General features: G+C 45.2%; 17 protein-coding genes and 2 long non-coding RNA genes across 44 annotated transcripts; 8 read left to right on the plus strand and 11 right to left on the minus strand.

The window, feature by feature from the left end:
• Positions 1-5,537: 5,537 nt before the first annotated feature.
• Positions 5,538-7,167, minus strand: LOC133514255 (hemoglobin subunit alpha-1-like). The gene is made up of 3 exons (XM_061845787.1): positions 6,911-7,167; positions 6,616-6,823; positions 5,538-5,766 (listed from the first exon to the last, which is right to left on the minus strand). Exons 1-3 carry the CDS (start codon positions 7,006-7,008, stop codon positions 5,638-5,640), a joined length of 435 nt encoding a protein of 144 aa, XP_061701771.1. The 5' UTR covers positions 7,009-7,167; the 3' UTR covers positions 5,538-5,637.
• A 3,223-nt stretch (positions 7,168-10,390) lies between these two features.
• snrnp25 (small nuclear ribonucleoprotein 25) lies at positions 10,391-13,573 on the minus strand. The gene is made up of 5 exons (XM_061846357.1): positions 12,950-13,573; positions 12,346-12,436; positions 10,801-10,906; positions 10,623-10,697; positions 10,391-10,550 (listed from the first exon to the last, which is right to left on the minus strand). Exons 1-5 carry the CDS (start codon positions 13,154-13,156, stop codon positions 10,493-10,495), a joined length of 537 nt encoding a protein of 178 aa, XP_061702341.1. The 5' UTR covers positions 13,157-13,573; the 3' UTR covers positions 10,391-10,492.
• A 730-nt stretch (positions 13,574-14,303) lies between these two features.
• hcrt (hypocretin (orexin) neuropeptide precursor) lies at positions 14,304-15,774 on the minus strand. The gene is made up of 2 exons (XM_061846476.1): positions 15,718-15,774; positions 14,304-14,648 (listed from the first exon to the last, which is right to left on the minus strand). Exons 1-2 carry the CDS (start codon positions 15,772-15,774, stop codon positions 14,304-14,306), a joined length of 402 nt encoding a protein of 133 aa, XP_061702460.1.
• Positions 15,775-16,905: 1,131 nt separating this feature from the next.
• On the minus strand, positions 16,906-144,839 carry LOC133514646 (inactive phospholipase C-like protein 2). The gene is made up of 25 exons (XM_061846477.1): positions 144,696-144,839; positions 113,266-113,403; positions 109,588-109,744; positions 106,280-106,369; positions 105,365-105,539; positions 104,296-104,426; positions 104,046-104,197; positions 102,344-102,499; positions 101,521-101,700; positions 99,978-100,065; positions 99,546-99,668; positions 97,779-97,871; positions 94,228-94,434; positions 93,644-93,738; positions 93,396-93,538; positions 91,840-91,995; positions 91,697-91,748; positions 91,251-91,361; positions 91,000-91,120; positions 82,029-82,307; positions 40,256-42,742; positions 35,555-35,758; positions 34,250-34,325; positions 24,450-24,559; positions 16,906-18,416 (listed from the first exon to the last, which is right to left on the minus strand). The coding sequence occupies exons 2-25, from the start codon at positions 113,391-113,393 to the stop codon at positions 18,057-18,059; spliced, it is 5,874 nt and encodes a 1,957-aa protein (XP_061702461.1). The 5' UTR covers positions 113,394-113,403; positions 144,696-144,839; the 3' UTR covers positions 16,906-18,056.
• A 1,553-nt stretch (positions 144,840-146,392) lies between these two features.
• stat3 (signal transducer and activator of transcription 3 (acute-phase response factor)) lies at positions 146,393-158,829 on the minus strand. Of its 5 annotated transcripts, none has more exons than XM_061846359.1 (25): positions 158,778-158,829; positions 158,635-158,695; positions 157,653-157,797; positions 156,014-156,257; positions 155,840-155,932; positions 155,216-155,297; positions 155,041-155,141; positions 154,815-154,966; positions 154,563-154,721; positions 154,364-154,456; positions 153,982-154,041; positions 153,510-153,539; positions 153,325-153,418; positions 153,191-153,238; positions 153,019-153,102; positions 152,749-152,847; positions 152,534-152,669; positions 152,367-152,419; positions 152,184-152,278; positions 151,123-151,262; positions 150,789-151,007; positions 150,663-150,705; positions 149,916-149,975; positions 148,849-148,952; positions 146,970-148,708 (listed from the first exon to the last, which is right to left on the minus strand). In XM_061846359.1, the coding sequence occupies exons 3-25, from the start codon at positions 157,778-157,780 to the stop codon at positions 148,572-148,574; spliced, it is 2,454 nt and encodes an 817-aa protein (XP_061702343.1). In that variant the 5' UTR covers positions 157,781-157,797; positions 158,635-158,695; positions 158,778-158,829; the 3' UTR covers positions 146,970-148,571. The 5 variants fall into 5 exon arrangements, with proteins under 5 accessions (XP_061702345.1, XP_061702346.1, XP_061702343.1 ...); XM_061846358.1 differs by having other exon boundaries at positions 146,970-148,484; positions 148,560-148,708; positions 158,635-158,819; XM_061846361.1 differs by lacking the exon at positions 146,970-148,708 and adding an exon at positions 146,393-146,962 and having other exon boundaries at positions 158,635-158,818.
• Positions 158,830-161,138: 2,309 nt separating this feature from the next.
• cavin1a (caveolae associated protein 1a) lies at positions 161,139-177,845 on the minus strand. 4 transcript variants are annotated; one of them, XM_061845936.1, is made up of 4 exons: positions 177,723-177,845; positions 176,212-176,379; positions 175,629-176,136; positions 161,139-163,386 (listed from the first exon to the last, which is right to left on the minus strand). In XM_061845936.1, the coding sequence occupies exons 2-4, from the start codon at positions 176,301-176,303 to the stop codon at positions 162,622-162,624; spliced, it is 1,365 nt and encodes a 454-aa protein (XP_061701920.1). In that variant the 5' UTR covers positions 176,304-176,379; positions 177,723-177,845; the 3' UTR covers positions 161,139-162,621. The 4 variants fall into 4 exon arrangements, with proteins under 4 accessions (XP_061701920.1, XP_061701922.1, XP_061701923.1 ...); XM_061845938.1 differs by lacking the exon at positions 177,723-177,845 and adding an exon at positions 177,349-177,687; XM_061845939.1 differs by lacking the exon at positions 176,212-176,379.
• atp6v0a1a (ATPase H+ transporting V0 subunit a1a) lies at positions 177,733-191,577 on the plus strand. 3 transcript variants are annotated; one of them, XM_061845933.1, is made up of 22 exons: positions 177,733-177,870; positions 178,991-179,162; positions 179,644-179,722; positions 179,951-180,048; positions 180,144-180,272; positions 180,571-180,653; positions 180,740-180,866; positions 182,185-182,267; positions 182,336-182,429; positions 182,504-182,716; positions 183,323-183,473; positions 183,570-183,709; positions 183,832-183,998; positions 184,073-184,163; positions 184,913-185,031; positions 185,111-185,327; positions 185,411-185,518; positions 186,847-186,954; positions 187,436-187,480; positions 187,777-187,894; positions 189,104-189,275; positions 190,519-191,577. In XM_061845933.1, exons 2-22 carry the CDS (start codon positions 179,046-179,048, stop codon positions 190,610-190,612), a joined length of 2,553 nt encoding a protein of 850 aa, XP_061701917.1. In that variant the 5' UTR covers positions 177,733-177,870; positions 178,991-179,045; the 3' UTR covers positions 190,613-191,577. The 3 variants fall into 3 exon arrangements, with proteins under 3 accessions (XP_061701917.1, XP_061701918.1, XP_061701919.1); XM_061845934.1 differs by having other exon boundaries at positions 187,463-187,480; XM_061845935.1 differs by lacking the exon at positions 187,436-187,480.
• Positions 191,578-197,509: 5,932 nt separating this feature from the next.
• On the plus strand, positions 197,510-222,769 carry LOC133514782 (uncharacterized). The gene is made up of 5 exons (XR_009798841.1): positions 197,510-197,596; positions 206,571-206,663; positions 211,240-211,359; positions 217,664-217,745; positions 222,626-222,769. It is a non-coding gene; the product is annotated as an uncharacterized LOC133514782 (long non-coding RNA).
• stk17al (serine/threonine kinase 17a like) lies at positions 201,700-214,672 on the minus strand. The gene is made up of 7 exons (XM_061846737.1): positions 214,337-214,672; positions 209,857-210,069; positions 204,969-205,113; positions 204,318-204,444; positions 204,060-204,108; positions 203,799-203,978; positions 201,700-202,338 (listed from the first exon to the last, which is right to left on the minus strand). The coding sequence occupies exons 1-7, from the start codon at positions 214,450-214,452 to the stop codon at positions 202,050-202,052; spliced, it is 1,119 nt and encodes a 372-aa protein (XP_061702721.1). The 5' UTR covers positions 214,453-214,672; the 3' UTR covers positions 201,700-202,049.
• A 10,720-nt stretch (positions 222,770-233,489) lies between the features above and the next one.
• hsd17b1 (hydroxysteroid (17-beta) dehydrogenase 1) lies at positions 233,490-237,325 on the plus strand. The gene is made up of 6 exons (XM_061846079.1): positions 233,490-235,027; positions 235,269-235,430; positions 235,644-235,823; positions 236,068-236,161; positions 236,234-236,417; positions 236,586-237,325. The coding sequence occupies exons 1-6, from the start codon at positions 234,931-234,933 to the stop codon at positions 236,739-236,741; spliced, it is 873 nt and encodes a 290-aa protein (XP_061702063.1). The 5' UTR covers positions 233,490-234,930; the 3' UTR covers positions 236,742-237,325.
• A 588-nt stretch (positions 237,326-237,913) lies between these two features.
• On the plus strand, positions 237,914-240,756 carry si:ch73-141c7.1 (coenzyme Q-binding protein COQ10 homolog, mitochondrial). The gene is made up of 5 exons (XM_061845654.1): positions 237,914-238,174; positions 239,004-239,159; positions 239,624-239,819; positions 240,172-240,273; positions 240,439-240,756. The coding sequence occupies exons 1-5, from the start codon at positions 238,071-238,073 to the stop codon at positions 240,589-240,591; spliced, it is 711 nt and encodes a 236-aa protein (XP_061701638.1). The 5' UTR covers positions 237,914-238,070; the 3' UTR covers positions 240,592-240,756.
• A 153-nt stretch (positions 240,757-240,909) lies between these two features.
• Positions 240,910-253,561, minus strand: mylk5 (myosin, light chain kinase 5). Its single transcript, XM_061845655.1, has 17 exons — positions 253,249-253,561; positions 251,627-251,770; positions 251,047-251,199; positions 250,793-250,942; positions 250,022-250,057; positions 249,558-249,685; positions 248,574-248,727; positions 248,222-248,508; positions 247,383-247,486; positions 245,589-245,792; positions 245,210-245,427; positions 244,940-245,063; positions 244,096-244,248; positions 243,907-244,036; positions 242,668-242,755; positions 242,457-242,597; positions 240,910-241,507 (listed from the first exon to the last, which is right to left on the minus strand). Exons 1-17 carry the CDS (start codon positions 253,352-253,354, stop codon positions 241,296-241,298), a joined length of 2,532 nt encoding a protein of 843 aa, XP_061701639.1. The 5' UTR covers positions 253,355-253,561; the 3' UTR covers positions 240,910-241,295.
• On the plus strand, positions 245,801-258,634 carry LOC133514192 (uncharacterized). 2 transcript variants are annotated; one of them, XR_009798739.1, is made up of 3 exons: positions 245,801-246,986; positions 251,603-251,781; positions 258,516-258,634. It is a non-coding gene; the product is annotated as an uncharacterized LOC133514192 (long non-coding RNA). The 2 variants fall into 2 exon arrangements; XR_009798738.1 differs by lacking the exon at positions 258,516-258,634 and adding an exon at positions 254,368-254,994.
• Positions 258,635-266,464: 7,830 nt separating this feature from the next.
• fzd2 (frizzled class receptor 2) lies at positions 266,465-270,992 on the minus strand. Its single transcript, XM_061845653.1, has one exon. It carries the CDS (start codon positions 270,368-270,370, stop codon positions 268,736-268,738), a length of 1,635 nt encoding a protein of 544 aa, XP_061701637.1. The 5' UTR covers positions 270,371-270,992; the 3' UTR covers positions 266,465-268,735.
• A 424-nt stretch (positions 270,993-271,416) lies between these two features.
• Positions 271,417-277,830, plus strand: moto (minamoto). Of its 3 annotated transcripts, none has more exons than XM_061845619.1 (8): positions 271,417-271,575; positions 272,102-272,185; positions 272,727-272,872; positions 272,944-273,048; positions 273,595-274,912; positions 276,273-276,401; positions 276,485-276,662; positions 277,603-277,830. In XM_061845619.1, exons 2-8 carry the CDS (start codon positions 272,144-272,146, stop codon positions 277,791-277,793), a joined length of 2,109 nt encoding a protein of 702 aa, XP_061701603.1. In that variant the 5' UTR covers positions 271,417-271,575; positions 272,102-272,143; the 3' UTR covers positions 277,794-277,830. The 3 variants fall into 3 exon arrangements, with proteins under 3 accessions (XP_061701603.1, XP_061701604.1, XP_061701605.1); XM_061845620.1 differs by having other exon boundaries at positions 272,787-272,872; XM_061845621.1 differs by lacking the exons at positions 272,727-272,872; positions 272,944-273,048; positions 273,595-274,912.
• A 722-nt stretch (positions 277,831-278,552) lies between these two features.
• Positions 278,553-282,468, minus strand: ccdc43 (coiled-coil domain containing 43). Of its 2 annotated transcripts, none has more exons than XM_061845640.1 (6): positions 282,411-282,468; positions 281,363-281,586; positions 281,015-281,111; positions 280,623-280,758; positions 280,285-280,340; positions 278,553-278,989 (listed from the first exon to the last, which is right to left on the minus strand). In XM_061845640.1, the coding sequence occupies exons 1-6, from the start codon at positions 282,451-282,453 to the stop codon at positions 278,802-278,804; spliced, it is 744 nt and encodes a 247-aa protein (XP_061701624.1). In that variant the 5' UTR covers positions 282,454-282,468; the 3' UTR covers positions 278,553-278,801. The 2 variants fall into 2 exon arrangements, with proteins under 2 accessions (XP_061701624.1, XP_061701625.1); XM_061845641.1 differs by lacking the exon at positions 282,411-282,468 and adding an exon at positions 282,058-282,074.
• LOC133514180 (uncharacterized) lies at positions 281,540-422,141 on the plus strand. Of its 12 annotated transcripts, none has more exons than XM_061845631.1 (16): positions 281,647-281,675; positions 292,645-292,937; positions 313,987-314,138; positions 325,318-325,379; positions 356,676-356,743; positions 361,350-361,439; positions 382,497-382,566; positions 384,103-384,275; positions 387,130-387,204; positions 392,512-392,791; positions 416,167-416,297; positions 417,850-417,927; positions 418,060-418,259; positions 419,622-419,692; positions 419,821-419,926; positions 421,353-422,141. In XM_061845631.1, the coding sequence occupies exons 11-16, from the start codon at positions 416,274-416,276 to the stop codon at positions 421,780-421,782; spliced, it is 909 nt and encodes a 302-aa protein (XP_061701615.1). In that variant the 5' UTR covers positions 281,647-281,675; positions 292,645-292,937; positions 313,987-314,138; positions 325,318-325,379; positions 356,676-356,743; positions 361,350-361,439; positions 382,497-382,566; positions 384,103-384,275; positions 387,130-387,204; positions 392,512-392,791; positions 416,167-416,273; the 3' UTR covers positions 421,783-422,141. The 12 variants fall into 12 exon arrangements, with proteins under 12 accessions (XP_061701610.1, XP_061701615.1, XP_061701614.1 ...); XM_061845630.1 differs by lacking the exon at positions 356,676-356,743 and having other exon boundaries at positions 392,512-392,634; positions 392,756-392,791; XM_061845633.1 differs by lacking the exon at positions 356,676-356,743 and having other exon boundaries at positions 416,167-416,294.
• Positions 364,268-381,190, minus strand: LOC133514187 (C1q-related factor). Its single transcript, XM_061845652.1, has 2 exons — positions 380,564-381,190; positions 364,268-365,209 (listed from the first exon to the last, which is right to left on the minus strand). The coding sequence occupies exons 1-2, from the start codon at positions 381,170-381,172 to the stop codon at positions 365,030-365,032; spliced, it is 789 nt and encodes a 262-aa protein (XP_061701636.1). The 5' UTR covers positions 381,173-381,190; the 3' UTR covers positions 364,268-365,029.
• Positions 422,142-423,607: 1,466 nt separating the features above from the next.
• On the plus strand, positions 423,608-426,152 carry apnl (actinoporin-like protein). 2 transcript variants are annotated; one of them, XM_061846500.1, is made up of 3 exons: positions 423,608-424,068; positions 424,505-424,613; positions 425,619-426,152. In XM_061846500.1, the coding sequence occupies exons 2-3, from the start codon at positions 424,510-424,512 to the stop codon at positions 426,061-426,063; spliced, it is 549 nt and encodes a 182-aa protein (XP_061702484.1). In that variant the 5' UTR covers positions 423,608-424,068; positions 424,505-424,509; the 3' UTR covers positions 426,064-426,152. The 2 variants fall into 2 exon arrangements, with proteins under 2 accessions (XP_061702484.1, XP_061702485.1); XM_061846501.1 differs by lacking the exon at positions 423,608-424,068 and adding an exon at positions 424,190-424,204.
• Positions 426,153-430,444: the final 4,292 nt, after the last annotated feature.

Below are 430,444 nucleotides of genomic sequence, written 5' to 3' on the forward strand. Positions count from 1 at the left end.
CTCCTCACTCCGTTCAAGTCCTGAGGGTAATTTTCCAAAATACACGAGGAGCACATGTCTCTCGAGTGACGAACAGCTGGTGACCACCAAGCACAATTTTAGCCCAACAAATTTAGGTTACGAGGTCTCATCGCCACCTTCTTCAGGCATGAGCTTAGCATGTTGGCATCCCCCATCCTAACCTTCCAAGGAACAAGCGTCATGGGTATTCACAGCTGTCAAGCACTAAAAGTAGCCTCTCGTCTAACACGTAATATACTTTTTTTGCCTCTTTGTTTTTAAGTAGAAACATACTCAAACCTATATGCTAAAGGTCTATCTATCTCACGACCCATGTTAGCTAGCTAGCTAGCTAACTCAACAACAACAACAACAATATATATATATATATATATATATATATAATATATTATATAATATATATATATATATAATTATATATATATATATATAATATATATATATATATATATATTGTGGTGTTTACATAATTCACCCGCGGGACCTCGAGTTGGGGTGCGGGGTTCCGCACGGACTGTTTTTGTTGTTGCGCTTCCGGAGCAAAAAGGTTAACAGGGTTCCCGCCGTTATGCGTGTAGTTTGGTGATGTCGAACAATAAAACAAGTTCTGTTTCTGTGTCCGACACTCCGCCTCCGACTCCTTTTCTCCGGCGCTACACTGGTGACCCCGACGTCAGTCCCGGCGTTTTCGAGACTGAAACGAACATGGCAACCGCCATCCTCAAATTGCCGGAGTTTTGGGAGACGTCCGCGGCAGCGTGGTTCGCACAGACGGAGGCTCAGTTCGCCCTCCGCGGGATCTCAGATGATTCCACGCGTTACTACCACGTTGTCTCAGCACTCGGGAGCTCAACGGCGGCCAGAGCAGTGAACTTCATCACCTCTCCCCCGGCCCGAGATAAGTATGCTGGGATCAAGGCTCACCTCTCAAGGTTTTTGGTTTTTGAACTTCACGGCCGGAACGTGCCCGACGTCTGTTGGCTATTAATGGACTGGGGGACAGCAAACCTTCCGAACTCATGGAATGATGCTAAACCTGCTGGGCACGGAAGAGCCAATTTCATTTTCATGGAACTGTTTCTCAGGCAAATGCCACCGCATGTTCAGACGGCGCTCGCGAACAGTACTATCACTGAGCCCCGGGCCCTGGCCGAGGAGGCCGACCGTTTCTTCCTGGCAACCCAGCGCTTCTCCCCTGAGACGCTGGCCGCGACGCGCCCCTTGCAACTACGACGCGTCGGGAAACGCCAAAGCCCACGCTTCGCAGCGGCCGTGAGCGTGGGCGCGAAGAGCCGGCTGCTGTTCGTCAAGGACAACCTTTCCGGGCGCAAATTCCTTTGTGACACCGGCGCCCAGAGGAGCGTCCTGACGGCCACTGCGGAGGACGCCGCTGGCGGGACTCATGGGCCACCCCTACTGTCCGCTAATGGCTCCCCTATCCGCTCTTATGGCATGAGGACTGTGACTTGTGTTTCGGGAGTCAGCGCTTCACATGGGACTTTGTCACTGCGGATGTCTCATTCCCTCTCCTCGGCGCTGATTTTTTTTGTGCCCACGGGCTGCTGGTGGATGTTAAGAGGGGCCGTCTGGTGGATGCACTGACTTTTTCCACGGTCGCCTGCGTCCGCAATGAGGCGACTTATGGTGGTCTCTCCAGTTCACTATCGGACGGCACCAAGTACCAACTCCTCCTTGGTGAGTTCCCTGCCTTGACACGGCCCACTTTCTCCTCTGCCACGACTAAACATGGGGTCGAGCACCACATTGAGACCAAGGGCCCCCCGATCCACGCGAGGGCCCGACGGCTTGATCCCGAGAAGCTAGCAGTCGCCAAGTCCGAGTTTGCCAACATGGAGCGTCTGGGCATCGTCCGCCGCTCGGATAGCCCGTGGGCCTCGCCACTACACATCGTCCCTAAACCGAGTGGTGGGTGGCGACCGTGTGGTGACTACCGCCGCCTTAACGACGCCACTACGCCCGACCGCTACCCTGTTCCACACATTCAGGACTTCTCAGCCCACCTGGCAGGCAAAATCTTGTTCTCCAAGGTCGACCTGGTGCGCGGGTATCACCAGGTTCCCGTGCACCCCTCAGACGTTCCCAAGACAGCTGTAATCACTCCGTTTGGACTGTTCGAGTTTCTGAGGATGCCGTTTGGTCTTAAAAACGCGGCACAATCTTTCCAGCGTTTAATGGATTCTGTGCTCAGGGACTTGCCATTTGTGTTCGTCTATTTGGATGACATCCTCGTCGCCAGCTCCTCGGAGGATGAACATCTGATGCACCTCCGCGACCTCTTCGCAAGACTTGAGCAGCATGGCCTGATCATCAACCCGGCAAAGTGTGTTTTCGGGGTGCCATCTATCCAGTTCCTCGGGCACCTCATAGACAAGAACGGCGCCGCCCCCCTTCCGGCAAAGGTGGAGGCCCGTCTCCGCTTTTCCCCGACCTCGCTCGGCTCGGGGCCTCCGGGAGTTCCTGGGGATGGTGACTTTCTACCACCGGTTCATCCGCCGGGCGGCCCACATCATGCGCCCGCTCTATGAGGCTCTTAAAGACAAGGCCCCCAACCGGGACGTTGAATGGACGGCCGAGAGGATGGAAGCCTTCGAGGCTACGAAGGCCGCACTGAGTCGTGCCGCTATGCTGGCTCACCCGACCCACGGGGCCCCTGTCGCTCTCACTACCGATGCATCGGACTACGCTGTTGGAGCCGTATTCGAACAGTGGGTCGGCGGCGCCTGGCAACCGCTTGCCTTTTTCAGCCGTCAGCTGGTCCCCAGGGAGCGCAAATACAGCACGTTCGATAGAGAGCTCCTCGGCCTCTGGCTGGCGATCCGCCACTTCCGCTCCCTATTGGAAGGCCGTGAGTTCACGGCATATGTGGACCATAAACCCCTCACTTTCGCCATGTCCAAGGTGGCCGAGCCGTGGTCCGCCCGCCAGCAACGCCAACTGTCGTTCATCTCTGAGTACACTACGGACATCCAACACATCGCCGGCAAATCCAATGTGGTCGCGGACTGCCTCTCCAGGGCGATCGTCGGCACTGTGCATCTGGGTCTCGACTACTCCCGCATGAGCGCAGACCAGGCCTCGGACCACGGGGTGCAGGCCCTCAAGACTTCTGACACGGGTTTGCGCCTGGAGGAAGTCGCGGTTGGTGACTCGGGCGTCAGGTTGCTGTGCGACCTCTCGGCTGACCAGCCTCGGCCGCTGGTCCCTGCAAACTGGCGAAGAGCTGTTTTCGAGGCGGTCCACAACCTCTCCCACCCCGGAAGGAAACCGTCCGTGAGGCTGGTGGCCCAGAAGTTCGTGTGGCGCGGTCTCAAGAAAGATGTGCAGGCCTGGGTCGACTCGTGCGTGGCCTGTCAGCGGGCTAAGGTGCATCGCCACACAAAAGCCCCCTTGGAGCCCTTTGCTGTCCCCGAGAGGAGGTTTGACCACGTCAACGTTGACTTGGTAGGTCCACTTCCTCCCTCGCACGGATTCACCTACTTGCTCACCATGGTGGACAGGACGACCCGCTGGCCCGAAGCCGTTCCCCTCTCCTCGACAACGTCGTCAGACGTGGCCCGGGCGTTCATCGGCACGTGGGTTGCACGCTTCGGGACACCGTGCGACCTTTCTTCAGATCGTGGCCCTCAGTTTACCTCTGAACTCTGGAACGCAGTCGCTGAGAGTTTGGGGGTCAAGCTGCACCGCACTACCGCCTATCACCCCCAGGCGAACGGTCTTTGCGAGCGGTTCCACCGCTCCATGAAAGCAGCCCTGCGTGCCGGCTTGACGGACGGCAACTGGTTGGATAAGCTCCCGTGGGTCATGCTCGGCCTCAGGTGCGCCCCCAAGGAGGACCTGTTGTCCTCATCCGCCGAACTCGTCTACGGCCAGCCACTGCGGGTCCCCGGCGAATTCATCCCGGATGCCACAGCGCCCTGGTCCGCAGCCAGGCAACGGTCCTCCCTGCTGGAGGCCGCAAAAGGGTTTGCGCCGGTTCCCACGTCGCAACATGGCACCCCAGCTGCCCGGCTGCCCCGTCACCTGCGCTCTGCGGATTTTGTGTTTGTTCGTCATGACGCCCACCGTGGACCTCTCCGCCCCCCATACGACGGGCCGTTCAGGTCCTGGAGCATGGGGATAAGAGCCTGCTCGTGGACATTGGCGGCAGACCCGAGACTGTTTCCGTGGACAGGATCAAACCCGCGCACCTGGACATTGCCCAGCCTTTGGGGTTGGCCCTCCCCCCGCGCCGGGGTCGTCCCCCTTTGCCCTGTGCCCCTGCGCCCGCCGGGTACCCTTGACCCCGCCTGAGCCCTTGTCCCGTGACTCAATGGACAGTGCGGCCCCGCCCCCATCGGCCCCTACAGTGCACACTCGCCGGGGTCGGGTCATCATCCCTCCACGGCACAAGGATTTTGACTATGGGTGAATTCTGGGGGGGCTTGTGTGGTGTTTACATAATTCACCCGCGGGACCTCGAGTTGGGGTGCGGGGTTCCGCACGGACTGTTTTTGTTGTTGCGCTTCCGGAGCAAAAAGGTTAACAGGGTTCCCGCCGTTATGCGTGTAGTTTGGTGATGTCGAACAATAAAACAAGTTCTGTTTCTGTGTCCGACACTCCGCCTCCGACTCCTTTTCTCCGGCGCTACAATATATATATATATATCCTAAAAGTGGTCTTCGTGGTACGAGGTTTCTACCCAACCCCAGCGGTGTTTTGACACGAGGCCTTATTAATTTTGGCAATATCTACAAAAGACCACTAGGGGACAGGCTCCCCATACAAACACATTATTCCAGTTCCATTTCAGTATTGTAGTTGGAGTTTTGGTTTTGCGATACAGCAACTAACTTATTGATGCACTTTTATAAATCAGTATTGCAAAGGTATTTTATAATAATAATAATAATAATATAATAAAAAAAATGTCAACCAAAAACACAGCAAATACATTAAATAAAGGTTTTATGACGGTAATAATGTAATTCACTTGACATTTCCTTTGGTAAATTTTATTTTGAGTGTTAACTCATTGACTATGTGTCTGAATTAAAAGATTTTATTATTGGTTTTTTTTTCTATATAGCAACACCACAAATAAATTCAAAGGTGAGGTAAATTCAGTCGACGATTTAACAATTTGTATGAGCATGAAGTGTTTGCTGTAACACTGCCTATTTTATGGTATTTTTGTCATAAAAATAAAAAAATCAACTAATTTTACATCTTTTTATCTGCGGGCGTGCTCCAGTTTTATCAAGGTTATGAGCCTGAAATTAAGAATTTCAGCCATTAAGGCACCATTGAAGTCCGTCGATAATTACGTTTTACGGTGGTTTGCCGCGCCGTGCAATTTGGGCGCCTGCCTTGACTCGAAACAGTTTGGGAAAAACTTTCGGAACATATTATGCAGTCTTTTAGACACGACCAGCCACTTTGTTTAAATGTTCGATTTTTGCCACTTTCAACCTCTGCGTTTAAAAAAAAAAAGAAGAGTCAAACGAATTTGGGGCTTTTGTTTTTTTTTTTCAATTTTGCATTTATTGATGACAAGCACACAGTAAAGACACACTGCTGCTGTTGTCTGTTTTCCCAGGGGGACCGTTTTCTGCCCGCTTATCTGTATTTCTCGGCCAGGGCCAGAGAGACAGCGGCCAGGAACTTGTCCATGGACACGTGCACCTCGGGGGTGAAGTCGTTGGGGAACATGATGGCCAAAACCACGAGAATGCAGTGGGTGAAAATCTGTGGGAAAAGAGCACAGCGCCATGTTTTACGTTGCCAACCTCGCTTCATTGTCAGAATGCGCAAATACAAATGCAAATACATATTATCGTCAGTTAATTTTTGTGGCGTGAAGGTTCTTGATGACTTTTTATGCGAGTGTTATGGGAAAAACGTCACTTTTTTTTTCCCCTACAGTGGCATTAAGGGATTTTAATGCTTATAAGAGATGATTCTGATTTTTATGCGCGTTTATCATCTGTTGAAACCTTCATAAGGTGAACTGCAGTCCGTAGCTTTGGTGTTCAACTTAAAAACTTATGTTTCTTTTGAGGATTGTATTTTGCTCACGTTGCTTCCTTTTAAAGAACCGCATTTGGGCTGAAAAGGTCAGGGAAAATCTCGTAGTTGTACTTCATGAGGTAAACCAGCACCAATTAACCACAACAAACGCGCTCACTTTATGAACCAGTAATGTTTAGTATATTGTACTGTGAGAGATGAGGCTAATTCGTTCTGTGTAAAATTTACTTCATAAAATATATTGTAATAAAGTTAATTGAATGTACATTTTGTGCATCGTGATTCTTTTTGGTGTGCGTGTCAGTAACTGCAGTAATGTTTGTTAAAAATGTCATCGTCTGTCTGCATGTGTTGACGCACCGTTTGTGTTTAAAAGGCTGCAACACCGCGACGATCGATGCTATTTGTTGGACGTCGGTTTTTATTCATTGTGTGTTAGTGTTAAGCTAAGCAAAATTGCGTTTGTTTAAAATTCTCTTTGATCTTTAGTTTGGCAGTAAAGGTCCACTTTAGCAATTGTGTTGGATGTGGTTGGACGCGGTCAGCGTCGTACGGGTTTTTCTTTACCTTGAAATTGGCGGGGTCCACTCTCAGGGTGAAGGCGTGCAGCTCACTGAGGGGCAGGAGGCCTCCCTTCAGGTCGGCGAGCTTAGACACAGCGTCGCCCACGCCGGACATGATGGCCTTGCCGTGGCGCTTGACGGGCTCGGAGCCGGGGCTGAGGCTCTTCCAGTGAGCAAAGTAGGTCTTGGTCTGGGGGTAGACGACCAACAGCCTGCACAGGAAGAAAAAGAAGGAGACGGTGACGACAGACGACCGCTGAAAATCGAGCGAGAGACCCGAAAGCGGAGCCGAGGCCTACCGGGACAGAGCCGCCGAGCCGATCTCCTCGGTCTTCGGGGACACTTTGTCCCAGAAGGCCTTGACGGTGGCCTTATCTTTCTCGCTGAGGCTGGTCATCTTTGCAGGTTGCTGTGAGGAGTGGGATGGATGCCGCTGAAGCGCGACGGGGTCTTTTTAAAGGAGAAAAAGCGCAGCCGCGCCCAGACGAGATAGGCCGCACGCCGCACGCCCACCGGGGAGATAACCCGACATCTGCCCAATGGGCCTCGTAGCGACACCCCTCGTCCTCCGCGTTGACACTTTTCAGGATGGAAAACTGAAGTATAAGCAGCAACTTGAAACCACCTGAAATTCACGCATTGTTTCTAGCATATGATCCATATTGTAATGAGAACAATGAGGAGAAATTGGCTTTTGAAATGTGTACAGCGTATATCATATTTTTAATAATTTGACAACTAGTCACATTGATCTTGTGCTTTCAGGGAATTGCGACTTCAATAGTTTGTTCTTTTTGTGACATGAAGATTGTACACTAAAACAACCTTTACAGTTTTAATAAGTCTGAATTGTGAAGCTGAAATAAAGACTAATTGCAATTTATTTATTTATTTTTTTAAATGTAAGCACCCGTTTCAATGCTCCTGAAACTTGCGTTTCCGCAACAACTAATGGCGTTTTGGGTGTATGCCTTTTCAAAATTATGGCTTCATTTTTGTTTGTTTTATCAAAGTAAAGGCAATTCTGACCTGGGATGTACGTAAAATATTCCAATATTTCTATAGTGACGACATAATACAAATGCAAGTTGAAATGCGCCATAATCTGTTAACAGCCTACACTTAGAAGTATTAAAGGTCATATTTACTGTCAGTAAATGTTTGAAAAAAAGATTTCTATAAACCAATTACAGTACTCACGCAGCCAACCAGGCAGTGACATTTTTTCCTAATGTGTCTAATTTCCAGGAGACTGCAGATAACGCACACAAATATGAATTCAAATGAAACGCACTTAAATTCAACGCAGAGTATTTTATTTTTCAGCTGAGCGGCGGACTGGCTGTTATCAATATCTTAGATATTACTCATTTTGTGGTTTTGAATATAGAGCAGTGGTAAGAAGTTCAGACACAATGTTTTTTTTTTTGCATGCTGTATTTTCCATTTCTCATAATTTTCTAGACCTGCAAATCAAATTACATTAATTTTTTTGCATTGGAATCTCGTTTTTAGTGTGTGTGTGTGTGTGTGTACATGCGAGATTTTCCATCATTTCTTGAACAATAATTGTGGGAAACTTGGGCAATAATTGTGGGAAATGTGCAGATTTATTGCAGAATCAGCATCATTGTGGTTAAATATATGATCAACTCATTAAGCTGATGTAACTGCTTCCCATTTTTCAAAGTGGTTGCTTTGAGAGCACATATTTAAAAAATTATTTAACGATGAAATCCACTTTTTGCGACAGAATCATGCGATAAAGTTCCGCTTGCCAACTCTATCACTGTGTTTCAAAAGAGACATGCACAAAATCTTGGCCACATTTACTTTTGCTTCAGATTGTGGCTTTTTTTATTTTTAAGGGCAAACGTTCCTTATCTGCGCTCCAGCTGCTTGGGGAGGAACCGCGCAAGTGACACTGCAGATAATTCCACGCTTTCTCTGCCAGTGTGGGTCAAAAAATATGTATTTAAAAAAAAAAAAAAGAGTTGAAAAAGTAAATGCTGTATAAGAAATATTTCCAAGTACTTTGCTGTGGTTTGGCAACAAGAAGAGTGGACACACTTTTGTGCTCAAGGGCCAAATGTAAAATATATGAAATGGAAGGTAAAGAAAATGGGTGAATGGATACGTTTTGCGTAATAATAAAACATTTTAAGATCATTTCAAATGTATTAGATGGAAATGAATTAAACATTTAAACAGTTATTAATGAATATATATCAGTATTTTTGTTACTAACGTCTTATTGTCTATAATAACTCTTTTAAGACACTAAAAGAAGAATAAGACAATAATATATATATATATATTATATATACCCATATACACACATATACATACACACACACACGAATGAAAATAATATGAAATATATAAGCATATTTATTTACGAGCATTAAATAGCTCAACTGAAGGAGCAAAATAATATACGAGCATACACAATAATACGATACATATACAATAAAATGGTACATCCACATTTTTTAAATTTTGGTTTTGGATTTATGTAATTATCAACATTTTAAAAAAATAACAATTGTCAATTAGATAAGCAATTGTTAAATTATTGCAATTAAACATTTTTAGGGGAGGTCACTGATGGTGTCGTGGTACACGCGACCGACTGCGGTGACCGATTCCCGCTCAGTGATCCGGTCGGCACGTGCCCTGTGACGCACTGGCGACCAGTTCAGGGTGCCCAACGTTAGCTGGGATAGGCTGCGGCACTCACGCGACCCTCGTGAGGATAAGTGGCTTGGAAAACTGACACGGGTATTTTTAGCGAATTAAAAAAAAAATAAAAAAGAAAATAATACTACAACTATAAAACTGATCGTGTTTTTGATGACGTAAATGTTCAGCGGGGCGGATTCAAGAATGGAGCCGTCATCGAGGTGCAGCAGAAAGAGATCCAATTTTACAGGTTTTTTTTCCCCCAAATTTGAATTATTAATTACAAATATTTGTCTATCTATGACAGCTATGTACAGTGACCGACAAAACAAATTTAAGCTCATCCTCTAAGTAGCCTTTGCCAATCGTGTTTCTCTACCTGTTATCACAATTAAGCACATCCTGTTCATTTGGACATAATCATCATCATTTCCCGATTCATACCAATTTGCTCAGTGGATAGGTGGGCATTTTTCAAGACGTGCAAATGTGAGTCAGCTAAGTTCGAGAGCGTTATCTCGATGACTCCTCCCAAAGACGAGCCGATTATTGAGAATTTTCAATGTTAGTGCAACAAAAGGGTGGAGTTCCTGACTACACTGCAGTGGGCCCCAATGGTGGGTGGGTGTGTGCGGTGGGGCGGGACGTCGACGTGACTGCCGGACCAACCCAGAGACCCCAAGAGGATCTCGGTGCGCGACGGCCACTCCGCAAAGGGAGGCGCAAATTCCCCGTCCGAACGCCAACAACCGGTATGTCATTGCTTGATTGAGCCGCGTGGGGCCTCACATCACGCACGTGCCAGAAAGTGCCACTGCTGCCGAAGCTGACGCCGCTTTTGAGGATTTTCAAGACGCGTGGAATCACCGCAGGGTGGGAGTTACATTTCACGTCGAATCGCGCCATTGCTGCAGAAGCGGGAGCCAAAGTGGCAGGGAGTTGAAACCACTACAACCAAAATCCCTGAGAGTAAACCGTCATTTATTCAGTCCCAAAGTAACATTGTTCAGAGCTACAAAGCAGTACTTTTACTTTGACTTTGTACTTCCTTTCTACACGCACGACACCCGATAAAGACAAAGTCACAGGGCCGTAAATAATAGTATAACCTTTTATTCAATAGCAAAAATATGAACTATAATAAAAACAACAAGGTTCGTCTGTCGAAGACAAATGTGACACTGGAGGAGTAGAAGCGTTCACTTCTTCCTGAGCCGCTTCATGAACGTCACTTCGTCCCTGTTCCTGATGCCGTAGCTGCGCAAACAAAACACAATCCCTCCATTGCAACGATAAAAACAAGAAATCGACCCGTTTTTGTTCACTTACTCTTTCAGCCTCACGCGGTCGTCTTCCAATTTTTCCCCCTGGAACACCAGATTATAACTCCTCCAAACATACCTCCTGGGAAAGTTTTTTTTTTTTTTTTAAAAAAAAACGATTTCTGTAATCAACCAGTTTTTATGAGGTGGTTTTTTTTAATTTTTATTTTAAAATGTTGCGTTACCAGCTAATGTGCCTCATGCCGCCTTCTCGCTGTTGTTTCAGCGTCACAAACCTGCGAATGGCTTTCTTCAGGTCCAGCACGCTGGCGTCTTGCACCACCACGATTGCTAAAACACAGAAATATATTTTTTTCCCCCCTCTAATACTTTATTGTACACAAATAATTCTGATGATGTGACAGTGCCGTTATTCCCGGCCTACAGAGTGCATCTGGTTATAAGCCTCACCCAGTACATTGGTAAAGGAAATACCATTTGGTACATACTGTACATACGCCGCAGCTGTGTAAAAACCGCAAGTGCCCAGATTGAAACACGAGAAATTTACAAAGCAAGACGGTACACAGAGTTTAACACTAGCACCGCCGCGCTAACGCTTACGCTCCACTAACACTGACGCTAGCGCCGCGCTAACAGGGCCGGTTAATACTGGTAAAAATCACTGAGACACGGCAGTAACACGCTAGCGTAGCGCTAACAGGGCTGCACTGGTAAAAGTCACTTCCTTGGCACATATATTCCACCGGCCTCACTCGTACCTTTTCCGCTCGACGGCCGCGAGAAAATAATGCACAAAATAGCCGCATCACCGCATAAACCGCAGGGTTGAAAGCGTGTGGAAAAAAGTGACAGTATATTCTATTGTATGTAAATGTAAAAAAAAGTCCCATATTTCAAGAAGGAAGGTGCAACATTGAGGATATATATATATATATATTTTTTTTTTTTTCAAGAAATAAATTGTAATACAGGAAGTCCTCGAAATACGAAGAGCATCTGTTTTTATGCTGGCGACATAACCCGAATTTCCGCATAAGTTGGATTTAACTGTTAAAGAAAAATTTACGTCAAAACACTCTGATATAAAAACTTAAATACATTAAAATAAAAATGAGCGTCTGCACTTACCATCGCTGCGAAAGGTTGATAAAGAATGAAGGGAGGCCGCGCTTAGCTATTGCTAATGAAGCATGAGCACGTAGCCATTGCTAGCGCTAAGTTCCTCCTCAGCGTCTTTGCCTTCCTGCTCTTTCAAAGTTGGGAAAATACGCCGTATGAAAATTCGGCTGATATGAAGCCAGCGTTGATTCTGATCCTCGATCCATTTCGGCAATGATTGAAGAATGAAGCCCAAGTCTTTAGCGATGTTCGGCGATATTACTCCTTTCTCCAATCTTTTTATGATGTTAAGTTTCGTTGTGCTAGGGCCAAAACGGCGGACGAAATGCGGGCGTCGTAAAGTCGAAACGTTTTAGGTCGAGACCATTTTAACCCGAGGACTTTCTGTATCATGAGGCATTAATAAGTCATATTTTTAAAATAGCTTGAATAAAGTTGGAATTTTCAAAGAAAAAAAAAAAAAGTTGAAGCAAAAATGTCCATGAAAATAGTCTGAATGTTATTAATACAGTTCACACAAAATAACACATGGGCTGCATGAGAAATCAAATTAAAATATATGTCAAAAGAATTTGATAACAGAAAATGTTTTAGCGTTCTTTACAGCCACGACTGATGATAATAATAATGTATATTTTCAAACATACGCATGATTTCACCGTCAGCCTTCAGAACCTTGACAGTCATGGCCTGACCGTACTCCAGTGCAATCTGTGAATTGATTTCTTCCAATGTCACCTGAAAAACAAACAAAAATAAATTAAAAGTGGAATAAAAGAAAAAAATTTTGACAGCTGACTGATTTGAGCTGCAAAAATAATCCTGGCGCGGCTGTGTGGATTTTTTCCCCTAGTGCTTCATGACTATAAATGTTTTTTTAAACCAAGCTATTTTGACTTATTTTTGAGTTTTTGTCGGATTAATGACAAAATACACTGTGGGAGTTTTTTTTTTTTAATTACAAAATAAAATGCTGATGATGATACGGCAAGTCGAGGCTAAATTAACTATTTTAAAAAAAGGTCATAATAGCAACAATAAATACTACCACTATTAATAATAATAAGTTATATGTGTATATCTGTGTATTTTTACTGTGAGACTATATTTGCAGTATTTCTGAAGGTCGTCTTGTCGCTCACCAGAAATGTGACACTTGAACGCACCACACGACTTGCAGGTTTCGCAATCAAAATATTAGCAAGGCACACAAACGAAAAACGACGACCATAACAGAACCAACAAACACACCTGAATGGGAAGATCGCAGAGTAAAGGATCCTGCACGAGGCGAGCGAGTCCCTCCTCGAAAATATCCAAAATGTCGGCATGAGTTAAAGTCTCCACGTCTTCCTCGTCGCCATAAGCAACAGCTGGTGTCATGTCTGACATCCTTGACATTTCTTCTCCTTCCTTCGCATTGTGCTCTCCCGGGACCTCCTCGCTCGGCTCTTCCATGACTAATTAACTTATTTGTTTTCGTGTTTTGTTTACAATGCAGAAACTAAATGAGATTGTTTCATTTAAAACACCGCCGAAGATAAACCAAAAAACACGAACTGTGTACGGCATAAACTAAACTCCGGAAAGAAACAGATCTTTGTGAAAGGCCATCGGCATAAAATGTTTTTCCCAGATGAATTACTATTTTGCACACCGATTAGTTGTATAAATGAGTGAATTTCTTTTCTTTATCACGAATAAACTTGTCAGGTAAAGGGAGACGGAAGATGCACGAATAAAACGGGATTTAAAAACAAAAGATGTACGACACAAATTAAGCACCGGAAAGAAACTATGAGTCAATGGGGAAGTTCCGCATGCTTTTTTTTTTTCATTATTATTTTCTGTAGCCGCGACTTGTTAAAATGAATTTTAAAAGCATTTTGAAGAATTTCAAGCACCCTTCATAGTGTATGTTTGTATAGTCTTTAATATGAGTGCTCTATTTTCAAAAATACCTTCTTCTTTTTCTTATTTTTCCTTTCGGCACGCATATTTGTTTGGCACAGATATCTATTGATATTCAATTATATTTCGTTAAGCCTTATTATCAAAAGAATGAATATTTATGGATGGGGGGCATGAAATCAAGAATTTTTGGTAATCTGGTGAAGATGTAAGGATTTTAGGGGTACCGAATAATGACACGCCAAAACTCACCCAGTCACCACCGTGGAAAGTTTGAAAAATATATAAAATAAAATTGACCAAAACGGCAGTTTGATCTACCGACCTGAAATTGAGTGGACACGTGTCGCAAAAAAAAAAAAAAAAAAAAAAAAAGTCTCACCAACCCCTGTCCAAAATTGGACCGGAAGTTAGCCATTTTGGGCCAGGAAACATGAGGGGCAAACTCTGACAAGGGAATTTACCCCTAATGGAATAATCCATTGCATAATAAGGGAGCGGATAACACTTGAAAGGATCACGATAAGTAGATCAAGTATTTTGCCCTGTGTGTGTGTGTGAATTAAAACTAAAACAGTCATAAATTGCTCTAAATCAATGAAAACTTTATTAAATTATTATTTTTTTCAAAGATATTTGGGGCTCCCTGGAAATTGTTTTCCAAACGGTTAAGTCCACCCTTGCTTGGAGCCCATCAAACAGGTGAGGGCGTGGCGTCGGATGGAGACCCCCACAGGCTCTGGGTCCTCCTGCCCACGGTGAGGATGCCGGCCGCGCGGTTCCGGGACTCGTGCAGGAGCTGCTGCAGGCGGCTGTTGAAGACGCGGTCGTCTTCCGTCCGTTTGCCCAAGGTCAGGATGCCGGCGGCGGCGTCGGCCGGACCGGCGCTGACCGAGCTGGGGCGACACAGCAGCAGGTGCAGGCGACAGGCCCGCGTCGGTTGGATGCAGCACTCGCTGGGCACGCTGGGAGGGTCGCAGCGGACCTCGTGGGGCAGCAGAACCGGCAGCAGCACCAGCGCCACAACCAACACCTTCTGCTGATGTGCACACGTTAGGCGTGGACACTTAGATTTGCTTTTCTTTTCAAAGAATTACTGCTCCCCCCCCCCTCCCCCCCCAAAAAAACAAAACTCAAAACAAGCCCCAAAAATTCCAAGAATACATGCACAATTGAATATAAAATGAAAAAAAATTGGTGTTGAATCAACTATAAATCGTTTAATTAAAAAAAAAAACACATACAAGCCTTTAAAATTTAATTAAATATTTAATTTTAAAAGCTCAAACAAAGCTGTTAAAATAAAAAGAAAACTTAGAAATTAAAAATGATGAATCTAAAAATACATTTGAATTAAGATGTACAAACAATGAAAATCTGTAAAAAAAATCTAAATTTAATATTACGTAGCATTTTATAAATATAAATAGAAAGATAAAATATTACATTGGAAAATTATAGTGGAATAAAATATGAAAATACATTCCTCCCCAAATTTTTTAAATATTAAAACTTTAAAATTTAATTTAATGAAAAAAATACTACAGTATTATTACAACTCAAATGTCAATATAATGCAATAAATTAAAAAAGTAAATAAATAAAACAAGTAAAATCCAAACAATAAGTGCAAATAAAGTATCTAAAAAAATGTTATAAATAAAGTTCAATCGTATGGTGCCATACAAAAATTGAATTTCTAAAAATAAACTTCAAAGTTACATTGCCATTTTTAATGACACACTAAGCAATATGCATGTCTATAATGAAGAATAATGAAATAAAAAAGCATTTATAAGTTATATTTCAATGACACTGTTTATACCGGCTTTTTTTTTTTTACTGAATTATTAGTTATTACCTGAAAATTTGTGTGCAAAATGTGCATATTTGCAAACACACAAAGGAAAAAGTGGAATTGTGACATTTATTGTCATAAAAAGAAAAATATAACAGAAATAAATAAAAAGAAATAAAAAATAAAATAAAAAACCAAAGAAACACAATATTTGAAATGAAATTGTGTACAATAACAAACAAAAAGTAAGTAAGTAAGTGAAGTAAAAGGAAGTAATGATCAAGTAAAACACAAGCTCGATTGTTCCTACCTTGTTGGATGCGTTTGACCCGGGCAGCATCTTCAGTTCGGGGGTGAACCACCTCATTTTCCTTCTCCGGCTGCTGTTGCAGGGACTCGTCGGCTCTCTCTTATATACGGTTTACTGCGTCCCAGTGGAACGTCATCCGGGCCCCCGACGAACGTGCCATCCAGTAAAGAGCCCCTTTTTGCTCGTCTCGCTGTCGTTAATTAAAGCCCCGCTGAGTAGATCATCTCCAGGCCTCTCGGCTCCAATGCAGGTATGTCTTTGTGGCGGCGGGCCCGTCGCTTATTACCGCATGCCACGATGGCGAGTTGTGAGGGCAGTCGTGCTAATTAGCTTCACCGATACCGAATCATAAATATCAAGTTGCCCTTTCTTGAATTTTTTTTTTTTCTGCCCCAAAATCTCATTTTAATTAGCTAATTTTGTGAACATGCTTATTGAGACAGTGTACACAACGCTTGCCTTGGAATGAAGCTTCATTACGCAGAGTTGGTATTTGATGCCATCTAATGGACAAACAAAGCATTGCTTTATTTCCATACGTCCGGTACCTATAGAGCTCGTGCGCGTGACGTCGTCACTTTCACGGCGCCATATTGCAGGTCAAACAGAGCTGCCCGACATTGAACCGGAGGAGAATATTTACAATACCCGAGACCCGTTGTGCTGTTGGTTGTCACAACAGACGAGACAGATATTGAAATATGTCATTCTATGGAATACCTGCTGAAAAGACCAGAAAATATCAATGGTTTTCAGCAATTAGCCGCACTCACAATCACACCAAGGGGCAATTTAGAGTGTCCAATTAATGTTGCATGTTTTTTGGAATGTGGGAGGGAACCGGAGTGCCCGGACAAAACCCACGCAGGCACGGGGAGAACATGCAAACTCCACACAGGCGGGTCCGGGATTGAACCCGCGACCTCAGAACTGTGTGGCTTTACCAGCCGAGCCACCGTGCCGCGAAATGACAAAGATGCTGAAATTGAACTTTTTTGGATTGGAAAGAAAAAAAAAAAACTGGAATGGAGGAGACATTATAAACAAGGACACCACTTTTAATGGGTGACTTCAAGGAGCTTATACAGAATCCACAATCACTTAATAATATTTTGGACCCTGGTGTAACCCGTAATCCCTCGTTGCAGTCTCTTCGTGTGGCGACTGTCCAGGCAATCACACACTAACAACAATTAGTATTACAGCCACCATTCATATCTACAAGAGTTCTTGTATCATCCCGTCTTACATTTTAAATAGTTTACATCTAGTTTCACGATATTTTGTGTTGAGTCACATCTTCTGGTCGTGGTCGTCGGGTGAAGCGGGTCCAAGATGTTAAAACCAAAATCCTGAGGAATGACTCCAGCTTGTTCTATGTGTCCCTCAGACCAAACAAATGAACGTAAACTTCGCCAGAGGAGGTCTAAAAAGCGGAAAGAAATAAAAATGCAGGGGAAAAGTGTCACCCACCCCCAAAGGGAAGTGGGCTCGAGACGCAGCCTGTACCCACAGAGTAGAATAGAACACCTGTGGAGGTCTGTGGAAAACGAACGTCACCCCGAGAGAGAACTTTGGAGCTAGCAGAAGAAGACAGAGCTAAACATGAAGCTGTGAAAGGCGATGTCCACACAAGCACAGGATTTTAAAAAATGTGTATTTTAGCCAATTGGAAGAAAAGCAGAGTATTGCAAGTGGATTGAGAAAATAACACTTGAATTCAAAGATCAGAAAATCGCTCACAATTTAAAAGTCGGTTAAGAAACAAAAATAGGGGTACGTGTTTAGTTATTGTCGGAAATGAGTGTAATGGAGTGCCTCACGATTCCAGTTTAGGACCACTTGCTTTTGCATAATTTCCAGTGGAGAAATGCATTGACCTAGGATCAGCTTGTGTTCCATTTACAAAGGTCTATAGTAGAATCTTGTATAAATGAGACAGCTAAAAAAAAAAAAAAAAAAAGCAGATAAAAACATCCATCCAACCATTTTTCTCTGCCGCTTATCTGGGAAACTCTTTCGAATAATGGGAGGCTTTTATATGCGTCTGTCAAGCTGTGAAGTGTGAATAAATTGAGTGGACGATGACAGGGAAAAGCACATTTACAGTACGTCTTCTTCTTCTGCTCTCTCACCAAATCTGACCTTCACACTTGTGTCTCGCTTCGAACGCGACGACTCTTCGTCCTCATCATCGTCGTCGTCGTCATCATCCGATTCACGCTATCCTCCATCTCGCCTTCTCTCGCGCTCGCCACTTTCTGCGTCGCTCGCGGACCTTCCCGTTCGTCTTTTTCGCTCTCTCTCGGGTGCTCGTCTCCGTGGGCACAGGCCGCGGGTCAGCAGGGTCCCGCCGGATCTTGGCCGAACGCCTCCTTCTCCGTTATGGAGTCCAGGGGTCCGGCTGCCCTGCGATGCCGGAACTGGAAGTGTGCTGGCGGGGGCGTGTAAGCGGGTGGTTTGGGAACAGTTTGGAGCAGCGGGAGCGGGGAATGGGGTCCGGTCCAGGGTCGGGCTTGTGACGGGGATGGCGGCGGGGGCTGCAGAGGGGACTTGGCCTGATTTTGGAGCGGGTGATGCTGCGGCTGCGGGGAGGAGGCTCCGTTCTTACTGAGGCCGCAGGACTGAGCCGCGCAGTGGATCTGACGCAGGGTGTCCAGTGCCTCGCTCTTGGCGTGCTTCAGCAGGTCCGCCTGGCCCTGCCGCCGCACAACATAAAATACGTTCAAATGCGATACATCGATCAACAACGCTTTGGGCAAAACTGCTCGCAGGTATTTTGTTTGCATTGATTTATTGACCGTGATCTGTAACGACACAAAGAATAATCAAGCGAGGCATCAACGGCATCATCTAGCTAGCACGTAGACAAAGCCATGTAACGTAGTAGTTAGCATTTTGTAATTTATTTACTCAATACGCACAAGCGAACTATAAATGCGGCTAATTCGTAGCTGCTAGCATGCGTCTTCAGTATCATGCATGGGCAAAAAAATATGCGCACTCGCACTTTACAAAAATACAACAAGTCATCAATGTCACATTTTGGCATCACTATAACAGTAATAAATGATAAGAAAGACAGGCAAAAAGATTAAAACAATGACAAACTTTCAGTTTCATTTTGACAGTGTATATGTTGCATTCAAGGACCACCCAAAAAGTTCAAATAGATCCAGTCTTTAATCACCCAAAAATGACCGTTGTTTTAACCCTCTCTGGACCAAATAAAATTTTTGCAAAGAGAAAAATCGGATACTTTCAGAAAATGATACTCTGGACTTAAAAATTTCGATTATATTAATATTTTATTGCAAATTTGCAACCCCTGCCTGCCTATGTTAATAACAGCGAAGAAAAAAAAATGCTGAATCTGTGCTACAGTGTGGCACTTTTTCTTAACCTATGCACAAAATCGCATTTCAAATCTTTTTGCCTAATTTTGTAACTTGTAATCCTGCAAACAGGCCATGTTGGCGCATTACCGATGAAAGCCAGAAGGGGGCAATGCGTCACCACTTTCACAAAGGCCCCTGGTCGTTTGCCAGCTTTTCTCCGGCGCACTCAGGAGGCCATAATGTCTTCCGACATTTCTGCTGTTCGCTGCCACACGCGGAGGGAAAGCGTTGGAACTCGTGTGCACACGAACCCACCGAACTCGAAGGAGACGTCATGAAAATGGACCCTTTAATGGCTTGTTGACAAATCTCTGAGCTTCCTGCGCAACCCATCAAGTTTGAAATTCAACACCTGAATAAATCTTTTACGATCTATGCCTGAAAATGGATCCGTGAGCGAGCCGTTCTGCACTTCTGGCATATTATTATGTAACAGTGGCGCTAATTTAAATATTGACACCCCCCCCCCCCCCGCGGGGCTTTTCTCGGATCCAGAGCCCCTTTCAAGTCACTTATCATTCAGAAACAACCAACAACCCCTCAATTGCATCACTCCTAAAAAGTTTCATTCTCACGTCATATGTTTTGTTAATAACTGCTTTGTTTTATTGACAGAACAACCGTAGGTACCTGAAATGCCGACAATGTCTTTTAAACAAAAAAAACAAACAAAAAAAAAAAACGCAAGATGTCCCCACAGAGCCACCAAAGACGAAAAGAAAACAAAATTTGATTAAGTTCGGCTTCAAACAATCATGTAGTAGTCACATTCGTTCACGTGGCACACGCAGGAAATCATTTTGCTGATTTGTCCATGCGCCACATACACACAGCGTAGCCAATGATCCGCCACGCTCGCCTGCAGGGGCCCCGAAGGCCCCCTCTGGTCGCCACGGTGAGAAAAATGGACCGTTCCGACCTGTCAATCACCAGCCGCATTGTCTTAACCCCTAGCTTGACACGCCCCTCTCACCACAGTGTCTCACAAGCAATGCAATGTTGACAGTAGCGTGCGCCTGGAAAAGTTCATGTTACGAAGGGGAACGTGCAACTCTGATGAAAGATATCCTACTAGGTTACAAGGGGCCCGCTTGATTCATTTTCCAAAGCCTAAAACACAATTGACGGAAGTGTCTACGGGGGATTAATACACCCACTCACTTCTGAAGAAAGCAACAATATTACTCGGGATCCTTCCAAGTAAAATGTACTCGCCCTGCTTTACATGCGCAGTACGTTTCCACTATTTGATCCAATTAGATTTCAATATGAAGTTTGTGAGGCGTCAAACCTTTTCTGCATCGATCGCCAACGTTTCGCCGTAACTCTGACATTGCGTCCTGCTCCCGTCCAAAATCTTAATTTCGTGTACATATCCTCGCGTGAAATAGTTGAGACCTCTCTGTAGAACTTTCTCGGCCAAGTCAGACTCATTTGTCAAACAAAATATATCCCGATATTATCTGGAATACGCGATAGATAATCGACTTCAAACATGTTGTGTTCAGTCGCCATTTTGTACGCCTGTAGGACATGGCTAAGGGGGCGGAGCTTAAGGTCGCCAGTGGGAAAGGTCCATTGTACTTAGAGGGTTCCATTTTCGGTCCTTGAGGTATTTTGATGACTCCTCGGCACCGCTTGAACTCGCGTGGGAAAGTGCGAGGCAGAACGTCTCCTTTAAAAGACAGCCACATGTTGCGTCACCCCGAAAGGGACCCACCCACCCCCCCCACCCCACCCCCTCACCATCTGTTTCCTGCAAGCTCCAAATTGTCACTCTGCACTTTTTCCACCTCCCACTGAACTCCACTCGGGACCGGCCCGCCAGGGGCTCAACGGCGATGCGTCCCGGCCGGGCCTGACCAGATCGCCGCGCGTCCAAACGGCGCGTAAAAGATAAAAGGTGGCTTTTTTTGGAAAGGAGACTCGCCGACACACGCGAGTTTGAATAAGTCATGCGTTTGGAAGAAGCACAAATTATGTAAATCGTGACTCACCGCGCGTGAAATGAGACAGCGACAAGCTTATTTGGGTGCGTTCAGCATGCGGCGATCCCCTTGGGGGGAGTTCCGTGGGGGGTTAAACCCGAGTAGCAGGCAAAATCCCACCACTTTATACTCATTAAATCTTTAATCCCCCCGCCCCCCCCCCCCTTGTTTGTCCAAATCAGCCCCTCTCCTTAACAGAGGAGGGTTGTTAAATTATTGTCACAATAACGGTGAATGTTTTTCAAAGTAGAGAAAAATTACATCCCAAAAAAAATGATCTCGCTATGCGTTTAAAGACCCTGTAAAGCGATTTCAGAGATTCCCTCCTAAATTCAGAATTCGTGTTTGAAGACAATTGCTGAAAACCTGCAAAGACTGAGAACCGCATAGAACGGAATTATGGACATTTGGCATTAAACTGGTTAAATCTTTAGAAATTTTCCATTTTTTTCCCGTAACTGCTGTAGACCGCCTCAGCGTCATCCAAAAAGTCCATCCATTTTCTTTGCCGCTTATCCTCACAAGGGTCGCGGGGTGTGCCGGAGCCTATCCCAGCTGTCGACGGGGCACACAATAAAGTGGTCGCCAGCCAATCACAGGGTACATAGAGACAAACAGCTGGACTCACAATCACACCTATGGGCAATTTAGAGTGTCCAATCATTGTTGGATGTTTTGGGGACACAGGTGGGATTGAACCCGGGACCTCAGAACCGTGAGGCCAACGCTTTTACCAGCTGACCCACCGTGCCGCCGTGACATCACACAGCAAAGTTGGAGATGCAGGGTATAAAAAAAAAAAAAAAAAAAAAAGTCATAAAATATTTGTTGGGTGCTTCCAGTATGACTTCCCAAAAAGTCATGCCGTGAAACAAGCGGGAAGTCTGCTATTTTTTTGCGAGCTGTCCCTCAAAAATACAAAAAATGTCTTCGGTGATTTGAACGTCCCGCCACACGAGATTTTTTTGCACGCGGCATTGGTAGAAATGTTTCGCCGCAATGTCGGCATGCTGAAAGCTGCATTAATGAGACAGCTGTCATCACATAAAAAAGAAAAAGGAAGGGTGGAGTCCTCCATGAATTTTGTGTAAATTGTACAAGGTCACATAAGACAGTTTTGGTTAAAAAAATGAAAAGCGAAAGGAGAATGATGCGGGGGATGGGGGGCATGTTTTGGAACACCACGTCTTTTGATTAATGCTCTCCGGCGTCCTTGAACCACCGAAAAACATTCTTGTTTAATAACAAAGTGGGCTGTTTGCATTCCTTGCTTGAACTCATCATCAATTCAATTGATTGAAATGCTCAACAAAAGCCAAATATCTGACATGATTTAATTTGTTCAAGGAGACGTAGTATGCACCCCCCACCCCCCCACCACCGAGTTTAAAACAGTTCCAAGGTGTCCGTGTTGTACTTTCGCCAAAATAATCCCAAGGAAGAAGAATTATAGAATCCTTTGCACACCATATTTTGTGTCTGGTTGAAATTAGCCTGTTTGAGGGGACTGTGCTGTGCTTTCATTACCGCAGTGAGTGCGGGGTGGAGCTATGGAATGACCAAAACCAAACGCAGCTCAGCTTACCTTTTTGGCGTTGACGTGATAGCAAATGCCTCACGACAAGCCGTTTGTGCACGAAAGTGACCGTAATCTGGAAGTGGCTTTGGATCTTCACCCAGCCCAGCAGATGAAAGCATGGGCGGAGAAATATAACAGTGGGGTGGAAGTGGAGAACAGCTCGTTCTCTTTTGTGGGCTTTTGGACCAAAATGTTCATCTGCACCAGTCGCCTTGGCTTTGTGAGATCCGTAAAAAAAAAAAAAAAAAAAAAAAACGACCATCGGCCATCATTAAATGCCTTTTGACGAAGGGTTAAACGTTTGAAGTTCAGTGGCAGAAAGCGTCCACCTCCGTGTCGCGCCCGGCCGAAAAGCGCGGCGGAGCGAGCGCCCTCGCTCGAGACGAAATGATTTGCGGCGTGAGGACGTCGGGATAAAAATATCCATTCAGCCGAGCGGCGCTCCCCTGTGCGGTGTGTAACGCTACATCTCTGCATAAATTAAAGCCAAATCGGGAAGGCAGACTGAGGGGGAGCAGATTCCTCTCTCATTTTCTCAAGAGGAATAAAAAAATAACAACAAAAAACAAAAAATGGAAAGCCTCGGTTCTCAAACGGATCCGTTATCGAACAAATCTGTTTTTGAACGAAAATTTCAAGATTTTTTTTGCTTCCGTTTTCAAACGAAAATCGATACTCGAACGCCCCCGACAAAACCCGGAAATAAGATATTGCGCACGGCCATGCCAGCTGACCCATGACGCGGTTTGTTATTGTCAATTCAAACACGCACGCAACCAGCGCACTTTTGTTATTCTGTATAACGCAGCCTCTGTACACAGACGTGTCCCGGTAGCGGCTGTTGTTTTTATTCTCATCGAGGACGACCGTATTAACCCCCAATCATGTCTCCAAAGAAGCCAAGTTGCTTGTTTAAAGTTATTCTGCACTTTTGTGAATAAAAAATGTCTACAAGGCCGGGTACTGAGTCGCTCCAGGTAGAACAATTCATTTCAAGCAAAAAATAAATATATTTCTTGAATTATTTTATTATATAAGGTATTTACACTATACATGTATTTCTACTATGCAGTTTATTATCAGGAAAAGCTAAAAAAAATGCTTTAAAAAGCCTATTTTTTTTTAGGCTTGGAACGCATTATTTCTTTTTCCATTCATTGTAATGGGAAACATCGATTCGGTTTTCGAACAAATCACTTCTCGAACTGTTTTCCGCAAACGGATTGTGGTCGAGAACCGAGGCATCACTGTAATCCCAAAAGTTAACAAGAAGAAATCTCAGCGACACTAATGTCAAATAGTATTTTTTTGTAATCCAACCATAATCATTACATTTATATTTTATAGTTTGCTTTTAATAGTAATAAATCCGTCTATGTTCTCTGCCGTTTCTTGTGACTAGACTGAAAAAAAATCCAACAAATTTGTTGTTTACTTTTGTATTTTTTAGTTCCAAACATTGGAAAAATATGAGTTTGCTCATTTTAAGTGAACGTTATCATTCAGAATGTTTTCTTTTCCCTAATTGAAATTTACAGTGGGGCACCAAATCGAAACATTTTGCTTTGACCACAGGACTTTTGTATTATCAGGAAAAGATTTTAAAAAATGCTTCAAAAAGCCCAATTTTTTTTAGGCTTGGAACGCATTATTTCTTTTTCCATTCATTGTAATGCCAAACATCGATTCGGTTTTCGAACCGTTTTCCGGTCGAGAACCCCAGGCATCACTTTACGCCGATGTAAATGCGGGTGTTAAAAGGAGCACCTTGAGGACGGTGATGTTCCAGGCGTAGCTCTCCATGGCCTTCTGAAGTTTGCGACCCTTCAGGCCCTCCTTTGCGCCGATGCGATGCAGGTCCTCGTGGAAGTCCAGACCTGCGCGGGGAAGGAGAAGGAATATTTCTAGTATTGATAATCAGTATAGTACGGCACCCCCAGCAGCTATCGCTTAAAATATCCACTTGGAAGGCCCCGAAGACGCGTCAAAAGGGGTTTGAGGCAGATCTGATCCGCTGCGGTTCGTGAACGTGTCGACCATTTATCCCGCTCAATAAATGTCACCGCAGCGGCGCTCCGACATCAGGCCGAGAGCCTCGTTTGTCGGTGAAGAAACGCGGCGGGGTACGTGGAGACGGATTATGTCCCGCGATATGATCACGGGCTCGATGAGCTGACCAACAATGACCTTAATGAAAGGCCAGCGGAGAGCGGGACGTTTTTATCCCTCGGATTTCCGCGTTAATGGAAACGCCGTTAAGTGGCCTCAAAGGAGGGGAAGTGGGGGTGGTCTTGCGAGGAGGGGAGTGGGGGTGGGGGGGGTTACTAAATCAGTGAAGACGAAACCCACACGGTGAACTGTAATCCCCCTCTAAAGAACAACCTGACTGACACCCGAACGCCTCACGGGTTACTCAACGGCTATTTTGTTAGGTACACCTGCATCCTCAGATCTGCTGTTGTACGTCAAGAGACCAGATTGTTGGAGTCGGGAGGTGGAAAAAAAGAAAAAACAGAAGCTGTCCAGACCACTAAACATATTAAAACCACTCAATCAATCAATCAATCAAGTGATTACCGGTATATTTTGCAAAAACTGGTACATCACAGCTCACGTCAAGATGATAAAGCAAAGCAAAGCAAATTTATTTGTATAGCACATTTCATACCTGAGGTAACTCAATGTGATTTACACGATTAAAGGTATTTGTAAACATTGAAAACGGGATGGAAAAAATTAAAATGAGAAACAAAATATTAAAAAAACAACAATTAAAACCGCATACAGCCCAAGTAATATGATCAAAAAGTGAATATATTCTAAAAAGCACAAGAAAAAAAAAAAAGAAGAGTTTTCAACCCAAATTTAAAAACACTTGACCTCACCTCTGTTGATAGATAGATAGATAGATAGATAGATAGATAGATAGATAGATAGATAGATAGATAGATAGATAGATATAGATAGATAGATAGATAGATAGATAGATAGATGATAGATAGATAGATAGATAGATAGATAGATAGATAGATAGAGCAAAGCAAATTTATTTGCATAGCACATTTCATATGTGAGGTAACTCAATGTGCTTTACATAATTCAAGGCATTTTAAAAACAAATAGATAAACCTTTGAAAACAAAAATGACAAACAAAATATTTAAAAAAAATAACAATTAAAATCACATACAGCGCAAATAATATGATCAAAAAGTGGATATATTCTAAAAAGCATGAGAAAAAAAAAAGAAGAGTTTTCAACCTGAATTTTAAAAACATTCACACTCGGGGCTGACCTCACCTCTGTTGGGAACTTATTCCATAAGACAAGATAAAACAAATAGTTTTATGATTTGGAGATTACGTAAGGGTCATTTGATTATAACGTGATCACGAACGAAAGAGATAGTTCTGAAAAAAAGAAAACAAAAAACATAAATTAGGGCGCCAGGCAGAGATTACATAACCATTGTTTCCTTCCTTGTTTCTTCGGCGCCTGACAAAAATGAGTCATTTTGAACACATTTTTTTTTCCCCACTGTATGCCGCGGGCTGCTAAAAAAAAAAATTAAAAAAAATGACATCGGGTCACAAGTTGCCCACAGGCCTCGGTTTGAACAGCGACGATTTCCAGGATGCCACCGAGGAGGATTTACAGCCCAGCCCGAATCAAAAAAAAAAAAAAAAAAAAAAAAAACCCAACACATCGCCAACTTTGACCTCGAGTGACACTCCGCAGGCGCGCTTAAGCGTTCGATTCGATTCGATTAATTGGCCTTCGAAGCCATAAAAATCATCATCCGAGGTTTTTGCCACAAAGATGCTTTTTTCGCCTTGATCAAATTTGGGCCTTTGAGATGAAAGCCAAGCGGCGGCGACGGCGTGAGGCAGACGGGCTTGAGCGCGCCGGAGGTTGGCAGCCTCGGTAGGGAGCGGAGCTTACCAAGAATTCCTTGGCATTTGTAGCGAAATGGAACTACCGTCACAAAAGACCGTATCAAACATTTGAAAGTGGCAACAATTGGTGAAAAAGTAAAATCAGGAAAACCATTTTTTTATGTAAAGCGTTGGCCTCACGGTTCTGAGGTCCCGGGTTCAATCCCAGACACGCCTGTGTGGAGTTTGCATGTTCTCCCCGTGCCTGCGTAGGTTTCCTCCCACATCCCAAAAACATGCAAAATTAATTGGACACTCTAAATTGCCCATAGGTGTGATTGTGTGTGCGCCTGTTTGTCTCTTATGTGCCCTGCGATTGTCTGGCGACCAGTTCAGGGTGTACTCCCCCTCCTGCCCATTGACAGCTGGGATAGGCGACGCGCATGAGGATAGGCGGCTAAGAAAATGGATGGATGGATGGATAGATAGATGTAATGACAAAAAAATACACTGATAGGGACGTAAAAAGGATATATTTTGTAAATTCTTTTTGACAGAGTAACAAACAAGGATGTTCTCTACTTAATTTTATTTTTTTTAAGTAGTTTGAAAAAATAAAAGTAAAATAATGACATATTTTGTCAAAGCCTTGTAAAAACATGACAAAAATCAATTGAAAATTCTCCTACAGAAATGGATGAAAATGGTCTTTTTAAAACTTTGAAATATCCATCCATCCATTCATTTTCTTTTGCCACTTATCCTCACGAGGGTCGCGGGGAGTGCCAGAGCCCATCCCAGCTGTCAACGGGCAGGAGGCGGGGTACACCCTGAACTGGTTGGCAGCCAAACGACCGCACCCACAATCACACCAATGGGCAATTTAGAGTTTCCAATTAATGTTGCATGTTTTGGGGAAGTGGGAAGAAACCGGAGCGCCCACCCGGACAAAACCCACGGAGGCACGGGGAGAACACGTGAACTGCACACAGGCGGGGCCGGGATTGAACCCTGGGCCTCAGAACTGTGAGGCCAACACTTTACAGTCGAGTTACTGTGCCGCCACCTTTGAAATACTTCCAGGAAATATCTCGATTTAACAAAGGCAAAACGTGAGTACAGGTCGCGTCTGGTGGAGCCGCCCACCCCCTCCCACCAACACCCGTGTGCACCGCAGCTGTCCGGCCTATCGTTCAATGCCTCATTACTCGTGCCTTGGGGGGTGGGGGGGTGGGGGGTTTAAATCATCCAACACCTCAACATTCTCGTCATCACGTCAATGGCTAAATTAAACAGAAACGTCAACACTCGCAGACGACAACAAGCACAGGCAAAATCACGATCGCTGAAGGGATCCCTCGGCACTTGATGTAAACGTGTATTTTTTAATAATGCACGTCGACTGTTCCGGCCCAACAATAGCGTCATTGTTTACCCCGTGATCGTTATCGGGCGCCGTGAAAGAAGGCTGTGTTGCCGAACGTCATACTTTGAAATAGAGTCCGGCTCAGAATGCCACCGGGGGATGAATGACTTTGCATCCCCGAAGAAGATTTCTTTGTTTCCTCTCGATAGCTCGTACAATGCACGCCGTATGGCGGACAACCGTAAACGTCATGAATGCTCCTCAGTCAGATGCTTGCATAGAAATGAAAATGCATCAATACACGCGTCAAGGATGAATGATGCCACAGTTGCAAAAGTTATTGTACGTACGTGCAAACACTTTCAGGGACGAATTTGAATTAATGCATTATGTACAATAATTTTTTGTTTCCGCTATTTTTTCAAATTTTATTTGGTGTTAGGATTACATATGGATTTTGACATATATGGTTTTTTGTCACTCCCGCCATGAAAATCCTAGCGAGGGATTTGTTTTCGAGAAGAAACAGGAAGTGATGTTAGTAGGAGACGCCCACTCAAGCGGTCTCGTACGTTTCTAATAGTTTTACCTGCTGGAAAGTAGCTCGCTGTTCCTTCGCGTTAGCAAAAATGCCGGCTCGTTGCATTGCCTGATGTTGTTCGAACGCTCGGGAGGATGGATTCGCTCTTCATACTTTTCAAAAAGACCCGGGGCGTCATGAAAAATGGATTGCATGGGTGCAAAGGACGAGAGTTTTGTGGGTTCCAAATGACAGGTACGTATCTATACAGCTAATAAAAAAAAAAAAAAATAGTTTGGAGGGGGGACCACGTAATCCGTCTCTCATAACGTAACAAAAGATCCGCACACGGTGCTAAATGTGTCGATGTACCTGTCGTCGCCAAGCGCAGGTTCAGACGAGGGGCACGGCTTCGGCCAGGCTGGCTCATACATACTGTCTAGGAGTCTGTTGTAAATTAGAAGTGGTCCACATATCATCTAAATATGGCTCGAAACGATAGGGTCATATTGCCCCGGTCACTTCACTCAATTGTGAGATGTTCCCTTCTTTGAAAAGAGCATGCATGTCCCATTATGGGTGGGCGGACGAGCCGCCACCGAGCTTCGGCCGGGCTGGCTTATACATACTGCTGGGAGTCTGTTGTTAGTGAGAAGTGATCCGCATATCATCTAAATATGGCTCGAAACGATAGGGTAATATTGCCCCGGTTACTTCACTCAATTGTGATGTGTTCCCTTCTTTGAAAAGAGCATGCATGTCCCATTATGGGTGGGCGGACGAGCCGCGAGGCCGGGCTGCCTAGTATACATACTGTCTAGGAGTCTGTGGTTAGTTAGAAGTTATCCGCATATCATCTAAATATGGCTTGAAACGATAGGGTAATATTGCCCCGGTCACTTCACTCGATTGTGAGAAATTCTCTTCTTTGAAAAGAGCTTCTGTTTCCCATTATGGGTGGGCGGACGAGCTGCGAGGCACGGCTTCGGCCAGGGTGGCTCATGCATACTGTCTGGGCGTCTTTTGTTAGTTAGAAGTGATCCGCATATCATCTAAATATGGCTCGAAACGATGGGGTAATATTGCCCCGGTCACTTCACTCGATTGTGAGATGTTCTATTCTTTGAAAAGAGATTCCGTGTCCCACAGTAGGTGGCACAGCGTGTTGTCAATGGCGAATGTCGCGGCGTGATGTAATAAACAGACCATCTAAGCAATATGGCGACCACTTGGATGTCGAACGAGATTTCCGCAACTTTGCGCATGGATGACGCGCTCTCCGCTCACATTTATTTTTTCGTATGGACGTTGAAGTGAATAATGTCATATGTATTTTTCATTACAATATCTATTTTCGAATGTTTATAGGCATGACACTTGACCTTTAATGATGAAAAAAATGAAGTATTTGTTCAACCACTATTATTATTTGGACCTTAACATGACACGTTCTTGGAAAGGATATTTTACATTGATATACATTCTTATAAAGCCAGGAAAACATTTTGCTATGGTTATTGTTTTCATTAGTCAAGAAAAGGGTTGTACGCAAAACTTTTAATGTTATTTGAACGGCTCGAGCGCATGTACGATTGTTTTCCCGGCATGCTCCTCTCCCCGGGTCTGCGGCGACGCTTTCAAGCTCCGCTTAGCTCCACGCTCGTCCCCTTTGAAGACGTCAGCCGCGCCGCGGGGACCTTTAGCCCCCTTGGGGGGAGGAGACCGAGCCCACATGGCAGCATAATTACGCCACGCCAATGTCTGGGGCTCATCCGGGGGCCAGCGAGGCAGCGCCGCAGGACGTTTAATTTTTTTTTTTTTTTTTTTGGACGTGCGACTTTTGTTTCAGAAGGAGTTCTGGTCCAGTTCCTTTCGAGATGTACTGTACGAAATGCAAAAGTAATCGATTAATTGATTTGCTCGTGGAAGAGGGGAAGCGAGTGCACTCGTATGTCGTTATCGAACTAAGTACAAGTAGCTACGGAAATGTGCTACGTCCCGGCGGACCTCCAAGACGATGCTGGCATGAAAACAGGAGTTCAGAACATTCAGAAATCTTCATTCTCATTAGTTTGTTTGTTGTTCTTTTCAGTATTCTACATGAATGTCGTACCAGGGCGGCAGCGACTGCTGGAGACAAATTCCTCGTACGTTGTTACGTGCTCAGCCATCAAATCTGATTCTGGTTCTTGTCGGTTTTTCCACCCGATTCAGCAGGGAAACGAAATCCAACCATCGCATCCCGTGTCAACGTCGCTCCTTCCATCCGAGGTCGGAATGCGTGCGCAAACGGTTGGAGAAGTTATTTGTTCGAAAACCAAGTCGCTGTTTCCCATTGGAATGGATGGAAAAAGAAATCATGCGTTCCAAGCCTAAAAAATTTGGCTTTTTAAAGCATTTTTTTTCTTTAGCTTTTCCTGTCCTGTGGTCAAAATGAGAAGTTTTAATATGGTGCCCCGCTCTAAATTTCAATTAGGGAAAAGGAAACAATATGAATGATAAAGTTCACTTAAAACGAGAAACTAATATTTTTCCATTGTTTGGAACTAAAAAAAACAGTGTAGTAACAACAAGAGGGATAGAAAATAGACAGATTTATTATTGTTAAAACCAAAGTATAAAATATAAATGGAATGATTATGGTTGAAAATAAAATACTATTTGACATAAGGGTCGCTGACATTTTTTCTTAACTTTTGGGATTGCAATGATGCCTCAGTTCTCGACCACAATCCATTCCAGGAAACGGTTCAAGAAGTGATTTTTTTGAAAACCGAATCAGTGTTTCCCATTATAATGAATGGAAAAAGACATAATGCGTTCCAAGCCTAAAAAATTAGACTTTTTAAAGCATTTTTTTAGCTTTTCCAGATAATAAACTGCATAGTAAAAATACATGTATAGTTTAAATACTTGATTTCATAAAATAATTTAAGAAATATATTTATTTTTTGCTTAAAATTTATGCTTTAGTAGTAGAGCACGCTAGGCTGGGAGTGCATTGCCGTATCTGTAGCGACTCGGCCCCCAGCCTTGTAAACTTTTTTTTATGAACAAAAGTGCAGAATAACTTTAAGCAAGCAACTTGCCTTCTTTGGAGCCATGATTGGGGATTAATACGGTCGTCCTCGACAAGAAGAAAAACAACAGTCACTACCGGGGCACGTCTGTATACAGAGGCGGCGTTATACATAATAACAAAAGCAGGCCGGTTGCGCCGGGTGCGTTATGTCATGTCTGGGTTTTTTTTTTTTCGGGAGGCGTCCAAATTGACAATAACAAAACGCGTCGTGGGTGGGTCAACTGCTTGCACCGCGCGCGATGTTATTTCCGGGTTGTTTCGGCGGCGTAGGAATTCACAACAAAGCGTGCCGTGAGTCAGCTGGTCTGGCCGCGCGCAATATGTTATTTTTGGGTTTCGTGAGGGGCGTTCGAGTACCGATTTTCGTTCGAAAACAGAAGCAAAAAAAAAATCTTGGAATATTTGTTCGAAAACCGATTTGTTCGAAAACGGGGGTCGTTCGAGAACCGAGGCTTTACTGTGATCCAAAAATATTTGCTGTAAGGTTGGCGCATGGGGGCAAGAAAGAAGTCAATGTGTTGACGATCTATGAATGAATTATAATCCTAAAATGTCTCCATTTGATTTCCGAGCGGAGACGTCATCACTCAGGTTGACGATGACTCTCGATCGCCATTGTACGTGTTTGCTATCATAACCACGTTTCTATAAATAGTCGCTAGCTCGCATCGTCCATGGAGCGCGGATGCGGCTTTAATAAGGTTGGCTCAGCTGTCTCTCGCATTTAAGTGTGGCTCAAGACTTCCGAAGCGCTTTCACTCCAGATGTCGCATTAATGTCGAAGCCTTTGCATCAAAAGAAAAAAAAATATGTATATAAATAAATAAATAAATAAAAACAACAAAACACGACCAAAGAGCTTCTCCTCCTCCTTCTCCTCCTCCTCCCCACTTCCCATCACCGCTATTCATTTCTGGGCTCTCCAAATAAATGGGCCCGCGCTCGCTTCCTCTCTCTTCCGTCAACAGTCGCATTGTGCTCACCTGCGCGCTGACGTGATCGACCCCCCTCCCCCCCCCGCCCCCTCCGCCGACTCGCGCGCACGGATCGCCGTTGACGACGGCCGCCGTCGCTCGCGGCTGCGGGGGAGTGGATGCGAGGACAAAAGGCGCCGGGGCGGGGGACGCGAAAATGAACAAGTAAATCCGGTGTTGTTCATGTCGATTTGCAGCGCGGCGGTGATGCCAGCCGGGTTTCGTTCTCGTTTTGATTGTATCAGAAGACTATGAGGGAAAAATAAAGCGGGACATACCAATATTAGATGTAATATGAGCAAATTATCCTGAGTGGTTATACTGTTTTGTGGGGGTGTCTAAAGACTGATTTTTACAGCCCCCCCCAAAAAAAAAAAAAATCAGCAAAGGCTTGAATATCGGGTGTCTCTAAAACACGGATGGATAACTGATTTTCCAAAGGGGCCATGTGAGAAACGACTAGCCTCAATTAGCTTCCAAAATTAATTGAATGCAGTATAAGACAAACATACTTCATCGGATGCTCAGATCTTCTCTCGGGTTCTTAGTACGGCAATATTAGGTGTTCTTTGCAAAAACAAAAGAATATACACCAGTGATTATTGTTATAAGTTCCATCTACATGTGTTGCAGCACCATGTGTGTTCAGATATCCACCGCCTCAAGATGCTAATTTTTAGCCCTGTGCGCCAATGAAGTTTTCCATTGTATGTTCACATTCAGGTAGCAGAGGCTATATGGTTGCTTTAAACATACAATGTGTCATTCTACTTGTTTTTTTCTGTTCAGCATGACAACAACCTTCAGCTGAGAGTTGCAATAAAAAGCTGCAAGTCTCTTTTTGTTTTTTAAGAATATTTAAGAATGTTTCCTGCCAAACTGCCCGCTAGCTGTAACGTGAGTTGTGTCACCTGCCATCACACGGAGCTCGTATAGCTAGCTTGCGCTTGCTCGAAAAGCTCGTGAGTTGGATCACTGGTTTCTCAGGGCGCCGCTGTCAACAAAATTATAAGCCGCCGTATAAATTTCATTAATATCATATGACTACTTCAACTCATATTGACAAAAGAACACGTCTGCAGCCGTGCATCCATATTTGCAGTGTCCTGACATTACAAGCTAACAACACATTTTAGCAATTGTAATTCGGGTCTCCTGGATGATCGTCAGGATAAACCCGACCGGGGTCCCGCTTCCCTCCACCGAGCAGGAAAGTTGCCAACTTCGAGCATTGTCGCAAGTCGTCGTTTATTTTCAAAATAGTCACCACAAGGGTCGAAAAAAGTCGCTAAATATAAGAACAACGTTGTTACGTGGGCAACAGTGAAAACGAGTGGATGTTCTTGCTCACTGGTGGCGGAACGGCCTGTGGTCCCGTGCTCCCTCTCACGGGTCAGTTTTGGTGCCGTGGCATCTCGTTTTTGGGAGGGGACTCGCGATTGTCAGCGGAGATATGTTTATCTGTGTGCTGCACTGTGTTGCCCACTTCCATCAGCGGCGCAAATACAAGCATGAAGATTGTTTTTGTTTTTTCTGCTTCGTCCAACGCGGGGGTTCAGATATTTTCAGAACCAATTAAGATGGTGTAAAGGTGCATGCATCATACTTCAAATGAAGACTACCATCTGAATTTAGCATTTACACGGCAAATCAATGAGCGGGAAGCTATTTTTGGTCAACCTTTCTTAATATTGTGTCCTACCGTTTCGCTTTCAGTTTCCTATTTTTCACCAATTAATTGCATGGGTACCTGCACGCTGCGCTTGCACAAGCTTGGAGTAGACCACGTCAGCCGACTCGATCAGGGTTCTGCTGGTTTGGATCATCTAGTGGACAAAGAAAATATACAATGTCATTTTTTTTCTCCCCCCTTTGGTACAACAAAAATGTTCACAGTTCAATGTGCTCAACTGCATGTTGCAATTACATAGTTTGTGCATCCAGTTAATTTCTGAGGCGCTTATCCCCACAAGGGTCGCGAGAGTGCCGGAGCCCGTCCCAGATATCGCCTGGCAGGAGGTGGAGGAGTTTGGGAATTTACATTTTTCTACATTGTATTTTTATATAATTTGTGTATTTGTATTTCATTACAATATAGCAGAACTACAAACCAGGTCATCTTTTTTTTTTTTTTTTGGGGCGGGGGGGATTTTTAAACTTTAATACTGATCAGTTTGACTCACAACACAACAGGTGAGTTAGTCAGCATTCAGGTGCAGCTGCTCTAACTCCGGTTCATATTTTCTGTGTATTTTGTTTTTTTGGTCAAAGATGTATTGCTATAGATCAGTGATTCCCAAACAGTGTGCCGTGAGCGCCCTTCAAGCGTGCCGTGCGAAGTTATCCAATTTTATGTAATTGGTAAAAAAAAAACATTTATTCCAAGAAATAATGTATCTTTATTCATCTATTTCTGCCAGTGAGGCACAATGACAGACAGAACAAAAAAAATCCTGTTTTATTAGATGACAGGAAGTACAAACAGTAATTAATCGATCCATTTTTGGTGACATTTACTTTTGCTGGTGTGCCGTGGGATTTTTTTCAATTGTAAAATATGTGCCTTGCCTCTATAAAGGTTTGCTATCACTGTTATGGAATATCGGCGCAGTCACCAACCCCCCCACCCGACTCCCCCTTATTTCCGATGTTTCAGCTCCAACATCCTGCCGGCATCCCAGACAGAACCCGCGCAAGTCCCGGGAGAATAAGCGACTCCACGCGCACGAAAGCCCAAGCCCACAATTGGATCCAGAATCTTCTGGTCGGTGTCTATACAAGCTTCCAGTGTGCCAACCCCTCCCGAGCAACTGGAGCGTGAAAAGTGCCTGCCGTGACTGCGCCAAGCCTCAAAATTCAAAGCGGGCACGGCACGGCACTGCATGGGAAGTGCCATCGACCTCGCAGCGATCGCAAAACCTCATCACCGGAAGTTGGGGGAGGGTTTTTTTGGAGGAGAATACGCCCAAAGTCACCAAAGGTTGAACACATTCCATTTCCTGATCCCGGTTGATAGCACAAAGCCGGCGGCTTTTGGTAGCAATCGGTTGCTTACCATGTCGTAGGCGTTGAGCACCTTGCGCAGCAGCTCGGGCACCAGACCCTCAGCCTCCATGGCGGGGTAGGTCTCGCTCAGGTCCACCGTCACCCGCAGAGAGCGCTCGCTGTTCATCAGCCAGGTGGACACGGTCAAGATGCACTGCTTCATGTTGGCGGCCGGCGTCAGCCCGCAGAGCTCCTTGAAGGACACCGTGGCATTCTGGGAAGACGAGAACGAACGCAGCATTCCAATTGATAGCTTTGTCCTTGTGATTGACAGCCCGCCAAAAAATTACAGAATTCCTCCAAAGCTGATGCACTTAGCAGAAGTGATAGTATTCCGAATGTCTTTGAAGGAGACAACATAACGACAGGACGAGAGAGCGCCGCTTGTTTGTCCGACGGCGGCAGTAAAATGACGGCGCTCGTCTTCGAGTCACGTCGCCGCCGCCGCTGCTTGGGGCCTTTTCGGAACGAGCGTGTTTGTCATTGCCGTTTTGGCTCCGTTCTTCGCTATTATCCCGTGATTATCGCAAAACAAATCCCCTTCATTTTCTCTTATTTCGTTAATATCGCATTACAAATCGGCTTCAGTAAAGCCGACCGACGCTCCTTGACTGTTTGCTAAATGTCATTTTTTTCTTAATGAGATAATCATAATTGTGGTTACGCAAGCAACATTTGTGTCACGTTTTTGTTCGGCTTTTTACTTTAGCTTTTTGTTACTCAAAACCGTGTCTCAAGAGATCGAGAATCATCCATCCATCCATCCATTTTCTTTGCCGCTTATCCTCATGAGGGTTGCGGGGAGTGCTGGACCCTATCCCAGGTATCGACGGGCAGGAGGCGGGGCACACCCTGAACTGGTCGCCAGTCAATAGCAGGGCACAACGATACAAACAGTCACACTCACAATCCCACCTATGGGCAATTTTAGAGTGTCTAATTAATGTTGCATGTTTTTGGGATGTGGGAGGAAACCAGAGTGCCCGGAGAAAACCCACATAGGCACGGTGAGAACATGCAAACTCCACACAGGGAGAGCTAGGATTGAACCCAGGTCCTCAGAACTGTGAGGCCAACACGACCAGCTGATCCACCGAGCGGGAGAACCATGAAAATAGACGAAAACATAGAATTCTCTGTGAAATTGGGTTTTTTTTTTTCTATTCATCAGAAGATGGAGCAAACGTCAAGGCTATGAGGTAAGCAGAACTGCATTGTGTTTTGTTGCACGCATAGATTAACATTATCCAGGTTTTGGTTGTTTTGCTAGTATTTTGTTTTTAAAGTCAAAACGGCAACAAATGGTTTAAATTTACATTCAAATGAGTCGTTCTGCAATCGGTGCTTTTTCTGGCTGCCTCATCCACGCCTTAAGAATATTCCGTCCTGATTTTGGCACACAATTCAGTACTCAACATATCACGGTGCCTTTGTACGCATGCCATCAGTCACCGAGATTTAAATCCCATCCAAAGACAAGGTGAGCCGATGAACGGAGGCCTGCAAGAAAACAAACGCACCGTGGGAACCGTCCGTCTCTCCGGGCTGGCCCCCGCAGAAAAATGCGGTCCGCACCCCAAGAGGACGTGCCGCGTCGCCGGGTCGCCTTTCGCCGTGGCCCGGGGCACGGCGACGGCGTCGTCAGTATGCTGAACCTGGATCACGAAGAACGACCTGGAGCTGCACGGGGAGCAACTAAAGCGGCCCGGCGCATAAATACATGTGCCGCCGTGTTTACGCACGTCCCGGCGCGCTTGTAGCGCTTCAGTCGTTTGCAGTCATTGTGCCGTGTGGATTTGTTTTGGGTTCAGAGCTGTTGCGCAATAAAAGGCCACAGTGGTGCTGCGAGACCCAACAAGAGGCTTGTGTTTTTAATTAAGAACCCCCCCCCCCCCCCACCACTGGCTCTCCACTTAACTCCTCTTCCCACATTCCCGCAATGGAAGCTTTGTGTCCCGCTCACAACTCTTCTTTTGTTTCTATTCCTATGCATCCCCCCCCCACCCCAACCCCGCTCTTTAATGGAGAAATTGCATGGCGTGGAGGTGGATTTTACATCCGCCTGAAAGAGAACACTGTTGAGATTTAGTGCGAGGCTGCGAAATCGCCATAATCATCCTTCAGCTGTGAAACGTGATGAGCTACAGTATCTATATATTGGACATTGGTCTAACGCGGGGGTGCTCAAAGCGTCGATCGCGGGACGGCGTGCCAAAAAAAAAAAAGACATCAGCCCTTTAAGACGTACACTCATAATTACAAATGTTACAGTACTTACGCAGCCTATCAATGTGCTTTATAATGACAGCGTCCACCACCGTTGTTTTAGTTAGCAACACAGTCTGGGCAACGTAGAGCAAAGACGCGCTAGACATGCTGCTTCTGGTTACTTTCGATGCAATGACTGTCGGAGTATCTGAATAATCGAATAAAAAGTGGTTAAACTGGACGACATTTTCTCTTTTCAGACTGGGAAAAGTCTGGTCCGAAGTGCAGGATGAGATGGTGTGTCATTTTAAAATTCCACCTCGGCACAGCCTGATCCAGGATGAAAACAAAGACAATACAGTGCACAAAAAGCTCATCGTGTATTTTAAAAATAGGAGGCAACATAACATTAACCTGAAAATGGTCGGTAGCTCACGAGAGGTGCTTGAAAAGTAGATCTTGGGGTAAAAAAGCCTGGGCACCCCTGGTCTAATGAATTTCCCCTATCATTCTCAAACTTCAATAAAAGTTTTTTTTTTTTTTTAGTCCTACCTACAGAATTGGAGAAGTCATGAGGTTTATAATATAAATAAGTCCCTTTTGCCACTCATTCAGTTACAGTCAGTGGCGGTTTGAAAATTAGCGCAGATGGAGCGGTCCCCCACTGGTGCCCCACCAATTACCGCAGATGGAGTTCCTCATTAAGGTCCCCAGTGAGTCGGAGCCTCCACCAGCTGAAGACTGAACTAGCCAATGAACAGTCAAACAACCATTCGCGCTCAGACTCCCCCCCCAATGGAAAATTTGGAGTCTTCAATCAGTTGACACACCGCTGCCTTCTCGTGAATAAAATCTCATTGAATACTTTTGTAATGAAACTAGGGCAGCATGGTAGACTAGTGGTTGGCATGTCTAGCTCGGGGTTCGAATCTCCAGCCTTGCTGTATGGAGTTTGCATGTCCTCCCTGTGTTTGTGTGGGTTGTTTTTTTCGGGGGGAGGGGCGCTGATAGGTTTAGGTTAATGCACTTCAATTGGCTGGGATAGGTTCCAGCACTCCCGCGACCCTTGTGAGGATGAGCGGCTCAGAAATTGGATGGATATTAGGGTTAACCGAAGACTCAAAATTGTCCAGATCGTATAAATTTGAGTTTTAATTACAGTTGGCTTGTATGTGACCTAAAACCGGCTGGCAACCAGTCCAGGTTGCATCGGACAAGCGCGAAAGAAAATAAATGAACGGACAGCCGAACTGTCATAAACGAATGGAATTTTTTTTTTTTTTTAATTGAACTTTTTTTTGCCAGGTCCTTTCTCGGTGTGTGTGGCAGTCGCAAGTTTCCATGACAAAAGTATAGTTCTGGTGTATAATTTTTTTATTTTACTTTCTTTAATGGGGTATGGTGCCTGCTTTTTTGTTGTGAATTGGGGACATTTGGGTTGTTTAGTGCTTCCACTTGAAGAAATGTTTAAATAAGTCATTACAAAACACACCGGAAAGCACATCAGAGAAAGAAGGCGCTACAATTAATTTTTTTTTAGATGTTACTGGTTATTATTCAAAGCAGGTGCCTGGAACTTTTGCTGCTAGAACAAAAACAAGCTTCGGTGCCGTAATAAAATGACAGTCAGCTGCTACTTTGACGCCAAAATGCATGTGGCACCAGAGGGTTCTCATTTTGGGAAACAAAAAGAAAAGATATCCTTTTTCTGTTTAAGATCTAATCTTTGCTTTACGATTTCACAGAAGAAACCCCTCCAGACACGCGGCGGTTGATGCCATCTGGGTTGCTGGCCGACGGCCCGGCGGCCCAACCCGGATCCAAGTAGCAGGCTCCGCACAACTGGCCTCCACAAAGCTTTCGGCAGCTTTTTTTTTGTAATTTTTTATATAATTGTCGTTTTTACATTTAAAAAGCATTTTCTTTGATTTGTGGCGAGCGAGGCTCTTTTCAACTTCTCCTCGACTTTTATCTTCATTTCAAAACGGCATTTCCATTTCAAATGAGAATGCGGGATTTGGTTTGGTGTGTATTGAAAGCAGGCAAGTGTTGTTTGATTGGGTTAAACTGCGGAGCGACCAACTATTGCTCATTTCCAGGAAAAAAAAAAAAAAAAAATTGTGATAAATGTAATGCAATGTAGACGTTTGTGTTTGTTTCGTCAAATTTAGACAACGGAGGAGTTTTAAAGTAGTTCTCCGAATGCCTAGCAACACAAACGTCCGTTCGTCCCCGTCCCCCCCCCCCCCCGACCCCCGGGCAGTAATTGTCCCTCATTAATGATTACACTATTCATACAGCGACTAATTGCATACCATTGTCACAGTATTGCTGCTCTCTTACGTAACATTAATGGTGGACAATTACACGCGAGGCTTCGTCCACAATGTAGAAGCGCAATTTGGTCAGAACACTTCAAATCAAATTGGAAGCAGATGGTGCGCTTAGTAAGGACGGAGGTTTGGCATTGTCCGGGGGATTAGCAGTGAAATTAGACCCTTACCTGCACATTTTCTCTGAGGTCTGTGGCTTCTCTGAGGGGTTGGGTCGATGCTCTGAAGAGTTCGTCCACGACTTTGATCCCCGTGGTCTTAGTGTTGGTGTATTCCCGGGCCTTCCGGCCTTTCCTGACAGAAATGCCTCTCTTATGGGCTTTTCCTCCTCCTCGTCTGTTTGTGATGGCCACGTGGACGAAGAGTGTGGTGTTGGGTAGGAACTCCCCTGTCAGAGACTGCAGGGGGACATGCCTGTAGCCGGGCTGCAGGCACTCGAACGGGATGGTGTACTGGCCAATGAACTCGTCTCCGATGTAGTCATCATCCAGCACCACAAAGCGCAGGACCGCCAGTTCGGGCAAGTTGATCTGGAATTCAAAACTCTCATCAAAAATGGGGTTGTCCCCATTTTGCGACACGGTTTTGGTTCTTTGCTCAGCGCAGTCGGCAGGGATGCCGTGAATTTCCACGTATATGTAAGGCTCCACCACGTCACCCTTGGCCGCGGAGCCACGGGGCTTAGGCAGGTTCTGCCCGCTGATGACCTTTATGTGAAGTAGCTGCGCGGAAACCCCTGGCAGGGAATCCCGAGCATTGGCACTGAAATAGGAGACCTCCTCCCTCATGATGGCCGGCCGCAACACGTATCCACAGTTGCCATTTTGTCTGAACCAGCCAAGGTTGAGGTCCATCATCAGTCCTGGTGTTTGGTAGTTCATGGCCACAATCTGGCAGCCACACTTCCAGAAATCTTGGGGGTTCATGTTGCTGGCATCAATCCTCATTGGGGTGGGGTACACTCTAGACAGAAAGCGCTTGTTGTAGCAGACAAATTCCTCTGGAAACTCGTTGGCGAACCTGTTAGCATCAACCTCATTGAAGGAGCAAATCTCCCAATATTTTTGGTCCCGTTTTGACGTATCAAAGTCCCTGAACTGGACTGATTTGCAGAGTGACACAAGATCGGAGAGCTCCTTGCACAGACGGAGTTTTTTGCAACCTAAGCCGTTTAGCTGGTCCCTGTCATCTACTCCAACTCTTCTGGACATTTCTAGACCCTCTTCCTCCTCTGTCACGTCACCCTCGAGGTCTGTGCAGCCCAGCTCAAGGCTCTTACCCTTGAGGAGTATTTTACCTTTGAGTTTCTCTGGAGAGGGTAAGTAGTTTTCGTCTTTGTCGGGGGACTCCACATATAGTTTGTCCCCAAGAATCTTTTTCATGTGTTGGGCCATAACCCTCTGCTGAGGGATCGAGCAATGAGCCACTAAACAGAGAATCAAGGGATACTCGGAGCTTTCAAAGGCGTATTGGTTTATGATATCCACGACCTTGGAGAAGGCGAGCTGTGAGGCCACGGAGCTCCCCACGTAAACCACCGGCTCGTTATCAGGACCATCCCAGACGATGACCTCTATGCTGCGACAGCCCATCCTCAGAACACGGATGTAGCTGCTGATGTCGGACGAACCCCAGAAGTGATCTTCCAGAAGGGAGGCATTATGTGAAGAGTTGATGTAGTAGTGGGACATGGGCTGCGTCATGTCCTGGCACACACGTTTGTGCTGCGGGTCAAAGATGTGGCACTCAGAGGAGAGGAGGTAGTGTGTAAAGCCATCAATGGAGAGGTAAATCCCTACCCTGCCTTTGGCTGATGGCTCATATTTTAGAACCATATCCCTGCACATGTCCTCTGTAACACCTTCTACACCTTGCTCCACCTCTACAAATAGCATGAGGTCTTTACAGTCCAAGTACTCCTTGTTGCTGGAGAACTGCATCAGCAAGAAGAAAATTTCCGGACGTGTACAGAGCTCACAGTAAGCCTCCACAAACGTGTCCATGTTAATTGCCTCGCCGTATTGGTCTTTAGCTTTCTGGAGTTCTTTGAACTTGAGTTCTATCATCGCCTCTTTCATTCCGGGATTGAGCCCCTTGATAATTTGAGTGGCCCTGAAAAGGTCAATGTGTCCGTCTTTCTCCATGTCTGCGAGCTCAAAGACTGAGCTGATCCAAGACGTCCTTACGCTCGGCTGGCTGGGTTCTAACATGCCAACGGAGTGACGGCCGTAAGATACCAGATATCTCAGGCCCATCACCCAGGTGCTGACCACGTCGGCTGTACTGGCAACCAAATCCAGTGACTCATAGTTGTCCCCGTAGATAATCGAGAAGGCGCATTCATCTGGGAACTGATCAGAGAGACCATTGCTGCGAAGGACCGGGGTCTTCTTGCCTAACCGCACCTCTTTAATGCTCTTGATCTCGAGCTTCGCCTTCTCCGAGTCTTTCTTGGAAGGCTCCCAGCGGAGCCAGTGCATGTCCGGATCCAGCAGAAAGTATCGGTTGTACATGCGCGAGTTGGAGCGCACTTTCTTCATCTCGCAGCCCTCCATCATAAAAGCCATGCACGCCGCCGTGCTGTTGATCTTGCGGTCACTGGGCATGGAGCTGAAGGAGACGGTCTTTTTCCTCACCTGCCTCTGCTTGGACCCATCCTGTAAAAAAAAAAAAAAAAAAATATATATATATATATATATATATATATACATTTTTATCTTATTAATAATTATATGACATAGAAGACACTTTTTAAAGCCTCTTAACCCTATAAAAGTCTAACGTATAATCCAAAGCATAAAATAAAAACCCTATACATGATATAATGAGTACTCTGCAGTACATCATTTACAATGTGCTGTTCAAGCTCTACGGAGAAGGTTCATAATATTTACTGAAAACCCGGCTCATAAGCCCAACAGAAAACCACATATCTCGAGTCAAAAATCAAGAAAACAGAAAATGCGGCAAATACCACGAAATAGCAAATAACTAAGATTGAAGGCAATAAAACACGTGAGATCAAGGTAAAACCTTTTACATTGACAATTTAAAAACAATAAGCTATAAAGGGCAGGGCAGGGGTCGCGAGGATAAGCAGGACTATGTACAATTACGATACATCTTAACCCGGCCTACTCCAGACAGCCGATGGCTGTACCGAATGGACGGATCGGCCCGTAGAGCAAAGTTCAAATCAAGGCATAATGGAGCGCCGCCGAACCATTCATCTTCCTCCTGAGAGTCCGGGGATGATGAGCCCTGATACGTCATCCTGATTAATGAGCAAACCTCGTCGTGAGGGAAGAGAAAAATACAAATGACATCATCGCTGCTTTCGAATGGTGTTGGACGTCCCCTTGCTCCTCTTCCTCATTCTGCAGAGGTAGGAAAGACGAATGGTAGGCCACATCCTGGTGACATTGAGACAACTCTTGATTCCTCTAAACAACAATAATAATAATAAAACAAAGATGGGTTTTTTCGTTGACCTACTATAGAATTCATCGAGATCTTGCATTAAAGTGTTTAGGTCAGTCAGGAAATTCAACTCCTGTTTCACATTCATAGCTTGTCTACATTTGGTATCTCTTCCACAGCCTGATGACCTAGGATGTCACGGATCAGAGGAAAAACCGGATCACGCTCGCTGTGATTTACACTGATGCACACACTGTGTGCTTTCCAAGCCTCTTAAATGTCAGCGCTTGTGGGTGCAAGGCGCAGCTCAACCTTTGTTTGAACACACGGAAGGTGAAGCTTCTCCGAAGGAAGTTCCCATGGGATTCAGCTTCTTCCCTTCCCAAAGCCCACTTCTTTCCCAACTCACCCGACCACGTCCTCCTTCACATAAGTCCTGGCTGCTTGCCATCCGCTGCAGTATAACTTGCTCTTTGCTGATCTATAGCAAATTATCGGTCATCTGAGCTACTATCCGCTGTATTGCGAGGAAGGCATCATCAAGGGCACGTGGGTAACGACGAGTGAAGCGAGGAACTTATTGAGGATGCGCTCGCTACAATCTCTTATATCACAAGGTTCGTGTCCGCACGCACCCTGATCGACGAAAGCACGGTAGCCGAGGCTCGATGCGCATCTAGCGTCAACAGCGACATGACAAATCAAACAAATACAGATGCCACAAACACGCGTTTGCTGTGTTTTGACTGCCAAAAGATTTCTGCCAAAGGCGCCGATGATCCTTCCTTGAATCAAAACCAGAACTCTGGATCTGCATTGTAATGAGATGTTTAACGTCTGCGGATCAGAACAAAGTTTCAGAAAATAAATCCATCTGTTTTTGAGCTTGTCGGGTCTTCTTCTTCTCACTCCTTCTCATCGTTACACACGGGTCGAGGTTGGCAAGTTTGGACAAAGCTGTGTAATCTGGTGGATTGTATCAGTCAAACATTCTTTTCTGCGTATTTGTAGTACGAACCCCTGGCAAAACGTAACCTTTGCATTGTGCTCGATCTGGTTATGTAATACTGGTCAAGATCATTTAAACATGCAATTTACAATGTAAATGTACAAAATTGGAATCTAGAAAGTTTTTTTTTTTTTCCCCCCAAAGTCGCATGGCCCCTTGATTAACGCATGGAGACGAGGACCATCTAAGTACTCGCTGGTCAAGCCTCATAAATAAGTGTTGCTTTGTTTCAATTGTTAAATGTCAATATTTTTTGGGTGGCTCAACAATAAATACAAATGGACGCTTGCGCACTCAGAAGCACTCGCAAATTTGATCGCTAGCAACTATGAGATTCTGTGCACTAATCGAGATGATGGCACGAGTTGGAATAGAATTCCGTACTGGGTGAACTTTGTGATCCAGGAGGAGAATGGTTATTTCCAATCGAGCTACCACTGACCAAGTCATACGCGTTGAACATTTTCACTTCATTCAACGTGATGGCTGCGCAACGTGTTTTGATGGGATCATCGCTAAAAAGGTGTGGAGAAAGAGCAGATTTCGCGGTGGTTGTTTACGCTGTGCGCCTCGCGCGGTTGTCACTTGATTCATTTTGGGAAAACTCTTTGGCAACAGAAGCAGCGGAGTGTGAGAAAACAGGTACAGAAGGCGAGTGGCCTCCCTAGAGTCAGCCGGTCCTGCTGGCGCGATCAAACCACATCGAGAAATCGGAGCGTAAAGAGATACTCGCAAGGAGCTTTTCTGTCATGAAACGTGTAAAATTGGAACATAGGGGAGGAATATATTTGTTAGCACCTTAGGAAAGGGTTAGGTGGTAGGTTGGACTCCAAATCCCCCACTGACCCACCACGGACGCAGAGCCACAACCACGTATCCCCTGAACGCCACCCACCGCCATTTATAGACATTGACATGTGGATCCTGCAACATACATCCCGAGGCGGCCATCGTTCAAATCCTAATCGACTGAACTCCCAAAAAACTGCGCGGTCAGAAGCATCTGTTGGTAGACAGGAAGAAAGAGGTGACGCGGATCCATACTAACAATGTTTACTCGCAACAGGGTGGAAGGAGAAGTGACTGATGGAGACTGAGAAAGAGAGCCGGTATAATGAGTTTAATAACTTGATTTGTTTTGATGTTTTAGACATGCTGTGCAACCTCAATGCCAATAAACCAAATCTAATCACACTGTGGAGCCAAATCTACATTGCGGGGACTGACAGACACAATAAACACTTGTGGCAGACGGTATGGCAACCAAGCACGTATAGAGTACCGGATTTTACGTGAAGTGCTTTGATTCACGGGAGTGGATCTCAAGGCAACTTGAAATCAATAAAAAAAAAAAAAAAATGACACAAATGTTAAGAAGATAAGATGGTCCTGTTCAGCCGTGCACAACTTTGAGGCTACACTGTATCTGTATATACCAAAAGGTTCATCATTTGCTTGCATGCTCTGAAAATATTAAAAATAAAACACTCTTTTGAGTTTGTTCCAGAGTTTGACCTGAGAGTGCTAAACTGTCTTCATTCAATTAATTCACGATTAAAAATTTGGTCATTTGTGTGGAATTATCTCGTGTAGACTGTCCGTTAAGTGTGATTTTTGCACCTTGGAAAACGGCCGCGGGCGACAATCGCAAGAGTGAAACCAATTCAAAATTCACAAATGCACATCTCAATGCGTGTGGTCATCACCAAGTTGGGTCAATTTACAGGATGCGTAAAGTGTTGGCCTCACAGTTCTGAGGTCGCTGGGTTCAATACCGGACCTGCCTGTGTGGAGTTTGCATGTTCTCCCCGTGCCTGCGTGGGTTTTCTCCGGGCACCCCGGTTTCCTCCCACATCCCAAAAAACATGCAACATTAATTGGACACTCTAAATTGCCCCTAGGTGTGATTATGTGTGCAGCTGTTTGTCTCTGCGTGCCCTGCGATTGGCTGGCAACCAGTTCAGGGTGTAACCCCGCTTCCTGCCCGTTGACAGCTGGGATAGGCTCCGGCACTCCCCGTGACCCTAGTTAGGATAAGCAGGTAAGAAAATGGATGGATGACTGCGACTAGAAAAACTGAACAATAACCAATCAGGAAGTGTTGGCACACACGTCATTCACCGCAATCAAAACGACGAGAAGAGTTTGATATGTGATCGTAAATATTGAACAGGTTCAACATTTACGATTGTCATCCCATTTTCGGAGTGGATAGTGAAGGGAAAAATCACTCTTAACACTCCGCACGACATGATAATATTTTAGACACCCAACAATCGGGCCTTTGCTTTGCAGTTTTGAGTGCTTTGAAGAGGTTTGGAAGGGAGTAAGAGAAGACAGCAAAGCAGCAAGTCGCTGGCCTTGTCACCATCTGTCATCCTTATCTGTCGTCAGATGTCTAATTTCTGTCGTTTTCGCAACGCATTGTGCAGGGCCTCCCAACATCTTAGGCTGGTAGATAATGTGTGAATAGCTGTTAGAAGTCCGGGAGGAAATGTAAAATAAAAAAGGTGTGACTAGAACGTGTGGACATGCCTCAACACCCGGCCAGTTCTTGCAGGGAATGGATTTACACTTCCATCCAGGCCATTTGATGCGAGGTCCCTTTGCCTGGAATGCAAAATGTCCCGTTTGCCTGTCACACTTAGCGTGGCGCACGGCTCATAAGTGGAAAGCCTCCAGAGCGCGATGTAAAAGCAAAAGACGACGAGCAAATCTCACTAATTACCGGCCTGTCGAGAAAGTCGAGGTCAATGCGACTGAGCTGTCAAACCGCACCAGGCAAACAGTCCAACCTAGCGACTTAGCACAGTCGCCGCCGTCGGTTGTCGAAGCTTCTGTTTGCTCCCGCTGCCAATCTTGAGGGCGCCCGATACATTTATGAGCTTGGGCCATAAATAGCACGCCGCCCTTTTTTTTTTCTTCCAGTTTTGCATTCGAACGGAAGCAAAAGCACTCACTCAGTAACTGGGACGAGTACAGATTCAACTAATATATCTCCTAAACAAAAAAAAACTAAGCGAACGACACTGTGTATTCAGGGCAACTAAATAGCTCTGCCTCAAGGGGTCCATTTTGCTCAATGCAAAATGCCAGAGACGGGCTACCAAACATGATCGGTGTTAACAGATATTCGAACATAAACAACAGACCAACAACAAACAATACAATGAGATGTTCTCGATCTTTTTGTGAGAAAGCTGAAAAATCTACTGAAGTACAGTAACCGAGTACTTGTTCTTTCCTCGGCTGGATTCGAATGCAGCACAATCGCAGCCAACCCGTCACGCTTCCCTCGCCGTCCCCAGCTGCCACTCTTGGGCTTTTTCCCTCGACTTTGCGTTAGCATTGGGGCCAATTATTTTCTAACCCCCACAAACGCTGTGAGGTGAGCGCGTTGCCGACCCCGGGGTTGAGTTGAGTACGGTCCGTTTCAAGACCTAAACAAGGTCGAATCTTAGCCTGCCGTCCTGGACTTTGTCACGTCGCCGGCTCGGAGAAAGCGGTGTTAAATCATAACACGGGGAAGCCACAAGGAATAGCTTGTTTGTCTCCGAGTTGCCTCGCAATCCCCCTCGATGATGGTTCGCTCGCTAATTCAGCGGGGGATGTTTGAAGGTCGCTCATTTGCCTCCTCACTTTGTCTGCGCGCCCACTTAATTAACGCGTCTCGTTGTCCCGAAAACACCACGAGCCGCTCCAGACCGCGGGTTCCCAGAAGCAACGTGAGAAAAGATTCACAGCTGACTCTACGGTTTGCAATTGAGAGAAAGGAAGTAACTCGCCTTGCAGGAGATTTCAACTGCGCTTTAAATGGCACTATGAATAAAAACGTGTATTTATAAAGGGCCTTTCAAGGGACCCAAGGATGCTTATGTCAATGTTTAAGTAGCTAATGCAGAGTATCTGCAGGTTTAAGAACGCTAAACAAATGAAGAGAAGGTTAAGCAGAGTAATCGGCCTAATTTGCACACTTTTCATTTAAATGAGAGTCAGCAGAAGCCCGATTATCGGAATTCTAAAAGAAGAAAAATGATCATCGGAGACCTCTCCCTCTGGCCCCGGAGATTAGTTGGCGACCCGACGGGCGACTGGAGTCCCCGCCAGGTTGCTGAGACCATCTGCTGGAGTCTCGCTGGGGAAATTGAATTGAACATGTCTGAGATTCCTTCCATGCTCACTCGAGAGGAAATACCTTGACGTTTCTTAATGTTACAAGAATGGATGTGAACATGTTGGATTTGTTTACATTCAGCATTTTCTTCTACATACTTACATAAAAAGAAAAAGGAACCAAATACATAGTATTTGCAGTTTGTCAGTATTTTGGGGGATTGAAGAAGCGCTACTTTGTTTTACTTTGATGCATAAGCCAGAACATCATCAGTAATACATAATTGCTTTATTTTGCTTTTCATCTGCAATTTTTCCTTTAAAGATTTCCATCATTTTTCGTAAACAAGTACTGTACCAGTAAATAAAACTGCATTCAAGATGAAGCTCGTGGCTGAGGACCAATCCCGCCCCTCGGTACCAGAGCCCTTCAACCGCTCATTTTTGAATATCCTCTCGTGGTCCAACCAGCGTTTTCTCCTGCATTTCTTATCGGCGTGTTTTCCTAATTTGCCGAACGGTTTACCGGGCACAGGGCGCTGAATGTTTGCCGGAGATGTTGGAGAGCGAGATGTTTTCCCGACGGTGGCCGATCAAAGCGTTGACACGTGGTTTTTGTCATCTTCTATTTTACCCCGCCGTTCTCATTTGCATATCTTTTCTCGTCATTGTCTGTTCTGCCACTTCATCTTTTGGCTGTCACTCAAATATTTTGAATTTGTGACTCCCCCGCCCCTCTTTCACTGTGTCACATTTCATAAAACGACCAAATTGATGCTGGCGAACGTTCAGTCAGGCATGACTTTGAAGGATGCTTCACTTGCTCAAGAGGAAGCTGTAAAAAGCTGCTTGATAAAACGCAATCTCTGCTTGGACACATCGTGACGAGAAGCCAGTCAATTGTTTATGTACAAACTATTTCCACATTGTTAATCTTTTATCAGTCAATATAGTAGAGCTTAAGTCACATCTTGATAAAATAGAAGCATCATAGCACCTGAAAAGAGGTGGAAGTGAACTCCAGTTGATATACGCTCAGTTTACCGTAATTTCCGGCCTACAGAGCGCACCTGATTATAAGCCTCGCCCAGTACATTTGTAAAGGAAATACCGTTTGGTACGTACATAAGCCGCACCAGTGTAAAAGCCGCCAGTGCCCACATTGAAACACGAGATATTTAGAAAGAAGAGATGGTACACAGAAAGAGTTTTCAAAGTTTCAATACCTTAGCTTAGCTTAACATAGCAACAGCACCGTAGCACGAACAGGGCTGATTTAAAAAAAAAAAAAAAAAAAAAAATATATATATATATATATATATATATGTATATATATATATATATATATGTATATACCGGTAAAAACACAGCAGCCACTCGCTAACACTAGCGCAGCGCTAACAGGGCCGGTAAAAAACAAAAACAAACCGGTAAAAGTGACTTCCTCGGCACATATATTCCACCGGTCTCACTCTTACCTTTTCCGCTCGAGTGGGAATTTTTCTATAGAAATGTTATAGAAATCTAAAGAATTCTATGGAATTTGTACAGAACAACTTATTCTATCGAACTTTGGCTGTGATTTTCTATGGAATTTCTGCAGAATAATAGAATTTCTACAGAAATTCTATCGGACTTGGGTCCTAAAGTTCTATAGTTCCTTAGAAGTTCTTTGGAAAGCTTCTACAGAAAATTTTTAGCAGGAAAAAAAAACATACCGGTAAAAATCACCGAGACACGGTAGTAACACAGCAGCAACACGCTAGCAGAGCGCTAACGCTAGCACAGCACAAACAGGGCCGTTTAAAAAACAAAAAATATACTGGTAGAAGTGACTTCCTCGGCACATATATTCCAGCGGTCTCACTCTTACCTTTTACCTTACCTCGAGTGCCCCCTTGGGGCCGTGAGAAAAAAAAAATGCAAAAATTAGTCGCATCACCGCATAAGCCGCAGGGTTGAAAGCGTGTGAAAAAAGTCGCGGCTTATAGGCCGGAAATTACGGGATACACATTTGGTCCGTTCCACGCTCAACCGAAAAAGGCGAAAAGCTGTGATATACAGAGCGCTAATAAAATAAGCTTTTCAGCTCCCACACATTTCAGATTATCAACACGCCCGTTTATAACAACTAATATCGCACCGGCAGACATGCAACAGTGAATGTTTGCAATACGTCTTCTGGGGAAAGTTTTAAATCTGCCAAAGGCCAAGAAAGACTCCAGCGGATCCTTCATGTAAAACCGCACTCCGCGTGGTCATTTCCAGTCATTCCTACTTCCGCTATGAGTTCCAACACCGAAGCGCAGACCGCACACGAATATCGCAACCAGACAGAGGAAGCCGAGGCCGGCACAGGAAGCTGACTAAAAAAAAATGTCATCCTGTCAGTCGCGTTGCCACAAACGCTCCAAATAAAAAGACCAGCTGCCATAAGATGACAAGCAACTGCGGCCCACAGAGGCAACTAATAAATGTTATCTTTTTTTTTTTTTTTTTTTAAGATTACGCGGGTCTGAACACGCGATAAATATCCTCTCTGGGAGACGTTTTCCATTAAAAATCATCTACGGTATCTGACGACGGCCTGACAGCGCAAGCTCGGGACTCTCACGTTAGTCAATGTGGCCTCGCGAGCATAACCTTGACTACACTCTGCATTGCGGTGAAGAAAAGAAACATCCACCCCCCCTTGCCAGAACTGCAGTTCTCCTCACAGTGGATTTTTATGTTTCCTTCGCTTTTTACAGCGCCGTGTTTTTAACAAGTATCTCCAGGAGTGTCCAAAACGCATCCCCTTACGACCGCACCTGCGCGGTCGCACGTTTCGCATTGAAGACGAAACGAGCCTCGAGATGGTAAACAAACCTCGCAATAGCGGCCTTGGAAAACGATGTTTTTGGCAAGTATTTGATACAAAAATGAAATATGGTTAAACCATTAGGCGTTGAATTATCCAACCAACCATCCATTTTATTAGCCGCTTATCCTCACAAGGGTCGGAGGGAATGCTGGAGCCTATCCCAGCTGTCAAAGGGCAGGAGGCGGGGTATAACCTGAACTGGTTGCCAGCCAATCACAGGGCACGGACTCACAATCACACCTAGGGCCAATTTAGAGTGTCCAATCAATGTTGCGTGTTTTTGGAATGTGGGAGGAAATCGGAGTGCCCGGAGAGAACATGCAAATTCCACACAGTTGGGTCCGGGATTGAACCCGGGTCCTCAGAACTGTTAGGCCAACGCTTTCCAGCTCAGTCACTGTAACGCCCTATGAATTATTACGGTGTAAAATATTGATGTTATTGTTCAAAGATAACATCTTTTTTAGGGTACAAACATTTGTATTTAGATTTTTCGGTAGATTACATGTTGGACAGAAAGCAATCGAACCACTGTAAACAATTACAGTGGGGCTCAACCTCCGGCTAGCAGGCAGCCAGCGGATGCCTTTCGAAAGTACGACAAATGTATTAACTTGTTTGAGTCGAGATCAGGAGAGCGTAAATATTAGTGAGGGAATACGCTCTATAACCCCCCCCCACCACCAAAGTATACATATATAATATACATACCTTTGTGTATTTTCTGAATCATTCATCAATCAGAGACTCTTCTGTCACATAGAACACCAGACACCTTCCACCAACTGTTCCACCCCGATTGGACCCGTTTCTTCACTTCCTTACCGCACTCTCCATTGCTCTGGATTGTTGACCCCAAGTATTTGAAGTCATCCACCCTCGCCATCTCTTCTCCCTGGAGCTTCGTTCTTCCTCCTCCGCCCCTCTCATTCACGCACATTTGTTTGTACATATACATATATATTTTTTTATATCTCATTGAAATGGTTCCCATTTCCCCAAAAGATAACGCTTGCTTGCATGCTTTGAATTTCATTTCCCACTCGTACCAAATTTGAAACCAACCGTGACCTGAAAACAAAGGTGCGGCGCCGTGATTTGCGGCACCGCTACTTGCTACCAATCATCGCGAGCCGAGAGGAACACTGACGTCGGCGTTGGCCCGAGGAAGCCACCATTTACATTTGAATAAACCCGACGTCCCTGTTGAGACACAGACCGTGCAAATAACAAGTCCATTTACGCGAGCGATGGCGCTAAAGAGATTTATATTGAAGGTGCTGTCACTGTGGGATAACGCGAAATCGTTGCTGATACACACCGTCACTGACACGCACCAATGAAATTATGATTCACGGAAATGTCCAAAGTGCTAAAGTGACGGCAATAAGACAATATGTATTCGGGAAAGGTGTGTAAATAGCAACTCAACCTCCGACTGGGAGCTTTGCTAGTCACACTCGAAGCTCCCCCCCCCCCCTCCCTGCACAGCTGAACTGAATTGTTTTGTTTTTTTAATCAACACGAGCGTTCATTTTTACTTCCCGTCGTAACCATGGCGATCAAGCTACAGTAAGCGGCTTTTCGTTCAGCGGGGGAACGAGTCGACGTTCTGCTACATATTGGGCCTAGCGCGCGTTTTTGCGCTACGTTTTGTGCCTCTTTTGTGTCGACGCGCAACACCTACTTGCCCACACGTTATACACTGGCGCAGCTCCACGCGGGAGCGCGTTCCCCTCTCCAGCCGCCTACCGTGCGTGTATTTTTAAACACCCGAAGAGGAGCGGCCGTGAGTGGAAGGAGGCAAGAACTGGCAGGTGTTCAGTGGAGCCCGGGTCACCCGTGTAGGTGCCCGCGACTCGGTGTGGGCAAGAGTCCGCCATTTTGCCCGGGGCAAAAATCGAGACTCGGTGTCTGAGCTTTGATCAATCGCGCGTTTCTCCTCTCTGACACATTCCGCGAAGCCCACTCAAGTCTATAAATAATAACCGTGAGGCCGATCCTTGGCCGGGCGCTTTCTGTCTCGTCAAGAGGCTGGCAGAGCGGCCGGCGGAATCGACGAGTGCCAGGGGAGGCGAAACCGTCAGCGCAAGGACTAATTATTCTTTATTTAGATTTTTATTAAAGGCTCGTGTCCTTACGGGACTGATGGTTTTGAAAAAAAAAAAAATTGTGTGTATACGCACACTGACCACAACTGTGCATTCTAATAAGATAATAAACAATATTTCTGGCACGGTGGTTCAGCTGGTAAAGCGTTGGCCTCACAGTTCTGAGGTCCCGGGTTCAATCCCGGACCCGCCTGTGTGGAGTTTGCATGTTCTCCCCGTGCCTACGTGGGTTTTCTCCAGGCCCTACGGTTTCTTCCCACATCCCAAAAACATGCAACATTCATTGAACACTCAAAATTGCCCCTAGGTGTGATTGGGAGTCCTGCGATTGGCTGTCAACCAGTTCAGGGCGTTACCCCGCCTCCTGCCCGTTGACAGCTTGTATAGGCTCCAGCACTCCCCGCAACCCTTGTGAGGATAAACGGCTAAGAAAATGGATGGATGGATAATATTTTTGAAAACTGCAAAGATAAAAATGCCTTGTTGTGAGACACCATAAAAATGTATCAACTTTTTTTTTTTTTTGCTTTTAAATCATGGGTGTAATTTGAAATGGTGAACAATCACAGTAAATCATTCTGAGCGTGACTAATTTCTAATATTTTGTCCAAAGAACGGCGAACCACCTCTCAATGTGATGTGGTCCAGTTCCACAGCACTGGAAACAACGACAAATCCAATAAGAAACATGACAACAATCTACATAATTCCGATTTCCCAACCTTTCCCAGCCTGGCCACCAGTGGGCAGTATAATACAGTCATACAGACAAACGAAGAAGAGACACCAGCGATTCAATGAGCTGCAATAATATTACATTTTTTGCAGTCGATAAAGATTATATGCCTGTGAGTGTTGTCTATCTACATGTGCTTTGTCTTCAAATATGCGTATTCAAAATTTGCGCATGCGAGTTAATATAAAATAATAATAATAATTCTGATTTCAAGGCACAACTGTACCAAGATCCCACTCTGAATAAAATTTGTCCAGAACAGAAGAAGTGTACAGTAAGTAGCTGCCTCGTGCTCTCACCACGCGTCTACTCCGTAAACAAACACAGTGCAGCTCTGCTTCTGGCTAGCGGACGCCATGACCACAATCTGGATTAAACAGTGGGAATTTCCTTATTTTCCTAAAAATAAGACAAACTACTGATGAGGAACTTTTCTAAAAGATCAAATTTAAACTGTTAAACGTTCTTATCATCAAGGTAGAAACCACTTTATTTCGGACAAGCCCCCTCAACTCCAAATAAGCACGTTATTCATATTGGAACTTTGTATTTGTATACCACTATGACATATTGATGCTAAAAATGTGTAATAACAACCTTTATTGTCATGTAGAACTAAATAAAATTGTATGAATCTGGACAAAATTTCCTATGTCTAATCCCAAGAGAAAACAATTGCAGTGTTCATACTTTAAAGGTTAATGATTTATCAGTAAAGGGGCTTAAATGGTCGGAGATAATTAATGTCTTGCCCTTTCTTTTGAAAGTAGCGCGCTACACCGCCGATGCGTTATTTCATTCAATTAATCATTACCTTCGGGTAGCGACTGAAAGGAGCCACGAATACAATATACATGCAAATCCATCTTTACAAACGACACCTTTAGGCCGCAGGGCCGCTCCGAGAGCGGAAGCCGGCGGGATTTCGCGCCGAGGCGGGTTCTTTTCTTTCCTCCCAGGGGCGGACGCAAAATGTAGGACACGAGAGGAAGCGCTCGTGCGTATTTGTCGAGATGTACGTCGGAGGCGAGCGTGGAGGACAAGAGTGCAAAGTGCTTCGACGTGAAAGGTTCTCTCCGCCCGACCTCACCGTGGAGGGCAAATCCGAGGTCCCGGAGGCCTCGGGTTGACGTGCGACGGATCTGACGAGGGGAGGTGAAATCCGTGCGGCTGCGGGATGGAATTGTTGGGTTTTGGTGGGAAGGGGAAGAAAAGACAGGAAGAAGGACGCTTCCTATTTCCCCACACCTATTTTTAGGTCCTCTGTTTGAAAGAGGGGGAGTCCTTTAGAGAGAGAGGCGAGCGGCAGGAAGTGGAGACCAAAGACGTGGACCTCTTCGCCATCCCAGAAGCTGACCCAGATACGAGAAAATGCCAAGGCCAAGCATGTCAAAGTGAGTTTTTGTAAATGTAGGGCGGAGATTTCACAACTGGAGGATTTGGGGAGAACCTGACCTGCACGTTCGGAATGACTTTTGCGTTTAAAGTCCATTCTGAACCGAGACGACTCCTTTGACATTAGGCGGTTTTATGCGACTTTGCTGCTGTATATTTCTGTCACGAACCTCCGGTGCGGGGAGGGACCCAAAATGCAGGACTTCGAAGCGGAGGCATAATGTTCAATGTGGTTTATTTATACGGGTTGTACACGGTTTAGCAGTCTGACAGGGCAGAGGCACAGAAACGCTAGGCTAGGCGGGATCCAAAAGACATAAAGCAAGGGTTCGATGACTCTGGGGCAAACTAACAAAGTCAACAGGACAGGATCAGACTAGATTGCTTTGACTTGGGTCACTCTAACTTACGTGTAGAAGCATAGAGTCCCACAGGCAGCGAATGCAACTCACTCACAAAAGCGACGAGCTGGCAAAAGCCAGTGACAAGAACTCCAACTTAAATGCCTGTCCAATTACAGTCCGAATCCGGTGACAGGTGTTAACGCCCCGAGCACCGGCCTGGGGCACCTCTTTTTAACATATTGAAATTGTCTCCATTAATAGTTTAAATTGTTATACCTACCGCAAGACCCCAAAACACTTTTAAACCTCATCCTACAAGAAGCGCATTTGAGCATTCAAAATGCTCGTGTATCCTCTCTAATTTCCTCTAACGACCCAGGCTAATCTTCTCTTTATCCCAAGATTACAAAGGTCAGTCTCTCAGTCCAGATGCATCATTTTATGGTCCCTCGGGGATTACAGATAGTTCTTGAGTGACCAGCCATTCACGTCTTTTTAAAAAAAAAATGGTGATTGGAAGAATTTGTGATCATTGAACAGAAAATTGGTGGGGGGAGTAAATATGATATGACGGCATCGCCTCATCCTCATCATTACAGGTACAGGACGAATCACATCGGCTTAACTTCCGCCGTTCCAGCTCAGTCTCCAATTTGTTTCTTCGGAAAAAAGAGTTGAAGTCCACGCGGCAACTTTGGAATTCACAAAACAAGCGAAAGTGTTCCGAGCATCGCATTAGCGTAAGAGTGCACACTGTAACGTGGACGGAGAGCCTGCGGGGCCCAATTAGGGAGTCTTTCCTGTAACTATTCGTGTCGCCTAGCGAGTGCACCGAGTTCCCGTGGTCAAGGCTGAACTGACCATCTGGCAGATTTTGGCTGACCTGCCTTTTGGGCCGATGCGGTTATATATATATATTTTTTTTTCCACCTCGCTTGGCCAAATATTATCTCCACACAGATACAGGAAGGTTTGCGACCATCGGGAAATAGGGCCTCACCCCCAACAACATTTTGCTTATTTTTCAGAAAGCACTGGGATAAGCTGAAGATTATAAGGAGCTGACTTGTCTGTCTCAACAGAATGTAATGAAAGATTAGCATGATTAGCATTAAGCTGTGCTCCTGTTGAGGCCAGGAACCCATTAAGATCTTCTCGATAAAACTAGAAAAACAGATGTGTTCCCTCTAGTTTTTTTTACACACACTAAGGCCGTGAGCGCCCCCTTCGACCACTGTGAGGAACATCAGACGTACGCACTGCGATCAGATCAGTGTCATCCACTGAAGTTACACGGCTCATTAAAAGGATCAGATTACATGCCCACATTACAATACAAATACATACCAAGCTAAGTATTAACTATAAATTTGAAATGTTGCTTCGGACATGGTTTCATTTATTTTTTAACCCACAATGATATCTGTTTTTCTGGGTGTAAAACTGAAATATTGCTTGCAGAATATTTTTTTAAATGCATGTTGAAAGCAAACAGTTTTAGGGTTAATGTTATATTGCCTTCTATATTTAAAATACAGAATTAGCTTTTTGGGCAACGTATCATCTGTGCTTTCATTCTCAATCAGGTTTTGCCAAGGTGGAATTTTAACATTATACACCATCTCATCCTGCACTTTCTACTTTGGCTTCAGACCAGACCTTTTTTTTTTAATCCTCAAAAAAGAGAAAATATCTTCCAGTTTCACCACTTTTTCTTGTATTATTCACATACCCCGGTGTTTGTAATTATGAGTGTACCCCTTTCAAATGGAGGGGGGGCGGTGTCAGGTAAATGAGGAAGTAGAGCGCGTGGCCCGGTGTGGCCGAGCAGCAGCTCTTTGTGAGAGGCAGTGATTAAAAAAAGACATCCGGCTGTAGTTAGTTCACTGAGCTGGATCTGTTTTCCTCTGAGCTGAGAGTGCACAAATGCGCAGTTGCGCAGCTTGGAGGGAACATTGGTGGTGTGGAACCTCTCAAATTTTGCATGCACTTTCCTTGCTTCTACCCTTTCAATCGTCAACCTTTTAGTCCAAGACCTGAGACTTGAAGGTTATTTGAAGGAAATCATTTCAGACATATCGACCACTGGCTTGGTCTGCACCGTAGATTCTACACAAAATAGGGGGCGGGAACTTCAAAGTCAAGACTCAATTGACATCCCTTCAAGGACAGAAATTTGTTTGGAATTCAACTGAACAGTTTAAAAAAAAAAAATAGAAATAAATCAGTGCAGAATGCCGCGTCCTTCACAAATGAAAAAAAAAAGTGACAGAGCGCGCCGGAGTTACAAGGGCGTCGAGGGTTCGTTGACCGCATTGTTTATTGGAAACAATGCGGTCAACGTTTCAAAGAACAAACTTCTGACTTCCCCCCTCTGTGATCAATTCTGGTCCAGCGGCGGCGCAGAACAGAAGGTCTGCGTGCAGCACAGAACACCATCGCTTCGGTATGTCACACGTGTATCGTTAAAATAAAAAAATCAATACGGGCGCAGTGGTGGACAGTCTGTTGTGGAGAAGATAAACCTTTTCCCTTGAATTGATCCCGGCCAGCGTGAGATCTGGTCTGCCGCTTGGTGACATGTGCTGCTCTCTCCATCCATCTGCTGTTCCACACTCAACCCCCCCCCCCCCCCCCCCGTCTTCCTTGCTTCCTACCAACATTTCTTTTCTATACCACAAGCAGACGCGTGTGGAGGATACTCAGCTGTGGCCTTCTGAGCGCTAATGCGCATTAAAAATGTATTCTCCCTCCTCCGTATTCGTAGCAGCCTTTGCAAGGGCACAGTGGTTCAATACGGCCGCACTTGCGATTGATGCTTTCCTGCTGGGGAAAAAAGCAAGTCTTGCCAGGAAGTGTTCCAAGTGCGCCGTTCCGCAGTCTCTACTTGGCTGCAGAGTGCCCTGAGTCTCCTCCCTGATATATTTTTAGTTCCGTACAAAGACACTTTTCAGTTTCCTGTGGTACTCCTGTGAAGTATAAACCCCGAGAGTCTACTTCCTGACCATTTTTTTTTTTTTGCCTCTGCTAAAAATAGCGCTGATTAAAAACTCAGTTTTGCCTCCATTGCGCCAAGACGCAATTACGCAGCAGTCCAACACAATCGACAACTATTTTACGTTTCGGCTCATCCTTAGATGTCGGTACATGTAACTTTTATTCAAATCTGCACCACGTAGCTAAAACAGGAGAATGTAGAACACACAGACTTTCATCAAAGTACCAAAGATACACAAAGGCTTATACCTGTAGGACGAGATAAGTTTGAAGCCGTCTTTTGAAAAGGTCTACAGTGAGCTGTCTTGTCTGATACCCGCCGGTACTTTCTTGCATATTTCTGAGGGCCATAATTGACTAAAGCTGCATAACCGATCTTGTTTTTGCGCCGGCTGCTTCGGCGGTGGCGGGCTAAGCCTCGCGTAGCCGAGAACGGGTTCGGTGTCAGTAAAAGACGTGAAAATGGGAACGCGATTGTGTTTTTCGTCACGATTTTTGAGTTGAAGTTTGGGTGAAAACGTGTTCAGCGCCTTTTTTCCTCGAGTGTATAGTCGGACGCTCACCCGTGACATAACGTTAACTCGCACAAATGCTTGTCTGTTGATCTGATTCAAGTCGAACGAGGATGAAGGAAAAAAAAGCATCAACCACGAGTATCATAATCCTTTAAGACATCACAATAGGAGCAGATTGTGATCAGAGTGTGCAAATATTCCATCAAGATACTAGTACAACTGAAATGAAAATAATCAAGCTGCGTGTAATACACTATATTATATCGATCAATTGATAGACGGCTCGATATACAAGCCGCGACTTTTTTCACACGTTTTCAACCCTGCAGTTTATGCAGGTGTTGCGGCTGTGTGCATTTTTTTTTCTCGAGCGGAAAAGGTAAGCGTGAGACCGGTGGAATATATGTGCCGAGGAAGTGAGTTTTACCAGTCCAGCCCTGATAGCACTGCAGTAGTGTGTTACTGTCGTGTCTCAGTGATTTTTACCGTTTTTTTTTTTTAACCGCCGCTGTTAGCGCAGCGGTGCTAGCGTTAGCATTAGCGCAGCAGCGCTAGCGTTAAACACTCTGTGTACCGTCTTTTTTTGTAAATATATATATATATATATATATATATATATATATATATATGTTTAAATGTGGGTTTCAACGTGGGCACTTGCGGCTTTTACACGGCTGCGGCCTATGTACGTACCAAATGGTATTTCCTTTACAAATGTACTGGGTGGGTCTTATAATCCGGTGCGCTCTGTAGGCCAGAAATTACGGTAACTTTTTCTTACAAATGTCACCTAGCTGAATGCTAAGATACATTGCAAAATGCCATAGACGAGCTCACGAAACTAGCCTTGATGTCGTGGTAATAACAAAACTCGAACTTCAACGCAAATGGTTGTCCGGCAAGTGCAAATTTTATGCAAACACAGACGTAAATTTAATTTCCGGTGGGGTGTTCACTGCTCCGCAGTCCCCCCACAAAAATGTTTTTTTGCGCTTTGAGGAACATTTCATGACTCTGCAGGCCGGGAATTGAGGTATATTTTTAATATTTTGTTTTTGGTTTTGCTTCCCAAGCAGATTCCACGTTGGCTGAGCTACGGGCAGAGCTGTCAATCAAAAGCGGATATGCTTGGACCCAGATTACAAGCAGCTGTTATTTACCTGCCGGCCGCTGCGCTAATTAAAATTCATCTGCGGCAACCTTTTCTTCAGGGGAGTCGCATTTACCTTGATTCACATGCCACCGATAATGGGGGAAGTGTGAGAGGGTGGGTGCGAGTTTAAGATGGACACAAATACACGGGAAAGTGTGCGTGCGTGTGTGTGTGTGTGTGTGTGTGTGTGCAAGTGCGATGCCAATAGACTCATTAAATGATAAGGGTGCCAACTGACTGGGGGAGTTCAAAGGAGGTACAGCAGAACTTGTCAGACATTTTGCACCAAAGGGACGTGGAAAAAGGCATCAGACGGCGGATCAAGCTCACCTCCTCGGTCAGGATGCAGCAGTGGGAATTGGCGGTAGAAAAAAAAAAATAATCGATCAAAACATCAACGGATTAACTCTTCGGGCTCTATTTTCGGAGACAAACGGTAGCGTCGCCAATCTGGCAGCGCGGTCTACATTGAGAAAATACATAAAGAAAATGTGGCGGAACTGGAATCACCTCTATAGTACAATCTTGTTCAATAAAGTCAAGAACGCATGACTTTGTACTTTCACGTCTTCGTTTTATGAAAGTTAAGAACGTTAAGTGTATGGTAAAACATTGCCCGCACAGGTTTTATGACTCTATACTGCATATTTTTCCCTATTTACCGTGACTTCCTATGGGATTGTTATGCAACGTTGACGTGCCGCTGCAAACAACAGGAAGCCTCGACTTTGCGGGAATCCCGGGATATTCTTCCCCGCCTTTGTAAAAGCGTAAAGGAATATTTACTATTTAATCCATCTCTCCAACTGGATCTCATCATATAAAAGAAGAGTCTACCGCATTCCTTTGTAATATCCAAATCTGCAAGCTTTACTTTATTCTTCGGATTCAAGTGTGGTTGAATAATCGCCTCCCCCCTCCGGCAACGTGGGAACGTGCGGGAATTGTAAACATCACCCTGCTAGTGAGCAAATATAAATGAAATGCTAAATTATGTTGCACATACGCGGAGTGCAAAGATGGTAAAAGCGTTGGCCTCACAGTTCTGAGGTCCCGGGTTCCGTCCCGGCCCCGCCTGTGTGGAGTTTGCGTGTTCTCCCCGTGCCCGCGTCCCAAAAACATGCAACATTAATTGGACACTCTAAATTGACCCTAGGTGTGATCGTGAGTGCGGCTGTTTGTCTCGACGTGCCCTGCGATTGGCTGGCGACCAGTTCAGGGTGTGCCCCGCCTCCTGCCCGCTGACAGCTGGGATAGGCTCCGGCACTCCCCGCGACCCTCGTGAGGATAAGCGGCAAAGAAGATGGATGGATGGATGGAATGCAAAGGGGACAGAGTAGCTTCATCCTGCACTGAAAGTGTTGCTACACGAGCATCGCAACCATTCACCTGACGGTCAAGGGAAATCGATCCAAAAAAAAAATAAAAGAAATCTCCCAGAAAACAACACAGTTATGGATGATAATGTTGAGGACCATGCATGGACAAATAAATCGTGAAGTGAGCCTCATGCAAGCAGTTAGTCCTGTGTGTGTGTGTGTGCGTGTGCGTGTGCAGAGGTGGTCTGAAGGACAGCTGCGTGAGTGCCGCTGCCGCTGCAAAGTGACTCATCCCCGCTTTAGTTCTGCACGAATGGCGTGAAAATGCAGAGAGGACTGATGGGAGCATGGCGAGGAGGAGGAGGAATGGGAAGAACGTGGGAACGTAGCAACGACGGAGATTTACCAAGACGTAGCAGGAACTTTAACGCCAGCAATGTTTTGATGTACCAACCCATCTCTTATTATCATATTATCACTGTAATAAATATTTTTTGCCTCAGTTCAATGGCGATTGAGCTGCTCCTTTTGGTGTGCACCCTGTGGTCAATACAGAAATATGGATGTACAGTACCAGACTGGATATAATTGCCCAGTAAGCCGAAGTAATATTCTTCTTAGAGGATAAATAGCCATTGCTTCAAAGCTTATAAAATTGCAACATTTATGATATTTATTGGCTTCTCGGTGGTATTCATCGTTAAGTGTTAGCGCTAAGCTAGCAGGCTTAAAGGCAACATCATTTTAAATAAAGAACGTGTGATTATCTTTGTTTTGTTTGCTTTTTCGCAAGTCGACATTTACTTGAAGTATTTGCAGAAATAGAGCACGTCTGTAAACAATGAAGACAATGCCTGCTTATTTGTTTTTTTTTTTAAATTTTGTCATATTTTCTACCATGGAGCTTTTCAAATCAACTCTTTTAATGGAGCTATTAAAAAAATGTTTTTTTACTTTTTATTTATGGTTCTCAACCAATTTCCTTCTAACTGCAGTAACTATCTTGCTCCTTTTTCTATTTTTTTTTTTTTTTTCAGAGACTGTTCCGCTTTTGAAAACGCCGAGTCAGCGCAACGCGTACGCAGGCCGAAAAGGTCCGCCCGTGAAACGCCCCCACATTGGAGCCGAGCGAACATTTTTCAGCTCGTTTGTCTATGCGCGGCTGCTTATCCTCAAGGGCCAACGTCCAGCTGTCACTTTTGTCTCTTCCCCGCGCGGCCAACCGCACAACGTCCTGCTCATCCTCAAATTATGAAGCCAGACGACAGCCTCGCCTCGGCTTGCTTCGTCGACAAATCCCTGGCAACAGTGCGCACACATCCAACCGTTTCCCATCTTTTTGTTAGTTTTTCTGCTTTTTTTTTTTTAACACGCGAAAAGATCCCAGTTGCGGATCTGATTTGGCTCTTCATCGTGACACATCTGTGATTGCGAGAATAGACCAAAATATCCCAGCGCGGAGAACAAAAGCGGCAAAGTCAGGACGGTTCATTGAGGTTTTTGTTTAAATACGTCGGCCTGCTTATTTATAGAACACGCGATGAGCTGTTGTCATTGGGAAAACCGCATCACTAAATTAGGACTGACAATAGTGGGCGACAAAGGCTGAGGTTGTTTTTCAATTTTAGTTTTCAGAAATGTGTTTAAAAAAAAAAAAAAAGACATATAATACTGTACGAGGTTTATTGTGTGTGTGTTTGTCTTCATTGAGTCGTGGTGTTCCGGATCTTGTCCCAGCTGACTTCGGGTGAGGATGTACACCCTGGATAGGTTGTCGGCAAATTGCGCACAAGCTACCATCGGAAACGTCTTATTTATATTTGATTTCTAATTAAACTATTTTCACTAAAGTGTGTGAATTTCATGCAGCACTGGTCAAGATTTTAAAAAAAGAAATGAAGTGCTGGTTTAGATTTTTTTTATTCATTAAAGAATTGGGTTTTTTTAAATTCTTTCTAGTAATTTGTTATGCACTTAGGCATTACCTACTAAAAGAAATTGGAATTCAGTTAACCAAAAATTACGATATTACTACGGTATAATAATTTTCCGTATGTTTCCTCTTGCTTATTTATCTGGTATTAGTATTATTTTTTAAGCTTGGAGGATGTCTAGGGAATGATCCTTTTCAAACTTAAATGTAAGTAATGAACATTTGACTAAATGTCCTCAATCAAATATGGGAAAAATCAACGATAAGTTCTTGTTTTGGAGCTCAATTTGCCTTAACTGTCAATTTGCTCACCTTTCGACAGCAAACTTCAGTAATGCCTCAGTTCTTGAACGTGCCCGTTTTCAAACAAATCGGTTTTCAAACGAAAATTTTGAGATTTTTTTTTGCTTCTTATCGAACGAAAATCGGTACTCGAACGCCCCCAACAAAACCTGTAAATAACATATTGAGCGCGGCGCGACCAGCTGACCCACGACGCGCTTTGTGTGCACTTTTGTTATTTTGTATAACGCAGCCTCTGTACAGACGTGTCCCGGTAGTGACTGTTGTTTTTCTTCTTATCGAGGACTACCGTATTAACCCCCAGTCATGGGTCCAAAGAAGGCAAGTTGGTCGTTTAAAGATAGTCTGCATTTTTGTTAAAAAAAGTTTACAAGGCTGGGGGGCAACGTCGCGACAGATACGGCAATGCACTCCCATCCTAGCGTACTCTTCGACTAAAGCATACATTTTAAGCAAAATATATATATATATATATATATATATATATATATATATATATTTCTTAAATTATTTTATTATATAAAGTATTTAAACTATACATGTATTTCTACTATGTGGTTTATTATCAGGAAAAGGTAAAAAAAAAAAAAAAAAAAAACTTTAAAAAGCCCAATTTTTTAGGGTTGGAACGCATTATTCCTTTTTCTATTTATTGTAATGGGAAACATCGATTCAGTTGCCTCTGCTGGTTGCCGACAAGCACTGCGGTCCTTTTTTCCCCCTACATTGCCTCGAAACACGATCGATCATCACTTCTCGTTGATGAAACGTGTGACGTAAAGACATTTTATATCCAATTGGGATTCTTTTCCCATTGTTATCATCCTGATCGATGAGCGCCGACCTTGTGTATTAATAGCGAAAGCCATCTGGTGCCAAAAACTGGCGCTGGCTTGCAGATGAGAAGCCTCCTCAAGGCTTGTTTGAACACGTGTCACTCATGGCCTGATGATTAGTATTCACAGTGTATTCGTTCTTACCTCATGCGGCGCTTGCCAAAGCCCCCCCCCCCCCCCCAGGCGTTGCAGATGTGGCTGAGTGTGTATACGTGTTTAATTGTGTGGGAAACAGGTGAGCGGCTCCCCACTCGTCTGCCTTTGTTTACTTTGTTCGCGGCCACGAGCAGAACGCTTCAGTGTGTTGTCGTGTTTATTGTTGGTTACGCTACGGAACGGAGCGCGGAGCCCGCCCCCCCTCCAGAGGTGCGGCCTCAATCACACCCACCACTTGCGCGAAGCCCACCGGGGACCCTCGCAGCCTTCATTTGCGTCAAGCCGACCTGCGCGACGCCGACACTTTGGAATGAAGCGAGTGCCGGCTGTTATTGCTGATGTGGAGATGAAGGAAAGTCTGCTTATGTCGACATTGAAATGCAGGAGGTGTAACGACAAAGTTATTTCATCCATCCGTTATCTACGGCTTTTTTGGGTCAGGTCGTGGGGGAAGCAGCTTCAGCAGGGATACCCAGACTTCCCTTTCCCCAGCCACTTCTTATAGCTCTTCCAGAGGGATCCCGAGGCCTTCCCAAGCCAGCCGAGAGACGTAGTCTCCCCAGCGTGTGACGGGTCGTCCTCTGGGTCTCTTTCCGGTGGGAGATGCCCAGCACACCTCACCAGGGAGGCGTTCGAATCAGATGCCCCAGCCACCTCATCTGGCTCCTCTCAATGCGGAGGAGCAGCGGTTCGACACTGAGCCCTCCCCTGAATGACCGAACTTCTAACCCTCTCTCCAAGGGAGAGCCTGCGGAGGAAACTAATTTCGCCGCTTGTATTCGGGATCTTGTTGTTGCGGTCATGACCCACAGCTCATGCCCGTAGGTGAGGGTAGGAACGTAGATCGACTGGTAAATTGAGAGCTTGGCCTTTCGACTTAGCTCAGTCTTCACCACAACGGACCGATACAAAGTCTGCATCACTGCAGACGCCGCGCCGATCCGTCTGTCGATCTCCCGCTCCATTCTTCCCTCACTGGTGAACAAGACCCCGAGACACTTGAACTCCTCCACTCGGGGCAGGATCTCATCCCCGAGTTATTTCAGCCAATTGGAATCCACCAGAAAGCCACCCGACGAAAAGCCACAGCAGTTTAGTCGGCTAAATTGGGGGTGGAAGGCACAACTACACATCAATAATAAAGTTAATGCACAACTATTTTGATAATTAATCCTCTGGAGATATTGCTTAACTTAAAATTGTCTAAATCCTCAAAATTAGCCCTTAAAAAGTAAATATTTGAAAGTTTATATAGTCCTCCATAAAAACACACTTGGTGTTCAAGATCAGTTTGCAGACATTGGAATGACTAAAAACTAATCTGCAAGCAGTAGTAATCTACTAAATAATAGAATTTCAAACAAAGAAAATGAAAAGTAACAATAATTTGCTTAAAATTTTCCTGATGCCAATTTGTTTCGCTAGCCCGAGACTGTGCTCCACTGTGCTTGCGAAGTTGACCTACAGTACATCCACAAAGATAATCCGCATTGCCCTCACTGCAAGTCTGGGATAAAAATAGGAGTTCAGAACATTCAGCAAGAGACTCTCCTATCATCCACATCCCCCAAAAAACAAGCGGTATTTTCCCACTAAAAGTGACCATTAGCGAGAAGGACGCATTAGCTGCAGGGTTAAAGTGATTTTGCACCGAGGATCTTTATTTGATGTGCAAGATAGCTGAAGAACAATCCAATTAGAGGCCAGTTTGCTTTTTTTAAAAAAGTGATGTCAGTGGACAGGAGCGGAGCAATGAAAACCACTCCCGCTGAAGAGTGACTGGACGCCGGATGGGAAAAATCTCATCAGGGCGGATTGCGACCGTGAGCATTAATCGCCAAAGTGTTGGCATATGCTGCGGGTTTGCCCTCAGCCTCGCTCGTCTTTGCACGGCCCGTCATTTACCCAAAACCACTTCCAGCCGGCGAGGAGAGCAAAGAGGATCCAATTTCCCGGCGTCAACGCTGCGTAAAGTGATGGAGGAAGCGGCATGCGGCTATCGTTCAAAAGTATCTTCCAATCCGCTTGCGATGTCCGCCCGCCCCTCCCCCGCTGCTCCACAGTGTTGATATTAGACCGACAAGAGTTCTGATCGGTGGCGTCGATGCGCCCGAGTCTCTGCCTCGGTATGACCGGCACGACGTCGTGCCTGTCGTGTAGGCGCCGACATTAGGACGCTGGCGGGTGCGTGTCAACTGCTACATCCCTTGGGCTGTTTGGCAATGTGATGACACAAAAACTATATTCATTTCTGATGTAGCTCTCATCCCCCGGACCCTGAAAAGGTTCCAGACGAGGGTGAACCAAAACCCTTCGGCATTCAGTTGCGTCACAGTGACGCAAGTGCATGTAAAATGTATGCCAAGCTCCTCTGCTCCCCTTCCTTCGTCACTCTCGCTTCCTTATTTCCGTCGACTTTTGTTTTTGTCATCCTTCCTCGTGACTCTGCTCGTCTCCGTCAGCGACTCCCCCCGCCCGCTACCATCTTTATTTCCGGCTCTTTAGTCTCATGCCATCTTCTTAAAACTTTGAACAAAAGGTCTTCAAAGTCAACGGTTGATTTACCAAAAGAAAACAAAAGTATTACAGCACTCTTAAAATCCATTGATATGAACATGAAAAAAAATTCCCAATGGACTGAATCCACAGTCCAATCTAGCGAGGGAATTTGAATTCATTTCAAACTTCGACATTTACTATTTGATGCATCGGTCAAGTGAGTTAGGAGCTTGATCACCAACCAAATTAAACCAGTCCAAGCTGAGCTCAGACCTCAATTCCGCATCCTAACCAAACAGACGTCCTCGACCTTTTCCACACAAAGAATGTGACTCGTCCACGCTGGGCGGACACTCGTTTCGGTGCACACGGTACAAACGAAGGACAAAGAAAAACCTTACCGTAAGTCTCCTATACATGGTTCGTATTTAGTCAAAAGTGGACAAAGTCACGGCAAAGTACAAAGTTGTCTAGGTTTCTTCTGGGAAGACCATCGGAAATGAACCCAAACGTTCGTGGTTCAATACAAAACTCCAAAGGGGTTCAGGCATGGGTTCTTTTTATGCTTTTTTTTTTTTTGTCTCAGCGAGACTGCCTCTGACCTTGTGGAAGAAATTAAGAGTTCGGTTTTATCACGTCGTTTGACACGATGACGATAATCCAAACTTTCCGTGATTCACCCATTCGCCCGTCGCATAATACAGCTGCAGACATTCCAAACCGAATTCCTTTTCGTGAGATGAAACTGCCTTGCGGAGGTTGAATCTCCCATGGATGACATTTAGATCAGTTTGCGGATACGGGAAAGCCCTGAAAAGGCGGCCAAAGCGTAATCCACTCTCTGCAATGTCAAAGGTTAAAGGAGTATCTGATCCCAGATGTCCCGGCTGAGGTGAAAGATCAGATGGCTTTCGGCTAATCGGCGGGGGTTTTGAGAGGCCTCCACACTTTCAAAAAATTGTCAAAGTAGTCTGTTTGAGAACAGGACGACCCCCAAACTATTGTACTTTCTATTTGGGTGCGGCATTTAGGTGATGATCTGGATTTTTCAAAAATAATTGCATTTTCTTTCTTGACAATGGTGTTATTTTCCAAAACATCCACTCTGAGAACCCGTTTTCATATGTTGAGGTTTCAACCCATAGCAAAATAGATCAGCAATTTAGCATAACCCATTGATCTAAGGCACTCGGTTCTGACTGAGGCTAATTTAGTCTGGGAGGAGTTTGTACAAGACCTACGAGATACCAATACGAAACCCGGAATTCGCCCAAAATGGCGGCTTCAAAATCAAAACATCAGACTTCTGATAGTCAAGGGTCCCCCGTTTCATGTCATTTAGGGAAACTGCTCTTGGTGGGGGTGGCACTGAGTGATTGTTCAGAGGGTTGTGGGGGATGGGGCACTTTGTTCCATAAACGTTTTGGTGTATGATATGCGTACACAGTACATTTTGCCATTTTATTTAACACAAACCTCAACATTTTGGGAGAAAACAAAAGTGAACTGTCATAAACTGATTTCGGGCACCGTAACTGTGTAATTATGAGCTTTTTTTTTTTTTTTAATATTCAACAACGGCTATTAATGCAATCTTTTCATTCATTTCACGCACTCCCCCCCCCCCCCCTGCAATTGTCTCCCCCCTCTTTGGGAACCAGTGCCCTAATGCTAGTTTGCCTTAGTACGAGCCCTGGAAATCATCCAAAATAGGTTCTTTTTTTTTTTTTTTTAGCGCATGGCTCCTTGCATTCCTCGCATTTTTCTGCATCCTGTTGTCAGACACGTCCGCCCGATAAATTTGTGATTTTTTTTTTCATTCGAAGCTGACAAGTGAATATGTTTTGTTTGACTATTTTGTCCAGGTTCCTGCAGCTTGTCTAAAAACAAAACGGCTGGATCCCTGAGTTCGGAACAGCTGACACAACAAACACACACACAGATTGTTCACTTTATGATAAGCAAAAAAAAAAAAAAACGATTCACAGCCATTTCTTCTTCTTCGAAATGAAGAAGATTTTACATCTTGCACGACTCATAAGGAATAGCTCCTATAAATAGAAATGTCTCTTGTTCTTTGTTCTTGTTGCTATCTTGCTCCTTGTTCTTTGCTCTGATTGTGTTTTTACACACTTGTCCAATGAAGCTGATTCTGATTCTGATGAGCAGAAACCCGGTGGTGCACAAACGTGGAACACATCGCTCCCTTCCGACCCCTCGTACCCCTCCTCGCCCTCCTCCCTCTATCCGCCGAAGCCCAAACACACTGATCAGAACGAAGATCACTGGAATGTTTCAGCGACATGCCAGCGCATGTTTACCTGCTGCGGAGAGGCACCCTGGTATGATGGGCCGTCTTGGACATAACTCATGATTAGCGCTCACATAAACACTACTGGAATGCTCTCACACACACTACTGAAACGGTTTTAACACATTCACACTTGCACCACTGAAACACCCTTTTTTTCTGTATATTAAATAAAAAGCATTTTAGTATAAAATGTAAGAGCACACCACTATATTATATGAGAGCATTTCAATTCGAGTGTGAGAGGATTTGAGTCCCCTGTGAGAGTCTTTGAGTAGCACATGTGAGAGCATTTCAGTAGTGTGTGGGTAAAACCAATTTCAGTAGTTCGTGAGAGTGTTCCGGTAATGTGGGAGGTTATCATTTGCATGAGAGAGCGCCAGGTGGTGAGTGTGAGAGTTTCAGAAGTGTGAGTATGGGGGCTCTACAGTTGTGTGTGTATGAAAGCATTTCAGTCTCGAAAGTGAGAGTACTTGGTGTGTGAGGGTTTTTCGGAAGGGTGCCGTGTGCGTATGAGAGAACATTTCAATTCTTTCCATGAGAGGGCACTTAAGTTTGTGTGAGAGCATTCCGGTAGTGTCCGAGAAGACTTCGACTCTGAGAGCATTTGAAAAGTATGAATGAGTTAGAGGGTCAATTGCGAGTAAGGGAGTGTTTTAGTTGAGCATAACAGAACATTTTACTCGTCTGTGTGTCTCTAAGAGAGAGAGTGTGTGTTTCATTTGTGTGGAACAAGAAGTCCCGAATTAAGTCCACGATACGCTGGAGCGACATGCACATGCACACACACATGCACACATGCACACAAAAGAAAAGAGTGTGTTTTTTCAAAAACTAACCAGGCGCACAGAGGTCCTAACATCTGTGCAAGATTTGGGAAGGGCTGCGTGTACTCAAACCGGACTCAAAGGAGTTCTGCTGAACCTGTATCCGAGGTTCATATTGGTCCCAGGTCGCTGATCTTCTAGTGGTGCACACGCCTGACTCTGGTGCGGGCAGCGTGGGATCGATTCCCGCCCAGTGATGCGGTCCATATGTGCCCTGTGGCGAAGTGGCGACCAGCTCGGGGTGCAGTCTGACGAGGCTCCGGATACTCCCGCGACTCTTGTGAGGATAAGCGGCTTGGAAAATGGACATGGACACTTTGGATCCGCCCCGCTGACGCCGGCTTGAGAACGGATCATCATTTCGGCTTCGCCCACAAATCGAAGACGACCATATTTCGTCAGGAGGAGGTCCATTTGAAGGGAGAATGGTTTGTTCCAGGATGGAATGAACTGTCCTGCACGGTGAACAACCAGTTCCAGATACCAAGCAGGCAATTAAATGCATCCCAGTGCTCTGACACCATATAACTATCATACAATTATGCCTCCGGATGGGTAGGAGCAATCCGAGTGGACATTAAACGCACGTGCTATTATCTTGTTGCGACACAGGAGGAGGAGGTTCTGATCCTCTTGCCAAAATGTCAAATGCAGTGAAGCCATCATAGTTAAAGTTTGGCCTTCATGGATTCCTAACCTACTGATTTTAGGTTAGGGTAGGGGGAATCTATTCTCCATTATTGACTAAAAATCTCACCCTTTTTGTTCACAGGACAAAGCAATAAAAGTATTTTTTTGTTGTATTCTGGTAAATTCTCCGTGTGGTTCGGTTGATTTTAAGAAGACTGGACTGGTTTTTTTTTGTGTGTGTGTTTTTTTGCATCTGATTTGAGATGTCCTGTTTCGTTGGCCGTCCTTGAATGCACCTCCCGTGAGGCAACAGTCAAAGTAATCCATCCATTTTCTTTGCCGCTTATCCTCACGAGGGTCGCGGGGGAGTGCTGGAGCCTATGCCAGGTGTCAACGGGCAGGCGGCGGGGTACACCCTGAACCGGTTGCCAGCCAATCGCAGGGCACATGGAGACGAGCAGCCGCACTCACAATCACGCCTAGGGGCAATTTAGAGTGTCCAATTCATGTTGCATGTTTTTGGGATGTGGGAGGAAACTGGAGTGCCCGGAGGAAAGAGGAAACCCACGCAGGCACAGGGAGAACATGCAAACTCCACACAGGTGGGGCCGGGATTGAGCGCAACATTCAAAGTAAAAGACAAAATTATGTTTGCTTCTCTCCAGATGCAGCTACCCCCAGCCCCTTGCAGTCTTCTCTGCCGCTACAATTTCCCTGTACCGTATCCCTTAAACATCAATTTGCAAGCGCAAGTGTGCGAATTTCTTTGCCCGTGGGTGATGTCACTTCAGTCTGCTGGCTTATACGATCAATGAGCCTCACGTTATGTTGTTTTGTTGGCGTTGAATAATTCACCGACTGAATAAAGTTGTTTCTGTAACATGGGTTCATGATTGGGAACATGCTAGATGCACGGTGTCGGTGTACTTGATACAGTATTAGTGGCATGACGATGTCCTCATTTCAACTGATTTGACAAACTCCTACCGTGCCACCGTACTGCATTTTGGTACAAGTCCACATTGAGATTGAGTGAAGGTTTCTCCTTGGTTGGTACTTAATTCATTCAGAAATGCCGATGCTGTCAGGTGCCGAATAATGCCATTTGAAGCAAATGTTGGGACATAATCCTATTAGCCCCAAGGAACCAAGACAAATGGCGCCATCTGTGAATTCCGGGCGAGGTTTATACACAGCGAATCGCTAGCTGCGATTCTCTTACAACGGCCGCGTTCGAACTATCGCTGATGCCAGCTCTGGGCTGGCTTTGTTTGACTGAGGAACTGATTTGCATGCGTTCTTCTCCAAGACTTAAAAGCGGAGCAGCCGCGACCAAAAAGAACTTTGGGGCCTAAAAGCGGAAATGATGCCACTCAGGGTGTTACGGGGCGACAATGAAAAATTCAGTGTCGGGGGGAGAGGAGGAGAGCAGCTGCCTGCAAACCTCATCGGCTTCACACAAGCTGTCAGTGTCAGTATTTCCGACAAAGAAGATCACTTCTTCCATAAAGGCGACTCCTGGATTGCTTTTAAATCATTCCCGGGGGTTTTCAACGCCAACGTGGAAAGCAGGCAGTTCCAGGCGCGACGCACCCGTCGGTTGTCGAGCTTCTGGAGTTCAGCGCCAGCCCTTGGCACACTCAAAGAAATCCATTAAGCAAGAACAATCCAGTTTGGAGCTTATAGTGCGTAGCAGTACTCAACAGATGGCACAAATACTTATTGGAGTTTGTTGCCAGCTCATGGCACAAACAACTCCACTAATACGATGGAATTGCCTCAAAGTATGTATTTAAACGTAGCTCGTGAGAGGCTCGGCTGCTTGAAAAGTAGAACTTTAGGGTAATAAAGTCTGGGTCACCCCTCACCTAAATGAATCCTAAATTTGCATGAGAAAGAGCAGGTGAACGTATACTTTTCAACGCACCTTTAATCGTCTTATCCAGAAATACGTGCTCAATTATGGAAATCTTTCATGGTACCTGGGGGTCACATAAAGCGAGCGACCTTTGACCGCGAACCGACCCGGCGAATTACACTGTGGCAGATCTACGAATCTCAAAAACATATTGGAATCAGGCCCAGCTTTGAAAATGTCGTCTGTAGCCAAAGTCCAGTCGTGTTCTTTACCGCATAAGGTGAGGTGGAGCTGACTTTGGGCAAAAGGTGATGTACACCCTGGACTCCTCGGGTCTTCTACGAACTCAACACGAGTGACTTACGGATGTGAGAGGAAGCCGGAATACTTGAAGGAACCCCCCCCCCCCCCAGGCATGGGGGAGAACCTGTAAACGTCACACTGGAAGGGTGTGGCCAAAATTCAAACCGCAAACCTTTCAATTGCGAGGCTGATCCTCCGACCATTTGCACACCGCGCCGTCTCGTTTGCCAAAAGATTTACTTGGTGGTTTAATTTGACACTTGACGGGTGATCCAACTGTATACAAGCAATTAAAAAGGAGAAGAAAACAAAAATTAATCTTGCAATGGGTCTGCTTTAGGACTTCAAGGCCGCATTATGCAATTCTGACCTAGTGAGGCGTAAATCCAAACAAACACGACGCGTCACCCGCATGGCTTCCTGCCTTCATGTGTAATTCTCGGACCACGACCAGATCGTTATTTTATTCCGAAGGTCTCGCACATCCCGACGTCCCCCCAGTCTCCGATTTCCTCCTCGCCCGCCGCTCTCGGCACTGACATCCAGCGCCGTCGCTCCCAGCAGCCGTCGTGCCTCCAGCTCCGAAACGAGCGCACCCATATGTGACCTGTCCACGCTCATCTGTCACACTCTTAAGCCTGTTTCTCGTCGCTCCCCCATTTTGAACGGCGTCGGTCAGGAGGGTCCTCTACGCTGGACTGGAACGAAGGAGGACGCGGCGACATCACGGGAGACGCTCTGTTTATATCGTGAAGGCTGAATTATTCAATGATACCTACTGAAACTCAAGTGTTACACATTGTGACGAGAGTGTGAAAAAATGCCGGTATTTTTTTTTTTTTTTTTTGATCCAGTCCGCTGAGTGAATAAAACTAAAGTGCAGCCAGCTCACTACGACCGCAATCGTTCAAGGTTCATCGTGGAAGTCAAGTAATTGATCAACTGGCAATTGACCCATTAATAATTAAGAAGTGATTCGTTGGCTGAATGAAACAGGCTACAACACAATGTTCTGTCCAAAGAAGGAATCTTTGTTAAATTTGTAAAAGAGCCAAACTAAATGCGGATCTCTACACGTGCCTTGCGATCGATCGGTGACCTGTCCAGGTTCTAGCCCGGCTTTTGCAAAAACTCAGCTAAAACAGGTTTCAGCTTCCCGTGACCCAACAGTATAAGAGTTATGGAAAATAGATTAATGTTGGATAGAGCTTATTAAATAAGACACTTTTTTTTTTTTTTTAAATAACCATCCTTCAAGATTTAAATACTTCAAATACTTGGGGTCAACAATCCAGAGCAATGGTGAGTGTGGTAAAGAAGTGAAGAAACGGGTCCAAGCGGGTGGAACATTTGGCGGAAGGTGTCTGGTGTTCTATGTGACAGAAGAGTCTCTGCTAGGATGAAGGGCAAAGTTTATAAAACAGCGGTGAGGCCGGCCATGATGTACGGGTTAGAGACGGTGCCACTGAAGAAACAACAGGAAGCGGAACTGGAGGTGGCAGAAATGAAGATGGTGAGGTTCTCGCTAGAGAGGAAGATGCACGAGACCGGCTTAGATGGAAAAAGCTGACACGCTGTGGCGACCCCTCACGGGACAAACCGAAAGGAAAAAAGAAGAAGCCTTCGTCAAGATTTCACTTTTTTTTTTTTTTTTTTTTTGCATTAGCTCAACTAACTTAATTCCACTGCAGCGGGTTTGATCCACACGAGTTGTTTCGTCGCTGGTCACAGGTCGTTGATTTTAATGTACAGTTACTTTTCCCCGCAGTCGCTCACTGCTCGATAAAAGAAAAGAAAAAAAAAAGAGATGAAAAGCCACTGAAAGTAAGTGCCGTATGTTTGGAGAGCAGTAAAAACAAGCCGCAGAGAAGCCAGGTGGAACGGCAGACTGTAGTCGTCATCCATCAGGACCTCGTTCGTCCCGTCCGCGGCGCGCGCAAACATCTTGAGTGGATAAATCTGTACAGAAATCATTTCTTACAAGGTCCTGTCAACGGCGGAAATACTGCGACAGTGAAGGCTATTCCAAAGTCATCTTCTAATCAAAACAAAGTGCTCATCGCTTCCTGCCATCATCACAGCGGACTGGCGGAGGCCGATCGAAGCTCTCGGACCGAGCCGCAATTTGACACCTGAGCAATTAGTTCTATGTCAAGTCATGATCCTACGAGGGAACAACAAAAAGAAGAGGGAGGATTAAGGTTTGGCAATCCAGTGACGCTAAGTATAGCCACGTCTGAGGGCGCGACAGACGTTTTAACCCGGTTCTGGCCAAGCATTTTGTAAAGAATGTGCAGGGAAGCCGAGTTGCTAAATAGCTACAATATTACGTTACGTTTTAGAGCCATACGCGTGTCTTTCTTCAATTTGACCATTTTTGCAGGAACTCTCAGGAGCAATATCGACATCTCACGCCAACCTTTGAATGAAGTCCACGAACGAATTTGGGACACTAACCTCAGCGTGTTTAACCTTCACCAGACTTGGTGCGTCAAACGTTACTTTTTGAGAATACGACCGCGATCCGGCAAGCTGAAACGTTTGAAAATCTACATTCCACTTCCTCCGCAGCCTCCTCTGCGAAATGGCATTTCCCGTCCCCCCCCCCCAAAAAAAAAAAAAATTACAGCGCTCACCACGGGATGCCGCGGCGGCTGGAGACGGGAAACCCATTCCTCGCGCGTTTCCGCGCAGGTTCCATTAGTTTAAATTAAAATTCAGGTGACGAGTTCATTTTCCCCTGGCGCGGCCTGCGACGGAGGCAGCGATGCGTAGATCGACGCGCTTTCCAATTCTCATCGCCGTCATCGTCTGGTATGATTATCCGATATTTAATCAGAGTGACTGCTTTAGGATTTGACTGAAGTCATCCTGTAGGGACATAGTCTTGACCTCGCCTTCAGTTCCGACTAGACAGGTTTTAATCGACGCACAATGTTCCAAAGCCAGTCATACTGAAACCACTGTTAACCACTCACCAGGTGACGGGCACTTTGTCACATTTTGTGACTGATACTGCAAAAGGATCCGTGTTTCTCTGACAAATCCTGACCCTGGGATGTCCTTTCAGGGATCGCATTCCCTCTGGCTTTTAAGATGAATGTCACCTCCAATCTGGTGAGTATGAGGGCTCTACGGTTTTATCCGTGAAGGCTGAAAACAAGTACATGGTGGTACTTTCATGGGTCTAATCGTTAGACAAACGGTAGCTGCAAAGGTTCTGAGTTTGTGATCTCTTTAAGTGCCAAAATCAGTTTTAGCACAAGGTGTGTAGGTGGGATGGACGGCTTCACATTAGCGAGACGGCATTCTGCCTTGCCAATGAATTTGACAAAGATCAACGTGAGGAAGGTGACACGGTACAGAAAATGGAAAAGAGAGTTCGGTTCAGCAGGCAGCAGACAGCAGAGTCAAGCCAAGCAACCGAAAACGACTGCGAATTACGCCAATCCCATTTAAAGTGTGCCTAAATGTGGCACCTAAATTTATCCCCGACCGTAACAGTTGCTAACTTTATCCCTAATCTGAAACGTAAACCAATATGGCAAACACTCACGCCAACCACCAACCCTTAACCAAAATACGTAGAATAGACCTTGAAGGGACGTAGACCAAATCCTACTCTTCGCCATTTCTGAAACCGACCAACGAGGGCAAGCCAAGTGTCCTTTTGACCCGATTCACTCCGCCAGTCCCCTTACTAAGCATCCAAGTATGCTCTTGAAATGATGAGTGTGCACATTTTCGCTGCAGACCCATTAGTGCTCCTGAGTTGCACCCGATTCCCCGCAAGGAAAGCTGGCGGGCAAATAGGACCCGAGATGGAGAACCATGATAACCGTGAGATCTTTATCGATCGTTCATCCCTAATGGAGAGAGGCTGCATTGCATCACTTCTTCCACCTCTTTGGGAGCAGGGGGAACTCTGGGAATTCTGGCTTTTACCGTCAGGAAGAAGAAGGGAAGAAAAATAGGGCACAGGCAGCTGATGCTTTTTTTGGTCATTCTGAGGGCAAGGCTGTCATCGCTAAATTAGTAGTTTGTCGGCGCGCTGGGACGTGCTAGTAATCAGGCGCCCGAAGCCAGACTGGAGTCGCCCTTGCAGCCGTCCGCTGTCGGGATTACATAACGGGTCCGCATCGCGTTCTCCGCGGTGACGGCAAAGTCCGACGACCGCTCGAGCGGCTGCACGTTAGCTCTTCGCCGCGGTTTGCGCGTGACGGAGCAGGTAACGAGGTCATCGCTCATTTGCGTCACTCCTGCCGGAAAACGTCGAGGCCTTCACCTCAACCGAACCCGCACTCCGTCACGCCAGCAAGTTGGCACGAAAACGACAATTTAACGGTAGACGCAACTTTACGTCATATTTCATGGTCTCTGGTGTAATTTAGTTTTATAGCTGGCTGGTGTTTTGAAATGGTTTTTTTTCCCCGATTTCCCAATTGTGCCGCTTGAGAGCAAAAATAAAACGGAATTGTGTCACTTGTGCCGCGCAGTCTGAAACCAGGTTTATACGTCAAGTCTTAAAGGTTACTGCTACATATTTTATTAGAAGTATCCGTGGTGCGTAAATGTGTTCCGCAGATGGATTTCTCCTTAATCGTAGTCACGTTCAGAATGCAGAGCGCGATCTGAGGACTTCAGCGTAAAGATGAAACGTTTTCACGGCGTTTGGAGAGAAGATCGGGATGGAGCCAGTGAGCGGAACTCGCCATTGAGATTCCGGTAAGTCGGCGACGTTCGAGTGGCAGCGGCGCGTTGTGCAAGCTCAGGTTTTTGCCCAAACTTGTTTGTTTGAGGGCTATCAAAGACATGAGTGTCAGGTGCTGGTGAACGAGGTCTGATCACGCACGTTGTACTTTTAGAGGTACAATACCTCGCCAATGAGGTCCGTCTACTAGAGTACTATTGATACCTTTTGGTTTGGGGAACATACTTGTACCCAGACCCTGTGGAAAAGGTACAAACGGTTACTTCAGAGTACCCCAAGACACACGAGCAAAAGTGAATCAAATGCTATTAGTTTAATTCAAAGGAAGAGAAAATAAAGTACAAGAGTTTCTTTCGGCTTGCCCCGTTAGGGGTCGCCACAGCGTGACATCTCAGACGAACGCTCATATTTGTTTGCCGCAGTTTTTACGCCGGACACCCTTCCTGACGCAACCCCTCTTGGGGAGTAGAGGTCGCAGTGATATACGAATCCACGACCTCTGGCTTACCAAACCAACGCTCTAACCACTGAGCTATGGGGCCAAAGTACAGATAAATATTAGCTATAAAAAAGCGACTGATTATTGGTAAAATGCCAAACTAAAAAGGTGGTTCTTGAACGTCCTTTTGACAATATCAATCGTCTCTGCGGCACTGTCGTCCTCTGCTAGGCCGTTCTCCCCGCGAGCCGCAATTATAACGAGAACATTTGTTACAGACGGGAAAAATATACGGTAAATTCCCGCGTTTTATTTCCTCCTATTTACTGTGACCAATGTGGAAAAAGCGCAAGAGCAACAACAAAGTACTGCATGTGCTCAAAGAGCAATCAGTTCAGCAGCTGCCCATTAAGAGGAAAATCGCAGTACTAATGAAGAAGCTCTCAGCACATAAAGCTTTATTGGACTAAACTTTTTTTAATGAGTCTGAATCGTAACGGCCAATAATACTTGGCTTTTACTCATTACAAATAATCAAACTGTGATGGCTTGGAAAACAGTGTCCTTCAAGAACTTTGCATACTATACTGCGGTGTTTACTAAACTTTATTGGACCAAGGCACTCTTTTACTGAAGGTAGAAAAATCTTACGGCGCAACGGCAAACAAAACGTCACAAACAATTTACAGGTACTGCATGCAATGAAATAATGTCCGTCTTGGTGCAATTTTCTCACCGATGTTCTTATTGGGTGTGAAATCTTGGCCTCTATTGTTACACGAAGAGCTAAAATCAAACTCTTGCAGCTTCACTTATGAGTTTCATTTGTTCAGTGCTGGGTCATCCTCGGGGGTCTCTTTCCGGTGGGACATGCCCGAAACACCTCACCAGCGAGGCGTCCAAGAGGGATCTGGCTCAGATCCCCCAGCCACCTCATCTGGCTCCTCTCAATGCGGAGGAGTTGCGGCTAGACACTGAGCCCCTCCCTGATGACCGCGCTTCTCACCCTATCTCAAAGGGAGAGCCCGGACGCCCTGCGGAGGAAACTCATTTCGGCCGCTTGCATCCGGGATCTTGTTCTCTCGGTCACGACCCACAGCTCATGCTCATAGGTGAGGGTAGAAACGTAGATCGACTGCTAAATTGAGAGGTTCCCCTTTCGTAAATAAACGTAAATGTTTTGCGAAATTTGGGATAGGCTTTGGTTCTTGAGTGTGAGGGAACCCCCTCCTCCTGGGCCTTCTGATGTGTACACTATTTCTGTAAAAACAGAAGCCTTAAGCCACAGGTGTCAAACACAAGGCCCCGGGGGCCACATGATTTTTTGTGGCCGGTGAAGCCAAATCCATGATTTTTTGTGAAAACTGGCACCAAAACTTCAAATGGTCATGTATCATAAAGGATGATATTGACATAAGCATTTTTGTGATCAACAAATATGAATAATAGTTGATAAATCCATTGCCCTTTGAAAAATAGTTAATATCCCAGCCCCGCCTGTGTGGGTTCCCTCCGGGCACTCCGGTTTCCTCCCACATCCCAAAAACATGCAGCATTAATTGGGCAATCTAAATTGCCCCAAGGTGTGATTGTGATTGCAGCTATTTGTCTCCATGTGCCCTGCGATTGGCTGGCAACCAGTTCAGGGCGTACCCCGTCTCCTGCCCGTTGACAGCTGGGATGGGCCCCAACACTCCCCGCAACTGTCATGAGGATAAGCGGCAACGAAGATGGATGGATGGTCATAATGGCCCTTTGAGGGAACCCATAACCACAATGTGGCCCGCAACAGAAAGGAGTTTGACACCACTGCCTTAAGGGTTTGATTAGCGGCTTGTTTTTCTGGTTGTGGAGCTCCTGCCATTAATGACGCAATTGTCTTTATTTGTGCAGAACGTTTCATGCATGCACATCGTCAGTGGCCAACTTCTCTGCAAATTTACTCGAAGTAGGGTATTTATTATCAGGGGTGCGTCGTGACAAGTGACACTTTTGCTCCGTGACACTGGCCGAGGTTCTGTTGATTACTTGTGCGATCTACTTCCACGGGGTAAACCGCTCGAGAAACCGTCTCGGTCTGCGTTTGCAAAATTTAAGCCTCTGCGATCAACCGCAGGGCACGGATGCAAACTGCATTTGGGCCGATCCACTCAGACCGTTTTGAGCGCGCTCTGTTCCTCGGAGTAGAAAGACTTTACGCTTCCGAAAGGGGCGCAAAGGAAGAAGAAAAAGGAAACAAAAACAAACGATCCGCAATGTGTGCACAGCGCTGAAGATAAAGATGGAACTTGGCAGAAATCACAACTTTTTTTTGACCCACAAAGGGTGAATTTACTGTCGAAGTTCAACAGAATCGAATTTGCGGTGCCAGAATCAAACGATTGATCGCCCTCAGCTCAGCTCAATGCCGAAATTAATCGAGAATTGCGCCGAGAATCGATTCCTTTCAAGAACCTTCTGAACTTGAATTCGTCCAAACTCTCGCGTTATTCTCCGATTTCTGTCGTCCTCCGCGGAACAAAAAAAAAACGGTCACGTTTGCCAACTTTCTGACATGTTATGTAACAAACCAGTTAATGGAATCATAAATCACTTTCACTTCGAAATCATTTCCCGTTTCGAGATAAATGACTGGATCGGACATGTAGATATGTTGCATCTGATTCGTTAATTAATCGACAGATTATTTGATTATCAAAATAACTGCTAGTTGTGGCCCCAAATTGAATTATGTACTTTATTATGTCATTTAAACTATTTAACTATAGGGAGACTGCTGTGCTGCTTCACAAAGTTAATTTACGTGCATTTTCTTGTTGATGAATTTGTTTGTTAATTAACCCAACAAAGTGGCATTGTTGGGACCTGTTTGAATTTGAAAGTCCGATTTTTTTAATTTTTTTTTCTTTAATATTTGTCATTACTATTTACAAAATAAAATCAGAAGTGACCCGGTTACTCATGAGGACTTGTGATTTTTCTTTCTTACAGTAAATATAAGCGATTATTCGGTGGAGTGATGAATACTTTTGAACTTTTGATGGAATGTGAGTGTAAAGTGTGCAGTCGTCTTCCTCGAGCACAATTTCGGGGCTACAGCGCGGCCCCCCAAAAGACGCGACGTCGGTGTCACCTTGAGACAACATTTTTGCGCCCACCAACCTTCATGATGCCGCAAGGTGTGTTGGCTCCCCCCTGGCTCCTCTCCGCGGACGGCTCCCGGCTGCGGGCGCCCACCGTCGGGCTGCCGTGCTCCAGGTACCGGCCGTTGCTGTACACTGCCGGGGCTGCGAAGCCCCGGGCGGCGCCGGCCGACCCTTCCGAGTCAGGCCGGGTGCCACCGCCGGCACCGCCGCCGCCGCCGAGGGAGGCTTGCGTCGGTCGGCTCAAGTCCCCAAAACGTCCCGACGGCTCGGAAGAAGCGTGGAGCCCCGCCATGGTTCACACGAGCACAAGCAGCAGCACCTCCGCGGTGTCACGGCAGCGGCCCATTTGGGCTTTTAATCCACACGAAAAAGGGCGATTCGGACTTGGCGGAGGTGCCCGCAACAGGGAGCCGGCCGGCCAGCCGGCCGGTACCCCCTCCCCCCGCCCCGAACCCCGCTAATCTGCTTCACTCGGCGACGAAGCCGTCCCGAGGATTCCGAGCCTTCTCGTCCCGGAGAGCTGAGCCACGTCCGCTTGCGCTCCTTCCGAACCGGGACCGCACACGCGTACACGCCGACTCGTCCATCCGCGGGACAAATTCAAGACTGCGCGGGCGCGAGCGCCACGCGTGCACGGCGCCGCTCGTGCCCGACGTGCGCGCGCCGAGAAGTAACGTGTACTTGTCATTTTTGGGATTCGGACTGCATTTTTTTTTCCCTTCAGGGGTGGACAAAAAGTAGTCGCACGCTGCAAAAATACTCTAGTATTGGTAACGTATTTGTAACTTTTTGTAAGTATTTTTAGTATTTGTAACTATGCAGCTTTTTTTCCAGATATTGGTACTGTGAGAATGAATGTATTTTTATATATAAAGAGAACAAATGTACTCGCACTTTGTACTCGAGTAGACGTATTGAGATGTGTGTAGCAAAAGAAGTAAAGTAGGGAGTATAAGTCAATGTCACCAGAAAAGTAAATACCCAAAAACTGTACTTAAGGAGAGTAACAAAGTATTTGTACTCATGTAGACGGATATCGGTACACTTAATAAGGACATTGTTGTATTTCAGTCGTGAAAAAAAGTACTCACGCTGTGTATTTATGCAGAAAAACAGAATTGTACAGCAGTAGCGTCCAGAAACAGAATTTACAAATACGCTACGGAGGTCAGCGCTATCTGCCTGGAGCGGGGGCGGCTATTTTAGGGGTCAAAGGTCGCTTTGCCAGGTTTTCCCGGGAGGCCTCGGAGGCGACCGAGTGGCTCCATGTGCGGCCACGGCGTTCCAAAGGTCCTGAACGACGGCACGGCGGATAGAAAAGTGACCAAACGTGACCGTGATTATGACGTCTGAATACTAGCGTGGAGCCGGGGAGACCGGACCGAGCCCAGCGACTTCGGCGTACGCGCGTCCTACCTTGTGTTCCTGGTTCATGCATTATGGATCGTCAGAAATTATTTAGAAAAGCTGCACTTTTAAAATGCCCTGGCACTGACTGCCGCGCTTTAATGTCACGACATGTACCCCAAAGCTAAAAAAAAAAAAATCATTTCGCTTTTTCTTTGGTGTTTTTTTTTATTGGGGGGGGGGCAGCGCAGCTGTCACCACCTCACTGGATATGAAATTTAGTTCTCTGTGCTTGCATAAAATTTGCGTGTCATACTACCATTTGCCTTGAAGTCTTAAGTTTTGTTATTACCGCGACATCGAATCTAGTTTCGTGAGCTCGTCTATGGCATTTTGCAATGTATCTTAGCATTCAGCTAGCTGACTTTTGTAAGAAAAAATCACCGTAATTTCCGGCCTACAGAGCGCACCGGATTATAAACCTCACCCAGTATATTTGTAAAGGAACTACCATTTGTTACATACATAAAGCACACCTGTTTAAAAGCCGCAAGTGCCATCATTAAAACACGAGATATTTACGAAGAAAGACGGTACACAGAAAGAGTTTTCAAAGTGTTAATACCTTATCTTAGCTTAGCTTAGCACAGCAACAACATGGTAGCACTAACGGAGCTGGTTAAAAAAAACAAATCACTGAGACGCGGCAGTAACACAGCAGAAACACGCTAGCACGGTGCTAACACTAAGGTGGCGCTAACGCTAGTGCGATGCTAACAGGCCTGGTTAAAAAAAAAAAAACATACCGGTAAAAATCACTGAGACGCGCCAGTAACACAGCAGAAACACGCTAGCACGGTGCTAACACTAAGGTGGCGCTAACGCTAGTGCGATGCTAACAGGCCTGGTTAAAAAAAAAACATACCGGTAAAAATCACTGAGACACGGCAGCAACAGAGCAGCAACACGCTAGCGCAGCACTAACCGGGCCGGTTTAAATAAAAACATACCGGTAAAAATCACTTACTCGGCACATACATTCCACTGGTCTCACTCTTACCTTTTCCGCTTGAGTGCCCCCTTTCGCCCGTTAGAAAAAATACAGCGTGTGAAAAAGTTGCGTCTTATTAGCCGGAAATGATGGTACTGTGTTTCTCCATGCACTCCGCTTTCCTCCTACATCCCCAAAACGTGCATTCACTGGACAATAAATTGCCCGTAGGTGGGATTGTGAGTGTGACTGTTGTCTGTCTCCACGTGCGTCGTGATTGGCTGGCAACCAGCTCAGGGTGTACCCCGATTCCTGACCGATAGGCTGTGACCCTTGTGAGGATAAGCGGCTCAGACAATGGTTGGATGGATGCATCCTGCATCTGGGATGTACTGATGACAGGCATCTATTGATCACGTCTCCTGATCCCAGCTGGCTCCCAAGAAGAGACGCGGAGGGCAGGCGGGGCGGCCGACGGGGTCACCCGGTCAAACGGGGATTTTACCACCGCAAGGGGGGACCCCGGAGGGGCACCATGATCTCGTTTCGAATGTTCACAGCCTCTGAAACTTCAAACGCGGCATCAATCGGAAAACTGCCATCCATCCGCTTTCTACCGCTCATCCTCATTCGGGTCACAGGTGAGCTGGACCCGCTGCCTGCTGATTTTTGGAGAGACGAGTCCGACAGCGCGGACCACTGTACGCCAACAACCACTCGCACTTTGAGCCAATCGACTCAAAGAGTATTTCCAGACGTGAGCCGTCACACGGAATTATTGTTTTTTGCGCATACATATACAAATAGCAAAAAAATCTTCGAAAAAGAGGCCTTAAGCTGTTTATTGCATGTCCCAGTTGAAGTTTACCGTCAAACTAAACATCAAACTAAGGGAATGACGCATTGTCACCACATCAAGTCAGAAGATTCAGCGTCAAAGTCAACCGAACCCACCGCCAGATACTAAAACATAAACGGTGAAGAAACAGATGTAGTCGGATGATAAAGCAATACTCAGAAGCATATACTGTAAATTCTTTATCATCCGCAAAAAAAAAAAAAACGAACAATATTCCAGCATCTTACCGAGTCTGAGGTCCCGTGTTCGATCCCGGAGTGGAGTTTGCATGTTCTCCCCCGTGGCTGCGTGGGTTTTCTCCGGGTGGGCACTCCGGTTTCCCCCCACATCCCAAAAACGTGCAACATTAATTGGACACTCTAAATGGCCCCTAGGTGTGATTGTGAGTGTGGCTGTTTGTCTCAATGTGCCCTGCGATTGGCTGGCGACCAGTTCAGGGTGTACCCCGCCTCCTGCCCGATGACAGCTGGCATAGGCTCCAGCACCCCACGCGACCCTTGTCAGGATAAGCGGCTAAGAAAATGGATGGATTGTGACTGCATGTCTCCATTGTACCGCCCCTGGTGGCCAATGTGGGCACACCAGAAGGAGGAGCACAATGAATTGGATCGCACCATTAAATCGTTTAATTCCGGACATTATATTTTAATACGTGATTACTGTCTGTTTTTAGAAAGTTCAATATTTTAGCATACTATTTTTCTTCACAGTGCATTACAACGTTTATTTTTTGGGGAGGGGGGCAGTCATCTGGAACAGATTATTGGCATTTCCCTTCGTTGTAATGGGGAAAGATGATTTCAGATCAAAGTATTTTGAGTTACAAGCATGGTCATTGCACACATCCGACTTTTGTTGAGGGAAGTGTGGTTCCTGAAAGCATCGCTTTGGTGCCAATTTCTGTCAAAGAACTACGTTGAAGTAAGGGTGAGGAGCTTCATTTAGGCCAAAGGCTTACGTAATAGAAAAGTCATTCATTGCCTGGTCGACAGCCAATCACAGGCCAGATCACACAATCATCATCATCACTCCGTCGCTTTAAATGAAACAAATTAAACATAAATTTGTCAATATTGAGCAGCAAAACTACAGTCTGCAAAAGTCTAACGATAAACATACTCATAACATGTTTTTTTTACGTTGCTCCATGTTGCTCCCATTTATTATTTATCGCACCAGAGCGACAATATAAATGGATTGTAAAAATGAAGGAACATTAAACACTGCACGTTGCTTTGGCATTGCATGTAATATTCCTGATACATATAAAAAATGGCTTCTTATATTAATGTTCGTACTGCGTGCTGCTTTGAAGAATAAAGGTGCATCTAGTGGATAAATCACGTGGCGTTATCAACTCTTCAAGCAATAAACTTCGAGTATGATTTGCTATATTTTACTGACATCTAGTGGTAAGCAATCTGTTCAGTGATTGCGCAGTTCCTTTAAAAAAAATTATATATAGAAATATATAAAAATCTAAAATATAAATATGAAAAATATATAAATATAAAAATATAATATTATCTATCTATTTTTTTTACCACTAGATGTCAGTAAAATATAGTAAATCATACTCTGAGTTTATTGCTCTTATGATTATAAAGACAACTATGATGATTAAGGCATCACGACATATCTTCAAAATTCACAAATAGCGTCCAGGTAGTAAATCTGATTGGTGGTGGTATGACAAATATGAGAACTAAAATAACATTTAAATGACGTTTTCAATCATAATTTTAAAATGACATATTACTTGATAATTAACACCGGCCCCTCAAATTGTAATCCCCACTTTTTTAAACGAAAAATCACCACAGTCACACTCCAATTAAGCTATTTTTTTAAATAAATAAACTAAAGCTGCATTATTTCAATCTGTGTGACATGCCCGCGGGAAATGTCAAAATAATAAAAAAAATGTACTGACGCAACACATCAATTATAGACTCCCAATTATCATTCATTATTAAAATTGCAATTGAATGCTCCTTATCTAACTCCCCTCAGGCATTTCGGAGTCACGCGGTTGACATTTTAGAGAGAAAAAATACATATTTTTGTCCAGTAGAATGCAGCATAGGACTTCTTAGTGGTTCTGGTCGCGGGATTTGGGACTATAAATTTTGACAAAATGGCAGTAAATTATTTTTTTTTTTCTATAGGGAAATGTGTATGTTATATATTAATTCTATATCCCACTAGTCAAAAGTTTTCGATTACCTCCATTTTCCATTTTTATTCCTCTAAACTTGGATTTCTCATTTTATTCTGAATTGAAAGCACACAAGTAAACTGTTCAAATTACAAATATAGATATATATATACACAGAATTATTGTTTTTTGCGTATACATATACAAATAGCAAAAAAAAATATTTGAAAAAGAGGCCTTAAGCTGTTTATTGCATGTCCCAGTTTATATATATATATATATATATATATATATATATATATAACTCCAGCTAAAAAAGTATTTTATACCATTTAATTTTTCAAGTAGCCACCCTGGGCCCACCCACTGTGCTCCATAAAAACCAATTATGAATGAATGCATACATTGATTAAAGATGGGTATTTTTTTTTTTTTTAGTAAACATTTTTGACAATTTGCAGAATTTATTTCCACTGCAGATACATGAAATAAATATTTAGAGACTACAGATTACATTTGGAAAAAATATTGATTTTAAAACAGGTAGAAGTTAATCTAGAAATCATTTTTCATGTCCTCTGGTATTTTATTTCTGGAAATGTACTTTTCAATTGTATTTCATTCGTTGACTGATTTTCTAAATATTTGAAAAATGTTTTGAAATGTACTGCATGAACAAGATATGCAATCTGTGTGAATATTTGTTTACAATCCGGTTCTTTCACGCTGTTGTATTAAAGTATTTGACACGTTTACCGAACACCGTGATGTATCTTTTTAAATAAAAATCAATACAATTTTGCACTCAAGCCAACCACACGACACGTTAAACTTTAAAAAATAGAGCGTTTATTCGAGTAGCGACACATCTTCATGGGGGGTCCAGTTGAATTCCTTTATAAAAACGTTTTTTCTTTTTTTTTTTATTATTATTATTTTTTTCCTTCATTTCATGTTCCTCTTGTTATTGTGTTTTTCTCTCTCCGGAAAAAAAAAAGCCTCCAAAGCACAAACACGGAACAAAGGCAGAAGACGTCGACGACACAAAGGTTACAAAAAAAAAAAGCTCAGTGTGAGAAAAGAGAGAAGTGAAGAATTACACGGCGAGCCGACGATGTGAAACAGATCAACGCGCAAAAAAAATTGAAGTCATTTTTCCCCCCTGTCCGTTGACCAATGCAATCTAAATTCATATATTCACGTGCATCCTCTGTCAGGAGCAGAGCAACGCATTCCTGAGGCTGAGGCCATTTGTGTCTCTTTCATTACAGATGTACTATATATATATATATATATATATATATATATATATATATATATATATATATATTGGTCGGTTTGTGAGCAAAAATCTGTGATGGGGCCTCGTGGGGCGGCAGTGAACTCCATGCATCCGCTGTGACGAGTACTGAAGAATTTTCGATGCCACTCCCGTTTGAAGGTGACTGAGAAATTCAACACGCAACTGAAAATGACACCTTTCTCTATTCGAAACAACAACAGGCTAATTTGCATCCGTGTTGATGTGCCACACTAACGGTGGAGCAAACCTTGTAGACCGACATAAAAGAACTATGTCTTTATCCTCTGTGAAGAAAGCTGAAGCTTAGTGCTGTACTGATGAGCTGAAGAGGAGTGAAACATCTCACTTAACAGCATATCCGTGTGACTCATACTCCCCCAAGTGGCCAAGTTAAGCAACAAAAAGTCTCCCAATTGATAGAATAGAATTCTTTTTCGTCATGTCAATATCAAATGTATATTCTTTTATACTATATTATGGAGTGTCATTTTTACTTGAAAATGTGTATTACAGTATTGATTTGGATGGAACCCTTGAGAACTTTTTGTTGTTTAACGTTCTAGTCCATTTTGGACTCACTTACACCGAATTATTGTTTGAATCCAACCATTTTGATTCTCCGAGCACAGTTCTACCGTTGACACTGTGCGCGATGGTGGCGGTACTCGGTGTGAAAAGTTTGCGGAACACTGGGGTTGCGTCTTCGCAGCGTCTTTTAACAGAGATCCAACGAAAAGGCTGCAGGGGGGAAATTTAGGAACCTTCTCCTTTCATGCGGAACCGAGCCGAGGAAGGATATCGCCGGGAGCGCGAATCAGGTTGGACTTACACTGCGGTTCCGAGTGCCTGCATAATTTAAATGTGAATTTTCAAGCGTGTAATTGATGCAAACGATAAGAAAATAACTGAAATATGATGTTACACAACATTGAATGAAATCCTTAAATGAAGCACTCCTTATCGTAATACTTGAAGTCTTCGGAGGGGGCATTAAAATCGATGACGTCGCGATCGAACGTTCATCACATCGCAGCTCCTCAGGCGGAAAACCCAGCAAAAATAAATCGGATTCTTGGCTGATTTGATACAAATTCAGTTTTCTATGGCAACAAAATAATTGCGCGCTGGTGGATCAGCTGGTAAAGGTTTGGCCTCACAGTTCTGAGGACTCGGGTTTGATCCCGGCCCCGCCTTTGTGGGGTTTGCGTGTCCTCCCCGTCTGTGCCTTCGTGGTTTTCCTCTGGGCACTCCGGTTTCCTCCCACATCCCAAAAAGATGCAACATTAATTGGACACTCTAAATTGCCCATAGGTGTGATTGTGAGTGTGGCTATTTGTCTCATTGTGCCCTGTGATTGGCTGGCAACCGGTTCAGGGTGTAACCCCGACTCCTGCCCGTTGACAGCTGGAATAGGCTCCTGCACTCCCTGAGACCCTCATGTCAGAGGCAGCGAATTCGCACCAACAACCAGTTGCGTCCACGTTCCAGTCGTACTGTAACTGGGGATTCTGCCGCAAATACGCCGCCGATTACGGCAATTTGTATTGGAATCGCCGTCGTTCTTAATCCCGACACCAGCAGCGAACTGGTCCGTTCCGGATTCCGTACCTTTATGCCAAACGAATCGGAATGGCGCATCCTCAACTGTCAAGTAAAGTTCTTACAGAAGGTTAAAAAAATGGCGGCATGTGCGACGTGGTCTGACGAGGAGGGGAAGGGGCCCCGGACCTGAGAGGACTGGCAAGCGGCGTTGTTGAAAAGCGTGAACCACTTGGGAGAACAAACCCCCCTGAACAAGAAACCTAGGTGCCAAAGGTTCTACTGGTACAGTATTGGAAAGTGCGGACGAGTGTATGAACTGCGGAGCCAGTTTTTGCTTATGTGCGGGTTTTCGGCGGAACGAGAAAAAGCTCTAGAATAAAGCTCCAGTTCCCCCCCCCCCCCGCCCAAATAGCAACATTCATTCAAAGCCGAGATATAAAACAGAAAGTAGAGTTTGTTAAAAATCAAGAGAATGCATGCACACTGACGACTGAACACAATTTTTTTTTTTTTTTTTTTTTTTTAAACTAATACTGTAACAGTTTTCCAATGAAACCTTGCACAAATACTTACGGACACAAATTATAAAACCTAAAAAGAGAAGAGTCACATGCTGTCACGCGGGGGGGGAAAAAAAAAAATAAAAATAAAACCACAACCGTTATTAACATTTCACATTGTAGCTACGGAGGGAAAAGGGCAAAATAGACGAGATGATTGGAATTAAAACCATGAGAAATGTCGAGGGGGGAGAGGCAGGGTTGGTCGCTCGCTCGCTTGGCGGTCACGACTGCTGGCTGCCCCAGTGGCTCTCCACGGGCCGCCGCAGCAGCTCCTCCACGTGCCGCGCCACGTCCATGGTGTCGTCCAGGTCGAAGTCCCCGTCCGCGTCCAGCATGGACTCGCTCCTGCACGTCGCACGCACACGCGGGACGCCGTGAGTTGTTGGCGTTCGGTTTTTAGGTCGGGAAAAACTTTGAAAATGTGCGTTTTTCCTCCTTTTTAAAAATCACGCCCGTCGTCGTCGAGCTGACTCACATCGGTTGGTACAAGCCGTAGGTGTGAGGGTGACTGACGGGTGCCGGAGAGGCGCCGTGATCCATGTAGGTCGGGTTCCCGCTTGCTGGATCCGGATTGGCTGTTGTAAACCTGTGAAGGCCGCGCACAGGCACACATGAAAAACACACACATATACAACACTGGCAAACGAGTCCTTGTTCCTGCCGGTCGTCTAAGCAACTATCCACAGCGTGAGTTCCGTGCCCCGCTGCATCATTAACGGCGAAGCGGCGGCCGGCGCGGCGCTCGGCGGCTAACGAGGCTAATTCTAATGATGAGCGGAGGACACGCTCACTCAGGAGCCCCTCGCCATCCTTAATTGGCCTCCTCCAACTGTAACAGCTTAGTAATTGCTAATCTGCAATGCAGGAGGACCGATATCCGACGAGTAACTCGACGGAATGGAAGCGGAGGCGGCGACTCACTCAGGCACCACTTGTTTGATTTGCGGCTTCACGTATCCGTCCACCGCCTTGGCTGCGCGGGGGGAGAAAACGGACAATTGTGAGCTGTCGGGGCGCGGAAAGGCCAGAAAAAAAAAAAAACAAGCAACGACGGCGCCGCTTACAGAGCGGAGGGGTGTAATACTTGGAGAAGACGTCGTCCTTGGCCCTGTCGGGGTAGAGGAAGAGGAGGTGGTTGAGATCGCTGATGCGGTCGGCCAAGGAGCGAATCGTGAAGTCTTTGGTTGTGTAGGGCATGAGGTTCCACACCATTCGCTCGCCTGGAAATACGACCACCCCCGTTGAGATTTGGCACGGAACAATTCGAGACGTCGAACGCGGCGGCACTTTGAGACGCGAGTTCACGTTCCTAACTCAAATCACAAATCGTCGTTCCCCGTTGAAATGAACCGGAACGCTGTTAATCTGAGAGAAATGGCGTCCTATATTGTGGTATTTATTTTCAAGGTATAATGCAGCGGTGCTCAATGCGTCGATCGCGATCGAGGCGGTCTTGGTCGATCGAGGTATTGTCCACCACCGCTGCTTTACTTAGCAAAACAGTCCGGGCAACGTAGAGCTAGACGTGCTGCTTATGTTTACTTTTGATATTAACGGAGAAAGCTAAAAAATTAATGCTGTTGTTTTAAGATGCGATGACAGTCGGGAGTATATGAGTAATCGAAGAAAAAGTGGTTAAACCGGACGAGATTTTCTCTTTTCTGAGTGAGAAAGATCTACTCTGAAGCCTAAGTAGAAAGTGCAGGATGAGATGGTGTGTCATTTTTAAAATTCCACCTCGGCGCAGCCTGATCCAGGATGAAAGCACAGACAATACAGTGCACAAAAAGCTAATTTTGTATTTTAAAAATCGGCGGTAACAAAAGATTAACCTTAAAGCGATTTGAGAGCATCATCATCATCACCCCAACATACAACCCCCACCCACACCCCCCGTCGTCGTTAGCTGGCGAGAGCCTGGCTGCTTGAAAAGCTGATCTTGGGGTAAAAAAAAAGTCTGGGCACCAATGCTACAAACACATAAATGGAAATAAAAATGTAAGAGAGCCAATCGAAAGGCCATTTTATTGCGACCCACATTGGCCACCCGAGGCGAGTCTACAATAGATTGGCAGATAGCGATTACATGGACATCGATACAGTATAAAGAGGATAAAGACTATATGACTGTGAAGCACTGTTATAGTGAATGTCTAAATGTCACGCTTCACTCTTTGTGTTCAAATATCAATTGCCTAAAAGGTTACAATATGGGTTCTGTTAGCATTAGCATTAAGATAGCGGACTGAAAGCTAAGCTATGCGGTTGTTTCAAACACATGTGTAGTGTAAAATGAAGCCATTTTTTGAAGAATTGTTCACCATTTGCCAACGCTGACTTAGCACTTAGTTGTCGTAGTTGGTCTAAAAATGGTTCCTTAAACTGATTGCATTCTCTCAGTAATTGAGTATGAATTGTGCCTTGGGTGTTTTGCTACCATGTTCAATTTTTAACGGCGGCCTTTTCGGCAGTAAAATAATTAGAACACAATTAAGCGGTCGCTGCCACTTTTGAGTTTCGGGGGTTCAGCGGCAGCTGCTTGTATTCCCCTCCAAAAACACTAAAACTACCGTTTGTCTATTTTTGTAATCCCCGTTCAACGTGACCCTGCAGCTCGTACCTGCTTTGTTGGGGTTTTCGGCCACCCAGGCGATGGTAACCCCTCCGATTTCCGAGTCGCTGAAGCGCAGGAGAAATGTGCCGTTCGGCTTGGACATCAGCATGTCTTGAGCCTGTTGCTTGTTCACAAAGCCCAGGATGGCCCTTGGGTGGGGATGGGGGGAGAAAAATGTTTTTAGGTCGGGTATTGTCAATAAGGTGTAAACAAAATTATCTTGTACGCGCCACACCGAGGGGAAACGAGCTCACCCGTCGTTCCAGTGCGGCTTGAGATGCTTCTTCGTCAGCTCCATCACGCCGTCGAACCATTGCCAAAATGTGAAGTTCCTGCCGGGCAAGCTTTCCTGAGGAGGAGCGGCAGCAGACGAGCGTGAAACGCACGCCGCGCGATACGCGCTCTTCTCGATTGCCGCAAAAACGCCGCCGCGCGCAAAGAAATCATAATCCGGGGCACGTGTTGTTTGTCTGCAGCGGGGGCTCGCTGTCGTAATCGAATGACGCGTAATTGTTGTAATGCGCTGCCGGCTCGGCGAGATGGAGGAAGAGGCTCTCGTCTCTTCACGGTGTGGACAAACAGAGCCATTAAGACGAGGACTAAGCGCATTTCACACGCCACGGGAGGGGGGGGGGGGGGCTGCAAAAACAGCATGACAAATACTTCTGTGCGTGTGAGTACAGGCTACAGTCGTCACTCGGTCGAAAACAAGCGCTCTTTAATAATTGGGGCCTGTGGGAAAAGGCGACCGGGAAGGGGAGGGGAAAAAAAAAAAAAAAGCCTCGAGGAGTCTCCGAGTACAAGTCGGTACATTGTAGAAAATCACAAGGAAACTGACTCTGTTAAACTGTGACCAGGTCATCGTCATGTTGCGGTCGTCCTCGACGCTAGTGCTGGAGTTGCCGAAGGCCTTCTGGGCGAGGAAGACCAGGTTCTCCTCGGAGAGGCCGCGGTTGCTCTGCACCTCCGCCTTGTACTTCATGTTGATGGCCTCGCACAGCTGAGGCCACATCACTTTGTCCGGCACCAGGAAAGGCACGCGGCCCTGAGGGCGACACGCAGACAAAAACATCGACACCTCGCGTCCATCAACGGACTCGAGTTGGGCGCGCACCTCTGGTCCAATCAAAACCAGCAGAGGTGCGATGATCGCATCTCTGGCGTGACGTGCCGAAGACGAGAGATTTACCCAAAAATAACATTCCAGCAACTGTTGAATTTGGTTGCAATGGTCACTTCGACCATCCGTCCGTCCATTTTCTTTGCCGCTTATCCTCACAAGGGGCAATTTAGATGGTCCAATTAATGTTGCATGTTTTTGGGACGTGGGAGGAAACTGTAGTGCCCGGGAGGAAACCCACGCAGGCACGGGGGAGGACATGCAAACTCCACACAGGCGGGTCCGGGATCGAACACGGGACCTCAGAACTGTGAGGCCAACGCTTTACCATCTTAGACACCGTGCCGCCCTAAATTATAAATTTTTTTCAATAATAATTTCATGGAAATGTTACTGCAAACAATTTCCGTTTTTCTTTTCACTGGAAACTCACAATCCATCCATTTTCTTAGCCGCTTATCCTCACGAGGGTCGCAGGGAGTGCCGGAGCCTATCCCAGCTGTCGACGGGCAGGAGGCGGGGTTTCACCCTGAACTGGTTGCCAGCCAATCGGAGGGCATATACAGACAAACAGCCGGACTCACAATCACACCACAATTTCGAGTGCCCAATTAATGTTGCATATTTTTTGGGATGTGGGAGGAAACCGGTGTGCCCGGAGAAAACCCACACAGGCACGGAAAGAACATGCAAACTCCAACCTCCATGATGTAGGAGAAAATGCCGATTTTTTTACGATTGGCTGACAAGTCTCAGGTAAAATATAAATATAGATAAGATCAGATAATATATAAATATATAATAATATATCTCCAAATGAGCAAAATTTCTGAAGGGTTCGCCAAGTCCACGCCTCAAAACGACATATTTCAAACGGTGTCACATGGCCCTAAAAAATACACTTAAAATGTTTGTGAGCAAGAGCAATATGGGCCTTCAATGTATTAGTGACGGGAGATACGAGAGGGACTTGAAGTGCTCATTCATTTTTTTTTTTATTTTAAAAATAGCTCGACAAAGACGGCAGCTCCTTGTGATATTGCTCTCAAAAGGCTACCTTGAGCAATTATTGAACGCAGCATCGCCAAAGATGGATGACAGGCCTTGAAACTGATTCAAAAGAGCAGAGTGGAACATTTGCAAAAAAATAAGCAAAAAAAAAAAATAATAATAATAATTCAACAAGAAGGGAAATCCCAGTCATCTTGATCAACTTTTTGCGGACTAACCATGATCTGATGACTGAGAATCTACACAGACACGGATATATATTTTTATTTTTTATTTTATTTATGTACACTCTCTCATACAATACACGAGGCAGTGCGTGCTGTGCTCAAAGGCACGCCACAGAGGTCACAGCGCCCAAGGTCAAACCCTTGGAAGCCCGCGACGAACTTTCTGACCCCCCAAAGGAAGTATAAAGGCTCGGCATTAGAGGCGATGAGTCACCGCACTCCACATCGCTGCGCACAGCGAGTTTCAGTTATCGACGGCGTGCATGAAATGCTGCCGCCCGCTGCGCCGAGGCAGACCTGGAAAAACCTGAAGATATTTCTGGGTATCTCTCACCTCCCGCTACGCCAGGCGACTGACTGCTGAGCGTTACGCAGGGTCAAGAGCCGCATTTTGAAGAAGGATTTTATCGCGAAAACTTTTCACATCAACTTTTGAGAGCGTTTTACCGCTGCGCAGTTCTGCGTCTGTTTGGGGGTGCTGAGTTTTGTTTTCGCCATTCAACAAACTACAAAAATCCCGAGGCATCGAACGCGTCACTCAGACGGAGACATGCTAACGTACAACAATTGAGGAGAATTCTAACTTTTTAAACCCAACCACCAAGTTCAAATTCCAAACACAGCCAGTCCTCGGTCTACGACTGAGATGCGTTTCTAGAGTAGCGGCGTAACTCGAATTTCGACTCAAGTCGCACTCCACCATTAAAGTCAGAATTGACATCAAAATACATTAAAATAAACAAGATGGCGTACTTAGCATGACTGCTGAGAGGTGGATGGAGGAGAAGAAGAAGAAGAAGAAGAAGGGGAGGCTGTGCTTAGCTATTGCAAAGGAACCTGGTCCTCAATTTCGACGAGTATCAAAGAACCTTGTTTTGTGATCATTGCATCCGACATAGGAACGGAACCACGTGCGCTAAAATACGGGTTTTGTCTTTAATAATTGTCACCGCGGTCGACCGACTGAAGCCTCGGTGGTGTTGCCTGTCTCTCCTTTCCCCAATCTTTTTATGATCTTGAGCTTCGTTTCCATGGTAACGGATTTTCTTTTGGCTGAAGAAGCATTGCTTAAAAGACAAAAGTGTCTTCTTTGGGGCGATAATGTCAACTCTCGGCCCACACACACGGACGACCGTAAGCCAGAGAAAATGGCGGACGGGTGACGGGCGTTGTAAAGTCGAAACGTCTCAGGTCGAGACCGTCCAAACCCGACGACTCCCTATAAAACCCTCAACCTTAAATCTTCATTTCAAACCCTCACCCTAAAATTGAAATCCTGAATTTAAAAACCCCGACTCACATCTTGGACCTAAAACTCTAACCCTAAATTGAAATATTCAGCCTCAATTCAAACCATAATTTGAAACAATAAACCTAAATTTACACACCGATTTGAATAACTAACCCCCCATATCTTGATGTCCTTAATGAACCCATTCGTGGGCAGCGTCCCATTTTTGGGAAATCGTGATTTTCACGCATTATACCCTTCAGTATGTCAAAATATTTCAGTGTTTTAATCTGATTCTGATAAGAAAACCAAAGTACCCTCTCGCAGGCAGCGTCCCATTTTTGGGGCGAGATCATAAATTAGTAAAGTTATCATATAACTTGGCCATAAATGAAAAAGAAGTGTTATTTCCTCGATTGTGGCTTGTTAAGAGACTTTTGTCTCAAGAAGGCAAAAAATTTCTACCCTACCCGTGAATGGGTTAAAACCTGAATTTAAAATCTTTCCCCAAATTTAAGCCCACATTTAAATTGAACTCGAAACCCTAACGCTCAATGAATAGCCTCGATTGAAACCTTGATTCTTAAATTGGAACCCTGACCCCAAACCCCAAAAATTCAAAAATTTTCTTAAATTGAAACGTGAACCCTTAATCAAAACCCTCAACCAAAACTTGGGATTTAAAACCCACCATAACCCTGACTTGAAGGTGATTCTTGTGTCGTGTGAATGTGCGCAGCTACAGGATGAATCGAATTGAATGAGAAATAAACAAAAAAGGTATCAAAATGTGAACTCACGGGCTCGGCGAAAGCGTTGTCCCACAGCACCGTCGCCGTGGCGTTATTGTCTTGGCTCCCGTGGACTATCACCACTACAGGCAGCGACAACGTCTGTGGAGCAACAACCAGCGACACAATCAATGTCGATTCTATACTCTACGAGTAATCATGAGGATCTACTGCAGCGCTACAAGGTTGTCCAATGCACAAAATTTCACACCGTGATTTGCGAGGTAACGAGGAGCCGTCGCTTGACCAATTTTGTCGTGTTACATGCAAAAAGTTTTGTTACGAGCATGGAACATGTTGACACTTTGCCCCTACTAGCTTAAAATCGTGGTAAGTACGCAGCTGAATGGGAAGTGTTGTTAGATATCCCGCACAGTTTCCAGGAAGGACACGCCCTGCTGCAATATGATTGGCTCCTGTGTCACGGGAAAATGGGAACCACTGCAAAATTCAAGCCACGTACAGTGATGCCTCGGTTCTCGACTACAATACGTAGCAGAAAACGGTTCAAGAAGTGATTTGTTCGAAAACCGAATCGATGTTTCCCATTACAATGAATGCAAAAAGAAATAATGCGTTCCAAGACGCGCGCAATATGTTATTTCCGGGTTTTGTTGGGGGCGTTTGAGTACCAATTTTCGTTCGAAAATAGAAGCAAAAAAAAAAAATCTCAAAATTTTTGTTCGAAAACCGATTTGTTCCAAAACGGGGATGGTCGAGAACTGAGGCTTTACTGTACTTCTTTTCTGGTCTGGAAACATTAGTACTTGTTTTACCAGGACAAAACAGCCAATCATAGTGCATCGCGACACATGTCCTGGAGCCAATCATAATGGAGCAGGCCGTGTCCTGCCTGGAAACTGTGTGAGGAAATACCAAATGGGCATATCGTATCTACCTATACTTTTCATATCTATGTCAATAATAGAGCAAAAAGTGGGAAAGCATCCATGCTAGTTCAACCGCTTCCTTGGGTAAGCTCGCACCGAGCGTATCTCTCTGAGGATTGTAGCAATAAAAACAAAACAAAAAATTTGGACCAAAAAATTCACATTCTTTTCCAGTTTACAGTGAATTTAGCTTTTTGTTTTTTTGTGTGAATTTCACGTTTTGTCGGTTTCATTCTTTGAACAAATGTATTTTGTGTGCGACTGATGCACAGTCCATTTTGTGTACACATAAAATATACAGTTATACATATACAGCTGTTTTTGAACTAATCCACATTTTGTTGGTCCAATTACAAAGTGTCCCGTGAATGCGTGCGTATAAAACCTGCGGAGTTCGGTACCTCCAACAAGGTTCAGAACCGCTGGTCTAAACATAAAACAAAGAATTACACGCGTATTGAACCAAACCACTTTACAGACGTCTTAAAACTAACACACAATGCAAAACACTACAGATGGGCTAATGAAAGTACCGCTGACATTTGGCTAGTTTTCACCATTTCGCCAACGGATATATATATATTTATATTCGGCTATATATTACTGCAGCTTACTGAGTTAGTCGTGAAAAAGTTAGTTTTGTGTTATATATGTATATGCCAACTTTTGTTTAGTCAAACAAGGTATCAGAGTGCTAATTTTCATATTAAAAACACAATACGGCGTTTGTTTTGCGTCGGGCTGGAACGAATTAAAGGCATTTCCACTCATTTCAATGCGGTGGAAGTGAAATGTTTTAAAGCGAGGAGCACGGGCACAGAAAAATAAAAAATAAATAAAAATCAGCTGCTTCCATTTTTTTCTTTTTTTCTGCCCATTGACTCACCTTCACTTGGAAGACGAGCTCATTGCCGCCGACGCTGAACTGGGACTCAAAGAGAATGGTGAATTTCTCCTCCGTCACCGACTCGGCGCCTCTCCTGTCTGACCGCTTGATCCTCTTCAAGGACTGCGCACATTAGCCATGCAGAGTTTGAAACCATTTGGCAAGGCTGAAACTGCCGCTGGTTGCATTACGCTTACGAGTCTATCTCTGCGATTACGCTCAAGATAGGGTTGACGTCCATATTTTCTTGGGCATTTCATTCGCTCGAACAAATACACCGTAAGCTTTCCTCGAACAGAATAAACAAACATTCGGCACTTTATTTATATTGACACACTTATTTTGTACTTTTTGTACTTGCACTCGTACGTTTATTTGACACGTTGCAGTTTTTATTCAACCGAGTATGACGACTTGCACAGGGGTCCTCACCATGTTCCTGAAGTGGGCGCTGAGCGTGCCCGTCGTTTGGTGGTACTCCATCACGCAGTTGTTGTTGAGAATATCTCCACTACTGTCACTAAAAATAACGGAAAGACAATAGCAACGATGAACGAGCCGTTAAATGCACGTATCAAAAAACAAAGGACGGTCGGGTACTGATGATTGCGCTCTAACTAGTATTTTTTTCCCCCCCACAATTCTTATCTGTGTGCAGATAAAACAAGCCGCCCGCCTGTGCGGAAAACAGACAAGACGACGGCGTCATTGTTCAGCCATTTAACTACTGGCGCTGTCCTGCTGCGCTTGGAATGTGGAACAAGCCGGTACTAAAAGTTGATTCTGCACGGACTCTTCGGAGACATTGTTGGAGTGCCGCCCGTGCCTGCGTCGTGAGGTGTGAATCATGTGCAATGCAGTGCGGACCAGTTGTAACCAGCGCTAGGAAAATCATTTTAAAGTTTTTTTTGTTTGTTTTTTTTTTAAAGCTGTCCTTGAATTGTGAGATTTTTGGTATTTTCACTAAAGAAATGTTTCAAGTAGCAGGCTATCAGGATGCTTTTCTGAAGCCAGTCCTGTCAAATTGGGGCGGGGGGGGGGGGGGGAAACCACTCTAGGTTCTTTAGACTTCCATCATTTTTGTGAAAATTGGTACCAAAATTCCAAATGGTCATATATCATAAAGGATAATATTGACATAAGTATTTTTTTGATTAACAAACATGAACAACAGTTGAAAAATCGATTGCCCTTAGAGAAATAGTTCATAAATTTCTTTTATTTCAAATATGATGAGGTGATTAAATATTTTTAGAGTTTATGGTCATAATGGGCGGCATGGTGGATAAGCCAGTAATGTGTTGTCCTCACAGTTCTGAGGACCGGGGTTCAATCCCAGCCCCGCCTGTGTGGAGTTTCCATGTTCTCCCCGTGCCTGGGTGGCTTTTTTCCAGGGCACTCCGGTTTCCTCCCACATCCCAAAAACGTGCAAAATTAATTGGACACTCTAAATTGCCCGTAGGTATGATTGTGAGTGTGACTGTTTGTCTCTATGTGCCCTGCGATTGGCTGGCGACCAGTTCAGGGTGTACTCCGCCCCCCTGCCCGTTGGCAGCTGGGATAGGCTCCGGCCCTCCCCGAGACCCCCGTGAGGATAAGCGGCAAAAGGAAATGAATGGATGGATATTAAAATCTATCTGCTGTAGTAATCATGTGACGATGAATTACAGTAAAAACATGGATGATGTCTACTTCTAGGACAGCGGGCGTAGAAGGCCAAGCCACTTGTGCATCAAATCAATGTTCCATATTGAAATGAATTCAAATGCTATTAATCTGTTTCAGCCCATAAAAAAAAATGCAATCTTTTTGTTACATTTTCCATCCATCGTTTCCACTTTACTAGAGATACAGTTGTGTATCTGATTTCTCTTCCTCGGAACAACGAAGCAAAAAAAAAAAAAAAAAAAAAAAAAAAAAAATCAACCATTTCCCGGCCAAAAGTAAACATTTCTGAATATCTTTTTAAACTTACTTCCTGGTGTTCTCGTTCTTCAGCAGCGCCTTGGCCTGCTGCTCGCTGATGATGGTGGCCTTGACTTGCGGCGGGTTCATGTGCACGTTCAGCTTGCCGCCGACCAGCAGGCGCACCGTGGCGGCGAACTTGGTCTGCGTTTTGAGCACCTGCGGGGGCTGTTTCTCGATGATGAAGGTGCTGATGGTGGGTTCAGAGAAGTGGGCTTGAACATTTATTCAAATGGAAGTAATCGCCAAGGTAACTGAACGGATACTTTAACTAATGTAATATGCTGCACTCAATTGACCACTTAAGCCGTTAAGCTTGATACGCATTAATAAATGCGTCATATTGGGTCATTATTTGCCTGTTTGGTTTGATGTTGACATATTTAGCAGCCCTGTAAATAATCTATTTACTACTGAGAAAGAGAGACACATAGACACACCTACGGTCAACTCCTGCCTATCTGTAGTTTGCTTTTCACAAATTCACCCATTTTGTGGACGCTATCACCGGCTATTCGCTGAAAAACCCACCATTTTGTGCCTCTGGGCGTATTATTCTGCCCTTTCGTCAATGCCCTAAAATGCCAACAGGTGGTGGCAAAGCCCCGGCTAATATGAAATTAGTTACTGGTGTCAAGGACGTCACGTGGAAGCGACGCATCTTGCCCGAGAGGAGATCTTTCTATCTTGCAAAGGAGCTACGTTTACCCCGGAGCGTTAGCGGACTACTTGTATTTTTGATTTTTTTTTTTTTTCCCACTATTCATCATAAGGCTCAGTCATAATCCCCCGCGAAATGTAGTGTTTATTGTATTCATAAATAGTGCAGCTACCTTGTGACCAAGGCTGAGATGATGTCTGTGATAGTGCTGTTGAGTTCATTGAGGAGGTCTTCAATTGGACCCGGGATGGGCAGCTGCTGTCTGAGGTGCTCCGCTCTCCGGATCTGCTGCCGGTTCTGCCAGATGGTTTCCGCCAGCTTCTCGCACCTAATAGACACGCGCACACATGAAAACATGTAAGAATGTTTTTGAGCATTGGTAGCCATAACGATGACCCTGCTGTTAGGTTTTAATATATATTTTTTTTAAATTCCCGTTGGCCTTTAGACAATGTCATGACAGTCACCTAATTCAGGCTAAGCTGTACTATAAAACAGATGAATGGATGATTTCTTCTTTCATGACTGAAAGGACATTTTAGCAGTCTTGACAAAGTGTACAAACAGAACCGCAACAGTATTCCGAATCACAAACGAGACATTGTCACTTGTGTAGAGTTCCTCGGACTAAATCATAACTGCTCAACAGTCCAATGAAAAAAAAAAATGAATAAAAAAACAACGAATGACTAAAGTGTTCCAACGATAAACGAGATGCTTGTTTTGAGCGTTGGTTCCTCTCCTCTTTTGCAAGTAGAAACGCGTGCGCTGCAAACGTGACGCACGTCAGCCATATCTGGCCATCCATCTGTCACTCGACAGCGTGCCAGTTTTTATTCAAGCCGTGAAAATGACAATAAGCAAAAGCAGGGGCAATTATGTCATATGACAGGGTCTTTATGAAGGAATTTAAGGTAAGAGACAAGCGAAATATGGATTGCAGCACGTCTTCTGCGGCCAATGTGCATCAGCTTAACTTCAAACTTTTATGTATTGACAACAAGCCAGAATAATTTACAGTGTTACTGGTTCCTTAAAAAAAAAAAAGATATGAATGATTGGTTATAAATATCATTAAATCTCTCTCTCTGTCCAAAAAGGGACCAAATATGACATCGCTGTTCTACGGTCTAAAATCTTCAACTTCCACCCTCATAACAGTTTTTCCCTCTTTTACAGGTGTCCGGTTTTCATGTTGGTTAGACATACCTAAACCCTGTATAGTTCATAGGTTTAATAATAAGTAATTTTTTGCTGGAATTAATTACACCGAAGGCGGCACGGTGGTTCAACTGGTAAAGCGTTGGCCTCACAGGTCTGAGGACCCAAGTTCGATCCCGGCCCCGCTTGTGTGGAGTTTGCACGTCCTCCCCGTGCCTGCGTGGGTTTTCCTCCAGGCACTTCGGTTTCCTCCCACATCCCAAAACATGCAACATTAATTGGACACTCTAAATTGCCCCAAGGTGTGATTGTGAGTGCGGCTGTTTGTCTCTCTGTGCCCAGCGATTGGCTGGCGACCAGTTCAGGGTGTACCCCGCCTCTCCTGCCCGTTGACAGCTGGGATAGGCTCCGGCACTCCCCGCGACCCTTGTGAGGATAAGCGGCTGAGAAAATGGATGAAATTACAGCGATAGAATTCAGCCTTTTGGGAAATTCCATTTTGAATCGACCCGTGCCACGGATATTCGTTTGCGTTCTCTTGAGTAACGGCCACATCAATATCACGGGCATCGCTCTCGAACTCCTCAGAAGCCGACGGACACGAACGCAGCAGCAGTCCATTATGAGTATGTAAAGCGCCGAACTTGCTGATCGCGCGTGGCCCTGGTACGAGGGGGGCACCGACGCTAACGGGAGGCGGAACAGAAACTCACCAGGACTGGAGGATGTCCATGCCCCCCTCCGGCGGGCCCCCGTTCCCCGCCAGCTGTTGCCGTCGCTTCCACTGGATCAGCTCGTCGTCCAGGATGACGGTCTGCTGCTTCCTCAGCAGCTGCAGTGTTTTCTGGTGCTTCTCCGCCAGGTCCTGGACGACGACGATGACAACGACAAGGTCAACGATTGCGTTTGTGAGCCAGATGTGCGGCAGAAGTATGAATGAAAGATGAGAAGTAAAGCGGATACCAGTCTGTACTTCTGTAGTGTGTTGGCCTCCCTCGTCAGCCACGCGTCCACGGTGGCTCTTTTGCTCACCAGAGTGGGTTCCCGTAACTGCCGGTCAGCAGGGGGCAGTGTGGCCAGGCTGGAGAGCTGAGCTAGAGGGTGGGGGGGGGGTATCCATTTAGATGAAAGATGAATTCACGGTTTTCTAAGAACCTCTTCAGACGCTTTTTGCGCTTAATAGCTGTCCGTCGTCTGTGCTTGTTGATGTTTACGATCAAGGCCGAAGGCTGAAGTCCAACTCTTAAGATGGTTTTCCAAACTTGTAGGCTTGTTGTTGGAAAATGAATTCAAGCGGTTTTATTCACATTATTTCCCCGTATGAAACATCTTTGGGGCGTTTATCACGACAAATTGAATTTTTTTGATATCTTGCGGACGAATAGTTAGCACCCGGTAGCGCCTGCAATCCCAACTCTCAAGTGTACGATAATGCAGCAAGTGCGGGTTACGGTATTTGTCTCGCTGATGGATTTCGCCACACCACGTGCGGTCCACTTCCGCGACTGAAGCCACGTTTCGGTCAACTCCCACACTCCGCCCGCCATTGCCATATTAACGTCATCGCTTCCGCAGTAGAACCGGCGGGGTTAGATTTTCATGAGACACGACCCCCCCTCAAAACAGGCTAAGTTTCAGGAGGCTTAAAAAAAAAAAAAAAAAAAAGTGTAGATGAGTGCGGTAATTCTTGAGCCTTGCGTGGTGCCTAACGAAGAAGAATCGTTAGGGGAAGAATCAAAACACGCCATTCCTTTCCATCGGCACTTGAAAAACAGGAACAAACAAATTATTGTAATCTATTGAAAAATATATTAATTCTCTCAGACAAGAAAAAAAAGCTGCTGTATTTCTGAATTTTTCTTGAGGGCAAAATATCTGGCGTTTGAACATGAAGGTTTGAACATTATATTTGGAAGTATACTAAAATTTGGAGGGATCACCATAATGTACAACTTTTTTTTTTTTTGGAGTGAGTGGGTGACTTTGGATTTTCCTTGCACTACGCGACAGGATGGGGGCACTCTCGTCTCACCCTGGATGCGCAGGCTCTCCTGGTACTGGATGATGAAGTACTCCTGATTGTGCTGGAGCTTGCGCAGGTCGTTCTCCGTGTCCTGGGTGAGCAGGCGGAGCTCCTCGAAGGCTTGGTTGATCTGCTGGTACTTCTGAGACATGCTGTCCAACATTCCACCCACCGGAGAGGTGGACTGTCCAGTCGCGTGGACGTGTTGGGATAGAAAGACAGTTTAGAAGTTGCATTTGGAAGGATCGCGGGCTACGTTAGGGGAGAAAGTGGGAAAGAACCCAAAACGGACATGATGCACTGATCTTCTGACAGCAAAATCCATAATTGCAAGTTTAAGGGAGAGTCGTGATGCATGACTGCGCTCGGTCAGATAATGACTAAACGGGGCCGACTCCTCATCAGTCCACAAATACTCGTAAAAGAGGCGCATTGTGAGCGAAAATCGATTCACGCCAGGAGTTACCGAGATTCAGATGTTCACGCACTGCTGGCCCTGTGCCTTTCATAACTCGTGCCGTGCAGTAAAACGGAAAAAACATTTTCATTTCCACGCTTTGCAGGAGCCTTGTGCAGAAACGTGTGTGAAATAAATATTTACGACGTTTTTCTGGATGAGTTCTCGCTTTGTCACGTTGGGTTGATTGAAAATGAAACTGTGGCAATTTGTTTGACTAGTAGACAAAATGCAGCATACAACTTTCTCTTTCATTAAGCAGGTAAAATGCATGCTCAATGGGGTTTAAGTCTGGTGACTGACTTCTGGAACCTTACCCTCGTTTCCCATGATACACAGTTTTTGAGGTCCATGTTTTAGTAGCCTTCCAAATTCATTTTAACGCCAAATGTGTGTATGCAGTTGTACCGCGTTCCGCGACGGACAAGGTGCGAGTGCAGTTTGACAGCACACACAAACACACTCACGTTGGTGGCCTCCCGCACCAGCCGCTGCTCCGTGTAGAGGATGTGTTTGATGCAGCGCACCAGCTCCAGAGGACATCGGTCATACGTGCTCTGAAAGACAAGGAGAACATGTGCCGTGGTTAAGGTCTCGTTAGCCCCCGACTAGTCGAGCGGCCGCCGCGCTCCGCGCGTCGCCAATTTAGACGCATCAAGGAGCTTCTCGGGGGTCCGGCGCACCAAACACACTGGAGCTCATTAGGGGAGCATTAATGATGGCCGTCTCCGCAGAGCGACGCGCTTCGTTTGCACGATCATTAGCATACGAGCGCACGGCAGTGTTTTAGCTCTTCATGTGATGACATATAAACGCGAAGATTTATTTCCTTTAAACTGCCAGTGGGACTGCTGGACCCGACGTCAAAAATAATCCGCATCACATCGACGACGGCGAGGCCAAACCGCCTCCACTTCACTAAAATGTCTGCAGGTGACATTGAACACGAGCCCTCACGCTGGTTGTCTTTATGTGCCCTGCGATTGGCCGGCGACTTGTCTAGGGCGTACCTGCCTCCCGCCCAAAGTCAGCCGATATACGCTCCGGGTCCCCCTCCAAACCCAGTGTGGATAAGCCGTGCCAAAAATGGATTGATGGATGAATTAATGTGTCAAAGCAATATCTTAACCTTCCTGAGTGTCATTGGTGGATGAATGTGAGGCCTTATAAAGCACTTTGTGCACCGTACGGTGCAGACAAAGCGCGTTTTACTGGAAGTCCACTCCAATCACCTTCTACAAGCATGAAGTGAGGTTAATCACAGAGCAAGAACTCAAATTATGAATAATCATGACAAATGACTGTTTAATTTGAGGCATTATTTTTCCAGGAAATTTCAGCTCGAGAGCACGGTAGCCATGTCTGTAAATGCATACCCCAAATGAAAAAAAAAAAAAAAAAATGTCCCAAAAGCGAAATTAAGTGGCGCCAGATATCCAAGATTCCGCCTTCGCAAAGCCAATCCCCCTTCGCCCAGTTCCACAGCCTGGTTTCCGGGAGGCGAGAGAAGAATGGATTTTGAGAGCAGGGATCATAAATAGCAGCGCTGGCTAACTACCAAGGACGCACTTGGACTGTCCTCTTGTTTTTCCTTGCAGTGGATACAAACTGTTCTGAAACATTTGGTGCTCTTATGTGTGCTCCGTCGAAAAAAAAATGACATCAACAAGGGAGATGTCGAAAGGGGAAGCTGCTTTCTGCGCGAGAAACACTTTCAACGGAAGAATTATGTGGCTTGAGATATTGTTTAATTTAAAAACACTGTGATCGGGCTCATTACTCAAAATGCTCATCTCTAAAATCATCTGTTTGCATTGAAATTAATGAAAAAAATACCACAAATCCATTCTCGCTTTCCTCGCCCAAAACACAATTGAATGGCCATCGTGCTGCTCCTTCTAGTGCCCCTGCCTTGGCCAGATGGGGGCAGTATAAGCCAGACACGGACGCATTGTTGCAATGTCGAAATTCCTCTCCTCAATATGGTGCTAATGTTAGTCGTTCTATGCAGAGGATTTAAAAAAATACAGTTAATCCCTTCGTAGTCGCGGTTCGGAATTTGCGGATTCCCTTATTAGCGGATCTTTGGGAAAACCTATCCCAGTTATTGGGAGAAAAATGCAAACAATTTTTTTTTCCTGGTAAAACGATGGTTCGTATCGTAAAAAACTCGTAAGTTGAGTCTCTATAATGTTAAGGCGCCGGGTTGTACCTCCACCCGAGTGTTGTTGTGTCCCAGTACTTCACCCACATTGCTTATGAATGAACGCGGTTGGATGTCTAGCGGTGGTCGAAGGCGCAGAATAGCAGCTACGCATCCGTCACGTTTCCCCAGGGCACCTGCGGCTACACAAGTACGCATAACGGCGTGACTGCGGAGTGAATGAATACCGTCTTAATATTAAAGCTTCTTTTGCCCGCTTTTCCATCACAAGCTCCAGGACGGTGCGGCCCCGCTCGGCCTGGCCTGGCCTCGATTGCTTTTTCCCCATTACAAAAGGCATCAATCAAACGTGGGAGAGATTGGAGCGGGATCAAGAAGGTGACTTTCTTGTTGCGCCTTCCATCTCGCTGTATTTCATCTTCTGACAAGATGGACGCAAACGCTCGCGCTACTTCGGAAGATCACACAACAAAAGCTGCTTTAAAGGTCAAGTGTCATGCCTATAAACATTGTAAAATAGATACTGTCATGAAAAATACATATAACATTATTCACTTCAATGTCGATACGGAAAAATAAATATGCGCGTAAGTTGCGGAAGTCTCATTCGACATTCAAGTGGTCGCCATATTGGCTGCATCTTCTGTCCGTGATGTCACACTGTGACATTCGCCATTGAAAACACGCTGTGGCCCCCACTGTGGAAGACGAACAACAGAGATATTCGGATTTTTCCGACGCCCCTTCTGACACGGAAGCTCTTTTCCAAGAAGAGAAGATCTCAGAACCGAGTGAAGTGACCAGGGCAATTATACGCTATCGTTTCGAGTCATATTTAGATGATATGCGGATCACGGCCAAACCACTTGCGGCCAAACCGCCTCCCCGTCAGATCCACTTCCGCGGCCACGAGCGACGACGATGCCGCGGCCAAATCGCCTCCATGGCGGAGATGAGCCACCTGACACATTTAGCACCCTTGATTTACGGATTACGCCCCCCAGCCCAACTATTCCTTTTTTTTTTTAGTAGCTGTATACACACCTACCTGTCATTTGGAACCCACGAATCTCTCGTCCTTTGCACCCGTACAATCCACTTTTCACGACAAACCGGGTCTTTTGGAAAAGCATGAAGAGCGAATCCATCCTCCCGAGCGATATCGAGCAATACAACGAGCCGGCATTTTGGCTAACACGAAGGAACGAAGAGCTACCTTCCCGCAAGTAAAACTAATAGAAACATACGAGTCCGCTTGAATGCGCTACTGCCCTGTACGTCACTTCCTGCTTCTTCTCAAAAACAAATCCCTCGAGAAGATTTTCATGGCGGGAGTTACAAAAAGCCATATAGATAAAAATCATGTTTTGTGGTGAAAAAACAGATGGGTCCATAACCGGCTGCCGTTTTTTCATTAATAACATATTTAGACAGTGGACCTTTAAGCCTGCCGGACACCGTGTCACCTGGTCGAACCCGGCTGGACCGGCTCATCGAGTACACCTGATCGATTCCCACCGAGCCAGATGCTGCGTATTCGGTACCTTTCATTCTATATATCCTATAATCTCAATACTCTTCGACTAAAATGGGTATATTTTCACGACTTACCTTGAGTTGGCTCGCATAGTGTCCCAGTTTGATTTTGAGCAGGAAGCCGTCCTCGCCGACCTGGTGCTCCGCCTTGCTCTGCAGCTCTTGGATCAGGCCGTCCAGCAAGCGCTTGGCCTTGAACTCCTCCTGCGGGTTCTCCAAGTCGATGTTATCCCTGACCGGCGCAAATGGGGATGTTCGAATAGGTTAAATGATAAATACAAGGTGGGCCAACGGACGGTGGCGTGGACTCGCAAAAGTTGGGAGGTACGCCACAAAGAGGACTGAAAGGACAGATTATATCGTATCACCAAATTTATCGACATTGGTCAATATATAACCCACGTGTCAACTTTTTTGCTGCGTTGAGATTCTGCTCACAGATGGAACTTTTCAAAAACTAGTAAAGAGGACTACTTGATATTCCAAAAATATTGATGTGAATTGGTCGTGTTTTAGAATGCGGTCATGTACATTAACATATCCGATATCAATATCAGCTTACACGTATAAGGGATATTGGTCAATATATCGTAATGACCAAAATTTCAGGCTTCATGTGTCTTATCAAATATGACTTCTTGAAACCATTTTGTGGGTCTGCTTGTGATCAACATGGCAACCCAACGTCATTTTGTGATGTGAATCTAGCTTCAGGGTTTTTTTTTTTTTTCCAATGAAAATCGGAAGTTACATTCTTGAAACAATTTTTACTCTTGAAAATGGCGACAACAACGCAACACGGTAGACTTCTTGTATGCTTCTCTGCAGTTTCGTTCAATTCACTTTTGTGCATTTGCTCATGATACCCATTGAGCATTTATGTTGTGAAGTGCAACAGGCTAACCAGCAACCATCCGTTCAAATGTGCTCTCAATCGATGGGGTGGAAATCGCTAAGACAAGTTATTCTTTGACGGCTGCCAGAAAATGACCCAAATGGCCATAAGACGGCCAGTACTAACCAAAAATGGCAGACTTCCTGTGTCTCCAGACATGATTTCCAAAGACTTTTGTTTGTGTGGGTTTACACATGATTGACCACCAAATTTGTCGTCAACGGAAACTGGCTTAGGGGGCTGAACGGAGTTGTCAAGACTTTTGTTTTATGGAGGGTCATCAAACATTGCTGCTTTGCTTTGTCTGCACGCAATGACAAAAACCTCAAACTTGGAAAATGCCTTTTGGAAAGAGTTTGGCGAAGGTTCGTTGAGGATGCCAGAAAGATTGAAAAACAGCTCCCAAAACAACGGCTCTGACCACATGGCTAGATAAGACACGCTCCAAAACTGTTTTTTTTTTTTTTTTGCATAGCAGTGAACGCCAGATTATTTAGACTTTGCACTTTTTTTTTTTAATATTAGACTGCCAATAATTGGAGTTAGCAATCATCTTTTCCCCTACAACAAGAGAAACTCTGCATTTTGTTTCATTTCACCTTTCTCACAGGCGAAAAACAGCCCGATGTTGCACTACTTTTATTCCCATAGGGCCGTGTTCGCTCGCACATTTTCAAGCTACGCCGATTCTGCCCGGTCAGTTTGCACAAAACAGCTCGAGAGCCATAACTCACTGAAGTCTGCCAGCGGACAGAATTCCCGGAATGTGCGTTTTTCCTGAGCTGCGAAAGCCTCTGAGATCCACTCGAAGACGATGTCACACCTTAACAGGAACAGGGGCATGCGTTTTTGTCTTCTCTAATCGTCATACAACGTACTGTATCATATATGTAATTGAATCACAGTACAGTGCTTATGAGTGATGGCCATCAATAAGAAAGCGCGTGAGCCAGCTGTTGATCAGCGTTGCCCGGCAACCATACTAGCGCCACACACGGGGGCGCGTCACTTCAATGACCGTGATCAAATACAAACAAAATGATTCCATGTCTAAAACGCCATCGCGCCATCACGATAACTGCGGTTGTTTCGAGCGGCGCTTCCAGACCAATTCCCGAGCCGCCGTGCAGCATGTTTGACCTGGAAGTGTGGCTCGCCGAAACCTCCATGAATAATAATTGTCCGGCATGATGTGTTTGCGTTCCGCCGTCGATCATCGTAACATGGTCGGGACACATTATGGCCGTTGAACAGTCGGCTGTGGCTGCACTGCAGTGTTCCAATGACAGTTGGGGGGGAGAAGATGATGATGATGATGTTCCCAATGTTATGTTATTAATGTTATGTGATATATATATATATATACACTCATCTCAGGTGGGCCATTCAATTGGTGCAGCGTAACAAAACTCTCTTACATTTTTATTTCCATTTATGTCCTTATAGCAGGGGTGTCCAGACTTATTTACCCCAAGATCTACTTTTTAAGCAGCCATCCTCTCGCAAGCTACCGACGACAGGGGTGTGGGGGGATGATGATGATGATGCTCCCAAATTGCTTTAAGGTTCATGTTATGTTGCCTCCTATATTTAAAATACAGAATTAGCTTTTTGTGCACTGTATTGTCTGTGCTTTCATCCTGGATCAGGCTGTGCCGAGGTGGAATTTTAAAATGACACAAAATCTCATCATGCACTTTTTACGTTGGCTTCAGACCAGACCTTTCCCACTTGGAAAAGAGAAAATCCCGTCCAGTTTAACCACTTATTCACATACTCCGACGGTCATTGCATCTTAAAACAAACAGCATTTCTTTTTTTAACGTTCTGCATTAATATGGAAAGTAAACATAAGCAGCATGTCTAGTTCGTCTTTGCTCTACGTTGCCCAGACTGTGCTGCTAAATAAAGCAGCGGTGGTGGACGCTGTTATTATAAAACACATTGATGGGCTGCGTACGTACTGTAACATTAGCATTTGTATTTATGAGTGTATAGAAACCAGTGGCTTCTTCTTTTCATATTTTACAGTACGCATGGGAATTGTGCCATTGGATGTGACAACCAGTCACCCGTCACTCATTGAAATGCCATAAATTGAATAGCTGTAAGTTATAGTTTGAATTTGCAATGTATTTTTATGTTTTTTCGCACGCAAGAGCCTGCATCAGCGGTGAACAATTGCGCACGCACGCAGTTTAGAGGGAACATCAGCTGACGTTTTTTTTTTTTTTTTTTTTGCGCACGCCGTCTCGCGATCGACTCGACGCTTTGAGCACCCCTGCCCGAAAACATAGACAATTAATTATGTCCTAAATATGGTCTAAATAACATTGGAGGTGTTAAATTAAAAGAATAATTCCAGCCAGTGGAGTAATCTGGCCCTTTAAAATTATGGTTGAAGAGTCAGCACAAACCAACAAAATCCAGTGGCGCCTCGATTTATAAATTTAACTCCTTCCGTGACCAAGCTTGTAATCGTTTTATTCATCAAACCGCTTTTAAGCCTTTGAAATAAATAGATACGCCATTCATTTGCCTCGGCCAGCTAGTTTCTGTTTTAGAATTAAAAAAAAAAAAACACTGCACACAACACAATAAAACATCGTAAAAGAGAATGTAAAGAAATGGAACGCTTTCGTGAAGCCTTTAAGAGGCGGGGTTTAATGCATGGCGTCAAGACTTGGAGCCACTCGGGTTAGCCAGTGATAGTTCAATTTGCAAACTTGGTTATACAGTAGCCATGAAATGGGAATTACACAAAATTATCTCAAGCGGAGTACAGTTCATGCTGATTAATTCAAAGAGGGCCACATGGCCAGCGCGCCGTTTGCCCTCAAATGACTTTTGAGACTCACCAGAGCTGGCCCTCGATCCACTGTGACAGGTAATGCCGCACTTCGATGGGGAAGTGCTGACCGTACAGCGATTGCATCTGGTGGAGAGCGTCGCCCTGGAGCTGCTGGGCCTGGATCCACACCGCCATCTTCAACGCCCTGCCGCAGACGGACAAAGCGGAAAGACGGGAAGGTCAGTCCGGGAGAACGAGTTGAGATGCTTGAAATCTGACCGAGTAAAAAAAGAAAAAAAAAAGAAGAAAATCTGAAGCCGGAGATAATCGAATCAAGGGGATGCGTTCCAAAAGTTAGTCTTTCAAAGAGGTGAATTCCCTCTTTGTCCTTTCCCCGGAGCTGGCGCGGAAGAGCGGGTTTAGGACTAAAAGACTGGAACGATGGGAGATAGTCACTTAATTGGTTTGACGCAAACTGCGAGCGGAGATAATTAATCATCACATGAATGCTCAAAGGCCATTTGGACCAACTGCTAACGTGCTCGCTGCGTGAACCTTACGTGGCGCAATGTACAGAACGCATCCGCTCGCGCTTGAATACTTGCTAGCGTTGAAGATGGTTTTTCTACTTCCAGTTTTATGAAAACACTGATTCAATTTGTTCTCTGACAATGAAAACGCTCGTATCTGAAAACGCTTCAGTAGAAGCTGCTGTTTTGTTTGGCGACAGTGAAAAATCCGTGTGTGAACACAACAGCGGCTACGAACTGACATATTGACTCCTGGGTTTTAGGTTTTTGGGAAAAGGGAGGCGGCAGTGGAGTTGTTCCGTGATCCAGGGACACTTGCAGACTGTCTTACCAACTGAAATATGATAAACATAGTGTAGTGTGAAGTCAAAAAGATGGGACTTGGTGCCGGGGTCACTCCTGCGGTTGTCTTACCGTCAATCCACCCACATCTTCTTCTCAAAAAGTGTCACAGCAGCCGAGTAATGAGTGTGACGGGATGTTTGTGGCTTATGCGGTGCTGGCGGTTAGCGTCCTCTCAGTTTGTAGCTCATAGCGAAAGCACACAAAAATAAAGACTTGGACTGAAGGGAACCGCCGTCCCATGACCGGAGAAGTGACTTCGGACAGAAGGATCTTGATGATTAGGGCAAGTGAGCACGTGGGGGAGGTGCTTTCATTCAGACAAAACTCATACGCTGCGGCAACGTTTCGAGTTATTCCCGCCTGGGAATGCACCCGAAGATGATCCAGCACACAGTCCAAACTAACCAGAACTGCTGAAGGCTTGTTGAACTGTCACCTTAGACTGATGTTGTCTTTCCCACAAAAAATACAAAATCATCTCAAATCCTAACATGCAGTGTGCAATTGTAAAATGTCTGTGTAGATACTCAATCATCCAGTAGACTGGACTGTGCTAGTTTGTTGAAAACTGTTCACGTTTAACCCAAAGGGCTTCTTCAGTTCTACGTTGTTGTTTTTTTTTTTTTTGGTTGGTGTGGCGTCTCCTTTTGTATGCCAAATAAACTAAAGCACTGAATGTACGTTGAACGGGTTTACGGCCACGCTACCCTGAGAACGCCCGATCTCGGAAGCTAAGCGGGTTTGGCCCCGGTTAGTACTTGGATGGGGACCGCCTGGGAATACCAGGTGCTGTAAGCTTCTCTCCCTGGCTAAAATGCAGAGGGGTTGCATCAGGAAGGGCATCCGGCGTAAAACTGTGCCAAACAAATATGCGTTCATCTGAGATGACACGCTGTGGCGACCCATGACGGGACAAGCCGAAAAGAAACAAGGAAGACTAAATGTACGTTGAATATTTCATATATCCAAAACCAAGAACGTCAACCAATGTTTTGCGATCCTCTTGAGAACCGACAAGCGTGTTTAGTTTACTTTCACATTCAATTTTCATTTTTCTCCTGAATGGCCGTGTGAGCTGTCATCGAGAGGAATTCACTAAATTTTCTCGATTGACGTTTTATATGTATTAATGATCAGCTAATCTGTATGAATCACATTAAACGTTTCTACATCATCCAAAGTGTATGATTTTCACCACAATGAGTCGGTTGTGAACATATACCCTGCCTCCGGGGGACGTTTGTGCATATTGACACAAGCGGTTGTGTGTTTTCAGATTTTTACTGGAAGAGCTTTTTGTAATTTGAGTCATAACGTCCTGTAGTGGAAAGCACGAGTGCGAATAATTGGGACGGAGCTCAAAAAGGACAGATAAACGAATAGCGCACATGACATTTCTTTTTCTCTCATATTACAAACTAATGCTAACTGCGCCCGCAACAAATGTTCCCGTTCAGTGCCAGCTTGGCACTGGTGTGCCAGTTAGCCACGGAAACACAATAAAATACAAAAAGATAAAACAGACAGACGGATGAACCGAGTGTGGAGAGGACGAGCAGGTTCGAAAACGCCAAGCATGACAAAAACGTTTGTCATAAAAGGTGGAGGACAGGCAACCGTGGATAGACAGAAGAATTTTTCCCCCCTTTGTCAAAGAGCATAAAAGGACACAGAGAGAGTTCAGAGTTTCAAAAATACATTTTCCTTGACATAAACTGTGTGTATGGTCTGGCTGCTGATGGCGTGAAAATAATTCCTCTCTGGCCCTATTTTATGCCTATAATTCAATCTTAATTATTGAATATTATCGCGCTGCCACACCAACAACCCATCAGAAAGGACCAAAAAACAAAAAATGTGCCAATCATTCACTCGTGATGGCAAATGCACACTTGCGCCGATAGGTTTATTGGGCAAATTTTCAATAGAAATTCTATAGAATTTGTAAAGAACAACTTGTTCGATAGAAATTTGACTGTGATTTTCTGTAGAAATTCCACAGAATAATGGAATTTCTATAGAAATTCTATTGGACTTGGGTGCTAAAGTTCTATAATTCTTAAGTAATTCGTTAGAAATGTTCTATAGAAAAAAAATTTAGAAACTCCGATTAGCAAAAACATTAAAAAGAAGAAATTGGATGCCTTTTGAGACAATTCAAGGGTAAACATGCGAGGTGGTGATGTTCTAACCTGCTAAAAATTTTCTATACAACATTTCTAAAGAATTTCTGAAGAACTGTAGAACTTTAGGACCCAAGTCCTATAGAATTTCTATTGTTCTGTAGAAATTCTATAGAAAATCACAGCCAAAGTTCTATAGAATAAGTTCTGTACAAATTCTATAGAATTTCTATAGAATTTTTTTAGCACGGTACATTGAAGAAAACCACCACCAACGTCGTCATTGTCACAAGGTATAGTCAGGCAAGTTGCTCACTTTTCATATTTTACTCGATTGCAGTTATTTCTCACTTGGTGTCGAATTTTGGTAATAATTTTAAGGAAAATTGTGCCAAACATATAAACATATACGTGTGATCATCTGAGATGACACGCTGTGGCGACCCCGAAAGGGACAAGCCGAAAGAAAGAAGAAGTCAGTACAAAGTTTAACATTTAAGTGTCCCTCTCAATAAACAAAATCAAGCTTGTTTAAATTTAAAAACCAAAATGTTGTAGAGCTACAGGAAAATGGCTGACTCATCATCATTACCTTCGTCGGCTCCCATTAGCTTGCTACATTCGCGGCGGGGCTGTGGCATGTCACACGCGTTTAAAGCCCAGCAGAGAGGCGTTTTACTTCTGCCACAATATACGGCAGTGCATAAAGAAAGAAAGAAAAAGAAAAAAACCGAACCCGAACAGGCCTTCACCCACTCCTTCCTTTCAGGGAAACCTGCCATTCATTTAACGTAGGTGCTTCCTGTGAAGAAACTTGACGTGCCACCCACCATTCTGAGCACCCCCGACCGTGCCAGCATTGAGACGCCACATGCAACACGACGACAACAACAACATTGATATGTTTTGGGAGTGTTCATCAGTTTTACGCTCGTCCGATTTCATTTTAGGAGTACTGTAGTTAAAGAGGTCACGTTCAGGAATTCTTTACTCAAGCCGAGGTCCGGTACATGATAAGTTATTTTATTTATTCTCATTATTTGATACAACTGGCACATATCATCATATAAATATGCCAAAACTGTAAGACGTTGTTGGGTTCCCCCCCCCCCATGTACAGTATTATTAAAGTAATAAAGTAGAAATCTTTTCCAGAACAAAAGTCATGTTTGTTTAATGAATACAATCAATATTTTCCAGAAAATGATGGAGTCTTTTCCAGAATAAAAGGAGCAACATTATAAGAATAAAGCTGTACTTTTGAAATGATTTTCCCTCAGTAAACTTTGACTTTAAAATCATATTTAAGGCCACGTTAATCGTCCAGCTAACATTATCGGCCGATGTTAGTCCTTATAAAATTTGGGGGGAAAAAAAATCATGGGTGATTCTGTCAGTTTGTTTCGTGTCTTTCCCCCTTTCCATACTTTATTCCATTAAGAGTAATTTATAAACATGGCACAGTTGTTTGAGCGTAAATGTTATTTTCAAGATTTATGTCAAGAGCTTGTGTTGATACTCATCTAAGATAATGTTCTGTTTTCTAAAGAAATATCTACATTTTTCATCTGTATTACTGTATTTCAAACTTCATCTCGAAATTAGCTATTAAACCGTTGCAAATATTTGAAGCTGTATTTAATACACTCGGCTATTTGTTTTAATCATTCAAATTTGTCAGGGCTTCTCTGCGGCGCTTCAAATCCACCAGACAAGTCTGATTTAAGTGAATGGGAAAAAGAAGACGACGAGCATCGCCTAAAAATAGCCCCGTGTCTCCTTTGAAGCCAGCACTTTTGGTCAACCTTCATATAGCGCTCCCTTATTTTCAAGTGGAAAAGTCGACGTGTTTACTGGAAATCAAGGAAACAAGGTCATCCTTAGCCTATCGATTCGAACCATCACTGAAGGAGGACAGAAAACTCTTGTTGACGAGCGTGGACATATGACCTGTGAATGGAGCCGATGAGGAAGAAATGCTGAAATTAAAAAAAAAAAAAAAGCTTTTCAAACAAGACCGTTGTGCCACCCGGGGGGGCACTTTGCCACGCAGCGGCCAACATCCCATCACGTTGCCGACAGGAAGAAATCATTCATTCGCTCGTTAGCGTATCAGCACACGTGGACCCGGAAGCCATTGCTGACACGTGTACATCCGCCCACCCCTTTCCAATGTGGAAAAATGAGACCAAAAAAAGACTCTTAGAAGACATGGGAATAAGTGTGATGGTCATCTTTTGATACGGAGCTGACCATCATCTACGACGGATAAAAATGTGTTAATTCGCGTGGGCTAATATTTGACCCAATTGGGATGGCACTTTCCAAGCAGTGTCTTTGCTTTGTATTGCCACCAAAATTATTGATACAAACATGGATCAAATAAATAGTTACTCAAGCTAAGTGGGAGTTGGGGGGGGGGTGACTGTGTACTGCTCTTTGTGGGGTACGCGCCTTGGACGGATACACAGTACCGCACTGGAGCGCTCGGATTCTCAGTATGGCAGAATCATTAGGCATTCTTCACAGAGGATAAAGAATATATGCCAGTGAGTATTGTTATATATTATCTGCGTAGATTCATGAGGTCCAACATACAGTATAAGCTACCCACGGGTATCATTACCGCTGTACGAGTTGCAACTTGTTATCCGGCGTGTGAGCGTTTTATTTTTCCAATCAGCATTCTTACATCCGAGCTACTGATTTATTGTTGATCCACATTATTATTACAGTTCTTAAGTAATTTGAAGACCTTTATGGTTCCAGTGGAAACGTTCCACTGCAAATGCTTTACTTTTCGGGAATGATCAATACAGTACGTACTGAATAATGCATTCTTCATCATCTACCATTTCTCCGGTCGGGTCGCGGGCCAGGTAGCTTCAGCAAGGATACCCAGACTTCCCTTTCCCCAGCCACTTCTTCCAGCTCTTCCGGAGGGATCCCGAGGCGTTCCCAAGCCAGCCGAGAGACATAGTCTCTCCAGTGTGTCCTGGGTCGCCCTCAGGGTCTCTTTTCGGTGGGACATGCCCGGAACACCTCACCAGGGAGGCGTGCGTGAGGCATCCTCATCAGATGCCTCAGCCACCTCATCGGGCTCCTCTCAATGCGGAGGAGGCTCGACACCGAGCCCCTCCCGGATGACCGAGCTTCTCACCCTCTCTCTAAGGGAAGGAAACTCATTTCGGCCCCTTGTATCCGGGATCTTGTTCTTTCGGTCACGACCCACAGCTCATGCCCATAGGTGAGGGTAGAAACGTAGATCGATTGGTAAATTGAGAGCTTCTCCTTTCGACTTAGCTCCCTCTTCACCACAACGGACCGATACAAAGTCCGCATCCCTGCAGACGCTGCACCGATCCGTCTGTCGATCTCCCGCTCCATTCTACACTCACTCGTGAACAAGACCCCGAGATACTTGAACTCTTCCACTTGGGGAAGGATCTCATCCCCGATCTGGAGGGGGCACACCACCCTTTTCCGACCGAGGACCATAGTCTCGGATTTGGAGCTTGATGAAGCCAACAGAACCACATCATCTGGAAAGAGCAGAGATGCGACGCGGAAGCCACCAAACTGGACAAATTGCCTTGGCTGCACCTAGAAATTCTGTCCATAAAAGTTATAAACAAAATCGGTGACAAAGGGAATTCAACTCTCATCGGAACCGAGTCCGACTGATTGCCGGCAATGTGGACCAAACTCTGACAGCGGTCGTACAAGGACCGAACACCTTGTGTATAATGCATTCTAATATATATATTTTTAAAACCAGTGGACTAATATTCCTTCAAAACATCACATGGATAAAATTGTAAAGATTTGATAAACGCGAGCAAAGTAGTCATTCCAGTTGTTTCTTGCTCAAAGCACAGCAGCAAGACTGGACAAGCAAGACTTACCGGGGCGTGCAAAGGTGAGAAACAATGTAATTGTGTGAAGAGCGAGGAAAAGCTCAAAGAGAGCCCGAGGACACCCGTTAGCGACGGCGTTAACAGCGGCGGTGTGACCGCAGTCGGCAGCGCCGCAAATAAAAGCACAAGGTCCTCTAACAAAGATAGCTGCTTTCCCAAATGTGATAAGAGCGGAGGTGCGGGGGGTTGTTTTGTGGGTTATGTCAACAGAGTGAGCAAATGTCAACAAAATCTTGATAAACTTGTGGTTTGGGATTCTTGTCGCTTACAGTATATAAATCAGGAGAAGAAGGCATTGGGGTTTGGGGGTGGGGGGGTAACCCACAATTGTGATGTACAGTGATGCCTCGGTTCTTGACCACAATCCGTTCCAGAAAACGGTTCGAGAAGTGATTTGTTCAAAAACCGAATCAATGTTTCCCATTACAATTAATGCAAAAAGAAACTATGCGTTCCAAGCCCCAAAAATTAGGCTTGATAAAGCTTTTTTTTTAGCTTTTCCTGAAAAATAAACTGTATAGTAGAAATAGATGTATAGTTTAAATACTTTATATAATAAAATAATTTGAGAAACATTTATTTTTTGCGGCCAGCACAGTGAATCAGGTGGAAAAGTGTTGGCCTCACAGTTCTGAGGACCCGGGTTCAATCCCAGCCCCGCCTGTGTGGAGTTTGCACACTCTCCTCGTGCCTGCGTGGGTTTTCTCCGGGTGGGCACTCCGTTTTCCTCCCACATCCCAAAAACATGGAATATTAATTGGACACTCTAAATTGGCCCTAGGTATGATTGTGAGTGCAACTGTTTGTCTCTACGTGGCCTGCGATTGGCTGGCGATACGTGTGAATTACATCGTAATTATTAATCCTTGCAATATCTGGACAAAAATGCGGCACACGCGTTATAAAGACACTTGAGAAGTTATTTTCATTGTGAGAAAAATGCATCATGCCTTCAAGTAGTGCAACCACCGGAGCTTCGTTGCCCCCTCAGCGGTCGGCCAGCGTGTCGACTGATGAAACAGCAGTTCGTCTGATGTGGAATCAATCAGGGGAGTCATAATTCACCGCAGGTGACGGCTCCCCTGCAGGACTCATCTAGATGACATGGAAAATAACGAGGCGTGTCATTGACCCGCTTTACGCCGGCAAATTGAACCAGTTGGGGAAAGCAAACACGAGAGCGGTTAGTCAACTCTTGTCAACCTGCTGTATGATGTGTGTGTTCAAGGGGGGTCGTGGGGGGGAACTTCCCCCCCATGTCACCAAATGCTTTCTTTACGTCAAAAAAAAAAAAAAAAATCTCGTGTCGCTCGTTCTTGAATGCGGACTTCCTGCTTTCAGTTTTGTTTTCAGTAATAGAACTGGAGTCATTTTGAAAATTGACGGCGAGCATGAAAACAGCATTTATTTCATAATGGCTGGCTAAACTATGACGCAACTGAAAACAATTTTGGTTCTGCTTCCGATCACTCCACAGTGGCAGAGTCACAAACGCAGTCAAGCCGTCATACGACAGACTTTTTGCTTTGACTTTCGAGGACAAACTAGCGAGCTAGCGCTGTATGCTCAGTTCAAATAACTTCAAAGTAAGCACCAGTTTGGTAAACAGTAAACAATTCAGTAAAAAAAAGAAGCTTTAAGCTTTTTATGGTCAATCCCATTTGAAATTTACCACCAAGTAAATAAGAGACAATTTCACGTGTGTTTAAAACAACCGAATGTGGCCTTAAGAAACGCACGCTAGCTTAACGATAATATAAAATGGAAAATGCCATTGACATGCTAACAGATAGCATCAACAGTCGTGGTTTTAGAACCATTTACGAGACAAGTATTTGAAGACATGCTTAGACAGCAACACATTGATAATTTAATAATAATCACAGGTATCCATCCATCTATTTTCTTTTGCCGCTGATCCTCACAAGGGTCGCGGGGAGTGCTGGAGCCTAACCCAGCTTTCAACGGGCAGGAGGCGGGTTACACCCTGAACTGGTCGCCAGCCAATCGTAACACACGTAGAGACAAAGAGTCCCACTCACAATCACACCTAGGGGCAATTTAGGGTGTCCAATTAATGTTGCATCTTTTCGGGATGTGGGAGGAAACTGGAGTACCCGGAGAAAACCCACACAGGCACGGGGAGAACGCGCAAACTCCACACAGGCGGGAGCCGGGATCGAACCCCGGTCCTCAGAACTGTGAGGCCAACGCTTTACAAACTGAGCCATCGTGTATATATATTCTTTATCCTCTCAGAAAAATACTACTACAGTAGAAGGCGTACTATTGAGTCTCTCCACCCATGACATGATCAGCTACGCGACACACTTTACTCCAAACATACTGTCTGAAACACGACCATGCAGATTCAGATTCACGTCCGCCATGGGTGCAATGTCCCTGCTATCATCTGAAGGTTTTCTAGGTAAGCAGAGCTGCATTGAGCTTTGGGTGAATGTACAGTTTAGCGCTAGCTAACAGCATTAGCTTATGATCATTTGGACATAGTTTTTTCTCGGGTGACATTTTTGATGCATTGGTAGAGGGTACTGAATGTGTGTTTGGTGATGTGGGCGTGTACCACATATACTCTGAGTACTGTATGAAGTTCTGTATCCACGAGTAAAAATGTTTTGCCTTTACAGGTTTGCATTTCACCCCCCACAAACTGCGGACTTCTTTTATTTGCCCCACCCCAGTCGTCATGGTGCCAAAATCTATACCCGCCATTGGCCCAGCAAGTATTTGGGGCAACCGTACAGAGTCTCGCTCACATGTGACAGGGCCAATCCCTTCAAACTGGCTGATTCCAGCAATACGAGACATAGAGTGCACTGTCTGTCATTTTTCGGTCCTCGGGGTAGTTTTATGAAACATTCCACAGGCATTATGACAACAGAACTTTTTTTTCTTCTTTTTTGAAATTGTGAAAAAAAAAAAAAAAAAGCCGAATATGTCTCCGTACAAGCAAAAGGAGTCACATTGCTACTGATTTTCTTTAAATTCCTTTGTAGCCTCAAAACCGGCCACCGCCCCACCGTACGTATATCCTGCACGTTCGAATTTTTAAACAGCAATAGATCAAACGCCGCATGCAGATGTCAGCGCTATGATGGCGTAACCTCATTGCACTCAGCTGGCCACCTACCATCTGAACCGCCTCCCCGCCCTCAAGGCCTCCGAGCCGGAAGTTGGCCAGCCAATGGCCTGCTTTGTCTCCTCCACCCCCCCAGCCCCCCCACCCCCTGGTTCAGACTTTCCACCCATCTGGACAGATGCCTCGGAGCAAGTCGGGCTATTTGAGGTGAAGTGGCAGCCATAAAATTACAATGGTTTGAAGTGGAAGATATGCGAAAAAAAGGCACATGTAAACTCAATATTGACTTTTAGTAATAATAATTAAAAAAAAAAAAAAAACATCTGTCAGCGGGTTGGTTTGTTGGGAAAATTCGGTCACAGTTGAAGGTCATATTACAGATATATCTCCCGGCTAAACAAATTGCAAAAAACCTTTAGGCAAATTAAAAAAAAAAAAAAAAAATTAAGTTTGCCTTGATATGCTGGACAGGTATTTTGACAACTCAACTGCATGACATATAATAACATAATACGCACCCACTTATATAGTCACCCATCTACAGGGAGTCCTCGGTCTACGACTGAGATCCGTTCCTAGCGTAGCGACTTAACTCGAACTTCGACTTAAGTCGGATTCCACCATTAAAGTCAGAATTTACATCGAAATACTTTGTCTCAAAAACAAATACATTGAAATAAACGAGAGCATTACTGCTGAAAGGTGGATGGAGAAGAAGAAGGGGAGGCTGTGCTTAGCTATTGCGAAGGAACCTGGTCCTCAATCCACTCCATCTAGAACCTTGTTTTGTGATCATTGACATAGGAACGGAACCCTTCACATGCGCTAAAATAGGGGCTTTGTCTTTAATAATTGTTACCACGGTCGACCGACTGAAGCCTCGGTGTTGGTGTCTCTCCTCTCTCCGATCTTTTTATGATCTTGAGCTTCGTTTCCATGGTAATGAATTTTTGGGGTGGCGGCAGAAGCATTGCTAAAAGACACAGCTTTCTTTTTTGGAGCCATAATGTCAAAAAAGGAGGGCAAAAAATGCGAAGGTAGTCCCGGCGTACAAACACGGACAAGCATTAGCCAGTCGAAATGGCGGACAGGGGACGTATTATCTAAACCGCTTAATCTCACAAGGTGTCGCGGGAGTGCTGGAACCAATTTCCGCTAAATGGCCAATGAAATTTCTTTGTTCACAAAAAGGCGGGTGAGGAGTCACCGTTGAGTTAGCAAGTCAGTGTGGGTAGCTAAATTCACAATCTGCATCTTCACTCTCTTATCAGAACAGCACCGAAAGATGGATTAAAGTACATGAGAAAAGTCAGAGAAGATTTAAATGAAGTAGCTTTATATGGCACTTAGCCAGTCCACAGCGAGCTAGCCGGCTAGAGAAGCCAACTTGCCAATCAACATCCTTGTTTGGTACTCCTTCTTTCAATCAAAAATGATTAATCTCAACGGGAAATTTTGTTTTGAAAGTCAAACAACTGGTGAATGACCAACGTGGGTTCCTGAGTTACTCGCCAGTACATACAGTACGTGTGCACTTGTCGGCCGCGGGCAGCCGGCGGGTGACGTTGTGTAACGCGAAGCCCGGAGTGAGTGTTAAATGTGGCTCCGGGCTCAATTGCGCGGCGACGCGAATGCCAGCGTGTTGCACGAGGGAGGCCACTTTTGCGAGGCGCGCCGTGGTGATTGGCACGAGCCCTCTCAACGGGAGTAAGTCCTTGCTAAGGCTGTTGGTCAAATGCCCAGTCACACAAGTGCTGCATGGGGGGTGGCGGTGGTCCGCCGCCCCTGCCCCTCCCAACTTCCATGGGTCCTGGGGAGTGGGTGGCGTCTCCCTGGTGGTTGGGTCCCTCGCCAGACGGGTTTACTCGGTCGGCCCCCGCACTTGCGTGTGGACGGGTTCCGGGCCAACCCTTCCTCAATCCGCCGGCTCAGCAACTCCGTACACCAGTGGACTAACGTGCATGTTCTATGGTGTTCCTTCACTCGTAATAATAGGTTAATAACAACATAGGCAATCCTCGCATACCAACTCACAGTTGGGTGTTTCGACACTAAAAAGAATCCCACTGCGCCACTCGTTAGTAGCACTGTCTTGCTCATTTCCCACACCCTGTCGTGTCCTGCCCTTTTCTGTACTCTCTCATCGTGTTCTCTAGGTTACTAATTGCATGTCCTCACTGAGTGTTCCGCCAAATTCACAAATAAGAAGACGATTTGACTGTTGCAACGTTAATTGTGCGTCAATATTTGAGCTAACTATCGTCCTGCTGTGGTTCATTTTGCACAACTGATGCTACAACAGTCAAATCGTGTTATTTGTGGATTTAGCGGAACACTCGGCGAGGACACGCAATTAGTAACTTAGATAACAAGATGAGGGAGTAGAGAAAAGGGCAGGACATGATAGGGTGTGGGAAATGAGCAAGGCAGTGCTAGGAACGGGTTCAAGTGGGGTGGAACAGTTGGCGGAAGGTGTCTGGTGTTCTATGTGACAGAAGAGTCTCTGCTTGGATGAAGGGCAAAGTTTATAAAACAGTGGTGAGGCCGGCCATGACGGTGGCACTTTAAGAGACACCAGGAAGCAGAACTGGAGGTGGCAGAAATGAAGATGTTGAGGCTCTCGCTCGGATAGAATTAGAAATGAGCTAATTAGAGGGACAGGCAAAGTGTTTTGGAGACAAGGATAGAGAAAGCAGACTTTGAGGGTTCGGACGTGTCCAGAGGCGAGAGAGGGAGTATGTCGGTAGAAGGGTGCTGAGGATGGAGCTGCAAAAGGAAGACCAAAGAAAAGGTTGATGGATGTTGTGAGGGAGGACATGAGGACTGTGAGTGTTAGCGAGGAAGATGCACGAGATAGGCTTAGATGGAAAAAGATGACACGCTGTGGCGACCCCTCACGGGACAAGCCGAAAGGAAAAGAAAAAGATTGACTCTATCCCTTTGTCTGTCCCCTAAAGCCATTTTCTGTCCGGCTCGGCTGCATTTTCAACAGATATCGGAATCATTTAAAAAAAAAAAAAAAATTGTAAAATTAGCAGAGGTAGTATTTCTAACTACCCCAATTACGCAGAAAAACTGCTCCACCACGAAGGCATACAGACTGACCATTCTGCAAGGCCGTGCAGCTGAACAGGAGAGGTCAAAACAAAAACAACAACAAAAACTGTGACCTCATGCAGCCTTTCTAGACGCCACAGCTTTATGCCATTTATTTATTTACTCATTTGTTTATCTGCCTCCAATAAACAAACTGCTTCATTCCGCCTTGATGCTCAGCGGTCAGGTCACTTGTCAAGAGAAAAAGCTGGCTTAACCTAAATACGTCTTAATTGCGAAACAAAGGAGACAAATACTGCGAGTTGGCCCGTCTACAATTCGAGCCGCCAAAGGCTCCTCTTGTTCCTAACAAAACAAGACTGTGCTACCAGCAATCCTTTCGCGATGAACAGACATCAGGGATGACTGCCATTTGACCCGGATTATTTGGAACTCGACACAAAAGTACATAAAAAGTAAGGATCGTTACCTAAAACCGACCTTAACTTCTGACTCATTACACCAACCTCAACTCAAGCGGCTGTTGATCAATAGAGGGCGCCCGGGCGCGGCTCCACCGTGCTCGGTGGTCACCGCGTAACTTTTAACTTGCTTGAAAATTAAATGAAAATATTTAAAAGAAAATGTATAAATATACATCTATTTTAGATGAGCAGTATCTATAGTATCTAGCAATGATGAGTAACGTTGTTTCAGTTGTGTGTGTTGACTGATGAGTAACAGTCTCGAACGCATAGAACTAGTTAAACGTTTGATATGTGCAGTAGCCCAATGAAATATAGAGTCGAGGTAGGGCGCCACATTCTAGAACCTGATCTTGCTGGCGTCACGTCCTTGCACGAAATCTATCCATAATTTTTTTTTTTTGCACAAAAAACAATCCAACTTTTGTTCAAGTCAAGCAATGTGCACTCTCTCTCTCTCTCTCTCTCTCACTCTCTCTCTCTCTCTCTCTCTCTGATGGAATTATTATATTCAGTAAATAAGGAAAAGCAAGAATAGGCATTGTGCTACAGCCTACTCATATCTTGGGTACATAATTTTAGTGGAGTTGTGTGAGCTGGTTCGATTATGTTGTATGATCTATTTTTTTCCATTTTTTCACATGTTCACGCAACTTTTGTTTCATTTATTGCTCGCAAGAATGATGGAAAATAAACGATCCGTCACGTCATTGCTCCACTGCGACTTCGAAGGCAAGTTTGCTAACATTGGCTTCATGTGAAGTGAATGTTTTATTGAGTTGAACTGATGTCACCTCGCAGTCGACGGCAGCCTTGAGAATTGCGCTGGCCAGCTGATGTTCAGCCTACTAGCGGTTTGTGCTACGTAACCCTGAAGGAAACCTGCGAGGACGCTGCAAAGGGTTTGAAACTCGTTCAGGACCGCCGCGTTCGATAGGTGTTGTGTTTACAGTGTAATTATATTTATATTTAGAGTTTTTTTTCTTTGTAAACGTCCAATTTAAGTACTTATTTTCTTTTTTTTCCTTTCAGCTTGTCAACCGTTAGGGGTCGCTACAGCGTGTCATCTTTTTCCATCCAAGCCTATCTCGTGCATCCTCCTCTCGTAACACCCACTGCCCTCATGTCTTCCCTCACCACAACCATAAACTTTCTCTTTGGTCTTCCTTTTGCAGCTCCATCCTCAGCACCCTTCTACCAACATACTCGCTCTCTCGCCTCTGAACATGTCCAAACCATTGAGGTCTGCTCTCTCTATCCTCGTCTCCAAAACATGCAACTTTTGCCGTCCCTCTAATGAGCTCATTTCTAATCCTATCCAAACTGCTCACTCCGGGCGAGAACCTCAGCATCTTCATTTCTGCCGCCTCCAGTTCTGCTTCCTGTTGTCTCTTAAAGTGCCACCGTCTCTAATCCGTACATCATGGCCGGGCTCACCACTGTTTTATAAACTTTGCCCTTCATCCTAGCGGAGACTCTTCTGTCACATAGAACACCAGACACCTTCCGTCAACTGTTCCACCCCGCCTGGACCCGTTTCTTCACTTCCTTACCACACTCTCCATTGCGCTGTATTGTTGACCCTAAATATTTGAAGTCATCCACCCTCGCCATCGCTTCTCCCTGTAGCCTCACTCTTCTCCCTCCACTTTTCTCATTCACGCACATATATTCTGTTTTACTTCGGCTAATCTTCATACCTGTCCTTTCCAATGCGTGCCTACATCTTTCTAATTGTTCCTCCATCTGCTTTCACTGCAGATCATAATATCATCTGCGTACATCATGGTCCAAGGGGAATCCAGTCTAACCTCGTCTGTTAGCCTACCCATTACTACCGCAAACAGGAAGGGCCTCAGAAAGGATCCCTGATGCAGTCCCACCTCCACCTTAAATTCTTCTGACACACCTACGACACATCTCACTGCTTGTTCTGCTATCCTTGTACATTTCCTGTACTATTCTAACATATTTCTCCCCACATGCAGTACCACAGTTCTTCTCTTGGTACTCTGTCATAGGCTCTCTCTAGGTCTACGACGACACAATATAGCTCCTTCTGACCAAACATCACAATGTAATGGAATGCAATATAATTAATAAGATAACTAACTAATATACGCTGGACTTTGGGTTCTTCTTCATACCCAAATGCTACTACATGACATACCGAGTTCGATTCCAAGTGACAAGCATATGGCGGGAGTGCACGCGGTTACTGAGTGCTCCTTGGCAAATAGCAAAGACTAAGCATTATTTTTTTCTTGTGATTATTTCAATGAACGCCAAGCAATATTGCGGTCTGGCTCTGAAAGTCAAGGCACCGAAATTTTATAATCACATAATTATCTAATGGCCAACAGTATGTATTTTGGGCAGAGCGATTGATGTGTCCAGACGTGGTTAAAATGGGCGGACAAAGCAGAAATTGTGGGCTTGTAATTAGACAGAGAAATGACTGCTTTTGAGCAAGAACAAAAGCGCCCGGCGATCGTTTGGAAAATGGTGCCCTTAAAAAATTAGTTTCTCAATAAGGGTAACATTATTTTCAAGGAACATTTGGAACATTGGACATTCTCTAGAATAAATCTGCTTTCAATCCGGTTTGCCTGACTGACAAAATGCTAATTTTCTGAACAAAATAAAAGGTGAACTGAAAGGCATTAACAAATTCCCATGAACAAAAAAGTATTTGAAGTAACATTTCATGTACAAAAATAACCGCTACTTCACGCAAATGATCAAAACCCAAAAAACATAAAACAGATTCAAACTTGGGTGGCAGAATGATTTTATCCTGAAAACAAGTCCCCCAAAAACTCAATCCCACCCAGCGGACCACCCCGCCAGCTTGCTCCCTTCCTGGCCTTGTTGTCTTCCCAAACAGTGTTGAATGTCATCTGACAAGTGAACAAACAGCCCAGAGAGCCCCTCCCCATCGTGCACCACCCCCCACCCGCCCCCCACCTCCATCTGTGTCAAACTGCAAGCAAAAGGGCTTCAAACATGTCAGACAGGGATGGGAGCACGGACGGTAACCTGTAAGCAAGGGGGGGGGGGGTTAACTTTAGACAGGAAATGAACCATGAATGAAAAATGGCATTTTACTGGTTTCATGGTCAGGTAGCTGAAGACGTTTGAAAGCAAGACACAGAAGAGCAGTTTGTCTAAAACGACAATTTCAGCTACAGCATTTTGCCAACTCATTTTTTCCCGTCTCAGATGATCACATTACACAGAGCTCCAGTTGAAGAGGCACACAGACAGTAGTTGTGATTTTAAAACACAATTTGCAGTGACTTATGAGCACGTTAATATTAACAATAACTTTTTATAGCGAGACTAATGGGGAACAGTGAAGCAGGTCTAGACACTCGACAGGGTCCTCGAGGGAGGATGGGATTTGGCCCAACCAGTCAACGTGCGTTTTGTGGACTGGGAGAGGGGGTTCGACCGTGTCCCATGGAGAGTCCTATGGGTCGGTGCTTCAGGAGTATGGGGTAGAGAAAACTTGTACGACCGGTGTCAGGGTTTGGTCTGCATTGCTGGGAGTAAGTTGGACTCGTTTCCGGTGAGGGTTGGACTCTGCCAAAGCTGCCTTTGTCACCGATGGGTGTCCGATTTAGTGGCCTCAGTATTGCATATCCGTCTTTGGGAGTTAGTGTGGTTCTGTTGGCTTCAACAAGCCGTGATCTCCAACTCTCACTGGAGTGGTTCACAGAAGAGTGTGAAGGGGCTGGAATGAGAATCAGCACTTCCAAATCTAAGACCATGGTCCACAGTTGGAAAAAGGTTGCATACCCTCTCCAGGTCGGGGATGAGATCTGGCCCCAAGTTGAGGAGTTTAGGTATTTTAGAGTCTAAACACAAGTGAGGGAAGAATGGAACACGAGATTGACAGGTGGCTCGGTGCAGCCCAGTGATGCGGACTTTGTGTCGGACTGTTGTGCTAAAGAAGGAGCTAAGTCGAAAGTTGAAGCTCTCAGTTCACCAGTGGATCTGCGTTCTGCCCTCACCTATGGTTACGAGCTGTACGTCAAGACCGAAAGAACAACAGGTTCCAAGCGGCTGAAAACGAGTTTCCTCCGCGGGGTGTCTGGATTCTCCCTTAGAGATAAGACGAGAAGCTCGGTCATCCGGGAGGGGTTCAGAGTAGAGGATCCTCTGGATTGAGAGGATCCAGATGAGTTGGCTGGGGCATCTGATTTGGATGCCTTCTGAATCCTCCCTGGTGAGGTGTTCCGGGCACTTCCCACCGGGAGGAGAACCACGGAAAGGCTCCAGGATGCGCTAGAGAGACTATGTCTCTCAGATGGCCTGCTAATGGCTCGGGATCCCTCCCTAAAAGAGCTGGATGAAGTGGTTGGGGAGAGGGAACTCTAGGCGTCCCGGCTAAGTGACTGCTCCCGTGACCTGATCTCGGATAAGCGGTAGAAAATGGACAAATGTGATTCATTAGTGATGTCACAGTTCATGAATTCGTATTTTTCGGTAGAGAGCCAATCAACTTCCCACATGGAACATATAAAGTAAGGAATAAAAAGTGCAACTGCTTCGCACTTTAGCCAGTTGATAAACTCAACTTTTGGATAGAGGACGTCACAGCTAGCGATATGCTTTTGGCAGTACGTCAAACCAACTTTGAGTGAAGCGAAAGCAATAACAAACGACATTGGTGGTGTTTGTTTGGACCCAGCCGAAACGGATGTTTCTTTAGGCCAGTTCCGATTCCGATGTTTGCCAGGAAAATAAAAATACCCTTGGGGTATTTTTACAAAATCCCAACCGAGACAGACTACCGAGACTAGAAACTCTTAACGTTTTAAAAATGCATATCTCTTTATTAAAGCTTCATAAACTTGTTTTCATACTTTCGAAACATCATATTGCAGATGTATCATGTGAAATAAAGCAATTAGCCACCGATAAAACAATATTTGGATAGTTACAGTCTGCCGACACAGAAGACAAACCGGTCCCCGTTGGTTCACTTCGTCACGGGCCGACGCTCGACTGAATATCTAAGTGGGCCAGACCACACCGAGTAACTTTGCGCAAGTGGTGCACACACTTGATAAGAGACTGTTGGGACGAGCGGACCACACCGTGAATAAGCTCACCGAAGTAAGAGAGGAGCGAGATGGACAAAAATCAATGTTTTCCATAAATTGGAAAAAGAATGCGCTGCTAAATTAGTCTAGAGCGGAGCCAATCACTCGGCATTTACACGTAATCCAGTTAGCCGGCCTCCTTTAACTATGTTAAACAATTCAAAGTGGCGCCTAATTCTTTTTTTTTTGGACTCAAAGCCCTCGTAACGAGGTTAACCCTCCTCTCCAGTTGGCTCACGTCATCGCCCGGCCGTGGCGGCTCAGTTTTTGTGACCTTTCCGCGGCGGGTGGCGTCACGCCGTATCAGGTAGTGAGCGCGTGGTTGAGCGCGTGTGGTGGAAATAGGGGTTGTGTGTTGTTTCAACATGGCGAGCGGCATCCGAAAGAAAGAGCGTCCGAGATCAAATCAAATTCACTTTGTATGCTAATTACGAGAACAATGTCGCTCAAATCACAAAAGCTATTCCTTTGGGTTTGCGATTTGATTGATTTTGGACAGACGTTATCAAGCCGATCATGCTCCCGAGTACTACATTTTGTAATGTGCTTTCGACGTTGCGTGCCCGCTTTCCTCGGCTCAGTATGTGCTGCTGTTTTGAGAAGCGACATAGTTCCCACGGGCATTATATATTCGCGGCACTTTGGATTGTTTTTGTACGTTCGGGTCTCTGAAGTGCCTGAACACCCATCCAGCATTAAAATAAACAAGCGAGGCATTTCTTACAATGTGCCAGTGAGATAATTTCCACTTAAATTACATAATAACCACCGTGAAATGAATTTCTCCATACGTGATTTGGCAGCTCGGCTAACAGAAGAAGACATTTTCGGACTCAATGGAAGAACTATCAAACGCCAAATTTAGCTTCAGGTTGGCGGTGCGTACTTTGAACATCTAGCGAAGTTGTCGACGTGTGAGAAGAGATTTTTTTTTTTTTTTTAACGTCGGAAGATATTTCCATTGCATATAACACTGACACGACTCCGTTACATTAAGTGTAATTTGGGGGCTAAGATCGCTAGCTTTATGGGGTGTTGTGGTTAAATGAGTGAGTGGTGGCTTTGCAAAGCCGCCATTTATTTACAGTCTGGCGGGTGTATAGCTCCTGGTCTGCAGAGTCTCAAGGAGGTTCCAATAACATCACAAGTAGTAGCTTGATTTGTTGCTAGTTGTTTTTGGTTTTACCGCAAATGCTGTCATGTTGAGGGGCCACGTATACTTTACGGCATGGAAACCGCCTGTTGTACACATGCACAATACGACGTCTGGTTTTATGCGCATGCTTGTGACATCACGGACATGTTCCGTCCACAGCAGAAGCCGGATTTCTCTTTGTAATGTGAACGACTGCATAAAAAGATGAGACTTAACCAAATATGTCCGAATTGGGCTTCATGCCGTGCAGTGTCAGCGTTGCCACGTTGTCAAGTGAAGAATAAGTGTACTGAATTTTTCATTTTCTGTATTTTGACTAAAGAACTGGATTTTTATCGTTGCTTGTGGCCTGATCGCAAATGATTGGCCAACCTTTCGCCAGCCTCTTTTCCACAACTGTCCTTGTTCCTTTGTCTAACCTTGTAAACACCAGAAACGCTAGACTTTGATCTTGCGAGCTCGTCAGAGGCCAAAGGTCAGTTTAGCTGCGATTTCTCACATGCATTATCTCAGGATAGCCGCAGCGGCCACCCCACCCCCAAATCCCCCTTCCACGCTGTCGCTGTACTTGCCGCCTTCTCTCCCCCAACCCCCTGTGTGCCAAGCGCTGTGCTTTCATTGAAAGGTCAGCTCCAACTTTGCCCGACAGAGAACTTTGCCACACAAAACCAGCAGGTTGCGTCAATCTTAATCACCGAAAGAGAGTTTAGTTTGTAGTACTGCGGTTGTGGTCCCTGGTAATTATGGTATGGCTCAGCATAGTATAGCTCTCAGGTGACTGCTATGGGCTCTTTGGTTCCCCGGCGCTTTTTGCGACGGTACAGTGCGAATCTAAAAACAGGCGGCGCGGCGAGGAAGGGGGAGGGGTCCGGTCTGAAGGCCATGAGAGGCTCTGCCGCGGTCCATGATGTCATGACAATGTCTTCTTGGAAGAAAGTTGACTGCTGTGTGTGAGGACGACATGATGTCCAGCTGCTGCATGAACAAGAACATGAAGAACTAGCTGGCCCACCACCCCCCCTCAACCAAAAACACTAATCTGGGAAAACTATACAAAAAAACTGCAAAACATACTTAAAGTACGATCAAAAGAATAACAGCCCTCCCTTCACCAAGTGCCTCAAGAATATTTGTAAAAAAAAAAAAAAAAAAAAAAATCAATAAATTAATAAATACTCCCTATGTAGTGGCTTTGAGATAGCAGTGGCGTGATTTACGAGTTTCTCAGACTACTCACGAAAAATTCAAGTTACAAAACAACTTCTGGAACGGATTAATTTTGTAAGTAGAGGCACCACTGTACCTTTAACTATCCCGCTGTCGTCCGGCGTCGTGTTCAGCTGTGACATTATGTATGTCTCCAACAATGAGGGGAAGTCAACGTTTGTGCTTAATTTTATAACCATATTCAGTCCACAATAGCCATTCAATATTGACGTTGAGCCTCCTAACGTGATTTTACATCATATATGTTATCCCCCCCCTCCGTCTGTTTGATTTACTTTCGACGCATCCATTCACTCTGTCTGAGAGCTGAGAGGTAGGCCATATTATTCAAGTTTTCAAACGTGATTTCATAAACTTTGTGACTTTTTTTATTCATTCCGATCTGGCGGGGTTATTAACATTTCTCCGTGCTGCGTTTGATTTACGTGCTATTTCTGCTTAGTGCCACTTTAAGACATGAGCAGTTTCAGTTCCGAGCGTGGTCAAATTAAACTCCCATAGTGCCGCTTAAGTTTTACAATCATGCCTGTTTTTTTTTTTTTTTTTTTTTTTTTCAAGGAACGGTTCTTCTCTGGATCATGCTTTGACGCTAAAAAGTTTGGAAGTGGCATCCCCTGAGAAAACAGCCTGCACAGTAGCGACTTGCGAATGAGTGATTACGGTCTTGGCAGAGGTATAATCTAGACAAACCCGGAGGGGCTGCAGAGTACCACTGTTCGCCAACCCCCCCTCTGTTCTTCAAACCCTCTTTACGGGTCCGTGTTGTTCCATTTTAGGTTTCATGGCATGTTTTCCTGAGCTGTCATGCGGGAGTCGTGAGTAACCATCAGCGCATTTCCAACAACACTGACAGTGTTCGGCCACACAGATGTTTTTGTTCACCGATGTTTGTCTCCACAAAACAGATGCCTGGGAAGTCTCTCTGGAACCGGGTTGTGCCCGTGATTAGTTTTCTCGCACTGTTGACAACACAGTCAATTCAGTAATAAATGTAAATCACATTTACTTATTTCTGTGTCATGTGAATGACCGGGTAGGAGCCAAAGTTTAGTCAAGCAATGTTCATTTTTTTTGGGGGAGGTTTCCACTTCCCAATTTTACTTCCCATGACAGCAGGCTTGAACGGACCGTCAGTCGGAGCCCAGTTTTCAACTGGCACCCCCCATTTGAGTCAGAGTGAAGATGCTCGTTGCTATAGCTGGTTACATAGCATTTTTAAGCATCTTAACCAATTTTTGAAATGTGGTGAGTGGTGTTTTCCAGATGACCAAAACAGCACACCACACACAAGATGATCTCACAATGATCAAAACCTTAGAGCCAGTCCAAGTCTCCTTCCCCAACCCAGATGTGTATGACACAGTAGCGCAAAGACTGACCTTTGACAGGATGCATGGTTATACAAATTAATGTGTATTTGTGTCTGAGAACAGTGTGAATTTCAGCGAGTTTCATTAGGTATTGTAAAATTTTACATCCCAATCACAGTGTCACTCAACCCAAGAATTTGCCATCGTAGATATTGAACAGGTTTAACTGTTACAATTGTTGGGCTGCACATTTTCTGAGCAGATCAGGTCGGAAATAGCTCTCAAATCACAACACAACACAACAGAACAAAATTTAGGGCCTCATTTACCAATAGTGACGATCCACAGATCTGTGTCTAAATTGTGCACACCTCACAGAAGAGGATAATCGCTCGAAATGGAAGACATCGGACAAACCGGCTTTTGGTTATTTAATTTTTTGAGGCAAGATAATATCACTCGCCCACAACACAGGAAATATTTTAGTCATCTGATCTGGCCTTTACTGATCAGAAGCGGGGAAACGTCACCCTTAACACAGCCGACACCATAAAACAATCTCTCAGGATAATCTTTGAGAGACGTCGGGTCTTTGTCGATTTAGTAACAAACAACAAGAAGTAAGAAGTACATAACAACCGGTGAAATTTCTCTCTCCCCTTGGGAGCTTGCCACTTCAAGGACTCCGCAGAACAGATCGATAACGACTATAATATAAAATACAATGCTCACTCGGCTGTACCCTATATCTATTTTTTTTTCTTGTTTGTAACAACACAATGACAGCCGCAGTGTATTTTGAAATCCGCCATTCTTTCGGAATGATGCATCAGGGATGGAAGCTCATAGGATGACGGGAAATCAACAGCGGGCGGCATTGTTCCGTGCGCATAGTTTTATTTACGACGGCAAGCGGCGGATTCATCTGTCCCGCGTGCCTGTGAGGGGCAGTGTCGGGGGAAACAGATCGGCTTTCGCGGCGCAAGGTGTTAACACTCAAATGTGCAATCAGACTCCGAGTGTGAAGGTTGAGATTACGGCCATCTCGGAAAGTGAGCCGGAGAACATCCAGCGGGCTCGTTAGTTGGAAGCGGCAGATCAACTCTGATCATCCACACATTGACTTTGCATGATATTGCTCAGTCTACACGGCTTGAGGGTCAGAAGGCGGCAGGGAAAAGACCCGTTGCAGCGCTGCAGAGGGATATGTTGACGTGCCGACACTTCCAACCCGGGGAACCGCATTCCTCAAATCATTACTGCACCATGGAGGGAAATTTTAACTCAAAGAGAAAAATCCATCGCGGGTTTCAATGGACCTTTCCGACCTGTCAATCACTCGTACGATAATAGCCAATCAGACATTGTCTTGTCTGATTGTCTTGACACGCCCCTTTCGCCATGTTATCCCACAAGCAATGCTGGTTGTCAGTAGCATGCGCTTGGAAAAGTTCATGTTATGAAGAAAATGGTCCTCAGACGCGCCTGGGGAACGTGCAATTCTGATGAAAGATATCCTGCCCGCTTGATTCATTTTACAAAGCCTAAAAGACAGTTGACGAAGTGTCTACGATGGATTAAGGCTCGCGGAAGAGTGCATGTACAACTAAATGTGGACAATATCAACAAACACAAAGCTGTATGTTCGAAGGTGAGTGAGGGAGAAGTATCTTCTGAGTTTGATTGAATTATTATCAGTGCTTTATACATTGCAGGAGATTAACTTTCAATTTGTTAGTATATCACTGGCAAGTGTCTCATGTTTTATGCTGAGGAGTTAGTGATACGTAAATGCGCCATGTCATGCAAGAGAAATGTCTATTTGCCTATTTGTATCACATCAGAATTTTAAGACAGAGCACTGGGTTCCATTACGAGCCAAGTCAAATGAATACACCCACTCATTTCTAAAGACTACAATGATATTACTCGTGATCTTTCCAAGTAAAAAGTACTCCCCCTGCTTTACATGCGCAGTACGATTCCACAATTTTATCCCGTCACCAAACGTTTTTGCATCGATAGCCGACGTTTCGCTGTAACGCTGACATTGCGTCGTGCTCCCGTCCAAAATCTTAATTCCGCGTACATATCCTCGCGTGAAACAGTTGAGACCTCTCTGTAGAACTCCCTTGGACAAGTCTGACGCATTTGGTAAAAAACATACCGCAATATTATCTGGAATACGCGGTAGAGAATCGACTTCAAACATGTTCTGTTCAGTCACCATTTCGGAAGCTTGTGGGACATGGCTAAGGGGGCGGAGCTCAAGATCGCCATCGGAAAGGTCGATTGGGTTGGAGCCGAATGGTGTGGGTACACTTGGGGCCAGTCGCCAACCAATTTTAGGACACATACAGTATCCAGACAAATAAGTTTTAACGCTCACATTCACACTCACGAGCAATTCGGAGTCTTCAATTGATGTAAAACGGTTTTGAAACTGGGGAAAACCAACGACAGCACAGGCAGAACATGCACACTTCACACAGGAAGGACTGTGACCACTAACCACTAGTCTAGCGTGGTGCCCTACGGGGGATCATATTATGGAGGGTTGACTCGTGAATGGTTTGAATACAAACAGTTTTGTCTCCGGAATGCCTGCCCACCCATCAAGTGTAAAATCACGGTAATGCCACAGCGGGCCCAATTTACACAATCCCGCTCCCGCACTTTCTCCACCCGTGGAGCTAATCACGCCGGGGGCAGTGGCTCATTTGCGTGAAGCTGGATTACCTCTCGAAAGTGAGCCATTTCAACCGGGGTTTTGCAAATGGATCGATCGGCTGTCGACGGATCCCCTAAATCCGCTATGCGTCCATATTACTGGAAATGATCAGAACTCCCGGCGTCATATTTTGTTAATCAGACGCTCCTTCCCGTAATCTCGCACAGATGCTATTTTCTATGCCAGACATTACCTAAATCCACTGAACAAACAGCCTTATTCAGGAGCAAAAACAAGTCAACTAATGTGTTTATGCTGCTCTCGCCAGGAGGAGCGCGCCGGCGACTCTTTGAACCCGTGACGCGTACGTCAACATGACCCCCCCGGCCTGCTTCTGGCAATATTGGCGGGAGAGGAGTCCACTTTTTTTTTTTTTTTTTTTGCAGTAAGCCCGTAATAAGCTTTAACGTCGCAGTGACAACAGCCTCGGCTCGCTGCCTCGCACATCCTGCTCAACTCGCTGCTCCACATAAACCTGAGCTGGGTTTCCAGCGCAGTCCGGTGACCAGTACAGCTTTGGTTTCCGCCATGTTTCACACCGAGAGCCAACTGACAGGACAGACGAGGAGGATTACTTTCTAACACCACGGGGCACGGGAAATCATGAGTGCCTGTCCCAGCATTTGTCGAGCACCCTTCCATAGCGGGCATCTTTTCTGATACTATGATTCATGCCCAATAGAACTCGTGCACCTGACGTCACCATTTTTACGCCGCCATATTGCCGGTCAAACAGAGCTGGAGGAGAATATTTACAATAACCGAGACCTGTTGTGCTGTTGGTTGTCACAACAGACGAGACAGATATTCGGAGAGATCATTCTATGGAATACCGTCAGAAATGGCCAGAAAATATCGATAGATTTCGGAAATTAAACATCATAGATGGCGCCCGACCAAAATCCACACACGGCTGTGTAGCGATCGCTTCATTTCAGGCCTGTCGAAGAGATTTACGGAGGTTAAGTGTGGCCGCAATCGCTTGCGTGTATTTTTTTTTCAATCATAGTTAATGAATGCGAGTTTGTTTAAAGCTAGGGGTCATTTATTTGAATATTGGCATTTGTATTGAACATTAGCTGAAAAGATCGATGGATTCCGGCAAAGGCTAACGTGTCGCCGAACACACTTTTCCGTTCACGAGCCCTCATCTGTCGTCTCTTTTCAATCATAGTTAATAAATGCGAGTTTGTGTAAAACCAGGGATCATTTATTTAAATATTGGTATTTGCATTGAATACTAGCTGGGAAAAAATAAAAAATAAAAAAAATAAAATAAAAATCGACGGATTTCGGCAAAGGTTAACATGTGGCCGAACACGCTTCCGCGTTCACGAGCCGTCAAAACCGTCACTATGTGGGATTTATTCCTGATGAAAACAGGTCCAGCATCTAAATATTTGTATGCGTCCAGACTTTTATACGTTTTCAAACTTTTCCCTGTAAATCCCGACAAATTACTCACCAGATCCATGTGTATATCCAATTGTCCAAGACAAGCGGAAGCGAATTAACAGTCCAATTTCTTGTCAGCGAAAACATCTATTTCGGGATCAAATACGGGTTCTCTATGCAGAGTTTATCTCATTTTTCCACGTACCTTCGTTTCGAATGTCTGACGGTATCAGACAAGACTCTGGGCGTCGTGCTACAAGACATATTTCCGTGTCGTCTCCAACCGACTTAGCATTGGGCAATGTTTCGCTTGACCGGCAATATGGCGACGTAAACAAAAGTCACCTGATTTTATGACGTAGGTGCACGAGCTCTATACACCATGTTAAAAAACAATGAAAACAAGGTCTAATTTTTTTTTATTTTTTTCCACAGAAAAAGCTGGAAAAGTACATAATTTTGCAAGCTGTATGAAAGGGGCTGCAGTTGTGCAAGTGTGAGACAAAATGGCGGCGGGATGCCCCCCATGCTGAGATTTTTATTTAAAAAAGAAAGAACCAACGGCTATCTATGATCTTTTCAGTTGCTGATCACAGCGATAAGCCTCATTCAAATGTTCGTGTAAGCTCGTCCGCAAACACTGCCATGATATTCTGTTTTGTTCACCCCCAATAATTCGAATCCACCACGGTGGTATTTTTGCAACGACAAGAAACATTCTATTATCATTTCATTTCAGGTTACGTCACTGAAACATGGGGTCGTTCCAAATGCTGTTTTCAATGTAGTCAAAGAGAAAGAAATCAAGAAAGTCGATGTAGTGAAAAAGCCCACAAGTGAATGACGGCGCGCCGGCGCCCCGAGCCGAGACTTTATTTATTACCTTTGAATGTGGCACTTCACTCTAACTTAAATCCGAGCGGAGAGATCGAGCGCGGTGCGATATGCAAAAAGTAACGGTTAAAAATGCAAAAATATAAAGAATAGAACTAAGGGTGGGCTGCCAATGGGATGTGGCATGCGCTGCGTTCGTAAACACGCGGAAGGAGGCAACATGTGACCAAATTCCCACCGAGCAAAAAGGCTGCTGCTGCTGCTGCTGCTGTGGGCCCAGAAGGGTTTGTTTGGCCAAGTTGTGCAAACGCTACCTGCCTCCCTCAGTAGCGAGCACGCTGCAGGAGAGAATTTTCGTCTGGCTGGAAATACATCAAGCAATAAGAAGCTTGAAGCCTCTTTTTTTTTAGAAGAATATTGACTGATATCTGCCAAAGTGCCGCTTGCAGTGAGTTGAGTCACCGAGACGAAGCCAAAAAAAAAACACAAAAAAAAAACTTCAAAGTGGCACTACTTGTATCTTAAACCACCACCGTTCTGGACTAAATGAATATTAATGATTTCATCAGAAACTGGTTGACGATGACTCAGTTTCCATCGTTAGTGGTGGGTAAAAGATGTGAAATTGTGAAATCGCTTCCAAGACCGTTTTCGACTGACGTCGCACACCTTCCGATCTAGAACGCGGTCGCTATTTTGGTGCGGTGAATTCGAGTAAACAAACCGTAACCAAGCAGGAATCATTTCGGATGAACTGCGACGTTATCGGTGGCTCGAACGAAAGCGGGCGTCGTAAAGCGTCTTTCTTTCGACTGCCGGCTGTGGTCAAGGACCAGTACGAGAAAACGGAGCAGTTGGCAACCAAAACGGCGACAACTGTGGCTGTCTTGTATCAGGAGAGCCGATCTGGCAGTCAAGTCATTCCCTTACGTCCGACTTTGCTCGGAGCATTTTGTTCTTGGTAAGTATTGGATACCTTTTACAATTTCACACCTACTTAGCAACAACTAAGTTCTGTGAAGGAGAAGTATTCTTTAAGGCCAAGGGGCTACATAATACTCGTGTGTGTGGATGCAATGCATGTTCTGTTTTATGATCATAAGTTTGCAAAAATGAGTTACCGCACCGCTGGCTGTTTTTCGTGAGTCGAGTTAAAAATGTAGCCGTGGAAGTGGAGAAAGAGGTGCGGGCTCCACTTGGGACTCAAACTCAGCTATTGATGAATTGGTTGTAGACCTCCAGACCTTTGTAATTCTTTAGTTGGTCCACCGTATAGGCGCTTGTCGAGAAAGAGAGAGTTGATGATGTCTGTATAGGTTACCAACGCCCACATTTGTGCGCTCCATTTGTGTTTCTCCAAGGCATACGGGTCGATATTGTCGATCAAAGCGCACTTCTCGTCGTAACGTTTTCTTGAAACAACATCTAATGCGCACCGATAACGCTCCAAAGTCTTTTTAGCCATCATGCGTCACTTCTTAACAGTCGTACGAACATTTGTGTAACTCGGGTCTGTATGCAAAAGCGTTAGCGTGAACAGCGAGTCAGTACAGTGGACCCATCCAACATGGCCGCATGCACGAGATGTAGTCGAGAACAGTCTATAGACGGTATGTCGAGTATTTGGCCATTCACCTAGAGCCAAATTGAAACCGTGGCAGGGCCAGTCATGTTTGGCTTTTGTTCTCGTAAGAACCGGCCAGACAGCTTCGCGTGTCTGCCTCGCAGTTCTGAGGCCCTCGGTTCGAACCTCAGCTGGGGGCCCTCCCGTGTGACGTTCGCAACGCTTTCCCCGCGCTCGTACGTGCAGCGCGTTGGACAGAACGCCGCAACGGTCCCTCTGTTTGGGCTCACTGACGACTACTGAGCAAACATGAGAAAATGATTAATCCAGACCACATCCCATCCTGGGTCCGATTTAGGCTGTGACCTCTGGCCAGCATCTCGTTACACAACTTTGAACAAAAAAAAGAGCCAAAAAGGAAGCGCCCACTGAAGCTCGGCCACTTCCTTCACGCGGCTGAGTTAAATTTGGTGTCATGTGTCGACCGCAGTCAGGAGCAACTTAGCAGCAGTTAGCGAACCGTCCGAGGAAAACCAAGCGATTAAGCGTGACGGTGACCGTGAGACAGCGAAAAGGGGAGGCCTGCTCGCCATGTCAAGAATCAGCGGCGTTATTCGACAGATGGATCAGGCTGCTCCAGACTGAAAGCTGGTGGTCACATGACCGCTGGATTAGCGCAACTGTACGAGGGTGGAGGCGGGGTGGTTTAAGGGGTTGGTGGGGGGGTCACCACATGCTTCCTGATCACTTCCCTCACAAGCTTCGCCGTTTCCCTTTCACCCTTGACAGCCCCCCGACGTTTGTTTTGGATCGTCACGTGTCAAGATGCGAAGGCTTCGACCGACTTCCTGTTGTCGTGCGTGTCATTGACGAGAAGTCTGACACCTTTGACGCATTGCTCGGTCTCACAAAAACGAAAAAATTAAAAAAAAAAAAAAAAAAAAGATTTGATAGGCTTCACTTCGGAACAGGTCCTCCCCGACTGAACCACATGCACGGTCATTCTAGACGGACGCGTCGCAAATACACAGAGATGTCAAAAGTGCGGGTACTGGTAATCTGATAAAGATATTTGAGCAAAAGAAAAGTAGTAATTAATGTGACCATGTGGCACCGAAAAATTTTCAAAAATAATAAAATAAATAGTTTTGGCAAAGATTTCAAAATCTGCCTCAAAGTGGATATTTTATATATATATATATATATATATATATATATATATATATATATATAATTTTTTAAAAATTATTATTTTTAAATGGTTCAATTTAAACTCAGGAAGGGCAAAATATGGCCGACCTGCCACATGGGGCGCGCTCTGTATCATAAAGAGTCCTGCATACGTTGACGTAATGATTTTGCAGTTTTTTTTTTTTCAACAGACAAAAATTGCTTGATTAAAGTGCGTTTTTTTCTTTTTGTTTTTAAAAGACGGAAAACTACATATTTCCCTGGTGTTTGTATCGAAGTGAGTTTTGTTATGGCAACCATTTATGACTTTGTCTCCTCCTTACTTGTCCAAAATAAGCTTGTTAAATTTTTTTTTTTCAACCTCCAAGTTTGATGCCGTGGAGGTTTTTGGGTGGAGTATCGACATTTTTTTCTTTTTTATTGATGTTTTAAATGACTTATTAAATGCACGATTAACATATCGGGAACTGATCAGGCAGAACGTGAATCCAGCAATGGTCACAACGATGATGCGACTGATTTAGAGAAGCAAGATATTCCCCGTCTGTGGTTATATTTCGATATCAGCTCCAATAATGATTTGTACCAGCCTAAAATTAATAAACTCGTAGGGTTAAAAAATGATTCGTCTTATCTGTAAAACATACAGGTAAGGGACCTTTTATTTTAAGTTTTTTTTTTGCATTTTATTTTTGACAGTCCGTACCTTTTTTTTTTTGCGGGGGGGGGGGTACTTTGAATCAGAACGTCTACTTTGACCAGTCTCTTTTTAAAAACAAGTAATTGCAATTTTTACTTGAATACAGAGTATGAGTACTTTTGCCATATTTCCAGAAGTGGAGAGAATTGACATTTTACACACAGTAGTATTGAAATATAAAACGTTAGTTAATTGTATTAATTAATACATTTTATTTTTGACAGTCCGTACCTTTTTTTGTGGGGTACTTTGAATCAGAAGGTTTACTTTTACCAGACTTTTTTTTTTTTTTAAACAAGTAACTGCCAATTCTTACTTGAATACAGAGTATGAGTACTTTTGCCACATTTCCAGAAGTGGAGAGAATTTAAATTTTACACACAGTAGTATTGAAATACGAGTCATTAGTTTGAAAGGACAGTAGCCCAAGACGGTTAGCTGCCAACACCAAACTAAATAAAAATAAAAAAATACACGCCCACAAGTGACAGCGTAGTAAGTGCGGAGGTGGGGTCACGAGCACTGATGCTTTCAGCCGCTTGTTGAGCTTTGCACGTCGGACACGCCAACGCCGAACTCCCCCCACCAGCGTCGGTGGAGTTTGTTTACAAACGTCGCACGTTCGGTGTCGTAATAGCTTCGCGTCAAGTGTCACGCGAGACGTTTCGCTCTTTTCGTCCCCCTCCCAAAAAAAAAAAAAAAAAAAACCCAAAAACAAGCAGAAACAAAAAGTCGCACTTGCCTCCGTGGAGCGACGACTGCCGCGGCTCTCCTGCGCTCGAGTGCGGCCACAAACTGCGGTGACTCGGGGACGGGGAGGGGGGGGGGGACTCTCTCGCCGTGGTGGCGGGTCGGTCGGTCCGTGGAGTTAGTTACTGTTTGTCGACCCCACAGCTACTACTCACCACCCACCCCTCCCTCCCTCTCTCTCTCTCTCTCTCTCTCTCTTTCTCTCTATCCGCTGTCTCTGTCGCTCGCCCTGGCCCCGCCCACTTCCGGTTCTGTCTCCACCGCTCCCGGGAACGACGACGACGTCCTGATGTATAAATCGCATTTGAAGCTTTCAAAAGACAAATAATAACTATTTCCCCAACTTTTTGGTCATCAAGTCATCCCATTTTACACTTGACATATCTCCCGACACAACATCATGATTAAATGTCACCCAAAAAAAATAGCATTAAATTATGATCATGTCATCGCAATTTACTTACAAATATACTGTCATTTTTTAAAATTTGTTTAATTGATCTTTTCACTATCCGTCGCTGTCATAGATAAACAAAAATATTTATAAATAATTTTTTAAAAGTTTTGGGGGTGAAGTCACCAGTTATTGAAATTTCTCACTTGGACTGATTAGTACACGATGACAAAAATAAGCAGCCACAAAATAAACAGTTTAACACTATTTCAGGTGAATGTAACTCAAACATAAACTCATTTTTATATGATGAATAACAAAGAGAGAGGACACAGCGGATGAGACATAATTTGTTCAAAATAGAGTATTACAGGTACGCGATAATCGATCGTCAACTCGGACAACAGCGACGCCTTTTGGTTCAAAGGTGAACTTCACTCAATTGGAAAGAGGGAAAGGGTTAATTTATGTTTGTTTATCGATCCATCCATTATCTGAGCTGCTTATCCCCACAAGGCTCGTTTTAATTCAGTTCATGTAATTGTTGTTTTTTTCCCCACTTCAATAGAATTAGTCAATTAAGTCCCTCATTGACTTTAAACTCATTAAGTTAACAAATGCAACAATATGTGACAAATGTTGATTTATATTCTGCAATACAATTAATTAATCAAATAACATAGAAACAGTTTGTCCCCTCTGTTCTGCTCATTATAAAGCGCAAATTACATTCTCTCTCCCTTTTAATGTGGCGGGATCGCCATGATCAAAAAGGTCAAAATGTCGTCAAGGGTTTTTTTTTTGCACTGATGAGAAATGACAAGACGTTAAGGGAAATACGTTTCAGGTGTTGCTCTGACAGAATAAAACGAAAATAGGAAGTTCCAATTTTATATGCAAGTAATATCCAACCTTGAGAGCCGAATAATTCATTGATACAAGACTGAATCCACAGAGACTGAAACCCTGCATGTCGGAATTCCCTGAAGTAACAATTGATTTTTCAGTTATTAGTGCATTCGTTTAAAAACAAATGAAATAATGTTCCCGTCTTTATTTGAATTTATGAATTTTGATAACAGGAACTGGACTTTTTTGAAATTACCCCGTCTCCTGCCCGACGACAGCTGGGATAGGGGTCGGCACTCCTGCGACCCTTGTGAGGATAAGCGGCTAGGAAAATGAATACATGTACAAATATGTTTTCCACACATTATTATCTTGTGAGCTACCAAAAAGCAACAGAACATGACTCATTTCCGTGATAAATTTAAAATATTAAACGGAGGCATTTCTGTGTGTTCGTTTTTATTGCCTAAATATAAAGAATAATCCCATTAACATTTGTTTTTGTACAATAACTCGTCCAACGTGGCAGTTGAGCTCAAAACTGTCATTTGAAAAAAGCTGGTGTTAAAAGTTAAATTGTTTTCAACACCAAATATGTCAGGAGAAAAACTAAAAAAATGCCAAATCCAAAGCAAAAGTGTGATAATCTAACGAACGTATGTACATGTTATATTTCATAGTGCTAAAAAATGAATGTGGTAAAAACGGTCACCGCTACATTTTCATAATTACATTTGATACGAATCAAAAGTGAGACATAAAGTATTTTTTTGTTGTTTTTTTCAGTAAAACAGCGACAGAGCTTATTATATGACAATGAATCTCTTATGACAAACGCATACATTTTTGTACATATGCTTAAAAACTGAAACGGGATATCGTATTTGCCACCATGTCAGGAGAAAATCAAAAATAAGTGGGAACAGGAATCACACAAACGCGCCATGAAACTCAAACCAAGTTGGAGGTGTTGACGTGCATGGGCGAAGCAACATCCATGTCCAGGGTCAGAGATTCTGCAGAGGAACGAGGTCGCTCGGTTACTTCACGTTCATTTGTGGCTTCATTTCATTTTTTCAACTCATGTCAATGTGTGATCTTATCGGGAGCAATATTAGCTTCATCTGACTATAACATAAGAGCTGTATCACGAGTTTTTGGAAATACAAGATGCCGCCCGTCAGTGTTGAGAAAAAAATGGATTTACAAGCACTAAATGGTGGCGGCAAACTTTATGGTCAGCAGATAGCGATCAAGTCTCCACAAAAGAGGCTAAGTTCTTCCATTTTTTTTCTTTTGTGCTTCCTGTTGAAGTTTACTGTAACACTAAAAAAAAAAAAAAAAAAACCCAACCAAAAAAAAAAATCAAAGGGAATTGTACCTTTGCTAGCTTAATGCTAACACATATTGTGAGGCGTCATAGAGGGGCTCTTGCAACTTATACTTGAATAAAAAACGTAGAAACAAATGTTGACATCGTGTACAAAGAACACAGTATGTATTCTTTATCCACAGCAAAAAATAAAAATTAAAAAACAACGTAAAATACTGAAGAAGTCTTGACAGTTATTTGGGTTTTGTCAAGAAATGTGCATGCAGTATGTCTGTATGCATTGTACTGTTCCCTGGTGCAGGATACTGCAAAAAACACACACCAGAAGAAGCAGCACAATAATTATTGTGAAGCATCAAACGCCATTTACATTCCAATTAATCGTCTTATTACTGCATGATTCTTTTGGTGCCAATAGAGTTCGTAAATGTCATGGCGCCATATTGCCGGTCAGAAAGACCTGCTTGACAGAGTGGGAGACATTGAACCGGACCAAGAAGTATTTATAATGCCAAGTTGGCTCATTTGACAACAATGCATATTAAAAAAAATACGACAGGATCATCTCCAACGTACACGGAAGCGTGTTGCGGCCAGACATTAATCTTTGGTAAACCTCTCCCCAACAGACATTCTTTTTGTTTTTGTTTTTTTTAATATGCATTGTTCTCAAATGAGTCCAATGCGCATTTACAAAAAGAAAATAAACCATTGGTCACACAGAGGTTTATGTAGGTTAACGTGTGGCCGCAACACGCTTCTGTGTACGGGCACTGAAGCCTATCCCAGCGGTTTCTTTTCTTTTCTTTTCTTTAAATACACATTGGACTCATTTGAGAAAAATGCATATTTAAAAAAAAAAAGAAAAGTCTGTCACAGAGAGGTTTACCCAAGTTTAACATGTGGCCGCAACACGCTTCCGTGTACGAGGAGCCGACTTGGTGTCTTTTTTTTTCAAATCATAATTAATGTCATTTATTGAAATAGTGGTATTTGTATTGAAAAAATGGCTCCATGGAGTGGCTCCATTGCTATGTGGGATTTATTCTTGATTGCGAACCGATCCAGCAACGAAGTATTTGTACGCGTCCAGACTTTTCTACGCTTCCAAACTCTTCCGTGTAAATCTCGACGACTTCCTCACCAGATCCACGTGTAGATCCAGTTGTCCCAAGACAAGCGGAAGCAGGTTAACAGTCCAATTTCTAATCGGGGAAAACGTCAACTTCAACATAAAATATGGGTCCTCTATGCCAAGTGTCTCTCATTTTTCCACGTACCTTCATTTATTATCACAACGGTATGGGACAAAACTCTGGGCGTATAAGATGTATTTTTGTGTCGTCTCCAACTAACTTCGCATTCAAGAATGCTTTGTTTGACCGGCAAAATGGCCAATCACGTGATTTCATTGACGTAGATGCACGAGCTGTCTCGGGACAGAAAAGACCTTATCTCTAAAAACGGCCGGTATTCCGCTGAGTAAATGACAAAGTACAAATCTTTCTTTTTTTTTTTGTCGCGGCCACTGATTGTTTACATGCAAGTGTGTGTTTGTGCACAACTGACCCATATGTCCTGGATTACCCTCCGCATCGTTGGGCATCAGCGAGTCGAGGGTCCGAGGGGATAGCGATAGTGAGAAAAGATCGCTGGTGTTGCCCGAGTTTGTGCTGGCGAGAGAGAAAAAAAAAAACAAAAAAAAAACAAAACAAGCAATGACATCACTGCCTTCGATACAAAACCGTGGACACAAACATTCTGACACGATGGTCATCGGGTTAGCTGATGCTGGGATGCTGTGTGGCCGTGTGAAAGCGCACAAAGTTTCGGCCAAGGTTCGCTGGGTTCTGTTCGAAAAGGGCACCGAATAGGCCGACAAAGGAGGAGATCGTGACGTGTCGCGCTCGCGTCTGCCGCCTCGTTGTGGTGAAATCCGTCGTTACTGTCCGGCAGCGATTTTAAACGACGACCCACTAATGTAGTCCGCCTTCCCAGGTGGTGTCAGAGCCGTTACCAGAGATACAATGTTGCCAGCGTGTACCGGAATGTGGGAACAAGTTACGGGGCTGCAACAATGGAAAACTTTCAGAATTGAGTAATACGCAGATTATGCCATTATTGGATTAATAAAATTAAACATTTTTTGCATTGTGACAAAAGAAAAAAAAAAACAGTATGTGAGGTGGCGGTATTCTCGTGATCCATTTGGGGAAGGCGAGGCTGAGATATTGCATCCACCTTTTTTTTTTGGAATCGAACGATTGAAAATGATTTCATTCATCGTTGCAGCCCTCAATTGCATCCGCGCTTTTCCCACCGCGTTGCGGCGAAATCAACTTTTCCTCTCTGACCCAGTGAGAATTATGTGCTGCTGTTTGGGAGCAAACGGTTACAGCAACGCGTGATCCGTAAAAAAGGGGAATATGTGCTTCTCCAGCTACGGCTTTGAAGCGGCAATTTTGTAGAAGATGCGCGAGATTTCGATGTTCAGTTACCGGGTGCACAAGGAGCTTATCGAACACAGCATCGCTTTAAGATAAGAGTTGATGGGTGAGCTGATTACTGACACACAATAAGTGAGATACACACACACAAACAGTCCCTACGTGCCCCCGGCCCTCCAAAGCGCCTACCCCGGGAATCCGTTCCCAAGCAGCTCACTGTCCGGAAAGTCCATGAACACGGAGGGACACCTACGGAGAAAGGTCAGGCGTGTGTGTTCTTTTTTTTTTTATTTTATTTATTTATTTATTTTTTTAATTAAGTGAGACTTTCAAACAGCAAATCTGCTTTTTAAGGACTCAACAGTGGAAACGACCTGGTAATTCATTCGTCCATGCACTTTTCGGGAAACACTTTTAAACCTCCGTGCCGCGTTGTTACACACAATTACCCGTTTGCCACGTGAACGTCACCGCCGAATTTTTTTTTTTAGCCTTTAAGGCCAACGTACTTCAAGCCAAATCAGTATGTATGTGTGACTTTTTGACTCTGGAATGATCACACAAAAACAGGAGGTCCATTTTTTTTTTTTTTTAAGCAGATATAATCCACACTTGTCGGTCTACTTGTGTCCACGCAATTTTAGCGTTCATGCCGAATTTCCGCATCATTCCGTCCACTGATGTACGCACGGAACCCAAACTCTCTGTCCGTTCACATACGCAATGTCAACATCTGCCTACGCATTTATGCACACCTAATAATGTCCGTCCATCCATACACACGCAATCCATCTGTTTACACATCGATACATAACGTAGCTTTTCTTTCAAAATTATTAATTCAAATACAAAAAAATGAAAGCGGAGAGAGAAAATGTTTTGTGTCCGTGTAGAAATCTTCTATAGACGCAAAAGGAGGATCAAATTCATACTCACGGGGTCACGCAAATGAACTTGGTCTTCAAGTACGGCTGCGTAACTGTCGACGTGAAAGACGGCGTTAAAATACAAATTCACAGCGGGCTAATTATTATACGGATATATGGCCAAGTGGCGACTCACTGCTGGTGGAGTCTCCCAACTCGGGTTCGGGGGCCGCCTCCGGCCTGCAGTACTTCCCGAAGGCTTCCTCCTTGGGAATTTCAGGGTAGAGGTACACGAGGGGAGAAACCAGGATGTTGGTGGCGTCCATGATTTTGTAGCCCATGATGATGTCGGCGAAGGACATGTTGTTGAGCTGCTGCTTGGTGTATGGCTCCACTGACTGGATCTGAGTCTTGCCTGCGAGTACAGAGGTCACAATACTTAGACCGCGTATCCCACTGGAAATCCTCAAACTGGACAACTTTGTATATTTTGTAGGTGCGCGGTTAAAAATATGGATGGCGCGCCTCACCGTTGATGTCTTTCTCGACCCACGTGAAGGTGATGCCGCCTTCCTTGCTGCTCTCGCTGAAGCGCAGCAGGAACGTGCCTGGCGGTTTGGGGCTGAGAATGCCCCTCTCTCTTTCTTTGCTGATGAAGCCCATGATGTACCTGAAGGTCAAACAAATACCGTAATTCCCGGACTCCAGAGTGCACCTGGTTAGAACCCTCACCCGGTACATTTGTAAAGGAAATACCATTTGGTACATACAGTAGACCGCGGCCGTGTAAAAGCCGCAAGTGCCCGACATTGAAACACGAGATATTTACAAAGAAAGACGGTATACAGAGAGTTTAGCGCTAACGCTAGCGCCGCTGTGCGCGCTAACGCTAATGGTAGCGCCGCCGCGCTAACAGGGCCAGTTAAAAGAAAACATACTGGTAAAAATCACTGAGACACAGCAGTAACACGCTAGCGCAGCGCTAACAGGGCCGGTGTGACTGTCTGAGCGCTCCCCCGTGCTGAAAAGTCCCCCTAGGATTAATGCGCATGCGTGTAGAATTTTTCTACTTTTTCTACATCCGTGTCAGTCTGAAACGTCCCCGTCCATGCTTCTTCGGCATGTTCATATTCGCTCCGCGTGCATTTCGATACGGACGTCAACACAAAGCCGAACACACCGAAAGAATACGGCAACAAATGCGAACGTATTGTTTGTTATTTCTCAACTGGAAAACACGTTCCAGCATTGAACAAGACTCAAAAGAGGATTGTTCAGGCTCAGTGTGAAAGTAAGTGTCATATCGCTCGAACCCATACCCGAACAATCTTCCGTTAAACTGTGTTAAATTCTAACCCTGAAGAAGACCTTTCAGCACTGGGAGCACTCAGACCGTCAGACCGGACTGGTAAAAGCCATGTCCTCGGCACATATATTCCGTCTCACTCTGACCTTTTCCGCTCGAGTGCCCCCTCGCGGCCGTGAGAAAAAATGCGCAAATTACCCGCCGTGGGTTTGAAAGCGTGTGGGAAAAAAAAGTCTAAAATGAGCACAGGGTATGAAAATACTCGGCAAAATGCTAACTCCTCACCCCTCGTTCCACAGCGCCAGGATGTATTTCTTCACCAAGTCGATGATGTTGTCCAGCCACACCCAGAACGAAAAGCCTTTCCCGGCCATGTTCTCCTGCGAGAAAATGAATCCAAAAATCAGACAAGTTAGCGACAGCGCTCCAAAATGGGCGTTCAACACGGTACAGAACGAGCTAAGGTACCTTACAGAACTTGGCCCACGTAAACTGACAGCCGGAGTAGTTGACAGATGGCCCTAAAGGAACAACGCAACAATTACATCATCATCATCATCAGTAATTGTCCAGACCCAGCTGCGATAATCTGCAACCCAACTGGACCACGAAATATGAATAAATGACGGGCTCACCTAGCAGTTTCTCGGCCAGCGTGGTCAGCTGCTCGATGGTCAGGCCTCTCTTGGTGGTGGATGAGAATTGCCAGCTGAGCACTTCGGCCACCTGGTCCCACGTCCCCACCGGCGGCTTGGTGAAGAAGTTCACATTCTGTACGAAGACCCGCATATTTAAACTGCCTTTCCTTTCCCCCTTCCTGCTTTGTAAGTCGACAGGGTTTCATCCCAACCTTCGGCTGGTCGGTCAGCATGTTGTACCATAAGATGGACGCCCAGGCGTTCGGCATCTGGCAGATGTTAGATATGACCACCACGGGCAGCGAATGCGTCTGCGCAAAGTGAGAAAAAGAATTATCACATTGGTCAGATTATATTTCTTATAAATAGGCATTAAAATAAGTTTCTGTTCCTCTTTAGCAGGCTCACTCCTCACACGTGAATTTTGGGCTTCGCTAGGATTGACTTTGAAGTTCACCACGAGTGACTCCCATTTCACTGACCTCCAGATCAATTTTCAGGCCTTGGTGGTAGACTTCCGTCTCGAAGGTGATCAGATGGAGTTCCTCTGTGACGATAAGCGACGCCTAACAGAGAACACGTCCTTTTTTTTTTAAATTACAAAAGTTTGGCGAAGGCGCAACTGTCGCGGGAAGGTGCCGCTGGGGCCCTTACGTCACTATTGGTGCGTCCACCGTTGCCGCAGCGCTGCTCTCTCAGGGTCTGCGGCAAACAGGAAGTCGGGGGTTCCGCCGTGAGGAAGTGCGTTTCGGAAGCTGATGCGAGCGGACTGCGCCCCCGCGACTTACCAAGTGTTTGAACTCGGCTGACAGGCTGCCGTTGTTGGACTCCTCCATGTTCATGACTTTGGTGTTGGTGCCGAGGATGTTGAACTTTCTGGACCTAAAATGAAAGCAAAAAAAAAAAAAAAGGAAGTGAGACTTTTAATAGAAATCAATTTAAACGTTTCATTTTAACACCTTGAAAATCTTACCCTCTGATTGCGGCCACGTCCCCGGACTCCCTGAAAATGTCAAAAAAATTCACAATGAAATCTAGTATTTTCTCACATATCATAAATATTAATCATCCATCCATCCATCCATCCATTTTCTTTGCCGCTTATCCTCACGAGGGTCGCGGGGAGCGCTGGAGCCTATCCCAGCTGTCAACGGGCAGGAGGCGGGGTACGCCCTGAACTGGTCGCCAGCCAATCGCAGGGCACATCGAGACAAACAGCTGCACTCACAATCACACCTACGGGCAATTTAGAGTGTCCGATTAATGTTGCATGTTTTTGGGATGTGGGAGGAAACCCACGCAGGCACGGGAAGAACATGCAAACTCCACACGGGCGGGGCCAGGATCGAACCCGGGTCCTCAGAACTGTGAGGCCAACGCTTTACCCGCTGAAATCCACCGCGCTGCCTAAATATTAATTAATTAATTTTAAAAAAACAACTCACTTGTCGATGCAAACTTTAATTTTCAGCTGGTAATTGAGCTCAGGGAACTTCACAAGAAGCCTGGAAGAAGAATCAAGTAAAAAAACCATCAAACTTCTCCCACTTGGTAGGATGCGAAACTAGAAGAGAAAAATTATTGGGACGCGCGGCCATGACATTTACAGGAAGTGAAAATGGAAGGAAATATAAATTTGCTCGACCATTTCGAAGCTCTAATCTTTTAGTGTTCTGGTTAAAATTTCTCCATGATGACTTTTGTATTTTTGTCCATTTATCCAGATTGATGAGGCTTGATATCTCATTTTTTAGTTGATTCCGAAGCTGATTGACAGGCTTCTTTGATCCAATTCCATAGGATTTGTGTATTCTTTCATATTCTTACCTGACTTTGTTTGTGAACTGTACACCCGTTTTGATGACCAAGGGTCTGTCTGGGTGCATGGGCATGCAAGGCTGTCTTTCCACCACAAACGCACTGTTCAGTCACAACAACACAATGACGCACTTAGAAGAAATATGCTACAGAGCGGAACTTCATTGGTTTCCGCCAGCAAAAATATGCGTTCATCTTTCAGCAATACCTCTTCATGAGATTTCTGAACAAGTCCACAATCTTCTCCTCGAGGGCGGGCCGGTGCTGGACGATGGGGTCTCCCTTGTAGGACACTTTCTGCTGAAGCTCCTCCAGTTTCTTGATCTGCTGACGAATCTGGAGCTGGGACTCGGCCAAGGACGTGATCCTGGTCAAGAAAATTCGAGCAGCTCGCGTGAGGTCGCTTACTAAAATTTTCAATCCGTTCGGGACGGTTAAATAAATCGACTTCTATGCTTGCCATGTTTCGAGGCGGTCCAGGCAGATATTTGGGGGTCCGCCGATGCAGGCGATTTGCTGTCGTCGTTTCCAGTCGGCCAGTTCTTCGTCTGTCAGGTTCTTCTGTACGTAGTCCATCGCGGTCAGCAAGCCTCCCATCTCTGTCACGATTTGCTGCAAAAAGGTCACGACATTGTCGAGGTCTGACGGGCCGGCCGTAACGCGACGGGAGATGCGGGGCCACCCACTCGTCTGAGCTGGTCCAAGGTACTCAACATCTGCTCCAGCTGAGCCATTTTCTGCCTCGTCGCTGCCGCCTGGCTATTCCCGTTCAGGTCCTGGTTCAACTCTGGAGGCGAAACGGAGAATTTAGATTTGCAGTCAATTTCCATACGAAAACGCTCGGATTTTAGCATGCAGTACCTCCTTGGCTTTTCAGTGTCTTGTAGTTGAAATCAAAGTCATCCTGAAGATTCTCCAGCATCTTCATCTTCTGTTCCATGTCCTGTCAAAAGAAAGGAGAAATCTTAAACACTTGACACCGTGGCGTAAATCATTGCTGAACGCGTCGTCCTGATGAAATACAAGTGCGTGTCGATAACCTATATCGGGGAAAACTTCATTCGTATCAGTATTTCAATTCAAATGTGAGACTTTTTTTTATATATATGAAAGAGACACAAAATGAAATATTTTCAAGATTTCTTGAAATCTAATTTTGACTGTTTCAGCTTACAGCTAATGAAAAAAAAATATAGCCATTAGCTAGGAATTAACTTCCTGAAAAGTGTAGTAGTTAGTAAGCATGTATTAAATACAGACATTCCATCCCTCCATACATTTTCTGAGCCGCTTATCCTCACAAGGGTCGCGGGGAGTGCCGGAGCCTGTCCCAGCTGTCAACGGGCAGGAGGCGGGGTACACCCTGAACTGGTTGACACCCAATCGCAGGGCACATGGAGACAAACAGCCGCACTCACATTTACACCTACGGGCAATTTAGAGTGTCCAATTAATGTTGCACATTGCACATATATCGCAACACACCTGCACTCGTTTCCTGATGTCTTGAAGGTTGTGTTCCAGGATTTGCTGCTTTTCCGTCACCACCGTCCCTGTGGGGTGGGCGGCCTGTCCGTCCTGATCGTAAGACGTGAACGCTACGTCATGAAATCATCCATGGGATTAAAAACCTGCTCCACGTGCGGCGTCGGTCTAGACCTGCGCAGCGGCGGTGGCCGTCTGCAGCAGCCGTTGCTCCTCCCACAAGCAGCGGGCGACGATGCGGGCGATGTCCATGGGCTTCTCCAGGTACTTGCTCTGCAGGTGCTGCTTGATCCGCCGCAGGTTGTGCTGGTAGAGGACGTTGTTCTCCTGCAGGAAGCGGCTGTACTGCTGGTCTATCTCGCCCAGGAGATTGTGGAACACCAGAGTCGCGTGAGATTCCTTGTTGGCGGCGAAAGTCCTTTCGGGATAACAAACAGGAATTGGTGAGAAAAAGCCAAAGTGTAGCATTTACATCAAGCAGGTGGCTTGGGTACACCCAGTACGGGGTGTTTAATAAAATGCAACAAATGACACAAACTCTGTGTCTGGATTGAATGTGATTGGTTCATTCTAAACACCCAGTTGATAAGGGAGTGTTGACACTTATGCAAGTTCATTATTTCAGTAGTTTCTTTTTACTTCCTATTGATGTCACGAGCCATCGGTGCAAGGGAAGATCCAAACGCAGGACTCTGAGAAAAAGGCATAATTCTGTATAATTGTATAATTTATTTCAGAAGCAGTGTCCGCAACCGGTGACCTGGTGCAAAAATCAATGAACTGGAATATGCTCGTAACATCCATCCATTTTCTTTGCTGCTTATGCTCACGAGGGTGGCAGGGAGCGCTGGAGCCTATCCCAGCTGCCAACGGGCAGGAGGCGGGGTACACCCTGAACTGAATGCCGGCCAATCGCAGGGCACATAGAGAATAACAGCCGTACTCACAATCGCACCTAGGAGCAATTTGGAGTGTCCGATTAATGTTGCATGTTTTTGGGAAGTGGGAGGAAACCGGAGTGCCCGGAAGAAAACCCACACAGGGGGGTCTGGGATTGAAGCCGGGACCTCAGAACTGTGAGGCCAACGCTTTACCCGCTGATCCGCCATGCCCGTAACAAAAACTCCAAAATAAATACATGGTCAATTAACATGCCGAATGTGCAACAGCGGTGACGAGTGGCAGAGGTGGCACCGCCCAGAGCGGTGACCAGGCCATGCCCCTCCTGGCAGTGCCCCAACCCTGTTCATGACAATTTAATAAAGATACAGAAAAAAAAATCAGTTGAGTAGTAAAGGTTATAGATCACATTAATGGGAGAAGAGGTTTTGAAATGAAAAAACTAAAAGTGCACCATTAGAACGGGTGTGTCGACTTTTTATAACTGTATGTCGCCAGACATAAAAACCTTGGAAATTTAATTTGACTCTCAGGAGAAAGTGTAATAGTTAATTCCTTAAATTTGGCAGTGGTTCTTGTCAACTTGAAAACACAGCATGATATTGTTACATTTATAGAAGGAATGAAAGTATAAATAAGCAATAATCTTCACATTTATGACATTTGATGTTGTCATTCCTGATGTTCCCGTTAAGTAATTACGAAGGAGGAAGAAGCTGAAACAAAAGAATGACGTGACCTAAAAAAACACTCAAGACTATTATCACTTTCTTATTTATCGGAAGGACGTTTTTACGGCCATGCAGGAAGTAGTTTACATTTAAAAAAAAAAAAAAACGGAGATAATTTTTTATGGGAAAACAGACGATGAGACTTCCCACCCGTTTCGGGTCCGGTTTTACTTGTCGCTCACCAGTCCTGGCTTTCGATCCACGGCGCGAGGAACTGCCGCAGCTCCATGGGGAAGCTGTCGCTGTACAGGTGGTAGAGCTGCTCCAGGTACCTGGTCTCCAGCTGCTGCAACTGGTTCCACTGGGCCATCTTGACCGACGACGCGCCTGCGAACGGCAAAAAGAAAAAAGTCTCGTACGAAAAGCCGCTTTTGGGATGCGGACTGCGGACAGCTGCTGGGTGTTCCTCTGCAAAACGTGGGAGGAAGTTACACTCGTGCTGTTGTAACCTGAGAGTTTAGAGATCCTTTCATTGATTGTCAATTAGTTGCAGGAAGCAGGTCATTTTAAAATAATATGTCATCATTTTACGATGCCATCGTTAATTACGTAAAAACTAAAGTTGTAACTTTCAGGGAATAATAAAGGACAAGCAATATCAGTAATCCACAAGAGTAATAACATTATAATGACATTGTGATTACCAAAATAATGTCATCAAAGCAAAGCCGTGTTTTAAAGAGAATAGTGTGGGTTGACAGTGACATATAAAAAAAATGATATTTAATGTCAAAACTGCGCCTTTGGCTCAAGAACTTTTGTCGCTCGGATTACTGAACAAACGTGTGCTTTATGTAAGTGGGGCCTGCAGTGCAAGACAGGTCTCGGCCATGTTGCCCTGCAGCGAAGATGGAGATGGGCGTGACTAAACCAGCGAGCCAATTCAAATGCAAACAATAATTGACGTTAAAATTTAAAATGGCGTGAACGTGCTTAAAATTAAAGCTTTTTTTTTAACAGGTTTGATGTATGCGATCGATGGCTGCCACGGATGAGTTGGAAATGACGTTTTGCAGGTGAAACTTGGAACATGCGAGGTGAATACAGTTTAAATAAGTTATTTTACAGTCGGGAAAAGAGTCGTTTATGGAAATAATAATATTAATGTATAACAACAACTCAATCCAAATAAAAGCTACGCAAGCACACGTTACGGCTGCTTACCTGACTTGATATAAACCTTGAGAAAGTTCCTAGTGGTGGTTAATAATGGGACCACTTGTTACTTAAAAAATAATAAAAAGAATAATAAATGTGTCAATTGAGGTCACAAAGACGCAAAAAACTGTTAACTGTTATCCACCCACTTCGTCCTGGTCTCGCGTCTGAAGCTCTGTATACATTGCGGCGTTTCCAGCCAAACAAACCCCGTCAACTGCTTGACTGACAGCTCCTTCCGTCAATAGGTGCCAAAGTGAAAGAGCGGCAGCCAATCAGAGTGTAGAATGTCCGTAATAGAGGCGGTGTTTAAACCGCAGTAGGGTTTTCTTGTCGTGTTTCACTGCTGTCGCAACTGCGCTGTTTCGGGAAGGAACTCCTCCCTCCGCGGTGAGGTTGAATACCGTCGAGCGTCGGGGGGAGGGAGGACGCCACGACGGAAAAGCCGGTCTGGAAGTCATCTGAATTACTGGCAGTGGTGACGTCATCAACACGAATGCTGTTCATTTTTGACCTCTCGGCTAAATGCCAAGCCACCGTAAAATGCTGACAAGAGAAGCAATTGCGTATTATGATTTTTTTCTTTATTAACAATATTGTTTCAATTAGATTAGTTACGTGTCAATTTAATTTACAAAAATATAATGTTGCTAGATTAAATAGATTGAAAAAATAACGTATAAATTACGTACGTACGTATATATTATTATCAATCTATCTATCTATCTATCTATCTATCTATCTATCTATCTATCTATCTATCTATCTATCTATCTATCTATCTATCTATCTATCTATCTATCTATCTATCTATCTATCTATCTATCTATCTATCTATCTATCTATCTATCTATCTATCTATCTGTCTATCTGTCTGTCTGTCTGTCTGTCTGTCTGTCTGTCTGTCTGTCTGTCTGTCTGTCTATCTATCTATCTATCTATCTATCTAATCTGTAAAATAAACTGTAATTTTTGGGTGACTATATTTATACATTTTTTGTTTTCTATTGGGGAGATCAGGCAAATAAAACCAAGAAAGAAAAATATGCAAGCTTTATTATTCAAATACTGTATCGAACAAAATGTTGTGTTTTTTGTGTGTGTGTTTCAATCAGGTGTGGGTGACACCTCAGAAAAAATAAAGTACAGTACTCATAGCATTTTGTGTATTTTCTTCATGCTATTCTATATTTTACACGTAAATTCACGTTTGATTCACCGAACAATGGCAAACGAGCACCACACTCTAATTATTTTTATTGTAATGCAAAAAGCTACACAAGCCCTTTTCCGATCCTATGCGGTATTTCTACTTATAGGAGTGTGTATTCCATTCCACTTTATTACAGTCACACAAGCACGCGTGCACACACACGCACACACTTCAATTTCTTCTCGTTCATGTTGTTCCGTTCTGTTCCCAAGCCCGCTCGCTGCTCGGTGGGGGCACTCTCTTTAATTGCATTCTGCAGCTCATTGATGCTTGAATGGCCTCCTGTGCTACAAAGTGCCGTTGTGACCAAACCCGAACACGCCACCCAGTCTCCATGGTCAAAGTCGCATAAAACGGTCTCCGGGGAAAGAAAATGGATGCGTCGTGCATATGTGCGGGCATTGCAAAATGTACGCCGAAACATTGGCCGTTTGCCGCACGTTCACAGTAATTACACCCCAATTATGGCAACCTCGATTGGACTCTCCGTAATATTTTTTTAACGTACAATTCTATGCAATTGTAGGGTTTTTTTCCCCCCAAGTGTAGCCATTTCATCTACAAATTTAGAAAAGTTTGCACATTGTGGAAATGACACCTTCTTGTAAAAGAGATGGGGATAATATATATATATTTTTTAATTGGGCATGAAAAAGGGGGGCGGCACGTTGGATCAGCTGGTAAAGCGTTGGCCTCACATTTGTGAGGATCCAGTTTCAATCCCGGACCTGCCTGTGTGGAGTTTGCATGTTCTCCCCGTGCCTATGTGACTTTTCTCTGGGCATTCCACATCCCAAAAACACGCAACATTAATTCTACACACTAATCGTGAGTGCGGCTGTTTTGTCTCGATGTGCCTTGCGATTGGCTGGCGACCGGTTCAGGGTGTACCCCGCCTCCTGCCCGTTGACAACTGGGATAGGCTCCGGCACTCCCCGCGACCCTTGTGAGGGTAAGCGGCTAAGAAAATGGATGGATGGACGAAAAAGGGGATGTGTGAATCTGACTTTCTTACAGTTTGTATACAAATGGCTGGGTCACCTGCCCACTCATAAAGTTCTTTTTATTATATTTCTAAAAAAGGTTCTGGCAGCAAGCTATTCGGCACACTGTTGCATAACGTCTTGAACACTGTTGTGCAATATCTTCTCCTTCTTATGATGATTGTCTTCATTGCGTTCCCCGGTTTGTTTCATGCATGGAAAACCTTTGGTCAATGAAATCTCCCCAAAACTGTCGAGCGTCCATTGGCTTCTGCTGTGAAATGTGGGAGCGAAAAACGTCAGAAAAAGCCACCTAGAACATCTGAAGTTTATTTGGGCTTTCTTCACATGGTTTGCAGGCGTGTGCTGGCTCTCATTTAAAGGAAAACTCCGGTGGTTTGGAGTAACAATGCATCCAATAGGTCATGTAAAATGTACTCTATCTTGTCTGCAATGTGATGTTAAATCCTCTTTTGAGGAGATTTTTATCGACAATTACGAATTTTCAGGTGCGCCGCCATTTTCGCGAGTTACTTGACCTACATGCGCGGATGTGACGTGTTACGTGCCGTTCCAAACGCTCGATTACACGGGACACCATTATGCCCAGCGTTGATTTCTCGGATTTATCCTCATCTGATGAAGAAACAGCAGTATCGGTTGATCGGGAAGACGGAGGAATACTTCCATACAGATTTGAACCTGTGGCTGTAAATAATGTTGAATATTCGGATGGCTCTTCTGGCGGAACGACGCGGAGTCTGACGGCGAAAATGGCGGCGCACCTGAAAATTCGTAATTTTCGATAAAAATCTTCTCAAAACACTATTAAATGAGAAGGGATTTAACATCACATTATCATAATACATGACCTGTTGGATACATTGTTACTCCAAACCACCGGAATGTTCCTTTAAACATGAGTTGAAAACCGATTGGATGATTGTGACCACAGCCACAGCTCAGTTTTAAGAGGGTGTGGACACTTACGCAACATTACTATTTCAGTTATTTTCTGGACATCATCCCTTCAAAGAATTTCTTCATTTTTTTGATTGAGTTGTACAAATTATTAGCCAAATTATTGGTGGAAAAAGGTTTACAATATCTCGGTCACTAAAACCTGACATTTGAAAAGGGGTGTGTCGACTTTTAATATCCGCCGTGTATTCCGCTCGGTACAAAACTGGCATGGAAACGAGATTGAAAAACATCCGGAGCAGCAGTCTTCTTCAAATTTGATGCCCCAAAGATAAATGCCCATCCCTAACATCATATTACTATTTTTGTATTTCTTTGTTTTCCAATGTTATGCAACTTGTGTTTTTTTAATATTATTTTTTTAATAGTTTTTTTTACATTTTTTTATATATTTTTCCCACTTGTGGCCAGAGGAGCGCCCCGAAACCTACCCCGAAACCTTCCCGGCGACTTCCCGCTACCCTCACAGGTCGTGCGCGCGCGTTGTACGTGGCAAAATACTCCATATTACGATACATTACAAACAACAAAGAAATATGTATACCTTTTTATCTTCCTATTTGGGACTACGCTCGTAAAATCAACAAGCACAAACCGGATTTGTGTAAAAGGTTAGGCCTATTAGCGTGAATATCCTATCGGCGTTTGCTTAGTTTTTACTTTTACTGTGCCAAAGTGACTATGAAAATCTTTTGGATTTAAAAAAGAAGAAGAAAAATGGAACAGATATGAAATATATGCGTGGAGTCCAGATGGTTACTGATGCGTCCTCGTGGAGCTTCCGTGTTTCCTGTGCCTTTAATGGGGACGGACTCTCTATTCGCGCTGGCTCTTCTGGAGGTGGTCCGCCTCCGCCCCGACCAGCTGAGGGTCCTTCAGCACCGCCGCCATCTCCGGGCTGTCTACGCTTACCAGCTCCCCCTCCTCCACTTCCACGTGGACCCCCAGCCCGTTCTCCTCGCCCTTGGGCAGGCCCCCCGCCTCCGTCGCCTCGGCTATCTCCGAGTGGTCCACCGCCGCCACCTCCTCGGCGCCCTCGCGTATCTTCTTGACGTAGAAGGTGAAGGGGGGCACGCGGTAGACGCTGGTCTTGGAGCGGGCGTAGATGGCGTGGTCGGGTGTGAGGGACTTCTTCACCTTCTCTTTGGAGGCCTTCATTTTGACCCGGCGTTCCATCTTGGGGGTCATGCGGGTGCTCAGTTTGCTCATCTTCTTCTCAAGGTTGTGCTTGGTCTTCTCCAGGTTGTCGCGGGTTTTCTGCCTGGTCTTCTCCATGTTCTCTCGGGTCCTCTGCCTGGTCTTCTCCAGGTTCTCCTTGGTCTTCAGCTTGGTCTTCTCCATGTTCTCCTTGGAGAAGGTCTTCTTGATGCTGTCCACTTGCTTCTTGGTGGATCGCTGCAGGCGCTTGGTTCGGGACTCCTCCACGATCTCCTCGATCTCCACCTCGTCGTCCGAGTTGAGGTTGGCCGGCTGGGCCTCGCCCTCGCCGCCCTCCTCGGGTATCTGCTGGAGACCCTCCATCGTCCTGTCCACGGCGAGCGCCTCTGCCGGCTTGACTGTTTTCGCGGCCTTCATTTGGTCCTGAAAACAGTAGAATAGCGCCAAAAAAATTAAAAATCATTAGCATGCGAGCAGAACCTCTGCTGATTGGAAATATTTGCAAAACGCCGAAATGCAAAACCATTTTCCCCAATATTGAAGCATATGAAGAATGTGACGTTAATTTCAAGCCCAAATGTCATCCCTACAAACGTTCTAAAATAGATATTGTAATGAAAAATACATATAACATTATTCACTTCAATGTCTATTTGAAAAAATAAATACGAGCGGAGAGCGCGTCATCCATGCGCAAAGTTGCGGAAGTCTCATTCGACATTCAAGTGGTCGCCATATTGGCTGCATCTTCTGTCCGTGACATCACACTGGGACATTCGCCATTGAAAACACGCTGTGGCCCCCGTTATGGGACACCCCCCTTCTGACACGGAAGCTCTTTTCGAAGAAGCGAACATCTCACCGCCGAGTGAGGTGACTGGGGAAAAATTACCCTATCGCCACGTTTAGATGATATGCGGATCACGGCCAAACCGCGTGCGGCCGAACCACCTCCCGGCCCGATCCACCTCCGCGATGGCGGTGATAAAAACAACACCGGCTGTGAGCGACGACAACGCCGCGGCCAAACGTGGAAGCCTTCGCCGGCGAGCCCGACACGGAAGCCGTCCGGCGCGCACATCGACACATTTAGCCCCCCTGTCGTACGTACGTGGATCTTTTGTTACGTTATAAGAGACGGATTACGTGGTCCCCCCCAAACTATTATTTTTTTTTTAGTACCTGTATGCAAACTTAGCTGTCATTTGGAACCCACAAAGCTCTCATCCTTCGTACCCTGCAATCCATTTTTCACGACGAACCGGGTCTTTTGGAAAAGCACGAAGAGCGAATCCATCCTCTCACGTGTTCGAGCAATATATACGATACAAAGAGTCGGCATTTTGGCTAGCACCAAGGAACAACGATCTACCTTCCCAGCATGTAAAACTATTAGAAACGTACGAGACCGCTTGAGTGGGCGTCTGCTACTAGCGTCATTTCCTGTTTCTTCTCCAAAAACAAATCCCTCGAGAGGATTTTTATGGCGGGAGTGACAAAAAGCCATGTACGTCAAAATCGTGTTGTGTGGTGAAAAAACGGATAGATTCATTCCGGCTGCCTGTTTATTTTTTTCATTAATAACATACTAAAAATCATGACAGCGGCACTTCTGTTATCACGCAGAAAGAGTAATTAACCTCTGGGTAGAAAAGTGGAAATGAAAGCTTCTGACTCATCCTTATGAAAGGTTCAGGCAGCGGGCAAAAAGCAATTTCGCAGCGCCACCCGGCGGTGGCGCGCCACATCGGGTCGCCGTGAAAGCGTCACGATGACACCAAATTGAGGTTGATGCGGTCGACTGCTATCGGAAGCCACATCGAGAAAATATCTCTCGAGCTACGCGGGCGGGAGCAAGAGAAGAATTTCATTTTGCATCGACTTAGTCAGACGGAGAGAAGCGCGTGTTCACTTCCTGCCGTTTTGTCAGCCATCTCCCGACGACGGTCGCACGCCAGAAGGTCTCCACTTTCATTTCCGAGGGAGAATCGACACGACCACAGACGAACATTCGTACAACAGTCCGGAGATGATTCATGCCAAAATTTTAAATGAGTATGTTCATCATCCTCAACATTTTCAGAATCTCTCTTTGAGTGTATGTATATATATATTAATGTGTGTGTGCGTATACACACATACACTGTGTATATGACACACTATGCGTACTATATGAAGGTTATTTTCAAATGAAAAAAAAAATCACCTGTTATGAAACATTAAGCTGTCAAAGTCAAGACAGAAGACAGATGAAAGAAATGGCCCGCTTCCAACATGGACACATGACCCAGTCATAAAAATGGACATTCCCTTCCCCCGTGGAACGGACTGGACTGGGTCGGGGGGGCCGGTTCGGTTCTCTGTCTGCGTGGGTTTATTCTGGGCTGGCCTTTTCCTCTCCTCCGGATTCCAACCTACATTTTCTGGCCAGCCGCCGAGCCGGCGCTCAGCCCTATACATGGACAACGCCACCGCTCTGCCCCCCCCCCCCCCACCACCACCACCACCATCCCCTGCATGGCAACAGGTAAACACGAGGCCTCGTCGCCATGGCGACCGGCTCCAAACCTCGCCTGGCGCAGCTGGTGCGGTTTATGAGGGCAAACAGCCGACGACGAACGGCGAAGCATCTTAATTAAACGTGCGCCCGAGGAAGTGATGTCACGAGGTGGAAGGCTACTTATCAACAAAGTTGTCGAGTTTAATCGTCAGGATGTTTTTTTCAAAACCTTCACTTCATATTCCATACCAAAAAGTGTGAAAAGAGACGAGCTTGGTTGAGCCGCCGTATTCATAACTTTGAACCGCAGATGAGCAGTTTCACAACGTCGCAGATGTCACAGCAAGTCAAAAGCGCCCTTTCGCGTGATCATGGGTGAGATCGAAAATTAGTTTTGATTATGATGCTTTTTCTATTGCAGAAGAGGGGAAATTCCTATTCAGAAAATATGATTTTTGTAAAAAAAAAAATATATGTTATTTTTAGTGGCTATCGCCCAACCCTGATGGAAGGTGATCTGAATGTGTTTCCAGGACAGGACCAAAAAAACTCAAATTAATATCAATTTTTGTCTGATTTGTCTGCATTTTCAAACAATAGAAATATAAATAATATACATTATTTATATTATATTTATATCTGAAGTATTATCTTTAGAAGTGTGGAGGCAATGTTTGAAGTAAGGGTCATTTTTGCCATTTTAACAGTCATAAAAGATTTTTTAAAGTTGAAAAGTGGGGTTAATGACACATATAATCCATCATAATCCATCCATTTTTCTTAGCTGCTTATCCTCACAAGTGTCGAGGGAGTGCTGGAGCCTATCCCAGCTGTCAACGGGCAAGAGGAGGCGGGGTACACCCTGAAATGGTCGCCAGCCAATCGCAGGGCACATGGAGACAAACGGTCACAATCACACCTACGGGCAATTCAGAGTGTCCAATTCACGTTGCATGTTTTTGGGATGCGGGAGAAAACCCACGCAGACACGGGGAGAACATGCAAACTCCACACAGGTAGGGCCGGGATTGAACCCGAGTCCCCAGAACTGTGAGGTCAACGCTTTACCAGCTGAGCCACCGTGCCGCCTCGAAATAGAAATCGTCTACATTATTTATATTATATTTATATCTTAAGTATTACTTTTGGAACTATGCAGGCAATGTTTTAAGTAACATTTTTTGCTATTTTAACAATCATAAAAGATTTTTTTAAAGTTGAAAACTGTGGTAAATGATGATATCGCAGATGTTCCTCATGCATATAGTTTTTGGAGAAAAATCATGCTTAATTATGCTAAATGTAATAACTGCAGTTTTTTCTTTCCTTTTTTTCTTGAAGAGCTATCGTTGAGGCCGCACAATTTTTTTTTAAATAACTACTCCGTAAAAGCCAAAAGGAAAAGCAAAATGGCGTTCAGATGATCTTAGATATCAATTGAGACAGTGACTCAGCGATCGAAGTGGCAAATAAAAACAAGGAAAGCCAAAGAAAAAGCAAAACGCGAACACACCGAGTTCATCTTTTGATCGAGACGCGCAACCCTCCACAGAAATGGAATCGCAATCCAACCACTGTCACGTCGTGCAAGGGTGATGTATATATATATAAAATCCTGTACCGCTATATATATATATATATATATATATATATATATATATATATATATATATATATATAGCGGTACAGGATTTTGCAATTGTTTCAATATGATCTCATGTTAACAGGAATCATCGTCTGTTGCCGCTGGAAACGTTATCGGAAATAGTGAGTCACGCAACACAACAACGGAAAATTGTGCGTTTTACACATCGGCAGCGGTACTGACAAAACTACATACAAAAGATGTGAAATGGGGGGGGGGGGGAAATCCTAGAATTGTTCATGAAGTTTTGGTTTGCGTTTGAACCTGAAGCTATTCTGTCATCACAGTACCACCTAGTGGCAAATGTAGGTACAACATGGCTTGGCAGCTTCTCTGCAAAGTGCCGTACTTCATCCCCAAAGATATTTAATATTTCCCCCTTTGCCCGAGGTTTGATTGTGTTTGGATTGTACTTGATCATTATCAATTAAAAAAAAAGGATATTTTTTTTAGGGGTTAGATCGGGGTTACTCTCAATTTACAACGTTGCGAGTTTTGAAAGTGAAATCTTTGGTTTGTGTGAAATTTGAAGGTTGAAACTGAGCGCGTTTGAGAAAGGGAGGCTCTGTTGCTGAAGTTTCCCGTCAAGTGAATCATACCTAAAGCAGAATTTGGTCACGTGCGCGCGCGCGTTTGCTGCGCTTGCCACGACAACAGTGAAGTGAGTGGCACCGTAATGCCGTATGCTGTTGTGACATGAATAGAAATCATATGTCATAAAATAACATCATCGGTTCATCAAATGTTTGTCTAAAATCAAACTGGAATAACGGATTTATTATGCCGCAACTAAATAAATTAGCAAATATCAGTCCTACCCAGTGCCTACCTACCTTTTCATCATGAATATTATGATCATCAATCTGCATCACCGTGGCAACAACTACATGGTTCTTGGTTTGTGTCATTATCTAACTTGGACACTCTAAATTGCCCGTAGGTGTGATTGTGAGTGCAACTGTTTGTCTCCACGTGCCCTGCGATTGGCTGGCGACCAGTTCAGGGTGTACCCCGCCTCCTGCCCGTTGACCGCTGGGGTAGGCTCCGGCGCTCCCGTGACCCTCGTGAGGATAAGTGGCAAAGAAAATGGATGCATTTATCGTATATTTTCACTGGCTATCACATTGTGTGATGCAATATAAAACAAAGATGTTTTCAAAGATAATGCTAAGGTAACGTATTGAAGTATTCATCCATCCGTCCATTTTCTTAGCCGCTTATCCTCACAAGTGTCGTGGGAGTGCAGGAGCCTATCCCAGCTGTCAACGGGCAGGAGGCGAGGTACACCCTGAAGTGGTCGCCAGCCAATCGCGGGGCACATCAAGACAAACAGCCGCACTGACAATCACACCTAGGGGCAATTTAGAGTGTCCAATTAATGTTGCATGTTTTGGGGATGTGGGAGGAAACCGGAGTGCCCACGCGGAGAAAACCAACGCAGGCACGGGGAGAATATGCAAACTCCGCACAGGCGGGTCCGGAATTGAACCCGGGACCTCAGAACTGTGAGGCTTTATCAGCTTAGCCACTGTGCCGCCATATTGAGGTATTGATTTATCATTACGGTTGGAGTTCGCTTCATGCTGAGAGCTGCCTGTTTGTAATATTTACGTCGCGAAATATAGTGAGCAAACTATCATTCAATCATTTTATGCGTCCATCTTGTGAACGTAAAGCGTTATTGACAGCTTCCCTCAATATACAGACAGTAGGATACGTTAATTTTGCCACTTTAGCATAGAATATGATTTTGCGTCATTCTGCCTATATTTGACATGTACACAATCAAAAATGGCGTGAACATACAGCACTTGAACATTTCTGATCGAGCCCCACCATCTTGGCACACACGCCATTCCTTTTCGGGCAGCGCGACGCGGGGCCCTCCGCGCTGGGCTCAGCTGTCGGATCCCGTCTGCCCCTCGCAGCTGTGGGTTCTGCCCCCACAATGAGCGACGCAGGCCCGCGGGAGGCCACGTGAGAGCGGCGGAGCGGCCAGTGGACCCCGCGAGTCTCGAAAGCGTGCCGAAGGGCTAAAATAAGCCCCGCTTAGTCTGCTCGGGCGATTGAATGTGCCTGAAGTCCACCTACATCTCCTTATGTTTTTGACGCATGTGACATTTTTTTAGTTTTGAAAGATTAGATTTCACTTTTGTCACAACTTATACTCTTTTATGACTGTGAGGAATGGAAATTGCACAAGCACCAAACAGAGGCCTCACTATTCCCCCTCATTGTGGTTCTTCCACAATTACAGGGGAAGTTCAGTGTTCCCATCTATTTCATTCGCCGCTTATCCTCACGAGGGTCGCAGGGAGTGCTGGAGCCTCTCCCGGCTGTCAACGGCCAGGAGGCAGGCTACACCCTGAACTGGTCGCCAGCCAATCGCAGTGCACATCGAGAACAAACAGCCGCACTCACAACTCACACCTATGGGCAATTTAGAGCGTCCAATTCATGTTGCTTTTTTTCGGGATGTTGGCGGAAACCCGAGCGGCCGGAGAAAACCCACCCAGGCACGGGGGAGAAGATGCAAACTCCACACAGGCAGGTCAGGGATTGAACCGGGGACCTCAGAACAGTGAGGCCAACGGTTTACCAGCTGATCCACCGTGCTGCCAAGTTCAGTGTTTACATATTTACACATTCTGCAAGGTGGAAAATTTAACCTTTGTATGGTATGAGTAATATATATATAAGTATATATATATATATTTTTTTATATTAATTCATTTTGCAGACCCCACGATTCATCACTTAAACTGCTCCCTTTGCACAATTGACATCGTTAACACACTTATGTATATAGATTTCACATCTTGCACGTCTTATAAGGAATAATTCATATAAACAGAAATATTTTGTTCTTGTTGCTACGTCGTTCCTAAGTCAATAGTTGGAACTTATGACGAGGCGGCGGCTTCGTTCGTTCATTCATATTGAAATGGACACACAAGTGACGTAGTGTGCAGCATTTTTTTTCCCACTTCAGGGTTTTCCACAGGTGGATGACGGGGAACAAGCACCCGTTTTGTCTAACATTATGTAAAATTTAACGTGGGAAAAAAAAGTACTTTACGGCATAAAGTGATACCCTGGCCATATTGGTTTTATGGCCGATAATTTAACACATTTAGCAAGATCCTAAAAACAACACAAAAATGTCACGACGGAGATCCAAGACTTTTGCACAGTCCTCTACACTTTCACATACTCCAACACTTTGTCTGTATTCAATCAGTGAGATTTACACAAATATTTATGAGAAAGTAAGTTCCATGAGAAAATTTCATTAATATTAAAATATATCAACAACAGATGACAAAAAAAATCCTACATACAATAACATTATTATATGTTTCATCTATGTACAAGTTTTTGTGGAAACGCTGATAAACTCAAATATCGTTTACAAATAAATAAAGCTAATAAATTACTAATAGGTATTGTAAAATAATATTGCTGGGGTGTCAAAGTCATTTTTGTCACGGGTGACATTGTAGTTATGATTTCCCTCAGTTATGCAGTTATGACCGCGAATCGATGAAAATCTTTGGCCCCATCATATTTACACAGGGAATTTATGAACTCGGTTTGGAATCAGAAATGGAGTTTGTGCGTTTTTCAACTGGTAACACAAAAAAGTTTGCAATCTCGCAACTTGATCATTTATGATATGATGATTTGAAATTTTGTTCAAGATTATCACAAAAATCATGGAAGTTAAGATACATGATTTCCCTTCATGGGCCAGATAAAATCATGCGGCGGGCCCGATCTGGACCCCGGGCCTTGAGTTTGACACCAGTGTAATGGTGGATGAGTGGCTAGCGCATCTCCCTCAGTTCTGAGGGCTAGGGTTCGAATCTGAGCCCCCAAAATTCCTGTGTGGTGCTTACGCGTTCTCTCCGTGGTTCTGTGGGGTTTTAGGTGTGAATGTGAACTACTGTTTGTCTATGTGTTCTGCGATTGGCCAGTGACCGGTCCAGACGTTGCCTAATGTCAGACAGCACTCCTAGGACAAGATGTACAGTTTGTCCCCGGGAGTTGGAGCCGTTCTAGTACGACATACATGATTAGAGCAATTAGAGTCCCTAAGAGAGCAAAAGTCCAGTCCAATGACCATTGTGCAAAGGGCGTCAAGAGTCCAAATACGCAACAACTGGCTAATCAAGTTGTGCAAGTGAGAACTGACCTTCCATGCGAGCTGACATGCAAAAGTGAAATGTGGAGCCGGCCAGACGGCTTTCCACTCGCACGAAAGAAAGACACGGTGAATTTCGACGTGAAGGGGCCGAAGACAGGCACGAAGTGTGCGCGTAACGTGGCAAAAAAGACGGCGCAAAGGCTGTGGGTTAAAGGTCCGAGCCGGGTGGGGGTAAAATCTGAGATGAAGGAAGGGGAGTTGAGTCCTGGCAGGGAGATGCCAGGGAGATGAATCACGACGCTAAATCGGTGTTGGGTTTGTGTAAGAACTCCGCAGTTGTCTGGCCTGAAGGGAGGTCCGCTAAGTGCGGCATGAGAAAAAAACAATTGCAACAAGTGGAACTGATTGGTACACTCAAGTGTAGTGCTGAGCGAAAGCCGAGAGGTTGATGAGTTTGGCTAAAAGACAAGCAGACTGTAAGTGACACACGCTCCGTGTAGTGGGGGTAACAGCCGCAACACACCCAGATTCCAGTCGCGCGCTCTCAACGGACACAAGACATCATCGACTGGATTTAGCCACGCAATTTAATCGTCGCTGCAACAAAGTCACAAAGCTGCAAATGAAGCGCAGGCTTCTTCGTAAAACAAACTTCATCTTTTGGTCTTATGACCAAAGTCATTGTTCACAGCAAAGATCTTATCAATGAATATGCCTCTGGGTGATTTGGATAAAGGGCAGCTCCTCAGTCCAGCCCGTTCATCCCGGTCTGCCCACCCACCTCACGTGGTCCACAAGCGCTCCAAAATGTGCCTCCAGTTTCTAGGAGCTACTGAAACGAAGTATGACTTCAAATACTTGGGGTCAACAATACAGAACGATGGAGAGTGTGGTAAGGAATTGAAGAAACGGGTCCAAGCGGGATGGAACAGTTGGCGGAAGGTGTCTGGTGTTCTATGTGACAGAAGACTCTCCGAAAGCATGAAGGGCAAAGTTTATAAAACAGTGGTGAGGCCGGCCGTGATGGACAGATTAGAGACGGTGGCTCTGAAGAAACAACAGGAAGCAGAACTGGAATTAGCCGAAATGAAGATGATGAGGTTCTCGCTTGGTGAGAACAGGTAAAGAAGAAGAAATTGGGCGTGAATCAAGCAGATCCAGTCGAGGCCTTGGTGGATTGTTTGCTTTTGGCTAACAGCTATTTGTATTTTTATTCATGTTTTACCCATTTCTATTTCTTTCAATACACTATTTTTGTATGTGCCACAGTCTCAACAATATGCTGCCCGTCTATTAACTTGGAAAAGGAAAACCAAGGTAGGCCTGCAGACTGTTGGACTTAGCTGTTTTTCATTTATGGCCTAGAAGTCTTCCTACAAATATTTATCGCAGTCATGACTTTACCACTGCATAAGTACAAACTCGCCAGTATAGGAATGCAAGTTCAAAACCGACGGCCTCTTGTGTGCTTTACCTCACGTCACCCCGCTGTTGCTAGCTAACGCAGCTATTCTCGGTGCATGCATCCAGATTAAAATCCGACACCTGTAGTTAACGCTGCATTATCAAGCCGGGCTACGAAGTCCTTTAGGGAAAGCAAAGCTCGAGTCGGTAAATGACGACCACGCGCCGAGACGAGAGGCTTTCAAAGGAGAATGCATTTCTGTTCCACTGACATTCACGCCACTGTAACCTCCGCGTGGCTTACCCTTATCTCATCCTTAACCTGATTTGGAGTCTAAATTTGTCCCGACGCAACACATTAGCACGCGCAAAGAGGAAAGTGGTAAAACTCCACGCCAATATCTCGCCAGGCCATCAAATTAAAAACAATGCAGCCCATCCCTGGTGGCCAAAAAAAAAAGGGGGAGGATGAAAGAATAGCGACGGGCAGTGTGATAACAGCTAGCTTAAAACAGCTGCTCAGAAAATGGGATCGGGTTGAAACAATCATAACAGCGTTAGTGCCGATTAATACAAATGTTTGGTTGCCGTTCTAAATAGATACAAGATAAACACGGATAAAAAAAAAGTCTCACATAGCAATTCATCATCGGTGTGATTTATAGCAAATAAACTTAAACATTCTTTTCATGAGGAATTTCATCAAAGTCGAAAAAACTGTCGGCTTTACATAAATGAATCAAAGACAAAGAGAAGGGAATCTAAATCCGTTAAGATGTTGAATGTCACGTGACCAGTGCAGAACACAGACTAGCTGACTTCCTGTGTCTTCTTTGCTAACGATCAAAACTAGCACCACACGCTTGATTGAAGACAATCTTGCTAAAATTTTCTCTGTTTTATTATGGCCGGTGTCTTTGGATAAAAGTTAAATACATGGATATCAATTCTGTATACAAATATCATACATTTTTCATTTTTATACATTTTTTTTGGCATTTTATCATTATTTTTCAATTGTTTTTCCCCCGGTTTTAAATGTTTTATTTATTTCTATTCAAATGCTTTTAATCTTGTAAAGCACAATGAGTAAACTTGTGTATGAAATGCGCTATATTAATACATCAGCTTTGCTTTAAATGGAAACATGAAAGAAGCCCAAACACCGTCGACTGTTTTGTGATCTTTGGTGACATCTTGTGTTTAAAAAAAAATGGAGTATTTGAGATAGTAATACTGTCTGTCGCCATGGTACCTCAGTAAATGTGAAATCTGAATTAAAATCATTCACACGTCCTTGAATTTCAAACATTTTTCTTCCGTGAGAGCTGGAATCAGGTCATCCGGATTTCTTGAGCTTATCGCGTCGCTACCTCAGAACCTCCGCCTAGCTGTCTGCCCCGAGCTAGCGCTGCGAACATAACAAATACTTGTGCTCTCACGAGTAGTGAGGTTGGGTTCTTCTACACGGAGACAACCAATCAGAGGAAAGTGGGCGGTCTTAGCCAAATATGGACAAAGTGGATACAAAACTGGGTCAAACAGCAGTAGTTGTGAGAGGGGGCTTTTCTGTCCACATTAGAGAGTCAGTCTATGGACATCTAAATAGCCAAAATATACGTTCTTTAAGACTATTGGCAATTGGAATAGCCGACGCTGGCGAGTCTTAGGACTATTCTATGCGATCACATTCAATCTCATTTTCATACTCTCTGAGCCGTGCGAACCTACCTAAAGATGTTCGCTCGTTATAATCTACATCTGACAACCAGGCCCTTTCTGAATATCATTTGAAGGGAGATAAAATGCTCAAATTTCTCCCGTTTCTTGATTTGTGTAAACCTGTTCCAGACGCAGTGAGTATAAAGTTCCTTGTAAGTATTCCATTTAAGAACGTACTGCTTACTATTTGCTGCTAAATTCTTGCGAGGAGGCACGAACCGTGTAGAGGATCGCCAAGCAACGGGGCCACCTGCTTGGTGTAATTTATTCAGCCCTAATACCCACGGATGAATTTCCGACAGATACCAATCGTGAAATCAATCTGCTCTTGCTGCAAAATTCACAGGGAGGTGGGTGGGGTGGACGTTTCAGCATCCTGGAGCAGATCACGACAGACTCGCACATGTGTGGGAAATCTCACGAAAAGCGCCGCTGAAAACTAAACCTCAGCCGGGCCGGACGTGAGAGCGTGTCCTGCTAAAAACGGAGCACCGCGGAATGAGTGTCAAGTTCACAACGGTAGCGGTATCGCTTCACCCCATCACCCTTTCGCACGTTAACTCATATAGTGGCCTTTATTTTATGACTTTTGTTTCCAAAATAATGCGGCTGCCGACAGGTACGAATCACCCGGATCGCTCTCGGCGACCTTTACGATGCGGCTAACGACGTCTTCATCTTGTGCCACAGCAACCTGCCAACTATGCTTCGATAGAGGTGGGGCTCTGGCTCCATCTCGAGTCCCCCCGCCCTCTCTCTGTGGTCGGCGTTCGGGAAGCTAATAATTTTATTTACACCTACGTATTTATAGCATCTGGCTGGCTAATCACGACGGAATTCCTGCAATGGGAGTGGTTGAATTCAGCCTCTCCGTGACAAAACAACACCGAATACAGCCAATGTTGGATAAGGGGTGAATTGTCTGGGGCATACCCAGGACATGAAGCTGTGGTTAAAATAAATAAAGTTAAATTTGACATATTTTATATTTTAATGAGAGTATTGGTTCGACTACAAATCGCGCATGTCTAAATATGTTCCTCATAAGACCACCGTTCCGACGTCCTGTTTCTGCTGGCTAGCTAACCCTCCCTCCGCCGTGTAGGGCAGCGAACCCCTGCGCCCCCAGGTTGCCAGGGAAACAAGGAAGTAAAATAAATAACAGAGAGTTAAAGTGACACTGTCATGAGATTGGGATTGTTTTTTCCTGCTGATTTTGCGGAATGTAGCGTATGGAGATGGCCCACCTGGTAGATGAGGACTTTGAAGTTGCGCCTTTTGAGCAGCTCGCTCTCGTTGCTCTCCAGCTTCTTGATCTGGCCCGCCTGCTTCTCCAGGTTGCCGCGCACCGTCTTGACGTTGACGCTGACTTTGCGGACCTTGTCCAGCATCTTGTTGACGGTGGCGGACGTGCCCAGGTGGCTCTTGGACAGCTTGGACAGTTCCCCCTGGATGGTGGAGACGGACTTCTCCATGGCCTCCTGGCGAGACTCCAGCCCAGTCTGGGTCTGCTGGATCTGGTCCACCACGCCGATGATTTTATCTAGCAGGGCCAAGACCAGGACGCCGTTCATCTGGGCTTCGCTCTTGACCTCCTCGGAGGGGTTGCCCCCGTCCACCGCCGGCTCGGCGGCGGCACCCACCAGGGCGACGTTGTCGTCATCGCAGGGCACCTCTGCCAGAGCGCCGCGCTCCTTCTGGACCCCTGTATCCGCCATGGCTGTCAGCTTCGAAAACAAACGGCTCGTACTCCCTCTGCGGATAAAAATAACCCCTTTAAAAGAGAAAAATACCCACACCAGGATCCCCTTTACTCGCTCTAGACTTTACGTGTCTGCCTGCTCACTAAACCCCTCTGTGCCTGCGCCTCTGGGATACCAGCCAGCCGAGAGAAGTCGGGCCTCTCGCATGTGCCGCTCCATGTGAAACCACCCAGTCAGAATTTTCCTGACCCACCTCCCCCTGGCCCCCTCCTGGGAGGACTCCGCCTTCTCCGTCCTGTGGATTAATGGATGAATGAATCTTTGAGTGTTTATATATATTTATTTAAATACGTTTGTATGTGACCTTTAATTATGGTAAATTTTACTCGTGTCATTACTTATGTAATTAATCGGGGAGTTTAAATTGCCCCTAGGTGTGATTTTGATTATTAGTGTTGCCTGTCTCTATGTGCCCTGCGATTGGCTGGCAACCAGTTCAGGGTGTACCCTGCCTCCCGCCCAATGACAGCTGGAATCGGCTCCAGCACTCCTGTGACCCTTGTGAGGATAAGTGGCTCAGAAAACAGATGGATGGATATTTTTGTATATTGAAACGCAGTTTTGATTTTGAGACTGTGCACATTGTTACAAATGTGAAGACTATACAGTAGCAGGGCTCAGCAACGTTTTTGAGGGCTACTTTGTTAGCACCGATCGTATGAAGGGTTACGTGACCTGTTTGCGACAAATTTCCGACTCACTTCATTACACGTACATAAAATACTTTTGTTTTCATTTATTGTAGTAAATGACATTACAGATGTGTAAAAATTTTAATTCACGTCAGTAAGTCAGATTCAGAATTTAAAGCACAAATAATAGTAACAATTTGTGGCCTATGGTAATTTTAGAACATACCTCGCGGGCGCCTTATATGGTCGTCGCGGGCTACCATTCGCCCGCGGGCACCACGTTGGTGACCACTTTTACAATAATATACTTTAGGAATAAAACTTCTGTATCATTTTTTAAATAGTATTTTGGCCTCCTGCAATTCATTCTTTGCGGTGGAGCATTAACAGCTATTTTTTATTTTTATGTATTTTTTCCCGGCGGTACTTGAAGAAAAGATTGTTCTTCAGGGGATAAGAAGAGTGGAGAACAAACGCATAACGTGTACACCTTAATTTTATACCCTGATGGGAAAAACAATTACAACAACTACAAAAAGCAGACAGGAATTCTGTTTTTTCTCATCACTCACCTTCGTCAGTCATCGTTTGCAGAGTTACTCCGACGTCGTTGTAAACAGCACCGTATTTCAAAATATGTATGCATTGACAGCAATTGGCAGTGTAACGAGTCTATTTTGAATTAAAAAAAACACAATTGTATAAAAACTCTGAAACCGAAATAATGTATACTATCGTGTTCATCATTACTGCCCTCGTGTGGTCACGACGACTTCACGAATTTACTGTACACTGCTACACATTCTTCATTTCCGGTAGGAGCAACAAAAATTAGACAGGATAATAAAATGAGCAACGAAAATAAAAAGGAATATTTTAAAACATGTATTAATCTGTAACGTTCAGGGTTTTAATGAATACAGTATCTTATTTTATTAATACTCACGTATGGTGAAACGTCTAGTCACGTGACCGGCGATCCTGCTGCTTCCGCTTTGAGAACGAGTTGTCAAATTTCTTTCCACTGCTCCACTTTTCGTTCCCGACAGACCGGAAAAAAAGATCCCAGGGAGGTTGTTATCGCCATCTTTATTGTAAGTACGTTTCTTTAAAATATGAAAAAAAAAAGCAGCAGAAGATTATCGAGCTGCGAAATTAACAAAATGAGGTTTTTGACTATCGACGTTCTTATATATTGATCAACAGGTGCGCAAATTAGCCACAGTGTAAAGTCATTATTCAAACGAGGCGGTCTAAACCAAGCTAATTAGCCCACTAGTGCCGCAGAACGGTTATTTTCAATTCTACGAGTTGGTTATCTCGGTGCAAATCATATTTGCGATGCTAAAACGTTTTGCTAACTTCACTGAAATAACTCCTTGAGTGTTTAACGTTAATAAAGTTAGCAGAGACGCTCACTGTCAAATTAGCTGGTTAACAGTACGGTATATGTTCCTGCCTTTGACAGGTCACGCTGTCATGTAGAAAGTATATTTATCAGTTTATATCTGTCTAATATCCGTTTGGTTAGTCACAAAGCAATAGCGTATGTTTATTTTTGTCCTTAAATTGAGGGAATAGTAAGGCTTCATGGTGCGACAAGTCACATGCTCCCCTTATAATCCACAGTTAATCCATGTGTGGTCCTGAGCCCTGTTACATAGTTGTTAAAGTGCATCTATGACATAAGATATCCCTTCCTTTCCTTATGTCATTGCAAAAAAATTGCTCCCGATTGTGCCTGATTGAGTCTGTGCTGCCAATCTACACCAGCGCTCAATTTGTGTGTTTAGTGTTTGCCAGCGTAACTGCACTGCTGCCCTGATCATGGGTTTCAGCATAAAGGAAAATCCGTTTGATTTTCTTTTCTCTCGTTGTCACATGGCGACCTCTCGCACGCTGCTGTTAAAGTGCACACATATCTGATATTATTCGTTTAAATCGTTGGTAAACATCACACTGAAGTTCTATGCAGGGACCTTGTGCAAATGTAAATGTAAGTGGACCAAGCCTTGATGCAGATGTCCGAGATTATTTGACACCACCTTTATTTATTTATTTTTTTATATAATTGCCTAAATTAATAGTCTAACCTTAAACATAGAACAGATGATGATGATCTCAAAACGCATTTATACTGTTAGGGATGGAAAATACACTACCACAAAGTTCACTGTAAATGTTCCTGCGATCTATTTATTGATTTTTCCCAAGGTGATCTTTGCTTCCTGAAGGGGTTTCCTGGGGCACCTGTAAACCCGCCACCAACATGGGGGAGCTCTTCAGGAGCGAGGAGATGACGCTGGCGCAGCTCTTCCTCCAGTCGGAGGCTGCTTACTGCTGCGTCAGTGAGCTGGGCGAGATCGGGATGGTGCAGTTCCGAGACGTGAGTCGCCGATTCCAATGTGGATTATCCGGTCGTGTTCTCAAAATGGCTACGGTGCGCCGAGGGGAGGGGTTACGATTCAGGAATGTTGGGGACAATGTGTTCATACCTCGCGGCAGCATCTCGATCATGTGCTCACAGCTGATGCTTCATTCTTTACGAGTACGACCGTTCCCAACCAGCCCTGAGGGAAGCGATGTGATGGAGGTGGATCATGTTGTACACTCGCTGAAAGCAATGCCAGAATTGTCTTAATAGTGGTTGCTTATTTACTAAACTGCATGTCATTTATTTTAATAAGGCATATATTTGTACAAATGATCAGAATTAGAATTGCTTTCCATGCTTAAAGGCACATCCAAGGGCTTCATTTTAGATCCATCCTTTAATTTTCAAAGTGGAGCCGAAGTTGCTGTCCTAAGGATGGATGAATCATCAGCAATATTAGCAGTTGCGCTCATTGTCTTTATTGTTCTTGCAGTTAAATCCTGACGTGAACGTGTTCCAGCGCAAGTTTGTCAACGAGGTTCGGCGATGTGAAGAAATGGACCGCAAACTGAGTGAGTCATTGTCCAGGGTTAAAGCAAGGAACTATTCCTGGGAGTAGCTGAAATGCAAGAAAATACAAAACTGAGAAATGACAAAAACATCCATCCACCGTTCCATTTTCTTTGCCGCTTATCCTCACGAGGGTCGCGGGCAGTGCTGGATCCTATCCCAGCTGTCAACGGGCAGGAGGCTGGTGGAGTTTCCTTCATGAAAGCAAAACAGTGCCGTCTCATTTGCAGGGTTTGTTGAGAAAGAGATCAAGAAGGCCGATATCCCGGTCATCGACACCGGGGAGAACCCCGAAGTCCCTGTCCCGAGAGACATGATTGACTTGGAGGTGAGGGAGAGTGAGTGTTGCTGCCATCATTTGCTGTCGGTCGTCTCACCCTGGAGGGCAGATATTAACTTCCCTCTCGTCTTCCTTCCCCTCAGGCCACGTTTGAGAAGCTCGAAAATGAGTTGAAAGAAATCAACACCAACCAGGAAGCCCTGAAGAAGAACTTCCTGGAGCTGACCGAGCTAAAGCACATTCTGCGTCGCACGCAGCAGTTTTTTGACGAGGTCAGCCAAACAGTACAGATACGAAGGCAGAAAGAGGATGTTACATGTTTAGAACGCTTAGCATTTCGATTGCAATTTTTTTTCCGCACTGTTGCCCCAGTGGCAGTGCCGCTCGACCGCCTCCCCCAAACGCCACCGTCTCGTCCGCGTCTGTCGAGTCATCTTTAATGAGTTGTAATGAGCCGTGGGAGAGGTTAATCATTTAGCTCGACAGGCTGCCGTTTAGCTATTAACCCTCTACGCTGGTCTCCGTCCCTGTCGTGTTGTTTTTACCGTGTTATGCAAAACGCTCCTGCAGATGGAAGACCCCACTCTGCTGGAGGAGTCGTCCACCCTGCTGGACCCTAACGAGGTCAATCGGGGGACTCCTCTCAGACTCGGGTAAGTCCTACTGTGCGGGGTTTAGTGTCGTACCCGAGGCTTCATAAATTGTACACGTACTAACAATGAATTTGTCTGCGTTACAGATTTGTGGCTGGAGTCATCGGAAGGGAGCGCATCCCCACGTTCGAGAGGATGCTGTGGAGAGTTTGCAGAGGGAATGTCTTCTTAAGGCAGGCGAACATTGAGGACTCACTGGAGGACCCTACTTCAGTAAGCATGAGACTTAAAGGAGACATACACTTTTTTTTCTGCTGTTTCTATGCACCCTATTTGTTCATTCACTTGCTTTTGTCAAAGCATCCAAGGGGGGTTTACAATTTTTTTTTTTCCTTCGAGCGCCGTACACAGAAAAATCAATATAATCAGAGAATAAAGGATGTAAGGTTCATTTTAACATTCTTTGACTTTCTGTCAGAGGTGACAAGCAAATAGCTTCAGCTTTCTTTCAGGATTTCGGGGTGACTCGCTGCTTTGCATCTGCAAGAATAGAGCCGAATCCACATTCAGAACTGATACAAGGGTAAATTTTATAATCAGCTGCAAATTTTCCAAGGCATTCTTTAGGATGATGAACTTGATATGTAAACAAATTAAAAACAGAAAAAGGAGGAAATCATTTTTGGTTCTGACATTTCTTTTTTTCACCGGGTGGTTATGAAGAAAACAACTTTTTTTATTTGTAAATGGCTTATTCTGTTCATTGCACATAGAAATGCTTAACCTAAAAGCAATATTACTACTGGTATTCTTCACGGGAGTCGCAGCTGTGGTGGATGTGGGTGTCACATCCCACCCACTTTTGGCAACCATACATTTCATGCTGCCCCCTCTACCTATTTTTGTATGTTTGAAATCACACAGCAGACTGTCCTGTTATTTTTAGTATATGATACAGGCTCCCTGAAAAAAATAAAATAAAATACAGTGGGCAAGGAATGGCCCTGGGACGTAGTTTGAACCCCTCTCAAATACACCAACAAGATACACAAGATGTGTTTGTGGCGCCTGCAGCGAAAAGATTGTCAGCTGCATATACACCACAATTCATCAGAATTCAGAATAAGCTTGCTCACAGGCAGATTTTTGGATGGGCAGGCACTCCGGAGGTGAAAATATTTGATTCCAAACATCCATCCATCCATTTTCTGAGCAGCTTATCCTCACAAGGGTCACGGGAGTGCTGGACCTTATCCCAGCTATCATCGGATAGGAGATGGGGCACACCTTGAAGTGGTTGCCAGCCAATTGCAGGGCACATGGAGACAGACAGCAGTCAAACTCACGATCACACCTTTAGAGTCTCCAATGAATACATGTGGGAGGAAACCGCAGTGCCCACCCGGAGAAAACCCACGCAGGCACGGGGGGAGAGCATGCCTACTCCACACAGGTGCGGCCGAGATTTGAACCCGGGTCCTCAGAACTGTGAGGCCAACGTTCTAGCCAGTTGCTCTACTGTTCCACCCTGCGTCCAAGCAATAAAAAAACAAAAATTGATAATGCACACTGGAGTTTTGTGTCTCGACAGGGCGATCAGGTCCACAAGTCGGTCTTCATCATCTTCTTCCAGGGAGACCAGCTGAAGAACAGAGTCAAGAAGATTTGTGAGGGGTAAGGAAACAAAAACCGCATTATTTAATTCATCATTGATTTTGCTCACCTGTGCCTTTCCTCAATAGCTTTCGAGCAACTTTGTACCCATGTCCAGAAACTCCTCAGGAGAGGAAGGAGATGCTCGCGGGGGTGAACGCCCGTATCGATGACTTGCAAATGGTAATTACATTCATGCTCACATGCCTGCGTTGTCATACAGCAAGTACACATTTCCCCTCGCACAATTCCACAAGGTGCTGAACCAGACGGAGGACCACAGGCAGCGGGTCCTGCAGGCGGCGGCCAAGGCGGTGCGCGTGTGGGTTATCAAGGTTAGGAAGATGAAGGCCATCTACCACACCCTCAACCTGTGCAACATCGACGTCACCCAGAAGTGTCTCATTGCTGAGGTTTGGTGTCCCGTCTCTGACCTGGACTCCATACAGTTCGCTCTACGCAGGGGCACGGTGAGTAGTCGGCATTTAACATTAGATACACTTGCATGTATTAGAACAGACCATGCTGTATAAGATTATCTATTCATCCATCCATGTTCCCTTGAGCTTGTTTCAGAAGGGTGGCAGGTGAGCTAGAACGTATTTCAGTTTGAATTTCAACAAGAGGCAGGATACACCCTGGACCAGTTGCTAGCCAATCGCAGGGCAGAAAAAGACAACTATTCACACCTATTGATAATTTATTCTTCACTGAACCTAACCTACAAGGTTGTGGAAAGCGGGGAAAACCCACGCGTGCACGTGGAGAATACAAACTTTGATACAGGATAGCTGGAACCGAGCTCTGAAAACACAACCGCAGAACTCTTGAGCCAGACGTGCTCATTGCTACTGTGTTAAACTGAATGTATAGCAGCAACCAACTATCTTTTTGTCGCTACGTACTTCCTCTGTGTTTGAAATATTATGCTATTATTCACAGCAAAATAAGCACTTTTTTTAAAAGCAGCTAAATTAATTTACCCTATAAGCCTTTTTGTGTAAGGGTATAAGTCTTAATAAAAAAGACAGATTACGCAGTGGTAAAGTGGCGCTGATAAAACACCTGTCGTTCAGGAGAAGAGCGGCTCTACCGTACCTTCCATCCTGAACAGGATGCAGACCACACAGACCCCGCCCACATACAACAAGACAAACAAGCTGACCTCCGGTTTTCAAAACATTGTGGATGCCTACGGAATTGGCAGCTACCGTGAGATCAACCCAGGTACGCATGCGCGCCGCACGTTTGTCATCATTCTATAGACCGCCTGTCCCCTCATCACTCATCTCTTCCCCTGCATCTGACGTGCAACCACTCCAGCCCCATACACCATCATCACCTTCCCGTTCCTGTTCGCCGTCATGTTCGGTGACTTAGGCCACGGCGTGCTCATGACTTGCGCCGCCCTTTACCTTGTCTTGCGAGAGAACCGGCTGATTGCCCAGAAGAACGACAACGAGGTATCGACCCCCACATTCCATCATCCACCCCATCATATTCCCATGTGCATGTGATGCCACTTCCCGCTGAGCCTTCGGGAGACGTTTTTTTTTTTTTTTTTAACTTGGCTATTTTATATCAGATGTTCAGTATGGTGTTTGCGGGGCGCTACATCATCCTGCTGATGGGCATCTTCTCCGTCTACACGGGCATCATTTACAACGACTGCTTCTCCAAGTCGCTCAACGTCTTCGGGTCGGGCTGGAGCGTGCGACCCATGTTTGACTCCCGCGTTGGAGGCAACTGGACGTAAGTGCCGTGGTGGGATCAAAAAATCTAGGATTAATTAAAAAAACGACAAGTTCTTCTTACTTTGTTTTCAGGCTAGATATGCTTGAAGGCAATCGAATTTTGCAGTTGGATCCCGCGGTCGACGGTGTGTTCAAAGGACCGTACCCGATTGGGATTGATCCGGTAATTTGTCTGCTCCTATGCAAATGGGAAATAGTGGGGACATCTTGCGTTGCACCTACGGGGAAAGGACAATGAGAGAGAAAGTTGTAGATTGCATATATAAAAGACATTTTACTTTTATGGGAAGACTTTGTTCAAGACCTTGGTGTGGTTTTGTGATTCTTCCACACTAAACGTATCCTCTAGGATCTTGCTGACAAACAAAAGACATTACTTTGACTTGAAAGCAAAATTATGCAATGATCACCAGCTTGCTCTATTCTTTATTCCGTCCCACCGAGCATTAAGAGTCCTGAAATATTTTTTAATTTAGCTGTTTTTTTTTTTCCTAAAATTGCTCGATTTGATTTACTGTACAGTTGAGCCCTTCTATTCACGGGCGTACGGGCAAAGGCCAACTGAAAATCTGTGAATAATTGATGGTCCCTTATAATGGCCATGAAATAAACGCATATAAGCAGTTAAAAAAATGCAAATAATTTGGAGATGGGTTCAAAACAATGCAAATTAGTGGGCATGCCCATGGTTAACAGGGTGTAGGTTTCACATTTTGAAAAATCAAAAGTGGCCCTTCAGCACAGATTTTTTTTTTTTTTCCCAAGCCGGCCGATAGCCCAACTCTCAATTGATTAGGAGGAGTGACTGTTTTGTTATTATTTTTTTTTTATTCCAATTTTTTTAAATCTCAAATGGACTCACTTCATGGTTCAAAGATGGTTGTACACACTAAACAACATCTTCACCGTCAGATTTGGAACATCGCAACGAACAAGCTGACCTTCTTGAACTCCTTCAAGATGAAGATGTCGGTCATCCTGGGTGTCATCCACATGCTTTTTGGAGTCACTCTGAGTCTCTTCAACCACCTGTGAGCACTTCTCACCTCAGTATTTCGTTCTCATTCCCACCCTTCATGTCATCACCTCTCTTCTTCGTCTTTGTGTAAGTTATTTCAAGAAACCGCTGAACATCTATTTGGGATTCATCCCCGAGATCGTCTTCATGTCCAGCCTCTTTGGCTACCTGGTGCTGCTCATCTTCTATAAGTGGCTCTCATACGACGTGCGGCTGTCGCGCGACGCTCCAAGTCTGCTGATTGCCTTCATCAACATGTTCCTCTTTAACTACAACGACCCTACCGTCAAACCGCTCTACACGGGACAGGTTAGGAGAACCACTTGTGGGTAAAATGGCAATCTTTTTAGTACAAAAAAAATAACTTGTGTTCCTTCATGAATTTCTTACAGCAAGCCCTGCAGACCCTCCTAGTGCTCATTGCCTTGGCGTGTGTTCCTTGCATGTTGATCGTGAAAACTCTGGTCCTGCGAAGGCAATATTTATGGCGCAAAAACCTGGTAAGGATGCATTTTGACGCACGTTCTTCACCCACGCTTCCCACGTACAGGATTCCTACAATACTGGCTTAATCCAAATATGGACATCAGATTGTGCCAAAGTCCATAATTCAATTAAGAAAATTAATCACAGAAAGAGTTGGTATGAAGACACTTCCAGACCTGAAATATAAAACGTTGAAATGGACACCACCACGTATTGAGGCGTGCCAGTCTTATCAGTAACATCGGCCAATGCAGTCGTGGAGTCACATTACTCTAAATCAGGGGTCCGGAACCTGTGACTCGGGAGCCATGTCTGGCTCTTTTGATGTTGCATATGGCTCGCAGAGCCCTCATCACTACAATACTGTACAATATAATTTCTGTCACGTAGGCAACGCAAATGAGCAGGGACAGTTTGTCCTAGTGGGGTTGCCGTAGTTCAACGCAGCAGTCGACGTGCCCAGGCGCAGAAGGTTCCAACGCAGAGCAGGTAGCAACAACTAATTGTGCAAACGATCGCTCAAAGAAAAAAAGATGGGGGAGTTCTACAGTTTTCGGCAAGACTGGACAGCAATTCACAGATGGAGGAGTGTGCCAAAGCGTTCGTGTCTGATGATTGCAATGAAGTTTTTGACATGTTTTTGCACAAAGACAAGATAATCAAACAAATAAACCGTCATGATGGCAAATCAAATTGAATTACGTTCACGATTAATGGATGGAAGTCTCAACGCCTGCATGAAGCTTAATCTAACGATGTATGAAAGGCTATAAAGCCATCAGCACCAGAAGTCACATTAATGTTAAGAAGTATTTTTGTTATCATTGGTTAGCAAGATCATAACAATGTTATTTCAAATATTTCCGAGACTTATTGTACTCTAAAAGTGTTGGTTCTACATAAATGCGCAAATACACGTGTATTTAGTTTTTAAAATATTGCATGGTTCTTTTGAAATTACATTTTGGCATTTATGTCTCTGTCAGCCTAAGAGGTTCCCAACCCCTGCTCTAAACATTTATTTGAAGTACAGTTATAGGCCATAAATATGAAATAATCATAGTAAGTAATGAGGTCACTGAGTGCGCTTTGTTGCACCTTATGATGACATATAGTTATCTATCTCTAATGTGTTTTTACAGAAATAAAATCATAATTGCACTAAATATTTGTATAGTATCAACCACTTAAATGACGAACAGCAAGTATGGTTCTAACAGTGATGACACTTTCTTCGGCCACTGCACAAACTCTCTTATTGCGTCCCTTGAGTAACCTCAGACCGTCGAATGTCTGCACCGTCGCAAACTGAACAGCGCACGTATTCCTCCTCCAACCTCAGGGCACACAGAACTTTGGTGGCATCCGCGTGGGCAACGGGCCCACTGAGGACGAGGCGGAAATCATCCAGCACGACCAGCTGTCTCCACAATCCGATGACGAGCCTGAGGTGAGGCTGTCTCGGCCTTTGAATTATTTATTTGTGCGCAGGTTCCACGGCAAACATCCATTATGTATGAAGACTAGTGTTACTGTCCCCTGCGCAACTTCAAATACTCTGAGGTCGAATGACAAATTCTTCGGTCTTCCACCGTTGTGTTTGGCTTTTTCGTTGGCATATTCCTTGCAACAGTTATCCCATAATGAGGAAAAACTGAGCATTTTAGGGACGAGAGAAAAACACGACTTAACGCACAATTAGGTTTTCTGACTCCGACCGTGGAACAAATTGACTTGGATGAGTTCCTCCGAGAAAACTATTTTGAAACTCTGGAAAAATCGGATGTCATCGAGCAAATGTGTTCCACTTTAGCAGTTCTACTGTGTATGAAATTGTTGTAGTTTGACTATGTGTCTCAAATTCATCACTTTTTTGAGTGTGTAACCCATTTCTTCCTTGGCTGTTTGTGTGTGTGTGATCAATAATCAAGCGTTGTCTTCTGTCGTCTGCTTTCAAGGCCCGTGAGGAGGAAGAGGTAGGTCCTGAAGCCTGCCACCTTTCCTTGTGCATGCATCCCTCTCTCTCACTCTCTCTCACTTTCTTCCTCCCTCAGCTCCCCCCCCCCCCCCACCTTGTATTGTGTTGGTGTATATGTGTCAGGAATTTCAGTTGGAATGACACAGAGCATCACTTTTACCTTATGGGTTCACTCCTTTAATGTCTGATAACGGAGCTACAAAACGAGCAACACGATTCTTGACTAAGCTCAGGGGAGCTCATCGGGGTCTCCGAAAGTCCACCGTACTGACCGGTACGTCTCTTGTCCCTCAGTTTAACTTTGCAGATGTGGCCGTGCACCAAGCGATACACACCATCGAATACTGCCTGGGTTGCATCTCCAACACGGCCTCCTACCTGAGACTTTGGGCCCTCAGTCTGGCTCACGCACGTAAGTTCACACTTCAAGGTTTGGTCAAATTGGAAGCAGAGATGTTTATATTAATGTAGCGCGGTGCTATCGTGGTTAGCGCGTCTGCCTCGCAATCAAGACATCTCAGGGAGGTTTTCTGTGGGTACACAGGCTTCCTCCTATATTTCAGGAATATGCACGTCTGGTTCGTTGAAGATGCTTAATCGTCCACGGTTGTAAGTGTTAAAGGTTACTCGTAGGGTGTACCCTACTTACTGCTACCCTGCTATAGCTAACAAGTGCTATGAAAATAGTTGGAGATAGTTTTGTTTATATTTGTACAGTTATATTGGATTCTCCCTTTTTTATGTGCACAGCATGAGTAATAATTTTGTAGTTCCAAAATTTAAAAAAAAACTTTCTATACAACATTTTTCACTGGCTGCCACATATTTAATATTGAATAACTACCGGAATTCCCGGCCTACAGAGCGCACCTGGTTACAAGCCTCAGCGAGTACATTTGTAAAGGAAATACCATTCGGGACATAAATACCCCACAGCTGTGGAAAAGCCGCAAGTGCCCACATTGAAACAGATATTTACAAAGAAAGTACACAGAAAGAGTTTAAGTGTGAGTGTGCCGAGGAAGTGACTTTTACCGGCCCTGTTAGCGCTGCGCTAGCACGGCACTAGTGCTAACGCTAAAGCTAACAGTCTCGATTAAGCTAAAACTTCTCGTTAAATATCACTGAGACACGCCGGTAACACAGCGGCAACCCGCTAGCACAGCGCTAACACTAGCGTAGCACAAACAGGGCCGGAAAAAGTCACTTCCTCGGCACATACATTCCACCAGTCTCATTCTTACCTTTTCCGCTCGCATGCCCCCCTGCGGCTGTTAGAAAAAATTAATCACTGCATAAACTGCAGGGTTGAAATTGTGTGGAAAATGTCACGGCTTGTAGGCTGGAAATTACGGTATCTTAAAATTCAGTAAAGCGATAAATTGTCCTGATTGGCGATCAAGAAACTGGAGGCAAAGAGTTCTTACATACAATATTTAAAATGAGTTTTTTTTTTTGAAAATCAGTCTGGTGGACTACATTAGTCTTTAACAAGCGTACAAGTGAAATTTTCGATGGCCATCGCTGTCTTAATAGCAGAATTGAACTTCATAAGATACCAAGTTTGATCACGAAAACAAAAAGTCCCTGCTGACGCAAAACGCCGTGTGGTTTATGACAGAGTTGTCCGAGGTGCTGTGGTCCATGGTGATGCGCGTCGGCCTCTCCACACGCGGCGTGGTGGGCTTCTTCGTGCTCGCCGTCGTCTTTTATTTCTTCGCCGTGCTCACAGTGGCCATCCTGCTCATCATGGAGGGCCTCTCCGCCTTCCTGCACGCGCTGCGACTGCACTGGTGAGCGCCACCCCGCGTTATTAGCCTTGTGGGGGTCTTTTACTCTGTTACAGAGGCAGCGCCAGACTTATTCTAAAAGCTCCTGGGCCAGAGTTGATTTGCTGATTAGCAAATGACTTGGCATGGGCTCAGCAGTTAAGGCAACAATCGGGCCTATTGACTGCGCAAAGTAAAGTTACTCCCTGTTAAAGGGCCTGTTTAAAAGAAGCATTGTAAAAGTCTCCTTTTTAAACTTATTTATACAATTTTATTTGAAAAGGTTTGCTTATACAGTAAACTTAAAAAGGTTGATTTACTTTGCTTTAAGTACTATTGACTTTTTAAATTAAAAAATGTGCAGGAGTTAAATACTGTTTACATGAATTTATATTCCATTCATCATCATATGATAATGTAATACAGTAATAAATATCAAAACGAAACGTTTGGTTTAGTTCAATATTAAAATACAAATGACATTTGAAAAATTTAATGAACCACTTCAGCATTATTAAGTTTATGTTCTTGAAAGTAATTTTAAATAGATTTGCAAATTTATTTTTTTCTTCGCTTGACTTAATTTATTTCAAACAATATAATAAACATTGAGAAAGTGTTTTCATGTTTTGGTAGATTTATAAACCTTTATAGCCCATAGTCCGATTTATTATTATTTTTTTGGGTTGGTTTTTTTTTTTTTTTTTTAATATATAATATGTTAGGGAGTTACTGATGGTGTAGTGGTACACACGCCTGCCCTAGGGCGGGCAGCATGGGATCAATTCCCACTCAATGATGGTGTCAATAACTGCCCTGCGACTGACTGGCGACCAGTTCAGGGTGTAGTCTGCCTTTCGCCCGAAGCTAGCTGGGTTAGGCTCCAGCTTTTCCGTAACCCTTGTGAGGATAAGCGGCTTGGATAATGACATGACACAATATGTTAGCCTATTTGTGAACTTTAACACAACTTTTTCAACATCATCATGTGCCCCATCCCCTTTTTAGTTCCTCCGCTCCGGCTAAAAGCGCTCCTTTCTATTAGCGTCGCCATTTTTCTACTAAAATAGAGCCTGATCGTTTTCCCGGCAGGAAGTAGGCTTCTCATTCCCGTGGTGCGTGTCCAAGTCCTGCATTTGGCTACGGTGGGGAGGGCACTCAGTGGAATGGAGCGCAAGGGTCGCGAGCGTCAAGCTTCGCTCGGCGTTACCGGAAAACACCGCCGTGATGCATATTCCTTGTCGTGTGCATGTGTGTGTGTACACAGGGTGGAGTTCCAGAACAAGTTTTACACGGGTCAGGGCTTCAAGTTCCTCCCTTTCACCTTTGAAAGCATCCTGGATGGGAAGTTTGAAGATTAAGATCACCCTATTTGTTTGTTTGTTTTGTGTGTGTGTCTGTGTGTGTGTTTGTGTTGTAGTTGTTGAAATGGGCCATATTATGGAATTTCTTTCACAATTTAAAACAGTGCCCAGCTGTTTTAATATAACTTTCTTTGATAAACTGTGAAAATAACACAAAGGATGAACAATTGTATCACACTTGACATCCAACTTGTCACACTAAATGCAGGGGTTGGCTTTCGTTACCATGACGACTACGGGCTGAATTGGGCCTTTGTAATATAGCGATTCCGATTCAATATTGTCAATTTAGCAGCTTTGTCGCTATATTTAGCCGCTTTTCGAACTACTTTTTCCAAGAAAAAAAATGACCATCAACAAATCGAATGTCTTTTTGTTGTATTTTTGGGAAATTGAGGCTCGTACCAGAGCGAGAAATTTTCATCACTGTCCAAATGAACGGGGCTCGCAAATTTAGTACGGCAAGTTTGCATCGGCATTTTTGGGATTAGGCAGATAAGATTTGCTGTATTTGGTTGTTTCGTGTCACACTTGATGGGTGGGCTGGCACTGAAGACCCCTCAACTATCTGTAAGACATTAAAAAGTCAACTTTCCAAAATAAGTCTCCTTCAAAACTTTTCATCATCTCCAGAAAAGGGCTCGCGAAATCGGCGTTCTTTCAGGTAGCTTCGTCTGTCATGTCTGTGTGTCGTGTTTTGCATAGTTGAATAATATTATTTATGCGAGTGTTGTAGTGAATCGGTCAATGCTTGATTGGCAAACAGTGAAGGTCCCAAAAAAAAAAAAAAAAAAAAAAAAAAAAAGAAGTTGCTAAGCATTTATGTCACCAAACAATGCAACAGTCCTAAGTCAAAAAAATGCCACGGCTCAACTCGCTCAACAGGATCTTTGGTCGCTCCTCATGCTGGTTGTGTGTTTAACGCCGGATGATATATCCTCAATAAAAGTGCAAAGATCTTCTTTCTGTTTGGTCATGTTTGTTGTTGTTAGGGGGCTTCATGAAGCTGTTCAATTGAATTGGTTATGCAGGGAGTCCTCGGTCTACGACTGAGATCCGTTCCTACAGTAGCGACTTAACTCGAATTTCGACTTTAGTCGGATTCCGCCATTAAAGTCAGAATCAACATCAAAATGCTTTGTAAAAAAATAACAAATACATTGGAATAAACAAGATGATGTACTGAGCGTATGGAGAAGGGGAAGCTGTCCTTAGCTATTGCAAAGGAACCTGGTCCTCAATCCTCTCCAGCTCGACAAGAATCAAAGAACATGGTTTTGTGATCATTGTATCCGACATGGGAACGGAACCCTTCACATGCGCTAAGATACGGGCTTTGTCTTTAATAATTGTCACCACGATCGACCGACTGAAGCTTTCGTGGTGTTGGTGTTTCTCCTTTCTCCGATCTTTTTATGATCTTGAGCTCCGTTTCCATGGTAATGGATTTCGCAGCTTTCTTTTTGTCTAAAAAGGAGGGTGAAAAATGCGAAGATACTCCCGGTGCACACGGACAATTATTAGTCAGACAAACAGGAGGACGGGGAACTGGTGTTGTAAAATCGAAACGTCGAGACTGTCTAAACCCGAGGACTCCCTGTACTCATATGCACACGTTTACATACACCAAGAAGTCAAGCAAGTGATGGTAAAAACTTTTATGTTGCACTTTTCCTCCAAATAAGTGACAATCAAATACAAAGAAATCACAACAAAAACTCATGAAAATGTAATAGAAGCTAAAATTGTACATTAAATCAAAACTTTATGATGAAGGTATGTTTTAAGCTTTCCTTAAATCTTAATGCACTTTAAGAAAGAAAAAAAAAACACAAACATGAACTGTCAACCAAAAGAGTATTTGTCGTAAACAAAACAGTATATAGCAGTGGAATATAATGTTAGCTTGCAGAAGGTTAAAGCGGTTTAGGTTTTACGATGTAAAAATATTAAGATATATCGTAGGCTCCCTATCAGATGCACACGACCGCTACTGTATTTTTGTTTACCATGCAGTTGTATAATTGGATGCATATGACTATCAATATTATTATTTAAATTACAATTGAGCGATTTTTGTATACCACAAAATAGTTGAAATGTTAGCTATAGTTGTGATGAGTTTCCCCCCTTTCCTCAGTTTCCAGAACTGAAAAAAAAAAATAAAACTAGAATAGATTGTGATACATCTCAAAAGGCAACATGCTAAACCACCGCTTGATGTCGCTGTTTATCAACAAATAGTCACGATTTTAACGCGCTAAATGAGTCCTGTTTGTTAACCTGACGAATCAGCCGTTTTACCTGGCAACAAAGCGTGGAAATTCTTACACGTTTACATGAAATAAACACTTTTAAAAACATTTTTCTTATTACTATGTGTGATTCACTCAGCGCCGCCTCCTCAGACTTGTTTTTGTTAAGCTTCCAAACAGAAGGATCCACTTTGTCTCTCTTGGCAAAAGCAGAAAAACTTTTTTTTTTTTTTTTTTTTTTTTTAAAATGTATTTATAGGCCCACTTGCGTCTAACGTGATCATTGTGGGTGGCTGGGAGTTGTTTCTAAAACTGGGAGTGTTGACAGGTTTTTTTTTACATTGCTGTTCTGACTCCCAAGTTCTTCCATGATGCCAAAGCAAATCTATTTGGATAGAGTATTTTGTACACAAGGTAACTCAATATTCTTCAAATGATTCAAAACATTTTTCTAAAAAATAAAAGAAAAAAACTCAAAACACTCCAATCTCAAACCATCCTTCCCCATTGAGTTAAATGGAATTGCTTGTGATTTGTAGAAGCCCCCCAAAACACAGACAGTACAGTAATTTACAGCAATTTTAAGAATTTTGTAGTTTGGGCATCATGATTTCATCCATTATTTCAATGGAATGATGTATCTGTCGTTTATGTGTTATGGCCAGCAGGAGACAGTATTACACATGCATTCCATGGATATTTGATCTTGAATAATTGATGACATCACAAATAATTTTTAGTTATACTTTTTTTTTTTACGGCTAAAATATGCCTGAGTATTTTGCCCAACAGTGGATGTGTAGCTAGTATTTGTTTCAATAGAAATTGTTTCGTTAGCCTATTGTACTTTGCAATGTGTGTTAGCATTAAGCTACCAAACATTTGTAAAGACAAATTTACGTGTTTTGGTTCAGTATGCTTGTAATTCTCTTATAGTTTCCAAGTAAACAAATTTAGGGTGATTATAAATAGATTAAATCAAGCACTCGAGCTTTTTTTGTGAAAAATTGTTCACGATCTGGCAAATTACTGCTCTTAACTCAAAATTTTGCTCGCAACTCAAGACAAAAGAATCAGCCCAGCGACAGCATGTATCTTAAAATACTTGTAAGTCAAGTCACTCGGACAGCAAGGCACCACTATAAAATTATGTGTGTGAGGTGTTTTTATAATTTTTTTCAAATAGTGGTTGCTCCAGGTCCTGCAAAGTCTCTCTCGGAATCGCTACTGTTTTTTTTTTTTGTTTGTTTTTTTTTTTTTGATGGATAGATGGCGCTTTTGTCGGGGCTGCAGGATGAGGCTCAACATACCCAAAAAACACCTGGGGAAAAAAAAACAAACTCATCCCTCATCAGCACTCCCAAGAAAGTTAAAAATCGCTCTCATCCCACGTGATCTTGCTTGCACCTTGGGAGGCCCAGGCAGTAAAAGTCCATGATGAGGAACATCATGTCCTCTTTCCTGTGTGCGCGTAGTGAGTCGTTTTTAGCCATAACAACCCCAAGTAATAATAGATAATAGAGCTCTTTATTTATATGCCTTTTTTTTTCTTCTCAGAACTTAATTGAATTTGATATTTCCCAGAGTGTCGTCCCACAAAGCAGGAATGAGGAGTCGCTTGCGTAAGCGACCCCAGCCATTCCCGCCGTGTTTACACTTCCCGAAGCTTATTATCGGGCTGCCTTATCGCAAGCAAACAGTAAAGTGCACTTTTGTTGAGCTGAAGAGCGTCTGGAAGGGAATGTTGGCTTTCTTCTTAATAAACTCGGCGCGGAATCTTCTGTCGTGATAACAGAGATGCTGCAGGCACACAAACATTGTATTTAATTTGATTTTTACTTGGAAAAAGTTACATAAAAGTTTGCCTAAATGAATCTATAGACCAAAAAAAAAAAAACAAAACTTAATTATACAGTGGTGTCTTGGGTTACTCGTGACCGGACTTAAACGTTTTTCAAGAAACAAGCCGTTGTTCGGACGATTTTTGCTTTGACTTGGGAGCAAAAATTTGAGATGCGAGCGCTGTACGGTGGCAGTGAGCTTGTTTCATAGCAAGCGGGCATTTAGCAGATAGTGACCAATTCTTTCAAATCGGTTTCATGCTGCAAACTGTATTCCCGGCCCTAGTTGAGAGTGACTGTCAAACTAAACATCAAACAAGAATTAGTTTTATTTTTACCTTGGGAAAGTCCACTTAGCTTAATGCTAAAAAAAAACAATGTAAATTCCAAAAGATGGACTAGCGAATGGCATTGATGTTGCTGTGTTGTAACTCAAAATTGATATTTCAACACAAACTCTAATCTCAAATGTTGACGCACAAAATACACAGACAAATATTGTATAGGCAGCACTGGTAAAGCGTAAAGCGTTGGCCTCACAGTTCTGAGGTCCTGGGTTGAATCCCAGGCCCGCCTGTGTGGAGTTTGGATGTTTTACCTGTGCCTGCGTGGGTTTCCTCGGGGGACTCCGGTTTCCTCCCACATCCCAAAAACATGCAACATTAATTGGACACCCATAAATTGCCCGTAGGTGTGATTGTGAGTGCGGCTGTTTGTCTCTACGTGCCCTGCGATTGGCTGGCGACCCGTTCAGGGTATACCCCACCTCCTGCCCATTGACAGCTGGGATAGGCTCCAGCATTCCCCTCCCTTGTGAGGATAAGCGGCAAAGATGAATGAATATTGTATTGCGTATATCCTTTGCGAGAAATGAATATTACAGCATCTCCATCTATCTGCATGTACTTTACTGCCCCCAGGTGGCCAAAGTGCGCACACCAGCACAATGTCCATTGAATTGAAGCAAAAAATGTGCCTAAAACAGTTTCCTTTGCATTCTATGATGTCATTTCTGCATGTTTTTTTTTTAATAAAATGTAGTGTTATAAAGTTGTGTTTCTTATTAGAAACGCTGCGAAAGACTAATGGCGTTTCTTTTTCAGTGGGGAGAAATGATTCTATGTGTGTTTAGAGTTTAAAGTTACTTGGAAATAACTAATAAAAATGATTTTTTTTTTTTTTTTAAAAGTGCACCCCAAAAGTGTGTTGAATAGCTGTGGTGCACTTGTACTTTGATGCCGTGTCACTTTCACAAACAATGCCTAATGGGATGATCCATTGCGGCGGTTGCGTTTGATGTAGGATAAACACAACTTGCCTTCTCATGGACTTCACCTGGGACATAACGAAAAGCACTCATTTATTCCTCCGTGGGGTGCTGAAAATGATACACTTGCAGGACCGTTTTGGTGGATTTACGCTGGGACCAAATAACGGTCCGTGTAGCTAACGGTTGGGCTTTTTTGTGAAGGTTAAAGATGTTGACACGGACCAATCGTGCATACGGAAGTGCCTCTTTGGGGGTTGCGGTGATAACATATTTGCGCTGACCTCTGCTATTGTTTGTGGGCTGCCGTTCTGGCCAGGAAGTGGTGACCGCGCGCGTGGGGGGGGGGGGGGTGTTTGTAAGAATGTGGTACAGTGCACTGAGTTCATCCATACTTTTGAGGATATAGTGTAAGAGGTCAACAATCCATGATGGCAATCTCAGTCCTGTAGGAAACCGTACAAGAATTTCTCAGACACATTAGATCAACTTGAAAGCGTTGGACTCACAGTTCTGAGGTCCTGGGTTCGATCTCGTTTCCATGTTCTCCCCGTGCCTGCGTGGGTTTTCCGGTTTCCTCCCACATCCCAAAAACATGCGACATTAATTGGACGCTCTAAATTGCCCCTAGGTGGGATTGTGAGTGCGGCTGTTTGTCTCTGTGCCCTGGCTAGCGACCAGTTCAGGGTGTCCCCCGCCTCCTGCCTGTTGACAACTGGGATAGGCTCCAGCACTCCCCGTGACCCCTGTGAGGATAAGCGGCTGAGAAAATGGATGGATGGATGAATGGACATTAGTGTACCTTTTTTTGAACGATCTACAGTCCCACACCTAACACCCACAAATGCTCTCACGGGTGCATAAGTTGTGTCTCAAATATTCCAAGACTAGTGACCCAAAAGATGGATTTCATAACCAAACAAAACCTGAGTTTGAGTTATTCCTCTTCAATACGGGTTAGACCAGGGGTGCGCAATGCGTCGATCGCACATTGACTGCCCCCACCCGTCGTCGGTAGCTCGCGAGAGGCTGGCTGCTTGAAAAGTAGATCTTGGGGGAAAAAAAAATCTGGGCACCCCTGGGTTAGACTATCAACCGTCCCAAATTCATTTTGTGAGTGCGTAAAAAGATGAGAGCGTTGTGGTTGATTCACCATGACAATGCCTCCCTATGCACAAGACCAGGGTCTGTGTGATTACCCTCATGCCCCTCTAGCCCAAGCTCAAGAGGGTCAACAAGGGGGCCCGTTTGAAGAGATGGGCGACATCAAGGCAAAGCTACGGAGAACGCCGGGAGAATCCCTTCCGTGAGTGCGTGTGAAGGTATGGCAGAGCAGGTTCGGAAGGGGAAAACATGCAGTCCAATGTTTATGGGAACGAACTGTACCCATCGCTTCCTGCCGCTGCAGATGGTGGAAACAATTAAGCGGAAGTCCAATGATCAAACAAATATGGCTGAAAGTGCATAATTGCATATTTTTTAATGTGTAATATCTTTGATGTTCTGTTTTTGTAGATTGGAAACGTTTGACTTCAGCATTTTGGTAACGGCGTTAACTTTGTAGCCTTGGAAGAGGGAACAACGGTCACCTTGGTGGTCCTTTAATTAGTCCTACCAGGTAAATGAACCTTTGTACAATCTGTATTATTACTAGGTACTTACTGCCTGTGTCTTTAATTTTTTTTTTATTTTATTTTTTTTTGCCTTGCAAAATGTACCAGCAGCCATCTTGGAGTCCTGTGATCAGTCCATTGGTGAACACGAGGGTTGATTGAAATTTGGGAGAACAGAAACTGCCGCTAGTGTCCTGTTGTAGTATAGATACGTTCAACTTGTGTTACTTTGTAAGACACAACTGTCGTTACGCTCAGAACATTGAGTCCGACTGTACAAAAAAGGACATTCTTGTCCCCGGGGCAGCCTCAAATGTTCCGCTTTTGTACCTTTTGCACATGACATCCTTTCAGTGTTAAAAAAGAAACTTGAATTAGCCCGATGGGGGGGGGGGGGGGGGGAGTATACTGGAGATTGCACCTTTTGGGACAGAAATTGTATTAATAGTTCCTGACAGCGAGGCAGAATTGTCTGGTTGCTCACATTTATTCGGGGTGTTGGTGCGCATACCAGCATGTGCTCCCAATAACGACTTAATCCAGTTGTAAATTTGTAGGATGAGTGAATCCAGACCACAAGACTCCTTTCACTTTTCGTCTGGTCGCCTTGATATACGCCCTCGCTTGTCATTTTGTACTGTGATGGATATTTATTTGGAATGTGGTCAAACAACAAGGGCTGAGATGGGATGGATGGAGAGAAAGAAGAAACAAAGGAACAAAATGACAAGGAAAACTTTAGCTTGCGGTTGGATTTCATTGTTATCGGAAGGGAGAACTACATGCCAGATGAGACTGGACGGGATGTGACATGGCAAGACAAGACAGGACAGGGTAGGATAGGAAATGATAGGACAGAAAAGGATGGAACAGAGCTGAACAGGACTTGACAGGACAGGACAGGGCAGGATTAGACAAGACAGGAGAGAATCTGGCCGTATTTGGTAGGACAGGACAGGAAGGGTCTGACGCTGTAGGTTGGGCGCAGGATTGGATGGGACAGAACAGGTTCGTGAGCCAGGCACTGTTTTCGGTGTGATTCGGAAATGACTGTCCAGTGCCAGTTACCCACCTGCTGGGAAGATCCAGTCCAGAAGACATCCAGGGTGATCCGCCAACCCCAACAAAAAGAGCGCATCCAGGACCCTAGGAACCCACCCGCCACCCAGTCTTCCCACTCTTGGTCAGGTGAGGATGATGCATCCCCCACCTATAGAGCCTACTTCAGAAACCAAAATGGCCACAGCTTCATTCCTTGAGCTAAATCTTATCAGCGATTATCTTTTGAGTTTTTCAGCAGTTACACCCCCTTTTGCTCCCCTCCGCAAACCCGACACGACTTGTGAGGAAGTGGCCGCCACAGACGGAAAACAGGCCGCTCCGGGATCAGATCGCGGTTTGGGCTTGGTTGAGAATGCTTTTGTTGTCGCTCGCTGGTTTCCAGGGACAAAATAAATAACCGGGACAAACCAAAGGCATTCGACTCGCTTGCCTCGTCTGCCATCAGAAACACATTACCGAGCTTTTACGAGTATTTAGCCATTGTGCAGTTTTGCAGTTTCTCCTTTTCCATGATGACTCCCCCACTCCTCATTCTCGAAATCCAAGAGACAATGGTGGTATTTACAGTTCTTCTCTTTGATGATCTTTCCACGTTTTACTGCACTCTGAGCTCACGCGGTCTCGTGTTTGCTCCGAAAAGTTCGAGGTCACTGCTGGAATTCGGCAGGAGTGAGCGGGGAGGTCAGAACATCACAAAATGCATTCCGCAGGGATGAAGGGAAGCTAATTTGATTAGCTATACGTGATCATGTATGGGAGATGAACTGCAGGTCAGAGGATGGTGCAGAAGTCCTAAACCCCTGAAGCATGTCGGAATTTTACCCCCCAAAGTGTTATTAGGGAACATTAGCTGGAAGGAATGTCCACATGATGTAAGGTGCAGGAAGTTCTAAGAACTCCGATACACTTGAAGAGATGGAAACAACCTGAGTCTTGAAAATAATTTTCTGTTTAGAAATCCTACATTCCATGTTTATGCTTATGCCCTAAAATAATCAAAAAATATTTTCAAGCTTTATTTTGCGCTTGTCCTGATCGTTTTCATGAAAACCTCTCCTACATCTTATCTTCAAATACAGCTCGTTACAGACTCAAGATAGACAAAGTCATCTTGTGTGAGTTTCAGCTTTTCCTGAGAATCCCGACAATGTACGTACATTTTCATTGTTGATATCTATTATCCAAGGTCGATCATTTGACGTTCCTGTAATTTCCGGCCTATAAGCCGCAACTTTTTTCCACACGCTTTCAACCCCTGCAGTTCATACGGTGATGCGGCTAGTTTGTGCATTTTTTTTCGAACTGCCGCAAGGGAGCACCCAAACGGTAAGAGTGAGACCGAGAAAGTGACTTTTACCGGTCCGCCCCTGTTAGCGCTTTGCTAGCGTTTTACTGCCGTGTCTCTGTGATTTTTACCAGTATGTTTTTGATTTAGCAATTTCTGTTTCCCCAAGTTTCAATCAACCCCTCGTGTTCACCAATGGACTGATTACAGGACTCCAAGATGGTGGTTAGCGTCAGCGCTAGCAGCAGCGCTAGCGTTAAACTCTGTGTACCGTCTTTCTTTGTAAATATCTCATGTGTCAAGGTCAGTTTCAATGTGGACACTTGCGGCTTTTACACGGCTGCGACCCATGTATGTACCAAATGGTGTTTCCTTTACACATGTACTGGGCGAGGCTTATAACCAGGTGCGCTCTGTCGGCCAGGAATTACGGTACATCCGCGCATGTGGTTGTGCGTGCTGTGGATTATTTCTAGTTTCTCCACCGTTGCGAGGTGGTGGTTCTCATCCCCACCGCTTCCCATTCGGCTGCAAAGTAAGGTTTTAAGAACGAACCTTGATCAAGCCAACCGAGCCTCATCTGCAAAAAGTGGAGACGCGGTAATGAGATCACCAAAGTGGACTTCCCTCGACACATGCATCAAACGCCATCCGTGGCTACAGAAATGACCGATGTTGTCATGGGAAACAAAATCTGAAACTCCCCCAAGTTGCCCTCGTTCCTCTCTCGCGATCGTTTGGTCAGACTGTTACGAATCTTAGAAAACTAGCAGTGGTCAAGATGGCTGACAAAAGTACAACAATTTTATTTTTCATACTGCACAAACTGATGACAAGGATCATCTTGCTCGTCAGACATTTTGCTCGCAGCCTTTTTTGTGGATGATTTCTATTGGGGCGGCACGATAGATCAGCTGGTAAAGCGTTGGCCTTGCAGTTCTGAAGTACCGGGTTCAATCTCAGACCTGCCTGTGTGTAGTTTGCACGTTTTCCCCGTGCTTGCGTGGGTTTCCTCCCAATTCTAAAAACATGCGACATTAAGTGGACACTCTAAATTGCCCCAAGCTGTGATTGTGAGTTCAGCTCTTTGTCTCAGTGTGCCCTGCGATTGGCTGGCAACCAGTTCAGGGTGTGCCCAGCCTCCTGCCCATTTACTGTTGGGATAGACTCCAGCACTCCCTGCGACACTCGTGAGGATTTCGATTGAGCAAGGTGGGGACGTCGTGAATAATGGCACGTAATCAAGTTGTTTTGACAAAATGTACATGTATTTCTCTTTACATTTTGCAACGACATTTATTCAAATTTAAACAAAAACGTCCTCAAGGGCAAGTGCAAAACCGCCTGAAATCCACAAGCAGGAAAACAACGGAAAACAAATAAAAAAATGAACGTTGAAAAAGTCGGATGTTACCGAGTGAAGCAAGAAAAAAAAATTTCAGTTTATCGTCCGCGAGGTCACCGACGTTGCGACGCGTCGCTCCCGAGCGAGCGCCTTATATCGCAGGGATTCATCAGTTACCTTTCAAACTAATTCAGCCTCCGCGAGTTATTTTCAAAAACTTGCGGCATTCTTGCAGTTAAGTACAAATTGTTTAAAAAAAAATGTTTAAAAAAAAAAAAAAGTGCAAAGACTTGTGCAAACGCCCAAAAGAAATATGAAAGTGTGAATACACCAAAGTGGCACTTTTTCCATATGTACAGTAGGCTAGACCTGTGTGATAAGTTCTAACAAAATGTATCTATTTTTCTTTTATTTAAAAAAAAAAAAAAAAAAAAAAGTGCTCACGATTGTATTGGAAAATTGAGAATGCTGACTCGAGCTGATGGTAGAGACAAATGTAACATAAATAATATAAAAAATTAACTGTTTTGTGGCAAAAGCGTCCAAACTTTCTTTAGTCACCCCCCCCCCCCCCCTCCTCCTCCTTCATCAAAAACTCGAGAAGTGTGGAAACAGTTTCGGTCAGCGCTTTGCGACCAGTCCAGTTTGGAAGGTTAATTGGGTTTAAAACGAGGAACCACTCTTCATCCTCGTCGCCTGCCCGGGTGAACCCACATTGGCATCTCAAAAGTGGGAGTCTGTCTGTCTGTCCTCCCCCTGCGACCATTCAGCAGATGAGTTCCTGCTGTATTTCGGGTCGAGGGGCAAAGGGCGGCTCAGCAAAGGAGAAAGAGCCGCAGCCCGTCTTCAGCTCGCCCTGGCACGGGCACGCCAGGTACGAGCCCATCAGACCCAGTTCCGGGGACGGCGCCGGGCTCTCCGGCTCGGACTCGGACTGGCTCGTGTCGGGTTCGTCCAGAGACGACGAGGACCGTGAGGCGTGGAGGTGGTGGTGCACAAGGGGGTGGCCATTCAGCCAAGGGTGGCTGAGGCAGTCCTCCGCTGTGGCTCTCTTCCTGAAAACGTAACATGTCACAGATGAGTGGAAATTCTCAGATTTTTGTTTTACATAATCAAATGGAACAAAAAAAAAAAAAAAAAAAAACAGCTTTCACTTGGAAAATCTTTCCTTTCGTCGATTACGCAAGGAATCTTTGTTGTTGCCAGAAAAAGTACAGAGGACACTTGCTTTTATCCGCTAACTCCCATTTTCCTTGCTCCTGCTTCTTCACATGAACAATTACCCTTCAACATCACCTTGTTGCTGACTTAATGAGGTGACGCTTGACAGAAGAAATAAAGCTTTTCTATGACAGGGCCAAGCTCAGCTAGGACAGTAATCCCCCCCCCCCCTCCGCCCCTGCTAGTCGCTAGGGCTACGGAACGAGCCCTACTGCAAACTAAGATCTCAAAACACTTGTCACTTCCAAATTAATCTTCCAATATTATACGCGAAAATAGGCGGAAATGAAAGAGTTAGCACTAACGCTAAAAAAAAGTCCCATATTATCATCACTATTTACCCATTAATATCCCGTGATTCCCATTTTGTTTGTGTTAGCCACTACCCAGGTTGCTAAAGCTCTCAGAGCTAATGACTTCACAGCAGGGACTGGTTTAACTCGTTCACTGCTGCTCTTCCCAGTTAAAACTAATTCATCCCCGGCCTTCCCTGCTCACATGAATGTTTGACTTCTAAAGCCGTCAATGGCAGCGGATGCGTTTTAAATGTATAACTCGGAAATGTGTGTCCGGTGAGTTTGTGTCCGCTTACTCCTGATACTGCAGTAGCTAGCGTTAGCCAGACAGCAGCTTGCTTAAGATGGCATAATGTGACAGTTGAGTTATTTAGGTGTAGCGTTAGAATACCCATTTTCTCTTTGTAAAAAAAAAAAAATGACAATAGGGCAAAGAGTTGGCTCACGGCGATGGGCTAACACTAGCCCGGTGTGAGTCAGAGAACACCAAGTACCCGGGGGATCTCAGTTGGTGACGAAGTTTTGCAAGTCGGAACGTACCGTGAACCTGTGCTCGCGCAGTAGTAAACCTTTCTGTGAAAAACACTTGCTAGCCATAGATATGATATAATCTCATTAAAAACACAAAGTACGGCGCAAGCTCATTTGATGCTAACTTGGTATGTTGGGAACATCGTAAACAGAGGATTCCCTTTATTTGGATTTATTCAAATGACACCTTAACCATCGTAGGACAAAGATTTGTTTAACTCGTGAAAATCTTTAGCATTGTATTAGTTCTTGTGGCACTAGCACCCTTCGGGTGATGACGTGAAAAAGTGACTGGACTCAAATGAGTCACGTATTCATTCTGAAGTAATATTTACCAAAATACGACAAAATGGAGACAGCGGTTGCAGAAGAGGAAACCAATTTTTTGCCTCATATGCTCATGTCGGACGCGTTTCCGCCCCGACTCACATCCTGAACGTCTACACGTTTGTCTCTGTAAACGTCACCTGGGGTTTTTCACCAACAGCGACTTGATGAAGTCGACGGCCGGCGGAGAGATGTCCTGGAAGGTGTCGTGCGAGTACTCCACGCTGACCTGGGAGATGTTGAGGAAGGTCTCTTGCTTGTCGTCACCCAGGAAGGGCGACTCGCCGGTCAGCATTACGTAGGTTAGAACCCCGATGCTCCTGACCACCAGAGGAGGCACACCACTTGTCAGCTTTGTCAGTTTTATGGTTTTTGGGGGATCATCTGCCGTGTACACTCACCACATGTCTGTAGCAGTGCTGATGGGTTCATAGTTGAGAATCTCTGGTGCTGGAACACAAACGATCTGAATTAGCCGATGGCAAACGGGTGATTTTGTGACGACAATTGACAAACAGGGACCAAGCAAAATCCTGTGAATAATTTATACGGCGCACCTGAAAAAGTTTACATTCGCGTAAAAGTACCAAAAGATATGGCAAAAACACTATACCGGGACTATCCGGGGGATTATTGTACAAGATAATTTCTTGACTCACCCACATACTCTGGAGTGCCCAGAATCTCCCGGACCTCACTGATGCTGTCTACGCGTCTGGACAAGCCGAAGTCCACGATCCGGATGTCGCCCAGCGGCCTGGCGCTGGTCAGCAAGACGTTCTGCGGCTGTGGACCAAGGTTACATAAGTGCCAAAGTCAGGAGCAGAGCAGATTTGGCGCTTGGTTTGAGATAAAACGGACCCTGGGGGATTTGGGAGTCTGCGCCGTCAGTTGGGATTTTGCTGAGCGTTAGATCTAAGATAAGCCAATCAGGGAGAACGGGTCAGACGTCGCATCCGACGACTGCTTGAGTACATTGTTGGCGTGCACAATGGCTTGGACTAACGCCAGATTTGCTTGGGAATGGAATCTCCTGACACTCTAATCGTGATCCACCGGGGATTACTTTTATCAAGATGACATCTTTTATGGCCGAGAAACTGAATACTTAAAAGGACAACGACCCTTCAAGAAAACCCCCTCCAAGTAATAGCCTTGATTTCTTACCTCATCTTCCGGTATTAGACAGTTCCCCCCACATGAGAACTAGGTTGTACGCCGGGGTTACATAACCAGCTAAATACCTCCGCCACCTCTTGGGAACAGTCTTCCCCATACAGTCACGTAATGATCTATCTAAGGCATCTCACCTTCAGATCCAGATGGACCACATTGTTCCGATGCAGGAAGGCCACCCCCATTAGGATCTGCCGGGCCAACCGGATCACATCTTTCTCCGTGAACGCATCATCGTTGTCGGCGACGCACTGGTCAAAAATCTCTCCGCCGGCGGCGCTGGTGCGTGAAAAGAACAAGAAACAAAAAAAACTAAGTATGGAGATGACTTTCAACGACAAAAGTTGATTGGTTACGAGGTTGACAATGGGACACAATGTACTCATTTGCGCAGCAGCATAAGAAGGCACGCTCAGTTACTGCCGGATTTAATGTTTTCATCTATGACCTGGAAGTGTTTTTTCCGTATAAATATTTGCAGTAATTATGACTTTACTACCACGTTAGCGTAGATGAATGCCAGACTGTGCTACTCCGTCGTAAACTGAGAACACCCCACAAATACATTTTTATAGGAGTTTGTTAGTTTTGAAACGTTCCAGGTTTAAAAAGTACTTTTGTTGAGGTCTGAGGCACAGTTGAACGAAAACAATTACCGGAATTTCCGGCCTATAAACTGCGACTTTTTTTCCCCACACGTTTTCAACCCTACGACTTATGCGGTGATGCGGCAAATTCGGGCTTTTTTTTTTTTTTTTTTTTAAACGGCCGCAAGGCGGCACTCGAGCGGAAAAGGTCAGAGTGAGACTGGTGGAATATATCTGCCGAGGAAGTAACTTTTACCAGTCCGGTCTTGTTTGTGCTGCGCTAGCGTGTTATTGCCGTGTCTCAGTGATTTTTACCAGTATGTTTTTTTTAACCGGCCCTGTTAGCGCGGTGGCACTAGCATTAGTATTAGCGCAGCGACGCTAGCGTTAAACTCTTTGTGTAACGTCTTTCTTTGTAAATATCTCGTGTTTTAATGTTGTTTCAATTTTACAGCTGTCACAGGGAAAGTTTCAAGTTATTGGCAGAAATTCTTGAATTGCATCAGCGTTGGGATGGAAAGAGGAGTTCAGAACATTCAGAGAGCAAAATTATCCCGCTGCATTTACTACTACGTTAGTGTGGCTTCATGATGGATTTTGACACCTTTTTCTCGCTCCCTTTATTCTTTTTAACCGGTTGTCTTAAAAGTGAACAAACAACTTTAGTGCTTAATGAATCATCCTGTCAAGTTGCTTTCTTGCAAGGAGACAAATCATTTTGTGCAGTCTGATTGATGCAATTAAGGACAATAAACCCGATTCTTTCTTTTTTCAGCGTTACACAAGCCCATATCTCTTCCCGTGTGTGCCAATGGTGGACGTGTCATTTCCCACTAGTTTGGCATAGATAAGAAGTGATCCCTTTGACAGTTATATAGCTTGAGTTAGCACAGTGGCAAAATACTGGCCGGCCAATTCAGTATTCCCCCCCCTCAAAAGTAAAATAAGGAACAAAAGATATGCTCACGCTGCAGAATCCGAGTGACGTAATTCAGATTTTTCGCTTTCGAGGCAGCACAATTGTGAATTGTGAGTCACTGCAGCATGAATCGAAAACCAAACCGACTCCGATCTCTTCAACAGCGGGATCAGGCCTTTTGCAAATGTGGATAAATAGCTGACATTTATTTTCTATGTATCTTTCGATAGATGGCCATTTCACCGGAATTGAGCACTTGGACCTGCAGCGCAAATCCAGCCTTTGCGATGAAATTTCTCAAGAAGATGGGGGAAAAGGTCGAGGTCTGTAACTGGATCCGATAAGATCCTCTCCCTTTGCACACACACAAAAAAAAAAATGGAAGCGTTTGGAGGATTTGATTTTACACGTGCTTTTTAATTGACCACGGAAAACACCGCAAGTTGTTACGCAACCGCGTCGGCCTCCCTGACTAGCCTCAGCTGTGAAAACAGCGGCGATGTTTTGCCGGATCTTGAGGGTCCGATCCTCCTTGTTGTGATCCTCATCGCCGAAATCCCCGAATCAGATGTTTCGAAACGATTATCCAAAGCTCGGAAACAACGTTTGAGTGAGCCGCGCGTGCACAAAATCAATTACGATGATAAAAATCTGTCTGCGTGTCTAATTTTTGGGTCAGTGCGCGTCTTCCTCGAGAGCAAATGGCCTCCCGACTACAGATGTTCCACCCCTGTAGCGGGCAGCCACATTGCAGCCCGCAGTCGGCCACATGTGCCGCTGGTTGAGGTCAGATCAGCCTTAAATCTCTAAGTAAGTGCCCATTTAATCGGGGGGGGGGGCGTCGTGGCCTTACTGTGGAAATTCCATTTAACATCCTATTGAGCGAGTCTTTGGGAGTTGTTCTGCTTGGCTGTCTGATCCAGTTTTACAGTTGGCGCCCGATTTTCTCGTTTCTTTTTTTAAAACCAGTCAAGTCGTTTGAGCTCCAGGCCAGTTCAGACAAAGATTGGAAAAAAAAAAAAAAAAAAAATCCTCAAAATGTACATAAGTGAAAACAGGAAATTAAAAGCTATCCAGAGTAAATTAAAACGGCTTAAAACTTAATTAATTTGGAAGTGGCTACTTTTTTCTCTTTTTGGGATTATTGCCATGTGGTGATTACTGCACTAAACAAAGGTGTGTTTGGAAACTGAAAATGGGCAAAGTACTCGGGTGAAAGAATCGTGAGCCCATTTCACACATCTTAAGCAGCTTTCTATGGAAGTAAATTCGTTCCACCAGGATTTGAATTTCAAATGCCACAGAAAATGGGATTTGAATTTGAAATGTAAAATTGATCACATTTTCAATAGTTGCGACAATTCGCTGTCTGAAATCCGCCGTCTGTGCCACCAGGCGGTGGTACTTCAGGTCAGAACCGAACGCCCAGCCAATCGCAGTTCTGCGATTGGCTGGGCGTTCGGTTCTGACTTGGAAGTAAACCTGCCGGGTGGCACAGACGCTGAGTTTTAGACAGCAAATTGAAGCCGGTTGAATTTCAGACAGCGAATTGTCGCAACAACAGGGAGTCCTTGTGTTAAAACGGTCTTGACCTAAGACGTTTGGACTTTACAACGCCTGTCCCCGTCCACCATTTTGTCTGGCTAACACTTGTCCGGGAGTATCTTTGCATTTTTCGCCTTCCTTTTCAGACATTACCGCCTCAAAAAAGAAAGCCGTCTTTTAGCAATGCTTATGAAGCCAAAAGAAAATCCATTACCATGGAAATGAAGCTCAAGATCATAAAAAGATCGGAGGAAGGAGAGACACCAACACCGCCAAGGCTTCAGTCGGTCGACTGTTTTGACAATTACTAAAGACAAACTCCGTATTTCAGCACATGTGAAGGGTTCCATTCCTTATGTTGGATACAATGATCACAAAACTAGGTTCTCTGATACTTGTCGAGATGAAGGGGATTGAGGACCGGGTTCCTTCGCAATAGCTAAGCACAGCCTCCCCTTCTTCTTCTCCATCCACCTTTTCAGCAGTAATGCTAAGTAGTTGTTTATTTCAATGTGTTTGTTTTTTTTTTATACAAAACATTTTGATGTAAATTCTGACTTTAATGGTGGAATCCAACTTTAGTCGCTACTGTAGGAACAGATCGCAGTCGTAGACCGAGGATTCCCGGTATTGAAAATGTGATCACTTTCCATTTCAAATTCCAATCCTGTTTTCTGTGGAATTTCAACTTCAAATCCTGGTGGCACTAATTTACTTCCATACTTTCACACATCCCGATAATTGGGCCAAATTCGATTTCCCTCAAAATCGCGGTACACAAACTAATTTGGCCGGATTTGAACTGAATTCCACCCTTTCCGACCAAAGGCCCGTTAATCTGATGTGTCTACAGTTTACCCTGAGTGATTATCCTAAAGTGTGGGGCGTGTCACAAAGTATTTCTCATCCCGTATCAGCTCAGAAAACGGTCAACAACGGCAATGTTCAATCTGAACAAGCTTTGCCCTTCCAAAGTGCCACTGCCAACCGCAGTGTTTTTGTTTGAATCAGGACTGTGGTCTTCACGTAAACTTCAGAAGATTCAAATCTGACTTTTTATGCAGACTTTTTCCCCCCCGACTAGTCGTTAGACGCCGAGTGGTTCGCGACTGGCTGCAGCTGCACGTCAAGCGCTGAGAATCTCGCGTCTATTTCACAAACAAGACTGCGGATGTGGTCGTGGCTATGTATGACAAATATGTTTGGGGGGGGAGCGTGCATGTGTGTGTGTTTTGGTGGCCAGTGTGCTACTTTTAGCAGCTTTGCTTACTGCCTTGCACAGGAAATGGAAAAAAAAAAAAAAAAAAAAAACGCGAGGCCAAACCATGCGACTCACCGTAAGCGAACGCAAACTTCAAACCGAGCTTTGTTAAATATGCTGCTGCGGTGCCACTTCCCGTTTTTGCACTTCGTGAGAAGAGTCAGCGCTGCCTAGCGGGAAAGCCACAAGCAGACGACGTAGCGCGTCAAACCACACGGTTGTTTGCAAACTTCTTTCAAGTTCCTGCGAGCGTTTAAAGGAACTCTGCAGACAAATTCCTCGCACGCCTGCTTTTACTCGAACCGAGCGACTGCATTTTGATCTTATTGAGATTACGTTTGCACAGGTGCTGCACTTTGACGCAAATGAACAACTTAGCAAGTTCTGGGAAGTGACTGATGTTGACGCCCACAAAGAATATTTTTAATATACAGACAACATGAACTGGTGAATGGCATAAGATCAAAGGATTCCAATCATCTTTCTTCATGGAAATGAATGGAATTTCCATTAATTCACACAAAAATGCAATATGCCGCTTTAAGATGCCAATGCAGTAATCATTGATGGAATTCTCGAGGCTTTGCAAACGACACACAAATCCCCTCTGACCCACTTTCCCCCCCACCACCACCCCGACTCGGGCACGTGAGCGGCGAAAATTTCCGGGCCGAGGCGCCGCGACCTTCTCATTCCTCCGCCGGTCTTACCATTCCAGCACCAGGACGATCTCGACGGGCGTCTCGTAGACCTCGTGCAGGGCCGCCACGTACGGGTTGGACTTGGCCAGCTCCAGCATGGCGATCTCGTTGAGGATGTCCACGCGGCAGTCCTGGCCCTTCCGCCGCTTGCGCAGGAACTTGGCGGCGTACTGCTTGCCCGTCGCCTTCTCCGTGCACTTCTTCACCACTGCAAACTTGCCCCTGGACACACAGATTTAGCCGTTGGATGCATAGAATTGTGCGAACATCCCACAGTGGGACACAAATGCACACACACATACACACAAAAATAAATAAATCACTAAGTGGTTTCATTGGACTGTAGTGATGTCGCTGTTGAGCTCAAATATGTGCACAGGAAATGCCAGGAGACACTCAGAAGGCCTTGTCCCCCCCCCCCCAATGGAAGGTCTGACCAGTGGAAGCGCAGACTGCTGAGGATTCATGACAATTCTTCAAGTCAAGTGAATATTAAAGAACTACACGTGTGCCAATATGAAAGATACGCAATGGTTGAGAAATTGTCAAGAAATGAAGGCAAATCAAAACTGTTTTCATAGCAAGGTTGTGAATTTCATTTAACTTCCTTGGTTAATATAGTATGTTATTCTTTTTAATCAATATTATATCTTCCAGCGGCACGGTGGGGTCACCTGGTAAAAGCGGTGGCCTCACAGTTCTGAGGTCCCGGGTTCGATCCAGACACCGCCTGTGTGGAGTTTGCATGTCCTCCGCGTGCCCGCGTGGGTTTTCGCTGGTTTTCTCCCACATCCCAAAACCATGCAACATTAATTGAACATTCTAAATTGCCCCTAGGTGTGTTTGTGAGTGCGGCTGTTTGTCTCGATGTGCCCTGTGATTGGCTGGCAACCAGCTGGGATAGGCTCAGGCACTCCCCGCAACCCTCGTGAGTATAAGCAGCAAGGAAAACGGATGGATCATATGTTCGATTGATTCTTTTTTTTTTTTTGTAAACAAGAAATTCTTACCGAGATTGTTTTCAACTCCTTCTTTCTCGTCCAGAAGTTAAGATTTTTACTCCAGACCGAAGTCTTACGGTACAAATCTCAAACATGCTTTTTAACAAAGCAACATGAAAAAACTAAACCGAATGACGAGGTCCTCGTTTTACGACGGAGTTGTGCAACCCGAATTTGAGCTTAAATTAGAACCTATATAACTGCCGTAAATATACCTCAATAAATACCTCGTTCATCAGTGCCGCCATAAACCGAGGGCCCCCCCTGTAGATAATGAATGAGCGGCTACTTAAACGACCCAAACATTTATGTGTTCATTAGTCAAAGGTCAGGACGTGCTACCCGAGGACATAATGAGTCGTGTCCACCCCGTCTTTCTTTTTAAATACAGCTGACAGCTACATGGACAAATGGACGCACGTTGATGCCTCCACAAGAAGTCAAGACAGGAGGACAAAAAGCCAGCCAGTTGGTACCGCAGACCAGGACCACCCACCTGACCAGGCTGGAGGTGAGGAGTGGGTTTTGGGGGGGGTGGGGGGGATTGGTTCAATGTTTAGCTCCAGCCATCATGTTTTGAAAGCACAAAGTTCCTGAAAGGGTCCAGTCAGCATAAGCGCCGCTCGTTTTTCACCGACGTTCCCACACTGCCGAACCAAATCCAGCCTCACCGTTCCAACCCGGAGACCTGGTTCTGGTGTTTGGGCTCGCGGTCCAAAGCTAGTGGGTCATTGCTCATACCCCCCTCCCCTCACAGCCTTTCACAAGTTAATTATCCCCATGTCGGCCGGGGAACTACATGTGATGAAAAGGGGTGATCAATGGCTGCAGAGTGCAGCGAGTGGGGGTCTTTTCAAAGAGGGGTCAAACGTTACCAAACATGTCTGTCGTCCAAAGGGGCACGTTCATGCTGTGGTTGTGCGTGTGTGAGAGCATTGCACAACTCAATGCGGAAAGCGGCGTCGTGGCTAGCATTAGCTCATGGGCGGCCGGCTTGACAACAAACGAGCGGCGCGACGGAAGCTTCCGGTAACAGGCAGTTGTGGCTTCTGCTGAGGTTGACTTAAGAGAAATCCGGCCGGTAAACACTTTATGGTGATGCAGAGATAGCGAGGCCCAAGCGCGACTGTCAAACGGCTGATCAGCTGCTAACGGCTAACTGCTCCACGTTAAAGGCCTCTTTACACTCCCGCGCTTGCGTGGTCGACAAGGCCCGCGCTGCATCACGTGATTTTGCAGCATAATTGAACATATCTGGTCTTTTAGGTCAAGCTAACCATTGTTGATGCTATGTTCCTTGTCACAAACCAAAATGGCTACCAGAAATGACCAAAAAGTGCTAAGAAAGCGCAACCTTGTGGCGTCCTAGCCAATACCAGATAGTAGCGGCGACTCTGACCTGAAGAACTGCGGCACATTTTCAAAACTGTGCAGTGACGTCAGCGCATTTTGCGATCAACTGTGGCGTCACAACAAATTGACGTTGTCGTCGTTATTCAAACTACATATCTCGGCATCTCGAGACTGTCCTCCTGCAGAGTTTTGCGCCACGAAAGATGCGCGCACGCGTTCCCGTTTCTGCACAGAAGGCCCACCAGGGTTCTCATCACGCTGACAGAGTAGCGTTAAATATCTGGCCACAAACAAGCTCTAATATGCTTCACGTGTCCCCTGTTTAAAATGCGCAGACTGCAAATTTTAGACACAATATAGGAAACGCCCCGTGACCTTAACGCGATTACACTGCGGGGGGCAATTTGAAGCCCGTCACAGGGACAAAAGGCACAGGAGGGGGGGATGGGGAGGAAGATGCTCCTGCTGCTCTGTCAAGAACTTAACCAAACCCCTCCCACCCCCCACCGCTAACACACATCCACGGATATCCCAGCGCATCTGGCTGCATGGGCGTCCCCCTTAAATTCTTCACTAAACCTTTACTTTAATCCAGTGATGACCTCAAATTCTGCTACTATTTAAAAAGCGGTGACTTAACACTTTCTAATGTTCGCCTCGCCTTATTTGGCTCCGTGCACTCGCGCGGCGAAAACATTAGAAACTCCTTTCGATATGACTCAGCGAGTCCAAGATAGAACCAGCTCATAAGCGTAGTGTCATATTACTGCGTCTATGAAAATGTCAATCAAAACTGAGCGTTATGATTTTCTCCTAGTAAACTGTTTCCCCCAAAAAAGGGATTCAAACTAGCCAGCACTGTGGTAGAGTGGTCAGCAAGTCTGCCTCACAGTTTCGATGGTCAGGGTTTGAATTTTGTCTCCTTGCGTGGATTTCCTCCGGGTTCGTCCCACATTCCAAAAACACTCTGAAAAGTCAATACTGAACCCCAATAACAATGCGCAATATTGATATTGGATGATCGTTATTGAACAGCGATTTTCAAAGTGTTGGTCCGAGTACTACGTGTGGTACGCGAGCGCCCCCTAGCAAAACGTGAAAGAATCACTTGCCGAGTTACCGTTCAGTTGCATGTAACATTAAGGTGCAAAATGTCGCCATTCCATAAATAAAAACACTTGCTTTAAACGTTTATTGAAATACAATTGCTATTTAACCTTCGTGTGTGATAATTTTTCATTGAATCATTAAATAAATAATTAAAATACAAAAATAAAATGTTTGTTTTATAAATGCAGTGCTGGTTTTCAAGCAAAATGTTAGTCGCTTTAATTTGTTCGACAACTGCATCATTTGCATAATTGTCATCGTATAAGCGTTCCATGGCTCAATGACTTTGTTTTGTTTTTATGACCTAAATGTGAATTTTGTCCCAGCTGGTTGTTTGCTCTCGTACCAGAATAGCCGCAACTACCGTGGATGAATTCCTCGTCTGTTTTTAAGACTATTCATATTCTGACTGCTCAGCGTTGGAAATCAGAATCATCTTTATTGGCAAAGTATGTCGGAAAGATACAAGGAATTTGTCTCCGGTAGCTGGAGGCACGCTAGTATGACGTACGTGACCACAGCAGACGGTCAAAAAACATTGCGATAACAGTCATAGCGCAAGAATTTTTTTTTATTTATTTATCAAATGTACTCCCCCCGCCATAAGTAAAATCTCTTCTTTTTATGAACACTTAGCCCTAATACACTACTGTATTTTTTTCCATTAAAGGTGGTCCTTAGAGATCAAAGTTTTTTTTTTTTTGCTTTTTTTTTAAGTGACAATTGGTGTAAAAAGATTGACAATCACTGGGATAGGAAATGCATGGATGGAGTATAAAAGAGGTACTAATTTAATATCGCTGTCATACAAAATAAAATTAGGCCTAATATGTGCACCCTCGCCCACAAATAATCACTGACTTTTTTTTTTTTCCTCTGCAAAATAATTTTTCTCCCCCACACGCGTCTCACTCGCACGTGCCGGCGTCAAAGTAACTAATCCGATTAACTCCACAATCACATTAGCTTCCAGAAGGCGCCGTGGGACCCGTTCCACGCGCAAGCCTTACAAACAAAACACTTACCGGCCCAGTTCTTTGGCCGCCAGCTCGTAATTGGCCGCGAAGGGATCCGATCTTATCCTGGTGTGGATTTTTGCCATCATTCCGCTCTTGTTGTACATCTTTGCAGCGCTCAGCATCGATTAGGAAAGTTCAAATCAAATGTTTAGGGGACCACAGGGAGAAAAAAACAAAACGCTGGGACATCAGGTCGAGTTGAGCATGGTGATAAAACGTGTCACAACGTCGGACAGGGGGAGAAATAATCCAGGTTTCAAGACGGTACGAAGGTGTGAGGCTGACTGCTGTTTAAAATTGCTCGGAGACTGCCTGCACGCCTTCGGGTTAATAAACTGCTACCGCTGGTCCGCCCCTTTCACGTACGTCACCCAAAGTAAACCAATCGTCGTGCGAGTAATGGGGGAGGGGCGTGGTCAGGTTGTGTAGGCCAGCTGGCTCGGATACATACCGTACATACACACGCAATATCATTTTTTTTAAATGTATGTATTTATGACCGTTTGTATGTATGTATATTTGTTTCTATATTGATGTATACAGTATTATTTTTAATACAGTAAAATGCCTGTTACCTTTTGCTTTGTGTAATATTGCCGTCATCGAATTATTTTACCTTGGTATATCAAATAATATTTTTACTATAGTACTGTATGTATATATTATGTATATTTTATTTAAACTATCTGCGATCCAGCAAAAATAAAAGATTTTAGTTTGTGTATTATTTTGGGTTCTGTGCAAAAAAATATTTAATATTAGAAATTCTTATATAATAATATGTATAACATAATAATGTATCATAATAAAAATAAAACATAACTTTGCCTTTTTAAATTTTACTGTCATTTAATATATGATTTTGATATTTACATCTTACAATTCATCAAAATAAAAAAAAATCAGTATTATTAGAAATCATATTTAATACTGATACATTAAATATAAAAATCAAGGAATAATATAGATATAATGTGTTTTAAAAATAAAATAATAAAATATAAATACATGTATTATAATGTTATATATAATAATGTGTTTTGTTTTACTTTGTATTAAAAAATAAATAAAATACATGAATAACAACTGATGTTTAAATACAATAAAAGTATTTTACTTTTATTTGCAGTTGTACATATTTTTCTCTAGTATATTTTTAATTTTAGTAATTAAGCTTTATCGTACATGAAAATTTTAATTTAAATTTTAAACATTTTTTAAATTTAAAGTTTGCTCTATATGCATATTTTTATCCATCCATTTTTAATAAAGCGCTCGTTCTCATTCGGATTGTGGGTGTGTTGGATCCTGTCCCTTGCCAGCCATTCGCAGGGCGTATGCGGCACACTCACATGAACGTCTCTGCATAAATCAGCTTTTAATTTTGAGTTGATGTCAAAGCTGCGTGACCTTAACAAAGCGCTTCTATAGGTTAGCTCACGCCACAGAGCACAGCGTGTCCACAGCGCATATGTTCTTGCCAAGCATCCGAGGCACGCGGGATGCTATCATCGCTGTTTTTTTTTTTTTTTTTTTTTCGCCAACTGGGCTTGGCGGCAGGTAAGATTTGACGCTCAAGCTTCCCCCCCCGGGCGACGGGAACATGTGTGGGACAGGGCCTGCCCCCAAGAATTCTGAGCATCCCGAGGCGTCAACCTGTAAAGCGATGACTATCCCGAAAGAATGGCTGTAACTGTCACCTGACGGTTCAACCAGCAAATCGCCGCTGTGTAAGCGCGCCGCGGTGTGTCATGTAAAAGTTGTTTTGAACCATATTTGACGCGAGAAGGACAAGGTTAAATCAGGTTAAATCCTGTTTAAGCAGTCTGAATTGTACTGTGCACATAGCCCGGGTCACTCACTGCTCACCATGCATACCACCACCCGCACTCTCCGTTCCAGCCTCTTTGTTTCTATTTCATTTTCTGCCCCAAACGACTGGAAGTCACCAACAGTAACTTTTTTCACACGCTTTCAACCCTGCGGCTTGTGCAGTGATGCAGCTAATTTGTGCATATTTTCTAATGGCCGGAGGGGGCCATTCGAGTGGAAAAAGTAAGCTCGAGACCATATATGTGCCGAGAAAGTGTCTTTTACCGGTCCTGCCCTGATAGCGCTATGCGAGAGTGTTACTGCCGTATCTCAGTGGTATTTTTTTTTAACTGGCCCTGTTAGTGCGGCGCTAGCGTTAGCATTAGCACGGCGCTAGCGTTAGCATTATCATTAAACTCTGTGTACCATCTTTTCTTGTAAGTATCTCGTGTTTCAATGTGGCTTTCATTGTGGGCACTTGCGGTTTTTACACAGCTGCGGCGTATGTATGGACCAAACGGTATTTCCTTTACAAATGTACTGGGTGAGGCTTATAACCAGATCCGCTCTGTCGGCCGGGAATTACGGTAGTTGAAATCGGACATAAAAATGATTCACTGTTTTTCTTAAATTAGCAAGTTACGTATCAGTCGTCAAAATGGCTCACTGTGATTCCCGGGTATAATTCTAAATTGAAATAGTGTGCGCAGGTTACATATTTCCTTGTCGTACATCACATGGTGGATGTAGCTGCTATGCAGCACACAGCACCCGATTGTCTGTTTTTAACATAGCGAAGCTAATTGCGCAGCCGCCACAAGCAGCGACGTCCAAAAGACTCGTTGACGGCAGACATTCCACCAGTCTCCCCCCGAGTGGTTAATGCTCCGGATTGCGTAACCTCTCTCCTTAAACGTTACCTGAAGTCCTCTATAGAACCTTCAATCTTCCACCTCCGCCGCCTCTCCCATTAAACCGGAGGTCAAAGTACGGAGGAGCCTCGTCGGCTAGCGAGCGAGCCAGCGCGACCCGGCCCGGGAGAGCAAACCAAAACACGTACCGCGGAATTAGCCTGCCAGCTCGCATAAATGTGAGAAGTCGAGTCGTGACCCTTTTTGACGTGCTGGAACGAAACAGTTCTAGGTCTCGTTTTGGGTGAGGACCAGTAAAAAAGACCAACATGTGGATATGATTGAATAATTCGCAGTAGGGATTTAATAGCAGGTAAATGATATCTGGCGGACGTGCTTTCGGAGCGACATTTTTATGCACGAGTGCCTTTTCTAGAGAACTAAGCGAATGTCTGTGGACACATCCAGCAATGTCTATTTTCCAGTTCATTTCTGGAACATTTCCAGAAAACAAACCATCCATCGAAGTCACTGACGCGTTGAGCTACCGCGCAAGGTGGGAAGTGTCCCCGTGACCTTGAACTGCTCAAATATTTGTCCCACTCGGGCCTCTCCCTTCAGGTGTGTTGAATCGCTTTTGTAAGCGCACGTTTTATTTCCTCCTTTTTAGTGTCTGTGACCCAGTTCTGACCCAACGCGCAACACGCCAATGGCGGGGCAGGAATGAGGAAGGCGCGGAGATGGCAAACGAGGTGAGCGACGCGTCCTTTTAAGGCGCTTTATAAGAGGTGATGGAGAGGAAAGTTAAACAACGGTCTCGCCGAGTGTATTTACTTTTCGCGATGAGAAAAAAACATCGGCTGTTCTTTTCGTTAAGAAAATGTGCCCCATCTATCAAGACTTTGCCATGGGAAAACTGTGCCACACTAAAACCTGTACCGTAAATTCTTGTCAATAAGTGACCGCAAATGAGAAGATTCAATAGAGTTGCGATCTGATCGAAATCTCCGCGATCCTCGCTGGTGTGTAGGCGACTGTGCCGTTTAAATCGAAATAAATGTCAAGCTGCCTGATAGGAGCCGCGAAGGCCTCGCGCATCGTAAACCGGAACAGTCCAATTGCTGTGAGTCGATTTAGGCGGTTTAAAATCGCCACCCACGGTCAACCTCCCTAATTGACTCCATTGTGGACAACAACAACATGTGAAGGATCAACAGCGCCCACAAACTTTAGAAGTCGTTTGACGTGTACTGCTGACGCCCAAATGGTATTAAAAGTTTAGTTCCTAATCCCTCTTGGCAAGTGGAGGGGAGACGCGTCCCCCCTTCCCCCCCGAGGGATAAAAATAAGATATCCAAATAAGTTGCAGATCACAATTGTTTTTGTTGTTATCTGGACAGCGCCCAACAAGAACAGGATGTGTGGCCTTATTAAAAATTGACGTGAGCCTCTGGAATGTTTATGAAGAGTTTTCTCGGGGTATGGCAGGTTTCTTCATACGCTCCAAAACATCCATATTATCCAGCCAGCTATCCATTTTCTTTCCTGCTTATCCTCACGAGGGTCACGGGGAGTGCTGGAGCCTATCCCAGCTGTTAACGGGGAAGACTGCCCTACTTATTTTTTTCCGTTCGACTAGTTAATATTTTCAACATATTCTTCGAGGTTCCAACAGCTAACTGTATTGTATTTTTATTCATCCATCCATTTTTTTAGCTGCTTATCCTCACAAGGGTCGCAGGGAGTACTGGAACCTATCTCAGCTGTCAACGGGCAGGAGGCGGGGTACACCCTGAACTGGTCGGTGCCCAATCGCAGGGCACATGGAGAGAGACAACGGCCGCGCTCACAATCAATTTAGAGGGTCCAATTAATGTTGCATGTTTTTTGGGAATGTGGGAGGAAACCGGAGTTCCCAGAGAAAACCCACGCAGGCACGGGGAGAACATGCAAACTCCACACAGGCGGGTCCGGGATTGAACCCGGGACCTCAGAACTGTGAGGCCAACGCCTTTACTAGCTGACCCCACCACGCCAACACCATGGACCCCGACAATTGAAAATGGAACAAACTACAGGCCTCTTTATACTCCCGCAGTCAACAACGGTTGCATTGCATCATGTGACCTACTGTACGCACTGCCCCGCACAGAACCTCTGCGTAGCTTGCACAGGTCAAAAAAAATTACTAGACGGAGAAAGCCGTCCAGACGATCCTTTGTCATTGGCCCATTTTAGCCACATGTTGCAACGACGTACTCACCTAACCTCCCTACACCGCCTACGTCGCCTCCTTCTTGATCGAATTTGGAGCATAATTAAACGTACCATCAGCTCGTTTAGGTTCATTTGTTCAAGCAGACACTGTTCCACGGTGGCCATTGTTGTTACTTTGTTCCTCGTTACGGCAAGGAAGGTCAAAACAGTGACCGTAAATGGACAAAAAAGCCTGTGGCGACATCTCTGACTGAAGCACATTTTCAAAACGGCGCGCGTGCGTTTGCGCTCGAGATAAAAAGCTAAACGACGCACAGGAGGGCCGCAGCGACGTCAGCCCGGTTGGCGCACGTTTTGCTCTAAAGAGGTCGTAAGTACCGGTAGTTTCACCTTCAACCGCATTCGAAGCGGCGTGAAAGTGTCGTGCGCTGCCGTTACAGGAAGTTTGCCATTCTAGAACAAGCGAGTGGGCGACTTTGCAGGTACGGAGACGTTTCGCCACATCCCGACCGCAGGAATGCATAACAAGCGTCTTGCGCACTCTCTTTTGCGTGTCAAGACAAAACCAACAAGACTTCAGACTTAAGAAATATTTTTTAACACAATAGCTCTCATGGGTAATTGTTACATTTTCTGTGAAAATTGTCCTCATTATGGTTGCTGACAATTTAGAATCCTCAGTGAATCTGACTGGCATGTTTTGTTGTCGTGTGTTGTCGGCCATGATAACTTTGAAGTGGGAAAAAAAAGGCGGCGACAGAATCACCAGTAGACTGTTTTCGACCAGGTGACTACATCGGGGCACGCGGCCATATTGGATGGGTTCACTCTACCGACGCCCCGTTCACTATATCTTTTGCATACAGACTGGAGTTACACTAATGTTCGTACGACTGTTAAAAAGTGACGCATGATGGCTAAGAAGACTTTGGAAGGTTATCGGGGCTCATTAGTGGTCATTTCAAGAAACCGTTACGACAAGAAGTGCGCTTTGATTGACAATATCGACCCATTTGCCTTGGAGAAACACGAATGGAGCACACAAATGGGGGCGTCGGTAACCTATCCAGACATTGTCCACTATCTCCTCTTCTCGACAAGCGCTTATACCGTGGACATACTCAAGAATTACAAAGGTCTGGAGGCCTACAACCGATTCATCAATGGCTGGCGGTATCCATTGTAAGCAACCTGTGTCTCCACACTGCTAAGGTTAGTGTACCGCACAATGCAATTTAAATATGTACCGCGTGATTACAGTGAGCGTTGTGTTAAATTATGTTAATCATAGCAACAAAAGAGGTGTAGATCATTATTTTCGACCGGGACGAGTCCCAAGTGGAGCTCACACCTCTTTCTCCACTGCCACTGCTACATTTTTAACTCAACTCACGAAAAACAAATAGCGGTGCGGTATCTCGTTTTTGCAAACTTATTATAATAAAACAGAAAATACAGATTTTGGAGACATGCATTGCATTCACACACGAGTATTATGTAGGCCCTTGGCCCCAAAGAGGTATCTAATACTTACCAAGAACAAAATGCTCCGAGCAAACGCTGACATAAGGGAATGACTTGGCTGCTAGATCATTTCCGCTAATACGAGACAGCCACAGTTGTCGCCGTTTGGTTGCTAGCTGCTCCGTTTTCTCGCGCTGGTTCTTGACCACAGCCGGCAGTCGAAAGAAAGACGCTTTCCAACGCCCGCTTTCGTTCGAGCAACCGATAACGTAGCAGTGCGGCCCCAATCATAGGCCTTTCTGAAACGATTCCTGCTTAGTTACGGTTTGTTTACGCAAATTCACCCAACCAAAATGGCGACCGCGTTCTAAACCTGAAGGTGTGCCCTTTATTGAACAGAAAAATCAGCCAAACACACGCGTAAGAATTGAAAACACTCACAAGGTGCGTGGAGAAGAAGCTAACAATAAACTTGCCCAAATGGTCAACTAGAGCTGGAGGATTAAAGCAGTTGAAGGCCGTTTTAACATGCTTTTGTGGGAAAAATGTATGTGTTAAATACGAAATTGGTTACTCCTGCCGCCGTCATCCACGCACGAATCCCTCGCTGTGCATGTTAGCGCGGTACCGCATCGAGTGGCATGAACAATCACCTTTGGAATTCAACGAGAGGCAAGCAGATGGAAAACGGATCGGGCGAGGGAGCGCGGCCGCACCCGCGGCTGTCCGTCAACGGCCCGTCCGAGCGGAATGACCTGGCAAAACAGCGCCGCGGTCTCGCTCGCATCCGCTTCGACTGTTCGAGGCAGTCTTTGATGGGATGAACGCGTACGAGCAGGCAAAAGCGCAGACCGGGGGGGATTTAGTCAGAATCTTTAAAATGAACATGAGGCAGCAAGCGCCCGCAAGGATGGCGAAGGAAGACGTCAACGTCACGGAGGAGAGGGAAGAAAGACAGAAAGAAACAGGAAATACGGAAACAGATCCATTTGGAATGTCTGACTCAGGAGAGAAATGGAAAACATTTATTGAGCTAGTGGAGGGGGGGGGGACTTTTTGGGCCTGAAGGACACAGAAGGAAACGTCAACAAACTCAAGACGAGGATGAAGAGGCCATCAAAAACGGTTTTATTCTCTTGTCAAGCCCCTGAATTAGGATACGAAAACGTGTCATTTTAGTCGTTAACGCAATTCTTCAGAACACGGAGGACGGCGGTTCTCTGACGCACAATTTCCCCCCGCAGCAGTTGAAGAAACGCCAATGAAATGGAAGAAATAAGCCGTCGTATATAAAACCGGCAACCAAAAAAAAAAAAAAAAAAATGCTGAGAGGGTAATCCTGCGAAACCTCACACTTGAATACTTTTAAGTCCAAGTGAGCGTTAAAGCTTCAGTTGGAAGCACTTGTCCCCGAGCCAAAACCCCGCGCCTGGTTTGTTTTACAAAAATGACGCTTTCTTTTTCCAATATGGTTGCAATCAAGGAGACACTTGCTTTAAAGACTTTAAAACCTTTCTCATCGGCCCTGTGTGGCCCCGTTCACTTCAAGTTGAGATATGGGATCCGCATTTGGCGGAGATGTCTTACAAACGCTTATTCGGGATAATCTTGTTTTGTATTTGAGCATTCACAAAGTTTTCAGAGATTATTACTTGGAAATCAAACAAAAAGTTGAACGTGCACCATGCGGGTACGTTCCAAGCTAATTCTATGCTAAAATCTCACTCCGATTTCAGTACGATAAAAGAACACCCTGAGAAAATAAATGCACATTTGGAGTTGTTCAATATGTATGTATATGATCAAATTTAAAAAAAAAAAAAAAAAAAAGAGCAGCTGAGAATGTGGAATTAAAGCTAACAACGAATGAAGCGGATATGAAAGTAAAGAGAACGTAAAGACTGATAAAGTTGCGGTTAGCGCCCGGTTGAAAATCTTTCTAAATCCTCAGGGAAAGCGGCGGCAGAATGAGCCTCGTGATGACGCGCGGTGTCATCGCCAATGTGGAAAACTGGCTTTTGGATGCCTTGGGAAAAAAAAAAATGGAAGCACCGCCGCCCATCCTCACGTGTCAGAGCTCCGTGGAAGCGGCTGCCGTCTCGGTATGAACACATCTTAACACACACGCACGGTGACGAACGTATTCCACGTGAGCTCACGGGGTAGAGAGGAATTCCCGCGTTGCTATCCGTGAAGGGGACGGAAAGACGACGCCTCTGGCTGAAGGTGTTGAGGAAACAACTCGACCGCATCCGTCACGCTTCCGGGCTTCGGGGGACAGCAGGTGCACGTGTCCATATGTCACACGGCAGGGTTCATAGGTCGGCCTGGCCCGAGCGATCACCCGCTGGACCGTGGCCGCGCGTCTTTGATGGCCCGCTGGCAGATGTTTCTAACATTTGGAGCCTCTCGTGTGGCCAATTTCAAGCAGAAAAATTGCGAGCGTCAATTAAAAGGGAACTTTGCAGTGGCGATCGGGTCGGCATCAGCTGGGAATAATGAGGGATGGAATCAGACGGCGTTCCCGAGCGGGATCCATATGAAACGTGAACGCCACCGGCAGGACAGATTGGCGACGCACTTGCGTGCTTTGTTAATTACGCGGGACGGCCTGCCTCCCCGCACTTTGACCTTTTGTTCCCGTGCATCGGAGGAGGGAGGTCATAGTTCGCTTTGTGGTGTGAATCCCCCTTTTCTTACCGCAACTCTTCCACTCCAGTCAATAGACAGTTGTCAATAGCTGTCAGCTAAAACAAATGTTTATTTTCTTTAGCATAGTGTTCATCCATAAATGATATCAGACAGACAACACGCAACATGTTCAACATTGAGCGTGAGAAAACGGAATCACATGGCAAGCTTTGGGTAGATAATATAAACAAGATATTAGCATTAAAAGAGTTGGAGTAAGAGATACTGGGAAATACATACATTTACTGTCCCACTCATTTTCCTGTCCCCCGCATTTTCCAATACCGTAATTCCCGGCCTGGTTATAAGCCTCACCCAGTACATTTGTAAAGGAAATACCATTTGGTACATACATACGCCACAGCTGTGTAAAAGTGACCACGTTGAAACCCACGTTGAAACATGAGATATTTACAAAGACGGTACATAGAGAGTTTAACGCTAACGCTAGCAACCCGCCAACGCTAAAGCAGGGCTCAGCAACCTTTTTGAGGCGGAAGGCTATTTCGTGAGCACCGATCGTGTGAAGGGCTACGTGACCTTTTTGCTGCAAATTTCAGACTCAGTTCATTACACGGACGTAAAATATTTTCGTTTTAATTTATTGTAGTAAATGACATTACAGGTATTTTTAAATTGAAATTCACGTAAGCAAGTCAGATTCAGAATTTAAAGCACAAATAATAGTAACAATTTGTAGCCTATGGTATCTTTAGAACATACCTCGCGGGCGCGTTATATGGTCCTCGGGGGCTACCATACGCCAAAGGGCACCGCGCTGGTGACGCCTGCGCTAAAGGTAGCGCCGCGCTAACAGGGCCGGTTAAAAAACATACCGGTAAAAATCACTGAGACACGGCAGTAACACGCTAGCGCAGAGCTAACAGGGCCGGACCGGTAAAAGTCACTTCCTCGGCACATATATTCCACCGGTCTCACTCTTTCCTTTTCCGCTCGAGTGCCCCCTTGCGGCCGTTAGAAAAAAAATGCACAAATCGGCCACATCACCGCATAAACCGCAGGGTTGAAAGCGTGTGAAAAAAGTCGCGGCTTATAGGCCGGAAACGACGGTAATTCCCAATTTTACGTTGGACTTCACAGTCTACGCACTTTAGCAAAATGGTTTAAAAAGGCCGTGAGTGAAGGATGAGCCGAGATCTGCATCTCGCCTGCTTTGTTCTTTAATCCAGTCCACCGAAAGTCACTTTATATGTGGTTATTTCATCATTTTTTCCCCCGATTGAAATAGTTTTTAATTATTATTTAATTCTAATTAAAATAATTGTCAGCCAGGATGGACTGCAAAAGTTTTTTAAACGCATGGACGACAAATAGGGTTCTTGAGGCATGAGGGCTAAAACTGCTGCCTTTGAGGGGGTGGCAGAGTAAATTCGTTTTTGGACGCATCCAGAACTTTACATTGCCTAAATCCGTTTGACAGAAGGTCAACCATTTCAACAATAGCCTCCGTCGTGACTGAAAACTTTTGCGACATGCGACAAATCCCGGATGCGCAAGGATCCGTCGTTCCCCTTTCACCTGGTTGCACCCTCCTGGCCTTCTCAGTCAATCCTGAAAAAACCGCAAATGCCGCCAAGCTACCGAAAAGACCTCCCAGTGAGTCAGTCAGTGTAAAGAAAAGCAGGCAGACTTATAACTCAGTCCAGCAGCCGCTTATTTATGCCTTCCTTTCTGAAAGTGTTTCGTCTCGGTCTTTTGTCTTTAGCACTGTAACCAGTCCAGTTACGTAACAAGCAAGCGACCGAGAGGCACAAATTGACCTTTCCTGCCGTCTTACATTCTTTGCCGGGGGTTTGAACAAAATCCACCCTGCGATGGTTTTCCATTCATATGCAACTGAGATAAAAATCAATCTTCTCAAATCTTTAAATGTTAAAAAAGGGACGTTCCGAGGCTCCTTGTCGCAGTTTGAATGGGACCATAAAAGCACCCTGGCAGGGATTCAAACAGAGAGGGGCCGAGACCCAAGACCTGAAGCTATTGGTCATGTTGATAACACCCCACCATCTGTCCATCATCATCAATATCACTCATGATGATACCGTTAAAAAGTGGACAGACTTTCTCGCTTCTTCAGTTACGTCCGAGCCGCTTTTTTTTAATTTTGCGGACAAGCGACCCTTTTGTCGTTCGGGTCGTCGCCTCTCGAGGGGTCGGAGCTCTCCCCGGCGATCGTTGTCCTCGCGGGAAGCGAGAGCGTCCGCAGCTGTTTGAGTCTCAAGTCCCGTGAGCGTCGTCACGGCGAAGCTCGGGGCACGCCGAGAATGCGGCGCCCGTGCGACGGATCTCTCGGGAATACGCCCAAAAATATTTCCACAATGTGGCCATTCCGCCTCCAGGTGTGAAAAGGGGGACGATGTTCACGTCACATCGCTTTTTCCTCATTCGGAAGTCAAGCGAACAAAAAAAGGAAAAGAATCACACTATTTTTTTTTTTGTTCATATACATTAATATAGATATGATCTTTAGACCAGCCCAAAATGTTTTCACGTTATAAAGAATTACATTGACTGAACCGTGTTCATTCATTTATTAAGCTTCTAACAACCTCTTGGCCAAAGACTGAATCGGTTTTAAGGAGAATGTTAGCTCAATCTTTTCATTTTTAAAAGATGGATTGAACATTAATAACATTTTTATAAATTGCAGAACTCAAACAAAATGCGTTTTGTCGTGCCAAACACAGATGAGCTGAAGATAGAAAAGGTCACTGTGGCAAAATTTTTTGCATATTTCCAACAGTAATAAAATAACATCATATCCAAGCGCAACAAACCTTCATACCCTGTATTATTATTATTATTATGATTATTGCCAATATTGCAGTCTATTATTTAACATCACGTGGCATTGAAACTATTTGTTAGAGGCTCATATTAAAAAAAAATATATGTATAGTTTTGCTAAAATCAATCAATTCTAATTGAGTCATTACAGACAATTATTGTTTAATTATTGTGAACAATAAACCATCCATCCATCCATCCATTTACTTTGCTGCTTATCCTCACAAGGGTCGCGGGGCATGCTGGAGCCTATCCCAGCTGTCAACGGGCAGGAGGCAGGGGACACCCTGAACTATGACAGAAAAACATTTTGCGGATTATAATTTAATGTATCATTTAATAAATAATGCACCTTTTTTTCTCTCTTCTCCAAATGATTTTGCCCTTCTGTCTGTTTTCAATTCAGTTTGTCATTCGCTTGAATCACAAAAATGTTAAAGAGCTTCACAGTAACTAATGAGTGGAAATATGTAATCCATTTTGACAGCGATAAAGCGCTTTTCATTGCGCGGTCTAAACCCACCATCCAGGCAAGGAAAAAGTTGAGGGGGGCGGGGTAAATATGTCGTGATAAAATAAGTGTGTGGCCTTTGAGCAACAGATTTTGCCCCTCGGTTTAACCCCTGACAGGAAGCAGCAAATCAGAGAACTGAATAAAGTTTTGAAAGCGGCAATACCAGAGTTTAGATAAGGCCAAAGTGTAAAAACACACAAAAAGAAAAATTTTAGAATGGAAATATCCACGACGTGATGCTCGTTACATAACGAGCCGCCATACCGCCGATGACATCCCGTAAACCCATAAAGCATTCGCCACGGAACAGCTTTCACATTCGCTCGACTCATCGTAAATCACGTCGCGGCCTAAATTATGCTCTGATACACGACTCTGAATGGCATCTGCCACATAAAGCCGAGTTCCAGACCAAAGAACGCTTATGTAATTCTCAGCGGGCTTGATTAATTGACTGGTTGCCCCAGATAATGTTTCACACAGATTTCTGGAAACCTTTGCACCCTCAGATTTATTATCCCAAGAGTGATTTTTTTTTTTTTTTTTTTAATGCCCTTTCACAAGGACGTCTTGAGCAAAAAGTCACGGCGACCTCCTCGGCCCCGTGAAACCCGACGTCGGCTCGCCTTCCAGTAACTCTCGAAGACAGCGGCCCCAAACGTTTGACCCGAAAGAGGGCAAAGGTGGCGCGATCCGTCATCCGTCTCGCGGGGCGATTAAAAAAAAAAAAAGAGAGAAAAAGCCGGGCACCGGCGTGACAGAATGGGGAGTCGTGCGTGATAAGCCCGAATGCGAGGCCTTGGCTCCGGTTTTTATGAGGAAATGATGTGAAAAGGTGATAAGAGCCAGATGGCTCTTGAGAATGTTTTGAATGCATCCTCCGCTTTGGGGGGGTGGAGAGGGTGAAAGTTCTGTAACTGTAAATGAGTGAACTTACATAATCAAGCGCTGATGCGAAACCCAAACTGGTCCGCGGTGCAGAGGGCCTGTAACTACTTGTTGACGCCGTTTACGAGCGGCGACGCGTCATCCTTTGCTTATTTTGCTACTGTGATGCAAATGGGGACAATATGTCGGCATGGGACTGATTTGCTAGGCGCTAAAAACAAACGTGTTTATTAGCTTTTCCTAAATCATAACGCCATTTTTCTTCGAACTGTTGCGTTCGGTAGCCACAGAAACGTATATTGCCGTAAGAGGCCCTTAATTTACCGGCGTACTCTTCGACTGGAATCCAACCTCTTACTGTCACCAATGAGGATGTTGGTCGAGCACGTTTTTCGACAGGTCGCCGTGAAAGAGATTTGTAAACTAATATAACACCTAACCGATCCCTGTAGATGGCAAGAGTACGTATATGTGTGGTATTAACAAAGTATTTGGCGTGATTGTGAGACTAGATCATCGTTCAATCTGAGCCGCTTATCCTCACGAGGGTCACGGGGAGTGCTGTAGCCTGTCCCAGCTGTCAACAAGGAGGGGGCGGGGTACACCCTGAACTGGTCGCCAGCCAATTGCAGGGCACATAAGAGACAAACAGTCGCACTCACAATCAGACCTGAGGCCAGTTTAGAGTGTCCAATTATTGTTGCATGTTTTTGGGATGTGGGAGGAAACCGGAGTTCCCGAAGAAAACCCACGCAGGGATTGAACCTGGGACCTCAGAACTGTGAGGCCAATGCTTTCCAGCTGACCCCACCGTGCCACCTACTCTACATCCGTCGCGAAATTCTCATTTTGCCATCAAAAGCCGTTTCCCAGTGTCGTTTTTGTTGTTTTATAGTTTAAGGTTTCGCAAAAGTAAAACCTATTTGCGTCAAAGTCGCTGGGCCACTTGACGTGTTTCTTTTTACTAAAAGCTCTTTTGGCCAGAAAGCGGTGTTTTCGGTCAAACCAACCCATGTGATACGGTTAAACGCAAGATCCAGTTTTTTTTTCTGACAAAAGAAGAGAACCACTCTTTCTTTTGGTAGGTTCGGTACTTACATTCTGTGGGCCTTCAAAGATCAAAATTGCTCTAAATGTTTGGCAAAAAGCGGCACGGTGGGGTCAGCAGGTAAAGCGTTGGCCTCACAGTTCTGAGGTCCCGGGTTCAATCCCGGACCCGCCCGTGTGGAGTTTGCATGTTCTCCCCGTGCCTTGCGTGGGTTTCCTCCTGGCATTCCGGTTTCCTCCCACATCCCCAAAACATGCAACAATAATTGGACACTCTAAATTGCCCCTCGGTGTGATTGCGAGTGCGGCTATTTGTCTCCATGTGGCCTACAATTGGCTGGCAAACAGTTCTGGGTGTACCCCGCTTCCTGTTTGTTGACAGCCAGGATAGGCTCTAGCACTCGCCGCGACCCTCGTGAGGATAAGTGGCAAAGAAAATGGATGGATGGATGTTTGGCAATGTGGAGAACCATGTTTTTGTTTGGCAGAGAATGAGTTAAATGTGAGAAAACTTGGGTTTTTGTGAAAGAGGTCGATGAGAGATGTTGGGGTTCAAATCCGGACTCAGTCTTGACCCCCCCGCAAAAAAAATGTACATAAAAATACACTTATTATTTTCTACAACGTTGATTGGCATCTGCTGCTAATGTTTGAATTGTCTTGTTCAAATTCATGCGTCAGTCACATTTAATAGGTTCTTGCTTAGTCCATTTCTAAACCTTTTGTAGATTTATTTCACATTTTTAAGATTTGTTTCAATGCGATCAGAACAAAACATTCCATTAGTGGCGGTGATGAACGGAATGTCGAAGTTGGCTGGCCTTTTGCTGTGCTTTTCCAATGACATCCCAACAATAACACTGAGTCAGAAAAAAAAACAAAAACAATGACCATCACTGGGATTATGCCAGCAATGAAGACAGGTGACATTTCTGCTCGGGCGGAGCGCACGACAAATATTAAGGAGAGGTAATAGCGAGGCTTAGCCGCCGGCCCGTGAGAGCGTGGGACTCTCCGGGCTCGCGGGACTTTATCGGAATACGATCGGAATGCATCGGCGGTGTCGGAGAAGAACGAGAGCCGCTCGGTCATTGTGCTTTCGGATTGTGTGAACTGAAAGCTCAGGAATGACTCGTGCAGTCGCGGCATGGAGGAAGTGGATTCCGTTCACAGTATTGTCGAGAGTCCTCCCCTCCCCGTCCACTAATAAAATAAGAAGTTATTTACATGGAATTCTACACACAGCTTGCATAAGAAAAGATTGCGTGTGAATGTAGTTGTCGTGAAAATCAACGCCGCACATTCCGAATAGCCAACGCCGGATATTCTTCAAATATTTCTCCGTGTGGTGTTGTGTTTTTTTTTTGTTCAAACCAATTTCAGTCTTGACAACGATATTTTCCCTATAAACCGAAAAAGCAAGACGTCGCTGGCTAGACAGACTACTTGAATACTCCTGCTGCTCCATACTGTAGCAATTAGTGTATGATAAAAATAGATCCACAGACCCCCCCACAAGAGTAAAAATATACGAGTTGGTTTGGTTCACACGTGACAAGACCGGATGAGACTTTGCGTATCTCCAGATCGAGGTGGGAACACGCGAGAACGGTAAACGCGGCCATTGGTGCACTTGTTTTGAGGATCATATTGTGTCTGAATACCTCAGTATTAGTTTGGACGGCGGTAAACAGACGGTATCCTGGCAACGGGTGGGCGACGGGTGGAGGAGTGCTGATTCAACGTCTGCGAGAAGACAAGAATGTCGTACAGGGTGCAGTACTGTCTTAGTGGGGGTTGTGTGACTTGAAGGCGGAAAAAGACTACAATTGCAAGGTAGTGCGAAGATCCGACGTTTATCCAGCTAAAAACTTGCCAGCTTCTCTCGCTGGCAGCTGGTACGGGTTAAATACCAGCGTGGTTGAGTCACAGGATGAGCCACCACAGCACACCTCGCGAGCCTCGCGGGTCTCATGATCGTCATGGGTTTGCAGGTCCAAACGCAGTCCCGTTTGGTCTAAAACTGCAATCCCCACTCAGACGAACCAGACCACAAACCCGGTCAGCCTTAAGTGATGAGTGTGCGACCGCAAAGTCTTGGGCTTGTCCTGTTTGAACAAACTCTTCAACTTCCTGAAACGAGGAATCCGCCAGCTGAAGTCTCGGTGCCCCTTTGTTCTTTGTGCCTTCCCGTTGAGAGTTTGAATTTGAAAAGCCAGACTGGCCAATCGCGTTGCGGGACAGAACAGAGGCCTTTTGGCTGCAATTCTACCCACGATGTTGGTTCCTTCGTTCGTTTATTTTTTGGGGCAAAATACCAGCTGCCTTTTAAAATAAATACAGGAGCATCAAGACCACAAAGGCCGGTTGCAGGAGCAGGAACCGGATGTCCCAAGCGTCAAGGAAAAAAAAAAGAAACAAAATCTTTCAGTGTTCACGCAACAGACAAAAGGGGACATTTCCCATGTTGGTACGTTTACTTCGCTATTTCCTCGTGATTGTAGGAGTTATACACAAGCTAGTTCTGCCGGAGGGTCAAGGAAGTGGTCCTAGGGTTTCAGGTGATGTCAAAACTACACTTCAAGACCACAACCTCCAGTATTGACCCAGATAATAGCAAAAGGCTCGGGAAGATGTATGAGACGGCACAGTTGTGAATCCAACTTAACTCAGCAGTCGGGAGCTACTGTAAGTTCCTCCGTGTTTTGGGAGCAGAATCGCATCGAGGGAATGAAACCGTTTTAGGAAATCTGATTCTCCAGATTTTAAGCCCCCCCCCCGACACACAAAAAAAAAAGTTTCTTATTGTTAACTTTCTCGGTGTTCAGGTTCGTTCAGACTTTCCACAAGACCTCTCTTGTTACAACCAGTGATTATTTTAGCAGGAAACAGCAAAGCCCAAAGCGCTCCTGCCGTTGAACCTTTGACTCCTCAACCCATTTTCTCCACAAAACGTGCCCCGTTGTTGTGTGCGGAAGAACATCTCACCGGCGAGGCCCGGGATACGATTTCTCACAGGAACAAATCTGCTAATGCCTTTCGCAGCACTCTGGACATTTTCTATTTTTACCCCCAACATCTCACGTTGGAGCAGCTCCAACTGAAAGTCTCTGACAAGTTTGTTTTGGAAATCAGGCTGAGGAGCGGCACGGGATTCTGGTGGCTCATGCGTACCATTGTGAAAAAGAAGACCCTCTGGAGGGACACCCGTAAAAACACTGAGCGAGGCTGTTAAAAATGTGGATAGACGCCAGGTTTGCAGCGTTTCTGGACTCTTGACAAGGCAAGACAAGCTCGTAAAATCTGGCCTTTCACCATTAGAATTCATGTGAAAAGTTGTTGTTGTTTTTTTTAGCACCAGGATCGACCTTTCATGTACTCTTGATGTTGGTCAGTACGACATAAGACAATTCTACGGTCCATAAATTATCGTAATTCTCGACCTACAGAGCGGACCTGGTTATAAGGCTCACCCGGTACATTTGTAAAGGAAATACCATTTGGTACCCTCAGAGGCCGCAGCTGTGCCCACATTGAAACACGAGATAGTTACAAAGACGGTACACAGAGAATTTAACACTAGCGCCGCTGCGCTAATGCTAATGCTAGTGCCGCGGTAACAGGGGCGGTTGAAAAAAACATACTGGTAAAAATCACTGAGACACGGCAGTAACATGCTAGCGCAGCGTTAACGGGGCCGAACCGGTAAAAGTCACTTCCTCGGCACATATACTCCACCGGTCTCTACTCTTACCTTTTCCGCTCGAGTGCCCCCTTGCGGCCGTTAGAAAAAAAATGCACAAATTAGCCGCACCACCGCATAAACCGCAGGGTTTAAAGCGTGTGAAAAAAGTCTCGGCTTATTGGCCGGAAATTACGGTGGGGGAGTTCCAGTCGTTTGTGGCAGAAAATTAAATAGAAACAAAGAGGCGGATAAAACGGCTGGAGTGCGGGTGGTGGTATGCATGGTGAGCAGACAGCAAAGATCCAGACATGATCTTTAGTCTTCTGATTGGTGTATTCAGCCACTCGACAGCTTGTCAATACGTTTTTGTGTGGATCCTTTTTTTTTTTTTTTTTTTAAACCAAGATAGAGTTGAAATTCCGATGACAGAGAATCTTACTATCCCCTCCTCCCTTCTTCTAGATAACTACACGTAGACTCAACACATCTTCATCTGTTTGACTCGCACATATCGCCCTGACACGGAACATCCTGTCTGGTCTTCCCTCAGGAAGCGCCTCCGCAGTCCTACAAAGCTCACGTTGTGTCCGCCGCCACCATACGCTCGCCTCCGTTTCTCCGCCGTTAAATAGCGCACTTCTCGCCAACGCGACCCGCTGTTATCCCGAGGCGCCGCACGCGGCCCGACGCCGCGGCGACGTCAGCCACTCGTTATCCAGTCCCGCAGTACTCGGGAATGCTTCTGTTTCAGCCCAACCTGCTGAGTACATTCCGAACAAACTCAAGAAAACAAAACAAAACAATCCCTGAATGACATTCCCCGGAGCTGGGAAACTTAAAATTACTCCAGGAAGGTGTTTATAAAGTATTTCCAGACCTCCACTTGGCACTTACTCGACTGTTGGGATTTAATTGAGTAAGTGAAACTCAACTCCAGGTGACTGTTACATTATTCTATGGTCAAAGCGGTTCACTGCAGGGATACGGAGTGATGAGTGAATGTTAGAATTTGCTTTTTTACCCAAAGTTTCATTTTTTTTTTTTCCTTCAGCCAGGAAACGTAAGGAACAAGTAACGCCACATGTCAAATGCCAAGTCCACGTGAAGTTCATGGAAATGAAGGCATTCAAAGCCAAAAACCCACCCACGCTGTGTCACTGTTGGTCCAGAGGGAAAAAGAAAAAAAAATAATCTGGTAAACAAGTCGATTATGGTTAGTTTTGGCTCAGCTTTTCAATTACCTGACAAATGAAGTCATTCAGCGAGCGATGAAAGGAATGCAAACTGTTAAACGCTTCCTGTCAGACAGGCATTTCAAACATGCACAACCTATTCAAACATAAAACAATTACCCTCTTCTTGTGCGATTTTAGCTGCTAAACACTTTTGTTGCTAGACTGTAACGCAGTGTAGCGCCGTTCACTTCTTTTGTACTAAAAACAGCCCATTGGAAGCCTTTTTTCTTCTTCTGTATCGCCGCAAGAATTTCATCTTGAAGTGTTTTCGGTGAAAATGTTATGAATGTGTTTTTCTGTTGAGTAGCTGCTGACTTGTGTCTAAAAAACCTAACTTTGGTTTAAATAGCTGACATTGCAAGTGGATATACTTTATTGCTGCGCTTTGTGTTTTTTTTCAAATATTTTTTTTCAGTACAATTTGAATCCATACATTCTGCACTGGATGCCAGCCAAGCGCAATAAATAGTAAGACTCCAATTCGCACCTGTGGACAATTTAAAGTCTGCAGTGAACCTCGCGTGAATGTTTTTTGGAATGTGAGAGGGAAGCGGAATAACTGAAGGAAACCCATGCGAGCACGAGGAGAACCTTTGAACTGAGATTTGAATCCGGAACCTCAGAACTGTGAGGCACAAGTTACCCATGTGGCCGCCTCAATGGGTATCGTGCACAAGTAATCTTTGTTCACGTTCAAGAATTCAAAACAGTTCCCACTCAGTGCCGGCGTCAATGTAAGAGTGAATCTTTGTCTGATTTTGTGCGCTGCAACCAACAAGTCCAAGGTGGGATCCGCCGTTCGCAAGGAGTCAGCTGGACCAGTTCCACCCACTGATCACCCTGACCAGGATGAATGAGAACAGCCCAAAATTGAAAAATCGAAACAAAAATCCCACAATCAGTTCACTTCTCCTGCAATAGTCTTGAAACCGTGACCTGGATATGGAACATATTTGTGGTTTTTCAAAAACAAAAACATAACTCTCAATCATAAATTGCAGCACATGATCTGGATCTCAGGAACACGCTACCGTGGTTCCCGAAACTCAAGCAATCGTGTTTTGTTCAATGGGGTTCTCGAGAAGAAGGAAACTTTTACTGTGGTCCGTTTCATGATGTTCTGCTGCCCTCGTCTGGTGTTGAAAGACGCCATCGCCGCAATTGCAAGTCCAGCCTTTATAAACAATTTTCTACGGGAACAAAAAAAAGGTCTTGCGTGATTACATCATGTGAGAAACAAACTGGAAGCAAGGACACGGGAAACTCGCGGGAGGACTGCAGGTGGCTGATAATGGGAACTTGTTTGGGGATGGAAGTGGCCTTGTGAGACTGAGAGGGGGAAAAGACTCGAGAATCCTTCAGTTGTCTCTCGTAGCGCTGGCACCAGCATGGACAAGAAGGTGGTGTTGATCACGGGCTGCTCGTCCGGCATCGGCCTCAGCCTGGCGGTCCGTTTGGCCTCGGACCCGGAGCAAACTTTCAAAGGTGACATGCATGACTGAAGACTCTTAATTGTCCATTGGTACGGGCGTCTATGGCCCTTTGTCTGTCGGCGTAATACGTACCCAGCCAAAGTCAGGTCAGGTGGCGTGTGGTCCAGCTCACCTGTGACGCTTAGGAGGACAAGTTCTACAGAAAAGGGATGGCTGGATGGAGCCTTGCTTGGTATCGGTGACCCAATGTATGTTTTTTTTTTTTTTTTTTTTTTTGCTTCCGTCTTTTCAAGTGTACGCCACCATGAGGAACCTGGCCAAAAAGGAGCGTCTTCTGGAAAGCGTCAAAGGCCTGCACAAGGACACGCTGGACGTTCTTCAGATGGACGTCACGGACCGACAGTCCATCCTGGATGCCAGGGACAAGGTTGCGGAGAAGCGAGTGGACATTCTAGGTGTGTTCTTGGTGCGTTGCGTTCAACTTCCAAACAGTCGAATACTTAGAATCAGTGAAGACTGCAATTTATCCATGGGTGTGACTTGTTATCTGTGTAGTTGTACGCCACAATTAGCCGGTGGACGGATGGACGGGTGGGTTGTGTTGGACTTCAAGGTTTCCTCGGTTGTTTTAATAAAGCAAACGTCCCCCACCTACTTGGGTCTTACAGTCTGCAACGCCGGGGTCGGTTTGATGGGTCCGCTGGAAGCTCACTCTTTGGACTCTATGAAGCAGATTCTAGAGGTCAACCTTCTGGGCACCATCCAGACCATCAAGGCCTTCCTGCCCGGGATGAAGGCTCAGCACGAGGGTCGCATCCTGGTCACGGGCAGCATCGGAGGCCTTCACGGTGAGAAACTGAATTGACGCAACTTCGCTCAGTTCAGGGTATTTCCGGGACAGAGTTTTACGCATTTTCACCATTTACAGCTGGCCTTTGTAGGGTTTGAAAAGTCATATTTCATTTTTCGGACTGTCTACTCATGTGAACCTAAATTATTTGTTGTAAATAGTTGCTTTTCATATCAATTATTTCCTGATAGCGTTTGGGAATCACAGAGCTTAGCTTCCAAACCAGTTGTGTTGTTTCACAGGCCTTCCCTTTAACGAGGTCTACTGCGCCAGTAAGTTCGCCGTCGAAGGAGCTTGCGAGAGTTTGGCCGTTCTCCTGCAACATTTCAACATCTAGTCAGTGTCCGAACCATCTCGAATTATAAAGCCACTCCCAGGAAGCCGACGAATTTAACACTTGCTCTTCAGCGTCAGCCTTATCGAGTGCGGCCCCGTCAACACGGACTTCCTGGTCAACCTGAAGAAGTCGGAGCTCGGCGACGCGTCGCTGCAGCACGTAGACGCTCACACTCTGGGCCTGTACGAGAAGTACCTGCAGCATTGCAGTTACGTGTTCCAGAACGCAGCGCAAGACACGGAGGACATCGTCAAGGTGCGTTGACGTATTATCACAATTTCCCAGTTAAATGATCATCAACGTCTTCTATTTCTACGTGTTGGCCCTCGTTTCGACGGTGTATGAGACGTGATTCGTGAAAAGCTGACTCGTGAGCGTCGTTTAAAGAAAAAAAAAAACGGCTCAGCATTTCTGTTTCAACAGGTGTTCTTGGACGCCATGCGGTCACCCAGTCCGGCCTTCAGGTACTTCACCAGCGGGGCGGCGCCCCCTCTGACCGAGCTGAAGGTCACGCAGCCAGACGGCCTCCGGTACATCAGCGCCATGAGCGAACTCATCTTCTCGCCCGACGAGCAGTGACCTCGGCGTGCGCGTTTCGTCAGTTTGCATTTCGAGGAAATGCAGCTGACTCATCGTCGTTGCTCAACGTAAAAGCGAGTTCCCTCGCACGTGACGTGTTTTTTTTAAATGTTACATTCCATATCGGAGCTGGTATTCAATGATAAAGTTAGAGGAAGAGTTTTGGGGAACTGAATATTTGAATAAAGTTTTTTCGAGCCATTTAGTTATATGTTGTTTTTTTTTTTTTTTTACAACGGGTCTCTCTACAGTATACATGTGAGTGTACGTAGATGACACAAAGTCCACTTTTATCACGCGGCAAACATGCACGCAAGTTCCTATTATGGAGTCACGCCCAGCCACATTTTTTATCAGGTGATCATACACTTTTTTTGTTTTTTTTTTTTGCTTCCACTGATAAAACATTTTGGTACAAAACCCTTCCAAATTCTTCTGGGAATACCAAGTTCACACATTTTTTTTGTATTTATTATTATTTTGTGTGTGGGGGGGTTAAACCTCATGTGTTGTTTTTAGTCACTAATTGCATCATTTTTTCATTCAAAATCCTACAAAATTCTTGTCACAAAACAACTTCAGAAATTTGAGTAAAACTTTTTTTAATGTAACACCCCCAAAAATGTCTTTTTTTGTTCACTAATCACAATTTTTTTGGTTGTACAAAATCCAACTAAGTTCTTAGAAGAACAGAAATTTTAGATATGAATTATTTTTTTTAACACTGACGTACATCCCAAAATATTTTGTGCATATTACCGTACATATATTTTTAATATAAATCAAAAGACACGACAAGGGTACTGCCACAAAAAAATACATTGGTTGTGGAACTAATGCTTTATTGTAATAATTAATTTTTTTAATATCCATTGATCGCTGTAAAAGTTCAACAACTTTTACGTTTAAAATTTATATTTACAATGGCAACTATTATCAATTATGTTAATCCAAACCACAATAAACGCTTCGAGTGGTTAAATATAGCTGATGAATTCTGAGATATTATTATATGACGTCATATACGTGTGAAGTCGATTGACTGTGAAACGGATTCTTCTTGCATTCGTCATCTGATGATTCATTATTAATGTGAAAAGGGGAAAACAATGAAATCGTCATATGATTTGAGTACTAAAACATTGTGCAAATTGGCTACCCTCGCCCTGTGATTGGTCAGGACCAGGTGACGTCACATAATGAGGGGTGTTGCTATCCAGCAGTTGTAAAATCAGCCGGTCGGAGTCAGGAACTTCGACCAAACATCTTCGAGGGAATCTCGGTATAGTTTGATTTTTACACATGTTTTTTTAAAATAGGAAAGTGGTAATGTCCGTCAAGTCAACTCAGCGGCTCGTCGGGACTCTTTTGGATGTTGTTGTAGTCCACTCGACCAAGTTTTTCCGTGGAATTCTTCAACAAGGAAATGGCAGGTGAGTAAAAAATAGAAAGATGACCATTGATGGCGGATGCACTGATGTTCGCTTTGGCTTATTTATTGTTATATATATATATATATATATATATATATGTATATGTTGAAAATAAACAACTTTGTTCTTGTTTATGATAGCATGGTTGAAAATGTTGGTTTCATTTTAAAAAATGAACCCCCCAACAATCTGAACGTTTTCAGTGAGACTTTCCCTGCTAAAAAAAAATTCTATAGAACATTTCTAAAGAATTTCTAAAGAACGATAGAACTTTAGGACCCGAGTTCTGTTGAAATTCTATAGAAAATCACAGTCAAAGTTCTATAGAACAAGTTGTTCTGTACAAATTCTATAGATTTTCTATAGAAAATGTTTAGCAGGGCTTAATATTGACATTTGAAAATGTACTCTATCTATCTAGCTAGCTAGCTATCTATCATTATAAACCCATCTATGACAATTATTTTTATTACGAGGTGTGTCATAATAGTTCCAGGGCTGATGTCACCAAAAAAAGTACTGGAGTTTGAGGTTTTTCCCTCTTCAATTTGGACCCCGACAAAAAGCGAGATCGACGTTTGCTTGGTTCCGTGCGTGACGAGGTGAAATTTGTGGCAGGACAACAGGTCTCTGCTCACAATAACCCGAGCATCTGACAGTTCCTGGCCAAGAAGTACATTTGGATTTAAAATGTGTACGTTGTTTGTGACACCAGTTCTGATAAGTCATACAGTTTATCCTCAGTCTTTCCGTTACATATCATATTGATATGGATATCCAATTGATAGCACAGCATCGCCAGCTCTTCATTAGTGTCGTCTTCTCCCAGACGTGTATGTGCCGGCGGGTTCCTGACATTGAGTCGGGCCACCTTGGCCCGGCGCTCCACGTCCTGCGGCGTCGACGGCCCGCGTCGCGGCTTCGTCAACCTGGCCGCCCCCGTCGCTCGCCGCAGAACCGAGTACGCCGAGACCCGGACCGTAGGGTGGGTGACCCCAGAATTCACACAAAGCTCGACAATGTTATTGGGCTGTCACTCCTGGGTAATTTTCATGTGGCTTATTCCATTGATTCATGGAATGATTGGCTAAATTAAGAAAAATTGAGAAATTCTGTCCATAAAAGTTATGAACAATTTTTCAATAATTGGTTATGATTCAGTAGCTGCTTTGGACTGTAACGTGTCAGAAAATAGGGATCGATGATGATCTAAAGGCTGGTGTTTGCTCATGTCTTATTTTGGAAAACAAACAAAATTAATCAGTCTTTTTATAAAGGACTACAGAAATTATTTGCAACAACAAATCAAATCTTCTCTAGCTTGAATGAAGACATTTTATTTGTTTTCGCCTAACACCCTTCATCTGAAAATGAGCTCATCGGCCCAGATGTCCGATCACCTCGGTCGGATCGGGACCGCTCCAACCGTGTGTATTGGTGCGTTTCCAGCTACTCGCCGGAGCAGATGTTCGGCCTGGTGTCGGACGTGGCGCGGTACCAGCAATTTGTGCCCTGGTGCAAGACGTCTCGCGTCGTCGGCGGCGGCGAGGGCGGCGACTTCCGGGCCGAGCTGGTGGTCGGCTTCCCGCCCGTGCTGGAGCGCTACACCTCCGATGTCACGCTTATCCCCAACCACCAAGTCAGAGTGAGTTGCAAGAACTTTTCTTTCTTTTTTTTTTTTTTTTATTTGGCTTAATGGGCGCAAATTCTTGAATTTTTTTTCATGTGTAATGCAGTACAGTTAAAGAGTTAATGCTAGTAATTCACGTTCGCCTCTGTAGTTTTGTACAATTCCCTATATTAAGTTTAATTTCTGCTTATACCGCATGATACCAAAGTAAAAGTAAATGACCTACAGATGATTTAATTTTGGATTGCAAAATAAAGGTGGGCAATGATGGTGACCCCCACTTATCCCATATGAATATGACACATTACAATTAATGATTGATTGACTCTTGAGAAACATGACCGACGATCCCTTCGTATGGCGACAGGCCTTGTGTACCGACGGGACCCTCTTCAGCCATCTCGAGACAATCTGGAGGTTTGAGCCGGGACACAAAGACGCTCCGGAGTCCTGCAAAGTTCATTTTTATGTAAGTATTTTTTGTCAACGCATGTCAGAAAGTAAGATTTCCCATTGTTTAAATTTAGCGCTGTTTAGTTGCCTGGAAAATAGCTTCAAATTAGCATCCAGGAAATGTTTGCGATTTTAGTGCGCTGTTATCTGACGGCGCTCGTCCTGCCTTTCGCCCCCGCAGGTGTCCTTCGAGTTCAAATCCTTGCTCCATTCTCAGCTGGCTCGTCTCTTCTTCGACGAGGCGGTAAAGCAGATGGTCAGCGCGTTTGAGTTACGGGCGGCCGCTCTCTACAGCCGCCAGAAGAGGGCGACGCTGAGGAGGCGGTCCTCATGACACTCCCGCCACCACTTGCACACGTAGCTATTAATTTTCACATTGAATAATTATTTATTTCTCATGAGCTAATTTATTGTAACTCATTTGTGCACAAATGTTTTCTGATTTTTATTTGTCAACTATTTTTTTTTCAATTAAAGTTTTTTTCTTATTATAACATTGCATCTTATTTTATTCATTCATTCTCCACAAGTTAGGGTTATTTATTGGTACAAAATAATACTTTCTTGCAAAGTTACATGATCAAAACTAAAACCAAATGTCATTTTCTCCAAGGATTACTCCACTTAGTTTTAGAAAATAATCCATGGTTACATTAATTTTAAAACAAAATTGAAGTAATCATTTCAAAATCTTAAAAACAAACATGCGAAAACAAGTTTCAAAAGTAGGTTATAATATTACTAAAACTTAGCTTTTCTCTAAAGTAATATTCCCCCCCCCTACCCCACTAATTTACATCACATCTTTGTATTAAATTCTTGCCAGTACGCCATAATCAGTTTACATTGGTATAAATATCAAGCTTCAAATAACAACCAAAATATATTTTTAAACTAATTACTAATCACTTTTTTTGTACAAAATCCTATGAAATTTTTGTAAGATGATTAAGTGTGCCGTGTTTTTTTTTTTTTTATTTTTAATTTTTTAAATATTTACTCTGCATCACACGTAGGACGTGGATTGCCGTAAAAGTTTTAGTCTGAATGTCGGACAACAAGCGACGCCGAGCAGGACGCCTCCCCGTGGTCGTTTTTGGCTTTGCAGGTGTAAATGCCGGCGTCGCTCGGGCCCGCTTTAGCGACGATCAGCGTGCAGCGGCCATCTTCTTCGTACTCGATGCGGACGGCGGCCGACTCCTCCACGGGCTCCTCCCCCCGCAGCCACAGCACATCCGGGTCGGGATAGCCTAAATTCGACAATCCCAACTTATTTTTTTAATTCACCCAATTTTCACATTTTTGTTACAGTCAAAGAGAAATGGACCTTTCCGACCTGTCAGTCACTCGTATGATAATAGCCAATCAGATAGTCGCATTGTCTTAACCCCTGGCTTGACACGCCCCTCTCGCCGCATTGTCCCACAAGCAATGCTGGTTGTCAGTAGCGTGCGCTTGGAAAAGTTCATGTTACGAAGGAAATGGTCCTCAGATGCGCTTGGGGGACGTGCAATAATGATGAAAGCTATCCGGTTGATTCATTTTACAAAGTCTGTAACACAGTTGACAAAGTTTCTACGATGGATTAAGGCTTGTGGAATACCGCACATACAACTAAATGATGACAAAAGTAAAAGTACTCACCCTGCTTTATATGCGCTGTACATTTCCACTATTTTATCCAGTAGGATTACAATATGAAGTTTGTGAGGCGTCAACCATTTTTTGCATCGATCGCCGACGTTTCGCTGTAATTCCGACACTGTGTCCTTCTCCGTCCAAAATCTTAATTCCATGTACGTATCATTGTGTAAAATAGTTGAGACCTCTGTAGAAGTCTCGAGGACAAGTCTGACGCGTTTGGCAAAAAAATATCTGGAATATGCGATAATTTGATTTCAAACATGTTCTGTTCAATCGCCATTTTGGAAGCTTGTGGGACATTGCGAAGGGGGCGGAGTTTAAGATCGCCGTCGGAAAGGTCCATTGGTCCTGACGTCCTAAATTCCTGTTTTCCCAACAATTCCAATGAAGGGGCTTTTTTTTTTTTTTTTTTATAAATACAATCAACAAAATTTTAACAAACACAATTTACAATCTTTGAGACCCTCACACATCAACTTTCAGAAAAAAAGATGTAAAAAAAAAAACCAACAAAAACAGGTCACATCCTCTTGGCGTACCCCGACTTTTGCATACCCGTGAGGTGACAGTCGAGGTGGGCGCTGTCCCCGGCGGAGACCGTCTGGTCCTGCAGGGTCTTGGTGAAGCACGGGGGTCCCCGCATCTTGCGCTCCAACGCGAGCAAGGCGTCTTCCGTCTCTGGGGTCAGAGGGCACTCTGAGCCCGGGAAGGAAAGAAGCAAGGATGTGAAAGAGCAGATAAGAAAATACAAGTAATGACGCGTCACCTTCTGCGGGGCTGCTGGGACGTGAAGTGCTGTCCCCTTTTTTCAGTAAGGCCATTCTCTTCAGCGCCAACATGGCCTTGCCTGCTTTCTGTGAGGACGACACATTCTAAAAATTGACTTTTGAATGGATTATAACAAATACTCAGCGTGCCTGCACGTCGGTAAAGTGAAAAATGAAACAACCAAGTTCAGTAATTGCTGGCCTATACGCTGCAACTTGTTTTCACACACTTTCAACCCTGTGGCTTATGCAGGGACGCGACTAATTTGTCCATTTTTTTTTCCCAACGGTCGCAAGGGCGCACTCCAGTGGAAAAGGTAAGAGTGACGCAAGTGGAATATATGTGCGAGGAAGTGACTTTTACCGGTATTTTTTTTTCTGTTAGCGGTGCGCTAGCCTGTTGCTGCTGTGTTACTGCCGTGTCTCAGTGATTTTTACCAGTATGTTTTTTTTTTTAACTGGTCCCGTTAGCACCACGCTAGCATTAGCACTACACTAGAGTATGGCTGCTGTGTTACTGCCACGTCTCAGTGATTTAGGTATGTTTTCTTTTTTTTTTTTTAACCAGACCTGCTAGTGCTGTCCTACTGCGTTGCTAATGTGTAGCTGCCGCGGCTTTTTTAATTTTTTTTACCAGCCCAGTTTATGCTACCATGTCGTTGCTATGTTAAGCTAAGCTAAGGTATCAAAACTCTTTCTGTGTACCGTCTCTCTTTGTAAATATCTTGAGTTTCGATGTGGGCACTTGCGGCTTTTGCACAGGTGCGGCTTCTGTATGTACCAATTGGTGTTTCCTTTCCAAATGTACTGGGTGAGGCTTATAATCAGGTGCGCTCTGTAGGCCGGAAATGACGGTAAAATATTTTATCTGGCTGTTTCTGTTCTTGTTTTTGTTATGTGACAGTAGTGTTACGTTACGTGATAAACTCCCCACAAAACACAAAGGACCAAAGATGAGTTGAAAAGGGGTAAAGAATAAACATAAAAAGGAACAATGGAAAAAGAAAATTCTCCACAAAATGTCCAAACTGTGGGATCGTTTCACAAATAAAAGAAGCTCAAGTCCAATGTGCGTATTGCAAAGTACAACGGGCTCAAGTTACAGAACTGCATGTTTAATAATTTGATGTAGCGTAAAATCCCAAGTTAGAAAAATGTTTTACAATTCCTAGACAGGTGGTTGGGTTAGAGGAAGGAGGAGGGGGTGGCGACAGCCGCTAGTGCACTTTAACATTTACCTTCCATTTCTGGCTGGCGAGGTAGCGCTTCATCTTCTCTTTGGGAAGACGTTTGGCAGAGGCGGGAGCCGCCAAGTCGAACGCTGCCATCCACGCGTGAGCCAGGGCCTCTTCGCAGGACATGCGTCGCCTAGGAAACAGACCAATATTAGATACGCCCGCGTACCGTCCGAAGCGTCCGGCGCTCACCTGGGGTCTTTCTCGAGCAGAGAGCTGATGAAATGCTTGGCCTGGTCCGTGATGGCCTCGAAGCTCTCCTCGTCAAACTCCCAGTGGGCCGCCGTCACCAACGCCAGCGTGTCGGCGTCGCTGCTTCCCTGGAAGGGCGACTCGCCGCTGAGTCTGCAAGCGCACGGACGTAAAGCGCAGGGAGACGCAGATGGACGCATGTCGAAAGACAGCTTATGAAACTATGTGTGTCCACTTGGTGGCGAGAGCAAGTCAAGACAGCTCTGATGAAAGTTAACGCCACAGTGCAAAATTAGGGAGGAAAAAAAAACAAAAAGAAGAAGAGGAATTATTTTGAAGGGAATGAAAAAAAAAAACAATTGAAAGGGAACAATGAATAATTTTAAAAAGACAAAATAGAGAGAAAAATGAATAAAGAAATATGAATTAAAAGGGAAAAAGAAAACAAATAAAAGGAACGAGGGTAAAAATAATCTGAAAAGAATTAGAAAATGAGGGGAAAAAATGAGGAATTATAAAAAAAATAGGAAGGAAATTGCTGAAAGGTGAGAAAAAACAAGAAACAAAATGGAAAAATTTATATCGAGAGGGGGAAAAAACAGGAAGAATAAAGAAGAACTAGAAAATAATTTTTAAAAAGTGGAAAGAACAAAGAAAAGAAAAAAAACCAAATTGAAAAGAAAAAACATTTGAAAAAGTAATGAGAAAAAAAAAGGAAATTCGAATGCTCATACGGTTTTCAACACGGTAAAGGAATGCGATACATTTCGGATGCGTCCAAAGGTTGTTCGCTATCACTCCTCTCCACAAACGGCCCTTTCACGGGCAACTTTTGGCGACTCACAGTATGTAGCAGATGACGCCGATGCTCCACATGTCCGTGGCCAAGCACACCGGCTCGTAGTTGATCACCTCGGGGGCCACAAACTCCGCGGTCCCCTGCATCACCCGCAGATCAGTCTTGCCGTCTGTCAAACGTTAAAAAACGACACCTTGCAAAACGTACCTTTTGAATTGTTTGTACATTCATAGTTGGGTCTTTCTATTATTAGACAAACATGGATCTTTTGGATCTGCCTACTTTAAGACCTTGTGACGCCACGTGAGCACGTACCGAGCTGGGTGGCCAGTCCAAAGTCGATGATCTTGACGGCCGTGCCGGTGGTGTCGACGCACACGATATTCTCGGGTTTTAGGTCCAGGTGCACGATGCGCTGCCGATGCATGAAGGAGACGCCCTGCAGGATTTGCCGCATGTAACGCACGCTGGCCGGTTCCGTGTGCTCGAAACTGTCGTCCGCGATCCGTTCGAAGAGTTCCCCGCCTGCAATGCTGTAAATGTTTTGTAGACCATTCATTGAGCACCCGTTGAAAAAAAAATACACAGTATTTACATTTAAATATTTCAAGCTAATGTGAAGTGAATTGGATCATGCGGTTGGACCTGTTGACACGCTCATTGTTGTGTGTAAAACCAGTCCAAAAGGACTCACAACTCCATGACCATGACCATGTCTGGCTTGTGGTCGTAGGCAGCCAGGCAGCGGACCAGCTTGGGGTGGTGGAGCTTGTTCATCAGCTCGATCTCCTTGCGAGCCGCCTCCCTCTCCTTGGTGCGCCGACCTTTGTAGAACTTTCCGGCGCACACCCGGCCGCTCGTCCTGTGCTTCAGCTTGAACACCAGGCCGAACTTGCCCCTGAGAGAGCGGTGGACAAAAGCGTCGGGACACGTGTAGAGTACGTGAAGTAGGCGACAACTCTGCGTTAGGGGCACGGATGGAAGTGCCCCACCAGAGAGCGCGCATGCTTTGTGTAAAGTCCTAGCGCATATATTGTATTGCCCATGTGCTAGCGTGTTATTTAAGCTAGCAGTACCATTGATGACCCTCATGTGAAGACCATTTGTGCTGAACAATTTACCAAAGATTACAGGCGGTCCTCGGTCTACGACTGAGATCCGTTCCGAGAGTAGCGACTGAACTCGAATTTCGACTTCAGTCGGATTCCACCATCAAAGTCAGAATTTACATCAAAATACTTTGTATAAAAAGCAAATACATTGAAATAAACAAGAGGATGTACTTAGCATTACTGCGGAAAAGGTGGATGGAGAAGAAGAAGGGGAGGCTGTGCTTAGCTATTGCGAAGGAACCCGATCCTCAGTCCTCTCCATCTAGAACCTTGTTTTGTGATCTTTGTATCCGACATAGGAACTGAACCCTTCACAAGCGCTATGATACGGGCTTTGTCTTTAATAATTGTCACCACGGTCGACCGATTGAAGCCTTGGCGGTGTTGCTGTCTCTCCTTTCTCCAATCTTTTTATGATCTTGACCTTCGTTTCCATGGTAATGGATTTTCTTTTGGCTGCAGAAGCGTTGCTAAAAGACACAGATTTCTTCTTTGGGGCGATAATGTCTAAAAAGGAGGGCGAAAAATGCAAAGATACAGATACGGAAAGACTCCCAGCGCACAAATACGGACAAGCATTAGCCAGACAAAATGGAGGTCGGGGGACGGGTGTTGTAAAGTCCAAAGGTCTTTGGTTGGGACTGTCTTAACCCGAGGACTCCCTTGTCGTTTTTTATGTAACACGCAGTCATGATTGTTGCTGTCTGCGGAGTCACCACAGTAAATAACCAAACAGAACACCAGTCTCTGCGCTCAGTGTTTTGCCACCACCTCGTGGCATCTCATGGTAGTTACAAACCAGATTTGGTGCGAATATCAATAACAGGAAGCAGAATTGCTGGTGGCAGAAATGAAGACGTTGAAGTTCTCGCTCGGACTGAGCAGGTTGGATGGGATTAGAAATGAGCTCATTAGTGGGACAGAACAAAGTTGGATGTTTTGGAGACTTCGATGGTTTGTACATGTCCAGAAGCGAGAGAGTGAGTATATCGGTAGAAAGGAAGATGCACAAAGATCAATTATTTGTGAATTTTCGCTAATGGGGGCAGTTCTCGTTCCTTATCCCCCACGACTAATAATTGTTGTTGTGGTGTCTCACTACTTTTGTCCTCATACTGTATGTCGACTGCAGCTAAAGAGTAGATCCGTGCCTGAACACGCTCACATCTTAATCTGGCCTCACTTGCAATGGCCCCGACCTCCTCATACACACGAACACGCTCGCTCACTCACTCGCTCACTCGCTCGCTCACTCACTCACTCACTCACTCACTCACTCCTCACTCACTCACTCACTCACTCACTCACTCACTCACTCACTCACTCACTCACTCACTCACTCACTCACTCACTCACTCACTCACTCACTCACTCACATGCCGAGCTTCTCCTGCACGTCGTAGTGGTCCGTGACTTTGTGCACAGAGTCGATAGCGACGAAGGCCTCCAGGACCCCCTCCTCCTCCTCCTCCTCCTCCTCCTCCTCCTCCTCTCCTCCTCCTCCTCCTCTCCTCCTCCTCCTCCTCCTCTTCCCGTCCTTCTTCTTCATGTGCTGGTTTGGAATCTGGCGGACAAGTCGCACAACAAAGTCTTCTCACAGTGGACATTGAATTTTTGTTGTTCAGTATTATGATATTTTTTTTTTTCTTCACTGATTCATGCTGAAAAAAAAATGTAACTTAACCCAGGGTGAATATTTTTTTGCCTTATTGAGATCAAAGTATCATAATAGGCCAGAATGAAGGAAATAACACTTCTTTTTTTGGTTATGGTTAAATTATATGATAACTTTACTCATTTATAATCTCGTCCCGAAAATGGGACGCTGCCCGCGAGAGGGTACTTGGGTTTTCTTAGTAGATCGTCCCAAAAACCAGAATCAGATTAAAGGGCTTAAATATTTTGATATACAGAAGGATAGAATGCGTGAAAATGTGAAGATGTCCCAAAAATGGGACGCTGCGCACGAATGGGTTAATTTCATTCATTTTGAGGGATGGAGGCACCGTATATAAATAGGATGTCCTAAATAACCACCCAGTATGTCATAAATATAATATTGTCATCTTTTAATTCCACGCAATTTTTTCATTTTCTCCTCTTTTTAAGGATTGTCGCAGCGAGGCTATAAATGATGCTCTTAAAGCATAAATATAGGGTAGACACACACAGACAGTTATGAAATCATATCAAAGGGCTCACCCATGTGGTCTACGGTGACCCCGGGCGATGCTGGTCCGGGCTCACTGACCCCCACTGCGTTGTAGGCCCTGACCCGGAAGCGGTACTCCTCCCGGGGCCGCAGGCCGCCGCACACCCTGTAGGACGTGCTCGCACACCGGGCCGCGAGCTCGCGCCACTCCCGGCCCTCGGGGCGGACCTCCACCGCGTAGCCCAGCACGGCGCTGCCCCCGTCGTAGCAGGGCCCCGACCAGGAGAGGACCAGGCTCCCGGGGGACACCGGTGAGACCAGGGGGCAGGAGGCGGGGGGTTGTGGCCTGTCTGGTGGGCAGGACGTCAAGTCTCAATGCTGCACTTTGTGGCGCGTCTGTATTTTGTGTTCATACCTATGACGGAGAGGGTGAGCGTGTGCTGAGCGGAACTCTTGCGGTCCTTGACCACCACAGTGTAGCGGCCCGTGTGCTGAGTTCCGGCCGAGGCCAGGACCAAAGTGGTGCTCTCGTTCGAGTTTTCTATCCACACGTCAGGACCGTCCGCAATCTGCGAGAAAAGCAAGCAAAATCTGTACATTGCGCACCTGGAATGGGCATAGCCAAGTCCTTCACCAGTTTATTTCTCAATTGAGATTTTTTTTGGGTAGAAAAAATCGTTTTTATTTGATTTAAAATGAGACTTATATAACATTCTACTTTTTAATTTTATATCTACTGCAATGGGCTGGCAACCAGTTCAGGTTGTACCCCGCTCTTGCCCGAAGATAGCTGGGATAGGCTCCAGCACTCCCCGTGACCCTTGTGAGGATAAGCGGTTCAGAAAATGAATGGATGGATAATTTTGTATCTAACTTTGTTTGCACCTAAAGCAAAAACATATTCCTATATTTAAATGCTAAAAACTCAATGAAAAGTGTCAAGCAATATAAAACAAAACAAATTGAATATATGTCATGTCATTATCCGAGCCGCTTATCCTTACAAGGGTTGCGGGACAGCCGGCGCCTATCCCAGCTAGCTTCGGGCGAAAGGCAGACTGCACCCTGAACCGGTCGCCCGTCAGTCGCAGGGGCGATATCGACACCATCACTGAGAGGGAATCGATCCCACGCTGCCCCACACCAAAGGCAAGGCGGGTGTACTGCGACATCATTATGTGACATCATTAAATATATGAATAAAAGTATATATGATATATAAATATATGGATAAAAGTAATTATATAAACTCATAAAACAATTACAGTAATAGTCACTTTTAAACTAAATCATTTTTATAACTTTTTTAAGTAGTATTTTCCCATTACTAGCGGACTTGATTCAATTTGACCGCGTTGTGTCGCGTAACATTTGACGTGGTTTTACGTCGCCGCAGCACCTGCGCTTTGTTCCGCATCCAGCAGGCCACCACGGGCGGGCTGCCGGCGAAGCGGCAGGTGACGCGCGCCGTTCGGCCCGCCGTCACCTCCACCAGCTGCGGCGGGTTCTCCAAGCGCAACGCCGGACCTGCCGCGAGCACAAAAACCCAACGCGTCAGGCGGCGCGCCCGTGTTTGGGGTGAGCGTGTAGAAAACCGCGGCGGCACTGTTGCATGGCGGATAAACAAAAATGAAAACTTCTTAATCGTGTATGGATGACATCAATACATATACAGACATTTTGGACAATCATCTATAATGCAGTTAACATCATTTTTTTTTCTTCCATTTTCACTTCCTGCCAAGGGCCACGTGTCTCGGTACTTTTACACGCTTTTATTACGGTACGCACCCTCCAATAAAATTCCTCGTGAAGCACAGAAGGAACCAGAACAAGTAACGACTAGAAAACAAAGTTTCTTACCCGTCCCTGAGTTGGCTCTCTTCTTCGGAATGACCTCTGCAAGGGAAAGACAGAAAGTTTTTGTTGAAACGGCGGCGAGAGGTTGAAGGCGGGATTTTCTAGCATGTACTTCCCTACATGGCACTTGTAATCTTTGGAATAATTTCCTGACATCTTTGAGTTGTGTGACAGCCGCACAAGCGGCGGAGATGATGCTTTTTCCTGTTTTTCTTCCCCCCCCCAAGACATTTCCTCAAGTGTCTATTTGAACAACCCCCGCTGGAGTTGCTCAAAATGAGCATAAAATCGCCGATTTTCAGGTTGCTACAACGGAAAACTCGCCTCAAAAGATGAATTTTGCTTCAAAATCCAGAGGGCTTTCCTGACAAAAGATGCCAACTTTAAATTAAATTGGAAACGTTTTGTGTCTTTCGGGCACGAGTCCTCGAGATTCTTTTTTGGCTGGACTCATGCTAGATGTGCCTTCCAAAATTCATGCTGAAACTGCCTTCAAGGGATGAATTTTTGAAACAATTCACAAGTGCACAAATGAAAAATGGCAAAGTCCCAGTCTTGAGATTTCTTTGTGGGTACACCGCGATCGAAGCGCCGACCAAATTGGATGTAATTCAGTCGAAATGGCTTTGGGGCCTGGATCGGCAAGCAATTCAGGAGGGCCCGGCAGAGCCAAAATGGCAACTTCAAACCAAAATGGCAGACTTCCCGATTTACTCAGGCATGTTTTTTTTAGTTTTTTGTTTTTTTTTTTTTAAAACAAACAAACATCTTAACCTCGTGGATAAGAGACCAGACTCTGCCGATCGGAGCCGGTACGCGAGGTGCCGTTGGACCCTTCCTGATCTTCCTGAGGTGGCCTCGCGTTACCCACAATGCACTTGTTTGCAGAAGCTCGATCCTGCACGCTGCAAATAGTTTCAAAGTCTGGAGGATCAGAAAATGACAAGACTTAATATTGTTGAGAAAACAAGTACTGGACTCGCCAGCGACCGTGTTCGTTCCGGGCCGCTCTCGTATCGGTTCCCGACCTCTGACGAAGACGGCAGCGCAACAGGAAGTCTTCCCCGCCGCGTTTTCCGCCATGCAGGTGTATGCGCCGGCATCCTCGGGCAGGCACTCGCGCACGACCAAGCTCACGTCGGCGCCGTCCAGGGCGGGGATGCCAAAACGGGCCACCTCACCTGCCAGTGGGGGACCAGCGAAGATGTTAGTCATCGCATAATCCAATTTCTAGATAAAGATAAAGTGAGAAATCCAATTAGCCACCGGTACGCTCTTCAGTCCTTGCCCCCCCCTTAAACTTCCTGACTTGTGATTCCCCCCCTCCCCCCCGGAAATCTCCTTTGGCACCCTAACACGAGTTCTCCCGTAGCATGTTGTTTGCCCATTCCTGTGGATGTTGTGCGCTTTGCTAAAATGACAACAAAATGTGGCTTTCCGTGGATTACGGATCATTACACGATCTGGCCCCTTCCTCAATGACTCTTTCTCAGCCCTTTGAAAAGCTCAAATGAATTGTTTCGTATAAAACTTTCACAGGATTCTATTTTCAATTCTGTGTTCCGTTTCTTTGAATTTTGACAGGCGGTGCTTCGTGTCCATCCTCACCGTTGTGCAACCACGTGACTTTGATGGGTCGACTCCCCGAGAGGACGCCGCTCAGGGTGATGTCGTCGCCTTCGTCCACGCAGCAGTCCCGCAGCGGCCGCACAAAGGCGGGCGGGTCGGCAGGCCGGTGCGAGGGGAGGACTCCTGCACAAGAGGTGAGGTCGTAAAATCTGCCACTTTACCGTATAAACCTGCAGATTATTCTAAATTGTGACCTGCTGCTGTATTGTCTTAAAACTCAGATAAAACCACAAACCTCGGCTCACTGTTTAGAATTTCAACAAATCTTTTGAAAAATTAAAATTCACCTGCAATATATAGAAAGATGCCGGACAACAAAACCGCACTCAATGTTGTGTGGGCTCCCTATTTATTGCCAGCCTTTTAAAAGAAGCTAATTATTAACCATTTATAAACCATTTACACACCAACCGCCAGCCACGTAGCTGAAAGAATTGCCGAAACGCTGCCAACAACAAGTGATGTCATGCACAACATTTGTGTTATGGTTGACCTTTTCAGCATGCTAGCGACAGGTTTGTGGGCGTTTTTCTCCCCTCTCGCACTTCCTAAGTAGCAGCAAGCGCTTTGACTCAACTTGTTGCTGCTTTGAGCAATCATAACATCGCTAAGAACGCTTCTAGAGAAGTCGCGCAGCCGTGTCGAGGACACGCACGGCGGGAATCCGGAAGGGGTGGTTCAACAGCAAAAAAGACAAAAAATGATTGTATTCATTGTAAGAATAACAGTGCCATGTGGTTTCTGTAATGCTGAGTGACTGTCCGGTATTTGTTAAATACATCTGAACTGTATTAAAAAAAAAATCTCATGTACTTAAAGTTTAAAAAAAAGTGCTATTGTCCACAGGTGATATGCAGTAATGGAATGATTCTGTCGTGTACCACTTGAGGGAGTCCGCGTGCCATTGGCGGCATTCGTAAAATACATTAAGAATCACCGCTCGATAGGGTTTAAGTCTGTAAATTGACCGTTCCGCTCATTGCCGTGAACAATATTTGATCTGTTGGATCACTGCTCTGTCTGAAATATGAAATGCATTTTCTATAGTTCGTAAATCAGGATTCGTTTAACTTGGCGTGTCTCAACATCTCACCCGTATTAAAAATAAAATAACAGGAAGACGGCAAAATTTGCCGCCCGCAATGTAGCGAAAGCGTCCGCGGACTGGTCTTCAGCAGGCAAATTGCTTTCGTTTTCTATACGGTTTAAATCTGGATTCGATTAATTTGGCCTGTCTTGACTTTACACGGATTGGATCATTGAACCGTATCATAAATATCTATATAATAGTAAGAAATTAAAAAAAAAAAAAAAAAAAAAACAGAATCATCTTGTGCTCATAAGTCCATTGAATTCTCTTGAACAGGTACAGGAATATGTTTTGGAAACTGACTTGTTCAAGTGTAAAATCTTCCAATAACTGACCTACCCGATTATGGATCATTGTCTACGACGGATCAATGAAATGAATCAATCATTTTAGTTTCATCTTTCTCGACAAAGGCCTACAAGCCACTTTGCGGACTTTTGCGTTCATTTCGCCGCTGCCTCAAACACGTGACGTCATCGAGGTGACGAACCAGCGCGTGCGCCGCACTCACCCGCATCTGCGCTCGGTCTGTCGGCGCTCCGGGGTCCGTTCCCAGGCTCCATGCGCATCTTGAAGGTGGACACGTAACGCCGCTGGCCCCCCGCGTCCACGCTCATGATGTCGTCGTCGTCGTCGTCCTCTTGTGGTCTGCTTGAATTTCGACGCTCATCCCCCCCTCCAGCCCCCCTGCGAGCAGACTTCCTGTCTTCTCTCAGCCGACGCGCGACAACACAAGGCCGGCTCGGGGCGCCCCCTCGCACCCTCCCTCGTGGATCCGGCCTGACTCCACCCTCACGCCCGCACCCGCCCTGCAGCTACCGCCAACCTGCCTGCCGCGAGGACCTTATCTGCGCTCCAAAGCCCTTTCGGCATATAAACAAGAGGTGGAGACTTATCTAGAGCCGGCCAGCCAAAGGTCTCATTGTGCTCGCTGTTTGTTTCCCCGTTTGCCGTCGCTCACTTATCGAACGCCGGAGCGCGTCGTTGACCCGTTGAAGGGGAGGGGGGGGGGGGGGTCACGGCCCACCTGCGGGGGACCGTAAACGCTGGGACTGGCTCGTAAATCCGACAGCGAGATGTGACGTCCCGATTTGTGACGACGTCCTACGCTTGCTGCAGAAGATTCCAACCCCATGCCCCCCTCCCCGTGGAGAACATCTGCCCTTCAGGGGGCATTTAGAGAATCTGACCCCCCCCCCCCCCCCATCTCACTGCCTTCCTGCTCAAATTCCACATCAGTGAGCTCACAAAAACTGCGAGGAGCTCCGATTCCCCAAATCAAACATTGACCAAAAAGCTGTCATTATACACACAAAGGCCGTCTTCATAATGGTATTTTTTTTTTTTGGGGGGGGTGGGGGGGGGGCAGAACAGGATCTCAAATCTGTGTTTAAAGTCAAATTTCCCTGAAGGGTCAACGCACTGGGGGTTCAAAACCGAATCAATTTGCAAAGAAGAAAAGCACGATGATGAGAGTTGGTTCAAACTCTGCTTTTGTGACATTTTCTTTTTGGTCGTTGCAAAAGCAGAAGAATGAATAATAATAACAATGCTTGATATCAAAGATACAAAATGTATGTGTGCTGCAGGATGTTGCCTCTTTTTGACTGGATTGTGATGTCATTTTCAGGCGAGGTAATTTCTCTTCAGCGGTGGCGTGACGGCAAAAGTATTTGACAGCTACAGACTTGCCTTACAATGCCATAAACGTCGCCGCCGTCATTTCGCCCGGTCGGCGTTGCATTGGAGATCGCCGTCGGGCCTTATTCGGGAGGACCACGCGCAAAATGCTGCTGACTGCGGTGGGCACGCTTTGAATGAGTTGTGACTCACAGCTGACGGTAAAACGCGCGCTCGACAAAAGCTGCGCACGCTCGCGCAACACAAAATACAACAAAAACATTTCAGGGGGAGATTCAATGCCAACTCTTTCCGATTCGCCGTGTTTGGCAATTTTATCGGCGGTGAGGAATTCAAAACTGAATTCAAATTGCGGTATGATGTAGATTGGGAAGCGAGCTCCAACAAAATAGCTCTGTGAATTTTTATTTTTAATTTTTTTTTTTTCATTGAGTGTTTTTGCAATTCACTCAAAATATTCAGAGATTTACATTTTAATTGTATGAGGTAAAATGGTGGATTATGATAATGACCTTTTGTCAAAGAAATTATAGAAGAAAAAAATGACTTTTAAATCTAAAATTGATATTTGTTAAAATAAAAAAAGCATCTTGAAAATAAAATGATTCTAGTCATATTGTAGCAATTTATCTTTCAGTAAAAAAATATGTTTTGTTGGAAAATATGAATTTGTTCCCACAAAATAAAAAGTGAAAATCCAGAAAATGTTTTGTTGCCCAAAAAGGCCATTTTTTCTTGGGAAAAAAATACAACTTTATCCTGCTGCTATTATGACTTTTTAATCTGAAAAAAAGGTGTGATATTCTCATCAAATTCAAATCACTTTTTTTTTCTTTAAAAAAAAGTATTTATTTTTGTGACATTAAAGCTTTCTTACTAGAGTAGAATATCCATCCATCTATTTTCTTTTGCCGCTTATCCTCACGAGGGTCGCGGGGGAGTGCTGGAGCCTATCCCAGTACACCCTGAACTGCTTGCCAGCCAATCGCAGGGCACCTAGAGACAAACAGACCCACTCAATCACACCTAGGGGCAATTTAGAGTGTCCAATTAATGTTGCATGTTTTTGGGATGTTGGAGGAAACCGGAGTGCCTGGAGAAAATCCACGCAGCCAAGGGGAGAACATGTAAACTCCACACACGCAGGGGCGGGATCGAACCTGGGTCCTCAGCACTGTGAGGCCAACGCTTTACCAGCTGAGCCCACCGTGCCACCTATACAATATTATATTATAGCAATTTATCTCGCGGTATTGTTTTTTCAATGAAAAAAATTGATGTTTTGTTGGAAAAATACAAATCTAAAAAATATTTTGTTGCCCAAAAATGCAATTATTTCCTGGAAAAAATACAACTTTATCCTACTGCTATTATGCCTTTTTAATCTAGAAAAAAAAGTGTGATATTCTCATTAAATTCCCATTTTTTTCTATTAAAAAGTATGACTTTATATTTTTAACATCAAAGCTTTCTTACGAGACAAGAAGACAGTATCTCGGTTGTTAACATAAACAGTGGTTAGTCTGTAAGCGACGTTTATTTGCACGACACTTTCCCGCGGTTAATAACATGACGGCAGATATTTATATTTGAATTTGCACTGTTTTCCTTGAGCAGAAAATTGCTTCAAAGTTTCAGCTGACGGTGATGTGAGGAGGTTCGTTCCCATGGTGGAGAGCCGTCACCTCTGACCACACACACAATAGAATCCGGGAGCATGTCCCCCCACCCCCCGCCTCCGGCAAGTGGGGTTTGGGGGGTAGGGAGGGTGGGGGGGGGGCTGATGGAATGCATGCGGGCGGTCTCTGGCGAAACAATGGCTGCGATGTGCAATCTTCCCACCTCAGCTGCTGCCGTGTCAACACCAAAGCGGCCACAAACGGAGGACCGAATTCTCTTGCGGGAAGCTCACACGCGGGGGAACTGCTTCGAATAAGACCCAGTTTCAAATGAGGGAACGCAGCAAGTCATCGCGTGCGAGGAACAAGATGACTATCGTTTTTCTTATCTGCACTTTTCTTTGAGGAAGCGGTTGCCGACAAAGTCCAGAAACAATGTGGTTAGCTCGGTTATCAAGCGGTCCATCGTTTCATGCCCACGAAAAAGCGGACTCTTCTCTGCCTTTTTGCGCGCTTTACCGCCAACGGGGCCTCACTCCTCCCCCTCTCGCGAGGAATCCTCAAAATGACGCCCGCTTGGGCGACAAAGCTTTGCCATTTCGCCCCGATGACCGAAATTGGGGCTTATTTGAATGACTTCCCGAGTGGGAGTTTGCAGTAGTACGAAGAAGTTACGAGGCTTGGAAATTGCCAGAAAATTGTAGCTTCCAACCGTTATAGCCGACTTCCTGTTCGATTCTGGCCACGGCTCTGTAAGACTCTTCATTGTGTGATGTTGTGATCGACCTTTCAACCCGCATTTGTGGGGATTAGCGTAACGGCTATTCACCCGAGCGCTACTGGATGAGAAACGGTTGCTTCAAGCCAACGTAGCTAACTTACTGTTCACTTTTGTGCAACGGTCCTTGAGACTTATCTCGGCATCTTTTTATGAAAGACACGCCCAGCAAATTTCGTGGAGGTTTGTGGAATTAGCAGCATGAATCCTTGAGACTTTTCCTGGTGGGCTATGATATGATATGATATATACCACGTGCGCGGCCAATTTTGTGCTGATCGGCGGAACTGGTGTTGGGGGCTCACGTATTTATTTGTTTCCACATTTTGGTGGGCGCTCCCGAGTGACAAATGACTTTCGAACCAAAATAGCCAGCTTCCTGTTCTCTTCTGGGCACACGTCCCGCTACGAGGGACATATCCTCCATATTTCATCTAGATCTGATTTTTTTTTTCTAACTTTCCGACGGGCGGAAAGGCACCACTGTACCGAGCGACATCAGGATACTGATACAAATCAGGACCCCTAAAATACATAATTTTTTGCCAGAATCCCTCAGGCATGTTGAGGCCCTCAAAAAGTGAAGACCAGAAGGTGTGCAATTGGGCCGCACTGCCCTCTAGTGTTTATTCACGTGCACCACAATCTTTTTTTTTAATCTTTTATTTCAGGACGTGGCAACCTTCCCAGTGCATAAAAATATTTACGTTTTGGGCCGTCTGTTAACGCAGGGGACGACTTCATGTGTCCCCGTCGTGGCCGCACTCAACTTTCAGCAGCGGCGTGACGAAGCTTGCGAAGGGTCGTGAAACTGTTGACCTTTGACCTCACGTCTGCGCGTCCCAGACGCTCAGAAACCTAATTTCGGCGAAGGGAGGCCTCCGGCTGCCATTAAAGTGGCTGAAACATTTTTTTTTTTTTTTTGTGGGGGACTAATTTGTGAAAAGAATGTTCAACCAAACCCGGAAAGAAAGAAAAAAAAAACTTTTAAACACATTTGACTGAATTCATATGATAATTTCATTTCATTTATAGAGATCAACTGAAATAATGGCAACTTTTATTTGTCAAAAATTATGAATGCTGCTGATGAAAAAGATTTTATTCCCATCAACACGTCTTAAATCACGTGACTCTAGTCTCAGTTTACCTGTATTTACTATCACATTTTTATCAAAGAATCTTTATTCTTGTGATTAGGATTTTTTTTTTCTCTCCAAGGAAACAGGATTTTGGAGTCTGAATGATGATTATTGACAATATTCTTATAATCTTGTGACTACATTGTCAGAAATAAGGCTTTTATCTGAAGTAGTACGAGTTTCTTCTCTTTGTATACACAATAATTTCTTTGCAACACGGTCGAAACTCGTTTATTGTTGCAGTAAATGCGTAACAACAGCAGATGGCGCTGTTCCCAATCACAACCGTGAGCCTAAGGACATCAGAGTAAACACACGGTCAAAAAAGAGTTGCACACAACTTGAAGCAGCACTTTTCCAAAGAGACTCTTATTTAGCAATCATTTCGTCACGCTGCCAATGTGTTTTAAATTGGCTTCAACTGCTATTCCTACTTTTGCATTTTGAGAGAAAAGAACCGTTCCTTTTACAGTTTTCAACCTCGCTACACTAAAGTATTGGGACACCCTTTTTTTAACCATTTAATTATGAATGCATCATTAGTTCCTATGAAACTTAACGCTCACAAATTTGACCAATTATTTTTCCAACTTTGTAGGAAGGAGCACAACGCGATGGGTGGTGAAAGGCGCTCGTACGTGCTCGGAGAAGCTTGGCGGGCAAAAGCAAGGCCGTCAAATCGAGTAAGATGTCGCAAATTCTACCTCGAGTCGGACTTTGGCGCACACGTTTGATTACCTCTTTTGTGGAAAATGTTTACGATGTTTCAAAAAATGATGTATGCGCTTTGGCGCTGCTGTTTTGGTTAGCATCTGAAGATAACTGCGACCCATTTGGTTTTGTCATGCGGGGAAAAGGGGGGGTGTCTAATTGAGGGAGGACGCTAACTCGTGATTGGGTTTTACACCCCGTTGATGAAGTCTTCTTCTTCTCTTCTTTTCCTTTCGGCTTGTCCCGTTAAGAGGTCGCCGCAGCGTGTCATCTTAGACGAACCCATATTTGTTTGGCACAGTTTTATGCCAGATGCCCGATTGTATTAAACGGCACGGTGTGACGAGAGGGTCGTGTCAGGAAAGTCATCTGGCGTCAAAACCGCCAAACAAATCAAGCGGTGATGAGGGAAGAGCTGAAACTCAAATTGTGATGAAAAGAAAGCAAAAACAAAACCAAAAATGTCACGTTGTGTCGGGTGGGGCACAATCCCCTCTTCCGCTTAATACCGAGCGTCCGCCCGCTCCGCACGTTTTGCCAGCGCCTGGACCTTCGCGGGCCCACATGGAAGCCATTACGGGAAATTACAGAGATCCTGCAGAGCTGAAGAGCCCCGCGCTTAACCGCTCGCTCATTCATCTTGGTCGAGCGCGAGGTCGCCGAGCGCGGCGCGGGCGAACGCGCGGAGTGAGGTCGCGCAGACGTAATGTTCACACACACACACAGTTGCACACCTTGCCCGAAGCCGTTCTTTCCCCTCTTGGCTGTGTCGGGACAAGGCTGCAGTGTGGCCCCCCCCCCCCCCCCCCCCCGTTGCCTTCTCCCTCCTCTCACTCCTGGACGGGGCCAGAGCTGTAAATTCCTCAGACAAGCCTGTTTGGAGGGCCTCCATTTAAACAACGGCTTGGGGAGTGTGGGGTTGGAGGTGGGGGGTGGAATGGGAGAAGGGGGGCACGCGCGCCAGAGAGGAGCCTACTCAATAAGTCATCATCAAAGCTTTCGGGCCCCCGCTGACGTTCATGGGAGAGAAATTATAGCAGCATACCGGATTACAGTATTTTGTGTTCGTGTGTGTCGGTGTGTGTTGGGTTGGGTTACCTCCTTGCATGTATAGGTGTACCAAAGGTGGCTCACATGGACCAATGGGAGTCCAGTTTACTGGGAAGCCAGTACGGGAATTCGTGTTGCAAATGTTACCACAACTACCGTAATTTCCGGCCTATAAACCGCAACTTTTTTCACACGCGTTCAACCCTGCGGTTTACGCGGCGATACGGCTAATTTGTGCATTTTTAACGGCCGCGAGGGGGCACTCGAGCGGAAAAGGTAAGAGTGAGACCGGTGGAATATATGTGCCGAGGAAGTGACTTTTACCGGTCCGGCCCTGTTAGCTCTGGCGTAGCATGTTACTGCTGTGTGTGTGATTTTTCTTTTTAACTGGCCCTGTTAGCGCGGCAGTGGCGCTAGCGTTAGCACAACGGCGGCACTAGCGTTAGCATGGTGGCGCTAGCGTTAAACTCTCTGTTTACCGTCTTTCTTTGTAAATATCTCGTGTTTGAATGTTGGCTTCAATGTGAGCATTTGTGGCTTTTACACAGCAACGGCCTACGTATGTACCAAATGGTATTTCCTTTACAAATGTACTGGGTGAGGCTTCCAGGTGCGCTCTGTAGGCCGGGAATTACGGTAGAATTCAAATGCAAGTACTGTTTGTTGATACTGTAATATTGTATATTTTTCGAGACAAAAGAAGGAAGATTTTTTTTTTCAATTTTTTTATGTGCCTACTTTTTAAAGGGGTAGATTACTGCTTTTTTGGGCCGGTTGGGGCGGACATTCTACATTACTCTCGTAGTATGATTTTTTTTTTATTTCTCAAATAAATAACTGATCATAAATTGTTTTTTGTGTAATATTACAAATTTATTCATGAAAACAATCGAATTAAAAATATTTTAGATTTTTTTTCTTTTTCTTTTTAATTGAATTAGATTTTTGTAAGCAATCTTTTGACTGTTTCCTTAATATCACATCTTAATTCAGGAAATAAAAATCTCCTTTTTAACTAAAATAAAATGTAAAGTTATTCTCGTAAATACTAACTTTTTCCCGAAACAATGTTTGAAAATTCTCAGGAAAAAAATACAACTTTTCATTCTCTGAACTGAACCTTTTACCTGGAAAAAACATAACATTTCATCTGATTTTATTGTCATATAATTCTAACATTTCTTTTTCTTGGAAAATGACTTTACTCATGTAATATTCCGACTTTCCCTAAAAATAACATGTCGCCGCGGCCTTCAACTTTTTCCCTGGCGTGATTTGTTTGGTTTGCTGCGTCGGCACGTTTCCAGCAACCAAAATCCTTCCCTAAATATCCCCCAACGATGGCATCTTGTTGTCTTTTTCGACCTGCTGAAAACAAACACGGCGTCACCGCAGAAGGCTTTCATTGCGCGGCGCTGCAACCGGTTGCCTCCTCGTTGCGTTCCGGTTTGCTACTGGAACTTTCGAGACATGTGTCGGCGCTGTGGTATCTGCTTGCACGTTTACCATTCCAGCGCCTGCACGCACGCACGCACACACAAAGGCTCCTCCCAATCAAGCCCATTATTATCCCAGGCATGCTCCGGGCTCCCAAAATATCTGTCAGGCAGCTGTCGGCACCTCGGCTTAGCAGCTGGAGGGTCTCTTGAAGTCGTCCTTCTTCTTCTTGCACGATAACATGCACAGCCTTCCCTTAAACAATCTGGGCCAGATACTTTTTCCGCCATTGGGAGACCGGACCCCCCCCCCCCCCGACCCCCCCCAGCAGCCCACCAGTGCAATAAAATAGCAGCCAAATGGTGTGCACGAGGCGTGAAAATGAGCCACCAGGAAAAGCAAAGTGGAGAAAGGAAGGCCGCGGTGAGCCCACTCCAATTATTATTAAAGCTCAGGCGTGACCCACATGTTGATCTCATTATCGAGACAATATGGCGGAAGACGCGTTGATGCTGATAACATCACCAGCTTGAAATGCGGTCAATTTCTTTTAGGCATACCTGCGCAAGTAGAACAGCTGATGCCAGACTCCGTTAAGACAAAGGATTTGAACTGAGCAATGTGTCTGGTTTTTGTTTTTTTTTTTTTTTTTTTTTTTTTTTTTTTTTTTAATGTGTTTTTTGCTGCCAGGAGTGCAAAAATGGAGCTGCACCATTTTGAGGAGCGATTTTAATAATTCGGCGACATTGTTTAGCTTCACGGGAGGGATGAACCGAGAAACTGCTCAGGTTGTGTAATGAAAAGTTCTCATTTTTGAGGCGTTGCGGTAAACGACGACAAGAACATTTGGAAACAACGACCACAATAACAAACGTGTCCCCCCCGTTCTGATTTGTGACAACTCTTCAGAACAACAACGCTCATTTTGCCATTTCCAAAACGCGGAAAGGTTTGACGATACTCGCACTGTTTGATACAACATATCCTTGCGAGCAATCCATTTTGTGTATTGAAAAATTAAAAAAAAAAAAAAAAAAAGAAAAGGAACAGACTTTGTTTTGAAAATGATACACTTGCGGCACTTGGCAAGGTGAAGCCGAGCATTCCTGAATTGATTTCTTTGAGGCAACAGCGAAAGTTACCGTAATTCCCGGCCTACAGAGCCACACCGAGTACATTTGTAAAGGAAATACCATTTGGTACATACATAGGCCACAGCTGTGTAAAAGCCGCAAGTACCCACGTTAAAACAAGAAATATTTATAAAGAAAGACGGTACACAGAAAGAGCTAGCACGGCGCTAATGCTAAAGCTAGCCCGTCGCCAATGCTAGAGGTAGCACTAACGCTAACAGACCTGGTTAAAATAAACCTTACTAGTAAATATCACTGAGTCACGCCAGTAACACAGCAGCAACATGCTAGCACAGCGCTAAAAGGGCCGGTAAAATACACTTCCTTGGCATATATATTCCACTGGTCTCATTCTTACCTACGCTCGAGTGCCCCGTTCCAAAAAAATGCGCAAATTATCCACATCACCACATAAGCCGCAGGGTTGAAAGTGTGTGAAAAAAGTCGCGGCTTGTCGTCCGGAAATCACGGTGGTTGGACACTCTAAATTGCCCCTGGGTGTGATTGTGAGTGCGGCTGTTTGTCTCTATGTGCCCTGCGATTGCCTGACGACCAGTTCGGTTCAAGTGCCCACATTGAAACCTGGTTTGAAACACGAGATTTTTACAAAGAAAGACGGTACACAGAAAGAGCTAGTGTGGCGCCAATGCTAGCGCTAACGCTGTGCTAATGCAAGTGCTAACGTGTAGCGCTGCGCTAAAGCTAGCGCTAATGCTAACAGGGCCGGTTAAAATAAAACTTACCAGTAAATATCACTGAGACACGCCAGTAACACAACAGCAACACGCTTGTAGGCCGAAAATGACGGGGCAGTGATTTGCAGTCAATGTCGTCGTAAAAAGGCCCAATGCAGTGTAAACATACTTGTTAGCCAAGAGAAATTCTACGAAATGAATGGATCAGAATGTTGGGAATAAATATTTGGACCGAAGCTGCACATGTCAATCATCGCTTGTGAGGGAGAAGGTCTCGCCGACCCGCCCGCTGCCAGCGAGCGTCTCCCCGTCGTCTGGACGCTACGACGACGCGGTATTTAGGCTGACCGCACATTTTGAACATTTCAGAAAGTGAGCTCTGCGCGGCCGTATCGCAATCCTTCCTCGCGGTTAGCCTGTGGCGGCCAGAGGCAAAAAAAAAAAAAAAAAAGTGATGCGCCAGCGTGTTGAGCTCAGCCCAATTCTCCACGGCAGCCATCGGAACGCGTCGAGAGGAGTGCTGGGGGGGGGGGGGGGGGGGGGGAACATTTTGGACTTCCTTTGGAGATTTCAAGGTCACGCGGGACAGATAGATGTGTTCTGGAAAATCTCCGCTTGCTCCCCTATGGTTCGTCATAATGTATGACTGCAACTAATCCAGAGTGCAGAGGTTGAGTTCTTTTTGAGCCCGTGCCAGGATGTGATGAGAAACAGGCCCGCTTGAAACGTCTGCGAGACCCCCCCCCCCCCCACCCCCTCCTCCCCTTGCCCTCCCCCACTTTCCCTTTGTCTTCAACCCACCTTACGCACGAGCCCGATATTAGCGGGATAATGCAAAAGGGCAGCCCCCCCCCGTCCGTCCCTCTCTCCGAGAAGTTCTGCTCGCATCCGGCGCCGCATCGCGACAAAGGTCTCGGGGAGCATTCTTCCCGACCGGGCCCGGCTTGTCCATTGTTGCCCTCGAGCGAGCGAAACGTAGCGTGCAGGAAGCCGACGTCTGAGCCGAGGGACGCGGGAGACGACCGGCCCCCAAAAGGAGAGAGTGTCGACGTGAAAGTGAAGGCCGCGTGAACGATCCCGTCCGCAGTTTGGCGATGCTCCATCATCATCATCATCATCATCATCGAGCCTGCAAGACGCCGCCAGACGGCAACCTGGATGAGTCAACGGCAAAGCATCTGATTCCGTTTCCAGATGTTTCGAGGCCTCGCGCGAATAACCTTTTTTTTTTGAGGCGAAATATCAACATCATCGGGGAAGAAGAACGCACGCCTATTTTTCCCCTCTTGGACGGAGACAAAAGAACTTGAGTACGCCGGGATTAGAAAGTGAACGCAGGCTTGTTCGCGTGCCAGGTTTGTCCGATGTGGAGAGGAAGGAAGGAAGAGCAGAGGGGAAAAAAAACAAAAAAATGCATTTTGTGCGCACACTTCGCTGCACGCGAGAAATACACGGATGACTTTGTTTACGATTTTCTCGATCTTTCAAGATCACAGCAACGAAAGAAGATGGTGAGACAAGACTGCCCTACTTATTTTTTTCCGTGCGATTAGTTAATATTTTGCTACAAGTTCAACCCGTATTTTTGGAGGTTCCCCCAGCTGACTGTATTGTAATTTTATCCATCCATCCATTTTCTTAGCCACTTATCCTCACAAGGGTAATAGGGAGGGCCGGAGCCTATCCCAGCTGTCGTCGGGCAGGAGGCGGGGCACACCCTGAACTGGTTGCCAGCCAATCGCAGGGCACATAGAGACAAACAGTGACAATCAGACCTAGAGTCAATTTGGACTGTCCAATTCTTGTTGCATGTTTTGGGGATGTGGGAGGAAACCGGAGTGCCCGGAGGAGAACATGCAGACTCCACACAGGCGGGGCCGGGATTGAACCCGGGTCCTCTGAACTGTGAGGCGAACGCTTTACCAGCTGAGCCCACCGTGCCCATTCAATTACACTATTCAAATATTAAAAAAAAAAAAAAAAGTTTCTATCCGGGAGAGATTAATATGAATTTGCATTAGCTGAATTAAAATATGAATCAAAGAATTATTGCAAAATGTCAGGACTGCAAAGCACGAGGTTTACTTGTCCTTCTTTTTTCAAACGGACCGTATACCAAGTTCCAGGCCACGTTATGTTCATTGTGAGGGGGAAGAAAGCTGGCATTCAGGCAGGGGCGCGTGTGTCCCCCCCCTTCGACGTCCACTGCAAACGCAGGTTTTCCATCGGGCTCTCCAAGCCCCCGGCGTCTTTTTTTTTTTTTTTTCACCCCGAGACAATCCCTCCTGGCGCCCTCCCCCGAGCCATTCTCCCCGCTCCCTCGCTCGCCTCTCTGCTTGGGTGCAAAGCCAAACAAGCCAGCCATTAAGTTGAGTTAAGCGCAGGAAGCGGGGCGGGCGGGCGGGGGGCTTTGGGGGTGGGCGGCGGTGTTTACAAGGAGCTAGTCAGGTTTCAGCAGCACTTTGAAGTGAGCGGCGCGCTGGAGACTGACTGTCACCGGAGGCCGAGGCCTAGCGCCGCTCCACTGACTCACTTGCATTCCCTCCATTCATCTGAGCGGAGAGAAGAGCAAAAGAGGGCGGGGTGGGGTGAGAATAGAGAGTGAGAAAGAGAGGCACAGGTCGATTTATGCGTCCCCCCCCCCCCCACCGCCGCCACTCTTCTTCCCTCCCCTCGGAGTGTCTGTTCCTACCTTTCATCGAGTCTTAACCGTCTGTTGTTGCAGGCCATCTGCGGCCGAGCCCAGATTGGAGAGATAAGAACTCGAGAAAGACGCTCTTGTCCGGCAGGTCACAGGAGAAGGTATAGAAACGCCGAAGCCTGCCCGGTAAACTAATACGATTCCACGCCAGGAACACAATGGTACATTCGGAGCACCCCCCCATGTGGTCTCCCTACCCGCGAGGCCCCAGGATCAGCTTCCCAGCAGCCAAATACGCACACACACTCACGTCGGCTTCGTCACATCAACGCCGAGATGCTTCCACTGGAGGCGAAGAGCACAGCTTGGGGGATTCCAGCTTGGCACCGGAGAAGTAACGCTGAAACCACCTTGTTTTTCTTTCGTCTTTTTATATTCCCTCCGACAAACAGGCAGGCGGGAACGCTTTCACGCCTATCCGATGGCGCGGGCGTTTCTCGCCAGACGATCCCGGTGTTGTTTTAACCGCGGCCTCTTGAACAAAAGGGGGTGGTTTTTTTTTTTTTTTGCACTCGGTGGTGTTATGTGCGAGGCGAGATACCATTTGGAGAGGTCCCCGTTCTCATGGATTGCGAGATCGTTCAGCAAGCCCAAAAAAAAAAAAATCAACTGGAACTTCCTGTTTGGAATGGCCGCCCTTGGTTATATTTCCAATGTTTGACGTTTTCATTTACCCTCACAGTCCCACCCATAGACAATTTAAAGTATTCCATGAACCTGGGATGCAAGTTTTTGGTTTTTGGATTCGAACCCCCCGACCGAAAAACCCGCGACGCTCGTCTGACTAACAACAGCGTGACAATGACCAGTGAACAGTACATTGGAGTAGTTTTACTTTATTATACAGTACTTAACTTCTCTTCATTGTGGTAATATTCCCCAGTGGACTTTGGAGGTCCCGTCTGTATTCGGAGACGCAACCCCATTCTGCAAAAACAAGATGGCCGCCTTTCGGGCTCGTTATCCAAGAGAACATTTGGACGATCATACGCTACATAAATTTTGTACAGTTTGACTATCCATCCATCCATTTTTTTTGCCACTTATCCTCACGAGGGTCGCGGGGAGCACTGGCGCCTATCCCAACTGTCAACGGGAAGGAGGCGGCCTACACTGAACTGAACTGGTCGCCAGCCAATCACTGGGCACATAGAGACAAACAGCCACACTCACAATCGCACCTAGGGGCAATTTAGAGTGTCCAATTCATGTTGCACGTTTTTGGGATGTGGGAGGAAACCGGAGTGCCCGGAGAAAACCCACACAGGCACGGGGAGAACATGCTAACTCCACACAGGGAGGGCGGGGATTGAACCCGGGTCCTCAGAACTATGAGGCCAACGTGCGACCATCTTCACATTTGCACTCGACATATTGTGGTTCAACATGACCTCAGAGAGCTGAGTAGGAAACTGTACAAAAACACAAGTGTAAAAAAAGTACGACGAATACTCAACATACATGATGCAATGGAAATGTTACATTAGCTGTTAGCGCATTATTATGGAAGTGTATTGCTGCTACACCCCCAAAAAAAACCTCGCGTTTCACATTATAATGTGGTTAATTACACGTTATAATGTGGTTGCGATTGATATTATAATGTGTAATGGGTAAAGGGGTGAAATTTATTAATTTATTCTTTTCTACGTTATGTGACACAAATCTACGTTATGTGAAACGAATCTACGTTATAATGTGAAAACGATTTACATTATAATGTGTAATGGGTAAAATTGATTTATTTTCTACGTTATTCTGTGAAACGAATCTACGTTATAACGTGAAACTATTCACATTATAATGTGAAACATGACCTTTTTTAAAAAAAAATGTGGGTGTAGCAGTAACACACTTCCGTACATTATTATTATTTTCCAGTCACAATGCATTAATTTTTTTGTACAAAAGCCTCTTAAATTTGCATAGCAACTTTGGTTCTTCTTATATTCAACAGCTGAAATATTGACATTTTATACAACGTATACACGATAGGAGCCCAAAATTTATACGACTGCCCTCGTCGATGTCAAGCATTCCTTCCAGTTTGGTTGCCAATACAACAGCGGCAGATAATTAAGACGCCGCGCAATTCTCAAAACGTTATGACATCACATTCTCAGATTTTTTTGTTGTCTAATCGTGAGGTGGTGGCGTGCACACTGATGTTATTATTATGTACAGCCACGAGGCATAACTCTATTTTACTAGCCCGCAGAGGCAAGTCGTGCCACGTTCGATGTCCGCCCGCCATTGCGCCGCTGAGTGACGCTTCCCGCCCGCCCGCATTCGAAAGGCGAGATTTTATCTTTAATTGGCGGTGATGTTCTCTTTTGGAAAAGAACAAGCGCATCTCCCGGGGGACGTCGAGAGAAATGAAAATAGCAAAAGGGGAAGTCTGAATGAATGCATGACATCGTAGTCGTGGGCAATTCATATCTGCAAACGTTCTGACCGATTTTTTAGGTTTTTTTTTAAAATACACAGTAACATGATCGTTTATGTTAGTTGCATAATCGCACAAGAGGATATAGTAGCTTTCATATAAAGTGACTACATACAGTAATAATGTTAATTGGGCTATTTGTACATTTTGCTGATTGAACTTGAAATTCTTTGACATTTTTTTTTTTACATAAAAATCAAATTATTACAAAAGTTATTAAAAAAGAAAGTGTGTGTGTGTGGGGGGGGGGGTGAGATATTTGCCTTTGTTGCAGTCCAAAAGTGACAACTTGACAGTTAAGACGTATACTTTTTAGTTTTTTTTTTTTTAAATACAAATATATCATTTCATGTTTTTACAAATACTATTTACACTTGTGATTTAATTACACGCGAAGTCCTCTGCGCTGCTGGTTCGTGGAGCCGAAGAAGAGGAGCTGAGCGTTTTTTTTTTTTTTTTTTTTTTTGCACACGCCGGTGTCGGCCATGTTTGTTGTGCGTTCCTTGAGCCAGGCCGTCCCGTTCGGGCCTCATTAATCCGGCACGCGGTTCGTCACCGGAACGCAAACGCTTTGGAGCTCGGCGGCTGGGAATACCGAAGAACGCGCCCCTCCCGCCCACCAGCCCTGGCGACGGGCCCTTCATCCTACACGGTGGTCTCCCCGTGTTTGCCGTTTGTCAGCCTGGTGTAGAACTTGTGCCAGGAATGCAGCGTTTTCCCGGACCAGATCCAGAAACCGGAGGTGATGCCCACGATGAGCGTCATCAGGTACTTGATCATGTAGACGGTGAAGTCCGGCGTCATGCGGGGCGCCGCCTGCGCCGGGCACGGGACGGCCAGGCTCCTGCAGCTGTGCCCGACCCAGCTGCGCTCCCAGTGCGGGCGGAAGGCCTGCTCGTAGAAGAAGCAGGCGATCACGATGGTGGCGGGCACGGTGTACAGCACGCTGAAGACGCCGATGCGCACCATGAGGCGCTCCAGCTTCTCCGTCTTGGTGCCGTCGTGCTTCATGATGGTGCGGATGCGGAAGAGCGACACGAACCCGGCCAGCAGGAAGGAGGTCCCGATGAAGAGGTAGATGAAGAGCGGCGCCAGGACGAACCCTCGCAGGGGGTCGAGGTTGCTGAGGCTGACGAAGCACACGCCGCTCAGCACGTCGCCCTCGATCTGCCCGATGGCCAGGATGCTGATGGTTTTGACGGCCGGCACCGCCCAGGCCGCCAGGTGGAAGTACTGCGAGTGGGCCTCGATGGCCTCGTGGCCCCACTTCATCCCCGCCGCCAGGAACCAGGTGAGCGACAGGATGACCCACCAGATGGAGCTGGCCATGCTGAAGAAGTACAGCATCATGAAGAGGATGGTGCAGCCTTCCTTCTTGGTGCCCTGGACCACGGTCTTGTAGCCATCCGGGTTGAAACTCTCGTTGCACACCACTTTGTCGCCCAGGAAGAAGCCGGCGATGTAGGCGATGGAGACCATGGTGTAGCAGCCCGACAGGAAGATGATGGGCCTCTCGGGGTACCGGAAGCGCTGCATGTCCACTAAATAAGTGGTGACCGTGAACAAGGTGGACGCGCAGCACAGGACCGACCAGACCAGAATCCAGACGCGCGAGAAGTGGATCTCCTTCTCGGTGAAAAACATGTACCCGCCCCCCCGGGACGGCTCGCACGGAGCGGCGCAGTCCTTCTCCTCCAGGAACATGTAGTTCAAGTAAGGGGGCACCGCCAGCGCGGCCGGGCAGCGGAAGGGCCTGTCGTGGCCGGAGACCGCCGTGAGGTCCTGGGTGCTCGGGACGGGCAACGGAGGCACGGTGGCAGCGGAGGAGTCGTTCTGTCCCACGCAGATCTGACCGTCGCCCAGCACGGGGAAGTTCTCGCAGCGCAGCCGGTCGGGCCACTGGAAGCCGAACTTGTTCATGAGGGCCTCGCAGCCCTGCTTGGCCCTCTCGCAGATGGACCTGCAAGGCGGGATGGCCTTCTCCAGGACTGTGCAAACCGGAGCGTACATCGAGCACAGGAAGAATTTCAACTCGGGGGAGCATTGTACCTTCACCAGCGGGTAGAACTGGTGCACCTCCAGCCCTGCGTCCTCCTGGTTGTAGTGGCCCACTAAGTTGGGCATGATGGTTTGGTTGTAGGCGATGTCCGTGCACAGGGGGATGGAGATGGGCTGGCAAAATCCATGCTCCGGGATGACAATTCCGTTCTCTCCTTGATACTGAGCTGATGTCACCAGAAACGGCAAGAAAAGGACAAACCGAGTGCCGCACAAAATCATCTCGCCGAGTTTAAAGACAGCAACTTCAGTCAGAGGGTTTAATGGAAAGCCTCATCAAGCAGACTCAAATGATATCAAATGTTTAAAGGAAAAAAAAAAGAAGAAGAAGAAGAAGAAGAAGCCTGATCACTCATAGACGAGCGTCGTCCTCTTTGTGTTTGCTCTTCGCTCGGAGCGCTGCTGGCTAACTTTTTCCTTTTCCTAAACTCTTTTTCTCTCAGCCCTTTCACTTTAACGAGAAGTCAAACCTCCGCTAGACGCGTTCAAAATAAAGGTGACGCGGTCACGTTCGACAAAAGAAGCACAATTTGCACATACCTCGCCCGAAATAAGCGCAACGGATGCTACGGTGGTTAGTAAAATCGATTATGGTAATCGTACTCACTCGAAAAGACGGCTACCCAGACGTGTAGAGACTTTGGTGAATTTGTCCTTCTTTTATTTTGAAGAGATTCATAGGAATCGGTAGCCGTCTCGCCAAACTTTTGATGCAACAGCTGGATTGCGTGGCCCAACCAGACCTACGAGTTTGTCAGCGCGTGGATCGGGTGGACGAGGTCCCCATCTAGTGTTCGTGTCGTCTGCACGGGCCGCATCAACAATTTTGTCAATTCTATTCAATTACTGAAATATTACACCCGCGCACCCCCCCCCCAAAAAAAACAAAAAACAAAAACCCCAGAGCTTTAAAAGTTGCAGGATATCAAAAAAAAAAAAAAAAAAAACGTAAAAATTAACATGCACTCCAGTAACCAACTTTGTTGTAAGGTTATCTAATATCTTTTATTAAGAAATGTAATTTAAATTTAATAAAATTTTTCAACCGACGCATCTTGTCGTTAAAAGTGGCTTGAAATTCGGAAGTTACAATTCGATTCACACAATTTCTCTTTTTTACGTCGTCCGTTATTTCGTTGTAAAAATACTTGTAAATTTTGTTGGGGGTGCCTAATAATAATAATAATAATAAATTGCTGGTGAAAATTATTAATACTTAAGATCGTATTTCAAATGCTCAGCAGACGTTACTATGCGCTTGTCAAATCTGCTTAATGCTAATTGGACGTCAGGATTGACCAATGAGAGCAAAGACATCTACCTGCCAGTGGAGAAGGGGGATGGCGTGACAAAATAGAAACTCTGCTATATTTCCGCCACTAAAGTTTAGGACGTCCCGATAATTTGATGTAGCCTAAAGCGTAAAGGTAGGTTCAGTGTAAATTGCTCTCGAACTGTTGGATACATGTGTTTGCGAGGTCAGTGTGTCTTAATATTGCCCGAAAATGGATGACCAGGGCCGCTTTGGGACTTTTTCTTAACTGGCCATAAATCAAGACAATATGGCGACCCGAGTGTTCTCCTTGTGAGATGGACAGTTCCGATCCACTCATGACTCACTCATCAAAAACACTGTTTTGCATTTCTAAAAATGCCTTTCAAGCGATATATTTGGTTCATTAAGTACGCACGTTAACTTAAAAGCACATAAAACAGGAGTTATGTGCTCTATACAATTTCTTTCTTTAACAAGAGTCAACGTTTTCCTGTATTTGTACTTCATCTCCTCCTGGCAGTCAAATTTTTGTTTTGCACTCCTAAACAAAAAGTTGTAAAAGATAAGATATGTACAGAACAGTAATTAAATTAACATCATTGTCTGGTAAAAACAACTGTGATGTTGACCATGTGAAATTAATTAATAACTACAATTGTTTTGTTCTGACTGATCAGTAATCGGATAAAGTTGACGGCACCGTTCCGAATTTCAACAGAATGGCATCTGACAAGATTTCTGCTTCTACGTTCCACTGGCAGGTAAGTTTTCACAAGTAATACGCACACGCCAGTGACTACTCAAAGGTTTATTAAGATCACAATAGTTTTATATAACTCATTAATGTTCGCCATTACATTTGGCAGTCATTAATGGTGTAGTGGTACACTCGCCTGTTTTTGGTGCTTGGAGTGTTGGGTTCAGTTCCCACTCACTGATGGTGTCGATACCTGCCCTGCGATTGTCTGGCGACCAGTTCAGGGGGTGTCGCTTCCATTTCACTCAAAGTCAGCTGGGATAGGCTCCGACCTGCCGCGACCTCAACCGGGATATGCGGCCTTGAAAATGGATCGGGTGGATTATCTTCGCCCTCAAAACCCAATTGAGATGTTGAAAATAGTCTTTAAGAAAAATAGTGGGGTTTTAGTTATTGAGAAACGTGTTGATTTACATTTATCGTTGTGAAAATGTTCTTAACGTATACTAAAGGTCCCCCCCCTCAAAAAAAAAAAAAAAAAAAAGAAAACTAATGTGTTCTCAGCAAATTGAAAGAAGGTTGTGAATTTTGTGTACTTGTAACAGGTTAACGTCAATAGCAGCGGTAGAAACGCCTCAGTTTCCGAGCCAGGTTTTTATCCTCAGGAAAAGGGAGCGGCGGAGTTCAAGCGCTGGTCCCCCGGTGGTCACAGTGATCCCTCTGAACTCATGAATTGTCCACTGAACACCAAGTATTGTGCTTTACATGTTTAAAATAAAATGTCAAGTATTTTTTTAAATCACGTGGTTCTCTCTCTTCAAGGAACAATGCTGAAAAAAATGAAATTGAGGAGGTTGATTTACAGTTTTTAGTGTCCAATATTTTGGATGAAGGTGATGATACGCAGAGCGGCTTCTGCAATCGTAGGTATGTAAATGTATCACCGAGTACAATTGGGTCAGAAATACTACACTGCATATGTTAAGACTTGATGTTTGTAGTACATTGCAGTACTTGGGTGACATTATCTGAATTACAATCCACTATGGTTTTGATTTTTCATTTAGCAACACAGATATAATATACTAGTAATGTATTATGTGACGAATTTGTGTTGAATCAGTCAATGCGTCATTGCAATTTGCACTGGTCGACTGCCAAATTATACGTAAAACAAAAAGATTTTCTGACAGGGATTAACTGGATTGAATTCATCCGTTACATAGAATCTTTATTAACTGAAGAAAACTGTGGGTTGAACCTATAAATAATGTAAATTTTGTTGTTAAATGAAGTTGCAGTCACCTTTTACCTGTCACCCAAGTATAAAACCAGAAAATAGCTCAGTAGCTCAGTAATATACTTCAGTGAGTAATATTTCAGCTCCTTCTGCTCAATCTTCTATGGTATCTTTTTTTAATTTTGAGGGTCAACCATTTGTTTTATAACAAATCCAATTGTGATTTCTTTTAGAAAGCCACCTATTGTCAACAGTCCTTGGTCATCCAAGACTTTGAGAGAAGACTTTTTACAGTATTCTCAATCAGACGATACGCTTCCTAACTGTGTACCCGGTGAGAGTTTTATTCAATCCGAACTGGAGTCCGTGAACGAGAAGAAGCAGTTTACTGGCATTTCTGCTAATCCGAGCTGGCATATTGGCGGTGTCCTTAACGGAGACAGAGATCCATTTGACAGTCGCGACAAGAAACTGCCACCGGGTCTTCCCATTCCCAAAGTGCCGAACCACGTCCCACCACAGGCACCCCGACGCAAGTACGACCTGTCGGCTGATTGGCACTCAGCGGATCGCGACTTCCCTCAACTCAGCGGTATCTTTCAGCTCCAAAACAAGACGAGCGGACCACCATTTGATATTTACGGGAGCTGGATGAGTGAGAATCCTATTGATAATAATGAGCAGGGCATGCCGGAACACATGAACCAACTGGTTAGTGGTTTGCAATGTCTGATGAGTGATAAGTTTGATCAAGGATATTATGGATGCCTTCCAAATATGGAAGCAAAGACAGAATACCCTGAAGACAGCATACTTGAGCGTTGGAAATTCCCCAGCCAGGCAATGCCAATGTTCTGTGAAAAACCGCAGGAGAGAGAATTTCGGGGCCCAAATGTCAAACCGGCGTTTAACCAGAATGATTTTCAAGAAATGTTGGGGCCGGAAAATGAAAGCGCTCCGTATTTCCAGCAAACGAAGCCCGGCTCGGCAATTTCAAGCCTCCCAAACCGTTATCAAAAATGTATCAATAAAAAACGGTACTCCAACCTCGGCGTCAAACAGAGGCAGTCCAAGATGAAGCCACAGAAGGAGAAGCAAAAGGAGATGATTTCTGTTTGCGTTCAGGAGAGGCCGAAAACCACCGCCTGTGTGTCGGAGACGCACTGGAGGCCACAGGTTGATCACCTGGACGGCATGCAGAGATTTTACGAAGAAAACATCATGGGGAACATGCAGCCGTTTTCGCCCCGTCTCGACAGTAACCCTAGAAGTTTCGCTCAACTGCCTTCCCGGTCTCAGAAAGACGTAACACCTGACGGAAGCGGTTCTGCTGACATGATTCCGGCGGCTGCCGTGGCTGGGAATGGGGCCACGGCGTTGTATCATCTCAAAGGCTCAGAGGCTCACCGCGGAGGGGCTACTTCTAAAGACAAGGAATCCGCTCTGGCAGCTTCCCTGGAAACTAATCCCGGGAAACTTATGTTCCAGTTTTACCTCTACCTGGATGAATGCTCTGAGCAGTTAAGCCACCTGGAAAGGGAGAGGAAGCAGGTAGCCTCGCAAAACTGACAGCTGCATGAAAGGGCTGCATGTGATTTTTCCGTTTCTAGGCGGAATTCCGTATTTTTAAATTGCATTGATTAAAAAAATATACATATTCTCAGTTTTTCTGCAATTTTCCAACCGTAACCTGTGCCAGAATCCAAACTTTTGCAAGCGAGGTGGAAGATTAGATACGCGTCTGTTGATTGGTCGAATGTGTTCCTCCTGACCAATGAAAACGCTTGTTGTATACAAGGCAGATCATGGGGCCATTTTCAAGTGAACACGACGGCGCCTCTTGAGTGAAAGAAATTGATAGATGTGTCAAAAATAAGTTCTGATGGGATTGGATGGAACGAGAAATCGTTGATACGGTTGGAAAGAAGGAAGTTACCACTCTGTTAAGCGACTTTATTCGCAAAATCGATCGAAAACCACAATAACGAGGTGGGAGTTCAGAAGCAATTACTTGTAAAAATGTCTGGATTATTTACTGATAACGACACATGACGTTAATAATTTTTGTCAAATTCATGCGTTTCAGTCATTTACTAAAACAAGAAATTAAAACATTTTTGAACGAATACGATATACGCGCTATGAAAGCACGCTTGCGTGCCGTGATGCAAATCTGAATTCAACTTTATTTATTGAATTTGTATTTGAATTGCGGTAAAAGTATGCACCTAAATAATGAATGATCGATCATATTGTGTACATTTTGAAAACAGAATAGCATTTATTTATAGATGTACTAGATATATTTAATTCATAATACGATTTTTAAAACTTGCACGTTAAAATTGGTGATAATCCTTTGATCGTCGTTTGATCATCCTTTGATCATGCTTGCAGCCCCCAGACCCCCCCCCCCCAGCTATTTTTTTCATTCAGTCAAATCACGTGTCTGGGTTTGGCTCTTTTGGGCTACTAACAGCGGAACCTGCAGTTTTCAAACAAGTTTTAACCACGATAAAGCTGCAGTAAGCAAATTCTGTGGCACCCTTTTTAACCTTGAATGTTTCAGATATCCACAAACGACATTCTTCCTATCCACAATTATCATTTCCGCAACTTCCTTTTGGAAAAATTCCATATCTTTTGGCATTCATGTGAATAGACTTTGTCATTACAGATACCGTACCCGCAGTTACGGATATCTGAAACTCTATTTTACATATCCGTTGCACCACTTTAATACCCACAGTGTCATTTTGACCCATCAGAATTCCACTCCAATATCTTTAATTGACCTCAATCAAAGATCATAATCACCCCCTAAAATTGAGGCTCCACTGTGTAAAGGTCCAAACAGAACAATGCGCCTCCGTAAACGTTTGCCTGATTACAATTGTTTTCCCATTTTCAGATTGAGGTCACCCTCGCCAAATCATTTCCTGGCACATGGACTCCGCCGGCGACGTGCCCGGCCGCACTTCCGCGCGACTCTGCGAGAATCAACTGCCTCATTGTTAATCAGAGGCAGGAGCTGGCCAAAGTGAGAACACCGAGCAAGCCTACTGGAGAAACATCCGATCGCAGCAGAGGTCTAATTTGCGTGTTGCGTTGGGTATGTTGCAGGTGGAATGGATTTTGTACAAAATAGAGTGTGAGTGCAAGGTTCCTCTCCATGCCAACGTGCGCTTGGTGCTGAACAATCATCAACGCGCTCTATCCTGCGTCCTGCGGGGACACCGGGAGGAGATGGCCAACGTGTCCCAGCTTCAGGGGCACAGCACTCCATTCGCAGAGGACAAAGGTAAATTCAAGATACGTCTTCAGAGTAGAGAAAAATTCCATTTTCACAGACATCACTTGACACCTCGGCAAATCGCAAAACAACTCACTTGAGCATATCAAAGGAATAACTGTGGTTTCCTTTATTGGGGATTCAAACATTTTTTCCAAAATTTTGAGCGTTATGATGGAAGACAGCACATGAGAAATAAAGGCTCCATCAAAAAAAAGACGATTAAACGATTCTTCTGGAGTTTGCTAATTGGACTTTTTGTGGTTCGTTGAAAAGGGACAGCAGCGAAGAAGCTCACAAAATTTAGAGTAGTTCTACTCAAGTGGGCGGCACGGTCGTTCAGCTCGTAAAGCGTTGGCCTAACAGTTCTGGGGCCCGCGTTCGATCCTGGCCCCTCCTGTGTGGTGTTTGCACGTTCTCCCCCTGCCTTGTGTGTTTTCTCCGGGTGGGCACTCCCGTTTCCTCCCACATCCCAAAAACATGCAACATTAATTGGACACTCTAAATAGCTCCTAGGTGTGATTGCGACTGTTTGTCTCCATGTGCCCTGCGATTGGCTGGCGACCAGTTCAGGGCATACCCCGCCTCCTGCCCGTTGACAGTTGGGGTAGGCCCCAGCATGCCCAGCCACCCTCGTGAGGATAAGCGTCAAAGAAAATGGCTGGATGGATGTAATTTAATGTCACAAGAAAATGGATGGATGGATGGATACTCAAGTGTTAAAACTGTCCATTTCACTTTTTATGGATATTTTTCCTCCTTTTTCTTTTAACTCGGTTACTTATTTTACAATTATATATATATATATATCATCATCATATAGATATCATTAGAGGTGTCAACATGGTTAAATTGTACACAGTTAGTTATACTCTTTTGTTTCCCATAGAAAAACAGTTGACAGGGCAAACTGTGGCCCGTTTTATATCGCTGGCTTGTTGTTTCGTAGACCTCCCGCAGTTGGTCACCGCCCTGAAGGATCTTGCCGTGACCACCAGGAAGCTCCGCGCGGGCCTTTGGTGCGCTCTCCAGATGACCATGCCCACTCCCCTCGGGGGGGCAGAGGACCGCCTCCGCACCAACAGGGAGCTCTGCGCAGCGCTGTGGCACTCTATGCCCGCTTCCGTTAGCGGGCCTTAGAACCACCTCGACGCAAACAGGGGAGCAAATACACACGCATGCAGCGACCCGCCCACATTTACGCGGTAATGAAATGAGCAACGTACAGTCCACTTGACAGACATTCACAGAACTGATCAAATTAGAAACTTGCGGAAAATAAGACGGGCAAATTAAGACCTTCCAGCTCGGGTTGTGGCGTAAGTTCGAGAACCGAACATAAATGACCATCTTTAATCAAGTATTTTTCCGAAATTGATTTAGATTCCGTCACAGTCGTATTTAAATAACACTATTTATGTGAGTTCTTTGAAGTTATTTATTGGGTTAACTTCCCCAACAATTATTCCTCGCCACTGTTTGAATCATATTTCCAATTACTCCACCCAGATTTTTTTCTCTAAATTATGCAGATATTCTGCCGTGTTCCACTTTGGCGGGAAGTCCAATTTTTTAAAAACTTAAATCTAATTCCCCATATACTGCAAAGTAATTTTAATTACTCTTATCGTCACACTATCATCAGTGAAGTGTCAAAAATAGCCGAGCTGAGACACGGTCAGGCAAGGCAAGTATAGGAAGAAAAGTTTTAAATTCTGGAGAAATCGCGTTTGTTCTGTTCGCTGACTCACAACACTTGATATGTGCCTTATCAGTATTTGTTTCGTTTTGTTCCTTGAATGTTATTTATGATCACACTGTTCGTGATCATGTTCCCAAAGAACTTCTCCAACTGTTAGATGTTGGTACAACTGAAACGTTCAAAAATTAAAAGCAAAGTGAAAACGCTCCAAAAGTTTATTACTTTAAAAAGACGCCATTTCAAACCGGCGAGTGTTTTTTTCCTTCTTCGGCTCTGTCGCATCTTTTTATGATAGCGCGATAACAACAAGGTCACATGGGCTCATTAACAGTTGAATGTGCTCCTACACATGAACACGATGACCAAAATGTCCCCCCCACCCCTCCCCCAAAGAGTAACGTGGCCACCCATTTTCCCACGTCATCCAATGTCCTTTCTCCCAGCCTTTATCTTTTGCGTTCTCCCTTTTGTGTGCGCTTCTTCTCCTTCTCCTTCCTCTCTTGTTTGGCCAGCTTGTCCTTCTCCCGCTGCATTTTGTCCATTTCCTTCTTCTTCTGGGCATCTTCGCGGGCCTGCTCCCGTTTTTGCTTCTGCCTGTTCAGGACCTCCTCCACGTTGGTGTTCTTGAACATGGCTGACACGCCGGCGGAGGTCAAGGACACAATAACGGGGAGGCAAAACACGTGCGCAGAAATCTTCCGTAGAGACGCTCAGGGTCGCGTTGCCCAACTGTTATATCATCTTTTTCAAACAAGTAGCATTATTCTGAAAGCTAGGTACACTCATACCAGTTTTTAACATGTGAGACATATGGAAGTAAATATGTGCCACCAGGATTTGAATTTGAAATGTAAAGTGATCACATTTTCAAAAGTCGCTACAATTCGCTGTCTGAAATTCAACCGGCGGCAATTAGCTGTCTAAAATTCACCGTCTGTGCCACCAGGTAGGGTGACTTAAGGTCAGAACCGAGAAGCCAGCGAATCGCAGTTACGCTTTCTAAGTCCATGTGATGTCACATGCACCGGTTTTGATCTCACTAAAACGCACGAGAGACTCGGAATTCAATCTAAACGACGGATTTATGCACACGCGAGTGAATGAGGTGCAATGTCTTTACCAGACGGAATTAAATTAGTGCCACCAGGATGTGAATTTGATATATAATCACAATTTCAATAAGTTACGACAATTTTCTGTATGAAATTCAACCGGCTACATTTCTGTCTGAAATTTACCGTCTGCGCCACGAGGAAGGTTACTTCAGGTCAGAACCGAAGACCCAGCCAATCGCAGTTACGGTTTCTTAAGTCACGTGACATCACATGCTAAGAAAGCGTAACTGCGATTGGCTGGGTGTCATGTGAACTCACATACTAAGAAAGCGTAACTGTGATTGGCTGGCTTCTCGGTTCTGACCTTAAGTCACCCTACCTAGTGGCACAGACGGTGAATTTCCGACAGCGAATTGTCGTAACTTATTGAAAATTTGATTACATTTCAAATTCAAATTCCATTTTCTGTGGCATTTCAAATTCAAATCCCGGTGGCACAAATGTATTTCTATCTGGTAAAGACATTGCACCTCATTCACTAGCATGTGCATAAATCTGTCATTTAGAAAACATTCCGAGTCACTCGTGCGTTTTGGTGAGAAGAAAACTGGTCAGCGTGCACGTCATGAATCCAGTTTTGATTTTAACTTTTGCGCAGTGAGAATATTTCTCATTTATTAGCGAACAAAGTCCAATGGCTTTAAAACAAAGACGATACGTCAATATCGGTAAATCATATGCCTGAAGAAAAATAATTTGGATACCAGAGTTCTTCTATATAGTGAGGAATAACATTTATATGTACCAAAATACATTTGAAAAATACCTTTTTTTTTTTTTTTTTTTAAATAAGAGATTGCCACAGAAAGGATACACTTGTCCTGTCCAGGAATGACATTTCCATTTGCCGATTCCTCTTCTTCACATTCAGTGATTTAGTCAAGGGAACAAAATTGTTTTCACTTACATTGCTATTTGGTTCGTGAATATTAAAAATTAAACTGCTCATGCTCATTATTCCCTCCGTCTTGACTAGGCCTCCGGTTGCAGCTGAAGGCAAACGGCTGTAAACAGTGATGAGCTGTGTTGTGTTTTGAAAAGGCAAACAAAGTTCAAACCTTAAATTTACTTTTGTCACCAATTTTCATGGCCACAAACGACAAGAACAATGCCTAATAATGGGAAGTTTTGAAGTTGCTCAATCAAGGATATTCCTCTTCATCCGTAACGTTGGCATACTGCGCCAGGAGGGCCTCCTTGCGTTTCTTGGACTCCTCCGACACTTCTTTCTGCTTGACCACAATCTGGGCCTGCCTTTCAATCATGCTGGCGATGGCCTGGACCTCAACTGGCCAGGGAGACAAACAAACCAAAAAAGTAGTCACGTTGTCATCACTGAGGTTGGTTTCAACTTTCATTTCAAACTTGAGTTAATCTGTGCTTGTGTTTGTTTATCTGGCACTGATTTAGGGCACAGATGCAAGCTGTGCATATCCATATATATGGGATTTAAAGATATGATGTCTGTTTGCACTGCCCCTTCTTGTAAAGCGTTACGTCTGTGTGTTATTTAGGTATTTATCTACATAATATTTATAAACTACCATCTCCGGAGTCTCGCTTGTTTGCCGGGTGGCTGCAGTACTCCGTCCAGTGCTTGATGATCTGTTGGCAGACATCTTCTAGCGTGTCTTCTTCATCCTGCGCAATTAAGGACAGTCGCCAAAACAAAGAACAACACAAGATTGTCAGAGTCAGGTGGTTTTATCGTCTGTTTGTTCCGAAGACACGGAAAAGTACGGGATCGGGGTTGTTTGGTTTGAGAAGAATTTCAAAATCTACTTATGTGGCTTGTGTTACTGGGGCTTCCCGTAAATAGCAACAGGCTCCGGCGGAGTGAGGCAGCAGCTGTCATGTTGGCTACGTGCGACATGAGGACGTTGCTAGCTCACCAAAAAGGCCGATAAGATTCCTCGAAGCGCCTCTCTTTTCTCCTCGTCGTTCTCCTCTTCCTGCAGCACGCCCAGAATGTAGGCGCCGTACACCTCGCGGTCCACTTCCAGCGCGTCTAGCCGCTCATTTAGCCAATTTTCAAACTCCCCGGCGTCTGCCAAGGGCGCGGCCATCTTGGCTTTTCGAGGTCCTTCAACCGGCATGCGGCTGCCCTCCCTCGTGCCTGTAAGAAAAAGATGAGACGATAAAGTACCGTACAGCGAAGCCTGTCGGAATTTTGTCCCGACAGCCTTGATGTGACGACGCAAACAGGTAATGTCACGTTTTTATTAAGAATCACGAATGTAAATAAAAACACTTGTCCTGACAATATATTAGAAGTTGCTAATGCATAACACTAGCGAGCAGGTGGTGTAATTCGAAGAAAAACATTTACAAAGCCCCAGCAGTGATAGATGTCATCCAAATAAATATGACTGATGGAATTTGACATTTGTTGCACCTGTGTTCCTTCATCATAAGGTGTATGACATACAACCGCATTACATTTCTGATTCTTACTTTTAGATCACTGCAAACAATTTTTACATGTCAAAAATACTTTGAAGGCAAACAAAACAAACTCATTCGTCGTTCTGCATATGCTAAATTAAGCATAATTGATGGGAGGTATTCAAATAACGTATCAACAAACATTTTGACTTGCGTGCATCAGTCTCATACATTAATACTGAAAGCACACGTTCAAGCCTTTCTTTGTTTGGTGCTGTTTAATTTTTGTGATTATTTTAATACTACCCAACAACGGGCCTAATCCTTTTGATTGTTTTTTTTTTTTTTTTTTTATATGACAAAACTACAATCTCTATGGCTGTCTATTTTGACTGAAAATAATTGTGATGCTTATTAATTCAATTTCCATCGTCCAAAAAACGCGAATCTTTCCTTCCTGGGATTGTGCCACGAGCCCCCCACGGCCCCCCAACAGTGGCTGATTGAAAATGGCTGGTTTTGATTGTTGCACACAAACTGAACTTGTGCACTCACTTTCAAGCTTTAAGCACAGCCAGACTGCCAATGCTGCTTTCATTAAAATGTTGATTCCCTAAAAATAAGCAGCCATTTGTTTTCCATTCAGTGAGCTGCTGGCAGTCAAACACTTTTTTTTTTTTTTGCACCAGAAAGTCATCCGTTACGAGTTTCCAACATGACAATTAATGAATGGAGTAGCTGAGACGAAGGTTACTTTGAAAATTAAAGGAGACATTATATACTGCATATCTATTGCATATTCAAAACAGTTCTCGGGTATTTTGATTGGTATATCATATCATGCCAGAAGTGCGGAAACTGTGTGCGACAGTCAATATGTAATTTCAATAACAACAGCTTGCTCATACACACATTTTTTTGGAACTCCGTGGATTCTATTTGCATAGATGGGAAAAGTTTAAAAAAAATTGGATTTTCCATCCTATGCAACTGCCTTGAAGCCCAAATATGAGCTGTGCATGACACTGACTGACTGCAATTTGCCACAAGGGGGGAGTCGAGCACACAAATAAGTCGTCGTTGTCAAAGTCAGCTTCTCCTTTTGGATTTGGTTGCACGCCGCGTGGATGTCCCTCATGTTTGCGACTTGGGGCGAAATTTGCTTCATACTCGTATATCACATCCGCCGTGTTTAAGTGTAATTGTAAGCGGAGCTGTCGGGCAAGAAATTGGCCCGCCAGCTGTTTGTTGGGCCCCTTGTTCATTTGACGCTGGGACGACACCTCGCAGCTGTTTGGAAAATATTCATTGATTCCGTTTGAATGACTTGATTTCCGCTTCCAGAAAGCGATTTGCGCACAGGGGTCCGGGACGTGTGCGTGTGTGTGTATGTGTCAGTGGCGCCTGGGAGGTAGGGGGTTATTAATTACACCCCAAGTTATACCCCCAGCCAGTCCCACCGCTCCCACATCATGGCTTCACACTCCACCGACGTTGCAGTAATGAAGTGTGAAGCTTCTGTCGGAGGCCGCGGGGATGCCGCCGAGTGGAAACGCGCCACCTTCGTGTCCTCGCCGTCGAGTATTTTGCTTCCGCTCGTGACTACGACGGGCTGTCATCATAACTTTCATATTCCTCCTGCTCTTGATGCTTTTATAACGGCAAAACCTGACCAGGTATTATTTCGAGTACAGTGAACCTGCATGCAATATCGCGGATCACCTTTCGCTTTACGTCGTGCATTTTTAAAGCTGATTTCTCTGATTTATCCTCATCTGATGAAGCAATAGCAGTATCGGTTGATCGGGAAAATGGAGGAATACTTCCATACACAGCCGTATGGAAGTATTCCTCCGTCTTCCCGATCAACTGAGCGTCCGAGCAGCTCCCGGGTGTCGCTCATGACTGTGTATGAAAGTATTCCTCCGTTTTTCCGATCAACCGATACTGGTATTCCTTCATCAGATGAGGATAAATCCGAGGAATCAGCGCTGAACATAAATGGTGTCCCATGTAATCGAGCCTTTGTTGCGGCACGGTACACGTCACATCCGCGCACGTCGGTCATGTGACTCGCGAAAATGGCAGCGCCCCTGAAAATTCGTAATTGTCGATTAAAAAAAAAAAAAAAATCTTCTCAAAACACTGTTAAATGAAAGAGGATTTAACATCACATTGCCAAAATAGAGTACATATTACAGAACCTATTGGATACATTGTTAATGCAAACCACTGGATTTCCCCTTTAAGAATGTTGTTTTTTTTTTATGTTTTTTTACAGTACTCTATATGTACTGAATAGGCAAGTCTGAAATTACTTCAACTATAGTAGCACGTTGCGCTGCAACACTCGGGACAGCATGGAGGTTGACTGCAGGACATGCTCCTTTAGAGCAGGACAGTGCTACATGAATAAAATGAAGTTTGGGGGGGGGGGGGGAGTCCTTCTCTGGCTGCATATCGTGCCTCTTAATTTTTTCAAGATGTAAGAGGAAAAACAAGAAATCAGAGATCGAAAGCACGACTTATGAGGTGCCTATCATTTCTTGTGCACTTGTGAGCAAAATACTGTAATAGTAGTCACGCCCCACAGCATAACCCTGACCTGCTGCCGAGTTACCCAAGAAAAGCACCTTCTAGCTATTCATTATAATGTCTTTGGCATTTTGTCATCTGTGTTTGCATTTTTGCTGTGGTTAGGGTTAGGATTTTTTGGTTTTGGTTGTCACTCCCTTAGTTTGATGTTGAGTTTGACAGCAAAGCTCTACTGGGAGTGGCCTCAAACAGCTCGAAGAAGCGAGCCGATTTTTTTTTCTTTTTTTTTTTTTTACCGTCCCCTGTGTGCCAGGCTGCCAATTCCGTGGCCGAAGTAATGGTCGGCTTGCAGGGTGGCAAAGGGCCGAGGGGGGGGGGGGGAGCTTTCCCTTCCACCGGGCCGCAAACGCCGTATTTCAAGCCGAGCGACTCGGGGTCACCGCTTAATGCCGCCGCCGCCGCTCCAAGTGACGCCGTAGCTTTAGGACGCCTGTCCTATTTATATTGAGGGCTTGTGGATTGATGCGAAATGACGAGGGCTGGGAGGCTGCAGAGCGGGTGGGCGTCCACATGCTCCACTCCACAGGCGAGCCTGCGACTCTGCGGACGCAAATACACGCGGACGCGCACGCTCGACTCCCGCCCCGACGCCACCAGCCTTCGAAAATGCCCTACAGTCTCAATGTGCAATGTCCTCTCTCTGTCAACATATCCTCTGCGCCAGCGCTAATGTGACAGAATATAACCAGAGCACAGAACAAGCAGTTGGCGCGGTTTGCGACGGGCACGGCTTCCTCCTCCTCCTCGCCGGCGGCGTCCGTCGACGTATTCCCGTCAATAAGCCCGGTTGCGAGCGTGAAGCTGGAGCTCGTCCGCACACAACCGAGTTCACCTTTCGAACGGGTCACCGTCACCGTGAGCGTCAATTGAGTACATGGCAGCAACGCACCATCGCCTTGATGTTTTCTTCAATACATTTTTTTTCTTATTATTGCGTTCATCTAATGTAATGTTCAGTTCATTTTAATTGTGGTTAGTAATGTCAGCAATCATGTAGCGTGATGATTACACTGTATTAACTTTTATTACTCAGCTGTAGTCATGCGCACGGTCGTGGACATTGGATATTTGTCACATAACCCAATTATAGATGATAAATGTTTTGTCTCTGCAGCTTCAATAATTATTGAATGTATTTAATGGCCTTGTTTTAAAAAGGCCCAGAGGGATGGATGGATGCACTATCATTGTGGAGTTTGGTGGTTTTTAGTTGGAATTTGCCTATTTTATTCATAGATTGATTGCATTCTGGTTAACACAACAACAACAACAACACTCCAATAGAAATTATTATTTTTTTTACACCTGCGACAAGACCTCGTGCTCGATTTTTGTGTTCATTTACTCGTTGCAAGAGAAAATATGCAAATGTACCGCTCTCAGGGACATCGTACAGAGCGCGTTTTTAACCGAAAACAGATCCGAGATATAAATATTACCGGGATGTAAAAGAGAGTTGCCGTTCCGGTTCATTTCTCGCAGAAAAAAAAAGAAACTGTTCTAATTACTTCTTTACGTGGAGCCCCCTCGTGATAACAAATGTTCAGTTGTTACTTGGAGAAGGGTGTTCGGAAATAACCTTGAGTAATGAGCCACGTGCTATTTTTTCATTTGTTTTCTATGTCTGCAGGCCAATTATCGTCTGATCACATCCAGCAACCTGTTCTGTTTATCGTCGCACGCTCGCAATTTGGAGCTGACGTAAACGGTCGACGTTTTTAAGAGAACAAGCTGAAGTCCTAAAGTGGCGAACATCCCGCAAACATGCTAGGCTTTATTGGAAAAATGTTCCTCTTTTTATTATTTTAGCGCCAAGGTATGAGATATGTCAAAGTCACTGTGATTTGACGGTCGCATATGCGCCTGCGCGCCATTGCACTCGCAAATCTGCGCAGTCGAGCATGAAAAATCACGTGTAAAATTTATGAGTCGAAATACATAGATATTGAAAGACGTTGCTTATTTGTGTAGTCTTGACCAATGTGCGCTCTAAGTGACGTCTTAGAGCGCACATTAGTCGCCTAGTTTTACTTCCTACTTTACCTGACACCGCCCCCCTCCGCTCTTAAAGGGGTACACTCATAATTACAAACATAACACACCCGCAACTTTACGTCCGCGAGGATGACTGGTGGACCACACCCGTAACTTTATATCTGTGGGCATGACTGACCACACGTGTATATATTTCAAATGTGAGTGACTGATAGTATTTTTGGTGTGGTAAACGCAAACCTAATCTGTTCCCTCAGATTACAAATCTGCTCCCTCAAATTGATGAACTGTCCACTTATTTTTCTAATCTGTTCTTTTAGTTTTGCAAATCTCCGATACTCTGTCCGAGGGAACAGATTAGTACATTTGAGGGAAAACGAGGCGCCCACATGAGTCCACGGAAATGGAAGCATTGTAGATGGATTTTAAATGCTTTTAAATATGTATTTCTTAATTGAAGGGTCCCAAAAAGAGCCAAGGTACGAATCATTATTCCGGTACTAGTCGCATCTTATGCCAATGGTTTGTTAGCAGCGCTTTTCAACCCAGCACACCTTTTTAAAAGCAATTTTCAAGTTCCAGTGGTGTTAAGTCAAAATGTGCTCCCCGCCATTGGCGGTTCATCACTTTGTTAACGCCCGGTACGTCTCTTTGCAGCAGGACTATTATTCCAAGCCGGTGTCCATGGGAATCATCTGGTTATGTGTAATGAGTCCTCTTATTATTAGCGCTTATGCATCCATCAGGTTGAGTGCAGACCTCCCACTTGGTCCTCTCAGTGCTTCAGAGCTCAAGCGTTTGCCGCTTCTCTTGAAGCTTTCTCGCCCCGGCAATTAAATCTCTGACACACACACGAAAAAAATGTGATGAATATGGAATGCTGACTTGGAGAAGTCTCCTGAGATGGTGAGAAGAGTTCTAAAGGGCTCTCCAAATTGTCAAGCAAATCATGTGACTTTCCATCCTCCCTCTCTCGTGTCCCTCCATGGTTTCAAGACCCCGTGGCTCTGAGGAGAGATCCGGCCACGCCAGCTCTCGCCACCTCTGAATACGGTCGATGAGGGCGACGGGGCGCTCAGAGGATGCGTCTGGACAGCAGAGTAGAGGAGGGTAAACATTTAGCGTTGCCACGCGGGGAGGGACTCAGAGGTTCCCTCACCGCCAGGCCGCGTCTACGTTGCGCTCCCTTCTCGCTCGGTATTCAGGGTCACGGATCTCATTTCTCAGATAATATTTCAAGCTGGCCACAGATGGCGAATTAAATTGAAGACCTTCCTTTGTAACGGGGGCTTGAAGGTTAGCTTTTGGCGGCTTCCGGAGAGTTGATACGGAAAGGAAAATGATTGTGTCGAATTCGGTCTACTTGTGGTTCTCGAAAGGTCTTAGTAGATAAATGCATGAAAAAAAAACTTGCATTCAAAGATGAACTGTCTAATGAACTCGAATCGCTAAGTTCACATTATATACTTAAACCGCAGCGGCTGTGTGAGAATCTATTTATGGTATATTCCCATTATTTACAGTAATTTTATCAGAATGAGCTGCTACATGTTCTCGAGTAAGAAAGTCCATGTCTTTGCGTGTGGTTCAGCAGCATTTGTCTCATTATACAAGGTTATTTTCTTGTAAAGTAAAGAATTCTATCTTCGGGATCTCAATCCCCTTTATCATAAATTGCACATCAACGGCCATTTTGGCGACTATGGATTAATATAGAATGGGATCCATTTGGTCGGTACAATCACGTTCGTACAATGTATATTGAAACATAACTGTTGATGTTTTCCAGAAAATTCACAGTTTTGTAGTCACAAAGCGGTGCACTGCTACTATGGCGAGCAATAATTTGGACTGTGTCAGAATGCTTTGAATTGTATCCACTCCAGTTACAGATTGCATGGCTGACGTCAGTTCTGGCAAGTCTGTTAGTCGAAGACGCCACAGTTTTACTTGGTTGTATGAGCCTAATCTGGTTGGATTAACTGAATTTCTATCCTCATTATTCAGGTTTGTTTGATCCACTATGAGAAATTTGAGTTGGTGCATGTTCAATTGGGATGACATGCTAAGATGGATCTTGTAAGTTCAATTTTAGTCGAAATGAGTTGTGGTTTTTGTGTCTCATGCTGGTTTCCTGTGTTGATCCACCAAACATTTGAAAGTTCTTCAAGTTTGTTTGCACACAGGCTCCAGTGTTAAGGGAAAAGCTCCCATCAATCTGAAAAGATTCCTGATGAGTGAGGGTCCACGCTGCTGTTTTTTGGAAATATCAGGAATAATATGCAGACCACATATCAAGGTCACGAGCTTCAGGGTGAATCTTGGTGTCATCGCTCCGCCAGGATGACAATGCAAATGAGGGGGTGACAGTTGGAAATAGATTTGAAGTTGCTGACAGGTTGAGTCATGACTGCTCTGTAGGTATGCCTCCCTCATAGACCGCGTGGTGCAGTCTTGTGCTCTTTCGGGAAGGATTCCCGTAAGATTTGGTCAAGCCATCCAGAAAAACTTTGTGAGAGCAGAAGATCAATGATACCTGACCTGAGACAGCTCTTGGAACCAATTATTTGGCCTTTTTGAGAAACAGCTCATTTTTTTTTTTTCATCTAGATTTTAATTGAGTTGTCAGTGATCAAGACCAAGAATGGATGAACCCAAGTCAAGACTGAGGCAATGGGAGACCACGTTAAGAACAAGACAAAGATGGATGGAAACCAAGTCATGAATGAGGCAACGTGAGACCAAGTTGAGACCGTTTCGGTGTAGACAGTCAACAGCAAGACTTTGAATAATTGAAGCCTAGTCAAGACCAAGATTTCAAGTAGCTCTTGACCAAGTCAACAGTAACGCTGATGGAGTTTTAGTTAAGACAAGGCCATTGAAGACCATATCGATGTGAGATCAACTAAAGACCGACACTGGGTTAAGGTTCTTGTGATAAGGGTTGTAGAAATCTAACCAGTTTTTCCTGCTTATCTGGACTCGTGTCACAGTTTAAAACAAAACATGTGGGCCCCTTTTTATTAGCAAATCGAATGGGATAGCTTCAAAACTACAACACGATGCCACTTTTAAGTTCGTTTCTTCTGACATCCACCCAATGGCAGTCTTAATAGAAGCCTTGATGCCACTGTGTCCTTAAACCTTGTGGGGCCTTGTGTCATCAAAGTGTACAGCAGTAAATTACATCTTATTAGTACCAATACCAGCGGTGACACAAGGAAAACATCCACTTGGTTCCCCTAATTGTAAACCCTCCGGGCCCAATGTGTTATGTGGACCGGTATCGACAGCCAGAGTCATTAGGACATAACACTTGAGCTGATGAGAAGAGATTTCAGGGGCCGTGTCCATCTTGATTTGTTCATCTGATGTGAGCAGAATGACACTGCGTCTGTCCGTCGTCTCTTGGTGGATAAAATACTGTCAGGGTTCTGCTTGTAGATTCCCGCCCTCCACCCCCAGGGACGGTGGTCTAGGTTATGAATAGACGGGAGCGTGAGGTGGAAAGGGCATTGAAGTTTATGTGTCAAGAATAAAATAGCTCGATAAGCAAGCTTATCTGTCACCCTTTTCCGGATTGGCATAAAGCGGGGGAAAGGGCGCAGGTCAGCCCGGGCAGTCGGATCCATTTTGTCCCAACAATGAGCTCTTGTCTGATGGAGATACGCCGGCTGTCCGTCACTTTGCGCGGCTGATATTGTGTCACCCTTGTCTGAGCGCCGGGTGAGGCCGCCCCGTGCACCTTCTTGTAAATGTCTGCGAGTGTGTTGTCGGATTGCGATCTCCAGTCAGGTAGCATTATCCCCGATGCCACCCACTCCATTCACGACTTCACCTCCTCCCTCCCCCTCACACTGTTGACATCCTCGGGGGGGGGGAGCAGATAGACATCTCAAGCTGTGCTCGCGCCAGCAGCAGTGTTCAAATATCTTCCTTTAAAGAGTTCCTAGTTTATTTAGACCGTGTTCTCAAGGACCGGTATTTTAAGAGAGGTGTTTTTTTTTCCCCCCCAACTCCAAATGTTTTGTGTCATGACAAATCAGGTTTTGGGAAATGTCATCCGTCATCAGGAGTTTTGATTGCAATTTGTGTTTTGAAACTTGATTTCTCGAGAAATTTGGATAGGGTTGGCACAAGGGCGTAAGCTATTGTTAAGTGTCTGGATGCAGATAAGATTATTTTTGCCCTTGTTCATGGGACAAACCATCCTCGAAAATGGAAAAATGACACAGATTCGTTTGGAACATTTTTACATCGCCGTCCATGAACCAGGAAATGATCTAACTTGCAAAAATTTGGGCAAAATTAAAATGCTAGTTCATCCTTTGTGGAGTTCCATGCTCTTCTGATATTATAATATATTCAAGAATAGCCCATATGCCCTTTTCCCAAAATGACACCCTTCATGCTTCTCATTAGCTCCGAGGCCTTACCTCTCGGAGTCATCGTTATACAGCTTGAAGTGCACATATTTTTGCAAGATCTTGCCGATGCAACGTACTTTACAGCAGCCTTGGTCTTTTTTGGCACCGGAGCCTCCGCAAGCGAAGTCGTCCTTTGTTGACCATTGTTAGCGAGAGGAACGGTAACTTCTTGTCTTTGTGGATGCGGATCGTGTTTACACCATTCAACTTAACACCTTCAGAACTCCTCAAGGATTTTCTGAATACAGTAGTAGCCGACTTTATCTGTCAGAGAAGCTTGTCGCCGTTTGTTCTAATAGTCCTTTGTGAATAGGGCTCTGGCGACAGTAGCAGACGACGGATCAATATTTGAAATATGTACAGTCTGCTGAAATGCTGCAACTTTTTTTTTTTTTTTTTTTTTTTTTTTTATTCAGGGCCACACTAAGAAATAACCACAAACTTTCCGTGCATACTACATAACAATAAAAAAAATAATAATGTGCTCAGGTGCCCAGCCTTTTCTCCTTTGTCATCACCACTTTTTTTTTTTTGAGTAATATACAAGTATTGTACCAGCACACAAAAAAGTACCAGGTAATTTGTTACATAATATTGTTAATTTAACCTGAATCCGCACGTGTGTGTGTGTGGCTTTATTTTCGGGACCTTCTGGGAGTACAAAAGCCGTCCAAATGGAATTTGTCGACGTGCATTGTTCTGTTCTGTTGTCAGACATGTTTCTGTTCAAGTCCAGCCCTTTGTGCACGGTCCAACTGAACCCTAATTGGCCAGGCTTTTTTCTCACTGCTTGTGCAATCGATACATGACTATTTTGCGGGATAAATAAAAAAAAAAAAAACAATATCTCAGGGAGTATGTCTATTTACATTTAAAATCTTCCACTGCTGTAACACGAAAATAACGCAGGAGAAGGATAACACTGAGACTGGAATGTAATTAGTTAGCCTCACATGATTGTGGTAGGGTTCGTTTAATTTCTCATTAAGACTTTGGTTTGGATTTTGTGAAATTTGACCCAATGTGAAGCAGTTGGGGCTAACTTGGGTGCACTTTTTGAGTCCACCAGTAGAGGAGCTGTTTATTCAATTTCAGCTGGTTTGCTGTCTAAAACTGTATACGGATTTTAAGTTCTTCACACACTCATAAAGTTTTGCCTCACACACGATGAGGGGAAAAAAAAAATCACAGCGTGCGTTTTTGGTGCTTTTTTTAGTGTGAGACATCTCCACCGACGTTTGCCAGTCCCCACCCCCAAACCAGATGTCCACCGTAGTACTGAGACTGACCTGTGAGAGGCATCATGGTGCCACAGGGCATCCAGAAAAAAATTCAAAAGAAGAAGAAGAAGACTTTTAAGAAGCCAGGCTATTTCTTAGCTTTTCTGATAAATACATCGCCGTTGCGAACGATTCTTATCATTTTTATTGTGGTAAATAATAAATGAGAAAAATGATACAAACGCACTCAATACTTTATTTGTGTCCGGCAACAGTGCAAGCTTCAGGAAGCTTACTAAGTGTCCATTGTTATGATTCATGCAGCAATCACAGAATTAGTGGATCTGATGACACACACATAAGGATGTGAGGTCATAAATATGGAACAGGTTCAACATTTATGATTGTCAGTCCCTGTTTTGTGCAGTTCGGGTTAAAATTATGCTTAACACCAACCCACTCCACAGGATAATCCCTCAGGATAATCTTTTGGAAAATCGATCATTTCTTGCTTGTCATTGATGTTTTGTTCTTTGCTTTATTTTTCCGCAGTAAGCCAAAATGTGAGGTATCCGTGAGCTTCCTGTAGAGCTCGTGCACGTGATGTCGCCATTTTCACGGCGCCGTATTGGTGTGGGGGACATCGAACCGGAGAAGAATATACACAATGCCCGAGATTACGCGTGCTCTTGGTTGTTACAACGGACGAGGCAGATATTCAAATAGATCATTTTGTGGAATACCAGCTGAAAAGACGAGAAAAGATCGATGGAATTTCGTCATTAAACCTGATGGATGGTGCCCAACCGAATACACACGACTGTGTAGCGATCACTTCACTTCTGGTAGGAATTATTCTTCTCAATCTCAAATTCCCAAAAAGTATTTATAATGCCAAACTGGCTCGTGTTTGAGAACAATGAATTTAAAAAAAAAAAGAAAAAAAGGACTGAGTCCTTTCCAACGTACACGGAAGAGTGTTGCGGCCACACCTTAAACTTCAGTAAACTTCTCCCTGACGCATTTTTTTTTTTTTTTTTGTAATATGCATTTTTCTCAAATGACTCCAGTGCGTATTTAAAAAAAATAAGAAAGGAAAAGAAACTGTCGGTCACAGTGATGTTTACGTAGGTTAACTTGTGGCTGCAATACGCTTCCGTGTACGGAGGAGCTGACTTGCTGTCTTTTTTTTTTCTTTTTTCCAATCATAGTTAAGGAATGCAAGTTTGTTTAAATGCAGCGGTCATTTATTAAAATATTGGCATTTTTATTGAAAAAAATCTGAATGGCTCCATCACTATGTGGGATTTATTTTGATTGAGAACAGATACAGCAACGACGTATTTGCATGCGTCCAGACTTTTCTACGCTTTCAAACTCTTCCGTGTAAATCTCGACGACTCCCTCACCAGATCCATGCGTAGATCCAGGTGTCCAAGACAAGCGGAAGGAAGCGGGTTAATAGTCCATTTTCTTGTCGGCGAAAACATCGACTTCGGCGTTAATTATGGGTCCTCTACGCCAAGTGTTTCTAATTTTTCCGCGTACCTTTGTTTATTATCACCTTCTAAATGTTTAACGGTATCGGACAAAACTCAGGGCGTTGTGCTATAAGACATATTTTCATCTACAACCGACTTAGCATTGAAGAATGCTTTGCTAGACCGTCATTATGGCCAGTCACATGACTTCGGTGATGTCGTGCACGAGCTCTATATGGTGCCGCTAGATAGCGGCAGAGAACGCCACAACACCCGTCTAACATCACAAGTCTAAATTTCAGAGATAAGAAAACGGAGCGACAAAGTCAGTCATGCAACCAATTACATTTTTTTTTAAGTCAAGGTACCACTGTAGTGATCAAAATGTCATCAAATATGCATCATTATCAGCTAGCACATAATGCAACATATTCTGGAAGTTCCTTGGGCCTCCCACCAGGATCTAAGATCCGTTCGTATTTACATAACAAATCTGTTTCACTTTCCTCATTGTTTGCTGTGATCACAACTAACTTTTTCTCCTCCCTTTGCTGCCAACTAACAAGCTTTGATGTATATCTGTGGTATCGGCTGAAGCTTGAAAATTCTGCTGTCTCTTGGCTACCAAAGGCCACACGAGATAATCAGCACTTCTCGCGCAAATGTGGGGGTGGCGTTTGGGGGGCGGGGGGGGGCAAAGTGCGAGAAGGATTTATCGCCCATCGTGTCCATCAGGAACGGCGGCGGAGATCCGGGAATTCGTTTTGGCAGCGACGCTAATGCGGCGTCGCTTGTTGTTTCCGCAACTGATTTTCTTAATCCTTCACTTGTTCCGCGCTCGGCGAACACGGGGGCTTAATTTTGTAATCTGGGAGGTCCCGCTGACGCAAGGACCGGCGTGTCGTCCCACTCGCTCGCCGCTTCTCCGCCGCGCCCCTCGTCAGCCCCCTGCCTTAATTAGTCAGAATTAAGACAAATGCGCGGGCCTCCTGCGGTCGATTGGTATCGAGCGGACCTTCGCTCGGCCCGCCCGGGAGGGGAGGGGTGGGTTGGGGGTGGGTGGGCTCGCTCAGTCGGCACATCATTTATATCAATAGCTTTTGTTTTTCTTTGCTTCCAAGCTGCTCCGTCGAAAGCTCGGCCCGTCGAAGTGAAGTGGCCAACGTGACGCGCTACACTTCACGTTTCTATTGATATAGCAGATACATGCGTACGCACGCGCGCACACGTGGTCGACGTGATGACTATTGGAGACGTTTTTTTTTTTTTTGGGGGGGGGGGGTCATCGCACTAACAAGTTGACCTCTTTTAGATGCTGCTGCACTCCCGTCTCGCTCTGTCTTGTCTTGTTATTTGGGCCGAGGGTAAGATAGCTCTCCGTGATTTTGTTGATGCGGCCCATCCATCCGTTTTTCTTTGCTTCGCTTATCCTCACGAGGATCGGGGGGAGTGGTGGAGCCTATCCCAGCTGTCAACGAGCAGGAATCGGGGTACACCCTGAACTGGTCGCAAGCCAATCGCAGGGCACATAGAGACAAACAGCCGCACTCACAATCACACCTTGGGGCAATTTGGAGTGTCCAGTTAATGTTGCAGTTTTTTTGGGATGTGGGAGGAAACCGGATTGCCCAGAGAAAACCCACACAGGCACTGGGAGAACATGCAAACTCCACACAAGAGGGTCAGGGATTGAACCCAGGATCTCAGAACTATGAGCCCAACACTTTACCAGCTGACCCCACCGTGCCGCCTACAGTATGAATATTACAAAATATAATAATTATCTGAAGAAATAATAAATACATTTGAGAACAAGAAGATAGTACTGGCATTTTTAAAAATTAAAATTTACCCGCCATTTTACACAGGATATGCCTTTTAAGTCGCACAAATTGACATTTCAGTAGAATTTTTTTGGTCCTTGCTTTTAATATAATAGCAATGGTTAACCTATTTTCACACTTGTATGAATGTAAAAAATAATGTTACAATATACCTTTTAAAAACATTGGGCGTTCTTAAAATTCAAATTTTATTATGGGAGATTGACCCCGCAGCAGATAATGATGATCATAATAGTTCACCTCTGGGGAAAAAAAATAAAAATGAAGAAACAAATTAAGTGTTCTTAGTCACAGCATGTATTTTTTTGTCAAATAATTATAATTCAACATTTACATCTGAATATAAATTTTACAAAACTATTCCTATATAAAAAAAATACATATGATTAACAAAAACAGCAGCATGTAGTACCTTTATCATCAATGTCATCATTGTGTTTATGATTATTAGATGGTGACATCACAAGATGCCTAAAGTCAGCTTCGATTGGCAAAAAAAATTAGGATAAATGCTATCGAAAATGGATGGATGCATTACTTTTATTTATGCTATAGTTGTTTTTGCTTATTTCAGTACTTTTTTTTTTTTTTTTAAACGTCTCTTTGCATTCAGCACAATCTTGCGTTTAATATTGTTATGGATGACGGGGGGGGGATAGTGGCCCGGGACACGTCGGGCCTACGAGTCCTAATGAGTCTGATGAGTGATGAGTCTTATTTCTTTCCATACGGTCCCGCCAGAGAAAAACAATACCGGGACAATCAAGGAGCCCCCTTGTGATTGCGAAGGTCGAAACGGAATACAAACGAGATCGATTTGTCATTTTCCGTGCAAAGTTGTGACATCCGTTAATCGTTCATTTATTTTGTAGTAGTTGCTACAATGTAATTATTATTTTTTTTTTGATAGCGTGGGTGACAGATTTGTCGATTTGACTTTGAAATCCCTTCTGATATCTTTTCCCTGCTTCTTTTGTCACCTGAGACATTTGAAATCTGAGTTTTTGCCAGACGGCGTCATCATTTGAAGGATAATTGTGGCGGTTTTGGAGCTTTTTATGGCCTATAATATTCAAATACTGGATGTCTCAAATGCATTTTATAGTTTTCTCGAGACCACCGTACCCCTCCGTGAATTGAAAGGATTTCCAAAGCGATGTTTTCTGGCAGTGACAATTTGTCTCCCTCTGCATCCTGTAAGCGTGACTTGATTTTTTTTTTAATTTTTTTTTATTTTTTTGTAAATGTTGCACACAGCAACCAACGCGCCGTATCGCCTACACACAAACACACGCGCGCCCGGGAAATTCATTTATAAAGGTAGCGGAGAGCACCACTATTAGTCGCTTTCACCAAGGTTAATGGCGCGGTAGCAAACTGCTTCGGCTGACATAGATCCGGTTTGTCCTCCGTGGGTCACTGAGAGCGCTCAGTGGTTTTACAAGTACTCAAGGGTGTCAACTCTGACCCGGCGTGTGCGCTAAAAGCTCTCAGGCCTTCCCCGTGCTGAGTGTGTGTCACGCGCCTGCGCTGGCAAGCTAGGATGCGCGTCCTCAACGCTTTAAGCTAAGTTGCCGACGGGGTCGTCCGTTGTTAAGTTCGAGCCGGTAGCATACGTGGTGCCTTCGATGATGTAGGATTCACTTTGAAGGATAATCTTGTGCAGTTGTTTTCGGGGCACGGCGTCATGACTCTTGGGGGAAGGGGGCGTGTGGCTAATCTGAACTAACATGGAAACTTCCCCTTATTTGTGTTTTTTGTTGATTCCCACCGAATAATGTTTGCAAGTGAGGGGCTGATAATGACAATAAAGCCTCAGTTTTCGAACGTTCCCGTTTTTGAACGAAAATTTCAAAAACATTTTTTGCTTCTGTTTTCGAACGAAAATCGGTACTCGAACGCAGATGAAAAAACCCGCAAATAACATATTGCACGCGGTCAGACCAGCTCACCCACGACGCGCTTTGTTGGGAAATTCCCACGCCGCCAGAAAAAAATTGGAGATAAAATAATGCGTGCGGTGCAAGCAGCTGACCCACCCACGACGCGTTTTGTTATTGTCTATTTGAACCCACCCCGGAAGAAAAAAAACAAACTGAAATGACATAACGCGCGCGGCGCAATCATAAGGCTGGGGGCCGAGTCGCTACAGATACGGCAATGCACTCCCAGCCTAGCATACCCAACTACTAAAGCATACATTTTAAGCAAAAAATAAATATATTTCTTAAATTATTTTATTTTATAAAGTATTAAACTATCCATGTATTTCGACTATGCAGTTTATTATCAGGAAAAGCTAAAAAAAAAAATGCTTTAAAAAGCCTGATTTTTTTTTTTTTTTTTTTTTTTAAATTTTTTTTAATTTTTTTTTTTTTTAAGGCTAGGAACACATTACTTCTTTTTCCATTCATTGTAGTGGGAAACATCGATTTCTTTTTTCGAACAATTCACTTTTTGAACCATTTTCTGGAACGGATTGTGGTCGAGAACCGAGGCATCACTGTACTTCTCAAATGGGGGTCGCTGCCAAAAAAAAAAAAAAAGTTTTGGAAACACTGGTCTAGTGGATGAATCATGGTCTGGAGCTGAAGCTCATTAACGCCATCAGCAAAGGCTGCTTAAAGTATGGTTTCGGGGCCCCAACGCTTGGCATCTTCCCGATTTGCGATCTGTCATTCAAATGTCTCGGACAGGCCTCGGCAACCCAAAATACTCGAAGAACCACACGGAGCCGCAAAACCATTTTGACCGCTAAAGTCAAGCTAACACTACATTTTACTGACATTGAATGAAAACTTTTACATGCATAAATTGAACAGTCAATAATTGGCTGCTATTTTGCGGATTTTGTCGATTGCGTGTGACCAGTGAACGAGGGCTTTACTGCACTTGTTTGTTTCCAAAGAGCGACACGCTGTTCCGGAGCTAATGTGCCACCACATCGGTTGCAGATAACTGTTTGCGAAGCGACTTTCTGCCGATTCCAGCAGATGTTCGCCAACCAGTGTAACTCTCTTTCTCGCTTCCGTTACTTTTTTTTTTTTTTTGTCTTGAGTGCCACTTTCATAAAGGACCTCCTGGACTTGAACTCTGACTTGAAGCTCACCCCGAGAGAATCTCCATGTGCGGGAATGTCTGCGAGCTCATCAGGTTCATCGGATGACGGTGAAGAAAGGGGTTGGGGGGCGGGGGGGGCGCCAACGGAAGGCGAGAGTCTGTCCGTAGCATCTTTAAGGATTAATGGCGCTCGGAGCGGCGCTATTAATCCTCTTTCCTGACTCGTCGATGCACCGTATGGAATATGTGGCTGACAAAGTGCGGTGTAAATATTAACCAGTGTATCCCCATTGTGATTTTGCCATTGTACGAGCCGCTCCGCTTATTACTGCGGCGATAATGAGTCACCAAGGAACACCCCCCCCCTCACCCCCCCATTCATTCTCTTTCACAGGGATGTGCAGTGACCGCTTCTATCTTTTTTTTCCCCCGCCTAATTTGCCATTGCGAATACGATCGAGTTAAGTGGCCCGGGCTTGTTTTCCTCCCCGGCTCCCCGCCGCGCTAGCATTAATACACCGCTTGGGTTATAAAAAGGGGAAGAAAGGGGAGTAGGGGGGGGGGGGGGTTTGTCGGTTGGGTCCGCGGCGGCACGTTTTCAAAGCGGCGCCGGACCAAGTGATGCTGATGAAGAGGGATGTGGTGAAGGGAGACGAATGTGCCCGGGCCCTCAAGTGTTGTGACGGCCTCGGCGACGGAAGAGAAGCCCGCTGCCCCCCACCCACACCCTCCGCCCGCAGACAAACGAGCTCACAAGAATCGTTGCCAAGCTTACTGGCTGTTTTTGAATTTCTGCAGATGGTGCTCGGTTTAATCGCGGAGAAACTAATATACTGTAGTATTCATCCGAAACGTGTCCTCCAAATGAAGGGCTGAACAATGGACTCAGTGGATAGCTGGATTTTCGTGATATATTTTGTCGTAATGTTGGGATGTAGCAATTTGCGCTTTGGCGTTTGCTGACCCGAAACCTCCTGATCCAGGCGGTGACAGCATGAAGTGAATATGTTAAACGATATTCTGCTAGTGTTCCACTGATTTTTGCTTTTGCCGTAATCTTAATAAGGATAAGTGTTGCAGAAAGATGGATGGATGGAGGGAAAGAAATACAAAATAGTGTTTTTTGTGTCTTTGTTTGATGTTTAAAGATATGCACATACGTCTGTGGTTGCACGTATTATTCGCTGTGGTCTGAAGGCTATTCCGTTGTGCCAGGCAGTAAGCGGAACCAAAGATGACGAGGGACCGAGAACACGGCAGATTCTTGTTTGCCGGGAACCGGAATAATTAGCCGCTCACGGAGCTCCCGGCGCAATCCTGCAGGGCCTCCGAGACGTGCCTGCGGAGCTTTGTGGGGGGCGGCGGGGTTGCGGACGCCGTCTGACGGTAGCGACTGTCTGTCGGAAGATTTGTGGCGGAGGCTCGGGGCGGAGAGTGGAGACGGCGTCGGGGCGATACCCTTGACGGTGATGTGATTGAGTAGACGGCTGCGACCCGCTTCGTTCTTTACCCGCCACCCAGCTGACCCCCCAAGCCCCACCCTTGCCCCCGCGCTCCTTCCCCCCCCCCCCCTTCCCGCCCCGGGACTCAGGGAAAACCGGCCATTTATAGCCAAGCACATCCAAGTAATTTATGCATGATTGCCTCTCAATCGGAGGCAATTCATCATCCTCTTCCCTATCTTTCTTTTTTTAATCTGTCTGTGTCTTATTCCGCCGGACTTTAATCTATGGGCCTATTAAGAATGCCTGTGCAATAATGGCCCGGCCCAGGTGACAGCGTGACATTGGCGCCGTCATTGACGCCGAGGCTCCGGGACGAGGGAAGCGACGGTGGGAAATGGAAAGCGGGCAGATGCGGCTTTATTGGACCGTTTGTTTGCGGCAGATGTGAGGAGATTTGTCTCTTCGCCGTGTACACGTTGCAGCAATCTATTAGTGTTGTCCCACGCGGACGCCGCCGCTTTAAATGATGCACATTTAACGGGAAAAGCTACTGGCTATTTTATTTTTTTTTTTTTTGTATTGATGCCGTAGTGTTACCTCCATTTTGAGCATTGTGCACAGTGCTCGGTGGACGCAGGTGGGGTGGCTCATTTTCGGCGCTGAGGTGGCTTATCATGGCGCCGAGCTGGGCCGCTTTACGGCGTTGTCGCACGCAGCTGAGTGCCCCATTGCCGGCAGCGATACAAAAACCGCTGACAACGGCGCACTCAGCCGCGGGCGACGACAACGCCTTAAAGCGGACCGGCTCGGCGCCGCGATGAGCCACCTCGGTGCCACCCAGGCAGAAGCCGTGATCGGCTCATCGAACCCGGGCCGCGGCGTCGTGATCGCTCGCGGCTGAGTACGCTACATACTGTCGTACCGTCAGGGAGTCTTTTGTTGGTTAGAAGTGATCCGCATATCATCTAAATATGGCTCAAAAATTGGGTGATATTGCCCTGGACACTTCACTCATTTGTGAGATGTTCGCTTCTTCGAAAAGACCTTCCGTGTTTGTAGGGGCGTGTCCCAAAGTAGGGGCCACACCATGTTATCAATGGCGAATGTCCAGGGTGACGTCACGGACAATAAATGCAGCCAATATGATATAATTATTTTTTTTCATGTCGACATTGAAGTGAATAATGTTATGTATTTTTCATTTCAACATCTATTTTAGAATGTTTATAGGGGTGACACTTGACCTTTGAAGAGGTCCAAAGTTCCTTTTTCAAGAGGTCGCTGTTAAAAACAATTTAAATAAAACCGAAAAACACCCGTTCATCCATGCTTTATCGCTGTATATTTTTGTGTGCGCACCGCACAGAAGGTTATGATTATTGGCCCCGAGATATACTAATCTGTGAGGGGTTAATCTACAGTGCCGATATACAACAGTCAATCCCTTTTTGTATTGGACTACTGAAATGAATTCACTTTGTCCACGATATTCTAAGTTATTTGGCTGTATTACCCTGTATTATATCAGGTTCCTTTCGATGTGGGGTGGTATCGAATTAAGTGAAGGGAAGCTGAACGATCCAGACAAATGCCGCTGTGGCCCACAGTGGCGTGAACCGCAGCGCGTTGCGCTCGACTGTGAGGCGTGGCTAATGGGAGCTGACCCGGCGCCATGTTCCCTATCTGCTCCGTTCAGCGCCGATCAGACCGGGGATGGCTCTTGATTTAGACCCTCTCCGCTCGTCTGCCAGCCGCTGTTGCCAATCGGGCGCTCTCGTGGTCAAAGCGAAAAAGGAAACAAGACAGAAATCCGAAAGCCGACAGACGTTACGATGCGCTTGACCCCAAAATAGTGCAGAATGCACTCCAAAAACTAAAAAACTTGCCAAGAATATTTGTCTTAGTTGAAAGAATGCCGGTGAAATTTATTAAATAAATAAATAAATAAATAAAAAAAGTTACTCAACTGGCATTTTTTTGTTTTACATATTTCAAGATTTCAAGTTGAAATGAGCTTGAAAATTGTCAAAGAACAATTTAGTCTTTTAAGTGATGGCTACTTGTCACTCGCTGATTCATTGACCTGCGCGACGACTTGATTTGGGAATGAAGCCAGCAATTAATTAGCCATTTGTCCTTTGTACGTTGCGGCCCCGCCGCTCATCTCCTTTTGGCTCGCCTCGATTCAGCTGTTTACCGTCGTTCTCCGGCAAATGTTTTTCCGAGCTAAATGTTAGCCCCCCCCCCCTCCGTCGTTACGGCCGCTGGAAGTCAAATCTCCAGTTAGGCGCTCGCGTGCCGGCACAGATGGTCGGTGTTATGTTAAAAACACCCAGATGGGTTTTTTTTTTTTTTTTTTTTAATCCCCCAGAAAGAAAATGAGTCATATTTGAGTAGATGTGCGACATCCTCCCGTGTTTTAACACCACTGCGCAAAGTCAAATGGGACAGGTAACGCTTGTTCTTGACTGCTGCAACTTTTTTTTTTTTTTTGTCTCTCGTCCCCGCCGTGGAAATTGTTTTCTCGTGTCTGTCCTCCTAATGTGCAAACACTTTAAGGAAGCCGCCTCGTGTCTCTTTAAGGAGGAGCAGCAATGAAGCAATCCATCTCGAAGACACCCTCTTGATTTAGCTTCTTCTTTAATGGTCCCCCCATGCACGTGGCCATCATTCTGCTCATTTTCACTTAACTTTGTGCAGCGCGGTGACGCTGCCCACGAACGAGCGACTCTTTTCTTACCATTAATGACATTTGTCAACATTTTTTTTCTATGAATGATGCTTAAATGTTAATGATGTGTGCATCCTTTTTGGGGAATCGGTGTTCCACCAAATTAGAGTTGGATACGGACCGTTGCTGGGATACATACAGATGTGTTGAAACCCCAAGCTTGAAAAACTCTACTGTGGCTTGAAAGCCTAATTTTAACCCATTCATGGGCAGGGTGGCAATTTTTTTTTTTTTTTTTGCCTTATTGATATAAAAGTCCACAACCAAGGAAATTACACTTTTTTGTTTATGGTTAAGTTATATCATAACTTGAGGCAGCCGTGTTGGGCCAGGAAGGAAAGGGAAATAACTCAGTGCTAACTTTGACCGATGAGTTAACCTCTCCTGATACCAAATTATGGCTACAGATTAAAACACTTCAATATTTTGATATACTGAAGGATATAATGTGTGAAAATCATGATGTCCCAAATTAAATTCCAAGATAGTTTGGATAATCAAATTGAAACTCAAAGTCTGCCTTGGAACCCTAACCTTTTTTCTTTCACTATTATTTTTTACAAAACCATAACCCAAACTAGAGCCGCACCAATAAATCGACGAATCATCAACTAATACATATTCCAATTCATCAACTTTCCCTCATTGATTGTGCGGTGACCTTGTACAACTCAAAATACCGTAATTTCCGGCCTACAAGCCACGGCTTTTTTTCACATGCTTTCAACCCTGCGGTAAATGCGATGATGCGGCTAATTTGTGCATTTTTTTTTCCTAACGGCCGCAAAAGGCGGAAATGGTAAGAATGAGACAGGTGGGAATATATGTGCCGAGGAAGTGACTTTTACCAGCCCTGTTAGTGCTGTGTTACTGGCGTGTCTCAGTGATATTTCCCAATAAGTTTTATTTTAACCGGCGCGCTAACATTAAACTCTTTCTGTGTACCGTATTTGTAAATATCTCGTGTTTGAATGTGGGCACCTGCAGCTTTTACACAGCTGCGGCGTATGTATGTACAAAATGGTATTTCCTCTACAAATGTACTTGGTGAGGCTTATAACCAGGTGCGCTCTGTGGGCTGGGTTTTACGGTAGTACAAATGCTCAGAATTTTACCACATCAGCAGTAATTATTGTCAGACTGTTGTAGTCCTTCGCGAAAGCAGCCCAATTGTCCGTGTTTAATGAAAATAAGACATTGGCAAACGTCTGGTTTTACTTTGGGAAAACAACAATCACCATTTTGCCCATTTTCTGACCAGACCAATATCTGAAATATAATCACTTTAGTTGCGGGAGACACCTCCACCTCCACCTTTCTTTGGCTAGGCATATTGCCCGCTAGGCATCCTCGATAGCGGAATGTTTGGACCGCTACCGAGTTGACGTTCGCGCCTCAGCTGAATGCCGAAGCTGAGCGATATCTCGGCTATTAAAATAATAATAATAAAAAAAAACAAACAGGGCTGATTCATTTATTCCCCTTTGTCATTGTCATGTAATAAAAACAACATGCCAAGCTTATATCAACAAGACTGATGGCCTTATAGATGATGTCATCGGGGGCCTGCGGGCTTGACGTCACAATCGTTAGCCGCTCGTACCTCACATTTCCTAGCGTGCTCGCGCACTTGATTGGACACACGCGTGTAACGGAGAGATAGCGTGAACGCATGAGAGTGTCATACGCCGTAGTGGGGGCTTCGGCCTCTGGGCAGGCGCGCCGGTCCTGCGCTCCGTCGGGATTTGGCCGCCTTGTTGTTGCCCTTGGAGCGCAACGCCAAGCCTGCCGGACACATCTCCCGCTCGGCTTTTATCTTGTGTTCACGCTGGCTCTTCCAGCCTTTTTTTGGTTTTGTTTTTGTTTTTTCTCTCTGTTGGACTTTTTTTTTTTTTTTAGCAAAATCTGCCCGCTTTCTCCCAAAATTCCACATTGAAGTTCACACGATATTGCTATAATTCTTGCATGTTTGTTATTATCGTGGCTGTAGCTAGCAGTACACCATACTGAGATTTTTTTTTTTTTTTTTTTTTTCTCTTCTCTGTGATGAACTTTTCTTTTTTTGTGGATGGGAAGGATTGTTTGAAATTTGCTGTGGTATCCCCCAAAAACTTTTAATGTTGCAAGGATCCTCCTTGGAAACTAACCCTGACTTGTAAACATCACGTTGGCTCATATTCCTCTGTAAAAAGTCTAACTTTAGTGATTAACTGTAATTTGAAACCCTACCTGGACACCTTAGCCGAGGCTAAACTCTCTAAACCTGATCACTGAAACCCCACCTCTGGTTTGAAACCCTAATTTGGAACCATAATCCTAACCCTTTTTTTAAACCCTAATCCAGCCTTGAAACCAGTCATTGAAACCTTATTTTAAAAGCCTATCCCTGCATCTAAAAACCAACATTAGCTTTGCTACGCTGTCCAACATGAATCGATTACCGTAATTTCCGGCCTATAAGCTGCAACTTTTTTTAAAACACGCTTTCAACCCTGCGGTTTATGCGGTGATGTGGCTAATTTGTGTATTTTTTTCTAACGGCCGCAAGGGAGCACTCGAGTGGAAAAGGGAAGAGTGAGACCGGTGGAATGTGTGTTGAGGAAGTGACTTTTACCGGTCCTGCCCTGTTAGCACTACGCTAGCGTGTTACTGCCATGTCTCAGTGATTTTTACCAGTTTGTTTTCTGTTAGCGTGGCGGCGCTAGCGTTAGCGTTATTGTGGCGGCGTCAGCATTAGAGTTAAGATTTCTGTGTCATATCTCATTTTTCAATGTCAGTTTCAATGTGGGCACCTGCGGCTTTTACACGGCTGCGGCCGATGTATGTACCAAATGGTATTTCCTTTACACAGGGGTGAACCTTATAACCTGGTGCGCTCTGTAGGCTGGGAATTATGGTAATTGTTCTTTTTTTTTTTTTTTTTTTTTAGTTCTGGGATGTTTGAAGATTTTTCCAAATGTCTTAAAGTCCCATTTTGTAACCAGAATAACGCCATCTGATTGGGCGAATTCAGGTCAGGTTAGTCTTTTTTTTTTTTTTTTTTTTTTTTTTTTTTTTTTTTAAATGGCGAACTTGTTTGGAGTGAGTGAACATCGAGTAGTACACTTCCATTTATGTAGGAAAATTGATTCGAGGCGTGATTGAGCAACAATGAATTTCACAGGGAATTCTTAACGTGAATCAATTAATTCAAAAACTAACTGCGCTGTTTTCTCCAACTTGTTTTTCTGGATCACGAAGTCTGGAAAATAACGATCCATGAAAATACACCGCCTAATATTTGGGGTATTTTGACACCCCATTCTTTTTTTTTTTTCTTTTTTTCGGAATATTTCATTCTCATTGACTAAATCCCAAATATTTCAGAGGCTTTTTGTCACAGCCGCTGTCAGATCACACGCACCGTTTCTTGTCCGGCAGCACTGGCCCGTCGCCCTGTCGCTTCTAAGCTGAGAAGATTTAGGCGGCAGCTGCGTCCCGGGCTCAACTAGACGGGCGACGGAACACTGGCGGGGGGAAGAAGACATGATGTAATCACCGAGATCAAGACTTTCAAGTCGTCTGGCTGAGGAAAGAGGAGTCTGAATATACGGCCAGACGTGACGCCCGTGACACTTCCAAGGAGAACGATGGCCACGCATCGAACAAAGCAAAATAAGGATCTCGCAGATTGCGCCGCGTGTGGAGGAATCTCAGATAGCGTAACATAACATTGGATTCGAGACAGGTGGGTTTTTACTCCAGGACCTCAGCGGCGGCCTCGGTTGACAGTGCCACTTCAAAAGCGTCTGTAAATGTGAGGTGCGACTGTCAGCGCCACGTCCCCGCTGGTGTGTAACTAAGCTTCAAACTTTTTTTTTTTTTTGTAGCTATTGACTTATTCATTGCCGTCTTTTTCCATATTTCATATGGTGCGCTTTCTTACTTGCGTTCGGGCACCCAGTCACCATCAAACGCAGTGGAACCACTCCATTTGAATGCCCCCGCAAGACGGTACAATTCCGAATCAGAAGTTTTAGAAAACTGCGCCTTCCAAAATCTGGAAATGAAACGCACTTTTGTTCATATCTGTACGGTGTTTTGCATGACAAGATTAATCTAGAAGGTTTTTGGTTTATGTCTTAGTTTCATGTTTGCTGTGGTTCAGTTTAGCAAGTAAATTGGTCTATCTACGCTAAAGCAGTAGTGAAGTCCTATTTGCAGCGCAGTGAACGTCCGCAATTTGCGTGGACTCGGGACGGCGCCCTGCGGCAAAGAGCGAGGATCAGCCGGTAATTGACGCTCCTTGCTCCAATTGCTTGAAGGACCATCACAGGCGTCGTTTCTGGGGCCCTTGTATCACCTTTTTTTTTTTTTTTTTGCTTCATCAATCATTCTGTAGAGATTGTAGCCACTCGCGGTTGTAACGATTGCACTTTGATTTGTCACATTAATACATCAGCTTTTCGGTGCCAGCCAGTCTTAATCTCACAAGCATTGACATACATTAATCATCCAAACGGTGCTCCCGAGGTAATTAACACCTCGATTATAGACAGTTAATTATCGCACTGGAGGACATGCTGATTTTTCACCCATTATATATTAGCGAGTCAATGTCTCGGTCGTATTTTATGGCAAAATAAGCAACTTTTCAATCCCGGCTCCAGCAGAATAGTTTCCTCCTCCCCTTGTATCACATCTTTGCAGTCAGTGCCACGCCTTTTCATTCAAGCATCAAAAGGCTTGATGGCTTGACAGGACGGGCCCTAGAAACTCGCCGTCTCCCTCCAGACCCACCCCCCCCCCACCCCCACCCCCAACTGCCGAACTGTTTTTTTTGGCCCATTTTCGGGGCTTTTTCACGGAGACTCGGATCCAGCGAGCTGGAGGGAAGTCTCCAATGGAAGCGGAAACGCTGCTGCGGCTGTCGGCTAGCGAACACAAAAGGGGAACCTTAGAGGAAAAGTTTCCGTTTCTGTGTAAGGGGGGGGGGGGAGTGCGCGCGGATGTGTGTATATTATATCAAATTGCTGCAGTTCGCAATTTTGATTCCATATCGCTGAGTGGCACTCATCAAAGTGTCACCCCCACAGGAGTTCCTCAAAAGATGTGACCCATATTTTGGTCTATTTTAAAAGGTCTAAGGGCTTTTTTTTAAAAAAAAAAAAAAAAAAAAAGAAAGAAAAGCCATGCAGCTCTCCATTTTGACATATTTCTACATACAGCGTTCCTGCAACATGACTCTTACTGTTTGCATCCTGTTTCAATTTTTAGGGTATCTTGTCGAGGTGAGAAAGTAGTCAAGACTACTGCATTGCAACAGGAAACTAGGAAGTTGTCTCGTCTTTTTGTTCTTGCTGTGTACTTCCTCTTTCAACATCTGCTGCATCCCGTATAGGCAGGAAACTAGTCAGGGGTCCTGCAACTTCAATCTTAGTGTTTACGTCTTTTTTTTTTTTTTTTTTATGTCTGGCGCAACCAGTTGAGGCAGTAAACTAGTCAAGTCACGTTTGCCGTGTCATGTTTAAGTTTGGAACTAGTCTGTGGTTCTGCAACTTGGCTCTCGCTGTACGGCATCCCTTTTAGGCAGCAAAATAGTCAATAATCCTGGAGCGTGACTATCACTCTTCATTCCTTGCTTCCATTTCTTGGTTCCAGTCTGCCGTGTCCCATTTTAGGTGCAGTGGTCTTGCAACTTTGCTCTGACTGTTTACTTGCTAACCCTGCACGGATTTTGTATCGGTCCGTTGTGGTGAAGAGGGAGCCAAGTCGAAAGGCGAAGCCCTCAATTTACCAGTTGATCTACGTTCATACCCTCACCTGTAGGCATGAGCTGTGGGTCGTTACCGAAAGAACAAGATCCCGGATACAAGTGGCCGAAATGAGTTTCCTCCGCTGGGTTGTCTGGGCTCTCCCTGACAGAGAGGGTGAGAAGCTCGCTCCTCTGGGATTTGGGTCAGTGTAGAGCCGCTGCTCCTCCGCATTGAGAGGAGCCGGATGAGGTGGGTGGGGCATCTGATCCGGACGCCTCCCCTGGTGAGGTGTTGCGGGCACGTTCCACTGGAAGAGACCCCGAGGACGACCCAGGACACGCCGGAGAGACTGTCTCTCGGCTTGCTTGGGAACGCCTCGGTATCCCTCCAGAAGAGCTGGGGAAAGGGAAGTCTGGGTATCCCTGCTGAAAAAACTTCCCCCGCGACCTGACCCGGACAAGCGGTAGATAATGGATGGATGTTTACTTGTTATTTCAACATCTCCCACTATATAACTAGTCAATGTAACTGTCACTGTTCACTTCCTGTTTTAATACCTTCCTCATCCTGTTTGGGCAGGAAAGTAGTCGATGGTGCCTCATGCTGCGAACGTTCTATTTTGACCTGGAGCTCCCATTTGGGTGTGAAACTCGTCAACGGTCCTGCAACTTAGCTATTACTGTTTACTTCTTCTTTCAGTTTCCCGTTAGTCTCTCGTGTTTTTCCTCAAGTGCCGTAACCCACATCATTTTTCTCTCTTTTTAAAGGTCTTGGCCTAAAAACACGCAGGTGTCTCGCCCATCCGCTCCTCGTGTTTCAAAGTAGAGAGAAACCTGGAAAGCCCCCGGCGTCGTTCCCTTTTCATGCAATTGCCCGGACGACTTCCCAGGACTCAGCCCTCTTCCCTCTTTTGTTTCCTCCTCGCTGACGTGGAGCGACAAGACAACTTTAAAGTCGGGTTCCACTCGCGCTTTCTGTAGGATTACACCGGAATCCCAATGGTTTTAAACAGTCACACTCTGCCACTCAAAGCCAGACATTTTTCTTTGCAGCGTTTATTAAAGGAGCTCCGCGGTGACAAGTGAAGCGTTTTGCAGCACTGGAATGAGGGGATACAGAGGAGCTTCTCTTGCACCCCCCCACCCCCCCCCCCCACCGCGCCCAATGTTCCAGACACATTCCGTCGCTTTTTGTGACTCTGTTTAGAAATGCATTCACAAATGTGGCTCAGGGATGCAACATTCCACAAAGCATCACAAAGCAGCTTACGGTCAGTACAGGCGCAACCTCGGGGATGCAATTAGGGAGTATCGTTTAAATTCATATCCTTCCTCCATCAATGATTGGGGGGGGGGGGGGGATGCATGACCACGTTAGAGACCATGTTGGTTTTCAGATCATAAATTCGCACATCATGTGAGGATAAGTCTTACAGAAAATGGGTGGTTGAAGGGGTGGAAATTTCAACCCTTCTTTTCATTCGCTGACTTATTTAAACAAATGAAGCCAGCGCCGGAGGTTCTAAAATGAAATCCCACTAACACAGACTTTGACGACTTTAGTACGATTTATTACGGTACATTTTATTTTATCGAAAGCGTGCAATGACGTGCAAACTTTCCAAGTCCGTACGACCACACTCCAGCCGTTCTTTCTAGCACCCGTTCAAAACGCTCTTGCAAACCTGGTCTCACTCATGACTTCCCGTTTCGACGTCTTCTGCATCACATTTAGGCAGGAAACTAGTCAGTAGTCCTGCACCTCAGTGATCTAGTTAGTTTGTCTACCACTTCCTCTTTAGATGGGGAAACTAGAAACTGGTCCTTCAGCTCGGCTCTTGCTATTTGTTCCTGTTTTGACATCTACTCCATTCCCTTTATGCAGGAAACGAGTCAGCAACGACAGTTTACCTCCTGTTTCGATGATCACCATATCCAGTTATATCCTCAACTTAAATCATCTTCTTCTTTTCCTTTCGGCTTGTCCCATTAGGGGTCGCCACAGTGTCATCTTTTTCCATCCAAGCCCATCTCGCGCATCCTCCTCTCTAACACCCACAGTCCTCATGTCTTCCCTCACAACATCCATCAATGTTTTCTTTGGTCTTCCTCTCGCTCTCTCTTCCCTGGTCGCTCCATCCTGACCACCCTCCTACCAATTTCCTCACTCTCTCACCTCTGGACATGTCCAAACCATCTACGTCTGCTCTCTCTCACCTTGTCTCCAAAACGCCCAACTTTGGCTGTCCCTCTAAGGCGCTCATTTCTAAACCCATCCAACCTGCTCACTCCGAGCGAGAACCTCAACTTCTTCATTTCTGCTACCTCCAGTTCTGCTTCCTGTTGTCTCTTCAGTGCCACCGTCTCGAATCCGTACGTCATAGCCGGCCTCAGCACTGTTTTATAAACGTTGCCCTTCATCCTAGCGGAGATTCTTCTGTCACATAAGACACCAGACACCTTCCGCCAGCTGTTCCACCCCGCTTGGACCCGTTTCTTCACTTCCTCACCACACACCATTGCTCTGGATTGTTGACCCCAAGTATTTGAAGTCGTCCACCCTCGCTATCTCTTCTCCCTGTAGCCTCACACTTCCCCCGCCACCCCTTCTCATTCCCGCACATATATTCTGTTTTACTTCGGCTAATCTTCATATTGCAACCTTATTCAATTATTGTGTGTGTTTTCGATCGCAATAGTTCAACTCTGTTCTTGTAAAAAGACTTTATTGGAAGAATTTTTGCTTCCTTTCGGTGCGGCCCTTTTGTTAAAAACCAAATACTGTCGAAAAACAAACAAACAAGCAACAAAAATCCTCCGGAGTGTAAATGCGTTCCCCCTTTGGAATATTTGCATTCCCGGGTATGTTCTACCTTCAGAGCGTCTCGCAAATGGCCTCAGCTGTCAGGTCTACTGTTTATCTATTTCTTCTCGCACTCCCAGCTCATTACCGAACGCTTGGTGCAAATATGGATCCATTCCACGACGATCCATCACTTGTGACACGTACACACAGTAATCTATTTTAAACAGCAGCGCATGATGCTGATGATGCATGGCAGAATAAGGGATATTGTCTGCACATTTATAAGCGTGTATATTGATCATCAATTTTCTCCCGGGTCCCTCACCGCTGCGCCGTTTTCCCGAGGCCTTACACGCATTGTGGTTTACGGCGTATTGATAACCCGGACGTGTTGGACTGGGAGGGCACTAAATTGAAACATGATGACGGAGACCCTTCTAATAAAGGCCACTTAGTGCAGCACCAGTGGAGACGAGTACATAGCGGAGAAATTTTGCGTCTATTGATCCGTGGCGCCATCCCAGACTGCTTCGGTGCGAGGGGAAAATGATAGCAGCCGTCTTGTTGAAGCTGTAAGGATGAAGCAACAGATCAAAACGTCGAGTAAAAAATATTTGAGCGACAGATGGCATCCTAGCATTTACTAGCATGTACTCAGTATTACTTTTTGTAATGACATTGTTATAGATTTCCCAGAGTTGAAGAGTAGTCTGTCTGTCTGGAAAGTTTGATGGACTTTCCAAAGCTTGAGCTATGGAATTGTCTGAATATTCTGTAGGACAGTGGGAATTTAATTTGTGCTAATATTGGCATGAATGGACCCTGGCATCGCGTTTTTCATAAGAAAATCCTTGGAATGACTTTGAAGTCACGTTCAGTTTTTGCCATTTCAAGCTATTCATTGGACCTAAACTGCTTCAACTTTTCTCCTGTAGTGTATTTTGTCACCCAAACTTTGTCAATATGGTATTCATTTTTCCCGCACATATGCAATGATGGTGCTTTTTTTTTTTTTTTTTTTTTTTCTTTCGCCAGTTGAAATAGTTTCTTCTGAAAGTTGCCCAAAAATAACCCGAGCTACCGGTTTCCTCCGCTCTGGTGCCTCAGTGGCAGCAAGCCTGTGAATTCCTGACCATCCTTTGGAGATCCCCTCGGCCTTTCTTCTCACTCCCAGCCCCCGTTGCCGACAATTTCAGTCTGCGTGGCGGTTTGAAGGGGCTGCCAGGTGCTGCTGGCTCCAACCATATGTCCGAAGACACCGCCTAGGGGGGCATGGGGATGGGGGTGGGGTTCCGGGATCAAAATCTGGAGCTACCTCTAAGAACGACCCGCCGTAAAACTTGGCTCCAACTCGCCGGAAGCTCGTCCCTGACCTTTCCAGGCCAGAGCAAAGGTTCCGCGGCTTCCCTTCCACGTTCCCGTGGGCTCGAGGGGGCGACGGCGGATGCAGTTGGCCCGGCGCGGCGAGGGGAAAAGTCTGTCGAGTCTGTCAGTCGACCCGGAGTTCGTTGTATTCCCATCTTGGTCTGTCAGGAAGTTTCCTCTGTGTCTGTTTCTGATCCAGGGATGCGATTTTGTGTGGATTGTGCTCACGCTACCCCCAGGTGGGGGCTGTGAGCCTGCTGATAGCTAAGCTTGTGCACACGCAGAATGAAAGACTTGCATCAGAGTTTGAGAAGCACTATAAAGCAGAGTACACACGTATCGAGAATCGTGCCAGAAATTTGCAGCTTTTATTTCCTCCCGTCTGATCAAAGTCGGCAAATCCCCGATGATCGGATGTCTCGAAACGATTATCCTGGCCAATTACCCTGCGGTGTGCTGGAAAGGACTTTTGGAAGTATTAAAGATACAGTGGTACCTTGACTTATAGGTGCCCCAACTTTTTCAAGCTACAAGCTGTCACCTGCATGTTTTTTTTTCTTTGTTTTTTTGCTTTGTTTTGCAAGGCCAAATTTTTCCCATGAGCTCGCTTTACCTTCACCGTCACTCGAGTAAAGTTGAGGAAAAAAAAAAAACAACGGTGCAATTACAGCAGTTAACGCCCTTGCATGTGAACAAGGAGCACCACAGTTGCGGATCCACTTGCAGCCGTCTTTTGAAAGAGAGCAACTGTCAAATAAAAAAACACTAACAAGGAGCTGCTGTATGCCACAACTCACACCCAGACGCTCACACGCTGACTAACTAGCAAAAACAATTACTTTAAGGCATTTGCATTTTTTTTATTAAACTTTATTTTGATTATATAAAATAATATACAATATACAGTCTTTTTCTATATAAAAAAACGGAACCAAAAAGTGTTTTGTTTTTTTTTTTTTTTTTGGCAGCCTTCGACAGATAAATTTTCATTGGTTTTATACAAAGTAAATTCAAGTTACCACCCTCATCGCAAAGCAAATTAAATCCATAATTCAAGTTACCATTTATGTATGTATGGTACCACAGTTTGAGCATTTCCCAGCCCCTTACGATAAAAGTCAGCGACGACTGATTTTTTTTTTTTTATCGGATTTTGGAAAGGATTTGAGGAAGATTGGGACCTATTAATGGCCACTATTCACATTTTGAAATTATTCATATTCCAGAGAAATTGTCCTCTTTGGTACCATTGGAAATGACGATGATTTTCATCATATCCATAATATGGAGACTCTTTAACTGTAAATTTAGAAAAACGGACATGCCACTACTAAGAAGGTGTGCGAAATCTGAAATACAAGTTTTTGCACAGCTCTCGCATGAGACGCTCGGCTTCCTCCATTAACGATATTTTGCGCCCTTTTCCAGACCAGCGACGCACCCTGAAGTCACCCGGACGGGGAAAAAGGAGCTCCTCATCAGCCGTCACCTCTTGTGAGATGAAAAGGCCTCGCAAAGCAGTTCACCACCCGGCGAGACCGAGCTCAGCCGCCTTCAGACGTGTTTGACAGAAGTGGCAGGTACTTGACCTTCTTCTCCGGCTTCTGCGGCGCCCTGGGCGGAGCGCTGTCGCCGCCGCCGCCTGCCCCAGTCTGCTTGTTTGTGTTTATTCAACTTGAAAACTGTCAGATGAGACAAAATCTGGTTTAAAAGACAACACGTGGACCTCAGATACCGCCGCTATAGTATTTCTCTAGTAATGTCTGTAATATTTTTAATAATAATCGTGGGCAATGAGAATAAGCTTGAGCACCATATAGCAACCGGACATTTGGTTCTGTCCCTTTAGCAGGGAAAAAAAAATGTTTTAACTTGATAGGCGGCTGTTGCATATCCATTGGCCACAGTTACACTCCTCTAAATGAAGGGTATTAGCTTTCGGCTAAAATTTCAGGATGAAGTAAGACTGCGCAGGAAACCTTCCAGGTGAACTTAATTTGACCTTCTCAAAACGTTTGAACGCACTTGTCCACCTCTTCAATGTTTCAGTACATTTTGCAGCACCTTGCGGAATCCAAAGCAGGTTTTTGATTCGCGCTTGGACCAAGAAGTCTCCTTTTATGCCTTTCTGTGATTCCTCCGGTCTCCGTATTTCTCTTTCAAGCTGATGAGGACTAGACTGCGAAACCCGTTTGTACTCTTGCTCGATTGTGATGTGTCGTCGTGAGGAAGAGGAATGTTTGAATACCATTTTTAAGTGACACGGGAAATCTATTGGTCGATTTATGGCTCAAACACCCAATAACCTTTTTTTGAGTAGTGGATATTCCCGACATTAAGAAAGGAACCATGATACGCCTTCATGGACAAAACGCCCACAGATGTCAAAACGGTAACATTATAAACAGTCACCATTTAGTGGCTTAAACATAAATTATGATACACACCACTAAGTGGGTTTTGTAATGTCTACCAAATTGGACTGTAATGTCAGTTACGTGTCCAATATCAGTAAAAAATGGTTCTTGCGGGAAAGGTAAGAAAGCTAGTGAACAAAAAAAAAAAAAAAAAACAGACAGAAAAAATGCTTTGCGTCGTTAGAGGGCGGCCGATATCAACGTGAATTTCAAAGCATTTTTACCGTTTCACGTAAAGTCGGCACGCTCGTCAAAAAGAGCAAATCAACGTTTTTGTCCATTTTCAATTAATGTCTTAAATGTAAATGATGCTTTGCAACTGAACGTAAGTGGGATAAAGTTGTACGGTATTGTAATGTACATAAATTCAATGTGGCGTGGCATCAGGAATGATTTCCATGGTAGGTGCATGTCCACTGTGAGAGATCATTTAACAAGAAAAATCCAGAAATCACAATGTATGATTTTTTTATTTATTTATTTATTTTTTTTTTAAACAATTTGTGTGATACAGCTGCACATAAGTATTTGAACACCTGTCCATCAGCTAGAATTCTGACCCTCAAAGACCCGTTAGTCCACCTTTAAAAGTCCAACTGTACTCCGTGTATTATCCTGAAGAGGAGGATGCACGAGAAAGACTTAGATGGGAAAAAGATGGCACGCCGTGGCGACCCCGAACGGGACAAGCCGAAAGGAAAAGAAGATGCAGCACCTGTGGGAGGTCGTTAGCTGCCTAAAGACACCTGTCCACCCCATGCAAGCAGTAAGACTCAAACTTGTAACATGGGCAAGACCAAAGAGCTGTCCAAAGACACCAGAGACAAAATTGTACAACTCCACAAGGCTGGAAAGGGCGACGGAGAAATTGCCGAGCAACTTGGTGAAAAAAGGTCCACTGTTGGAGCAATCATTAGAAAATGGTAGAAGCTAAACGTGACGGTCAATCTCAATTGGAGTGAAGCACCATGCAAGATATCACCTCATGGGGTCTCAGTGATCCTTAGAAAGGTGACGAATCAGCCCGGGACTACACGACAGGACTTGGTCAATGACCTGAAAAGAGCTGGGACCACCGTTTCCAAGGTGACTGTCGGTAATACGCTTGGACGTCGTGGTCTGAAATCATGCCTGGCACGGAAGTTTCCCCTGCTTAAACCGGCAAATGTCAAGACCCGTCTTAAGTTTGCCAATGACCGTTTGGATGATACAGAGGAGTCATGGGAGAACGTTTTGTGGTCAGATGAGACCAAAATGGAACTTTTCGGTCATAATGAGAAGTGGGAAAACTTGCAATGTAGCAGGGGGTTCAAATGCTCATTTTCTTCACCGTTTGTGCAACATTGAGTTGCACATAAAGTTGTCGTAACAATCAATTCAACATTTTTGCCCGTTTTCAGTCAAACCTCTCCAATCAGTCTGTCTTAAAGTGAATAGCGCGTCCAACAATGAAGAAGACCTACGGTGTCCAAAACGGTGTACTGTCATGTTGGATATCAGTAAACATGCCCGAGCTCTTTCCAAGTTAGAAAACAGAAACGGGATCCTCTGCAGCCGCGCGGCAAAAAGTACATTGTCTTGTTAGCCGGCTGTTGCATATTAATGCAGAGGCCACCGATATGGTCGAGTGAAGGGATCGCTCAGTCGCGAATAAGTCAAGGCGAAGGCGGGATGGCTCCTTTTCTTTTTTTTTTTTTTTTTTTATTTTTCGCTCTCCCTCTCTCTCTCTCTCTCTCTCTCTCTCTCTCTCTCTCTGTCTTGCTCGATGCATCACGAAGATGATGGCGTTACGGCAACATCCTCGGGGGGGGGGGGGGAGGGCCCCGAATGAAGGCGGGCGGGCGTACAGTGGCCGACACGGCCGCGGTCGTCGACTGAACTCGGAGCTGGCGTTCCGCGTCAGCCTTCTGTTTGCGGGGAAGGCGGCTACATTTTTTACAGCCTCGACACGCATTTCCATTTTTTTTTTTTTTTTTGTGTGTGTGTCCCAACTTCTCATCTCCGCTAACAATCGGCGAAATGTCAGCGTACTTTCAGCCAGCTCTAAATTAAACATTCAACTTTTCCGAGTACACACTTTTAGAGTTGTTCTTTGCCGTTCCGTTTCACCTTTTCCGCTACTTTTTCAATTTTTCCGCCAAATGAAACGCATTTTTATTCATGTCTTTTATTTTAATGCACATATCCAAAAACATCAGCGTTCCGACTTTCTCGCCCGGTCAGATGTCACATTCCCCGTATTAGCGTAATGGTCAAGAAAAGTCGACTTAATCCGGGTGGGGGGAGGGGTGCGAGGCATATTTTATTAATGGGGACTATTAATATTCCATCGCTGTGGGTGTGTTTCTTTTTGCAGAAGCATAATGAATAACTGAACACCTCCACGGTAGCAGGCTCCTCGGCATGAATATTCAGGCCCCGGTGAGCTGAGAGCTTCTCCTGCACATTGGAAACGCATCCCACCCGAGCTCCAATTTTCTCCCGGGAGCACAAGAGGAAGCGGGCGCCTCTTTTTCCCGATCAAACGTTCCGGCTGCCCTTGTGCTGGGAATAATCGATTCCTCTTGCGTGGCTTTGCGTGGGTATTTAAGCGATTGATTTAATCGCGAGCTTCTGGGCCGATACAGGATTGATGCGGATCGGTCAACGGTGGGTCACGTCGCGTGATAAAAGCTAGCTGGGGCGAGAGGCCATCTTGCCTCTCATCGCCACATTTTTGGGGAGGTGGTTTTATATCTTGCTATTTTATGCGGCTGCACAGCAACATCATCACACCAGCACCTCAAATTCATGTTCAGTTGCTAATTTAATACGCAAAAAAAAAAAAAATCATTGACAATATTAGAATAGGGTGCCAGGGGTTTCTGAATTAGGGTTTCAGGCCTCGGTTCGGGATTTGAAAATGTGCCATTAGGACATGGCTAGGGTTTAAAGTTTGGCATCCTCGAAATGTTAGATTTTCAGATAACGCGTTCAAGGTTAAATTTTCAAGAAAAGTTAGGCATTAAAAGTTGTACGAGGGCAGCAGAACAGCGGTGAGATGTGCCGTAGGTGTGTCGGAAGAATTTAAGGTGGAGTTGGGACTGCATCTGGGATCCGCGCTGAGCCCCCTCCTGTTTGCGGTAGTAATGTATCGGCTGACTGATGAGGTTAGACTGCAATCCCCTTGGACCATGATGTTCGCAGATGATATTGTGATATGTAGTGAAAGCAGGGAGCAGGCGTATATATATATATATCAAAGATATGGTTATAAATTGGGAAATTTGGTGTGTAAGTTACTTTCCGCACCTTCTGTAACATTAGAATGAACCAGTTTTCCTATCTGACAATGTCCCGTTGGGTTACTCGCCACCGACTCTTTCGAGACGGAACACCATGAAGAAGACCGTATTATGCGTAACACTGAACTTTGGAAGGACCACATCTCCGCAGAGAGCCCGATTCTTCTCAGCGAACCCTCTCCCACCCCCCCACCCCCCTCGGCTTGCTCCGCGTCCTTGTGTTGTCTAGTCAACTGCTTTCCGCCGAGACGGTCCGCAGAGAAATATACGACTGGGCCGCATATCACGGCCATCCATCAGCTCGACTCTCCCAAATGTGGCGCGCGCCGTTATGAAAGCGGCACCGTCGTATATCAAATTATTCTACAGACAAATCAAAACCTCGCACAAACACACTTTCACTTGGGGGCACTTGCCTCGACACGTTTGGGGGCCCAATTTTGTTTACAGTGTGCAATATGCACCACACATGCTAATCCCTCAAAGGCACAGTTGAGATTTGAACACGAAAAAAAATTTGTTTTCATGTCGATGCAAACGTCGGTTGGCAAGAGAGAAATATTTCTATAATTGGTTGTTTGGCTAGTTAGTAGATTGGTTGGTGAGTCGACTGGTTAGAAAAGGTTATGCTACTGTTGTTGGTTGGTCGGTTTTGTCAAGCCTTCATTGTTGCGTTGGACGTTTCAAAGGATGGAGACCGTGCAACAATTAAAATCGCAACCGTCTGTGGTGTATGCGCTGGATTAGATTTCTGTAGATTGAATCATCCGTGGATTATTGCTTCTCTTGGTGGGCGACATTTGCATTTTATAAAGCAAAGATCGCTGTCCTGTCTTGAGTTCTTGTCCAAATTAGTTGCGTTGTATTCATCCATCCATTATCCAAGCTGCTTATCCTCACAAGGGTCACGGGAGAGCCGGAGCCTATCCCAGCTAGCTTCGGGCGAAAGGCGGACCACACCCTTAACTGGTCGACAGTAAGTCGCAGGGCAGATATCGACACCATCACTGAGTGGGAATCGATCCCACGCTCCCCACACCAAAGTGTGTACCACGACGCCATCAGTGACGGGTTGTATTCTTTAAATTGTGTGCAATAAGCATATCTTTAAATTGTGTACCAAATCTTGGCATATCAATTAAGTTGATGTATTGGGTCATACATTTGTTTTTTTTTTTTTTTTGACTGCCCGCATGTCGCCCGTGACGCCCAGCGGCGCAAAGGGTAACGGCAGCAATGCCGCTAACCCTCGCTGCCTCCATTAGAGTCAGAAAAATCGGGATTACCCCCCGAGGGGCAGGGCTAATGACTGCCATGGCTGCAGAAAGCCGATTTAGCGAGACTGCGGCAGGGAGGCGTGAAGCCAAAATCTGCTACTAAGACCCAGTTTGAGACACTCGCCCTTATCGTCTGCTTCCGTCTTGGGAGAAAGTTCTAAAAAAATAAATCAAAATAGGTATGCAGTGCATGCATTCCCTCACTGTATAGTATATCACCATTTAAACAAAAGGATTGTGAGCTTCTGAAGTATCCGTCGCCCTTTGACAAATGTACTTTAATGTTACATCTTCACTGCGATGCTTTGAAAAGTTTATGTGGCTCCACTGCCGCCTGGGAGATTCCGTGTTTGTTTTTTTTTCCCCTAAAGTAGGATGGGATCTTTGAAAATAGAAAAAGTTGGATGGGAATTGAAGCAGTTTCACATGTGAAAGACTGATGAGAAATGGTGGTGCTACATGTAAAACCTGATTGAATTTGTGAGTTACGCATGCGTTATTACATCATTAAGATGATGTGTCAACCGCCAATCAACCCCTTGGGCAAAGTAAGGACAAAACATGAGGTACATGTGTGCAAAATTTCAATCTCACTTTAACAAAATAAACACACGTCCACTCACAACCTGTCACTTGCCTCAACGGATACCGAGTCACTCAACATCGACTTGCGAATAGTTTAGCTGGCTAGCGCATACACATCTAACGGGGTGTCAGTTGGTAGAAGCCAGTTGGCCGCCATCTTGGTACTCCCAAAAGGTGTGGAGGACATGGTTTACAGGTTGGATGATGGCGGGGTTTTTTCCTCAAAGTTTGGCATGTAGAATTAAAAGTGGTCGTGTGAGCTTGACATTTGTTCAGTTCTGGTAACATGAAGGATTTTGAATTTGACTTGGTAAGCTAAAAAAGGCAAAGTGCAAAGGAAAGACATACCGGGAAACCTTGCATATTACCTAGGGCCCGATTTCCGTGACATGTTAACATTTCCCAAAATACGCTGCGAAGCACTCTCATCATAACATAGCAAAAAAATAAGCATTTTTTTTTGTTTTGTCATAAAAACATTCAATTTGAAGTCAATCAGTTAGATATATTTTTGGAAACAAGGACTCGCATTGGGAAAATAATGCTGCAATGTCATATTTCAGCCAGAAAATTTCAACTAGTTTCCTCGCATTTGAATATCTCATTCAATTGGCAGAGTTCTGTATTGTGAAATTCATCAAGAATTTCACAGAAAATGTGTTTTCTTGCTTATCCACTGATGAAGTTTGGGAAAATATTTACATGGCTTTTTTGGGAAAAACCGTCGACCTATAAAGGTGAAGCAGAGAGTGAACCGTAAACAACACTTTGTTCAAGTGAATTAAGCTCGTCAGAAAATCAAAAAAACCTTTACAAAGAAACTTTAACAGTGTCAAAGTAAATCTTTTGAATTTACCTGTGGAATGTTTTCTCACAGCCACGAAACTGGCGATTAACGCCCAGGTCGGTATGGTTGTTTTGGGAGTATCAAGATGGCGGACGGCGATTTCAGTTTTGGTGGCCAATGAGCCATCAAAGTCTTTTTTTTTTTTTTTTTTTTTTTGCACACTCACTCTTTACCTCCGACCTCCTTCAACAGGTCAGGCCCCGCCTTTTAAAGTCACACATTCAGTCGCAGAAACTACAGTACTGTACAACTGGAGGAGGGTTATCCCCGAGTGGACAATAATAACACCTACACTTCGTTTGCATTTATTTCTGTCTTATAAGCGTGACACATCCGAAGACAACGGTGGAAACTGGTGGTCACACATACAAAGACTGATTTAAATCGGGGTTACGCATTCAGAGACCGTTGTGGAAAGTGATGGTTACACATGGAAAGACTAGTGGGAACGGGGGGGGGGGGGGGCTTACATACACACACACACCAAAAGTCTCTTTTGCGGCATCTTTAAGGAATTAATACCCACGGGGGTGAATGCTTTGTGCGCCGTTCCTGCAGTCTTTTTTAGATTCCACTCAGCTCTATCAAAAGGCTTCAGCGCCGTGTGACATATAAGAATATCTGATCTAAGGGCGTTCTTATCGTTTACTGCCACTTCTCTTGCTCCCTCTATTTTCTTTTGTTCCCCACCCCACCCCGACTCGTCCGCTGTCAGTGTCGCGTCACGGCTCCCCATCCTGTCTAAATAACACGTGCGCATGCGGCGGCACCTTATTGATCGGTGGCTGGGCCAGCGGAGAGCGAACTTGTGTAGAAGTTTGTACAATTGATCTCGCACCCCCCCCCCCCCCCACCATCCCTTGTCCGCTGTTTTCGGTCACATTTTTACTACTTAAATGTGTATTCAATATGCGGGAAAGGCCAAGTGGAGGTAATTGTGTTCCAAGTCTCTAATTTTTATTGCAGTGGTGCACCCAGTAAAAAAAAAAAAAACAACAACAAAAAAAGCAGGCGTTTGCTGCTTTTTAACCGTAGGACATTTCTCGATGGGGAAGTATGGCTGGAAAATGAACTCGCCACGGGATTTCCAGCATTGTGCACCGCTGTACGGAATCGGGATGCCCAGGACGCTGGCTATTTCTTTACCTCTCTGGCATCATCGGATCCTCGAAGTTGCTGCTTAGAAGGTTTTCAAGCACTGACATTTCAATGCTAATTTCACTTTTCAGCAGTATTTTTCCCAAAAATAAAAGCTAATGGAGTTATGCTTGGGTGTGGGCCATAGCTGAGATTGCACAGTCGTTGTTGACCTACCTACCCTAACTTAGCTATTACCTACTTACTCTCAGCCAAGGGTGCTCAATGCGTCGATCGTACCACTTTCATACGGAATGTGAGGCGGAGAACTTTTTCACGATGTCGTCTTCGAAGCGCGTTTGCCTCATCTGCCAGAGCAGTGAAACGTGGAGCGGCATTTTCGAACCGTTTGTGGAAAATAGGACACCGGCATTCCGCCGAAAAGCGAGCTGAGAATGAGAAAAGTGAACGAACTGAAATCCCAAATGACCGCACGGCAGTCACTTTTCACACAATGTAGTTCAACGGCGAAAGCCGCCACCGAAGCGTCGTTTCTGGGTTCGTCACATCATCGTTAATGACAAGAAGTCCTTCCAAGACGATATTTTAAAAATAAGGCGGAAATATTATCTTCAATTGCAGCTGTGAAGGCGTTTTGAACCCATGGCTGATGTGTGCAAGGACATTGGAGATTGTGTTTCTTACTGCAGTTGGACGAATCCTCTAACGTGAGTGACACGGCCCAGGTGTGCATTTTCATTCGTGTGAACTCGGATAGTCGCAAAAATTTTTTAAAGTTAATTATGTTGTGAAATATTGGCTCATGCGGTTATGCAAGGCACACAAACATACATTTTTTACACACAAAAAATCCTCAATATACTTTAAAATAAATATGTTTTGCATTTTTGTAGTGGGTAAATCTTTGTGACTTGGTCATTCATTGGTCATTTCAAAAAAAAAAAAAAAAAAAAAAAAACCACCTCCCAACCAACGTCGATTGCAAGACGCTAGATGCTTGAGAAGTAGCTCTTGGGGTAAAAAAAGCCCGGGCACCCATGCTCTAAGCTATCCCACCATACCCATGTAGCTATCTAGCGTGTTTTGCACAAAATCAGAATTAGTATGCATGTACGATGTGACTTTGTTTTTAAGTTTGAAAAAACGTAAATCACACGACGATGTTGCAGCCGCGTTGACGCCCGACTGCATTTTCTCCGAAATCTTTGCATATTTGTGAAGGAGGCAAGTCTGGCGAAGGATTAGGGGGAGAACAGCAAACTGCCAAAATCTGCACAGCCTGTCAAGAGTTTGGAAAAGAAAGAGACAGGAGAGGCGAGGGAAAAAAAAAAAATGTCAAGGAGGAGACTGCAAATGAGGCTTGTTTCAATAAGGGGATCGATGGGGATGCAGGAAAAGATGTTGTGCGCATTGATGGTAAGTGTCCATTGGCAAACACCAGACAGGAGGTTATTGAAGGGGATATGTGTGCGTCTACTGGGGGCGAGCGGCGGGTATAGAGATTGTGTCACAGGAAATAGATGAGTTATTCCACCCCCCTCCCCACACAAGTTTTCCTTCCCCCTTTGTTGTGAGACTTTAACACAATGCTCCCAGGTAGCAGCCGTGGCTGCGGAGAAACATGATGTATATTTCATTTCCAAATCAGCCCACCGGTATATTTATTCCAGTTCCTCGCGATGCAATGATGATGATCACTCGTGGCTCGCGTACCGGTCGGGTGGATCTCTACGGGCTTGGTAATTATTTTTAGGCGCTTGCCCTTTGTGTTTGTTCACTACCTCGGCCTGGAACTTCTTTGGGAAGACGTGATCGTTGGGGACAGCCCTTCAGCAGTTGTCCATGTCACAGGGCCTCGTGGGGGTGCACTTTTCTCTGTGCAGGCCAGCCTTTACATTTTCCATGCTGATGAGCTGCTGAAGGTATCTCCCCGTCAACTCATGTCCTTCCTGCCATTAGCGGGTAAAAGCCTCTTTGGCTGGAATTTAAAAAAAATACTAATAAAAAAAAAATACAGCTTTATTTTTTTTTTTTTATCACTCTAAATATTCGCATAGTCATATAGTGAGTCGTCCATTTTTGTTGAATATTAGCCAGAGATTTTTTTCAAGTAAGTGTATTTTTCCAAATTTATAATCTATATTATTATCATTTGCGTCCTTATTTTTTCTAACGCGTTAATGTCTCCCTCGTACCACAATCATCTGTTGATTTCCGTGTACTCACATTACAAATTCACATTATGTTCCTTTGTTTATAGTTTTTATCTCATTGAAATCCATTATTTTTCACTCTTACAAATAAAATAAAATTGAGAATTTTGTACAAAGGAAATGCTGACTAGAATCGATGGATGGATATTACACTCGCACTTGTAGAAAATGGATATTCTGATCAATTATTATTGAAATGTTAGCCAGCGTACATTAATCTATCTTAATAAATGCCTTTAACTAGTGTACTGGTCAAATGTCATACTGGATGTCCTCGGTTTGCAACATTCCCAATGTAAAATTTTCATTGTTATGAAGTCCTGTAGTGTAAAAATATAAATCACAAAAATAAAAAGGGTTTTCCATATAAATATCAACTGTAATCAGGACATTTTTTTCATTGGAAACAACAGCCAGTGAATAGATTTGCGCATGCTCCGTTACCGTCAGACTTTTCTGATTTTCCCCATTGGTTGTTTTCCAATAACGGTCTAGAACCAACAACGTCTTTTGATTTTGCTAATTTATGGGATTGCATGTGTATGCAAAGATTTGACACAGTCCTACTCATGTTGCTCAAACAGTCCAGGTTATTCAAGGCCGTACACTTAAAACTAACGATCTTGAGTTTTTGCTGTCGAAACTTGATGACCATTTGCATTGCATTTTGAGTGAATTGTTCATTTCATCTTTTGGGCATTGATGGGAGAATCGGTCTTTGATGCGTCTCACTTCAAAATAGTTCTGCGACGTGCGGTGACAATGAGTCATCGTGACGTGTCAATATTTGGGATCAGGTCCACCTTGAGAAAATGTCAGGAACCCTCCTGTCCATCGCTGCGGATGAGGAAAAATGCTGTTTGTCAGAACAAAACGAAAAAAACGGTGAAAAACAAAACGAAAAAAAAAAAAAAAAACACCACAACCATAACTTAACATGCCGGCGCATCATTGGGAATTAAACCCAGCCATCACATCTCAGCTCTGCTTTGTGTCCCTCACACTTCCTCTTTTTTTTTCTTTTTCCTGCCATGCCAGGAAGTGCTCGTCGGAGGTGACGAGGGAGCACAACTCGTGAGCATTTGGCACTGCCACAGAAGGTATAATACACACCGCGCTACACCGCATGCCAAAGGAAAATACACTGATCCCTTGCGCTGGGCTTTATTAGATCCAGACGTGGCGCAGCGTCGCTCGCAGCTGCTCTGCAGACTTGATCTAATCACACGGGCTGAGCCGCACACAAGTCATATGCAGGCACACGGCTGCTCGATTGCGATGACAATAACCGTCCTGACATTTACAGTAGGCAGTGTTATATTTCCTTCCGATTGGGTGGCAGGTGATCTAAAAAAAGATTCACATTTTGAAATTTTTGCAATCTGAATACCACAAAGACTAAATTAAAATGAGACAATGGCAATGGCATGAGTGTTTATGTAACAATTGCTTCTGTGTACAGATTCATAAATAGTCCAGTGCAATATGGAGTTCAACAAACATTTTCTGGTTCAAACCAGATCTTGAGACTTCATTTCTAAGAGAATTAACTTTTTTTTTTTTGTCTTACATCTTTTATAGAAAAAGTGTCATGATAACAAACTGGACCTTAGGCTACATTCACACTCCAGGTCAATTCCAACTTTTTAGCATCCATGCATCCATTTTCCAAGCCGCTTAGGCTCACAAGGTATCATGTAGGAATGAAATTTAAATGAGTTTTTTTTCACAATTAATAGTAGTTGGCAGTTGTCTAAATAAAAGGTCTTTGGTATTTTTCCAAATACTCAAGGAATTACAGAACACTTAGCATAAATGTTCCCTCTAAGCTGTGCAACTGCGCATTTGCGCACTTGTCGCACACTCTCAATGCAGAGGAAAACAGATCCAGGGCACTGAACTACAGCCGAATGTCTTTTTTTTTTTTTTAAACACTGCCTCTCACAAAGAGCTACTGCTCGCCCACACCTGGCCACACAATCTACTTCCTAGTTTACCTGACAGCGCCCCCACCATTTTAAAGGGGTGCACTCATAATTACAAACACAGGGGTATCTGAATAATAGAAAAAAAAGTGGTGAAACTGGATAAGATTTTTTTCTTTTTTTCAGTAAAAACGGTCTGGTCGGAAGCCAAAGTAGAAAGTACAGGATGAGATGGTGTATAATGTTAAAATTCCACCTTTGCACAGCCTGATTGAGGATGAAAGCACAGGCGATACATTGCCCAAAAAGCTAATTCTGTATTTTAAATATACGTGGCAAAGATATTCTGCAAGGAATAATTCAGTTTTACAAAAAGAAAAGCAAACAGGGATATTATTGTGGGTTAAAAAAAAAAAAAAAGAAAGTTGGAAGCGACCTTTCAAATTCATAGTTCATAGTTGGCTTGATATGTATTTGTATTGTAATGTATTTTTTGGTTTGTTGACATTTTCAGTGTAAGTTTGCAAAAACACAAAATTGTTCTTAAAAATGTTCTGATGGGAATGTAATCTAAACCTTTTAATGAGCCGTGTGACTTCAACGGATGACACTGATCTGACCACAGTGCGTACGTCTTGATGTTGCTCACAGTGGTCAAAGCGGGCGCTCACGGCCGTAGCGTGTTTGCTCACACACGTCAAAAATTAGAGGGAACATTGCTTAGCATCAACCCGTATTAGTGGCTGAAATCTCTCGCTTTAGTTGTCTCTCATGCAAAGGCCCAGTATGCTTTTGTTACCTTGACGACAAGGGTTAGCGCATCCAAGTGACTGCTGCTATATTTAGTGGAAAGTTTCCAACTCCTGTTTAAAAAGAAAACGGGGGGGGGGGGGGTGACTAGTAACAAATTGTTTTGTGTGACGTGATTGGTAAGAGGGGTGGAGGGGGAAGAGTGAGGCTACAGGGAGAAGAGATAGCTAATACTTGGGGTCAACAATCCAGAGCAATGGTGAGTGTGGTAAGGAACTGAAGAAACGGGTCCAAGCGGGGTGGAACAGTTGGCGGAAGGTGTCTGGTGTTCTATGTGACAGAAGAGTATCCACCAGGATGAAGGGCAAAGTTTATAAAACAGTGGTGAGGCCCGCCGTGATGGACGGATTACAGACGGTGGCGCTGAAGAGACAACAGGAAGCAGAACTGGAGGTGGCAGAAATGACACTATTGAGGTTCTCGCTCGGAGTGAGCAGGTTGGATAGGATTAGAAATGAGCTCATTAGAGGGACAGCCAAACTTGGATGTTTTGGAGACAAGGTTCGAAAGAGCAGACTTCGATGGTTTGGACATGTCCAGACGCGAGAGAGTGAGGATATTGGTAGAAGGGTGCTGAGGATGGAGCTCCCAGGCTAAAGAGCGAGAGGAAGACCAAAGAAAAGGGTGATGGATGTTGTGAGGGAGGACATGAAGTCTGTAGGTGTTAGAGATGGAAAAAGATGACGCTGTGGCGACCCCTGACGGGACAAGCCGAAAGGAAAAGAAGATCAATCCTACCTCAAATGTTTCCATTTGGCTAAAAATGCTGCTGCTCGCCTCTCAACTGGGGAGCACATTTTGAAGCTGTGATTTTGACCTCTGTTCACCGGCTTCCTGTCCGCTTTGGAGTTTAAGATTATTTTTTATTTGTTTGTCACATCTTCAAATGGCCCCACTGCGAGTCATCTGAACAGCTGCTTCTGGAGCTACTGAGGTGGAAGCTCAGAGAAGGGGATTAAGCTTTTTCTTGCTGGTCCTATGCCTTGGAAAAAGCTCCCCCTGCACATTAAACCGACTTTTCTTGTCTCCCTTGTCATGTTTCAATTGCGTTGGACTGCGGGGTTCCCACTAAAAGTCGACTTTTCTTCCTCGAAATGCAGCTTTTGTTTGTAATTTTTATTTATTTTTTTTTTCGAAGGAGTCATCTTTCTGTGATCAGTGATTTTAATTGAGTCGTTAGCCTCGGTGACAGTGGCGTCGTCGTCGAGGACGTCTTTGGGATTCGGATGAGCGGAGGCGAGAGCACGTGTTGAATTGGATCCACAAGTTGCCCATTAAATGAAACTAAGTTTTGTGTGTGTGTGTGTGTGCATGCGTGCTCTAGCGTAACTGTGTACCGAGGAGGAACGCCGAGTCTCCTGAGTCGGCGGCGCGTCTGCGCGGCAACCTCCGCGCTGACACTGGCGCTACGACACGCTGCTCTGCAAATGTCACTCGCATCCAATTAAAGGGTCGACTGATGCCATCACCCGCACCCGCCCTGAATATACACACAACACATCCGCCCGTAAAAAGTTTTTCGCGTTTGTGAACTTCTGTTCGGGGGGAGGGGGTCGATTGAGCGTCCTCGAAAGCAAAAGGATAAGGAGGCATCTGAGGTGACGTTCCACTCGGGCCGAATCTGCGCCTGTCGTGCATTTTCAGTCATAGGACGCCGACACGCGTTTGTCATATTTACGGGCTTGCGCCGTTGGCGGCGTGCAGTTTGGCTGCACTTGTCTCGGGTTTATTGGCCCCTGAAATGGCCCGCGGTTCTCCACCATTTCACCCACGCTGTTCAATCGCGACATGCGATAGCTTAACAGTCGTCATTGCGCGATGAAAGATCAGCTTGGAGCGCTTTGAGCGCTATTCCTGTCCTCTGTGTTGTCATCGCCGGCAGACAGTAAAGGCATAGTTGCCTTGGAGATTGAGGTGAGAAATTTGCTTAGCGTTTAAACACTTAGTCAGTTTCGGCACGTCTATACAGTCCACCCATTTTCTGAGCCGCTTATCCTCACAAGAGTCACGGGCTATCTTCGGGGCAGGAAGATGCCGTTTTTAGGAGCTAAAAAGCCGAGGTCAGGCACATCGGCGTGTTGGGAGCGGTGTCTCGTCTCGACTCCCTGTCAGAGCAAAAAGAGGTTATTGGATGGGGGGGGGGGGGGGGACGTGTGGAAGTTACAAATCTTTCCTTTTCCTCAACTTCCAACTTGCTGCTGGTAGTAATTGTGGCAAGCTGCCCGTCTTAAAGGCAAGAGGACGAGTCGGCGGTGGGGGCGGCGGGCGGGGCTCGCTGTCTGTTCCCAGACGTGTTCCTAATTGGCGGGCTAATGACAAGAGGCGCAGCTTGGATCCGCAGGCACGTTCAACAGATGCCAGGTCCTGCTCCTGTCCTTTTCAGGCGCCACGGAAAAGCCTGCTCGCGTTCACGCGAGCACTAAACTCATTAGCGCGACACACTCTGCACCTCCGTATGAAAACATTCCAAATGATTTTTTTTTTTTTTTGTAGCTGTGGAGTATTTCCGCTTTGCTCCCCCTTCCCTTTCGACGTTTAAAAGAGGCCAGGCCTTTTATCTGTCCATCGGAGGGTTTTTAACTCCCTAAAAGCAATCTGATGTTCACTCCGGCATGTTCGCCGTGCCCGCCCCGGTGACAGGAGCCGAACACTACATTACGGGCTAATGTTCGGCAGAATGGTGGCTTCCGCACGGGTCAGCGCGTAATGCCAAGGAAATGTTCCGTCTGGCGTTTACCCCGAGCTTTTTATTTGAACTATTCCAGGGTTTTTCCATCAACGCAGAGTCATGCATCTCCCCATTTTCTAGAGCACTTACCGTCATTAGAGTCATGGGTGAGCAGGAGTCCACCCCGGCAGATAACGGATAGTAATAAGGTAATAGTTTGAGTACGCAGTGCGCTTTAAGATAGACGGGTCACAATACCTGTCCGACACTTGTTTGTGACCACAGACCGCAGAGATGCAGCTCTTCGATCTAATGGATTGTACATAAATATGTAATAATCAAACGTACGCGCTTCGGTCCCGTCGGACCTACTCGGATACAGATGCATTGTTATTTTCAGTAAACCAGACAAACTTCAATGGAACAAAGTTGAAGTATAAAAGTAGAAGAAGTCTCCGTGGGGTCGAGACGTGTCGGTCAACTGTCCGGATTGGTCCTCGGCCTCCGTCGGCCTCATCCATCAGCCTGCGCGTCCCTTCAAGGTGTCACGTCAGTTGGCTTGCTGTAGACAACAGACCACTGACACGGCGAGTGCGGCGGTCGGATTTATTGAGGCTTTATTCAAGCGTATCATGTTGAACTGCATTGTTGTTAGTTGGGGGGGGGGGGGGGGATAAAAGGCCCATGTGACTAAACAATATTCAACATTATAATTCAATACGCTAAATAAAATGGACAAACAAGCTTGGATGATGCACTCAAGGTCTTTCCAGCACTCGTCTTTGTTTGACCACTCAATAGATGTGTTCATGTTGTACTGTATGAAGTATTAATGTAATTATTCCAATTATTCCACAAAACCGGCATGTCCTCGCTCCTCTTCTTTGTTCTGCATGACTGTCCGTGTTATATGCACAGTTTGATAACTTCACAGATTGTTAAACACGACCGCTTCCGCGGTGGGTTGTGGTCGCACCAAATTACTTCAGCAACTTCAAGTAGCTCGGCAAGTCAGCAACTTTTCCGACCAATTGAGCATGACTGTTGATGAAGAAATTGCTCTTACTGGTTGGTTAGCCTCAGGGAAAGACGACGTGAGTCCCAAATCTCTGCAGAGCAGCAAAATGAGGAACCCGCTTGGAAGACAGACAGAAAGATGTTCCCTGAGGAATTGGGGAAAAATAACTTGCAAGAATGTAGTGAGGGTGAACTGAATGCTGGGTAAAGGACCGGATCGTACTTGATAGTTGAAAGAGCTTAACGAGGGTGGTCACAGGATCTTTCAGAACAACAACTACTCAATGTTTTGGGGCACTTTGTAAGACGTCTTCAGGACAGGTGGACACATGGACTGAACAATTGTTCAGGATGTGGTCGAACTAACCGAAGGTGACGTCACACGGCAGACTCGAAGACCTCAACTAGCGTACAGAACGAGATGAAAGAACGCCAAGAGTTTTGGTGCTAATTTAACATTCATGTAATGCATTGCCTCAAATTCCAACTTGAGTTGAGTTTACTGGTAAAAGGGCATTCCTGACATGCGGAGGCATCTCGATGTGACAGAGAGAATGTGAGGCGATGGAGAGACATGCTTTAGCTAATGAGAAAGCCTTGAAGTGAGACAGTAATCTGGCCCAAATGTCAGATCGCTTTCACATGGGAAGGGCTTGACGTTTTCCCAATTAAAACGTTGCGGCGAAAGGCGGCTTCTCCTCAACTCTTTTAATACGTTGATGGTGAAGTTTGCGTGTTAACGCAGGTGTTCCGAGACCGGTTGCCAGCGGAGCTACGATGAAGCTTTTATCAGTTCCAGACATTGGTAGCATTGATTTTGTTTTTTTAAAGAGTCAGTTTGTCTTCATTATGACTCGAAACACGTCATTCACGGATGTGTCGCGTCCCCGTTATCGACTAATTGAAATAGAGAAGCAGCCTGAGATCTTCATTCAGCGTAACAAAGTCCTGCTCCTTCTGCCCGTCCCGTCTGTTCCTGTCGTCTGTCGCTCGGGTTGCGAGCGAGCTGGGAAGAAATGACCAGTTTCAAGAGCGCTTCCCTCTTCCACGCTATTTCATTTTTATCACTTTTATTGTTTGGACGGCTTATTGAAACCGTGATTTCCCAAACTGTGCTTCTATATGTTCCCCGTCTCATTTCTGCCTCCATCCACAAAGTGAAAGCGCCATTTGGTTTTGTTTGTGGAGCGCGCCGAGCCAACTGAACCAACACGCCGACTGATTAAAATGAAAATGGACCCCGTCGCTCACCGGTCGCGACACATAAATCCTCCTCTTGTGAATAACGACCATGGACCTCCATTGCTGCATTAACGCCGCTTCACATAAAAACACAAACGATGGTGTTTGTTTTGGGGGCGTGGCGTTCGGAAATGTGCTCCCGGAATCGAATCCTTTACCAGAATTTGAAACCCTAACTTGGTACCCCAACCCTGACTCGCAGGCCTACGTTGAAGCTCGAACCCTGACTTGAAACCCGATCCTTTGGTTTGAGAACCTAACTTGAAAGCCCAAACCTAAACCTTCAATCTAGTCTTGAAACCCTGTGATTGAATTGACCGTTGTGTTCACGGGTCTTCATAGAGATGTCATTTTCCAGGATTTCCAGCCACGTTTCTATTTATATATCCGGACGTATGCACCCGCATCTCTGTTCTATCGTTCAGCATATGCGGCGTCGACATTTTACCGAAGTCGTGCCTGTGGTAAGAAAGGTGAAAATTGTCTCTTACAAGTTTTAGTGGGAAACAACAGAGGGAAACTTTTACCTCACGTGTACAACAAGGTGTCAGGTGAAAAGACCTCGATTAGATTTAAAAGGGAAAGAACAGTTGATAGTAATTAACACTTTTTTTTTTTTTTTTTGCGACACCCCAGGACAAGCTTATGTCTTGTGCGGTTTTGTCACAACGGTGGCATACGACTGCAGCCCTTCTTCATTCTTCTAGCTTGTCACTTTGTAACTCATCTCCATCATTAACTTGTATTTTTTTCACCCCGCAGAGACTGAGCCGTTCTTCTCCTTCTTTCGTGACAGCCTCGCCACGGATAGCTTCATCTGGCCTCTCTGCAGAGCGCCGGTCTCCCAGCCCCGGCTGAACGACCCTGCAACAATAAACCCCCCCCCCCCCCCCCCCCCTCCCCGGCAAAAGCCCAACTGGGGCCACTTGCAACGAGCAGCCTGCACCTTGCCCCTCCAGTGCCAAAGGCGCTTTTGTACTTCGGTACTGAATCAATGCTGCAGTCTACTCTTAAAAGAGACATGCCATGCAACTTTCCCAGTTGTCTCGAAAGCATGTCTGCGATGTGTTTTGATCGAACTATACAAAGGATCAAGAATTACAGGATCCCTCGAACCCTCCCTTTACACCCCCGTTGATATCAGTTGGTTGTGAGAGTGCTGTCCTTGGGCTACTTTTACTAAAGCCAAAATCCTAAAGGAAAACATGTGTGCAGAACATTCCTGACATGCAAAGTCACCGAATTACACCTACATAATTAGTGTGCAGCTATATAAACAACCAGCTATTCATCCCAACGATTTCTATACAAGCATTTCTAAAATCAGGTTTTCCATGTTGTAATTGTACCTTTCAGTATTGTTGTAAACCAAGGACCCGCTTGACACTTACTTGTGGTGTATTATGGTATTTATCCATTTAGATATTTTTTAAAACCTTTATTTATCCAGATAATAACAATAAAGCAGGGTGGAACAGCTGGCGGAAGGTGTCTGGTGTTCTATGTGACAGAAGAGTCGCCGCTAGGATGAAGGGCAAAGTTTACAAAGCAGCGGTGAGGCCGGCCATGATGTACGGATTGGAGACGGTGGCACTTTAAGAGACAACAGGAAGCAGAACTGGAGGCGGCAGAAATGAAGATGTTGAGGTTCTCGCTCGGAGTGAGCAGGTTGGATAGGATTAGAAATGAGCTCGTTAGAGGGACAGCTGAAGTTGGATGTTTTGGAGACAAGGTTCTATCAAGAGAGCAGACTTCGACGGTTCGGACATGTCCAGCGGCGAGAGAGCGAGTAGATTGGTCGAAGGGTGCTGAGGATGGAGCTGCCAGGCAAACGGGTGAGAGGAAGACCAAAGAAAAGGTTGATGGGTGTTGTGAGGGAAGACATGAGGACTGTGAGTGTTAAGAGGAAGAGGCACGAAATAGGCTTGGATAGAAAAAGATGACACGCTGTGGAGACCCCAGATGGGACAAGCCGAAAGGAAAAGAAGACGACTTATCCAGATAAGGCAATTGTAAACAGATTCTTACTTGTACTAAAACAAAATACAGATACAGAGTATGGGGCTAAAGAATATTTGTCGTAAAACTGATTTTTTTTTTTTTTTTTTTTTTTTTGTGTACGTGTACAAAAAAGATTTGAACAAGTGCCGTTCGTCACCTCAAAATGTCAAAATGCCAGTACCTTTGTCGACTGCAGTTAAAAAAGGAAAAATCCAGCTAAAGTCTCATTAAAACACTTGAATGCAATACCCAATCATTATATTAATAACTTTAGGGATTAGGAAAGAATACCAGAAGAACTCGGCATTACGTCGCTCGGTGTGCAGCAGGCTTAATAAAACCCAACGGTGTGCCGCTTCTTGTGTGATGCGACGGAATATTCGTTCGGCTCGTCTGACCCGACGTGATTAAAATCTATCAAGTCGTTCTTCTTTTTTTGCGCAAAATCGGACAAATTTGCAACGAGGCCAACTTTTCCTACATTCCGAGTTCCCGCGAGCTGCATTAGCAATTAGCCGTTTTCTTCCGTCGCGCCGGTCGGGGCGGAGTGCACGCTGTGACTTTTGTGTTCCCGTCACGATCGTGACGCACCTGCGAGTGTGACACCCGCGGCGGGCGAGCATCCTTAGTAATCAGCACCTGCTGCCCGTGACAACGGAGGCGAGCGGCCACGCGACACGATACCCGGTCACACGCTGTGTCACGATGCGCCGTTCGCCACGCAGGCGGCGAGGCGGCTCGCACGCTGAGACGCTGCTCCGTGTGAATGGCTAATGACCAACACCGCCATGCAGCGTCCTCGAATGGGATAAGGCGTGAGATAGCACCCTTCCAGATGCACTCGGGTGTGAACATCCCCTGTTGGCAAACTGTTATAGCACCTCCCACCGTCGCTGCACATTTGCTTTGTGTGTGTGTTAGCGGGCCCCATACAAAAGCATGTGTCTTGCCATTTTGACAGGAAGACTGCAGGGAACGTCTATTAATTATCAAGAAAATTACCATCTGTACCGTTTTTTTTTTTTTTTTTTTTTATAGCAAAGAAACGATGTCACCCATCCTCCTCTCTTTTTGGTCACGACCCGTTTTAAAGATTCAAAGATATCTGCGCTTTAAACGTGAAGAACTCGGTGCTTTCTGCCTAGTGTTTACAATGTTATCTTGGGAAGTGAATGGAAATTTTTACACTGTAGTTTGGACAAACTACTATGGCACTGAAATAATTAATCTTCCCGAATATACGGTATAATTTTACCATCATACTTATTATTGTTTATATAACTAGATTTATTTATGGCAGGTTTTGTCTATTTTTGTCAATCTGCTTATTTCTTGACATTCACCCCACATTTTTGTGAGTTGATAAGAATGACTGCAGTCGGTCCGTTGCAGCCCACCAGTTGAGCGCCCCTCGCATTTCGTCGCTTGCAACGGACCTTCCCGACCTGTCAATCTCTCGTACGATAATAGCCAATCAGATAGCCGCATTGTCTTGAACCCTCTGCTTGACACGCCCCTCTCGCCGTATTGTCACACAAGCAATGCCGGTTGTCAGTAGCGGGCGCTTGGAAAAGTTAATGTTACGAAGAAAATGGTCCTCAGATGCGGTTGAGGGACACGCAATTCACTGACTAGGTGCTAGGTTACAAGGTGCCTGGTTGATTCATCTTCCAAAGCCGAAAACGAAGTGTCTACGATGGATTAAGACTTGCGGAAGAGCGCACGGACAACTAAATGTGAACAATAGTAACAAACACAGGGCTGTACGTTCGAAGGTAAGTGAGGGAGAAGTATCTTCTCTGAGTTTGATGGCATTATTATCAGGGCTTTATACATTCCGGGAGTGTGTTAGGGATACGTAAATCCGCAATGTCATGCAAGAAAAATGTCTGTTTGCCTATTTATATCACATCGGACTTTTAAGACAGAGCACTGGGTTCCATTACGAGCCAAGTCAAATGAATACACCCACTCACTCAAGACTACAATGATATTGCTCGTGATTTTTCCAAGTAAAAAGTATTCACCCTGCTTTACATGCGCAATATGATTCCACTATGTCATCCTGTTGGATTTCAATACGACGTTTGTGAGGTGTCAAACTTTTTTGCACCGATCGCCAACATTTCGCTGTAACTCTGACATTGCGTCCTGCTCCGTCCAAAATCTTAATTTCGTGTACATATCCTTGCGTGAAATACTTGAGACCTCTCTGTAGAACTCTCTTGCACAAGTCTGACGCATTTGGCAAAAAACATACCCGAATATTATCTGGAATACGCGATGGAGAATCGACTTCAAACATGTTCTGTTCAGTCGCCGTTTCGGAAGCTTGTGGGACATGGCTTAAAGGGGCGGAGCTTAAGATCGCCATCGGAAAGGTCCATTGTCCGGCTTGCCTGGGGTGGGACAAACCTAAAGTAAAATTTTAACATCTGCAAATGTAATTCAAGTGCAACACTACAGTTAGTCGTCAATCATTGATAATAATTAATAATACGAGGCCATCTTTGTTGCTCACTGAACAGAACTCTAATGCAGTGGCGTTCATCCTGCTTGGTCGCGAAGTTTTTGTTTTTGACTTTAAAGTTCGGACCCTGGCAGAACTCTGTGTAGCATTTGGGCTTTTTTTTTTTTTTTTTTTTTTTTTTTCCTGCTATTTTTGGACTATTAAACTGCAAGGAAACGTTTGCTAATTGTGTTGAAAAGTACCATCTGCGCTTTGATTTTTGTGCCCGAACACAACGCTTCCTCTCCACGGACTGAGGTTAACGTCGAAGCTTTCATGGCAGGCTCGGGTCCGGCTTGTCACGCGCAAACCGGTCCCGGCGTGCGCACGCCTGCATGTTTTCGATTTGCCGGCCTCCCACCGCTCGGTAACTGCGGCGTGCGGGGGCCAAAGAAGAATCTGACCCTTTGTCGCCGTACGTGTCTGAGCGGGGGAATTAAGTGCTTGGCTCGCTTTGAGCTTTCGAGGAACTCGCGCACCAACTTTTTGGCGAGCGGCGCTTAAGGCCGACAACTGCGTCGAAAGGACCGTGTCTTGCGGCAGATGCGATGAGTTCACGAGGTAAAAGATCCAAATGGTGCGTAGCCGTCCATTAGCTCTGCCACCTGCCGTGGAAGCCATCCCATCATAAGCACAGACGCAGATTGTTGGGTGAACTAAAGGGCTGACATTTTCAGACACGCGACCACTTATGTAGTATTTAGCCAATTAATACTACAGTGCGGGTATTCTTTGGGTAACTCGGGCTTCCACGTGCCATAAACGGGTCATGTTAGCTTTATCCAAGACTTGAAATTTGTCTTTTGTTGTGATTGTGAATGATTGTTGGTCCATTTTCTGGCGACCTTTCCAAGGTGCAACGGCTTCTCGCCTACGGTAAAGTAGCTTAGGCTTCAGTAAACACGCACGTGGATTTCTACAATACAAAATATAAGAACTTAGAATGGGGGAATCAAATTCATTTTTGTCAGAGGGCCGTTGTGACTAAAACCGTCAGTCTTTAATCGCCTCATCGCTTTTACACACAAAATTTAGGAACTCGTTTTGGTGTTAGAAATCAAGTGTCGTCGTTCATGGTTTGCAACCATTGTTGATGTTTGGTAACACACAAATGTTTGCAATATCTCATTGTTATCATTTCTGATGTGACAATTTGAAATTTTGGTGCAAGATTTTAACAAGAATCATGGAATGTAATTCATAATTTTCCTTCGCAGGCCGCATAAAATCTTGTGGTGGGCCTGATCTGGCCCCTGGGCCGTGAGTTTGACACCTGTGCTTCAGAAGCATAGAAGTGACAGCTTCCGACGGTGATACTATTCTGTTTCTTTTTACATAAATGTTATAGTACTACTTTGAAAAGTTAGTGTTTCGTGAATGTCATGCACAGTCTTGACATTTTGAACGATTTTTTTTAATTCAGTTTTCATAAGCGCACATTGTTTGAACGACATAACGTCCATAATCTCGCAGCGCTCCTGTTTCTGTACAATAAGATGAAGGCTAATGGGGATTCGTAGGGATACCTCGGCAGAATCTGAATCGTGTACGCAAGCAGCGATTCATTTTCTTCTCGCGGCATTCGACTTGCGTCTTCATCGATGCTGAAATATGTGTATGTTCCGGCATATGCGAGGCGCCGATATGTCACATGAATGATCGTCTCGCAGCGACGGGATGGCGCCGTTCTTCATTCGCGACACGCTCGCGGAACGAATGCGCGGCGGCTGCCGAAAGGCCAAATGGAGTTCAGCGAGAGGTCGGGCTCGCAACAATTCACGGCCGCGCTGACGCTTCTGTTGGCTACGTTAGCGTGAGTCGTTAGCAACCTTTGTAGATGCCGATAAACTTTGTTTAAAACATCACCGCTTCCTTTTCTTATCTAGATTGCCTTCGTTACACGGTAGAAAGAAATTTGAAGTTTAATGACAAGTGGACCCGTAGGCAAAAAAAAAACAAAAAAAAAAAACTTCTGATCAGGAGCTCCAGTTGGGTGCCAGAATTCCCCAAAATGGCTTCTTTAGACCGTCAGTGACCTCAGTAAAATGAATGGAAATTCCATGAATCTGATAGTGTTCCTCCTTAAAATATATATAAAGTCTCATATTATACTTATGACTTTTTTTATGGCAAACCTATCGGTGGCAAGAATTTTCGAGGTGAAAGATTAGAGTTCTCCAGTGCAATGGACCTTTCCAATGGCGATTTTAAGCTCCGCCCCCTTAGTCACGTCCCACTCAACTATTTCACGCAAGGATACGTACACGGAATTAAGATTTTAGACGGAACAGGACGCAATATCAGAGTTAGAGCGACGCGTTGGCGATCGATACCTTCGAACATACAACCTTCTGTTTGTTGATATTGTTCACATTGAGTTGTACGTGCGCTCTTCCGCGAGCCTTAATCCATCGTAGACACTTCCTCAACTGCGTTTTAGGCTTTGGAAAATGAATCAAGCGGGCCCCTTTGTAACGTAGCACGATTATCTTTGATCAGAATTGCACGTTCCCCAAGCGCATCTGAGGACCGTTTTCTTCGTAACATTAACTTTTCCAAGCGCAGGCTACTGACAACCAGCATTGCTTGTGGGACAATGTGGCGAGAAGGGCGTGTCAAGACAATGCGGCTATCTGATTGGCTATTATTGTACGAGTGATTGACAGGTCGGAAAGGTCGCTTTTAACGGGTGTCAAGTACTTGCAATTTTTTCCCATTGGGGCCTGTCCCTATCCCCCACAAATTGCAGGGGTCCGGTGTATATTCCTTTACTGTGAAGGGATTGCATTTGTACCGTGAATGATGATGAGACATGAATGGATAAATAAAAATATGATATCAACCCTTTTGCCAAGACGCATCGCAACCCGATATCAATAAAGCCCGGGACCACTTATCTAATTTTACAACATACTGTACGTGTATTTTGGCACATTTCACCAGATCTTATTCACATCTGGTATACACATGCACAACACATTGCTGGCTAAAATTTAAATGGGAAAACATTCACCCTGCATTTATAGTTACACAATACCCGTAAGTCGCCATACACGTCGACAGATTGACACCACTTCTTTTTTTTTTTTTTTTTTCCATTTTTTTATAGCGCCTACTCGGACAATGAAACGAGGTGTTTGAGGATAAGCGGAAAGCAATCAACATTTGTCAGCGCGCGTCAACAGGCGAATGATTTATGTCCGACGTCGGGGCTTGTCTGGCCCGTCTTCCTGCCAGTCGGCGGCTCGCGAGCGGCACATGAGAAAGCTCGCCGTTTGATTGCGGCACGTGAAAGGGGAAAAAAAAAAAAAAAACGGTGTCACCTTGTCACTCTCGGGCCAGCTGCCAAGGTACCGGCGGGGGGTTGCGGAGCGGAATGGGCGTGATTCCCAGTGTGTGTGTGTGTGTGTGCGTGCGCACACGTGTATTTGCGTGTTGATGAATCATTGTCATACTCAAACCCCCCCCCCCCCCCCCCCGTAACCCCTCCCTCCCTCTCGATCTGTCCAACTCGCCAACCCTCATCCTCACCCCGTCACTAACACTGTAATTACCTGCCTGTGGAGGATGCGAAGTCTACAATAACAATCAAGTTTCCTTGTGTGCGCGTGCGCGTACTGTATACCTTGGCACAAGACTCATAAGAAAGGAAAACAGAAGTGTTGGCACTTCATAGGGCTGGGCGATAAGGCCTTAAAATAAAAATGTCTTTTTTTTTTTTTTGCACCAAAATATGACCCCCACTCACTCATACAAAAATTAAATGACAATGTAACAAGTCAATATAAGATTCTTTTTGCTGCCCCCACCTTCTCACGATATGCTTCATTTCTCTTACCAAGCAAAATTTTAAAGTCACCCACCCCTTCCCCCAGCTTTAAAATTCATAAAAACGTTTTAATTGAATATGGCACATTTTCAAAATGGCCCCTTTGCAGGAAATCAAATAACGCCATCTTGCTTGTTAATAAATGCCTTACAATGCGATCATATCGCTGGTGTCGAGCAGAATCATCCTATCTCTAAAACCATTACTTGTCCATAAACAAAACAACGCGTGAAAAAGGATATTTCAAGCCATAAACATTGCATCATCAAAGAGAGCACACCAATTTCAACACTTTTATTCGTCAATAATTTGTAGAAGAAGCTGACCCACATGGAGATTGACTACGAGTATCCATGTCAGCAACATCAACGCAACCCTTCCCATAATCATGTTTACTCGCTAAGTTTACTTTCTAAAAATAAAATAAATAAAAATCACTACTTTTGGTATGCTATCACGAATTAGAACACAACTGACACATCGCCACTGCCAGTCAACCCCGTCAAAGTCTGCGTTCATGCCGAGTGAAAAGATTTCAATACTTATGTAAGAAAGTGGCGGCACGGTGGGATCAGCCGGTAAAGCGTTGGCCTCACAGTTCTGAGGTCCCGGGTTCAATCCCCGCCCCGCCTGTGCGGAGTTTGCATGTCCTCCGCCGTGCCTGCCTGGGTTTCCTCCGGGCACTCCGGTTTCCTCCCACAACCCCAAAAAATATGCAGCATTAATTGGACACTCTAAATTGCGCGTAGGTGAGATTGTGAGTGCGGCTGTTTGTCTCTATGTGCCCTGGGATTGGTTGGTGACCAGTTCAGGGTGTACCCCGCCTCCTGCCCGTTGACAGCTGGGATAGGCTCCGGCACTCCCCGCGACCCTTGTGAGGATAAGCGGTGAAAAAAATGGATGGATGGATGAGAGAGAGTGATAGTCATCTTCCCAAACTCGATTTCAGAGAGCCACCTTTCGCAGCGACTCGCTGTTGCCTCCGGTGGAGCAAAAATAGTATGACATCGCAGTACAGATTGGCAATGATAAAGTACTGCAGTTATTAGATCTTAGAACTTGAAGTGCAATGACCAAGTTTTAATCTAGAAGGAAAGTGTTTTATTAACACCCTCGGCAGCACCAGATAAATGTCTTTTTTTTTTTTTTTTTTTTTAATGAGGATGTCTTTATTTACTTTTGGTGTTGACGGCACTTGAATGCAAAGCTGTCAGTGTAGTTGCTTTATGCCCAAACGTGAGATATGCGCTGTTTATTCTCCTTCTGACAAGTGACTCAGCCTTTTGGGGACATCAGCGTGTCCAAAAACTCCCAAATCCTCAGGACACAAAATGGTTCCCTTTTTATATGGAGTTGCAAATTGTTTTGTCTCGATCATATATAAATATATGTTGATGCCTTAAGCCGTGTGCGATATGTTTGTTTATGTGGTTTGCATCACAAATTTTGATCTGTATTTATGTTTGAAATGCCTTTACAGGGGCCCAAATATGACAAAAACTAATTTAAAAACTCAGGTGTATCTCAGCTAGTCTTCGGCAGGAGGTGGGGGACACCCCCCCTTGGAAAGTCAACATTTGACACAAAATTGGGTGGTCTTATTTCGGATTATTGTTTTGTCAGCAAAGAGTACAGTTTAGTTGGTGTTTTTTTTTTTTTTTTTTGCGGCAGTTATGACTAGTCTGGTGCATATTCATCTACATACATAATTCTTCTTCTTTTCCTTTCGGCTTGTCCCGTCAGGGGTCGCTACAGCGTGTCATCTTTTTCCATTCAAGCCTATCTCGTGCGTCCTCCTCTCGTAACACCCGCTGTCCTCATGTCCTCCCTCACAACGTCCATCAACCTTTTCTTTGGTCTTCCTCTCGCTCTTTTGCCTGGCAGCTCCATCCTCGTCACCCTTCTACCAACATACTCGCACTCTCGCCTCTGGACATGTCCAAACCATCGAAGTCTGCTCTCTCTAACCTTGTCTCCAAAACATCCAACTTTGGCTTCTCACTCCGAACATCTTCATTTCTGCCACCTCCAGTTCTACTTCCTGTTTTCTCTTCAGCGCCACCGTCTCTAATCCGTCCATCACGGCCGGGCTCACCACTGTTTTATAAACTTTGCCCTTCATCCTAGCGGAGACGCTTCTGTCACAAAGAACACCAGACACCTTCCGCCAACTCTTCCACACCGCTTGGACCAGTTTCTTCACTTCCTTACCACACTCACCATTGCTCTGTATTGTTGACCCCAAGTATTTGAAGTCGTCCACCCTCGTCATCTCTTCTCACTGTAGCCTCACGCTTCCTCCACTGCCTCTCTCATACATGCACATATATTCTGTTTTACTTCGGGTAATCTTCATTCCTCTCCAGTGTGTGCCTCCATCTTTCTAATTGTTCCTCCACCTTGCTCCCTTCTTTCACTCCATACACACTGGAGATACATTATTTTAAAAACTGTTCGAGGGTTAGGCGTAGTTCATACTTGTGTTTCAAACCATCAATATAAGCAATTCTAAACATCGAGGGTGGGGAAATCATCCCCGTCAGATACCCGGAGTTAGTATTTGGCTGTCTACTCCTCACTGGTACTTGAAGTAGAGAGTAAAAAAATTGGGAAACAATGATGTATAGCATCATTAATAGACCGTTGGTTGTCACGCTCCTGAATCTACTAAAGACGGATGGTCAGACGACCTTTGCGCTTCATGTCGGCTCTGCCTCCGCCCTCGACGCTAACACCTGGGGTCGAGGGCTCCTCGCGGGGCCACGTCTGATCACCGAGCTACAGTCGGGGAAGCTCAAGGTCCGCGCCGAAATAGATGCTCCGGCGATCGGCGGCGCCCGGAGGGCCTCTGGGTGAGGGCGCTGTCACTGATGCGCTCGCTCGGTCGCAGCAGTGAAGTCGGATCGCGGTGATTCATCACCCAGCGGCTCTGCCGATGTGTTCACTGATGAAGGGAAAGGAATGGCGCCTAAAGACAACCATTAACCAGTCCACTAGTAAGTAATTGTTGGATGTACAGAATCTAACGCTGCGTTCTTTGAAAATATTAAAGTAGGTAATTGCTGCGATTGAGCCCTTGAGACTTATTCTACTGATTGAAATTTCGAGAAATACTACATTATTGTGAATGATGACTTATTTGGAATTATAGAAATGAACGTGACATCGTCACTTTTAGCAAGACTCCAAGCTGTACAACCTTTGTAAGATACTTGTGAGCGCCACGTTGGTGGCAGGTAGTTTTCATACTTGAACACAAACGTAAAAATAATTGCGCTCCACGTTCTGCCTCCCCGGGTGAAAATGGAGTGATTGTCTTTAACCTCCTCCACAACCCCACTCTTTGCTCTGATCTTGGTCAATCCCCGAGCCCTGGCCCAGGTCGTCATGGTAATGAAATCGATATTCGCCAAGCAGGATATCGGCCGTGTGTCCATGTCCGCCCTCACAATCTCAATAAGTTAAGAAATATAAGTTGTCTGTGTTTTGGGAAAAAAAAAAACAAACAAACTAAAACTCATCTTGCACTTGAAGACACCTTGAGAAGCGTATAAAATTTTGGAACAGACGCACGATGTGTTTTTGTTTCAGCACAGTTTGGTCTGCTTCAGGTGCGAGCGCTTGACAAATCAAACACACGGATCCTCATTAATATGACGGCAAAACTGTCAAGAGTATTTATTAGTTACGTCTGTGAGTCTGGTAAGTCAAGTTAAACCTTTCCAATTTGCGTAAGGATCCGACCCACCAACCTGATTTCTGCGAAACGATCTAAAATTAAAGACTTTCTGCCGTCTCATTTGAAGACTAATTGGCTTATTCATAGGGTACGAGAGGTCGGCGCGGCGCGTTAATGGTTTAATACGTGCTCTTTGAGATGATGAATACTGAGTCCCATTTATACGTCACGCACGAGTGACTGTACATCGACGGTACGCGTGTGTCTGTGTGTGGGTAAATGTTCCGTTGAGATCCTGGCGGAGGCAATTTGCATAGGCTGGCTAAGAAAATTTCACAGTGGTAATTGAAGAGAGAAGAAGAGTGCGTGTTGTTTTTGCTGAGCTACATTTATTTCCCAGTGATTGGGGCGGGGGGGGTGTCCAATTCTTTTGACTGTAAGAAATATGTTGTCATATTTCTCAAACAAAAAGGGGAGATTGTTTCCACACTAGGAACTTGGTGTAGTTGATACGGACAGCAAATGAACGCTGCTAGGGTCTAAATCGACTGGTCCGAGGTCCAGCACGCGTGATCTTATAATCTGCACTCAGTTCTTTGCTGGTGTTTCGTAGCCTGGTCTGGATAATTATTAAGTGAAGTGAATTCTGAAATTTGTTTCTAAAGACATGACGCATGTTTGAAGGTAATTGGTGAAAATGTGCAAAGACTGAGATCTGTGTATCACTCAGTTGTGGGGTTGTGACGTTGAACTCGTTTTCAGTTTTCCTGATTTTTGTGGCAGGTGTGGCCAAAACGTGGCCCAGTGATGCATTTTTGTGCTCCCCTCTCGCCCACGAGATACTGTACGAACTTGGCTTTGTTTGCATCACTGGTTCGCCGACTTGTTTGCGGCATGCAGTTAGCTAGCTATGGCTAAACCCTGAACACCCCTTCAGATAGGCTACTGGCATGGCTGCTTTAGAGTGCCTCGTTGTAGGCCCCGTGTGAGCGCTCAGCACAGTGAGAGGAGAAAGTGTCAAATGTCACACAAATGTCAATTTTACACCATTTTGTTTTTATTTGTGATACTTTATCCGCCATCGCTCGCTCATCCCTACAGTAAAACCGAGGTTACATTCTTGTGACCAATAAGTGAAGAGAGTGATCTTGTGTCGTGCTAGATTTTGATACGCTTGGAGTCTTCTCTGACCTTTAACTTCGTCTGCCAACTGACCAGACCAGCAAAATCGAACGACAAGAGACATCGTTAAAATTTTCTCCAATTAATTGAAGCATTAATGACGAGTCTCCCCACACCGCCTCCCCCACCCCTTTGTGTCGTGGTCCCGGAAAGCTATTCTCTCTCCAATCTTACCTCTTCAATGCATTGGACAAATTGACAGAAATGAATACTTTTAGTGTTTCTCTGTGGTTATTCGGGTGATAGAGAGATTATGACATCAGTGGATGCAATCGAAGAATCCTACAAAACCCGGAAATGCCCCGAGCTGTTTGCCTTTCAAGGATCCTCCCAGACCGCCGTTGAGTCATTAGCGAAACGCTGTCACTGTCGCTCTTTGAATCTTGCAGACTTTAGCCTGTAGGTGAGCTCACAAGTTAGCTAAATGCTGCTCATTTGCCATAACGCATTCTGCTTTGTGTCCACGTTTGGAACTCTGCGCCGTTTCCCCTTGAGAAGTACGACAACCCAGGAACGAAGTCCCCCTGGCTGGATATCAGAATCAATGCTTGGGGCTTTCATTGAGGGGCTGCAAGAATGGGCGATGACTCTTGGGGGGGCCCTCGCATGTCATCTTTGCCTATTTACCGACCTGGGAAGGAGCAGCACAAGGAGATATGGGGGCGTGGGTAACGGCTATCTCGTGACTCAACGTACATAGTGAAGAGGGCACCCTTCACATGACCTCTGAGGACAACTGGCTGGGGGCTACCTGGAACACAAACACATAGAATCCCCCCCCCCCCGTGTCAGCCAGTATACCTCCGACAGCTCATGGATTTGATTTTTCCTCGTCAGCCGAGGCTCATGCAAGAGCAGTCGATGGGGAAGCTGAGGCGGAATGGGACGGGCGGGGTCGGAAGGCGTAGGACAGTCGTAACCTCGTCTTGTAACCTTCCCTGTTAAGCCATCAGTCTCTCTGACCCGTGTAATTAGCACACAAAGCTCTGGGATGGAAGGCGCTTTCTCAATTGGTCCCTGGGAGACTCCGGCCTCTGCCTACAAAAGATTTTGCCGCATAGACATGATTTTCCTGAAAGCTGACCATAGATTTGTCTCCTGCCGGGCACAGCAAATATTTCATCCGGGCTACTTCTGCGGCTTAGAACCTCGTTGGTAATGGCGCACCAAAAAGTTACGTAGAAATCCCCGTGGGAATACTTCAAATAGGAAGGATTTTACATCCTTTCATGATTTTAGAAGGACAACGTTCACAAAATTAAGCTTGTGTAAGACCACACTAAAGGGTTCTCAATATCATTGATGGTATGAAAACTGATTTTACAAAGTGGAAATAAAGCAAAATTGAGCTGGAGTACAACCTTTGTAAGGTTTCCGGGAACTCTATTAAAAGTGGTTTCATTTTAAATGAGATTTAGCAACAAAATTGACATGAATTCAAAGCACTTTGGGTTATAGGACGGATAAACGGTAAACATTGCTCCGTAGCCACTTTTCTCCTTATCCATATGAAATCATAATGAATTTGCTCTTTATTCCGAGAAGCAGTGAGACAAAGACACAAGTTCAGGAAGTCAACCAGCGTTCTGCTGCTTGTTTTCCATTAGTTAGCTTTAGTTCAAAGAACAAAAGGCTGTTCCGATCCCACGTCGCGGCCTCACTCTGATTTATGCGCAGTCGGTTCCACGATCGCATCCCTCGGACGCTGTTTGTCTCTCTTGCCGTGAAGAGGGCGCCGAGTGTGTGCCAGGAGTGCAGGAACCGGCTTACTTATTCATCGGGTTTGGCGGCGATTTTGTCCGTGATGATAAATGGCGAGCGGACACCCAAACCGGGTTCTGGGGGTAAATAATGTAACGGCCCCCATTGATGCATTGTACTGGTCTGAAGGAACTAAGAGCATCAAAACAGGCTGATCAGATGCATTCTGTAATTTTCCTACATCCCTCCCCCCGTCTAAAGTTTTCAAGATAAGCAAGTAAACTCTAAAGACATTTTTGGTAGAAATCCAACAGTTCCGTGATGTATGAAACCTCTCGATTTGGCGAGTAGTGGCGGCATCCGACCCCGGCTGCTGCCACGCCGTCTTTTTCGTCGGAAAATCCGCGGAAAGGAGCCGCTCGTCGACTGGGAGTGTGAAAAACTCGACAGACATGTCTGCGGCTCGATTAAATGTGCGACACAGAGAGATCATATCAAATGATTTTTTTTTTTCTACTCGTGTTAGACCTCCCACACACTTTAAACATTTGAAAATGTTAGATGATACTTTTCCCCAAATCGATTGCGGTCCCTGCAATAAAAAATAAATCAATCTCAAACATTTGAATACACCACATCTAAAAGTGTTGTTAAAAGCCTGCCAACTTTGAACGAAAAATTCCCACATTTCCTCTACAAGATGAGGAAAAATCATGGCGTTCTCGCCGCTCTCAGATGGTGGGGGCGTGCCCTGCTCACCTTTCACCCGTCGGTCAAATTTGGTCGGTCATCCAGCATCTTTCTTATGCCTACACATAACTACGCATTTGAGTTGGTAAAATATATCACCGCGACAACGAGGCGCTCTAAAGCGCCTGTCCACATGACTTTTTACTTCCCCGCCTCGCTCTTCTGCAGTTTCACGGCAGAGACTAGCAGACTGACGCATCCCCCCCGTGATAGCAAAGCTAGCTCGCTAATGCTACGTCTCCACACTTGGGTACTACACGGGGGTCTGTGTTTTGACTGGAAGATGAAACGTTTCCACCGTCGGTATCTACAGGAGCCCAAATGTAGCACTCATGCATCTGGAGGAGGTGGACAGCCAGCTATTAAGGCTAAGCGAGGGCCTGGGGTGCACTCAAGTTTTTACACTCCTACTCGGAGTATTCCTCACTCGCTCTCACACACACACACACACACACACAGCCTCTTAACCTCCTGTTCCAGCTCCGTTCCGTCTGAACTCTTTTCTCAGCGCGGACTCAAGGAAACGCTTCATTTAAATGTACATAATTTGCTGTGGAAGGCTCACTCTTGGTCTCGCCGTTCCCCCGTGGCGTCGCAACACCAACAGCTCGGGAGAGACAGACGGAGGAAAGAGATCTATTTTCTTTTGCTTTTTTTTTTTGCTTCAAATCCCACAGGGAATCCAGTGGCCCGGACACAAGTACTGACTGGTTAAAGGGCGGAGGGAGGAGGAGGACTGGGAGGGGAAGGTTTGAATGTGGCAGCGGTGGAGCTGCAGGTACACAGGACGTTCATCTGCCACCCCCACCCCTACCCCCGACACCTGTTTCCATCTCCTTCGGTCACCGCAGTTTATAGACTGGAAATAACGCGGCGTGGCACTTCTGGGCAGAGCCAACGTTTTGTTTTCAGCAACCTCCTGGCGTCTGTGCTTTTCTGACAAATTGAATATGAAACATCGCAATGTACGACTTCAGCGGTGTTTCTCTCTGAAGTTGCAATTTGGAGCTATTTTCTCCCCGCTTGGAAATAACAAAAAGTTGAATAATCAGTTCCAAAATCAATTAATTTCTTGGTTGATGTCAGTCATGGTGATAGTAGGGCCAAGGTTTTGTGTAGATTTAACATCCATCCATTTTCTTAGCCGGTTATCCTCACAAGGGTCGCGGGGATTTCTGGAGACCCAGCTGTCAACGGGCAGGAGGGCGGGGAACACCCTGAATTGGTTGCCAGCCAATTTGCAGGGCACAGCGAGACAATCACACCTTGGGGCAATTAATGTTGCATGTTTTGGGATGTGGGAGGAAACCGGAGTGCCCGGGAGGAAACCCAGGCAGGCACGGGGGAGGACATGCAAACTCCACACAGGCGGGGGCGGGATTGAACCCGGGACCTAAGAACTGTGAGGCCAACGCTTTACCAGCTGAGCCCCTATGCCGCCTGACTTTAACATTTTATTTTTTTTTTAAATCAGATTCCAAGTTGTTTGAGCCATTTGGGGGTTTGATTTTCTAATTCTGATGTTGTTTGCAAAAATTGACTAATTTCTTGTCTGATCCATTTTTTCTGTACATTTTTGGGGGATTTAAAGTGTCATCTTTGTTTTTAAACAACATACTGTACAATATGGCGCCACGGTAGCTCAACTGGTAAAGTTCTGAGATTCCGGGTTCGATACCGGCCCTGCCTGCGTGGAGTTTGCATGTTCTCCCCGTGCCTCGTGTGGGTTTCCTCCGGGCACTCCGGTTCCCTCCCACATCCCAAAAACATTCAACATTAATTGGACACTAAATTGTCCCTAGGTGTGATTGTGAGTGCTGCTGTTTGTCTCACTGTGCCCTGCGATTGGCTGGCAACCATTTCTGGGTGTACCCCGCCTCCTGCTTGTTGACAGCTGGGATAGGCTCCAGCGCTCCCCGCGACCCTCGTGAGGATAAGCGGCTAAGAAAACAGATGGATGGACTGTATAATATGCTATTTTTCAAAAATGATTTTAAGAGGAAATGTTACTGTATACTTGCAATCCAATTTCTCAAGTCTTAAATCTACAGCGGCGTCAAATGTTTTTGTTTTGCAAGTAACAATAGCGTAATTTTGATATATGCCTGTCCTAATAACTTTTAAGATCCTGCAATTTTTCAAGATCCAAGCCGGCGTATCCGGTGGTGTAATTTCATCCCATCTCCCAAGTTGAAACTGTATTCAAATAGATAGAACAAATGTCAAGGTCCCGCAAGCTTTTAGTACTTACAAAAAAATGATTCCAAAATGGTTAATCAGATTTATTTGTGTTATTTTATCAGCAAACTTTCCCCAAGCTCAACTTGTTAAGATAGACTGCCGATGGGGTTTTTGTTTTGCTAGTAACTCCCGACATGTTTCTTTCATCCTGACATCTCAGCGTTTCTCGTCCAATATCCTACAATTGAGCGCGTATCACCTTGCGTTTTTTCTTATTAATCAGTTCGAAGGCCAAAACGGTGGAGCCCTATATTGAGACTTGAAGCGAAATAATACTGCATGGGGGCCGGGGAGGGGGGGGGGGGGGGGGGGGGATGAGACGGATTGCTCCGAGTGGAAGCAGGAAGACAGGATTGGAAATTGGAAGAGAGTGAAAAGTGACTCTGGCCTTTCTCAAAGTCGACACTCGACCTTTTCGCGCTCGGGCAGGTGATTGCGCTGCGCTCGTCCCGTACGGGTTGTGTACGAGACGTGCGGCGGAATACTTTGGGGGATTTAGCGCGGGCGCCCTGACCCATATTAGGCAGAGCTTTGAGTGTTTGTTCTGCCTGTGAGCGTTCCGGGCCGGGACAAAGACGACAAATCCCTTCCACTGCATTGGACTCCTTCTCATTTTCCCATAATGAGTCAACAAGGAGGGACGCTGGCAACCAAAGATGTTTTTTTTTTTTTAATAGAGGACCAAAAAAAAAGGCCCCAAAAGCAGATGCCAGCAAATGCAGCACCACAGGTTGAAGGCAACATTTTTTTTCCCCAATTAAAATGAGTCTTAACGTTTATGTCATGTCTTTTGATAAAATTGCACGAGGATGTCGAATTATAAGTACATTTTACACACCTTTTTTTCTAATGAAATCGTGTGATTTTTTTTTTTTTTTTTTTTTTTTTCAAATTCAATAGTAACTAATTTTAGTGGTACTTTTTCCAAGACTTTTTCTCTTGATAGCAGCAGTCCTTGCACTATACTGTGTGTATGTGGCAGCGGGCACCTCAGCAAAAACAAATAATCCACCACCGCCTCGAAAAAAGTCCCAAAGCCATCAAGTATGTGCCGCTTATCAGGCGTTAAAGGTTGTTTGCTAATGCTATAATGTGCATTCAACGCCACGCAGCTCTGCTTACCTTTTGGCTTTCAAACAATAGCAGAGATTTCGCACCCTGGGGGATTTTGACGATCGTGTTTTGACCATGCAAGCCCCAGCCGTGAAGTGGCTCAGGGTCTTCACCGGGCCGAGCTGATGAAGTCGTGGGTCAGGTGCGAGGCCAGTTGTTGAGTAAATTAGTTTAATTGTTGTGTAAAAGGGAAATTAGTTGTTTAATTTCACACTTGATGGGGGCAGGGGGGAGTGTGCCCGGTGTGTGTGGAGCTGCTATCTATACACTGATTTATTTCAATAAAATAATAATAATGAAAATAAGTTTTTGTTATGATGTTCCCAAAAGGTTCCAAAATATTTAGTGACATTTAAGTCAACCTTATGCCTCTCTGTTGGCATGAATATAATTTTTTTTTTGTTGTTGGTCTGTTTGTTTATCCAAGTTTTGGCTTCTCACTAGTTCTCTTTTATGCGAGCTGATTTTATTTTCCACTTGAATTTGTTGTGCAGGATATTTTTCCGCTGGAACGTTACTTGACTTTGAATTCACAATAATTATTTCCCTTAAATGTGCAATCGTCGTTAAATGGTTAGAATCAGAATCATCAAATCAATCAAAGAAAATGGATGGATGGATGGATGGGTGGATGGATGGAGTTCTAGTGCAACTTCTTCTGTTTTTTGTGTGCATTTTTAATGCAATCTGCATTGAACGCAAGGAGCCCCAAACCAGGCACGTGCACACAGAGTGGTGCTCAAGCACCTGCTCTTTCGCCCTGGATGAAAAAAAAATGCCCTTTTTGATTCAGCCTTTTTTTCCTTCATCCATCCATCCAGTTTCTTAGCTGCTTATCCTCATAAGGGTCACAGGGAGTGTTTGAGCCTATCCCAGCTGTCAACAGGCAGGAGGCGGGGTACACCCTCAACTGGTTAGGGCACATAGAGACAAACAGTTGCACTCACAATCACACATAGGGGCAATTTAGAGTGTCCAATTAAATGTTGCATGTTTTTGGGATGCGGGAGGAAACCGGAGTGCCTGGAGAAAACCCACGCAGGCACAGGGAGAACATGCAAACTCCACACAGGTGGGGCCGGGATCGAACCCGGGTCCTCAGACCTGTGAGGCCAACGCTTTACCAGCTGATCCACCATGTTGCCCCCCACGCAAGAAGTGGTCTTATTTCTTCCGTATGCTTGTGGACAATTTGTTCCCTCGGTCCGATTTAGCCGCGATATGACGAAATCTTTTTATGAGAGTTTTGCCCGAGGCAAAGCTTCCGGGCGACGTTATCGCGTCCACCTCATCCGAACTTGCTTCCAGGGCAACTTTCAGGCTCAATTAGCTTCAGCAAATCATTTGGCCTTTTGGCTCCGTCGCCGGCTCTCAGCACTTTGCCAAACTTTGCCGGGCGCCATGGCAACCGAGTGACACGGTGACATTTTCAGCCGGCGGCGTTTATCACCTCACACTTTCCCCGCTGCGTTTGCCTCTGACATTTTGGAAACGGGGCGAAGTTGGCGCCGGGTACCGCGTCGGCTCCGGCGCCTCTCCCGACGCCCCCTTTGTTTTTTTTTTTTTTTTTCTTTCTTTATGTTGTTCAAAATGAAAGAGAAGAATAAGGAAGCGAGCGAATGTTGTTCTGCACACGTATGTAGATCAGTGGCGTTCCCTCGCGGCTTCGGCTTGGCAGCCTCATGCATACAGTAGCATGTACTGGAAACGTATCCATTATGGAAGCATTAAGCGTATAACTGTGGAACATGAATAAGTCATAACAATATTTCTGCCACACGGAGTGCATGCGTAAAAATTAATGCGCAGACGCACGTTTAAGCCCGCAGCCGAGTAATTGAAAATTGAATAGAAGAGCGAAGTTGCGGGCTGGTGGCCTAATTTGGCAGATGGCTGACTGGCTGTCTCCATGGAAGCGATTCCTCCATTGTGAGCGCGAGCTGCTTTCAATCAAGACGCAAACTCCTCCAAGTGTCCTCTTAACGATTTTTGGTTAGATGACAATCAGCGCGGGAAGCTCACGTTGGCTCGTCTTATTGATATTTGTTCCGCTCGGTTTTCTTTTTCCCGGGCCGCTCTCTGGGCCCTCTTTTACCTCTTCGCTTGGCTTCACCTTCAGACGCTCAGCACTTTCTCTTCCTTGCCTGTCAGCAGGTTAACGATTTCACGTTGTACATTTCACCCTGGCTAATTGTTTTACCCACCCCTTCTTGTCTACTTGATTCCGTGAGACCGTGTTGCGGTTTAGGCTCAATTTCAGCTCAAATGCTTAAACATTTTTAACCTTGGTCGTTCAAATTCAATTACATTCCAAGACTTTTGTTCCCTGCATTTGTGATTTTTTTTTTTTCTTTTTTTTTATATTATTGATTAGTTGCTGGTCCCTCGCCCGATAAAAGGCTGGAACTGAATTGTCAAGGTTTTACAGTATTTTTTGGAATATGTTGTGTGATGTTCTCATTGCTTGAGCTCTTGAGATCGCCTCAAAGTTTAACTGACGTTTTACGTTCAAAAGTTAGTCGGTACTCATGTAGTACGTATGTAATGCATGAGTGCATTTAAAAACAAATCATACATCTGTGTATCTTTCATAAATGATAATGATCATAAAAATATTTGTTATTAAAACAGTTCACATCACAAAATTACAGAGCCCCTAAAGGGAAATCAAGAAAAAAAACAAAACCTGATTTCTCATTGTAATGAGAAACTTTCTCATTGTAATGGGTAAGTTTCTTATTGTGATGAGAAACTAGTCCATTGCATGTATAAAAGACACTTATTCAGGAAGCTACCGCTAGCAGGTAAATAAGCTACGACCAATGAGTTTTTCGACACTTCCTCATTGTAATGACTAACTTGAGTAAGTTACTCATTACAATGAGAACTTTACTCATTGCAGTGTTTAGTAACTAGTCCATTGCATGTGTGCATGTATAAAAGACCCTGATTCCTTATTTGGGAAGCTACCGCGAGCAGGTAAATAAGCTACAACTACCTGAATGCAGGAAGTTACCGCTAGCAGGTAAATAAGCTACGACCCATAGGTAGCTATTTTTCGACATTTTCTCATTGTAATGAGTAACTTACTATGTGTAAGTTACTGATTGTAATGAGTAAGTATGAGTAAGTTACTCATTGTAATGAGAAACCTTTTTTTTTTTTTTTCCAATGTCCCTTTAGGGGGTCCGTACAAAATCACACAAATGTGATAATTTTATTTTAAAACTGTATTATCATCAATTTGAAAATTGGAAAAAAAAAAAACTTTTTTATCAGGATAAATATTTGTAAGTTGTTGTTTTTTTTTTTCTTACTATAGAGCAGTTGTGTTGCTTATTGTGCTTAATTTACTGTCCTCAATCTAAAAATATAGATTGGGTTTATTACTATATTAGTTTAATCATTCCTCTATTTAATTTCTAGACTAAATCCAATAATGGGGTCGGGGGGGATACCTGATGGGATTGCACATGCTGGCCTACGACTGACTACTTTTACTGCTTTATTTTTGCTGAAGCGTGAAACAGAATAACGTTTCTGGCAACGTGTTATTGAGGAGACGCAGCGGTACGACGGACACGCCGGTGACGCCATCCCGCGTGTGGACCGGGTGTGTAAACTGGCCATGCAGTACAATAATAGTTTCCCGACGTCTGCGTAAAAGAGCCTGATGGCTTTCTGTGAAGTGTGTGTTTGTGCGCACGTGTTAGTGTGCGACAGGCCATGGCAACATATGGCGCGACAAGAGAATAATGAAGTTGTCTTCTTGCACTGGCAACGCTCCAGAGGTCGCGCGAATGTTCCTGCATGACACCGGCAACATATGGGCCGCGCATGCACGCGTGTGTGTTTACGGAATCATATTTACAGATCTGAAAAAAAAAAAAAAGTAAGAGGCCAAATTAACCAGCAGACTACTGTACATATAGACAAAAAAACAACAACCTCCACACGCACCCCTATTTATCACTTTTGATTTATTACCACCTAATTTCTTGATGAATGAACAATCTTGCCCCCACTTTCACTTTGCCGACACTCGCATCGTCTGCCCGCGTGTGTCGTACAGGCGGACACGCCTCCCCCACAACTCACGCGGCGACGCAGAGATGCCGAGCGGGCCGCTCGGCCGCCAGGAAGCAGCGGGAGCGAGCTCGCTAAATTTGGAGGATTCGAACGTGACGCACGGAGGCTGCTCATTTTTGTGCAAAAATTATTTTTTTATTTACTGTCTATGATTATTCTCTTCATTCACACGCGGAAATGCGTTCGGTGTGATAGGCTAGAATTGCACCGCAGGTCCGTTTGCTCAATTCCAATTTTTTTTTTTTTTTTACTTTTATCCGCATCTTTTTTCATTGTTTTCTTTTACATTGAACCCCCAATTTATCACAGGCGATACATTCCAGACCAGCAAAAGGTGAAAATACATCATATAGATATGATAAAAATAAACAAAACAACTGTAAACTCATTAAAAGCCTATTTTAAACGTGTTCATTAACACCTTTTCTCGCTCCCTCAGTTCTTCAAAATAAGCGTGCTTGCTTCAAGCTTTTTATTTGTCACTCCAAGTTGAAGTTTACTGTGAAACTGTCATATAAAAAATGAGAATGGAAAAAAAAATCAGAAAATGTTCAACCAACCACGGGAGCTGCTAACTTAATGGTAGTACCGTGATTTCGGGCCTACAAGCCGCGACTTTTTTCCACACGCTTTCAACCCTATGCGGCGATGCGGCTAATTTGGGGGGGGGGGGCACTCGAGCGGAAAAGGTAAGAGTGAGACCGGTGGAATGTATTTGCTGAATAAGTGACTTTTACCGTCCCTGTTAGCTCTCCGCTAGCTTTAGCACTGTGCTAGCGTGTTGCTGCTGCATACCCGTCAACTTTTCGGAGCGCCAACTTGTATAAACTACCAAAAAAAAATCCTCATAACATCCCGAAGCAAATTATGTATTCAAAATAACGGTTTTAATAACAATAAGTTTTTCAATGATTTTAATTTTAGATCTCCATAATGATCATATCGGAAGTTAATGTCTACTTATCAAAGTATATTTAGTGGCATTACTGTGTTCAGAGTTGTATTCATGTGTAACTTTCTTCACCACCTCTAAAAGCTGAATTTTCAGAATCCGTATGATTTGTGATATACGGCCGTATACGTAAGATTCACCACAAAATCCGTATGAGCTACGACTAAACCGTAGACAGGTATGCTGCTGAGTTACTGGCGTGTCTCAGTGATATTTACCAATAAGTTTTATTTTAACCGGCCCTGTTTCCGTTAGCGCTAGCGTTAGCAATAGTGTTAGCACTAGCGTGGCGCTAGCGTTAAGCTCTTTCTGTATCTGTAAATATCTCGTGTTTCAATGTGGGCACTTGCAGCTTTTACACAACTGCGGCGTCTGTATGTACCAAATGGTATTTCCTTTACAAATGTACTCGGTGAGCCTCGTAACCAGGTGCGCTCTGTAGGCCGGGAATTACGGTATATATTGTGAAGCGCCATAGGCTGGCTAACGTAAATTAGCTGAGCCGTTCTAGAAATTATAAGCAGTCAAACGACTGCTACTTGAAAACTTAGAAGCACAATCAGAGTATACACCAATCCTCACGAGCATACAGTATATTATCTCTGCTGCGTGGGAACCAAAATTATTACTCGAGTTTATCTGTAGACCTTCTCTTTCTCTTCTTGCTGTTAATTTGCATCTCTTCCAGAAGACCTCAGTGCTACCCGGGATGTTTTGGCACAACGTGGTACTACACGGACGGCGTGCAACTCCCAAGTGGGTATGCCGTACATTTCAAATGACACGTATCCAATATGGCCGTGCTTACACCAAGGGTGGGCCAAGTACACCTCGCGGGCTTGTGCAGGATTTATTCTTTAATCCGATCCCACCAAGCAAATTGTATATGTTCCATTATGTTAGCTGTTTATTTTCACCAAAATAGTTTTTTTTTTTTTGCTTTCTACGTCTTCAGTAAATACATTATAACACATTGATACCAAGGACGGGTCAAAGTAGTTTGGGCAGTATTGACATTGAAGTTCTACAGGGTAAATATTAAGCGCTTCTCAGCTGTCAATGTCCATATGAACTCATTGCTGATGGCGGAATTGAGTGCGAAGGCGTCGGAGTGGGCGTCTCCTCGTTTGATTTTTTTTTTTTTTTTTTTTTTTTTTTTTTTTTTTTTTCTCCTCCCGACCGTAGCCGAACCGCGTAGCTCCCGTCCCCTCTCGCGGATGCCGGTGCGCGCCGCGTGTGTGTATACAGTACACCACATGCATACGCTCGGCTGCAAATGCAAGTTAAAGAATGCGAGCCGAACGCCTCCCACGGCTTCTCAGCGAGGAGGTCAGTTTTTGCAGATGAAGACGGCAAATAACCTCCGTTGCTTGCAAGTTAGACGTGAACTCGACAAACCCTCAAGCGGAGTGTAAATAGACATATTTCGATACGTGGAATTCTGATGCGCTCAAAACATCTACACAGCCAGAGAACCTTATGAGGACAAGTAATCTCATCGGTATCTTCTTCTTCTTCTTCTCATTTCGGTTTGTGACTGTTAGAGGTCACCAAAGCTTGACATCCTTTTCCGTGTAAAGCAATCGCAATGGTATAATAATTTTCTTTTCAATTTTTGACCTTAAAAAATGGTGTAAAGCCGAAAGAATCGACCTACAAGTGCATGACGACAGAGCATTGGGCTGTTATTAGTAATTGATGAATAGACCGAACGATAACTGTGACAACTCGGGGGGGGTCTGTTTTTTTTTTTTTATGATCGGAGTAAATCTGCCCAGAGATGCGTATTTTGAAAACGTGAAGTTGCCGCCATTCTGGGTGGCTGACATCAGTCGTGTCCAATGAAAATGGCCCCTCTCCTTCCCTTTAAGTTAGCCGCAATCGCCGTCTCCCGTGCTGCGCTGAAGAGGACGGTGCACAATCGCTCGGCCGTTATAGCAGCTGGTGACTTAAATATCTCCACGTATTTCATGTGTCCACCCACAACCCAGCCCGTTCTTGTGCCGACCCCGTTGATAATAATTTCGGGTTTAATAAATTGATATCTGTCATCATTTAGAGCAGGGGTCGGAAACCTTTTCGACTGAGAGAGCCATAAATGCCAAATATTTTAAAATATGATTTCTAAAGAGCCATGCAATATTGAAACAACTAAATCCAAGTGTATTTGCGCATTTATGTAGAACTAACACTTTTAGAGTACAATAAATTCTTTGAATTCTTTTAAATAACCTTATGACTTTGCTAACCAATGATGACGGAAGTACTTCTTACCATGAATGCCACTTCAGGTGCTTCCTGGTTTTGCTAATGGCTTGATAGTTTTATTCCATACATCGTCAGATTCACGTTTCAGGCAGGCATTGAGATTTCCATCTGTCTTGAACGTAATTTAATTTTATTTTCCATCATGCTGGTTGGATTTTGAACAGTTCTTGCCGACAAAGGCGTGTCTTTTATCCGTTTGATTATCTTGTCTTTGTGCGAAGTTGGGTAAGTGTTGATTGGCAACGTCGATTACGAATGCTTTGGCATCCTCCCACACACGTCAGAACCGTCCCTCTCCACAAAGTTCTGTCCATTCGTGTTGAAAACTTTGGTACTCCACATATTTTTTTTCTTTGAGCGACCTTTGTCAAAAGCGTTTCCGGAATTATTTTTCCGGCACGATCGGCGTTAGACCCTTCTGCGCCTCTGGACATCGACTACCCTGCAAAAACGACTGCAACCCACTAGGCCAAACTGTTTGCGTTGGCTCCCACACCTAACGACGGCAGCCCTACTAGGACAAACCTTCTCTGCACGACAGAAATCACGTGTACAGTATGTCGTTATGAGGGCTTGGCGAGCCATAGGTTCCCGACCGCTGCTTTAGAGAATTTGATGCCCCCTGTTTCCAAATGTTTGAATAGAATACGACTAATATCCACCACACGCTTCTGTGCCCAGTACAAATTCGCCAAAATCCCATTAAACCAGCAGCCCGCCTGCAGTGCCAGACTTGGACGTGGTCTCAGCGGACGTACCTGTCGACAGATGTTCTGCTACCCAATTGTGACGGCGCCTGGCGCATGTTGAAACTGGCAAATTAGGAAACACAGCGGAGTTTTGTGCTTGCAAGAAAGTTACAATTAATCACTTTTTGCGATTTCCCGCTGGTGCCTCGTGAGCGACGAGCCTTGGGTGTTGGAACGCACCAATGAGTGGTCGCTTTCCTGTAATGATCAATAACCTTTCTGGCCAGTAACACGTCTAATAACCACCACCAAATGATGACTTTGTTTGGTAGTAGACCAGCCGATGAATCGCTGAGATGTTGGCCAGTGGCCATATAGCGTTTTTAAATTTGTGCAAGACGCCTGGACCTCAAAAGTATTGCTAATCAAAGCCCAGTGGAAAAAAAAAAAATGCATGCGGACTGAGATTATTTGAAAATCCCGGGCAGTTTGTTGTTTATTTTAACACCCAAAAAAGAGGACATCTGGTCACTCCGGCAATTCTGCTTTTAGCCTTGTGGCTTGTAGACACAAAAAATAAGCATGTCCGTTTGGTTTCTGTGGCAATATTTACACTCCGGTTTGCAGTGGCTTACATATGTGATAGTCGTGCTTCACGCACAAGCAAAAAAGGATTGATACAGTGAAGAAAATAAGTATTTGAACACCTTGCTGTATTGGAAGTTCTCCTACTTAGAAATCATGGAGGGTTCTGAAATTTTCATGGTAGGTGCATGTCCACCGTGAGAGAGATCATCTAAAATGAAAAATCCATAAATCACAATGTATGATTTTTTTTTAATGATTTATTTATGTGATACAGCTGCAAATAAGTATTTGAACACCTGTCTATCAGCTCGAATTCTGACCCTCAAAGACCTGTTTGTCCGCCTTTAAAAGTCCACCTCCCCTCCATGGGTTATCCTGAAGAGGAGGATGCCCTAGATAGGCTTAGATGGAAAAAGATGACACGTTTTGGCGACCCCCTAACGGGACAAGCCGAAAGAAAAAGACGAAGATGCACCTGTGTGAGGTCGTCCACCCCACACAATCGGTAAGGCTCAAACTTGTAACATGGCCAAGACCGAAGAGCTGTTCAAAGACACTAGAGACAAAATTGTACAACTGCACAGGGCTGGAAAAGGGCTACGGAGAAATTGCCAAGCGGCTTGGTGGAAAAACGGTCCACTGTTGGAGCAATCATTAGAAAATGGAAGAAGCTAAACATGACAATGGGAGTGGAGCCCCGTGCAAGGTATCACCTCGTGGGCTCTCAGTGATCCTTTGAAAGATGAGGAGGATTTCTGGATTTTTCTTTTTCGATTATCTCTCTCACCGTGGACAATTTCAGACCCCACCATGATTGCTAAGTGGGAGAACTTGCAATATAGCAAGGGTGTTCAAATACTTATTTTCTTCACTGTATTTGTTAAACACACGAGCATTTCAGACCCGCTTTGGGCTTCTTGCCTTGTTATGGGGGAGACGCAAAAAACGGTCACTAATGCACTCGGCCTGCTGAAGGTTAGAAAACGCAGTGGATGTTGCGTTTGGAGCGTTTTTATCTCGCCTCACAGTTTTCTTCAGCGATGCGGCTGCGCAACACGTGCGAATCGCGCGACTGTGATGTGTGTGTTTTTGTGCGAGGGCGGAGGACTGGAAGAGGGAGGTGAGAAACACTCTGTGCATCTCATGCTGTTCGCGTCCGCAGCTTGTAGACTTGGCGCCATTGCGGCAGAGCCCGGGAGAGGCGTATGTACAGTTGAGAGGTTGGAGGTCCCGAGGTGTCCGAGTGAGTCACTTGTGTGCTGTTGGCCCGGCGAGAAATGGCACCGTCGCTTTCAGAGCCCTCACCTGCTGCGTTTGTCTCTGATTTCCGCGTAACCTGCACATTTGCTGGATGTAGCGAAGCCGCCCCACCATATAACCAAACCTTCCCCGTTTTTCACTGCATACGCGTTGAAACTTTGAATTCATGCATGAAAACCGGGTTCAAATTCTTCATGATTTTATTTTGCGATGTTAGCACGACTATTACTTCTTGCAAAATGTTAAGTACTAATGACAGTTGCATGTAAGATTTGGTTTTTTTCCCCAATCATGACCAATAACGATCCGAAAACATTGCCTTTTAACATTTCCGTTAGCCTTTAATTTTCTCAAAAGCCGGGAGTGCGCCTTGTAATGTGCTGCGCCTTTTAATGTGGTGCGCCTTATATATGAAAAAAAGTTTTGAAATGGGCCATTCATTGAAGGTGCGCCTTATAATGCGGTGGGCCTTATAGTGTGGAAAATACGGTACATGTTTTATGATGGCCCAGTTGTCGGAATTGCTTAATTCAATTTATTTTATTTTATTCTTGCAGGGAAAATTAAATCCAAACAAAGTGAAAGTTTGACAACCGCCTGGACTGGATCGCGGTCAACTTCCGAGGCTTTGCGGTATTCGGCACGTGGTGAGTGTGGTTTTTCATAACCTTGCTATCAGTTTTGAAAAATGAAATTTTTCCAAGTCTTGCGCCTACAAACGGTTCAAAACCCTGCTGATTTGAACGCAGACGCAAAACAATTATTGTTAGAAAACAGGATTCTCCGGGTCACGAGTCAAACCGGAAAATCCGTCAAGGTAGACGACGCATGGCAATTTAAAAACTCTTCATTGTGTATATTGAAACATAACACAAAATACATACGCTGGGACTGATTATCTATTTCGTTTTCCCGCAGAGCAGCTATACCGAGTTAATTTTGCCACCCAGCTGAAGCTGTTTTATTTGGTTAAAAATAAATAAAAGCCACTGCGAGACTCTTAATTGCATTTAGCTCATCTGTCCACAAACTCCAGACTTGCACTTCATTATTGGCACATTCCGACTCATCCCCGTCCCTTCTGCTTGGCTGCTATTGTGTGTGTGCATCATTAATTTACCGTATTTGGCTTTGTTAGCGTTTTGTGGCAAAGCCAGCGATGGGGAAGTGAAAACAGTTCCCACTCGTCTCACTAACACGTTTGCGGGGAGAGGGGGGGGGGGAAAAAAAACGCTAAGATGAAGAATTGCGCTAGCACATTTTTTTTTTTTTTTTTTTTTAGCCTCTCCGACTCTTTCTTGCGCTAAAGAGCCGGTGACGAGGTATCTCGCCCTCATTACTGCGGGGGCCAACGTCAAGTACGTCTTTTGTTACGATGATGACCGACCGCGGTGCGAGAGATGGCGTGTCTGCGTCAACTGATTTTTCAAGTCGACGTTGCGGAGTTATTCTTTTATTCTCCCCCCGTGCTTATAAATGCATGTTTTGAATCCTACTGACGACCTTTTTAATGCAGCTGGCACCTTACCTGAAGAAACTAGAGACTTTTTTTTTGGGTGTTTTTTTTTTTTTTTGTCAGCTAATGTCTTTGCTCGCACCGTCTGGCCGACTCGGGGCGAAGTGGCTGAAATGACGCAGCGCGCTTGTGACTTTGCTTCCCTTAAGAGCCGATGTCACATCCCATTCCTGGCGGTCCCGAAGCACGTCCAGTCTTTGACGCTTGTCCGATCCAAGGCGCTCCAGCTTCACGCCAGCTAATCTCTCTTGACGCCTGCCCCACCCCCCCAAAGAGGAACGGCAACAATCCAGCCCCCCTCCCGTTCCAGCCCAAATGGGCAGCGTTCTGTCTTCCTTAAATCCTGATATGTCATCTATCCCTTCTCCATTACTCCCCTCCGTGGCTTTGTCTCTGCCCTCCATCTATCTTTGTCAGGTGGGATCGCACTCTTCTTCTATCTCGCGCAATCTCACCTCTCTCCCCTGCTTCGCGCCTCTCTTGATGACAATCTGCGATTGCGGAGTGAGCAATGGCCCCCGTGTTTCCTCGAGGCCCCGCCGGGGAGCGTTTCTAAACTCGGAGGGAGCCGATCCGCGAGCGCACCTTTTTGCGGATCAAGCACGGCTCACTTAAGGCGCCGGCAGACGGGAAAATAAACACCGCCATCTTTCCCGCCTCGGCGTTAAGGGCCTGACATTTTGGGAAGTCCTCGTTGATGGGATCCCCTCGCACAAAGAGTTGTTATTTTTAAAAACACTTTATTTCAAGAGCCTATGTCGGAGCTCCCAAACGAGATCCCCGGGGGTCTGTAAGCTGTAGCCATGCCCCCCGCCCCCCCACACCAAATTGCTATTTGTATCATTTGAAAAAGTGCATACCTGCAAGTTGCCAATAAAACGGAATAAACACCTTATCCCTTCCTCAACTTTGAGCCAACAAAAAACTATTGCGACACATGACAGGTAAATTATTACAGGAAGTCCTATTTTTTTCGAGAACAAAAGTTTTTTTTCTTCTGAAAATAGTACGATTTCATTGAGAATAAAGGCGTGTTTTCCAGAATAAAAGGCACAATATCATGAACATAAAGTTCTGTTTTTGAAATTCACTTGTTTGAATGGGACATCAGTCCCTCGTTGTGTATAATATTTATCTTGGGGCAAAAAAAAAAAAAAAAAAATGACAACCTTATTCTCACAAGATTACGACTTCAATTTGGCAAAAAAATATATATATATATATATTTTTTTTAATATTACACCTTTTGTTTTCTTGAAAAAAATATGGATTTATCCTTGTAAAATTACAACTTATTTAAAAAAAAATATATAAAATAAATATAATATATATCTCACTGGTTCTTTTTTTTTTTTTTTTATAATTCCTTTTGCATTTAGGGGTACATGCATTAGTTCTTTTGAACTTGTATTATTTTCATGAGGGGGGCCCTTGAAGTAATTTCCCAAGTTAGTGGTCCCCAGACCCCATATTTCAGAAACCCTCCGTTGATTGTTAAATCGCTTCTCGCAGATACAAGGATTCCCGCGAGACCATCCACTCCAAAAAAAAAATCCCATTTATTATTTCAATGTATTTAACAATTCCAAAAGATAGACAAACATGTCATTCAAAAGCGTTTTTTTTTTGTTGTTTTTGTTTTCTCGTCTTCTCCTCATCGTATCTGTCGCACAATCTCATCACGAGCTCGCTAAATAAAACATCACCGAACGTAACACAGGAGACGACCGTGGAGAGGAACACGGAGCGGCGACGCGCCACACGCACTCGTGCGGTCCGACAAACCTGCGACCGTTGAGTAAATATTAACACGTGTGTGTGTGTGTGTGTGTGTGTGTGTGTGTGTGTGTGTCTGCATTTGACCCGGGCTAATGAATGGAGGACAATCGGTGGCGCGCCCTCCCCGTCGTGATCGCTCTTTAGCTACGAATCCGTTTGTTCCTCGCTTTGTGCACAGAGGATCTAAGCAGCGCTAGAACACGTAGAAGACACTTTGATGAACCCCCCGAGAGCAGCAGCAGCAGCAGCAGCAGCAGCAGGACGTCGCCTCGCGTGTGTACCAAGAGCCGGCGGAAATTGTGTGGTCTAAATATATATATGTATATATAAGAGTAGATTTCCATACATTTGGAGGAGGTACAGTGCTGAATGTTATTGTATGAACACACAGAGTCACCTGCCACTTCCATAACAACATCTCTTGGGGGATATCTTCACAAGGGACAAGGATATTATCGTTTTTTTTTTTTTTTTTTAATCGCCATCTGTCAATCAGTGCAGATTATTATGCATCTCTACCAAATAAAAACACAATCTAAGGTTTAAATTGCACGCGACAACACTACGGATTTCAGTCAAGTCGGCTGTGGAGAGAAGAGGTGTGACGGTCTGCTTTGTGCCGTGAGAGGAAAGAGGGATGGAGGAAGAAAGAGAGGGAAGAAGGGAGAGACGCTGTTGGAGAGGAGCTTCCGACACATTGGCGTCGCGGCGGCGGCGGGTGCTTGGAACCGCGCCCCATCGCCGATCCCCCGCCGCCCCGGCCGCCGCTTCCCACCCGGGCCTCGGCTGCAGCGCCCGGAGGAAGCAGAAGGTTGTCCGTGATGATGGAGGGAAGAAGGATGGGTGGGGGGGGGACTAGAAGGCCTGGAACACACATCCTCTCCACCCCACGTCTCTTTCCTTCAGTTGAGCTGGACTGTCTTTTCCTTCCGTGACGTGCGCTCAGTCCGCGTAGAGGATGAAGCCCGAGAAGGTGCTGTACTTGTTGTTGTTGCCGCCGTGCGCTTTGCCGCCATCCAGCTTGATGTAGACCTCGTCCCCCGCGTCCAAGTGGAGGATGACGCTGTTGGAGGCGTAGTCGTAGTTCTGGTCCGCGTCTTGGGCGATGGCGCTGGCCCGGACCTGGGAGGACAAGCGCAGGAAGATGGATATATGTGCGGGTTCGTCGCTGGAATCCGCACCTGGGTTATGAAGTTGGGGGTACTATATGATGGATGGTCATTCGGGTCATAATTACCATATTTTCCGCACTATAATGCGCACTTGAAAGCCTTTAATTTTCTCAAAAGCTGACGGTGCGCCTTATAATCCGGTGCGCGTTATACATGGATCAATATTGAGCTTTTAGTGCAGCTCCGTCTAACGGATGCATAACTTAACCCCAGCCTCTACTGTAGCGTCTATTCTATGTGCCTTATAAAGCGGTGCGCCTTATACATGGGGAAAGGTTTCGAAATAGGCCATTCATTGAAGGTGCGCCTTATAGTGCGGAAAATACAGTGTAAAAACTTAAGGCGTAAATCCAAAATCAGTAAGCTTCGTCTCACATTCGAAAACCATGCATGTTGGGTACATTGAGAAACTAAACCGTGCGTCGGTGTGAATGTTTTTGGGTTTTTTTTTTTTGTTTTTTTTTTTGCTATTGTATTATTATTGATTGACTGGCAACTAGTTCAGGGTGTACCATACCTTTTTTACTCAAACTATATTGTTAAATGCTCCACTGAAAATGGCCAAAAAATGATGCTAAAATGGGATAGTTATTTACTCAGAGTTGATCCATGCATTAATTCCTATTGCTCATTAATAATTCAGTCTTAAAAATAAAAAAAGGTGGAAAAACGGGTTAGGTAACTTTATTTGTACCTGAGGGGATGTTTCGTGCAGCGAGTTGCATGCTCACACATGCACAAACATCATTTTAACTACGGATAAAATAAAAATGCAGTGACATCATGATCGTGCTAATAAGGAAAAGTAATAACTAAAAAAAAAAAAAATACAGCTAATAATGCTTAACATAGTTAAGTTTGCAGTTAGTTTATTAAATATGTAATCAAATATGATTAAAAATTAACATTTTTATTTTAAAATCAATGTTATTTGCTGAATATGTATCTTAACCAGAAAGCTATTTTAAAATCAAGACGATGAAGTGTCTGGTCGGTTACAGTTCCAAAGTATTTGTCCCAATGCAATTATTCGCGACCTCCTAACAAGGGGGAGGATTCACCGAGCGAGTCGAAGCGGAATCAAATTGAACCAAAGGATCGTTATTTTCTCACGTGGGCGTGAACAAAAGCCAGCCCACCGTACCATCCCTGAAAAGTCGCTGCCGGTTAAATCAGACCATTAGTCACTTAGTTGGGCCGGCGAGGTCCAGTCCAAATCAATCGCTTTCGTGCGGCCGCCGTATTTTCTCGTGGCTCATTATCAGTCCTTGCTACCCCCCCCCCCCCCCCCCAAAAAGATGGCATCGGCGCGCCGGCATGACTTTAAATCACGGCTTTTCGAGCTGTTGTCAGACCCCGCTGGAGATGGCCAATAATTACTTGCTCTCGAGGAGGCGGACGCGTTGACAAATGCGAGGAAGGAGACCCCGCGAATGGAGTTGTGCTCGCCACCTCTTTAAATCTCATTTTTCACCTTCGGCTTGACTCCCATGATGGAAGTTTTGCGGGTTATCAAACCTTAAACGGGGAGAAAAAAAAATGAAGCCAAATGGAGTGGAGGGCGAAGCACTGGAGGCTTCGACTTGGTCACGAAATCCATCACCCAAAAACTTCGGGCAGCACTCTGCTAAAAAGCCTTTACGTGTTCAGGTGACAGCGCAGGTGGTAGCCGGAGTGCCGAAGAATGCCTGGCACAAATAATTAAAGCCTCTGTTTGACTCTCATATCCGAGGTGGCGTCTGCTGCTTTAACCTTAACGTCTTTTAAAACGTGCTTTTGTGCCATTTCTTGGCACATAAGGAGGCACAATTTTACTGGACGTGAGGAGTCGGGGACGAGAACTTGCAAAATTATCAAATTGGCAGATCGTGAAAATCGTCCAACATTCACAAATTGTCTTAAATTGTCAATCGAGTCCTCTGAAAGCCATTTTTCGATCACATCATTTGAAGCTGAAAATTACGGGACCGATCAAATAATCAAATTAATTGGCTTAAATCTCATCTCATCATTTAAAACTTGATCACTTCATCTTAAGCTCATAAAGTCAAAGATGAAATCAATCCAAACATAGCTATCCATCACTTTGTCAGAACGTTTTACATCAAATTATCTTGAAAAATGAGCTTAACCTTAAAAAAAAAAAAAAAAAAGATTAGTCATCCAAAACTCCCGAAATCAATGGAATTGTATAAAACCCGCGAGACAAGGTAGCGCCGCAAATAATAAAATATTATATACTCTTCTTTTGACTGTTTACCCGTCTGATGAAATCTGGCACAGCTCATATCGTTGCGCAAACAAACGCCCGCCGCCGTGATCCGCTAACGTCCGCGTCCGTCGCGTATTAATAATAAGCCGCAACGCGTAAAGTCAACAGCGTCTTATTATTGAAGCGCCCCCGACGTGACGGATCGGGAGGATTTGTCAGTTAAGATTTTAATGAGACTTTATCAAAACATTTGCTTTGCGAGTGTTCGCGCGCACATGCACGGAGCATTTTGGAAATCTATATCTTCAATTATGATGTCCATTTACTCGTGTGCAGGCTACGCACTTCTGATCGGGGCTCATTTGGGAGAATTCGCCCGTAGGAGTTTGTCAAAGTACCAAGCCTGGAATGGCTGCGTCAAACTTAAACTTCCTGTTCAATATCCGGCACGGATTCCTGGGATTCTTCACACATCCTTTTTCGTACTTCCTGTTATGGTGGAGCGGGAGATCGGCAGACGGATCCTTGCAGCGTCTGCAGTGATGCGGACTTTGGATCGGCCCGTTGTGGTAAAGAGGGAGCTAACTCGAAAGGAGAAGCTCTCAATTTACCAGTCGATCTACATTCCTACCCTCTCCTATGGGCATAGTCGGTGGTGACCAAAAGAATAAGATCCTGGACGCAAGTTCCCGAAAGGAGTTTCCTCCGCAAGGTGTCCGGGCTCTCCCTTAGAGATAGGGTGAGAAGCTCGGTCATCCGGGAGAGGCTCAATGTCGAATCTGATCCCGATAACTCCCTGGTGAGGTGTTCCGGGCATGTCCCACCGGAAAGAGACCCCGGGGATGACCCAGGACACGCTGGGGAGACTCTGTCTCACGGCTGGCTTGGGAACGCCTCGGGATCCCTCCGGAAGAGCTGGAAGAAGTGGCCGGGGGAAAGGAAGTCTGGGTAAGCTACTTCCCCTGCGACCCAACCCAGAGAAGCTGTAGAGAATGGATGGATGTTATGATGGACATGACAAAGTTTCTCAGTGACGTTTGGGGGGTTTCCACAGAACTCCTAAAATACATTCATTTTCGCCAGGATTCAAACATTTGGTGAAGAGCTTGTAATCTAAATTTCCGAGTAGAAGTTCACTCAAGTCCGTGGAACTGTTCCAAATGGACGCCTCAAAGCAAAATGACTTCCTGTTCAGTTTCCTGCAAGTGTCCCGAAGCCAATTTCGTGTCATCCGGTGGAACTAATGTCAGGAGCTCATCTGAAAATAATTAAAAATGCAAATGAAATAAATGGGGGAATAGAATCATTAAAAAAGATCAGAGTCATAAAATTATCGGATTCTCATTGTTTTCAATCGCTTTAATTGTTTCGCCCAAGAATATTTCACTTTTCAGCCTGTCACGAAATGTCACTGGCATCCATATAGGACCAAAGATGCATTCATTATTTTTTAACCAGCCATCCATCCATTATCTCCCACTTTTCCGGGTCGGGTCGCAGGGGAAGTTTCTTCAGCAGGGATACCCAGACTTCCCTTTCCCCAGCCACTTCTTCCAGCTCTTCCGGGGGGATCCCGAGGCGTTCCCAAGCCAGCCGAGAGACATAGTCTCTCCAGCGTGTCCTGGGTCGTACTCGGGGTCTCTTTCCGGTGGGACGTTCCCGGAACACCTCACCAGGGAGGCGTCCGGGAAGCATCCGGATCAGATGCCCCAGCCACCTCCTACTATTTTCCACACCAATTAAATGAAACGGGATCATTTCCCACACTAGCGCTAATGAGTCTGGTTTATTTTTTGTGTTTTTTTTTTCCTTTGTGGGGTTTGTGTTCAGGCCCCCCGTAAGATCCATACATTTTCCCCCGAAGACCAACATGTTGAGCTTCCCCGAACGGGATTCCGAGAGCGCCTCCCCGCCCCTGCACCTAGTTTTCCCCGGTGACGCTCTTTTCCGTATATTTAGCTTAATCTCGCCGCGCTGCATCTTTTTTTATCTCGCCTGAGTGGGTAAAAAAATTGTTCTCGGGAATAACGATCAGGAAGGCGGCTCGTTAAAGAGGCGGGCCGTTCCGAGCGGCGGCGGCGACGGCGCGTGACCTTGACGCGGCTCACGGCGAGCAAACAAAGCGTGCGGCCCGCCCGCAGGCTGGCAAAAAAACGAGGTGTCGCTCGATGTTGTTGTCGCTCGCGTGCTTGCATCCGTCAACATGATGGCTTTGATTGAATATTCACTCTGCGCTCGGCCTTAATAGATAATGCATGGCGGCGAGAGTTCAGCGCGCTTTTCTTTCAGTGTATGACAATGAAAGAACAGCGTTATCAATAATGACTATGTTGGCGCGGGGGGGGAGGGGGGGGGGATTTTATAGGGCAAGCCGCAGACAGTATTTCACACTTCTCAATGAAATACTTTCAGTTGGAGTTTTTAATCGAACGGCTATTTTTGGAAATCATCAAATTTTGTGGTCTGTGGATCCCGATGCTGGGGAGGGCCTTAAACATGTCACGGGGGGGGCTGATCTTAGGAGAGGCTTTGTCAGCGTGACAAGGACGCGTCCCCCAGGCGTGTCTGACGGCGCTTTGTTGACTTGATGTCGAGCCTCCATTTTGGGCTCGACGACTCTATTGGTCCTCCTTAAATCAAAATGCCCCCCTGCCTAATTGTGTTTGAACGTTCCACTCGTCAGCTGCATGCTTAATGGCGGCTTAGAGCATCCAGTGACACACGAGTGTGTGTGCGCGTCACTCACCGACCACAAAATGAGGTAGCACGCAAATTCGGCCTTCACAATGATGACAATGCTCAATTTCATTAGCAAGAAAATGACGCATATTAAATCATAATAAGTACGCTCGTCTATATCAAAGCTCAAATGGGTGGTTGTTTACGCCGACACAATTTTTTTACGGTTCATTTTAAATGATTCATACGGTCCTGCCCGCGAGAGCTGTTGCAACTTGCGCCATTAGCAAGTTTCATCCTCACCGGGCAACCTAACGAGATGCGATACATGACTTGCGATGGTTAATATTTCGCCTGCCTTATGAATGCAGTGGAACTTATGAGTTTCATTTGTTCCGTGACCAAGTTTCCAAGTCACTCATATAGCAAATCAATTTTGCTTTGATATGATTTGCAGTTACATTAAAAAATAGCACTGGATTGTACAATTGCACACCACGGTTGTTTACTTTGAAAGAGGGGGCGTGGCCTAGTGAGTGACACATCACCCAGCTTTGTGTCCATTCATCCATACATTTTCTTTGCTGCTTATCCTCACAAGGGTCTTGGGGAGTGCTGGAGTCCCAGCTGTCAACGGGTAGGAGGCGGGGTACAATCTTTTGCTTTGGTGGCAGCATGTTGCGGATGTGGGCAGCCGATGAATTTTGAGCCTTGGGGTTCAAATCTCAGCTGGCGCCACTTTAAAGGACGTGAGGATTGGATGTTTTATTTATTTATTTACTGATTTTCAGCTTCACTAGCACATCCATCTAACCATTTTTGTAGCCACTTATCCTCACAAGGGTCGCGGGGAGTGCTGGAGCCTATCCTGGCAGTCAACGGGCAGGAGGCGGGGTACACCCTGAACTGGTCGCCAGCCAATCGCAGGCCACATACAGACAAACAGCCGAACTCAATCCCACCTCGGGACAATTTAGAATGTCCAATTAATGTTGGATGTTTTGGGGATGTGGGAGGGAAACCCACGCAGGCACGGGGAGATCATGCAAACTCCACACAGGCGGGGCCGGGATCGAACTCGGGTCCTCAGAACTGTGAGGCCAACGCTTGACCAGCTGATCCACTGTGCCGCCCACTAGCACGTTGCAAAAAAAAAATATATATATATTAGGCTAACTGAGGACTCAAAATTGTCAATAGGAGTAAATGTCAGCGTGAACATTTGTTTTTCTGTTTTTTTTTTCGTTTTTATTTATTTTTTTTACCCTGCAACTGAGTGGCAATCAGTCCAAGTATGTATTCCATTTCTCGCCCAAAGTCAGTTGGGATTTGCTCCAGCTCACCTGCAAACCTAATGAGCTTGTCGAAGGTAAAACGTTTGGTCCAGCTCCCGTATTGAATCTTTTTCACTGCTATGAATAAACGTCTTTGTCCATTCTTGTGTTCATAACAAGCCGCGTGGGCATTTCCCGCCAAACCGTTTGTACGTCTCGAGGCGCACAATTGCGAGAAAATCGATCGGCGCCCCCGGGAAAGCTTCCCGAACGGTGGAATCTTGACAACACGGACGTCCGTGTCGCGCTCGTTCGTCAGAGGAGGCCCGATTGAAAACATGACGCGGGGACGGAAACCGTTAACGGGAGCTTCGCCATCTGTCGCGAGCGGAGTAGGAGAAGAATTAATTTCACCAGCTGTCTCGTCTCCTTTGGAAAGACGAGCGCAGGAGCCTCGCGTGGTGCCGGGCCAAATTCGTCAGTGGGCGGGAAACGCACGAGAGGTATCGGGAGGGCCTCGTCGGCGGTCAACTTTAACCCCTTCCGTCCGGTCCGGGCTCGCTCCAGCCCCGCCCCGCCCCGCCCTCCTCTCGGGCACGTCTGACTCATCACTTAATTAGCGAGCTGCGCTGTCGGCCTCCGGCGCCCACGCCCAAAACGCAACGCTGGCTCTCAGCGGAGTCTAAAAACAGTAAAAGTCGACCTTTTGTCCACTACTTCTTCTTTTGCGGGCTTGCGATTAACCCTGCGACTGCCGCACTTCCTGTGTTAAAAAAAAAAAATCCCCAAAGATGTTGCTGCACTCATTATTTCAGTTATTACTACCGCCTTGCTTTTAAAATGTTAGGGTTTGGGTCTTCATTTTCATTTTGTTATTGTTATTTTTATATATTTTTTAAAATATATGCCTTTGGTAATATAAAATGAATGGTATGTTAATTATAACCTTACGTTATACAGTGTCATCATTTCTAATACAAAGATAAAAAAAAAAAAGTAAACCTTGTTACTTTCTCTCGCTTATGTATTATCACCTTCCTGTGAGACAAAGCAAGGTGTTTTGTCGATGGGTGGGGGGTGTTTAAACGGGGGGGGCACCAATTCCTTGAGGTGCATAACTCCCTATTCATGCGTCTACTGTACAGTATACACGACTTCATCCTCAACGTTCTTGTCCTATTGTCTACTAGTGTTCATATTTCTGTATTTGTTTTTAATTTTTTTTTATTTTTTATGATTTGTATATTTCAGTGGAAAATCAAGTTGCGCTAAGTTGCAAGGACGCCATTCACCTGACACCAGAGAGCAAAGTTTGGGTGTTGACGCCTTTCAGCGACAGCAGGGTTAATGTTGAGACGGCAACATCCTCCATGCATATATAATGTATAAATACATACAAGTTACATTAAATATATTGAAGCGGCACGGTGGGCTCAGCTGGTAAAGTGTTGGCCTCACGGTTCTGAAGTCCCGGGTTCAATCCCGGACCCGCCTGTCTGGAGTTTGCATGTTCTCCCCGTGCTTGCGTGGCTATTCTCCGGGTGGGCACTCCAGTTTCCTCGCACATCCCAAAAACATTAATTGGACACTCTAAAATTGCCCCTCGGTGTGATTGTGAGCATGGCTGTTGGTCTCGATGTGCCCTGGGATTGGTTGACAACCAGATCAGGGTGAACCTCGTGAGGATAAGCGGCGAAAGAAAATGGATGGTCGAATAAATATATTGAAGCGGCTTTGTATTTCAGCGTCACCCAAATTTAACACAAAAGATTTGGAATAGGGCTTCTTGTGTCAAAAAACAAATATAACATTGCTCAAATTGTATTCTTAAATTGTGTGACTTGGCTTAAGTTTACTTTAGCGCCTCGCTGCCTCCCCGTCGAGGAGGGAGAGGATAATTGCGGCTATCGCTGACGACTGAATTCGTGGGAGGGCGGCTAAATGTCAGGGGCGTGGGGAGCGGTGGCGAGAAGGCATGTTTGCATAAAATGGGCCGGGGGGCACTTGTCTGTCTCCCATATGGCCCTCATTATAATGAAGGAGCCTTGTGAGTCAACACGGGAGCATCCTTGACTCACTCGGCCACGGGAGAGTCCTCTTTTTACCTTTTTGGTTTTAATGCACGAGCCGATACGGGAATCTTACTTTGCAAAGTTTGTCTTTGTGAACATCGCAGGGTGAATTTCTTCAAGCCTTTATGCTTGTTTTTTTTTTATTCTGGTTTGGTTTGCGAAGATATTTTTAAGGCATAGTTTTTGATCCCGTTCTTGAGATTGTGCATGATGTGGATAAAATATTTCATTTTGGGGAGGATTATTTTTATGAATACACATCAAAAATATGTTCTGAATCAATATGTAATCAATAAAATACAGTAATTTCTGGACTATAAGCTGCACCCGTCTATAAGCCGCATTTGCCCACATTGAAACGAGATATTTACAAAGAAGTTCGGCCCACCTGCTTTTATGATTTCTTTTTACATTGCTCCGGTTCTTCCCGCTGCCGTTTCCGGCATCTCACCATCGATTCACTTATGCCAAGTTTACGTGCAGCAGCTCTGTTTTCTTCTTTTTCGGCTAGCTTGATTGCTTTTACCTTGAAAGCTGCGTCATGTGTATTCCATTTTCCATGATGGAGGGTCGGTTCATGTACTTTTATTCATGCACAAAGCGCGACGTTACTTTAAACTTGCGTCTTCTTCGACACATATTTTCCACCTGTCTCATTCTTACCTTTTCTGGTCGAGCGCCCCCTGGTGGCAATTGGAAAAAAATGCATACATTTCCCGCATCATTGCATAAGACGCAGGGATGAAAGCGTGTGACAAGTCGTGGCTTATAGTCCACAAATTACGGTCACTCATTTCTGTGCTCTAAACACTCCTAAACTCTCAATTGAGAGATGAATTATGGGCAGAACCATTAACTGTTTTGCAATATTTTGTCCTTTAGTATTCGTTTAACTTGACAACGGAGAGAAAAATTGGATGATTTTTCCGCCCTGAAAAGAACTGATATCATTAATTCTTTGGTGTCCGTTTTATTTTATGCTTTTATCATGCTGCGTTGTACAAATGCGCTGAGACTTGTTTGTAATATTTCACACTAACACGATGTCACCAAAAGACAAAATAATAAACCGTTTGTTGACGTGTCGCTCTATTTTTAAAGGTGTATTATTTTTTTGTTATGGCGGCTAATCGATTGTGTAGGTGTGCATCATATTTTTCCAAGCACGTGTCGGACAAACGAATCAGTTTTTGAGTGGCCCTGATTGATTCAAGTTATTAGCAACAAGTGGTGGGAGTCTTTTGATCCATTTTTTTTTTTTTTTTTTTTTTTTGTATTTTGGATTTTTTGCCTCTTATCTTCTCCATTATGTGCGCGCGCCGACACGGTTTCAGCCTGACATTTCCGATCTTTGCGGTATTTCGTGACAATCTTCATTAAGCAGCTCTCGCGGCTAATTAGGCCCGCCGCTCTCGTGTTCCACTCGGCGGAGCGTCGGCGCCGCTGTCCAATTACGGAGCGGATCGAGGCCAAAGGTCCGCCCCCGCGGCCCCGTGACCACGGAGGAAGTGGCGCGGCGGGTGCATCGCACGCGGGAAGAAATGTCGCCACAAGAATACGTGAACAGACACACACACGACCTCACAGACACGCGTGTTGCACGGACGCCAGATCAATACTGAGACTGAGGCTCAGTCTCTCTCGCTCTCTCAAGTCCGGTCTGTCCGTTTCCAACAACGCCGTTCTGTTACGGCGGCCGCGCACACACAGAGGCCTCTCAGTGCTCATCACCACCAAGAATAGCAGCTCCAAACATTGCCCGGAATGCTAAAATCAATCAAGCCTTGATGGCTCTCTCGCCAAAAGCGGAAAAACTCCAAGTTGTGCTTTCAATTTTTCTCTTTTTGTCACGAAGAAAAATGCGCGTCAACAGCCGGCGTGCTGACGGCTCCGGCTTGTTTCCATCTGCACCGCACAACAAAAGGGGATAAAAGAGGGACGACCGCCCAAAGGCACCCGTGGAGCATCTTGTTTGGGCGGAAATTTAAAAACCTCAAATCTGACGCAACAATGCCATTTGTCATTTCTTTTTTTGGGGGGCGGGGGGAGTAGGTGCGCTTGAAGAGTGAACCCCTGTAAAGGAGAGACGGAAGGCAGTGCACAACTGGAGTGAGGCTGAGGAGGGGGGCTTAGGTGGGGTAGGGGGGTTGTCACGGATGGATGCGAGAGGGTGACTGCGGTGATAATTGCGGGGGAAGCGCCATGTGCACGAAGGACGTTGAAGCTTATTAAAGGAGGAGACAGTGATTATTCACTACGGCCCTCTGGAGGGGCCCACGCTCCACTCGTTGCTTTTAATTAAGTCTGAAAGTGTTTTTGCAGATTAATAACAATATTAAGAAACGGGGGTGGGGGGAGCAGAGAGCGGAAGTGCAAACGCATCCTGGATCTTGCTCGCATACCTTTTTAATTACCATTAAATTGAGTGGGTGACAACGTAGCGTCACATCTCGTCTTGTTCCCGTTGTTTTTCTTTCTTCTTCTTTTGTCGTCGTTCCGACTCGCTTACCCTCCCCGCCCCCCAGAGTCAAAGCAGAGCATCGATTTAGGATCGCTCGGAAGGTTCGGAGTCAAAGAACGGGCGCCGGAGGAGCCCAAAGATGGAGAGGAAATTGGCTGTGCCGAAAATAGATTTGTTTATCTCCCAGGAACCCGGAGAAAAAGTTCCGGGGACAATGCCTGCGATTCTCTCGGATGGCTGAAAGTAAGCTTTTGAACGTCGTGGCGATGTTTGACACGGCTCGGAAAGAACGCCCACCCCTCCCGAGGAGGAGCGGCAGCGGCATTTTGCCGGGGTGAGACGGCACCGCAGGGCACGCCGACGTCGCCGCTCCACTGCAGCCCGGAGATGATAAAATAGCGCTTACAGAACTCTCTGCGCGCTCGCTCTTCTCGTCCCTCTGCACAGTGCGGCTTTCTGCTGCTGCCTTAATGAGCTGAGGAAAGCTCCGGCACCGCTGCACATGCTCCACCTGGACCACCATTAGCTAATGTGGCCCAACATTTCGAACCGGTCGGCGCCAAATGTGCGAGCCAAAGGGCCCCGGAGGCCCTCGCAGGCATCACAGCACAACCAAAGACTAACGAACGGTCAACAATTTGGGTTCTTTTCGTTCGCAGGATCTGCCACAAACCTCTGATTGCGTGGTCGGGTGAGACGGATCATTCCGCAGATGTTTCGGACTGGGTCATTTGCACTCGTTTGATTTTTTTTTTTTTTTTTTTTATATTGTGAAAGATGGCAGGGAGCAGCGGTGGCGTAATCATATGACGCGACCCACTTTTGGCAAATTCTCTTTGACGTTTAAGAGAGAGAGACTGCGCGTCTGTTGCCCAAAAGAACATTTCAAATATCTGGAAATGCACTCATTCAGCAAATACAATCTTTCTACCCCGCAATTGTTGTTTAAACATCATTTTGCCCAAGAAAAAGGATGAACGAACTCGTCCCACGCGATTTCCGCGCGAGGTGTTTCTCATTCCCGACATCCGCAGTTCTGTCGCGGATATCCGAAACTCACCTACAAATGTCTGCAACTGGAGTGTAGACGCGTGAGGCGACAAAATGCCGACACGCTTGAGTGGCGAAAGTCGCATCAAGTGTCCCGGGTGAAATAATCTCGCAGTTACGGTATGTTATTCAGTTTTGACGAGGCAAAACTAGATCACAGGTATCACCAGTCACAATAATGTTTGAGATATGTCGAAAGAAAATTCCAGCCCTTCACGATTGTGTTACAACTATCTTATAAAATTGCCTTTTGAATGCGAAATCCAATTTGGCCTACAGATTGGATTATGGATAACTTCTGATCGGTCTGTTTGTTTTTTCCTTTGCAAGCTGGCGTTTATTGTGAATAACTGTCGAGAGGAGAGTTGGCAAAATCAAATGAAGGCCTCCGGGTGCACTTTTGTTGACTTCATGGATTATTTTGGACCGTTCTGTTCATTTCTACTCTGCGAGGTGGCGATTATCGTGATTAACTCATGGGAGAAGCAAATTGCATAATCACATGACGTCCATTGATCTGTGCATGACAGAGTGTGATTTATTTTTTCACTCTATGGATTATTTCTGTGTCGTTTGGCGGGGAATATTTTGGACTTTGCGTTATTTCGAGTTGTCGTATTTATTTCTATTGCGCAAGCGGACCGTTTTCTTGAGCCATCGCATTATAGTAATTATTTGACACTTTACACGTTCGAGTGTAAAGACATAGCAACGTGGGGTACACTAGGCAAAATCTTCTGTGCGGAAAAACGTTGCAAAGTGCCATAGATGGGCTAGCAAATAGCAGAGGTGATTACAGGTCATTAAAAACATTCGTCATATGGTTTGGAAGCCGCCATATTTATGTGTATAAACTGACGTCATCCCGCATTCACATCAGAACACAATTTGGGTAGACAGAGTGCAGCCCGTCACCGGTCCAATTCCCAATTAACTTCTGATCCTTTTGGTAAACGGAATATTTCGCCTCTGTGAAACTGAATGAAATCCAATTGGGATTCGACTTGTTCATTCTAATTGAGGCAATTACACTAAATGGAGCATTTTCATATGATTTGGGCTTGGAAAACGATTATAAACATATTACAAGGCTCCATGTAAACTCCCCTACCCCACGGTTGTGAAACATTTCATTTTGTTTTATTATGCATTTACTATACTGCCACCAAGTGGCCAGAGAGCACACAACAGCGGGAGCAGCACAATGTTCAGTGAATTGAAGCAACAACAACAAAAAAGTGGCTAAAATCAATTCTTTAAATTCTCATTTCTGTTTGAATTGCTGAGGCTGGACAGGATTAATAGGATTTGCATTCATTTCATTGTGGAAAGATGATTTGAGATCCATTTTTTTTTTTCAAGTTATCAGCACGGTTAAACTCATTAAACTCCTCTCGGGAGGCACCGCTGTAGTTTAAGTGTGGAAGGACAGACAAAGACAAACTGTTTTGACTTTATAAACATTTTGTGAGCCTCGAGAGCAAATCGGGTGTGTGTATGTGTGTGTGCGCGCTTCTGCAGATTCCCCCCCCCACCCCCCCACGCCCCACCCCCAAGGAACACAATAATGCTGCAACAGAAGGTGTCTTAACTCCAACATATGTTCTTCCTCCCTGATTATATATCAACGCCTTTACTCCCTGGCTGTAATTTAAAAAAAAAAGACAAAAAAAATCACCACGTAGTGAGACGTTAAGCAGCCGAGGCCGCAGCGGGTCAAGGAGTTGACCTCTACCTGGCCGTCTTGATGAGTGTGTGCGTGCGGCGGAGACGGTGGCGCTCGTTAATTCAGCTCCAATTTGCACACAGCGGCGGCGTCTCGAGACCTCGCCAGCCTCCCGCTTTGTTCTAAATGTGTTGAGCAAGTTGTCACGCCTCATTTGCATACGAAACTTCCACCAAGTTACTTCGTCGTAAGAATTGTGCACGGCGCAGCGTGATCATTTAGCCGCTATTTTGCCAGTTATCGAAACTAATGAAATTGTTTGTCTTTTCCGCGAGATCTGGGCTCCAGTAATTAACTGTGAAGGGTAAACTATATTTACTCCACGTTCGCAAGAAGGAAATGACGATGGCTGGCGGGAAAAAAAAAAAAGGAAAAGAAAAAACCGCCACGGCGCCGAACGTGTGCCACTTCGTTAGGTGCACCTGCGAGACCACACGAGATCCAGTATGAGAGATGATGATCAGTTTTGATTGACACTGTCACTGATCCATATTGGCAGGCACATTGCAGGACACTAATGACATATTTCACAATGAAGACATTTTCATGACTTTATTGTACTTCATTTTGCTAAATGTGTGACATCAAAAAGGCCACAATAAAGGCTCTTTAATTTGATTTTGATTAAATACATAACAGAGAGTTTTAAATGAGCTCTCGTCTTTGTAATGCACTTGAAGCCTTAAACTGCCGTGTGCCACATAGAAATGATTCTATTTTCATATTGGTCCCATTAGGGGGAAAAAAATATTGTATTTGTGCATAAAGGTGCTCATTTTTTGCATTTTTATTTCAGGTGTACACAACGTCACTTCCAGTTTTTATCTTTTTTTTTTTTTTTTTTTTTTTAATGCGCACGGCCGCATTTATGACAGGAGCCCTGACAGAGTGCGAACTGTGTCGCAAACACGCACATTAGTGACCCGGGCGGACCTCTCAAATGAAATTAGTGCCTCATAAAAGTGATGCATGGAAGGCCCGAGAATAGCGCACGAGGACGGCGGCCGCCATTTCGCCGCGCGTTTTTAAGTGCACCCGTGCTCCTCGCGTGCGCCCCAACTTGCAAAGTGACGCGTTCGTGTTGTCGGTTTCTCGGCGTTGAATTTAATTTCCTCCCTGACGCGCGGGCCGAAAATAACTTTAATAAATAAAATCACAGGGAAGGGAGAAAGGTGCGGATAGACAGTGTAAAAAGAAAAAAAAAATGGGGGAGGGTGGATGTGATGATGTGGGGCGGGGGGGGGGGGGGGTTGTTGTTTGGCAATGTCAGAACGCATCATACGCGGACGAGGGGGGACACGGTTTGCAACCAGTCAACACATTTTTATCTCCGGGCGAGCCGCACGCCACAGATGTGCGCTCTGCACGCGACCGGGGCAATTATAGGCTCCTGGGACCTTTTATTAGGTACACCTGCACTCATCTAATACGCCCCAAACATTCTGATTTTTCTCCAAATGGTGACGATGCGTTTTTCACACAGTTCAGTTGATTTTAGCTGAGCGGGGATGATGCGGGAATGACGTGAAAAAAAGAAGAATATTGTGCTTTGCGACAGAGCCTCTTCCCTGTATTGTTGTACAAAGTTTATGTTCACGTTAAAAAGTTTAACAGTAAACTTCATATTTTGGATGCTGTGGTGTCGAAGTGAGACGGAATCAGATCGGAAAGTATGATACAATCCAAATGCACAATCACAAGTGTAACATGTAAGAATTCATATTTGTGAAGGCAGACGCGATGCAGCGAGCATTTGTTCGCGTCCAACTGATTTCGCGCGACTGGTCGAGGCTGACCGGAGCCGAGTCGGCCCAAAGTCGAAGCGCTCACCTGTCCGTTCTTGCAGAGGTCGGCCCACATGCTGGTGCCGTCGCCGCCTCTCATCAGCACGTGATAGATGAAGAAGTACGTGCCGGGAATGCTGCACACGAACTTGCCCGCGACGCCGTCGTAGTTGTTGCCCAGGTTGGTGACCACGTCGTCGAACTTAAGGATCTCGTAGCCCTCGTGCGGGTTCTTGAGGCCGGCGTAGAAGGCCACCCGGGGCACGGTGCTGTAGGTGGCCGTGCTGATAGCTCCGTTCCCCCCGAGACCCAAAATCCCGGTCCGTCCTTGGTCCCCCCTGTCGCCCGGAGGGCCGGCCGGCCCGGGCGGCCCCGGTTCGCCCGGCGGCCCGGGCGGCCCCGGCTTCCCCGGCCTGCCGGGCTTGCCCTGCGGACCCTGCAGTAGCGTGGAGGGCGGGTGCACGTTGCCGTGGTCGCTCAGCGCCTCCGCCTCGGCTTGCAGACCCGTGGAGCTGGTGCTGCTGCTGGGGGTGCCCTTGTTCAGGTAGGGGTCGCACACCATCCGACAGGTGCCCAACATCTCGTAGTGGCCGGGGTCCGTACCCACGGAGCTGACGAGCACGGGGATGAGCACCACCAGGACCAGAACCAGCATAACCCCCACGGCGGCCGCTACCAGGGTCTTCCTCCCGATGCCCAGTCGGGGAAGGGGCTGAGCGGCCAGCGTGGGTCTCCCGGGGGCGGAAATGGTGACCGGTTGGTGCGGGGAGCCTGTCGCTTAGGAAAAAGGACCCGCGGATCCCGAGGAGGGGCCGGGACAGGTGGAGCGTCGGCGGCGGCGGCGGCGGTGGCCGCCGCGCGAGGCAAAGACCCGCGTACACTGGGACGGACCCCCTCCGCCGGCTGCGCTCGGTCCGTCGCGGCGCACGTACGAACCACTTAGAGGGAGGCGGCGCGCACTTCCAAACAGTCCCTGACTTGTGAACGGGAGACGGAAGGATGTGAGAGGGAGTCCAGTCCGCAGGGATGGATGGATGGAGTGAGTGAGGGAACGAGAGAGAGAAAGAGAGTTGCGACCACCAGATGTGTGTGTGCGGCGGGGTTATGTCTTTGTGTGTGTGTGTGTGTGTGTGTCGAGTTTTTGCAGCCGGATTCTCAGGCTTGGATTCTTATAAGGCGCTCGCGGTGGGGACCCGCCCCTCCCCTCTGCTCCCCCACCGAGTGAGCGGCAAGAGTGGCTCCATCCCCTCCTCCCTCTCTTCATTCTCTCTCTCCTCTTTCTCGCTCTCTCTTACTTCATCCCTCACTTCCTCCTTCTTCCTTGTTCAACTCGCACTCCGCCCGCCATTCCTTGTTTTTGTTTTTTTAAAAGAAAGCATATTTTTGTTGCCGTCGCTCACTCTTGCCGCTTGATCGTTTCATCGACGTCCCAACCTCTCTAAAAAATAAAAGGCGGAGCCACGCGGCGAAAGGCAGGTGGGATTTCGAGGGATGAACGCAGTCGGCTACGTGCGCATTTGCGGGAAAGGAATAATACATATTTTAATTGTTGAAAACAATGGTGGATATCGACTTCCTCACAAATTCCCCAGAATTCAGTCCAATTAATTCACAGAAAAATTCTAATTACATATCCGATATAAATCTCTTTCTTATTCAGTTTTGTTGGCCGTTTATTTAACTTTGGGCTTTTTTTTTTTTTTTTTTTTTTACGCCAGTAATTACATGCAAGATAAATATTGAGTGTCTGCATATGAGCTTTAAATTTCCCCGGAAAGTTTCTCCACGTTTGGGAAGGGGGGGCGGGGGGGGGTTCACGATTAGGTTAGGATGACGGCCTTCGGGGTTTAGGGTTCGAATTTAAGGTTTGGGTTTAGATTGACGATAGCCGCTGATAAACATGCTTCACTTTTTTGGTAAATGTCAATGTGATGCAAATTTATTGTTAAAAAGATCATATATGTGTGTATTTTGTGCAGAATTAAACGCGGAGAGACGGACAATGCAGGCGTGGTGTCGAGAGAGAGAGAGAATATTTCCTTGTTGAAGGTAATAAACTTGCTTGCCCATCATATTTTAATTTTTTTTGGGGGTGGGGGGCTCGCTCTTTCAGGACCACCCACATTGACTTACTTACCGAAGTTATCCGTACGCCTGAGCGGCCTGACAACTTCTCTTATTGGCGTCTGAGATATGGATTTTCAGGTTTATATCAAATTAAGGCCGTTGGTCGGGGGTGAAGAGAAAAATCCATATGCAGCGGTAATGTCATTTTGATGACATTTTCATCCCCGGGGGAGGAGCGAGGAAGGTAGTAAAACGCAAGCAAATGATTACGTTTGCACATGAGCTCGTTTGGGTTTTGTTTACAGGTCTTTGTGGCGCGTAATTAGACAAAATGCGCCGTGGCAACGCGCTATAAACGCATTTGCTTGTCGTCTTTCAAGTCAACTCTGACACAACTATCACCCTGTCCAAAATTTACAGGAGCAGTCGCGAGTTTGGACACGGATGCTCATTACAGTGGCGCTTGAGATGCGTTTCATTTGTTCCGTGACAATTTTCCCAACTCCAAACAACCCATATCTCAAATCATCTTTCTTTTGAAATGAATGGAAATGCGATATTAATCCGTTCCACTCTCCCTAAATAAACCCACAAAAAATGTTGCAATGTTTTTTTTTAGTAGGGAAAAATAGTTTAATAAATCTGTAATATTGCAGTTAATACAAACATACAGTGAGAACAAAATTAAGTAGAATGTAAAGAATTAAACACTTTGCGCATGATTATTAATTCATCGCGGCTTCTTGTGGTCTGTGCAGCTCTGCCACCAGCCGGAGTTTCACTCAACAACTATAAATGGGGTTGTTTTAAAATCTGCAATGTGTAGTTCTCCCTTTTCCAAGCCGCTCATCCTCACAAGAGTCACGGGCATGGTAGTAAACAACTTGAAACCAAACCAGTAAGTAACCAACCCCCAGACCCTTTCTGTAAAGTCTTCCCACAAAGTTGGAAGCGTGCATTTGTTCAAACTTCGCAAAAAGTGGAGTCTAAGCTTTTATCGACTGACTAATCGATCAGGAGGTGTGTCCCAAGGCTTTGCGCGTCCCCATTGGCGTGACTGACCCTGACGACAGCACATTTTCCGATTTCTGCCGTCAGCGTCCCCGTGATCCCAAGTTGGACTAACGTTCCAAACTCTTGGCGTTCCCCCCCCCCCTTCCCGAAATATCACGGTGGACTTTCCCTGGCAAGCACTGGACTGCTGGACTGAACTCTGGCGACAGATTGAGACGGATCAGTGGATGAAGTTGTCTTTGTACGACTTGTCTCTTCATCGTGACCAAACTTCCAAAGCGCTGCGCTCGCCGGTGGGCCGTGTCTAATTTACCAGTGAACAAATAACACGTCCCAATATCATCGTCCAAATGCAGCCCCACTCCCCATTGGCCCCCCTCCCCCAAACAGCAGGTGTCCCCACAATGCATATTTACCGTATTGTTTTAGTCCTCATAACAGAGCAGGAGTTTACCTATATGAGGAAGCACACAGGCCGTAAATTGGTTTTGTGGTTTGTTCAAGGAGGCGGCGGCGGCGGTGGCGGCGGCGGAGGTGGCGGTGGGGACGTCGGTGGCGCCTGTTTGCTCCTGACACCTGCTGCCTCGACCTGCCAGTCACATCGCAAGCAAAGGGATCACCGGGGGGAGAGGACAAATACGAAGAAGACGAGCACAAAGACAACGGAGAGCGATCCAGTTAAGAATCATCACTTATGTAATAGTAAAATATATAAAAGTGCATTTTCAGAAGAATGTTGTATTATTTGTAAGGTCAGGGAGCATCTCGGGCTGAAATTTTGATGCCTATTTGGGCGTCATTGGCGTTTTAGAAATATTTCCTAGCCACGTCAACATAATGCTACGTGGCAGCATTCCGTGTTGGCGCATGACCAGAAACCCATCTGTCCCTGGTCCTCATTCGGGTTCCAGGTGCATATCTGTCCCAAGTCAATTTTGCCAAAAGGCAGGATGCGCTCCAGACTGGTTGCCGGCCAATCACAGCACTCATGTAGACCAACAACCATTGGCGTTCACAACTAGGGGAGATTTGGCGTCTCCGTAACATGTACTGATACTGCATGGTATCATTGTACATGGCCACCTCATTGAATGGTTTCCTGCGGAATCTGGTGTACAACAGGGATGCATCCTGTCCCCCATACTCTTCCTTTTTGCTATTGACTGGACAATGAGATAGATTGTATGAATATTGGCCAAACAGATTGGTGTGAATTTTAATGCTCCACTGGACTCTGGACTGCAACCCTCCTGATTACGTCAAGGAGTTTACATATCTCGGAGGTTTCCTCCGTAAAGATCCTGCATGCAGCCCAGACCTCAGTACACGGCTCGGAATAGCACGCGGCACATCCGCAAGTCGCCATACTCGCTTGTACTGCCTACAAACCAGGATCTGACTGTATAACGGTAATTTTGGGTCAATTTTACTGTGTGGCTTAGAATTCTGGCGAGCGAATAAGAGCGACGTGAAAAACATCAATGGATTCCATCATAGATGTCGTCAGAAGACCTGTGACATATTTTGGCCAGAAAAGATATTCTCCAATCAAGACTCAAGGGAGGCTAAATACAACCTGGTGGAGAACTCTGACTTCAGAACTAAAGAGAGCAAAACTTACTACGTCGGGGCGGGATTACCAATTTTAGCTAATAAACTATCCATCCATCCATTTTCTTAGCCGCTTATCCTCACGAGGGTCACGGGGAGTGCCGGAGCCTATCCCAGCTGTCGACGGGCAGGAGGCGGGGTCACACCCTGAACCGGTTGCCAGCCAATCGCAGGGCACATGGAGACAGACAAAAGTCGCTCTCACAATCACACCTAGGGGCAATTTAGAGTGTCCAATTAATGTTGCATGCTTTTGGGACGCGGGAGGAAACCGGAGTGCCCGGAGGAAACCCACACAGGCACGGGGAGAACATGCAGACACACACAGGCGGGGCCGGGATTGAACTCGGGACCTCAGGACTGTGAGGCCAACGCTTTACCAGCTGAGCCCACCGTGCCGCCCTAATAAACTATATCTAGTCATTGTTTTTTTTTTTGTTTTTTTTTGTGTAGCCTGCAATGAAATACTGTAAATATTCACTTTGCTGTATATACTGCGTTGACTGCATGATACTGTACCACACTGAGAACCAGACCCAATTCTAGCGGTCTACGCTAGAATTGGATATCATTCAGAATCCTCTTCCGCGGGTTCAACAGCATTGTAGTCGATCTAAAGGGAAGGTTCAAACGTCAAATAAGTTCAATTTTTCTTGAAGTGTACCACGAAGACACCGCAACTCATCCGACTGCGACAAAATACCAAGCGAAACGGAGAAAGAAATGAAAGAAAAACAAAGCCAAAAAGGAGAAAAAAAGCCGGAAATCGCGACGTCAGTCATCCAAAAGGCTTTCAAAGCTCGGCGTGCCGTTGTTCTCTGCGGTTACAAAGGAGGCGGCTGGCGAAGGCAGAACGAATGTGTTTCAAGGTGCACGGGGGACAAAAAGCACAAAACGTGGAAGAGGCTTCAAGGATTCTGTTTTGTTTTTTTTTTTCTCGACAGAGTAGTTTAGCAGGTCAAAGAAGCAAAACAACATCACAAGCAAGCACAGTCATCCGCGCTCTGATTGCTTCCCTTGTGTCGCTCCTGGCCGCCGCCTATCAAAGGGCTCCTTTCACAAGAACACTCGCTGTGGGGACCTGGGGGGGGGGGGGGCAACACAAAAGTGGGCACCGCACAGGAAGGCAAAACAGAAGATGCGGTCGATGATGTGTTGGTGGAGGGAAATTGGAAAAGGGAGCGTTGACACCGACGAATGAGAAGTGTCCATTAGGCACTCCTGAGATCCACTACGTGAGGTGTGCGCTCGTGACGGTCACCTTAATTCCACTTTATAAACCCCCGTCTATTTCTTTATGGTCTCTTCGCGTTATTATTTTGCAATTAAGTAGCCTTATTTTATTTGTTTTTTATAAAAGATATTTCGATGGGGAAAACTGCTCTGATGTACCATGAACCGTCATTTATCACATGGTAACATTCCAGAAAAAATAAAATATGCAAAGTAGCAACTCGTTATTTGTTTACTCTATAAAGTTTCATGCATGCATATCGCTGCTAAGATGTGAAACTGCACTTTATTTTATTTGAGCACTTGAGGGGACTCTCCAGACATAACACAAGCGCATGCCTTTTAGGCCATACCCTGCTTGAATGATGTGAACAACGACTCATGTGCGTATGGTTTTATGAACAGGCTATTTCCTGGGTTAACTGCACCTGTTACTTATACTCATGGTCTGGCAACATAATCAGTAAAAAAGCATTATGGGTACGCAGAATTAATTGTGATGATGTTTTAAACTGTGCTGTAGTTGTAGCAAATCAAGCTAAACGTTGCTCTTTACTTGCATTTGTCGATATTGTCGTGAGTGAGTGCATGAGCTGGTGATCGGGCTCAGGTTTGTATTTGTGAATTGATTTCATAAAACTCTGTTGTTGCTTGTGTTGTAAGACAAAGTTGTTTTTTTTCTGCTAGGAATGAGCTCAATTGATCTTCTGGAGTCATTACTGCCACTCTTCAATGTATTAGCCGACTGCCTGAGATGTGCAGGTGAGTAATTGCGCTACACTACGTTTGAAAAATTTGAGTCGGGAATTGAACTTGTAAGTCAAGGTATCATTTGAAAAAAAAAAAAGTCATTTAGGTATAAGTGGCCCGATACTTTTGCAGGCTACTGCACATGTTCCGTTTGCACGCTGAGAAAATTAATATGCGTTTGCCTGACACTCCTTCTGCCTCAGTGATTTTTGTTTTTGCTGACTTGCACTATTATACGCACAAGATTCAGCGAAAGGGGTGCAAAAACAGTGAAGGACATGACTTCCATACACACACACACACACACACGCGTGGCCCCGAGGCTGTGTAGTCTGCGGCCCCGCATCAGACGACCGTGACGTCTGCCTTGTTTACGAAAAGTCACGTGGCCACGTTGCCGTTTCGGCGAGGAGGCGTAAGGATATTTGTCCCCAGCCCGTCCAGTTCATTAAAGATCTCGTTTACGGTTCAATATAGGTGAAAGGAAAGAACTCTGTTTCCCCGACGGCGCTTGAATGCATCGTACAGTTGCCGGCAGCCGCCGACGAGATAACATTGTCGGCGGGTTTATTTTGTTGTGCTGCCCTCCGAGTGCTTTTTGTGTTCTTATGTAGGCCGTCGTTTTGTGCCGCTGCTTAGAGCCGTCAGTCACCTAGCCGGGGGGAGTGGGGGAGGTGGGGGGGGTGTAAGCCTTTAGGACCTGGAGGAGCAACGGGAAGTTCAAGAACAACTGGGAATTCAGCACGTTCGATGGGAGTGGGGAGATTCCAGTTTGTTGCCAATGAGTGCCCTCATTTTCGGGAAAAAAAAAAAAGAAAAAGAAACACTTGTACTCTTTATTCTTATACCAAGCCAGGAAAAGTTGGGAAAATTTGAAGAATAAAATGCAGATGGTTCAAATAAACATTCAAACCAGTCAACATAAACTGCACAACGATAAGTTTGGGGAATGGATGTACCTGTTCAGTCCGGTGTGTACCCCGCTAATCTCGGCAAAGGTTAACTGTGAACGCGAGTGTGAATGGTACTTGTCTATTTGTGCCCTGCGACTTCAAGTTTACCTATTATTTATTCATAATTACTTTATTACTTATTTTCCGGTTCAGGTTTACTAAAAGACTGACACATGAAATGAGAACTAAACATTATATACGTAAACACCAAAATGTTCGACCAAAGCATAATTTTGTGCAACAAAAGTCACTTAGCTTAATGCTAACATATCATGCGAAAGGCCATTGAAAGGCTAAGTTAATGAGCATACATGTAACTGTACCATAGCGCGCACCTGGTTATAAGCCTCACCCAGTACATTTGGAAAGGAAATACCATTTGGTACGTACATAGGCCGCAGCTGTGTAAAAGCTGCAAGTGCCCACATTGAAACACAAAATATTTACGAAGAAAGACGCTACACAGAGAGTTTAACGCTAGCGCTGTGCTAACAGGGCCGGTTAAAAAAAAAAAAACATACTGGTAAAAATCACTGAGCGCTAACAGGGCCGGAGCGGTAAAAGTCACTTCCTGGGCACATATATTCCACCGGTCTCACTCTTCCCTTTTCCGCTCGAGTGCCCCTTGCGGCCGTTAGAGAAAAAAAAATCACAAATTAGCCGCATCACAGCATAAGCCGCTGGGTTGAAAGTGTGTGGAAAAAAATTGCGGGAATTATAAAGCATACAAAAAAAACCCCTGTACAATACTACAAATTGTACTACGTTGAAGTGTGTATGAGCCGGCTTGTCCAGAAGGCCTGTTTTGCTTCCGTCGGCCTCTCACGTGCAAAATGTCGTGTCGTTTACGTTGTAAAATGATTAGCGTCGTAATCTCCGAATGCAAATTCTCGTCATATTCATGACTTAGTGTCGTGAAAAGCGAATGCGTGTGGAGGTTCGCCTTCGCCACGGCAAAATGGCCTCAGGGAAGTCGGTCTTGAACCCTTCCAGCCTGAATGAAGTCGCTGATCCAGGTATCGCGCCGCCGCCATCTGCCTCGTCCGTTGGCTCGCCCGCTCTCTGGATTTTTCCGCGCTCGCCCCGGCGTCCAAATGACGCCGTGACCTTTCCACCTGGGCCAGCGCTGCGGCGGCGGTCACAGCCGGAGCACCAAACTCATCTCCTCGCTAAACGCTCCACGTGGCGCTTCCCTCTTCCAAAGCTCGCGCCCCTCTCCGCTTTCCCGCCCCGCCGCGAGGAAAGGTCACACTTCTCCTTTTGCAGCCGTTATTGTTCGTACGCCCTGCAACACAATTATCAGCGCTCGCGATTGGAGCTGTAATGTATGTATGAATTCTCTTTTTGCAGCCGCTGTTAGCCTACTTTACTGCTTTGCACTTGAACTCGCTGGATTGAACTCATTTTTATCGCCGTCGGGTTTACGGCTCTCTGGATTTTCCTGACCCCGTTGTTCATTTCTGTCGCGCCCCGACAAAGGCGACGCTTCTCGTTTGTTTTTGATTCATTAACATACAGCGCAGTGTCGTCGTGCCTTGAATCTGCGACGCGCTTGTGTGGAATTTATGTAGTTTTTTTTTGTTGTTTTTTATTCCAGTTGCTCCAGCGTTTCCAACATTCCAAATGTGCATGTTAGCTGCATTGAAGACTTTACATTTTTCATAGGTGTGAATGTGAGCATGAATTCTTGTTTGTCACTCTGTGCCCTGCGATTGGCTAGTAACCACTTCAGGGTGTGTCTCGCCTCTTGCCCAATGACAGCTGGGATGGGTTCCAGCACTCCCGTGACCGTCATGAGGATAAGCGGCTAAGAAAATGGATGGATGTTAAAAATACATGTGAATAAATGCTTTGGTATATTTAAAAAAAATACGATGAAATCCCCTTAAATTCACAAAAACCCATTGCATGTTGATTGTACCCTTAATAGTGTTAATATTTAATTAAAAATCACAACTCTTCTTTTTATCCATCCATCCATTTTCTTTCCCCGCTTATCCTCACGAGGGTCACGGGGAGTGCTGGAGCCTATCCCAGCTGTCAACGGGCAGTAGGCGGGGTACACCCTGAACTGATCGCTAGCCAATCACAGGGCACATGGAGACAAGCCGCCGTTCGCACTCACAATGACACCTACGGGCAATTTAGAGTGTCCAATCAATATTGCATGTTTTTGGAATGTGGGAGGAAACCGGAGTGCCCGGACAAAACCCACGCAGGCACGGGGAGGACATGCAAACTCCACACAGGCGGAGCCGGGATGGAACCCGGGTCCTCAGAACTGTGAGGCCAACGCTTTGCCAGCTTATCCACCGTGCCGCCCCTCTTCTTTTTAAATAAAATAAAAAAATGGTATAAAGAGATGGCGTGTTGTTATCGTTAGTAAAGAGTTTGGCAGTAAACACACCAGTAGGTCGGAACTCCTTTCATAAATGTTACCATGGAGACCGTAACATGTTAAAGAAAAAAAGAAGAAGACCTTAAGTGTGTCGCGATATTGTTTGCGCGCCAACAATTCTTCTCGGCGAGTGACCCAAAGAGGTCCCTGCTCGATTCCCTCCGCGCGGCGCCCTCTCACGGGCTCAGCTGGCGTCTGGCGAGGACGAGGGCCCCCGCCGTGTCACGGCCGGCGAACGCAAAAACCACAAAGGGACGCGTCGCCACCGAAGCAGTCAGACGTTTTCTCCGCAGCGGAGACGCAGACTGACACGCGGCAGCTCGCGTGCCCTCTGCGCTCGCGGAACTTGTGAGGGCCAACTGAAGTAGGTTGGGAACAGTTTGCACTCCGCAGAGAGAGTCTTAAGTGGTTGCCGCCTTTTCATTTGTTATTTCATGATTTTTATTTTTTTTTCCCCCTCCACAAGTAAGTTCACACTCGGAGCTGTTGTGTTTTGTCAACTGCGAATGAGGCAAAAGTGATAAATTCGTCACTTTGCGGCTCGATTCACATCAACAACAACAACAAAAAATGTAAAAACGGCGACTAATTGTTGGAGAGGCGCTCGTCCACCTGCTGCCAACTTTCAAAGTGTCCTTGGGCGAGGCGTCATAGATCAGAGTGGGAGGTGAATTTCCCCTTCAGGGGCACACGAAAAGAAAAATGAAATTAATCCAGCCTCGCACAGAGTAAATCGCAGTGAAACTCGTGAAACGTACTGGACAACATAACCTATTTCAGTTTAACTGTTATTTTAAACGCAACTCTTTTGAATGGTAAGCTGCCTTTTATTACCGGACTACCGTAATCTTCGGCCAACAGAGCGCACCAGATTATAAACCTCACCCAGTACAATTGTAAAGGAAATACCATTTGGTACATACAGAAGGCGCACCCGTGTAAAAGTCGCAAGTGCCCACATTGAAACTCGAGATATTTACAAAGAAAGATGGTACACGGAAAGAGTTTTCAAAGTTTTAATACCTTACCTTATCTTATTTTAACATAGCAACATGGTAGCATGAACAGGGCTGATTATATACCAGTTTAAAAAAAAAAAACAAAAAAAAACGTAACAGGCCCGGTTAAAAAAAAAAACATACCTAAATCACTGAGACACGGCAGTAACACGTCAGGAACACGCTAGCGCAGCACTGACGCTAGCGCAGCACTAACAGGGCAATTTAAAAAAAAAAAAAACTACTGATAAAAATATGATATGACAGTCACACAGGAGCAACAGGCTAGCACAGCGCTAACAGGGCCAGTCAAAAAAAAAAAAAAAAAAAAGGTAAAAGTCACTTCCTCGGCACATATATTCCACCGGTCTCACTCTTACCTTATACGCTTGAGTGTCCCCCTTGCAGCCAAAAAAAAAATATGCATAAGCCACAGGGTCGAAAGTGTGTGGGGGGGAAAAAAGTTGCGGCTTATGGGTCGGAAATTACAGTCATTGTTTACATGTAGTATGTCCAATCTATTGTAAAAAATTAAAACACAAGCACAAAATTGCTTCTTATGTAACAGTCGGATGAGGCGTGGCTGTATTTCCGTCGGGCACGCCCCACTTTGCCCCGTCAACTGCAGCGGGAACTTACGACGGGAGATGCGGCTGTCGACGCCGCGGGACGTCCCGGCAGCTCGTTATTTATCAAAACAGTCTTGCGGGACGAGAGACTGCAGTGCAACAACATCATTAATATGAGCGTCATTAATCGTGCTCGCGCAGAATCTGGGTGTAATGAGACCACACCGTGATTTTTTTGAGGGGTGGGTTCTTTTTTTGACTGCAAATGTATTATTTATGGGAAGTGGAGCATTTATGCTGCAATTGTTTGTTTTGCGCACGTGAAGCACGCGCGTCTGCATTTGTGTCGAAACTGCACTCAAACCGCTGACCTTGGCCTCGTCCCGCTCGCTTCCCTCCAGATGAGCGCCGTCCTCTCGCCCGCCTGACGGCGCGACTGAAGCCAAAAGGACGTCCCCCGACGAGGGCGAGAGGTGGAGCGCAGAGGGGGATCACCCCTCCCCCCTCCCCCACATAGAGAAGCGGTACAGTCCCACCCGCCCTCCGTGAGAGCATCACGGCACTTCATTTAAATTCTGCAAGGAGACATCCCATAAATCATCAGCATTCTGACTAATGGCTTCTCCGTTGAGGGAAAACTCGCAGCTCCCTACCTGGGGACGATGGTGTCTGCTCTAAAAGGTGCGTGCCGTCGCTTTTTTTTGGGGGGGGGGGGGGTATGTGACTTTGACCACACAAAACTCACATGTGCCGCCCCACAATTCGCGATCATAGTTCTAATGTGTAATGTCAAAAATGTGACATGAGAGTAACCTTGGCTTGCGTTCATAAACATTTTAATGGTTAATGCACACGTCATTGCGTCACTATTACTTTTAGCAACCCTCAACAAGGATTTGACACAAATTGTTTAAGGTTTGTAGCTGGAATTCTTTCCCATTCTTGCTTGATGTCCAACTTCAGTTGCTCAACTGTCCAGGGTCTCTGTTGTCATATTTTTTTGTTTCATAGTGCGTGTGCACGCATTTCGAATTTGACAGGTCTGGACTGCTCGTAGGCCAGTTTAGTATTTGCACTGTTACACTACAACGGCACGCTGTTGTAACGTATGTTCTAGTTAAGAGGGGCAGTCTTGCAGAGAAGATAAAGGGGCTGAGCACGCTACCCTGTGGGATGCCAGTGTTTGCCGTAGTTTATGGAGCTCGTGCACGTGCCGTCACCATTTTCACGGCGTCATATTGCCGGTCAAACATAGCTGCTCGACATTGAACGGGAGGAGAATATTTACAATACCCGAGACCCGTTGTACTGTTGGTTGTCACAACAGACGAGACAGATATTCAAAGAGATCATTCTATGGAATCGTATCTGAAAAAGACCAGAAAATATCGATGGATTTCGGCAATTAAACGTGATGGATGGTGCCCAACCAAAATATCGCTTCATTTCAGGTAGGAATAATTGTTCTCAATCTGAAATTACCAAGAAGTATTTTTAATGCCAAGTTGGCTCATTTGAGAACACTGTCGCAGAGGTTTACGAAGTGTGGCCGCAATCGCTTCCGTGTACGGTCCGTGAAGACGACTTCGTCTTTTTTTTTTTTTTTTTTTTTCCAATCATGGTTAATGAATGCGAGTTTGTGTAAAACCAGGGATCATTTATATAAATATTGGTATTTGTATTGAATACTAGCTGAAAAGATCGACGGATTCCGGCAAAGGTTAACGTGTGGCCGAACGCGCTTCCGCGTTCACAAGCTGTCAAAATGGTCACTGTGTGGGATTTATTCCTGATGAGAACAGATCCAGCAGCAAAGTATTTGTATGCGTCCAGACTTTTCTACCCTTTCAAACTTTTTCGTGTGAATCTCGACGACTTCCTCACCAGATCCATGCGTAGATCCAGGTGTCCAAGACAAGCGGAAGCGGGTTATCAGTCCACTTTCTTATCGACGATAACATCGATTTCGCCATTAAATATGAGTCCTCTATGCCAAGTGTCTCTCATTTTTCCACGTAACTTCTTTTATTATCACCTTCCAAATGTTTAATGGTATCGGACAAAACTCTGGGGGTCGTGCTAGAAGACACATTTTCGTGCCGTCTCTAACCGATTTCGCATTGAAGAATGCTCTGTTCGACCGCCAATATCCCAATCATGTGACCTCGTTGACGTCAGTGCACGAGCTCTATAAGCAGGGGCGTCCCTAAAAAAAGACTTTGCTTGGATGGCAGAATATGTCGCTCCAGTTAAGAGGGGCAGTCTTCCGGAGAAGATAAAGGGGCTGAGCGCACTACCCTGCGGGGTGCCAGTGTTTGGCGTGGTTTATTACTAGACTCGAAACTAAGATTATTTGTTCCGTTGATAATAATCTTCCTTTAAGCACCCATCCATGCCGACAGACGGTTGTACCTACTCAAGGAGCCCCGAGTTCACGCTGTTGCGCGGTGACCCCGATTGTAATATCGTGCGCACTTCCCGTCCAGACTGAAGCAGACAAGCCGAGGTTGAGGCCAGTGTGTGTGTGTGTGTGTGTGTGTGACTTGTTTGCATTGCGATGAGACACAGCGCCCCGGGGGCCATGTTTGCATCCTCGTGTAACCCCCGCCCTCGTGGCCTGTCACTTCCCGCGCAGCGGCACGTTAGACGCGCACGCCAAGCCGCTAAATAAATCAGCTCCGTGATCGCTCTCGCGCGCAAACGCACGCGTCTGGAAAAGACAATCTGTGTGTGTTGACGGTGCGACTATATTTCATGGCCTATTGCCGACTGGAACGCGTCCATCACTTCCATCTGAGCAAGTGTGTGTTTTGTTTTGGTTTTTTTTCGGCGGGGGGGACGTGGTCAAACATTGGAATGCTGCACACACGACTGACTACACACTAACACATTCAACTGGGAAGGAAAAGGACAAAGCGTTGTTTGTTTCTCACGACATTTAAGGAAAACATTTACAGCACACTCAAGAGTTTTCTGTGGGGAGGATTTGCCATCCGTCGCTGTTGTAATATGCATGCCAGACCACTAGGGGGCAGTTCCTTCTAGCAGTTTGTCTTTGTTTTACATTTAAGAAGTTTTATGTTCTGCATGTTGTTGCCCGACGATACCCAAGGCCAACCAAACCTTAAAACCGCGACACAGAGTACGTTAGACCGCAAATTTCTTCTTGTTCCGCTGCAAGTGAGCTCCGAACACGCCCCCCCCCGACGTGAGCTAGCGCGAGAGTCGCGGGCGGCCTCACCGCTCCATACGTTCCGTCCACCTGCGGCCCCCGAGATAAGAACCCTCTCCGTCGACTCGCGGCCGGCCCTACCCCGGGGTCGCTCCGCAGTCACGACGCAATCGCTAGCCGGCTCAGCGGCGTGACGCCTCGCGCGCGGCGTGGCGACAACACGGCCGCGGCGAACTCTCCGAGGTGTGATTCCACCTGATGTGAGGGCTCACTTCTCATCTTTTTTTGCCCCCTTGTGTGTTTTCCTCTTCATCTCCTGTAATCCAATCTCATTAGCCCCATGAATGGGAGGCTCGCCGTGTGAATCCATTAAGGAGGCCTCCCTCCCTTCTCTCCGCGTAGCCACTCTCTCTTTTTTTTTTTTCCTCCCCTAATCTCTCCAACGCCGTGGGATGAATCACCCGCGGAGAGCAGAAATCGACCCGTTTAATCGCTAAGAGATGTGACAAAAGCGCGGCGAGGGCAGAGGATGTGCTAGGAAATGATTGGCCGATTGATATTCACCGTGGAGAGAGAGAGACGCGAGTATTAAGTACCAACGCTGTGTCGAAATGCTTGCCCAATTAGTTTAGTGATTACCTCCACCAAGGAGGTAATATTTTAATGTTCGGCAGTTTAATTGTCCGCTGCTACCTACTGAGAGTCCAGGTTGCCAAATTAAAAACGTGTGCCGAAAAGCTCACCTACCTGCGTATTTTTCGACGCTTTCTCCGACGCTCTTTAGGTGTGTATGGAACGTGTAATATCTAATGCAAATTATCTTATCAAAAGCAAAGTAAATTTATTTTCGTCGCGCATTTCATACACAAGGTAACTCAATGTGCTTTACGTGATTAAAGGCATTTAAAACGGGATCAAAAACAATAAAAATGACAAACAAAATATTGAAAGAAAAAGATAATTAAAACCGCATACAGTGCAAGTAATATGATCAAAAAGTAGATATATTCTAAAAAGCATGAGAAAAAAAGAAGAGTTTTCAACCTGGATTTCAAAACATTCCCACTTGGGGCTTGCAGCATAATAGCTAAAAGCTGCTTCGCCATGTTTGCTTCGGACTCTGCGCTCCAATATTTGACCCGACTCAGTCGATCTCAGAGCTCGACTGGGTTTGTATTCCGTAAGCACTTCTTTCATGTATTCAGGACACTAAATCATTTCGTGATTTATAGACCAGTAGCAGAACTTTAAAATCTATTCAAAAGCTGACCGGAAGCCACTGCGAGGACTTTAGGATTGGCGTTATATGCTCGGACCGCTTTGTTTTTATCTAGACGAAAATATATGTTCAACTGCTCCATAAAATGCGTATCCAGTTCGATGTATTTACCAAAAAAAATACAAGTGTTTATGACTTGAAGTCCGCGAACTTTGACCTTGTTTCTCTTGCCTGCAAAACGACTCATTTCGCGGGCGGACCTCTGATGTCACAAAATCTTGGGATGGGCTGTTTTGGAACGACGATAAGATGGGAGTCTTTTGTATTCACGTCGAAGAAAAAAACATTTCGTTTCGAAAATTGCTCAGTGATTGTGAGCTAAAATCAATCCGTAAAAATGATTTTTTTAAAAATTATTATTATTAAGACTGTGCCAAACAAATATGAGCGTTCATCTGAAATGACACGCTGTGGTGATCCAAAACGGGACAAGCTGAAAGAAAGCAGAATTATATTATAATATTATTACTTATTTGTGAAAATATACCAACTTGGACTACATTATCTACTTCTGTGTGTTTTGTTGCAAGATTAAACATTTTACACCCAAAGTAGTTGTGGCGGTTGTCGCGTACCAAATCACGAAATACACGGCATTTGCATAATTTCAAAACAAGATTGAAAACTTCATATATAGATTCAGGATATCGAATCCTTTACTATTTATCAATTTCTGACAATCTAAACCGAACAAGAACTTCCCAAACGCTTACCAGTCGATAGTTCCGACACGAGGCATATCCTCCTCCATGATGGGTCCAAATCAGTAATTGGTGTCATGGAAGTATATTGAAGTGGAACCTTTTTGGAAGGAAGGAAGGAAGTTTAGCCAAGGTTGTTAGCGGAGAGTTTTCTTTGCATGTGCATGGAGGCTCTCTTGTGGTATGGGAAAGAATTAGTGGCTGGCTACGTACACTTCAGTTGTGTTTAACTTTTCAGCAGAATATATTTGCATTTAAAGAAATGCCTGTGTTTACACTTTTATTTTGGTAAAATTTTAAGTTCACGTTTTGTTGGAAACATTTTTGAAGTACATGGTTTTTTTTTTTCTATATTCAAGCACGGTCTTGAAGTTGAATCTGTGCATGTTACGTTAGTGGAAACAATTTTTTTTTTTAAATTTACTTTTTAGTGAGAAAACCTCTGCTTTGCTTTTAATGAGCAGTTCATCTTAATACGCTTATTTTTTCTTTTTTAATTGGTCATGAGACGGTACTTGGGAGAGCCAAGTGGTAGTTAGTATAAAAAGTTTGCGCTGTCCCATTTTTATTTTTAAAAAATATGGAGCAAAAAAGGTGTGATATTTTATTCATAATTAATGAATAGCATTTCCAATGGGAGTTGTTGCGATACAATTGATTTGAGGTACAAGCGTGGTCACGGAACGAATTAAACGTCGTAAGTCAAATCGCCGGTTTGTACCATTTTCCTTTGGTGCTGTGCTGAATTTGTAGTATTTTAATTTTTTTAAAAATAATTCAAATATATTTCTCACTTACTTTGCGAGCCGCCGCCTGTTCCGTCCCGTTTAATTGGCCAAAGACGTCAACCCGAAGGTGATCGCTGTCGACATCGCTCACCCCGACATGGCGGCAAACGCCCTTCACCCCGAAGCCGCCCGCGTGACGGCTGTTTCGCTTCCGCCGAAGAGTCGAGGGGATCATTATGAAATATTAATAAACCGTCTGGAGACTACAGTAAAGGACCAAAGCGGCGCGGAATCTGAATTCACGATGGGCCAAAGCGGGTTTGAGGGGGGGCCACGTGGCGTTTGCCGAGCATTCATTAACCTTTTGCGGCTGCCGCGCGTACTTGCGCCCGCTTTTGCGCCATCGTTCAGTCATTCAAAAGATGGCCGCCACCGGTCCGAGCTTTATCTTGAAATTCAGTGCAATTCCCACAACGGTTCCAGCATTGAAATTGTCATTGAGGACGCCAGGGAAGGGGTGGGGTGGAGGGGGGCAGGAATGCGGGGGGTAAAAAGGTCTTAGTTTGGATCGGGGTTCGGACCCCCGAAGTTCAGTTCTCCGGGCTGACTTGATTTTAATTGCAAATTCGTCAGCAATCAGCAGTGGGTCGCGTCGGAGTGCAAGCGAGGATCACGCGTGGGGGGAGGGGCAGCGGGCGGGGGGCGCCGTACGGCAGCCTATTGAGAATTGAGTTGGATTTTGGCCCATAAAAAAAACCCAAACCATATAATTAGTTGGAAACGAAAGTACTCTTTACTGTGCAAACCCTCAAGTTTTATGGTTTTCCCGAAAGAAATCATCATGTAAAAATGAAATTAAATAGACAGTACAGTGAGTTCAAATCGTAACTCGATCTTAACTCAAAATGCTTGCATCTCAAATCATCATTCTCCATTAAGATGAATGGAAAGGACATGAATCCATTCCAACACCCCTCACAAAAACTCTCATTCATTGCTTTTGGTGTTGTTTCAAATGTTGTTGCTGTTCTTATTATTATTATTAATGTTATGATATCTTCGGGTTTTTTTTTTTTTTTTTTCAAAACTCAAATATGGAAGAAACCCAGGTGTTTGTTTTCAACTCTCAGTAGCGTTATACTAACATTATAATATTCATTATGTTTGTGGAGTGCTTCATTTTGCCCAGTTAATAAATGTGACGTAGCGCTCAGCTTTTTGAATGGATTCCTAATAGATTGTCATGGCAACGTGCAATTTTTTTTTTATTTTTTTTTGGGGGGGGGAGCGCAATTTTTGTGTGGGACTTGATCTTGTTCCATTTTTGACAAAATCTTTCACTTCCAAAGTTCATGGGAAGAAAAGAGTTATTTTCTCTAGGAGTGTCAAAAAGAAGATTACAAGGTTGGGAACACTTTGATTTGCGGTGGAAGTTGAGCGCGCAAGTCCCCGCACGGGCAAAATTACCGCTTTCCATGCGATGAAGTGAAAGGAGGAGCGACGGCTGTCGGGCAAGTGCAAAGGCTTGATGGCCCGACACCTTTTACGACGTGCCATCGGCGGCCTCTAATCGCGCGAGCGACCGCTCTGAAATGTGTTTGCGCGCCGCGAGAGCCGTGTCGCGTCGTCGTTCCGAGGCTCCTTCCTCCCGCTGATGACAACGATAATAACGCGGCGGCTCGCTAACGATGATGATGAGGCATTTCCCGGAAGGGGATGAAGACGCTATCTTCATCTTTTGACACGCGGGGCGGCGGCAGACGAGCCTGCGACGCGCGGCGTGTGTCTAATTACGGGGCGGCGGCGATCCCGACGGCTCGTCTCTTTGAAGGACGTGGCATCTGTACGGCTTCCTCTGCGAGTACTCGTTCATTTCGGTAAGTCAACATCATTTGTTTCTCATACGATCAAACCGTCAACGCACGGACGCAGGAAGAACGTAGTCGAGACAGACTTCAACAGTCACTGAGAAAGTTATTCTGGGGGAGGGGGGAGGAATTATCTGGCAGCTGAGTCACTACTCTGTGTTAAATGCAAAATCTTCATAACAGCATTATATAATATTATTGCTTCTGCATTAATATTGCTAACAGCAGAAGTCGCACATCAGTCACGCTTTGTCACTTGTTGCTAGGCAGAATTCTTGGGGCAGTTTGTGCCCTTCAAGCCACGTTTTCCAGAAAAAGCAGAGGTGAATTATATATTAAAAGCTTTAAAGAATATTACATAAGATAATACATTATTGTCGCAACTACCGTATAGCGGAGCGGGTTTAAAACCAAATATTTGAAAGAAGTGAAACAACACTAGCGGCATCTACTAGATCTGGGGCACTGCCACAACTGCCAGTGTGTTGGCTTGAAAAGAAAACGACATCCGCCGATCGTGCTTTGTGTGCCGTTTCCACGGCAACGGTGGGTCGGGAGATGCTGCTGCCCCACAGAGCAGGGAAAGGACGTTTCCATTTCCTTGGGAACGTGGGGCAGAGGGTGCTCCTGCCCCACATAGAGAGGCTGCAAAAAAAAAATCACTCATTTTTGCAATTATAGCTGACTATTAAGAATAAGATAAAATACAAATGAAACGTTTATTGTTGTTGCGTTTATCTGATACCAGATGATTTCATATCCTGTAATCACACGGCGAGGTCGAGATTTGCGACCCGATCCGCGGCGAACCGACGGCGAGCCGTTGGGGTCTTTTGGCCTCGCTTTTGATGAGCTCCCACTGCGTCTATTATTTACATTTCTTCTCCACGTCGCTGTTTATGAGCTGCGGCGGCGACACCACGGCCCCGCCGCAGATTGTCGTCATCTCGTGACAGCGGTGAGCCCGCCCCCGTTAACGAGGGCCCCTGCGTTTCCCGGCGTCAAGTTTTGAAAGATCCCCCCCCGCTTTCCCTTTCATTTTGCGCCGCGCTTTTGTCACCCACGCGTTGACGACGCCCTCCCATCGGCAACAATTAGGAACTGCGACTAGCGTATTGTCCCGGCTCGTTATTGTTTGGGTCACTCACGGCGTATCGACGCATTTGCGGGTAAATTAGGATGCCGGGCCGCGCGGTATCAAGCGCGGTGCGACACCTCGGCACACCCGCCTGCCTCCTTGGGTCGCTCGGCTTGGAAACACACACGGGGAGGCCGTTAGTGAGGAGCTGAACGCGGCTTTACAATTTTTTCCAAACAGATTTATTGCACTATTGTACCTTTAGACAAGGATAAGCGGTGTAATATTGTATTATAAAACACCCTGTATAAAGTATTTTCAAGCTAAAAAAAATGGCCGAAATCTGTCTGTAGCTTCATACACTGGCGCCATGTGACTGGCGACTTGTGAGTTTTTCCACACATGAGGTGTGCGTCAGACAATTTGTGGGTTTGACCCGAGAGGTCAAATTTAAGATACGAGCGCTGTATGGTGGCAGCGAACTCGCCGCCGCAACGCTGGGCAGCAATAGTGACAAAGTTTTCAAAATAAAAGACTTTGCCGTTTTAATGCCATTCTAAGTTGAGGTTTACGGTCCAAGAAAACATCAAACTAAGAGTATTACACATTATTTATTATTTAAGACACTTAGCTTAGCATTTCCTTCCCTAGTTTCATGCTAATGTACTTTAAAACAACCTTTAGGTACTTGATACTTGAGTACAAATGGTGCTATGACACATTTATAAATGCAGTACAACAGTCCACACAGATATAAAACTTCTAGAAGGAGGTGCGAGGAGTTGTGAGGAGTTGTGAGTTGTGCCGGACATGCACGTGCAGTGCTGTGTATGTCTACTGCCCCCTGGTGGCAAAGGCGGCAGCAGCACAATGTGCATTGAATTGAATACAAAAAAAGTGTGAGTAAAATTTGGGATTTTTAAAATTTTGTATTTAATTACTTTCTTAACTAGGCGGTACGGTGGTTCAGCTGCTAAAGCGTTGGCCTCACAGTTCTGAGGACCCAGGTTCAATCCCGGCCCCACCTGTGTGGGAGTTTGCATGTTCTCTCTGTCCCTGCGTGGGTTTTTCTCTGGGCACTCCGGCTTCCTCCCACATCCCAAAAACATGCAACATTAATTGGACACTCTAAATTGCCTCAAGGTGTGATTGTTAGTGCGGCTGTTTGTCTGTCTCGATGTGCCCTGCGATTGGCTGGCGACCAGTTCATGGCGTGCCCCGCCTCCTGCCCGTTGACAGCTGGGATAGGCTCCAGCACTCCCCTGGACCCTTGTGAGGATAAGCGCCAAAAGATAATGGATGGCTGGATGGATATTTCTTAACTGTATGTTTTTGTAGAGTACAATATTACAGCGTTCTCTTTTTCTCATCACAAAATAGTTTTTTGTATTTTTTCCAAGCAGGCTGGGACAGATTGAAGACATTTTCATTGACGTCAATGTGGGACGATGATTTGAGATATGAAGAATTTTCAAAGGAATTCTAAATTGGGGGGATCCTTGAGGACCAAGTACAGTACAGTCGGGTTCCGGAGGCGCGTTTCTGAAGCTACAGAATTGTTTTGGCTTGAATTTTTACCCTCGCTGAAGTTACTGTACGTTTCTTTTTCTGCACGGTTGCGTCGTGCGCATGAATAACAATCGAGTCGGCGGTCCGGCGCGCCCGGCTCGCCTCCCGTCTTAACCTTATACACGACGAATCAAAGAGACATTTATGCATATGAGGATGGAAGACGGGAGAGGGGGAAAAAAACGCAGGGGGTTGTTTTGGCTTCCCGGCTCCGTCTCTGGAAGCACCTGCGAGTATCGGAAGCGGAACGAGGCCGAGGCTTCGGGGAGATGATCTCCAAAAGGAATGCCAGAGGAGGGCGACTGGCACCGTGTCCGGGCACGGCGGCGACGGGGCCCGCCGTCTGCCGTCTGTCGCCGGGGCTACGTTACGCGGCCCCGCCTCTCTTTCGGACTCGCTTGCCACCCCCGCCTCCTCCGCGCCAAAGGTGGACGAGAATCCATCTTGGGATTATGTACAGCGAGCTTCTAATAACGGCGAAGAGTCTCCTGGGCGCACGCTCCCAAAGCAGCGGCGCAATAAAGCCGGGAGCTCGCAGGCGCTCGTGGAAAGGGAAGCTCGTGAGCCGGCGTGCTATATTTGCAGGCAGCCGCTCTGTTTGCGCACCCCCGCCCGCCCGCCTCGCTTCGACGCACTCCGCCCGGTCTCCTCGCCGGCGCACCTCCACCTTCGGAGGAGACCTGACATCTCTCGTTCGGCGCGGCGTGGGCGAGCGCCGACGCCGCGCAGACAACAAACGACGACGGGAAGTGAGATTGAGTAACCGACCGACGGAATCGGAGTCTGCTGTCGGTTACGTGGAAGAATCCAGAGAGCGACATTTTTTTCTGCAAGTGGGGGGACGGGAGGAATCCGGCAGAGAAAGGACGGGGAGAGGCGGTGGGAACTTGGAAAACGCACACAAAAGTAACATCAAAATAAGTCGTGAGCCGCAAATTCATTTTTATTCATGCGCTTGGGTTTTATTAGACTATAACACGTTTTAGCCATGTCCCACATGATTGTTGGGCGGATTTTTCTCCCTCCCAAAAATGTCAGGGAGGAATTAGAATAATTTTTTGGGGAATGTGGGAGGAAACCGGAGTGCCCACCCGGAGAAAACCCACGCAGGCACGCGGGAAGAACATGCAAACTCCGCACAGGCGCGGCCGGGACCGAACCCGGGTCCTCAGAACTGTGAGGCATTCATGTCAAACAAAAGTAAATTTTCCTCCCGAATTCTGAAAACTTGTGCATGCATCCATCCATCGTCATGATCATATTACAACACCAGAACTTTATTTTGGATTCATCATGTCACGTCACTGGTGAATTCCGAACAAAAACCACAGGCCGGTTGTTAAAAGGGTGTGCACACTTATCCACTTAACCCTTGTTTATTTTTACTTTATCTCTTCATTTTTTTATTAATTCAATGGAGTTGCGCATCGACTGAACGGATTTCCCCCGAAGTTGGCTCTGGCACTCCCACTACTAATACCCCTGTGAGGATAAGTGGCTTGAAAAATGGATGGATGGCTGGAGTTGCACACATGATAGGTCGCACAAACGGTCTCAAAGGTTTTGAAATGATTTACCTTATATCAGAAAAACCTGCCTTTTGAAGTGGGGTGTGTAGACTTTTTATATCCACTCTTGGTTCGGTCATGTCAGATTTAGTATTTCGGGATTCCTGCCGCAGCCGTCAAATGTGGTCTTTTGTGATTTTTTTTTTTTTTTTTTTTCTGGGTACCATCTGCCCGGCGCGGAGGTCAAGACGCCGACGACACGACAGGCCCCCTCTCGCGTCGCCGTCTTCTATTTATTCCTCGATAATGAGAAACGGGCAGCGGGACGGGCCTGGCGCCGGACGCCGAACGGCGACGCCCGCGAAAACGTCTCCCTCGCCCATATGGCTCGCCGGCGGGGGGGGGGAGGTCGGCGGGGCGTAACCGCACCGACCGGGTTGACGGTTCCCCCATATCGGCGGGAGTGGTTTTTATGTTTTTCAACGAAAGTATTCCAGAAAAGCGGCGCCGTTGACTTCCCGCCTTCATAATTTTCCTTCCTTCCTGTGGACCGCTTTGCCCACACACGCTAATTCCAGTTTTGGCCACACTTGTGTGTGTTCTCGGAAGAGTGCTGCGAAACTAATTGCGCACACTTGGAAGGTTGGAGGGGGGGGGGGGGGGGGGGGACACAGATTGAGGATGGCACGCGTGCAAATGTTTAATTCAGCCCCGGACTCGCGTCGACTCCAGCCGGGCCCGCGTTGTAATCCCCCGGCGCCGCAAACATGGACACCCGCGTTCTTCTGATGTTGTGGAAAAAAAGTTTAATCCTATTCCACTTTTATTTATTTTTTTAAAGGGCTGACTTGTAAGAATATGTATGTTTGGAAGGGGGGGGGGGGTATTTTTAAATCAATAGCAGGAAATTAATCTTTTTTTTTTTTTAGAAAAAAAATGTATTTAAATATTTTTAAAGAATTTTTTTTACATCCAATTTTCATAAGAAAATTTTTGAGACACCCAGAAAAAAAAAACAAAAGCAAAAATTAAATTATGCAAAACATCAGAGATACAGTGTCTCTCCATAAAACAAATATGAGGTTATCACAGCGTCCCCCCGCCCTCACCCAAACATAATATGCTTCAACATTCATTTGCTCGTGCATATCATTAAAAAAAAAAAGTCAATTTTCCTCCCAAATTCCGCAAACTTGTGCATCCATCCATGGTTCGATCAGAGCTCCAATCGGAGCGCGTCGTCACCGTTCGCTTTCCGGAAATTTTTTTGTTATTTTTTTGTGCTCCTGGAAGAATCCATATCTCAGCGGGGGTTGGGGGGGGGGGATGCGGGGGCAGAGGGAGCGCTTCTGGCAGCGAGACCAATCGCGTCCAAAAAGCAAAGAGCGAGGCCCCCCCGCGGAGAGGTGACCAGCCGGGCACGACGTCACCGTTATGGACCCCCGGCCCAGGTGGGCCCACGCTTGTCTGGTTGCATTACGATCACACCGGCGCGCAGTGCGATGAAAATGTATGGAGGTGCTTCCGTATGCATTATTCGAAAGTGGCGGGCGTCATTTTTCCATAATTCTCCTTTAGCAACGACAATCTTGATTGAAACTTGCCGACGTGTTCATGATTATGATCGCTACATCATACCGAGGCCTCATTTAGCAACAATTGGGCCAGATTTGACTCCAACTCAAAACACGTGTATCTGAAATCATATTTCCCCATTAAAAATGAATCAAAATGTTCGTTTTCTTGTATAGTATGCGTCCTGACCGCTGAGGGCCAGTAAGACAAAAGTACACGGACACAACAAAGTAACTCAGTGAACTGCAGTAATAGATAAAGGATAAATGCGTGTGACTATTATCGTAGTGTCTGTCTACATGTGCTGCTGTCGTTTTTGTGTTCCAAAATCAAGAATCTCCCTTGAGTTCACATTAATCAATGAGGTGAAAATGAGGCATAACATTTTTCCAAAGTCAGACCCCCCGCCTCATATGGACTTTTTCTCGGTTGAACCGAGTCTCCCGGGCTGTCCCTTCAACCGTTTAACATCTGTCGAAATCCATCGCTTTCTGTTCATTTCCCATCTTTCACGGGGGGGGGGTCGGTGAATCACAGCGCTGTCGAGCGGAGGCGCGAGCGCGGCAACGGCTTCAGTGGGGGGGAAGAAACGTTCATTCTTCTGATGTTGGGCTGTTTTACTGTACATCGTGCCGACTGACCGACGGTTAAGAAACCTGATGGTGTCCGATGGCGGTGGCGCGAAAAAGGGGAGGGGCTTGGGGGGTGCCAAGCCATCCAAATGTACCGTAATTCCCGGCCTATAAGCCGCGACTTTTTTCACACGCTTTCAACCCTGCGGTTTATGCGGCAATGCGGCTAATTTGTGCATTTTTTTTTTCTACCAACCGCGAGTGGGCACAGGAAAAGTTAAGAGACAGGTGGGATATATGTGCCGAGGAAGTGACTTTTACCGGTCTGGCCCTGTTAGCGCTCTGCTAGCATGTTACTGCCCGTGTCTCAGGGATTTTTACCGGTATGTTTTTGTAACGGGCCCTGTTAGCGCGGCACTAGCGTTAGCGCTAGCTTCTCTGTGTACCGTCTTTCTTTGTAAATATCTCGTGTTTCAATGTGGGCACCTGCGGCTTTTGCACAGCTGCGACGTATGTACGTACCAAATGGTATTTGCTTTACAAATGTACTCGGTGAGGCTTATAACCAGGTGTGCTCTGTAGGCCGGGAATTACGATAACCTGAAGCAAGAAATTTTTCAATAACGATAATAATAGCAATTAGAGCTCGGGAGTTCCCGTGTAAATCTCCAAGCGCTGTTCGCGTTGCCAATACAGAATGAATCACAATCGGAGAAACTGCTATGAGTCATTTTTTACAAACTTTCCCAATGAGATTTTGGGGTGTAATATTTATCCGCATTTTTTTCCCCAGCATGTTGAGGTCCCGCATCGGCGTTTCATCCATTGGAGCTTTCATCGGGCTCTAAATATAGACATTGTAGTTCCTCTCACACAAATTAATTTGTAAGTGTGCCATTGTAGGAATCATCCGAATGACGTTTTGCAATCGTCGCAATTGTTCGAATGTTCTTGTTAAATGAAGTTTAGCGTTTATGGGAACATAACATTAAATGTGCGGCAAATCCTTTGTGATCGCCCACCAGGACACAAAAAGGGTTGGATGGGCTCCAACGTATGTTTTTTTTTTTTTTTTTTAAAGAAAGTGGCGCTGATTAATATTTCCTGTGGGAAGGATTTGAATGCGTCTCACAGCTGTGCGGCATAATGAGATATTTAACGAGGACACATGGACAAAAAGTGTAAAAGATGTTTTTTTTTTTTTTAAATCACTACGAAGGGAAAACTGATTCTTTGGAGGTTAATCAACGTTCAAACGTTTTGTTAGTTTTTATAAATTAAGCTCAACCTGTACTGTACAATTAAAGATGCAAATCAAGTCCAAGATCGACGATGTTACTACTTTCCCCAATTTTTCCCATTTCTACATAAAAACTGAACGATCCACCCCACCATTATTCTGAATGCAGTTGGGGGTGAACTTGTTCCCCATCCAGTGGCGAGCGGCGGCGATCGGAATCAGACCGCTAGCGAGGCTAACCGCTATTCTCATCCACAACCAGTTTCTTTTTCGTACTCTCAGAGCCACGCACGTGTATGAAGACCGGAAGACGGGGTGCCAAAAACTACCCATTGGCGATTGGTCGATGAAGTCGAGTAGTAAAGTCGATTGATCTCGAGACCGGACTCGTGAAATCAAGAACTGAAAAAAAAAAAAAAAAAAAGAGGACGTAAGAATATGTAAATATATTTCCATCGGTCGTACTCTCGCCACCGCAGTTGACGGCAGAACCCGTCCAACATTGTCTTCCCACGCGCAAGGCCGCCTTTGGCTTTGTCGCGCTCTCACCTCGCCGAGCCGACGGGTATTTCGAGGTCTGCCATCTGCGCAGGTGCCACGGCGAGCTCTCGCCGGATGGATCGGCGCGTGGCGACGCGCCAGCTCGTGGCTGGAGGACAAGCCACTCGCGTACGCCAATCTGTCAATTGAGAAGCCACGAAAACAATTATGAAAAGGCAGCAGCGTGCGAGGAGCCCACGCCTGAGGGGGACGCGTCGCAGATATTGCGCACTTCCGGCCAATCGGAAGGAAGAATGCCTTCGTTTAGTCCAGGGGGGGGCTCGTACGCAGGTGGCGGTTTTCTGAGGGATCCGATCCAGAACTCGATTAGACGCTTTGGCTCTGCGAAACCCTCACAAGTGATGACTTGAGGCCAGAGATTGCTGGATTGTTGACCCAGCCTCCGGTTCTGAATCTATTTTCCAGATCAAGACGTCTCATTTGCATTCTGACACTAACAATTACCGTAGTTCCCATTTCAAAGACCACCAAAAGTTATATATGACATCTACTCGGCCAGTTCCTGTTTTGGGGTTAGAATGTACCTTCGTAACGTGTATTCGAGGTCGTTATGAGCGTCTAAACTTTGTTGTTCTTGTGCGGTGATGGCAAAGTTGACCGTGTTCCCGTCTCTCCGCCTTGGAAGAAAAAGGTCTACACTTCTTGCTGACACCTTTCCGATGGCGACCGTAAGCTCCGCCCCCCTTAGCCATGTCCCACAAGCTTACAAAATGGCGACTGAACAGAAATTGTTTGAAGTCGATTCGCTATCGCGCATTCCAGATAATATCGGGGTATGTTTTTTTTGCCAAATGCGTCAGACTTGTCCAAGAGAGTTTTACAGAGAGATCTCAACTATTTCACCCGAGGTTATGTACACGGCATTAAGATTTTGGGACTGAGCAGGACGCAAAGTCAGAGTTACAGCGAAACATTGGCGATCGATGCAAAAAAGTTTGATGCCTCACAAAATTCATATTAAAATCCAACAGGATAAAGTAGTGGAATTCCAATTTTTCAAAAAGACGTGATCAGCCGGCCTCCACGAATTCCTTGTAGAAGCTCTTTTCAAATGAAACTTTCCATTGGAACGAGCCAAAGGCCTTTGCGCGGTGTAAGCTTCCCCCCCCCCCCCCCCCCCCAAACCTTGACATATTGCAGCGCTAATCACAATTTGTCACCAAGATGTATTATTAGCATCATTGGGCACCAAACCCGCATTGTGACGTGTCAGGGACATCGGGCCAACGCGCGGGTCGACCTCGCGACCATCAATCTTCGCCGGCCGCCTGCCACTTTTTAAATATGTGCATTATATAGACACTTTTTTAGAGGGGAAAAGTGGAATTAATTAGTCTGCTTTTTTTTTTTTTTTTTTAATGCCTCAGTGAGTGATAACCTTTCAGAGGGTATCAATTCAAATGTGCCATCTGGACTTTTAACAGAGCGGCGCGGTCGGTCCCTGCGGACAATTTGAGATTTCTTTTTCCTGCAGCCCCTCGCTCGTGGATCAATATTCCAAATATTAAGGACGGCTCGATATCACAATAAGTGTCCTCGTAAGAGTCGCTCAAAAGCCGAGGACAAACGTTTGCCCGCTTACAAGTACAACGACAAGGTCACGGGGTCAGCCGATTTCAGGGCGTCGCCATTGCAGCCCGCACGGTTGGTTTTGCGTCTTCTCGCTTCAGGTCTGCGTTGCAGGTGATCGATGCGGCGCGCTTTGTGCGCTTGTTGGCGTTCGGATCAATGTTGCCAGCCAGCACTTTCGCCATCCAATTAATCAAAATCAGGCTTGAAGATTGTTGATTGATCAGTGGGGAAAACCAAGGCCTCGCTATGCGCGGGGCGCGGGAAAGCCATTGATTTTGGATTGGGATCAATTTTCGTGCTTTGTTTTAATGCACTCAACCGTGGGTGTCGAGAGTTTCACTTGACTGTATTTTATTTTATTGTTTATTGTATTGTTTTGTGTTTATTGGTTGGAGTGTAATGCTATTTTTTCCATTAAATTGGAGTTATTGATAGGATTTTTATTTCCACTTCTAATCCAGTTTTTGGTTGGATTTTATTCAAAATTATTATTACTATTTTTTATTCTTATTTATTATTTTATAACCTGAGCCTCGGAGCGAGGGCGCTTTAAAGGTCAAATATCATGCCAATAAACATTCTAAAATGGATATTGTAATGAAACATTCATATAATGTTATTCACTTCAATGTCCATACAAAAAAATAAATATGAGCGGGGAGCGTGTCATCCATGCGCAAAGTTGGGGAAGTCTCATTCTCGACATCCAAGTGGCGGCCATATTGCCTGCATCGTCTGTCCATTACATCACACCGGTACATTCGTCATTGAAAACGTGCTGTACCACCTACTATGGGACACGGAATCTATTTTCAAACAAGAGATCTCATAATCGAGTGAAGAGACCAGGGCAATATTATTCTATCGTTTTGAGCCATATTTAGATGATATGCGGATCACTAACAACAGACTCCCAGAAAGTATGTATGAGCAAGCGGCGGCTTGTCTGCCCACCTACTATGGGACATGGAAGCTCTTTTCATAGAAGAGAACATCTCACAATCGAGTGAAGTGACCCGGGCAATATTACCCGATCGTTTCGAGCCATATTTAAATGATATGCGGCTCACTTCTAACTAACAAGACGGTATGTATGAGCCAGCCCGGTTGTTCCGCAAAGCTGTGCCCGAGGCACCACCGAAGCCACGCCCCCCCCCCCCAAACTATTATTTTTTTTTAGTAGCTGTACACACCCCTAGCTGTCATTTGGAACCCACAAAGCTCTTGTCCTTTGCACGCGTGCAATCCATTCTTCGCAACGAACCAGGAATTAATCCGTCCTCCCGAGTGTTCGAACAATATCCAGCAATACAATGAGCCGGCTAACACAAAGGAACAGGAGGTAAAACTAGTAGAAACATACGAGACTGCCTGAGTGGCCGTCTGCTACTCACGTCACTTCCTGCTTCTTGTCAAAAACAAATCCCTCGAGAGGATTTTCATGGCGGGAGTGACAAAAAGCCATGTACGACAAAATCATGTTGTGTGGTGAAAAAACGCATGGGTCCATTCTGGCTGCCTCGAAATCATGCATTTCGTGACAGTGGACCTTTAAGCTATTTTGCCCGACCCTTGCGTCAGAATCCGTCAAACTTGGAAACGTATTCTTAGAAATGGGCCGCTCACGAGAGATTTTCCTGCTCGTCCACCAGAGATCCAACTACGTGTGTACAACTTATTCATAACGTCCATCAATCAAAAACCCAAGTGAAGCGTTTTCAAATCTCACCGACTTTTGTCACGAGAACAATCGTCGGCTGATCTCGCCTAATGCTCATTAAATGGAGATGGTCGGAAAACCAAAAAGAAATCTACCTGTATTAAAAGCAGCCGTATAGAGACAAAAACCACTTTGAGTCCATATCGCATCAGGCAGCAAAAACAACCCCCCCCCCAAAAAAAAAAGCGATAGGACAGCGAGATGTTATTCTGTGGGTGACAAATGAGCTCGACAGCAAGGAAGCCAGCAAACAGATTGACTTTATCAAAGGTGAAGAAGAGGAAGAAAATAACCATGGAAACACTTAAGCCAAACCATCCATTGCATTGGGCCCTGTTAAGCTGTCAAGTGGTGATAAAAGAAGCGTTTGGGGGTGGGGGGGGGGTGTTACCTCACGCGGCCTCACCTCTGGAGGAGGGAAAGGAAGACGCACGGGGGGCAGATAAATCCATCCCTCCGTCCGTCCGGCCCGTCGCTCCGGATTCATCATCGGTCAACGGCAAAATGTCACACCTTTCATCGGCGGGCCCCCGGGCGCCGCTCTTTTAATTGCGGGGGCCTGCCTAACTGACTTTGATGGGCCCGGCTTGAAGTCGAGCGCGCTCGGGGGGGGGGGGGGGGGGGGAGGCGAAAGTCGGGGGTAAAGCCGCGCGCAACAAGACAAGAAAGCAATAAAACTGATAGATGATGGCAAGACTCGCAGAAAAGATGCCCCCCCCCCCTTGCCTACCCCCCTCCCCCACTTTCCTAGCATCCCTCTGTCCGCTCTCCCGAGGAGCCTCTTATTGGGCATTCGTCTGTTTACAGACCAGCGGTCCCCATCGGCTTTGCGATCGATGGAATTACATTTTTTTTATATATATATATATAAAACAGGATGGACCCGAGCAGTGGGGGGACATTTTTATCATTTAATCCTATGAGCTACTTTTATTTATTGTTTTGTTTAAATTTTTCATAGCACGTGTTGTTGCTTTATTTATTTCTCTTGACATGATTTTTTCTTTTTATTTATTTCTATTTGTTATTGTTTTGTTAGTTTATTATTTTGTTTTTCCATTCATTTTTCCCCCCAATAATTATCTTTGAAGAAACAAGCTTCATATTTACCAGAGAGTTAAAAAAAAAAAAAAAGAATTTGTTGGTAAATATGAGCGTTATATGAAACAGTCCAGAAAAAGTTGTGGCGGCACACTCCCCAAATTTGCTGGATGTTAATTTTGCACGGCTTTCGTTGCCATGGCGACCACCAATCTGAGGGTGAAGGGAAAATTGAAAAAAGTGCTCATCAAGATATTAAACAAAAAAATGTATTTTCCTTCACGACGGCAGCACTTCGCAAGCTGCCGGACGTCGCTTAGGAATTAGTTCACAGATCTGTGGGTGTGGCGCATGCAGCAGACGCAGTCAGCGCTGATCCTTGTGTGTCAGCGGATACGCATATAGTCCACACACTTATTATGCGCGTATGTGCTATGGACCCAAAATGGGGGAAAAAAATAAATATGTAGACAGAAGGGACACAATAAATTCTAGCGTGTTCACGTCTGTTAATTAGCGGAAAAGATGTCGGCAGGCAGGGGAGCAGATTGACGTTCGGTCCGCCGGAGAGACGTCGTGCCGGGTTATCTCCTCCGCGGCTTCGGGAACGGGCGAGTACTTTTTTGTGTATCGGCGCGCACCAATAACTTTTGTGGTCATTGGCGTTTCTTGTCGGAATACGGCGCTGAGGCGAGGGTTCGGGCGCGGGCGGTCAGGCCTTCGCCGGTGCCACGGTCTGAACGATCCCCTGTGCTGAAAAGTCTCCCTGGTAACCTAACTTTAAAACAAAAGTTGAGAAAAAGATACACATATATATGTACGTGTGCACATGAATGGCACATGTTGGAAAAAGCACGGACGGGGATGTTTCAGACTGCCCGGAAGTTTACAAAATATACGCGCATGCGCATTGATCACAAGGAGATTTTTCAGCACGGGGATCGTTCGGATCGTCACACCGGCAAATGAGACAACAAAAAAGGGCGTCTTGGGACGACGATCCCGTCCGTGGATGTAGAGCGGCTAAATTTGCACGCTTTAAAACTCTTTTGCATATTTTGCTTGAAATCCAGGAACAGGAGATAGTTCTGTTATGCGCAGTCTCGGTCTGAACACAAGGGGGCGCTATGTAAAAAGAGTACATACAATAGATAAGAGATGATAATTAAATTAAACGTGAGTCTTGTTGAGAATTTGAACCCATTACACTCTGTATTATGCGATCAACGGCGTGCATTTGTGGTGAGACCTTCATAAATTCATAAATCTCAGAAACAACACGATAAAAACGCCTTGAGAAGGATCGTTTGTCAAACAGCCCCCCAAAAAATGGATATATACAAAAAAGGAACTCTCAAGACACTAAAAGGCTCATGTGTTAGTATGCGTAGAAAATAATTCAACGTAGCCAAAAATGGATTTGGCATTTTCGGAAATAACTTGGCAAATTATTACATTTCAAAAGGTTAAATACATTTTGCCATTAAAAGTGTGAACAATATCACTTCAGTTTTCTTGGGAATCACGATTACGATAACGGCTGCCAGTACACTCATTCAAATACTCCTGGCAGTGCCATTCATTGATTTTCAAAATGAAATTCTTTAAAAATGACTCATAATCTTTTTTTTTTAGTTAGGATTTAAGGGGGGGGGGGATCTACATTTCTTCTCGTAACTCCCCCGCTGAAAATATACATCCTCGATATGTCGCGCATACATTTGCATAACTGAGCCATCAAATGGTGCAGCTTCAAAAAGTTTTCCCGAGTGCTATTTTGGACGCTGGCAATTCCCACAAATGAGGAAATTGCTCATTTCAACACCCCCCCCAACACCCCCCCCCTTGCGATTCATCTTTGTTTCTGTCTGCAGCTCCTTTCCTCCTTTGTTGTGTTTTGTCACCCAAATGTATTCGTGCGTTTCTCAATATTGATCCGGCTCAGGCAGAGGACGGCGGCGGCGGCTATTAATCCGCACAAATCATCTCCCGGGTGTACGTGTGTGTATTTTATTTTATTTTATTTTATTTTTTAATTCGCTCTCTCACCTCTGGCGCGTCGCCCCGCGTGAGTTTTATCTGCCGCTAATTTGAGCGGGCGGATGCGCTGGCATGCTCTGTCAACTTAAGCCTCCCCCCCCCCCCCGCCACTTCCCCACTCCTACCTTCCAACCCGCAACCCCCCCCCCTCGCCTTCTGCAGTCCGTGCCCTCTTCAAAACACGCACACACGGAGGCCGATTAATGTCAAGGACTTTGACTAAACATTGCCCATGCAGATTAAAGCCACGTGTCTGGATGCACTTTCATGGGATATTTCCACAGGTTTTGTCCTCTTTACCCCCCCCCCCCCCCCCCCCCTCCGTGTAATCCCCCCCACCCACTTGTCATCCTCCCCTAATGGGTGTAATATTTACACTTATACCATAATCGCTTCAACATCCACTTACAAGGCGGCTTTTGGCGCTCGGTGGCCCTGACAGCCTATTCATCAGCAAGTAAATGTGCAGAACCTCGCGACCCCCCCCCCCACTCCCCCCACCAGCAATCAATCAATACGCTCGTCTCCCGGCGAAACGTCATACCACATACCCAAATTAATCACTGTGAAGTCTGCATCATGCCCCCATCCCCCACCCCCAAATACTTCGGATGGGTCGTGCCCATTACGCTGCGTTCGAGAGCGTTTACCTTGGAAAACTGCTCAGATCACCGTGGGGATTAATCAGACCCCCCCCTCCACTCCCCACCCCCAGGCACTCGTGTGTGATGAATGCACAGACGATGAAACAGTTGGGGGGGGGGGGGGCTACTTGATTTGATTCTCGGAATTGGTTGGCAGGAATGTCCAAAATGACCGAGCATGTGGTCCAGTGTGCAGTGGCAGTTTTGAGCAAGGCTGGATTTGAACTAACTTGAGTGAATTTGGCCATTGATCGCAGGACTGGGAGCGAGCGGGAGTGGGAGGCAGCGGGAATCGGACCGAGCGGGGAGTGGGAACCACACCGACAAAGTCACCGGGAGCGCAAAACCCTCTTGACCTCTCTCTATTTTCCTTGCGGTCGATCCCAACAGCCCCAAAAAACTGTTATCGCGACCTTTCGACATCCCTTCGCTTTCATCTGGACGCAAATATTCTGCGATATATTTATCGGATTCATGAACGAACTGGCAAAGCGTTGGCGTCACAGTTCTGAGGATCCAGGTTCGACCCCGTCCCCACCTGTGTGGAGTTTACTAGTTCTCCCTTGTGCCTGCGTGGGTCTTCCCCCGGGCACTCCGGTTTCCTCCCACATCCCAAAAACAATAATTGGACACTCTAAATTGCCCGTAGGTGTGATTGCAAATGCAGCTGTTTGTCTCCAGGTGCCCTGCGATTGGCTAGCGACAAGTTCAGGGTGTTCCCCGCCTCCTGCCCGTTGACAGCCGGGATAGGCTCCGGCAACTCCTCGCGACGCTCGTGAGGATAAGCGGCAAAGGCAATGGATGGATGGATATTTATCGGGTTCGTGAACGAAGGTCGGGCGGTGCCGAGGTCCAAAGACGTCGGGGCAGAGCCGCTGAAGGCTCCCGATAAGTCCTCGCGTGCGGCCCGACGGCCCGCGGGTTCCTCCTGCTTAATAAGCCGCCACGGAAGGCGATTTTAATACAAAGCAAAAAGCGGCGTGCGTGACATAAAACGCCGCAGCCCCGCGGCCGTGACCTGTTTGCGTGATGGCCAAAAACGGGGGAGGAGGAGCGGGGTGGGGGGGTGATGATGCCACAGCGTGCCGGGCAGGCGAGGGGGGCCTGTTAGTTAAGTTAAGCTCTTTAAAAAAAAAAAAAGGGCTCAAGCGGCTTCAATTAAAAGCGATGACTGCCCCCCCCCCGCAGGTGAGGACGTGCCGGGCGAGCGGAGAACCAGAACCAGAACGACGTCGCTTCTGGCTGGAGAGGCGCTGGGGGCGGAGATACTAATAACATAAAAGAGAAGAAATGAAATGATGTTATTCACTCATCAGGTAGTTGTGCGTCAAACAGTGTATGATGCTGTATAATACCTGGAATGTAAAAAAACAATAAATGAATTAAAAAATGGGAAATAAAGTAAATGTAAAATGTAAATGTTCAACTTAAATAATGAATATTTTTTTTAAATGCAGATATATGTAAGAAATATTTTTAATGCATTTAAAATGGCAAATATTATTAAAGAATAACTTTTAGAATAAATATCCAAATAATCCATACAAATCACGTGACCGTTATTAAAAATGCCATCAAATTAATTCAACAAGTCAAATTGCAGAAAATAACTTGAAATGAATCACCATTATTAAAATGCCAAGAATAGGTATATATATATAATATAATATAATATTAAAAAACATCAACCTTATTGATAATGTGCAGTTTTGCATTTTGTACTATTTTTTAAAAAAATATATTAATATTTAGAAGAAAAAAATTTTTTACAAATGCATCTGAAAAACTGCAACCCTTGTGAGGATAAGCAGCTTGATAAATACAATGGAATGGGGAAAAACATTATCACGCTTTGCATAGTCAGTGCTGCCCTACGTTGTGGTACACTCACGCCTGACTTTGGTGCGGGAAGCGTGGGTTCGATTCCCACTCAGTGATGGTGTCGACGTGCCCCGCGACTCTCGGGCGACCAATTCTGGGTGTAGTCCGCCTTTGGCCCGAAGTCAGCTGGGATCGGAACCAGGACAGGCGCTGTTGAAAATGGATGGATGGAAGTTTAGCGGGGGAATTTTTTTATGCCACACCTGTCCGCTAGGGGTCACCAGAGTCTTTTGGCTCAAGTCAACCACACAGTTTGCTGACGACCTTTTGTTGTTGTTAAATTCAGTTGTTATATTTAAGTCATTCATTTTCATTTTTTGCTGCTTTAGAATGCAAACACAGAGCGAATCGCACACTGAAGGATTTACACAATTTTATTTTATTAACCTCGGCTCAGTGCTAATCCTAATTATTCATGCATTCTTGGAAATTTGAGTAATTTTTCTTAATCTCCGCTTTGAATTCAGAAGGTCACGAGCCACATTGTTTGGATTAAACAAAAAAAGCATCATCTTTTCTTGTCATTCTAAGGAGGCGAGAAAGTGAAAGACGAAAACCTGAGTGGCACTCATGTCGCAGTCGCTGAAATGAAATATGGTTTTATATGAATGAATTTTGTCTCGATAAATGAATGAATTTGTGAAGTCCTTTTTTTGTGTCCGAACTTTGAAAAGCCTTTGGTTTTTTTTTTTCTGCTTGAAATAAGAAAGAACTGCAACATAAAGTGCTCATTAGTGTTCTTTTGCTTTTGTTTTTGCGGGCGGATGAATGTAACCTCAGCATTTTATTCCGCATTATGATTAATGTTGCTGCAGAATGTAATGAAGGCTGCGCCGGGCGCCTCATGTTTAATGCAGTTTTCTGCCAAGGTAAACTGGCTTCGCATCACATGGAATGCTTTATCATACAAAGTCCGTCCAATGCAAATGAATTTTGTTTAGATTTTCATCTTTTTTTTTTCTTTTTTTTTGTGTGTGTTGTTTTTTGCAGTCGTTTGCGACCATCTGCCGACTTGAAGCTGCCCAAGATGAAGGCTCCCCAACAGCTGCCGCCACGTCACATATGCGAGTTAAGAGCATCTCAAAGCGTGCGGGGGGGGGGGGGGATTGGGGAACATACTTAATTGCGAAGTGGCTATAATCATATTTTCAAGCACACATTTGAGTGCCTGTGTGTGTGTTTTTGTGCGGGTTCCTCCAGGGGGAAAAAATGCGTTTCGCCTGGAATATTCTCCGGCGTCGGTATTCCCGCTGGAATCCCGAGCCAGCCCCCACCTGCAGCCGCACGCCTCACGTTGGGGGGGGGGGGGGGCGCGTATGCCGCCCCCTCCCCTGCAAGTCACAACCCGACACGTCCCACCGAGACGTCTGCGGTTCGTCGCGAGCGAATGGAGGAGCTTGGTAATCGTATTGAAATAGTCAAGTATTTGTTTTAAAAAAAAAAAAAAAAGAAATTTAAAATCCCTGAGGCGATGCGTGGAAAAATGGTTTCTAGTCACTCCCGTGTGACTTCATTAGGTATAATTTATTGCACAATGCAAAAAGTTGCATCATAATATGGTGCATGATGCTTTGTTTTTATTGACAGTGTCACATATTTTTCAAGTTGCTGGTGAGGATTATGCCAGTAGTTTTTTTTTTTTTTGTATTGCATAACAAATGATTCTGATAGTTGATTTTGTATTTTTTCCCCCGTCGCTTGATAAAATATCATCCCTAAAAATGTATTACTCACTATATTTTCATAACTTGACACATTTTGTGCAAAATCATTTTACCCCACCTCCACCAATGGGGTTTTGTCCCCTCACAAACTCTGCCTAGCAACAACTGGTTGGGCAAATGCATTTTCGGGAGTACAGAAAAAGAAAAAAATTATATTTTGTTCGCAATTATTTTGCCATCATTTTTTTGGGCACAATGGATTTTTTTCCCCCTAATTGAGCTTTAATTTCTGCCCTTTACAAATTCTGCCTAGCAACAGCTGCAATAATAATTTAATAAGTTCGGTATGAAGTTCAAAACTGAACGAAAACTTGCACATAAATTGATCGAAATTATATCTTTGAATGTACAAATTCATCCATCCATCCATACATTATCCAAGCCGCTTATCCACAGTAATGGGAGGAAGAAAACACGTAAAATGTAAATAATGTGAGAATTCAGTGCCAAAAGCTTTAGGATATCCATCCATTTTCTTTTGTCGCTTATCCTCACAAGGGTCATGGGAAGGCCAGAGCCTATCCCAGCTAGCTTCAGGTGAACTACACCCTGAACTGGTTGCCGGTGAGTCGCAGAGCAGATATCAACACCATCATTGAGCGGGAATCGAACCCACACTGCCCACACCAAAGGCAGGTGTGTGTACCACTACACTATCAGTGACCGCTGGATGCAGAAATCGTGCGTTTAAAAGATTCTCCAAGAAGGAATCTTTTTTTTTTTCTTACAGACAGTTATTATTACCATTGTTATACGCAAAATCACCATTTAATTATTCACATTTAATGCAATTATTATATAAATAACGAAATTGTTGTCCAACGAGTAGCAAAAGTGCTTTTTTTTTTTCCCATCAGATGAGTGAGAAGTCCGAGTCTCTTCCGGACTGCCTGAACGTAGCTCAAATGGACGTTTTGCTGTTTGTTGCCGTTACCACGGTGAACACGCCTGCACTTGCGTCCATAATCCGACGTGGAGTTTGTTCTTCTCTTCCTCCTCCTCCTCCTCCTCTTCCTCCTCCTCGTTTTTGTCGCTCAGGTCGGGAGAGCAAACAGACGACGACGACGACGACGCCGCCTCACACAAACCGTCCGAATCCCTCCAGAAAGGTAACCACTCGACTCTGTGCTGGCTTTTTTTTTTTTTTTTTTTGCATTTGTCGCTAAAGTTTCGGGGGTCCCGTGAGGCGCGAGGCCCCCGACGCATGGCTGACGCGAACCTCTGCCCGTCTTTGCAGCCACCATGCAGACGGCGGAGGCCCTGTCGGCCACGCTCGCCACCAACAGGAACTGCTCCTTCGAAATCACCAACGTCAGCTCCGTCTACTGCCTCGTGAACCCCAAGTGAGTTGCCCTTCGGTCCGCTTTCTGCTTTGAGGGCGTCGGCCACGTGCGGCAAAGGTATCGGGACACGAATCGATCCGTCGGGGGCCGTAAAAGGCTTCGCTTTGGCCGAATTTGAACAGAACGAACACAGTTGGGATGGGCGATCAAATGAGGATGAAAGTGAGCAACGGGCCGCGCGCGGAAACGTTACTTTGGCCTGGCCGACCTGAGGAGATCAATGATTGCTGAGATAGGCTGTGGCACTCCCTCAACCCTTGTAAGGATAAGCGGCGAAGAAAATGGGTAGATGGATGATTAGTATTATTTGTTTCAATTTATTGATTTATTCATCCGTCCATTTTCTTTATCACTTGTCCTCATTTATCATTCATTCATATATTCATCCATCCATCCATTTTCTGAGCTGCTTATCCTCACAAGGGTCGTGGGAGTGCTGGAACCTATGCAAGTTGTCAAGGGGCAGGAGGCGGTGTACACCCCGAACTGGTCGCCAGCCGATCACAGGGCACATCGAGACAAACAGTCGCACTCACAATCACACCTCGGAGCAATTTAGTCTCCAATTAATGTTGCATATTTTTGGGATGTGGGAGGAAACCGCAGTGCCCACCCCGAGAAAACCCACGCAGGCACGGGGGAGAACATGCGAACTCCACACAGGCGGGGCCGGGATCGAACTCGGGTCCTCAGAAGTGTCAGGCCAACATATTACCAGCTGATTTCATATATTTTCATGTCCACTTTCTTAAACAATACAGGACTATTACACACCATAGTTATGTATTTTCTATTTTCTGTTAAATTTGTTTTTTTAACCACCTATTACACAAACGTGCATTATTTTTGTTATTCTATATGTTTATTACATAATAGTGTTCATTTCTTGTTTTCTGAATGCCCTAAAGTCCTCATTTTTATTCAGTAATGTCTAGGTTGGATATGTTTGTATATTTCATGCAATCATATTTTTTGTTGTTGTTTTATTTCAAATGTTTTTGTTTTTCAAGCCGTATCTCAAACAGTGCATCGCTGGGAATGTGAACCCCCCCCCACCACCCATCCATCCATCCATCAAGCTCCTGCACTGTCTCGGATGGATTTAAGAAAATTTCTTTTTTTTTAAATATGTGACATCGCTCTGCTGAGCAACACGCGCCTATCCATCACGCGGCGACACACACACACACACACACACACTGCGTCATGCCACGCAGGTACGCTCGGCGTTGCTTTCAAGCGAGCGCCGGCGCACTTCATCGATCAGCATCAGGCGTCGCGCACACACCAAACTTTCCTGCCAAACCCGGTGGAGCCGTTTGTGTTTTGTTTTAATATTCTCCGTATTATTATTCTGATGTCACGTTTACGGCCTGTGCGATCTGGCGAGGGTCGAACCCAAGCGCGTCCCTTTTGTGCGTCGCAGGGTGTACATGTCCAGCGGCTTCTGCTGCCACCCGCCGCAGCCCACCGTCCGCAGCGCGCGCACCGAGCTGTGCTCCTTCATCAAGGACGACCACACGGTCACCGGCGCCGTGGGCCTGCTGACCTACGACCTCTTCCACATGCAGGGCCGCGCGTGCTCGCAGCGCATGGCCGTCATGTTTTCCGTGCCCTACGACCGCAACCTGTACAAGAACCGGCTGGCGGTGGGCGTGTTCGAGGCCTCGCGCGCCTGCGACAAGAAGCTGTACGAGCTGATGTACGACGGCAAGGATACGGCCAACTTCAGCCGGGCGGACGCCAGCGGCTCCGGGGTGGTCTACGGCACCGACCAGGTGGACGTCAGGGCCACCATGTCCACGGTGGGCAAAGCCATTATTAAATTGGAGTTTTACGACCAGTTGAGTCGTTAGCTTTTGTTTTGTTTTTTTTGCTCAGGCGCTTTTGGTGCCTCAAAAGTCAATTTCAATTCATTTTCCATGCAAGAAATAATCCATTCAATTCATTTCCTATCGCGGGTGTCCTCATTGGCTGACTCCGGGCAGGAGGCGGAGTCTCAGTGACTGTTTTCTTTGTAATTTCTCCATCATTAATATGTTAAAAAGCGAAGGCCAGACAATAAAAACTGCCACTTTCGAAGCAATAGCGAGTTGCTCGACCCGCAAATCATACGCCTTCCGAGGCTCTGGTGTATCCCCGAAAATGACAAATTAATAACAAAAGTGCATTTGAATTGTGCCATCTTAAAGCTCCTTTGTAATGTGCCTTCAATGATTTTTTGATTGATATAATAAAGCACTCACATGTCATCCTTTGGTTGTTGACTGGTTGATTGCGACTCCTAATTTCTCCCTGGTGGCAACAGAGGGCAAAATCTGCGTGGCCCTTTTTGCCCTTCCAACAATGAGCCCGCTCGGCGCCAAGTTGTGCGTTTACGGGCGAGTCCGGGCGTGCCCCGTTCATCCACAAGAGATGACTTATCCCTCTCCTCTTTTTATTTGCTCTGTTCAAAAAAAAAAAAAAAAAAAAAACAGAAATAGTATTGTGAAGTTTTGACCCTTTTGGGCCACCCTACAGTTCTGGCATCTGGCAATTCTTCATCACGCATAATGTAAAGCTCGGTCGGAATTGGGCTGAGCCTCCAGTTTGTTGACTTCAACCGTAACTGATAGGGACTCTTAAGTTGTTATAAAATTACCTTTTTATTTTTTTCCTTTTAAATGACGACCATTACTGCGGGCAGCGCGGGATCGATTCCCGCTCAGCGACGATGTCGAACGATATCTGTGACTGTGACTGACTGGCGTCCAGTTCAAACTGGAGTCCGCCTTTCGCCCGAAGCTAGCTGGGATAGGCTCCGGCTTTCCTGCAACCCCTTGTGAGGATAAGCGGCTTGGATAATGACATGACATCACTACTATCCATCATTGAGTTTGAGTGCCCCGTGGATTGCGGTTGAAAGGCTTCATTGGCACGTTTGCAAATCTGTGAGCGTCACCTCCCGTTCATCCATTTTCTTTTTTCTGCTTATCCTCACGAGGGTCTGAGTTCCCATAGCTCAGTGGTTAGAGCATTGGTGAATTCGTATCTCACCGTTGCCTCTGCTCCCCAAGAGGGGTTGCGTCAGGAAGGGCATCCGGCGTAAAAACTGTGCCAAACAAATATGAGCGCTCATCTGAGATGTCACACTGTGGCGACCCCGAACGGGACAAGCCGAAAGAAACTTACTCTCTTATCCTCACGAGGGTCGCGGGGAGTGCTGGGGCCTATCCCTAGCTGTCAACGGGCAGGAGGCGGGGTACACCCTGAACTGGTCGCCAGCCAATTGCAGGGTACATCGAGACAAACAGCCGCACTCACAATCACACCTACGGGCAATTTAGACTGCCCAATTAACGTCGCATGTTTTTGGGATGTGGGAGGAAAGAAGCCGGAGAAAACCCACCCAGGCACGGGGAGAACATGCAAACTCCACACGGGCGGGGCCGGGATGGAGCCTGGTCCTCAGAACTTTACCAGTTGATCCATCGTGCCGCCACCTGTGGTTATGAATATGATTTTCTGACTTCAATCCCCCCCCACCCAGACGTTATTGGCTCTTCTTCAACACCATTTGTTTTGTCAAATCTTTTGGCCTTCTTTTTTCACGACAGCGTCCCGAGGCAGAGACGAGCGGTTCGACAAATCGACTCGGGTGCGGCACCTGATGTGCAAAAACAAAACTTCTTTCAGACTCCGAAGGGAGCAAACGCGAGTCCGAGGGCCTCTGGGGAAAAATCCAGTTTCAGGCTCGGGGGGGGGGGGCCACGGAGAAGTCTGCTCTGCGACAAAATTAAGCGGCAAAAAAGCGTTTGTGGCTAAGAGACAGACCGGAGTGTGCTCATTTTTCACTTTAGCGGTAAGAATTCCACAGCTTGAGCAAATTGTGTCCCGACTCGCCCGCGGTTGCTTCTGTTGCGCAACGGAAAACGGGATGGATTCCATCTTTGTTTGCTCCCCATAAAACAAACAGCGCAGACTCGGGTGTGGCGCCTGCAAGCGTGCATACATTTTTGTTGAAGGGGGGGTTACAGATGACTGACTGAGGGTGGAGACTTTCCCACTGAAAAGGGCGTTGTCCCAACTTCTCCTCCCCCTCCACTCTTCCTCCTTTTCCCCCCATTTTGGGACTCGAGAGCACCTACAGGTCGTCTCAGCAGGTAAGAGCCTCTCAATTTTATACATTCAACCGTCATTTCTCGCCCGCCGGGAAAGCCTGAGCAGGCATTTTTCTTTTTTTTTTTTTTTTAATTCTTTAAAGTCAACAGACTTCATCGGAGAGTCATAATTGATAAGGTACGGTCCCTAATTAGGCCGTCGACAGGCAGACCCGAGCGGTTTCTGGGCCGCCGGCCCTCGCGGCTGCTTTTCGCACATCTCATTACCCGGCCCAAATCCATCATTTATAAGCGCCGCCGCGCTACCTGCGCCGCGGAAGGTCAGCGGAATGCCAGCGGAGCAATGTCAGCAGTGTAGAGGTCACCAACATGTTTTAGATGGAATAATTCCCATGATTGGGGTGAAGGAGAGAGGGTACTGCTAAGTCCTGCATCTCCGTTTTCTCTCCTTCTTCTCTTTTTCTACTTTGCGCGACAGCCAGCATGACGGAATCCGCCGAAGCCGTGGCCGCCGACGTGACCAGCCGGAGGAGCGTCACCATCGAGATCACCAATCTGACCAACAACTACTGCCTCATTAACCCCAAGTAAGCCGCGAACGTGTCATGATCACGCCCACGGACCACAACGACATCCATCCGTCCATTTTCTTTGCTGCTTATCCTCACGAGGGTGGCAGGGAGCCTATCCCACCCTGAAGTGGTAGCCAGCCAATCGCAGCCAAAACAACATGAACATGAGTTTGCATGTTCTCCCCGTGCCTGTGTGGGTTTTCGCCGGGTGGGCACTCCGGTTTCCTCCCACATCCCAAAAAACATGCAACATTAATTGGACACTCTAAAATTGCCCCTAGGTGTGATTGTGAGTGCGACTGTTCGTCTGTATGTGCCCTGCGGTTGGCTAGCGACCAGTTTTGAGTGGATCCCGCCCTCTGCCTGTTGACAGCTGGGATAGCCTCCAGGGCGCCCCGCAACTCTCGTGAGGATAAGCGGCAAAGAAAATGGATGGATGAATATCATGATTGTTATTACATTATTGATAGAAAAGTAGTAAAGTGAAGGGCTGCACAGTAGATCAGCTGGTAAAGCATTGGCCTCACAGTTCTGAGGACCCGGGTTCAATCCCGGACCCGTCTGTGTGGAGTTTGCATGTTCTCCCCGTGCCTGTGTGGTTTTTCTCCGGGCACTCCGGTTTCCTCCCACATCCCAACAACATGCAACATTAATCGGACACTCTAAATTGCCCCCAGGTGTGTTTGTCTCAATGTGCCCTGCGATTGGCTGGCGACCAGTTCAGAGTGTACCCCGCCTCCTGCCCGTTGACAGGCGGGATAGGCTCCGGCGCAACCCCGCGACCCTCGTGATGATAAGCACTAAAGAAAATTGATAGTTGGATATTATCAGCGTTATTACATTATCGCGAGAAAAGTAGTAAAGTGAAGCAGCAGCGCCTCTGCTGGTTGCAGCAAAGCAGTGCACTCAATTTTTTGCACCAGTCGCTGGAGAATAACACACAACCGGGCGAAATGTTTACGATTAATGAATGGATTGACACCCCCGCTAAAGTTTGGATTAACGGATGGACCGCAACAGGGTGCACCTGGAGAGCGGGGAGGCGTACAACCCGCCCCAGCCCACGGTGCGCCCGCTGAAGACGGAGGTGTGCACCTTCACCAAGTCCAGCAGCTCGGCGACGGGCAGCGTGGGCGTCCTCACCTACGACCTCTTCGAGAGGTCCCAGAAGGACTTCATCGAGACGGTGGCCGTCATGTTCTCCGTGCCGTGGGACTACAACCTGTACAAGAACTGGTTCGCCGCGGGCATCTACAAGAAGGGCGTCAAGTGCGACAAGGACCTGTTCAAGCAGATGTACAACGAGAAGAAGCAGCGCGAGCACGGCTTCGTGCGCGAGGAGGCCACGGGCGCCGGAATCAACTACGTGGGCAACTACCTGGATATCAAGGCCACCATGAGCCCGCTGGGCAAAGCCGTCATGAAGGTGGAGGTGTGGGACAAGCTGTTCACGCGCATGGGCTAGCCGGACCGCCGGGCTCCGCGGCGCCGCGTCTGGCGCGTGCCTCGAAATCGAGCCCTTCTACCCTCTTTCAATAAATTTGCTTCAGATCAGAGTTTTGCGTGTTTATACATCCGGGCGGGGCGAGCCCTTCTTCTGCTAAGAGCTCGAGCCTTTGTTCAAGAGCGCTCGGCGCGAGAATGCCGTCTTTAGAAACGGAGATGAAAGAGCGACTTCCCGGCAAGACGAGGGCAGATTGCTTCATAAAAGCGTGCGCGCGCGTGTGTGTGTGTGTGTGGCGGTGTTTACCTTGACACTGTAACCATCTGAGCAAAAGAAGACATTTTTTGTTCGGCTGTTGATTGACTTGCCTGAAAATCTGATTAAAATTCATGAATGCAAAATGGCCTTTTTTGATGGCGACAAACGCGCGTGTTTTGCGGCAGATTCGACGACTTTGAAGTGAGATGGTTTTTCCCCAACACACAATGCAGGAAAAGCCAACCTAACCCGACAGCTGCACAAAACGCGCCAACCGAGGTTTTCTCATATCTGTCAGACATTGCACGGTAAGGTAAACCCCTACTGCACGTCCATAAATGCGCCACAAACACGGCGGACAGGCCCTGAGCGAAACCAAAACGTGTCCCGAAACCAAAAACAATCAACACTAAACCGAATCCAAACGCAAACACAAAATAAGCCCTAAAATTTATGTTCCAAGTTTAGTCCGCTTTTCAACACTTCAGCTGTTCAGTTCCTGCAAAGTTGCTAAATTCGTACAAATACAGTAAAATTAATTACAATTTTAAACTACAATTTGTACTTTTAAATATAGATTTTTAATTGCACATTTTGCACAGTATCTTGAATAACGATACAATTAAATTGACTGTAAAAAGTAATAAAAGGTACTGGAGAGTTTTTTGTTTTGTAACCAGTTTGAACAACCTGTTTGCGACGCTACGTGTATCGTAATTTCCGGCCTATAAGCTGCGACTTTTTGCCCCACACGATTTCGACCCTGCGGTTTACGCGGTGATGCGGCTAATTTGTGCAATTTTTCTGGAGGCCACAAGGGGGCAATCGAGCGGAAAAGGAAAAGCTAAGAGTGAGACCGGTGGAATATATGCGCCGAGGAAGTGACTTTTACCGGTCTGGTGTGACGGCCTGAGCGCTCCCGGTGCTGAAAAGTGATTAACACGCATGCGCGTGTATTTTGTAAACTTCCAGCCAGTCTGAAACATCCCCATCCACGCCTCAACATGCGCCATTCGACAGTTTGTCACCGAGTGTTCATGTTCGCTACGGACGTCTCAGAAAAACGAACACGCTCATATATGTGGATATCTTTTTTGAAATCAACTTTTGTTTTAAGGTTAGGTTAGGTGCGTTGCGATGAACCCCTCTCCAGAAATGAAGAAGGGAAGTCCACGGGCCCTCCGTACCCAAAGATTTGTTCACCCAAACTGCCTTCCTCGTCCCATCCTTTCAAATTTAGTAATAACCCCTTTATTTGTTCACCCCATTCATTTAAACCAAATTCAAATTTAGATCAATTCAGTTTATGAAATTTGCATGCGTGCCCGCCTCCATCCATTCTGTTGCCAATTCTTTCCGACCAACCTCCAAATTCAAATACTGCCAATTGAAAACATCGTCTGTCTTGTTGCGCCACGTTTCGGCTCACGCAAGCCTTCTTCGGGCGCGTGCTCGCTCCGAGTCAGGAAAGTCATCAGTTGTGTCGCTTTGGACGTCGTAAGTCAAACGCGTCTCGATGTTTGTCAGTTCAAGAAAATTTAAGGTCGAATCTTAAGGTTAGGGTTAGGGTATAACATATGTTAGCCCCCTCTATGTGGAAGAAGGGGAAAAATGAGACCGGGGAATTTCCCGGTAAGTGTCTGCTACGTAGAGTTCAGAGTTCCCCTGTTAGTAACGCCTGCGCATTCATCACAAGGAGACTTTTCAGCACGGGGGAGCGCTCAGACCGTCACACTGGCCCTGTTCGCGCCACGCTAGCGTGTTACTGCCGTGTTTCAGTGATTTTTACCGGTATGTTTTTATTTTTTAACCGGCCCCGTTAGTGCAGCGCTAGCATTAGCATGGCGGCGCTAGCACTAGCGTTAAACTCTCTGTGTACCTTCTTCCTGTGAAAATATCTCGTGTTCCAACATGGCCACTTGCGGCTATTACATGGCTGCGGCGTATGTACGTACCAAATGGCATTTCCTTTACAAATGTACTGGGTGAGGCTTACAATCAGGTGCGCTCTGTAGGCCGGGAATTACCGTATATTTCATACTTTTTTTTCCCCATTCATTAATTATCTTGTGTATCACTAGAGGGCGCTCACATACCTCTTGCAGTACTTGAGGACGGCTGGCGTGGTGTTGAGCAGTAGTTAGACGCAGCCTTGCTCCAAAGCTCCTCGGAAAAGGCGTCCCGGCTCGGTCTGCAGCGTTCGAGTACAGTCCGGGGGTGTACTTGCTGTAATGCAAAATATCACAAGCTTTTTTTTTTTTGTTTGTTTTTCTTATGTTTGCCTTCCTCCTCGCGGCGAGGAAGACGCTCAAACGTGTGCGAAAGTGCGCGCGATGAGCATCTGAGTGTGGGCAGCTGACACGCGCACTTGCCCTCACACAGATGGGAAGTTTTATCAAATGGATCAAATATGTGCAAACCGGGTTTATATTTAGCGCCTACGCTACGGGGGACAGTATGGGATTTATGTGCTTATTATTTAAGAAGCTCAGCAGTGGTGATATTTAAACTGCAGTTTATACTGGAGCTGGGGTTCTTTTATGCCATAAATTACATGTGTGGAAACCCCCCCCCCAACCTTTTTTATATATCTTATGGATTCATTTTAGGATGGATGGAGGATTTTAACATGCCGCCGTGTCCTTTTATGACATAATCGTCAGCCGATCCCGGCAAATAAAGCACCAAAGCCTCAAGTGGAAGCAGCCGGCAGGCAAATAATAGCAAATAATTGTCGGGATGCCGCGAATTGCGACGGTGTTGCCGTTTGCTGCCTGCTTTGTAAACCCGGGAATGTAATACCAAATAATAATTGTGTGGAAAATTGGAATCGAGCGTTGCAGCGGAGGCGCTTGTGAAGCTAATTGGACGGTCGTGCGCAGCTAAAAGCGCTCACACTGCCATCTAGAGGCCGGAGCGCCGATTACGAGCCGACATGTGCAGATATTGAAGCAAAAGTGGTCCGCAGTGACCTGTCGGAAACATTTCATGGATTCTCATATTGTATCGCATCGTCTCTTTTTTTTTTTTAAATGAAAAGTAAATGTTATTTATCGAGATCTGTGTATAGGCCTGTTACTTCTTTTGTAAATACACAATTTATTTTCACCCATAGCATTTTTACTTATTTTGCTTCCAACAGCATTATTTTGCATCTTTTTTGTTTCATTTTTGCAGTATTTTAAAGATACTATTTAGTATAAACAGAATTTAACAAAATATGTTCTGGAACTGTTTGGACCGTTGGCCTCACAGTTCTGAGGTCCAGGGTTCAAATCCCAACCCCGCCTGTGTGGCTTTTCTCCGTGCAACATTAATTGGAGACTCTAAATTGCCCCGAGGTGCGATTGTGAGTGCGACTCTTTATCTCCATGTGCCCTGCGATTGCCTGGCGACCAGTTCAGGGTGTACCCCGCCTCCTGCCCCTTGATAGCTGGCATAGGTTCCAGCAGTCCCGCGCCCCTTGTGAGGAGAAGCAGGTCAGAAAATGGATGGATTTATGTTTTGCACAGAAATGTTCTCGTAAAAGTAACTAAAATACATTTATTTATCATTAGCGCAGTTTTGGCGGCCAGTAGGGGACCAGACGGTGACACGGTTGCCCTTCGGTTCTTTGCTCTTGGCCTCCCACGGTGAGAGCACACGGTGACCCCTCCCCTACACCCCAACGGTGTGGACGCCCCCAGAGGGGCTCCTGCAGCCAAGACCCCCCCCCCCCCCACAACCCCACAAGCAGAGCTGCAGCTGTGCTCTTGCAATGTTGTGCAAAACCTAATAATCGCCTCAAGTTCGTCCAAAATACACCGGACCAACACGAGGACTGTGTTGGGACTCCAGGACACCGACGGATGGAAAACAAATTGCAAAATTGCAAAATATATATTTCAACTCAATTAGCGATGTGGGAAAAAAAAAATCCTAAAATCACCTTCACCTTTGCTCATTTGCAGTATCTACCGCTAGAGGGCAATGTTTGCTCACTTTACGCCAAAACAAAGCAACCGTCCTCACATGATTGTGTGTACTAATTTCATATTAGAGTGAGACGAAGTCATTACAATGCAAGGGCGCCAACGATGGCTGCCATTTTCACACTTGCGCCCCAGGGACGTCATACGCGTGGGATCGTCAACGCGGTGTGGGG

The sequence above is a fragment of the Syngnathoides biaculeatus genome, chromosome 16, assembly GCF_019802595.1.
Source record: "Syngnathoides biaculeatus isolate LvHL_M chromosome 16, ASM1980259v1, whole genome shotgun sequence".
Classification (NCBI taxonomy): domain Eukaryota; kingdom Metazoa; phylum Chordata; class Actinopteri; order Syngnathiformes; family Syngnathidae; genus Syngnathoides; species Syngnathoides biaculeatus.

Bases quoted from the DNA above. Each gene is read 5' to 3' on its own strand.
- apnl (XM_061846500.1), top strand. From the start codon at position 424,510: ATGACGGAATCCGCCGAAGCCGTGGCCGCCGACGTGACCAGCCGGAGG. The intron at 424,614-425,618 runs GTAAGCCGCGAA...GGACCGCAACAG, and splicing joins TACTGCCTCATTAACCCCAA to GGTGCACCTGGAGAGCGGGG.
- si:ch73-141c7.1 (XM_061845654.1), top strand. From the start codon at position 238,071: ATGTCCGTCAAGTCAACTCAGCGGCTCGTCGGGACTCTTTTGGATGTT. The intron at 239,820-240,171 runs GTGAGTTGCAAG...GTATGGCGACAG, and splicing joins TCCCCAACCACCAAGTCAGA to GCCTTGTGTACCGACGGGAC. The intron at 240,274-240,438 runs GTAAGTATTTTT...TCGCCCCCGCAG, and splicing joins CCTGCAAAGTTCATTTTTAT to GTGTCCTTCGAGTTCAAATC.
- moto (XM_061845619.1), top strand. From the start codon at position 272,144: ATGGCATCTGACAAGATTTCTGCTTCTACGTTCCACTGGCAG. The intron at 272,186-272,726 runs GTAAGTTTTCAC...TACTTGTAACAG, and splicing joins CTTCTACGTTCCACTGGCAG to GTTAACGTCAATAGCAGCGG. The intron at 273,049-273,594 runs GTATGTAAATGT...GATTTCTTTTAG, and splicing joins AGCGGCTTCTGCAATCGTAG to AAAGCCACCTATTGTCAACA.
- hsd17b1 (XM_061846079.1), top strand. From the start codon at position 234,931: ATGGACAAGAAGGTGGTGTTGATCACGGGCTGCTCGTCCGGCATCGGC. The intron at 235,431-235,643 runs GTGTGTTCTTGG...TGGGTCTTACAG, and splicing joins GAAGCGAGTGGACATTCTAG to TCTGCAACGCCGGGGTCGGT. The intron at 236,162-236,233 runs GTCAGTGTCCGA...CTTGCTCTTCAG, and splicing joins CTGCAACATTTCAACATCTA to CGTCAGCCTTATCGAGTGCG.
- ccdc43 (XM_061845640.1), bottom strand. From the start codon at position 282,453: ATGAAAGCAGCATTGGCAGTCTGGCTGTGCTTAAAGCTTGAAA. The intron at 280,341-280,622 runs ATATCCTTGATT...TGACTAAATCAC, and splicing joins AACGTTACGGATGAAGAGGA to TGAATGTGAAGAAGAGGAAT. The intron at 278,990-280,284 runs GTATCCTTTCTG...CCGGCGTGTCAG, and splicing joins CATTCCTGGACAGGACAAGT to CCATGTTCAAGAACACCAAC.
- hcrt (XM_061846476.1), bottom strand. From the start codon at position 15,774: ATGAGGTGGTTCACCCCCGAACTGAAGATGCTGCCCGGGTCAAACGCA. The intron at 14,649-15,717 runs GTAGGAACAATC...TGTGCACATCAG, and splicing joins GGTCAAACGCATCCAACAAG to CAGAAGGTGTTGGTTGTGGC.
- mylk5 (XM_061845655.1), bottom strand. From the start codon at position 253,354: ATGAGCGTGGACGCGGGGGGCCAGCGGCGTTACGTGTCCACCTTCAAG. The intron at 244,037-244,095 runs GTGAGCGCCGGA...TCTGTTTCCTAG, and splicing joins CTGCTCGAGAAAGACCCCAG to GCGACGCATGTCCTGCGAAG. The intron at 242,756-243,906 runs GTAAATGTTAAA...TCGTCCTCACAG, and splicing joins TCGCCAGCCAGAAATGGAAG to AAAGCAGGCAAGGCCATGTT.
- stat3 (XM_061846359.1), bottom strand. From the start codon at position 157,780: ATGGCCCAGTGGAACCAGTTGCAGCAGCTGGAGACCAGGTACCTGGAG. The intron at 154,042-154,363 runs GTAAGAATATGA...TTCTTCTTCCAG, and splicing joins CAGTTCACAAACAAAGTCAG to GCTTCTTGTGAAGTTCCCTG. The intron at 150,706-150,788 runs GTGAGTCGCCAC...TCACGTCGACAG, and splicing joins GTTGGGAGACTCCACCAGCA to TTACGCAGCCGTACTTGAAG.
- cavin1a (XM_061845936.1), bottom strand. From the start codon at position 176,303: ATGGAGCGGCACATGCGAGAGGCCCGACTTCTCTCGGCTGGCTGGTAT. The intron at 176,137-176,211 runs GTAAAGTCTAGA...TTTTATCCGCAG, and splicing joins TTTAGTGAGCAGGCAGACAC to AGGGAGTACGAGCCGTTTGT. The intron at 163,387-175,628 runs GTGGGCCATCTC...TACTGTTTTCAG, and splicing joins TCAAAGTCCTCATCTACCAG to GACCAAATGAAGGCCGCGAA.
- fzd2 (XM_061845653.1), bottom strand. From the start codon at position 270,370: ATGATTTTGTGCGGCACTCGGTTTGTCCTTTTCTTGCCGTTTCTGGTG.
- LOC133514180 (XM_061845626.1), top strand. From the start codon at position 416,274: ATGATGTTATTCACTCATCAGGTA. The intron at 416,298-417,849 runs GTTGTGCGTCAA...TGTTTTTTGCAG, and splicing joins TGTTATTCACTCATCAGGTA to TCGTTTGCGACCATCTGCCG. The intron at 419,693-419,820 runs GTAACCACTCGA...CCGTCTTTGCAG, and splicing joins GTCCGAATCCCTCCAGAAAG to CCACCATGCAGACGGCGGAG.
- LOC133514255 (XM_061845787.1), bottom strand. From the start codon at position 7,008: ATGACCAGCCTCAGCGAGAAAGATAAGGCCACCGTCAAGGCCTTCTGG. The intron at 6,824-6,910 runs GTAGGCCTCGGC...CTTCCTGTGCAG, and splicing joins GGCTCGGCGGCTCTGTCCCG to GCTGTTGGTCGTCTACCCCC. The intron at 5,767-6,615 runs GTAAAGAAAAAC...CTTTTCCCACAG, and splicing joins TGGACCCCGCCAATTTCAAG to ATTTTCACCCACTGCATTCT.
- LOC133514187 (XM_061845652.1), bottom strand. From the start codon at position 381,172: ATGCTGGTTCTGGTCCTGGTGGTGCTCATCCCCGTGCTCGTCAGCTCC. The intron at 365,210-380,563 runs GTGAGCGCTTCG...TTGTCCTCCCAG, and splicing joins ACCTCTGCAAGAACGGACAG to GTCCGGGCCAGCGCCATCGC.
- atp6v0a1a (XM_061845933.1), top strand. From the start codon at position 179,046: ATGGGGGAGCTCTTCAGGAGCGAGGAGATGACGCTGGCGCAGCTCTTC. The intron at 185,328-185,410 runs GTTAGGAGAACC...AATTTCTTACAG, and splicing joins AACCGCTCTACACGGGACAG to CAAGCCCTGCAGACCCTCCT. The intron at 187,481-187,776 runs GTAGGTCCTGAA...CTTGTCCCTCAG, and splicing joins AGGCCCGTGAGGAGGAAGAG to TTTAACTTTGCAGATGTGGC.
- stk17al (XM_061846737.1), bottom strand. From the start codon at position 214,452: ATGCTGAGCGCTGCAAAGATGTACAACAAGAGCGGAATGATGGCAAAA. The intron at 205,114-209,856 runs GTAAGACCGGCG...TTCACGCACCAG, and splicing joins ATCGTCCTGGTGCTGGAATG to CGCCGCCGGCGGAGAGATTT. The intron at 204,445-204,968 runs GTGAGATGCCTT...CTTGGTCCACAG, and splicing joins TGGTCCATCTGGATCTGAAG to CCGCAGAACGTCTTGCTGAC.
- snrnp25 (XM_061846357.1), bottom strand. From the start codon at position 13,156: ATGGAAGAGCCGAGCGAGGAGGTCCCGGGAGAGCACAATGCGAAGGAA. The intron at 12,437-12,949 runs GTGTGTTTGTTG...TTTGTTTTTCAG, and splicing joins TCTGCGATCTTCCCATTCAG to GTGACATTGGAAGAAATCAA. The intron at 10,551-10,622 runs GTAAGTGAACAA...TTGTTTGCGCAG, and splicing joins GACCGCGTGAGGCTGAAAGA to CTACGGCATCAGGAACAGGG.
- LOC133514646 (XM_061846477.1), bottom strand. From the start codon at position 113,393: ATGGCGGTGTGGATCCAGGCCCAGCAGCTCCAGGGCGACGCTCTCCAC. The intron at 100,066-101,520 runs GTAAGTTTAAAA...CGTTATTTTTAG, and splicing joins AAGAACGAGAACACCAGGAA to TGACAGTAGTGGAGATATTC. The intron at 93,539-93,643 runs GTGAGCTCGTTT...TCCCCACCCAAG, and splicing joins AAGCCGCACTGGAACGACGG to GGCCATCCTGGGCTTTGTGA.